The following is a 576716-nucleotide window of genomic DNA, read 5'->3' on the forward strand; positions in this document are numbered from 1 at the left end:
CAGGTATTAATTTTGAGTCAAATGGCAGGTCCCTTCATTAATATTGCTTTTTCAGGAACTTTCCATGGTTTTTCAGCTTCTAACTGTGTTGCTCTAAAAGTACATCAGGAAAAACTGAATGTGAAGCCCTTAAACTATATCCTGATTCTTTTTTCTCAAAACTGATGACATCAGAATGAACATTTTCAGTAGGTTTGGGGGCATTTCTACATGAAATCCAGCCAGAATTTTAAATATCATGCATCCAAAAGTGGTGCTGTCACCCTCTGTTTCATTCCTGATTTCCATTTAGTAATTGCAACTCTTAGAGGCACTGCTATTCTCCAGTCACCCAGATTTGAAATCTCAGTCATTCTCATCAGTCACGTTAATTTCTGTCTGTTCTGCATCTACTCTTTTTAAAACTCTCAATGCAATATTTCAAGCATATAGAAAAGGTCAAAAGAATAACATAATGGACGCCCATGTATCCACCATTAAGCTCTATCAAATGTTTGTGTTTTGCCATTATTACCTAATGTTTTTTAAGAAATAAAAGTACCATTTATATTTGAAGACCTTGCAGATCCATTCCTGATTCCATTTCTTTCCCACTTACCAGTTGTTTCAGTCAATAAATATTTCTCAGGCATTACTAAGTGCCAGGAACTGGTCTAGGAATGGAAGTACATCAGTAAATGAAACAAAAACCCCTGCTTTCATGGAGCTTACACACACAGAAGTATCACCATTCCAATTTTTTTCTCACATCTTTTCTCATTTATCCCACTGTGTATATCCAAAAATAGTATACATTGTTGTTTTGCACATTTTCAAACTTTTTATAAATGGTACTAACATGCAGTACATATGATCTTCAACTTACTGTATTTGCCACATATTTTGATAATTACCTTGAGACAGGCCACTCTAGTTCACTCATGTTAACTTTTCTACAGCATTCCCTTGTATGGAACACCATAGCTTATTGATCCATTTTCCCTGTTGAAGGACAGTCAGGTTATTTTGCAAGTTTTCACAATTTAAAACAACACTGTAATGAACAGCCCTTCTCGCCAGTATCATATTCATATGGCTTCTTCCCTACTTCCCATACTTGTACAGTGCCTTGTTCCTAGGAGCTCAGCCAATATGTGCTCTCTTGAATTTTCTAGCGTTTTCTAGGTTGACCAGAAATTTATTAGTGGACTACTTTAGCTTGTAGGGAGAGCTCCAGACCCCCTAGATATCTTTAGAAGAGAATTTACATATTACAAAGATAAAATTAAAATTGTGCCCCATTACTAAAAGATGGGATTGTATTGGAAGAAGTGTAAACAAGGTGAATTGGTGCAAGATATCGCTTGTTACCTTTAGCACAAACTTCCCTGAGTCCATCACTCCCTTATTCTTCTAACCAATATAGTAATAATATCTAGAACAGTGCTTCTCAACCCTGGCTGACCATTAAAAGTACCTGGGAGATTTTAAATCCCACTGACTCTGGGCCTCTTATCACAGCAATAAAATGAAAATGTCGGGGTGGGTCCAAGGTGTCAGTGCATTTATATATATATATATATATAATGTTCCTATTCCAGGACTTATACTGCTCCCCCATTCTTTTTTTTTTTTTTTAATTTTATTTATTTATTTTTGGCTGTGTTTGGGTCTTCGTTTCTGTGCAAGGGCTTTCTCTAGTTGCGGTGAGCAGGGGCTACTCTTCATCGTGGTGCGCGGGCCTCTCACCGTCAGTGCATTTTTAAAGTGTTACTTGGGTACAGACAATGTTGAGAACCTCTTAGCTAGGGCAGTGGTGAGCCTCAGATTGTGGGCCACTGCACACTGCTGTGCTGAACTCTCTGCTAAATGTTGGTCAGTCAATGCGCACAGTTATTCGGGCTCCAGGTAAAGATACGTATTATTCTTACTCTAATTGATCACCTTTAGCAGCCTATCATTATCTGTATAGAACTGTTTACTGCCCTGTGTACTTATATACTCCCAAAGCTAAGTCCTTCCGGGTTCCACTGATCATGTGGTATTTCTTTGGAGTTAGCTGAATTTTGTCGATACCTCATACCTGCAGAAGGTTAAAAGCCCTTTACTGCTCTACAACATGTCACACAAATCCTCACTCAACTCAATGTTCTACCTGACAGGTGTTATCATTATGGCTGTTTTCTCGTCAGTAGTAAAAATAAATTGTACACTTTTATCGAAGTATACAGTGTTGTCTAATCTCAGGTTCCAGAATGAATACAAGTGTTTTTTTTTTTCATCCTGAAATTTGTTCTTTCTCTATACCAGTGATTACTTTTTAATCTCTTCAAATGTATTCCCAAAACTTTTAGTATTCTAAATATACTGTGAATCTTGAAAGGTTCGAAGCCACAATCCAAATGGCTCATATTAGGTTGTAGGAAGAAAAATGAGTCAAAATGTCTACTTTGTCTGCTTTTAGTGTAGGTCAGTGTTTTTCAAACTGAGGTCTTTCCAGGAGTTCGATAATTACCTTTAAGAATTTTACATTTTGTATTTTGATGCCAAGCAAAGTCTTACAATATTTACATAAACAGCGATGGACTATATTGAGTGCTTGCTATATGATAGGCCCTCTGGTAAGTGTTCCACACACATACCTTATTCATCTCCACAACAGCCATGAGATAAAGTATTCTATCCTATTAGAGATGAAGGAAAAGAATAGAACACTTATTAACTCGCCCCAAAATGCACAGCTGACACCTGATGAGGCTGCGATTCAAACCCAAGCCATGTAGTTCCCAGCTTCACCTTGTAATCAATAGTTTATGCTGCTACTTGAAGTATTAATAGAATGGTATTACTTTGGCACCAATTATTAAGAAAAGATGGGCTTAAATGTAATTGGTTCTTTGTGCCATGTGAAGACCAACTGATGCCACAGCATTTGCTCAAATATGAACTTTGCAGTAGAACAGAGAAGAGTGATGATTAGAAGTGAGTCATCACAGTTCACCATAGCAAAGACAGGCAGACTCAAAAGAGCCCATACAAAAGTAGTGAGAACCATAATCACATTACAAGTGGCAATTTAACTTCAGCAAAACAGCATCAGGCATCACATTTAATAATTGCTGTTATTTGATTCTTACTGGTTTGTGGCTTTTCATTATATTTGAAAATTTTAAATTTATTTAGTTTTTAGAGGTACGTAAGATTGATAAGTAAAACAAATTTATGCCTAATTTTGTCTCTGCATACTTAGCTAATATTTTATTAACAGGCTTTAAGTAAAATTATGGTATACATAATAAATTTGTTTTTCCTTTTAACTGCAGTTAATTTATTACTCAAGTTTGATAAACACTGATGTAGACTTAAAAGCAAAAATGCACTAGAGCTCCCACACTTCACACAATGTCCAGTCCTGGTTGCTAGGGTTTAGGGTCCAAAGTCCCAGTGTTGCCTTGACCAGCCTTGTTCTCTCTGCCTAGATGTACCTAAACAAATTATCGGGGGCAGCTGACAGAGCATCCAATTTTGCCAGGATCTTGACCATTCTTCCATTTTCTTTCCTACCTAGCTGTCCATAGAGCTAGCCCACAATCTCAGGTGACTACACTTTGAAATGAACACCCTTGTATTTGGAAAGAACTTCACCTTCAAAGATATACCAAGGCCCGTACAAAAGATTGACCTCTCTCTTCTACAGAAGACTAAGGAATTATATAATTTCTGCCTGCCAAAAAATGCAACAGAAATTGTAGTAATCTTCTCTTCTCCTAAAGCTTGCATTTGTCTCTGGGCACATAAAAGATGCATTCACTCATTCATTTACTCATTCATTTCAGAAAAGTTATTAATCAGGCCATGTTCTAGGTACCAAGACCACAAGAATAAACAAGACAATTTCATAGGTCAATTTCATAAGGTGATAATTGCTGGGAAGGAAATAATACAGACTAGAGAAAAAAGGAGAGGGAGCTACTTTAGATTGGGTGCTCAAGGAAGGTGCCTTTGATAAGGTGGAATTCAATTACAAGACAAGAAAGAAATATTAGAGTACAAATATTAAAAAGAGCAAATGCAAAAATAAATTACTGAAAAACCAAAGGAAATTTTTCAAATAACATGAGACAATGCATTGTAAAATGCTATCAAATAAATATAACCTAGATAAAATTGATAATTTCCTAGGAAATCAGTAGAGATAGACCAATCTCCATAGAAGAAATAATGTCATCAAAGAGCTTCCCACAAATTTAAAAAAATAAAGCCACCAACCCCAGATGTTTCCACAAGAGAATTATATAAAACATTTAAATATCATATAATCCCTGAAATACTTTAAATGGCCCAGAGTACAAAAAGAAAAACAGCTTCAACTTTTCAAAATTCTTCCTATAAAGTTAGTATAACATTGATACTAAAACCAAATACTGAAAACATACACACAATACAGACCAATTTCATTTATAAATATTGTTGCAGAAATCTTAAATATTTTGAGGACACAAATTTACAGTATATTAAAAAGTACATCATTACAAAATTATTTTTATTTCAGGAATACAAAGGTGCTCAATATTATTTAAGCAGGAAAATTATACAATCACTTTATAGAGGTCAGGAAGACATTTGACCAAAAAAAAAAAAAAATCATGTAAAGAATACTCAATAAAATAAGAATTGCTGTACATTCTTTAACCTGATAAATATATATGCCTCAGCAAAAAAACAACATAACGCAACACTAGAACAAGACCAGAATGCTTTCTTTTTCCTTGTTCTTTAATACTGTATTGGAGAGCTTAGCCAATGCAACTAGACAAGATAAAGCAATCAGAAGCATTAAGAATGAGAAAGGGATAGATAGAACTATCTCTATATGCAGATGATATTTTTATATTTAGAAAAGTCAAAGTAATTAATGGATAACTACTACTAATGATAAGAAAATTTAGTAAAGTAGTAGGATGTAAAATCAGCATAGAGAAATCTATAGCTTTCACATATAAGAACAATAACCAGTTGGAAAATATAATGAAAGAGAAAAACAAAAACAACGAAAAGAAATGTGTAAAATTCTTGAGGAAAACTAGAAAACTCTACTAGAAAGACACAAAGAGACTTGAAAAATAGAAATTCCTACCACGTTCCTGGATAGGACTCAACATCATAAAAATGTTGATTCTCCCTGAGCTTCCTTATAAAATTAATGAATACCAATAAAATACCTTCAACTTTCTTCAGGAGCCTAAACAAGTTGACTACAGAGCTCATATAGAAGAAACAAACAAGCCTGAATCTCCAGGAGTATACTGAAAAAGAAAAACAATGAAATGGAGAGCTAACTCTGCCAGCCAGTAAAATGTATTATAAAAATCTCTATATTTAAAATTGTGGTATTGTAGCATAAAAAAAAGGATGAGTGGAATAGAATATTGTTGTGACTTTGTTAAATTAACACTTAAGTAGACCCTGGGGTGTGGAATGGTGAGCCATCAACTTTCAACAAAAGATCACAAGGGGGCTTCCCTGGTGGCGCAGTGGTTAAGAGTCCGCCTGCTGATGCAGTGGACACGGGTTCGTGCCCCGGTCCGGGAAGATCCCACATGACGCGGAGCAGCTGGGCCTGTGAGCCATGGCCGCTGAGCCTGAGCGTCCGGAGCCTGTGCTCCGCAACGGGAGAGGCCACAACAGTGAGAGGCCCGCATACCGCAAAAAAATAAAAAATAAAATAAAATAAAATAGGACGTTTATTACTTCTGGACATCCTGGGAAAAGTTCATGGCATGCCTCAAGGGGCCATGCAAGGAAGTCAGGGTTGGCTGCAGGAGAAAGAGTGGTAGGACCTGAGGCACATGCTTTTTTTAGGGTCCTTCGGTGGAGTGCTTTGGAGTGCCTAGGCTAACACCAGATTAGTTAATTAAAACCAGAAAGACTGGGGTTTTGGTGAACTCTGCAGGGTTTTACCTAAGGAGCACAAAATGTAAGTGCCCTGGGAGGTGAGGGACATCACTGTCTATCAAAAGGGCCATTCGGGGAGTCATATCAGGAATTTACATTTACTTGTAAATTATCTAGAGCATGCGCTGAAGGGTCTAGTGTCAGTTGATGGCCCCTGCAGGCCACATGGCCACACAAAATGGATGTCAAGGCAGCAATATAATGGAGAACTTTAAACTCTCAACAAATATCGAGAAGTCCTAGTGCATCAGACCCAAGGGTATTAAAGATTTAGTAGTTAATAAAGACAGAATCTCAAAACAGTGAAGAAAAGACAGACTTCTTAAGTGAGTATTAGGACAATTGGACAGTCATTTGAAAAGATAGAATTGTGTATGATCCCATACACCAAGGGAAAGTCCAAATGGATTAGATTTCTAAATGTAAATAATGAAGCCAGGTAAGCACTAGAAGAAAATTTTTTTTTAATTCCTTTAAAGCTTAGAAGCAGAGAAAATTTTCTTTACTTTCACTCAAAATCCAGGCACAATAAAATAAAAAGTAATATATGGCTAATAAAAATTTTAAATAGCATGGAAAAAAACACTATAAGTCAAAAGACAAGTGACAAACTGGGAGAAATTTAACTAATTAAATTCCTGATGAAGGGCCAGTATACCAAATATATAAACATTGTCTAAAAATTAGGAAAGTATCCCTGATTTCAAACTAAACGAAGTTATAGTAATCAAACAATATGGTATTGGCATAAAAACAGACACATAGACAAATGGAACAGAACACAGAGCCCAGACATAAAACAATGCATATATGGTCAATTAATTTACAACAAAGGAGCCAATATATAAGGGGGGAAGGACAGTCACTTCAGTAAATGGTGTTGGGAAAACTGGACATGCAAAAGAATGAAACTGGACCACTATTTTACACCATACACAAAAATAGATATAAAATGGATTAAATACTTGAACGTAAGACCTGAAACTTCAAAACTCCTAGAAGAAAACATGCAGTAAGCTCCACAAGTGTGGCGAGGATGTGGAGTAAAGGGAACCCTTGTGTACTATTGGTGGGAAGATAAATTGGTGTGGTCCCTATGGAAAACAGTATGGATTTTCCTCAAAAAATTAAAAATAGAACTACCCTATGATCTAGCAAAATCCACTTCTGAGTATTTATCCAAAAAAAATGAAAACATTAACTTGGAAAGATATATGCGTGGCCATGTTTACTGCAGCATTATTGACAATAGCCAAGATATGGAAACAACCTATGTGCCCATCAATGGATGAATGGATCAATAAAATGTGGTATACATTTTATATATATATACACGTATACCACATTTTATTAATCAATAATATTGTATTGCATATTTGAGACTTGCTAGGAGAATAGTTCTCAAAAATTCTAATTACAAGAAAAATAGTTTTATAACTACATATGGTGACAGATGTTGACTAGACTTGTGGTGATCATTTCACAATACACACAAATACCAAAACAATACACTGTATACCTAAAACTAACATGATTTTTATATATTTATATATTAATATAATTTATACTTCAATAAAATAATTAAATTTTTAATTTACAAATTTTAATTAAATAAAATAAAACTAAGAAAAATAAAGACATACAACCAGTTAAAAAAATGGAAAAAACATATGAACAGTGAATAGGGGGAAAATGTAAAGGAAATGTGATCTCAGTCTTAATAAGAGACATCCAAAATAACAACATTGAAATACCACCATTTACCTATTTGATTAGCAAGAATTTAAAAACCTGACAGTATATACTGTTAGCATGGCTCTAGGAAGACAGACATTCTCATTGAATATTGAAGAAAATGTGAAATGATACCAACCCTGTGGAGAGAAATTTGGCAATTTACAATTGCATATGCATTTATCTTTATCTACCAATCTCATATCTAGGAATCTATATACTGGCAAAAATATACTTAATTTGTAATAACGTAAGACTGGAAACAATCCAAATGTTTAACAACAGGGGACTGATTAATACATTACGGCATATGCATAAACTATGGTACGTTTGGGAAGCTATAAAAAATAAGAAAAATATCGGGACTCCCCTGGTGGCGCAGGGGTTAAGAGTCCGCCTGCCAGTGCAGGGGACACCAGTTCGGGCCCTGATCCGCGGAAGATCCCACATGCCACGGAGCAACTAAGCCCGTGCACCACAACTATTGAGCCTGCGCTCTAGAGCCCGTGAGCCACAACTACCGAAGCCCACATGCCTAGAACCCATGCTCCACGACAAGAGAAGCCACCACAGTGAGAAGCCTGCTCACCGCAACAAAGAGTAGCCCCTGCTCGCTGCAACCAGAGAAAGCTGGCACGCAGCAACAAAGACCCAACCCAGCCAAAAATAAATAAATAAAATTTAAAAACAAATAAATAAAAGTTTACAAAATTAAAAAAAGATCAATATACTGAAATAGAATTATCTCTTGGTGTATTTTAAGTGAAATAAGGAAGATGCAAAGGAGAATGTATAACATGCTACCTCATGAATAAGAAGGGAACACTCCCGAACTCATATTACAAGGCTAGCATTACTCTGACACCATCACAAAAAGGACACTGCAAGAAAAGAAAACTATAGGCCAATAACCATGATGAACATAGATGCAGTAATTCTCAACAAAATATTAGCTAACTGAATTCAAAAGCACATTAAAAGGATCAAATCCCATGATCAAGTGGGATTAATCCCTGGGATGCAAGGATGCTTTAACATCTGCAAATGACAGGATGGACCTGGAGGGCATTTTTCTAAGTGAAATAAACCAGACTGAGAAAAAAAATACTGAAAAGTATCACTTACATGTGGAATCTGAAAAAAAAATTGAACATGTAGAAACAGAATAAAATGGTGAATTCTGGTAAGATGAATAAAGTCTGAAGATCTAATGTATAACATGGTAACTATAGTTGATAGCACTGTGTTACATAGTTGAAATTTGCTGAGAGAGTAGAATTTTTTTTTTTTTTTTGCAGTATGCGGGCCTCTGACTGTTGTGGCCTCTCCCGTTGCGGAGCACAGGCTCTGGACGCGCAGGCTCAGCGGCCATGGCTCATGGGCCCAGCTGCTCCGCGGCATGTGGGATCTTCCCGGACCGGGGCATGAACCCGTGTCCCCTGCATCGGCAGGAGGACTCTCAACCACTACGCCACCAGGGAAGCCTGAGAGAGTAGAATTTAAGTGTTCTCACTAAAAACAAAAGAAAAAGGAAAAAAAGGTAAGTATGTGAGGTGATGGATATAATTAATACAATGGTGAGAATTCTTTCACAATATATACATATGTAAAAGCATCTTATTGTACACTTTTAATATATTACAATTTTGTCAATTATACCCCAGTAAAGATAAAAAATAAAATTAATATTTTGTAATCCCTAAAGAAATAATGGATCTAATTAACACATCCATGGCTGTGAAAACCAAAGACTAAAGGTTGACAGGGACTTTTAAGATGGATGGATCAGGCTGACAACTCTCGAATGTCATGTCAATCCAAACATAAATGGGACAACCAGACATTATGTATCTCTTATTTCATAAAATAGTCCTATCAAGGAAGTATTCTTGCCAAAAGAAAAAAAATTAACTTGAATCTAACCAACCTTTTAGATCTATCTATTGTTTATAGGAAATAGCAAGGATAGACAAAAAAGTTAAAACACACCATGAGAAAGCAAAAGGTCAGAATATGGGAAAAATATGTTAGACAAGCACCACGGTTTATTTATTAAACAAACAGCATGCAGAGGAGGTAGTATGGGGAGAAATGTTACATATTAAGAGCAACATAAGAGGTAAGTAAACTAAATGCCATATACCAAACTTGTTTGGACCCTTGATAAACAAACCCTCTGTAAGGCATTTTTTAGACAATCAGGAAAATTTGACCATAGACTGAATAGTATGTGAAATTAAGGAGTTATTGTTCATTTTGTTAGATATGAGACTGACCTTGTGGTTGAGTAAAAGAAAAATATCTTTTTCTGTTAAAAAAATATAATAAAGTATTTAAAAGGGAAATAGTACAGCTTGAACCCATCCCCACCCCAGAAAATGTGAAGGGATAGATGAAATGAGATTGGCAAACTGTTTATAATATCTGAAGCTAGATGATGGAGTATATGGGGTATTGTTGTACTAGTCTCTTTCTGTGTTTATATGTTTCAAATTTTCCATAAAAGTTTTTTTTTTTTAAGACCTCAAGAAATTCAATGATAGTCTAACCTTGGAATCACGGTGGAGGCACAGGGAGGATGATCCCTATGGGAGAAGATTATCGGACTTTACTGTGTGGGTTTCACAGTCCCCACCAGAAGGAAACATATTTCCCACAGGACCCCAATAAATTTTATGCTAAAAATGGGCATTGAGATGCTACTTGGTTAATCCAAAGAAAATAAAATGCCCTCCAAAACTGGGAAGCTTTCTCTTCAATAGTCTTGAAAGCATTCTCTTATCATAAAAACATGTCTTGAAATAGAAATATTCATTTTTCATTAAAAAAATATTTTTAATGAATAAAAATATTCATTTTTAATTTCATGTTTAAATATTCATTTATTTAAACATGAAGTGAATCACCCGTAGAGAGAAAAAACTCAGTTACTACTTTTTGCAATAACCGTCTACAACGTGAATACAACCATATTCTACCTTAATCTAAAATTGACACAAATTCTTGAAGTATATCATGATTCCTTTCTAGCTTTGCCTCCATGTAAACAGAAATATGGACGCTACACTGACCTGTCCCCTATTCGCTGCTGAGCTTATAATACTTGCATAATAAATTTGAGAGGAAAAAACCAACTCAGTTCAATAGGAACTGAGAATAAACATGCATAACTATATGTGTCCTCATTCTGTCATCTTATAAATATATATAGTAGATATTCAGTCTTACCCACAACCCATAAAAGATCAATTCCCAAATTATAGAATGTTTATTCTCCATAAATTTTTAGTTAGAGCTACATCATAGCTGATTCATTTGGCTTTTTATTATATGTAAGTTAGTTTCAGAATTTACTAGTCTTTGACAGTAATAGATGACACTCATAGGCAATCAATGATAGATGAGACCAGTTGCCAAAAAGTGACCATATTATCCAGGAGAATAAAGGACGTAGTCCTCTAAACTGGGAGGCTCCCAGGAGTCTATTTTGGCTAGGTGCCTAAGGGGTGGAAATTAATCCATTGGCCAGTGTATTTGTTTCCTAGGACTGCCAGAACTAAAGAGCACACAATGGGTGGCTTAAACAACAGATATTTATTGCCTCATGGTTCTAGGGGCTACAAGTCCAAGACTGAATAGTCACCAGGGTTGGTTTGTTCCCAGGGCTGTGAGAGAAAATCTGTTCCATTCCTCTTTCCTTGATTCTCATGGTTTACTGGCAATCTTTGGCATTCCTTGGCTTATGGACACAGCACTCTGGTCTCCACCTTCGTGTTCACATTGTAGTCTCCTGTGTACATCTCTTTACAAGGCATTCTTTTTAGAAAGGTACCAGCCATTTTGGATTAGGGACGTACTCTACTCCAGTAGAGTACTCTCAGTTAGAGTCCTACTCCTCTTAACTGATTACATCTGCAATGATCCTATTTCCAAATTCTGAGGTACTGGGGTTGAGGACTCAGCATACCTTTTTGGGGAACACAATTCAATCCATAACAGCCAGAGAGTCAAAAAATAGAAATAGGTCACCATACCATTTTCTACAGGTGAGCTAGTAAAAATCTGCTTTCTGATTTCATACAAATATGTTGATATTTGTTCTAGCCACAGCAGAAGAAAAGGCCTAAATTATAGCCCTCATGGGGGTCATAATCAGTATAGCAGTTAGAATATAGCATGTTTCATCTGTTCTAACAATGAAATGTAACAGTGAAAGATGAGGTGAAAGTTTATTTTCTCTTCAGTTAACCATCTGAGAGTAAGCTGTCAAGGGATGATTTGACTATCAGGTACTATCACAGACCCAGGCAAGTAGTGGGGTGGTACATTGCCTGTTCTCCTCTAACTAGTGTTCAGCCAATACCCCAAGCTTCTAGTTTGCTTATTATCTTGAAACAGCCAGAAAACAACAACAACAACAACAACAAAATACAGACAGGAAATGATGCATGCCAAGGTACTCTGAAATTTATGTGGGTGGGTCAATTGTTTAGTATTGGATTGGCTAAAAAGTTCGTTTGGGCTTTTTCATACCATCTTACGGAAAAACCTGAATGAACTTTGTGGCTAACCCAATACTTGTAAGTACTTATAGAACTCTGGAAGAGTTCTATAAGTACTTACAAGTATTGGGTTGTAAGGAAGAGAGGTGGTCTTCATTGGCTGTATTTGACAAAGGAAGAGAGTGGTCTTTATTGGCTGTATTTGACAACTCAGCAGGTATAAAAAAGCAAAAGGGACTCAAGATTTGAAAACATGAAATGTACAGAAGCAAAGAAGTATCTTAAATTCAATTCCGAGAGACAGGTTTACAGCCCATGAAGACAGAAGGGTGAAACCCAATATCACTGGAGACTGAGAACCAAAATCAGTTTCCTTGGTTATAAAATATGTCTTTTACTAGTATAGCAAAGGGAAAATACATTCAAGCACATTTGTGTCATAAGTGAAGAGTCTCAAGGAGGAAAAATGCTAATACAAACATAAAACCAAATTGCTATTTATGAAAGCAAAGTTCAGTGCTACATCTCTGACCACTCCTCCCTTGCACTTTAACTACAGCCTTGATAAACTACTTGATATTCCCTCTACCTGGAATAGTCTACTTCTCTTACACACATGCAAGTACACACACACACACACACACACACACACACCCCATTACCTTTCTCCTAGCTAATATCCTTCAGGTCTTAACTTAGATGTTACTTCTTCCAGGAAACCTACTGCAATATCCCCAAGACCATCTACGGTGCCATCTCTAACACCCTAGACTACTGTAGTAGCGTGGGCCACTCCGCACAGAATTGCTTTTTCCATTAAACTCCAAGTTCTTTGACGATAAGAACTTATGGTGCCTTCATCATTATTATATCTTTAGGGCTTAGTATAATGCCTGCCAAAAAGTATGTAAGTGCTCAATATAAATTTGCTGAAATGAATGCCTACATTTTGCAATACAGAAAGCAAGTCCTGTCATCCAAACATCCCTTATGTTTGGGTGATTACTTACAGAGGTCATTTATATCACTTTCCAACCTGATTTACACGTAATCTACCACCATTTGTTCCATCTCTTAAAAAGAAAGAATGGCTCATTTGTCTACATCTCTCATTAGAAAATAAGGTCCCAAGTGTAATTATTAATTTTTTAAACATTCTATTGAATACTGACAATTTACATAACACTCATTGAAAAATAGAGGTGGATCATTCAGTACTTTTTGAAGTCATAGCATCCTTAAAACCAGAGTAGACAGAGTCAGCAAGTAAAACACAGACACTTTGACATGAGAAAAAAAATCTTCTCCAAAAGAATTCTCCCACCCACCAAACCCCCTTTTATATATTCTCCACCAATTTCAGTTTTCTCCACGTGCTTTGGCTCCAATGAGCCACTCAGAACCACAGAGATTGGATCTGTTTTTATCTTAACAGATGAGATCAGCCTCTATGTGCTGTTCTTTTCTGCTCAAGTGAATAACTATAGTATTTATGATGTGGAGATCTGGTCTTAGTTTTACAGGCAAACTGCAGAAATGGAACTTTATCAGTTGGAAGAGATGGCAGGCAGTGAGAAAACAGGTTTCTGTGGGTTATATGGGGCCAACAGCACTGGTGGCAGAGGGTGGGGTGCCGAAGGATCAGCAGTAGGTAAGACAATGGTTGCCTTGGCATAGCGGCAAGTAAATAATAGGGAATCATAGGCCGGTTGAGAAAAGCTTCAATGGGAGGCATGGAGAGGATAGAAAATAATTCAAAACCTCTTCTGAGTCATAAGAAATACTTTTAAAAATATTGTCATAGGTTCTAATATAATTGGTCTTTCTGGGATCAACTACTTTCAGAAGCACCTGCTCTTTTAGCCCTTTGAACTTTTATCCTAAAAAGTATGGTATCATTAGGAAAAATGATCACCACCCATTGAAATCCTAATCAGTTAATTCTCCAGCAGTTAACCTGCACAGAAACAGCCTCTAGAGTACTGATTCATCAAAATATGTTCCAGATTCATTCTAATAATACAATATAGCATGTTTAAGTCTTACCTAAATGGATGCAAATATTATTATTAATATCAGTATTATTTTCAAACTTGAAAGGTTTTTTAAACTAAAAGTTGATTTTTCCCCAAAATGCTAAAGCTTTTACACACATACAAAAGCATGACTCAGTTTCTGGAAATTTATTTTGCAGACTGGGAGCTCCTAGTTAACTTGGATAATTTTAAATGCAATTAATACTTTCAGGCAATTGATGTCAGACTGTCATATCTCATTCTTTCAGATATTAGACTGGGTATTTCACAATACCCCCAAATAACTTTCAGAACAGCTTTCTCCAAGTTGTCTGGAGCCTATTTACCCCCAAATTAGAGCACCCAACATAGGCGATATACAAGATGTGACTTGAAGGTTACTGATTTTTCAATGCCTCTGCAAAATTTATACATTGAATTGAATATTTTCTCCTTTAAAACAGTCACCTTGGGCTTCCCTGGTGGCGCAGTGGTTGAGAGTCCGCCTGCCGATGCAGGGGACACGGGTTCGTGTCCCGGTCCAGGAAGATCCCACATGCCGCCGAGCGGCTGGGCCCGTGAGCCATGGCCGCTGAGCCTGCGAGTCTGGAGCCTGTGCTCTGCAACGGGAGAGGCCACAACAGTGAGAGGTCCGCGTACTGCAAAAAAAAAAAAAAAAAAAAAAAAAAAAAAAGTCACCTTTTGACACATACATTTATCCTAAATATGATCTCACTAATTGTCAGAGCCGCACTAGTGCATTGCTGGGTAGGAGAGTAAGCCTTAATAAATATTCTATGATTGAACGGGTCCATGAGTGAGTGAGTGAGTGAGTGAATAAGAAATGACAGATAAATGAATTCAGAGCCTCTCCTCTGAGGACTCCGTTTAAAGCCAGTATCACTTTCTTTTTTTTTCCATAAAAATTTTTAAATTCAACTAAATAAAAATTTTAAATTGCTGCATGGAAAAACTGTAAACAAAGTCAGAAGGCAAACAACAACAAAAATTTTGCAACACATACAACAGACAATAGGCTAATTTCCTTAAAGTTTAAAAAGTTTCTATAAATAAGAAAATGACTATCCACCCAATAGAAATATGGACAAAAGCCATACAGGGAAAATTTAAAAAATACAGATATTTCATTTTTCAGTTCTAGAATTCCACTTAATTTTTTTTAATATCTTTATTGGAGTATAATTGCTTTACAATGTTGTGTTAGTTTCTGCTTTATAACAAAGTGAATCAGTGTATATATGTATACATTTATCCCCATATCCCCTCCCTCTTGCGTCTCCCTCCCATGCTCCCTATCCCACCCCTCTTTGGTCACAAAGTGCTTTGGTCACAAAGCACTGAGGTGATCTCCCTGTGAGATGTACCTGCTTCCCACCAGCTATCTATTTTACATTTGGTAGTGTATGTATATCCATGCCACTCTCTCACTTCATCCCAGCTTACCCTTGCCCATCCCTGTGTCCTCAAGTCCATTCTCTACGTCTGTGTCTTTATTCCTGTCCTGCCCCTAGGTTTGTCAGAACCATTTTTTTTTCTTTTTTAGATTCCATATATATGTGTTAGCATACAGTATTTATTTTTCTCTTTCTGACTTACTTCACTCTGTATGACAGACTCTATGTCCATCCACCTCACTACAAATAATTTCATTTTTTTAATGGCTGAGTAATATTCCATTGTATATATGTGCCACATCTTCTTTATCCATTGTATATATGTGCCACATCTTCTTTATCCATTCATCTGTCTATGGACACTTAGGTTGCTTCCATGTCCTGGCTATTGTAAATAGTGCTGCAATGAATATTGTGGTACATGACTCTTTTTGAATTATGGTTTTCTCTGGGTATATGCCCAGTAGTGGGATTGCTGGGTCATGTGGTAGTTCTATTTTTAGTTTTTTAAGGAACCTCCATACTCTTCCTCATAGTGGCTGTATCAATTTACATTCCCACCAACAGTGCAAGAGGGTTCCCTCTTCTCCACAGCCTCTCCAGCATTTATTGTTTGTAGATTTTTTGATGATGGTCATTCTGACCAGTGTGAGGTGATACCTCATTGTAGTTTTGATTTGCATTACTCTAATGATTAGTGATGTTGAGCATCCTTTCATGTGTTTGTTGGCAATCTGTATATCTTCTTGGAGAAATGTCTATTTAGGTCTTCTGCCCATTTTTGGTTTGGGTTACTTGTTTTTTTGATTTTGAGCTGCATAAGCTGCTTGTATATTTTGGGGATTAATCCTTTGTCAGTTGCTTTGTTTGCAAATATTTTCTCCCATTCTGAGGGTTGTCTTTTTGTCTTGTTTATGGTTTCCTTTGCTGTGCAAAAGCTTTTAAGTCTCACTAGGTCCCATTTGTTTATTTTTGTTTTTATTTCCATTTCTCTAGGAGGTGGGTTCAAAAGGATCTTGCTGTGATTTATGCCATAGAGTGTTCTGCCTATGTTTTCCTCCAAGAGTTTTATAGTGTCTGGCCTTACATTTAGGTCTTTAATCCATTTTGAGTTTATTTTTGTGTGTGGTGTTAGGGGGTGTTCTAACTTCATTCTTTTTTCATTTTAGTATCTACACTAAGAGCAACACTTTGTGGGTTTGGGGTGAATTTGATTAGTGAAACAATCAAAAATCACTTAGAACAAGTCTTGGGAATACGGGACACAATTCAGTGGGAAAGGGCACCTAGGGAAACACAAGGCGCGACCAAAATATTACAAGTCTGACTTTCTCATAACTGGGCTCTGAAGGCAATTCCAGAAATGATTTGAACATCAACAAAACTCTGGATCAGCCATATCAACTCCCGGGTGGCTGCTTTGAAAAGCTACACCCAGTATAGAAAAACTGGCATGCTAATTTTCTCTAACTGGGCTTATACATTTATAGTCAATGTTTATATAATATTTTTAAAATGTGACTGAGGGACAAGGTCCTAGCCTTATGCTAATCTTAAATCCATAAAACTTCATTTTCCCATCTGTAAAATGAAGGATCCAACTAGATGACCTCTTTAAACTTTTTAAGCGCTATCATTCCATAATTCTATAAATAAATAGTTTAAACATTGTTCACACATCTTTAACCACTCTCACTAACATTTCAGAGGTTTCATATTGAGGGGAACTGTTTCTTTAAACAACCACAGGGCCCCAAGGGAAATCATGCTTTAGGCAGCAGACCATGATGTAAAATCTACTAGAGCAAAGGTAAATGGGACACATACACACGTCTCTCTCTCTCTCTCTCTCTCTCTCTCACACACACACACACACACACACACACACACACACACACACACAGACAGACACACACACACACAGACAGACACACACACACACACACCTGTCCCATTAGCAGTAAACTATCTGTTCCCAAACAAGGACAATTATTGAAGTCATCATAATAGGTTACATTCACATGAAATTGATTATTTAAATCATACAGAGTACAGCTGCTCTTTATCAACTTTTTTATCTTTGTCAACTTTTCACCAAGTGGTTACAACATCAAAAGTGGAGGGAGTGCTTTCAAACGGAAGTATGACAGCGGGCTTGAGAACGTTCTTTTTCCGATTGTGTCCAAAGTATCTTATTCTGTAGGTTCCAGGTTGGGCAGTATCTGGAATATGCCATTGTATCGTTGCATTGCTATGACCCCGTAATCCCTTGTGCCAATAGAAACTGTTGGCAGGAAACAAACAAACAAACCCAATTTTACTCTTAAAAATGTGTGATTAGAAAAGTGTATGATTATTCATTCAATGAATAGGAAGGGAGTACCTACCATAAGCAAGGCACTATGCTAGATATTGAGAGTATAGCAATGAACAAAACAGTAAATACTTCCTAGAAGCAGACCTTTAAGAAACAGCCATTTGTAGAAATATCTTCACTTGTTCTACCTAGCTACTTAAATTCTATCCATCCCAGGTAGCCTCACCTGGTATTCAGAACACAGGATGTCCCCTGCTTTAAAACTGCTATAGCATCCTTTTCGCCCTTGCAATCCTCTGCTTCAACTTGACACTTCTTTTTGCATCTAGATTCATTTGTTCAAAATATATATTTCATTAGCTCATGTGCCAGACTCTATGCTGGAGGTACTGAGAATACCATAGTGAGTGAGACAGACGTGGTCCAAAGTTTCATGGAGTTTATGTTCTACTAGGGCAGAGATAGGAAGAAAGCAATAAACAAGTAAACCAACAAATAATTTTAAAATTTATAAGTGAAATGAAGAAGTAAGACAGAGGGAGCCCTAAGGAGATGTCATTTAAACTGAACCCACACACGTCTAGAGGAAGAATATTCTAGGAATAAGGAAGAGAGAATGCAAAGTGTCTGAAGCAGGAGCAGACTTGGTACAGCCAAGGAACAGGACACAGGTGAGTAGGATCAGGGCAGAGTGAACTGTAGAAGAGTGGCTGAGATGATAGAAACAGATGGAGTCAGATCACATTGGTCCTTGTAGACCATGGCAGGAAGTTCAGCTACTCTTCTAGATACAGCAAGGTACCATGGGCTAACTAACTGATACTCTCAGTTATGTGGAGGGCAAATCCCCTGGGCAGAGAGGGTGTGCTCAGCATCCTATGTTTCCTCAGTGACAGGTCCAGTGCTTTCAGTAAATAGCTGGTGATACTGCTGCTGTTGAACAAGGCTGAAGACTACACATATCCTCCGTGTTGAATGCTATTCTGATTGTGGGCTCTTGAAAACAAATCATCCTTTTTTGTCATCTGTATAACTTTATTTTAGCAATAAATATGTATGTATTACTTGTTTAAAGATTACCTATACCCTAGAGTCCTAAAGATCAGAAGAAACATTATGCCCATATTTTTGAATGGCTATCAAATAGGCCACAACAAGGTCAAATCTCTATTTTCAGTTAACCATGGGAACCAAACCAACATACAAATAATCACTTAGCTTGAAGTGATTTGAATTAGACACAAATTGCCAAAAATTTTGCCCATGTCCATGCTACTGTCCTGTGGTATGAAGTTTACAGAGTTAGGAACGGAAACATTTTCTTACTTCAAATATATTTTCAAATCTTCACATTATCTATTCAGCTCAGGTATTTGATAACAAAAAGCACAGAGAGATGTTTCTCTGAGGGAACTCCATAAGCACATTCCTTTCCTCCTTGGGTCAGTAAGAATTAAACACTCAACCTTCTTGTGTTTTAGTAATTCAAATGAAGAATCATTGACCATATACAAACATGCAATACATGGTAGGTATGGACTCGTTATTTTCCCAGAAGGAATGTTGGGCTCTACAGAGCCATCTCAACACCTTCACCCAGCACCCCTTTCAACCACTTTGCAGGAAGGCTAACCAGTTCTTAGGGGTAATGTCTGTGACCATGGAAAAAGACAAAACTAACAGATGTTTATAAGAATTGAGGTCATAACCTCATTAGCATCTAATCTTACAGAAGCACACACCACATTGTTTTGTAGAAAAAGAGGATCAAAATGAAATCTAATAAATCAACTAAATATGGCCAGAAGGCTCCTTGGGAATTTGGTATCATTAATATCATGTACTGAGCCAATCTTCCCATTTGTCTTCTCTGCATGACTAACCAACTCGTTTCAGGGCTTGAAAAACAAAATATTCAATAAACGTGCTCACCGAGTCTCCCAGGAGGCATCATTATGCATTATCTTCCATGTCGCTGATGTGGCCTCGTATTTCTCCACAGTGAGGAAGGTCTGATGGGTCTGAAATGCAATTAATATAACCGATCAGACACTGCATAGTCACAGAAGAAACGTGTTTGTACATTGTACATACCCCATACTCCCCTTTGTTGACCATTGCTAACCTCCCAATATCTGATATGAACGTGTATTAGAATTTCATCCAAATCCTTAGGTGTTCCTCTTAACATTCTATGCAATGTCTTCAGAGTGTTAATTCATCCAGTCTATTAAAAAGCACGGCTTTTCTTTAGAAAGCTGAATGAAGCATAATTTTAGAGCTGAGAGCAAATTTTGGAAATTAGGGCAAAGAAGAGATGAAATAAAACAAGATTTAGAAAAGGCAGCAAACAGTTTCATGACATGTTTACTGATCTGTATTCCAAGACCTTCTCTATTCACCTCAAGATTTAGGAGGGAAAATGGGAAAATTTCCTCATCTTTTCGTCTCCAGGTAAATGAATTATTAGTAAATATACCTGCCTTAGTGAAAGAATTGAAAAGGATGCATAAATCTTCCTACTCCTAGGGTGCTATAAGCGACCCTTATATTTTGTCATAATGGATTCCTAGAAACCCACATCATAAGCAGATTTTATTTTCCCAGTGGAAAATAAAAATTTCCACATCGGTGGAAAATTATAGTAATTTGTTTTAGGCCAAGAATTCAGCTTCAAATAAAGCATATATTTAAATAACATAATAAATTAAAATATACAAAGGCCATAAATCTCCAATTTTCCTTAAAAATCTTTAGATTATGGCCCTTAAGGGCAGGACTTGTGTCTAATTTACCTTTGTCCATCACAGCCCTGTAATTTACAGGTGTTCAAATAAATGCTGAATGGATCACCTGCTTATAGCTGGGCCATGGGATTATTTAAAATTCTTCAATTACTCACCTAATGGATTATATTCAATTAAAAAAAAGTTTTCATAACCACAGTGACTCTCAAAGAGAACTGTTCGTGGCCGTTTAGGGCAGAGTGACACTGGGAAGGCCTTCAATGGAGTAGGAGATAGGGTGGAGTAGGACCCAGTGTATAGGTCTAGAGTGCAGATCAGAGGACAAGGCTAGGATGCTGAATGTGTGAACTATGTGACCATCCTCTCCCCGCCTCCCAACCTTAATCTTTTCCAGATACATAATTAGTTCATACAGGTTAATTAATCTCTCTAAGCCTCAGTTTATTCACCTGTAAAACAGGGATAATAAAACATAACTCATTGGGCAGTAGGGAGGATTAAATTAGATTCATGTGATGATGTGTGTAAAACTTTAGCGTCGTACCTGCAAAGAGTAAGCATTCAATAAATAGTGGTGAGGAAGTGATGATTACTAATAATAAAGGGCACCAGAAATTGTTTTATGCCAAGTCCCAAAACATTCTTAGAAATTAATTCTATTCTCATTATAGCGCTTTAAGCAGTTTAGTCTCCTGTTTCTCCATGGCAATAATGATGATAGTATTTCTCTACCCTAAGGATGTCAGATTACAGCTAATCCTGCAGTCTTGCTACAGCACTTTAATATCTTTAGAAAGTAATGTTGTAAACATGTAAATATTCTGGCATGACTTGACTGCCTAGAGAACTTATTTCAAACATGTGCATGTTGACTACCCAAGCGGTAGAAAAAATTTCCCCAATATCATATTTGAAAATGTCATATTGTCACAATTTTTATCAAAGGAATAACCATATTTTAATAAACAGAGATGGGAAGGCTTATTTGGAAGAAAGGTATTTTGGATTATAAGTGACAGTGGGCTCTGGGAAGAATGGCTCATAGATAAAGTGAATGCATTCTCCACCTTATTAAAAAATCTGACCTTGAAATCACTTTCATAAACCCACTTTCTTTTTCCTCTATATATTTCTTTGTTGTTTGAATTTTTACAACTAGAATGTGTCTGGTTACTGCTTGTGTAGTCATATGAACATTCCAAGGAAGTTACAGAGGAGTAAAATTACTTTATTCATAGATATATATACTTTATCATATATACATATATAAATACATGACAAAAACAAAAAACTATGAAATGATATGTAACAAACTGTCAACAGTGATTACCTCTAAAAATGTTTATGAAAAGAGAGGTATTTTCACATTCTATTTTAAGCACTTCTATACTGTCTGTTTTTACATGGGATCTGTATTTCTTGTGTCATTTTTCAAGATTAATAAATAAATACCGTATTAGTGCCAGTAGCAAAAACTAGGGAAATGGCCAATGCAAGAAAAAGTAAAGTGCATGGGCCAGGACTCCAAGCCAGTAGAGCGTCCACCCAGGGATCCATGATCATTCCACAACAGTAGAGGCAGGACCAGAGTCAGGAGTGCAGGAGGAGAGGAGAGGAGAGGAGACAAAGATACATGTCACACTGGCCTTAGGATTATTTTACCAAATTCAATAGAGTTTTAAAATTGGAATATGGAAATAGGAACTGTATTCAAATCTTCATCATCTCAAGAGACAATGCCATTCTCTATGCATTGTGCTATATGTGATCGTAAGTAGAACCGGTTAAATGTTTCCTGTGGGCTTTTTTCCCAGACTCAACTCTACGTTAACTGTTCCCACTGAAAATTTTCTCACACCTACAAAATAAGATGAAAAGCAAGTTGGAACATTTTACCTTTATTTTGTTAAGCTCTGTACGGATACTTAAGTAAATGAAAGGCTAAAAAGTGGACTTAAATTTGTAAAAAGAATCAATGATGCTTACCTTGTTCTCTGCTGAATTCTTCGGGTTAGCACCTACAAATGTAACTTCAACAACTTCTCCCTGAAAATAAAAACTCATTTTATGACTTCTAATAAAAGTACTTTTTGCCATGCTCATATTTGGGCCATTATTTATGAAATGTTTCTAGGAGTTTGGGTACCTGTAGAGATTGTATTCTGTTTAATCAAGTGAAGTTGTCTTCTGAGAATATTAGAGAAAATACACTTGTAACAATGGACACAGGAATTTGGGGGCAACAAATTACTTCAGAATTTTGGGCCAATGGATTTGCTTTTGGTAGATTCAGATATAGGTGAAGATTTAGAGCTATAGTTCAAATTAGTGACAGCACATTAAAATGGCTTCTTCAGCCTTGGATAACTTCTTACATCTCCCTCCCATACACATCTAGGAAATGGACTGAATTAAATAAGAAAAGCCAAAACTTTCCATGGATAACTTATACTTTGTTGTTGTTATTCTTTTTTTTTTTTATACAGCAGGTTCTTATTAGTCATCCATTTTATATACATCAGTGTATACATGTCAATCCCAATCTCCCAATTCATCACACCACCCCCCACCCTGCACCCCGCCGCTTTCCCCCCTTGGTGTCCATACGTTTGTTCTCTACATCTGTGTCTCAATTTCTGCCCTGAAAACCGGTTCATCTGTACCATTTTTCTAGATTCCACAAATAGACGTTAATATGCAATATTTGTTTTTCTTTCTGACTTACTTCACTCTGTATGACAGTCTCTATATCCATCCATGTCTCTACAAATGACCCAATTTCATCCCTTTTCATGGCTCAGTAATACTCCATTGTATGTATGTACCACATCTTCTTCATCCATTCATTTGTCGATGGGCATTTAGGTTTCTTCCATGACCTGGCTATTGTAAATATTGCTGCAATGAACACTGGAGTGCATGTATCTTTTTGAATTATGGTTTTCTCTGGTATATGCCCAGTAGTGGGATTGCTGGATCATATGGTAATTCTATTTTTAGTTTTATAAGGAACCTCCATACTGTTCTCCACAGTGGCTGTATCAATTTGCACTCCCACCAAGAGTGCAAGAGGGTTCCCTTTTGTACACACCCTCTGCAGCATTTGTTGTTTGTACATTTTCTGATGATGCCCATGCTAACTGGTGTGAGGTGATATCTCACTGTAGTTTTGATTTGCATTTCTCTAATAATTAGTGACGTTGAGCAGCTTTTCATGTGCTTCTTGGACATCTGTATGTCTTCTTTGGAGAAATGTCTATTTAGGTCTTCTGCCCATTTTTGGACTGGGTTGTGTTTTTTAATATTGAGCTGCATGAACTCTTTATATATTTTGCAGATTAATCCTTTGTCCGTTGATTCGTTGGGAAATATTTTCTCCCATTCTGACGGTTGTCTTTTCATCTTGTTTATGGTTTCCTTTGCTGTGCAAAAGCTTTGAAGTTTCATTAGGTCCCATTTGTTTATTTTTGTTTTTATTTCCATTACTCTAGGAGGTGGATCAAAAACGATCTTGCTGTGATTTATGTCAAAGAGTGTTCTTCCTATGTTTTCCTTTAAGAGTTTTATAGTGTCCGGTCTTACATTTAGGTCTCGAATCCATTTTGAGTTAATTTTTGTGTATGGTGTTACGGAGTGTTCCAATTGCATTCTTTTACATGTAGCTGTCCAGTTGTCTCAGCACCACTTATTGAAGAGACTGTCTTTTCTCCATTGTATATCCTTACCTCCTTTGTCATAGATTAGTTGACCATAGGTGTGTGGGTTTATCTCTGGGCTTTCTATCCTGTTCCACTGATCTGTATTTCTGTTTTTGTGCCAGTACCATATTGTCTTGATTACGGTAGCTTTGTAGTATAGTCTGAAGTCAGGGAGTCTGATTCCTCCAGCTCCATTTTTTCCCCTCAAGACTGCTTTGGCTATTCGGGGTCTTTTGTGCTCCATACAAATTTTAAGACTTTTTGTTCTAGTTCTGTAAAAAATGCTATTGGTAATTTGATAGGGATTGCATTGAATCTGTAGATTGCTTTGGGCAGTATAGTCATTTTCACAATATTGAGTCTTCCAATCCAAGAACATGGTATAACTCTCCATCTGTTGGTATCACCTTTAATTTCTTTCATCAGTGTCTTATAGTTTTCTGCATACAAGTCTTTTGTCTCCCTAGGTAGGTTTATTCCTAGGTATTTTATTCTTTTTGTTGCAGTGGTAAATGGGAGTGCTTCCTTAATTTCTCTTTCAGATTTTTCATCATTAGTGTATAGGAATACAAGAGATTTCTGTGCATTAATTTTGTATCCTGCAACTTTAACAAATTCATTGATGAGCTCTAGTAGTTTTCTAGTGGCATCTTTAGGATTCTCTATGTATAGTATCATGTCATCTGCAAACAGTGACAGTTTTACTTCTTCTTTTCCAACTTGGATTCCTTTTATTTCTTTTACTTCTCTGACTGCTGTGGCTAGGACTTTCAAAACTACATTGAATAACAGTGGTGAGAGTGGATATCCTTGTGTTGTTCCTGATCTTAGAGGAAATGCTTTCAGTTTTTCACCATTGAGAATGATGTTTGCTGTGGGCTTGTCATATATGGCCTTTATTATGTTGAGGTGGTTCTCTCTATGCCCACTTTCTGTAGAGTTTTTATCATAAATGGGTGTTGAATCTTCTCAAAAGCTCTTTCTGCATCTATTGAGATGATCATATGGTTTTTCTTCTTCAATTTGTTAATATGGTATATCACACTGATTGATTTGCATATATTGAAGAATCCTTGCATCCCTGGGATAAATCCCACTTGGTCATGGTGTATGATCCTTTTAATGTGTTGTTGGATTCTGTTTGCTAGTATTTTGTTGAGGATTTTGGCATCTATATTCATGAGTGATATCGGTCTGTAATTTTGGTTTTTTGTAGTGTCTTTGTCTGGTTTTGATATCAGGGTGATGGTGGCCTCATAGAATGAGTTTGGGAGTGTTCCTTCCTCTGCAATATTTTGGAGGAGTTTGAGGAGGATGCATGTTAGCTCTTCTCTAAATGTTTGATAGAATTCACCTGTGAAGCCATCTGTTCCTGGACTTTTGTTTGCTGGAAGATTTTTATTCAGTTTCAATTTAATTGCTTGTGATTGGTCTGTTCATATTTTCTATTTCTTCCTGGTTCAGCCTTGGAAGGTTATACTTCTCTAAGAATTTGTCCATTTCTTCCAGGTTGTCCATTTTATTGGCATAGAGGTGCTTGTAGTAGTCTCTTAGGATGCCTTTTATTTCTGTGGTGTCTGTTGTAACTTCTTTTTCATTTCTAATTTTATTGACCTGAATCCTCTCCCTCTTTTTCTTGATGAGTCTGGCTAATGGTTTATCAGTTTTGTTTATCTTCTCAAAGAACCAACTTTTAGTTTTATGGATCTTTGTTATTGTTTTCTTTGTTTCTAGTTCATTTATTTCTGCTCTGATCTTTATGATTTCTTTCCTTCTGCTAACTTTGAGTTTTGTTTGTTCTTATTTCTCTAGTTCCTTTAGGTGTAAGGTTAGATTGTTTATTTGGGATTTTTCTTGTTTCTTGAGGTAGGCTTGTATTGCTATAAACTTCCCTCTTAGAACTGATTTTGCTGCATCCCATAGGTTTTGGATCATCGTGTTTTCATTGTCATTTGCCTCTAGGTACTCTTTGATTTCCTCTTTGATTTCTTCAGTGATCTCTTGGTTATTTACTAACGTATTGTTTAGCTTCCAGGTGTTTCTGTTTTTTATGTTTTTTTTCCTGTAATTGATTTCTAATCTCATAGCATTGTGGTCAGAAAAGATGCGTTATATGATTTCAATTTCCTTAAAATTACTGAGGCTTGATTTGTGACCCATGATGTGATCTATCCTGGAGAATGTTCTGTGCACACTTGAGAAGAAAGTGTAATCTGCTGTTTTTGGATGGAATGTCCTATAAATATCAATTAAATCTATCTGGTCTATTGTGTCATTTAAAGCTTGTGTTTCCTTATTTATTTGCATTTTGGATGATCTGTCCATTGGTGTAAGTGAGGTGTTAAAGTCCCTCACTATTATTGTGTTACTGTTGATTTCCTCTTTTATAGCTGTTATCAGTTGCCTTATGTATTGAGGTGCTCCTATGTTGGGTGCATATATAGTCATAATTGCTATATCTTCTGCTTGGATTGATCCCTTGATCATTATGTAGTGTTCTTTCTTGTCTCTTGTAACATTCTTTATTTTAAAGTCTATTTTATCTGATATGAGTATTGCTACTCCAACTTTGTTTTGATTTCCATTTGCATGGAATATCTTTTTCCATCCCCTCACTTTCAGTCTGAATGTGTCCCTAGGTCTGAAGTGGGTCTCTTGAAGACAGCATATATATGGGTCTTGTTTTTGTATCCATTTAGCAAGCCTGTGTCTTTTGGTTGGAGCATTTAATCCATTCACATTTAGGGTAGTTATCGATATGTATGTTCCTGTGACCATTTTCTTAAGTGTTTTGGGTTGGTTTTTGTAGGTCGTTTTCTTCTCTTGTGTTTCCCACTTAAAGAAGTTCCTTTAGCATTTGTTGTAGAGCTGGCTTGGTGGTGCTGAATTCTCTTAGCTTTTGCTTGTCTGTAAAGCTTTTGATTTCTCCAACGAATCTGAATGAGATCTTTGGCAGGTAGAGTAATCTTGGTTGTACGTTCTTCCCTTTCATCACTTTAAGTATACCATGCCACTCCCTTCTGGCTTGTAGAGTTTCTGCTGAGAAATCAGCTGTTAACCTTATGGGAGTTCCCTTGTATACAATTTGTTGTTTGGCCCTTGCTGCTTTCAATAATTTTTCTTTGTCTTTAATTTTTGCCAATTTGATTACTATGTGTCTCAGCGTGTTTCTCCTTGGGTTTATCCTGTATGGGACGCTCTGGGCTTCCTGGACTTGGGTGGCTATTTCCTTTCCCATTTTAGGGAAATTTTCGACTATAATTTCTTCAAATATTTTCTCAAGTCCTTTCCTCTCTCTCTTCTCCTTCTGCGACCCCTATAATGCGAATGTTGGTGAGTTGAATGTTGTCCCAGAGGTCTCTTAGGCTGTCTTCATTTCTTTTCATTCTTTTTTCTTTATTCTGTTCTGCAGCAGTAAATTCCACCATTCTGTCTTCCAGGTCACTTATACATTCTTCTGCTTCAGTTATTCTGCTATTGATTCCTTCTAGTGTAGTTTTCATTTCAGTTATTGTATTGTTCATCTCTGTTTGTTTGTTCTTTAAATCTTCTAGATCTTTGTTAAACATTTCTTGCATCTTCTCAATGTTTACCTCCATTCTTTTTCCGAGGTCCTGTATCATCTTCACTGTCATTATTCTGAATTCTTTTTCTGGAAGGTTGCCTATCTCCAGTTCATTTAGTTGTTTTTCTGGGGTTTTATCTTGTTCCTTCATCTGGTACATAGCCCTCTGCCTTTTCATCTTGTATATCTTTCTGTGAATGTGGTTTATTCAGATGACTTATACTTGCACATACACTTACATATAAAAGATACAAGATGGATTGACAAGGTGTGTATTTAACTTTTCTCCTGACATAACTAAAAAAACTGGACAAATATGTATTAAAGAATGGTTTTAAAGACAGTAGGCATGAAAACAGTGATCCTTGAGTGACAGAAAATGAAAAAGATGAGCCCTACAATTGCCTCAGTTTTATGCCTTCAGAGAGTTTACAGGCCACAGCATAAGGAGGCAGAATCAAGCAATGCTAGGCAGTCTATGTAAGTTAAGGAATAGATGTGGGAGTCCAAGACAACCAAGTGGTCTTGAGTTCACAGGGTAGAGTAACAGAGAAAAGAGAGGACCATAGAAAGGAGAGGTACACAGAGAGAGAACTCTGGAGATTTGCAGAAGGCTCCCTTCAACTCTGCATGCATGTAAGGAAAGTACCTGAACCTAGGAAAAGAATCATTTAAAAGAAATAGAAAGAAAATCCCAGGCTCATAGAGAACTGTGAAAAGTTCCTGTTCCCACCAGCCAGATGGGAAAACTCATAATTCAAAATAATTCTACCTTAAGTGCATGGTGGAGAGATTTTCCCTAGAATAAAAGCAGCTCTGTCTAAAAACTTACGAAGACCCACCCAAATCAAACTCTTCCCAAATAATTCAATAACACCCCAAAACAAAGTTCAAAAATATTTACAGGAATAGGAGAACATCTAACACCTAACAAGATAAAAATTCACAATGTCTGACATCTAAATTATCAAGCATACAAAGGAAAGAAAAGCTCTTCTCATAATGAGAAAACTCTCAATCAAAACTGACCCATAAATGAATTAGATGATAGAATTAGTAGACAAGGACACTAAAACAGTTCTTATAACTATTCTGTGTGTTCAAAAATCTAGCAGAAAGAATGAACATGTTAAGTAGACATGTGGAAGATTTTTATTTAAAATGACCTAATCCAAACCCCTAGAGATGAAAACTACAGTATCTATAAAGAAAATACACTGGAATTATCAAATTAAACACTGGAGAAGAAAAGATTACTGAATTTGAAGACACAGCAATAAAAACCATACAGAATTCAAAAGGGGAAAAGACTGAAAAAAAATGACCAGAGCAGCAGTGAGCCCTGGAACAACTTCAAGCCGCCTAATATATAGGTAATTGGAGTTCCCAAAGGATAGAAGAGTGGAAGAAATTCAGAAAAAAATAATGAATAAATAATGGCCAAAATTCTCCAAATTTGCTGAAAACTCTAAGCCCACAAATCCAAGAAGCTCAATGAACTCCAAGCACAAGAAACATAAAAAAAAAATGACATCAAGGATCCTTAAAATCAAATTGCTGGAAACTAGAAATAAAAAGAAAAAAATTCTAAAAACAAGAGGAAAAAGAAGACACACTGCACAGAGTAGAACATACATAAGGATGACAGCAGATTTTTTTTCCCACTGAAAACAATGCAAACCAGAAGACAGTACAGCAAAATCTTAAGGTCTTAAAAGAAAAAACTGCTAACCAAGAATTCCATAAACAGTAAAAATATTCTTAAAAATGAAAATGAAAGTAAAGACATTTTCAAACATATAAAAGAAGAAAGAAAAATGTTAAAAGATGTCCTTCAAGCAAACAGAAAATGACACTAAATGGAAATTTGGATCTACAAAAAGAAATGAAGGGTCAGTTGTTAATTTGTGAGTTAATATAATATTTTTCTCTTATTATTTAAGTCTCTTTAAAAATAATCTACTGTTTAAAAATAACAACAATCCATGATGGAGTTGATAAATCATATAAAAGTAAAATATATGACAGTAACACAAAGACCAGAAAAATATCAATGGAATAAAACCACTGGCCAGAATGATCAAGAGATAAAAATCAAACAGAAGGCTCAAATTATCAGTACCAGGAATAAAACAGGGGACATCAATACAGATTCTATAGATATGTAAAAGATAATAAGGAAAAATTGGCAATGACTTTACACCTGCAAATTCAAATAACTTAGATGAAATGAAATGGACAAATTCCTTGAGATACAGAAACTACTAAATATCATTCAAGAAGAAGTAAATGGCCTTAATAGTGAAAATTTACCAAACTGTACACTTTAAATATGTAGTTTATTGTATGTTAATAATACATCAATAAAAATATTTTTTAAAATAACAAACCAACAAACAAGTAAGTCTTCACATGACTTACTATGGCACACAAGACCTTTTACAGGTAATTTCCCACCTGCTGCTCCACCTTAGGCCCTCTATAGTCCATATACCTAGAGGTGGTATGTCTTGACAGGCTCTGTGAACTCCTATTCATCCTCTAAGACCTAGCCCATATTAAAAACATTTTTTAATAAAAACAGTCCATGGATTCATAATCAATGATGACCATCTAAACTGAGATGTGCTGTTCAATTATTTACTTTACTGTTAACTCCCCTGAATAACTAGCATTAATTTATTTTTTCTAATTTTCTTCATTTTCACCAGTGAGATTATCAAATTAGCCAGTCTCACCAATGGTTAGCGAAATGTTTCAACAACAATTAGAATTTTCTGCAAAAATCAGTATATTCTTTATATAGAGCAATCAGCCCTGCAGCCAATATCATGGTTCACTTAAAAAAATAAAATTTGTATCCAGTTAGCCAAATTTTCCTAATCCTTAAAAGCGTTCTTGTCCTTGATTTTTCTTCTTACCATCACAATTTCCTGCTTAGTCACACTCACCTTAACTATGAGAGACAACCCCACTACAAATATAATGTGCCAATTCAAACAGTAGTGGTATAGAACAGACGTTTCTGACATGAAAGAGTGAGGAGGTCAGTAGGTCCCCTCCCTAAAAAGCAACTATGTAAATAGACAACACTGTCAAAAATAACCATTTTTAAATTTTATTTTACCTCTTGAAATAGTTGATTTACAATGTCATGTTAGTTTCTGGTGTACAGTGATTCAGTTATATACTTTTTTTCATATTCTTTTCCATTATAGGTTATTATAGCTTATTACAAGATATTGAATATAGTTCCCTGTGCAACAGTAGGACCCTGTTGTTTATCTGTTTTCTATACAGTAGTTTGTATCTGCTAATCACAAACTCCTAATTTGTTCCCTCCCCACTTTCCCCTTTAGTAACCAAAAGTTTATTTTCTATGTCTGTATGTTTCTCTTTTGTAAATAATTTCATTTGTATCATATTTTAGATTCCACATATCAGTGATAGCATATGATATTTGTCTTTCTCTGTCTGACTTACTTCACTTAGTATGATAATCTTCAGGTCCATCCATGTTGCTGCAAATGGCATTGTTTCGTTCTTTTTTATGGCTGAGTAGTATCTATTGTATATTATATAATACCACATCTTCTTTATTCATTCGTCTGTCAATGGACATTTAGTTTGCTTCCATTCCATATCTTGGCTATTGTAAATAGTGCTGCTGTGAACACTGGGGTGCCTATATCATTTTAGAGTTTTCTCTGGATATATGTCCAGGAGTGGGATTGCTGGATCATATGTAACTCTAAAAATAACCATTTTAGCACTTCAATTATCAACCAAAAGCTGAGAAATGTTTGTTCATTAAAACTACTAAACTTAGTGGTAAGCACAGTGCAAGTTTTTGGTGTTCTTACCAGGGTTGCTCTCATCCTCTGTAGTACTATATTTCAACCAGAGCAGGGAAGGCCATAAAATCAACAGCTTTTCTGCTGCTGCCAGAAGGAACTTACTTAATTTGGAACATAGCCATTTAAAGTGGTGATCTCAGTGGAAGGCAAACATTGAGGGATAGTGGCTAGACTGGTAATTGGTGATTTAATAGTTTGTGGGGAAGATAACTGTCATGGTTTTAATAAGCTCTTATCCTATCCTGGACTAATCAGAGGCTATGATCATACACAGAGAAGAGAGCAGGCCCAAACCACTCATATATCCCTGGCTAATGTCTGGATGTATGTGCAGAGGAGATACAAGAGACCCCAGTGGAAATTAAAATTTGGGGAAAACTGAAAATGGTCTGAAGTTTGAATGCAAACCCTAGCCCACACAGTTCCATCAGCAGAGATTGAAATTCTTACTCCTTGAGTCACCTAAATACAAACTCTGAACAATATCCAGCTGAACATTAAGTTCTGTGATCACAGAAGCAACACTTGAGAGTGAGACTTAAAATCAAGTATAAAAAACTGAGCAAAGATATAGCAGCCATACACTGTGAGAGAGACAGACTTTACTAATTAGTCCAGTCAAGTTTTAAATGAGCAAACAAATAAACGAAAATAACAACTCTGGGGTGGGGAAGTGAAGCTAGAATCCAGAGTTGCTACAATATATCAACAAACATGCAGTATTCAAACAACAACAACAATGAAATGAGATGTGCATACAAGAAAGTATCACCCATACTAAGGGGAAAAAAGGAACAATCAAAACTGCTTCTCTGTGTCCCCAGATGTTAGATTTAGCAAAGACTTCAAAGGAGCTGTTATTAAAATGTTCTAAGAACTAATATAAATCAGGTTTAAAGAACTAAAGGAAAGTATAATGATAATGATTTAACAAACAGAGACACAGTGAAGAGAATTTTCTGGAGTTGAAAATCACAACAACCGAAATGAAAAATTCACTAAAGGGATTTCACAGCAAATGTGAGATGACAGAAGAAAGAATAAGTGAACTAGAATTTATCAACATAAATTATCCTATATGAAGAATAGAGAGGGAAAGAGAGATTGAAGTAAAATTAACAGAGCCTCAGAAACATGTGGGACAACACCGAGTATATTGACATTCACAAAACAGAAGTTCCAAAACTAGAAGAAAGAGAAAGGAACAAAAAACTTTTTGAAGGAATAATGGCTGAAAACTTCCCAGATTTGATGAATGTTACCTTATAGATCCAAGGAACTCAACAAATTCCAAGTAGGATAATCACAAAGTGATTCACATTTAGATATATTGTAGCAAACTAGTGGTAGACTTAGACAAAAAGAAAATTTTGAAAGCAGCAAAAGTGATTCATTTCTTACAGAGAAATTACAATAAAATTAACAATTGACTTTTCATTAGAGAGTGAAGTACAGAAAGTAACAGGATAACATATCAATGTAATAAAAGAAAAAAATTTTTCAATCAAGAATGCAGCAAAACCATTCTTCAAAGATAAGATAAATCCATTCCAGATAAACAAAGGCTGAGAGAATTTGTTGTTAGTATAACTGTCTTACAAGAAATACTACAGGAAGTCCTTTCAGCTGAAAGAAAATGATGCTAGATGATAATACAAATTCTTAAAAAGAAATAAAGAGTACCAGAGCTGGTAAATATGTAGGTAAATAAAATTTTTCTATAAATATACTTTTTTTTTTTTGCGGTACGCGGGCCTCTCACTGTTGTGGCCTCTCCCGTTGCGGAGCACAGGCTCCGGACGCACAGGCTCAGTGGCCATGGCTCACGGGCGCAGTCGCTCCGCAGCATGTTGGATCTTCCTGGACCGGGGCACGAACCCGTGTCCCCTGCATCGGCAGGCGGACTCTCAACCACTGCGCCACCAGGGAAGCCCTAAATATACTTTTTCATAGATTTTTTTAATGTCTTTAAAAGACATAAGCTTTTATAAAACAATAATTGTAACACTGTATTATTACATTTACATGTAGATATAATATGTGACAATATCACCAAAAATGGGAAAGGGAAAAAAGATATTTGGGAAGAATCTTTTTGTATTTTTTAGAATTAAGTTAGTATTATATTAAAGTCGGCTGTGGTTAGTTAAGATGCATATTATAGCTCTGTGACGTGAGATATAAATATATATATATATATTTGGTCTCTGCTCCCATTTCCCGGCACACAGCTCATAAAACCCTTGGAATCTCCGCTAACGTGTCTTTTGTATGCTATTAAGATGACTGGTGGCTGCAGACTTATGCATAACCTCAGAATGGGGGCAAACAAACGCTGTGATTGGAGGGTTAGAACTTTCAACTCCAACCCCCTGATCTCCAGGGAAGGGAAAAGAGCTGGAGGTTGAGTTAACTGCCGATGGCCAATGATTTAGTCAATCATGGCTACATAATGAAGCCTCCACAAAAATCCCTAAAGTTTTCGGTTTGGAGAGCTTCCAGGCTGGTGAATATGTGGAGACTCTGGGAAGGTGGCATGGCTGAAGAAGCTCTGCATTCTTTCCCCCATACCTTGCCCTATGCACCTCTCCACTGGTTGTTCCTAAGTTGTAACCTTTTATAATAAACTGGTAATCTAGTAAGTAAACTATTTTCCTAAACTCTGTGAGCTATTCTGGCAAGTCATTAAACCTGAGGAGGAGGTCATGGGAATCTCCAATTTATAGCCAGGCTGTTAGAAGCACAGGTGACAACTTGGATTTGCCACTGGTGTCTGAAATATGTGTGTATGGGGAGCGGGAGGTGAGGGGGAGGGTGCAGTCTAGTGGGACTGAGCCCTTAACCTGTGGGATCTGTGCCAACCCCAAGTAAATACCATCAGAATTGAATTGAATTGTAGGACATCAAATTGGTGTCCACAGAGAACTGGAGAGTTACTTGGTGGGTGGAAACCTCCACACATCTGCTGTCAGAAGTATTGAGAGTGGAGTGTAAAGAGAAGAAACAGAGTTCTTTTTCAAGTCCCTAAAATAACTACCAGGAAAACAGCTAAAAATGTACATAGTAAAAAACCAACAGAGGAATTAAAAAAGGACACTAAAACATAAAAATAACCTAAGCATCCACCTTAAGAAATGCAAAAGAAGAGGGTGTACGAAGAGCAAAATAAAATCAAAGCAGGCGGAAGGAAAGAAATGAAACACTAGACCAAAAATCAGTGAAATGGAAAAACAGATAAAACCAATGGAGCTAAAAGATGGCTCTTTGAAGACATAAGTCAGCAAAATCAGGCAGAAGGAGGGGACATCATTATTGACCTTACAGAAATTAAAAGAATTATAAGGGACTATTATGAACAAGTTTATCCCAACACATTAGACAATTATATGAAATGGGAAAATTCCTAAAGACAAAGTAAACTCTTAGAAAGACACATAATTGACTCAAGAACAGAAAATCTGAATAGGCCTAAAACGAGTAAAGGAACTGAATTAGTGATTTAAAATTTTGCCATAAAAAGAAGCCCAAATTCAAATGACTTTGCTGGTAAATCTCATCCAATATTTAAGGAAGAAATAACATCAATCTTTTGCATACATTTTCAGAAAATACAAGAGGAAACACTTTCTAATCCTTTACTGAGACCAGTGTCACCCTGATACCAAGGGCAGACAAAGACGACGCATGAAAAGAAGACTACAAATGCCCCTCATGGACATGAGTACAAAACTCTTTAGAAAAATGTTAGCAAACCAAATTTAAGAACATGTAAAAAGTATTATATACCATTACTAAAGGGTATTTATTTAATATCTTAAATCAACCAATACAATACACCCTATTAATAGAATAAAAAACAAAAACCACATGATCACCTCAGTAGACACAGAAAAGGATTTGAAAAACTTCAACACCTTTTCTTCATAAAAGCTCTCAACAAACTAGACATAGAAGGGAATTTTTTTAACCTGATAAAGGGCATCTACAAAAATTCTAAAGAAAACATTATACTTAATGACTGAATACTTTTCCTCCTAAGATTAGAAACAAGATAAGGATGTCCAGTCTTACAACTTCTTTTCAACATTGCATTGGAGACTCTAGCCAGTGCAATAAGGAAACAATTAAAAGGCATCCACAAAAGAAATTCATAAAGGAATAAGTAAACCTGTTCTTATTCACAGATGACATACTATACATAGACATTTCTAAGGAATCCACACCAAAAATATCTATTGGAACTAATAAATGATTTAGCAAAGTTGCAAGACACAAGATCTATATCAGATAGTAGTGGTAGAAATCCTGTTTCATTTCTATGTGCTTTTCCTATCCTTGACATATCATAGACAACTTTTCTATGCTACAATGAATGGTTCCAGGACAATCCCTTTAAAAATAAAAGGAATAATTTGAATTTTAGAAATTCAATTTTCCACAATTACCAACTGAAAAATAAATACTTCCCCATTTTCATGTTTTCAGAGCCTCTGCAGAGATAAGAACAATTTTCTAAATTATTGCTAACAGCTGGTCCGAGGCATGATTTGACGCAGGTGGTGACATTAAACATCCTTCCCCCCATCCCCACACAGTCTTCTGAAGGATCCTAAGACCTCTTTGCGAGTCTTACCACTCTGTATTTAGGGTTGGCTGGCTGCAGGACATCCCCAAAAGTTGTGCCTACAGGCGCTCTATCCACAGCATTAGGGATTAATGGGGCCATCAGGTCTTTGAAAAATGGAGGCTCTGGACCGCTGCTCAGATTGGCTACTGTATCCTAGAACAGAGAGCATTTGCTTAAGAAGCATACAATGTAGCGTCAAGACCCTTCCCCCCAGATTCCCAAAAATGCCTTCATTAAAGCAAACACATACACACTCACTTTCCCACTCCCTCTCCCTCTTCCCAAGAGCTAACAACTGCAACAAAATGCGAGCGGAACTCTGCTGAAATAGGAGCCTAGATGTCCATAATTTTAACTTTTGTGACTAGAAGAAAGCGTCAGTCACAGGTAACACTTTCACTCCCCTAGGCAGTATAATCTAGAGTGTAAGCTAGGAATCATGCTCCACGAGTTTAGATTCTGGGACAGCCATTCTTTAACTGTATGACTCTGGACAGAAACACATGATAAGCCTCTGTAACATGACACTGTAATCATTCTTTTAAGGTTTAAAAAGTGTTGAGTCTCTCTTATCCAAAGTCACTACCAAGTTTTTTCCTAAATCCTTCTCTGTGCTCATTAAAGAATATAATAAATATATTTTTAATTTAAAAGTTAAGATCAGCCTGTATCATGACTGGTTTAATCTATACTTTCCACAAAATTTGCCACCTTTAATAGTGTCACCAAAATTCTAATCTCAAATTTTAAATAGTCCTCATATGGATTTGATGTACTTTAATCCTTGCTTTATATGTTTAATCTTGACAGCAGCCACATAACCTACTCGTTATCATTCTCATTTTGCAAATGGGAAGATAAGCTTGCAGATACTCAGCGGGTTTTTTTTTTCAAGATCACACAGATATTCTTAGACACGTAACTGTAAAATTCTGAAACAAATTTCCACAAAATGAATCACACTTTTCTTCCTAAATATCACTATAAAATTTGATGACTCTACTTCCATGGGAAGAGCTATAAACCTGTAATTGCATGAAAGTTAAACAGTGGTTATCTCTAGAGATGGGTTAGAGGTTTATACTTTTCTGTATAATCTGAATATTCTACAAATAGTTAGCTTTTATGATGAAAACTAAAAATAGTTCTGTTTTTTAAAAAAGTATCAGACCTAAAATTGAAAATATTATGATAAAACAATAACCTGATAATTAAAATATATCTGAAGTAAATACCTTGTACTGAAACTTCAAATACATAGTCAATAACTAATTAGATGGAGACATATGAAATTGCCCATATTTCACTATTTTGACCTACAGAAACAGCAGTTTTGTTTCAATTTAATATATCCAAGCTCTTTCTGTGAAAGGGCTTTATTGTCTTTGCTATGCCATCATTGCCTCACAGCCTTTATTGGGGCTTATGTGGTATTGTACAAGGGTCCATTTATCACATTAAAGTCCTTATCCTGCTTATTGACTAATCTTTTGACACCAGAGTGAAGCTTCATACATAAACTATATGCCAGAGGGAAGATTTACACAAGTGGAGTTCCTTTAAGTAAACTTATTTAGGTGTACAGATTTTAGGTAGATACAATGTGTGTGTACATTCCAAGACACTGTTGTACTTTATCAAACCTAAGGCTCTATTGATTATAATAACTATTATTATTTTTGAACCACCAAGAAAGTGAAAACATGCTACTAACTGTAATTGTAAGATTCCTTTGATTGGAAGATATTGAGTTGGCCAAAAAGCTTCTTCAGTTTTAGGTAAAAGTAAAAGACATTTTTCATTTTCACCAAGAACTTTATCAAACAACGTATTCATTAACCGAATGAACTTTTTGGCCAACCCAATACATCCCAATTTCAGAGATGTTATAATATGGAAAATGGGCATCTCAGAACTGATAAACCACTCAATTCAGGAAGCAACTGGAGAGAAAATGACCAAGATTAGAGAGCACTGGTTCAACTCACAGTTATAGTAAGCTTGGTCACTTCTCATCTCTGAACCTATTTGCTCATCTGAAAAATGGGGAAAAATACCTCCATACTTCACAAGGTGATTGGGAGGATAATAGGTATGAAAAATGGTCACTACCAAAAGATGTTAACTGACTCTGAATTTATTTTACCAGTTTCACTTCTTAGAGATACCTCACAGCTACAATATTTTTAAATATAAAGATTTTCAAAGAAACTGAACACTCAAAGCTAAGGTCTTTTTTGCTTCCCTCTGCATCTCCCCACCCCTGAGACACATAAACATACAATTTTTGATTACCGTAGCAATGGCCTTAGCAAGGACTCTGAAAAGCTGGATGTAAGCAGACAGAGTATGTGGTCCATAAATTGTGGATGCTGCCTCATACCGCTGAGCCTGCAGGAGAGGCAGAACAGAGTCTTATACCATTCTGCTTATTTCGATCCATTTACAGAGGTGTTGCATTTTAGTGAGGGGTGATGACTGCACATCTTGCATAATCCAAACTGACATAATTCAAGACTACTTATGACAAAGGAGAGTGGGCATTTCCATTTACCAGCAAAAGTAAATGGCTCCCATCAACTGCTTGTTCAAGGCAGTGAAGAATTCTCCTGGCTTATGCCATTTGGACCAACCGTCCAGTTAACCTGAAAGAGAGTAATAGCTCCTGAGTTTATGTCTATCTTAAGTACTTGTAATATAAATGTTTTCCCCTAAAGAGTACAGCAGGAGAAAAAAATGAGGAAAAATAAGAGTCTTAGTAACTCCTGGATAAACTGGGGGGTGATGGAACTATCTGGAGAAGGACATTTAACCCATCATAGAACTATAAAATGGAACCAAATACAACTCCTTTTACCTGAGCGCCAAGGCTTTGGTTGTTCCACAGAAACCTCCAATTCATCAAATCTAACCTGGAACTCATCACTCCAAATATATCAGCTTTCCCTGCAACATTCTTCATCTCAGTGAAGGCCATCCTTCCAGTCTCCCATGCCAGGATCATCTTGCAGTCAGCTTAGACCCCTCTCTCTCCTTCATCCTATATCCTATAAGTCTCCAAGTCATCATTACTTAACATCTCTTGAATTTTTTCATTTTCCTCTTTCTTTACTGCTTTACCTTGGTCAAACCCTTAGCTCTCACCCAGATCATAACTACAGCTTCTTCATCAGTTCTCTGCCTCTACACTTGTCCTTCCAATTCATTTCCTACACTGCCAGCCTAGTGAGCTTTCTAAATTACAGATTTCAACAGAGCATTCTTTCCTCTAAATTCTACTGCAGTTCCCCAAAATCTTCCTTACTGAATCAAAGCTCTGAGGCACAGCATAAAAGACTCTCCATCGATCTAACCCTTGCCTCCCACTCTAGCCCCTGTCTCACTACCGTCATCATGCTAATTCCATGGTACTCAACTAATTATGGCCCCTTAAATATACTAAGTCTGCCCCTCTGGACCTTTCTTGTATGTAGCTCCCTCAATATGGAACACCCTCCCTAACTTTTATTTGCTTAATTAGTCCTTACTCACTCTCAATAACTTGGACAAATTCTACAGCTTCGTGAAAATCTGCCAGTCCCCAACTTCAAATACCCAGTCTAAACTGGTGCTCTTTCTCTTCGTTTTCACAACACCTTGTGCATCCCTTTCACAGAAGTGTAATCATCTGCTTTCTTCTATGTCTTTTACTGGCCCATAAATTCTAGTGGTCTTGAGGGCAAGGCATTGTTATGCCCAGATAGTGGCTAGTACAGTATCTCTCACAAAACGTATCTGTTGACTGAATAAGCTAATTAGTTAATTAATACTAATCTTTTCATGTCCCTAACCAGGAGACTAACTAGTAGGGGTTCCTAACTTTACTTGCACCTTGGACTACTTTGGCAGTCTGTTGAGGCCTATGGACCCCTTTCAGAGCAACATTTCTAAACACATAAAATAAAATACATGGATTGACAAAGGAAACCCATTCAACTGAAATCAAACAATAATAAACCAATTTTGCAATAGAGTAATGTTTGTGCTTCTGTATGATGCTACTGAATAACAAGATCTAGTAGCAGATCTAATAACTACTGTGATTTTAAAATAGCAATGAGAGTAAAAGGTATTTCCAGATGTGCAGTAACTATTTGTGATATGAAAAATATTCATGGTTCCTACTGGTGACAAAAGTCAGAAGTACAGCTAATATTCTGTCATTTGTTGCCTACATTCATAATTGAAAGAGATGCTAAAAGACAGTTACAGATAAATGAAAAAGTGGATACGTGAAAACTTATTCACATCTAAGTTTACCCCAGTTAAGAACCTTTATTCAACAGGATTTCCTAGAAGGCAGGGACCCTTCAGTAAAGTCAACAGAGGGCAGCAGGGCAGACTCTACTGCTGGAATTACTATTTGTCAAGGGGTAGCCTGTGTGCCACAGTATGGATTGCCAAGTTATACCTGCAGATGTATTAGAAACCATTAATTGTGGAACTCTACACCATTTTCACATTTTTAACTACTGTTGTTTAAAAGTACTTGGGCTACTTTCTGTACTATTTGTAAACAAAAACGCATTACCAGGCAGCAGCCTCCCTAATTTTTTTGAGGCTCTGTTTCTTAATCTGTATCATGGATATAATAATACCCTACTTCAGTCAGGGCTAATTGTGAGGATTATGCAAGATCACATTTGCAAGGTGCTTAGCCAGTGCACTCAATAAACAGAAGCTATCAATGGGAGTTTTTCCCAGGTTCTACAGAAGTTTAAGGCACCAGAAGTATTAAGGATAGAGTTAGGAATGTTGTATGCCATAACCCAGGCTTATTATCAGTGCCCCTGACAGAGTAATTTATTTCAGGGAAAGTGGAAGTCAGTGAGACTAGAATTTTGACCTGAACTTGGAAATGGTCAACCTAGAACTCCCAAATACAACCTCTGGCTTATCATTCTCTTAGCAGCCCTAAAACAAAATCACCTCTCAAAAACACAATTGAGGAAGTCCACAAAGAAATTCTGCATTTGACGCAATAGTCTTGACCAGGGTATAATTCATTTAAATGATGAGAACTTTTAATTTTACCTGGTATTCTTCATAGGTGGTAATGTAGTGTGTATATACATTGCATAGACCCGAAATAACAACAGTCATATTCAGCATCCCATAAGTTGCAAATTCCTAGGGGGAAAGGGAGAGTGCAATAAAATTACTCTTCATCTTATAGTGTATTATCATCCTACTTATACTTAACATACAATTATAAATATGAATCATTAGTGTAAGATAAATATCTTAACAATATTTTTCCTAATGATCAAAACTGCCTAGGAGTACAGGAGTATCTAAGGATCCCTTAGGAAAACTTAAAGCCATAACTCTGCACTATAGTTGGGCAAGTCAATGGATCTCCAAACATCTTAACGATTGCATTTGCAGATGCAGAATCTTCTTATTACCAAAATACAGATATTTTATCAATTTCCAAAAAAGTATAATGGGAACATATTAGCTAACCACAGGAGTTATTTCCAGCTCCAAATAATAAAACATTTGTTGATTATGTCATCTTAGAACCATTTACAATACTTTCTGAATGTAAAGAAAATCACAAATATAAATAAAATACAGCATTTTTAACATGTGTTAGATTTTTATTTACACAGGACTATAAGATACTAATGTACTTGGGGTCATTTACTACTGAATCCATAAAACCATTATCAATTTTTAAATTATTCGTACATAAATACAAATGAAATATTTTAATCTTACTATAGTTCTCTTATATTTTTTAAGTTTGTTCTTATGCCATTAATATTTCATTTTCACCTCCAGCCGTTATTTTCAAGATGTGTAAAACTCTCGTCATCTTCGCAAAGAATAATTTAAAAGGTGCCAGATCACAGGGACAGGGAATTCTTTTCTCTTTTCCAAATAAAAATGCATATGGATATTTTATTTCGTTTTTAATTTACCTCTTGAACTGCCTCCCGAAGTCTTCGTCCAGACATGGTCCTGAGTCAAGAAAACAGAATTATCAGAGTGTTTTCCTATTCAGAATGTACACAAGGTACACAGAAAGACTTGTAGTGAAAGCCAAAATGTTAGCCTGGCTAACAATAGTAAAGTGTATAGAAACAATGCAAGTTAAAGCTGAGCTTTTTTCCTCACTGCCGTATCTTCAAAACAAATCCTAAAGTGAAAACAGACAACTTGAAGGAGGAAAACAGAATCAATGAATATCACTGGCAAAAGATCCCAATCACTTTCCATTCACTGAGTCGACAATAGGTTGCATTCTATTTAATAACAGCTGAGGCAAGTAGAGAGTGTACTGTTCCTGCCTACAAAGAACTTACTATTTCATTCATTCATTTAATCCTTCAGCAAAATATTGGACACCTACCACATACCAGACCCACTTCACACTGCTAAGGATTCAACAGTATGGAGCTGACATTCTAGGGAGGGAAGATGGTCAACAAGCAAATAAAAAAGTGAGATGACTGTAAGTGCTATGGAGAGTATAAGGTAGGATAAGGATGAAAGAGGATGGTGGTGGTCATTGTGGGGATGGTGGTGTTCGTGCTGATGCTGTAGTGATGTGGTGGTGGTAGGAGTGGTGGGGAGGTAAAGACAATGTTGTATCATGTAAGCAAGACTGGCATCTCTGTTAGAGTTTTGAGCAGAGAATTGAAGGAATAAAAGACTTGGCCATGGGGATAAATGGAGGGTAAGTGTTTCAGGCGGAAGGAACTGTAAATTCGAAAGCCCTAAAATAGAAGCGTGCTTGGTAGTCTGGGAACGGCACTGAAGCCAAGGTGGCTGCAGCAGGGGTGATCAAGGGGGAGTGGTATGAAATCAGATCAGAGAGCTTGCTGAAGAGAGGATCACATAGGGCCCTGTCGGATATTACAAGCGTTTGAGAATTTCTCTGGAGAGTTAGAAGCCATTGAAAGGTTTTGAGTAGTGACATGATTTGACTTATGCTTTACAGGGATTACTCTGGCTATAATGTTGAGGAAAGACTATAGAGGAGTGAGGGAGAAGCAAGAAGGTGAGACAGGAGGTTATTGCAGTAAAATCCAGGGGAGAGATAATGGTGGCTTAGATCCAGGTTGGGGCTGGGGGGTGGGGAGGGGAAGAATGATGGAAACTGTTGAATAGAACATACAGAATTTGCTGAAGGATTGAAAGCAGGGAAAACTGAAAAAGAGAGAATTCAGGGAGGACTCTAAGATTTAGGGCCTGAGCAATGAAAAGATAAAAAATTGCTACTTACTAAGATAGGAAATATGGCATAAGGAGCGGATTTAAAATATGCTTCCATGCTTCTAATACCTAAATCAATTGTTTCACGACCCTATGTTTTAATATTATTTAAAGTCTTTCTACTGACATAATAAATCACTGCATAATTTTATTGGAATGATAACTTTTCAAATTTTTCTGTTTACTTCAAGTTACCCACTAGTAACAGGCAGAGAGAGATTCATTCTTCAGAGGCCCCACCAAAAGAGGGTGGGAATATTTGTCACCGTCGCCAAACATAGCACAGTAGGATACAAAGGAGTCAGTACAGAATTATCTGCCCATGATAAGAAGTGATCCCAACAGAAACACATCCACAACAGTTACATGTGTAACTACAAAAAGAAAAACAGGAACTTACGTAAACTCCCCAGGGATGGCAGTGATGGCCAAGAACCCAAGAGTAATAATCTGAACATCAACTATATCTGGGTGCCAGGGATGAGGTTTTGACAGCTAAGAACCAAAAGCATGAAAACTGTGTTAAGAATATTATTCTTTCTATCGTCAAGAGACTGACGCTGCTCATAGAAGTTCCTTTATTAAAGGATTTTAAATGTTTCCAGCTGTTTTGGGGTGTCTTATCCTAATATCATATTTCTTTTCTAATTCATGTAGTATTAAATATTCTATCTATTCAATAATAATAAGATGTAAATCTTATATACCAGTGTCCCATTAACCTGGACTTATTTTCTCATCAATGAAGTTTCTAATGGATTTATCATTGTGGAATCACAATGTGTAATAGATAACCAAGTGTTCTCCTATATTACCATGGTGACTATCTTTATACAAGATGAATAAGAAATTACCATCATTTGGAATAGCTTAAGTTAATGATTTCTTTTTACTTTAAATCTTGAGTTACCAAGTCTTGCCTTACTTTTTAGGTTTTCTCCAAGAGAATCTATCCTTTACCATATTCAGATTAGTAGAATCTTTCCCTCTATTCCTTTGTTTCCTCTCTTTCTTCTTCCTGGAGAATTTTAATTAAATATTAGAAAAAAACTCTATTTAAAAATTTTTTCTACATCAAAAATCCATGATAGTATGAACACTGTATGAATATGAAAATCCATGTTCCAAAGAGCATTTAAAGAATATTGCTTTACTTAATAATGTTGCCTGAGTTGTGAGAAAATAACCTGAGATATTTTTCTCTGCAAAGAATTCTGTGTTCACTCCTATCCTGGAGTCAACATAAACAAATCCTGAATAAGAAAAATGTTACTCTTATTCTTCCTTTTCCACTGTTCTAATTGCTTCATTTATTTACTATAGATGTAAAACTCTAAGTCAGTGTCTTTAATAATCATAACCCTTATTTCTTAGAGTTACACTTATAGCATCCATATTTTTTAATATTAAAAACTTGGTATGGGAACATCTGAATAACACACAGATCTACTATTTAACACAGAGCTACTATTCATATCTGATAATTCATAAATGTAAAATTAACGATATACTAATTTCACCATGATAATCAAAATGTATTACCTCTCCAGTATGAAGAAGGATTGGCTTTGGTTTTTGGCATTCTTTGATTTCTTCAGATGGCTTGCCCAGGGCCTGATCCCGAATACTGTCCCACGATGGATCCCCTACTGTTGTCCCTATTAGGAATGTTATGATTAATATGATTCCAACCCTCTGAAAAATATCATCATTTTGACAAATGTTGTACAACAATGCTTTTAGGACTTTGAGAGATTTTATCGAGGTTGTTGTTCAATGATTCCAAACAGTTGCATAATAGAAGAGGCAAGATTTCCTGTACATCCTAAAGTAGGAGCCGTTGTTTAATTAGACCTCAGTGTGGTTGATAGAATAAAAGAATATATATGTTCTACAACCTTAATTTTTTTTTATTGCTCTTTCTCAACCATTTTGCAAATAAAAAATATGATATAATTAAATGTAGGTCTATGAACTGAATCACCTTTTTCTTATTTTGAAAACTATAAAAAAAAACACCTCCAACGTGAAGTACCAGTTGTTTGACTTGTGGTCTCTAAAGACCCACTCTTGAATCTCCACTTAATTATGCACACACACACACACACACACACACACACACACACACACACGAGCAATAAAAACAACCATCAAGCGTAACACCCATAATCTGGGGAAAAGCTATGTTAACTACAAAACCTAAGAACATAGAACCTATAATCCATTAGGAAAATATAACAACTATGAACATACATGAACCTAATAACAGAGTACAAAAATACATGAAACAAAACTGACAGAAATGAAGGGAGAAACAATCAACAATAATAGTTGGAACTTCAATAACTCACTTTCAATAACAGATAGAACAACGAGTGAGAAGACCAATAGGGAAGTATAAAATTTGAACAGCACTAGAAGCCAACTAGACCTAACAGATACTAACAAAGGGCTCCATCCAACAACAGCATAGTATGTATTCTTCTCAAGTGCATATGGAACATTATCTAAAATAGACCATATGCTGGCCATAAAACAAACTTCAATAAATGTTTTAAAGTATAAATAATACAAAGTATGTTTTCAACCACAATGTAATGGAATTAGAAATAAATAACAGAAGAAAATTTGATAAACTCACAAATATGTGGAAATTGAGCAACATGATTATGAATAGCTAATGGTCAAAAAAGAAATCAAAAGAAAATATAAAAACAGTTTCGGATGAATGCAAATGAAGACACAGTATATCAAAACTTATAGAATGCAGTGAAAGCAGTTCCCGTAGGGAAATTGATAGCTTTAAATGCCCTTATAAAGAAAGGAGATGACCTCAGCAAGATACCAAAGTAGAAGATATCAGCTTTCATCTCCCCACAGAATACAATTAGCTATCCACAAAAGAAAATAGCTCTGGGAGGGCTCAAGAGTCCAACTAAAAACCTACAGCAACACAGTGGAGCAAAACAGAATAACCACATGAAAAGGGTCACTGGGAAGGTCGGCTTATCTGAGACATCTCAAGATGGCTAGGAACGAAGAAGGGCAGAAGATATCAGTACCAGCCACATAACAGATGCCATCATTTGCTGCAGTGGCCTCTGCTCTGTGGAAGACCCTGGAAACCCTTGCCACTGAGAACCTGAACAGCCTCTGCAACAGACTCTCTACAGCTTTCATGAAAGAGGACCCTGTTTTTCAGTGCAAACCCCAGAAGACTGCTCCACAGAGACACCAGCAGCTTGTATGACTGAGGTAACCAATGATGGATTACCATGGATCACTGAAGAGAGACGTGATGCTGTACCTCCCTCATGAGAAGCTTCTGTTCCACTGCCCTGGAGTCAGGGCTGTCAGTCCCCCACCCCCAAACCCATACATGACCCTGACCCCAGAGCCATGGGTGTTCCATGTACGCCCATGTTTCAGACCCCAACTTTGTGACCACGCTATGTTTTCCTGAGCTCCAAACCCCAGACCTGCAGCTGCCCTGCAAGTACCTGTAACTCAGGCACTGGAGCCACTGCAAGTGGACCTGAACCCCAGAACCACTTTCCTCTGCAAATGCACGTGTTCTAGTCCCCAGCTCCATGGCTGCTCCACATGTGCCCATACCTCAGGCACAGAGCTGTTGGTGAGCCAGTGCCCTGGACCCTGGAGGCATGGTTGCTCCACAAGCACCCAAGCTCCAGATCTCAGGTATGTCACTGTTCCATGAATGCAACATATCAGACATCAGTGCCACCACCACTGTGAATGTATCTGAAGCCAAACATAGCACCCAAAGTGATGCCCTTGGCCATGACATCCTCCAAGGGAGAAAAGGATGTCAGGATGTCCCCAGCAGACTTCACCACTGAAGATCACAACAGCGCTCACAGCAGCTGCAGATACCCTTAGTACTGGCCTTTGAGGACGCATGCAATCTTCACCAATGATGACCTCAGCTGACAGAGCTGCATGGAGACTATGCCACTTGGGCTGCCCTGGAGCTGGAACCACCACAGTCACCCAATCAATGTCTCTGCAGCCACCCAAAGGTGAAGGCCTTTCCCCACCAAAACCATTCTGTAAAGTCTGGAAGAGGTGACTGATCCATCAAATGCACAGACAAATGCAATTCTACGAGAGACAACAGAAATCAAGGAAACATGACATCACAAAAGGAATACAATAATTTTCCAATAACTGACCCGAAGAATTGGAGATCTAGAAATTGTCAAAGAAGAACTCAAAATAATTGTGTCAAAGAAGTTCAGCAAGCTACAAGAGAACAAATAGATACAACTTAACAAAATCAAGAAAATAATTATGAACAAAATGAGAGTTCAACAGAAAGGCAGAATCATAAAAAAGAGCCAAACAAATTCTGGAGCTGGAGAAGGCAATGAATGAAATGAACAATGCAGTAGAGAGCATCAACAGCAGATTTGATCAAGCAGAAGAAATAATCTGTGAACTCAAAACAAGTCATTAGGAACTATTCAATTAAAGTGAAAAAAAATGAAAAAGAATGAAGAAAGCCTACATGAATTATGAGACACAAAATGCCAAAGGGAGTTCTTCAAGCTGAAATGCAAGGATGCTAATAGCCCATAAAAGATATGAAAGAACAGGTATACCTCATTTTCTTGCACTTTGCTGATATTGTGTTTTTCTGTTTGTTTGTTTGGGGTTTTGTTTACAAATTGAGGGTTTGTGGTAACCCTGCATTGAGCAAGTTGATCAGTGCCATTTTTCCAACAGCAATTGCTAACTTCATGACGTTGCGTCACATTTTAGTAATCCTCATTAGATTTCAAACTTTTTCATTATTGTTATATTTCTTACGGTGATCTCTGATCAGTGATCTTTGATGTTACTACTGTAATAGTTTGGCAGCACTACAAACCACATCCATCTAAGACAGAAAACGTAATTGATAAATGTATGCGTTCTGACTGCTCCACTGACTGGCTGTCCCTCCATCTCTCTTCCTCTCCTTAGGCCTCCCTATTCCCTGAGACACAACAATATTGAAATTAGGCCAATTAATAACCCTACAATGGCCTCTGTGTATTCAAGTGGAAGGAAGAGTCGCACATCTCTCATTTTAAATCAAAAGCTAGAAACGATTAAGCTTAGTGAGGAAGACATGTTGAAAGCCGTGATATGACAAAAGCTAGATCTCTTGCACCAAATAGTCAGCCAAATTGTGAATGCAAAGGAAAGTTCTTGAAGGAAATTACAAGTGCTATTCCAGCGAACACACAAATAAGAAAGTGAAACAGCCTTATTACTGATATGGAGAATGTTTTAATTGTCTGGATAGAGGAGCAAACCAGCCACAACATTCCCTTATGCCAAAGCCTAATTCAGGGCAAGGCCCTAAATTTCTTCAATTCTATGAAGGCTGAGAGAGGTGAGGAAGCTGCAGAAGAAAACTCTGAAGGTAGCAGAGGTTGGTTTATGAGCTTTAGGGAAAGAAGCCATCTCCATAACATAAAGGTTCAAGGTGAAACAGCAAGTGCTAATGTAAAAGCTGAGGAAAGTTAGCCAGAAGAATAAGCCAAGATAATGAATGAAGGTGGTTACACTAAAAAACAGATTTTCAACGTAGGCAAGACAATCTTCTTTTGGAATAAGATGCCATCTTGGACTTTCTTAGCTAGAGAGGAGAAGTCAATGTCAGGCTGACTCTCTTGTTAGGGATAAACATAGCTGGTCACTTTAAGCTGAAACCAATGCTCATTTACCATTCTGAAAATCCTAGGGCTCTTAAGAATTGTGCTAAATCTACTCTGCCTGTGCTCTATAAATGGAACAACAAAGCCTATATGACAGCATGTCTGTTGACAAGATGGTTTACTAAATATTTAAACACCACTGTTGAGATCTACTGCTCAGGAAAAGATTCCTTTCAAAATATTAGTGCTTGGGCTTCCCTGGTGGTGCAGTGGTTGAGAGTCCGCCTGCCGATGCAGGGGACACGGGTTCGTGCCCCGGTCCAGGAAGATCCCACATGCCGCGGAGCAGCTGGGCCCGTGAGCCATGGCCGCTGAGCCTGCGCGTCCAGAGCCTGTCCTCCACAACGGGAGAGGCCACAATAGTGAGAGGCCCGCGTACCGCAAAAAACAAAACAAAACAAACAAACAAAATATTACTGCTCACTGACAATGCACAAGTCACCCAAGAGCTCTGAAGAAGATGTACAAGATTAATGTTGTTTTCATGCTTGCTAACACAATACCCATTCTGAAGCCTGTGGATCAAGGAGTACTTTTGACTTTCAAGTCTTATTATTTAAGAAATACACTTCATAAGGCTATAGCTGCCATGAACAGTGATTCCTCTGATGGATCTTGGAAAAGTCAATGGAAAACTTCCTGGAAAGGATTCACCATTCTAGATGCCATTAAGAACATTCATGGTTCATGGAAAGTGGGCAAAATATCAACATTAACAAGGGCTTGGAAAAAGTTATTTCAGCTCTCATGGATGACTTTGAGGGGTTCAAGACTTCAGTTGAGGAAGTAACTGAAGAGGTGGTGATAACAGCAAGAGAACTAGAATTAAAAGCAAAGCCTAAAGATGTGACTTAACTGCTGCAATCTCATGATGATAACTTCCACAAATGAGGAGTTGCTGCTTATGAATGAGCAAAGAAAGTGATTTCTTAAGGTGGAATCTTCTGGTGAAGATGCTCTGAAGACCACTGAAATGACAACAAAGGATTTAAAATGTCATGCAAACTTAGTTGATAAAGCTGTGGCAGGGTTTGACAGAACTGACTCCAATTTTGAAAGAAGTTCCACTGTGGGTAAAGTACTATAAAATGCATTGCAGGCTACAGAGAAATCACTTGTGAAAGAGTCAATCAATGCAGAAAACTTCATCATTGTCTTATTTTAAGAAATTGCCACAGTCACCACAACCTTCATCGACCACCACCCTGATCAGTCAGCAGCCATCAACATCAAGGCAAGACCCTCCACCAGCAAAAAGATTATGATTATGACTCCTTGAAAACTCTGCTGATGGTTACCATTTTTAGCAATAAAAGTATTTTTTATTAAGGAATGTACATTTTTAAGACATAATGTTATCACACACTTAATAGACTAACAGTATAATGTAAACATAACTTTTATAAGCACTGGGAAATAAATAACAATATAATAATAGTAGGGAACAACAATGGCCCACTTTCAAAAGTGGTTAGATCATCCACACAGAAAATCAACAAGGAAACATTGGACTTGAATCATATCTTAGACCAACTGGACCTAAAAGACACATATGGAACATTCTACCCAACAACAGTAGAAAACACATTCTTCTCAAGTGTGCATGAAACATTCTCCAGTATTGATCACGTAGGGTCACAAAAGAAGCCTCAGCAAATTTAGAAGATTGAAATCATACCAACTATCTTTTCTGACCACAAAGACATCAAACTAGAAATCAGTAACAGGAAAACTGGAAAATTCACAGATATGTGAAGATTAAAACACATACTCCTGAACAACTAATGGGTCAAAGAAATCAAAATGAAATCAAAAATACCTCAAAACAAACAAAACAAAAATGGAAATACAATATACCAAAAACTTACTGTATAGAGCAAAATAAGTTCTGGGAGTGCAGTTTATTGTGATATACTCCTACATTAAGAACTAAGAAAGATCTCAAAAAAACAACCTAACTTTACACCTCAAGGAACTAGAAAAAGAACAAACTAAGCACAAAGTTAACAGACGAAAAGAAATAACAAAGATCAGAGTAGAAATAAATAAAATAGAGACCAGAAAAACAATAGAAAAAAACCCACAAAATGAAGAGCTGGTTTTTGAAAACACAAAATTGACAAACCTTTAGTTAGACTACCTAAGAAAAAAAAGAGAGAAGCCTCAAATTTTTCAAAAAATTAGAAATGAAAGGTAAGACATTACAAATGACACCTCAGAAATACAAAAAGATGACTACAAGCAATTATACACCACCAAATTGGATAACCTAGAAGTAATGGGTAAATTCCTAGAAATTCCTAGACTAAATCATGAATAAATAGAAAACTTTAAGCAGACTAATAATGAGTAAGAAGATTGAATCAGTAATCAGAAACCTCCTAACAAAAAAAGACTAGGATCAGATGGTTTTACTGGTGAATTCAACCAAACATTTACGGAAGAATTAATGCCAGTCCTTCTCAAACTCTTCTCAAAAATTAAGGAGGAGGGAATACTCCCAAATTTGCTTTACGATGCGAACATTACCCTGATACCAAAGCCATATAAGGACACTATGAGAAAAAAAAAAAAAGGCCAATATCTCTGATGAATATAGAAGCCAAAATCCCAAGCAAAATACTAGCAAACTGAATTCAATAGCACATTAAAATGATCATGCACCATGATCAATGGGATTTATTCCTGGGATGCAAGAATGGTTCAAAAAATGTGAATAAATAAATGTGATATACCACTTTAATAGCACAGGAGAGTTCTCCCTTTACTCCATGCCCTAAATAAATAGGAAAACATCCATGTTCAAGGATTGGAAGACTTAAAATTGTTAAGATTACAGTGCTCCTCAATTTAATCTACGGATTCAATACAATTGCAATCAGAATCTCAGCTGACTTCTTTGTAGAAGTTGACAAACTGATTCTAAAATTTAAATAGAATTGCAAAGGACTCAGAATAGCAAAAACAATCTTGAAAAAGGAGAACAAAGTAGGAGGACTCATAGATCCTGATTTCAAAACTTACTACACAGCAATAGTAATCAAGAAAGGGTGATACGAACCATGGAATACTACTTAGCTATAAAAAAGGAATGATTTTTCTTTTTTTAAAGGGTGATACTAGCACAGAAAATAAACACAGATCAACGGAATAGAATTGGGAATCCAGAAATAAGACCATGAATCTATGGTCAACTGATTTTCAATGAGTGTGCCAAGCCCATTCAATGGGTTAAAAAAAATAGCCTTTCCTTGTGGATAGCCACAAGGAAAAGAATGAAGGTGGATTGTTACCTCACACCATATATAAAAGCTAACTCAAAATAGCTCAAAGATCTAAATATAAGAGCTAAAACCATAAAACTTCTAGAAGAAAACGGGTAGGTTCTCATGACATCAAATTTAGCAAAGGATACTTAAGTATGACACCAAAAGCATGAGACACAAAAGCAAAAATAGACCATTTTGATTTCATCAAAATTAAAACTTTTTGTGCTTAAAAGGACACAATGAAGAAGGTGGAAACACAACCCACAGTAGGGAGATCAGCCAAAACGGTGGATTAGAAAGACCATGAGCTCACCTCCTCTCATGGCCACACCAAAATAACAACTATTTACAGACCACTTATTGATGGAAAAGACCAGAACCTACCATAAAAGATCTTCTATAACTAAAGATATAAAGAAGAACCACAGTGATATAGGTAGTCAAGACCCATACCCTCTGGGTAGGTGACCCAGCAACAGGAAAATAATTACAATTTCAGAGCATCTCCCCAAGGAGCAAAGGTATTGAGCCCCACATCAGTGTCCCCAGCCCAGCATTTCTCTTCCAGGAAGATGAGCCACTAGAACTTTTGGCTTTGAAGGCCAGTGGGGCTTACTTGCGGGAGACCCAGAGAGCTGTGGGAAATGGAGATTCTACTAATAAAGCGTGCACACAAAAATCTCACATGCTCCGAGACCCAGCTCAGAAACAATAATTTGAAAGGAGCCTGGGTTAGACCTACCTGCTAATCTTGGAGAGTCTCCCAGAGAGACAGTGGTCAATTGGAGCTCACAGACACTGGTGGCAGCCATTCTTAGGAGCTCATTCTACCACATACTATTTTGGATCCTCCCTCTAGCTTATTAGCTCCAGGACCCAGCTGTGCCCATGCCCACCAACCCACAGGCACCCATACTAGGACATTTCAAGCCAAGTAACTAACTGGGTGGGGACACAGTCCCATCCACCAGTAGACAAGCTGCCTTAAGACACCCCCTGAACCCACAGCCACCCCTGGACACAACCCTGCCCACCAGAGGATGCAGGATCAGGCTGCACACACCAGTGAGGCGGACACCAGCCTCAGGACAATGGTACCCCTGCTGCCTGCAGACTCAGTCCACCCATCAGCAGACCAGCACCAGCTCTGGGACTAGGTGGGCTCTGACCCTGCCCACCAGCAAGCCAACACAAGCTTCAGGACATCCTGGACCCTGCAGCCAGCCATGTCAAGAACCAGCCTCACCCACCAGCAGTCTGACACCAGCTCTGGGACCCTGGGCCCTGTAGCCAGACCCCAGGACTCAGCTCTTCCTGCCAGTGGGCTGGCACTAGCCCCAGGACCTAGCTTCACCCACCAGTGGGAAGACACCAGCCCAGGATCTCCTTGACTCCAGCTCTGCCCACCAGTGAGCTAGCAGTAGCCCAGGGGCCACCTGTGGGTCTGCAGCCAGCTGCCTCATGACCCAGTCCCACCAAGCAGTGGCCAGCAGACTCTGCACAAGGCAGGGCCTGGCAACCAACCAGACCCGGGGCGGGTGGTAGAGCCAAGCCTACGAGACCACCCCCAGTAGTCAGCACACCACAACAGAAGGGCCCAAGCAGCCCAGCTAGCGGGCATCCCTAGAGCATATATGGGACCCATAAGGAACCCTTTCAACTCAGTAATGAGAAGACAAGTAGCCCAATTTAAAAATAAGAAAAATATATGAGTAGACATTTCTCCAAGGAAGAAACTCAATGGCCAATAAACGTGAAAAGGTTTTCAATATCACTAATCTTCAGGGAAATGCAAATCAAAACCATAATGAGATACCACTCCACACCCAGGGGGTAGATAGAATCCAAAAGGAAGATAAAAATAAGTATTGGTGAGGATGTAGAAAAATCAGAACCTTCAGAACTACTGATGAGAATGTAAAATTGTGCAACAATTTGGAAATAGTCTGGTAGTTCCTCAAATTATTAAACATAGAGTGACCATATGATCCAGCAATTCTACTTCTAAGCATATACCAAAGAGGAGAGATGAAATCATATGCTCACACAGAAGCCTGGACATGAATATTTATAGCAGCATTATTCCTAATAGTCCAAAAGTGGAACAACCCAAATGTCCATCAACTGAGGAATGCATAAACAAAATCTGGTAAAACCATACAGTGGAATATTATTCAGTCATAATATAACATAAATGAACTTACCTACAAAACAAAAACAGACTCATGGACATAGAGAACAAAATTTGTGGTTGCCAAGGGGGAGGGAGGGTGGGGGAGGGATGAACTGGGAATTTGGGATTAGCAGATGCAAACTATTATACAAAGAATGGATAAACAACAAGGTCCTACTGTATAGCACAGGGAACTATATTCAATATCCTGTAATAAATCACAATGGAAAAGAATATGAAAAAGAATGTATGATATGTATAAATGAATCACTTTGCTGTACAGCAGAAATTAACACAACGTTGAAATCAACTATACTTCAATAAAACAATTTTTTAAAAAGAAAAATAAGTAATGAAATACTAATTCATGTTACAACTTGGATGAACCTTGAAAACATGATGCTAAGTGAAAGAAGCCAATGCAAAAAGTCACATTTTTTTTTACAATTCCATTTATATGAAATGTCCAGAACAGGAAAATACAGAGATAGAGAAATTAGTGGTTGCTTAGGTCTGGGAGAGACGGAGACTGTGTTGTAATAGCTAAAGAGTACAGGGTTTCTTTCTGAGGTGATGAAAATGCCCTAAAATTGACTGTGGTGATGGTTGCACGTATCTGTGAATATACCAAAAAACCACTGAATTATACACTTTAAATGGGTGAATTTTATGTTTTGTGAATATCTCAATAAACCTGTTAAAAATTATTTATTTTAGAACAGTAGACCAAACTAGATGAAATATTACCAGGAAAGATGATGCCAACTATATCACATTACAACTGTATTTATTAATTTAACTAATGGTTCCAAAATATATATATATACAAAAGACAAGAATGAAATAAGCCAAAATATTGCCTGTAGGTGATACTCTTCAATTTTTTTTTAACTTTCTCTACTTACCAGTGCATGTTATCACAGTGATAATCAGGATAAAAGTATAAAACCTATAATAATCAGTTATAAATTCATGGAAATACACACAGGAAGAAGACCCAGGACCATATGCTTTAGGTTCCTAAAAGCTTCTGTTCTGAGGAATCTGGGCTCCAATAAAGGAATCTGGGAAAGAGACACTAACAACCAGATGGAAGGGCCAACTCATACTGTCGAAGTTACAATGACACTCCCGCTCTGCACCACTCCAACTCCACCCCAGGCTCCAGCCCAATTTAAAACTATTCTTTTTTTTTTTTGCGGTACGCGGGCCTCTCACTGCTGTGGCCTCTCCCGTTGCGGAGCACAGGCTCCAGACGTGCAGGCCCAGAGGCCATGGCTCACGGGCCCAGCCGCTCCGTGGCATGTGGGATCCTCCCAGACCGGGGCAGGAACCCGTGTCCCCTGCATCGGCAGGTGGACTCTCAATCACTGCGCCACCACGGAAGCCCTAAAACTATTCTTTCATAGATTGAAATGCAAAGAGAATCTCTGATTCTACTTGAATCGGTGGAAAGCTAAATTATAAAAGATACCTACCCCTGAGAAATCATGTACAAACCTGGAAAGCCTGCATACGCCCAAATTTAAAAAATAAAAATAGTAAATGTATTGGTTACATTAAACCTTGTTAGAGAACAGAACCCTGAAGTTCAGAACCTGGAACCATAAATCACATCAGACTGCACCTCACCCTGCGTAAAGTTGAGGGTTCCAAATCCGTCAGTCGTGCCAGCTGCAAAACTGTAGCCCAAGGCTGGTTTACATGTTTTTGCCTAAAGGAAAAAATTGAAAAAAAACAAAACAAAAATGAAACATAAACAGAAAAAGAAACAGAAGTTGAACTTCAATAATGAGATCAGCCCAGAACTTTACCCTTGTGGCATAATCAGTGTGACTCAGTGACACTTACTGTGTGTGTAGAATTGAGCCAGATGGTGACGTCCGTCATATTCACCCACTGATGAGCTGAAGCCAGTGGCCCAGTTACCTCCTGAGAGGCGGAGGCATACAGTTCCTAGAAAACACACACAGCCTTACCATTAAAAGCAAAAGAGCTAAAATGAATACCAGCAACCGTACCTAGGAAGTGCCAATTTGGAAAAGAGTCTTTCAGTCAAGTTTTGTTTTGCTGTCTGATTAGACAGAGCATGCGCATCTCTCCACCAAACCCCCTGTAGCTTCCCAGAAACTTGAAGGCCCTGAGACCATTGATCTGTGTCTATTTCCCACAAATATGAAATTCCAGTGATGCAGGCTATGGTACAAATGCTCCAATCTCGCTAGAAAGACAGCCAAGAAAATTTAAGGTTAGGAGTAGGTGGGCCAAATTACCTTCTTTGCCAGAACAAGGGCGCCTCCATGGGGATTCTCATGGAGTTTTCCCTCTCACAGTCCTTGAGTCCTCTGGCAGGGCTGGTGCCAAAGGGGGGCTTGAAAGTCTTCAGGACCCACTTCATCTGCATCTGTTCCCCCACCCACTGTTCACCTTTGGATGTTCTTTTTTTTCCAGTATGGTCAATTGATGCTTTTTTAATCTTAGGGGCAATGTGAGTCAAAACATATTTAGGAAGGTTTGTTTGTATTGAACTGTATCATACAGTAGAGGCGAACCCTGCTTCAGCACCAATGCCTTTGCCTGACACCTAACTCATTTCTACTCTATTGCCATGTCAGTTTCCACAGCCACATGGGAATGCTCAAGTTGTCAGTAACACCAGCTGCAGCCTGCGTCTCCTCATTAAGAGGGAAGTTGTGCCTTGCTGAGAAGAGAATCCAGAATGTGGGACAAATCTCTATGTCGACTGGGCTCAGAATGGTAACAAAATTTCTGAAGCCAGATTGTGTCAGGGGTGCACACCCTAAATAGAATCTGTTAATTTAGAACAATCCACTGATAACACCACAGTAATTAAAAAGAAACTGCAGCAATTAGGTTGGCTGGTGTCTGATGTTTTCAAGGTGTTTTTGTTCTTCCTTAATTGCTCCTGAAACATTTTAGAACCCTTGAGACAAAATATTTACACACACACCCTCTCTCAAGCCCATGCTCACTAAAGGTATGGGTAAGCTATAAAAACGAATAGATTTAACTATCTTTGTCAGAGATGGCTCAGCCCAAAGCTATCTTTTGTTTTTTCCATCAGAAATGTCTCCATAGGAGCTGATACAAAATATGTAAGCAAAATGGAAGATAAAATTTAGAAGAGGAAGGAGGGTAGAGTAACTTGTAGTAAGCTCACTGGAGACCAGATTCTCTCTTCATCAAAAAATCTTTTAAAAAGAAAGGAAAATGTAAGATGGATGATCTTTCCATATCAAAAAAGACCACGGACTAATTTGAATCCAAACTGCAAGAACTGGCAGTGGTGCCAATGAGCTTTACCTTGTCACCGAAGGAAAAGTTAAGAAATGGTAGGGCTTCCCTGGTGGTGCAGTGGTTAAGAATCCTCCTGCCAATGCAGGGGACACGAGTTCGAGCCCTGGTCCGGGAAGATCCCACATGCCGCGGAGCAACTAAGCCCGTGCTCCACAACTACTGAGCCTGCACTCTAGAGCCCGCGAGCCACAACTACTGAGCCTGTGTGCCACAACTACTGAAGCCCGCGCGCCTAGAGTCAGTGCTCCACAAGAGAAGCCACCGCAGTGAGAACCCCGCAACGCAACAAACAGTAGCCCCGCTCGCTGCAACTAGAGAAAGCCCGCGCGCAGCAACGAAGACCTAACGCAGACAAAAATTAATTTATTATTTATTTATTTTTTTTTTTAAAGAAAGAAATGGTCAGGTGACTTGGCAGGCCAAGGTCTGAGAGACTTCTGAGAATTTGGGTCAGTCTGGTTATTTCTGGTCATACCACATGAATTGAAAACTTTACAGTCTATCATCCAACCACCTGAAGCAAGCATTCTGGCTGAAAGAGAATGTTTCCTGATTACTTTCTTTTAAATGTTCTTCCCATAAGAAGCCAGACACAAGCAGTCACAGAGAGGTTCCTGTGTGGTTTGTGAAAACAACCTTCCTGGTTGACAATAAACAGCATTCAGTCTTCCAGACTCCTTGGTGCAGCTTAAGCTCCTGCCGTCTTCCTTACAATTACGGGCTTCCTGATGAACAATGTCAGTGGATTTTAAAGCATAGTTTTGAATGAAGATGAAAGAAGCAGGCCCACAGCTTACCTTTGCTTTCTCATATATTATCCGTCCTATGATTTGTGTGCTGTCAAGCATATCCTGCCCAGGTCCCATAGCAATGCACATGCTAGGCTGGAACAAAATGACACAAGATGTGTTCTTAGTGGAATAAGCGATTCTTTTAAGGAATGGAAAATGACAAGTGAATCTAAGCAAATAGAATTTTTTAAAGCCACATTCCAGCATTTCTTTTCAGGTGTTCTCTTAATTTACAGATTATGAGAAGCAAAATCATTCACGGAATTAGAGCAATGAATGTTGCTAGAAATCCCCTATTCTAGAAACTTACTTTTAAAAATAAGGGAACTGAGGCTCAGGTGGGTTAGATTTACTGAAGATTATACAGGTAGCTAATATCTGAGCTATTACCTAAAGCCAGGTCTTTCCATTTGCTGCACATCTTTCTCTTTACTGGTTCCTGCCTATGGTGCTTGCTCATAATTGCCTTCAATTGAAACTCAGTTAAAATTATATTGGAACAACTAGCTGACCCTCTGGAAAAAAAAATCAGTAAATACATCTGGCTCTATATTTTACTTCTTAAACCAGAAAACTTTGCGACTGATCGGATACTTAAATATTATAAATGGCACCCAAAATGTATTAAAAGAAAATACGGATGAATATATTCTAAAGTCTAACGATGTGAAAGGCCCTTCTAAAAATTATATGGAACACAGTTTGACAGTTTAAACATCCACACCGGGGGAAAAACATAAGACTGAAAGATAACTGATAAATGGGGTGTTGAGGGATGAGTTTGCAGTTTATGACAAACTAAGACTTTAATATATTAGGAGCTTTAAAAAGTCAGCAAGAAAAAAAATACCCTTATTAATACATTTTGATTGAGTTGGGTATTCTCTTATTTGTAGTAAAACTCATCACATTGTATACCTTAAACTTAGACAGTGTTGGATGTCAATATATCCCAATAAAGCTGGAAAAAAAAAAAGCAAAAAAAAAAAGCATCCTAATGGATAACACCATGGATGCAGATGAAATAGGTAATTCACACACACACACAAAATGTAAATGGCCATTCAACATTATAATAAGTTCAATCTTAATGAATTTAAACTACTAAATTTAAACTACGAAGAGAGAACTCTTCACATTTGTGCTAGAAAAAAACTGAAAGATTGACAAACCTGCTGGAGGAGTTTGGGGAAAGTGTCACTCATGCACTGTGGGTAGAAACGTGATTGAGAGTATTTGAGCAATGTGTAGTGTATATTAGAGGTGCATTGAAAAAAAAGAACAAACTCACTTTTAAGAATTTGTCCTAAGGTGAAACTCACACATGTGAAAAAATATATGACAAGCATAGTGACCATAGCATGCTTATATGAAGGAAGAAAATAAGAAGGGAGAGACTGTGCGAGGAGAAAAGCAGGAAAGGAAAGAAAATACTCATCAGTAGGGGATTGGTTAACCAAATTATGGTACTTAAAAATAAAGATTACGAAGTTAGTTTAAATAATGTTTTAAAGTATATTTACTGGAAATAAGGAAGCGGGGTATAGAACAGCATTACAATATGATCCCATCTATGTAAAACTGTACATATATATGTGTACAGGTGCATAAAAAGTTGTCTGGGGGGCTTCCCTGGTGGCGCAGTGGTTGAGAATCTGCCTGCTAATGCAGGGCACACGGGTTTGAGCCCTGGTCTGGGAGGATCCCACATGCCGCGGAGTGGCTAGGCCCATGAGCCACAACTACTGAGCCTGTGCATCTGGAGCCTGTGCTCCACAACAAGAGGGGCCGCGATAGTGAGAGGCCCGCGCACCGCGATGAAGAGCGGCCCCCGCTTGCCACAACTAGAGAAAACCCTCGCACTGAAACGAAGACCCAACACAGCAAAAATAAATAAATTAATTAATAAACTCCTACCCCCAACATCTTTGAAAAAAAAAAGTTGTCTGGAAGGATGTTTATTAAAATTTTCACAGGTTAATTGTGGAATTAAGGGGTGCTCCTTTACATAAGTTTCATTTTCTGAACTTTTCAATATTGTGTGAATTTTTTTTTTTTTTTTTTTTTTTTTTTTTGCGGTACGCAGGCCTCTCACTGTTGTGGCCTCTCCCGTTGTGGAGCACAGGCTCCGGACGCACAGGCTCAGTGGCCATGGCTCACAGGCCCAGCCGCTCTGCGGCATGTGGAATCTTCCCAGACCGGGGCACGAACCCGTGTCCCCTGCATCGGCAGACGGACTCTCAACCACTGCGCCACCAGGGAAGCCCTGTGTGTATTTTTAACAACCATATATCATTTTTCTAAAAAACATTAAAGCTATTTTCTAAATTAAAAAAACTTTTTAAAGAAACCACATTAAAGCAGAAGACACGGCAACATTTGTCCATTTCCCTCTTTCTTTTTCTCAAGCGTTTTCTGGTTTTGTTCAGAAAGCCATCCCTCTCCTTGCAGTGATCCCATTCCTCATTCCAAATAAGTCTAAGGCGATCATGGAAATTCCCTAGGTTTTGCCAAAGATTGGTCTGGAACCCAGCTTAAGCCAATCAACACATACCATTTCTCCAGCAACTGTTTTGGTCCAGGGATGGACATGTGACATAAATTGACAGTCAGACTAAAGAGAATTCTTATTCCGTGGTTGGAAGAGAGGCTCGCTCTCTCTCCTACTGGGTATGAGAGAAAAAAGCACACACCTTCCTCAGTGATGACTGGTATCTTGCAGACATGAGGGAAGCTAATCCAACACGAAGGGAAAGGAAGAGAAACTGAATTGTGTTGTGGAAGGGCGTATGATTTTGCTGTAATTTTTTCTGATTATAAAGTAAAATATACTTATTGTAGAAAAAGTATTAAAAAGTATAAATAGAATTAAAATAATGAACAAAAAATAAATAGAAAACTGCCTATACTAGTGCCAAAAAGAGAAAATCATGGTTAACATACCAGTGTGTTTCATTTTGTCTTTTTACTATGATACATTTATTCTCAAAACTGCAGTCATGATGAATATGCAATACTAAACCCTGAGTTCCTTAGTATTATGAGCTCTTTCCCACATTAAGTATTCCAACATAAGACATGAAGTTGATGCATAATATTCTATTGCAAATAAGTATTATAATTTATTTAACCATTTCAACTGTGAATTTTGGAATTTAACAAGTAATCCTCAAATCTAATGTGAATTAATGATGTGTAAAAATTTTGGAAGTGAATGGTAACAAAGACTTTTTTTCATTGTAGTATAGTTGATTTACAATGTTATGTTAGTTTCTGGTGTATGAAGACTTTCTATATAAAAATAGTAATATACAATGGAAAAGTATAATTGTTAAAACTATATTTCTCATTGAGTGGGGTTGACTGGGATAAAATAAATAGCCCAGGAATAGTGTTTAATAAAAGCAATATGGCAGGTGAAATACCATATAAACACAAAGAATAAGAACCCAGAAGCTAGAATCTGCTGCTCATGTCAAAGTTGCAAAAATCTAAATGAAGATGGGAGGACAGCCTTACTTGCTACCTTTAAAACTTATCACATAGAATTGTATATAGTCATAAAGAGATTTTTTTAAGACAAATTAGGTAGAAAACTCAAATCCTATACCAATAAAAAAATCAATAAGGTATAGAATGTTGTTCATGAACACATAAACATATGAAGAGGAGTGAGAGTGGTAACTTTGGGGAAAGGGAGAGGGTAGAGGGGAAGGAGGTGAACAGGGACTTTCACTTTTTACTGCTCTTTATGCTTCCCATGTGGTTTGAGTTTTTACACCAAGATTGTTTTGTTTGTAATTTATAAGAAAGGAAAAAGAATTCTGACCTTGTATTTTTAGAAAACCCTATAGACTTTATAATCACTGAGAAATGTCTCAGGCAGGCAGTTTTTGTACTAAATTGTGACTTCAGAAATGCCAAGGAAAAATGTTTCAGGCTGTCCAATTTTGGGGAAGGATATTTAATCTCTGACATTTACTAAATTGTCTTACCATTCAAAAAATTTAACAATCAAATGGAAAACTACAATTTTACTCAATCACAATTTAGTGGGTGCTTTTGAGAAGAGCAAATGCTAGCAGTAAGTAGGTCAGAGTATACTTGAGGAGAACATAATTGTACATGAATGTTGAATAGTTAAACATAAAATGTACTTGAGATGCAAAAACAGATTTCACGTCATTATTACCTACCCCACCGATGGGACAAGTGCTATTGGCATTATCACAAGACTCTCCCGTGTTGATGCAGTGCGGGCCAAGAATATTGGGGGACACATCTCCCAGGTTCGATGAAGCAAAAGCTGCTACATACGGTCCCTGCCAAAAGAAACATCCAGTTGCCGTTTATTCTTTCTATTTTTTTTTTTTAATTTCAGGGCCAAGCAAGGAGAACAGGCAGCTCATGATCAAAAGACCCAAACTCCCCAGTGGCTTTCAGGGGAGCATTTTTAAAGGCAACATTTGGGGGTGAAGGCTGCAGGATTCATGACTTTCTTCTCACTGATATGTTGTGAAGTAGCAGTGTGGTGTTTTAGGAATCTTAATCATCAACTTTCTGGTTCCAAACAGTCTGGGGTCTAGTGCTTGTGCTCAGCAGGTAGTCGCCATCCTCCACCTGAGTGGGGGTCTCAGTTCCTGTAGAACAACTGGTTTCAGAACTTAATGAAGCTCAGGTTCTTGATGTCTCATCGCAGAAAGAATTCAGTGAGAGACAAAGTGATAGGTGAGAAGTGGATTTATTTAGAGAGAAACACACTCCACAGACAGAGTGTGGGCCATCTCCGAAGGTGAGAAAGGCCTATTCCTTCTTATTTACAATGAGTTCATTAAAAAGGCAAACATTCAACCCACTCTGGTGAACTATTCAAAATCATCTGCATACGACAAAAGGAGGATGCACAATATTCTGAGAGAATTTTTTATTTCTGAAAAGGATCACATTGCCGTCAGCATACGTGTTGTTACTTGTGATATTCCAGTTATCAATAAAGCTATTTCAAGTAGGAGAGTTTCAAATTTGTGTCTCAAACAGCAACATTTTGACAAGAAATACAGTGTGCAACGAGTTATAAAATGCTGACCCATCAATCTAGTGTCTGGTGTTGTACCTGGAGCTCAGATATCCATTTTCCCTTTAAAAATAAATAGCCTATTGGCTTAAAAAGTGAAGAGCCAGTCCAGATTTTTCTGTTGCACAACTGAACCTAAACATAGCCTCCACCACCCAGACGTGCCCTCTGTGTATATTTTCTCTATCTCTTCAACCTGAAATAACAACACAAAACCTTATAGAGTAGGGTAAGACCTTAACCTCAACCAACTGGACTGCAATTCTACCTTAAATTCTTAAATTTTCTTAGGGAAAGAGATAATCAAATATAGGAGATTATGTGTCTTTTTTTATACTAAAAAGATAATGGGAAACTCCTTTCTTTTCCCTAAAAACACAGGCTAAAATGAAAAAAATAGAGATTTGTCAACAAAGGAGCTAAAAAATCAGACCAGATGTTCATGGGCTAATATTCCCATAACATCGCCAGAAAAACCTGAAAGAACTTTTTGGCCAACATGATATCTTGTAACAGAACACTTATTCTAGGCAAGGGCCTGGGGTTCTCATCCCATCATATATTCTTCTGCAATTAGGGGTTAGATGCTGGGGTCAAGCAGAGCAGGGTCCTTCCTCGCCAAATATCTGCAGTCGGTAATTTACACAAAGCTGACGAGTTTCCTGGAGTACATGGACTGGGTTCCTGGACACCCCCAACTCTGATCCCATCACTCACTACATTTCAAAGTTACAAAGACAACTCTAATGGATTAGGGTTGTCTCTGACTTAGGCCATATTGCAGGAAAGTAGAAATTCCTTGAAAGGAAATTAAGAGGGAAGTCTGGACCACAGAAAAGGACTCATTCCCTGTCCTCATTCAGATTCCTATACCATTAAGAAGGTGCTTAATAATTTTATATCTCTGAAAACAAGAGATATAAACACAACACAGTTTATCATATTTCCAAGTTAATCAAAAATTATATATGGCAAAAGTTATTATATATTAATTTGCCCTTCCTTATCCAACTAATTGTAACTTTATGAAATCATCACATCAGTAGTATTTGACACAAAGCTAACGGTCATTTAAAATTTTTCTTAGGGAGGATGGAGAATTCTTTCTATCCAAGCATGTCAGTATGTGGCATCCATGATGACACTTTCCTCTGAAGATTTGAATCAGCTATTCTGAACACTGAATGAATGATGATACTCAATGAATTAAGATGAAGCTTTCAATGCCATAAATTCTCACCTCTCCAGGTAGATATCCTTTGTTCTTCTCTTGCTCAAAAAGGTAAGAGGCATAGCCCACATTGTCGCTGTTCACAAGATGATTGCTATTGTTCATGCTGACTGGGTGGATGGCAAACCAGCTGTAAAAGAACAGGCAGCCCTAAGTTAATGAAGAGAACCAGGTAACTGGAGGGAAAAATGATGACTGGGAGCTTAAGGTTTCTCCAGCTGTAAAAAAAAAAAAAAAAATCTTTTGATGATAGGCATTCTATCAAAACATTTAGGTTCTTTCATTGTTAATGAAACTTAAATTACTAATAATATACTCAAGAAGTCTGACCACTTACTTAAATTAAAAATATTTCATCATTGTCATCTTCATCATAAGCTTTTAACAAGAGCCAATACTGGTTAGTTACCAGGTGATATACCTAAAGAATTGTATCGACATAGACTTTATCTTTCAAGACAGGTACACACATAATAATTATTCAAATCAATCCTATCCAATTCAGTAGACATTTACTGAGAGTCAGCTCTGTGCCGAGCACTGAATAAATTGCAATTTACTCTAGAATCTTGCAGAAGACAAAGATGTAAACAAATGGCTTTGATACAGTGTGACAAATGTTATAAATAAGGAGGCATAAAGTGTTTGAGGACCACAGATGACTAGCAATTAATTCTTAAACGCATTCCAGAGAGAAAGAACAGCAGAGTAAATGCACAGGGGTGTGAAAGAGGATGTTATGCATAATTCAGTATATCCTTATGCATAGTAATACCTTGTTTAAGTGTAGAGCTTATAGAGTTCACAAGTTAATTTCACATCTGTTATTTCATTTGAATTTCACAACAACCCTGAAAAACAGGCTGGTATTACCTGCGCCTCACAAGGTGTCTCGGAGAAGCAAGATGGAAGCCCACTTGTCATACAGGACCAAGGCTAAGTGTGGGTCTTGTGACACCTTGTTCAGTGGCCTTTGTAGGATCAAACCTCGACACAGGTGAAAAAGGTGTTTACAGGATAGAAGGCTTTAAAGCAGATTAGCAAGAATACTCAAGAAAAGAGAGATGCAAATCAATAAATTTTCAAGCTAATTTAGGATTTTTAAAAATCTTTTGTTGATTTTTCTTCGCTGAAGGCTTTCAAAACATTTCTACCTAAGTAATACGGTACACAAAACTGAACATTGACTTAATGACTAGGGATGTTTTGGGGCTTCAAGTCATCATTCAGTATTCAGTTCTCGTTACCCAACAGATGTAATATGTAGGTCAGAGGTAGCCAGCACAACACCCACGGGGGCTGGGTAGGCAACACAGGAGTTAATCTGGTTGGTACAATAGGGACTGTGAATTGCAGAGGCATTCGTATAGTCTAAGGACCACCGCCTCTACTGGGCTGCGGCCAAATGCTGCCTGATGGGAGCATAAGCCAGTGCTGCCAGATCTTCCACAAATCCATGGTTTTGGGAAAATGTATCGATTTAAAAATTCTATTTAAAGAAGTAAATGGCATGGAGACCAAGGAGAAGAATGGTTACAAGTTAAGAGACTTAAGACACAAAGCCAACAAATGTAGTTTGTGGACTGTGTTTGGATTCTGACTCAAAACAACTGGAAAAAGACTGTTGATACAATCAGGGAAAACTGAACACAGACTAGGTTTTAGATCATATTAAGAAATTATTTTTAATTTTGTTGATTGTGATAATGGACTGTAGTTATATCTGTCTAAGTTTTTATCTGGTAGAGATACACACTGAAATATTCATGAATAAAATGATATCCGGTATTTTTGCTTTTAAATACTCTAGCAAAACAAACAAACAAAAAGGAAAGGAGGGATGAAACAGAATGGCAGAGGATTGCTAATTATTGAAGCTGGATAATGGTTCCATGGAGATTCATTAGACTAATCACTCTAAACTGGCATATATTTGAAATTTTCCATAATTGCTTTTTGTTATGCTGACATCCATTGAAAAATGTTTCCTTCCAATTTTTTTGAGATAACTGACATACAGCACTGTGTAAGTTTAAGGTGTACAGCGTGATTTGACTTATGTACATCATGAAATGATTATCACAATACGTTTAGTGAACATCCATCATCTCATACACATACAAAATTAAAGAAAAAAATTTTTGTGATAAGAACTCTTAAGATTTACTCAAGAGTTTTCATATATAATATATAGCAGTACTGATTATATTTTTCATGTTGTACATTATATCCCTAGTACTTATACGTGGAAGTTTGTAGTACTTTTTGACGGCCTTCATCCATTTCAATTTTTTTCAATTTTTTTTTTAATAGTGTTAGACCAAATCACCAGTCTATAGGCTGCATTCGGCCCCCAAGGTGTGTATTTGCCACGGTGCAAAGGTACAGAAGTTTGGATTGAAGGCAGTTCTAAGGTCATTCTCTAGAAGTTACTTGCAAGGTTTCTATATGTTTTAAAACCCTTATATTCGTTTCTTTTTTGTGGTTTTTTCTCTTTCTCCTAAGACTCAAGTGCCAAGGGATATTCTAGTCGACTAGTATTTTCCAGTCAGTTGAAATACGCTTTTTTGTAGTTTTATTCCATTTAGTTTGGAAGGAAAATGAGGTGGTGGCCTTGACAGTTCCAAGGCTCTCCAACCAAAATATTTCCAACATGGTCACACTGAGGTCAGCCAGATGCAACCTCTCCAGTGCAATCAAAGGAAACCCACAGAACAATTCTATCAATGTTAGACTATCATTTAGTACTTATTGGGTGAAAAACTTTATATATAGGTTCTCATTTTATTCTCACAAGAACCCTTTGAGTCAGATGCTTTCCTTATCCCCATTTCAAACCAAGGAAACAAAGGCTCAGACTGATGAAGTAACATGACCAAGGTCACAGAGTTGTAAGTCAAGAAGCAGGACTATGAATCTGGGTTTGTCAGACCATAAGCCCATGTTCTTATCTGCTATGGGATGTGGGCTCTGTCTCTTCTGTTCATTCAATCGCTCATTCAATATACATTTAGTTAACTCTGACTCTGTGCCAGACACTGGGGACATAGAGATGCACAAGGCATCATCTTACCCTTGAAAAACGCTTCACAGACGATGTGACATTTGAGCTGGGTCTTAAAAGATGAGTAAGTCAAGAGGGAGGGGACATGGGGATATGTGTATACATATGGCTGTTTCACTTAGTTGTACAACAGAAGCTAACACAGCATTGTGAAGCAATTATACTCCAATAAAGATTAAAAAAAAAATGAAAAAAACGATGAGTAAGAACTTGGCAAGGGGATGACTGGAGAAAAGACATTCGTAGCAAAGGTACGGAGATGGAAAGGAGTGCAGTGTGTTCAGAGACTGGATAACCAGCATGACCAGAGCAGAATGGATGAGGGCAAGGAGAGATGGAGGTTGCTCCATTCATTCAATCAATATGAATGTATTAATAACCAAGTATGTGCTTGGCCTTATGTTAAACCCCAAGGAACATAGAGAGGAATCAGGTGTGTTCTCTACCATCAAGGAACCACAATAAATACCTGGGCGAAAGCAAATGCTAAGAATTTTGGTCTCTAATTAGACTATAGGCTTGAATTCTTATTTATTTATTTTCATTTATTTTAGACCATAGAAAATTAATTGAATTTTTTCTTTACAAAACTGAAAAAAAATGTATTCAAAAAAGTTATTTGCATTTCAGAATAAGAAGATACTGTTTTTCCTTCTCTGCCCTTTAAAATATATGCTATAAAAATATCAGGCTTGTCACAGCAACCAAAGTACTTTGGTAAGAGATGAATATTTATAAAGATAGGCAGAAAAGTGGTCATTTTAATTTAAGAATGCTTACTTACAGTTTATTTTATCTGGTCAAAAAGTATTCATCAAAGCAAAGTTCAAGAGAGAGGAAGAAAGGTTTAGGTAGTTTCAAAAGAAGTTAGAATATAGATATAAAAGGATGACTATGTCTTTCATAATAAACTTTTTAAAATAATGATTATGTCAGGGCTAGGGCAGGGCTCTACTTGAGTCAGCATGATGGAATCGAGGTGCTGAGGAAAGTCAAGAGATTTGAGATCTTATCATTATAAGGAGCAAAGTTAGCTAAACTTTCTAGATCCCTGTTTCCTAAGACTGAAAAACAGATTTCAACTATGCTTTGTGAATCACTAAACAGCAAATTAATACAGAATAGTATAATTATTCTCTCCTATGTAACTGAGACATTTTCTAGTGTCTCTTTCAATTTTCAGACATTGTGTACTTCCTATTCTGAAGCAGAAAAGCCAAATGCAGAATTGAGCTTCTTAAATATTCTAAAACAGTAACAACCCATCCCTGGTTCCATTCTCTCAGACCTGAGCCTCCCTGTTCATATGGAGGTCATGCTCCACACAAAGGTGACTGGCAAAGGGGTAAGTGGAGGCTGAAATCCAGCCCCCTCTCAGCTCCCCGAACGAGGCACCTTAGTCAGCGCAGAGAAGGGAGCGCCTTTGTGTGCTGTGCACCGAGTCCTATGTGCTAGGTGTGGCCATCTCCAACCTAAGTGCCCACCAACAGGGGAAGAGAATATTGTACCTCCATTCAAAGGTAGTGTTCATGAAGATGTGTAATAACATGGGAGCCCTTTGGACAAATACAATAGAAGATGCTGTAGTGGATTCAATAGTGTCCCCCCCAAAATTCACATCTACCAGAACCTCAGAATGGGACCTTATTTAGACATGGTCTTTAGAGTGTAAACGAGGTAAAGGTCAAGTGAAATGATACTGGCTTAAGTTGGGTCTAAAATCCAGCAACTAGTGTCCTCATAACAAGCGGAAAGGGACAGAGAGACACCCAGAGATAGAGATGTAGGCAATGTGAACATGAAGACAGAGCCAGAGTGATGTATCTACAAGCCAAGGATTGCTGGCAGCCACCAGAAGCTAAGAGGAAGACATGGAACTGATTTTCCCTCAGAGCATCCAGAAGGAACCAAGCCTGCCAACACCCTGATTTCAGACTTCCGGCCTCTCGACCTGTGAGAGAATAAATTTCTGCTGTTTTAAGCCAACCATTCTGTAGTTCTTTGTTATGGAAACCCTAAGAAACTAATATAGAGGCCATATGTCTTAGTGGCTAAGAGCTCTGGAATCAGACACAAGTTACTTAACCTATCTGAAACTCAGTAGTCATATCTGTAACATAATGATAATAGTATTATCTACCTCACGGCATTTGACAATTAAAGGAACAAAAACATCTGAAGTGCTTAGCACAAAGACTGGTTTGTGCTAAGAATGGAATAAATCATCACTATGATGATGTTGATGCTGATTTTGATACTGCTGCAGCTGGTGGTGATGATGACTATAAGGGAAAAAGATATCCAAAGCCCTGTGTATATGTGTCTTTCATAAGGTAAACACAAAATTAAAATATATGGTATGTGTGCATGTGTGTATTCAGCACACGTATATTCACCCCATATAATATGAGCTTTAAATAATTAAATGAGGAAACGCTGCCCTCTTGTGGCAGAGACTTGAGGGCTTACAAAATACCAACGTGTCCTCTCCTTCCCAGTCCCTCTGGCAGGGTGGGGCATGTGAATCTGACCAATAACATATGTGAAGAAGGACCACCCAATTTTGATTAGACTTTGCATGAGTGGGAAATGTGCACATTAAAATCTTTAATGTGTTAAGCCACTGGAATTTCATGGTCTATTGCATCGCCTGGCATTAATGAACACCTCTTAACACACACCGAATTAATACACCACTTTTTCACTTGCCTTACCATCCTCCTGGCCTCACCCCACTACAGACTACTGGGAAAAGGAAAGCAAAGGGTGTTGCATCGTGTTATACTGTAAGGGTTATTAGGCCCGGAATTTTACCCAAACGGCAACCTGAATTTGAAACAAGCAGAAGCAATGACTCCAGACCAGACTACTCAGATTAAAGGACAATGGGCTGTAGCCAGAGGACCCCTTCTAAAGTTACAGGTAAACTTGGTGGCCTGCATCCTGGAGAACCTTTCTACCATCTCTGCTCAAGAGAAGAGATGTCCATTCTCAACTACTCATTTTGTTATCTTCAAAAGTCCTGGATGAAAAAAAAAACAAAAATACCCTCTCAATAATGTTACTGGAGAGATATCTGGTTTGGGTGGATTCCATTAAGTTCATTAAGTTACTGCAATCAAAATTCTTGCATCCCAAATAGTATGATTAAGTAATCAACAAAAGTAAAACAAGAAGTAGCCAATAAGAATAGTTTTTTTAATTCAGCCTACCCAGGAACTGAAGAAATTGAAAGGAAAACAAGAATGATTTGGCTTTTTGGGGTCTATTACTTAACATTTGTAAAGCATGTTAATACCAAAATTGGCAAGAGCACAGGAAACAACGCTCCATTCATGCTTGGGTAGAAGCAGTGTAAACCAGCAAGTTTTCCAGAGGACCATTTGGCAAATTATGAGAAAAGCTGTAATAACTAATATCCCTCTATTGGCTCAGCAACCCCACTTCTAGGAATTTAGCTTAGGGAAATCATTGGCAATATATACAAGATATCTGCTCATGAATGCTTAGCACAGTGTACTTTATGATAGAAAAAAGCTATAAACTGAAATGTCAAATGATTGGTGATTTGTTTGGTACATTATCATACATATAATGGAACTATACAACAATTTTAAAATGGTGATTTAAAAAATACTACATTTCTTTTTATGGCTGAGTAATATTCCCCTGCATATATGTGCCACATCTTCTTTATCCATTCATCTGTCGATGGACACTTAGGTTGCTTCCATGTCCTGGCTATTGTAAGTAGAGCTGCAATGAACACTGTGGTACATGAGTCTTTGAATTATAGTTTTCTCAGGGTATATGCACAGTAGTGGGATTGCTGGGTCGTATAGTAGTTCTGTTTTTAGTTTTTTAAGGAACCTCCATACTTTTCCACATAGTGGCTGTATCCATTGACATTCCCACCAACAGTGCAAAAGGGTTCCCCTTTCTCCACACCCTCTCCAGCATTTATTGTTTGTAGATTTTTTGATGATGGCCGTTCTGACCGGCGCGAGGTGATACCTCATTGTAGTTTTGATTTGCATTTCCCTAATGATTAGTGATGTGGAGCATTCTTTCACGTGTTTGTTGGCAACCTGTGTATCTTCTTTGGAGAAATGTCTATACTCAGCCATAAAAAGAAATGAAATTGAGTTATTTGTAGTGAGGTGGATGGACCTAGAGTCTGTCATACAGAATGAAGTAAGTCAGAAAGAGAAAAACAAATACCGTATGCCCACACATATATATGGAATCTAAAAAAAATTGTTCTGAAGAACCTAGGGGTGGGACAGGAATAAAGACACAGACGTAGAGAATGGACCTGAGGATACGGGGAGGGGGAAGGGTAAGCTGGGACGAAGTTAGTGAGTGGTATGGACTTATATATACTACCAAATGTAAAATAGATAGCTAGTGGGAAGCAGCTGCATAGCACAGGGAGATCAACTCGGTGCTTTGTGACCACCTAGAGGGGTGGGATAGGGAGGGAGACGCAAGATGGAAGAGATATGGGGATATATGTATATGTATAGCTGATTCACTTTTTTATAAAGCAGAAACTAACACACCATTGTAAAGCAATTATACTCCAATAAAGATGTTAAAATAATAATAAAATAAAAAATACTACGTAGCACTGAAAGATATTCATAAGGTAATTGTAAATGAAGAAGTTGCCAAATTGTATATACAATAAAGTGTCATTTTCAAAAAATAAAGAAAAATAAACATGATTAGGTAAAGGTCTGAAAGGCTATATAACAAAATATTAGAAGTTATTGAGGCCCAGAATTACCAGATGATTTTAAATTGTTATTTTTGTTCACCTTAGAAATTTTAGGAAATACACGAACAAAAGGAAGATTTTTTAAAAACCACTGTACAACACCAAGAGTGAACTCTAATGTAAATTATGGACTCTGGGTGAAAATGACCTGTCAGCATAGGTTCATGGATGGTAACAAATGTACCACTCTGGTGGGAGGTGTTAATAACGAGGGAGGATGTGCATGTTTGGGGGCAGGTGTATATGGGAAATCTCTGTACTTTAATTTTGCTGTGAGTCTAAAACTGCTCTAAAGAATAAAGTCTATTAAAAAACAACTTTTGCCAGCCCTGGCATAGTGTCACTTCTCTCATCTTTTATTGATCAAAGTGGTCCCGGGGCTGGCCAAGTTTCAAGGGCTGGAAAAATCTCCACTCTTGAAGGGGACTGGCAAGGTCACTTTGTATAGAGTACATAAGGTAAGAGCTATTGTTGCCACCATCTTTGGAAACTATAATTTTCCATTTAAAGATTTTTTTTAGTCTATCAATCCCAAAAGGAATAAAAAGCACTGAAAAAGTGAGATAAATAGCAAAGTGAAGAGATATAGACAAGTCCAGATACATAATAATCATAATTCATAAAAATAAATTCACTCATTAAAAGATGAAGATTATCAGAGTAAAAAACAAATAAATAAAGCTATATGATATTCATAACAGACACTTCTAAAATGTAAGAACAAATAAGAGTTGAAAGAAAATGATAGAAAAAATATACATGGCATATTCTAACCTACAGAGAGCTGAGTTAGCTATATTAACTGAAAATACATAGATTTTTGAGGCAAAAAATTTATTATTAGGTATAAAGAGAATCACTACAAAAACAAATAAAAAGCACTTCAGATACATGGAGATAACATTGTTAATATTTTTTATAGTATTTTAAAGCTTCTAGTACCCATAGTATATGAAACTAAGAGAGCATCTACCTTGAAAGAATGACTTTTTGTCATGTTTATTTCTTATCATACATTCCACATAGGAAAATAGGCAGAAGAAAATGTACCTGAATATTAACCATGGTTGACTTTGGAAAGTAAGTCCAATGTCTTCTGCTAGTTATGACAGCTGGCTTTTACAGCTTTGGTTTCTAAACTTGGGACAATTTAAATTAACAAGTATGATTAATCTCTGCTATCAGTCAACTCTCATCACCCTCGTCATCAGAGAGCCCTTTTTAAGCACCTTCACTTTACATGGGCATGGACTAGACACAGAACGAAAACTCACTACATAACCAAGGCCTACACTGCACTGAAAAGGGAGAGCACAAATAAGCTGGTAGGAAAGTTGGAGCAAGAAGACGGTGTCAAGCTTCACAACAACATAGAAGAGGCAGAATAGGAAAGAGAAATTCAGGATGTAGAAACAGAGCGGGGCTTCACAAACCAGAGCGAAGGCTAATGGAGAAGGTATTTATAAAGACATGATGATGAGATGGAGAAAAGGTCAAGAATGGCTGGTGAAAGGCAGTCACTGAGGTTTCCACATTTGCTCTCGGCGTGGGGTTAAGTACACTGAGGAGAGAATGTAGGGGGGAGAATAGAGAGCCATAGAGGATAAACAGTTAGAAATTATAATTCAAGAAGTCATAGTCAGAAATCATAGAGAAGATTTATACACACACACACCCCTCAAACTGAGTTCCATAAGTCAGTATCATTCGAATGAATTAATTTCATAAATTGGGTTTTTCTAAGTGTGTACATAAATTATTCAAATAGGTTGCACAAATCACTGCCCCTTGTTGTCTTCTGAAAATGTGCCTTGAAAGGATAACCTCTTTCTGTAAAAATAAAAGGATTTGCAATGTGTAAAACAGAAGACAATAGAGAAATTATTCAAAAATCTGCTCAGACCTTCCTTCCAGCTCTGAAGGAAGCCGTGCGATACTGACTCCTAAAGCGTTAATGAGGTGAGAAAAAAAAAAAAAGAAGGGTCCATGCCACTCCTACAAACTTGAGAAAGGAAACTTGGCAGACGGGAAAAGATAGGAGAAAGGAAGAGAAGTGAGACAGAGCCTGTCCGGCTGCACCACACTTGAGGAAATGAGTCAGTGTTCCCAGCTGCCACTCCCAGAGCCTCCATTCGATTATCTGCCCACCCCTGTGATTCTTCTCTTGGTACAGATATTTGAAACCTGTTTTGTTTTCTCCCTTCATCGTTTCTTCGTTCCATAGCATCTTACTACATCAGGATCTCCCAGAACTCCACTCCACAGACTCCTTCTTTGAGGTGCCTTCCAGAATCTCCCTAGGTGAATTTTGTGACTGCCACACAGCTTATATTTTAATACAGAACATCCCAAACATGTTCTCCACGTCTGGAGAAAAATCATTTACTGTTTTTTCATACAGTAGTATCAGTCAAAAAGAAATATTTTCCTTATAGACAGATCAAGTGAGGCAAATGTTGGCCTTACAATTGTAGAGGACTTGATGGATTATGGAATAGTTTCATGCACATAATTCTTTCATCCCTCAAGTCACTACTCTTCCTAACCCTTCAAGAGCCCCCAGCTCCCAACCCCAGCTGAAAACACTTCAGTGATTTTCTATTCCCCTTTGTTTAAAGACCCAAATCTTTATCATGGCATCTAATCTCTACCTCTGAATTTAATTCACAACACCCTGCCCCACTGTCCTCGCACTCCACCCACACAGAACTATCAGCACCTCAAACAGGCCACAGGACTTTTGCACATGTTTTCCCATCTGTGCTAAATATTCTTTTTTACCCCCCACTTTGCCAGTTAATTCTTACCCTTCCTTTGGTTTTCAGTTCCATTGTCTCTTCCTCAGGGAAGCCTTTCCCAATCTCCCTGACCAGGTCAAGTCCCTTTAAGATAGCTCTTCATACCTTCCTTTCTTAGCAATTAACCCAATTATAATTATACATGCATTTGTATGACTATATGATTACCTTTTGTCTCCACCAGTAGACTATAAGTTCTATAAGAACCACAACTAGTAGACTATAAGTTCTATAAGAACCACAACCAATTTTTTTCTCAGTGTATCTGTATAGTACTAGTTCAGTTCATGACACACATCTTCCACAATATTTAATAAATGAATGAATGCATAATAATCTCTATGTGGAGAGATGTTACATCTACATTTGAGAAATGTGGAAACTGAGTCTCAGAGATTTTAAAGGATTTGCTCAAGGAGCACAGACACAGGTATTTGACTCCTGACGTTATGACCATTTACTGGAAATGCATCATTCCAAGGACTGGAAAGCCCTTCCTGGCACATAGTAGGTGTCTGGTGCAGACTTGTTGAATGAAGAAATGAAAACAACAATGAAAGTAGCAAGGAATAAATTATGAACTTCAACATGGTTTTCAGGGTGAAGAGAATAGTCTTGGCTGCGACATTGGGCAGGTCACATCACCTTTCCAGGCCTCAGCTGAGGTTTAAACTTCGATGATCTTCATGCTCTGCAAATCTGAGGTTCTGTGCTTCTAAACTCCTCATACCTTGGCATCCTGCCTAATAGCAGGCACCTACATGTGGTGGCTGAGTTACTTAGCAGCCCAGATTTGACTTTACACTTTGGATCATTTTTACTGTATTCAAAGAGCAATTATCCCTATGCAACAAGAGGCAATTGCAGGGGCAATTTCATCAAGGATAATATACAGTGGCTATAGAAACAGCAGAAAGTTATTGCAGGCTGTTAAGCACAGCAGATGGAAAAGCATTGTTATAACATTGACAGTTGACCCTGGGACTGCCAGATATGTTATATAGTTATATGCAAGGAAGCCAAGAGAATCTGGTCCCCAAAAGAGCACTTTGAGTGTCCTCTTGGCATTCTTCAATGATTCAGAAACTAAATCAAAGTGAGAGAGTGGCATGGACATATATACACTACCAAATGTAAAATAGATAGCTAGTGGGAAGCAGTCACATAGCACAGGGAGATCAGCTCGGTGCTTTGTGACCACCTAGAGGGGTGGGATAGGGAGAGTGGAAGGGAGACACAAGAGGGAAGAGATATTGGGACATATGTATATGTATAGCTGATTCACTTTGTTATACAGCAGAAACTAACACACCATTGTAAAGCAACTATACTCCGATAAAGATGTTAAAAAAATAAAAAATAAAGGAACGAGTGTATGTATATGTACAATAGAATCATTATGCTGTACACCTGAAACTAACACAACATTGTAAATCAACTATAATCCAATAAAATTAAAAATAAATTTTAAAATAAAATAAAATTTTAAAAAAGGAAATCATGAATGGTCTCAGTTATTCAGCCAAGAGTTAAGTAGAAACTATAAGGGAAAAGGCACTTTCTTCTCCTAACAAATTGCGAATTCTCTAACTAGTCATACATACATGTCCTTATCCTGTCTCCTTACCAAATTCCCCATTAAAGTGATCCAAAATCAAGAGGTAGGTTAGCTTTCTAGATTCATCTCTCAGCCACTCCTTGACCTAAGCCCATAATCTGGCCTCACAATGCAGTTTTTTCACGGCTCCATGAGAACTCCCATGGCTCCTTCAGGTCCAGTTCAGTGTCATTTCCTTTTTGAAGCCTTTCACGATGCTCCCAGGTAGAGCTCAGTGCTACCACCTCCAAATTCCCACAGCATTTATTTATGCCCAGGTGACAGCACTGATGGCCATCTGATTATGTTATGATCATTTGTCTGTCTCTTGTCTCCTGCCCAGATCACCACACTAGCCTATAAAACTAAGATAGGGACTATGCTTTATTCATAATAATATAGCCCAAGCACACAGTTGCATGCCTGACATTTAGAAAGCCTATTGAGTTAAATGCTAGGTGGCAACTAATCAGTAGATGAATTAACTGTAAACAAAGAATGAGTCCTATTTTATCAACCCACATAATAAAGGTTATTTTATCAGGGAATTTTTAGTGACCTCACTTTAACCCCAAAGAAGTAACACGAATGCTAAGAGTTTCAAGCACTCTGAGATGCCAATAATGGCATTTTTAGAAGAGGTAGAATGTTATTCTACTACTTACCTTTTAGCTAAAATTATTAAACTCTTTTTATGCCAGGCATAGAACTAGAGTTTTGTATCCACTATCTCATTTAATCTTCAAACAATCCCATGAGGTATCATTATTCCCATTTTCAAACAAAATACTTGAGGTGCAAGTAGATAAATTACTTTCCCCAGGGCACAGGGCTAGTAAGGGGCAGAGCTGGGGCTTGAATTCAAGTCCTAAAACCTAAATGCTAAAACCCAAACTCCTTACCACCATGCTGTTCTCTACCCAGTTATAGGACCAACCCTAGTATCTGAACTGTGGGTCAGTCTTCAATGTTTTTCTTCACCTCGTATTACTTTCAATTTACTTAATTTTATTCACATAGAAATTTTACTTAGATAGTTTATAATCCCCCGGAAGACTCCTACCCCCTTTAAGAACAGTTATTATCAACATTTAAGGACTCATTTTATCCCTCAATTTTAGAGTAAGAAAACTGAGACACAGCAGTTAAGGAACTTGACCAAAGTCACACAGCCCCTAAGAAAGAGAGCCCAGAATGAACACAAGCCATTTGACTCTTGCACCTACGTGCTATCATCCGCTTCCTTAGGACATTTCTGTGTCAGTTTGCAAGTCCACGGGTCAAGGTGTCTGAAACTGTTACCCAACCAGACAATTCCTGAGTCAGTTCAATTGCAGCAACCAAAATCACACGTGAATGCAAATGCTTTCTTGTCAAAGAAAACAAAATTCATGTGTTTCCTTACGTACAAAATGGAGCTAAAATCTGTGCCAAGATGTAATTTTGCCTCATCTGCTTCTGTTAGGTGGTCTCGGTTCTGCTTTTATCACTAACTGGCATTGTCCTACATTAGACTTAATCCTTTCAGAAAAGCACAGGTAAATAACCTCAAACCCATAATCACTTGCTGGTGGGTCAGATTGTTTTCTCATTTCCAAGAGATCATTGTCTACCACCATATGAGATCTTGATACAGTAATAACCACTAGCATTTACTGAATCTATTATATGTCAGACGCTATGCTAAACTTCTTCACCCAGATCCCTCATTCACATAATCCTTTTATTAGTCCTGTTTTACAGGTGAGGAACTAAGCCCTGGGATGCTGAGAACGTTGCCTGAGGGCCCATGGCTGGAGCCCAGATATGATTCAACCACTCAGCTTATTCTCAGCCTCTGCTGTCACTGTTCTGGTCTCTTTTTCCCCCCTGTAATTAAGGAAAATCATTCAAACAGAATTTTTTTTTTTTTAAGTAAATAGAGTACCTGATAAGACCCAGGTCGTCTCCGTTCAAATCTACCATTTTCAAGAGTACCATTTCCTTGTCTGTATTTGAAGAATACCTAGTCAGCAAAACAGAGGAACTTAGTGAGTTCTAGGTTAGAGCCTGGCCCTCATGTATGATCCCCTCAGCCAGTAGCTGACACAAAAACCAAAACCAAAATGACTCTCAGTAAGCAAGGCTCCCTGACACTCTAGTTCTACAAACTGCATCCAGGATCTCATTTCTCAGCTAAAGAAATGATTTGCAACTGTGAGCAAAGGGGCATTAGGTCAGCTAACTGGAGATGAAATATACATTTTTATGTAAAATATGCAATATTATATAGCATATATTATTTCTTTAAAAAAGGTTTTGTCTTTGAAATATCTACTCATACTAAATTTTAGTGAAATCTCTTAAAAATAGCAGGGAATGTGCAAAATCAAAAGCATTCCCGACCTACAATTTAAAGGGTTCTTTTATGTCCTTTCAAGGGAAATCAGATTATATTTTCTAAAAATCAACTCCTTTGAAATCTTTTAAAAAATATAGAGACAAATATGAAATGTCAAGTGGTCAAGTTGAACTGCGATATTATTTTACTCTGCTATAGTAGCCAAGTACTTCTCTTCTGTCAAAAACCTCGTTCATCACATAAAAAATTAAAAAATAATGGGCTTCCTTAGTTGTCCCATTCAATTATGCCAGTTTTATGTCTTGCTGGCATAATGTCTTATGTCTTGAAAGAGTTATTCATTAGTCGAACAAATATACGTTATGCACATTTTTATATTTTCCAGATGAGAAGCAGAGAACCCCTAAATTAAGATTTAAGTGGATCTCTAAAGGTTACACAACTAGGAAGTGATAAAGCTAAGATGAGACCACAGTTGTGCCTTCTTTGAAAGCCCAGAGTCCTTCAAACATTCACATCTGACTCTCACAACCAGCAAAGGGGGAAGACGTGTGCATAGGCTGGTCTGTGCTTCTGCATTCTCTTTTTATTTCTGCTTGTCTTAGATTATCAGCATGTTTTTAAATTATTTCAGCTTTAATACCCTTTCAGGATCTCACCATACCCATCAAGTTACAACCCTGTTCTTAGATTTTGTTGCTGGTTCCTAAAGGAAACACATGATTTTATCTAGATAATCGCACCCTCACCTTGCTCTCTCTGACTGTGGATTCCGAAGGTACGAAGAAGGGCTTCGATTGATCTGTGCACCATCCACATTCCCTTTATTGATAAAGATTTTGCCTGGTTTCATATTTGCATGTGCTATCTCAATGCTCTATACGTTAGAAAAAAAAAAAAGTAAAGTTAGAAATCCTGGTGGGCATTAAGACTTAGTTGATATAAACAGAAGAACCCTGTGGAAAATTTCTTTTGTCTCCAACTTGTCCCTGCTAAGGGATGAAAGCTGGAGAACCACAAAGCTGGTGTCATTCTGGGGGTAACAGACATGACCTTCCGGGTTGAGATGAGGAAATGCTGTGTATAGGGAACGACCTGAGTGTCTCAGGACTGCCAAGTCAGGAACTGTCTGCCATTTCAGATGGCCAAAATGGGAGACTTGACCTTACAACTCTCCATCCCCCTGCTCACACCCTCTAAGGCAGAGCTTTTCAAACTTTTTGGACTGAGAAATATAGTAATTGATACATTTTTCATCATAACTCAATACACATCAAGATATGTATCCTAAAACAAAAGTTCACAATACAAACTATACCCTGTGTGTCATGCATTATGTTATTTTCCAGTCTCTTTTAGTTCCTTTTTTAAAGCTTATCACAACGTATGAAATTGATTTCATAAAGTCATTCATAGACTGTTATTTGCTCTTTGAAAAACATTGTTGTAAAGACATTTCCTCCTTTGCCAGATGGATCCCTGGATTTGGGGGCGGCGGATGGTGGTTAATTTTATGAGAACAAGTAGAGAGAGACTAAACCTGAGAGACAAAGGAATGAAGAAAACATTAGCAAGGATTCTATGAGAGAAAATAATTACCTGGAAGACAGGAGAAAGTAGTAAAAGCTACCCAAACCAGGAATGGGAGAAGAGTTTGAGGGTATCAGTTCAGAGCCCCACGTCAGTCTAGAGCTGCAATAGAGGAGTTGAGAAATGAGGGTGTGTGGTGTAAATTGGATCCCCTTCTATGCTCTTTGGGAAATACAAGGAAGGCTCGAAATTATTTGTAATTACTTTGAGTTCCTTGGTGGATTTCTTTTCAAGTGACTTTGTGCAGAGAACTGACTATGTGGGACCCTATAATTTATAAGGGTTAGATACAAAATGTTTTCTGTGTCTTTGGGTGACCATATGAGGCTTACTGCCATAGAACCCTCTTCTCCCAATCAATCAGCGCCTCAGGACTAGCATCCCACAGCTCAGAACCAGAAGCTACAAGGGAGTCAAAAAGGAGAAAGGGAAGTAGGTGCTAAGACTGTGCTCAGACCGAGATCCTATAGGGACTCTCCGTATCATACCACACCACTCCTAAAACACTGTAAGCAATGCTAAAGAACATTGGGGTCCTCTGGGGTCCCTTGCCTACCTTCATGATGCCAGCAACCATGTACTCAAAAGTTCGATTGCTAAATCCTCCACTGGCAATCACAAATGTAGAGTACTGGAAATATCCTGCTGGAGCTGAGTGTGTGTGAGTACCACTCAGGATAACGTTGTCTCTTCTGTACAGGGAGCCATACTTACTCTGCAGCCTGTTCAGGACCTTTAAGAAAGGAAAACAAAACAAAACTAAGAAGAGGAATAACATAGGAGCACAGCCTGAGAAAAAGCGCTGATGAGTCTAACCACTGAGCCATATCAGTGACATCCCTGTCAAGTGACCTTTCACTCTATGCTTGAGTTTATCATCTCAGTAACAGCAACATCAACAATAATTGCAGTCGCTAACATTTTATAGATTCTTGCTGTGTACAAGCACAATGCTAAGTATTACATACATCATGTCATTTAAAAATCTCTATAACATCACCAAGAGGTGGGTATTTTTAACCTTATCTTTTGCTGGAAACATTGACATGTACAGAACTTAAATAATTTGCCCACAGGTCTAATAAAGAGCAGAGTCAGAGTCTAGATCCAAGTCTAACTATACAACCAGTATTCTCACCTGGTCATTTCCAGACACTGTTCTAAGCACTAGGGACATATGAGGTCCCTACCCTGGAGAAGTTTTTATTCTAGTGAGGGAAAGATAAATAAATATGCGATATTATATTATACAGTGATAAACTCTATGAAGAAAAATATAGCTAGGTAAGGCAAAAGAACATGATAGGTGTTAGTGAGGAAAGATCTTCCCAAAGATGTTACCTTTCATCAGAGGCTTAACTGAAGAGAGCAAACTGGTCATGCAATACCAGGGGGGAAAGCATCTCGGGAGCGGTGCAAAGTCCTCTTTACTGCCTCACTTCCCAAAATGAAGAACTCAATATTCCCAGACACTTACACTTATTGGCCTGGGGATGTCACCCACTGTGACCTGAGGACACCCCAGCAATCCTGTGGAGAGGCCCATGTGGAAAGGAACCATCTTGTCAGCACTAACTTCCTAGCCGTTTGGTGAACAACCATAGAAGGTGACCCTTCAGACGCAGGCAAGCTTCAAACAACCTCAGCCCCAGCCAACATCCAAGTTCAACCTCATGATACAAAAGTAATGATATGTGACTGTGGTTCTAATATGTCAGAATCAGCCAACCCAGCCATTCTAGGATTCCTAACCCACAAAAATCCTGAGCACTAATACATGATTATTGTTGTTTTAAGCCACTGAGTTTTCTGGATGACTTGCTGTACAGCAATAGATACCTAATCCAAAAAGACTCAGTAAATGTTCATTGAATTAATCAATGAACATCCAGATGAATAATTAATGTTTGGGGTGGTATAGACACATCAAGAAAACAAAAGAAAGAATTAGTGATGCAGCTGAGTAGCTTTTTTTTTTTCTGTTTTTTATTGAAGTATAGTTGACTTCAAAGGCTACATTAGTGCTGAATACCTATATCTGATTATGCTTTAATCAACTGCAATCTAAAGTTTGGTATTACTGTGGTTTCTCTGTGGAAGATGCCTTGACTTCATGTCAAAAATTACTAAAATGTTCCAGCAAAAGTGTCAACCCCAGGCAACCTTCCTCAGTGTAAGATACTGTCACCTAATACCAGGGACAATGGCGGAAACTCTTTCATGGCAGAGCTGGCAAATACTACTTATCTCATGCACTCAGTCCTATTCATGGGTGGTTGCTATCCAAAGCAGTGTGTTGAGAAGGATTCTGAATCCAAATCTGAGCTTAGCAAAAAAAGAGTGCCTTCTGGTGGGGGAGGGGGAGGCATGCAGCATCTTAGTTCCCCAGCCAGGGATCGAACCCACACCCCCTACAGTGGAAGCACCGAATCTTAACCACTAGACGGCCAGGGAAGTCCCAAAAGAGTGCCTTTTTTGATTAGCAATGCTGTCCACCTTGAGTATGGTATAGACAGTAGTATGTTGATAAACTGTTTCTCTGAAAGAAAAAAGAATAGCCCTCATTTGTATCATCTGTCAATTTCTGTGGCGCAAATACACTCACCATAGTGAATTTCAAGCTACCAAAAGTTTAAACACTAACTCACAAAGTTCCTAAATATTTAACAATCAGCTCTCATGAGCTGGTACAAGCCAGTTCCAGCACACCAATGGTACATAAGGAAGCAGCAGCAACTGGTGTGCTATATACTGAAAATACATAAAGACATCCATTCAACCTTTTCTATTTTAGGTGAAGAGCTCCACCACCTTCATTCTAAGTCACATGGTCATTGAATCAGGAAAGAGATCTTACAAACCATCTTCACGCCTCATTAACCTCTCCATGCCCCAAACACTGATTCCTAGGTTGCCACATCCACATGAGCAACCATGTAATACCAGGCAAATGTGGAAAGGAAATAGGATATAACTAGACCAACATTACCAGCCCACACTCTCCATCCCCATAAGGTTCCATGTTCCTTCTGTTTGATCCTAACTCCAGCCCCAACTCTTCATCACTCTTACGTACTCTTTCACACAGTAAATACTACTGCTTCATGAAAAAGAAATGCCTGTAGGGAGAAGGGGAAACAATCAATGAATGGACACCATGAAAGCTTAACTAAAGTCAAAAGCTGATGTTCTGACAATTCTGTAACCAAGACAAGAAGGTCTTGGAAAAGAAGGAACTGCCAGTCAACTTTAGAGCTCCCTGTCCCACACATTTTTATTCCTAAAGAACTGTAACATTAGGATTTTTAGAATTCGGTGCATTTTTTCAGGTTTACGCAAGAATCAAGCTCTTGAAAACACAGAAATTATGAATCTTGAATTTTAAAACAAAAGAAGAAGACTACAAACAGCTTACAGAAATCTTATCCTAAACTACAGTCTCTGATATGAAGTCAGACATGTGGGACTTCTGGGGAAAAAGAACAAAATTAAAAACTCAGTCATGTAATAACAATGCCTGCCAATAGCCATTATAAGTAGCATGTTTCCTACTTCATGAAAGGAGGGCTATTTTAACATAGAGCAAAGAAGTGACATTAATGTCTATCGCTCACTTCTTCAACTGCAGTCTCCATTCCATTTCCTATTGCTGACACTCTTGGGAACATGACATAGAAAGAGTTAGAAAAGTCATTCTGCTTTCCTGCCCTGCCTCACTGCTCAGGGATCTTCTTTAATCTTTATTCCATGCTGGAAATTTCATCAATCTCAAAGCTGAGACAGAGAATCTGACTAAAACCAGGTGTTATGCAGGGAGATCAGCTCGGTGCTTTGTGACCACCTAGAGGGGTGGGATAGGGAGGGTGGGAGGGAGGGAGACGCAAGAGGGAAGAGATATGGGAACATATGTATATGTATAACGGATTCACTGTGTTATAAAGCAGAAACTAACACACCATTGTAAAGCAATTATACTCCAATAAAGATGTAAAAAAAAAAAAAAACCAGGTGTTATAATAAGTTTAATGGCACTAGTTTAGTTACATTTATTTTTCACACTTTCCCCTTGGATTAACTTGGGATAAGTAAGTGGGTTCATTTATAGGTCTTTCCTCTGGGTCTCAGATTGTAAGGGGAAGTAAAAATAGGAGGAGATGGTTAAATGGTGCCCAGTATTAACTTCATAGTGGTCTACAACCCAATATATTAACCTGCTATCCCCTCCACACTCCACCCCAAAGTGTCTGTTTTGACTCTATTTCTACTTAATGACCTCACCATTTCCTAATCAGAACCATTTTTGATTCCTCAGAAAAACAGTATAGTGCTATGGTAATGAGCATGTGCTCTGGCAGGAAGATGTCAATGTTTGAATCCCACCTCGGACAGTTCCTAGCTGCGTACACTTGGACAAGTTACTGGGTGCTCTGCAACTCAGTTTCCCAGTCTGTCAAATGACATAATAATAGTACCTCCCTCATACAGTTGTTTGGAGGATTAAATGAATTAATATATATGAAGCACTTAGACCAATACCTGACTCGTCACAGGAACTATGTCAAGTGTTAGCTTTTATGCCAATTCATCCCCAAATCTCATTAGCATTTAATTTGACTTCTTACCACCATATAGTCTCACTGCTGTCCCATTGGTTTAAAACTTTTAGGCCAGCATTACATAGTATAGGGGAAATGGCCAGGCAAAGTTTAAATCCCTCCTGCAATGCCAGTTTCCCTTTCTAGTTCTTTCAGCCTTTTAACACCTTGTAAAATTCCCCCATATTAAATCCCGTTTGAAATGCCTAGTGTGATTACTGTTTTCCCACTGGACTCTTATCAATAGAGCCTTGATGTTAATTTAAGGAATCTGCCAGTTTGTGTCTTCACCGCTAGCTCTAGTCTATTACAACCCACCTCGAACATCACTGTCTGATTAATCATCCTAAAGCACAACTGTGTTTGCATCACTCCTCCACGCAAAAGTTTTCTAAGAATCCCCATCACCACAGAATTAAAAACAACCTGGCATCCCAGGACCCTACAAATTATGACCAACACACCTTCCAGGTACATCTCCAATTACATGCCTACATGTGTCCTAATAGAACTAATCTGTCTCTTCAAATACATCTACATTTCTCCCTTGTGCCTCTCTGTGTCCATGTTGTCCCCTCGATTTGATAGCTCTTCCTCCCCATGTCAACCATTTAAAATTCTCCCCATTCAAGTGTCACTTCCACTTTGAATTTTCCTCTAGTTTCCATTTCCTGAATCCCTGTGTTGTACTTTTAAAGTACTGTATGTCCACAAATTCTTCAATACCCCTGGCTTCAAGAGGTGAAGTATAACTTTCCCACCTGTGAGTGTGAACTAGACTTGGTGACTTGCTTCTAAGGATAGAACAGGGTGAAAGTGATGGTGTGCATCTTCTAAGCCTGGGTTATGAAAGGCACTGTGGTTTCTTCCCTGCTCTTTTTTTAAAAAAATTAAGGTATAGTGGATGTACCATATTACATAAGTTACAGGCATACAATATGGTGATTCACAATTTTTAAAGGTTATGCTCCATGTATAGTTATTATAAAAGATTGGCTATATTCCGTGTTGTACAATATATCCTTGTAGCTTATTTTATACATAATAATTTATACCTCTTAATCCCCTAACCCTACATTACCCCTCCCTTCTTCCCTCTCCCCACTAGTAACCACTAATTTGTTCTCTATATCTGAGTCTGTTTCTTTTTTGTTATATTCACTAGTTTGTTCTATTTTTTAGATTCCACATACAAGTGATATCATACAGTATTTGTCTTTCTGACTTATCTCACTTAGCATAATACCTTCCAAGTCCATCCATGTTGTTACAAATTTCATTCTTTTTTATGGCTGAGTAGTATTCCATTGTACATATGTATATACACCACAGCTTCTTTATCCATTCATCTATTGATGGACACCTAGGTTGCTTCCACATCTTGGCAGCTGTAAATAATACTGCTATGAACATGGGGGTGCATATATCTTTTCATATTAGTGTTTTCATTTTTTTCAGATATATAACCAGGAGTGGAATTTCTGGGTCATATGGTAGTTCTATTTTTAATTTTTTGAGACACCTCCATACTATTTTCCACAGTGGCTACACAAATTTACATTCCAACCAATATGTATGTGGGTCCCCACATCCTCGCCAGTGTTTGTTATTTGTGTTCTTTTTAATGATAGCCATTTTGACAGGTGTGAGGTAATATCACAGTGTAGTTTTGATTTGCATTTCCCTGATGATCAGTGATGTTGAGCATCTTTTTTTTTTTTTTGCGGTACGCAAGCATGTGGGATCTTCCTGGACCGGGGCACGAACCCGTGTCCCTGCATCAGTGGGCGGACTCTCAATCACTGCGCCACCAGGGAAGCCCTATGTTGAGCATCTTTTCATGTGCATGTCCTCTTTGGCAAAATGTCTATTCAGGTCCTCGGACCATTTTTTAATCAGGTTGTTTGTGGTTTTTTGATGTTGAGTTGTATGAACTGTTTATATATTTTGGATACTCACATCTTATCGGTCATATCATTTGCAAATATTTCCACTGACAAAACGAAAAGACAACCTGCTGAGTGGGCGAAAATCCCTGCTCTTTCCTTTAAGTTACACACTATAAGGGAAGCCAGCCGCTCTGTCATGAGGATATGGACAGTGGGGGAACTGTCAGTAGCCACATGAGTGAATCACCTTGGAAGTGGATCTTTTAGCCCTAGTCAAACCGTCAGATGACTGCAGCCTTTGCCAGCATCTCGACTGCAAGCTACCCTAAGTCATAACCACCTAGCTAAGCCAGTTCTGAATTCCTCACCAACAGAAGTGTGAGATAAAACAACAAATATTAATTAAGTCCCTATTTCGGGGGGGCTATTTATTACTCATGAATAGATAACTAATATATCACTGTCCTTTATTCCAGTAAATCATAGTTATTTGCGTATTTCTGGTACAGTCCTTCCTCCAATCCCCTAACTAGGTACTGAGCTCATAGGAACATGTGTTATGACTCACTTAGCTGTGTGCCCCTGAAGTGCCTAACAAAGTGTCTTGCAAAAAGCAGGTGGTCAATGCTCTCCAAGATAATAGAATGACCTCACTTTTAAGAATGTAGGCTCTGGTGTCAGGCATATATGTGTTCAGAAACCAGCTCTACCTTCTTCTAACTGTGTGAACTTGGGAAAGTTACTTAACCTTTTCTAAGACTCAGTCTCCTTACCTGCAAAATGGGGATAACAACAGGCTGACCTCACAGTTTTGTTGTCAGTGTAGGTGAGGGGAAAGTACTTAATCCTCTGCTCCTTATGTTTCCATAGATGGGAGAGACTTACATTCTACTCCTCGTGAGGGGGTGACACTAGAGAAATGCTTTTAGGCCCTCTCATCATCCCTCTCCCTGCCCCCTTCACACCGCAGGAGGAGAAAGTGTTTATTTGGTGAGGCTGATAGAACATGACACTGAATAATGGACATTTAATGGTCATTATTCTAGATTCCAGACTCTCCTCTTTCTCACATTTGTAAGTGTGTGAGCAGATACTAAGAATACACTTTCTTTCTGTGACATGATCCCTGCAGAAAATATAACCAGATCAGGGTCTAGAAACTGGCTGAGAGAGAGACACCTGGAAGTCCATGTGTCTATAACTATTTCTCTCTCCCTCCCCACCCGCTCTCTGCATCTTACATCTTACAAGCTGCCTGTCCAGGACCTCCTATGCACCTTTCTGCTAAGCTCAACTTTCCCCACAGGTGGGTTACATGGTCAAAATTGGCAGAAAAAATCATAGAAAAGCCTGCCATATTCTACAAAACAGTTTAGAGTTTAAGAGTGCTAATGTTGTATTCTAAAATTTTATTATGGAAAAGTTCAAACATGTACAAAAATCATCAGAATAGTATAATGAAACCCCCATGTGCCTTTCACCCAACTTCAGCAATTTACGGCCAACCTCATTTCAGAGTTGCTTTTTAATTCTCTTTAATTCCTTGCATCTATTCTTAATTGTCTAAAAACTTGAGGGGAGGGTTAGTGATTAATTGGCACTCTCAGACTTCTAACAAGGAGGATTACAAGAGCGTGTATGTGAAAGTCACTGGGACATAATAAGCTTGCAAAAAAAATAGCATTAATAATGACGGTGAGCCATCAGCAGCATGGAAAGCAGGTTCTGACCAAGATGACTTGGAGTGGAATGAGGCTCATGCCCCCCATTCGATCATCTGCTGGATTGTCAAGAGCTTCTAACCTTGAGGGTAGTAGAAACTCACTGGATGTGAAACCAGGAGAGCTTAGTTACTGTCACGTTCACCTGCAGACTTTGCCTTTAAATCACGTCATCTCTTTCCCACATCAATCACTTACCTCCAGCCTGAGTCGTTGGGACACCATGCCGATCTCAATGCTGACAAACACTACTCGACTGGACTCATCTGGTTCCGCCACGATGAACGCACGACTGTACAACCTCGTGAGGATGCCTTGTGCATTCTGGCCAGTTTTGCTGTAGCCCATCTAAAGAGGAAGAGAGAATCAGCTCCACTCCTTCTCACCCTGCTGTTACCAGAAACCAGGCACAACCACACAAGGATAGACTACTTAGGAGAGGCAAAGAAACACAATCCACACGACACTGTGGCTCCAAGTGAGACAGGATATGTGTTTTCAAGAGTAAAGCCAACATCACAAAACAGGCTTTGCTCTTCTGTGCAGAAAAAGGCAAAGTAGTTGTTGGGTTGGCAGTAGCTATTCACTGGCCTGTGGGCAAGGAGGGAGCTGGTGTGACTCAGGAATTCCATCATGATGCTGGAGACCTTTCATGGCTTTTCTGTTCTTTGAAACAGGACCGTTTCTCCAGCCTATCTAAGGTACTAGAGAAGAAATCGCTCCCCAGCCATCATTCCACATTCCCAGGAATACCCTGAAGACTGGAGGCCCCTTCACTTTGGTTGTTTGGCATGTGATTTTTTTTTTTTCCTGAAGAAAATGGTTTCCTTATGACTAAGTAATCCTTATTGAGGGTGCCTCCCCCTGGCTTTTATCATGTTGTCCCTCCCTCAGCCAAGTCAAATCAAATACACCTATCTTGAAGCCCCTCTCTCACCATGTCATGAAGCCCGCCCACAAAAGCTGCACCCAGGTCTTCAGCATGGTCCCTCTACTGCTTGTTTTACCTCTCGTGTGAGTGGTCATTTAAGGTTTACATTCCAGACTCACTTTTCAGAACAGACAACAGGGAATAATTCCTAGAATCTAAAGATTATTTGGTAGGAGACAGAAAAATCCCATCAGGCAACCTCCTGCTCTGGTTACCTAGCGAAGGGTGGCTAGAAATGTGTGTCTACCATCACAGCCCGGAAGTTGCATGCCAGCAGCCCCTAGCCACAACTGATCCAGAGAAGTGTTTTACTTGGCTAACACACTGTTGGCCCACATTAGATTTCCAGTTTTAACTAGAGTTGCTTCCATTTTCCAATGGAGAGACTTAAATCCTCAGATCTTCAATCCATAAATATTCTGGCTTCTCTTGAGAAAACCGTAAGGTAGGGCAGCCCTAGATCCACACTCTTACATGGGAACAATCAGCTAAAGCCATGCAACTTTCTACTTGTACCACAGTCACCACCACTTTCTATTGCCCCCCAAAAAACTGAGGATTTACTAGACATTTATCATCTTACACTGGCCTTCTTCAGTCATTTATGGTACCTGCCCATCCCCTGTAGTATTGGAGTTCGTCCGCCTTGCCACTTCCACTCACAAAAAAAGGCCAATTGAGTTTACAAGGGAGTTGTGGTTAAATAAAAGGTCCCCTCTTCCTCATAGTACAATATCCATGATGTTAGACAGCAGTGAAGTCAATAAAAAGTGAGAAGGAAATTATGACATAATATTTAGGAATAAATACAGGGTGCAAAATAATAAAGTTACCTGCTTCACAGTCTCCTCAAGGATCCCATGATTTACCTACCAAAATGATATCTGCTACTTGGCCCGTGCAGTCAGCTCGCCCAACACCAATATGGTAGCCACTGAAGTTCTGAAATAGAGTAGGCTCTGGGGTGCTGGGTGTTGGAGATGCCTGGATGGCTGTGGGGCCCTGGGTGGCTGGAGGGTGGGTGGCTGGAGGGATCTGGGTGGCTGGAGGGATCTGGGTGGTTGGAAAACCTGAATCAAAAAACAGTAAGATATTTAAGAAACAACATTTCAGCCCATGCACTTGTCAGCATCACTTAGAACACACAGATTCGGGTTCCTAAGGATGAACCTTTGTATATTCTCTTACATCTAACATACACGGTGAGAAACATCTCAGGAACACGTTTTATAGCGTAATCCCAAGGAGGATCTTTTTCACGGAGTGGAGATGTTTCAGCCTAACAGTCAAGCTCTCTGTCAAATGTCCCTCAACTTCTCCTCACAAGCCCTTCCTGTCTAACCTGTCACTCTTCATTCACTCGCCCTGCACTTCTATTCCAGCCAAACGAATCAGGTGCCAGGTTCCTGGCACACAGCCCACTAAATCCAGCCTCTGGGGATTTGTGTCTACCACTCTCTCCATCCAGAGACCTTTCCCCTTTCTGGTCCCTCAGTCAGTCTCCTCTACCCCTTCAGAGTAGGTGTGGCTCCATCACAGCCAGATCCAGCTTAACCCCTCACCTTCAGGATGCCACCCCAGCTGTCTCTACCCTGCTCTTATCCTCCTCGACCTTCTAAATCTTCTACTCTTAATGCAACCTAGATCACTCTACACCAGTTAACATAGTTCTGTTTATTTTAATTATTCTCATATCACCTATATGTATGCATATTAATACATATATTCTACATCAACATCACACACACACATGAGTATCAAAGGGTGCAGAATGGGATAGAGACTAAAAGAGCAAGTGCCAGAAACAGCCCGGGTTTGAAAACTAACTCTATCATTTACTAGCTGAACAAATAACTTAACCTGTTTTACCTCAACTTTTCTCATCTATGAAGAAAAGTAACATAACTTTCTCATAACAAGAAGATAATAATACCCTACTTCCGAGGGTTGATTGACAATAAATATGTTAATACATATTCAAAATTTAAAACGATGGCTGGCATATAGCTTTGTTTTTTTACATATTTAGACATCTTACTTATATATTTTATTTGTTTGTTTCCACCCCAGACAACAGCGAGGGGTGGCCAAGGCAACACATGTCAGTGTCACCGTGCATTAGTGGTCAGAAAGTATTTAGGCAAGAGATTAACAGAAGACTTCTTCTGGGTTCCAGAATTTTGGAGCTCAAGAAAGTTTAGAGATCACATAATCCAATCTCCTCCATTTTACGTATAAGAAAACTGAAACCCAGAGAAATGACTTCAGCAAGATTTGATGGAGAGCATATGATGAATCAGGTGCCTAACCCAGATCCTCCAACTCAGAATCTGCAGCTCTTTCATCCACATTCTAAGTGTAGTTAGAATTCATGTTTTCCCATCCCCAAGCCCACGTTTTCTACAAGACATCAAGTATTGCAAGGAAGGAATCAGGCACCTTTGCTATTGCCTCATTTGTTCCAATGTAGGAATGTAGCGCCAACCAACGCCAAATCTAGTCACATAGCCAAAGGATTCTTTTCGATCTCAGAGGCTCAGATCTGTAAAGCAGTACTAAGGCTAGCACCTACCTTTATGGGAGTTTGTGAGGATTAAATGAGAAATTTACATAGAATGTTTACCATAGTGCTTGACACAAAGTAACCATTCAATAAATAGCAACTTCTACTATGAAAATAGTGACTGTAGTTATTAATTACCTCCCTGAGCCTCAGGCTCCGGATTCTCTAATTTTAAAAGAGAAAACTAAGTCCTATGCATTCTTTCATTTCTAGCAGTCTAAAACTCATTCTGCCCGCTCCCAGAAAAGAGGATCTCTGTTTCTCTGGGTCTGTGGGCAGTGAATTCAAAACATGGGGACAGGGACTTCCCTGGTGGTTCAGTGGTAAAGAATCCACCTTACAATGCAGGGGACACGGGATCGATCCCTGGTCAGGGACTTAAGATCCCATATGCCACGGGGCCACTAAGCCCACGCGCCACAACTACTGAGCTCACATGCCTCAGCTACAGCCTGCGTGCCGCAAACTACAGAGCCCAAGCACTTTGGAACCCACGCGCCACAACTAGAGAGAGAAAACCCGCACTCCACAACTAGAGAGAAGCCCGCGCACCACAACGAAGAGCCCGCACGCAGCAACGAAAGATCCTTCATGCCTCAATGAAGATCCCGCATGCCTCAATGAAGATCCTGTGTGCCACAATGAAGACCCAACACAGCCAAAAATAAATAAAATAAATAATAAATACGTCTTTAAACAAAAAAACATAGGGACAGGTAGAGAATGCATTAGAAAAGAGAAGAGCCCACGAAAGAGAAAACCAAGGTGAACAATGTTGCCTCTCCTTCTCCACTGGGCCTGTGGCCAGCCCTCCCTTTACTTTGGTGAAAGCATTCAGTCCCCACCTGTCTTCCCTACTGTTTATCAGGTATATAACCTATCATCAAAGGAGAGGCTCCCATGGACGCGATATTGCCTGTAAACTTAGCCTAGGTGGTTTTCAAAAACTAAGTTAATTTCCAACATTTAAAAAAAAAATCAGGAAAAAAACCCCCCAGATGTCTAAACCGCCTCCCCCAATTTCCAGCTTCCCTTGAAAACTCAGAAGGGCTGAGTCGATGTGACATCATGACAAAAAACAGCTGGCACTCAGGAGGGCCCGTGGATCCTCTTCACCAGAGAGACACCTGTCCCCACCCTGGGCCACGCCCCCCACCCCATTTACGGAACTTGATTGGCCCTCATGCGATTTGAGTTCAAGATCCCCTTCTCTAAAGCTTTCACAGGCTAATTGACATTCAGTGGGTCTTTCCTTCTCCTTTTGCCCCCCACCCCCTAGAGAAGATGATGCCAGAAAGGAGGCAAAGAGAAAAAGAACAGGCTCAGGGTAAAAGCTCACATTACTGGGCCTTGAAGAATCCTGAGCTGTACTTAGATCAGTGGAAAAGTGAGACAAATAAGTGCATGTCAGAATGCAGCACTGGCTATTTGGGCCAAAGGTCAACTTGATAAAAACTGCTATCAATGCATAAAGGGCAACTAAGGTAAAGGTTAGATAACCGTCCCAGGCTGCTTAAGTACACATTGAACTGCCCTGTTACCAGCATTATCAGCAGACACTGTTTCTTGCCTTGATGTCCCCCAAAATGAAGAAATTTCCTACAGGCTGGGAATAGCATACAAGAGAACCCATGATACTTGCCTGTGTGATTTTCAGTGGTCCCACTGGTGATGAACAACAGGCTGAGAAGAGCCACCGTGATCCCTGTCATCATCACAAAGAGGAAAATCAGGAATATCTCTAATGTGGAAAAGGTACATTTGGCCATTTCTCCTGAGGAAAAGCAGAGACAGAAGAACAACTGCGGAAGAGACAGAAAAAAGACAGAATAACAAATTAAAATACACATGCTTCAAGCTGTCCTAGGCTAAGATGTCTTAGCTCTTTCATATGAATAGACTATACCAAGAATACCAAGTACAGGGCATATTTGCCACTAGGTCCGTATCCCAAGCCTATGGAAGAAAAGACCAATCAATTACAGCACTCCTTGATGAATTCACATGGGGTTTCCAAACGCTTCTCAGCACAGTGCTCATGCTGGAAGCCACCACCCATCATTTGGCATTGGCAGCTAAGCTAAAACCTATCTGTATTCCTTGGATAGATCATACTGCTTTCATTTATAGCAGTGATGCTCTCTGTACATGGGTCTAGATTGGAGCATTTCTGTCAACAGGGATAACTGATGTACCCACATGGCTTGTACTTGTGAGAAAGCTTGCTGGGGTTAGGGCTTTACTTTGTGTCCATGGACTAAGTATCTTGTCCACAAGGAGGTGAAACGGACCTTTGGCCTTTAAGCTTCCTGTTCTAACTTTCAATTACTACCTGAATAGAAAAGGGCATGGAAAAGGAGATTGGCATCTCTGATCTCAAGCCAGGCATTTGTAAAATTTCCCTCTTCAGTGGTCAGGAGGATCCCACACATTCTGCAAACCCCATGTTGAAGTATGAGGATAAAGACAATGGCCCTTGTATGCTACAAAAGCAGAAAATGTCCTTACAGATTCCTTAAGATATTTTCGGAGTAGAATTCATCATAACTCAGAGGGACTACAGAAGCTGAAAACTCACATAATGTAGCATGAGAAAGGATAATATGACGGTTAAAAATTGCATTCTGAAGTCTGGTGCCAGAGTTCAAATCTCATTTCCGCCACTTACTAGGTGACCCTGGAAAATCATCCCCATCACTGAGCCTCAGTTTCCCCATCTGTAAGTAGGGATGTGACAATGATGATAATTTTAGTACCTATCTCATAGAGGTTTTATAAAAATAAGACAAGATGACACAGTAATAGTTTGTTTCATGGAATGGGATAAGCGTTCAGAATGTCAGCATTTATCATTAGGTTCTAAAATAGCAAAGACTCTGTGCTCCTCAGCAGCATTAAGGGGAGTTTATATGAGTTTGTATTAAAGAATCACAAATCACAGGTGGGAACTTTAGAGTCCGTTTTCTTAACCTCAAGGAAGCTTGAGCAGTGAGATGGGGCTGTGGTCCCAAGACTTGCCCCACAAATGGCTAAGATGTGGCTAAGATGCTGCTACCCCCAAGAGCTGTAAATTGGCAACAAACACATATATTTAGTATGGCCCAATTTTTCATTTCAATGTGACTTAGTCAACAAGATAAAAGATAGAGCTTACAATATATCCGTAAAAATAGAATCTACTTTTACAAATATGAAACTTCGGTTTTCTTTCAAAATATTTTGTAAAATATGGCAACACGGAGACAGCATTCCCACGCACCAAGAGTTTTGTAAAACTTAGTAGCTGCTGTTCCCTTTAGATGCGGCAGCCCTTCTCTAACCGGCCACTGCCTCTACCCAGTAGGCCTTATCTATCCGGTCTTCGTAGTCATTTTATTTTGCAATCCACAGACTAAAGGTTAAATATCAGTCTGGCAGCAAACACTTCAGAGGTAGGGCTGAACTGGGAGAGGACCAAGAGCCTGGAACATCTTCCCTATTTCCTAGTTTTTTGTTAGCAGGTGTTCCTCAGCCATTTATCACCAGCATGATCACCTTCACCACCATCGGTAGGGACAGCTTCAAACTTAGGGCAAAACAACTTTCACTATCAGCCCTGAGTCAGAAAGCACATGTAAGATATGTCTCTGAAACTTCGATGAGTCAAAAAGGTTTACTAGTCATTAGCTATTGTTTCAGTAGCAAACTTCAAACCCTGTAGACCTAGTTCTTGCCCAAAGCTTTGGTTTCTGTGAGCCTTCCTGCCAGCTGAGACAGCTTTGGCACAAATAAGGCTATTAAAAATGGATGACTGACAGGTGGACCCTTCAACCCCAAAGCGTGTACATGCAGATGACGTACGTAAATGTGGCTATGTGGTAAGAGCCTATGTAACAGACATGATATGAAATATATGTGTATGCATGTGTGTCTGGGTTTGTTTGTTTGTCAGTTTTCTGCTGGTTTTGCTCTGCTGAACTAGCTGTCACCACTGGCCTTTTACACAAGTCAACAATGACACTCGATTTAACATTAGCATTTCCACCTCTTACTTGGATTACAACCACGTACCTCGTGTATTTCACCACTCTATTTAGTTGCCAGAATTACCACCAGCATATTACCATTCTTTCTGAAACCACTAGCACTATTTCTCATAAATGATTAGAATCTGAATTTAAACATGAAAGCAAATGCCTTATATCTCCCTTCAGAAGGCAAATGTACCTTGGAGAGCTGAACCAATGATTACATTTTAAAGGACTGTACATATTTAAATAGTTCCCACTTAATCTAGCATAATCCTGCAAGGTCAACAGTGAGGCTCTAATGACACCGTAACAAGCCACTTGCTAGATCTTTACCACGCTGAGGTCCCCCATTTTTCAAGACTGTGACAGTAAAAAGTAATATTTTGGCAAAATGGGTTTCCAAAGCTAAGCAAATGAGGTTTCATCAAGATCTCTGAGACAATGGGGTGATTCAAGATCCCTCCCTCCTTCTCCAAGATAATACAGGCATTCTTACCTGATTCAACCACTCAGGAGAACTTGTGTATCCTGGTAAAGCAAATGATGGTCCAGAATCGTGTTCCCCTTCCTCTGGAACACCGCTTGGCTGGAACTTCTTAGCACTTCCTGAAACCTACTGAGGAAAGATTTTCACAGTCATGTCCAGGAGAGTTAGAGTTCCCACGAGCATAGCTTTGTGGGTTTGGCATATGGAAGAGATTAAAGTGTACTGATAACATACGACTTACTAGCGAACTCTCCCCTGGGACAGTCTGATAGTGAGGTACTGAGTTGCAGAAGGCTTGCCAGGCTGAAGGACATTTCAGAGTTCAACACAACTCTTCCAGCACATCAAGGTCTGTGCAAAGCTCCAACCTGGATGACAAAAAAAAAAGCACCTGCTTTATTTACCCCTGGCCACTCAACCAGTGCTCAAGAGGAAGTGATAATGTAAGCTGGACATCAGTGTGGGCTATGGGCCCCACTAGGCAACATTTACAATAATTTCAGAACAGAAAAGTGAACTTTTAGATTCTCACGTATAAAAAGAATGCAAAGTTTTAGATGAACTAAGAATGTGAATAATGAGTATACAAAAGGGAAGAGTATATGCAACATTAAAAATTATATTGAAGGAAATAATATTTAGTAATTTTTTCATGTCATTAAATTAATTTAAGTTTGCAAAACATTATGATCCTATTTTTGTAAAGTATACATTATTTATATGTGTGTGATCATAAAGACTGTAAGAAAATACAGCAAAAAATGTTAAGAAGCAATTATCTGGTGATAAGATCACGGGTGAGTTTTGTTTTCATCTTTTTGATTCTTGACATTTTCTATGACAGCCACGTAGCATTTTTGTAATGAGGAAAATAAAATGTTTTAGCTTATCTCAGAGAATGTACACTGTATAACAGCATGAAGTTAAGCAATGGCCCACAGAAGACAAAGAGAGAAATAAATAGACCAAAGTCCTCCTTTTTTCCTAGTAAATCCAAGCTATCCGGGAAGCAATTTGAAGAAGACCACATCGGCGGCTGAATTCCACACAGAGTTTTAAGAGAGACCAGCCCCAAAGTTCCAATGGAAATATTAAAGTGCTTTCAGATAGGGCATTTAGTAACGTGTCTTAGCTACCTCTCTGCTACAAAAGAGGGGAACAGGTTAAATTATGGTATTAGACAAGTTGTTTTTTCTTTTCGTGCAAATGTTTGTTGCCTGACACCAAGAATTCTGAGACCAAATCTAGCTAACTTAAGGCAGCTGGGGAAAAAGAGAAGAAAATTCACTAGAAGGCAGCAAAAGAAGTTGAAGATGCAGAGGCTCAGGAAGGCCAGAGGTCAGCTCTGAGGGTCTACGTGGCAGGCTCTACTGAGCCATCTCTTCAGGGCTTCGTCATCAAGACGGATGCTCTCCAACTACTTTAGGTCTTTACCTTGTTCCACTCTGGATTCAGTTCCTAAAGGACAGCATTTGGGGACTTCCTTGGTGGTCCAGTGGTTAAGACTTCACCTTCCAATTCCAGGGCTGCAGGTTCAATTCCTGGTTGGGGAGCTAAGATCCCACAGGCCTCATGGCCAAAACACCAAAACATAAAACAGATGCAATATTGTAACAACTTCAATAAAGGCTTTAAAAATAATAATAAAAAAATTAAAAAATAAAAGACAGCATCTGACTGACCTAGCTCAGATCATATACCTATCCCTTCCATTGAGAGGATATTTAAAAAGACCCTACCCAAAGAGGGAAGGACAGTTCTCCAAAATAAAATCAAGGTAAAATAGAAACAACAGAGAGCCACTAGTGACCTGCCATTGGATTTCCTTCTCCCATCCTTCTCCCTGACGTGGGAGGTCCTCTAAACTGGCCCTGTGATCTAAAATGTGGTCTCTTCTGGACCTCTCCAGCCATCTTTCTCCCTGTAAGAAGGAGCCACGCCAAGCTCATTCCCACTGAGACTACCTAGGTGTCCCACGGTTGGGTCAGCAAAAATCATTTTAACCGGGGTTTCAGTAGATAATCATGGCATAATATATCATTTCTCCCAGACAACATTTGAAGGCCCATTCCTGAACACTAAGGGGGTGAGAATCAAGGAGATTCCAAGCACCGTGGCAGAGTCAGTGAAGGAAAAATGTTGGGCCAAGGGGACTTGTGGTGCCCATCAAGACAGCTGACTCCTATAGCCAGAAATAGACTACCTCGAGGAGAGGGGAAGACGTAATCATTGTAAATATTTCATGCGTGTATTTTATTTCTGTCTGAATGACCATCAGACAAATCCTGTTTGCTAGGATAAGGATGGCTGTCCTTCTCAACTCATCACCCCAAGACACTCACTCACGTTCTACCCATTTTACAGATGAGCAAACACACACAGGTTAAAGGGCTTCCAGAACAGGAAAGCATGGTTAAAAGTGAGCATGATTAAACAATAATTATTCCAGGATGTGAGCCCAAGTCCCCAGATTCCCAGACAAGACTGCTTACCTTTACCAAACTCTTGCTGTCTACATCACTTCAACTCTGGCCCTGGCATGGCAGCCTCTGGGCACAGACAAGTCATGTGTTCACTCCTCATTAGCAGATGATGAAGCAAATCATGTCCTCTGTCTCTTAACATCCTAACACTGAGGAAGATTCTCCCAAATGCCCAACTCCTCAAACGTTAACCAATATTCTAGCACTACGAATTCTCTCATTTTACTTATGCCTACAGAATAGGGGCCTTAAAAGGCTTGATGCTAATTGCTTTTTTTTTTTAAACAGATCTTTATTGGAGTATAATTGTTTCACAAAACTGTGTTAGTTTGTTGCACAACCAAGTGAATCAGCCATATGCATATACATGTCCCCATATCCCCTCCCCCTTGAGCCTCCCTCCCACCCTCCCTATCCCACCCCTCTAGGTGGTCACAAAGCACTGAGCTGATCTCCCTGTGCTATGCGGCTGCTTCCCACCAGCTAACTATTTTACATTCCGTAATGAGTATATGTCAATGCTACTCTCACTTCCCCCCAGCTTCGCCCTCCCACCCCATGTCCTCAAGTCCATTCTGTGTCTACCTCTTTATTCCTGCCCTGCAACTAGGTTCTGGTCACATCCTTTTTCATTCTTTAATTCTTGGAATAATTGAAGAATAAATTACTTTTAAAAACCATATAGTATTTCATATAGCACCCAGACTGTGGTCTCTAAATATAATCCCTTGCTAAACGGAAAAAGAGATCCTTGACGAAATGGCTGGTTTTGGGTCTGGGCCAGGAAACACATAAATCTGAAATATTTTTTCATACCAGAAATCAAGGAAGTCATCGAGATGATTATAATTGTTTCAAAAAGAACTAGAGTTTCCCACTAGCCAAAAATGGGTCAATTTGAGCAATTTAAAAAATAACTGCAGTAGATAAGCAAATCAATTTTGCTTAAATTCATGATGTCATAATGAAATTTTTAAAAATTTCATTGATTACCTTTAAAAGATGCTAGGGAACTAGTTTGTTTTTTTCTGAAAACTGGTAAGAAAAAAACAGGAAGTGGGAGGAAGGATCAAGAAATAGAGTAAGAATGTACTCTTCTTTTGCTGTACAAAGGTAACTTAGGGAAAGGAGCAACTATTGATGAGAAAGAGTGGAAGCCTATCAGAAAAGATCTACAAATAAAGATATAAAGAAGGAACCACAACAAGATGGGTAGGGGGTGCAGAGTCGTGGTATAGTCGAGACCCATAATGCTGGGCGGGCGACCCACAAATGGGAGAATAATTAAAATTGCAGTGTTTCTCCCCAAGGAATGAAGGGTCTGGGCTCCACATCAGGTTCCCCAGCCCAGGAGTCCTACAGGCTTTGAAGGCCAGCAGGTCTTACTTTTGGGAGACTCAGAAGGCTGTGGGAAATAGAGATGCCACTCTTAAAACGGTGCACACAAAATCTCACACACTCTGAGACCCAAGTCAGCAGCAGTAATGTGAAAGGAGCCTAGGTTAGACCCACTTGCTGATTTTGGAGAGTCTCCCAGAGAAGCAGGAGGCAACTGGAGCTCACGCTGGGGACATACACATGGGCAGCAGCCAATCGGGGGGGCTCATACTACCATAAGGACACTGGTGCTGGTAAGTGCTATTTTGGAATCCTTTAGCTTATTAGCTCTGGGACCCAGCCCTACCCAATAGCCTCTCTGCAGCAATACTGGGATGCCTCAGGCCAAGCAACCTGTCAGGCAGAAGCACAGCCTCACCTACCATCAGGCTGGCTGCCTTAAGATCCCTTAAGCCCACAGCTGCCCTGTTACCCAGCCCTGTCCAACAGAGGGCCCGGGACTGACCTTGCAACCAGTGTGCCAACATTAGCACTGGGACCCCCAGAGCCCTGCAGCCAAAGACCCTGACACCTGGTTCCACCACCGGTGGGATGGCACCAGACCAAGGAGCCCCTGGGTTCCAGCCCCACTCAACAATGGGCTGATACAGCAACTCTATGACCCCTAGGGTCCAGTAGGCAGAGACACTGGGACCCGGCTACACCTACTAGTGGGCTGGTACTAGTTCCAGGACCGGTCTTCACCCACCGGCAGGTGGACACCAGCCCCAGGACCACAGCCCCGCAGCCTGCCAAGTCAGGATCCAGCCCACATACCAGCAGGTCAGTACCAGCCCCGGGACTTCCTGGGTCCCAGTCCTGCCTACCAGCAGGACACTACCAGCTGTGGGACACCTTGCACTCCTCAGTCAGCAGCCCTGGGATCCACCCCAGCAACTAGTGAGCTGACACCAGCTTCAGGACCCCCAGGGCCTGGCTCCACCCATCAGTGAGCAGACACTAGTCCCAGACCACTGAGCCTAGGCCTGCCAACACCAGCTCCAAGATACCTTGGACCCCTCAGCCAGCCACCCAAGGATCTACCCACAGTCACCAGCAGGCCAGCACCAGTTTGGGGAAACTCCAGATTCTTCAGCCAGCTATGTCAGGAATAGGCCCTGCCCACCAGCAGGCTGACACTAGATCTGGAACCACACACTACAGAACCCAGCTGCTCCCCACAGTGGGCAACACTAGCCCCAGGACGCTTGGGGCTCCACAGCCAGTCACCTCATGACCCAGCCCCACCAAGCAGCAGCTGGCAGTCTCCACCAAGGCAGATACTGGCAATAAACCAGACCAGGGGCCAGTCACACCAGACCACCCATAGTAGTCAGCCTGGCACAACAGAAGGACCCATGCAGCCCACATAGGGGACATCCCTAGGGCATACAGCTCTGATAACCAGACGGGAATGTGCTGCTGGAATGCATAAGACGTATCCTACAAAAGGCCACTTCTCCAAAGTTGGGAAACATAACCAACCCACCAAATTTATAGGAATAAAAATAGCAAATTAGACAAAATGAGGCAACAGAGGACTATGATCCAGAGGAACAAGAAAAAACTCCATAAAAAGAACTAAGTGAAGTACAGAGAGGCAATCAACCCAATAATGAGTTCAATCAATAATGAGTTCAAGGTAATGATCACAAAGAGATGCAAAGAACTCAGGTGAAGATTGAATGTATAGAGTGAAAAATTAAAAGTTTTTTAAAAAGAGAAAATATAAAGAACAACCAACCAGAGATGAAGAAAACACTCTCTGAAATGAAAAGTACACTAGAAGGAATCAAAAGTAGATTAAATATTACAGAGGAAACATACCTCAACATAATAAAGGCCATATATGACAAAGCTATAGCTAACATCATACTCAATGATGAAAAGCTAAAAGCATTTCTTCTTAAATCAGGATTAAGACAAGGACGTCCATGCCTGCCACTTTTATTCAACATAGTTTTGGAAGTCCTAGCTACAGCAATCAGAAGAAAAAGAAATAAAAGGAATCCAAATCGGAAAAGAAGAAGTAAAGCTGTCACTGTTTGCAGATGACATGATACTATACATAGAAAATCCTAAAGATGCTACCAGAAAACTACTAGAACTCATCAATGAACTTGGTAAAGTTGCAGGTTACAAAATTAATACACAGAAATCTGTTGCATTTCTATATACCAACAACAAAAGATCAGAAAGAGAAATTCAAGGAACAATCCCATTTACCATCACATCAAAAAGAATAAAATATTAATATCTAGGAATAAACCTACCTAAGGAGGCAGATGACCTGTATTCAGAAAAATATAAGACACTGATGGAAGAAACTGAAGATGATACAAACAGATGGAAAGATATACCATATTCATGGGTTGGAAGAATTAATACAGTTAAAATGACCATACTACCCAAAGCCATCTGCAGATTCAATGCAACTGCCATCAAAATACCAATGTCACTTTTCACAGAACTAGAACAAATAATTGTATAATTTGCACGGAAACACAAAAGACCTCGAATAGCCAAAACAATCTTGAGAAAAAATAAAACTAGAGGGTATCATAATCCCTTATTTCAAACTATACTACATAGCTATAGTAATCAAAACAGTATAGTACTGGCACAAAAACAGACACATAGATCAATGGAACAGAACAGAGAATCCAGAAATGAACTCATACTTATATGGGCAATTAATCTATAACAGAGGGGCAAGAATACACACTGGTGAAAAAACAACAAATGGTGCTGGGAAAACTGAACAGCTACACGCAAAAGATTCTACTCTCTCACACCATGCACAAAAATAAATTCAAAATGGATTGAATACTTAATTGTAAGACCCGAAACCATAATAATTCTAGAAGAAAACATAGGCAGTACTCTCTCATACATCAGTCTTCATAATTTTTTTTTCGATATGTCTCCTCAGGCAAGGGAAGCAAAAGCAAAAATAAACAAATAGGACTATATCAAACTAAAATGCTTTTGCACAGTGAAGGAAACTACCAACAAAACAAAACGGCCACCTTCTGAATGGGAGAAGATATTTGCAAGTGATGTCTCTCACAAGGGGTCAATATCCCAAATATACAAAGAACTCATACAACTCCACTTCAAAAAACAAACAACATGGTTTAAAAATGGGCAGAGGATCTAAATAGACATTTTTCCAAGGAAGACATACAGATGGCTAACAGGCACATAAAAAGATGCTAAACATCACTAGTCATCAGGGAAATGCCAATCAAAAGCACAGTAAAATATCACCTTACACCAGTGAGAATGGCTGTTATCAAAACAAAAACAAGTAAGTGTGACAAGGATGTAGAGAAAGGGAATCCTCATGCACTGTTGGTTGGAATGTAAATTGGTGCAGATACAGAGATTCCCCCCAGTATAGAGATTCCCCCCAAAATTAAAAATAGAACTACAGGGCTTCCCTGGTGGCACAGTGGTTGAGAGTCCACCTGCCGATGCAGGGGACACAGGTTCGTGCCCTGGTCCGGGAAGATCCCACATGCTGCAGAGCGGCTGGGCCCGTGAGCCATGGCCACTGAGCCTGAGCGTCCGGAGCCTGTGCTCCGCAACAGGAGAGGCCACAACAGTGAGAAGCCCGCATACCGCAAAAAAAAAAAAAAGAACTACAACATAATCTAGCAATTCCACTCATGGGTATTTACCCAAAGAAAATGAAAACACTAATTAGAAAAGATATATGCACCCCCATGTTCACTACAACATTATTTACAATAACCAAGATACAGAAGCAACCTAAGTGCCCATCAGTAGATGTACAGATAAAGAAGATGTGATAGAGGTAGATATAGATATATAATGGAATATTGCTAAGACATAAAAGAATGAAATCTTGCCATCTGTGACAACATAGATGGACATAGAGGGCATTATGCTAAGTGAAAAAAGTCAGACTGAGGAAGACCAATACTGTATGATTTCACTTACATGTTGATCTTTAAAAAACTAAAAACAAATGAACAAACAGAAAACAGAAACAGAGTTATAGATACAGAGAACAAATAGGTAGTTGCCAGAGTAGAAGGGGTGGGGAGGAAAGAAATACGTGAGAGAGATTAAGAGGTACAAACTTCCAGTTGCAAAATAAATGAGTCATGGGTATGAAATGTACAGTATGGGGAATATAGTCGATACCTATATAATATCATTGTATAGTGACATACTGTAACCAGACATTGTGGTGATCGTTTTGAAATGTATAGGAATATCAAATCACTATGTTGTGTAACAGGAACTAACACAGTATAGTAGGTCAGTTATACTTCAAAAACAAACCAACAAACAAACTCAGAAAAAGAGGTCAGATTTGTGGTTACCAGAGGCAGAGGTGGGGGGACGGGGAATCGGAGGAAGGCAGTTAAAGTACAAACTTCCATTATAAGAGAAATAAGTGCTACGGATGGAATGTACAACATGATAAAGATAATTAACACTGCTGTATCTTTTTTTTTAACATCTTTATTGGAGGATAATTGCTTTACAATGGTGTGTTAGTTTCCGCTGTATAACAAAGTGAATCAGCTATACATACACATATATCCCCATATCTCCTCACTCTTGCGTCTCCCCCCCACCCTCCCTACCCCACCCCTCTAGATGGTCACAAAGCACCGAGCTGATCTCCCTGTGCTATGCAGCTGCTTCCCCCTAGCTATTTTACATTTGGTGACACTTCTGTATCTTAACATATGAAAGTTACGAGAGTAAATCCTAAGAGTTCTCATCACAAGAAACAAAATTTTTTCTATTTCTTTAATTTAGTACCCATATGAAATGATGGATATTCACTAAACTTATTGCGATAGCCATTTCATGATGTATATAAATCAAATCATTATGCTGTACACCTTAAACTTACACAGGGCTGTAACTCAATTATATCTCAATAAAACTGGGAGAAAAAAGAGAAAATGAAAAAAGAAAGGAGGGGGGCTTCCCTGGTGGCACAGTGGTTGAGAATCTGCCTGCCAATGCAGGGGACATGGATTCGAGTCCTGGTCTGGGAAGATCCCACATGCCGCGGAGCAACTACGCCCGTGAGCCACAACTACTGAGCCTTTGCGTCTGGAGCCTGTGCTCCGCAACAAGAGAGGCCGCGATAGTGAGAGGCCCGTGCACCGCGATGAAGAGTGGCCCCCGCTCACCACAACTAGAGAAAGCCCTCGCACAGAAACAAAGACCCAACACAGCCAAAAATAAACAAATAAATAATTTTAAAAATAAAGAAAGGAGGGAAAAAAAGGTAACTTGGGAAAGCGAAATTATTGATGAGGGACAGTTTCTCACGATGGAAGTATTCAAGCTAATAAATGAGGAAGGAATGACCAACTTAGAATCTAAATGCTTTGCAAACCCCTAATGAAATGATGGATATAGGCAATGACCATCAGCGGCTGGCCGCTTAGGTCACCAAAAGAGTCAACCAGATATTGCAAGGCTCTGAATGAGATACACGACCTTACCTTTCCAGTATTCTTACCAAAAATATTAAACCTAAATTGGATCAGCCTCTAGATCTCAGTGCCTGTTTATAGGAAACACAAGAGACAGCCGAGTATTTTAGAGGACAATGTGGGGATACAGTAAGCAAAATCCAGACTGAGAGACTCTGTAAGACAAATGAGCCAGTTTCCTTAACAGACACATTGGAAGTGGAAAAGGAAAGAAAGATGGAGATGGAGGTAGAAGAGTAGGAAGAGGGAGAAGAAGAAGAGAATATGAGGAGGAAGAAGAATGGGGAGCAGAGAGACAGGCAAGGGAAGGGGGACGGGGCCAGGAAGGGGAGGAAAGGAGAAGCAAGCTGTAGATTAAAAGAGGCTGAAGAGACATATCAGCCAACTGTATGCTGTATATCCCAAACCATCGCTATTTGCAACCTGATTCAAAACCGGTTTTTAAGAATTATGAGACAATTGAGGGCTTCCCTGGTGGCGCAGTGGTTAAGAATCCGCCTGCCAATGCAGGGGACACGGGTTCGAGCCCTGGTCCAGGAAGATCCCACATGCTATGGAGCAACTAAGCCCGGGCGCCACAACTACTGCGCCTGCACTCTAGAGTGCGTGAGCCACAACTACTGAAGCCCATGCACCTAGAGCCCGTGCACCACAACGAGGAGTAGCCCCTGCTCGCCATAACTAGAGAAAGCCCACACACAGCAATGAAGACCCAACGCAGCCGAAAATAAAATAAAATAAAATTTTTAAAAAAAGAATTATGAGACAATTGGGAAAATTTGAACACTAACTAGATATGTGATATTAAGGTATTATTATTTAGAATGTTAGTGAGATAATGCTGTTGTGGTTATATATATATTTAAATCTTTCTCTTTTAGATACATTCTGTGACAGATTTTTTACAAAAGGAAACAATACCAAAAGTGCAAAACTCAGATCAGTGGATGGGTGATGAACAGATAGGAGAGATGAATGGGAAATAAGCTTTGTTATTTAATATATCGGTGGACAGCAGAGAGGCAGTGAAAAGCACTGCAGCAGATACTGTGGAGTACATCACTCGACACCATTTCTAAGCCCACCTAGTGTGCAGAGGCTGGACCCTAATTTGCCTTGAGTGCCAGATATAGTTTAGGTTCTACCTTTCAGATGCACTAGTGTGAGACCTTGATTCAGAACTGAGCTACCTGGGGAGAGAGGCAGGGCATGGGACATCCATCTTACAGTTTGTAAAATGGCGGCATGACTCTGAGCTGTTTCCTCAGTGTCTGCTTCCAGCTGATGCAGCTGCTTCCTTATTCCATGACCGTGACCAAGGTAGCTCATCCCTTGGCAGTTCAGTTCTGCAGTTTAAGTTGGGGGGATTGTTCCTAGAAGCTCAGTCTCAATTCTCTGACTTCATCCTTCACAAACATTCTGCAAGTGACCTCTATCCCTTAATAAAGCCCTTTCTTCTTGAGCTAGCAGGATTGGATTCTGTTATCTCCAACTACGAACTCATCTAAGCTAAATCTCACAAAAGTGAGCATTGGACCTCTCTTTGGAGAATATATGCATTTCAGTCATTGGACACTCTATGCCAAGCCACCTCTGGGAACACTTTTAAAGTTAAAAGTGATGAGCATTTTGGCACAATTAACTTTTCATCAGGCCTGAAAAGAAATTAATTTTAAGTACGCAGGACTGCCATAGTGGTACCTTATTACCTTATGGGTTTTACAAAGGACTAAAATATCCCTTTGAACCCGAAAACAGTCCCATCATCAGTTGACTATTTACAGATTCATAATGTCTCAATTGAATCTTGATCTCAAACCACAAGCAACAGAAGAGAGAACAGAGTCCTTTCTGTTCCAAACTGGAGAGAACGTTTCTTATTAAATCCCTTATGCACCTGTCATATGTTGAGCCTGAGAATGCAACTAGGGGATGTTATTCCCTTCAGTTGGGAGCCCAAGTTCCTTCTATAAAGGAGGTCCCAGCTCTGACCGTAGTGAGAGGAAGATGGCAGGTGACAGAGGAGCACATGCACCATGGCTCTCCTTCCCCTGGGGATTCCCAAACCCCATGTTCCCAGCAATACTGAGAGTCCTGCTTTTCTCAGAGAAAAGGGTAGATAAACTACTCCAGGGCTACAGAGCTCCTCTCCCCAAATTTACCCCAGTCCTACCTTCAACACAAAGGGCAAAAGATACAGAGAGATATTGAGGGTATGGAAAAGATTACAATTTGGAATCTGAAGATTGAGGCTTTCTCAGTGACCTTAATCCCTCTGAGTCTCATTTTCCTTGTGTGAAAACTAGAGACTAACAAAAAAACACCTTATTGAAAGATTCACATAGACAATAGTTTTTAAAAAGTTCTTTGCTAACTCTACAGCATGATGCAAATGAGTCATTAATTAAGTGAATGTGGACTCCCAAGAGTGGCAGCTTCCATGCCTTTTTGACCTTATAGCACAGTTCTTTTCTTGGTGTATTCCTCAAGCTTGGTTCTACAGATCTCCCTGTTAGAGTTTGAAAAACTCAGCCTTGGAGAGAAGGAGTGTCTTTTGCTATTTTCAAAACATTCAGAGGACTTATAATTTAGATAAAATTGGAATTGCAAAACTTCCCTACTTCTCTGCTGTTAGATAAACAGTGTGGGGCTATATAACCTTTGCAGAGTATTTGGAAATTATTCTCTGATGATTTGTCTCTTTCCAAAACCACAGATAGGAATCTATTGCATTTGGCAGTGACAAATTTGACCTGTTTTCCATACAAGATTATGAAGGCAGATTGGAGGAAAACAGGCTACAGCTGCATTTATCATGATTTCAGGGACAGGGTGACAATATCTTTGATGTAATTTTCCCTTCCACATAAATCTCAGCTGCTTAGCATCTCCCACCTGTACTGTGCACTTGTGGGAAAAGTACCACACTGTCCTTTGATAGAACTTGGAAGAGAAAGGACCAAGAGAAACAGAAAGCAACTTGCTTCTATCAAAGTCCATCTGGATTCAGTGTTCTCTTGGGCCAATGGGAGAAAGGACGACCTGAGTGGAGCTTGACACTAAAGCACAATGTCTTTCTTGTATTGGGCAGAACCAGCCTGAGGAGGAAGGCTGTCTGGTGAGGACCGCTCTCTTCCCTGCCTGGAGCAAATGTACTTAAACCATTCACAGAGGATTCCCCCATTAGATCAGCCAAAAAGCAAAAGGGGAGAGAAACAGATCATCCCCATGCTAGAGAGTAAATGCACACCAATTCTCATGCTCTCTCTTGCTGCAATTTTTCTGACTTGTTTCTAAGGATAATCCACTTAAGGTCCAGGTGGAAGAAGAAAAAGTTCTTGCTCATGTGTTCTACCTGGAGTGATATTGTCCGCAGGAGAACTTAACATTGTGGGTTTGTCATTGATTTGGAATCGTTATAAGTTTAGGTGGCATCTGAGATATCCAGGTTCAAAGGGTATGGCCAATGAGAGGGGATATCTGTCTGATGCTCCCTCCACCATGTGAAGCCAGGACAAAGCCTCAGTGTGAGCCAGAAGCTGAGGAAGGATTTTGGTCTGAGGAACTGACATGAGGGTAGAGAGGTCCTGCTGGAGGTCAGTGGGTTCCCCAAGAATCAAAGAGGCCAGCCCAGGAAGTCTACGAGAGAAAGCCAAGGCTTGATCATATCAGGAAATCAGGCAGGAACCTCAAGTTTGCAGGAGTCAAAGGCAGGATCCAACTCAGATATGGAGCCAAGACAGGGCCAGGCAGGGATGAAATCTAAGCTAAAACAGATGAGGCACAAGTCCCAACAGGTTGGTGGTCTTGGGTAAAGACCCAGATCACCTAGAGGTAGTGTTTATGACTCCATTTTGCAAGTCAGTAGATTAAAGAGATTTGCATGGGTTGGGATGGCTAATCATGCCAGCACATGAAGAACAACAACTTACTGGGATGTTATCATGTAGAAACTTATTAAACCAGGGCAAGGAGGACACATCACCTTTTTAAACTAATAAAAAATAAAATGAAATTAACTTATTAAACTCTTCATATGTTCTAGACCCTGTTCTAAAAACATTACACGATCTGCCTCATTTAATACTCACAGTCATCCTTTGAGGATGGTATTATTCCTATCCCCATTTTACATTTGAATTAAAAGAAAAAAAATCAGGTAAGTTAAACAAGTAGCCAAAGGTCATACTGCCAATAAGACGCCAAAGTGGATTCAAAACCAGATCACCTGCCTTCGGGGCTCTCCAGCTTGACCATCAGCTACCCCAGGCAAAAAAAGCCTTTTACTAGTATTGCTATACCTGACATCCTTAGGGTAACAATCAAATAATGCCTACAACAGTAGTCAAAAACACAAGGCTAACAGGAAGTCAAATATTTAGACTCAGGAATTGTGAGAAGAGGTAAGGATTACTAAAATCATCTAGTCCAGCCCCCATGTCATCTAGATAAATTACTTGCCCAAATTCACTGTCGTTGAGACTTTTAGCACTCATCCATATCTGGTCCTCCACTCCCCTGCAGACACACAGGAAGTTTACGCTTTCCAACCCCCTGGTAGTCACTGGTCAATGGGCTACAAATGGCAATGACATGTGTCACCTTTGGATTAAAGTATTAATGCAGAGGCATTTGAGAGGGGGTGTGAGTTCTCCATGATCTCTCTGCTGTGGTGACCTGATAATTGCATGTCCCAGATGACAGGTTACATGGTCCCTGAGTCACCACTTGGAAGAAATCTAACTCAGAGTCATCAGACCAAGAGTGTGCTTTGCATAAAGAAGAAGTAAATGCTTATGTGTTAAGCAATGAAGATTTTACCATAGCAAGCCACCCACCCACCCTGATTAACATAGCCACCTAATTAATACCAGCTAATGAAGATGACTCCTTACCCAAATTATAAAGCTTCTTTTAAAATTTCCTTCAGCCCAATAAATGCTATGAATCAAATGGTTTTATTTCCACATGTAGAAAAATGAAATTGGATTCCTATCTCAAAACGCTCACAAAAATTAACTCAAAACAGATTAAAGACTTAAACATAAGACCTGAAACTATAAAACTCCTAGAAGAAAATATAGGGAAGAAGCTCCTTGACATTGATCTTGGCAATGATTTTTTGCATATGACACAAACAGCACAGCAACAAAAGCAAAAATCAGTAAGTGGGACTATAGCAAATGAAAAAGCCCCACACAGCAGAGGAAACAATCCACAAGGTGAAAAGGCAGCCTACAGAATGGGAGAAACTATTTGCAAGCCATGTGTCAGATAAGTGGTTGATATCCAAAACATATAAAGAAGTCATACAACTCAACAACAAAAAACAAACAATTCGATTTAAAAATGGGCAGAGTAAATACAGACATTTTTTCCAAATAGCAAACAGGCATATAAGAGGATGCTCAACAGTACATTTCAAAATATACTAAAATCTCTCTAATTTAGAGATCACGTTTCATGTAATCCCAACTCTAAGACATAGTTTAAAATATTTAGAAATATAAAAGGCCCCCAGGTCACAGAAACTTATGAAATAAAGTCCGTGCATTTTATACCATAGGAGAGGCTCTTCAGCTCATGCAGGGCTTGATAACTTCTAATTTACACATAGTTCTAACCAACCGTTCTTTTTCTTCCAATCACAGATTGTTCTAGAAGCAGGCACACAGGTAGCAAAAGTGATAGCTGAAAGAGGCTCAAATGAAAATGACTCAGTCTATGACAGTAATCAGTGGTCAGAGAAAGAACTTGAGTTGTTCTTGTTTGATAATCTCTAAGACAGCAGAAGCATGTGTAACATATTTGAAAACATTTTCCTCCAAGATTCTTTTTTTAAGTTTGGTGTTTAAAAGAAAGAACTCCACATTTTAAAGCTATCAAAAATATAAAGAGGGAGACAAAGACATAACTAGACTAATCTGTTTCAAAATGCTACAAATGTTTTATTAAGTTGGGATTTGTAGAAATTTTATTTTCTGCATTTTATTTAACCATATTTAAATTTTTTCTGCAATGATCACATATTACTTGTGTATTACTTGTGATGCTAAGGTAATTTTTTTAAAGGATGAATGCAGGATATGAAAAAGTCACACCAAGTAAATACTTTAATTCTCCAACTAGGTTAAAAAAGGTGTCAACCCTGCTAATCTATTTATTCTTAGGGATCATCAAATGAATAACCACCACTGAAAACAGTTTGTTTCTTTTCTTGGCTGCATGAGGCAGGCTGTGCTCACCCCAGACTCCATCTTGGTTGAGCTCCTAAGTCAGTGATCTGATCATATGGGACTTTTAGAAATAATGAGGCATCAACTAATTTAGTCAGGACTAATAGAACATGGCAGGTTGTACCTGCTTATGCTCTAATCAGCAAACAGGCTGAGCTGTCTCTTCAGGCCCAGCTGAGCTGAACCCTGGATGTAACATAAGAGATAAAGGTTCTTCTGAATTGGATAATGTATTGGTGTTTCCCTAAGAGGACTGATACCACATAGAGCTGTGACCAAGTTGTTCACCCTGTTGTCTAGCCAGTGAGTCCAAAGATAAATACAGGATTGAAGACTAGCATTTTTTCCGTCCCAGTGTGTCAATTCCAGGGTTGATATGTTCAAAAGATTTAACTACTGGTTCAGTCTGAGCACTGACCAATTTGAACAGATGCCAGGGTAAACAACTGGTCTACCTGTATCAATACATTCTTGCTGAACATCAGTCAGCCTTAGTGAGTTTCTTTTTTAAATGTGGAATTATGAATTGGCTGGGGAATTTCTTCTTTCAAAGACCCAACCATTGAGCTATAAACCTTATAAATAGAATGAGTAGTCATCAAAAAAAAAAAAGGGCTTCCAATCTCACCTCACGCTACTGAAAAATTACCTCAATCCATCATGAAAGAGACAGGTCACCAATAGCAGGTTTTATGTAGGCCCTTAAGAGCACCATTAAAGGGAAAAAAACGTCAGAAAAATGGCATGATGTTCCTAACAGGCCTGCCAACACTGCTAGGTGAGGATACGTCCAGCCAAACCACAATTCCTGCCATGAGAAACTGAATTATGAAACGAAAGAAAACATCTTGCTCTAGTTTAGGCAGGTTATAAGCCGAAGTATCCTTGAAAAGCCAACAAACCCAATTTGTAGAGGAGAAAATGAAATGCTAAATAATGCTTAAAATCTTCCCAGGAAGAAGGAAACTGCCTACGTCACACTCACACCAAAGGCGGAAGAAAATAAGTGGACACATTTATCAGCAGCTCTCCCAAGGGTTGCAGTGTGCTTTACAGCAGGTACGTAGCTGCCTGAAGCTTGCAGATGTCTGCAAGAGAACTACACAGATGCAATGATAACCACACTGGGTGCTGAGGAGACAATGGCGATCAGTGAGGACTGCCACAGTCAGAAAATGTGTGCCCACCTGAAGGTGACGAAGGCCCAGTATTGATGGATTTTCTCATTTTTTAATGAAAAGTCAGTAATATTTTTTAAATGAAGTATAGTTAATTTATAATTTTGTGTTAGTTTCAGATGTACAGCAAAGTGATTCTGTTATACATATATGCATACACACACACACACATATATCTCAGATTCTTTTTAATTATAGGTTATTACAAGATATTGAATATAGTTCCCTGTGCTATAACAGGTCCTTGTTGTTTATTTTAAATATAGTAGTGTGTATTTGCTAATCTCAAGCTCCTAATTTATCCCTTTCCTCCCTGCCCCTCTGGTAATCATAAGTTTGTTTTCTGGGACTTCCCTGGTGGTCCAGTGGTTGAGAATCTGCCTTCCAATGCAGGGGATGTGGGTTCGATCCCCGGTCCGGGAACTAAGATCCCACATGCCACGGGGCAGCTAAGTCCCAGCGCCGCAACTACTGAGCCCGTGCGCTCTAGAGCCCCTGTGCCACAGCTAGAGAGCCCGTGCTCTCTGGAGCCCACGCGCCACAATGAAAGATCCCACATGCCGCAACAAAGATCCTGTATGCCACAACAAAGACCTGACACAGCCAAATAAATAGAAAAATATTATTTTAAGTTTGTTTTCTATGTCTGTGAGCTTGTTTTGTAAATAAGTTCATTTGTACCATTTTTTTAGATTCCACATATAAGTGATATCATGTGATATTTGTCTTTGTCAGACTTTGCTTAGTATGATAACGTCTAAGTCCTAAAGAGTCAGTAGTCTATCAGTGTTTATTAATTTTTTGATTTCAAATATTGGCAAACAACTCTGAAAAAAATTTTTTATCATTCTTTCAGTTAACACTATGTATGACAAACTGAACATATGTAGACCACAAGTTGCAACCTCTGATTTAATCCATTGCTTCCTTTATTCAAAAATATTTTCTGAGCATCTACAGAGTACTGGGTACTGTGGCCTAAAGGACACAATACCTAAGACAAAATGCCTGCCTTCAAAAACCTTACAGTGTAAGATAGAGGTGATTCCCTAGTAATAATATTGAACTACAAGTGCTAACCCAAACTTGAAGGGGATCCGAAATGGCTTTGCCAAAGGTAACTGTTAATCTAGTATATCAGTTGGCTAACGAACCACTCCAAAACTTAATAGCTTAAAAATAACAATTTGTTTAGCTCATGATTCTGTGGGTTAGCAACGTGGCTGGGCCCAGCTGGGCATTTCTGCTGATTGCGACTTGTTAATGCATAGACAGTGAGCTGCTGGGTTGCTCGAGGGTTGGCTGGGAGCTACTGGATTAGGATGGCCTAAGTGGGGCAGCTTGTCTCTGTTCCACATGTCACTCATTCTCCAGCAGGCTAGCCCAGGGTTGCTCACACGGCAGCTGGGCTAGTTTCCAAGAGAAAGAGTGGAAACATTCAGGCCTTTTTGACGCCTAGGCTCAGAACTGGCACACTGTAACTTCCCCTGCATTGTAGTGACAAAAGCAAGTCTCAGGGCCAGATCCAAGGGGAGGGGAAACAGTCTCTGCCTCTTGATGGGAAGTCATGTGGTGGAAGGTGTGGATTCAGGGAAGGGTGAAGAACCGGGGCCATTTTGGCAACCTACTTCACCTGATAAGAAGGCCTGGCATGTGCAAAGGCCTGAAGATAAAAGAAAACACATGGAGTTTGGGAAATTCTAAGTTGTTTCATAGGATAAGAGCAGAGAATGACACAGAGGTACTGAGGAAAGAAATGACAAGTGTGATCAGAAGTAGCCGGAGCAATTTTGTAATGTATAGAAATATCAAGTCACTATGTGGTACACCAGGAACTTACATAGTGTTGTAGGTCAATTATGCTCCAAGAAAACAAACTCAGAGAAAAAGATCTGTGGTTACCAGAGATAAGGGGTGGGGGGAGAAATGGACGAAGGTGGTCAAAAGGTACAAACTTCCAGTTATAAGCTCAGTAAGTACTAGGGATGAAATGTACAACATGATTAATATAAGTAATACTGCTGTATGTTATATATGCAAGTTGTTAGTTAAGAGTAAATCCTAAGAGTTCTCATCACAAAGAAATTTTCTTTTTGTTTCATTTTGTATCTATATGAGATGATGGGTGTTCACTAAACTTATATATATCTTGAAATGATTATCACAATAATTCAAATTATGCTGTACACCTTAACTTATACAGTACTATATGTCAATTATTTCTCAATGGAAGTGGAAGGGAAATAAAATAAAAATTAAAATGGAAAAACAAAACAAAACCTAAGTAGCCAGATCATGAAGGGCCTACCATGTGTGCATCCAGTGAAACAAAGATTTAAGCAAACAAACAAAAACAACTTCCCTCTGCTGATTATCTATAAGGGGGACTACAAGACAGGTGCAAAATAAACGCAATGCAAGTTTAAACATCAGCATCATTAATAAAATGCTCTGGGGACCCATAAAAAGGAGACATCATACCTAAGTTTGAAAAATTAGGGACAGTTTCATAAAAGAGGTATAATTCAAGCTGAACTTTGAAGAGCAAAAGATTTTGACAGGTAGAGATATAGAGATGACAATATCAGTGTCAGCTAAAGTGCAGGGAAAGGAAAGTCCAAATACATATACACAATAGCAAGCAGGATGGTCTGACTAAGCTGAGGGCAGCAGTTCTCCATCTTATCCTTCCAAAACACAATGTTCATATGTGATGCTCTCCAGGATTCATACCCCGCCTGTGCCAGAGTTTAGATAGTTTATTTTATTATGTAAGATCGCCAGATCTCTGGTTATAAGCTTACCCTCTCTCGCTCACTGCTCCATTGTGACACTGAGTTTGAGATCCACTAATGCAGGCTTAGTGAAAGATGCAATGAAAGCAATGAGAGATGCAGCTTAGATAAGTGACAGGCAGAACCTGGAGGTTCTCAAATGCCAGGCTGAGGAATTTTAACTTACTGAAGGCAGCAAAGAGTTCCTGAATATTTCTGAGTAAGATAAAAACATAAATTCAGTTGCATTTTGCAAACTTTCATCTGACAAAAGTGGGTAAAATGGAGCAGGGAGAGGCTAAGAAAGGATGCTTCTTTCCGATTCTTTGGTCACGATATCACGAATGGATCAAGGGACTTTTTCATGAGGAGCCCAGATAGATCCTCCAAATTCTTCCCAACTTAGTGCTCTACTGATATAGGAAGTAGACATATGATCCAGCGATCCCACTCCTAGGCCTATATGTAGACAAAACTGTAATTCAAAAAGATACATGCACTCCTATGTTCATAGCAGCACTATTCACAATAGCCAAGACATGGAAACAACCTAAATGTCCATCACAGGTGAATGGAATAAAGAAGATGTGGTACATATATAAATGGAATATTACTCAGCCATAAAAAAGAATGAAATCGTGCCATTTGCAGCAACACGGATGCAACTAGAGATTATCATATTAAGTGAAGTTAAGTCAGTCAGGAAGAGAAAGACAAATACCATATGATCAATCTATGAAACAGAAACAGAATCATGGACATAGAGAACAGATTGGTGCTTCCCAAGGGGGAGGGGGTTGGGGCAGGGATAGAGAGAGAGGTTGGGGTTAGCAGATGTAAGCTTTTATACATAGAATGTATAAACAAGGTCTTTACTGCCTAGCACAGAAAACTAGTTTCAATATCCTATGATAAACCACAGCAGAAAAAAATATATAAAAAAATGAATGTGTATATATATATATGTATAATGGAATCACTTTGCTGTACAGGAGAAATTAACACAATACTGTAAATCAACTATACTTCAATTAAAAAAATCAGTAATACAAAAGAAAAGGACGTAGAGCTGAAAAACAAATTGGAAGCTAATGGTTACCCTGGATCTAGAGATGGACAAACATTTAAGAGGCGAGACCCCATTTGGGAGGGAAGCAGAGCCAACGTGGTGTGTGGAGGTGGCCGTGGGAACGGAGAGAGGGAATACATTTGAGAAGTGTTGGTGAAGTTTGTCACTAGCAAGTTGACACTTGCTCAATATGGGAGGTAAAGGAGAGGGGAAAACCAGACATCACTCCAGTTTTTTTAAGATTGAGAGAGAATTGTGATGCTGCTAACCAAAGGAGACTTGGGAAAACAAACTGATTGTTAAAATGGACTCAGTTTGAGTATCAGCTATAAACATCAGTTCTAAAAGCACTAGAATGAAGCCTGAGGCTAATGTTTATGACTACAACACAAAACAAAAATCTCATGAACATAGCATTTCTTCCAAGATTCCAGCAAATTAAAAAAAAAAAAAAGCATATGGGAGAGAAACAGACTTCTTATTTACCCTAAAAGTATTACAACACTGTTGAAGATTTCTGGCCCAACTCAGAAGAGGAAGAAAGGTGACAATATGGTTGCAAAAGAGTTTTGTTATACTTTCACATAAGAAGCAGTTGGGGGGAATGACTCCTGCTTTGCCTACTGAGCCACAGCCGTGCAAGTTGAAACCTGATGTTTCCTGCTCCATCTTCCAACCTCTGCTCTGTGTCTGAAGTTCTGACTTAATGAGACACGTGAGACTCGATTAAATTATGAAATCTACTGTTCTGCTGTGGGTTGAAATAGGTTTTCACGCAAAAAAAGTGGGGGCCCGTGTTCAGAGAAGAGGTGTTGGATTGGATTTTTAGCCGTTCTCTTCACAGGGAGAGGATAAATAATTGTGGTTTAGAATATGGGTTTGGATTAAGATTTCTTGAGTTCAGATCCCAGCACTGCCCAAACTGGAGGAAGTCACTTGACTTCTCTATGCATCTATTCCCTCACCTGTAAAATGGGGATAATCATAGTCTCCACCTCCATGACAGCTTCACAATTACCCTATTTTTTGGTATAGACACTTTTACCAAGCACTAATGTATAATTCCTCTTATACTGTACTTCAGTGTAATCCATGGAGAGATCTCCTATTTTCTAAAACAAAACTTTCCCTTGGCTTAGCATGAGTAGAAAAGGAACTACCTGTGAATTAATGAATGCCTCCTGTAAAGGGAATTCTTAGAGGCTTCCCCACTCTGAGAAAACACAAGGAAATGCTAGTCATAGAGTTAATCTCCTGTGAGGTGCCTTCCCTGTATAGGAAGTTAGGCAGACGATTAGCCACAAAATAGAATGAAATAATGCCATTTGTAGCATGTGGAGGGACCTGAAGATTATCACACTAAGTGAAGTGAGCCAGAGAAAGATAAATATTACATGATATCACTTATATGTGGAATCTAAAAGCAAACAAACAAGTGAACTTATTTCCAAAGGAGTAAGAGACTCACAAAGAAAACAAACTTATGGTTACCAAAGGGGAAGGGTGGGGGGATAAATTAGGAGGTTGGGATTAACATACACACACTACTGTATATAAAATAGATAACAAACAAGGACCTAGTGTATAGCACAGGGAACTGTATTCAATATTTTGTAATAACCTACAAGGGAAGAGAATCTGAAGAAGAATATATATGTGTGTGTACAACTGAATCGCTGTGCTATACACCTGAAACTAACACGACATTGTAAATCAACTATAGTTCAATTTTTTAAAATAACTAAGTAAATAAAATAAATAAAGGAAGGAAGTTAGGCTGACAGACCTCAACAAATGATCTTCCACATTTGGGCTTGGCAAATTTCTTGTTTCTACTTCTATTAACCCAAAAAAGGTAAATGAACTGGAAAAAGGATTAGCATACTCTTTCACTTCCATTCCAAAGATTTACTTAAATTCTTCCTCTTATTAATACAGTGACATAAAGATGGGGTTATGTGATTCAATTAGCATAATTCAGGGGTCTAAGCATTTAGGAAAGTAGTTGCCTGCCCTGGAAAGGTGACCTGGACAGGATACTTCCTATTTGCAAACTTGTATAGTTGCTCTGCGAAGCAAACCTGATCCTGGGTCTGTCATAACATTCTCTAACAGTAGAAAGTAATTTCTTCCTAAGGCTATTTTTTCTCCTAATGTCTTAAACCAGCACATCATTTCCTTATCAAAGAATTTTCTGCAACAAGTATTGGCAGTGGTGTGCTGCTGAATGGTTAACAACTGGCTCTCCAGGAACAAGAAGCCCTGGTGTGTAACATTCACCAATTTCTGTGGTGTAAATACTCCAACTATGGCTGATTTCAAGCAACCAAAGGAAGTCATGGATCGTGATGCTGGGAAGTTCTATACACAATTGGCTCTGATGAGCCAGTACGAACTTTCTTCAACACATCATTGTCACTACACAAACCAACTCTTAAGCCACCAATGAGGCATTTCTAAAGTATAGTCTCAGATGACACTGCTGTCCTGGGAGCTAGGGAGACAATGTAGAGCAGGAATTGTGACGGGATCCTCCAGGTGATGGTCAAAACAATGTCCAGCTGACACACACTGCTTTGTTTTGTTTCCTAAATATATGTTGAGGCTTCTCTTTGCATCAGCTGCTCTTCCCAGACCAGGCAAGTCTGGAAGAGAAATCAGGAGATGTGGGTAGCAATAAAAACAGTATTGAAAACAGTTCCAGGAGATTCTGAGGCTCTCAGGGACCTCATTTCTTGGCAGAACCCCAAGAAGCACATGTTACCCTCTTAAACATAATCGTACGCTCCTTCCCAGTCACCAGTGCCATTCTATGTTCTCTCTTGTGGCTTCAGTGGCTTCAATCACTGGGGGATGACTAACCCCTGACCACCTTCTTTCCTCCTCTTCATGTGTCTTATTTCTGGATGAAGCTGTTCTCAGCAAGGTGTGATGAAAAGCCTCATGAACCTTGTGTACAAATGTTATTGGATCTCACAGTTTTGGAAACGTTTGGGACAGATTCCCTTATCTGAATGGGAAATAAGCTGAGTGGTGCAACTTCGAGTTACAGCCAAAAGTCTCCTGCACTGCAGGGAGCCTAGGTATCACAGATCTGTCTCTTTAGCATGACCTCTGACATTCACTTCCAGAGATATGGGGTAGTTGCTATCCTCCTGTTTTGGAGTCTTGATCCTGGGGATGGATAACTGGCCATCTCAAAGTTTCTATTACCATTTTGTCAAGGATACCCTTCTACCCTGATGCTAGCAGAACCTCTGATGCCTGCCCTGAGATGGTCCAGATTAGCTTGGTTCTTTCCTCCCTCTCAACAGAGTATTTGCACTGGACATTTGACGTGTTCTCCATTTTTCTCACCCATTGTTGACTTGACCTTGTCTCTTAGCAGAGAAGCAGGCACTTCCTTCTCTGATGGGAAAATGGAAGAACTGGTAAAGGTCTCACTGCAGAAGGGCTTGGAAAGGTGCCCATTTGGAAGAACATTTAGAGCCAACTCTTGACATCTCTGCCTTAACAAATAAGGCTAGGTTTCCTGGTATCACTTCACAGCACAACTGTGTCCTTTTGGCAAAGATGATTGGCAGGAATGGGGGTGGGGGGAGGGGGTGGACATGCCTCTTCTCCTCCTCCCACCGAGAATCTACTTCACAGGAGATTGGTTCAAGATGGCGGAGTAGAAGGACGTGCGCTCACTCCCTCTTGCGAGAGCACTGGAATCACAACTAACTGCTGAACAATCATCGACAGGAAGACACTGGAACTCACGAAGAAAGATACCCCACATCCAAAGACAAAGGAGAAGGCACAATGAGATGGTAGGAGGGGCGCAATCACAGTAAAATCAAATCCCATAACTGCTGGGTGGGTGACTCACAAACTGGAGAACACTTATACCACAGAAGTGCACCCACTGGACTGAAGGTTCTGAGCCCCACGTCAGGCTTCCCAACCTGGGGGTCCAGCAATGGGAGGAGGAATTCCTAGAGAGTCAGACTTTGAAGACTAGCAGGATTTTATTACAGGACTTCGACAGGACTGGGGGAAAAAGAGACTCCACTCTTGGAGGGCACACACAGAGCAGTCTGTGTATCAGGACCCAGGGGAAGGAGCAGTGACCCCATAGGAGACTGAACCAGACCTACCTGCTACTGTTGGAGGGTCTCCTGCAGAGGCAGGGGGTGGCTGTGTCTCACCGTGAGGACAAGGACACTGGCAGTAGAAGTTCTGGGAAGTACTCCTTGGTGTGAGCCCTCCCAGAGTCTGCCATTAGCCCCACCAAAGAGCCCAGGTAGGCTCCAGTGTTGGGTCGCCTCAGGTCAAACAAGCAACAGGGAGGGAACTCAGTCCCACCCATCAGCAGACAAGTGGATTAAATTTTACTGAGCTCTGCCCACCAGAGCAACAGCCAGCTCTAGCCACCACCACTCCCTCCCATCAGGAAACTTGCACAAGCCTCTTAGATAGACTCATCCACCAGAGGGCAGACAGCAGAAGCAAGAAGAAGTACAATCCTGCAGCATGTGGAACAAAAACCACATTCACAGAAAGATAGACAAGATGAAAAGGCAGAGGGCTATGTACCAGATGAAGGAACAAGATAAAACCCCAGAAAAACAACTAAATGAACTGGAGATAGGCAACATTCCAGAAAAAGAATTCAGAATACTGATAGTGAAGATAATCCAGGACCTCGAATGGAGACAAAGATCAAGAAGATGCAAGAAATGTTTAACACAGACCTAGAAGAATTTAAGAACAAACAAACAGAGATGAACAATACAATAACTGAAATGAAAACTACACTAGAAGGAATCAATAGCAGAATAACTGAGGCAGAAGAACAGATAACTGATCTGGAAGACAGAATGGTAGAATTCACTGCTATGGAACAGAATAAAGAAAAAAGAATGAAAAGAAATGAAGACAGCCTAAGAGACCTCTGGGACAACATTCAACTCAACAACATTCACATTATAGGGGTCCCAGAAGGAGAAGAGAGAGAGAAATGACCAGAGAAAATATTTGAAAAGATTATAGTCGAAAACTTCCATAACATGGGAAAGGAAATAGCCACCCAAGTCCACAAAGCACAGAGAGTCCCATATAGGATAAACCCTAGGAGAAACATGCCGAGACACATAGTAATCAAACTGACAAAAATTAAAGACAAAGAAAAATTATTGAAAGAAGAAAGAGCAAAATGACAAATAACATACAAGGGAACTCCCATAAGGTTAACAGCTGATTTCTCAGCAGAAACTCTACAAGCCAGAAGGGAGTGGCATGGTATACTTAAAATGATGAAAGGGAAGAACCTACAACCAAGATTACTCTCCCCGCCAAGGATCTCATTCAGCTTTGATGGAGAAATCAAAAGCTTTACAAACAAAAGCTAAAAATTCAGCACCACCAAACCAGCTCTACAACAAATGCTAAAGGAACTTCTCTAAGTGGGAAACACAAGAGAAGAAAAGGACCTACAAAAACCAACCCAAAACACTTAAGAAAATGGTCATAGGAACATACATATCGATAACTACCTTAAAAGTGAATGGATTAAATGCTCCAACCAAAAGACCCAGGTTCGGTGAATGGATACAAAAACAAGAACCATATATATGCTGTCTACAAAAGACCCACTTCAGATCCCGGGACACATACAGACTGAAAGTGAGGGGACGGAAAAAGATATTGCATGCAAATGGAAATCAAAAGAAAGATGGAGTAGCAATACTCATATCAGATAAAATAGACTTTAAAATAAAGAATGTCATAAGCAACTAGGAAGGACTCTACATAATGATCAAGGGATCAATCCAAGAAGAAGATATAACAATTATAAATATATATGCACCCAACATAGGAGCACCTCATTACATAATGCAACTGCTAACAGCTATAAAAGAGGAAATCAATGGTAACACAATAATAGTGGGAGACTTTAACATCTCACTTACACCAATGGACAGATCATCCAAACAGAAAATTAATAAGGAAACACAAGCTTTAAATGACACAGTAGACCAGATAGATTTAATTGATATTTATAGGACATTCCATACAAAACCAGCAGATTACACTTTATTCTCAAGTGTTCACAGAATATTCTCCAGCATAGACTACATCTTGCGTCACAAATCAAGCCTCAGTAAATTTAAGAAAAATGAAATCATATCAAGCATCTTTTCTGACCACAAGGCTATGAGATAAGAAATCAATTAGAGGGAAAAAAAAACGTAAAAAACACAAACACATGGAGGCTGAACAATACGTTACTAAATAACCAAGAGGTCACTGAAGAAATAAAAGAGGAAATCAAAAAATACCTAGAGACAAATGACAATGAAAACATGACGATCCAAAACCTATGGGATGCAGCAAAAGCAGTTCTAAGAGGGAAGTTTATAGCTATACAAGCCTACCTCAAGAAACAAGAAAAATCTCGAATAAACAATCTAACCTTGCACCTAAAGGAACTGAAGAAATAAGAACAAAAAAACCCCCAAAGTTAGCAGAAGGAAAGAAATCATAAAGATCAGATCAGAAATAAATGAACTAGAAACAAAGTAAACAATAGCAAAGATCAATAAAACTAAAAGGTGGTTCTTTGAGAAGATAAACAAAACTGATAAACCATTAGCCAGGTTCATCAAGAAAAAGAGGGAGAGGACTCAAATCAATAAAACTGGAAATGAAAAAGGAGAAGTTAGAACAGACACCACAGAAATACAAAGCATCCTAAGAGACTACTACAAGCAACTCTATGCCAATAAAATGGACAACCTGGAAGAAATGGACAAATTCTTAGAAAGGTACAACCTTCCAAGACTGAACCAGGAAGAAACAGAAAATATGAACAATCACAAGTAATGAAATTGAAACTGTGATTAAAAATCTTCCAATAAACAGAAGTCCAGGACCAGATGGCTTCAGGGGGGATTTTATCAAACATTTAGAAAAGAGCTAACACTCATCCTTCCCAAACTCTTCCAAAAGAGTTGGGAGCGTTCCTTCAGAGGAAGGAACGCTCCCAAACTCATTCTATGAGGCCACCATCACCCTGATACCAAAACCAGACAAAGATACTACAAAAAAACAAAATTACAGACCAATATCACTGATGAATATGGATGCAAAAATCCTCAACAAAATACTAGCAAACAGAATCCAACAACACAGCAAACGGATCATACACCTTGATCAAGTAGGATTTATCCCAGGAATGCAAGCATTCTTCAATATATGCAAATCAATCAATGTGATACACCATATTAACAAATTGAAGAATAAAAACCATATGATCATCTCAATAGATGCACAAAAAGCTTTTGAGAAGATTCAACACCATTTATGATAAAAACTCTACAGAAAGTGGGCATAGAGGGAACCTACCTCAACATAATAAAGGCCATATATGACAACCCCATAGCAAACATCATTCTCAATGGTGAAAAACTGAAAGCATTTCCTCTAATATCAGGAGCAAGACAAGGATGTCCACTCTCACCACTGTTATTCAACATAGTTTTGGAAGTCTTAGCCACGGCAATCAGAGAAGAAAAAGAAATAAAAGGAATACAAATTGGAAAAGAAGGAGTAAGGCTGTCAATATTTGCAGATGACATGATACTATACATAGAGAATCCTAAAGACGCCACCAGAAAACTACTAGAGCTAATCAATGAAGTTGGTAAAGCTGCAGGACACAAAATTAATGCACAGAAATCTCTTGCATTCCTATACACTAATGATGAAAAATCTGAGAGAGAAATTAAGGAAACACTCCCATTTACCACTGCAACAAAAAGAATAAAATACCGAGGAATAAACCTACCTCGGGAGACAAAGGCTTGTATGCAGAAAACTATAAGACACTGATGAAAGAAATTAAAGATGATACAAACAGATGGAGAGACATACCATGTTCTTGGATTGGAAGAATCAATATTGTGAAAATGACTATACTATCCAAAGCAGTCTACAGATTCAATGCAATCCCCATCAAATTACCAGTAGCATTGTTTTACAAAACTAGAACAAAAAATCTTAAAATTTGTATGGAGACAAAAAAAGACCCTGAATAGCCAAAGCAGTCTTGAGGAAAAAAACAGAGCTGGAGGAATCAGACTCCCTGACTTCAGATATTATAAAGCTACAGTAATCAAGACAATATGGTACTGGCACAAAAACAGAAATATAGATCAATGGAACAGGATAGGAAGCCCAGAGATAAACCCACGCACGTATGGTCAACTAATCTATGACAAAGGAGGCAAGGATATACAATGGAGAAATGACAGTCTCTTCAATAAGTGGTGCTGGGAAAACTGGACAGCTACATGTAAAAGAATGAAATTAGAACACTCCCTAACACCATACACAAAAATAAACTCAAAATGGTTTCGAGACCTAAATGCAAGACAGGACAGTATAAAACTTAGAGGAAAACATAGGCAGAACACTCTATGATATAAATCACAGCAAGATCTGTTTTGCTACAACTCCTACAGTAATGGAAATAAAAACAAAAATAAACAAATGGGACCTAATGAAACTTAAAAGCTTTCGCACAGCAAAGGAAACTACAAACAAGACGAAAAGTCAACCCTCAGAATGGGAGAAAATATTTGCCAACTAATCAATGGACAAAGAATTAATCTCCAAAATATATAAACAGCTCATGAAGCTCAATATTAAAAAAACAAACAATGGAATCCAAAAATGGGCAGAAGACCTAAATAGACATTTCTCCAAAGAAGACATACAGATGGCCAAGAAGCACATGAAAAGCAGCTCAACATCACTAATTATTAGAGAAATGCAAATCGAAACTACAATGAGGTTTCACCTCACACCACTTAGAATGGGCATCATCAGAAAATCTACAAACAATGAATGCTGGAGAGGGAGTGCACTGTTGGTGGGAATGTAAATTGATACAGCCACTATGGAGAACAGTATGGAGGTTCCTTAAAAAACTAGAAATGGAGGGGCTTCCCTGGTGGCGCAGTGGTTGAGAGTCCGCCTGCCGATGCAGGGGACATAGGTTCGTGCCCCGGTTCGGGAAGATCCCACATGCCACAGGGCGGCTGGGCCCGTGAGCCATGGCCGCTTAGCCTGCGTGTCCAGAGCCCGTGCTCCGCAACGAGAGAGGCCACAACAGTGAGAGGCCCGCGTACCACAAACAAACAAACAAACAAACTAGAAATGGAATTAGCATATGACCCAGCAATCCCACTACTGGGCATATACCCAGAGAAAAACATAATTCAAAAAGACACATGCACCTCAATGTTCATTGCAGCACTATTTACAACAGCCAGGTCATGGAAGCAACTTAAATGCTCACTGACAGACCAATGCATAAAGAAGATGTGGTACATATATACAACGGAATATTACTCAGCCATAAAACGGAACGAAATTGGGTCATTTGTAGCGACGTGGATGAATCTAGAGAGTGTCATACAGAGTGAAGTCAGAAAGAGAAAAACAAATATTGTATATTAACGCATATATGTGGAACCTAGAAAAATGGTACAGATGAACCAGTTTGCAGGGCAGAAATTGAGACACAGATGCAGAGAACAAACGTACGGACACCAAGGGGGGAAAGTGGTGGGGGGTGGGGGTGGGATGAATTGGGAGATTGGGATTGACATACAGACACTAATATGTATAAAATGGATAACTAATAAGAACCTGCTGTATAAAAAAATAAAATTCAAAAATTCAAAAAAATAGAAAAAAAAACAAAAAAAGAATCTGCTTCACAGGATTGTGGAAGCAATACAGAGAGGAAGTGTATATTTCTGTGTAAACGGCAGGGTGCTAAAAAGTTGTTAATTCTCATAACAGTGATCCCCCAGACAGAGTCAATGACTTAACCTATTTCTTCCCCTTAAACTTTATACACTCCTCCACCTTGGAACTACTACTTAACGAGTGGGTGTCAATTTACTGTTCGAGTCCCATCCTATCATCCCAGAGGTTCATGCACAGGATCCCAGTTTTACAAACGAAGCCACTGAGGCTCAAGGAAGTTCAAAGAGCTAGTCAGTTGCAGACGCAGGACTTGAATTCACATCTTTCTACTCCAGTGGCTCCAACCTCATCTCCCTGACGCAGGAGAGAGGTGATCCCAAAAAATGCCCGGTAAACCCTCCTCTTCTTCAACCCTTGCTTCATGAAAGTTTTGTTCTGCCATTCACACGTTATCTTCAAATCACTAGGCAACTACTCTACACAAATATATCAACCAGCTGGTTCACAGAGGCAGCGGTACGGGGGCTGAGTGATGGAAACTGCAGGATCCTGAAGTTGGGGGCGGGAAGTAGATGCAGAGGCACAAAACAAGGAGTGGACTCTGGGGCCACCTGAGGGCAAAGGCACTCGCTCTCAGGCAGGCGCATCTCACCTCAAGGATAATACACTCCAGTGGTCTTCACAGGTTTTTGCTCCTGAAACCCCTAAAGGCATTTTCTACTCCCTTGTGCATTTTAAAAAGGTACCATCTAAAGCTTTTATATGCTAAAATACTTGGAAAAATTGTATTTTCTAATTTTCTGTATATTGTACACATTTTAAATTTATTTTGGCCAAAAGCTTAAGCAGCAGAATCAGCGTGTTAAACTTACAGAAAACATCCACAGACCTTAATTAGTCAAACCAACTTCGTCATCAAATCAGGCAACCAAACCAGAATTACTATTAAAAAATATCAGACTTCAGTTTCAGTTCCAATCAATGTATTCATACATACACCTTGTCTTCGTGATAACCTTCTCACTCCTTAATTGCAGCTCTAAGAGAAACAAGGCACAGTCTCTGGCATGAGTTTGAAACCTAGAGAAATGAGATGTGGTCCATTTCTGCTTGCTTTGCTCTTACCGGGCCCTCCCTCTGGAACAACGTATTCTGAAGTCATCCGTGTGTGTGATGCCCAGGAGATTTCTGTGTACCTTGGGAACAGAGTGAGACTGTAAGCCCAGAGTGAGATTCCAGATGAGTGAGAAGTCTCTCTTTATTTCTGAAGCAGAACTCATATGGCTCCTCCAGCAAAAAATTTCTTGGGAAGCGGTTCAAATGGGAGTTGAGCACCTGGAAGTTAATTCCTTAGATTCTAACTATGCCCAGGTGACCCTGAAGGCTTCAGGCACCTTCACCTGCACCACTGTGAGCAATGCCTTCTGGGTCCCGCCCTTTTCCCGTGACTCAGGATTCTCAAACTGGCCTCCTTGGGCGCTACTGCAGCGCCCATCCAGATTTTCCTCTCTCTCCACCTTCAGAATCCAAGCTTCAAATTCCTGATTCTCACCACCTTTCCTTCAGTCTGGAAAAACACCTTTACTTCAGGGAGAGTGATTTTAAAGAGGCACTAAACTGACTTGTATGAAGGCATTAGTGACTGATAGCCTACCCAAATTTTAAGGTAGTGTTTGCATTTTTTCATTACCAAAAGGAGCCTCCCATGGGTTGGAAATCCAGGTGGATATAGGAGAAGCTATGGGCACCGGGGAGGAAATATTCTAGATAATTCCAAGATGATTAAAGACCAGTTTTGAACACTGTGCTGGGAAGCAGTAACTTGTTAAGTAGGGTCTAAGCCTGAGAAGCAGCACCCCCCTATTTTAAACCTGCAGGAGATGCTAGCTGGGGAAAAGGTCATCGGGGTCAGTTGGTAGATGTTGCTGCAGTGCCAGAATGGGGATGCGATGAGACCCAGCCAAACTTAAGTTCCTATATCCTTGGAAATTCAATCAAATCCAAGCTTTTGGAGTAATTCTAAGCTACTCTAAATCTCAGCTATTCTAAAATCAAAAGAATAGAGAAAGTCACCGAAAGTGATGGAAAGGCCCAGGTGATCCAGATAAGACTCATTAAAAAGAGAACTGAGATTCTAAAGTTTATTTCACATCACACTGCATACACCTGAGATGAAAGTCAAGCTGTAGGAAAGAAAAAGACCATATTCAAATGCTACTGCTCTCACTCAGGCATATGGTAAATTTGCAGAAGTTTGTTCTTTAAGCCTAAGAATATGAATCTTGCTTTCCAAAATAAGGTAGGAAAGTGGATTTCTGCCACTTGGCTTCATCAATTTGACAAATAATTCTGCAAACTCAATCCATATCTCTGAATGTAGATATGACGATTTACAGAAAGATCAGCCAAAAGATACCCTTTGAATTACTGTAACCATGACATTCAAATGACCTGACCACACAGCATCAGAATTCAGATAAAATTAAAGAAACTCGGCCATTGCAATCAGAAATGTAAATGAGTAGGAAGAATCTGCTCCCCTGGCCCCCTCCATCCCTATTACATTTTTTCATGATAAATAGCAGCTAATAAACATCTGTTCCTTTTCAGTGTCAAAGGGATCTTGTTTGCAAACATGAACAACCATCACTTTGTTCTCTCGGGAGAAAACAAAACACTATAAATCAAAGCAGAGCTACGTACCCAGATCTGCTGGGGCAGCTGCTTGTTCAAAGCCACATGTCACTGCTCCTTCAAGCCCGCGTGCCAGGACGCTTCTGAATCCTCAGCCCCTGTTCTGAGCAGGGCTGCAGGTTAACGCTTGGAGGCGCTGAATGCTCTTACCGATGAAGCCAAGGCTCGCCAACTTAACTGCTTACGTGCTGATTCACGCACGGGGCAGGACGTACCCCAGCTGAGCCTGCTTATGGGCTGAAGCCCCACACCATCCTTGGAAGGTCACACCTGGAGCTCATCTCGCCATTTTGTACCTGGCACCGCAGCCCAGGAAGGATCATTCATTACCTCACACTGACCTGCTTCTCCCATTTGATTTGGAAAATATGAAATTTTTCCTCGACCACATCAACTACACACCACTCAGAGGAGGCTTTGCAGGACAAATCAGCACAGAGATGTAAGTTAGGACCTTGTTGGATAAATGAGTTCAGCTTGGGCAAGGGGATGCCCCCTCTTTCCTAGGAAGGTTGTAACCGGACGGAGAAAATTGATTACACGTAGTCACCTTGGTAGTTTATGGAAGCATTTACAGTGTTTACATTTTCCCTGGTGTCCTTCCCAGGCTAAACCAAACATGAGTTTCCTGCCATAGTGCCTCAGTTTTCATCACATGGTTACTAGGATCCTTAGAGAAAATGTTGTTCACTCTTCTAACCCTTTGAGGCCCAGACTAGCAGGTATCAAAGGCAGGGAAAATAAATCAAAGATTTCTGATGTTTGATCAGATCTTTGAAGTCCATGTCATTGCACCCACGTCACATGCAGGAAGTACAGGAACTTCGAATTCCTAAAGGAAACCAGTGCCGCTTTCTAGTTATCGGTAGGTCCCTTGAACTAGCAGCTATGGGGCAAAAACTTGCTCCCCAGCCTAAGGTCAAGTCCTTGGTTTCCTTCAGGCTCTAGCTGAGTCCACCCCAGGATTCACACGGAAGCACAAGGCAGGTGCAAGGCACGGAGGAGGAGTACAGAGCGTGGTACAGGGAGGGGCGTTTGGTCAGAAATGAATTATTGCAGGCAGGCAGGAAATCGACGCGCAGCTGTGTGGGAATCTGGCGTTAGGGATTTACTGCAAGAGTTCCCTCTTCTCCCCACTGACTGCAGCTGCAGAGTTGCCAGCTTGGGTTATTAGCTACTAACTGGGCTCCAAGGCGCTGGGGCCTCCTTTGCCTGAAGTTGCCTCCACCCTAGGGGCCTGTAAGCTCCAGCAAAGGCAGTGCGAATCAGTCTGTGCTCAGACACAGCCTGTAAACTGAATGTGTAATAATAATAATGGTGATATTGTAACAATAGCAGCAGCTACTATGCTGAATGCTTACTGTCTGCCAGCAAATGAGCCAAATGCCTTACATATGCTCTGTAGCAAGAACCGTTAGTTCTTGCACAAAATCTCTATTCCTCTCTTCTTCCTCACCTCCCCTGCAGTCAGGAAGAGCCATGGAGCCGAAGTCTGGCCAATGGAAAGTGGGCAGAAGTGATATGCACCAATTCCATTCTTTGCCTATAAAACCTTCCCCATGTGTGATCTTCCAGGCACAGATTTGGAGGGAGATATCCACAGTGACCTTGGAGGTTATGGGAAGAAGAAATTGAACAGCCTCCATCAGCCTGAATGACCACCTAGAGAGAGCTGCTGACTTTTGTAAGAGCAGACATACCTCATTTTATTGTGCTTCACTTCATTGTGCTTTGCAGATGTTGTGTTTTTTACAAATTGAAGCTTTGTGTGGACCGTGCAAGGAGCAAGACTCTGGCGCCATTTTTCCAACAGAATTTGTTCACTTTCTGTCTCTGTGTCACATTTTGGTAATTCGCACAATATTTCAGACTTTTTCATTATGATCATATTTGTTATGGTGATCTGTGATCAGTGATCTTTGATGTTACTGTTGCAAAGAGATCACAACTCACTAAAGGCTCAGATGATGGTTAGCATTTTCTAGCCATAAAGTATGTTTTTGTGTGTGTGTGTGTGGTACCCAGGCCTCTCACTGTTGTGGCCTCTCCCGCTGCGGAGCACAGGCTCTGGACGCACAGGCTCAGTGGCCATGGCTCACGGGCCCAGCCGCTCCGCGGCACGTGGGATCTTCCCAGACCGGGGCGTGAACCCGTGTCCCCTGCATCGGCAGGCGGACTCCCAATCACTGCGCCACCAGGGAAGCCCCCATAAAGTATTTTTTAATTAAGGAATACACATTGTTCTTGAGACATAATGCTGTTGCACACTTTAATAGACTACAGCACTTTAATAGACTACAGCATAAATTTTATATGCACCAGCAAACCAGAAATTTCATGTGGCTTGCTTTATTGCGGTATTTGCTTTATTACAGTGGTCTAGAAGTGAACCCACAATATCTCTGAGGTATGCCTGTACTTTTAAATTATGAGGAAAAGAACTGGAGGACAAACCTTAAAAATGTGTTTTTCAAAATTCTTTTAGAGATATGTAAGCAAAACAGTTTAAAGACCACTTGTCAGGCTTCCCTGGTGGTGCAGTGGTTAAGAGTCCACCTGCCAATGCAGGGGACACGGGTTCCAGCCCTGGTCCGGGAGGATCTCACATGTCGCAGAGCAGCTGGGCCCTTGCACCATAGCTGCTGAGCCTGCGCTCTGGAGCCCGCGAGCCACAGCTACTGAGTCCATACGCCACAACTGCTGAAGCCTGTGCGCCTGCAGCCCGTGCTCCGCAGCAGGAGAGGCCACTGCAATGAGAAGCCCATCGACACGACTAGAGAGAGGCCGTGTGCAGCGGCGAAGACCCAATGCAGACAAAAATAGATAAATAAATAAATTTAGAAAAAATTAAAAAAATAAAGACCACTTGTCTACAGAGAAAAGACTAGACTCCTTAACCAGGTATTCAAACTCACCCCGGCCCACACCCTTTCCTTTATCTTTGTCTTTGACATTTCTCCTGGTCTGTCTCCCACTCTGGGCACATGGGTCTCTTTATGGTTCCTAAATGTACCTGTCCTATCTCACCCCTACTCAAACTTTTCCCCTCGCTCAGAACACTTTCCCACTACTCCCCACTTAACGGAGTCACACTTTGCTGAGGCAGTGTGAAAACATGGCTGCAAGTCCTTTGACAAGTCATCTGTGGAAAAGTGGGGATCTATGTCATCTCCCCTTGAATCTGGGCAGGCTACTCACTGCTTGTGTCTGACAGTAGAGACTGAAGAAGTGAAGCCATGTGACTTCTGAGGCCGGGTCACAAAAAGTCATGCAGCATCCATGTTTCCTAGAACACTCACTCTTGGAACTGTTAAGAAAACAAAATTCAACTGAGTACATTGTAAAGATCCTACTGGCTCCCTTCAACGGTTCATGAATCAGGCAGCATTCCATTTAGCAGACAGAAAGGAGCTCCAAGGAGCTGTACAAAGTGAAAGACTTATAGGCAGAAGGGAGCAGGAACAGGAAATTATAAGAGGCCAACAAGCAGGTTGGTTATTGCCAGGTTACTCTCCTTTAAAGGACTGTAGGCATCTATCAGGCAGAGTACCTAACTAGTGATGATCAGGTAATTTCTGACTAGCTGCTTTAAGATTCCATTTCTGGGAAAGCCAAAACTGTAAGTTAACTCGGTTTGGTGACAAGGGGTTTAGCATAAGTGACTCCATTTTGGGCCTGTTGTCTGGCTTTTGACAGAACTCTGATTCACCATGTAAGAGGTCTGGAAATCCTGAAACTGGGGAGACCCTGGGTAGATGCTTCAGTCACAGTTTCAACTGAACTCCTTCCAGCCATCCCCACGAAGGTACCAGATATGCAAGCGAATCAGTGTTAGACTCCAAACTAGTCTATCCGCCAGCTGAATACTGTGGAGTGAACCCCATCAATGCCACATGGAACAGAAGTATCACCCAGCCACGCTCTCCCCAAGTTCCTGGCCCACAGAACCATCAGCCATAATAAAACAGTTGTCATTTTAAGTGACTATGTTTGGAATTATTTGTTATGTAGCAAACATAACTGGAATGCCCTCCTTCAGGGCGCAAGACAGGCTCCATATTTTTCAAGAGGCTTTCTCTGACCATTCTAGCCACTTAAATTTCTGAGTTGTCTGCTCCACTCTATCTCTTTGGAGCACCTTATGTAATAATGAATGGATTTGTTAATTAATAAGAACAGTACCCATGTAACATGAATCATATCTGTAACTGTAAGGTGGAGGGACACGGGCTGGAGGAGGGAGTGTTCCCTACCCGGTTTTGTTCTTTCTGGGCATCAGAATCTTGACTGTAATGGTCTGCTAGTATTTATCCAACCCAGCATTTATTCATATATTTATTAAGTGCCTACTATTTACCAGGCAATCTTTTAGACCCTGATGATAGAGTAGTAAACACAGCCAAGTCCTTCTAGTCCTGATGTTTCCATTCTCAATGGAGACGGCCAAACAAAAAATAAAATTAAATAAAATTGATTAGGTTATAAGTGCTAATAAGAATAAAGCACATTAAGAGGTGAGAGAAGGTTGTTTTATACAGTATAAACCGAAGGGTCCTCTCTGATAAGGTGATATTTCAATACACACCTGAAGGAAATGGGAAGAAAGTAGAAGTCATGCTTACTTACGCCTGGGGGAAAAGTATGCTAGGAAAAAGGAAGCAGCAAACATAAAGGTCCCCAGACAAGAGTGCGCTTGACGAGATGAAGGAAGAAAAGATGGCCAGGGTGACTTGAGCAGAGAGAGCAGGAGAGGGAGCAGTTGGAAATACAGTCAAGATGTGGGGTGTGGAGGTCAGGAAGGGCCTTGGGGATCAAGGTAAGGACTTGAGATTTTGCTCTGAATTAGAAAGTCATTAGAGAGTTTTGAGCAGAGCAATGGCATGACCTGGGCTTCAGAAAGCTTACGCTAGTATCTATCACCTGGATGCTATGCGAAAGCACACACAAAGCACAAGTTTTAGAAGCACACTGATTTGGAGGCTTAGACTAGAAAGCTAGACGTGAAGATGATGTGAAGTGGTCATAACATGGATGTGTTTTGAAGGCAGAGCCAGCAGGATCTCCTGGTGGGGTTAGATGGATAAGAGAGAAAATAGGAGTCAAGAATGATTCCAAAGTTTTCTAGAACTGGTAGAGTGGAGTTGACCTCTGCTGAGATGGGGAAGAGTATGAGAGAAGTAGGTTTGGTTAAAGAGAATCAAGCATTGGGTATCTCTGCAAAATAATTCTGGAGGGATTCTTTAGCTCAAGACCTTATGAAAATGACTTGCGGAGATTGGTCGGAAGTGATCTAATAGCTGCAAAGATAATGATAGACAAAAGTCTATCCCAGAGGGTGATAGGTTTTCAAGTGGTATAAAGTGGGCACTTTTGATAGTTATGAGTTGGTTTTGCCATGAATTAGAGTCAGGCAAAAGCAATTTTTAAGGAATTTATTGCAAGAAAAATGTTAATTAAATAATAGTACAAGTGATAAATAGTTACAGGGAAAAATCATGTCAGCTATCAAATAATGGATGAACTTCGGGAAATACTGGTGTATAATGTAATATCCAATTAATTTAAGTATCTTTAAAGGTCAGTCTCTGAGAAGAGAAGCCTTAACCATTGAGTCTTTTCTGATCCATCCAAATTGTTATTCATTTACAGTTGGCTAATTGTCTTCTGTGATTCCACCACCACATATTTTTTTTCACGTGAGATTAGTTCAGGAGTGGTATGTTCTATATCAAAGGCCAAAAATAGCATTTGTAGATTATTCTCATTCAGTGATCATATATAATTACTCAAAGTTTACTCTAATTGCTGTTCTTGTAGTTTGATTGATTTCTGGAAAAGAATATGCTTTCCTTCATAAGCCCTACCTTAACCCCTTGCCCTCAAACCCTAGCAAGTGGGCCCACCTGAGTCTGCAGGCGGCTTCTGCAACACCAGTGATCTTCAGTGCTGCAGCTCACAGTGTTTCCTGGGAAGAATCCCTTCCTGCTTAGGGTAGAAACTGGAAAGAAGTCATCCCATGAACCCCAGAATATGACCCTTGCTACTGCACCCCCTGAATACATGTAAGCCCTTTACATTCAGTCCTCAAAACCGCCCCGTGAAGTAGCTACCATTAATCTACCATATTCACAAGTAACACCCAAGGCTCAAGTAGCAGCACATCCAAAGTCATGTGGCTGGTAAGTGACACAACTCATTTTCTGACCCCTAGTTTTTCACTGTTCATTGGAGACAACAAGCACTTTGCGGGGTCACTTCATCATAATTTCACCTCCTCTCCAACTTCCCTCACCCTACACCCAGGGCAAGTTGGGGGAGATTCAGTGATTACTATTTTAGCTAACGATAAGGCTTTTGCCTTGCTGAATGAAGTGTGCAAACTGAGAGGAATTTGGAGAGAGAATACAGAAGAGAAACCTGTGCCAATGGTTGCAAGAGGAGGTTTGGGGGAGAGAGAGAAGCCAGGGGAGAGAACTTGAGGAGGAGTGAGGGGTTTCTTTTTTTTTTCTTTTTAATTTTTAAATTTTATTTATTTTTTATACAGCAGGTTCTTATTAGTTACCTATTTTATACATATTAGTGTATACATGTCAATCCCAATCGAGTGAGGGGTTTCTAATGGGGGTATCTATTTTGTCTTTGTGGAGCATTGGTATAATTTCTTCCGGAAATGTTTGGTAGAATTCACCAGTGAACTCCACTGGGCCTCCAATTTTGTTTTTTTTCACATCTAATTTTAATTAATTAGTGTGTGATATAGCCCTGTCTCTTCAAGGCCCCTGTTACTGGTAATGCTGCTTCTCCACCTGGAGGCCAGCTACTTAGGTACATTCAGTTCGTGAAAATTAATCTGTGTATATTTTTCTGTATGTATGTAATACTTTGGTAAATTTTCTAAAAATAGTTTCCCTCTTTCAATTTTTTTTAAAGTATCTCGGATTCAAACTGACTTAAATAATAAGGACATTATTAACTCACATAAAAACTCCAAGGAGGGCAGCCCCAGAACTGGTTACTTCAGCGTCCAGTAATATCGTTAAGGACCCCGTTCCTCAATGACATTATGTCAGTTTTGTCCTCAGAGATGCAGAAGTTCTGGGCATTATATGTAGACACAACCTTGCCAAGAGGAAGGGAGTATTTTCATCCTTGGGTCCCTTTTTAAGAGCAAGAAAAATTTCCCAAAAGTAGGTCTGGTAATTTCTTATAAAATCAAACACACATCTACCCTGACCCAGCAATCCTACACCTGGCTATTTACCCATGAGAAATGGAAACATATATACATACAGGCATACCTCAGGGACACTGGAGGTTTAATTCCAGACCATTAAAGCAAGTCACATGAATTTCCCAATGCTTATAAAAGTTATGTTTACACTATACTGTAGCCTATTAAGTGTGCAATAATAGTGTTATTTCTAAAAAATGTATACACCATGATTTAAAAATACTTTATTGCTATAAAATGCTAACCATCATCTGAACCTTCAGCGAGTCTCTAATCTTTTTGCTGGTGGAGGGTCTGAAATATTTAAAGAATTATCAAAATGTGACAGAGAGGCACGAAGTGAGCAAAAGCTGTTGGAAAAATGGCACCAATGCTTGCTCAGTGCAGGGTTGCCACAGACCTTCAATTTGTAGAAAAGCAGTATCTGTGAAGCGCAATAAAGTGAGTACAATAAAATGAGGCATGCCTGTATATACAGGCACATGTGTACACACACATGCACACACACAGAAAACACATACAAGAATGTTCTTACCTGCCTTGACTCATAATATCCAAAATTTGGAAACAGTCTAGATATCAATCTATAGAAGAGTGGATAAACAAACTGTGGTATATTTATTCAATGGAATACTACTCACTAATAAAAAGGAATAAATTACCAATACACGTGAAAACATGAATGAATCTAAAAACGTTACGCAAAGTGAAATAAGCCATACACGTGGTGGGAAAAAAAATCAATGGTGGAAAAAGGGTACATAGAGGAGTTTGCCTCTGGGAGTGGGAGAGTGAAAGGCCGGCCAGGATTGACTGAGAAGGGACATAAAGGAACTTTCTGGGAAGATAGTAATGTTCTAGGTCACAGTAGGTTACATAGGTCCACGCATTTGTCAAATCAGTGAATATTCACTTAAGATTTGTATATTTCGTCATCTATAAATTTTACCTCGAAAAAAAACTGAATAAATTTTGAATTTTAGTTAATGATATGAATGCCAAAGTATTTAGGTAGAAGTGAACTGATATTTGCAATTTACTTTGAAATGAATTTTTAAAAATAAGAGTAATTGATAGATAAAAATATAGACAAATGGGTTGATATGTGAAATGGCAAGTTAAAAAAATTACAGTATAAACTGGGTGGTGCCTCTAGAGGTTCTCAACGTGAAATTCTCAATTTAGTGTACACAACTTTTTTCATGATAGAACGTTAGCAGGAAAAGGGTTTGTATAAAAAGGGTCTCAAGGCCAAATAAATTTGGAAAATATTAGTTTAATGAAATTTAAGTAGGTTTCTTTAAGGGGAAGATTTATTAGAGCCTTAAATATACTGATATGAATGCTGGATTTATATACACACGCACACGTGCGCACGTGTTTGTGTGTGTGTGTGTGTGTGTGTGTGTGTGTGTGTGTATTCCCTAACTTAGATTCCCCCCACATAAAACCCAAACTGAGGGCTTCCCTGGTGGTGCAGTGGTTGAGAGTCCACCTGCCAATGCAGGGGAGACGGGTTCGTGCCCCGGTCCGGGAAGATCCCACATGGGCTGGGCCCATGAGCCATGGCCGCTGAGCCTGTGCGTCCAGAGCCTGTGCTCTGCAACGGGAGAGGCCACAACAGTGAGAGGCCTAAGTACCGCAAAAAAAAAAAAAAAAAAACTGAAAGGGAAGAGAGAACTGTGAAACAGAGAGCACTGTGCTCTCCAGTCCCCAACATTTCCCTGCCTTCCAGGGACCACCACCAAGTGACTCTTGTCCCCTGGGCTTCAGTCTGGATTTCACTAGCTCATTTCCCTTCAGTCCTGGGCATATAAGACAAGCTGCTCTAAATCAGAACAGAAGCCAGCAGGTCTTTCTGGCTACCTTGGCTGCCTTTCCTGCTCTGACCTCCTTTTAGCAGCAGGAAGATTGCCATCCATTCCTCATCATTTTTGTCAAATGAGAAGACCTGGATTTGGGCCCCCTTCATTCTCAAGAAGAAAATGGATCTCCTAGGGCCTGAACAAATGCACTGTTGTTACTGATTTTAATTGGTGATTAAGCCCTGAACATCTTGAGAAATTAAGCCTGTTTCGATAGCCCAGATCTATCTATCAATTTGGCTACCAGGAAGCCAAACTGTCACAGCTCTCCATACTCACCATGTGTTAAAGTGACATTTCTGCTCCCCTCCAGTCTAATTTTGGTGACTTTTTGTTTGAATTCACACTTGTGTGAATGTTAATAGCACGGGAGGGTTGCATGTGCTGAACGCACTGACATTTTCTCTCCTGAAGGAAGAAACATATAGCTTTTGCTGTGTGTTGTGTGCCATTGGTGCAAAGGATTGTGCAAGAAGAGGGAACACGACCTTCTGGCTCTGTTCCCGGATTCAGTTCCTGTTCCAGGAGCCCCAGGGGAGAGCTCATCAGGCAGCCGCTTGGCCCTGAGGGCTCTGAATGTCCGCTGCAAGCTGAGCGGGCAGGGAGACAAGCTCCGTGGAGTCATCTGGTGCCAGCTCCCGAGCTCAGGAACGCGCTCCAGAATCGGGCCAGCGATGCTTCCAGAGCACACATGCGCCAGCAGCACTAATTGGACACGATTCCTCTCAAGCCGTTTACAAGTTCATCCCTGGAGCCTGTGGAGAAATGGAGCTAGCAAACGCCTGCAGCTTCATCTGCCCGCCTCTGGTAGGGAGCCTGCAAGGCTCAGTGAAGCAGTTGTAATGTTGTTGCCTGCTGCAAAAAGGAAGTCTGTGCTGCAAACACTCTGTATCCTCACTTCATACCCCTGCCAGGGGTCCCGGTCAGAGCCTAAAACCAGCCAGAGGTCAGAAGTCTCCCTTGGCCAATAAGGCTCGTAATGAACACACTTCCCATAAGCCTGTGGCCTCTTAGAATTCAGAGCCAAAAAAGAAAAGTAAAAAAGAGAAAAAACCCAACAAAACAAACAAACAAAACCCCTCAAAGCCAATGATTTCAGAGACGACGTCAAAACAAACATTCATTTGAAGTCAGATCACGCTTTTTCCAAAATAATTTTTTTTTTTCCTGAACCATCCTAAAATATCAGGGAGTATTGCTACACATCCCAATGGGAAACCTGATACGTGCCTTTCCATGGTCACAGGCTCTTCATTAAAAAAAGAATGCATAAAAGACAGACAACTTTGACCGAAACCTCCTTTTCCCCTCGCCTCTCATGCTGATAAATACTATTAGCAGAAAGCAATTCAAACAATACTGGTTCCTCCACATGACAACACAGAGCTGGCTTGGTGAGCAGACACCAAGTGTCAACAGATCAGGGTAGCCATGCATGTCTCTGCTGCCCTGGCTCATCACCGAAGAAGACTGTGTCATGCTATTTCATGAGTCGACCAGTTCTCTAGCAACCATTGTGCATGCACATCCGATGTTCAGAATGCTAGACCAAGTATCTTACCAAAGGTAATAAGGTGTAAATAGGTTCAGACTACTAATAAGTATACTCACTCAGAAGTTCAAATAAAGGCTGAGTCTGTGCTTGGCTTTTCTCCAGTTTTTCTACGGTGGGGTCAGTCTTTTCATTGACTGGGACTTCTTTCTTGGCTCCGCAGGGGTCTTCTTTTCATCTCTCTCACTTTCCTCTCTAGAATGACAGTGGTTGTTTACTGAGCACTTAACTTGTATGCATGCCTCATCACTGCCCCACATTACACCAGAACATAAGTAAAATCATCCCTATTTTACAAGTGAGGAAACCGAGGCTCAGAGAAAACTGGCCAAGGCACACATTGCCAATAAGCAGCAGAGTTGGGACTTGAACACATCTGAGTCCCCAATCCATGCCCCTATTGATACACCATATCTTCTCCTGGAGTTTCTCTTTTCCCCCTCGACAACTATTCTCACTCTTCATAAAACAGTGGAGCCACTCATTCATTGACCCTTTCAACTATCAAGCGTTTATGGAGTACCTAGTACAAAAGATAAACAGAAAGGAGTGCTTAGTTTACTTCCTAAAGAGAAGGCACTTCCTTTGAAGCTGTTATTTTCCTCTACATCTACTCCCCAAAGCTTTCTGGTTCCCACAAGCATGTACCTACACAGTCCACTATGGTCTTCAGAGTCCATACTTTTCACAGTTGCACAGTTTTCATTCCAAAACGGCAGAAAGGTAGATGGTCACATTGTTAAAGGTTTCTAGTTGAGAAAGTATGAACTAGAGCAGCTTGTTAGGATCAGGATGTCTCTAGGTTAGATTACTCTAACGATGACCTAAGTGATTCCTATCCTTTCAGGAACTACCCTGGGTTTGTATTTGAATGTGCTTTACTAAGTCTCTCCAAGCACTAGCATCCTAGACGAAATTCACGAGAGAGGGGTTGGACAAAACTCTAGTTGGGAAATAAAGGTAAGTGTAATATCCTGGTTGAAGTTCTTGCTACAACTAACGTGGATTGGAATATCTAAAAGAATAAAAGAACAATAACGCTTGCTATTTCCTACTCACACTGGAAGAATGCTTTGGGTCACCAAGTTAAAATATTTAGAACTTATTTTAGCCAAAGCTAAAAACAGTACTCATCAAAAGAAATAAGCAATTGACTAAACAAACAGAAAATACTGTACAAATGTAACAAATAGAATAGAGTTACAAATGTGGTAGGTATAAATTCAAGCATATATCTATTATAGTTTCAATGTCCAAGGTCTAAATATACCCATTACGAGACAGAGATTTTCAAAACAGATTAAAAACAAGATGTGAACACTAATCAAAAGAAAGCTCGAGGGCTTCCCTGGTGGCGCAGTGGTTGAGAGTACGCCTGCCGATGCAGGGGACACGGGTTCGTGCCCCGGTCCGGGAAGATCCCAAATGCCGCGGAGCGGCTGGGCCCGTGTGAGCCATGGCCGCTAAGCCTGCGCGTCCGGAGCCTGTGCTCCGCAACGGGAGAGGCCACAATGGTGAGAGGCCCACGTACCGCCAAAAAAAAAAAAAAAAAAAAAAAAAAGCAAGCTCGAGTAGTTAGCTTAATTTCAGACAAAGCAGACTTCACTCACGACAAGGAAGATTATCAGGAATAAAGAGAGACGACAGAGACATAATAAAGGGGTCAGTTCTCTAAGAAAACAAAACAATCCTAATGTGTATGCACCTAACAAGAGAACGGCAAAGTACATGTGGTTGTGGGCCACAGCGGGGCTGGGAGGGGACTCTGGACTGGCCCCCTCTTGGGCGTCAGTCTTTCCTTCTCCTCACCTGAAATGCCACTACTGCTCCCTGTGGTCACGCCCTACACATCCTCTGACACAGAAACCGCGATGCTTGATGTTGCATAGGCCTCTGGATCTGGACTCCCTACCTTTTTTTTTTTTGCTAAACTTTGAAAAAATGGACTCTATTTCACCAATCTCTGCCTTATAATCTCCAGTAAACTTTCCCTGAGAATTCTCAAGAGACCCTCAAATCTTTACACTCACCAACCATGGTATGATAATGGAAAAATGGCTCTTATAAGGAAGTACTACTCCCATGGACCAAATGTTACACATATGCTATTGTGATTAATAAACCACAAGTTTTCTTGAGGACATTTCTATTCATTGCATGTATTTTCTCAGTCATTTGATGCTAAACTATACCACTGTGTCACATCAGGGCCCAAGAATTCAAAGGATTTCTCAAACGTACAATAAACATTAACTCATACGATAAATCCTCACTTCACATTCGCTTCACCAAGAGCAAACCAGAGCCATTTGTGCTGTCCTTCTGCCCCTCCCCTGGAATGCTGCTGCCTCATCTACTTTCCAAACCCTCTACATCCTGGGGCCTAGCTCCAGCCCCCGATTCTTCTTCTTCTTTTTTTTTTTAATAAATTTACTTTTTCTTGGCTGCATTGGGTCTTTGTTGCTGCATGTGGGCTTCCTTAGTTGCGGTGAGCAGGGGCTACTCTTCGTTGCAGTGCATGGGCTTCTCATGCAGTGGCTGCTCTTGTTGGGGAAAACAGGCTCTAGACATGCGGGCTCAGTAGCTGTGGCACATGGGCTCAGTAGTTGTGGTGCACGGGCTTAGTGGCTCCGCAGCATGCGGGATCTTCCCGGACCAGGGATCGAACCTGTGTCCCCTGCATTGGCAGGCACATTCTTAACCACTGTGCCACCAGGGAAGCCCCCCTTTCTTCTTGCCACTTCCCCTCACTCTCAGTCGCTCTCTCATCATGATGGTCATGCCCATCTCTGCCCTCCTGTGGGAGCTGGAGTCTGGGCCCTCAAGGCAGACACCACTTAATTTTCTTATTTGTACTCTAAGCCAGAAGACAGGTAAGAATTTTTAAGGTGCTGATAAGCAGAATTTCAAGACAGCAGTTTTGATTTGTTCAAAGTGAGTTTTCCCACCAAAGGGAAAAAAAGATAAAGTATGTCAGTATGAAGGGATCCAAGTAGCATATCCCATATCCTAGTTAATTCAAAACCTGACTTTTTGTATAGTGATGGTCAAGTTAAAGCTAGCAGACTGACAAAGAAGGCAAGAATATACAATGGAGAAAAGACAGTCTCTTCAATAGGTGGTGCTGGGAAAACTGGACAGCTACTTGTAAAAGAATGAAATTAGAACATTCTCTAATACCATACACAGAAATAAACTCAAAAGGGATTAAAGACCTAAATGTAAGCCTGGATGCTATAAAACTCTTAGAGGAAAACATAGGCAGAATACTCTTTGACATAAATCGTAGCAATATCTTTTTGGATCCACCTCCTAGAATAATGAAAATAAAAACCAAAATAAACAAATGGGACCTAATTAAACTCAAAATCTTCTGCACAGCAAAGGAAACCATAAACAAAATGACAACCCACACAATGGGAGAAAATATTTGCAAATGAAGGAACTGATAAGGGATTAATCTCTAAAATATACAAATAGCTCATGCAGCTCAATATCAAAAGAACCACCAACCCAATCCAAAAATGGATGGAAGATCTAAATAGACATTTCTCCAAAGAAGACATACAGATGGCCAAAAAGCACATGAAAAAATACTCGACATCACTAATTATTAGAGAAATGCAAATCAAAACTACAATGAGGTATCACCTCACATAGGTCAGAATGGCCATCAAAAAATCTACAAACAATAAATGCTGGAGAGGGTGTGGAGAAAAGGGAACCCTCTTACACTGTTGGTGGGAATGTAAATTGGTACAACCATTATGGAGAACAATATGGAAGTTCCTTAAAAAACTAAATATAGAACTACCATATGATCCAGCAATCCTACTCCTGGGCATATATCCAGAGAAAACCATAATTTGAAAAGATACATGCACCCCAATGTTCACAGCAGCACTATTTACAATAGCCAAGACATGGAAGCAACCTAAATGTCCCTTTACAGAGGAGTGGATAAGGAAGATGTGGTACAGATATATCAATACAATGGAATATTACTCAGCCATAAAAAAGAACAAAATAATGCCACCTGCAGCAACATGGATGGACCTAGAGATTGTCATACTGAGTGAAGTAAGGCAGAGAAAGACAAATATCATATATCACATATGTGTGGAATCTAAAAAAAAAAAAAAGGTACAAAGTAACTTATTTACAAAACAGAAATAGAGTCACAGATGTCAAAAACAAACTTACGGTTACCGGGGGGAAGGGAGGGGAGAGGGATAAATTGGGAGATTGGGATTGACATATACACACTACTATATATAAAACAGATAATAACTTATCCCTACTGTATTCCACAGGGAACTCTACTCAATACTCTGTAATGACCTATTTGGGAAAAGAATCTAAAAAAGAGTCTATATATATATATATATATATATATGGATAACTGATTTATTTTATGGTACGCCTGAAGCTAACACAACAATATACATCAACTATACAGAAAAAAGACCCTTAATGGCTTCCCTTAATGGCTTCCGGGAAGATGGCGGAAGAGTAAGACGCAGAGATCACCTTCCTCCCCACAGATACACCAGAAATACATCTACACGTGGAACAACTCCTACAGAACACCTACTGAACGCTGGCAGAAGACCTCAGACCTCCCAAAAGTCAAGAAACCCCCCACGTACCTGGGTACGGAAAAAGAAAAAAGAATAAACAGAGACAAAAGGATAGGGACGAGACCTGCACCAGAAGGAGAGAGCTGTGAAGGAGGAAAGGTTCCCACACACTAGAAGCCCCTTCGCGGGCGGAGACTGTGGGTGGCGGAGGGGCAAAGCTTCGGAGCCGCGGAGGAGAGCGCAGCAACAGGGTACAGAGAGCAAAGCGGAGAGATTCCCGCACAGAGGATCAGGGCCGACCGGCACTCATCAGCCCCAGAGGCTTGTCTGCTCACCTGCCGGGGCGGGCGGGGGCTGGGAGCTGAGGCTCGGGCTTCGGTCGGAGCTCCGGGAGAGGACTGGGGTTGGCGGCGTGAACACAGCCTGCAGGGGGTTAGTGCGCCACGGCTGGCCGGGAGGGAGTCGGGGAAAAGTCTGGACCTGCTGAAGAGGCAAGAGACTTTTTCTTACCTCTTTGTTTCCTGGTGCGCAAGGAGAGGGGATTAAGAGCGCCGCTTAAAGGAGCTCCAGAGACGGGCGCGAGCCGCGGCTATCAGCAAGGACCCCAGAGACGGGCATGAGACGCTAAGGCGGCTGCTGCCGCCACCAAGAAGCCTGTGTGCGAGCACAGGTCACTCTCCACACCTCCCTTCCGGGGAGCCTGTGCAGTCTGCCGCTGCCAGGGTCCCAGGATCCACGGACAACTCCCGCGGGAGAACGCAGATAGCGCGCCTCAGGCTCGTGCAACGTCGCGCCGGCCTCTGCCGCTGCAGGCTTGCCCCGCCCTCCATGCTCCTCCCTCCCCCACCGGCCTGAGTGAGCCAGAGCCCCTGCATCGGCGGCTCCTTTAACCCCGTCCTGTCTGAGCGAAGAACAGATGCCCTCCGGCGACCTACAAGCACAGGCGGGGCCAAATGCAAAGCTGAGCCCCTAGGAGCTGTGAGAACAAAGAAGAGAAAGGGAAATCTCTCCCAGCAGCCTCAGAAGCAGCGGATTAAAGCGCCACAATCAACTAGATATACCCTGCATCTGTGGAATACATGAATAGACAGCGAATCATCCCAAATTAAGGAGCTGGACTTTGAGAACAAGATTTATGATTTTTTTCCCCTTTTCCTCTTTTTGTGAGTGGGTATGTGTATGCTTCTGTGTGAGATTTTGTCTGTATAGCTTTGCTTCTACCATTTGTCCTAGGGTTCTATCCATCCGTTTTTTTTTTCTTCTGTTAATTATTTTTTTATTTTAATAACTTTATTATATTTTATCTTCCTTTATCTTACTTTATCTTTTTTCCTTCCTTCCTTCCTCCCTCCCTCCTTTCTTTCTTTCTACTTTTTCTCCCTTTTATTCTGAGCCGTGTGGATGAAAGGCTCTTGGTGCTGCAGCCAGGAGTCAGTGCTGTGCCTCTGAGATGGGAGAGCCACCTTCAGAACACTGGTCCACAAGAGACCTCCCAGCTCCACATAATATCAAACGGCGAAAATCTCCCAGAGATCTCCATCTCAACACCAGCACCCAGCTTCACTCAACGACCACCAAACTACAGTGCTGGACATCCTATGCCAAACAATTAGCAAGACAGGAACACAACCCCACCCATTAGCAGAGAGGCTGCCGAAAATCGTAAGTCCAGAGACACCCCAAAACACACCAACAGACATGGACCTGCCCATCAGAGAGACAAGATCCAGCCTCATCCACCAGAACACAGGCACTAGTCCCCTCCACCAGGAAGCCTACACAACCCACTGAACCAACCTTAGCCACTGGAGACAAACACCAAAAACAACAGGAACTACGAACTTGCAGCCTGCAAAAAGGAGACCCCAAACACAGTAAGATAAGCAAAATGAGAAGACAGAAAAACACACAGCAGATGAAGGAGCAAGATAAAAACCCACTAGACCTAACAAATGAAGAGGAAATAGGCAGTCTACCTGAAAAAGAATTCAGAATGATAGTAAAGATGATCCAAAATCTTGGAAATAGAATAGACAAAATGCAAGAAACATTTAACAAGGACCTAGAAGAACTAAAGATGAAACAAACAACAATGAACAACACAATAAATGAAATGAAAAATACTCTAGATGGGATCAATAGCAGAATAACTGAGGCAGAAGAACGGATAAGTGACCTGGAAGATAAAATAGTAAATATTTATGCACCCAACATAGGAGCACCTCAATACATAAGGCAAATACTAACAGCCATAAAAGCGGAACAGTAACACATTCATAATAGGGGACTTTAACACCCCACTTTCACCAATGGACAGATCATCCAAAATGAAAATAAATAAGGAAACACAAGCATTAAATGATACATTAAACAAGATGGACTTAATTGAGATTTATAGGATATTCCATCCAAAAACAACAGAATACACATTTTTCTCTAGTGCTCATGGAACATTCTCCAAGATAGATCATATCTTGGGCCACAAGTCAAGCCTTGGTAAATTTAAGAAAATTGAAATCATATCAAGTATCTTTTCCGACAACAACGCTATGAGACTAGATATCAATTACAGGAAAAGATCTGTAAAAAATACAAACACATGGAGGCTAAACAATACACTACTTAATAACGAAGTGATCACTGAAGAAATCAAAGAGGAAATAAAAAAATACGTAGAAACAAATGACAATGGAGACACGATGACCCAAAATCTATAGGATGCAGCAAAAGCAGTTCTAAGAGGGAAGTTTATAGCAATACAATCCTACCTTAAGAAACAGGAAACATCTCGAATAAACATCCTAACCTTGCACCTAAAGCAATTAGAGAAAGAAGAACAAAAAAAACCCCAAAGTTAGCAGAAGGAAAGAAATCATAAAAATCAGATCAGAAGTAAATGAAAAAGAAATGAAGGAAACAATAGCAAAGATCAGTAAAACTAAAAGCTGGTTCTTTGAGAAGATAAACAAAATTGATAAACCATTAGCCAGACTCATCAAGAAAAAAAGGGAGAAGACTCAAATCAATAGAATTAGAAATGAAAAAGGAGAAGTAACAACTGACACTGCAGAAATACAAAAGATCATGAGCAATTACTACAAGCAACTCTATGCCAATAAAATGGACAACCTGGAAGAAATGGACAAATTCTTAGAAATGCACAACCTGCCAAGACTGAATCAGGAAGAAATAGAAAATATGAACAGAACAATCACAAGCACTGAAATTGAAACGGTGATTAAAAATCTTCCAACAAACAAAAGCCCAGGACCAGATGGCTTCACAGGCGAATTCTATCAAACATTTAGAGAAGAGCTAACACCTATCCTTCTCAAACTCTTCCAAAATATAGCAGAGGGAGGAACACTCCCAAACTCATTTTACAAGGCCACCATCACCCTGATACCAAAACCAGACAAGGATGTCACAAAGAAAGAAAACTACAGGCCAATATCACTGATAAACATAGATGCAAAAATCCTCAACAAAATACTAGCAAACAGAATCCAACAGCACATTAAACGGATCATACACCATGATCAAATGGGGTTTATTCCAGGAATGCAAGGATTCTTCAATATACACAAATCAATCAATGTGATACACCATATTAACAAACCGAAGGAGAAAATCCATATGATCATCTCAATAGATGCAGAGAAAGCTTTTGACAAAATTCAACACCCATTTACGATAAAAACCCTGCAGAAAGTAGGCATAGAAGGAACTTTTCTCAACATTATAAAGGCCAGTATGACAAACCCACAGCCAACATCGTCCTCAATGGTGAAAAACTGAAAGCATTTCCACTAAGATCAGGAACAAGACAAGGTTGCCCACTCTCACCACTCATATTCAACAAAGTTTTGGAAGTTTTAGCCACAGCAATTAGAGAAGAAAAGGAAATAAAAGGAATCAAAATCGGAAAAGAAGAAGTAAAGCTGTCACTGTTTGCAGATGACATGATACTCTACATAGAGAATCCTAAAGATGCTAGCAGAAAACTTCTAGAGCTAATCAATGAATTTGGTAAAGTAGCAGGATACAAAATGAATGCACAGAAATCTCTCGCATTCCTATACACTAATGGTGAAAAATCTGAAAGTGAAATCAAGAAAACACTCCCATTTACCACTGCAACAAAAAGAATAAAATATCTCACAATAAACCTACCTAAGGAGACAAAAGACCTGTATGCAGAAAATTATAAAACACTGATGAAAGAAATTAAAGATGAGACAAATAGATGGAGAGATATACCATGTTCTTGGATTGGAAGAATCAACATTGTGAAAATGACTCTACTACCCAAAGCAATCTACAGATTCAGTGCAATCCCTATCAAACTACCACTGGCATTTTTCACAGAACTAGAACAAAAAATTTCACAATTTGTATGGAAACACAAAAGACCCTGAATAGCCAAAGCAATCTTGAGAACGAAAAACGGAGCTGGAGGAATCAGGCTCCCTGACTTCAGACTATACTACAAAGCTACAGTAATTAAGACAGTATGGTACTGGCACAAAACAGAAAGATAGATTAATGGAACAGGATAGAAATCCCAGAGATAAACCCACACACATATGGTCACCTTATCTTGGATAAAGGAGGCAGGAATGTACAGTGGAGAAAGGACAGCCTCTTCAATAAGTGGTGTTGGGAAAACTGGACAGGTACATGTAAAAGTATGAGATTAGATCACTCCCTAACACCATACACAAAAATAAGCTCAAAATGGATTAAAGACCTAAATGTAAGGCCAGAAACTATCAAACTCTTAGAGGAAAACATAGGCAGGACTCTCTATGAGATAAATCACAGCAAGATCCTTTTTGACCCACCTCCTAGAGAAATGGGAATAAAACCAAAAATAAACAAATGGGACCTAATGAAACTTCAAAGCTTTTGCACAGCAAAGGAAACCATAAACAAGACCAAAAGACAACCCTCAGAATGGGAGAAAATATTTGCAAATGAAGCCACTGACAAAGGATTAATCTCCAAAATTTATAAGCAGTTCATGCAGCTTAATAACAAAAAAACAAACAACCCAATCCAAAATTGGGCAGAAGACCTAAATAGACATTTCTCCAAAGAAGATATACAGACTGCCAACAAACACATGAAAGAATGCTCAACATCACTAATCATTAGAGAAATGCAAATCAAAACTACAATGAGATATCATCTCACACCAGTTAGAATGGCCATCATCAAAAAATCTAGAAACAATAAATGCTGGAGAGGGTGTGGAGAAAAGGGAACCCTCTTGCACTGTTGGTGGGAATGTAAATTGATACAGCCACTGTGAAGAACAGTATGGAGGTTCATTAAAAAACTACAAATAGAACTACCATATGACCCAGCAATCCCACTACTGGGCATATACCCTGAGAAAACCATAATTCAAAAAGAGTCATGTACCAAAATGTTCATTGCAGCTCTATTTACAATAACCCGGAGATGGAAACAACATAAGTGTCCATCATCGGATGAATGGATAAAGAAGATGTGGCACATATATACAATGGAATATTACTCAGCCATAAAAAGAGATGAAATTGAGCTATTTGTAATGAGGTGGATAGACCCAGAGTCTGTCATACAGAGTGAAGTAAGTCAGAAAGAGAGAGACAAATACCGTATGCTAACACATATATATAGAATTAAAAAAAAAAAAACTGTAATGAAGAACCTAGGGGTAAGACAGGAATAAAGACACAGACCTACTAGAGAATGGACTTGAGGATATGGGGAGGGGCAAGGGTAAGCTGTGACAAAGCGAGAGAGAGGCATGGACATATATACACTACCAAACGTAAGGTAGCTAGCTAGTGGGAAGCAGCCGCATAGCACAGGGAGATCAGCTGGTGCTTTGTGACCGCCTGGAGGGGTGGGATAGGGAGGGTGGGAGGGAGGGAGACGCAAGAGGGAAGAGATATGGGAACATATGTATATATATAACTGATTCATTTTGTTGTAAAGCAGAAACTAACACACCATTGTAAAGCAATTATACTCCAATAAAGATGTTAAAAAAAAAAACTATACTCATCAATCAGAATTTTAAAAAAGCTAGCAGGCACTCTCATTTTATGTGATATTTATAAATTTTATGAGATATTTATCAAATTTATCAATTTAGGTATTTGCTTGGGATACAAACAAAACATACAGCAATTAGGAAACGGGCAAAATTAGTCTCTCCACCTCATGGTGTGAATTTCCTACTACTCGGTTCACAGTAAGTCACCCTGCTTAGCTTGACCACCGTAGGCAGATTTCTCTCACTGTGGACTCTTACTGAAGAATTTACGAAAGCTCACAGTATTTCGGTGGAGAGGTTGTTGAGGTGTGGGTGAAAACTTGGACTCCAATCAGATTTTTACCACTTAACCAGCTGCATGCCCTTGGGAAAGTTGTTTAACATACCTGAGTCAACTCCCATAATATGGGGATAATAACACACCTTGTGGTGATGTGAGGGTTAACAAGATAATGCATGTGAATTGCCAAACTCTTAAAGAGAGTAAAACAAAGAAGCTATTGTCTAGGGCTCTGGCTTAAATAAACCGAAGCACAAAAAAGCACATGTCCTTGTTCAGGCAGGCATTATCAACTGTACTACAATTCTCCAGAACACGAGATTTCTCTTGTCCTTCCTGGAAGTTGCAGACCTGAGAGCCACAAGACATGTCACTTCATGATTCTGTACAGTCAGGCATGAAGAACAACCACCAAGTGAATTTCTTGGTACATATGTAGTATGTAAACTTAACATAATGAATTTTTTTATGTAACTATTTTGACCTAGGAAAAAAAGATCCTATTTTTAGCATATGCCAAGAATTCATTTTCATTACTCAAGATACCTTCCCTTTCAATTTGTGGCATCTGGTCCCAGGCAGGAAATCTTCCTAGTTTTACAGTTCTAGCCTCCCTGGTTACATAACAGCCTCCCTTAATAAAGACAGGCTTTGACTGTTAACGTCCTCCTTTCTTTCCCACATCAGGAACAATATTTTTTTTCTTTTTAAAAAATTTTTGCATTACCATCGATTAGCAAAGTAGTATTACTGTATTTCTCATTTCAGAATTTACTTTTCCTTTCCAACTAAACTGAAAAAGTCGTATTACTTCCAGTTATAGGGGGAAAAAGTTAAGTGACTTGATTGAGAATTAGAGAATTCAAAATTATTGGTGGACAGTGGTCTGCAGTTTGACTTAAACTTATCTGTAAGTCTTTTTATATGTTTTTAAAAATACACTCAATCTGTAGAGGTTACCGAACTTTACAGTACATTTTAAGGAATCTCAAGGGAAAAGAAACATGATTATAAAGGCCCTCTCTCAAAGAAACTCAGCAAGGAAATTTCAAAACTCAGTTTTTCATCTTGCTTTAATGACTTCATTTACGACTTTTGTGAAGAATGTGAACACATTAGAAATAGCAGCCATTTATTTTAAGTATCAGTTTTTATTAAAAAGTGCATTTTGATTATTTTATGATCTAGGTAAGCTGTTAATAAGGTATCAGTATACTCTCTGGAATAATAACTTTACAAAGATTTAAAACAAACAAAATTTTAAAAGCCTTTTTATTTCCTTCACCATTATTGTTTTACAATACAAATATTACCTTGTGAATACACAAAAAAAAACCCTACGGAAGATAATTCTGCTGCACATAAAATACAGAATGGATATATATACTTCTTCATTCTTAAAAAACTATTTTGTTCTCCACATTGGCAAGTATAGAATAGAATACTTCCCCAAACATACTCATGTTAGGAGTAAAACTTAAGAGTTACATGCAGTTCCTGCACAAATATATTTTAAAGAAATAGATCTCTTCTTTGTTGTTTACCAACAAAATTGCCATGAGAGTATGGATAACTAATTTATAGCTTTCAATTTTTAGTTAAGTGATCATTTTCAAAACTCTCTTTTTAAAAACAAAGTATTCATGGCTGTTTTCATTGTATAGTTAAAATCAAACTACCAAATAGATGATAAAATAATTGAAGTGGTACCTGTCATTGCCACCTGCTCACAATATGGGAACAGGCTCTGACTTTCTAATTAACTCTCCCATTCTTTAATTCATAGCAATTTAAAAACCATAAGCAGTCTTCTGATTTAATTTAGCTATAATGCAAAATTTAGTAGTAATACATACATTTATATTTTCATGGAATACTTTATTTTAAATAAAAACATTGAAGATTGCCTACTGACCATACAATCAAGACAAGAAAGGCACTAGAAACATAGACAAATTTCTCTCCCAAGAAACATTTTTAAATTTTAACTCTCTTTTCTCTGACATGTAAAAATCTTTAAATTTGGTTTTCATAACATCATTTTGAAAAATAAAGTTAGGAAATACTTAGAAAATCACTTTATAACAGAATCTTTTTTTTTTTTGTACTTTTTGACACACTGTCTCTGCTGATTTTTACAAAATCCAAAGTTACCAAACCTTTCTGTGTCTGTCATTTTTATTTGAATATCGGTGCAACAGGTAGAAAGATTTCAGAATCGAACCCCATTCAGGTACTTAGAAACCTTCATAGAGACATTTGCTAGAAAATGGCTTACAGCCCAATCTTTGGGGCAAGAGATATGAAAAGTATGTTTTCCCAAGAAAATAATACGCTTTATTTCCAGGTGTGACTGGAAAGACCAGAACTTATGATATAAAAGCTTACATTTATGCTGTTGCATCATATACAAAGGAACACGGTGGTTGCAAGGTTATGTAAATCCCAAGCCTATGAACAGGAAATGTGTACAGTGCACGACAGGTTAAATTTTCTTTATTGTTGTCCAACGCGGGTCCTTTGGAGAGAAAAAAAAGATCACAGTGCTGACCAGGTAACTCAATCGGTTAAGTCACGGTAACTGTTGAAAGATAACAGGATAAGGGAGGTGTTCATTTTATGGCATCTTTTCTCATGGAGTTCTTAGCACTTCGGACAGCTCCTCTTTCCCCACCGTGTACAGCTGTTATGTGTCACTCACCAACCGGCTGTATTTAACTTGCCTACCGAGGTGGATTACTGGCCAGGGGAAGGGCCAATGGTAAGATCGAGGTACAATTCCTTGGACATTCCTTTCAAAGTACTGAAATGGCCTGTACCACCACACTCTGGCCAGGAGGTTCATCTGGGAAGCTTCTTTTAGCACCTAAGAGAACACAGAAAGAGAAAACCAAGTCAGGAAGAACCACTGATGGTTCCAGCCCCAAAAGGAACATACACATGTTTCTCATAACCTTTCACTTTAGGTTCAAATAGTTTCCATATTAAAATTCACAAAGGCCCCCAGACCCGCCCCATGACCACCTACATAGCCACAGTTTCACACTCCCACCACCGTTCTACACTCTGCACTCAGCTGTAAACCGGGCCACACCCTAGCAGAAAAACAAGTAACTCCAATTCCGGGAGTACACGGGGAACATGCGGCTTACTCACTCTCTTGTCTATAAAGAAATACCTCAATTAGTGTTTTAGCTACTCTTCTACGATGAAAACAGAGAGAGTTAATTAAATGTTAAGTATTAAGCTGGTGAGGGGCCAAAGATAGAAAAGAAGGTAGGACTGCAAATCAAGCAAGAGGTAGGTACAGCTTCAAAAATATGTTCCAGGGACAATGAGAGCATGACTCTTGTTCTAGAAGGATGCCGTCTCCTATGTCATTATATTAACACATTTCTGGCTCATCTTTGATTCAGAAGTGGATCAGCATCACAAGAGACAACACAACCTTAGCTGACTATCTCTTAAGACAAGAGAAACCGAAGACATCTGTGGGTTCTTTGCACTTTTCCCCCTGCCACGCCAGCGACGGCAGGCCAAGAGCAATAGGGGTTAAAATCAAATGGGGAGAGAAACTCACTTGCTGATTGGCCATAGTGTGGTACCACCAGAAGAGTCTTGTGGTGATGTAATATGCCACCACCACATCCACAGTGTAGTGGTCATGCGCCAAGAGAATACAGAAGATTCCAACCACGCTGAGAAGCCAGCAGATCCAGTGGTACCACCACAGTCGTCGAGGGGAATCTGAAAAGGAGAAACTTGCAATAGTCCCGTTATTCAAGTGCCACTAAGGGCACCCGACCATGCCTCAACTACTACTTCTGAATCCAATTACCTTGGATCTTTCCTTCTGAAAACAGATCTTTTGGGGTAGCAAACCTAAGGGCTTTCGTTTCTCTGTAACGGAGGTTAGAAGGGAAGCAACTTATTTCATAAAGTGATTTTCTTAGCCATAGTAATTTATATTTGGTTATTACTTGATTCATGTAATTATAAGTGTAGCTTAAAAGGACAAATAAGAACAGGTTAATGCATCATGCTCCATTAAAATACAAAACAACACCGCCCACTGACAATTAAATTTACCAGGAAATAATTTGGGATTAATGCTCTATACAAAAATCAGTACCTTTTGATCCTTATACACAGACTAGGCAATTATAATTGATACAACTGCCCTATTTGCTTTCCAAGCTCTGCAACCATACACTAATTTGAAAGTCTTTGAGATTTCCATTTCTCAAATACAAATAAGAGAGAATCCAAATGCCTGGGAATTCAAGCCCAAGTACGTTCCCAAGGGCAGGGCAGTGTCTGGGAAGTCACCTGACGGGAGATTCAAAATCTCTATTCGTGCAGGCCTTCCTACCTTGTATTCTCACTAAGTGGGCTTCAGAGGGTCTGAAATTTTAGGCAACAATGTTGTCTGAGTGTGATCTACCCTTCTCACCCTGGGAAGACAGTTTAGGCTTTTACAGAATTTTCAAGGGGTCCAAGTATCCATCATTCATTCAACCACTATTTATTGAGCATCTGCGATGTGCCCAGGACAGGAACTGCTCTAGTCACTGGAATCAATGAACAAAATAGGCAAAGAGCCTGCCTTTGTGGGGAGATCCCTTCCTAGTACTGAAGAGAAACAATAAATAATAATTATAATAAAGTAAATTGTACATTATGTTAGAAGGTGTTAAAGCCTATGGAAAAGTAAAAAATTGAACCAAATAAGTAGGATCAGCAGTAGAGAGGGTGAAGGGAGGTTTGTCAGTTTAGATGGAGTGGTCACGGTTGGGGGTAGGGTCTTAAGAGTATGTACAGGGCTCCATGTTCCATTTCCAGGAAAATCTGTACTTGGTACTCTAACAATACAACAACAAAGACCGGCTACCGTTCATTCTCCCTGTACCTCTACTAGTGTTCCTATATGCCGTCTATTTTAATTTTTACCACCTCTCCCTCATTCATGAAGGAGCTATCAGTATCTCATTCTAAAGATGAGGAAACTATGACTTACAGAGGTTAGAGGTTTTCCCCAAGGTCACAGAGCTAGTAAGTGATAGCACCAGGATTCAAAATCAGTTTGTGACCCAAGTCTTCCAATATGGCATCTCCAAGGATAAGGCTTAACCCCATTAAAGTATTGCAGGTACCAACCAGCAGGCGGTTAGGAATCCCGCCCCCCAGGGCCGCTGACATCAGGCCTGTTCTGTTCCCATTTTCCATGCCCAGTTACATTTCTCACGGAAGGCTGCTTTCGACTTACACTCTTTGATAAATAGGTAGGTGAGTGTGAGCATGACCGTGTGGCCGCTGTACAGGTAGTCCCCACACATGTTGTGGGAGCCCGTGATGGACAGGCCGCCACCAGCAATGAGCTTCATTATTCTCCTCAGTTGGGCTTCCCAGTCTCCGAAGAGCTGGTGGGAAAAGAAAAAATCAGACTATTAGCCCACATAAAAGTCTGCTACGACTATAATTTATATTCAGAATTAAGCTTTGTAATATTGTGATTTATAATGAGAAATATATATTTGGCCTTCATCCCTATTCCTGGCACAGAGCTTCTACAACCTTTGGAATTTCCCGAGAAGAGATAGAGGTGTCTTTGGTTATTCATAAAAGCCCCTTTCAACCACACCTAGGTTCATGTTCATGAGTTCAAGGTGACTTCTGGAAAGCTCCTAAGGATGGGGGTGGTTGCCAGGAGATCCAACCAGGTGACTAGAGGGTTGGAACCTCTTTCCCACTTCCCGCCACTTCCAAGGAGGGGAGAAGGGCTGGGGGTTGAGTGAATTACCAATGGCCAATGATTTAATCAATCATGCCTCTATAATGAAGCCTCCACAGAAATCCAAAAGGACAGGGGTTTGGAGAGCTTCCAGGTTGGTGGACGTGAGGAGATGTGGGGAGAGTGATGCACGCCCCTTCCCACATACCTTGCCCTACACATCTCTTCCATGTGGCTGGTCCTACGTTATATCCTTTTATAATAAACTGCTAATCTAGTAAGTAAAATGTTTTCCTGAGTTCTGTGAGCTCCAGCAAATTAACTGAACCCAAGGAGGGGGGTCATAGGAACTTCCAATTTAAAGCTGGTCGGTAAGAAGTATAGGTGACAATCTGAACCTGTGATCAGAGTCTGAAGTGGTTGGGGGCTGACAGTCAGTGTGAGATTGAGCCCTTACCCTGTGGGATCCGATGCTATTTCCAGGTAGACAGTGCCAGAATGGAGTTAAAGAGGGTTAGAGATTTGCTTGTGTGTGTGTGCGTGTGTGGGGAAACCCATATATCTAGTCACAGAAGTATTCAGTGGGGTTTTCAGAGTACAGGAGATGCACAGGAGTGTTTTTCCTTTATGAGTTTATATTAAGACATGTAAAATCACTACCCCGCCCCCCGCCATGAAGTGTGCCCACTCAACACTGCTGTTCAGACAGCCCTTGGAAGAGTGTGGTCCTAGAGATGAAGCATGCAGCTTCAGAGCTCCCCTTACATGTTGGCACTTTTTAGAGCACATGTCAGCAGATATTTAGTTACTAAAGTTTTTTTTCACTACACTGTTAAAGACTGACTGATTGATTTACTACCATAACTGCCATCTGGGGGAAAATCTCTGGGAAAAATTTCAAGATCTATTTCACACGCTTGGCCTAGAGGACAAATGTTCTACTAACTTATTAGCTAAAGCAGCTGGAGGTTAGAAAGTCAAATATATGAATTTTTTTTTTGGTATGTGATTTTGGGGGACCAAATTGAAGCAAGGGACTGAGTAGGATGTACCTTCAATCTTCTGAAATTATGTGGGTAGAACTGCATGTTTTTCCTTTTAATAAGAGTGAAAAAGTTTATAAATAAATCTACTTGTCTCTGATACAAGTCTGGGCTGGATACTAGAGTGGTAAATGGCATGAACAAGTCATTCACCGAAACTTTTGTTTGCTCTGGCAAATAAAATGTGTGACTGTCTATATTTTATGTTTGTCAGCATTCTTTTAAATTTTGGTTAGCCAATTTAATCACCATGACCCCTTTTCAACATTTAACTGATAATATTCTGGGCTCTGGGAAACATGTTTCATTATAATTTCCCTTTAAAAAAACTGATCAAGATTTCTAGTTAAGGACGTCAGGTTGAACATACCACATAGCAGATATGGATTTCCAAATTGAAAGGGATCACTGAAAGTCCAGCTCAACAGAAGCAAACAGATCTACATAGCAAGACTCAGCATTATGGAACTTCAGAAACTTGGGGCTAACAAGGGACCTTCAAGCATCCAGAGATCAAAAACAAGCTTCACACAAAAGATCAAGAATCAGGCTTCTTCAAAAGCAATACTGGAAAAGAAAAGGCTTCAGAAAAATGCCTCCAAATTCTGAGGGAAAATGATTTCCAATTTAGAATTCTATACGCAGCCATATTATTAACTGAGCCTAATCTTAAAAAATAGACCAAGGATAAACTAAAGTCATTTCATATATACAAGATTTCACAATATTTATTTTTGCGGGAAATTACAGAAGATGTACTCTACAAGGCAAAGGAGAAAACAGAAAAAAGAAGAAATGGGATTTGCTAGGATGCCAGCGAAGGGAATACTGAGAACTGTGCTGTAGGCCTAAGAGACGGAGCCCCCTACATGGGTGAGTCAGAGCTCTGGAGATGAGGCTAACAGAACACCTAATTCCGCGGCTGCACTGAGTCACAACATGGGAACGAGTAAGTACACAGAAAACTAACAGAGCAAAAAAGCAAGGCAATTACGGACTCTACAGGAAATGAAATATTGTGTTGAAAAGTAATTATAGGAAACTATATGACTTGGCTATGAATAGCATCTACAAAACTGTAAGAATGTAAGCTCTGAATACTGAGTTAAATCAAGGACAGAAAATGACACTGGGAAGATGGGATAAGAAGCCTAAACTACTGTACTGGGATGGTGGGGGAGGGGAAGAAGGGAAGGAAAAGGCACAGAACACATACAAGCTGCGGGGGAGGATTGTGTGGGGAATACAAAGCCTCTAAATCCTGGCCTTCCCCAGCAGGAAGTCAGCAACAGCCTGTATTGGAAATTATAAAGAAACAATATTGCCATGGCACTTAGAGACCTGAGGATAAACACATACACACACAAAAATTCTGTAAAAAGAGTTAAAGAAATGAAGGTAAACACCACGAGACTCAGTTGAAAGAGCTAAAGAGAGTAGGAAAGCAGGCTGAGTGTGATTAGGGTAAGGGTTGCGTACCATGGTTTTCATAATAAGTCCTGTAGGATCATTTTGTTTCTTAAATTGCACGCATGTATAAACACGATAAAAATTTTTTGAAAGTTTTAAATTGAAAGTTTGGTCTGGTTCTGTCATAACAACGGGTAATAAATGGAAGAAAATTATGGCAAAAAAGCTTAGGTAGTTCTTCAGTTTACATTATTTCAAATTGTCCTTTCGAAACTCCCTCTGTGTTTTGAAAACTATACATCATATTCTTGAGCACCATTCCCCCTCAATTTGCCCTCTCATTTTGGTAGGAAAATATTTGTGGAGAAGCTGTAGGGGTAGGAAAAGAGGGAGAGATTATGAGGTAAACACGGCATTGAGGAAAAACAGCCCAAAATTAATGCTCCATTTCTTACAAGTGCCCTTAACACATCTATGCTTTCTTTTAAAAATATCTTTCCATGATTGTCAAACCTCTGCAAGGGGAAAGGCTCTTTAAAAGCTCAGTGGGGAACAGGAAAAGAAGATGGATGGTTACAGCTACATAAAATTTTTAAATTACACTCTAAGAAAGTAAACAAACTCTAAGGCAAATGACAACACAACTGGAGCAGAAACAACTTAACATCTTTACCGTGTACACAGTACACATAAATCAAGTAAATAAGACCATTTAGGAAACAAAATTTATCAAAGGACAAAGGATGTGACCAGCTGGAGGCACTGGCTCTGTCAAGCAAATAGAAATAAAAATGAACGTTAACAGGAGCTCATTCTTTCCCATATCAAGTTAGCAAAGCTAAAAAAAGATAGCCAATGGTGGGGCAGGGACAACGTCACTGATCCTCTCAAACAGGCTCCTTAAAGAGGAGGGAAGGAACGTGGTAAATGCAGCAGCCAGCAGTGCAGGAAGAGGCAGTGGCCTCTGAAACAGACAGGCTGGGTTAAAAGCATGGCTCTCCTACCAATTAGCTGTGTGACCCTGGGCAGCCGAACCACTCTAAGCCTCAATTTCCTCATCACCAACCTGGGGAGTAATATATTTATTACAACTGGCAAAATCCTCTGCAAAAATAATCATCAATATTGACCACAATCCAAACAGCCACGACCTGTGTGTGACTCAGTGCTTAGTTGTTTCTAGGCACCCACCTCCAAGAAGTGAGCCCGCACATGAAGAAAACCTTTACGCACAATATTATTTATAAAAGCAACAAACTAGAAACAACCCAAATGGGAATTGTTAAATAACTGTTCCCTTGCCATTCAGAACCTGGGCCAGGGGAGCAATGGCAACACCAGGGGTTGCCTGTCATTACAGGCATACCTCGGAGATATTTCAGGTTCGCTTCCAGACCACAGCAATAGAGCGAATATTCCAATTAAGCAAGTTTCACGAATTTTTTGGTTTCCCAGTGCATAAAAAGTTATGGATATTGTAGTCTATTAAGCATATAATAGCATTATGTCTAAAAAACCAATGTACGTGCCTTAATTAAAAAAATACTTTATTGCTAAAAATGCTAACCATCATCTGAGCCTTCAGCAAGTGGCGGTAGTAACATCAAAGATCACTGGTCACAGATCACATAACAAATACAAAGTCTGAAAAACTGCAAGAATTACCAAAATGTGACGCACACATGAAGTGAGCAAATGATGCTGGAAAAATGGTGGTGACAGACTTGTTCCACCCAGAATCGCCACAAACTTTCAGTTTCTAAAAACTGCGATAACTATAAAGTGTAATAAAGCAATGCTCAATAAAATAACGTGTGCCTGTACCCCCTCAGGACCTACTGAGCCAGAATCTGAGGTGATTCTAATGCACACTATAGTGATTCGAATGCACTGAACTAGGCCATAATTGTTTAATACATTATTTAAAAATAAGCATACAATGACTTCGTAGCAAGTTATATCATATTTTCTTCTACCAAGAGGAAAAAAATGAAACAAAATGTTTGGTATAATTATAACTGTTTAAAAAAACATGCACAGGAAAAATCTAGGATGTACACACTGCATGTTAGCATGGTTTGCATGGAAACCGGTAGGAGTTCCCTGCTTGTTGGGCTAGAAAGGAGGGGATTCCTGTGGAGTTCTGCAGTTCTGAGATTTAGGTTACTTCTGAGTACAGGCAGGAGACACGGGAAGAAAACAGAAGAAGAGGAGGAAAAGGGAGGAGGGGGAGGAGGGAGGGAGGAAGAGGAAGAAGCAGAAACAGGAAGCTCCCAGCTCCATCTTCCTTCCTTCTCATTTTAGTTTCCTTCTGCACTCTGCCTGCTACCATTTTCCAGAGTCCTCAAAGGGCTGCTCCAGACACTGTGGCCTGTGTGTTGGGTTGCATTCAGTGGGAAAGAGGATGGAGTGTGTACCTGGAGCTCTAACCTCCCCATCAGTAGACTTCTGAGTGCTCATCTTTGAAAGCAGAGATATTTGGGGGACATTCACACAAACACTTTCTCAGTGGGCACTACAAAGATGTGACAAGGTCTTGCATCTGCATCATTATGTGAATTATGATCTCCTAGGGTCAGAGAAAAATCACTTTTCAGTAAAAACAGAGCAATTTTCTTCAAGTTCTAATGAACGGCCAAGAAATTAACTGGCTAAATCACTTAAGCAATATGAGACATAGAAAGAAATGGAGAGCAGAAGACAGACGGAGAGGCTTCTGAAAGAGACAGACCACTCCAGAAGGGTTCAAACCAGTGAGCCTTTGGTTACTAAAAACCAGGTTCCCCCAGTATGTTTTTTTTTGTTTGTTTTTTTGCGGTACACGGGCCTCTCACTGTTGTGGCCTCTCCCGTTGCAGAGCACAGGCTCCGGACACGCAGGCTCAGCGGCCATGGCTCGCAAGCCCAGCCGCTCCACAGCATGTGGGATCTTCCCGGAGCGGGGCACGAACCCGTGTCCCCTGCATCGGCAGGCGGACTCTCAACCACTGCGCCACCAGGGAAGCCCCCCCCCCCAGTATGTTTTCAATGCTGAATACACAGTGCTCTGATGATAGGCTGTTCACCACCATTCAGTTTGCAGATGGCCTCATGCACTTGCCTTTTCTCTTAAGTGCATCTGAAAAGTGGGGACATTGACTGTGCTTCATCCCCTTCTGGCAGGAGAGGGAGAACCTAGAATCCAAACTCATAAAATAATGCTGCACGAATCAATGGCTTTGGTATAACTTGGAGGAAGGGCTGAAAGTGAGTGCTAAAGAGCAGAAATGCTATTTAATATAATCCTTGAGTCTTAACCAATGCTTCATCTTACAGCAGCCCTGAAAAATCAGCGAGGCAGGTCTTAACTCTGTCCTGGGTCCCCCGGCTGTTCAGTTTGGGAGCTGGAATGGGTCCCAAGTCCTCTGACTCCGCGTATGTATTATCTGCAAACTGCACGCTACCTGTACACTGCCAGAGCCTCCCCAAGCCTGCATAAACCAAGAACCGGATACACATGAAGCAACCTTGCTCTGAGCAGCCTAGGTTCCTTACAAAGGTAACGTCATGCCATCATGCCCCATACCAACCACCAGGAACAGTCAGATGTCTCTCAGTGGACCTGTCCTGATTCATGCATTCAATGAATCTAGCTACTACCACCAGGGCAAATAACTTCTTGTCTTGTTCCAGAAGAAAAGTCTTCCTCCAAAACAGAAAATGCACTACCATCCATGGCATGTAAAGAAAGCTGTTCTTCAACACCCAGACCACAGGTCAGATCCGCTAAGGGAATCAAGCATCAGGGAACAGCAGGATCAATGGAATCCCCATCAATCCATGTCCTGCGCAGCCTGCAACTGGGAAACACACGCTATGTGCTGCAGTCCCCGCCTCAACTTCAACTCCCAAACAAAAGCAGCAAAACTATGCCACTTCCTGAATTTCAACAGGCACACGGCCCTCCTAACCAGTGATGGACACTTAAGAACTAATTTGAGGCATGGAATGTCCTTGAGCATGACCTTGAAGACTGAGGGGAAGATGGTGTGTTGCTAAGTTTGATGAATGTTTTAGATTTCACAGCAGCAGTGAGAGGTTCAAAACTGCCCCTTATAATTTTTCCGACCTTCTGTGATACATATATACCATGAAGATGTGATACATATCTACAATGGAATATTACTCAGCCATAAAAAGGAACGAAATTGGGTCATTTGTAGAGATATGGATGGAGCTAGAGTCTGTCATACAAAGCGAAGTAAGTCAGAAAGAGAAAAACAAATATCGTATATTAAAGCATATGTGTGGAATCTAGAAAAATAGTACAGATGAACCTATTTCCAGGGCAGGAATAGAGACTCAGAGGTAGAGGATGGACGTGTGGACACAGTGGGGCAAGGGGAGGGTGGGAGGAATTGGGAGATCAGGTTTGACATAAATACACTACCATGTGTAAAATAGCTAGCTAGTGGGAACCTGCTGTATAGCACTGGGAGCTCAGTTCAGTGCTCTGTGATGACCTAGAGGGGTGGGATTGGAGGTGGGGAGGGAGGTCCAAGAGGGAGCGGATACATGTATACATATAGCTGATTCACTTCGTTGTACAGCAGAAACCAACACAACACTGTAAAGCAATTATATGCCAATTAAAAAAAAAACCTGTCCCTTATAATTTCTCATACCTTTTTGTGACTGTCGATTGAGGAGTAAAAAAAACAAGAAAAAGGAATGTAGGGTCGTTTGTACATAATAAAATATTACATTTTGTTTGTACAGAGATTCCAACTTTTTAACAGAGTTTTCCTGTCAATTAGCTCATTGCAGCCTCACAAGCCTATCAGGTGGTTAGCGTATATGTAATTATATCCATTTTACAGATAAGCAAATAGAGGCGCTATTTTTCTATTTCACAGTGACTCAGTTGGGATCAGATCCAAATGTCTTACCTCTCACTAAAGGATCTTGCCTTTTGGTTCCCTGGAAAGAGCACCTATTGGTACAAACACTTCTCCAAATAACAAAGGCTGGACAATGTCTCCAGGTTCACTTTTTTTGTTGTTTTTGTCATGCTAATGAAATTGAATCCATTTTACATAAATCATTTAAATATAGTTGAATGGTTTAAAAATTTTATTCATTATTCACTAAAGATCTATTTTTCGTAAGTGTTTTTTCCATTAAATCAAATTTCCCCATCTCTAAAAAAGTTATTTCCATGGGAATCTTTCACAAACAAATTACACATTTTCCACCTTCTTGAGCAAGGTGTTTTCAGTTTGATCTTAACTTTCCTTGCTTTATGTTGTGCTGCGTAGGAGGGATGCTCCAAAGACTTCTAAGCTTATGTCATAAGAACAACAATGAGGATAAATCCAGCCGCAAGCCCCCGTTTTGGGTTAACCATCCAGGTGGCTCTGGACAAACCATTTTACCCATTCTAGCTTCAGTTCTCTCATCTGTAAAATGGCGAGAATACCACCACCTCATCCTCAACCCTCACTGCCAAAGGGAGGTAATGTTTATAAAAGTGATTACTCAAAAATTATAAAGCGCTATACCACATTACAATGATCAAGTTAGGCCCATGTTTTGGGTGAGGAGTTCCTTAAGTGAGAACTCAATGCTTAGCAGCCTAGAAGTGAAATTCTCCTTAAATACACAGCCCTCACGGATGTTCATCTGTGATCACTTTTATGAATTCTTCCTCAGATGGTTATCATTTCATTCCTGGAAGATTTAGTTTCATCCGCAAATATTATATCCATCTCAAATGATCTGAAGTAGGGAGATTTCCCTATACACATCCTCTTAGAACTCAGATACACAACCTTAAAAACATTTTTCCCTCCACTGAGCTCTGAGGGATTTGGCTCTCCACACTGCTCCATTATCCAATGTATCCAAGAGTTCCTATACCAGGCAGGCTTTTTTTTTTCATGGGGAGGGGTCTCTAAATAATCATCAGTAATAAAGCACTCATCCCCTACCAGCCTCCCTTTCCCCCAGTAAAAACGTAAAAATGTTTTCATGGCCTTTAGTAAGGAGACTTATCAAAGCCTTCATAAAATCTTAAATAAAGATCAGCTATGGATTTCCACTTACCCAGATACTTATTTGTCACATTAAAGAAATCCAGTATTTCAGTCAGGCAAGATTTCCCTTTAACAAAAATTATATCTGAGAGATTCTGTAGCCTACCTGGTCATGAGGTGAAAATTGAAAAAAAATTCCCTCAAATTTTTGCTTTGAAAATGTGTAAATCTAAAGAAGAGAATAATGAACATCCTTAGACTCATCAATTATCAATATTTTGCCACATTTGCTTCTCCTTCTTCTCCCACTTTTTTTCCCTGGGCCATTTGAGATTTAAGTTGAATACATTATGACACTTTACCCTTAAGTGTACAAACAAGGACATTTTCTTCTATAATCACACTCACGAAATTTAACAATGATAGAATACTATCATGGTTAATAGACATCCTTATTCAGACTCCCCCATAGTCTCAACAATGTCCTGTATAGCTTTCCCCCCGGAATCTAGGATTCAATCAGAGGAGATGTATTGAGGGTACTTGTCATACTCTTAATTTTTCTTAGTCTACTAGTTTCTCAGTCCTTTTTTTTTTTAAAATGACACTGACATTTTATTTTAAAGAGTCCAGTCTAGTTTTTTTTATATCAAGAGCATGTCCCTCCATTTGGCTTTTATCTGTTTCCTTATGTTTAAACTCAGGTTAAATATTATTGGCAGGAATATACAGAAATGATGTGTCCTACCCAGTGCATCAGATCAAAAAGCATCCGATATCATTTGTTCTGCTGCTGGTTTGATCACTTGGCTGCCAGAGTGTCTGCCAGATTTCTCCTCCGAATACACACCTTTGCCCCTTTATTATTAACAAGCAGTTTGTGACTTTTTGAAACTATATAAATATTATGGTGCCCCACCTTTCACCCAGTGGCTTTAGCATCTGTTGATGATTCTTGCTTGAATTATTACTACAGTGGTTGCAAAATGGTGATTTTCTATTTCTAATGTTTCTTTTATATCTAGCAGTTAATTTTTTCTCCACCAGCACTAATTTTTAAAATGTTTCTTATTAACGTATTATAATTAATTACTGTCATATTTCATTGTGGTGCTCCAATTGTCTCACACGTGGCCAGTGGGAGCCTCTCAAGCAGGACAGTATGGCTTCTGAATGGAACCCACCGGCCTGCAGTGTCTGGGAAGCTCTGGAACCTTCCTCAGGACAAAAGTCCTGCTGTCCATCTGCCTGTACTCTGACACAGTGGATCACGCTTTGTGTAGAGTCATATAGCGTCACCTCCGAGGCTCTTTGGATTTCTTCAGTGAATGCTTTTTCACCCTGGTGACCTCTTCACACTAGATGGCTGCTGCCATGTAGGAAACCTCTGTCACCTTCCCAGTGTTTGCCCTGGTCTAGGCATTCCTCATCTCTAAATTTGAAACACCGCACAAAAGCAGCCTCATCTGCCTCCCTCGTGTGAAGTACCAAGAACAGAGATGCGGCCGAACTTCTTGTCTCTGCCACTTAGTACCTGCGAGACAACAGGCAAGTCAAGCATCTCTGGACCAACTGCAACTTCCTCCCACTCATGACTGTGAGACTTCAATGAAAAAACATTGAGAATCATACCTGGCACGAAACAGGTAGACGTAATTTAGCACCGCTCGAAGTCTACCTCCCCTCCTCTCTCCCAAACAGCTTACTTTCTGTATCACTGGAGAGATGGCTTTCTAAGAGACAAATGTGATCACATCCTATTCACTGCTCCAACCTTTCCTGGCTTCCTGTGGCCAGACTCCTTAGAAGGGTGACCAGATCCCTTAAAACCTGCCCACAACGTGCCTCTCTGGCTTTCTCTCTGCCACTCAGCCCACAGGACCACATGACCAGGCGTCTCTAACTTTACCTGCGCCTTCAGACTTCCTTTCACACCCTTTCTGTTCTCTCCCTTTAACTCCACTTGGCAAACACCTACTCATCCTTTTCAGACTTGGCTCGGACGGCACCTCCTCAGTGCAGCCAACACTCCCAGCAAAGTTTGCCACCTTCTTCTCTGCTTCCATGGCAACTGAGCACCTCACGCCTATTACAGTGAAGGCTGTAGTCAGAGAATAATCTTATGTGTTACATGTCTGTCACAGCTTCTGGATGCCCATTTGTCTTACGTGTTTGTGTATCCTCAAAATTCACCCCACGCAAGACAGGTCCTCTAGAAATGTTTGTTCAGAAGTAAGCAATCCACTTGTTTGTGAAAAGAAGTCACATCTATAATCTCCCTGCCTCACAATCCCCGTCTCCCTGGAGACTTCCCATAAATAAGAAAACCATTTAGAAAGTTTATAAAATCATGTAAAAATGCATATAACAAATGTTAACTATAAAGACACAGGAACAACTGCACAAAAAGCATGATCAGAACTATGTAAGAAAAATACACATAAAGAACTAATAAATATACTGAAACATGAACAGTAGATAGAACCATGAGTGTAAAAATTTTCCTTTTTACATTTTTGCAATGTATCTATAATGAATGTAGAGTTTCTTTAAGATGGGGAAAAAATAACCTTTTTTTAAGACAGAAAGAAGTGACTCAGTACATTTTTCTTTTTTCTTTTTCTTTTTTTCTCATTCCTGAAAAGGGAAGAGAACAGTGGAGAGAAAAATGGGAAAGTGAAGAAGAGACTTGGGATGGGGGAGGTTACCGGAAATTATAAAGCAAGAAATTTTTTAAAAAATGAGAATGAACAAAATGATAAAAAACTGGGAGGCAAGCAGAAAATTAGGTAAAATCAAGCACTGACAATTTAAATTCCACACGATTCAACAGGATGACATGAAGCTATTTTGGTAACAGAACACAAGCCATATTCTGAAATGCTGATAAGGTTAGCAGGAGCTAATCAGAACATCAACATTTGTCAGCGAGGAGGGCAGCTTTTGAGCACTCAAGCTGTTACCTAAGAAAGTAGGAAAGAACTTTAAAAGGTTATAAAATCCTAAAAAGCAGTGAGTCTTGTGACTTGTAAGACTGAACACATGCCAGTAAAGAGACCCTTGAGACTGAGGATTACTACATCACAGCTTAGCATCGAATTGAAGGAGGTGCTTTGATCTTTCTAATGCGTGCAATGCAAAAAAACTGACAGTGGCAGGAAAGAACACGGGAAGTCTTTCCGTTATTATATTTGTATTTTATTGTTCCACTGAACAATTAATCTCAGATGTCCAATTAATCTCAGCCTTGTCCGACAGTGGGCTATGTTCAAGTATGCTGGATGGAAAAATAAAAAGACACGTTTTTGAAGTTCAAGAAAATCATTCCACTGAAAACACCATGTCAGATTAATGCGTTAGCCAGCTAAGTACCCAGGATGTAATGTAACTCTCTCGTTTTGAAGGTTTTCAAATCTAAGGTCACCATGGAGACCAAAAACCAGAACCAACATGAATCTCACTTTAATGCTTAGGCATTAGATTAACTCAAGTGATTATTAAAATGAGAGTTGAAAACAGCATAAGTTATTCCTTCTCTTCCAATAACATTAGTGTATCTGTGTTATCTGGGGCAGGTTTTTTTTTCTTTCTTTTTTTTTCTTGTGGAGTTTGCTAAAACAACAACAACAAAAATTTCTTACATAAAGCTTAGGACATAGAAGAATTCTCAAATGTTTCTGCCTTTTTTATTTTAAAAAACCGAATCCTAAAAAGTTAGAACAAGATGACAAGAAGGTGTTTTCTGGTTGGGACACATGCTCCTTGGAGAAAAGCTGTGTTGAGATTAACAAGGGGTAATCAAGGTTGCACTAACTTGGCAGCCTCGTAAGCCCACCACGCACACCCACTGGGATACAGGACTAGTGCTTCCCAGAAGCTTCTGTTCCAGGAACTGAAAGCTTCCTTCCCTTCTCACGCCCCAGCAGCTCATCTCTGTTGCAGGAACATCTGATGACAGGCCCCCTTCTCTTCTCACCTCATCATTTCACATGATGATTACTTCTCTAAGCCATGACATTTTGTGAAGTAAAGAGTACACTGCCATCAAGTGAATGAACACTAGGAACAATTTTCTTAATTACTACTGCATACCTGTTGAAACATTTTTCTTAGAAGCCATGCGTTTTGAATACTGGTATTAAGGGAAGAATTAAGTGTACTAATTATGGGGCTTTGCATGTTGGCAGAACCAAGTTTAAGTTCACGTGCCCATGTTAAACAAAGTCGTATTCTAAAGCTCAACTCCCTTCCCTTGGAGTTTAATGATGACTGATAACCATAAGAATACCCACCAACCAACAGGCCTTAGATGGTGTCTCAAGTCAGGGGATAACCAATTCTGGAAGCATCGTACGTTAATGTCCTGTCTCTGGCCTTTTCATCCATACCAACAGCTTTAACACCACCAAGAATATGATGAACCACATATTTAATTTCTAGCGCTGATTTTTCCCTCAATTTCAGGTGTAGACTGCTAGTTAGCCTGGACACCACCACTTAGATATCTCACAAGTACCTCAGACTCTATTTGTTTAATCTGAAGTCATTAACTCCGTTTTCCTCCTTACCTTATAATTATGCCAGTGGTAAAAGCCAGTTGCCTTTGAAATCCTTCCTTTCTCTCCTTATTCCCTATATCAAATGTATTGCTAAGCTGTACTGATTCAGCCACTTAAATATTGCTCAAATCTGTCTCCACTTCTCTTATCCCTACGGCCAGCAGCTTAGCTTAAGGTCCTTATATCACAGCATTTTCCACATTATATAAGATGAAAGTTCGGATGAGGTGGTCTTAAAGCACTTTCCACAAAGGCAGGGGCTTCTACTTTGCTCACCCCCTTGCACTCCAGTACCTCAGACACAGCAGGTGCTTAATGCACGTTAAATACATTTTCTCTGGATGAATAAGAGTCTAGGCGTTAAGGCGTGATGGCCACACCAAGCTTTCTTATTTCTGTACAGCATCTTACATCTACAGAGCCCTGTGTATTTACTGCCTTCTTTCACTCTCGCAACTCCTTAAGATGGTATGAAAAGTGCCATAAGCCCTGTCTTGCCAACAAAGGGACTGCGGCTCTGAGAAGTTAAATGCAACTGCTGCACAGCTAGCAAGTGCTGGACGACATCATCCTCACTCTGACCTCAGTGTTCTTTCCACTACTGGGTAGGTTTGTATTTTTACAGGGTAATGAGTCCCCTCTCAGTACAATGGTTCAGAGAGAGTTTGATCAAGATTTGGTGGCGAGGATATTGAGACACTGGACTGGTGTGACTTTCAGTAAGGGTCCTTTCCGTTTTGACTAACCAAGCCCTGGGTAGGGCTCTAAGGTAGGCAGAGGTGGTCTCTCGGATCTCTCTCGAGCACTATCTCTCGCTCCCTTCTGACACTGTTCCCCAGTGCAGTGTTCTGACCCTTGTCTGACCTCTCAGTTTCTTAAGTTTGATCTCCAAGAGGCAGCACTGAGCCTTCAAGACCTTTTCCAAGTCTTCTGTCTAGCTTCAGAAATCATTCTGTTTTACTTGTGAAGTGTTCTTGCCAAAGAAATTAGAACAACTGAATCAAGTCTCCAGAGCCAACTTTCTATTTAGAGGAAATATGGAGGAGAGAGGAAGAAGTTAATTGACACTAGAAAGAAGCAAACAGGTAAGTCCAGAATGTGGGATATTCTACAGGACAACTGCTCTGATCTCTGTAAGTTACTGATGGGGTTTACAAAAAGGGGGTGGGGGGACTTCCCTGGCGGTCCAACGGTTCAGACTTCAAGCTCCCACTGCAGGGGGCACAGGTTCAATCCCGCACGCCAAAAAAAAAATAAACGGGGGGTGGGGAGGAGAGAAGGAACTGCTCTAGAATGTAGAGACTTAACAGACAGAACAACTAAATGTAATATAAAGACTGTGGTTCCTAATTTATACAAACCAACTTTTTTTTTTTAAAAAGGCATTTTTTAAGACAATCAAGATATTCCACGAGTTGGTAATTGCCAATACCAAAGAATTACTGTTAATTGTGCCGAATGTACCAACAGCGTTAAAGTTATGAGATAAAATGTCCAAAATTTTTAGATGCATATTAAGTATGTAGCAATGAAATAACATTGTCTGGGGTTTGCTTTAAGATACTTCAAAAGAAAAACAGAAGATAAGATGAAGCAAATGTAGTAAATCTTGGTAACTACTGAGTCTGGGTGCTGGCACATGGTGGTTCCTTATACTGGTTTCTCTCTGGAATACAGCTGAAAAATTTCAGAACAAAAAACTGTTTTTTTGAACCCATTCTTCCAAGAACTCTGTTCTACAAAAGAATTAGATTTAGTGAGTTTTTACTAATAATTTTTGCTAACATTTTACCCCCTCCTGTATACTTTAAAGATTCTAATTTCCAGAAGACTGTCACAGAAGGATGGCCCTAGTCGGGGTTTCTGGCAGCATGATAAATGAGTGACACACTTGGGTCTGGTTTTGCATGCTGTCCCTGCCATTACCTCTGTCTTTACCAAGAAAACCCACACGCTATAGTTAGCTATGGGATCTTGACTGGATGTGCTGACGACTCAAGCTGACTCTGTAAGTGCCAATACTAACCAAGTGTGGGGGTGCCGGCAACTGGGTGGAGCTGCAGAGGTCCTAAGAAGAAACAAGGCTGGAACCAGATCAGGGAGAAAGGCCACACACACAGCATGACCCCTTGATGCTGGGTCCATCTTCAACATGGGCTGGACCAGATCCCACATCTACCTAAACTGGTATGACATGTTCCTTGGTGGAGAAACTTCCCAGGCACAGACTTTTTTAAGAACCGAACTACTACTGAGAACACACTTGCTTATCAAGCCAGCCTCCCAGCAGGAGTCTACATCACTGGGTCCTCAGTGACAACAAGGTATTTCGTCTAAGTCAGGAGCTGTAGGCAAGTGCCTGAGAGCTTTCATAGAGGATAAAGAAGATGTGAGGCTGGCTTTCCTTGGAAGGGCTGAAGAAAGAGCAAGGAGATGCAGAGAGGCAGGATTGCTGATGGAGATGAGTAGAACCTTGGGATCATTCATTCCTTATGACGGCTTCTCCAGTTACGGAAACAGACTGTAGCAAAAACGGAAAGAGGGCAGTAACAAACTAGCTACCTCTCTGAGCACGTATGTAAGTCTAGGAAGGAAGGGGACCACAGTAAGCAAGCAACCTAAAGAGATCCAGAATTTCAAATGATAAAGACACCACTTTAAAAATCCCTCTTCCGGGGCTTCCCTGATGGCGCAGTGGTTGGGAGTCCGCCTGCCGATGCAGGGGACATGGGTTCGTGCCCCAGTCCGGGAGGATCCCACATGCCGCGGAGCGGCTGGGCCCGTGAGCCATGGCCGCTGAGCCTGTGCGTCTGGAGCCTATGCTCTGCAACGGGAGAGGCCACAACAGTGAGAGGCCCGCGTACGGAAAAAAAAAAAAAAAAATCCCTCTTCCAAGGGACTGGATTCTTCAGCCCTCTTCCAAGGTTCTATCAGAGAGAATGTCTCTTCTGGAAGTAACAAAAGTACAAATGGATGAAATTGAAAGGATGTTTCACTAGCACAAGTGCGATGTGAAGAAATGATTCCAAACACACAGCATTCCATTTTTTCTCCCACCCAAATCGAGGAAATGAGCTTCTTCTACTTCTTATTACATTAAAAAGCTTTAATGTAGTTAGACATTTTTAAAACTAAATCTCCTGTTAATTATTTCATAAAATTCCGATGATCTCCCCAGTTGAAATTATTCCAAGGCAAAAGTTGGGGTAAGGAGTATTACGTGAATCTGATGGAAAGGTAGAGACAATAGAAGAGGAATAAAGTTTATTTTAAAGAAAAGCTTCTACGCTACTAGAGAAGATCAATACAGCAAAATGTCCCGCCAGGGAGGAGAGATCTTGTTTGGGTGGGTGGAGGGTGCAAAGGGACAGGAATAGTGTCTCTAGCTCTGCTGTTACGGATTCCCACTGTAGGGATTAATAGAAAGAAGGAAAAAATATCATTTGAAACAGAACCTTCCATCTAAGAGAGGGAAAACGCATATAAAAGCTTCTGGATCTGTATCAAGGGAGCGAATGATATTTTAAAAGTATGGCAGGAAACCAAAGAGCTATGCCCACACACAAAGCTTAACTGCTTCCATCACACTAACTAGACCACATATTTCCCCAGCTGCGAAGCACTGGGGTTTGGGAATTTTAAGAAGGGTGGGGCCACCTAGCTGTATTGCTTAGTAACGTTCCCAGATGAAGGCAAAGGGACTTGATTCTATTCTAAAGAAATTTTTACCTTTGGCCTACATCAAAGGACCCCTGGGCAAGATGAGAAACAAACAAAAAGGGAAATTACAGCAAGGAATGGTTTACCTTCGGAGAGCAGTTGAAATGCATACCGGGTACTGGGAGTGTAGTTACATACATTGTAATACACCGATACAGGTACAGCGTGCCAACTATGCAGAAAAATCTTCTGCTAATAATAGACCTAGAAAAAGGGAAAAACAGGGCAGACACTCAGTCATGAAATTTCGCAGGTTCATTTACTTCAAGTTTTCAATGACCCAACAATACAAACAAACCCCAAAACTACCTGAGAGATTGAAATCAGAATTTTATAACTAGAGCTAAGAGCAAATTAAGGTGAGGATTTTGAGAATGATTCTGTTTTTTCTTTTTAAATATTAACTTTAAGGCCAGAGGAGTTTAAAACACTCTATATTGCTATTAATTGGGCTTCCTGAGGCCTTAAACGTGAGTTGACATTCAACTGATGTACAAGTAGGGCCTATTCTGATGGGTCAGAGCTGACTCAGTACCTGTGGTTAAACATTTAGAGAGTGTCTTTTCTGTCATAAAAAAGATGTTCAAAAAATTACAATGACATTAAAATGAGAATTCAAAACTTTTCTGACATTTAATGAGCCAAAGACATTAAACCACTGTACTTGTACATCCCAGAAACCGATTATCTTAGCAGATCTCCAAGGTAGCATGATGCCAAGAAAAGAGCCTGTCTCTGTGATAGCATCCAACCTCTCTCTGCTAACTATGTGGCCTTGGGATAGACTATTGACATCTCTGAGTCTCAGTTTCCTAATCTGTAAACCAGAAATAAGAACATTAGAAATAATGTACGGAAAATCCCTGCCATCCATGCACAGTGGCAGTCAACAAATGTATACATTTTGTGGATGAATCACAAAATAAGCAAGAATTAGAATCACACATCTTTTCCATTTCAAGTTTATTGGTGGTTCTAATGAAATTATTTGATATGTATATGTGAACATGTATATTGAGTTTGATAACTTCTCCTGATAGCAATTTCCACATAGGTTTGGCTTTAACTAGATTAAGTTGTACAAACTTAAGTGTATCCTTGAACAAGAATGTTCCTTCCCTTCTAATTCTACCTGTCCTATCTTGTTCTACCACAGGCCAGAATCACAGTCCTGTGGGTCTCCTCCTCTTCAACCTTGAGGGGTTCAAATTTTTCCTTGGCCCAGGGCAACCTGACATAAATAAACACACATTTTTTAGAAACAGTGAACAGGCTTTCCTCTGAGGATACTGAACATTCACTCTATAATTGTACAATGTGCCTCTATTTTTATGCAGGATGGACATTCCTACTGGAGGAGAATTTGTATCGTTTGTATTTTTTAACAAGAGGAATGAAGTGATATGTCGCCTGTGTGATTAGAAATTAATTTAAAAATAACCCACATAACTGTATTAGTATTTCATTCATAACTACACAGTTCATGTAAGGTCCTTAGGTTGTACGGGTAGAGCCTGGGTGTTGTGCCTCTTTACCCAGATTTTAGAAACTGGGTCAAAACTGCTTACCACAGAGAATGTCTCATTTTCTCTTATTAAAGCTGTGCTTGCCACCTCCAAGGGCAAGAATTTATTCAGCATAAAGCTGTCTTTTATAAAGGTATGTGCCTCTAATTTCACTTGATGAAAAGCACAGTATAATTAAACAATATAAAGAGGGACAATACTAGAGAATATTACTAGACTGTAAATGTCTTACCAAAATAACTTGAAATACCCGCGTGAATTTTACATTGTAAGACACGATGATCATTTTTCTCAAAAAGAAAATGCCCTCTCTCACCATCCTGTTCAAACAAACAGAAATTACTTGCCATTTTACTTGAACTATACGAAAAACATCTACAACAGAAAACTGTACAGTCTATTTAGATATGTTAATCTCTTTAGATGAAGAGAAACAAATAAAATGACTCCTATCACTCCATTTTGGGAAAGATTACTATCTTAAATCCCTTTGCCTGATGGTTTCATGGTGCACATAAGATACACACACGCACACACAAACACCAGTAACTATTTCCATATCTCAAACTTGAGTCACATTTGAGAAGCAGTGAAAAGACATAGGATTACCTGAGAATGAGGTATATGAAAAAATGATAATGGATGAGAAAAGGCAAATTCTTTAACAAAAAATACTTTAAAAGTATCAAACATTAAAGATTCAGTCACATTTACTCTTTGACTTGAAGTGAAAAAGTCAAATGATTTTATCAATGTGACTCCATCAATATTCACATGGTGACAAGCTGGAAGTGACTATTAATAAGAATCTTCTGATCTTTGGTATTAATCTTTTTGAAAGCAAGCTTAGAATATCTTCAATGTATAATTTTAAACAAGAATCTCCTACCATAAACTTTAAAAAGCAGGATATAAAAGTGTTTCAAAAACTTGTATCCTGTTAAGGTATTCTTCCTTAATCAAACAATTTCACACATTAGAATTCTTTCTTACTTAAGTTTAAAAGTTCAAGATGTGCTTTAAAGAAAAAAGGTTTAAAGTAGTTAAAAATGTAACAAGACAACGAAAAAGCCACAGAGGAAACATTAATGAGGTATTTCCAGAGATTAAGCAAATGCCAAGGACAATATACACATTATAATTCTCAAAACCACAATGCTGTTCTTCTCACATGGGATATATCTCTCCTTTCACGTTGGAAAGAAGCCTGTTTCCTATCTGCTTGCACTCTGCAATGACTATCACGTCACAGATGCTTGTACTTGGTCATGATTATTCTTCTCTCAAGTATTTGAGTAATAGGCTCATTACTACTGGCTCTGACAGAAAAGAAAAACATTGTTAAATTAAAAAAAAAGAAAGGTAGTGGCTTAGTGGCTTATATTTTTTTCTAAGTCCCATGTAAAAGGTCTGCAATATAATGCAAGAGGAAGGAAACTGTCCATTCTTCATTATTGTTAAATTCGATAAGGAAATATGAATAAAAGTGTTAATATTTTATAGATAATCATTAAGACTTGTTAGAATGGTATGTTATGTTAGGTCCAGGATAACTTTATTAAACATTTTACTATCCCTACTTAAGGAGGAAAAAGTACACAGAACCTGATTAATTACTACCAAATACAGGCTTAAAACAGCAGTACTGCTTTGTTTCTGGCATTTGATACAATGGTCTAAAATTCTAAAGAAAAAACGATGAAAGAAATGAATATACTGGAAAGTAAAATTAAAATACTGGGAAGTTCTTTTGTTTCCCGCAAGTTGTCTCTTTCTGAGCTGTAGCCAGAAGACGCACAATTCTTTCAGTGTTCAGACCTGCTCTGCCAGCTCTTGAAACAAACAGGTCCTGAGACATAGCAGTGGAACTAAGCAACAATCCCAAAGTAGGAGGCGATAAACACGGGGGACAGCACATGTATCTGGACCAGGATCAGGGAGGCCCACATCTCTGGAGCAATCACGGAGGCCAGTGCGCAGTTCAGGTCCCTCCAGTATATGCCACAGGGACAAGGCGTCTCCAGCTTATCTTCACACAGATGCTGGCTCTACCTTTAGCAAAGGCTCGCGTGATGATTTGAATCATCTCAATTAACTTCTTTGGAAATTGGCTTCCTCGCCAGCAAAACGGTATCTTTCTTAATGATTCAGAGAAATGCTACTGAGGAATTTCCCCAGACTGTTATTAACAGTAACTAGGGCTTTGCCAAATTCCTCCTCTACGCCAAGCTCTGTGTCATTTAATTCTTAAAATAACCTGCAATGCAAGGCTATGATCCTTATTTTACAGATGGGGAAATAGCAGTTTCAGAGAGTCTAAGGTGAAATATAAATACATTACACAAGACAAAAAGATTCAGGAAATGGCTTCAAATTGTGTAAGAAAGCCCAATTTCATTTTGAGACTACACTGTTGCGTACCAATCGATGAGCCAACATCCGATCACATTTAAGCTACATATCAAAATCCACTTAACTCAGGTTTTTCACTTAGTGTTTTATGTCATATTTTGTATTGACCCAGACCTCTACAAAATAAGCACTTCTGACAGTTATTTAATGATAACCATGTTAGTTACTAAAGTACTGAAAAAAATCCTTCTAGGTATCCAGAAGGAAACTGTCCATTCTTCATTATCGTTTGCACAGTCCGTGCCCAGTTAGATATGCTTGATGTCCCCCTCAGTGTTTGGTCATTCTGAAATGTCATCCGTTTCTCAACATTCTATCTCGCCTGAACTTCCACTATGACCTTTGACCTAGTGTCCCTAATTCCACTTGTGCCTCCCTAAAATCCTTTCTACAAAGAGCAGCCAGAATCATCCTTTGTTTGAAACAGTTACACAGAGTATGTCCTTTAAAACCCTCCAGTAGTTGCCAGATATATTTTGAATAAAATCCAAAACCTTTGCCAAGCCCGTGAGGCCCTGGATGATCTGGCCTGCCTCTCTCTAAGCTCACCTCCCACTGCTCTCCCCGCCATTCCTCAACTCCAGTCCGATGCCCTTCGTGCAACTGAACACATCACCCCAAGTCCCTCCTGCCTTAGGTAGGATCTCTGTGCCAGCCATTCCCTCTGCCTGGACCCCTGGAACATGCCTGTCACTCAGGTCTCTGAGAGGCCACCTGCTCTAAAGAAGGTGCCTGGTGCCAGCCTCCATTTTACTTTCTTCACGGCCTCCCACTCCCACTCCCACATTCTGCTGAAGCTACCTCCAAAGAGTTTCTTAAATCTGTTTTCCTCCCTTTAGTTCCTTGCTACTAGTCCGTGGATTCCCTGGATTACGACAACTGCTCAACATGACCCCAAGCTACCTTAACTGTTTTACCTTGCAGACCTGAATTCCTCTGCCCTGGGCAAAACGAGCCCCACTCATCCGTTCCCTAAAACCCTAGTTTCTTGCTTTTGCCAGCAAATCTCTTTCCCTGGCCTCTCCTGTTACTCTATCCACCTACCTCAAATACCACCTCTGCATGAAGCCTCCTACACGTTCCCAACTGGGCAGAGCTACTTCATCCTCCAAATCACTTCAGAACTTGTTTTGTATTTTACGGTATTTTTAATAGTAAGATTGGCATCACCATTACCAACAGAGGCCCTCATTCCTTCTGTTAGAGGAAAAGCTCTTAAAGAAAGCTGCTCCTTACTTATGTTTTAGTCCCAGTGAGACTCATGACGGTACCGGTAATATGGGCAACACCTGCGGTTCTATGCTTAACAGCTTCACTTTTTACTCCCTCTGACAGTGCTTTCCTGCTCCTTCCCATAAATGTTTGTCCTTTAAACTCTTTAATTTATCTGCCAGAATGAACCTCTGCTGATGCTCACCAGTCCTTCACCTTGCATCATTTCTGCACTTATATTTTAAGTGATGACACCTGCCAAGATGGCGGCATTCATCCAAGTAAGGACTGTGAGTCCTACCATCTTCCTCCCTTGCCTCCCCCGTCTCCTCATTGCCCTGTCTGGGCTTTCTACCCATCACAGGAGTCTCAACTGCTCCAGATGGCGAATCATGAAAACCCAGGGCTTAATTCGGTACTTTAAGAAGGAAAATCCCAAGGAAAGGGTTGTAAAACAAAAAGGAAGGAATAAATGCTGTAGAGTAAACAGAAAAGTAAAAACATATGCTCTCCCGGGAGATCCAGACTCGCCTAGTACTTCCAGGGTGTGCACACAGGAGGATGGCAGTTCATGAATCAGGAGAACGAGAGGGACCCATGTACCCGGCCCGGAAATGTGTGTGTACACGCACGGTGCCTCTTTGCCTTAAAAAAATCCAACTCAAAGAGAGTTCTGCATCTTTGGTATTAACTACGTTAACCACATTCCTGTTTAGCATATACTATTTTACAGAAGGAAGAAGTAAGATGTAAAGAGTTTAAGTACTAGCCTGGGGCCAGAGCGTCAGTCAATGAGACAGCCACAACAAAACCCAGGTCTCCAGATTTTCAATTAGTTCCTCTTTTCACTAATGAAATTGTCAAGTTAAAAGAAAAAAAAAAAAAAAAAAAGGTAGTGGCTTATATTTTTTTCTAAGTCCCATGTAAAAGGTCTGCAATATAATGCAAGAATTAAGTTCAGGAAATGATCCATACTAGTTTAGGGAATTTGCAAAGAACAGATCATATTATAAAATTGTCCCCACTTAAGCCATCTTTTTTTAAAAAATATTATTTCCTGAGTTAAATATAGATTGTAACATAAAGAAAAAATGTTACGCTATAAGATATGAAAGACATCAATATGATCTACTTGAGTTATGAAGAGTTAAAATCAAGTATCCTCCAGAAACTGCTGCATACGTAAGTACCAAACAAAAGAAGTTACATTTCTTGTCAGTATTTTAGGCTATTAACAAAAATAGTATGTGTGCATATATACATATGTGTGTGTATATATAATACAAATATGTATGTGTACACATAACACAAATACGTATATGTATACAGATCTTTCTTCATTCCTTCCCTTCATCAAAACTTACCTTGAATCACATTCTTAAGGCTTGTTCAGTCACAGCGGGCAGAACTCAACAATGAATGTTTGCTCTTAAGCTAAAGGATTACCCTTAAAAGTAACATTTTCTTTTTAACAGGGGGTTGGATTCTAAAAACATAATAAGCACATACTTCACCAGCAATGGCTAACATCTACTGAATTCTAGGCACAGTAATCATCATAGTGCAATACTCAATTAATGTTAGCTGCTGCTATTATTATTTATGTATTCTCATAACAAATATATATATATATATATATATATATATATATATATGCTAGGCATTATTCTGGGCACTGGAAATACAGCAGTGAACAGAATGGACAAAAAGCCTGCCCTGTGGTACTTATATTCTAGGGGCAGAGGCAGGCAATAAACAAGATAGATGATATACAGTATGTTAGGTAAGTGCTAAAGGCTAAAATGAAGCAAAAGTGTCATTGGAGGATGGGAGGTTACAATTTGGGGCTAAGTTGATCAGGGATGGTGTCCCTGTATATGAGAGGGTTAACCATGAGGACATCTGGGGAAGAAGATTCCAAACAGAGGCTAGTATGTGTGGGTGTTGGCAGAGGGGTCAGGGAGCAGAGTGCATGAGGACACGAGGTCTGGAGGGACCTCCTTGGTCACCATAAGGACCTCTGACCTACAAACTGTATGAGGGGACTTCCCTGGTGGCACAGTGGTTAAGAACCCACCTGCCAATGCAGGTGAAACAGGTTCGAGCCCTGATTCGGGAAGATCCCACATGCCATGGAGCAACTAAGCCTGTGAGCCACAACTACTGAGCCTACGCTCTAGAGCCTGCAAGCCACAACTACTGAAGCCCACGCGCCTAGAGCCCTGCTCCGCAACGAGAAGCCACGGCAATGAGAAGCCCGCGCATTGCAACGAAGAGTAGCCCCCGCTCGCCACAACTAGAGAAAGCCTGCGCGCAGCAACAAAGACCCAACGCAGCCAAAAATAAATAAAATTTAAGAAAAAGTAAAACTGAAACTAATTATTAAAAAAACAAAACAAAACTGTATGAAGTGGGAGAAGAGTGACATACACCAGCTTACTGTACAGTGACACATTCTGTCTGCCGAGTTGACAAGTGACTTAAGGGAAACAAGAATGGAAACAGAGAGACCAGTAGGAAGCTCCTGCAACAACCCAGGTAAGAGATGACGCTGGTTAGACCCAGGGCAACAACAGAGGTGGCGAGAAGTGGTGGGATTAACAGACCAGATGTGGGGTGGAAGCAAATACCAACAACAAAACCGAGGCGTTTGGCCTGAGAATGGGGCAGGACAGAGATGCCATTTACTAAGATGGGGACGGGGGCGGGGCAGGCTTGGGAACCAGGAGGATGCCAAGGACTCAGTTAAGTGTTTTATACACATTATCTGACTCCATCCACACAACAACGTTGACATAAGACACTATTTTATTGTCCCCATTTTGTAGTGAGGAAACAACGCTACTATAAGTAGTTAAGTGATTTGACCAAATTCACCTCAGTTAGTAGGTGGCTGTAGGGATAAGATGATCACAAACCAGTAAGATTTACAGTATAACTGAATGCTTAACTACCATTACCATGATACAAACAGGTTGAGGGGGGACATATGTGATGACTTCTAAATAAGAGCATGAATACTTAGACAGACATCCCTGGTGGTTTTTTAAGAGAAGAGGGAAAGAGAGGATCCCTGGGAACACTGTAAAATACAAGGCAAATGTGATACTACTTAAAAATACACACATATGTAGATTACACCTATATGAGCATACAGAAAAATATGAAAAGGAATATGAAACCAGATGTTAGCACTATTTATCTCAGGCAACATAAGTAAATTTTTTTTCTTTTTGTTTATCTTCTAATTGGCCTACAGGCAAGATACACTACTTAGTTTTTCCTTTAATGTCATAAATAAAAATTAACTCATGAAAACTAATTTATTGCACCAATTTTTTTTTTGTGCTTTCTCTCCCTTTTATCCTAAGTCTCAGTTTAAAAAGCCTCTTATAATATTTATGTTAACTTAAAACCTAAATTGCTGGAATTACTGAATTTAGTTTCCCTACAATTCCTAGGGTTTAGGCTAGTATTTAGGTCTTGAGACCTAAACTGGTAAAAATTAGAAGAGGTGAAAGCTGGTAAGACCATCTGTGAGCTAACAAAGTGAGAATGAGAAGTGAGGTAGAGCCTGGAACCGAATCTAGTGCCTAGAGTGACTGTCCTTCCCCACTCCAAGGAGGGCGAGCAGAGGCCTGCAAAAGCCTAGGACACCCAGATTACACGGGAAGATAATGGGACAGGGAAGGCCTCAGGAAGGAAAACAGGATCTTAACCCCGGGCTCTGCTGCCCAGGGTCAGAATCAAGGGGAGAAAACTTGCTAAAAACAGCAAGAAAAAGTCTAAGGTTGGGCGCGCCTGGTCAGCAGTCTTCAGTGGAAAAGCGTGACTGCATGGAGGCAGAGGGCATTTCCCAGACGCATGGTGAGTAGGGCCCATGCCACACCACACCTAGAAGGTCACAGGACAGCAGTCAAGTAGGACAGAACTCAGTACGCTTTCTACAAACTACTGTGGAACAGCCAAGTTGGGATAGCTTTCAGGTTTGGCAGGTCCACCCTGGGGCAAGTATGAATGTCTCCTGGATGGTCTATGACACATAAACCTTATTATCCAACACAGGACTGATCTGTTTTCATTCTATCTGTCCTCTGCATGTTGAATCTATGCTACTCTATCTGTTAAGAAAACACATTTCCAGAGGACAGATGCCTATTATACCAGGACACTATGAGGCTGGATTTATACTGAAAAGCCTTCAATCCTCAAAATATTCTGTGTGGCACCTCGGGCAAGTCAACAGCTTTTCTGTGTCTCAGGTATCTTCACTGAGACAAGAGAACACACTGCTTAAAGAGTTGATTGGATGAAATGACAGTGCATGTAAAAAAAAAAAAATTCTCGTTACTCAAATGTTTGGAATCTGCCGTTTAAACAGGGCAATAATGATTTTTGACAACATGGATGAAAAGGAACAGAAAAAAACAGACTTTGAGTAAGTATATAATAGATGCAGGTACATGTGTAGAGAGAGAGGAAGGGAAGGGACGATCCATGAGCTCGTAACTTGCTTTATGGCTGGAGAGGAATATGACCGTCTGTCAGCCAATTAAATAATGTGCTAGATGCCCCCAAAGCAATAACATGAGGGAATTTTTGTCCTCATGAGTTTTATACTTTAGGATAGAGTCTGGACAACACACACTTTAAAAACCTGAGATGTTACTGTGAAAATAAACAAAAATTCCCCAGGAGATAACCTCTATGTAGCTTTGTTTTGCTCACTGCTACATCCCTAGCACCAGTCTTCAATAATTCTTGACAAATTACTAAATGTAAAGATGCCCTGAAGTTCCATTAGAGACCAGCCTAGCCTAGCGGTCCACAACGTACCGTCGATTTCTAATAAAGTGAAACAGCCTTAAAAAAAAGGCTCTTCTGGAACTTGGAAAATAAACTCTATTGAAGGGACCTGCTTCATCTCAAATGCTCTACATCAACAGCTTTTAAGAACATAACTTAGTCACAACCATCAGAGACTTAAAAACAATTGAAAAAAGGTTGACAGTAACTGTGGTCATAAACTACCTTGGGGAGTAGAAGAGGAAAGAGATAAGTACTTTGATCCAATCAACTTAATGTGAAAAGAAACACTGATGGAATCAAACTGGGGTAAAATGAAAGATAAATGTTAGTGGAGAGTCTAGCCTGTTGAATAAGACACAAAAGAAACAAACAAAAAAATCAAATTAGCACCTGACAGCAGCAGTTGCCAATCAGCACAAGGCTTCTGTCCTTGGAAATTACATTCCATTCACAGGAGAGAGGCAAATGCTGTAGATAAACCTTCTTATGCTGGCAGACACCCTCCCAACAGATAAGGCCTCCAAACCCAGGGCATTTACCAAAGGGTAAAATACAAAGTAAGTCTTTTCCAAAGCGGTCTCCCAACATAAAAAACGTACTGCTGCCAAACACCTAAAAATCCACTGCAGTACTCTCAGAGTGTAATCCTGGGAAAGCCACACTGGAAAACCGTATCTGTTCCTTCCTTCGGGATCAAGGAAGCCCCCAGAAACAGTTCCGAATAGAGATATCAAGTCTTAAGCAGGATCTGCCAACAGCACTTCCTTCTCTAGTTCCTTTCCTTTTGGTATGAGATCAGTTTTCAAAGAACCTACTTGGTGACCATTCTACCACTCTCTCCATAACTCTATACAACTGTTTATGCCAGAATGTTCTACTCCATGCCCCAAATGCCTCAACCACACAGCTCTTTCAACTCCACCCCACATCCCAACTACCCAATGGCTCCTTTTCTTTTTTCTTCAAATCTTTACACCACCAGTGGATCAATATATCCTGCAATATTTAATTCATCGCTTTACTAGCTACCCTCACTCCCCACCTGACTTGTGCTACTCCTTTTAGGCAAATATCTGATCTAAAAGCAGCCATGACAGAAAACAAATATACACATCACCTGACTTTGCTCTGAAGTAAAATATATTCAAGCAACGTTGAGAGAGCTCTCAAATTAGTGAATTCTATCTCAATCTATGGTTCATTCCTCATTAAATTTCAAATAAAATTCAGAGATTCACAGAGAGACCCCAAAACCCTGTATGAGATACTGTAACAGAAGTCAGCCCTGTGGCTATAAAAGATTAAGGAGTTCTAAATGTAACAGAAGCCACAGCTTCTAGGAAGTTTATCCCTTCCCCACAGCCCAGCACAAAATGTATTCATTGGCCAAACGTGAGTCTAAGTCGCGGTCATCTTCCAACTGGACCATTTGTAATGGCATCCTAACACCCATCCCCCGCCTTCCACTCTTGCTTCCCTATTCTCTAAACAGCAGCCAGAGGGCTTCTTTTAAAATACCAATCTGTTGACATCATTCTCCCCTAATGACATCATCACACTTGGAACAAAAATTCTGCCTCTTTTTCCACAGCCCACGATGCCATCCATACCTCCCTGACCCCGTGTCACTGCTTCCTCCCAGCTCGCTTGGCCACACAGGCCCGTGGCTATTCCCCAGGTAAACCTCAGAGACTCTGTACTTGCTGTGCCTCCTGTCTTGACTGCTCCTGCCCCAAACACCTACTTGGTACACCCCCATTCGATTCGGGTGTCTGCTCAACTGTCACCTCATTAGAGGACTTTCCTGATCACCCAATCTAAAATACCACCTCCTCCCCACTATCCCCAACACTTTCTAACCCTTTAGACTGCTTTATTTTCCTCCATTTCTCTTATCACTGCCTGGTATTATATATTCATTTGTTCAGGACTGTTACACCCTGGTCAGAATACAAGCTGATGTGAGAACATCAGGGGCCTCTGCTCACTGCAGCACCCCCAGGGTCTACCACAGTGCCTGGCACACAGTAGGTTCTCAGTGAATACAAGTTGAATGAATGAATGAATTTTAAACGAGCACTTTCTATGTGCCAGACTCTGTATCAGGCAGTGGGATATAAAGATGAATGACAAAAAGGATCTGGTCTTTTCCCTTGGGGAACTTAAAAGTCTAGCAATGAAGGAGATACACACACAATGAATAGAATGGACTGTGATATGAGCTTGAAGTGTTCAAGGAAAACCGTGGAGTAGAGTAGCTGGAGATGAGGTCGAACAGCCTGGGGTCAGATTATGAAGGACCCTAGGCTTCAGGCTAAGGAACTGGGCCTCCATCTGAGCACCCGCTATTCATCACTAAGTAGGAATGGAAAGAGGTAATGAATCTGCAATTAGAATGGACAGAACTTAGTGACTATTTATATGAAAGGAACCGAGAAGTTCTAGGTTTCTAGGAAATGTCACTGCCCACATAGGAGGAAGAACAAGTTGAAAGAAAAAAATGACAAATCTGGTTTTAGAAAAGTTGAGTTTGAGGTACCTATGACCACCATACTAAGTCATAGTGCTTTCTCGAGTGGCTAGAAAATTCTTGGCTTGGAAATTCTGCCACCCTGCTCCTTGGCCTTCTTCTTGGTGGGCGTTTACAACGTCCTAATAGCGCTGAGCCACCTGTATCACATTTGGGTGCCATCGTGTCAGCTACGATATAGCCATGCATGGAAAGTCCCTACCAAATCTGTCCCTTTAACATATTCTTTAATCACACTTTCTTAAAGCAAGGGATACCTGTTTTGCAGTGAAGTCTGACACAAATGCAGAGATTTCCCAGGAATTTTTCCTAGTCAGTGGCTTGAAAGTCCAATTCTAAATGGGGAGACAACATTATTTACAATTTTAAAAATCAAAAAGTTGTCAAGGACAGGCATTGTTGTTGCTTTCCAACTTCACGACGTTATGGAAGCCCCATGCGGACCTATGTATATATCAGCATATGTACATATAGACATGAGGGGGAGATGTTAAGAATGAAAGGACGCAAAAAAAATTTAAGTACAAAAAACAAAACTTATGTTTAACAGTAAAGGACAACTGTATACAGCATAAGGATAGAACCAAATGTCACAATGTCATAAATTCGGGCACCAATGTTTGCTAGCACCTTGAACATCTGGCTGAAGGGTTTGCTGTCAGGAGATGTTGCTCAAATTCCGGCATATCATTTCTCAATAAGTCATCCTCTACAGTTTCAGCCCCTGATTCTTCTCTAAAAAGTAGAAGATAAAGAAGCAAGAAGGAATAGGCTGATTTTTTAAGGCTCCAAGACTCTTAAAGTCAAAGTAAAATTAAAATGTCCCTTTGGAAATTACTGATCAGGCAGGTTTAATTCCTAGGAGGTCTGGACATACTCCTAAGTAGCAAACTGCCTGGTGGAGGTTGGGGAGAGGGGTCAAGTGTCAGAAGAGTCAAGCACAAAATGAGAGGTTATCACTTTTAAACAGAATATTCCATAACCGGAAGGATCCATTTTCCCAACATACCTAATAATAAACCTGTTACACTGCCATAGCCGAATAACTAGAAACAAGGGATCTCTGACTGTATGAAACAGTTTAATCTTCTTTATGAAGGCCAGGGAAAGGGAGCTCATTAATACCCACTGCTTGGTGTGTCAAGCTCTGTCTTTCTTCCTACCTCTTCCATGTCTGGAGTGCCACACACACTGAAGACAGGTCTCAAGGACGGAGATGGGAAGCCAGAGATGTGTCCCAGTAGCAGGACAAGGGTGGGGACGCTTAGGATTATCATGACAACAGTTGAGTTATCCTGCTGACGTGGAAACCAGAGAGAGGACCTTAAAGAATCCTTAGTTGGATGTACTCTGGACGAAAAATGCTCTGCAGTTAATACTACTCAAACATAACTGGCCCATTCAATAATGTTAGAATCAAATAAAACACAGTTGTATAGAATAACAGAAATCATCTAGACTGAGAGGGTCTTTATTTATCTGTGAGAGAAACAAGGCTCCTGAGATTTGGAGATTCATCCACACCGCCCACCATGTGAGGGCATGGCTGGGGCTGGAGCCCAGGCTGCCTGTGTCCCAGCCCTGGGTTAATTTTGCCCAAGGTGTGAGTCAACTGATTTATGGCTGTAGAACAATTTAAATATACAAATGACTACAGTATTAGCAATAAATACTGGTAAAACATGAAATTAGAAAGCTTAAAGAGAAACAGATTTGAGGAAAAGTCCCTGCTGAGAGAAATATAAATAGTAATATACTTTAAAGAAATTATCCCTATGGTTAGGACACTTCTTAGAACAAGAATAAAATTATTCAAAAGTCAGCTCTGTGAAAGATTTGAACTTGCACAGGTTATGTACAAGTACATAATGATATATTCTGGGGCAGTAAATTATTATCTTGCATGTAAGAATTTTGATAAAAACCAGAAAACAAACTCATATAAACAAAACAACAAAAATCAGGAAGACCCCAGGAAACCTAATTTGAGTTGACCTTGGCTCTGAAGCGGCAAAACGTGCGGGCATTGTTTTCTAATGAGCTTCTAGGGAAAAAAGCTTGAAAGTCAAAAGCAGAACTGAAGTTTGACAGCCGGAAGAATGTAGTTAATAAATTTTGAGCATCTCATATTTCTAAGGCCTATTCTTATCTATTTAGCCTCTTAAAACTAAAGCAAACAAAAAACAGTCTTCCACCAAATCAAATGCATCCCAGACAATTGCTCCTATTTCAAATTTAGCTTAAACTCCAGGATTGCCAAACCAGCCCCCCAAAAAACTGGCCACTTAAATTACTTCCTTTATACAAGGTTAAGATAGCCCTTTCCTGGCAAAGAGTCAGGAATTGCTTTTATTTCCACTTGTAGATACATAATTTATAAGGTAAAAAAAACACAGACCTTATGAAACGTACCAGGAAAAAACTCATCATTTCCGTTAAAGTTCAACATAAATTCTCAGTCTGCATTTTGTTTTCTTGATTTAAGATGATCTCCTTAATATTCAACCATACTGTGGGTCATGAAACACAGTCCACCAGAGAGAAACTCAGATCCTTAGCCAACCAGTTTCCAACTCCCATGCATGGAAGCCATAAAGATGTTCCGCTAATGGAAAAAATCAGACACCAAAGATGAGGACAATGTAGGTGTTTAGTTTGCTACAGGCAACCCAAGCAAACAGCTTGTCTGCATTGAGTTTAGAGCTTGGGACATGAAAGCCACTTTGGATCCACCTGAAACTGAAAGGAGATACCTATTTAAAAACCCTGAGAGGGCTTCCCTGGTGGCGCAGTGGTTGAGAGTCCCCCTGCCGATGCAGGGGACATGGGTTCGTGCCCCGGTCCGGGAAGATCCCACATGCCGCGGAGCGGCTGGGCCCGTGAGCCATGGCCGCTGAGCCTGCGCATGCGGAGCCTGTGCTCTGCAACGGGAGAGGCCACAACAGTGAGAGGCCCGCGTACCGCAAAAAAATAAAATATAAAAAAATAAAAACCCTGAGAAACTTGAATGGAATACTGCTTTAAATGCCACACATTCTATAAAAGGTGGAAAGCCATGTAGGTTCATCCACATCCCACCTAAAGTCATTCCCTGTGGGTATCATTCTCCCACTAGTCCAAGCCACTCTGGACTAGCTGTTCTAAATTCTTTGTGTGAAACATCTTTAAATACATATTGCTAAGTTCTAGATATCTGACTCTGTGTGGGAAAAGCTACACAGCCACTCATGGCCCATAGGCCAACTGTCGACAACTGATGTGATGGGTTAAAAACACCAAGACTGGGTAGTTTTTCTGTGGTTCAATAGCCTGTACTCTCTGAAGATGTCTGAGGGTTTTCCTTCCTGTGAAGTGAAAATAGAAAAACCTCACCTCTAACAATTCTACTCATCATTCTGTATGAATCTTGTACAAAACAGGCAACAAGCACAGAACTTTCTTCAAGTTGCCAGAGCTTTAGTTGGTTCAACAGAATATGTGGTTTAAAAACAAACAAAAAAAAGAGAAATGTGCTTTGATTCCTACTGCTTGATAAATTTCATTTCCCAATAATGAATATCAAACATCTGCAGTGAGAAACCCCAATCACTGAATCTGCAAGCTTTTGCTTTACTTACTTGTATTTTAAGAGCAGCCACTGAATTAACCAGAGTCCTACAAGGATCATGCCATTAATTTCACAAATAGAAAAGGCCCACTGCACCCGGTTAAAATGGTCAAAAAACGTGTCCGGTAGTGGAGGCTGCACCTCCTTAGGAGGTACTCGTTCATGGACGACCGAGATCATCACTGTGGTGAGAACAAAGCAGGAAAGTGCATAAAGAAAGGCCAGGAAAGTCTTGCCCCACTCCATGGGGTACTGGGAGCGCTCTGGCTCTGGCATGGGGATCTTTATCATCTCCTTCCTATACCCATTTGGCATCCCCTTGGGTTTGACCTTGATGCTGAAGCTGCCATCAGGGGCGAGGACGTCTGTGCCAATGCAGAGGTGCCCATTGGCGTGGCCATTCTTGTGTGCTTCCAAGTGGTGCTCCATCTTCAGGGTCTCTATCATGTGCAAGAGCCGCTGCCCATTGTCGGAGGAGACTCGGCACAGGGGGGGTTTTGTGAAATCCTCCTGGGTTAGGTTGATCAAGTCGCGGCCTGTGAAATGTTCCAGAGGCTCACAGTATTCTGGCATAGCATTCTCCTGCAGCCAGTCTGCCACCTTCTTGGGTGACCAATAAACCACTTCCTTCATTGTACTGGCAGACAACACGCGGCCCCCCGCTTGCTCCCAGCAGGTCAGCAGTCACCGTTCCTGCAGGGCAGGACACTGTGCCTCCGTGGTGCACTCATCCTGTCAGGCCTCATGACAGACTTGTGTGGCGAGATGGTCAGGGCAGTTTTTAAACACTTCATGTAGCTGTCCGGGGTTCTTGAGTGCTTGAGCATTAATTCACCTCATTTTTGAACAAGATTCTTCCTTCTGTGGAGGTAAGAGAAAAGGTCAAGACACTGGGACTCGAAAATCAATCCCCTCAAAATGCAAAACCTTAACATGCATGAGGAAAATGGAAAATCAGGTACTGGTAAAAGTCCATAGTTTTCAAACATGTATTAGTTTAAGGGACCACTGATTCCCTGGTTAGTCTTCCCTAAAAGAGCATTAAATTGGACCTGAGATGGATCAAGTCAAAGGCAGTGGTAGATTTGCTAAGAAATAATTCGACAGTGCTTTAGACATTGCTCAGTACTGATCAGTGATTCGTTTTTTTTTTTTTTTTTTTTTTTTTGGTGGTACGCGGGCCTCTCACTGTTGTGGCCTCTCCCGTTGCGGAGCACAGGCACCGGACACGCAGGCTCAGTGGCCATGGCTCACGGGCCCAGCCGCTCCGCGGCATGTGGGATCTTCCTGGACCGGGGCACGAACCTGTGTCCCCTGCATCGGCAGGTGGACTCTCAACCACTGCGCCACCAGGGAAGCCCTGATCAGTGATTCTTTTTGTGCTTATTACATGGTTCCTGAGATCATCTTAAAGAATGTATCAAATCTGCTTAATCTACCACTCTATCTGGTGAAGAAATGTTTTAAAACATTAAGAACGCACACAACTTAATAGATATCATAAAAGAAAATCACAGAAATGTTGAGCTTCAGGATCATCTGGCCCAACAATTTTATCCTGTTCTATAAAAAGTCAATGAGTTCCTTTTTCCAAATGTGCTTGGACCCCAAATCTATAAAAGAGTTATAAATGTAGATGCTTAGGTTGAAACAGATGGAATGAAGGGCCAGGGTCCTCCTTGCTCTGATGATATCTTTACTCCCAGCCTCCAAGAGGTTTCGTGGGATACCATAGTTTCAAAATCAGTGCTCTGAACCAACTCCCTCACTTAGGCGCGAGGAAACTGAGTACCAGAAGGTCAAGGAACCTGCCCGTGGTCAAGTGGCAGCTTGCATAAAAGAGCTACAAGTCCTGGTTTACTATATTTATTTATTAAAATACTTAACCAGTGATGTGGCGGTAACCAAAATGCACACCTGGAGGGGAGAGTCAAAAGCAGAATTCGAAGTTTTATAAATTTATTTATGTATAAATATATGTATAAAAATGTATATATTATATATACATATATTTAACCACAATTATGGTTAATGAACATAACATTGCATAAAATAATGGGAAAGAAATATATCACATACTGACTGAAGTTCTACTTGATGATGGGCCTGGGGACATTTTCTACTTCTCTCCCACCTACTTTTCTTTAATAAGCATGTACTAATTTTGTAATAATCATTTAAAATTTTAAAAAAAAGTTAAAAATAAAAGACCTAGCTCTCTAAAAAAGCATCATGGTTAATGAAAGATGGCCTTTGGCAAAAGACAGACCGTAGTTTGACTTTCAGCATCTCCATGTATAACCTACTACTTGAACTTCAGCTTATTAATCTCTAAAATGGACATAATCAAATATCTCCTTCACAGGGGTGTTGTCAGTACTTTAAACACCACATGCGAAAGTTGATGATACACAACCTAGCACTAAAAAGGGTCTGCTTTTTTGTTTCTGTTTTCTATGGCTGAGCAGCATTCCATTGTAAATATATACACTACACCTTCTTTAGCCATTCATCCATGGAGGCACACAGGTTATTTCCATATCTTGGGTACTGTAAATAATGCTGCAAAGAACAAAGGGGTATATATGCCTCTTTGAATTAGTGTTTTCCTATTCTTCAGATAAATACCCAGAAGTGGAATAGCTGGATCACATGGTAGTCCTCTTTCAATTTTTTTGAGAACCCTTATACTATTTTCCATAGTGGCTGCATCAATTTACATTCCCACCAAGTGTACACTTGCCATTTTTGACAACATGGATGGATCTAGAGGGTATTATGCTAAGTGAAATAAGTCATATGATACCACTTATATGTGGAATCCAAAAAAAAAGAAAAAACCACAACAAAACAAAACAAAACTTACAGATACAGAGAAGACATTGGTGGTTACCAGAGGAGAGGAGGGTTGGAGGTGAGTGAAATCGGTGAGAGAGGAGTCAATTATATGGTGCCCGATGGCAACTAGACTTATTGTGGTGACCACTTTGTAGGGTACACACATATCAAATTATTGTAGAATATAAAACTAAGGTTATTTGTCAATTACGCCTCAGTAAAAAAAGGTAGGGTCTTTTTTTCTTCCTAAATTTTCTATCATATCCAATAGTTAACTGTCCGCTATAGCTCATGATGAAAACATACTCTCCAACAGTGGGCTAACTTTTTTTTTAATCTCAAAAGAATGTTGTGTTGGGACTTCCCTGGCAGTCTGGTGGTTAAGACTCTGCACTTCTAATGCAGGGGGCGTGGGTTTGATCCCTGATCGGGGCACTAAGATCCCACATGCCTCAGGGCGTGCCCCAAAAGTAAAAAACAAAATAAAATAAAATAATGTTGTGCTAACTGCAAAAAAACCTGCACAAGTTCGTAGGTTTAAGAGATAGAAATCAGTGACGACACTGTTTCCTAAGTATGCTTTGCGGAATAATAATCTGATAAAGGGCTCCATGCTTTAAAAAAAAAAAAATCAAATGAGCCTAGGAACTGCATACCATAATCCTTCCTAGGGCCAGCAGTACACATTAGTATGTTAGAAGCTCCTGGAAATCCTCCAGTAAAGAAACTCTACCAGGATTTCTTAAACTGACTTCATCAAGGCTGTCCTGCTCTCCATCCCTTTTCCTCCCTAGTAACTATGAACTCCCTATGGACACACTGGGAGGTACTGGCACAAACAGGACCTGAACTCAGGTCTTCTGATTTCAAAGTCCAAACTTGTCCCTACTGAACCCCCAAATCTGACTCTGGAATGAAAATGGACAGTATGTCCAACTTCCAACTTCCCAGACCAATAACAATCAACCAAATGGCAGTAAAGCTTAAAAGCTATTCCAGACCTTGCAAAACAGTTGGGCATCGTCTCTTCTGAGCATCTACAGTGCTGTGCACCTTCCCGACATATTCCCTTGTGGTCAAGTGTCTGTCTAGACTGTCCCAGGGGGCTATGAGTGACCATGGAAGGGCTACAATCTTTAAGCATCCATGTATCTTACCTTCCCAGGGCCCAGAAGGTACTCAATCAATATCTACTCAATATCTAAGGGAATGTCCCTCATAACTAGCAACATGTAGACGGTTTAATGGAAAGTAAAACTACTGAAAATGGCACTGATACTGAAAATTGCTTTCAAACAACTTGAATGGTCAAGGAGAATAAGATGGGCATCCTCCAGAAAGAAATATGAAACCAAAGTGAGTCTCTGGCCACTTAAAAACCACTACAGAGGGGCTTCAATCATCACTACTACTACCTAGAGTGACAAGAAGAAACTCACCAAATGGGAGTCCTGGCAGAACGTCCTGTACGAAAGGAAATCTCTTGGCATCAGACCCCAAACCTCTCTCCAAATATTCCTCAGCAGAATTAGGATAAGAGCCGAGGGAACACTCAACAGCTTGAAGTGGTTATGAGAATTCTAAAGAAAAATCCTCGATTGAATGTTCAGGCCCAAGGAAATGAACATGGGCTTTTCATACAGGTTCTTCATTTCTCCCCTTGCCTGATGCAGGAAGTCCACCAGGAGGGGAAAGCCCCTCAGAACCACAAAGAACAGACCAAGGCCAAGGTACTATTTCACTTCTCTTTGATGAGGAAAGTCAGATAATCTCCTCTTCAGACACAATCATCTTCAAAATAGAAAAATATCAGATGGTAGGAGACCATATAGGGCCATGAGACACACACACGCGCATACACACACACACACACGCTCTCTCTCTCTCTCTCTCTCTCTCTCTGGCACTGCAAGCTTCTATCCAAATGAAGAAACACTAATCTTGCAAAAGCAAGCCCGTCAGGCAGTCTGAGATAGCCAGTAGAACTCTTAAGAGACAGCAAGATAACCCAATAGCTTCCATTAATTGACTAGGACAAAAAACTGTTCACTCCTTAAGACAGTTCCTGTGATTCCCCCCTGTTTGGAATGCTCCTTCGAATCCTCTTCAACAAGTTCCAGATTCTTCCCTTAGCCTTTAAGGTCCTTCTCTGCAAAGCCTTTCCTGGCCACTCCTTCACAATCTTTCCCCCCTCTCTGAATTCCTACGTCACTGTTATCTGTGCCACAAAATATCATTTCACTGTCTTGTGTGCACGATGTGGTAGAAAGAGCACCAGCTGTGTGAGGCTGGGAGCCTGCAGTTGAGACCCAACTCAGCTACGTCTCTTCTTGACAAAATCCTTTAACCTCTTCAAGCTCAGATTCATCTGGAAAATGGGATTAACAACCACCTTACCTACCTTCCCATGGGCTGCTACTGCTGTGACGAGCATGTAAAAGGAATGAAAGCTATTAATTACTCCAAGAAATACATCTTGCTCTTTTTGTAATATCCTGCTTCCTTTCTATTTGCCCAACAGGGCCCATAGTGACATTTCATAACTATTTAATGAAGCTGCCACTTCCAAATGGCATTTTTAAAAGCCCAAATCATTCGGACACACATGAGGAAACACATCTTTCCGAATTTCATGAGAAAATAAAATTTATATTTCAAGCAAGATCTGAAGCTTGAAAATGAAGGCATACACGCAGTTTTCTTGCAGCTGATGCTGAAATCACGTGATAGGGAAAAATACTCATTTCTATGGAAGTAACTATTGGGCAGCTACTCAGTACTTCAAAGGCCACAGCTAAAACATGAGGACTTAATCACTGACCCCAGACTCTGGCTGTAGGAGGAGAGGTGAGACAGTGACTGCTCCCTGGACCCATACACTCAACTTAGAACATATTGTGGTGTTTCTGAGAAGGGAAAGGCAAACTGCTTTCATATCTAGACCCAGAAGACTGTACGTTAGGCTGGACTCAGAAAACAACTATTACCACCATCATCCAGAAAAGCCACCCTGAATCCATTACTGGGAGAAAGTTAAGAAATAACGTAGCGCTCAAATCATTAGACTTAGTTCTCAGAACTGGGAAGATGTCATAGAAGAAAAAAAGCTGTATATAAACTCTTTATTCCAAAACACTACAGAATTTGAGAGGTGGAAGAGGTGCTGGAACTCTCATGCATCTGTAACTTTTGGACATAAGTAAACTACAGTCCAGGGAGATGGTGATTTGTCTAAAATCTCATACACAGCAAAGAGTTAGTTCTGGGTTTAGGCAGAGACTCAAGATGCTTTTCAGGGCTTTCCCACTATAAATAGTCAATGGTCTCACAGATTTGAGAATGTATGAAAGATAATCTGAAAAGTCTTTTTAAAACTTATGGAGTCCTAGAAGATAAAGGGCAGGAAGAACACTTCATTATATATTCTAAACTCACCAAGGTTTTAACTAAATAAAAAATAAATCTGTGAATACAATTCAGCTCCAATTCTTAAAATAGGTATTTTAGGCTTTAATATTAAAAAAGGCATTAGATAATATTCCACCACACACTATAACCTCTATAAATAATCATCAAAGCCAGATGTCTAAAAAAAGAAAAAATAAGTTAAAGCAATTATCCTGGTACTGAAAAAAAAAAACATTAACCAGCAAAATCACTAAATAACTCATTTATGAATATTTACCCTTATTCAAAAAGAATCTATTATATTATCTTGTTATCTGACATTGTCTAGGAACAAGACATTGTTGCATTAACAAAAAGCAACCATATGAATTACACACTGAACACAATTTTTCAAAAATTAGAATACCACAAAATACACAGTACAACTATCCACACAGAAAATGCTCAGAAAATCTGAGTTTTAATGCTTATTCTGGCATTAACTTGTACTCCAATATCAGGGCCTCAGTTTCCTATAGTGGAATAGTTCATTCCATTTGCTTGTTCCATTAATTAAGGGAATTCACATGTACCTGACAGTGGTTTGGATAACATAGAGCAATACATTAAAATGTAAGAAATGATTATACTGAATATAATTTATTCTCCTTTGAAGATTCAATGAACTTCTAAAACAAAGGCCATGAAATTAAGAATTGCATTTTCATGATTTTTTTAAGGCACGATGGACCCAAGATTGAACAAACATAGCTGGCATAACAGTGAAGAAGCTATAGAGAAGTTCCAGATGTTTCTAAATGCTGATAATGCCAAATGAAAGTAGGAAGCAGTACATAGCATAATTGCCAAGTAAACTTCCCGCTCCACGCTCCATGTATCAAATCTCTAAGAACAAAAGCAACGTGGGGCACACACATGATTTTACTCTACTAGCTTATATAATCAACTTGATGCAAAATCAAAATTTGGTGAGCATGTGATATTTAGCTCAGACTTTACAACATGAAAGTACCTGTGGGTACTTTGTTAAAGAGAAATAAAATCAAGAATTGATATTATGGGGCTTCTCTGGTGGCGCAGTGGTTAAGAATCCGCCTGCCAATGCAGGAGACACGGGTTTGTGTCCTGGTCCAGGAAGATCCCACATGCCACAGAGCAACTAAGCCTGTGTGCCACAACTACTGAGCCTGCGCCCTAGAGCACGCAAGCCACAACTGCTGAGCCCGCATGCTGCAACTACTGAAGCCCACAAGCCTAGAGCCCGTGCTCCACAACAAGAGAAGCCACCACAATGAGAAGCCCGCGCACCATAATGAAGAGTAGCCCCCATTCGCCACAACCAGAGAAAGCCCGCGTGGAGCAACAAAGACCCAATGCAGCCCCCCCAAAAAGTAAAGAAAATAAAGAAATAGGAAAAAAAAAAGAATTCATACTATTTTATTGTGAAACAGACGAACTGCCTTTCTGTAAACGCTTCAAGCCCACATAAAGGTCTTTACACCTACTAGAACTTTCCATAAAAGTCAACAGTAACCTAATGGACCTTTTAGGGCAATGCAGCCCACTGAAATACTCATGAGGTAGGTGTTAAGTCTTCTCTGACTCAATTTGGATAGCTCCTGAATGCTTTTCTCCAAACCAATCTAATTAGCTGTAAGATTTTTTGGTTGTTATTTAACAAGTAAAGAATTAATTTAAATAGGCAGAATTCATAAAATTGTATTTATCTGAAGAAGAAAAAATGGCTAGAATAACAACCACACAGTTTCAATCTACTGTTGAGGAGATTTTAGATGACTTTTGATGCTTTAACCTTTAAATCGTAATTTATTTTAAATTGCTATTACGTGAAATGTTCACAATTCCATAGTCAACTCTGGTTAGCAAACCGTCCCTTTTGAAATGGCTCCTTGAACTAAGTATATGCTGGCCTATTTGGCTGAGATACAAGAAAGAAGAGCTTGCCGAAGTAAACATACTTGCCTCATGGTCCACTTAAACTGTTAGAAGAGCCTCATATGGACATCTTTGGGTCTCCTCTCTGCCTTGTTTATTTAATGATGTTTAATATTTTGATTCTGCAATATCTGAAATGTATTCTTTCTCTGCAGTTGCCCTATAACTAACCCAACTGATAGCCTCCCTTTTTGTATCTCCCTCCCTAATGACCCATTCCAATGTAGTAGCCCTCAGTGTTCCAGAGGGAAAGATGATTTTTGGCTGACAAAGGTAGTATATATAACACAATGACAAGAAACCAGCCATGTCAACTGTATGCTATAAATCATGACTCCAGTGGTTCTCTGACAGTGTGAAATACAAAACCGTTTCATCTATTTCTTGGAAAGTCCTACCACCAGCAAGCCTAGCTCGTTCCATTTCCTATACACCAGGCCTCCGTTTGGGTTTTCTCTGAAGGAATGTAAATATTTAGTAACCAGGGCTTCCCTGGTGGCGCAGTGGTTGAGAATCTGCCTGCCAATGCAGGGGACACGGGTTCGAGCCCTGGTCTGGGAAGATCCCACATGCTGCGGAGCAACTGGGCCCGTGAGCCACAGCTACTGAGCCTGCGCGTCTGGAGCCTGTGCTCCACAACAAGAGAGGCCGCGACAGTGAGAGGCCCGCGCACTGCGATGAAGAGTGGCCCCCGCTCGCCGCAACTTAAGAAAGCCCTTGCACAGAAATGAAGACCCAACACAGCCAAAAATAAATAAATAAATAAATTTATATACATAAAAAATTTAGTAACCAGAAAATTCAAAGAATCATTTATTGTGGCAAAAATTAGAAACAACCTAAAATTGAGAATTAAATACATCATGATATAACAGAATACTAAGCCTCCACTAAAGACTAGACTATACTTTTATATTTACTGTGATACATATTTATATATATGTGTATATACAGTTTTGTCAAACAGGTTACAAAAGAGAATGATACCATTTTTGGAAAAAAGTCTAGAAGGTGTATATCACCTTTGAACTGTTACCTTTGGGAGATAAAATTATGAAATAATTTTTGGCTTTATTTTCTCCAGTGTTTTCTAATTTCTCTGATAAAGACATATTACTTGTGTTTAGAAAAGAAAAACGTTTTTCTTTCAAGCATATTCTGTTTTTAAACACATAGGCTGCATTGTAAAATTAAAAATAGATGCTTCCTACATTTGCTTTCTTTAAAAATATGAAATGGGCTTGCAGATTTCCCTAAATAACTGGAACTTTTGCCCTCTGTGTATAATTAGGTTCCAAAACCATCATATTCACCAAACATAATGGTCTCAGGATAAGAGCCAAACCACCCACAAAGATGAAGCTGAAATCTGAACTTAAGTGCATAAAGAAATCCCAGTCTCAGATATTTCCCATCATTCCAGAGAGAAAACAACAACAAACCCTCAGAATGACAACTCTTCTATCATCTAGATTTTCTTCAGTATCCATCTATCCAGTCTACTGCCAAATGTAAAAACCATTTGAAAACTCTGTCTTGTTGTCATTATAATAAGGAAAACTTTGCATAACTCTAATGACAACTAATCACTATAGTTTTCCCCTGGGGTTTCATTCTTAGAACCCAATTACCAAAACTCTGAAGAGATTTATTCCCACTCAGCTGATGAACTGCCTCTCTAGGTCTGAAACCAGCAGGGCTATTTTATAATATTCATCAAGTTAATCTGTAGTCCTGAGACAAAGACTCCATCTGGCAACTCAAGAATGTTAGGACATAATCAATGTTTCCAAATTCCATGGCTCTCATGTCCAGCTATTGTGCACAACGGTGATCTTATCTGCCCCAAGAAGCCTGGGAAGGGCGAACACAGGCTCTTATTTCCATCACACCTCACTCCATCCCCTTCCTTTTTTCCTCTTCCTCTTTTTTTAAAATAAAAGCTAAAACCCTTCCACTTTACTGCTTGTTCAGCTGGAATTAAAAAGACTGCACGTACCTCTGAATCTATCATAAATGTAAATCGGGGCTATGAAAAAAGTCACTGGCTTGGGAAAAAAGATGAAGCCATGTTTTCCCATCCTGTGGTTTTTTTTTTTTTTTTTTTTTTTTTTATTATTCTAAGCAATTTTATTTATTTATTGGCTGCAGAGGCATGCGGGATCTTAGTTCCCTGACCAGGGATCAAACCCGCACCCCTATTCCACAGTGGAAGTGCAGAGTCCTAACCACTGGACCGCCAGGGAAGTCCCTATTATTTATTTTTTATTTAATTTGATTTTTTTTTAAACATCTTTATTGGGGTATAATTGCTTTACAATGGTGTGTTAGTTTCTGCTTTATAACAAAGTGAATCAGTTATACATATACATATGTTCCCATATCTCTTCCCTCTTGCGTCTCCCTCCCTTCTACCCTCCCTATCCCACCCCTCCAGGCTGTCACAAAGCACCAAGCCAATCTCCCTGTGCCATGCGGCTGCTTCCAACTAGCTATCTACCTTACTATGTTTGTTAGTGTGTATATGTCCATGACTCTCTCTCGCCCTGTCACAGCTCACCCTTCCCCCTCCCCATAACCTCAAGTCCGTTCTCTAGGAGGTCTGCGTCTTTATTCCTGCCTTACCCCTAGGTTCTTCATAACATTTTTTTTTCTTAAATTCCATATATATGTGTTAGCATACGGTATTTGTCTTTTCATCCTGTGTTTTTAAGAAACTTCAAGAAATTAATGTAAATTACAAAAGGGAAGTAAATGCGAAATAGCCCCTTAGAGACTCTTCAATAAGCAAGAGTTCACAGGTTTCCCATGGAAAAAGTAATCTCAGTTAAGAATGAACAAGTAATTGAAAAGTATAAACCATATGAGGAAATAATCCACCAAGAGGTAAAGCCAGCAGGTGTGACAAACAGGAAGTTCACCAAACCATGAACTTGAGAAAACAAAGTAAGTTTGAAGAGTGGTAAAGTGAGTATACTAATGATATAAAAGAAAGAAGTAAAACATTAATACAAGAATAAGACATGGTAGGGGAAAAAAAAAAAAGAAAAAAGGACAGGTGTTTTAAAGAAAATACAGGAAAATCCCAGGTTCTCTCCTTGGCCTGTGGTGGGCTGATACCTCAGGACGAAAGGGAGAGCAAAAGGTTAAAGGGAGGTCATAAGAGGAAGGGAAATCAGCAAATATATAAAGTCTATGTTTAAAGGCAATTGACAGGTTTTTTCAAATCCCCCAAACTCAAGCAATCCAGCATCCACATAGTCTTTTTGCAGGGAGAAAAGGAGGGGAAAATGGAATCCACTCCATCAAAAGACGAATCTTATGTTTAAAAAGATGGCTAACTAAACATGTGCATTAGTTTCCACCGCCTCTTAAAACTCTCCTCAAATGATAATATAGGGATGAAAAAGAAAAAGAAAAGCAAAGAGAACAAAAGAGACAACTAGTTTAGGAGGTTGGGAAGCAGATGGACTAGTGGTAACTGACAGCAATCCCAAGAAAACAGAACCCTAAGCCAGTAAGGAGGAAAAATGAAAAGCAAAGTGTGTAACAGAGGCCTTAAAAGAATGAGGAATTGGAGGTGCAGATAACTTGCAAAATGGGGGTGAAGGTAGAGCTAAAAATAGGACTGGTCGAAAGACCATTTAAAAAGTTACCTTTAGATTCTCACTTTGCACAGTGGAACAACTAGCTGTCCTCCACACCAGAGAAGACTGAAAGTTTATTGTCTGGAAAAGGGAAATGAGAGTTGCTAGAACAGGGGACAGGAACACAGTTCAAAGTAGGGCCATCCTACTAACTACAACGGATTAAGTAAAAGTTGCAAACAGATGTTAAGTCAGACCTGCCCTAGCCCTTTACCTTATTAGACACCCAGAATACTGGAAGCCAGGATGAAAACTTCCAGGCAGATCTTTTTTTTCCCCCTGGGAACTCCAGACATTTTAAGAGAAAAGAGCACTGATCATCTTGCACTGAAACCCACACAAACAAGCTCCACTCATGCAAAGTGCTTTCAGACAGCATTTTTAAGTGCCTTCTTTAAAATAAGAATGGATGCCCCCCCCCACAGACATTGAAGAAACTCTAATAAATATGAAAGCCAGAGCTTAAAACAAAAAAGAACCTGGAAGAACAAGTTAAGTAGGAAAATTATAATGTTAAGAAAAACTATTATTAACATTCTCAAAGATACCGAACAAGAACAAAATGGTACCAAAAAAAAAAAAATTCAGAGAATTTTTTAAAAGAAACGTCTTGGAAATTCATGGTAATTAGAAAATAAAGTTGGAAAAAATATCTCAGAAAGTAGAACAAGACAGAAAGACGGAAAACTGAGAGAAAAGGTAAGAGCACTAAAAAAGTCATCTAGAAAATTCAATATGTGCCTAGTAGGAGCTCAAGAAAGAGCACAGGAAAAAAACAGGAAAGTTATAATCAAAGCAAGCATTCAAGAAAGTTTTCCAGACCTCAAGGGGATATGAACTGCTATTCTGAGAGAGTTCATCACATATTCAAGAACAATGACTGAAAATACGTTTGTTATTATTATTCTGTACTAACTTATTTTTTAAAGGAAAGGAGACCCTGAAGAACGCTCTAGCCCCATCCTGCTTTTCACCATCCTGGCTATGCTTTCCTCCATCTTACCTCAAACCACAGCTGCCTATCTCCACCTCTGACCTTCCTTATTGGTATTTCTGTCCCTGTCCACAAGGACCACCGCAGGCTTAAAGCACAAAGCCACGGTTTTGGTGTTGAAGGGTAGCAGAATATGCTACTTTGGCATGAGGATTATTTTGAGCTGAAGGCAACTGAGAAGTGAAACCAAGCAGGATGCTGTGGGGTCCTCCCAGGCAGAAAAGCCTTTCCGTGTCCCCTTCTTGTTTGTAGGAAAGCTTCCTAGACCTTCTCTGAGCTCCAAAGGGCAGATTCAAACAGTTACTAATTAGGGGAGTGAGGGAATACAGAAAGCAACAACAGTGCAGGATGGGGCAGGGTCCTGGTTCCTCCTGAGGGGACGTGCATAATACTTTGATACATACCTCTGAGTTCCTCTGCAGGAACTAGAGTTCTCACCCAGGTGGAGGATGATAACTCAGGCTGGGCCCAAGTGGTGGACCCCAGACTGGCTGGAACCAGAAGGCTGATGATTGAGATTCCTGGTATAGCACCCTGTTAGCTCACCACCAACCAGTCAGAGGAGGGTTACACTCCCTGCAGTTCCCCCCCAACCCCAATTTTGCCTATAAAAACTCTTCCCCGAGAAGAGGAGTTCAGGCTTTTTGAGCTTGAGCCACCCGTTCTCCTTGCTTTTGCCCTGCAATAAACCTTTCTGTGCTCCACACTCCAATGTTGTCGTTTGGCCTCACTGTGCATTGGGCATACAAACTATTCTATTCAACAACAGAAGCAGATACAGGAAAAGCTCTCTGCTCTCCCCCTATTTTGCCCCAAAGTAGGACATAAGTTTGTAAAAGTATTCCCTCTCCCTGCTCTACCAGGAAGGACAGAAGTTAATCACTGGAGACAACTTTAAGAGTCTAAAAACTTATCAGCCCAGAGATGGCACTGGGGGAATCTATATAACCAACCTTGGTAACACTAGACCTTCTCTACCATTAGCTTTCCGACATATTTGCCTTCTCACGTTTGCTTCCCCTAGAAGCTCAAAGTCCTTTTCCTTTGTCTCGTCACTACTCTAAAAATTTGTTGTTCTTCTGTTAAGACGCTATATAAACTCAAGTTCTTACCATCCTTCTGAGTTACTCATGGCTACTGTTCCCATGTGTATACGCCACAAGCATTAATAAATTTGCTTACTTTTCTCTTGTTAATCTGTCTTCTGTCAGTCTAACTTGTGGGGCCCCTGCCAGAGACCCTAACATGGGTGGAAGAGGAAGATTCTTCCCCTCCCTACAGTATCTAAATGTAGAAGTTTTAGTCACACTATTGTAATAGGCAATGGTACCTCTTTAATACTAAAGAAATGATGAGAATAACAGTACCATAAAATTTAGATACATTTAATATACAGTAACCACAATCCCGTATTTTCTAAGGCAGTTCAGGTTTCAAATATATTTTTCTCGTCTCATACACCATCAAAATGTCTTAGAAGGTTTAACATTTCAGTTTCTAAATTCTCTCCCAGAATGCTTCCACTACCCAGAAATTGTTAGAGGTTTTAGTTAGATGTGTGCTGATGATTTTACTCAGAAGCATCACCGCTTTTAATAATCTACGGACTTTGGAAGACTGATTGGGGCCCTAATCACCACGCGTAATAATAAAACACAACTAATTTAAAGTACACCTTTGCTTTTTAAATTGGGACTACCTAGTATTGGTAACGGATTAATAGCAGGCTGAGAGAAAACACAGTTTCTTGATTAATATAAAATAAAAAGCCTTATCTAAAGTGAAGTAAGTTTTTACAGTCTACCGAGGATTAGAAATCCCCACTGGCTGGGAAACCAAAGCCTTTCCATTTCAGTGAGAAAAGGTCTATCTAATCTCTTCTAAATCTATACTTATAAAAATAAATTTTACTCACTGAGGTAAGAGGAAAGCTAATTTAGAGACCACAACCCTGGGGACTAACACCACGTTGCAAAATTGGCAACAACTCACAGGCCCAGATAGGGGAAATCAAGTTCAAGCCTACGTCCCAAAATAAATTTCTAATACTAACTTTGATAGCTAGAGCAGTTTAAACTATCTTCAGGCTAGGGATCATCTCAAGGGGTAAATTTAAACTGACGGCACCTAAATGTGCATCCTTTGGTCAGTCGTAGCTGTAAAGGTGCTGTCCATGTTCCCACCATGTTCTATTCTTCTTCCCCAAATGGCCCCCTGTGCCAGTCTCCTTCCCTGGTCTCCTGGATTTCAGGGAAAGCAAGTGTAAGTCTTCTTTACCCTTATCTCCACACTCAAAACAAAATACATTAAGCATTTTTTTCTGACAGCAAGTATACCAACTCTTAAAAATGAATACCCATCAACTCATCGACTTTTCTCTGGGCATCACTGACCACGTCTTCTTGGTTCTAACGATCTGATAATTTCCCAAACTTACAGGGCCAATCTTCACTGAGCTTCTTTATCAACTGGCCAATGGTTAGCAGCAGCAAAGCTCAGCTGCACAGAAGGGATGCTCCTCAACCATCAAGTTGGTCAGCACTGGAGCACAGTCTCAGGTTGTAAAGGGACCTGTAAAAGCTTTTGCTTTGGCTAAGGTAGAATACCACCAGGGGGCAGCAGAAAGTCTATCAAATTACAGACTCATCCCAGCACCTCGCCCAGACTATGAAGGATTTTAGAGACATCTTCCAACAGAGACCCTACACCTAAGCAATACAGCTATGTGTAGAATTGCAAGAACTAGAACCCCTGTTTTCTAAATCATCAGTTGATGCTCCTTACACTATACCCATGTGATTATAACGTGGATCTAGTGACTACAATTAGCAATACGGCCATTTCCATAGTTTTCCAGACAACACACTGCATATCTGAACTATCCTGCAATCTCACCTAAACAAGACCTTGTCTGGGGTGTAGGATCTCAAAGAAATACAAAACCCTACAATTAAAGAACAGACAGGGACTTCCCTGGTGGTGCAGTGGTTAAGAATCCACCTGCCAATGCAGGGGGCATGGGTTCGATCCCTGGTCCAGGAAGATCCCACATGCCACGGAGCACCTAAGCCCGTGCACCACAACTACTGAGCCTGTGCTCTAGAGCCCACGAGCCACAATTACTGAGCCCATGCCGCTAGAGCCCGTGCTCCGCAATGAGAAGCCACCACAATGAGAAGCCTGCGCACTTCAACAAAGAGTAGCTCCCGCCCACTGCAACTAGAGCAAGCCTGCGCCCAGCAACGAAGGCCCACGCACAGCAACGAAGACCCAACGCAGCCAAAAATAAATTAAGAAAAATAAATATATAAAAACCACACAGTTTACCAGAAGCACTAACCTTAAGACAATCACTTAAATATTTATTCTCGGTTTATATAAAAACCTAATAAGCTTTATTTTCTAGCTACCATAACTATAACTTAATGCAACAAACTTAGAACCTTGCAACTAAGTCAGTGATGTAAAAATATGTAAAATTACATAAGTTGTGAAATTAGTTAACTTTTTTTTTTTCGGTACGTGTGCCTCTCACTGTTGTGGCTTCTCCCATTGTGGAGCACAGGCTCCGGACGCGCAGGCTCAGCAGCCATGGCTCACGGGCCCAGCCGCTTCGCGGCATGTGGGATCTTCCCGGACCGGGGCATGAACCCGTGTCCCCTGCATCGGCAGGCGGACTCTCAACCACTGCGCCACCAGGGAAGCCCAACTTATTTTTTAAGGCATGATAAAAGTAAAAGATCTGAATGAGCACAGCTAGGCTATCGGGCATTAGGTGACATAAGTTCTTTGCTTTTTTAAAAAATAAATTTGTTTGTTCATTTATTTATTTATGGCTGCGTTGGGTCTTTGTTGCTGTGCGTGGGCTTTCTCTAGTTGCGGTGAGCAGGGGCTACTCATCGTTGCAGTGCGTGGGCTTCCCCTTGTAGTGGCTTCTCTTGTTGCCAAGCACAGGCTCTAGGGGCACAGGCTCAGTAGTTGTGGCTCGCAGGCTCCAGAGCGCAGGCTCAGTAGTTGTGGTGCATGGGCTTAGATGCTCCGCGGCATGTGGGATCTTACCAGACCAGGGATGGAACCCGTGTCCCCTGCATTGGCAGGCCGATTCTTAACCACTGCGTCACCAGGGAAGTTCCAAGTTCTTTGCTCTTAAAAAGGCTTGAACGTATATCACTGTGTTATGTTATAGTGAACTAAGTTCAAAATGAGTCATATATAAAGTGTTCTCTCAACTCAATGCAAGTTCACAGGCTTTTATGAAGTCTCTAACATTAACACACGTGACACTAAGTGTATAAAATATAGCTTTAAACAAATAACCATAAAAATGCCAGTCAAAATACTCCATAGATGAAATTAAAAGTCAAGCAACACCAGACAAAATATTTTTTAAATCTGTCTTAGATTACAAATATGAAGAGCTCTTAAAAATCAGTTAAGGAAAAGACTTTAAACAAAGATTACAAAGAGGCCAAACACACACACACACACAAAGTCAAAAAAACCAATCTCACAAGTTTAAAAAAAAAAAGAAGAAGAAAAAGAAAAATTATAGCAAGGTGCCATTCTTCAGCTATTGAGTTGGCAAAGATGGAAAAGAACCATAATTTCTTTTTTTTTTTTTTTTTTGCGGTACGCGGGCCTCTCACCGTTGTGGCCTCTCCCGTTGCAGAGCACAGGCTCCGGACGTGCAGGCTCTGCGGCCATGGCTCACGGGCCCAGCCGCTCCGCGGCATGTGGGATCTTCCCGGACCGGGGCACGAACCCGTGTCCCCTGCATCAGCAGGCGGACTCTCAACCACTGCACCACCAGGGAAGCCCAAAGAACCATAATTTTAAAAAAACAACAGTTCACCAAGGGTCTAAGTTCTGCTGATTGTACCTGTGAAGTTCCTCACGAATCCATTTACTTCTCTTTACTTCATACAGCCACCATGGTTTAGGCAACACCACATTTCATTTGAATTACTGCCACAGCCTCCTCAATGATATTCTTGTGTCCAAACGCCAAGTGCGTTCTCCACAGGGCGGCAAAGAGAACTTCTTCAACTGTGTGCTTCCCATCTTTGAAATCCTGCAGTGCTTCCCACTGCTCTTAGAATAAAATCCACACTTAATTGTTATACAGCTTACAAGACTCGTCCTGCCTTTGTATGGCCAAGTACCTCCACCACATACTACACATCTACTATGCTAATCTTTTTTAGTTCCTAACCACCCCAGGACCTTTGTACATGCTGTTACAGCTACTTGGGACACTTTCACCCTATTCTTTCTTCACTATTGGCTTCCACTCAACTTTCAGGCCTCCACTCTTTTTTTTTTTTTGAAGGGGGTATAATGTTTAATTGGCATCCAAAGGTATTATCAGCTAAATGTTCAAAAGTATCAAATGTACATCTCACAAAAAATTACATTTGTCCTTGACTTTTGCTTCTCTCTGATCCACATGTTATTAATACATCATAATACAATATATATGCCACATATTCAGGCCTCCACTCTTATATGTCATCTCTTCACCAAGCCTTCCATGATTATCCTCTTACCTACATCATCATCTTACTTGTTGAGTGTCTTTCTGCCCTGCCAGAACGGAAGCTCCAGGATAGAAGGAAGTTCTCTTGTGTTTTTTCATTATTGTATCCTTGAGAGCTAGCACACAGTAGGCACTCAATATAAATATCTGTTTCATGAGTGAAAAAATAAACACTAGAGAAGGAAGGTAGTTGACTATATTTGATTCTAAGAACATAGGTCTTAAACCCAGATTGTCCATAATGTGGGGATGACCAGATCATTCTAAATAAAACTCATGTATTTTCTTTTAAACTCCCAAGTATTAAAAAAAGAATAAATCCATAAACCATTTCATCAAAAAATTAATTAAAAAAAATCTCCTGAAAAGAAGTACAGCTAGGATTTTCAGATGGGAAAACACATTTCTTTTAATCATACCATTTTTTCCTTTTAGACTTACTTTAGTAAGAGAAGAAAATAACATTGAGCCCTGTTGGTAGGAACTTAATTTCTTAAACATGTAAAAGGAATCTCTATCCAATTGTTATGCCTAAAGAGAAGGCTCAGAGAGGTTCCTTAATTTGTATTCTTTGTTATAAGTAAATTAAAAGAAAATGCAGAGTCAATGCTATAACAGAAAAACCAAAAGTATTCAAACAAAATTTACAATTTCACATTTATACAATAATTAAAGCAAAAATACTTGTTTTTTTCAAATTGTGTACACAGCCATTTTCCACCCGAAATTAAGCCCTCACACTTTTCAAAGTTATCAAAATCCTCCTTAGTACGTATGTTTAATCAGATTTTTAAGTGTCACAGTAAGAAACAGAGCCTAAATACGAAACCTTACAGATGTTTCTCAACATGCTTCTGAAGGTACGATAACTCCCAGATCCTTTATAGATGAGTTGTTCATTAATCTGTATTAGTTGTTGAGACAGTGGTTGGAACAATAATATAGGCACATCTGAGCAACATGGCATGGAGATGCCATGTCCCTAATTATTCATTCCTCAACAGGCCCTAGCCACTAAAACAGAACTGTAAGTATCACTGTCCTGAGTTGTGTTTTTTAATGCTCAGATCATGTAGTGCTCATTTGACAAACCATTTGACAAAATGTCAGTTTCACATACAATGAGAACATTACGTTATCATAACCTGAAAAGGTGACATAGCTCATTAAAAGAATTTCAGAATCTTGTCAAATGATCTAAAGATGTAAACTGTGAGATCAAAGAATTTAACTTTCAAATGCCACAAGTTATTTCAGTATAAAAGAGAAACAAGGAGCAAGGGAAAATACGGATTTAATCTGTAGAAGAACCAAACACCAGTCATGAAGATCGACATTGGAAAAATGACTAAGAACAATTATGTACTACATCTAGGGGGAAGGAAACTCTCAATGTCTCAGTAATGGGGAGGGGTAAAATGTAGCCCCCAGTACACCAACAATGGCGTTCCAGATTACTTCTGAAAACTACATTCTTACCATAAAATAACAGTGGAAACCCCATGGGTGTCCATTCCATATCTGATCATGTTCCACACCTACGCTAGAAAAATTAAACTACATACATAATAAAAGATCCGCATATCTAAATTAAGTTCTTTTTGTATAGAGCTAAGTATATATTATAGAGATCCTGTTCATTAAAGGAACTTGATGATCAGCATTCAGAGAGCCTATTACCAACGCACTCTGGCAAGGCAACAGGCACATTAACTTCACTGAAGACACAGCTCAAATTTATCTTCTATTTATATTCCTAATGAGCTTTTCTTTTTGGCATAAACAAAGCCAGCACTGAAGAGCTAAGGACTGAAAATTATACATATTAGTAAAAGCCAAATCACTGAATCCAAATAAAACCAAACATTTATTAAGCACCTACTATGCATAAAGCATTGTCACAGGCATTCTGGGAAACTGGGACACATACAGCAGCACTGTTCCTGCTTAACCAGGTTAAAATGACCCAAAATCAAATTCCAACTCTTCTCCAAACCTACTCCCCTTGCATGCCTCCTTCAGCTTAGTAAATTGCAATTCCATCCTACCACATGCTCTGGCAAAGAATCTTTGCTGGCACGCTCTCTCTGCCCCTATCCAATCCATTACAGCATAAGACCAATAATATTCAAAGAAGCATCTGTGAACTAACTGGAAACTTTTATTCAGAAATACTCCAAACTTGAGTAAAAATAGTCAGACCTACAACCTTCAATGGACTACTATAACATCTAGCACAGAACAGACTCTTAATAAATATTTGTTGAATGCATGAATGAATGAAGGAGTGGAATTATTTATTTTTGTTTCTAAAGCTCATTATTGTATTGAACACCTACTCTTAAAGCACTATGTATGCCTGACAATGACAATTCATAATCCAGGTAGCATAGCAAAGAGAACATGCTAAGGTAGGATATATGGAGCAAAAAGTGCTCAAAGTGTGAAATAGGAGGTAAGTACAAATAATATATGCTAAGATTCAGTAAAGGCAAAAACAATTTTAAAAAATTAGTTAATATTGCCACAACCTTTATGTAAGGCAATGTGACACTACTTATCAAAATCTGTAACATACTTTATGCTCCAGAAATTCCATTTCTAAGAATCTTCCTTCAGAAATATTAACAACTGAGTCAAGACATACGTTCAAAAAGGTTCCCTGCAGCCCGGTTCACACAGCAGAATTTCCAAATGCATCTAAACATCCTTCATTGTGGTATGGATAAATAAACGTGGTACCTCCTCACAACAGAATACCATGCAGTCATTTCAAAGAATGAGGTGTAGGAAGGAATGAGGTGTATCTGTAGATAGCAGTGTGTCTGTGATACAGAAATACTTATTATTTTCATTTTAAAATGTATATATTTCAAGGCAGGCTCCATGGCTTAGCTGATTAAGGTGCCTGTGTAGTAAAATGTGTATATTTTGCTGTATATGTGTATGTGTATGTACAAGCATAGAAAGTCTGGAAGTATATACAACACAGAGGCTATGGGGGAACAGGTATGGAGAACTGGAGTGGGTGAGGGAATTTCACTTGTTTATACATGGTGTATATTCAATAATCACATGTCAGTCTGCACTTAAAAAGGTTAGAGAGAGCACAAGAGGAAAAGGAGAAAGAGAAGAAAAGGGAAGGGAAAAATGTTTACCAAAGAATTCTCAAGTCCAGAGTTACATACGTCTTTTAAAATATAAGTGTCCATCTGGGATCAGCTGCCCAAGCCAGGAGGTCATGAAATTCACCTTCTCTTGCAGCTGTATCTTCTTGGGATTTAACTCCTCTCCCTCTTTGGAAACCCATGTTGCTTGGGACCTGCCCCAACCTTGCTGGTAGTGGCAGTTCTGGTAAGCATAAAAGTAAAGAAAAACAGAAAGGAAGAAGAATCGGGAGAGCAGCTCCCTGCTCCCTTCCGAAGCCCCCTACAGGTACTGCTGTTCTGTCCTAGAGCTGAGACCACCCTTCATCCTTAACCCTGATGCTTGCGTAAGTGACAAAATTCACATCAGACTCACCCAGCCTGGGCATTCCTCAGAAAGCTCCACCAACCAAGACCGACATGGTCACCAAACTAAACCTTTCTCTTTTTATCCACAATTTGAATACAGACAGGGTTCTACAATGCAGACTTTTTAATCCTCTCTCTTTCTGATCTTGCAAGCAGTAAAAACATGACCTGCAGAAGAACACAATTATAGAAATGGGGCTACCCAGGTCTGGAACATGTTCCCGGGAATCCAGACTAGAAAGACGCAGGGACTTTCCCTGTTTCTCCAGGCCCTTGAGCTCCTAACCAGCCCATTAGCAGAATCCGTAGAGACATCTACAGGCCACTGCCTACCTGGCTTCATCCTGCTGCCAGAGGCTTCAATGGAGTGATGTGTGGCCTGCTCAAGGAACATTCAGAACCCATTTCCAAAACATTACTTATTTCTGCCCCAATTTACCAGCTATATTACCTGGACTATTATTTATTTAACAGTGTTCTTCAAATTGGCTTGTACTCTGCCTTTTTTGTCTGTCCTAGATCCATATGTATGCTGTCTACAAGAGACCCACTTCAGACCTAGGGACACATACAGACTGCAAGTAAGGGGATGGAAAAAGATATTCCGTGCAAATGGAAATCAAAGCTGGAGTAGCAATACTCATATCAGATAAAATAGACTTTAAAATAAAGAATGTTACAAGAGACAAGGAAGGACACTACATAATGATCAGGGATCAATCCAAAAAGAAGATATAACAATTACAAATATATATGCACCCAACATAGGAGCACCTCAATACATAAGGCAACTGTTAGCTGCTATAAAAGAGGAAATCAACAGTAACACAATAATAGTGGGGAACTTTAACACCTCACTTACACCAATGGACAGATCATCCAAACAGAAAATTAATAAGGAAACACAAGCTTTAAATGACACAATAGACCAGACAGATTTAATTGATATCTATAGGACATTCCATCCAAAAGCAGCAGATTACACTTTCTTCTCAAGTGCACACGGAACATTCTCTAGCATAGGTCACATCCCGGGTCACAAATCAAGCCTCAGTAAATTTCAGAAAATGGAAATCATATCAAGCATCTTCTCTGACCACAACGCTATAAGATTAGAAATGAGTTAGAGGGAAAAAAACATAAAAAACACAAACACATGGAGGCTAAACAAAACGTTACTAAATAACCAAGAGATCACTGAAGAAATCAAAGAGGAAATCAAAAAATACCTAGAGCAAATGAAAAGAAAACATGATGATCCAAAACCTATGGCATGCAGCAAGAGCAGTTCTAAGAGGGAAGTTTATAGCTATACAAGCCTACCTCAAGAAACAAGAAAAATCTCAAATAAACAATCTAACCTTACACCTAAAGGAACTAAAGAAAGAAGAACAAACAAAACCCAAAGTTAGTAGAAGGAAAAAAATCATAAAGATCAGAGCAGAAATAAATGCAACAGAAACAAAGAAAACAATAGCAAAGATGAATAAAGTTAAGACTGGTTCTTTGAGAAGATAAACAAAATTGATAAACCATTAGCCAGACTCATCAAGTAAAAGAGGGAGAGGACTCAAATCAATAAAATTAGAAATGAAAGCAGAGAAGTTACAACAGACACCGCAGAAATACAAAGCATCCTAAGAGACTACTACAAGCAACTCTATGCCAATAAAATGAACAACCTGGAAGAAATAGACAAATTTTTATTTAGGTATAACCTTCCAAGACTGAACCAGGAAGAAATAGAAAATATGAACAGAAAAATCACAAGTAATGAAATTGAAACTGTGACTGGAAATCTTCCAACAAACAAAAGTCCAGGACCAGATGGTTTCACAGGTGAATTCTATCAAACATTTAGAGAAGAGCTAACACCCATCCTTCTCAAACTCTTCCAAAAAACTGCAGAGGAAGGAATACTCCCAAACTCATTCTATGAGGCCACCATCACCCTGATACCAAAACCAGACAAAGACACTAAAAAAAAAGAAAATTACAGACCAATATCACTCATGAATATAGACACAAAAATCCTCAACAAAATACTAGCAAACAGAATCCAATAACACATTAAAAGGATCATACACCATGACCAAGTGGGGTTTATCCCAGGGATGCAAGGATTCTTCAATATATGCAAATCAATCAATGTGATACATCATATTAACAAACTGAAGAAGAAAAACCATATCATCATCTCAATAGATGCAGAGAAAGCTTTTGACAAAATTCAACACCCATTTATGATAAAAACTCTCCAGAAAGTGGGCATAGAGGGAACCTACCTCAACATAATAAAGGCCATATATGACAAACCCACAGCAAACATCATTCTCAATGGTGAAAAACTGAAAGCATTTCCTCTAAGATCAGGAACAAGACAAGGATGTCCACTCTCACCACTATTATTCAACATAGTTTTGGAAGTCCTAGCCACAGCAATAAGAGAAGAAAAAGAAATAAAAGGAATACAAATTGGAAAAGAAGAAGTAAAACTGTCACTGTTTGCAGATGACATGATACTATACATAGAGAATCCTAAAGATGCCACCAGAAAAGCACTAGAGCTAACCACTGAATTTGGTAAAGTCGCAGGATACAAAATTAATGCACAGAAATCTCTTGCATTCCTATACACTAATGATGAAAAATCTGAAAGAGAAATTAAGGAAGCACTCCCATTTACCACTGCAACAAAAAGAATAAAATACCTAGGAATAAACCTACCTAGGGAGACAAAAGACCTGTACGCAGAAAACTATAAGACAATGATGAAAGAAATTAAAGATGATACAAACAGATAGAGAGATATACCATTTTCTTGGATTGGAAGAATCAATACTGTGAAATGACTATATTACCCAAAGCAATCTGCAGATTCAATGCAATCCCTATCAAATTATCAATGGCATTTTTTACAGAACTAGAACAAAAAAATCTTAAAATTTGTATGGAGACACAAAAGACCCCAAATAGCCAAAGCAGTCTTGAGGGGAAAAAAAAGAAGCTGGAGGAATCAGACTCCCTGACTTCAGACTACACTACAAAGCTACAGTAATCAAGACAATATGGTACTGGCACAAAAACAGAAATATAGATCAATGGAACAGGATAGAAAGCCCAGAGATAAATCCACGCACCTATGGTCAACTAATCTATGACAGAGGAAGTAAGGATATACAATGGAGAAAAGACAGTCTCTTCAATAAGTGGTGCTGAGAAAACTGGACAGCTACATGTAAAAGAATGAAATTAGAACACTCCCTAACACCATACACAAAAATAAACTCAAATGAATTACAGACCTAAATGTAAGACTGGACACTATAAAACTCTTAGAGGAAAACATAGGAAGAACACTCTTTGACATAAATCACAGCAAGATCTTTTTTGATCCACCTCCTAGAGTAATGGAAATAAAAACAAAAATGAAACAAATGGGACCTAATGAAACTTCAAAGCTTTGGCGCAGCAAAGGAAACTACAAACAAGACGAAAAGACAACCCTCAGAATGGGAGAAAATATTTGCAAACGAATCCACGGACAAAGGATTAATCTCCAAAATATATAAACTGCTCATGCAGCTCAATATTAGAAAAACAAACAACCCAATCCAAAAATGGGCAGAAGACCTGAATAGACATTTCTCCAAAGAAGACATACATATGGCCAAGAAGCACATGAAAAGATGCTCAACATCACTAATTATTAGAGAAATGCAAATCAAAACTACAATGAGGTATCACCTCACACTAGTTAGAATGGGCATCATCAGAAAATCTACAAAGAACAAATGCTGGAGAGGGTGTGGACCAAAGGGAATCCTCTTGCACTGATGGTGGGAATCTAAGTTTTACAGCCACTATGGAGAACAGTATGGAGGTTCCTTAAAAAACTAAAAATAGAATTACCATATGACCCAGCAATCCCACTACTGGGCATATGCCCTTATTAAACCATAATTCAAAAAGACACATGCACCCCAATGTTCATTGCGGCACTATTTACAATAGCCAAGACATGGAAGCAACCTAAATGCCCATCAACAGACGAATGGATAAAGAAGATGTGGTACATATATACAATAGAATATTACTCAGCCAGAAAAAGGAACGAAATCGGGTCATTTGTAGAGCCATGGATGGATCTAGAGACTGTCATACAGAGTGAAGTAAGTCAGAAAGAGAAAAACAAATATTGTATATTAATGCATATATGTGGAACCTAGAAAAATGGTACAGATGAACTGGTTCGCAGGGCAGAAATTGACACACAGATGTAGAGAACAAACATATGGATACCAAGGGGGGAAATTGGCGGGGGGTTGGTGGCAGTGGTGGGATGAATTGGGAGATTGGGATTGACATACATACACTAATATGTATAAATGGATAACTAAGAAGAATCTGCTGTATAAAAAAATAAATGAAAGAAAATTGAAAAAAAAAAACACAAAACACTGTCTTGTCCTAGGCAATAATATCCATGAAAACAGACATTTAATGTACTGGCAATTCTTTATAAACTAATGAACATTAAAGCAAATATATAACTGAGAATTTTAACAGTGTTGCCTGATTCCCATGGTATGTAAAACAGTTTGAGAAGAGTGTTCTGAAAAAGCCATTCTGGGAAAGTGTATTGAGGTGCAAACAAGAGCAAAGAACTCTGGGAGCACTACCTATGCAGATGCGTGGTGTTGCCATGACCACAGATTTTGTCTTTAAGAAAGTAATCGCAAGTGGAGAGAGAAGGGACGGGGGGGGGGGGGGGGGGGGGGGAGTCCTCGTGTGAGTTTCCTCCATCCCTATTTGCAATTTCCTTCAAATCAAATTGCTTTGCCCCTAGGAACCTGTTTTTGTTCTGAATTTTAACATTTAAAAAACAATTAAAGAGCTGTGGTTTGGGGTGATAAGTTCTGGAGATGGACACTGGTGATGGTTGTACAAGAAATGCATATACTTAACACCACTAAATTGTGCACTTAAAATGGTTAAAATGGTAAATGTGATGTTATGTATATTTTACCACAAATTTTTTAAAATGTTAAAAACAAAAAGCCAACCATGCTCAGCCACTGAGCTGAATGGAGTTATGAGTGGCCCCGCCGCAGGCTCAGGTGGGGCAGGGCAGGTGTGCATGGCCCTGGTGAATCCCTCTGTCTTTGCCTCTTGTCTTTTTCCCATCCACCTTTCAGGGATCTAACTGCAGTGTGGAAGGGGACATGGGGCGGTTCAGGAAGGAATGAAATCCTAACCCATCACTTGCTAAATGTTCACATCCCTTTGCTGTACAGTGTGATGAAGAAGAAAGTGGCATTTCAGGCAACCCTGCTCTCCACCTGTAAAGCACAAGGGTAGGAGACAGGTCTTCGTCTTCCTCTTCTTTTTAATTCTCTGGTACTACCAGGTTAAAACTATTAGATAAAATTGGATTGTTAGAGGGATACACGTATATGTACCTTTCATATTAGGTAGATTTTACACGGTACTAAACTTGGGAATTAAGAATTGGGATTACAGTTAATGGACTTCTGACCTGTGGGTTTCAGTTGGCACCAATCTCAGGGGGAAGAAAGGAGTCCACGTGTTCAACAATAAGAAACACACTAAATGAATCAGTACCCTTATAAGTAATTCCACAAAATTATAATTTATATCTTCTTGGAAAATGTTCAATGATGTGGAAGAATGCATGTGATATTCTATATTGCAAATCTTAAGCAAGTTTCTGTTCAGTATATATATATGGCATGATCGTGGTTTTGTGATAACTGTATCGCAGATAGAATACATTACACACAGAAGATAAGACTTTAAGTCTACACACCAAACTGATGACAGTTACCTCTGGTGACTAAACAATTCTACTTATCTTCTTACAGTTCAAAATTCATTATAATGAACATATTATTTTTCTAATCAATACAAGGCTATAATAAACAAACATAAATAAATAAATAGCTGTTTTAAAAGTGGATGCCCTCCCTCAATTACACACACACACTTGCCCTCTCTCCCCACCCACCTCCTACTGAAAAACTCCAGACACAACCTTTGTCTTCTGTTATCAACAGAAACAGAGGAGCGACTGTGGAGCTGGTAGACTAAATTTAGCAGACAGATCCAAGTTAGAGTTCCTCTCAAAGAACTCCTGGAAATAGCTCTGGTCTCATGAAACTGAACTTCCTCACTCTGTCACTCTGGGCTTCATTTTATGAGCTTCTGATTTTATCAAATGGCCACAGGAACTACATACTATTAAAAATAGCACCACAGTATGCTGGTTGGTGTAACTTCTTGGCAAAGAGCAACTTGTTTTCTGCATTTCTGTGAAACACTTAATACATGTAAATCAAAATAACAAAGGTCAAAGTCTTCAGAAGTAGGTTATTAACTTCAGGAGTTACAATCAACAGTACAATAGATTCTTATTAAGAAGGAAAAAAAAAAAACTTAAAAAAAATGAATGCTTAAATCTCTTATGTGAAGGTACTTAATAAACTACAAAATTATCCAATTCTCAAAGCAAAAATTTTGGGGAAGTTTATTGTACCAATTTTGCAGGTGAGGACATGGAGGCTCCAAAAGTAAGTGATCTCAAGTTAGATCTTCAGCACTGAAATAGTGCTACAATTATATTACATCAAAGAATTTTCCAGAATTTATCACTAAGTTATTTAGACTTGAATAGAGCCAAATGATCCACTTCTGTTTTTCCTTTAAAGTTAAAAAGACTTCCATTGTAATTATATTTTATTAAGATTTTTAAAATTTATAGACAATTTTTTTTTGTTTGCATTCTCCTCTTTGGCCTGAACTTTTAAAACAATCTCATTTTTCCAAAATATCAATTTCCAGTAAGACAAAAAGATGGTTTTCTTCTTGTATCTTTTGCATTAAACAGTATAAGCTTCACTTGTGCCAACGGTATTTATAGAGAAAAGTTTGAGAGAGCTGGGCAGCAAGAAGAGACAGAAACATGGTATTTATAATTTGGAGATGCAGGATGTAGAAATTATTTGAAAAAGATCAGAACAGCTTTATAATGAATAGTTCATTTTTGTTGGTAAAAATTTATATAACTTTGACTTGGCTGCGTCATGTGATTTTTAAATTGCCTGAAATATAAAATTCTCTATTAATATTGCTCTCTCTATATACAAAACAAATATCAATATATCATATAATTTTATAATAGTAATGAAATACATACATTGCTTTTTTTCAACAGGCACAAAGTTGTTATTCTTCTTTTTTTTTTCTTCTCCCAGTATAAGGAGTGTCTAATGGGGATGGAGTTTGGCTCAGGGCTAATGTCTTGAACACACGTATTTAAACATGAGGCAGCCATACGGCATAGTGGTTAAAATGAGCTTTGGAATCTCTTAGACTGGGTCAAATTCTTCCACCTTCCTTCACTAATAATAACTACCATTTGTATGATCTTAGGTGAGTTACCTAACATCTGAACCTCTTGTTGCCTCATCTCTAAAATGAGAATTAATATCGATCTCAGCTGGCTTAAAACATTTTTTTCTTTTTCTTTTGATATAATTTTAGATTTACATAAAAGTTGCAATAACAGAACAGAAAACTGAGGTATACCCTTCACCCCATTACTCCTGTGTTAACAACTTAGATAACCATAGCACAGTTATCAAAATCAGGAAATTAACAATGTTATAATATTATTAACTTAAAAACAGATCTTATTTGAATTTTACCAATTTTCCCCGGATGTCCTCTTTCTGTTCCCACAATCTTTTAGTTATTGGGTCTCCTTAATCTCCTCCAATACATGGCTGTTCCCCAATCTTTCCTTGCCTTTACGACCTTGACACTACTGAAGAATAATAGTTATTCTGTAGAATGTCTCTCAGTTTGGGTTTCTCAGATGTTTTCATGATTAAAGTTATACATTTTTGGCAGGAACACCCAGAAGTGATGTTGTGTCCTATTCAGTACATCGTTTCAAAGGGTACATGATGTTTATATGTCATATCGGGTGTAATGCTAACCTGATCTCTTGTTTAAGTCGGTAACCTCAGAAAGTTGTTTGTGTACGTGGTGGTTCTGGAACTTGTCTTTAACAAGTGGCAGCTATTGTTACGGTAAAATCCAAACTAAGAACAGAAGTTTTGGAATTAGGTAGACTTGGGTTCCAATGCCCATTTTACTGGTTCCTGCCATGTGACCATGGACAAGTTTTTTTAACTTCCCCAGTTCCCGCAGTGTCCAATAAAGACAAAACTACCTGTAAAGCTGTTAAGAAGCTGTTATAAAGTTAAGAAGATGAAATGAAATATGTAAAGCACTCAGTGCCTGCAATTTATGCATGTTCCATGAAATCAATCACTATTATTACTTTTTAAGTAAGTTACTATTTTTTCTGCAAAATAATCACTATGGCTTAAGATAAAGAAATCTGAGATCTGTGGGAAAATGTGGGTTGGAGCATTGTGGGAGTAGGTTGGAAAGATGTCAGATGAGGGGGGAAGGCATGGAAGAGCCAACAGCACACCCCTCTTACTCCATCTCATCTTTCCATTGCAAAAACTGGCATTGCAAGTACAGCCAGAGCACATGAAGGCATTTGTGCTTGATTTCTGACACGTTAACCCCATGATGCAAGAACCAATTCCCTGCTATACGCCATGGAGGCTTCTCCCTCATTTGTTCTCTCTTGTAAAATCATTACCTTCTGCTTGCTGGGCTCTCTTGCAGGGATTTTTAGGCTGTGACATAGGACACCAAACTTTTTTCTTCTATGGCTGCCTCTGCTGTTATACTCAGGTGTAGACAGCTAGGAGGGCAATTCTAGGACACACATAACATACGGTAGTTAAAATATATCCCTCCTTTTAAAATATAAGCCTAACCCTAAAGAAACCAAAAATAAATGTAAAATTAATCCTGGGGGGATCTGGATTTTAAATACTTCTCCGTCAGACCATATGAAGGATCATAAAACTACTGCACCATGGCCTTTGTGGATTTAACCTCAGCTTTGGAAAACCACATTATTATTCATAGACATGAGAGAGTAATAAATATGTACTGGGTTACTCCATAGAGCTTAGATGTTGATTACAAAGGCATTAGAGCATCATTAAGTGTTGAAGTATTGATAACTAGAAAATCAATAATGTGATACAACAGTCTTCTATAGGATACTATTATTACCAGCCAAGCTCTACAGCACCTGTACCTTAGAGACCAGGAAGTTAACAGCCACCTGCCAAGCTCTCTCTGTGCCAGAGTGGGAACCTGTATGCCACAGAGGTGAAATACCATGCATGTGTAGTTCTCTGAAAAAACCAATCTGCCAGATGGATACTGATGCTCTGGCTCCCAGGCCAGGATGAGGACCACTGGCTCAAGTGATCTATAAATGGCTTTGAAGAGCACTGAATTTTCAGAGGGTGGTTTAAGCAGAGAACTAAGCGGGATCAAGAGTCCAGGGTCTCTTCTCAGCACACTTCTGGCCCACGTGTGAGAGGGAAGGTCCATTACTTACTTGCATTCTCACCCTCCTGCTCTGCCTCCTAGCTCACATTACTGAGAGTTTACCAGGACCTAAACTTTTTACACTATAAGCTCACTGAAATCAAAGCAATCCTACGAAAAGGATGAAGAATCCCTATTGACAGGTGAGGACCTAGGCCCCAGAAGTGAGGTGAGACACTCAAGGTCGCACACTGGAGCAGGGCTCCGACACTGGGCTCCAACGTCTGTGTGCTCCACTACTGAGCAGTACGCCTCCTAGTGGGAAGCCGTCCCTTCCCTTCAAACCATGAGGGTAAAGCTGAGAGAAGACTCTGGAACATGTTTTCAGTTCCTTAAAAGGAGGTGCACTGTTACCACAAGCCCTGTTACCGACAAATTCGTCTCTCTTCCTTCCGAGCGGTTTCAGGAGCATCCTTCTGGGTCAAACGCTCCACCACTGGGGAGGCCCCTAACGAACACAAGGCTCTCCCACCTCCTCCGCCCTCTGCCCAGGCTAACATGTCCACTGCCCAGCCTGGCTCCAATAGCTGAGAGACAACATCAGGGCTTGTGCGGAGCCTGAGCTGCGGACACGGTCCTCCTTCCTGGAGTGCCTCTCGCGCTCCAGGGCGCCATCTGCATGTACCACGCAGACAATTCCTGAACACAAATCACGTCTACAAAGCAGTGGGTCACATCAGGGGATAAATTTCCTAGAGAAGGACGTTCCATACAGTTTCACTTTCCTCAACACTTAGGCAAAGGTATTTCTTTCTTTCTTCAAAAAGGACTTTCCCCCTTACTACAAAAACAATATATTCTCCTTATAAATGATTCAAACGATAGAGAAGTACATTCAAGTTAGACTGGAAGGAAGGAAGAGAGGGAGGGAAGGAGGGAGGGAGGGAGGGAAAGCAAGCTTCCTCAACTCCATCCTTTAGAGATAACTAGTGCTAACAGTCTGATGTACATGCTTCAGGACTTTAAAAAAATGCAAATATAATTGTTAAATGAAAAAAGCAAGGGAGCAGATTCACATGTATTGTATAATACCATGGGTCTAAAAGAGAGGGAAGGAAGGAGATATATACAAATTTGCCAATATACACATAAAATATGACTTGAAAGCTTCAAAATAGTCAATATGAACTACTCCAGGGAGTGGCCCTGGGTGGCAAGGATGAGAAGTATACTTGTCACTGTACATCCTTTCTTACCATTTGAACATGAAACCATGTGAATATATTATCTACTCAAAATATTAACAGAGGGCTTCCCTGGTGGCGCAGTGGTTGAGAGTCCGCCTGCCGATGCAGGGGACACGGGTTCGTGCCCCTGTCTGGGAAGATCCCACATGTCGCGGAGCAGATGGGCCCGTGAGCCATGGCCGCTGAGCCTGCGCATCCGGAGCCTGTGCTCCGCAACGGGAGAGACCACAACAGTGAGAGGCAGAGTTAAATACTGAAACAGAGAAAATGCATTTATTAAAAGCCCAAAACAGTGCCTAGCATAGAGTTGGCACTCCATGGATCTTGCAGAATGAATGAAACAAATGAGACTATCTCTTCCAATTTAATGGGAATTACTCTGCTCACAGGACACACCCTGTTCTAAGTCACCTACCAGCTTACAAGGACAAAAGAACAAAAACACTTGATTACTGACAAGGAAAGTGACCATGATTGGCTCTTATAAGAGGAACAGTAAATATAAATTAAGAGTGAAAGAAGATTTTAGATTGCATCTAGCAACTGGCAAAGATATCAACCACCATTCTGAACATTTTCTCCCAAGACTCCTGTGGGCAGAGAGAGGATAAACATAGCCACTCAAAAGTCTGGATGCATAGACTTTTTAAGAAGGACAATTTTTTATGTTTAGTTGACCTTAAAATTACATGTAAATTTTGTATTTTTGTATTCTCTATAATAATGGTTATATTCATACAAAAACCACTTTCTTTGCCCAAATCTTTAAGAAATATGTGTTTATCATGTTACTTCACACCTCTTGACCTACTACCTCACATATGGGGGAATTCAAGCACCCCAATTGTAAAATTAGATTCTAGCTGAATCTTCAAATTCTAAACAAACTGGGGTCATCAGAGCAAGTGCTTTACCCAAGATCACACGGCAAAGGCTAGCAAAGCTGAGACCAGGCTGTGAGAGCAGTTTCTCAGTGAGAGCCTAAGATTTGATTGAAGTCTTTCTGTGTGTCTTTCTCCCCACCTCCACCCAACATGCACACAGCTACTACCGGCTCCCCAAAACAAAAGCCCTCCCATAGCTGCCTGGGTCTGGAAGCCCACGCCCATTTGCAGAACTGCTTAGTCCAGCTATGCCCACAAAACATAAAACCTCTAACAAGCCCTGTATCTCATTAGACTTTGTATGAAGCTTTTTGTTTTTATAAACGAAACTGTTTCTAAGCACTTCAGTAATTATTTTGGCTGCACGATTTGCGTATTGGTTAATGCACTCATTGCAGATCTGTGTCTTTTATTTATTTGATAAGACCAGAACCTTGGTATGACAACATGTGGTTAACCGACTTTTTTTTTTTTTTGTGGTACGCGGGCCTCTCACTGCTGTGGCCTCTCCCATTGCAGAGCACAGGCTCTGGACGCGCAAGCTCAGTGGCCATGACTCACGGGCCCAGTCTCTCCGCGGCATGTGGGATCTTCCCGGACCGGGGCACGAACCCATGACCCCTGCATCGGCAGGCGGACTCTCAACCACTGCGCCACCAGGGAAGCCCTAACCAACTATTTTGATTAACAATGTTTGATATTTGCAGTGAGGTGGATGGACCTAGAGTGTGTCATACAGAGTGAAGGAAGTCAGAAAGAGAAAAACAAATACCGTATGCTAACACATATATATGGAATCTAAAAAAAAAAAAAGGTCTGCTGAACCTAGGGGCAGGACAGGAATAAAGACACAGACGTAGAGAACAGACTTGAGGACACAGGGAGGGGGAAGGGGAAGCTGGGATGAAGTGAGAGAGTGGCACTGACATATATACACTACCAAATGTAAAATAGATAGCTAGTGGGAAGCAGCTGCATCATACGGGGAGATCAGCTCAGTGCTTTGTGACCGCCTAGAGGGATAGGACAGGGAGAGTGGGAGGGAGAGGATATGGGGATATATGTATACATATAGCTGATTCACTTTGTTATACAGCAGAAACTAACACACCATTGTAAAGCAATTATACTCCAATAAAGATGTTAAACAAACAAACAAACAAAAAAAGTTTGAAAACAGTACTGCCTGTTGTTTAACATCTTCCATAATACACATCCCCCTGATTTTAGCTGGCTTGGCTTTCCCTTAATTTTTTCAAAGCAACTTCATATTAAAATTAGATTATCCTATTTTACACAAAGAATTCCTTGAACAATAAACATCGGTTAAAATATCTGCGCTGAAATTATGTTCAATTCTTACTCAGAACACTTGATACTTTATATATATGTAATGTCCATAAATCAAATGCATAAATCCTGTTTTACAAAAGACACCTGCAGCAGACAAGACACTTCAGCAGGAAACCAATTTTAACTGGTGAAAGAAAAGAAAGTATCTCTGGGAGAAACAAGTATACACATTTTTAGACTGCTACTATAAAAATTTCCTGAAGCATCAGCTCTGAAGAATCACTCTATTCCCTCAGGGAATTTAAGCCAACAGAATGTCCATGTCTAGATGTTTTAAGAGGAACTGGGAAATTTGATGCCTGTACAAATTCCTACAGGGGTGAATGAATGTCCAAACAATTTCTCTATTGGATCACATATCTCTAGTCCCCAGGAGAAATCTCAGAGCTTTTAGGATCAAATTAATTCCACTCTGTCACAAAAGTAACCAGTGCATGAAGGCAAAGATGGTGATAGTCATGGTCTGGGTCTGGGTCTGGGACAGCACTGGAGAGAGGTGAAAACCAATGTCATGGGGGAGAGACCGTGGTGTTAGGAATCAGCTCCAAAAGCACTGTGCTTGCTGCCCTGGCCCCGCCTTGGAATAAGACCCAATAAGAGGACAGTCTTCCCCAAGCATCTCCAAGACCTTATCCGAGGTGGCGTGAATTTCAAACATTTGATACAAAAATGTTCAAGTATAAAGGAAAAGGCAAGTTCCAATTTCACAACACATTCTAAAGCAACTCAAAAACCATCCAAAGCAGAAAGACTTCTAGACTAGGAGACATAAGACCTAAAGTCAAGTCAATGACTACCCCCTCCCATCTTTCAGCTTCTCTTTTGAGTTAACTGGGCAGAAATATAATATCTTTCCTTCCTCACAATGCTATTGTTGGACTTGAATATGACAAACCTTTCAAAACCATGAAATGCTGCACAGATTACTATATTACCCAAAGGATGGCAAATTTATAAATGATTAAATTGTAATATCAACAGTTTCCTGTCTAGGTAGCTACAGAAACAAAAAAGGATCTAGACACAATCCTTTACACAGTTTTATCCAAAGCTATGGTTTCTGCATGAGTTTAATAAATAATACAAATCATTATGACTTAGATTTGGGTCTACTTCTTCTAAACATAACATCACTCAACGAAGGCCTAGCCTTACACCGGACTCTACAGGCTAAGGAGGCAGCAGTCATACCTCTGGGTTCTATTAGTAACCAGACCATGAACTTCACACCAGCAGGGCTGTCCTCCTCAGGATCCCTGAAGACCAGCCCATCAAGCACCATGCAGAGGACAATGCTTCCAGAAGAGTCTACCTTTATAACTCCACCAGGGCACAGTTCAAGAGTTGTTTCAGTAACAAGAGAAAGAAAAGTCAACAGACAAAAAGTAAATAATTGAATAACAAACATGAGAACAAAGTATTGGGAAGGAAATGGTATGATGACTGAGATTTGCTTTGGGCCCCTCTCTCCCTCCCCTGACCCTGAACAAAGTAGGGCAGAGGGAAAGGTAGAATCAGAATCAGAGAAAGCCGATAGTTGTTAATGCTGGGTGATAAGGATATAGAGCGTGCTACTAGTCACTCCACATTTTCAAGAATTGTCATTATAAAATGTTTTTTAAGCCGTAATTTGGTATGAACCCAATTTTTGTTTTGAAAATTACACACGAACACACACAAAAAACATAAGGCACCCAGAAAAAAGAAATAAAAATAAAATAAATACATCAAAAAATCTATGTTGGGTCGTGGGATGAAACACACAACTGCTAATCAGAGAGCCAGTACTCAGAGTAAACAGAAGTTCTTTCCACCAAGCCTCAGGCATTCATCAACAGCTACTGGAGCTACCACTGCTTAATTTTTTTTTAATATTTTTAAGCTGTACAATACGATGAGTTGATATACACATACATTGTGAAACCACCATGTCTTTAATAACCTACCCACACATACAACATTCCCTGAGCAAGGTAAGACCTGACCCTGAAAGTACACCCAAATATTACCCACCCTACAGTCCCCACAGGCAGTGGGGCTTTCACGCATAGCTCTTTCCTCAAAGAACGAAAACATTTCCAGATTCTCTACGTAAAGAAACCACGTCAAGTCAACAATGAGAGAGAAAAAAAAAAAAGAGGCAGAAAGATCAAACTGTGACACGCAAGAACACCTTACATTAGATGGATGATAAAAATCTAAACACCGCATCCCATTTATTGGGAAGATACATACTAAAGCTTTATTCTGTATTTCTTTTTCTGTTCTTCCTTTTTTTTTTTTTTCTTAAACTATTTCCTCACTTGCTCTACATTTCATTTTTTTGATCCAGAGGCAGACAAGAAAGTCAGGAAATATCTGAGAAACTCCACGAATGGCAGATAAGGAGGTGGGTTAAGCAATAATACACTGTTCTAGAAATTCCCTTTGATAAAGGCACTGAGTTCTGAGACTAATTACTAGGGATAGTTACAGAGACTGTGGACCTTTTCTGATATCTGTCCCTCAACAAGAAAAAAGATTCTCTGGGCAAAATGTTTTTTATTAGTATGGACATCCACGATACAGATAACAAAATCACTGGCTGAACAGTACAGCTTACGAAGATCTTGCAGGTGAGCTGATAAAGGTCCCCCAAAACAAGGAGATTCTTTTGATCTTACATGTCCTCGGGACACTGTGTTCAGTCATCTTCCCAGAGCAAGGTACTCATTACCCAAATGTCCAGACTCTTGACCTTTGCCCCCTGAGTCATATATCTTCTCTCTACATGGACACATAAAAAGCAGGGGGAAAACGGCCATGTAAGCCAATCCTCTGGGTTAAAGGGGGAAATTATTTACATTCCATTCTCACATCCTTCCTCTCTGAAACTTTTTTTTTTTTTTGGCTGCACTGAGCAGCATGTGGGATCCTAGTTCCCTGACCAGGGATGGAACCCTGTGCCCCCTGCAGTGGAAGCGTGGAGTCTCAACCACTGGATCTCCAGGAAAGTTCCTCTCTGAATGTTTAAAAGAAGCTTGCTTTTCTTAAAAACTGGTCAGTTCCTATCTTATGGATAATATGAATCTTATGATGTTTCTCATTTTGCTGTGCCCACCAGGAATCCCTTAGCCAAATCTAAAACTGGACCGAACCTAAAGATTCAGTGCTTATATCTAACGAGTCTAAGTGTTTGTTATGTGGATCTCAAATCAAAACGTCCATCACCAGCCACGTGAATTCCTTCTTCAAGAGAGACGAGAGTCAGGGATGGGAATACGGGTGATGGCATAATGCTGGTTTTCCCCTGGCACTTCGGATGCGTTCTGTACCATAGTTTATGACACACGACAGGGCAGAATTTGTCCAGACTTGATCAAGAACCACATCCACTAAGAAACTCCTCTTGCCATTCAGTTATCCATAACTTTCAATAGTGTGAATTTTCTCGGAGGGCGTGGTCTTTCAAGAGGTCTGTACAAATTCTGGTATCAGGCACTATGAAATGGAAATCAAAATAAATCTGAGGTAATGCGAAATAAACATGAAACAGCAAAAAAAACCCAAGTTAGCTATCTACACCTTCTGCTTTAAGCATAGCTAATTTAATTTGGGGGGCAGGAAAGCAAGACAAGTTTGACCCCAACGTTCAGGCTGTTAGAGCCAAAGTTGCTTTTTTTCTAGGTTTTTGCTTTTCATTCAACACCAAATGGTTTAGCAAGTAATGATTGGTATGAATTTTTTCTGCCTAACTAAAAAGTAAAAATAATGAAGTTAATGACTGCTTCTTAAAAGTGAATCAAGTAATGAACCAAATTAACAAATCACTACATGAACTAGTTATACTTTGAGAACTAATTATTATATATAGAATAATACTGTAATCTGAACGGACTCCTTTTAGCTTTTACGTAACAGGAAGAGCCTGGCAGAAGCACTTGAGTGAGCTGGGAGTTTCGGCTCATATCTAACTCATGAGCTTATCCCTTGAATCCAGTGATATCGAGAGACAGCAAACCTTGAGTGATGGCAAACTCCATGCCCTGCTCTCTCTAGCCACGTGGCTACTTTTTTGTGATTAGATACCAAAAAATGCCTTCATGGGTTACTGTTATGATTAGTATATTGAATTTTTACAACTCGAGATGCAATTCATAGTAAAAAGCATAGTAACGGGTTGGTGGGGTCCCCTGGATACCTTCACCAATCTGGGACTAGATTAACCCCTCCCTCACAACACACTAAAGCATGTGGATGGCTAAGTAACCAGTCACTGTCACTGACTGGAATTAGCTAAGACAAGCCTGACAACTCTGTTCCCACTGGTCGACGTGCAATGCTTATCAAGACTTAAGTTACATTTGCTCTCAACTTGTTTGTGCAGCTTGCACTTGGTTCTGTTATTACATAATTTAACAAAATATTAAGTAATAAATGAAATTCGAATCTGAAAAAAAGTGACCTGTTGTTTCTATTAAACTGAATGCTTTAGAAACACCTGACAAATGAAAATAGCTAAAAATGCTGAAAAATTAGGTGTATTCGAGATAATGTTAATATTCTAAGGGGAAAACATGATTTTTCAATATCTAGACGGATTCAGTACTGAGCTGCTTGGAAAGTTTTGATATTCTGGATTTAAAGAAATAAAGACTGAACATCACCGATGGTGTGTCGTGACTATGACTTGTGAGGGAAAGACAATTATGGAACACAAAAAAGAGAACCCATATCCAAAGAAACACTCTTGACACTAAATGAAAGACTAACCGATTCTGAGCGTTGATATTTCTAAGTTTAATAAAATGTTTATGGTGGGCATGTGTCATTTTTCATTATTTCCACTCTCAAATGATTAATCATCCAACTAGGGGGTCCTAATTGTATTTGACAAAGCTTTCTCTAAGGAACTAAAACCAAGGTCTGGACTCTCCCTCTCTATTTTCTTCTTTCCTTGATAAAGAACTTGAACAAAAATGAAAGGGAGACAGTTTGCCTTAATGAAATCTCACCCCCCTTTCAGCAGTCATGTTCTCTGGAGTCTGCACTTCCCTAGGCTCTGCAAAGGAGGCTCCCAGGGCTGCCTGCCTGGTGGCCCAGGTTAAACACTGCCTCTTCTCTCTCCTTTGCATTTACAACCGCCTTTATCTCAAGTCCTAGTATGCTCAGCTAGGAGCTGAGCAAAGTAAGGCTAAGGTCAACTTACACTACAATGGTGTTTCTTTTCCCTAGGATGTTTGCATTTCAGAAGATCTATCTAGGGCTTCCCTGGTGGCGCAGTGGTGGAGAGTCCACCTGCCTGCCGATGCAGGGGACATTGGTTCGTGCCCCAGTCCAGGAAGATCCCACATGCCGCGAAGCGGCTGGGCCTTTGAGCCATGGCCGCTGAGCCTGTGCGTCCGGAGCCTGTGCTCCGCAACGGGAGAGGCCACAACAGTGAGAGGCCCGCGTACTGCAAAAATAAATAAATAAATAAATAAAATAAATCACATGCACTGACCTTTTGTTCCATTGCCTCAAGTATGTTCAATGTGACTATGGGAGCAGGATGCATCAGGCACTGATCAAAGTCTGGACAGTCATCAGAGCCTGTCTTATGACCGATAATGATGTAACCAACCTCCCTGTGAGCTACACCGAGGCCAGAGGGTACCTGGGCAGGAAGCTCCCAAGTGCTCTGGCTCAGTGTGTGGTGACCAATTCATAATGCAGCCACCTCCAAGGGAACTTCACTGTCTCCCAGTGGCGATAATTAGTGTGTGTGACCAGACCAACGGCAGAGGACTCCAGAAACACAAACGCTCCAATATAGATACTTACGCCTATAACTGACCTCAGTGGGACTTGTGGCCACATCTCGAGACATACAACATAAACCAGGGTGAATTATGTGACACTTGAGCCAGCAGTGGGAAAAATCATTAATTGTCACATTCTAAGAGCACATCTCTCTGCCTTCCTGAAAAACAGCAAGTTCTAAACCAGCCCCATTTCCCATACCTGATGTTGTAAGAGGTACTTTCAACATCAGCGGTGCCGGAGATCTTTATCAACAGCTGCCCTCTCCATCTGCACAATACCAGAAACCTCCTTAAAGGCAGGACACATATTCGTCGAGTGATTATTATCTATCAAATTCATCTATTTCTCTCAAAACTCTTCGAGGTAGGTATTTTAATCTCCGCTTTTACAAATTAAAAAAACTGGGGCTTGGAGAGCGTGTATTCCTTATTCGGGAACACCCGTGAGCTGCCACTCACGGCATGAGAACCAAATGCGGAAACTTCCATTTCCAAAGCCTCTGCTTTCCCACTCACTGTGAAGCCTCCTAGTTTTATTCTCAAGTGGTTCACACTTTTCATTTCACCTGCAAAGCATTCCTCCAAAAAGTCTACACACCACTGAAAACTTATACCACCTAATCAAAAATACCCCACAAAAGGTCCTGTATTTTCTTGAAGTTTTTTTTTTTTTTTTACAACGGTCACTGTTGATATTAGCATTTTATTTTTCATTTGCTTAGTTTCTCCAGGGCCGGCTTGGAGCCTTTCGACAAGGCACCAAGGTCTCACTTGCAGACCCGCCCTCACTGAGTGGAACTAATGACAGACACTCCTGCTTTTAGAAACTCATTCTTCAAAGTAGATTCCATTCGTCTTATTCATTTATCCTCCTGTATAAGATGTCAAAGACAAAGTCACAAATGAATTTCTGTCCGCCTTATTTAGTCAACTTGATTTATAAGCTAAAGCTAAGGATGCAAGGTGGACTGAAGTGGTGCAAAACTATTGTGCCTAAGAAATCATTTGCGAGCTTTCCTTTGACACAGCTAGGCATTTTTAAACATCCCCATTTATCTTTCATTTTGACATCCTATTTAGAAAGGTGCCATTACCAAACTACCAAAAATTTATCTGGTTGAAACTAATTAATGACATCATCAATTATTTCAGCAGTCTGCATTGAAACGAAGGCTTAATAAGCACCATGATCATTCAAAATAACAATGGCTGGTTCTCTAATGTTCTGATGTCCAATTATTTTTGCACCAAATGTTACTGAATAGTTGCAGAAGTCAAAGCTTAGCATTAGCTTTCTCAAAAATAAATCCATCTTCCTATTATAAGGGCCTTATTTCAGTAAATTCAACTTAATGGAATCAACTGCCTTCATAGAACTATGAAGAGTACACAAAGCCATTAGACACCTCATCTCAGGTCAAATGGCATGAAAAAGAGGCCAGGATCCTATTGGAAATTAAGATTTATTGCTATTTTCAGAGAACAGGACTGTAGGTCAAACCAGGAAAATACTGTACCATAATATTGCCCTTTATAGGATACCATTAAAAGGCTTTCCGCATGTATGAATAAGTACATAAATATAGATTATACGAAATTTCAGGAAATCCTTAAAATCTTCTCCGGGAAAGAACTAGTCAAATATTTTCCTTGGATTTAGGCTGAGTCATAGTTTACAGTATATGTAACGTGCTTTCATACAGTCAATTTTTGTTAACCAGAATCTTAAATTTTAAATGTTCAAATGAGAAGTCTGTTCTTTGAAGAAATTTGGAGGGATATCCATTCTTGATCTATTATTTTAAAATTGGATTTAAAAAAAATATTGTTTTAGCAACACTCCACTCACAAGAGAATGGATATAATTATCTCTGATTGGCTGGTCTAGACAGATAACCACGTGAACACAAAGAAAGAGGAAGGAGGTTGGTATCAGTGGTCTTGGTGTAAATAAGACAGTATGGGGTCTCCAGGGCTATGAGACACACTAGGATTCATGGAAATAACTTTTGTCCCAAACTACAACTACCAGGCCTCAAAAACAGCAGATAGTGTGGCCAACTTTTCTTAACCCCCAACCTTCTTTCATTTCTTTTTAAAAAGAACATGTTTTATATTCCTTACACCAGAATAACAATATTTTCAATGAACAATGAAAGACAGGATATATAACATGGGAAAAAATATTTGCAATACATATATGAAAGGACTAATTTCCCTAATTTAAAATGAGCTCATATAAGTCAATATGATAAAGACAAAGAACCCTGTAGGGAAGAGAAGGAGCAAAAAGAAAGAGGAAGGAGAAGAGGAAGAAGACAGTACACAGTAAAGCATAAGAGCAGACAATTTACAAAAAGAAATATGAATGCCCAAGGAACCTATAGAAAGATACGAAACCTGTTATTAAAGACAAGCAGGTGAAAACATAGAGGTAGCATTTTTAACTTATCAGATTGGCAAAAATGTTAAAGCCTTGTGATTTACAGTGGTGATGGGGGTGTGGGAAAGACACAACCTTGGGAAGAGAAAACCAATCTGTGTAGCCCTTCTAGAGTACAATCGGCAATTCCTACCAAAGTTAAAGATGCACGCATCCTCTGACTTAGCCATCTCACTGCTAGGAATGTAACCTACTGATATATCATCAGGAGGTTTATTTACAAAAAGGCGAACTGTAATAACTCCAGTAGGTAACTACAACTCCTCCCCACAAATACTTGGCAATTACTAAACTAGCCAGACGACAAAGGTAAAATCAATTACTACACGTCCATAATGTGGATGAAATAATGAAATCTTGTACATATCAAAGTAAATAAGGAAGATCTGTGCGTTGACGGGAAAGAGCTCTAAAAAAGTAATAGGAAAAGTAAAAAAAAAAAAAAAGGCTATAGAAAATATGTACAACTGAATCCCTTTATTATAAAATTGTAAAAAGCAGAGAGCCAGAAAGATGCAAATATATGCCCAAAACATTTTTTTTCCTGGAAAAAATAACAAAAAATGTAACAACAGTCACATCTGAGGAGAGGCTTTTACTTCTCTTTTTGTACCTTTTGATACCATTTGTATGTTAGCCATGTACACGCACTGTTTTTTATTTATTTTCAACGTCATCATGGGTTACCTGAATGTAAGATTATGGACAATTCTCTCTCTCTTTACATTTGAAATCTAATTTAAAAAAGTGTTAAAGCTATAAGCCTTTAAAACTCCTGAACCTCCCAAAATATATTTAATGAGCTAAAAGGTTTTTCAGGAGAGTTCTGAGGGAGAAAAACTAAAAATAAGAAATGAAGTAGAGAAAAAGAAGGCAGCACAGACAGATCAAGTTATCAGCTTGGGTTCAAGGTCAAGGCTGAGTACTTGTCCCTTTCTAATGTTTTAAACAAAATGATGAATTATGCATTGCATGGTGTTAGGGAGCAAGAAACTGCCCTGAAATCCAGCAGTTCAGAGCCGTGGAATGCAGAAAACAACCCAGAGGGAAAAATCTTTAAAAAGCTCTTCTGGAAGGTCTATTCTTCTAAATTCACAAGAAAGCAGTAAAGAAATGCACTAGCAAACAACCACTACACACAAATAAAACCATAACCCTATATATTGTGAAATCCTTTGGCAAATATTTATAAAGCGTCAGAGATAAATCTCAGATTGAATTACTTCATGTGCAATTACAATTCTAGGTTGTACCAAATATTTTCACAAGCATTCAACAAAAAGCCTGGGATGTCATCTGGTTGGATGGCATTTCATAAATGTAGCATGCACCAATTCCTGATTATCCAGGAATTTATCTAAGGTTTAGGAGGCAAACAATAAAAAAGAAAATGAAAGAAAGTTAATCTTCAACAGTCCCTTAGGGATAAGTCACCATATGGATAACACAGGTTATCAAACCATACAGTGTTCAAAGTCTGAGGAAAATGATTAAGTACCATCAAGGGAAAAAATAAAAACCACTCCAAAACATACACATCATGTGCTACTGCTTGGTTGAATGAAAGAAAAATAAAGGTTCTGAGAAAAGGGTGAGCTTTTTTCTCCCTGTGCCAGTTATGAATTTACTGTCTGTCTGCCATAAGTTCACCCTTTACTGCCTGATCTGCATAAATGGATCTGGGCCCCTGAGAAATTTTTTCACTTGCTCGCTTGCATGATGCTATTAACCAGTGTCAGCAAGAGATGCTGGAAAGACACTGCTGGAGGAAGGCCCCGTGCCTCCTGGTTCCGGCGCACTCCTTGGCAGCCTCCTGCCGTATGAGCAGCTTCGCTGGCACCCGTCTACTGCTTTTGTAGTGGAGTATCCCCGTCCACATCTCCCTGTGCACAGCGTTCCCCGGCATCCCAAAGGATGGATGGTGCCTTTTTAGCAAGTTCCACCAGCCTGGCACCACAGCAATTTCTCTGCCATATAGTGGGCCGCAGCCAGGAGCATCTCTCCAGCAAGGTCTGGATCGGGTATGAGGTGTGGCCTTTGCCTCAGGGGCCCAAGGGCCGGTGGTTGCTCCCTATTATCTATTATTTCTGTATTCTAGAGCTCTGTTTACTTCTTATTAGCCAGGCATCATTGCTCCAACCCCTTGTCATAGCTAATAACTCTCAATATTTAACTGCTGCCCTGTTCAAACTACTTTATGGTATCTGCCCCCCAACTGCACTGACTGACACACTCTCTTTGTCTACCAGCGTTCCTGCTGCAGGCCCCGTGGCAAACTACACAAGTGAAAGAAAGAGCAAGAATTTGCATTTTTCCATTTCTGTCCCTGGCTGCATGGCCTTAAACTACCTACATTCTCTCATCCTCAGTTTGCTCACCTCTCAAAAAAAAAAAAAAAAAAAAATGTATATATAATGTATCATTGTGTTATTTATAATATTAATGCTGTGAGGAGTAAGGTAAGCTAGCATAGGCAAACCACGAATCCAGTACCCAGCCCAGACAATTTGACATGTCTTTAGTTATCCACACCCAGCACCCTGACACATGGAGAGCTTGAGCCCAAAGCTGCCGAATACTCCATGCTCCAAAGATCAGGAGAGGTTATCCGTTCAGAAAACAAACACAGCAAAAAAAGAAAGAAAAAACCCCATACTCATACTCCTCACTTTTCAAGTTATTTTCACAATAAAATTCTAGATAACAGTCATAGAAGGGCAGAAAGTAAGAAGCACTGATTTTTCATTGTATTAAAACTTCTCCCACTTAGATGAAAATCACTTCAGGGAGAAAATCTGGTTATCCCTTGAGGATTTCCTGGTTAGATTAGACCTGGGCAATTTTAAGGTTAAATTCCACGTCATGAAAAAAAAAGACTTTTTTTGGAGTATGGTGGGAGGAAGGAAAAGAACAGTAGGGAGAGGCACTCTCTTGTAGGTTAAGGGTTGTCATCATTCCGCACCTCTCCCTCACTTTCTCACATAAACGTGGTCACCAAGTCCCACCAATTCTATTCCACAGACTTCTCCTAAATGGAACCTCTTGCTTGGAACCACTGTCGCTGCCTACACCCTGGCCTTCAGAAGGGATCACGTGGGTTATTACAATCCAGGGAGATATAAGATCCTCCCTGCCATCAAAGTTTAGTAGCTTAAAGATAGGATAACATTATTTAAACCTCCCCCCGCCCCTGCGACACCATCATGCTCCTACAGGAGACCACTCTTCCAGCCTCTGCATTCTGGTCTCCCTCAGTGACTCAAGGAACCCCAAAGTGTCAGGCTGTTTCAGGGCTCCAAGTCTTCACAGGGGCTGTGAACCTGGCCTAGAATGCCTCGTGTAGGCCCCACTCCCGTTCCCTGGCAAGTCCTGCTCACCCTAAGGCCCCTGGCAGAGGCCTCCTTGAAGACAGGATTAGTTCCACTGAAATGGACCTACATTCCAGATCTTGAGCTCCTCTAGGGCAGAGACCAGCTCATACTCGTCTTTGAACGTCTGGCCATTACAATGGAAGCAGCAGCAAGTTTACTCATGACTGGGAATGATAATACCTACCTTATGCAGCAGCTGTGAAGGAAAGAGATAAGGCCTAACCATTGTGAGCAGCTAAAGGACATAATACAGATAATGAAATATACAGGTTTAGATCAGAGCTCTCTGCAATGATTTCATGCTATGAAAAATAGCTGAAGGCTTTACATTATGATTCCTAATCATATAGCCATTCACTTGGTGAACAAACATTTATTGAATGCTTACTTTATGCTAGGTGCAAATTTACTTTTATCATAAACCATCACATGAGTCAGGACAGTAGTGGACTCAGTGCAGAAAACAGGATAATTAAACTGAATTTAAAATCTCTATGAGATTACAGATATTATTACAATATTAAAGATTACAATATTATTTTAAAATATCGGGAGAAAAAAGTCAATGATCCAAAGCTGATGGCATACCAGGAACTGATTTATTTTCTATTTCTGTATAATCAGTGTATAGTATTTTTAGTTGCCAGGGGATGTTCTTTTCAGAGGCTCCGCTTTTCCCTAGTTTGAGCCAAAATGACAAACCACAGGGATTCTGAAAAGATAGCACTCAGGATAACTGGGCTAGTCCAGACGTTTAATTATTAGACCCTAATAATCTTCCCCCAGAAGATTCCTGCCCTGGTTCCCTACCTCCAGGCCCTCCCCTCTCCCACTCATTCTTCTTACTCATGATACTACATTCCTAGGTTCCTCATCTTCCCTGCCCACTTAGAGAGGGCACTGGCTTCTACCTTTTTAATTTGGTGGCTGCAAACATATTCTTTATTTTTTAAAAAAAAAAGTGAAAGCTTTCTGTGAAAAAATCTTCCAAACAACGCACTTCAGTAAATTTTGAACCAATCTGTTAAAAACCTAAAAATGTACTCACTATGTGCCAGGGACCTGGACTACCAAGATGCGTGGAACACAGTCCCTGCCCCAAGGAGTTCACAGTCCATCTCAAGGGAGAAACATGTAATGCAATCTACTAAGTGATGTATGGAAAAGAGCATGACTGCGCACGCCTGGAGGCCAGGACGCATGAGGTCACCTTATATTGGTTGGCCAAAAAGTTCGTTCAGGTTTTCCTGTAAGATGTTACGGAAAAACCCGAATGAACTTTTTGGTGAACCCAATACATAAGAGGTGCTCAGCTCACCAGATACCAGCTGCGTTGGTCCTGGGCTGATAGATCCATCCCTTCTGGTCCCAGACTCTGCTCTGCGTTGTCACAGGGGATCAACATGCTGGATTCAACCAATGGGAGGCGCTGGCAGAAGACTGGAGAGCAGAAGCTGCCAGGGGTACTTCTCACCTTCCTGTCCCGGATCTCCTTTGTGGCTTTGGCTTTTATCTGCCCCTGAGCTCCAATAACAGCCTCCACAACTTGTCCCTCCAGCCTGAGACTAGTAATGACTTCCTGCTGGGGCTCATCTCTAGGCTTCTTCAGTGGGCTCCCTGCTGCACCATCACCTGTGGAAGGAACTTCACTAAATACCCTCTATTGTAAATAAAAGTGGCTTCTGTTTTCCTACTTAGGCCCTGACTAGCCAGTTACACTATACTGTGCTGATAATTCACTTTGACTCTCAAAAGCAGTCATGCTCCGCTGGAATTCAAAGTTGAAACTTGAGGAAAGCTAAGATTTTCAATAATAATACTAATACCTTCATTTGGCCTAAAAGAGTCAACTTTGTTAAACCCTAGAAATGTTTTGGTTTATACAGGAATTCCTTGAAAATGGATCCAATGCCTTAATACATATTTTCCTTAAGGCTGAATCACCTTCCTGGGATGAGATGATGTAAATGTTCTGTATCTGTTCTGCCCACCATGGTAACCACCAAGCATGTGTAACTCTTGAGCACCGGGATGTGGTTAGCATGACTAAGAAACAGAATGTTTAATTTAATTTTATTTAATGTGCTTAAATATCTGCAAGTGGCCAGTGGCTGCAGGACTGGACAGCAGAGGTCTAGCATATGGTCATCTCCATTGTGGGGAAGAACTCCTGCTGCGGGTGTTTCTGTGGGCATTGGCAGGGAACAGGTGGATACAGAGAGAAGCACTGTAGAACTATCAGCCCTTTTGTTCATTCTATTTACGATTTAAAAATATAACAACCCCTGGCCTACCAGATCTCCAACCACAGGAACACACAATTTACTCCGATAACTTAGTTAACAAACTTTCAGAGAATAAAGCTCCTTTGAACACAATGGTAGCTTGAGAATGAAGGTCTGGAGAAAATGTTGGCTGGTGAGAAGTGTAGGGTTCAGTCCATTAAGAGGAGGAGCTCTCTGGAATTGTAAATAACATTAGAATCTTGCTTTGTGTTCCCTATTCTTCAACCCAGTGGGAATAACCTCCTGCTTATTCCCTACTGCATTGTCCCAGTCCAATCCTTACTTTCTTTCCAAGAGGATTCTCCTAGAGTCTTCCCAGGGCCGTGTGGTTTTCACACGACATATCTCCACCTATCCCGGAACTGCTCCAATTGTAAGAGGCATTCCCTTTGATCTAGACCGGTGATGGCTAGTTTCTGGGTTACAAACATTCACTTTCACATCTCTGACCTTTATGTGGACATCATCAAAGTAAATGACATCAGGTTCTTGCTTCTCCTGAGAATTCTGCTCCCAGAAGTAAATGCTAAAGGTTTAAGAAGGTGACTCTCCCAGCCCACTAGACTGATATTATCAAACCATTGCTGAATAGCACAAAATCACTTACTATCAACAGTACTTAACTGCAGGGAATCGTTTCAGTATATCCGTGGGAATATAAAAATATTAAAAGGACAGTTTTACATGAATAGACTTTAAAAGTACCACAGCTTCCAGAACCCTAATGCCCCAAAGACTTGGCCATATTATCCTGAGAACCAAATAAAAGTATACTTCATAAATGTACAAGAATCTTAGCAATACAAAACCGTACTGAAAAATTCTACTGTGAAATGTGGGCTATGAACTGCTGTGATTGGGGACTTCCGTAATTGTTTAGTAATTTGTGCAATTTAAATGAGAATTACAGGATTAACTAGCAAAGTAGGAAGTAGTTAGTTTACATGGTAACTGTAACGATAACAATGTATTCTAGTTTGCTTTACTCATGTTTACATGAGTCACTCACAATAGACCATCACACTTCCAGCATGAATAAGCATTCCGTTACACTCATTTTTCTTCTCAACATTTTCGAAAAAGCAAAAAATATACTATCATTAGGATGGGAATCACACTCTTATGTTGCCAGTCACAACGTAAGAAAAGGTGAAGACAAGCAACAGTGGGGAAGCCAGCTAGTCCATGCAGAGTATTGCATCTTGGTGGATTTCCCACAGTCCAAGGCTGGCCCTTGAACCTTGCAATTCATAAATATGGTGATCAAGAGAGGGTTCAGGCTAACCAAACTCAGGGTGACAGTAAAGTAAAAATGTCAATTTAATACCATCATGTAGACTGGATGGTGGATGCTGATATCTGCTGATCCTGTGTCTCCTGAAAAGTATAATTCATGAGGAACCCAAATTATAATCAGAAGGATGCATCACGGGCATGGAAGGGTAATGTGTTTTGTGGCTTCCTGTATGGCCCGACACTGCACTGTGAGGTTAAGGTAGGCTCGGGGCGGGGGGGACTTCCCTGGTGGCGCAGTGGTTAAGAATCCGCCTGCCAATGCAGGGGACGCGGGTTCCAGCCCTGATGCGGGAAGGTCCCACATGCCGCGGAGCAACTAAGCCCGTGCGCCACAACCACTGAGTCTACGCCCCTAGAGCCCGTGCTGCGCAACAAGAGAAGCCACCGCAATGAGAAGCCTGCGCAACCCAATGAAGAGTAGCCCCCGCCCGCGGCAACTAGAGAAAGCCCGTGTGCAGCAACGAAGACCCAGCACAGCCAAAAATATTAAAAAAAAAAAAAAAAGGTAGGCTCAGGGGTGTTCAGTGGGGAGGGCAAGACCACAGTCTGAGTCAGGTTGGGAACCTAACCATTTGATTTCAAAAGCCCGCAGATGGCCCCACCACTGGGATAAGATCCATACGGAGACCTGCTGATACTATACGAGGGGCAGGGGACCTTCTCCCGTAGAGAGGCCAGCATGGCCTCTCCAAGTTCCAGTCTGCTAAATTCCCCTTCAAACAGATCCCTTCTCAGACTAGCATGCCAATACCTTTAACTAAGTTATAATTCTGCCCTAGAAGCCATTTAATCTCTTTACTTACTTTCTCTATCTTTGCTGTGATTCATTCATTACAGAGGTGTTTTATAGTTTCTTTGGGGGTCTTATCTTTTTATCCAAGTCAGAAAGTGGAAGGGATCTCCCTGTTGGCCCTCATGAGGGTACACACACCACATTTAGGGTAGGAGCCAACAACTCCACAGGGAGATGAAGTCTTTACGAATTTCAGGGAAGGGGGACAGACAGCTTTAAAAAAAAAAAAAAAGCAGCAGCACAGAAAACTCCAACCACAACTGATATTGAAAGAAGCATATTTTTAGAAAACCATTAAACGCCAAAAATACAAGCTAACAGACCTTAGACATGGAGAATGAGCTATCCTATTACACTCTACTTTGACATTTTAAATCTCTTTGTTCCTTTTATGTCTAAAATGTGTTGGGGCCTTCTGGTGAGACTCTAGTTTCAAAACCCAAAGAAATCTATCTTTAGATCTGTTGACTCAGCACAAGGCTAGAACTTGGATTTTGGTATTAAATACCGAAGAGTATCACCAAGCCGGTGCCCAGGGGCCTTTGTAAATCCACAGTCAGCCTTCCAACACTTTTTTTCGGCAGCTCATGGAATCTTCTAGTCTCATCCACCTCTGAGAAATCAAAATGATACATATAAGGACGTACCTAAAGTGGAGCAGTCATCTGTCAGGTCTCAAGAACTGTGGTCAATGGCACCATCTAAAATAGTGATGTATCTATCAATCCCATTTAGTTTATCATGAACCTGACTTTCAGGTTTGCTTTAATATCAAACTCTTGCCTTCTGACCCCACAGAGGTATGCAATTCTGTGTAACCAATTTGGGATTCTCCGTTAGAAGCACTGAGTTTTTGCCAAGAATGCTTACCCAGAAAATCAGGGGCAGCTTGAGACCATGAGGGTCTCGAATGCCACCTTCTATTTCTGCACAACCAGGAGAGTTAAGCAAGCTTGAACGTTAGCTTAATGAAAGCCTCCGAGCACTAACAGGGCTTAGTCTGTGTTATAAATTCTCCAAAGGGTGTTTTGATCCCCTTTGATCCATTCTACATGCAGCTGCTGCACTTCACCTTGGGGCTGCCATCGCTCTCCTGGTATGAGCCAGCCATGAACTCTCCCCACTGCTCCAGGAGGAAAAGTTTCCAGATGCCCAGAGAGAGGCAAGCTGCTGGGGGACTAACACTTCTTCCATCTGAGGGCTGAAGTCACATGTTTATGTGAGGTTTAAACAATTCAGTTCCAATGCGGTTAAGGACCATGAGAAAGAAAATTAGGAGTAGCCTCTCTTTAAAAAATCACTAACTTCCACTCTCCAACCTGAGTAAGAGCCTCTTTCTAACTCAGGGAACTTTTCATTGCTGGGTCTCTGACTGCTACCTCCTTGGGAGATGAACATTGCTACAAAACATTCTGCCTTTACAAAGTAGACAGCAGGTGGGTTGTACACACTTGGGGATCTTTCCACCCAAGCCTTATCACACACACACACACACACACACACATACACACACACACATGTAATCACACTTGTAAGTCAAATACATTAACTTTCAACTGATTTTATGGATATGCTACATACTGACATAGGTTGCCATAGCAGCAGGAAAACAGTGGGCCTTGTGGATGGACTCCAGACTTCTAGGTCCACAGCTGGTGCACAAGTGGAGGTGACAGGAAGAGTGATCACATGAGAGCTTTGCCTTATCTTTTGGGGGGAGGCTGAGAAGGTACAGAAATCACTAAGACTGCAAAGCTGACGCACTTGCACATTCAGTGGCTGGGTGTGTTGTTTACATCTTAAGGCACTGGAAAATATATTAAGAAACCGTAAATATCAAGAGTAAGATGAAAAAACAGAGCGAATTACACTGCTTAAGAACAAACATTACAAGTTTTTGTAGTGGAGCAATTCACAAACCTAGAAACTACATCCTGGCTAGTTCCAGACTAATATGACGTAGGTAACTCTTGTTTTCCATGCAACTCATCCTCTTCCTCAGATAAGCGCTTCTCACCTTGGTGCATATTATGGTCCTTACCTACAAGGCCAAATCAACACTTGCAAAGACATTCACCTCTCCTAATTTCTGAAGACAAGAAGACTTTTTGTTTTCTGTCTTTTAATATTAAGATCCAATTTCTTTATTCATCCTCTTTCCAAATCTTACATTTTAATAAGCACCACTCAATCCCATTGCCAAAAAAGTTAATTGTAACATGGCTTAGTACATACAAGGCATGAATGTAAATCTGGTAGCACAGTCCACACTCTATGAAACATGAATTGGGTTTTCACACATAAAGAAACTTGCCCCAAATCACACAGCAGGTTGAATTGGTAGGGCTGAGATTCAAGCATAGGCTTATTGGACTCTCAAACCACTGTAATATATTCCTCCCTGGAACGGAGCAAATAATATTTTAATGTGCCGCTGCTGATAAAAGGTATATGCCGTATACATGTGCAGATTTCAGAATACATTAACTCTCAAAGGCCCTTTCACAAATATACTCTTAAAGCTACTCTGTGATGTCCCTAAAGCAAAGATCAGTATTCAAACTTCACAAAGAGAAACACACATATGGAAGAGTTAAGCCAGGGTTTCTCAGCCTCAGCACTATCGACATTTGAACAGGATGATTTTTAGTTTGGGGGCTGTCCTGTGCATTGCAGGACGTTAGCAGCATCCCTGGCCTCTACCCGTCAAATGCCAGCAGCACATCTTCCCGCCCCAGCTGCATCCATCAAAACTATGTCCAAATGTCCCTTGAGGGGTAAATCACACCCCAAGGAAAGCGACTGAGTTAACTGCCTGGTTAAAGGCTATACTGATAACCAGGAAAGAATTCTACTAAATCCTAGTTTAATGGAGATTTCTCTTATACCAAGCTACAGCTCCTTAAGAGAAAGCACTTGTCAGACTGGATGAAATATCTCAGAATTCAGAATGTGACCACCTCTGCTTCACTTCACAGTATATGATCACTCTCTCTCAGCTTTTACACTAAGGTATACGTCTCCAGCGTCTTCAACCACTGTTCATATAGTTTCTAGACCCTCTCCAAAACCTGATTACTCCATTCTGGACACACACTTAAACATACACACAGAAATATGCACAACATTGCCACAGGAAGAAAAAGCAGTAGCAACAACGAAAGACTAAAAGGCGGCACATGCAATTTACAGTCAGGCTCTGTTTTTAAGCACTTCTCTTGAATAATCTAATTTGATCCTTAACATTTTCAATGGCCGTATGAGGGAAGTATTATTATCTGCATTTTATGAATGAAGAGACTGAGGCACAGAGCGCTCAAATAACCTGCCCAAGGGCAGGCTCCAAAGTCCTTGTTCTTAATCACTATCTACAGTGCTTCAAAGAACTGTGGGATTATCACCTCCTTGGTTCTAAATTCTCTGTCTCTACTAGTGTGTGTTTTGTTGTCCAGCTGTATCAAACTCCCTCATTAAGGCACACTGCGGGCACCTTATTCAAGTCTGACGTCACCCTACTGATCAGCCCTCTTCAGGTATAAGACACAAATCCACTTACCTATACTATTGTCCACCCACTTTGTCCACCTTGAGTACAGCACACACAGCCCTTTGTTAAATGTTTTTCCAGAGCAGACATGTCGTATCTATGGCATGTCCTGATATACTAGTTCAGCAACTATCGAAAAAGAAAGGTCAACTGGAGATGAGTGATGCTAGATACTGATCACCACCACGATTTTTTAAGTGGTCCCAATCTATCTTTTCAAAAATGTGATCTATTAGTCTGCTAAACAGCAACATACACTCTGCAGCTAAAGTTTCCAGAATTTACCATCTCCCCGGTTTTCAAAACCTAGGTTGTCTGGCATACTTCCTTCTCTCCATGATTTTCTCAAGATCACCCCCAAATGGTTTTATCATCACACTGGCATGTCCTTTCAACATCCTCAAGAATTCCAGTCACTTCAAGCAGCTAGGGTTTAGAGAGGTTTAAGGAGGAGGCCAAGGCATCCTTGCTTTGCTTGGGAAGCTGGGTGGGTGTTCAGTGTCATAGAGGTGGCAAAAATGATGAGGGAGGGTGTGAGCCACACTCGGTCCTGGAATAGATATTGTAGTCTGTGGTCTTCTAAGAAGGTGGCATGTTCTCTTGTATATTATATGACATCCCAACAGATGATCCAGCAGATGGACTCTCAGAATTGGCTGCCCCTGGTGAGACACACTGAGGATTTCCCGTCTAACAAGAAAAGCTTAGCGTTCAGAGTGTGCCTTTCATGACCTTACCATTCCTAACAAACAGGTTCAACATTAACCTAAGTGCTAGCAGAAATTTAAAATCATTTCACATAGCATATAAAATACTGCTGGAGTGCACTCAGACATTCAACCACTGGACGTCCACGGACCCAGCTGCTTGGTGTTACAATTAGAGAACAGCCAAGCTCTCCTTGATGAGGAGAAGAATCTGCACATCCAGAACCAGAAGGGCTTCAGGGAAGAAGGCAGGAGAAAGTCCCTCCAAATCAGCAACTATTAGGCAGCCTCAGGTATCAACAGGCTCATGTTAGTTAATATTTGAAAACCACAAGCTTCCAAAGTAAATGCATTATTCCTTGAACTTTGATATTTTGGTACTGGGGCAATGCAGAGCGTTTAAAACTCCTTAAAAATCTTCTTTGAACCCAGAACCACCTCTGGATTATTTCTCACAGAAAAATCAACACTATATTAGGAGCAATTGGGGCCACATGGGAAAAATTACAAACCTTAAATGTTACCTTGTATTATAAATTAAATTAACCAACTGTGAAATTTGGAGATTATGTAACCTTGCTGAGGCTGTTTCTTCATCACAAAACAGAAATGATAATACCTCTACCTCTCAGCATTATTGGGAAAAACAGAATGAGGTGGCAGGTGCAAAGCATCTCACTTAAATGTTCAGCTCTGTTACAACTATTAGGTAAAACTTGAATCAAAATTAAAATTTAATTATCCCTTTAGATTTTAGACATATTTTCCCATGCTCACCACCTGAGGGGGCTGTTCCAAGTACCCCAGTGGACTTAAGGCCATTTCTGTCAATATCACAGTCTGTTTCCCAAAAGAAATGGGATCCCAAGGTGTTACCTCTCACAGGAGGTGTTTGATCAGTTAAACTCAAAGCAAGCTGAGTTTACCCATTAGCCCATGAGCACAAAAACAGTGGTACTAGGAGTTCAATGTGTAACTCATTAAAAATTCTAAAAAACATTTTAATTATTCCACTTGGAAGTGATTTCTTTCTAGAGTAGTTTCCTTTATAGAGCTAAAGAAGTCAGTTGCAAAGCACTTTACTCTTTCTTTCTGTTACAGAGCTTGTCTACTGCATTAGAGTCTGTATCTTCAAAAATGAAGGAAGTGTAAAGATACTCTTCATACCTCTATAATTCATATTTGGAACTTCATAATTCAGTTTACATTTTCCTGTCATCCTTTATGCTACAGGGGAGTCTTCAGCCTGCCTTTTCAGCACAGTCAGCGTTTCTGGTGGTGATACCTGTCTGTTGCACTATGTCCTTAGTAAAACAGCAATAATCACAAGACTATGCTTCTCCTGCCCTCTACCTCCCCATCCCTCTTGGAAGAAAATAATTTGCCTGCACCATACAAACTGCTATGCATTTGCTGACTAACTTCTTACATTAAAAAGCAGTTTTAATTAAGAGCAGATTTTTAAAAGAAGCTCACTATTTCTACATAAATTTAAAAGTGACAATCAGTTCAACAGGGTCAATAGACCTTAGGTCTCCTGGTTCCCGTTACAACCTAAGTAACATCTACACATAGCAAACTCAAATAGGGGGGGGGGGGGGGAAAGCAAGTGCCATGCATTCTCTCGGTGTATTTACTTCCGCAAATTCCACAAGAGCAGTTACCTGGCCATAATAAATAGAAAGCATGGCTGTGGAGTAAACATGCCCACTCCAAATCACAGGGAGCACGTGCTTCCTTCTGGCACTGAGCGCAGATCTCACTCACCAGCTCGCTCCGAACCAGCCAAAGAAGTTGGCTGAAGGACCTTTTTGTACAGGGACTGGAATCTGAGAAAGTGAGTAGTTCCCCAAAACTGAGTAACCAAGCTGTAAATACAACCCCACTACCTCAAAAACCTCCATTAGGAAAGCCGGATAACCCCAAACCGAAACCACCCCCTGGATCCTTGGCTGTCAAAAGCACCCCGCAACATTCAGAGCATTTGTTGACGCAGCCTATCCCGATCCACTGTTTTATCAACTACCCTGTGAGCGTTCTCAGGTGTCAACAGCTATTGCCTGTTTGATCATCAAGGCGGATTTAGTAAAAACTAAGAGTCCCTTCACTTCGCTGTAGAAGGAATGGCAACGACTGCGGTACCGAGTGTCTTCTGCAAGGCAAGGGAGGCTGTTTCTCCCGGCTTTTAACCAGGTCCCACCGTCTGTGACTGCTACAACGCGTCCCCCAGAGAGCACACTAATGAAACCTAGTATCCCAGAAGGAGCAGTACTTACGGTCTCTCCTCCCAGGAGGCTAAGTCTCGGGAAACTTCCCGGGGCGCCAAGTTTGCGCGCGGCGCCGGCGCGCTCAGGGTGCGCGCTGCCCGCCCGGACGCCGGCGGAGAGGCGAAGGCGGCCGGAGGCGCGCCGACCCGCGACCCCGGCTCTTCGGGTGCGCCCGCGCCTCGGCGGGCCCTGGCCGCCTTCTCCCGCGGCCTGAGGGGTCGGAGTGCAAGGACCGCGGCGCTGAGCAGCCGACGCCCCGGCGGGCGGGCGGCGGGAGGATCCTCTCCCTCGAGCAGCTGTGAGCGGGCACGCCGGGTCCAAACCCAGAGGCTCCAGCAGGGAGGCCGCGGGTGTGGCCGGGCAGCAGAGGTTTTTTTGGAATGCGGGGTGTGGCCCTCTAACACAGCAAAAAAGAAATGAGTCAGCCCGTGTGATCCTAACCAATGAGCTTGTTCACTGTCGGTTAAGGCGGAACTTTCCTTTCTTGATTTATATGAGGCTTAGGAGCCTTTTAGACTTTTTTTTTTTAAACTTAAGCCTTTAACAACGTCAAGAAAATGGTAGATGGCCTTACAACTCTTACAAAACAAGGATTAATTTTGTTATGATAGATACTTGATCAGTGGATGTATGTTAATTTCTGTTACTTAGTAAAAGTTCTTAAGCTAGGCAGCGATCCTGGAGGTAATGAGCGTGGAATCTGGCGACAAAGCAGATTGGGATCTAACCTCCAAGATGGATCTAACCTCTGACACTGTATGATCTTGCGCGGGTTAATTATCTGCAGTGAAAGGGACAAAATGCTCACCCAACAGTTTGCTGGACATATTATATGTAATAATACATGCAAAGCATTTGGACAGTGCATGACATAGAGTGGGCACTCAAACAATGCTGTCTTGTCCCTCTGATTACTGAATCAAAATCTCCAAACCTGTAGACAAACTGGCCCATAATTTTTGTTTAAATTCTTTTCAATGTTAAAATATCCAAAGAATTTTCGAGCTGAAATAGTTCTTTGGTATTTGCATGGTCTGAGTCCCTTATTTAAGTGATAGAAAACTGAAGAAGCTTTTGGTTTAGGATTCTTGGATTTGGTGTTCCTGTTATACAAGAGAAATTTTATTAGTAGCAGGGGAAAAAAAGGCTTAAAATTGGAATGATTCCATTTATGCCACAATTAAACCAACTTTTAAAAAGTAAGAGTGATTTTGGAAATATTCATTCTATCTCGGTCACTGTACCCTAAACATCATTTTGGAATAGAAGTAATGAAAAGAAACTTAAAGTAGCTTGGAATTGGCAAATTACAGGAGACCACAGAAGTGCTAGGTCCTGAGCACCAGTTAAGAGTTGGTTACTAGTGAGGGAAGAGAGTTTTTGCAGAGGAATAATTTTTTTAAGTTACCAATTAAACTATCTTGGCTTTGGAGACAATCTCCTGAGTTTAACTTCCTCATATTTGTTTAAAACCAGTCATTCCATAGGCCAAGATTTCTTTAAAATACTCTCTAAACCAAAGATAAAATCTTAAGTGAGATCAAGGACCCTTTCTAAAATGCTATTCTTTTCTTCGAACCATCATAGAAGAATAGAAAGAACTCTGCACCTGGAGTCAAGAGCTCCTGTCCTAATCTCTGCCAATAAGTGATCAGGTATATTGCCCTACATAAACTGCTTCATCTCTCTCTGCAGATTTCTAAGCGTTCTTCCAGTTTTAAGACCAAGTTATGGTCCAAAAGAGCAGGCAGAAGATAAGCCTATAACCTAACATTTAACTTTAGCAACAGGCATAAACTGGGCCTATATCCTAGATGATGAAACCGATAAATCACTCTTGACTCTCATATTCCTCATAAAGGTAATCTTATTGTCCTAGACACTGTAAATTAAATTCTGGAGTCATCTGAGCTCCCTCCCTCTCTATTGACAATTCACTATCCCCAGGCATGATGACACCTTCCGAATGTCTTTCACACCTTTTCCATCCTGGTTCAGTCATCCATGCCCTCTTGCCAGGGTCACTGAGTCCCATCCTCTGTGCTCCCAACACATCATCATCACCATCATGTGATAAATGTCAGAGTCCAGCGTGCCATCATGTCATAAACCGGGGGTCCTCTTTCTATCAGTTAAACTAGTATAGTTCTATAGTAGAGATCAAGAGGAAAACATTTGCTTTACAAGCAACTTTCTTCAAACATTCACGTAAATACATACCTATTTTAAGGCACATTGATTTTCTGTTTATGAAACTATTACCATCAATTATACTGGCCAAACTGATAATATGTTGGCTGTTACATCAAGAACTATGTGTGTATGAGCAACTCAATAAACTTCGTGACCCTGCAGTTTTAAATACGCAATTGTACGCATGTGTGCAGCCATACATAGATATGCTGAGATACGTGAAAGTGAAAAAGGGAAAGGTAGCCCATACAGGAAAGAGGGAGATAACCTAGTTTGTTTCTATTGTCTAGGATGCAGTCAAGGTGAAAATGTATAAAGTGGGTGCTCCGTTCAAGAAGAAGGAAGGCTTCATAAATAAGTGCACCTGAGATCATAACTCAAAGCACCCAAGAGATGTTTACAATGATCCTTATGCTTCGGAAATAAGGACATAATTACCAATGTTATTAGAACATCCTCACAATAGAAAAAGGCTCACTATTTCTAGGATATCTTAGTCGCCTAAAGTTAAAATGCGAAGTACAAAGCCTGTCAATCTATGGTTAAAAAAAAGGAACGATTAGCTCCGGCCCCAGTGCCATAATGTTTGTCATTCAAAAGCTGGCTTTCACCTCTCCAACCCCATCTTCCACTTAAAAAACCCTCGGCCAAATAACCCCACCGGTCTACTTGTTGTTCCCCTAATGCAATGGGCACATTATCACCTCCACACCTGAGCCCATGCCATGGCCTCTGTCGGATGGCCTTTCTCACTCTTCTTACTAGTTATTACCTTCCAGACCCACTCAAACCCCTTCCTTTTCCTGGAACCCTCCTCACTGGCTCAAGCCCCAGGGAACTCTCCTCTCCTCCAAATGCCTACAGACCTTATTCTTTATACCTCCATCTCAAACTGACTTAGAGAGCCTTAGTATCTTCCTTCTTTTTGAAATCCCTGACTTTTCTCTCTTGGCAGATGACAAAAGTCCATCGGAGGCAGAGATGGTGTTTCAGAGGCCTTGTATCCCGCAGGACCTAGCAGATTCTGAATGGTTGCTGAGATAATGACGTTTAAGTTATATAACAGCCACAAAGGAGAAAGGAAAACTTTCCTTTTCACTGCTGACACACCAAGAATACACAAATATTATAGCTGTTCAAACCAGTTGGCAAGTAGAACCCAAGTGGCAGATGCGTGTCTTTGCTCTTTACGACATGTTCCAACAATAAAGAATGCCACTACTGAGAAAGCAAATCTGATACTTCCTAAAGGGAAGTACAGTTTACAGAAGAGTGTCAGCACATACAATCTCAGTTCCCCAAATACTAACCCACTCACGAGAACAGAGAGACTAAGTCATTCTATCATCCGTTTCAAGTAAGGAACACATACATACATATCTGACCATCTTACCAAAGTACCAATTCCCCCTTAAATAGAAACATCTACCTGTTTACCTACAAGTGCTCCTAAGCATAAAAGGTAGCAAATGGCAGTTCTCCGAGGCAACTTGTAACTACTAGAACCATCATAAGTTTCCATTTGTTTATATGGTTTAAAATCAAAAGCTATATGACATTTGCACTAGAGCAAGCCTCTGTCCAAGAGTCATTATCATACATACACACACGGAGTCACTCGTATCCTTTGATGAGTGCTAACACATTTCTGCTTTTATGAGATGGGAATAAACGCTACCGTTGTTCTCAAAAAGCTATGTGATAAATCAGCCAACCTACTATGCAATTACATTTATTATAATTGCCCATGACAAAGACACAGACTTCTTAAATATTCCAAGTACAAACAACCAAATGAATTATTCAGTATTCTTTAACTTGCAGGTAACAGAAAGGGCACTTGAAGGAGCAGAGCAGAAGCAAGACAGACTCACTGAGTCTAGCAACACAAAAGCCACGGGGGTGGCTAGGCTTTAGGACCAACTCAAAATGAACTCCACCAGGACAAGAGAACATCTTTGCTTCTACAGGTTGGCTTTGTTCTCCCTTCCTAGAATCTGCCTTCTTCCACTTAACTCCCAGCTCTGCCACTAAGAGGGACTATTCCATAGTTATAATTCTTAAAATTCTTAAGAAAACCTCATGCTGGTCCAGCTTGGGGCCATGTAGCCACTCCAGTGGCCAAGGTCCCATGACTGACTGGTCTACACTAGAACTACCTTGTTGAACTGGCAGGAAGAGCAGTAAGTCCTCCAGAAGATAGGCGAGTTTACTTCCCAGAAGTGGAAAGGGGGGCTCATTTGTCTGCCCCCAAAATATCACCACCTATCAAGAAATTCCACTTCAAGTCTAACGCAAAAGCTTATCTAAGCAGTCCTCAACCTGGTAATAAATTACATTCTGAAAGTTGTTTAATGAACTCTAAAGTTCATGAACACTTCTGTGGCACTTGAAATGCATTTCACTAGAGACCAAATGTAGCGAGACTGGCTTCTCTGCCAGACTTTAAAGGCCTATTGAACTCATGATTTATCTGAAGTATAATGTTAATAATATTTCTAACACTATACTCAAACCCCATTCATAACATTGTTCCTATAGGAAAATGTATTTGAAATTCCACCTACAGCAAGAAAAACATGCTCAATTTAATTCATTTACTGAGTATCCAGTAATGATAGTGGCTTCCATTGTGCACATATCACTTTACATTTAATCTGTACACAATACAGCAAGGCAGGTATTAACAACTGAACACACGACGAAACTGGGAGTTCGAGAAGGTTTTGAAGCCTAAGGTCAATCATGAAGACAAGTCAGAGCCTGCTTCAGAGATATGAATGTTTGACCCCAAAGCTGGGACTATTCTCTCTGATATCTGTAGCAGCCAGACAAGAGCGGGCTTTCAGTTCAGGTGACTAAGAGCTGAGCTAACATTTCAGACTCTGTGTGAAAGCATCTAGATTTCCCTGCAGAGAAGAGAAGGAACTAGTGGGCATCATACACAGTCAATAGCCAGACATTAACTTTGTATATCTTCCCAAGAGAAGGTGTTTCTCTGTGGCAAAACAAAAGAAAATATTTCTCTGGGTAAACCTTAAATTATACAGATGCCTGTACTGACTTGAAGATCGTCTGCAAATTAAGGGTCTATAAATAGTATCTTCATAAAAAATTGATTTTGCCCTGTTGAAAAAAGAGACCATTATCTTAGAGGGCACTTAGGTGTTTTAGAAGAAAGTTAAAATTGCAAAAATAATTAGCTAAGGTGACTCAGTTCTGCCAAAATAAATGCAATGGATGCATTTCACAGCTTTAACTGTATTTCACATTTAAAAAAATGTTTTTGGTTATGCAGTATTTACTACATACAAGAGAATATATTGGGCTGGCCAAAAAGTTCGTTCGAGTTTTTCTGTTACGAAAACCCAAACTTTTTGGCCAACACAATATTTAACTTATTTGTCAGGAAAAATAATATTAACATGAACAATCATGAACGCACCGCCCAACCTAAAGGCAGACCATTAGCGATAAACCATGGCAGCTCCCTGAGTGTTCCATCCTATCTGATGGAGGCTGAAAATTGCTTCTTTCTGTGCATGTTGGACAAAAAGTTTGAAAGCCCTTGGTCCAAGATGGGGCTCTAATAATAAATTAACCCAGTGCCTTCTGAAATTAAACTGGAGAAGTGATCATGAGTAATGAGACACAGAACAGCTGAATTCAATCATAAAGGAAGGGCACAGGTAAACTGTACATTGTCTTAATCTAGAAACTGCTCATCAGACAGACTTGTAGGAGCTTTTGGTTTTACTCCATGGTCCAAAGCCAGGAGTAGTCATTAGACAGATTACTAGGCACATGACCTGAAATATGACAGGTCAACTGGAAATTGTTCCAAATTGAGGTAAGGTATTAGTAAGCCAAGACAAACTGGTTCTCCCATGCAGAGCCTCAAACACATCAGACACCATAAGAAGAAAAAGAAAAGGAGCACATGGACTAATAACAACGAACTTCATGCATCATGGAGAAAAGGACAAATAACTTGAGGGGGGAAAATCAAAGAAAATAGTCAATAATTTTGTTGTAACACGGAGTTAAACAGCTTATATTATGGGGAAGCATTAAGATAAAGAAATTAAAGAGCTTACAATATACGTCTAAAGAAAGGACATATACACTAAGCTAGTGAGAGAGTCAGTATAAATTGTGTGACTAAAAACTACATATTGAGAATAAGGAAGTCTAACACGCAATGCAAATTAAATGGTACAGTAAATACATGCTAAGGAGGAGATGGAAAAGGGAAGATAAGCTTAACTAAGAAAGCAATGACATTTAAAGACCATCTTAAGGATGGCATACAACAAAGTGGGGACACCTACATGAACACAGTTTGCCAATTATCAAAGTGACACTCTCCCTCAGCACCCGACACTGTCTGCCTTGTTTTATAGCTGCTGGGATACACAGCATCCAATTGCATCGTACTCTAAGATTCCTGAAGGCTGGGTCCAGGGCTTGGATTTTTTAAGCCTCCAGACGTCCAGACCTTGACATGGGACATGTTCTACAAATGTTTGAAGAAAAAAAAAAATTAAGAGTCAAGTTGGTCAACCCTCAATACCTTATTTAAATGCCTTATTTGAAGTGATAACCTCTGATGAAGGTTGACCTCTTCAATGCAGGAGGAAGAGTGTAGTACAACAGATGATGGGGAACACTGTTTCTCAACTTAAAAAGGAAGTTCTCTGTACAAGGTGTGTGTGTGTGTGTGTGTGTGTGTGTCCTGAAAGGGAGACAGGGTGGTACCTAATGGGTGAAAAAGGAGCGGATCAGTTCAGGTTGAAATATGCTGCAGTAACAACACCAGCATTTTGGAGGCCAACAACAGAGAAAGGTTTATTTCTGGTCCTGTCTGGTTCTTTGCAGGTGAGCCAAGGCTGGGCTCCATGTTGTCTTCACTCTGCGACCAAGGCAGAAGGAGCACCCCTAACTGGGACAGGCTGATCTCACGGCAGAGAGAAAAGAAAGACGGCAGAATCAGGCAATGTCTCTTCCATTTCTGCCTGGAAATGGCACATCACTGTTATTTACATTTCTTATTATTTGCAAGGCCTATGGCAAGCCAGCCACAGGGCTCAGCCCTCAGTGGGGTGGGAAAGAATATCCTCTCACAGGATGGAGGGTGGGTAGGGAGGAATAGCAAATGTTTTGACAATAATATAATCTACCACAAAGGAAATGGAAAATGGCTAGCGAAGTGCTTTCTTCCCTTCAGTAGTGATAGAAGAAGATGTCCTATTATAAAAAAGCAGTCTTTCCATGTCTGTGGTACTTTATGGTGTTTTCATAATATTTCAGATATTGTCTCACTGTATCCTTACAACCAACCCGGTGTGATCCCAGGACTTGCCCAAGGCCCCAGCAGCTCCTGAACTGGAACCCCAAGTCTGGTGACCTCTCACCAAAGGAGCCTTTGAGGCCTCTGTTTCACCCGCAAAATGGAGATAATCCCTGACACGTCCTAAGAAGGTTGCTGAGAGATTAAGTAAAACAACATATTTAAAACACATAAGCATATAAAAGTACTCAACAAATATAAGGTAGTATTATTATTAAATTATGATATCTATGTCTTAACCCATGTCTTTCCCAAATTAAATTTAATCACAAATAGTTTGTTTAAATTCCTTAAGAAGAAAATGCATTTATTAATGATGTTTCCTTCCCCTGTCAAAACCATAAGGTCCCCTAGTTGAGTTTTATCTGTACATACACACTTTCCCCATGACTTCTCTTACTTGTTTACTCCCTGACTGATCAGTTTCTTAAGATTCTCAAGAAGTTTCAGAAGGCAGCACTATTAATAATTTTTATTTCTTCCCAAACAAGAGAAATTAAGGAAAACTGAAGACACCCAGTCTTCATTTCAAGTATGATACAGATTCCACGCGTGGCTCCCAACTGAGAATGAATAAAGGACTTAGCATCAAAGGCTCCGGCCCTAATTAGCACTACTTGCCTTCGCTCTTTGCATTCTACCAAACTACAGTTCCAGCCTTTCCCCAGAATGGAATCTTCCTTTCCCACCTCTGCCTCTTGGCTCAAACTGTTTGTCCTACCTAGAGTATTCCCTAGGCACTGCCCCAACTCTGTTCAAAGATCCTGCCCAAATACTGAATGATTAGGTAAGTGCACCACAGTGCATACACAAAGATGTTCATCATAGTGTGCTTTACAAGAATGAAAAGTTGAAAACAACCTAAATGCCCACTAATAGGGAAATGGTTAAATCCATTACAGACCACATATACATGGAATGCTACAAAACAATAACAAAAATGATGTAGATTATACCTATTGAGGTGGCGTGGTCTCAGTATATTATCAGTTGAATCAGGTTTCAAAACAATATTAATAATGACCCATTTTAGGGAGGAAAAATATGTATCTAATCTAGACACAGGAAGAGTAAGGCAGAATACAAAAACAAAGCTAATAATGGTATCTCTGGGTAGTGATAATGATTTTTCGAATCTTAGTAATTTTCACACTTTAAAGCTCTTTCCAATTAGCATTGTTAACTTTTATAATCTAAAAAAGTGTATTTTAATTAAAAGGCATTAATCATTAATACCCAATTCAAATGTCATCTGCTCCTGAAACCCTCCTCGCCCCCCCCACCCCCCGGTCTAGCCCACCCTTATCACACAGGTAATTCCTCTCTCCTGTCTGTTTCCTGAGAGTCTAATATATCTATTATAACATTTACCACATTTGTTTTGAAATGGCAGTTTTCTTTGTTCAGGCTTGATTATCAACTCCTGAAGTGGAATAAGCCTGTTTTACATTTACTGGAATCTACCCTAATAACCCATGACCCAAGTATCTAGAAACTACTGAGTGTGCTGATTTGAACATAAAGAAAGGCTATAAAATTTACACATTTGAAGACTGTACACCTAGTAGTGCTCTAATCAAACATTCATCTATAGTGGGGATGTTCAGAAATTGCATAGGGTCCATTCTGGAGAGAGAAATGGTCAATCAGGATATTTTATCTGTGGCAAAATTTCTCTATTAATCATTACTCCCATGTTTGCTTTCAAAGTTACCAAAGACACCCTTATTCAACTTAAGACGTGGGTTAATATTTCTTAATCCAGAGGCAAGTCTCTCAGATTTTTATCCATGAGCTTCCTCTTCAAACGGACAAGAACTACTTTTGCAATAATCCAAGTCCAATCCTGACTCAGTAGGAAATATAAATACCTATTGTTTTAGGAAGAAATAAGGGAAATAAATGTTTTAAGATTATGTAAGTCTGATTCAGGGAATTGACACAAATGAATGTTTTGAAATATCCAAGGCATTTTTTGAAGGTTCAATAAAGAATGTGTTTTGAGAACTAGGTGGGTGAGATTTAAAATAAAAACAACCACCACGATCTTAGCTGTTACTTAGCAATTTCAGGCTTCAATTGTTCCCTTCTAAAGGGCAACTGAGAAAACTGAAGAAACTGCTTCCAGAAGAAACACTGAGATATCTGATCCAGTTTCCTTTCTTCCTTCCATTTTATTCCCTAAGATTTTAATCCAGCCAGTATGAACTTTAAACTGCCCAGGTTTTTTGTTTGGTTTTGTTTCGCTCTCTCTGGAGACAATTCCTTTTCCTTAATTTCTGAATCAAAAGCAAAGCTACATGCCATGGTTAGTTAGGGGCACCCTGGCTGCTTGTCCCCAAAGTGTCACTACCTGAGGAAATGCAGAGTCACGGGAGTACAGAGAAGGGAAAGAAGGAAGTTCAAAAGGGAGTGAACAGTCTGACTTATCTCCAAGCACTGGCACTCGAAAGCCAGAAGAAGTGAGGGGTGCCAGGGGCCAGTTACAAAGCTGAGTTAACAACGTGAGAATGCCAGTCACACTCTTAAGAAAATAAGTCTAAATTCTAAACTGATCCTGACCCTTATCTTCATTCCAGAAGCTATGGGGGCATGATAACTTGGTTTACTTAGCATGAATTCAAAACCAGGCCAGGTTTGCTTTTTTTTTTTTTTTTTAACATCTTTATTGGAGTATAATTGCTTTATAATGGTGTGTTAGTTTCTGCTTTATAACAAAGTGAATCAGTTATACATATACACATGTTCCCATATCTCTTCCCTCTTGCGTCTCCCTCCCTCCCACCCTCCCTATCCCACTCCTCTAGGTGGTCACAAAGCACCGAGCTGATCTCCCTGTGCTATGCAGCTGCTTCCCACTAGCTATCTATTTTACGTTTGCTAGTGTATATATGTCCATGCCACTCTCTCACTTTGTCACAGCTTCCCCTTCCCCTTCCCCATATCCTCAAGTCCATTCTCTAGTAGGTCTGTGTCTTTATTCCCGTCTTACCCCTAGGTTCTTCATGACCTTTTTTTTTTTTTCTTAGATTCCATATATATGTGTTAGCATACGGTATTTGTCTTTCTCTTTCTGACTTACTTCACTCTGTATGACAGACTCTACGTCCATCCACCTCACTATAAATAACTCAAATTTCGTTTCTTTTTATGACTGAGTAATACTCCACTGTATACATGTGCCACATCTTCTTTATCCATTCATCCAATGATGGACACTTAGGTTGCTTCCATGTCCTGGCTATTGTAAATAAAGCTGCAATGTACACTTCGGTACATGACTCTTTTTGAATTATGGTTTTCTCAGGGTATATGCCCAGTGGTGGGATTGCTGGGTCATATGGTAGTTCTATTTGTAGTTTTCTAAGGAACCTCCATACTGTTCTCCATAGTGGCTGTACCAATTCACATTCCCACCAGCAGTGCAAGAGTGTTCCCTTTTCTCCACACCCTCTCCAGCATTTATTGTTTCTAGCTTTTTTGATGATGGCCATTCTGGCCGGTGTGAGATGATATCTCATTGTAGTTTTGATTTGCATTTCTCTAATGATTAATGATGTTGAGCAAACCAAACTCTTACCACCAGGGCTGAGAAAGATAATTGAAGATTTGTGGCTTGGAAACGTCTTCACAATAGGAAACTTACAATCAGTGGTGAGCTGGGGCCAGCTCATACCAGTCCCTTAGAACAAATTGCATATTCTCAGGATTTGTGGCAAGGCAGTTGTTAAACACACCATCATAACAAGTTAAATTACATAAACATACAATTAAACTATACTAAGAACAAAGATCATAAATACTCAAAACACGTCACTTCCTGTTTTACTATTATCAATGCTCTTGATGTTCTTTGCAACTATTGTACCTGGTTGGCAGGAGATCATATAACAGTGTGCTCCTGCACATCCCTTCCCAACTCTGCTGGCGGTGACTTTTGCTGGTAGTGTGAAATCAGCTATGGTGGGAGTGTTCACACCATGGAAATCAGCAAACACTACAACCCCCTCCCCCCATCAGGGCTGGCTCTAAACATTTACCTGCATATCACTACCTGCAATGTTAACCCACCACTGCCTGACAGGAGCTCAGGAAGTTCAGCTGGCCAGTCTTCTAAGTCAAGAAAAAGGCTTGCAAACTATAAATCATGATACAAATATGAGGATAGAAAGTAACTACTTTTATTGTGGCCCTGGAATGTACCAGTCACAGCACAAAGTACTATCCCCATGGTATTTCGTTTCATGAGAGGTATTATCAAATCCAATATACAGATGAGTCAACTGAGATTGAGAGGCTGAGTAACCAGGTCTATGAATGTCTGACTCAAAAATGTATGATCTTTCCAGTAACTACCCCACTTACTAACGTTATCATTACCATAACGAAACCAAAACCAACCACCTATAACTGTCAGATAATTAACAAGCACTAATGGCCTTTGATATGTAAAAGAAAATGGTGTAATGAAGAGGAATAGACAAAGAGCTGACTTTTATTCATATTCACCAAGTTTATTCATATTTACCTCCAAAATGTACCCACAAAAAGTGGGTAAGAAATGGGGACCACAGAACCAATGGAATGAAGAATGATCCGCATTTGAGAAGGGCTACTCCAAGGTTAATGTAAAAGGAATCCTCTTTCAACTCTTTAAATACTTATACTCTATCCACCAAACTGACATATCCAACCTAAGATGACACATTCTACCAAGAAAGAATAATGCAAAAGCAAAATTTCTCAAATGTTGGCACCAACTTTCTGTAGTGTTTGCATATTTACTTTTCAAAATTTTCTCTTTTAAACTTTTGAGGTATTTAATTGTGCTGTTATTTTACCATGGTTTCTTACAGAAAATTCACCCTGTAGTCAACGGAATTCTAAAGGGCTAACAAAATTTTACTCACTGATTATTTTTTAAAATTCTTGTCATCTTGGCTTCCTATAAGTTACCAGCTTCTCCCACTGTTTCTGTACATTTCCATCACCTGCCATGAGAAGAAAGAATCTGATTATATGTCTCATAAAGACCATTTCCTGGTTTCTACTACATTAGTCTTTTCCTTTCTTTATACCCAAAACACACAGAAAAATATAGTTGTCTCTCCATTTCTCTCCAAAATCAAAAAGGCAGGAGAGAACACCACAGAAGATCACCTCAAGAGAAAGAACTTGAAAGAGCAGTATTTCTACTCTTGGGGTTTGGGGCGGACACTCTTAAAATACCCTCCCTTATGTTTTCAGGAAGAAATTTTTAGTCTTTCTTGGGAGGAAGCAGTATTAGAGTAAGCCACTTTCTCTCTCTACCTCTCCCCCCCAGCCCCTCCTCCCTTCTCAAAAGCAAGTGACTTATCACCTGGGAAGGCTAGAGTAAGCACTGGCTTAGTGCTGAGGCAGCACACAGAGCTGGGCAGCAAGGCCCTCCCTCTTGTTCTCTCCAACACCTAGGGCCAAGCTAACTTCCACACAGTAAGCAGGACAAGGGCTGCCTGCTTCTGGGAGGGCCAGCCAGCTCTCTCTGCCAGCTTCTCTCCAGCTGTTACCAGACTAGGATGACTAGATCAGGGTTACTAAGGTCCAATTCATGCTTTACAGAAGGAGGTAACTGACAATTCTCAGTTCTCCAATCCTGTTTTTATCAGTAATTAAGCTACTATCTATGTTGCTTCCCACTTGAGTTGCTCTATTTCTCAAATTGTTTAAAGATTATACGATTAGGAACTAAGATGGCGGAGTAGAAGGACGTGCTCTCACTCCCTCTTGCGAGAACACCAGAATCACAACTAGCTGCTGGACGATCATCGACAGGAAGACACTGGAACTCACCAAAAAAGATACACCACATCCAAAGACAAAGGAGAAGCCATAGTGAGATGGTAGGAGGGGCACAATCACAGTAAAATCAACTCCCATAACTGCTGGGTGGGTGACTCACAGACTGGAGAACACTTATACCACAGAAGTCCATCCACTGGAGTGAAGGTTCTCTGAGCCCCACATCAGGCTTCCCAACCTGATGGGGTTTCCGGGGGTCCGGAAACGGGAGGAGGAATTCCTAGAGAATCAGACTTTGAAGACTAGTGGGATTTGATTGCAGGACTTCGACAGGACTGGGGGAAACAGAGACTCCACTCTTAGAGGGCAAACACAAAGTAGTGTACGCATCAGGACCCAGGGGAAGGAGCAGTGACCACAGGGGAGACTGAACCAGACCTACCTGCTAGTGTTGGAGGGCCTACTGCAGAGGCAGGTGGTGGCTGTGGCTCACAGTGGGGACAAGGACACTGGCAGCACAAGTTCTGGGAAGTATTCCTGGGCGAGAGCCCTCCCAGAGTCTGTCATTAGCCCCAACAAAGAGCCCAGGTAGGCTCCAGTGTTGGGTTGCCTCAGGCCAAACAAACAACAGGGAGGGAACCCAGCCCCAGCATCAGCAGTCAGGCAGATTAAGTTTTACTGAGCTCTACCCACCAGAGCAACAGTCAGCTCTACCTACCACCAGTCCCTCCCATCAGGGAACTTTCATAAGCCTCTTAGATAGCCTCATCCACCACAGGGCAGACAGGAGAAGCAAGAAGAACTACAATCCTGCAGCCTGTGGAACAAAAACCACATTCACAGAAAGATAGACAAGATGAAAAGGCAGAGGGCTATGTACCAGATGAAGGAACAAGATACAACACCAGAAAAACAATTAAATGAAGTGGAGATAGGAAACCTTCCAAAGAAAGAATTCAGAATAATGATAGTGAAGATGATCCAGGACCTCGGCAAAAGAATGGAGACAAAGATTGAGAAGATGTAAGAAATGTTTAACAAAAACCTAGAGAATTAAAGAACAAACGAACAGAGATGAACGATAAAATAACTGAAATGAAAATTACACTAGAAGGAATCAATAGCAGAATAACTGAGGCAGAGATGTAACCTGGAAGACAGAATGGTGGAATTAACCGCTGTGGAACAGAATAAAGAAAAAAGAATGAAAAGAAATGAAGACAGCCTAAGAGACCTCTGGAACAACATTAAACGCAACAACATTCGCATTATAGGGGTCCCAGAAGGAGAAGAGAGAGAAAGGACCTGAGAAAATATTTGAAGAGATTATAGTCAAAAACTTCCCTAACATGGGAAAGGAAATAGCCACCAGGTCCAGGAAGCGCAGAGGGTCCCATACAGGATAAACCCAAGGAGAAACACACCGAGACACAAAGTAATCAAACTGGCAAAAATTAAAGACAAAGTAAAATTAATGAAAGCAGCAAGGAAAAAATAACATACAAGGGAACTCCCATAAGGTTAACAGCTGATTTCTCAGCAGAAACTCTGCAAGCCAGAAGGCAGTGGCATGATATACTTAAACTGATGAAAGGGAAGAACCTACAACCAAGATTGCTCTACCTGGCAAGGATCTCATTCAGATTCGATGGAGAAATCAAAAGCTTTACAGACAAGTAAAAGTTAAGAGAATTCAGCACCACCAAACCAGCTCTACAACAAATGCTCAAGGAAATTCTCTAAGTGGGAAACACAAGAGAAGAAAAGGAACTACAAAAACAAACCCAAAACACTTAAGAAAATGGTCATAGGAACATACATATCGATAATTACCTTAAACGTGAATGGATTAAATGCTCCAAACAAAAGACACGGGCTTGCTGAATGGATACAAAAACAAGACTCATATATATGCTGACTACAAGAGACCCATTTCAGACCTAGGGACACATTCAGACTGAGAGTGAGGGGACGGAAAAAGATATTCCATGCAAATGGAAATAAACAGAAAGCTGGAGTAGCAATACTCATATCAGATAAAATAGACTTTAAAATAAAGAATGTCACAAGCAACTAGGAAGGACTCTACATAATAATCAAGGGATCAATCCAAGAAGAAGATATAACAATTATAAATATATATGCACCCAACATAGGAGCACCTCAATACATAAGGCAACTGCTAACAGCTATAAAAGAGGAAATCGACAGTAATACAATAATAGTGGGGGACTTTAACATCTCACTTATACCAATGGACAGATCATACAAATTGAACATAAATAAGGAAACACAAGCTTTAAACGACACAATAGACCAGACAGACTTGATATTTATAGGACATTCCACCCAAAAACTGCAGATTATACATTTTTCTCAAGTGCACAGGGAACATTCTCCAGGACAGATCACATCTTGGGTCACAAATCAAGCCTCAGTAAATTTAAGAAAATGGAAATCGTATCAAGCATCTTTTCTGACCACAACACTATGAGATTAGATATGAATTACAGGGAAAAAAACGTAAAAAACACAAACACATGGAAGCTAAACAATACGTTACTAAATAACCAAGAGATCACTGAAGAAATCAAAGAGGAAATCAAAAAATACTTAGAGACAAATGACAATGAAAACACGAAGATCCAAAACCTATGGGATGCAGCAAAAGCAGTTCGAAGAGAGAAGTTTATAGCAATATAATCTTACCTCAAGAAACAACAAACATCTCAAATGAACAATCTAACCTTGCACCTAAAGGAACTAGAGAAAGAAGAACAAACAAAACCCAAAGTTAGTAGAAGGAAAGAAATGATAAAGATCAGAGCAGAAATAAATGAAATAGAAACAAAAAAAAACAATAGCAAAGATCAGTAAAACTAAAAGCTGTTTCTTTGAGAAGATAAACAAAATTGATAAACCATTAGCCAGACTCATCAAGAAAAAGAGGGAGAGGACTCAAATCAATAAAATTAGAAATGAAAACAGAGAAGTTACAAAAGACACTGCAGAAAAACAAAGCATCCTAAGAAACTACTACAAGCAACTCTAGGCCAATAAAATGGACAACCTGGAAGAAATGGACAAATTCTTAGAAAGGTATAACCTTCCAAGACTGAACCAGGAAGAAACAGAAAAAATGAACAGACCAATCACAAGTAATGAAATTGAAACTGTGATGAAAAATCTTCCAATAAACAAAAGTCCAGGACCAGATGGCTTCACATTCAAATGTCTGAATTCTATCAAACATTTAGAGAAGAGCTAACACCCATCCTTCTCAAACTCTTCCAAAAAATTGCAGAGGAAGGAACACTCCCAAACTCATTCTATGAGGCCACCATCACCCTGATACTAAAATCAGACAAAGACACTAAAAAAAAAGAAAATTACAGACTAATATCACTGATGAATAAAGATGCAAAAATCCTCAACAAAATACTAGCAAGCAGAATCCAACAACACATTAAAAGGATCATACACCATGATCAAGTGGGATTTATCCCAGGGATGCAAGGATTCTTCAATATACATAAATCAATCAATGTGATACACCATATTAACAAACTGAAGAAGAAAAACCATATGATCATCTCAATAGATGCAGAAATAGCTTTTGACAAAATTCAACACCCATTTATGATAAAAACTCTCCAGAAAGTGGGCATAGAGCAAACCTACCTCAACATAATAAAGACCATATACAACAAACCCACAGCAAACATCATTCTCAATGGTGAAAAACTGAAAGCATTTCCTCTAAAATCAGGAACAAGACAAGGATGTCCACTCTTGCCACTATTATTCAACATAGTTTTAGAAGTCCTAGCCACGGCAATAAGAGAAGAAAAAGAAATAAAAGGAATACAAATTTCAAAAGAAGAAGTAAAACTGTCACTGTTTGCAGATGACATGATACTATATGTAGAGAATCCTAAAGATGCCACCAGAAAACTACTAGAGCTAATCAATAAATTTGTAAAGTTGCAGGATACAAAATTAATGCACAGAAATCTCTTGCATTCCTATATACTAATGATGAAAAATCTGAAAGAGAATTTAAGGAAACACTCCCATTTACCATTGCAACAAAAAGAATAAAATACCTAGGAATAAACCTACCTAGGGAGACAAAAGACCTGTATGCAGCAAACTATAAGACACTGATGAAAGAAATTAAAGATGATACCAACAGATGGAGAGATATACCATGTTCTTGGATTGGAAGAAAATATTGTGAAAATGACTCTACTATCCAAAGCAATCTACAGATTCAATGCAATCCCTATCAAATTGCCAATGGCAATTTTTACAGAACTAGAACAAAAAAATCTTAAAATCTGTATGGAGATACAAAAGACCCCAAATAGCCAAAGCAGTCTTGCGGGGAAAAAAAGAAGCTGGAGGAGTCAGACTCCCTGACTTCAGACTATACTGCAAAGCTACAGTAATCAAGACAATATTCTACTGGCACAAAAACAGAAACATAGATCAATGGAACAAGATAGAAAGCCCAGTGATAAACCCACGCACCTATGGTCAACTAATCTATGACAAAGGAGGTAAGGATATACAGTGGAGAAAAGACAGTCTCTTCAATAAGTGGTGCTGGGAAAACTGGACAGCTACATGTAAAAGAATGAAATTAGAACACTCCCTAACACCATACACAAAAATAAACTCAAAATGGATTCGAGACCTAAATGTAAGACCGGACACTATAAAACTCTTAGAGGAAAACATAGGAAGAACGCTCTTTGACATAAATCACAGCAAGATCTTTTTTGATCCACCTCCTAGAGTAATGGAAATAAAAACAAAAATAAACAAATGGGACCTAATGAAACTTCAAAGCTTTTGCAAAGCAAAAGAAACTACAAACAAGATGAAAAGAAAACCCTCAGAATGGGAGAAAATATTTGCAAACAAATCCACAGACAAAGGCTTAATCTCCAAAATATATAAACAGCTCATGCAGCTCAATATTAAAAAAACAAACAACCCAATCCAAAAATGGGCAGAAGACCTAAATAGACATTTCTCCAAAGAAGACATACACATGGCCAAGAAGCACATGAAAAGCTGCTCAACATCACTAATTATTAGAGAAATGCAAATCAAAACTACAATGAGGTATCACCTCACACCAGTTAGAATGGGCATCATCAGAAAATGTACAAACAACAAATGATGGAGAGGGTGTGGACAGAAGGGAACCCTCTTGTACTGTTGGTGGGAATGTAAATTGATACAGCCACTACGGAGGTTCCTTAGAAAACTAAAAATAGAATTACCATATGATCCAGCAATCCCAATACTGGGCATACACCCAGAGAAAACCATAATTCAAAAAGACACATGCACCCCAATGTTCATTGCAGCACTGTTTACAATAGGCAGGTCACAGAAGCAACCTAAATGCCCATCGACAGATGAATGGATAAAGAAGATGTGGTACATATATGCAATGGAATATTACTCAGCCATAAAAAGGAATGAAATTGGGTCATTTCTAGAGACGTGGATGGATCTAGAGACTGTCATACAGAGTGAAGTAAGTCAGAAAGAGAAAAACAAATATCGTATATTAACGCATTTATGTGGAGCCTAGAAAAATGGTACAGATGAACCGGTTTGTAGGGCAGAAATAGAGACACAGATGTAGAGAACAAACGTATGGACACCAAGGGGGGAAAGTGGTGGGGGGGTGGGGGTGTGTGTGATGAATTGGGCGATTGGGATTGACATGTATACACTGATGTGTATAAAATGGATGACTAATAAGAACCTGTTGTATAAAAAAATAAATAAAATTGAAAATTAAAATAAATAAATAAATAAAATAAAAATAAAGATTATAGGATAGAAAAGGTAAATGATAAAGCAACCCAAACCACCAACATCTATCAAAGGACAATGCCCAGATAAAACCTTGGCTCAAAATCCTACCACTTCCTAGCCACGTGTCCTTGGGAAAATCCATTCACATTTACCCAGCCTCAATTTCTTTATTTCTGAAAGAGAATCAAATGGCCCCTACTATACTGTGTGGTTGTGAGAATTTAAAAAAATGAAAGACATGATCTGCCAAAGTCAAACTTTGATCTAACAAGGGTATCACTCCAGCACCAGGGACACCCAGAGTTCAATGATCAGACTTGCTACTTCGTCCATATATACAATTCAAATAGCGCAGATTCATGTAATTCATGGAATAATGGATTATGCTCAGCAAAGTGCCCCCCTTTTCCAAAAGGAAGTCATTCAGAATGATGTTTTACTTCTGTTTTTCAATTTCCTAACATTTTACGGTCCCCAACCAAGCGGTAGGAAGTTCCAATTTCTTTCTCTTCACAGAACAGCCCAAATGAAAACATCTTACTTCTAGCAAGTAGAATGCAGCAATTGCTCATTTTATGTGAAGAACATATGGCTCCCAGTAGACAATACTTATAAAATAGGAACCTGTTAACTTTCCTCACCTGAAGCCTCAGTGTTAAAGGCATTCAGAGAGAAGAGATTAATATTAATTGTAAAATGGCTCCATACACTGAGGTACCATGAGAGACGGTGTCACCTCAGTTATAGAACAGGCAGAAACCCCAAGTTATCCAGACCATTAGGGTGTGTGCGTGTCTGTAAGAGGGGCATAAAGAAGGGAGAGAATGGAAAAACACCCCATCAATACAGAGAGCTTCCTGGTAACAAAGAAAGAACTTGTCAACAGCAATAAAAATAGCAGGGAAGGAATGAAGAGTCAAAAATTTGTATTGTAGATTGTACCCAACACCGAGGAACATTCTCATCGGCTGGCTGTATGGCTTTATACTCCAGGTTACTTGGTATGGAAGGCTTTGAAGAGCATGGAAAATGCAGAGAGTTTGATATAAGTTTAAAATACATAGTCTTGAACTCTACCTCTGCTATTTAATAGCAGTGTGGTCTCTGTCAAGTAAGTTAATCCTCTAAGTCTCAGTTTCCAGGTCTGTAAAATAAGGACAATAATACATACCTCAGAGAGCAGTTACACAGACTAGAGATCATGCATGTACAGTGCCCACCACAGACTATGTCCCCAAAATAGAATTACAATTATTGTGTTTGCTAGTGCAAGTATGATAGTCCATCAAATTCAGACTCTTTCTCTAGGTGAACATTTCGGGAAGAGGTTCAAATCACACTTTTGACAACAACATGAAACTCTTCTAAGCTGATCTGAATGAAGTGTTAAATAAAAATCTCCATCTTAGTTGGTAGCCTTTACTAACATGCAAACCAAAAGTTATAGCTATGCATTTGTTAGAATTCTTCATATCAGTACTGAGTTTCTTTTTTTTTTTTTTTGCGGTACGCAGGCCTCTCACTGTTGTGGCCTCTCCCATTGCGGCCTCTCCCGTTGCGGAGCACAGGCTCCGGATGCGCAGGCTCAGCGGCCACGGCTCACGGGCCCAGCCGCTCCGCGGCATGTGGGATCTTCCTGGACCGGGGCATGAACCCGTGTCCCCTGCATCGGCAGGTGGACTCTCAACCACTGCGCCACCAGGGAAGCCCTTGAGTTTCTTTTTTTGATGATAAATTCTTGAAGAAGGGAATGAAAATTTTCCACTAGTGCTAATTCTTCTGGTGTGCATTGTAATGACAAGTACTCAGCAGACATCTGTGGAAAATAAAAGCCACACTGCGAATGCCAGTAGCCTATCACCAAGGCTAGCTTCATTTCACAGCCTCATCAACAACAGTATGGATTTGTCAGCTATGTTTTCAAGAAAAACAAAGACCACAAGGTGAGGCACTAGCAACTTTTTTTTTTTTTTTTTTGCAGTACGCGGGCCTCTCACTGTTGTGGCCTCTCTCATTGCGGAGCACAGGCTCCGGACACACAGGCTCAGCGGCCATGGCTCACGGGCCCAGCCGCTCCACGGCATGTGGGATCTTCCCGGACCGGGGCACGAACCCGTGTCCCCTGTATCGGCAGGTGGACTCTCAACCACTGCGCCAACAGGGAAGCCCGGCACTACCAACTTTTAAACAGAACTTTCTATCTACAAAAAGTTCTCCTTGACCCCTTCATCACTTTGGGACTCATTCCAGTGGTGTTGACTGCTCAGAGTAAACTGAGTACTCTTCTTGTACGTTCAAAACCTGTGTACAATGCCCACAAGAAAATGTCTCATTACAGTTTAGTTGCTCCTGATTTTTTAACAAACACACGTTCTTTGCTATGATGGAAAATATTTTAATAGGTTCAAGGAATCAATTTCATCCTCAAAGATGGTCACTTGCCACCACCAGGGTTATTTGAAAGAATTAGAAGTGATTTCAACAACTGACTAATGAACTACCCATGTGGCAGAAGACACTGTACTCAGTCCTGGGGCTGGGGAAGGAGTTACAAGGTGGTTGAGATGAAGTTCATTCATGAGAATGCAGTGCAATGGCAGAATCACCAGAATACAAGCAATTAACTTAGCTGGTGCACTGAAGGAGAATAATGTGGATGTATAAATCCTGGCTGGGACAGTTAAAAACTCAATATTTCTTAATCATACCTGACATACAATGTTAATATTCTACAACAGTCACGCAGGAACCTGGCTAAAAAGAATACGCTCCTTTTTGAACGTACACTTTATCTTCTAGGGCGAGGCCAAGCTCCCACAAGGCGGAAGGAGACATCAAAACCAAGATCATTTGAGAGATGCTAGAGGATGTCACTTGCACTAAGGCTGCAGAAGTGGATAGAAGCTCTTGTAAGACATGGTTGTATTGGATTCTTAGCCTCTTTTCTCCTAAGGAGTTAGTTCATGAAGAGGGGTTTAGACTTTCTCTATGGGAGATAGTGTCCTACGGTCATTAAAAGCATGTGCTTTGCAGTCACACAAAACTGCATTCCCCAATCTACCTTAAAGACCTTGAGGATGTTCTTTAATTCCTCTGAGCTTCAGTTTCTTCATCAATAGAATGAGACTAACAGTAGTACTACAGCTTAATGTTGTTCTATGGGTTAAAGACATAATGCCTGCAAACAGTTTAATAAAGCTCATGGCACACAGTTAAGTGCTCATTAAATGTTGTTGTTATTGGAAGAAGTAAACTATCCTCATCCTTAGGAGGCAAAGCAAGTTCCAAGGCAACATTAACAACAAAAAAAAGAGGTATCCTCATGAGTTCAGAAATGTTCTGGCCCACTTCACCAGAAAAAAATCTTGGTCTAAAGTTTCATTTAGTAATAAAGCACAAATTGCTCCTATATCAGTGCACATACCTTGGGAGCAAAGTAAGAGCAGCAGCAGCAATCAGCCTCTGATAAGCCTCTTATTGGCCAGTGAGAAAATCAGAACTGTTCGTATCACCCACACAGAAACAAAACTAAATCACTTGCTTGAGATTCCTCAGCTAATAAATGGCAGAGCTGGGATTCAAACCCAGGCAGCCTGGCTTCAGTTCTTGTCCTTTTTTAAAAAAAAATTTATTGGGGTATAGCTGATTCACAATGTTGTTTTAGTTTCAGGTGTTCAGCAAAGTGACATGTTATACATACATATATAACCACTCTTTTTTAGATTCTTTTCCCACATAGGAGTCCTTGTTCTTAACTGACACCATGCTGCCTCCTCAGCAATGAAGAAGAGCAATAACTGGAGACTGAGCAAGTCACAGACCAGGAGCAGGACAGAGAAAGGCAAGAAACCCCCTAAAGATGACTGAAGAGAAGAGGGAAATAAGGGAAATGACACAAAAGAGCAGCTAATGGGGCCAAAGAGTAAAAGGACCCAAACCACTAATGATTCTACATTAAAATCTAAAACACAGTCCTAGCAAGAATTCTAAAAGGATGGCACTGGGAAAGTGAACTAGTGTTGGGATTCAGCACTTGCTTAAGTACAACAGTGAACAGAAGACATAAAAGCTGAGAAGATGCCACTTAGATCGTTTATATAAGCCTCATGCTGACTTAGAAACACCTGCTAGGGAACACGTCACACACACAAAATACCAGCTGTCAGGGGAGAGCCCCCAAAGCATGAGAGTTTCTTACCAAGACTGAGATTCCTGCTATGTTTTTCTTGCGTTTCCACAGTGGAAAAGCGGAAGAAAGGCCACCAGGGTGTTGAATTCTCTGTCGGTCAGAAGAAAGGAGACAGAAGGATGAGAATTGTGCCCTTAGCTAAGTAGAAGAATGCCAGAGAGGAGAGAAGAGATAAAGAGAAGCCATATTCCTGGCCAGCCTCAAGTGTGGCAGGCTCCAAAACGGCCCCTGAGATCCCTGTCTCTTATTATCCATGCCTGTGTAATCCCCTTCCCTTGAGTGGGGGTGGGAACTGTGATTTGCCTGTAACCAACAGAATAAGACCAAAATGACGGGACACGTGGTTACATCACATAAGACTGTATCGTCCATTCTGCTACGAGATTCTCTCCCTTGCTGGCTTTCAAGAAGCCAGCTGCCAAGTGATGAGCTGCCTACAGAGAGAGCCAGGGGAGGGCAGCCTCCAACTGACAGTTAATAAGCAACTGAAGAGCCCACAAGAAACTGAATTTCTGCCAACAATCACATGAGCTCAGAAGAAAACCCTTCCCCAGTCAAGCCTCAGATGAGACAGCAGCCCTGCTGACACCCTGATTGCAGCCTTATAAAGTATGTAGCCAAATCACAACCAGTCTCCTGACCCACAGAAACTGTGAGGTAGTTTCTGCACTGATTAAGCAACTAAGTTGGTAGTGGCGTTGTCAGGCAGCTACAGATAACCAATACAGAAGGGAAGTGAGGCACAAGTTCCTGATGCAACCACATGTCCTTCTGAGAGAGGAGGGGAAGGAAGGAGAAGGCTGGGGCCAGGGCCTGGGAGGGTGCTCCTGCCCTCACATTGGCATGCATCCTCCTGTTCAACTATCGACTCAGACACTCAGTTTCCGCTCTTACCACACACATCCTGTCACCCTATTCTTACCATTTGGAAGACAAAGTGGATCATAATGACCAAGGAAAATACAATCTTGTAAATGGCAGTCAGGTTCCCTGGCTGGCCTGCAAAGGCTATTTAACATGCCAAACACTGACACAATTAAATGCCACTTGTAGCAAAACGGCTGGACCTACAGATTATCATACTAAGTCAAGTAAGAAAAAGACAAATATCATATGGTATCACTTATAGGTGGAATCTAAAAAATGGTACAAATGAACTTATTTATAAAACAGAAACAGACTCACAGACATAGAAAACAAACTTATGGTTACCAAAGGGGAAGGGGGTGAGGGGAGGGATAAATAAGAGTTTGTGATCAGCAGATACACACTACTATATATAAAACAGATAAACAACAAGGTCCTACTGTATAGCACAGGGTCATATTCAATATCTTGTAACAAACTGTAATGGAAAAGAATCTGAAAAACTATGTATGTATGTGTGTATAATATATACATATATATATATGTATATATAAACTGAGTCACTTTGCTGTACACCAGAAACTAACACAACATTGTAAATCAACTACACTTCAAATAAATAAATAAATAAATAACAACAAGAAGAAAAGAAACAGCAAGAGGACTTCGACCATCTTACGAGATATACCATGACCCTACCTATCATAAAATAATTTTCACAAAAGTGTGTTTTAAATGTGATATAATGGACTTAAATACTTTATAAAACCCTTAATTGGAGAGACACATTAGAGATTTTCCATACTGGTGGTTTTGAGACCAGAATAAAAATCCAAACATCTAGAGTTCCATCCAGTTGCTAATATAGGGTCTTTAAAAATCAAACACATATATTTTGAAATCTTCTGAGCAAGTACCAACAGTTTCTACAAATTAATTCAAGTAACAATTCTCAAGCAGAGCATACAGCTACAACTCACTGAGCCAGAGACCTTCTACTTGACTAGGATGTCTTGCTAAAAGCAGAAACTGGTGGGGGTATCCTACACTCACATCATTTGAAAGCTGGAGAATCCTCATTAGTCTTCTCGTCCTGGCCTCATAGTTGACAGATGATAACACATAGACCAAAAGACTTGAAATGACCTGTTCAGGGTCAGCCAGCAGCACGGCCTGGGCCTCCTATTTCCCAGGTTTCTTTATGCCCCAGTCTACCCAACTTTAGCTTCAACTCCAGACATAATGAAATCAGTGGTATCAAATATTCTGTGAGGAAAACAACTGGGATTAACTTCCCCTGACTCTACAAAGCTTCAACTTGTAAAAACTAAGCCCTGTGGCAAGAGGAAAGAATAACACTGATTAAACATTCATATTAAGTGTTCAACCCATTTTCAAAAGCAATGCACAGGATTTTCTAAGTAAACTGAGATGCCCCTAAAATAGGCTGCCTTTTCTTGTGAATGATCTGCTTTTTTTTTTAATGAATGTTAAGTAGGGAAGAAAGTCAAAAGAGGCATAGAATAAACATTTGTGCAAGCGTGCTTATTCCACTGCTTTAGAAATCCCCACTCCTAAATCCACTGACTCATTGCACAGATATATTCATTACACAGATATTCATTACACAAATGCTTTGGCGTAGTAGGTGCTGTATATAAGGAGCCTGTTTGGACATAAATAATGTTTACTAATATTTTCAGCAGAAGTAACCACATGTAAACAAGTAACCACTGCAGAGAGAGAGATTTCCAGCCTTTTTTTTGGTAGGCTATTAAGAATGCAGACTGGAGCTCCCTTTTCTCGTAGAAATTTCCGTATTTAAAATAAAAATCAACTTCTTTTTCTCTGTAATAATACTGCCTTTAAGGCAGCAGTGGGAGTTATCAAAACAAAGGGGTTTAACGTCCCCAGGTCGTATCCTTCCAGAACTCTCATTAGGGAAGTCTCTCAGTAGCCTAAAAGAAAGTGGTCTTGCACTCAGCATTTTCCTTCATAATCTTTTCCTCTCAGCACCAAGAACAAATATATGTTTAAAACAAACCAAAAAGAAATAGGGCTTATTTTCTCCCACGCAGCCAGCAGTTTTCTCTCCTCAACATGAACTTACACCTCTACAGGTATTACGTTCACTAGGACACGATTTAACCCTCCCATTTTAAATGCATCTGAACGCTTTGACACAGTATTAAAAATACTGGTATTACTCAAGGTAAAAATAGACCAACTGTTTGCCACACGCGAGGCTCTTTTCTAAATGCTTCCCAGGTACTAATTCATTTAATCTTGACAAGAGCACCATGAGGCATGTTACTATTATTATCCTAGTTTTACAGAAGATGAAACTGAGGTAGAGTTACTGAGAACGCAGGCACAGTTATTCATGCAACACATTCAATAAAGCGTTAGAGGGAAAGCTCCACTCCCCCTGCCTCATGCTTCCATGCGGAGGACTTTCCACTAGCCCAACAGTCCAGTCTCCTTCCCAATCTCCTCCCTGGGAGAGAAGTGGATTATGTGAAAGGTGAGTCTGGGGGAAGGGCCTGGACAACGTGGCCCAGACTCTCCAGAGTACCTCCCTTCTCAGAGCTGGCCTGCCCACAGGCAGGGGAAGTCCAAGCTGCTCCCTCCCACACTATGAGGGGAAATTGGTCTCACTTGCATGAAATATCAGAAAACCCACTTAGCCACAGTCCTGGAATCAGGGTAATTCCTAATGAACCCCTGCATGTCTACCTCTCATTGGTCTATCCATTGGTCCCAAAATTGGATGAGAAAGAAGGGTGTTCGTCAACTGTCCATCCTCTCAAGCCCTGGCACTAAGTATTAATGCAGAAATGGGTGGAAAGATCTTTGTGAAAAAGGCAAATATTTCTTTTACAAAAAAAAGAGAAAGAAAAAACCCTCCTCAAAGGGATACAAGAACATAACACAGTTCAACAAGGTATCTGCAGAGCAGGTCATTAGTGACCCTGCTCTTCGAAGTCACCGTCAGGTGGCGTCTAAAAGACAAGGCTACTCCTCTACTTTCTTATCTGTGTTGGACCTCAAACCACCATCTCCTTTCCAGATCAATAAAACCACGCAGGTAACCTTCTTTACTGTCATACCCTAATTTAAGGCAGTGGAAAATTCCTTAGCATTGGTAGCCACATTGGTAGATATAGTATCTTCAGCCTGGCCAATTCTATATTTTTATCAATTGCATCAATTTCTACCATAGAAAGTACAGTGACAAAAATACTACTCAGAACTCTGTCATCCGGGAATAAAAATGTCTCTAATTTCTAGAGTTATCATTTGATCTTTCCTTTAATCTCGAAATACAATGCGTCTGATTTTAAACATACATTTAAAAGGGCTTTCATTCAGTAATATTGATTTGCTTTTGGCTATAGAGAGATTTTAATGCAGATAGTTTGAGCTTCATGCTTTCTTATTCAAACTGTACTTAATAAGACTAGTTTCCGAAGCAAAAATTTGGAAATAAAAAACAGACCACATTTCTTCCACAGTAAATTTAAAAGCAAAATTAACTTTTTCACAAATGCATATGAGTAAAGGAAGTCAGTCATCCAGCACTGTCAACTTCACAGAAAAGGACAAATGAAGACACAGGCACTTCCATGCCTTAATCCTTGAGCACTCCTGATGCAGGCAAGGCAGCTGTGGCATTATCCCCATGTTCAGAAAAAGAACCTGAGGTTCAGAGAATTACAGTGACATGCCTAAGTGAACCTACTTTCTAAGTGGCAGGGTTCAACGTGAAACACACTGTTTTTTTTCTATTGGAGCCAAAGTTTGTGCTTTTTCTCTTCGAGGCCACCATGAAGCAAGAAGCCATTGGAAAGGCCTCTGAGAATGAGTAGTGATCAAAATTTAAGTGGAGAAGAGCCGAAAACAAAGACTGACCATGATGCAGTGTGACAGATGCAATGAGATGTGTCAGCCTCACTTATTTATTAGCACAGCCCGGGATAAGTGGTAAGAAGGGAGAGAAGGAAGAAAAATTCGAAAAACAGAAATAACAAACAGCAGACTGGCCGTGAAGAATATGGGAAGAAACACCAACCAAAACAGAGAAATGATGCAGGGGCATTTGGTTACAGATCATGCCTAAACCAGTGGTCAGCACCAAATAGTCAATATTTTAGGCTTTGCAGGGCATATGATAATCTTTTACAACTATTCAGCTCTGCCATTACAGTCTGAAAGCAGCCACAGGTAACATGAAAATGAATGGACATAGCTGTGTGCCAATAAAACTGTATTGACAAAAACCAGTCTCCGGCCAGATTTGGCCTTTCAGCTGTAGTTTGTTAAAGCCTGGCCTGGACAGTCACCTGGCCTTCACAGGAGGCCGTATGACATACTAAAGAAGCAGAGAGAAAAATCTAGGGACAACATAACCATTCAACTGGCAGCAAGTACCCTGAGCGCTGCCATTCCCGTAAGTACCGAATCTGCTGGGGGCTCAGCACGACCTTTTGATTAAGAGACTGAAGTGATGCATTTGTTCAGTAGCTGCTTATCCAAAGTTATCAACATTCAAACAACCCATCTGTAAAATACTGTGTTGATCATGACTCACAGAACTGTTAAGTCCAAGCTTACCCTATATTTTACATGGGTGATTATGGGAAAAATCATCCCAACATTTCAAAAGTAACTACGAAAGAAAACTGAGAGGAACAGAAGCATCTGAATGAATCATGGTTTCCGTCTCTGACAGTTCCTCCACCTGGAAAACTCTCCCTGACTTTTCCTGTCCCATTTTCCTACCTAAATCTTGCTCCTTATTTAGGTGTCAATTTAAACATCTTTTCCTCCAAGAAGCTCTTCTCAAACGTGCCAGGTGAGGTCAAGACACCTACCATACATTTCTATGACACTGAACTTCTTCATTACTCTCAGTGCACCTATAATTCCTTCCTAGTTTAACGTCTGCTTCCCTTCTAGACTATAAACTCCAGAAACCTGCCTTGTTCAACATCCAGATACAACACTGGCAATGAGACCTTGATTAAATAGAAGGCTTGATTGTTTGAAAATGACACTCTGCACTGAGTGACTAAGTATATAGCTGGTGATGAACAGCAATGCATGATTTTGCAGGGCAACTCTGGGGCTTTTCCAGCCTCAACAATGTACGATGTGATAAAGCTGAAGAGGGAAGGCTATGACTAGGTGCCAGTAAGCGAACGGCCCTTACGTTTAAAAAGAATAAGAGCAGGCTACCCATTCTTAGGTTTGTTAAAGTAGAAGCTACAAAGAAGTTCCTCTCATGCCCATCAGTTTTTTCTTAAAAAAAATGCAAATGTGGTTTCAGTTAATGATAAAATTTTCAGTATACTGGGCCCTAGTATATTCAACAATATTTAGCTGGATAGATTTAAAACAAGTATCTGCATAATTTCTTTTTGCTTAAATAAATACACACAGCATGTACAGAAGCACAAACATTCACATACCTATGGAACTGCCTGAAATACCTGGGCAAAAAAATAGATGATAAAATACATAGAGTACGATCCTTTTTTGTAAATAAAACAGGACAATAACTAAAAGGGTGTATGCCCCCCAAAGTGGCTGTACCTGATAGAGGAATTTGGGTTAATTTAATTGTTTTCCTTTTTATTTACCAGTGTTTTCTTCTTTTTATACAATGACCACATATATTTTAAAGAGTTTTTTAAAGTTATTTAAAACAAAATCCCTGCTGATTAAACAATACTTCAAAGCTGTTTGAAAGAAACAGTATACATAGGGAAAATGTGAAACAGGGCAATGCTGTTATTATTTAACATAGCTTTGCTGACAGCGTAAAGAAAAAAAAGTTTCTGACCTCCTTAAATGTTCACCCATTCCTACCAATATCATAATGATGATACATCTACCATGGTGCATCAGCAGACAGAAGCAAAATAGTACCAATGCTGAGGGTGTTAATTTCAGTTTCTAACTACATCCTCACTTTTCCTGGAGCATGATATATTTTAAGTTGGCCTAATTTCTTTCTAGTCTTGGACTCTGAGAACTGCACTAACTTACCTAGCCAATTTTAGTGACCAAATGCATCAGGGGCAGATAAGAAACTTCAAAACTTATATCTTCTCTCTTAAAGGTTATTTATATAGGTCAGAAATTGGCAGCCAGACATGAGGAATGCTGAAGTACTTACTTGAAATTTATTTCCAGTGCTTACCCTAGAGTCTTTAAATACATATAATAAGTATATTTAATTAGAATTCTTGTGATTATCTAACATCAGCCTATGCCTAAGTCAGAGAAGGTTACCATATTTCCCATCTTAGAGTATGCTTTAATATCTTATATTTCTTTTCATAAATACCAATCATTTCATAAATATTGTCTTATATCTAAACAATGTGTTATTGGCCAGTAACAAACATCCATTATGCATGACTTGAAGGTATTTTTAAACTCCAAATGAAAATGAGGTTCAACACCTCTTTACAAATGACAGAAATAAACCACACAAAACAAATTCTTTCAGAGACTGGCTTTATGATGGCAGAACTGCCCTCCATCCAACAACAATTATAAACCGTGGACAAATATAAAAGGCAACTTTGAAGGCGCTGGAAAATAACCAAAAGCAGGCAGACAGTGGATAATCTATAGCCCTTAAATAAGGGAACCACACTGAATGATAATTTACATTTATACAGCTTATTCTGTGAGGGCACAACCAAGTTTATGTCACAGCAGATGGAACTCAAGCAGCAAACCACAGTCTTATTGGTCAGAATATAGACCTGCCAAGGTAGCTATAAAAATGGAGAAGAAAAATCTCCCAAATGAGGAAGTCAGGCCTATATTTGAAGCTCCGAATTTGCAAATAAATTCTACACTTGCTGGCTAAACCCAGAGCTATGAGACTCCAAGGATCCCAGAGAAAAAAAACAACAGTTGAAAAGTTTTCTGAAAGCTGACAGATTCAAACAGCTGCCCACCTTAGAGGAGTTTAAAGCTCAAGATGTGGCATGGCAGGTTTCAGGAGCCTGGTAAAGGCCTGAGACTTTCCTGTGACACCACAGAAGCAACATGGATTAAGAAATAAAGAACACCCTGACTATAGGATATTTCCTGGGAAATACAGGCAAAATGGAAACAGCTAACATAAAAATGAGCTTATGTAACACCGAAGATGATTCGCAACTTAATTACTTGTTTGAACAAAACCCAACAGAATCCCAAATCTATACAATGTAGCATATGCGTTGCCCAGCATACAATTAAAAATTAATAGATATGTGAGGAAAATGGAAAATGCAACTCCATAGTTAAAGATAAATCAGTGCATAGAAATAGATCTACAAATAATCCAGAAAATGGAATTAGAAGACAAGAACTCTAACAATGATAAACATTAAAATAATCTGCAGAGAAAGATAGATATAATGGGTAAAGAAATAGGAAATTTCAGGAGACATATAGAAACTGCAAAAAATAAAAATAAAAAAGGAAGTTCTAGAGCTTAAAACTACAATATCTGAAATAAAAACATACTGGATTAGATTAATAGCAGGTTGGACACAACAGTGAACAGGCTGGACTGGTGAACTTTAAGATATGTCAGTATAAAGAATCCAGGCTGAGGTACAGAAAAAAAACAATGTTTTTAAAAGAGTCTCAATGACCTGTAGGGCAGTATCAAGTGGTCTAATTTACATGTTAAAGGACAGTAGAGATAATGGGGCAGAAAAATATGTGTAAAGAAACATAGGCCAGAAATTTTCAAAATGGAGCAAAAACAACAACCATACACAAAAGCAGAAAACTCAGCCACAAGAAAACCTCACCTAGCCATGAAAGCCAAAGATAACAACAACAAAAGCCAAAGATACAACAACAAAAGCCAAAGCCAAAGATAACAACAACAACAAAATCTTAGAAGCATCCAGAAAAGACATGTTACACGTGAGAACAATAATCAGAATGAAGGCAGACATCTCATCAGAAACAAGAGGCCAGAAGACAAAAAAATCTTCAAATCACCGAAAGAAGGGGAGAGAAAAAACTATCAACCTAGGATTCTATCTACAACAAAATTATCTTTCAAAAATAAAGGAAAACATTTTTAAATCTCCATATAAATAAAAACTGAGAGAATCTGTTGCCAATAGGCCTACATTGCAAGAAATCCTAAAGAAAGCTCTTCAGCTGAAGAGAAGTGATACCAGATGTAAATTTTAATCTACAGAAAGGAATGAAGAACCTTCGAAATAGTAAATGTGTAGGTAAACATGAAAGACTATTTCTCTTAATTCCCTTATGACATACTTATTAGATATACTGTATAAAATATAGTTTGCGTATACAAATACTTTATATATACTTAGCATATATTGTATTAAAAGTATAATACTGAATTGTATATTTTGTAACATATATGGACATAAACTGTATGAAGACTGCGGTGCAATGGATGAGGAGGGGCAAATGAAACCATATTGTCGGTTTCTTACATTTTATACAAAGTAGTAAAATATTAATTCAAAAAGGCTTTTTATTAAGGATGAATATTATAATCTGCAGAGAGACTGTAAATATCACACAAAGAGGTGTACCTGAAAATCTAAGAGAGAAATTAAAATGCAATGCTAAAATATTTTCAACTAAACAAAAAGAAGGGAGAAAAGGAGATACAGGATTAAAAGGAAATGTCTAAAAGATGGGACAAATAGGAAGCAACAAAACGGTAGATATAAAACTAACCATATCAATAATTACAGTAAATAGACTAAACATTCCAATTAAAAGGCAGAGATTGTCAGAATACATTAAAAAGTAATACCCAAATACATACTACCTAAAACAGATGTATTTTAAATGCAAAGACACAGATAAACAGTGCAAAAGGATATACCAACATGACCTTGATACAAAAACCAGGCAAAGACACTAACAAAATACCGTAATGGTGTAAGGACAGATGAATAGAACGACACAGCAGAATAGAGGCCAGAAATAGAGGTGCGCATATATGGTCAATCGATTTTTTTTTTTTACCAAGATGCCAAAATAATTCAGTGGGTATAAGGATGGTCTTTTCAACAAATTAGACAGGAACAAATAGATATCTATAAGGAAAGAATAATGAATCCTGACCTCTACACCTCATATAGAACTAACCGTAAGAGCTAAACCTATAGAGCAGAAAAACATAGGAGAATGTCTTTGTGACAATTAAGTAGTCAAAGCACTATCGATAAAAGAAAAAGCTGATAAACTGGACTTCATCAGAATTACAACTTCTGCTTTTTTAAAGACATAATCAAGAAAATGAAAAAGCAACCACCAACTGGAAAATCTTTACCGTACATATATCTGACAAAGGACTTGTACCTAGAGTACATAAAGAACTACTACACTATACTTCAAGAATAAAGAAGTCATGCAACCCAATCTTTAAAATAGCAAACGACTTGATACTTCATGGAAGAAGACACCGGAATAGCCAATAAGTACATGAAAAATTTTCAACATCATTATCATAAAGGAAGTCAGGACACCACAAGATACCACATCGCACCCACTAGAATGCTAATACTGAAAAGAATGATAATAATAGCAAGTGCTGGCAAAGGCTTGGACCATATTGGAGATTCTCATACATTGCTGATGGGCATGTTTAATTATATAACCCCTTTAGGAAAATGTTTGACAATTTTTTATAAAATTAAACATACACTTATCCAGTGATGCACCTCCAAGCATATATCCAAAAGAAATGAAAACATGTCCACAAAGAGATTTGTATAATAATGTTCACTGTAGTTATATTCACAATAGCCAAAAGTTGTAACTACCCAAATGTCCATCAATAGGTGAATAGGTAAATTCATACAATTTAAAGTTTACTCAGCAACACAGAGACAACCTATTGATACACATAACAATAAGTATGACTCTCAAAAACACCATTAAGTGAAGCCAAAGAAGCCAGACACACAAGTACATTCTATATAACTCTACAAAACTCTGCAAGAGGCAAAACTAAGCTCTGTTGATAGAAATCACATTACTATTTACTTCGGTGCTGGGACAACTGACTGGAAATGGCACAAGGGAATTTTCTGGGCGACGGAAATGTTCTACATCTTGAAAGAGATGTTAGTTCCCTGAACTGTTCACTTAAAATTTGTACCTTGTATAGTATGTAAAATTATACCCAAATTAAAAGATAGTTCAGGGACTCCCCTGGTGATGCAGAGGTTAAGAATCCGACTGCCAATGCAGCGGACGTGGGTTCGAGCCCTGGTCTGGGAGGATCCCATATGCCGTGGAGCAATTAAGCCCGTGTGCCACAACTACTGAGCCTGCACTCTAGAGCCCGCAAGCCACAACTACTAAACCTGTGTGCCTAGAGCCCGTGCTCCACAACAAAGAGAAACAACTGCCATGAGAAGCCCGTGCACCGCGACGAAGAGTAACCCCCGCTCGGCGTAACTAGAGAAAGCCCACACGCAGCAACAAAGACCCAATGCAGCCCCCAAAATAAAAAATAAATAAATAAAAATTTTAAAAAAAAGATAGTTCACAAAAAAATTTCTTTGAATTAGTTTTGAAGGAGATATGGTCTCTCACAGGTCAAAAGTATTTCTCTTATTACCCTGGGGGACAAATTCTAAAGCCTCAAAACAGAAGGTGTGTGTGTTTAGTTTAGTCATGACTTTTTAAAGATTTTTTCTTTGATGTGGACCATTTTTAAAGTCTTTATTGAATTTGTCACAATATTGCTTCTGTTTTATGTTTTGTTTTTAGGGCCGTGAGGCATGTGGGATCTTAGCTCCTTGACCAGGATCCAATCTACACCCCCTGCACTGGAAGGCGAAGTGTTAACCACTGGACCGCCAGGGAAGTCCCTAGTCACGCTGTTTTTGAAATATACACCCAAACAAAGCAGAGGGAAAAGAACTATTATCTGTTTCCTATCAAATCTGTTTCCTATCAAAATACTCTTTTTGATATTTGTTCCAACCTAGAGGAATTAAAAACAACCTGCCCTTTAGGTTTTATCTAATTTTATTTATCCCATTAACAATTTAAAGTTTACTTTTAACAACACAATGAAAAAAGCACTCAAAAAATAAACTATAAAGCATAAATCTAAATGTTCTAATATCTTACTATTCTAAAATATTAAATTCCTACTGTATTCCAGGCAAGACGATAGTCACTAGGGCAATGAAAATGAAAAACTTCCACCTTATTGTTGAAGAGTTCTCAGTTGGGTGGAAGAGAAATTACCGTAAATTTTAAGTAAATAAATTTAATACAAATTGGTAAAGACCTCATTGGGGGAAAAATATATCACTTCTTTTCCCTTGAAAACCATAATATTTAATATTGACCAATAAAATGCAAGAAGTAAATATAATAAATTCAGTTATTCCTTTTGAAGGACACAATAATTTTAAGAAAGAAAAATCTTCAGCAACTAACTCCATATAAACATGTTTCTTAAGTCAAGAAAAAATAACCCCTCCACCTTTTAAAGGAAATTATCTCCACAGCACAGGGGATTACATAACTACGTCTTGTACCACTTGCCCACATCCTCCATCCCAACCTCATAGCTGGTTTGCCTGGCGTGGGTTCCCATCGGAGGTAAATCTGAAGGCTGGTCAGGCTATGCCTCAACATGAAGTGATGGGGTGAGAGAATTCTCACTCTCAGGACTCTAATTGTGATACAAATCCCTTCTCTTCTGTTCTCTCCTGAGCCTCCTTTTATCCCCTCTACTTAAACTAGCCAATTCAAAATCAACAATGACCTCCAACATTGCGAAAGCCAATGGTTGGTTCTCGATTTTCATTTAATATGACCTTTCGGCAGCGCACAACACGCTTGTTCTCTTGCTTCCACTTGAAATTCTTTCTTTACTTGGCCCCCGAAACACCTCACACTCTATCCACTGTCTGCCTTCCTTCCAGCAGTTGCTTCTCACCCCCCTTCGTGGGTTCTTCCTTATCTCTGTAAGTGCCCAGAGGTTCATTCAATGCTCAGCTCTCCTCCCTATTATCATTTGCTTTCTAGGTCAGCAGTTCTCAAACATTTTGGTCTCAGGACCCCTTTACACTTTTAAAAACTGATAAGGAACTCAAAAAATTTTTGTGTATGAGGGTTATACCTATAGATAATTACTGTATTAAAAACGGAGAAAACTTTTAAATATTAATTCATCTAAAAGCAACTATAAGCCCTGTCAATATATAATAACATATTTTAATAGAAAATACATTTTCCAAAATAAAAACATATATGAGTAAGAAGAATAGCATCATTTTACATTTTTTAAAATCTCCCTAATACCTAGCTTAACAGAAAACAGCAGATTCCCACAACTGTGTTTGCATTCAATCTGCTATGATGTCACACATAGTCTCTAGAAAACGGTACTGAACTATACGTCTTAGTATTATAAAAAGTTTTAACTCTGCTGACCTCCCTATGAAAGTCCAAGGAACCCATGGGTCCCTACTATACTTTGAGAACTACTTTAGGTGCTTCCATCCAATCCCATGGTTTTAAATACCACCTCTTCTAGGACAACTCTCAATTAAAAAGATACCTCTGGGCTGGACTCCTTGAACTCCAGGTTCAAATAGCCAGCTGCCTTCTCAACATTCTCACTCAGGTATCTAACAGGTATTGTTTAATTATTAACAATAATAATTAAAGTTATTTTAATTAATAAAGACTTTACTCCCCACCCGCCCTATAACCACAACATTTTCCTCCTGTGCTCTTCTCCCATCTCAGTAAATAATAACTCTAACTTACCAGCAGCTCAGGTTGAAATCTTGGAAGAAATCCGGAATGCCTCTCTTTTTTTCAAATCCACATCTAACTTATATCCAAATTCTATGAGCTTCCTTCAGAAATATATCCGGAATCTCACCACGTCTTATCCCTCCACTACTCCTTCCACCGTGGTCCAGGCTTATGCATCTTGGCCTAGACTTTGGCAATAGCCTCCTACCTGGTCTCCATGCATCCTCTTGTGTCCCCTGTGGGACAGTCCTCACACAGCAACCGGAGGGATTTAAGGCGTAAGTCAGATCGTAAGTCACCTCTCTGCTTAAGACCACAGGTACCGTCTCACCTCACTCAGAGCAAAAGCTAGACTCTACATCATAGGCTTACAGAGGTACTCTACGAGCTGGCCCCCAAATACTTTTCCGAACTCATATATTAAAACTCTCCCCTCAGGGCTTCCCTGGTGGCGCAGTGGTTGAGAGTCCGCCTGCCGATGCAGGGGGCGCGGGTTCGTGCCCCGGTCCAGGAAGATCCCACATGCCGCGGAGTGGCTAGGCCCGTGAGCCATGGCCGCTGAGCCTGCGCGTCCGGAGCCTGTGCTCCGCAACAGGAGAGGCCACAACAGTGAGAGGCCCACGTACCACAAAAAAAAAACAAAAAAAAACCTCTCCCCTCACTCACTGCACTGTAGCCACCCCTGCCCCTTGGCCATCACTCATACACTCTCCCGTCAGGGTCTCTGCAATTGTAGTTTCTTCTGCCTGAAGCCCACTCTCCTCAGATGCCCCCCGACTGAGGCTTGCTCCTGCAGTCAGCACTCAAACACACCATGTGGAAGATGCCATTCTCACCATCACTCCATACCCTATCCCTGTTTTATTTTTCTTCCTAAAACTTGTCGCTACCTGACATGCTTGTCTGTTCTTTGTCTGTTCTCCCCGCCCCCATGCAATGAGAAGAGGGCATTTGTCTGGCTCCATGTTGTATCCCAGTACCTAGAACAGTGTCTACTGGGGAACAGGTGCTCAATGTGTATTGTTTGAGTGGATCAACAGAGATGCCGATCCAGGTAGCATTGGGAGTTGAAGGTGAAAGTGATGAGTTGGAGAGGCCAGGAGAGCCACATGCAAAGCAGCACTTTGAAGAAGATACCATAAAAGTGGAAAAAACAGCACCACCAAATAGAGGCTATGAATAAAAGGAGACAAGAACTACTGTTGGATAGAACTGCTACCAAGGCCAGAGAACGAAGTGATTACCAAACATTTATTTATCTCAAATAGTAGCTCTTAAAATCCACTCAAAATACACAAACATCTTTGGAACAAGAATGTTTCCCTCAAATGTCACCTGAATCAATTCAGTACAATCTCACACTCTTTACAGACGTAACTCTTTTCTTATACAAAAAAGAAGGCAAGGCCCATACAAAGGAAAATGATTAGTCTACTTAGCCTACTTGCCAAACTTTCAGCCTCCACCCTAACTTTTCAGTCATCCTCACAAACTGGTTCCAAGAGGGAGATAACCCTAGAATAGTTATATTAAACTAGGTTCTTATAGCCACTAAAATCCAATGAGTCTGACCAGAAAACCCCACATCAGATCACTTGGGTCAGGATTCTAAGAATGAGTGTCAGGGTTACTTCACCATAATTAATAACAAAATCACAATGCCATAAACAGCACACTGGTTAACAAATATTTTATCCAAAAAGAATTTTAAAAATTATTTTTCTTCATTCTGACCAAGAACGAAAAGTAGCACACATGGACTCAAATCGCAGCTAGTACCCCAAATTCAGGTGGCCAGTGCCAAATGTCAGTCACGACCAGTGATCTGCTATCCCTCTTGGAGGGAACGTGAGACAAGTGGTGGAACGGTGCTCGGTACAAGGTGATGCCCCAACGGCAAGTCTTTGGGTTCACAGCCCACGTGATACCTTCACTTAATCTGCTACCAATGAATGTTTTCACTATTCAGACTTAAAAATGACACTGTATACCGTGATCCTAGTGAACTCCCTTTTCACAGGCTCCACGTACACAACAACAACAAAAGAGCAATATCTCTTAAAGGGAACAGAGAAGAAACCATCCCGTCTGTCTCTGTTACTGTCGTATATTCTCCCTTCTAAACTACTGCTTGTGTCAGTTTGTACACAATTAGGAGTGTACTCTTGAAATCTCACAAATAAACAAGAACAGAGATTTTTAAAGCAAAATACTAATAATAAATTTTTTCAAAGAAAGAAAAGAAAAAGCAGAAAGGGTAGTTTGCTAAAAGTTTTTTCTTAATCCTCTTAAGAGATTTGAGGAAGAGGTTATCATTTTGAGGTTCTACTAGCTGAGTAGAGAAAACTAATCTATCTGTTTACCTATCTATTACTTTTGCTTGAGAGCAGCATGGTTGACCTTCAGTGCTCACGATGTACAATGCACTTTGTTAGGAGCTGGAAAGCATCCTAAGATGAATACAAATTTCCTTTTAGAGTCACCCAGGGTAGCGGAAAGAGCGAGGGCTTTGACTGAGACAGATCAGGGTGTGAACCAGCGAACCGGTGCTTTGGAACTGTGTTACCTCGGGCAAGGCTGAGCTTTGGTTTCCTGGATTTGAAACAAAGAAAGTATCCAGGCCTCTGTACTTACTATCTTCCTGCCTGGGAAGTTCTTGCCCCAGAATGAGCAAACTCATTCCCTCCCCTCCTTCATGACCTTACATGCACTTCCCTCTGAGGCCTTCCCTGCCCTCCCTAATTTGTGCTACGGCGAACACGTTACACACACACACACACACACACACACACACCCCTCACTCATACCCACACTCCCACCCACTTCTCTGCTTCAGTTTTTGCCAGAACCCTGATCACCATCTAGCACACATGTATGTTAGTTACTCATCTAGTTTAGCCTCTTTCTCCCACTAGGCTATAAGCTCCATGGTACAAGTTTGGGGCTTGTTTAGGTTTTTTTCCCTTTGTTCACGACCTAACGTGTCTAAAGGAGGGTCTAAAACATAAATGTAACACCCAAAGTTTGCTGCATGAAGGAATTCATGAAGATCCCTGCAAGGTTCCAGGTTTCTCATTAGAGATCATGTAAATAAAGACCTTAGGATATAAAAGGCACACAGTACATAGCAAATATTATTATCTTCCTATTATTATTAATAATATTATTATATTATTATCCTCTAACAGTTTCAGACTATCGGAAACTGTCAATAGAATTTTTATTTTAAATAATGAGAATAATAATGTCAGAGATGGCACAGGCCAGCTAAGGATTAAATAGCAAAAGAGGGAAAAAAAGAAATAATTGCTATAAATCCATGGGAGGGAGATCACTCTGGATTATTCTACATGATGAGCCTAAGACATTACACATTCCTGTACAGAAAACAAAGTTTAAGAGGGGAGTGAGTTTGAAAACAGATTCTGGGGACTTCCCTAGTGGTCCAGCGGTTAAGACTCCGCACTCCCAATGCAGGGGGCGTGGGTTCAATCCCTGGTTGGGGAACTAAGATCCCGCATGCTGCATGGTGCAGCCAAAAAAAAAAAAAAACAGATTCTGGATTACAAAGGGATGACACTTATGTGTTCTTCACCCAGACGGGGCCCAATCACTAAAAAAGACAACTAAGTTTTAGTTTACTTTGATTATTCACTTTGACAGAAGAGAAAAGCAATAGAATGTTGAGAAGGTTAGGACAATAATTATGTCTTCAAATATTTGTTTTAACAATTGCTTTTCTGACTGTGTGGAAGTTTGAAAGTGAATACATTAATAATTAACATTTTCCCACCAAATATTTAGGAAGAAAAAGATTCTAAAAATGAGCTGTTACTTATATAATCTTTGTTTCTATTATGGTTTCTTTCCCAAATTAATGTAGGTAGAAATAAATATATGCAGTCAAAAACATGCTCAATGTATCTTTGAATGTGATATTAAAAAAAATTATCAAAAGAGTACCGCAAGATTAAAAACCCCTGCCTAAAAAAGAGAAGACAGGCTTCCCTGGTGGCGCAGTGGTTGAGAGTCCGCCTGCTGATGCAGGGGACGCGGGTTCGTGCCCCGGTCCGGGAAGATCCCACATGCCGCAAAGCGGCTGGGCCCGTGAGCCATGGCCGCTGAGCCTGCGCGTCCGGAGCCTGTGCTCCGCAACGGGAGAGGCCACAACAGTGAGAGGCCCGCATACCACAAATAAATAAAAATAAAAACGAGAAAAGTTTTTTTTTTTTTAAAAAAAGAGAAGACTATTCACATCAAGAAAGCTTTCTTCATTTTACTAAAGGATTTAAGAATTCCTCTAAAATTAGTGAGCTTTCCTTGTCAACCTAAATGTATTCAACTTATTAAAAATATCAATGATATAATTCTCAGAAATGTACTCTGTTGAAAAATATAACTGTGATAAGAAAAAAAACACACTAGGAAAATTCTAAGTTCTCAAATTTTGAGCAAAAAATAATAAATAGTGATGCTTTGGATCAAATAGTTTAAAAGCCTGAAAATATTTATAACGTGGGATGCAAACCATTTTCCTCCTTAGAAACTATTTCCACCAATGCCAATTCAAAGTAAACATTACAATATTTTAAAAACAAACAGCCATGTTTTCAGAACTAAATGTGAAGATCTGTTAAGCTAACACATTTTACAAAATTAAAACTTCCAAACACAGCTACTCAAAAAAATCATAATAAATAAACATCCCCAAGCCCTTCAAATATTACTCTTAAAATTTCTAATCATAATATGGTCTTACGTAAGTGTGCAGCTGACAAATCATGCTATTAATCCAGCTGGCATGCTTACCATGGTATGTTTCTGATTCCTTCCATGGCAAATATTTAAAACACACTACTAATTTTCATAATCTAAAATACATAACTGTTCCAGGCAATCGTTATCCCTACCCTAATCATCATAACTTGAGCTTTCTTCCAATTTAAGTCAACATTTATTCCATTTCACATTTGCTTAGCACCATGCTACATGCTCAAAAGAAGTAGTCATTAGTTTAAGTCATGCCAAATATATCGCTGTTTCCAGGAAACTGTGTTCTAATGTAGCAACGCAGAGTGACAGATGGACCAGGAAAGGCTACCTGTGTTAGATCAGTAACCCTGATAGCAGGTCCTCCTCTGCAACATTAATCTAATAAGGGAGTCTCAAAACAAGAAAATTAAAGTTCACAACAGAGTGCGTAATTCATTTAGGTTAGTGAGTGGCACATGTACGTATTACATATTTCTGTCAGATGGCAATGCTTCTTGCTAAACTCCTATTTAGTGCCCAAAGAGTACTAAGGCAGCTGAATTTTCAAATCATAAAACTGATTCCACAGGATCTGCACATTGTACATTTAAACCATAACATTAAGAATTTCTTTTTGAGACTGATTTCTTTTTAGTATCACTGGCATATTAATTATTATTAATATTATATTAATTGTAACTATTTTCACTTTCAAATAATATTCCACTAATTTAGAATCAAATGAAATAATATTGAATAAATGGACCAACATACACCAGAGCCTCTCGGGACATCATCCTGTGGACCTATGGCAGATATCACATAACGAAATGTAACAAATAAACCCCCATAAAGTGGGGGAGTTACTTAGGAATCTTTCCTAGAAGGGTAAACTTATAGGATATAGGAAAATATTGGACAATTAATTAATCAAATCAATGAACAAGAATAAATCTCATCTCAATAAATAATGTGTCAAAGACATCAAAGTCCCCACCAACTCAGAAAGCATATTACAAGGAATTATTCTCCACCTCATTCCTGACCTAATCCAACTGTACACGGCACACACTCAAATTAAAAGGGGAGGCTGGGCTTGTACCTAAATTTTTAATAATTTTTTGAGCTCTGCCCTAAATATCTTCCCACCTCATCTATTAGAAGCACCTACTCAACAAAAAACCTACTCATTCTTCCACTTATGCAGAATGACACAACAGATATCTTAAACTACTCTCCCAAATAAAAATAAAGAAGAAAATATAACATCTTTTTAAATGTACCAGTGAGGCGACAATAAAGTAAGAGACAGTAAAAGTAGGAAAGCTGGGAAGTAAGAAAGCAACAAAACCAGAACCCTGGTCACCCTGAACTTATTATAATGATTACATGGAGCAAGAGAGTAGATAAAACCAAGACTCCTCAAGCTGGTGAGTTTAAGAGCTCCTGGCATAAAACTGGAACTTTACAGAACTATAGCCTCAGGATATGGGCAATGAATGAGAAGTAAACTTGCTCCATCAAAAGAGAAGAGAAAATGCTTTTTATCCCCAGCACCTTTTTGGGGGGTGAGGTGAGGCATGGCGGTGGTCTGGGTGGAAAATCTCCCTTGAGAATTCACAGCCAACAACTAGTACTCGTGTGGTTTTGTGGTCTAAATTCGTACTGTATGCTTCAAGAAAGCTCAAGCAGAGAATTTAATTTAAAGACTGTCTAGATTGATGGTACCTACAGGTACCTGGCAGAAGCAAACATAAATACTCCCTGGGAACACCTACCTTTAATCTTGACCCTAAAGAACTCACACAGATAAAAATTGCAAGGGGGCCTCCCTGGTGGCACAGTGGTTGAGCGTCCGCCTGCCGATGCGGGGGACACGGGTTCGCGCCCCGGTCCGGGAAGATCCCACATGCCGCGGAGCGGCTGGGCCCGTGAGCCATGGCCTCTGAGCCTGCACGTCCGGAGCCTGTGCTCCGCAACGGGAGAGGCCACAACAGTGAGAGGCCCGCGTACCGAAAAAAAAAAAAAAAAAAATCACAAGGAACATGAGTTCAGCCAATAAATCATAAACACAAGGAAATACGATACTATGAATGAGCACCAACAGAAACAGGCAAATGAAATCAGATCTGAAAAGACTTCGAATACTGGAATTATCAGCATGAAATAAGCATACTTAATATATCTCACTAAAGAAAAACTTGAAAAGGAGCAAAATTTTATTTAAAAAATATTACCAAGCTGGTCTTTAGGGAAATTCTTTACTTAATCCACTGAGCTGTGGCACAAACGTAGCTAAAGTGCCTGATTCAAGAGGGGTCAGTTCTGTGATTCATTAATATCAATCTACAATTTAAGACAGCCCACCCAAAATGTTCTAAAAGAATCTAGAAATAGATAAAGGAGATTTCACAGACTGTCAGGCTCAATATCACACACCACATCACTCTGATGGCAAGAATGCCCTCACACTACCCACATCAACCAGAATATAGAGACCAGTCTCCCAGGGCTAACCTTGCAGGGGTATACTTAGTACCATTCACTGACCCCATCACCCAAAGTTACCTTCTACCACCAATGACTGTAAGGCTATCACTCCATCTCTCCTAACCTTAGAACTTCTGAGGCACCTCCAGGGAAACCACTGCCCTAAAAGCAGGTCAGTCTATGGGAATTGCAACTGGAGGGCCTATGGTTAAGTACCAAACCCAAGAGGGATTGTGTCCCTGCAGGAGAATTGCAGGCATAATGAACACTGGAAGTAATACCGTGCAAACATCTATTTTCTTTCTCTTTTTCATCCTCCTGTAGGTTCACTACGCCACAGTGATTCTCAGTCTTTACTTCCTTAAGGAAGTAAACAAAACTTTCTTTAAACAAAACTCTGTGGAAGCTCACTATATAAAACATATAAAAGCAGAGCTGTTGGTTGATGAGACAAGAAGGTGGTCAAAGGCCTTGCCTTCCTCCCTCACCTGTAACCCACTCCCAGGTATGTTGGAATTTCAAGGGCAATAAGGAACCATGTCTGAAAAGCACTGGCCTGGTGAGGATGATGATATAACGATAATGATGATAATTTAACTTAACAGCGATGCCTTTAGAGAAGAATAAAAAGGAACAACATATTATAGTCCCGGCTTCGTATCAGCCTAAGTAGACTGCATCTATTAAATGTCGACCCATCTCAGCTGTCATCACCATTTGAGAACTCTGACCCCCTAGGAGCACAGAACTTCAGTTCAGGAGAAGCCCTATTTGTACTGCATGGTGAATGTTTGTAAGAGATTGTAAAGCAGCATCACTCATGAGGCCTGGGGTTCCTTGCGAAAAAAAAGAGGTGAAAAAATGCTTAGTTAACTAGTACATGAAGCATCAAGTACATTACGGAACTAGGAGCGCCAACCTATCTGCAAATAAGAATTTGAGAAGTTTCTTCTAACCACAGGAAAACTGAAGTTACCTGTCATAGATGGGTTACCTCAATGAAAGAAAAAGGAGGTTTAAAAATTTACAAGTCAAAAGGAAATTTCCAGTACTCCCTTCATGCATTTGTACTGGGAAATTTACAAGTCAGGTTCACTGTATAATGTGACAGAGGAAGTGATCTGGGTTTTCTCATCATATCTTAACCCTCATTAGTTATTTTACAAGATATATAAAAACTAGTGGCAATTATGGAGTTCTTGTTTATTTTAATGCTTCTGTCCTACCACTGTGGCCTAATCTGGAAAGGTACTAACTGAATTGAATGAGGATTAGGTCTACCTAATAATAAGACGGAATAACTTATGTTATTACCCACATGGAACACTTTGTAGCCACTTTTTAGCATGTTGTAAAAGAAAACTTAAAAACAGGGGAAAACGCTGAAGTTATACTGAGTAAAAACAGATCTAGAACACTGTAATTCTAATTTTGTACTTTTTACAAGGTATACGTAGTCGTAAGGAAAAAAACTGGCAGCATCCACACCAAAATATTACCAGCAGCTACCTCTGAGTGGTGGTTTGTATTTTGTTGTTTGAACTTGTTAATGCTCATCAAATTTTCTGTTTAGAATTAGAAAAAAGTAAATTTAAAAACAAAAAGAAATTTTACTTTTAGTAAAACTGGTACAATATACCTGAAGTTCTAAGGTTTGTATATTTCATAAATTTTGAGACTCATATACAAATGCAAGAGCTGTGTGATTCTGTAGCCAAACTCCAGCCACAACTGCTTTGGAAGGCACAGCTGCTCACCAACAGCTCAGGTGAGCCAAGCCTAACTGCTCCCGGCAGCATACTAGGCTCAGTGTGGGAAAGGACACACAGCCGGGGAGGCACACCTCCCAGGTTTCAGTCCATCCTAACAGAATTGTCACTGTTTGGATGCAAGCCCATCAGTGACTACACCTATCTAGAAGCCTCTGCCTCTGTGAGGGTGAGGCCTATTTAACTGTTTGTTTTAAGACTGCCTTTGTATTAATGTAAAGCAGGAAAAAATCCTTGGCCACATTTGCAATCTAAATGTCACCACCGTGTAATCAGTGAGGCAGCATAATTGTCCAAAGCACAGTCCGTGAAATCAGACAAATCCAGGTTCAAGTTCTGGCTCTACCATCCTCTAACCGCACGGGCTTGGGCAAGTTTCATAATGTCACAAGCCTCAGGTTATTCATCTTTCAAAGAAGGTTACCACACCAACCTCCCAGGATTTTATACACAGATTTTCAGCTTATGTTGCCCACTATTGGGGACAAAACAAAAAGTGGATACGATTTATTCTTTTTTTTTTTTTTTGCGGTATGCCGGCCTCTCACTGTTGTGGCCTCTCCCGTTGCGGAGCACAGGCTCCGGACGCACGGGCTCAGCGGCCATGGCTCACGGGCCCAGCCGCTCCGCGGCATGTGGGATCCTCCTGGACCGGGGCACAAACCCATGTCCCCTGCATCGGCAGGCGGACTCTCAACCACTGCGCCACCAGGGAAGCCCGATACGATTTATTTTTAAACTCACTTAAACTTAAAACTCACATCCTTCAGGGAAACTTCCCAGCTATACATACTGAAAGTGATCACTTGAGCCAAGACTAAGCACTTGAATAGATGTCCTACATTTTAAAGGATTCAGGCTCTGAAACAAGCTTGTGAACTACATGAGAAGATTTCTAGCAAAATCTCATCATTCCTTGCCTTTATCATCTTCACTAACTATATTGAAAGGATCTGGGTACTGGTACAAATGTCACAGACACAACAGGATTGTATCAGAAACATCAAAGTCCACTCATACTTCCTATACTGCCTTCAAAATCAATTCAGAATGTATCAACAAAGACGTCAGAGCATATGTTAGAAAGAGGGCATATTTTAATAATGTCACATACCGATAATATACTCTCAGTGAAATTATGAAATTAGAAAATACTTGATTTTAATACACTAGTTAAATGCTATAAATCCCATCTCTGCCATTTACTCTCTGAGAAATAGTAGGCCAGTTATTCAACCACTTGGAACCTCAGCATTCTCATCTAGAAAGTGGGACTTGTTTAATGTTCTCATGATGGTATGATGATCGAAGATATAAACTATTTGGCACAGGGTGTATTTAAAGTGTTCTATATTGGTAGATTGGGAAAAAGAACCCCTAAAGGATCTAGACGACACACAACATGGCACAGGCTATGCCATAAAAAAGGAGCCAGTGCATCAAAAGCCAGACATCGCTGAAGGTCGAAGGATGTGAAATAATGCGTTACCCTGACCTTGATGATAAAGTTGGTTGAGGAGTAAAGAATTATTGCTCTAAGCAAGAAAATGAAGTATCCACTTAACACTGTAACTTGAGGGGTCAAGGAGACAAGCAGGTCAAATTCAATGACTAACAGGGAACCAGTGAATCAGATGCAGCTACCACCCAGTCAGACTCAGATATGGCCTTGATGTCAAACAGGGTAGAGAAAAGCCAGTAAGTAACAGCTGATTCAAAGGACACACATTCATTGAGCTTTGATACTGACTGCCCCATTCCCAGAAGAGAAAGTAGTGAGGTATCCAGCTAGAAATTTAATATCGCTTTCATTTGTCCATAATCAAATATTGCCTTTTTTACTGTCATCTTTACTGTATGCCAGGCAATAGGAAGGACTCTAGAGGGGCTGAGTCAGAGTTGCTTAAGAAAGAGTTAAGAGTGACATCCTGTTACACAGTCAAGTTCAGAGAACAACAGTCACTAGTGTATCTGAGGCCAGAGGGTGAGGTTCTGCTCTAAGAAGGTTCCCAGAGAATGGCTCAACTTGACTTAGTACAGAGCGTGCCACACTAGGTTCAATCCAAGCTCTAAGTCATGACATACCTCCAACAGCTACTGTTTTGCATTTATCGCTGGGTTCCTTTAAAATTATTCTCATGTGCGCTTCCTGAGGCAGGGTCTTGTCTTCTATTTCATAAGCTTCTCAGCCAGACACTTTTGTGCATCCCAAAGAACTCAATGGTGCACCTAGAATAGAAGAGCAATTTAAGCTTAACCACTTTGAAAATGGAATCATGAAATCCCTACATTGAAAGAGACCTTATCAATCCAGGACACCTCACTATAAAGAAAAGTATTTAAGTTTTCAAGTATTAGACTGGAAACAAAAATTCACAACTGACCTTCCCCACCTCCCACCCCATCTTTTGTCACCCCCATCTTTTCTTCTTTTTTTTTCTTTCTTTCTTTCCTCAATCTTTAATAAAAATTGTCATAAAATATACATAACATAAACTTATCCCATCTTTTCTTAACTGAAAACAAAAGTCTGTAACCCTCTATCACAGAGAGGTATCTCTCCTTTTATATATTTATCTACTATCTTTAACTGTCAACAAATAACTGATGTTCACAAATAAAGTATAGCAGTTTCACTATGAAAACAAACGGTAACTCCTAAATTACCCTCTTTACAAGATGACTGATAAAAAGGTGGTCATTTCTCTAGGCTAAAACATTACCCTCATGAATGATACCTTTCATAGTTATATGTGTGTAAATGGGTGTGTGCATAACCAGGAAGATAGAGATAATGTTTTGCATCTGACAAGGAACAAAGAAAGTTGTTCATTTAGTCCCTATTTACGGTCATTTGTACTTACATGTGAAAGAATGTGGAATCTAATGGCATCTAGCAAGGTGGCATTTCATTTTGATCGTGTTTCTTTTAATCAGCAACATTCTATTTTTTTCTTTATAATAATGTATTAGAAGTGGGTTCTCAACTATTTTCAGGATCACACAAGCCCCTCATCATTGAATATCTGATGATAGCTAAGCCTATTCTACTACCACTCAAATTTCAGGAGGATCTTCAACTCTTTGAAGCCCATCCCTGGACCCCAGGATAAAAATCCTAGGGATTTGCATGGACCAAACTGGGTTCCTATCTTAAGAAAACTAACAGGCTAAACTTTGTGAGGAAACAATTCTTGGAACAAAAAACTACTCTTGATAGTCCGTAAGGACCTAGTCATACCAAGCAATCTCCCATTTTAACCAACCTTTATCCTATCTGTAAGAAATAGCACTATCCTTGTAAATAATCAAATACAGTCAATAGAAAGCCACTGTCACAAACTAACTAAGGACAAACAAAAAGGACTCTCTTGCCATTACATTAGCTTAAAAGTGTTCAATTAAAGCTTCAGAGTGGGCTTCCCTGGTGGCGCAGTGGTTAAGAATCCACCTGCCAATGCAGGGGACACAGGTTCGAGCCCTGGTCTGGGAAGATCTCACATGCCTCAGAGCAACTAAGCCCATGTGCCACAACTACTGAGCCCGCGAGCCACAACTACTGAGCCTGCCTGCCATAACTACTGAAGCCCGCGCCTAGAGCCTGTGCTCCACAACAAGAGAAGCCACTGCAATGAGAAGCCCGTGTACCGCAACAAAGAGTAGCCCCTGCTCACCACAGCTAGAGAAAACCAGAACGCAGCAACGAAGACCCAATGCAGCCAAATATAAATTAATTAATTTTTTTTAAAAAGCTTCGGAGTAAAATATATTTATATAAAAGAACATCATCTTCTGATGATACCAACATACAGTGCATATACCTAAAGATAAATCAAGGGTTCCACCCACCTAAAAGAAGTATAACTCAGGGGGCTTCCCTGGTGGCGCAGTGGTTGAGAGTCTGCCTGCCAATGCAGGGGACACGGGTTCGTGCCCCGGTCCGGGAAGATCGCACATGCCGCGGAGCGGCTGGGCCCGTGAGCCATGGCCACTGAGCCTGCGCGTCCGGAGCCTGTGCCCCACAACGGGAGAGGCCACAACAGTGAGAGGCCCGCATACCGCAAAAAAAAAAAAAAAAAAGTATAACTCAGGAAATAGGGTGTCACCTTATATTCAAGACCTCACTGTCTCATATTACAAACAAAAATCTGGGTTTTTTTAATAATAATGTTTGGTAAAATAACTTTAATTAATGCTAGCTTTGGATGCTTATAGGTCCCTTGACAGAAACTGGTTAACAAAGAGAAGCAAAGAAATAGATTGAACAATTATTTTCAGAGGTAGGATCTAACAATAGCAAATGTGAGGTATCATTTTTTAAAAGTCTTTTAAATATCATTTTAAAAAGCAATATGGATTTGGGGATTATGGATGCCCGATGGAATAGGTCTGTTTATCTCTGCTTCCTTCTCAACCCCATTAAAATTACAGCAAAGAGGACAAAAGATATAAATCCATAAGGACAAAAAGAACAGAAAAGTATATTAGTGAAGACAACAGACATCAATGGCATTTTGGAAGCTGAAGGCAGAGATGACTGCTGAGCAGAGCAGAGCAGAGCAGAACAGGCAAGCAAACGGAAGAGAAGCAAACGAAGCTTGAGAAGCAAACAAAAATCCAGCCGAATGCTCCAGAAAGGCTCAGGACATGCAGCTTCTGGTCCCCAGGAGAAGACAGCAAGGAGCTGAGAAGAGGGAGGCTGACTAAAGTCTGTACAAAATTCAGTTAGATCCTTGCCTTATACCACATATAAAACTTAACTCAAAATGGATTAAAAACCTAAATGTAAGACCTGAAAATATAAACCTGCTAGAAGAAAACATAGGGGGAAAGCTTCATGACACCGGATTTGGCAACGATTTCTTGGCTATGATACCAAAAGCATAGGCAACAAAAGCTTTAAAAATAGACAAATGAGACTGTATCAAACTTTAGAACTTCTGTACAGCAAAGGAAACAATCAGAGTGAAAAGGCAACCTATGAAATAGAAGAAAATATTTGCAAACTATACATATTATAAGGGATTAATATCCAGAATATATAAAGAATTTCTACAACTCAACACCAAAAACCAAATAACCCTGTTAAAAAACCTGAACAGACACTTCTCCAAAGAAGATGTACAGATGGTTAACAAGCATATGAAAGTATCCTCAACATCATTAATCATCAGGGAAACGAAAATCAAAACCAAATGAGATACCATCTCACAGCTGTGAGGATGACCACTCTCAAAAACCAAAACAACAAGTGTTGGCGTGGAGAAAAGGGAACCCTTGTGCACTGTTGGTGGTAATGTAAAATGATGCAACCACTTCATGGAAAACAGCATGAAGGTTCTACGAAAAGTTAAAAATAGAACTACCCCATGATCCGACAATCCCACTTCTGGGTGTATTACCCCTTGCCCAGAACTGAAAGCAGGATCTCAAAGAGGTATTTGCACAACCATCTTCACTGCAGCATTATTCACAATAGCCAAGAGGTGAAAGCAACCTAAATGTCCATCAACAGATGAATGGATAAAGAAGATGTGGTATATACATATAATGGAATATTATTTACTCTTTAAAAAAAAAAAGGAAATCCTGTCATATGCTACAACATGGATGAACCTTGATTGAGGACATTACACTAAGTAAAATAAGCCAATCACAAAAGTAAATACTATAAGATTCTACTTATATGAGGCATCTGAAGTAGTCAAACTCTTAGAAAATAGAACAGTGTTTACCAGAGGCTGGGGCAGGGGAAAAAGGAGAGTTGTCCAGTGGGTGTAGTTTCAGTTTTGCAAGAAGAAAAAGTTTCAGAGACCTGCTGCTTAACAATGTGAATATAGTTAACACTACTGTATTATACACTTAAAAGGTTAAGAGGGTAAATTTTATATTGTGTTTTTAACCACAGTAAAAAAATTAAGGAGATTATCCTGGATTATCTAGATAGATTCAATGTAATCATAAGGGTCCTTAAAAGTGAAAGAGGTAAGCAGACAGGAGGTCAAAGAAATGCAACATGAGATGTATTTGACCTGCTGTTGCTCCTTTAAAAGGGAGGAGGGGGGCCGAGAGCCAAGGAATGCAGCTGGGGAAAGCAAGGGAATGGATTCTCCTCTAGGAAGGAAGGCAGCCCTGCAGACAATCCTGACTTTAGCCCAGTAAGACCCAGGTCAGACTTTGGACCTACAGAACTGCAAGGTAATACATTTGTGTTGATTTAAACAACAACCAAAAAGGAGTTAGAACTCCAGATCTTCTCCCCAACGAGTAGAGCCAGCCTAACCGTCCTTACTTCCATAAGAGGAAGCAGTTTACTCTCTGGAGAAAACCATACAGCAAGACTTCAGACTCAGAAACATCAGATAAGGTTGAAATAGAGGCATCAAGAAGTCAGCATTACAGGCTTGGATGGTGAGATGTCTGGCCCCCTCCCCCCACATGGCTCCCGCAAATCCTCACAGGCCAGCTTTTACCCCACAAAACAGTGAACAGAGGATTCCGTTTTGGAGAAACTGAAAGATCCAAGAAAAAAGATTTGCAGATTCTGATGTCTTGGAGACAGTAACTCACACGTCCAGGTTCCTGTCCAAAAAGCCTATAGTGAAGTCCACTAGGTAAACAAATTTCCAGTCCACTTTTTATAGTCTCACTCCCAAATATGAACGGACAACTAAAGTCTCACCATTAATTTGAGTAAAACCTCTAACATTAAAATCAGGGGCCAAGGGACTTCCATGGCTGTCGAGTGGTTAAGATTTCACCTTACAACGTAGGGGGTGTGGGTTCGATCCCTGGTCCGGGAGCTAAGATCCCACCTGCCTTGCAGCCAAAAATCCAAAACATAAAACAGAAGCAATATTGTAACAAATTCAATAAAGACTTTAAAAATGGTCCTCATCAAAAAAAAATTTTTTTTAATAAATTTATTTATTTATTTTTGGCTGTGTGGGTTCTTTGTTGCTGTGCTCTGGCCTTCTCTAGTTGCTGCGAGCAGGGGCTACTCTTCGTTGCGGTGCACGGGCTTCTCATTGTGGTGGCTTCTCTTGTTGCGGAGCATGGGCTCTAGGCTCACGAGCTTCAGTAGCTGTGGCTTGCTGGCTCAGTAGTTGTGGCTCACGGACTTAGGTGCTCTGTGGCATGTGGGATCTTCCCAGACCAGGGATCGAACCCACGTCCCCTGCATTGGCAGGCGGATTCTTAACCACTGCACCACCAGGGAAGCCCCCCAAAAATCTTTAAAAACAAAATAAAATAAAACCAGGGGCCAAAACAAGTTGATAAAAAGGGGAAACAGAGGAAAAAGAAAAGTTCAAAAAGCAGACAGAAACTGCAAAATAATTCAATTCATATTCTCAAGGGAAAAGAGAAAATATTGTATCCATGAAATAAGAACAGGTTCCCATTTTTTTAAAGAAATATTCAGAGGCCAATAAAAAATTAAATTTGAAATTAAAAATATGCTGGCAGAAATTAGAAGTTCAAAAAATACTAAGAAAACCTCTCAGAAAAAAAGAACAACACAGAAAGTTAGAAAATAGCTAAGAAATAGACATTAAAAAATTACAGAATCAAACCAGTAGGTCCAAATATCCAACTAACAAACTGACAGAAAACAGAGAAAAGGAGGAAAAGGAAAAGGAAAATTACCAAAGAAATAGTATAAGAAAAATTTCCAAATTAGAGGACATGAGTTTCTGAATTGAAAGGACCATGAACACCAACAAGCCGTAAGACATACGTTCCAATATGAAAGTTCAGAATTCTGGGGATAAAGAAAAGAGTCAAACATTTTCCAGAGAAACAAAATAGTTCACATACAACCAACTAGAAAGCAGAATGGCCTGAGACATTTTAATATGTCTTGCAAAGCTCAGTCATAAACAAAGTATAGTCATAATAAAGCAAACATTAAATATGTATTTAACCACAGACTGTAACATGACTGCAAGAGACAGGAAGAGTAGATGCGTACTGAGGGTAAAGAGTTGTGTATGAGAGGTAAATCCTCAGCAGGAAATCAATGTGTATGTCTAAAATTTTAAAAGAAATCAAGAAATGCACACAGTGCGCTATTTAGAAATAGGTAGGTGGACATGAGAAAATATAACTAAAAGAGTTGAAAAGTACCATCTTTGGGTAAAGGAGTAATGGGAGTACAAGAACAACAGGGAACGGCTGTTACAGTACTAGTTTAATTTTAAACAATGTACATGCAATTATCTCAAAATAAATAAAATAAATGAATAAATGGATGGAAGGAAGGGAGGGAGGAAGGAAGAAAGGAAGGAAAGAATATTTAACAAGGCAAATCTACAAACTGTTACACAGTGGAGATCTCCTACGTTCATCTACACAGAAAGAGGGAAAATAGCAACTATTCTAACATTATGCAAATACTTTCTTGTGGCTTGGAATAAAATTTCCAATTATAGCACCATATATGAATTCCAAAAGTGCTGTATCACAAACAACTAAAATGATAACATGCTTGGCAAATGGTACTGGATGCTTCAAAAATGTGACTCTAATAATGAAGACACTGACATCAAATATGTATGTAAAGAGTTGGAAGAAAATTATTCTGAAGTAGGAAAGAAGTATTAATTGTAATATTATGTTTTATATAAATGTGATTATTAAATATACATGTGTAACTAGATTAATTAAATGGTATAAGTATGTACTTGACTATTACATCTATAGCCCCAAAACATTCCTTATATGTTCAAGTTGACCACAAAAATTGTTTTGTTCTTCTCATGGGAAAACACGAAAAATGTAAACTTAACATAAAAGGTACATAAAGAAATTAATTCCATTTACCTGAATCCCGTTATTTCTCTTTATCAGTCTTCCTTCCAATCTACAAGAAAATAATAAGTAAATTAAACTGCATTCTTCTGGTCATGAGCTGCTTATAAGAAAAAAAACTTAAACTATTATTTACTTCTTGTTCCCTAGCCATAGCAAAAATTGTTCTTTCCCACTTCTCAGCTAATTTCTGGCTGTCATGGTACTCAGAGTAAGCTTTACAAAGCAAAGCTATGCAGATGCAAGTATGTAAAGTCAAGCCAATAAAAAATTGCATTCCAAGTGTAACTAACGGTATCACGAGTTCTAGAATCATATATTTTATAAATTATCTTCTCACCATTCAGCTAAATAACCGCTGACAATACAGAGAAAGATAAAGAAGCATGAAGGCATGTTTTCAAAACATAAGAATTATGTAAAAAAGGAGTAAAAAAGGTAGCAACATGTTTATATTCAGTATCCTGTGATAAACTACACACCATATAAATGTTTATGATCAAAGAGCTTATAAATAGACTTTAATCCACCTCATCTTAAAAGCTTAGAAATGCTTCCTCATTGAATTTCACAAAAGACTTTCTCAACTAAAAATGAAATATAGCCCTTCGAAAATATATATGTGAATATACATGTGAATTACGGTACCTGCAGAAAGAGGCGAAAAAGTATCCTTTTAAAAACTTAATAAACATTTGTATTAATATATTTTATACATACAGAAATCTTGAGTGGCTTAATTTTCCTAAAGTGAACACATATGTGTAACCACCACTCTCCCCAAAGATCACCACTGCCATGACTTTGAACACCACACACTAGTTTTGCCTATTGGATCAAGGATCTGTCTGAGAGTCTAAGAATCTCTGCATCTGGACCAAAATAAAATGCAAGAGAGAAGCAAGTAGTCACAGACTGCAAGAAGATATTATTTCAGAAAGATGTTGATGTGTCTGAGGAAGATGTTTTGACTGGTTGCATGGTTGTTTGAAGTCAACCTGCAGGGTCTCCAGAGACCGCAGGAAACAGAAGGTGTTTTATGATATAAATAGCAGGGAAAGGGCCTTTCTTCCTATTGTCCAGGAGGTATGTACGGTTGGAAGTGACATGTGAGAAGCAGGAGCAGAGGGAAGGGGGGAGGGGGACAAGGGAGTTTGGACCTCCTTTCTATAGGTATAAAAACACCTATAAAATAAAGATAATTACCAAACAAGTATGTTTAGTCTACTACTAGTCTAACAAGCTAGACCAAGTTACTAACGCATCATCTCATTTGATCTTCCAATTGCTCTAAAGACAGCATATCTTATCTGCCTGTAGACAGATAAGGATATTAAGTCTCAAAGCAAAGTATAGTGCACAAAGTTAAACAGTTAGTAGGTGACGCAAAGCTGTTCCTCTTTACAGCCTGTATGCAGGGCTAGACACCAAAAACAAAAAGGAAAATGTTCACAGAAAAGAAGCCATTGTAATTGGATACAGAATATATTGTATTGTCTTTGCCCATGAATCATTATAAGAAAAGAACCAAGTAATTCAAATTCCATCAAGTCTTTCTGCTGAATTACCAAAAAGGTGAATGGTTCTGTTACGTGTAAACTAGGCGTACTCATCTTTCTGTACCTCAAAGGAGAAATTTCAAAAGAAATCCTTAAATTTCACAAGGTGTAAATTTCTGACATGTTAACTTGTTTTATCCACTTTGAATGCCTTGTCACTGCAAGTGTGGAAATCTAAAGAACATGATGTCCCTCAGAGAAAGTCACAGATACAGAAGGCAAATTACCACCAAAAATTATTGAGGAACCTATGATAATGTCACCTTCAAACGATACACCACACCTGCATGAATATCTAATTCTATCATAAGTACATTCAAAAAAGCGGGGGCCAAAATGAGAACACTCTTCAAAAAGGGAACTTTCTAATCTGCTACTTGAGAGGGAGAGGAAATAAAATATCTAAAAAAAGTTGTTATAAGACTATGTGATAAGGCCTTCTTGCATCCTCACTGATAAATACAAAATAATATGTCAATGTCAATAACTATGATTGTCAGACATCATGAAATGTCTTCACATTTAATCCTGTAAGAACCCTGCAAGCAGGGAAAGGTTAGGATCACCAATTTATCAAATGCAGACACTGGGCCCAAACAGGTCATATAACTTGTCCAAGGTCAGAAAATTGTCCAAGGTCAAAAACTTGTCCAAGATTTCAATGCGAGGAAGTAGGAAAAGGTCCCAAATCAAGTAGTGTTGAACGCCAAAAACACAGGACAGTTCTGGCTTAAAGATGATAGCAACCAAATCTGCTTTCCAATTCCAAATCATTTAGTGATTCTTTCACTATTTTCTGGTTTCCAATTGTTTTTGATGTGTCCTGAGCAAAGGATATCAACGTGCCTTCCTTCTGCGAGACGGGGGGAAGTTTCTTGTTAGCCAGTGGCTTGAGGACAGGAAATAAAAATAGGTCTGGATGGACTCTTTTTATGGATTTAGATAACTGCTAAAGCAGCTGAGAGCTCTCTGGTGATTGTCTGTACCAGCTCTGGCACAGGGAAAGCATAGTAAAAGCTGCAGGCTTGATTTTACAGTGGACACATGCTGTGAACATACCATGTGAATTCTTTCTGGGACTAGTGAGTAAGAGAGTTAACTATGCTCACCTTGCACAGTAAAGCAGGAAAAAAATTATCCAAATTACACTTAGATGGCCGTGGCTTTAAACTTTCAACTAAGACTGAGTATAGTAAGGCAAGAATCTTTGTAGACATTAACCCAGTGACATTCAGAAGAATATTGGGGGGAGTGGGGACAGAGTAAGGTACCCTTCCCTTATTTACAATAATGCTGGTATAGCAATACCCAAACTCCTGTGTTTTTACTACTGCTGACTTCCTCCCAAGAAAAACTACACTGACGTAGGAGAAGATTCAAAGTAAAAAGGAATGAGCCTCGGGAGCAAAGCTGAGGAAGGAAAAGACTCAAGTTCACAACATTCTCTAAGGCACGGCAAACTCCTACTCTACAAGTCCTTTCAAGGCTTATGACTCCCTCTTAGGTCAGGGAGGGCAGTGGTTCATCTTGCTAGGTGGCTCACAGACATAAGACACAGAAAGGGCAGCAGGTATGCTTCATTTTTTGGCAGCCCTGTCCCAAACTGAATTATTGTAATTCAGTTGCTTCTTCTCAGGGGGAAAACGGTATGTAATTATACTTGAATACTATAGTGAGACCAGTAACAGCACGTGACCAATTTAATTATATTTTCCTATTTTTACTAAATTTTCTATTAAAATTATACTTTATTAGAATAGGAAAAACCACTGAAAGTGTCCTCATTCTCACTCATAAACAGAGTGCTATGCAAATTAAATCTTACTTTAAAAGAGTTCAAAATCCAAAGTACAATGTTAGTGCTTTCTTCCTCTAATATTTAACTGTCAGTAAACACAGTTTAATAGAACCTTTTCTTTCTCGGCTTGGCTTGGAGAAGAACCTTTACAGTCTTAAGACTACAGTTGCGGGACCTCCCTGGTGGCGCAGTGGTTAAGAATCCGCCTGCCAATGCAGGGAACACGGGTTCGAGCCCTGGTCCAGAAGGATCCCACAAGCCACAGAGCAACTAGGCCCATGTGCCATAACTACTGACACTGCACTCTAGAGCCCGTGAGCCACAACTACTGAGCATGTGTGCCACAACTACTGAGCCCGAGTGTCTAGAGCCCGTGCTCCACAACAAGAGAAGTCACTGCAATGAGAAGCCCGTGCACCGTAACGAAGAGTAGCCCCTGCTCGCCACAACTAGAGAAAGCCGAGGTGCAGCAACGAAGACCCAATGCAGCCAAACATAAATAAATAAATAAATTTATATAAAAAAAGTAAAGTCATAGATGATAATTAAAAAAAAAAAAAAAAAGAAGATGACAACTACAGTTGCAAAGCCCCAGGCATCCTGTCTAGTTTATGGTGACTGCAAGTTGCAGTCTCCTGCTGGAGATACTGCAAGGCTTCCTTCTGCTAGCAGCTGGGACCAGTGTTCTTCACCAGGGAGAACACGTCCAACCACACTCCAGGGAAGTCTTATTCTCGCCTTCGCTACAGTACATTCTTACTGTACAGCTCCTTGAGGGCACGAGCTACACTTGACCAGTGTTCTGTAAGATGTTACAGAAAAACTCGAGCGAACTTTTTGGCCAACCCAATATAATGCTCTCAGTACCTAGGACAGACATTGGTGAGCACCCAACAAAACCCTACCATGTTTCTCTGTTAGCAATTATAACAAATCAAGCCCTCAGTTCAGCCACCCTTACTTTTCTCGCTTAGTCATTATTATCAAAAGTGGATTACTACACGCCCTCGAAAGACTTAGTCATTGCTAAATGTTTGCCCCTGCAGTTCCCTATAATGTCCTTCGCCTACCCTGCTCCCCACACGGTTAGTCCATGTCTGTCACGGGGCTTAGTAAGAACAATGGAAATAAGCATACTTGCAATAATGAAGGAATTGTCCACATGCTCTTTTCTGACTTAAGAACTTTTTTCTCAAGATATTATATGCACACCAATAAATTCTGGATTGGTAATTATGTCCACATAATATTTTATTATAATTTACCTTCCAGTAAAACCATCTTTACACAGTCTTACGTCACTATCAAAAAAAGTTTCAAGTAAAATAGGATCAAAAACTATAACGCCTTTAAAAAATTATCTAAAGCACATCTAATCTATCATTGTCCAAGCAGTCTCCCTCTGAAACAGTCACACTTTCTCCCTAACTACTCAGAAAGTCTCATAAGTTATGCCATATCCCAAACATACAGTATATACAGGTCAGCAATGTAAGAACTACTTTAAAAATGAATCCAAATGCCTTGCCTTTTGATTCTGGATTCTTCTCAGATATTGAGAACAAATATTTCATGGAAATTAAAGGAACTCACAACAATGAGAATTTTCTAATTTCCTTTTTAAATACTTTGCAGTAACATTAGAGCTTCAAAAGAAAATTCAGCATGAATTGTCAAACCAAGCTACCATAATAAACTTTGCAAGTCACAAAAACTGTATATTGTGTTCCTAAAAAAGGCAAAATTTAGCTGGCTAATAAGAATATAAGATGAACTAAAAAGAAATCCCAAATGTACTCCAATATAGAAACAGATTAAAACATTAAATCCAGTGCCAAGGGAGATTATGAGAAATTTTTTTTTAACTGAGAATCAACTAATTTACTAAAATTGAATTTACAGAAGACATATCACAGTGTCAGTTCACCCACTCCTATTTCTGGGGGATTCTACCACACCCAGGCTCAGTTGCTTTTCAACTGCCATCTTCTGTATCACATGATTCAAGTCCCTACACACACAGCCATAGCTGATTGGACCTGGAGAAACATCTGACCAAAATGCAGCCATTCATAGGCTGGCCAGGAGCCTTCAACTTGCGTTTATTGGCTAAAAAGTTGGGGCCAGCCAATCAAGATTCTCTGCCTCAAAAACTGGAATTAAGAAACTCTAAAGGAAATTGCCAGTTAGATATTGGGGTAAAAGGTCAAGAGGCACACTCAGGGTCAGGGTAAGTGTCATGAGCCAAGTCTGCCATAGAAAGTGAGAGCTGAACCTGAACCACTTCCTAATCTGGGATTCTCAGGAGAGCTACATCCTGATCTCCACCTTCACCCCCTCTACCTTTTCTTGAGTGAAACTAACCTGGTTTTTGCAAGCAAAAAATTACCGAAAGACAGAGCCTATGAAAGTAACCTAAATTAAATTTTTATGTGAAGACCTACTATTGACATGTTTAGTTAGAATTAAAGCACTTATTTTTAGACTAATTTAAGGAAGTGAACAGCTCATATCACTTAGTAAGAAATCTGAGGTCAAATTTTTTTCAACTCCCTCTTCCTTCTAGACTTCAGGTTTCTCACCTATAAAATAAGGTCAATTTATGAGAAGGTCTATAAATCCTTTCCTATGGTTTATAATCTCAGTACAGGCAACCTCTGGCAATATCAATACATCCCTTTCAGACCAAGGAGGATTCTACTTTTGGGCACAGTTTCTGAGCAGTGGTGGAAAACATTCTGTATTACCTGGGCTGTCACATGATGAATTTTCATCTATTAAATTCATAATTGGAACTACAAATTTTCCTGTAAAGACTCTTAAAATGTGTCACTTCCCAGGCTATCCCATTTGTACACAGAATATTAGAATTTTATATATTGTTTTCAATTGCTCTATTTTTCATTTAAAATATAAAATGATACTACAATGCCCTACCTCTCCCTTAAAGAAAGTAAGAAGCAGAGAGTGTTACTTGATTGGTCATTAGAGGAAATACTTAGATCAGATGGTGCTACCACCTTAACCGTAATACTTTCAATACTCCACCTGGGTGGAGTGGGGCTTGGAGGAGGAATGGTAACAGAACAAGACATTGGAAATCCAAATACCCATTTTAAATATTCTTGTCACTCAGTTTTGAACAAATTAGAAGAGCATTAATCTCAGAGTCTGAAACTATAAGTACTCAAAGAATGAAATTGCTGGAAAAGTATTTTTTTAATGATGTCAGGAAAAATCGTCCAAGATTTTGAAATGGACAAAAGAGAGTCCTAGGTGTCTGTCCCTTCAGTGAGTGCTAGACATCACCCAGAGGGCCTTCTGGGGATTTTCTGAGTCAACAGGGCTACGCACCTTTGACCGACTATTATTTTACACCTCCATAAGACAGACAGTAGTTCCAAATAATTCTTATCCCTAGCAATGCAAATAAAATTTGATCTGCCTGGAAGGAAAGATAATCCAAACGTTATGTTTTATTGCTCTTTCTAAACCAATTTTGTTATCTATTAATAAATTCATTATAGCATTCCTTTTTTTTTCAGTTCTTCAAATTCTCCTTTAATTCCCTAAGTTGAACAAAAACTATGATATACGTTCATTTTATACCTACATGCAATACTTTTTAACTTTTTGAAAATTACTCTTTAGCAATGATGATGCATTTTAAAAATCGCTCTGTTATAAACACCTAGAAAAGAGTTTCCATCACTCACAGCAACTGGTCACAGCATAACCTATCAGGCTATGAATAACTGGTCTGTGCTATTTGGGAGCCAGATCCTTGCAATTCAGTGACAAACAAATGGCAATGACATCACAGCAATTTCACCAGTAAAGCAAGTTACGTTCTCAGCCTTTTATGTACATCAGTGGGTAGCAAGCCTTGAATCCCAATGCCGTAGATGTATATCATGCATCCACTTCTTAATGGATACAATGTAAATAAAATCCAAGTAAATCCACATAGAAAACAGTGGTGTGCACGCACGTGTGTGTGTGTGTGTGAGAAAAACACAACTAAAAATACAGTCAGATCTTGATACTGCGCTGCATGAGCTATTTGTATATTTTGGAGATTAATCCCTTGTCAGTTGCTTAGTCTGCAAATATTTTCTCGCATTCTGAGGGTTGTCTTTTCGTATCGTTTATGGTTTCCTTTGCTGTGCAAAAGCTTTTAAATTTAATTAGGTCCCATTTGTTTATTTTTGTTTTTATTTTCATTACTCTGTGGTTTATGTCAAAGAGTGTTCTTCCTATGTTTTCCTCTAAGAGTTTTATAGTGTTCGGTCTTATATTTAGGTCTTTAATCCATTTTGAGTTTATTTTTGTGTATGGTGTTAGGGAGTGTTCTAATTTCATTCTTTTACATGTTGCTGTGTCATACAGAGTGAAGTAAGTCAGAAAGAGAAAAACAAATATCGTATATTAACGCATATATGTAGAATCTAGAAACATGGTACACATGAACTTATCTTCAAAGCAGAAATAGAGAAACAGACGTAGAAAACAAATGTATGGACACCAAGGGGGGGAAAAGGTGGGGGGGATGAAGTGGGAGATCGGGATTGACATATATACACTACTATGTATAAAATAGATAACTAATGAGAACCTGCTGTATAGCATGGGGAACTCTGCTTGGTGCTGTGTGGTGACCTAAATGGAAAGGAAATCCAAAATGGATTTGGATCCAAAGCTGATTCACTTTGCTGTACAGCAGAAATGAGCACAACATTATGAAGCAACTATACCCCAATTAAAAAAAAAATACAGTTAGATCCATGCAACAAAGACAAGTGGGACACATAACCTACCAAGTTAAGCAACCCCATTTATTCAGAAAAAAATAATAATCTTGGTTGCAATCTGTTGCTCTTATTCTGTTGCTTTTGTCCTTAAATGTTCTGAGCTAAATAGCTACACATGTAAATTAGCAAAGCAAGGCTCATATATGCAGGCAATTTTTTAAAAAAATTCTTGGAACCTTTAAACTCCTCAAAATAGGGGGCTTAAATTAAGGTTCTCTACTCATCACTTGATATGACTGCTTTAAAGGAAAAAGTACAGACATTAGCAGAAAACAGGGCCAAATGATTCTACTTTACAGAAACAGTGAGTAGAAGTAATTGTATCATTCATTTTTCTAAACGCTATTTAAAAAAACCCATCAAATGAAAATCAATAGGAGTTTCTTGATATAAGTAAATTTGATGCATGAAAATATATTTCCACTAATGATTTATGCAGCTGAAATCACTTGCAAGTCACAAGTCTCTAAGACTTAAAATAAGTCATTGTAATTTATAAAATGTGATTGAAATATACTTTTCAAGACTTGGACAACTATTCAGGAAACCATTTAAAGTTTCATGCACATGTAAAACTACTACTGTTGAAACCACATCCTTAGGTTTGGAGAACTCCAAGTTTCATGCCACTCCCAGATCTGTGCAGGGACCTCCTTAATGCGTAACGTCCTTTTCTCCTCCTCTTCAAGGACTACTCTTTCCTTTCAGAGCCTCATCCACCCGGCTCCCCACTCCACTGAAGTCAGTCAGATTCCACTTTTTAAAAACCCTTCTTTGGGGACTTCCCTGGCAGTCTAGTGGTTAGGTCTGCAGGGGGGCACGGGTTTGATCCTTGGCTGGGGAACTAAGATCCCACATACCGCGGGGGCCAATAAATAAATAAGTAAATAAATAAAAACAAAAACCCTTCTTTGGCAGCAATTACCTTTGCTCCAGAATTTCTCAGAACCTTCAATATGCTAATGAGCACTGAGAATCTCCAAGAAAGGTCTGCAGTAACATACTCCTCTCGCTTCTCAGAACTCCAAGGACTAGATCTCGGAAATTAACATCCTAGGGAAAATGATGCACTTGGCTTGGTTCTTGAATTTCCTCCACTGGGTTTATTTCTCAGCCAAGAGTTAAGTGTCCATCCAGGCCAGCCACATGCAAAGACAAAGGGGGCCTCACCTCCTAAGTGTCATCTGAGGACGTGAAGAACTGCCCGAGATTCATTCATCCACTCACTCGCTGCCCTGATGTTTTAAGTTTGCATCATTAAAGTAGTAACAACCATGGGCTACAAAGCATCGCCTGCCTTAGGAGACCTGGTTAAAACAAAAATCTTTAAATGGCTCATTTATCAAACAATAAAGTGGAGACTTAACTGCCCAGATGAGAGAAAAGTGACTTTCTAGGCTCATTTTTTGTTTTCTCTTTTAGTAAGTGAAGATCTTCCTGAAATACATTACATTTTTTTCTTACTTTCCCCGTTTACAAAAGTAACAGATGTTCCCTGAATGATATTAGGAAATAAAGATACTCACAGACAAGAAAAATTACCAGTAAACTTAGCCGTCAGTCAGAATCACTTACCATTTTGAAATATTTCTTTCCAGCCCTTCTTTAGAACACCAGAAGGACAAGGATTTCTGTTTGCTCCACTGGTGTATATACAGTTTAAATAAATACTTTTTTCCTCCCTGTATAAATTTTGTGTATTTTTGGCATAATTTCGTGTATTTTGTATACTTTTTATACATACTTTTGTGTACTTCCTGTTTTATAAATTCATTCATTTTACAAATTTAGGACTATACACATTGTTTTATAATCATTTTTCATGTCACAACATGTGGACATGTTTCCAGGCTATTAAACTATTAAATATTCTTCTGCATTTGCCCTCTGCCCCCTCCTCTATTTTGAGATGGTTGACTCACTGTTTTGTGGAGAATTATGATTTCCCCCCCACCCCAACTTTTAATAATATTTTTTTATAAGAGTCACCCAGATTCACTGTAAAATGTTGGAAAATGCCGTTGGGTTTTACCAACTTGAGGATATATATACATACTACTTTGTAACTTGTTTTCACTCACATTATATCCTAAACATTTTCCTGCCTCCTCAAATATACTTCCGAGGCTATTTACTGATTTTTGAAAGAGAAACAAGAAGAGTACTCAGAACCCAATTTCACATGATTGTCATGAGTCAAAGGTCATCATTAAGAACATCAATTATTGTAATACACTATATGTACATAAATCAGGATATCAGGAGATGCCCTAAGTCTGTTCTGTTTTATTGGTTGGTTTGTTTGTTTGTTTGTTTTTTAAGAGCTCTCCAATATCAAGCTTTTTAATCAGTGGTCTCTCTTCCATGAAAGTAAGAGAGACATAAAATAGCTCTCAATCAGTTCAAGTGTCTGCCAAGTGAGTTATTGATTCAAACAGATTTTTCCCAAGCCATGTTCCTACTCTAATAATAATAATAGTGAGGAAGAAGAGGCAGATGAGGATGAGAAGAATTATTTTCCTGTTACTATAACTTGGGTGATTTCAAAACAACTTCTACTATTTCTGAATCACTAATGAAAGGTGTATGTCAACAGTTTCAATGAACTTTTCCACAGTCAGTAAGAAATGCACATCCCTCAACACCTCCAAATTTGTGTAAGAGCATTTATTTAGAGGAAGTTCACTCCAGCATCTGCAAATTCTCTCCCAGTATTCATCAGAAGACATTTCTGCATTGGTCATAGTTTCCTCAAGTGCTGTGACTTAACTGATTAACCAACATTTGAGGCCCAAGAACTCCGGGACATTAGAGATGCTTTTTTAAAAGATATAATCATCTGATGACCCTCCTGCATAATGAATCAACTTCTTCATTAAATCCGTTCCCAAAAACACATTTTATATTCCAGAGGCATACTCGTAAATGAATGAGACTGATACCATCAGGCAAAGATGCTACCAGAACTAACCTCTAACCCTGATCCTGTACAATGGACAATACAGTTGTATAGTGTCCTAAGTGGATGTAGTCAAGTAATCTTTTGTCTTTTATTGAAGATACAGAAAGAGTCTGGAAACAATCAGCACCACAAACAACTGGCAAAATCTATGCCCAATTCATCCACAGAAATGAAAACTGTATCTGCCACACAACAGGCACTGAACAAATTTTCTGAACAAGTGAATGTTCTCAAACAATAACATTTTTCATTCACCAAAAATTCTTTCCTCCGAGATATGGAAATATATGTATATGTATAGCTGATTCACTTTGTTATAAAGCAGAAACTCACACACCGTTGTAAAGCAATTATACTCCAATAAAAATGTTTAAAAAAAAAATTCTTTCCTCCATGAGAACCATCAGGGTTAGTACATATGAGATTATTCAACCTGCCTCCTATTCTACTTAAATCTGGGGGGAGCCTGCACAAACACCTGCTAAGGTAACAGTGACAAGTCTCACCAGAAGTGTCCAGTTTTCTCAGCATTATAAAACTACTTAAGAGAGAGACCAGGAGCAAGATACCTTTTCCAAAATAGCCACAAACTTGTCCTGCAGTTCCATGGTAGGCCTTTTCAACTCAATTACATCAACCCTCCAAATGTTGCCCTTTGAAAGGTCAAAATCACTCATTAGAAAACAAACACAGCTCAATCAAATACATTTGCCTGAAGCAAACTGAGAATTCGAAGAAATGCCAACAGGCTCCGCACAAATAGGGGTTGAGTCCAGTGAACTGCCAATTTTTTTTGACTTTGAGAAAGTCTTTTCTGCCACCTCTGTGCTTCAGGGTGGGTAGAAAGTGTGTGTGTGTGTGTGTGTGTGTGTGTGTGTGTGTGTGTGTGTGTAAACTATAAGACAGGGATCTGGGTGAGACGCTCTCCCTCATCTGTGATTTTGTATTGAAATGATTTGCATTTACAATTATTCCAATTATTCTAACTATTCCAAATTATGAGCAAGAGTTGAGTTTGATTACTGTTGATTAAAAAATTGCCATGGGAGGCAATGCAGTATAAGGATGAGAGACAAGTTTGAAATTAAGAAATGTAAATATGACTCCTAACATTAGAAATATGTGGGGACATTTTTGGCTGGCACAGTCATTGAGGTCCCTAGTGGAATTTAGTGAGTGGGTTGTAGGGAAGCTAAAAGTCCTGAAATATGTGGGACAGGCCCACACATGAGGTCTTTTCTTAAATAACAACTGTGAGCAATAGGGAAGAATCTGGATTTCAGACCACATGGTTTCTCAGTAGCTGTGACCTTTAATGACCTGTGGTTAAGTCATTTAATTCTGAGCCTCAAGTTCCCTGAAGGTAAAATGGGAATATTATTATCAGCCTCAAAGGGGTTTTTTGGAGAGTAATACATAAAACATCATGGTGTGGGCCTGGAGCGAACTGCCCACATACAAATCCTGGCTCTACTAACTGTGGGCCCTTGTGCTTCAGCTTAACCTCCTCACTTTCCTTACCCATAAAACTCAGGCGAAAGAAGTGCAGGGTTTTGATGAGTTGTGGCTCAGTGCATTTAGCTGTTGTTATTATTAGTGCAGGGCTAATTATTAACAGGTGCTCAGTGGGTACTCCGACTCCATGGCCACACAAGACCACATTACAGAACCTAGATACACACTTTCAAAAGCTTATTAACTACATCCATCTCAGATCACCACTGACAAGAACAATCAGTAAAAAGAAATAGGGGGCTTCCCTGGTGGCGCAGTGGTTGAGAGTCCGCCTGCCGATGTAGGCGACGCGGGTTTGTGCCCCGGTCTGGGAGGATCCCACATGCCGCGGAAAGGCTGGGCCCGTGAGCCATGGCTGCTGAGCCTGCGCGTCCAGAGCCTGTGCTCCACAGCGGGAGAGGCCACAGCAGTGAGAGGCCCGCGTACCGCAAAAAAAAAAAAAAGAAGTAGGGCCTGTTCCTTACTGATATTAACTGACATTTTAGCAAATTGACTTGCAAAACAAATCTATATTCTAGTGTGTGTGTGGTTTTTTTCTAAAGACATACTAATAACATTGACTAATGAGGCACGGCAGACCCAAAGGCATCCAGGTTCCACACGCCTGGTTAAATACTGAAAAATCTAAACATAAACATAAAATCTAAACAAAAACAAAAACCCAGTATCAGTTTCTTGAAACCCCTCTCACCCTGCTAATAAGATTTAACTTTGGAAAGATGGTGAAAAATAACAAACATCATTTGCAGAAATGCACTGACATTAATCAGAAGTTTAAACTCCCAGCCCACCCGATAGGTTAACATGTGTGAAGCTGGCAGAAAAATGCCTCATGAACTGGTGACACAAGTGCAGATGAGCTACAGAGCAGCGGCACAGTCCTTCGGATACAGTAAACTGCAGGTCCCTCGGAAGCTTAAGACGGTCCATTAACAGACACTCATACATTCCCCATATTCCAGCATCACGAGGTTTCTCATCAGGGAAGTGAATGGCCTCCACACTCACCATGCTTAGCTTGATGTTCTTAAAATTTAATGGGGGGCTGGGGGCTCAGAATCGAGACTGTATTCCATCTGTCAAGGGAGGGGCTTAATTAACGATTAAATTGTACCTGCCTGAAATAACATTTGGTTGAAATACCTTACTTTTAGAAGTAAATGTTTACATAGATGTGATGTATTTAAACAGCATCTTTTCACAACTGCTGGCAGGATAAAAACCACGTTAATCAAACGAAATTCTCAAAAATGACTGGTCTTTCACACAATAGATGTTCAAATTCTAGCTTTACTAAGCCCAAGAGTAAGCCTCCTAAGATTTCAAATCTAAATATACTTTGACAGAGAAGTTTATTTTATAGATATATCCACACGTGTGAAACAATGAAGGATACAGAAGGATATGCCTCTCAATATTGTTTATGAAAGCATTAAGGTCTAAATGGGGGCTGGTTAAATAAATTCTAGTCATTCCATTCATCGGAATTTTATAGCTATTAAAACAAACAGGATAGATTTATTTATATGTGCTGGTATGAAATCATCTCTAAGAAGTATTACACAGTGAAAAGAGCACAGCATGGAACAGTGTGCATATTGTATACAGAATATGTTTATATTTGCATAGCCCATATATGAAGAATACACAAGAAAACTGAAACTATCTCTGGGGAAGGCATGGGAGGACTAGAATGAAAGGAGGATTTCCTACATCCTTTTATGTTGTTTAGGGAATTTTTTAAAACCGTGGGCATGTATTTCATTTTTGTTTTTGTTTTTTTGGCTGTGCCACTCGGCTTGTGAGATCTGAGTTCCCAGACCAGGGATCGAACCCCAGCCTCGTGAGTGAAAGCACCGAGTCCTAACCACTGGACTGCCAGGGAATTCCCTGTATTTCATTTTTTAATTAAAAGAAGAAACTACATATTTAACTCTTTTTTTAAAGTAAAAGAGCAGATGCTCCCTACCTGTCAATTTTCCTTTAATCCTGAATCCAACACATTAAACAATAAGCATGACCAAGGCAGGCAGATTTTTAAAAACAAAGTGGAGAATTACAGTTCCTTGCTTCTCTACAAAACTGCTAACCACCTTTCCTTAATTTTAGTAGATGAGGCACACGTTTTCCACAGACCCCTGCAGGAAACAGGCCTACAAAACACTTGAAAAGGCTGTGTTTGTATTCTGGTATAAATAATTCTCTAATGGCTCTGAATTTCCTGCTGCCTCCCTTGTCAAACAGGTTGTAGTGCCAAGCACAGTATGTTCCATAAAGTAAACATCACAAAAAGCACTCTGCCGCTTGTGGGCTGCTCTTCATCCCCCAACCAAACGCCTAGGGGACCGACAGAACCTGCTCACGTCAACGAAGATCCACGTACAGCTCACTCAGACTCAGAACCACACTGTACACTCTGCCACCACCCCACACACACACTACGCCCATCACCCCACCACTGCCACATCCAGAGAAGCAACCGGGCGTCTCGGAGCGCACAGCTCCAGCAAACGCCCCCAACCGGCCCATTCCTCCACAAAGCTCAGGACAGCCCTGAGCTGATACTGGACAACAGCTATCATATGTATCCCGAGAAGAAACAGATGTAGCCAGGGATGCCCCGTGGCTCCTGAACCCCAGTTTAAAGGCAATCCACCGCCTCTGCACCTTCCTACACTACATTCCTGATGATCACATGGCTGTCGAAGAATGCAAACAGCTCCTCCCTACCAGCTCCCAGGCCTGCCCACCATCCTGGGTGCATTCAATACAAGCTGTGTGATCTTAACAAAAACTGATCAGCCTCTCTGTTCCTGGATTTCCTCATCTGCGAAATGGTACCGGTAATGTCACCGACCTACAGCTCACAGAGTGAGGATAAGACAAGCATAGCTTTTGGCACACAGGTGGCCCTCCATGTGGCTACTATCATTACCATCATTATCATCATCTTTGGGTACAATCCTGCACAAGCCTCCTTTTTGGTCTCCCTAATTGCACTCTAGCTTCTATCCAGTAGTAAAAGAGGCCTTAAAATCAGGGAGGGGTCTAATAATCCTGGTTACCTCCACACTCTTCTCCCCACTGAAAAGTGAGAACAGCCCCCCAGTGTTGCTGGAATGAAGCCGGGTGCAAAACTCTCAAGGTAGCCCTTTAACTAGGGGCACTCTGGCTCCACCCACACTTCTCTCCCCACAAACAGGGTAAAGGCCTCTGCCAGATGCTCCCAATACTTGGTTGAACTTTTCCCACTTATAAACAGGAAGATGCCAAATACGGACCATTCTGCACTAGACGGTGAGCTCCATTCACCACCACACTACTTGCGCGGTGACAACTCAAACAGCTGTCAACCAACAATAAAAGTCAGAACCCCTCTTTTCAAGCATTAAAATCCATACAACCAAAATAGTGTTAAAGCTGGAAGACAGGACAACCCAGCTTCATTGTTATATCACGTTAAACTTTTCCACATGGAGCTGAATGGAACCAGTGAGATTCTGTAAGATAAACCCAAAGGTAACTAGATAGTCAAATTCCACATCCTTCAGTTGATGCGCTCAGACCAGATGACTCATCCATCTACCATCTAACACTAGGCTTAACTGAAAAGCGTGACTCTCGGTTACACGGTTACAGGTTTCAATTTCGGAAGCATCTCGCTTACCTATTTGAATGCGAGCCCTTGGCTTTTCCTCTCAGGCTGAGAAAGCTGTTGCTAAAGCACTCAGAGTGAAAGTCTGCTGATATCACCCTCCAAGGAATTCAATTTCTAAGAAAAGTCCACTCATTGTGCATTGGACAAGATGAAGAGAATGAAGACTCCAAGCAAGTTGGGGGTTAGGGAAATAAAACTCAAGGTCTCCATGGCTTTCCTCCACCCTCGCTTTTCCAGTCAATGCTGTTTGAGTGGGCTGGAATAACTTAACCTGAGAAATATGTGACTGAGATCAAAATCCCTTTTATCCTTCACAGGGAAGAGTTCACAGGCAGTCACTTCAACCCTTCCCCCCTGTTTTTTAAGCTGTTATTTTAAATTGTGATACAATACGCATAAACTTTACCATCGTAACCACGTCTAAGCATAGTTCAATGGCATTAAGAACGTTCACATTGTTGTGCAACCATCCCCACCATCCATCCCCACACTTTTTCATCAACCCAGACTGAAACTCTGTACCCATCACACAATAACTCTCCACTCCTTGCTCCCTCCAGTGCCTAGGAACCACCTTTCTAGTTGGTCTCTATAATTTTGACTACTCTAGGCATCTCATGTAAATGGAATCACACAGTGTTTGTCCTCTTTCGACTAGCTTATTTCACTTAGCGTAAAGTCCATTCATGTTGTTGCAGGTGTCAGGATTTCCTTCCTTTTTAAGGCTGAATAATATTCCACTGTCAGTATATCCCACATTTTGTCTATCCATTCACCCATCAATAGACATCTCGGTTGCTTCCACCTCTCAGCTACTGTGAATAATGCTACTATGAACATGGGTGTGCAAATATCTCTTCAAGACTCTGCTTTCAATACTTTGGGGTATATATCCAGAGCTGAGATTTCTAGATTATATGGTAGTTCTATTTTATATTTTTTAAAGGAACTACAATACTGTTTTCCAAAGCAGCTGCACCATTTTACATTCCTAGCAATGCACAAGGGTTCCAGTTTCTCCACATCCTTGTCAACACTTATTAATTTCTGGGTGGGTTTTTTTTTTTTTTTTTAGTAGCCGTCCTAATAGCAATCCTTTATTTAACTTTAAAACTGGTTAATTGAATTAAATTTTTGTCCCACCTATGCAGTTGGCTAAGAACGTTAGCAAATCTGATTCTCCTGAGTGTGTTGAATAGTCATCCACTGAGGAGGTAACTGTAAGAAAGCAGCTAAGATAAAAAGACTTTGGACACAAAACCACCTTGTATTAAAATCTGAAATTGCCACTGCTGAGGAACGGAAAGTACCTTCTCTAAACCTCAGTTTCCTCATTTGTGAAATGAAGTTGTGAATACTCATTTCTTAAAGTCGTGGGAGAACTGAATCGCAAAATTGTATAAAGTACTTAGCATGTGCCTAGCACCTAATAAACACTAAAAGAATGACAGATGATGCTAAGGAGAAGGAAAGTTTTGTTATACTAGAATACTACTAATACTAGTAGTAATACTAATACTTAGCAATACTAAGAGGTAAGTCACAAAAAGATCTTTTATTTTGCTTTTTACATATGCATACCCTTTCCTCATTTATTCAGATGTTGTTCTATACAATTTATACATATACTCCTCAAATCTCAAAGGTGTCACTGTAACCAAGATAGCATTTTCTTATACATAAATACATAAACATAAATATTCTTCTCCAGAGTAGGCAGGATATCAGAAACTAAGCAGTAGTAGCATTAGTCCAAAATTGCACCTTTTTTCAAAATTCAAAAATCAGTAACAACTTGCCATGTAGGTTAAATTATACTTCATCTAGTTATAGAAAAAAAGCAGAAGTACACTGTGAGACAAGGTTGTTTTTCTCTGTTCTCTCAATTAATTAAAGAGTTAATGCCAAATGGCTATCTTTTGAAGTATGGCTTAGACTAAATTCAAATACTATATTAAAAAAAAACAAACTTTATCTGTTGAAGCATCTCTAGGTATTTTTTACTTTATCTGGCTTCTTGTTTAAATTCACATAAACTGAGAGACAAGACTTAGAAATCATACAACCCAAATTCCCACCAAATAACCACTATTAGTTAGTTATGTTTCTACCGACTTACCGATAAATTACATTAAAATACAAAACCCTTGGGAACCTGACGCAGTTGGAAAAGATGTATGCATACTTCAAACTTAAGCAAACCAAATAAATGGAAATGGATTTTAAAATAACAGTTAAAAGTGTGCAAATTTGTCATCAAAACACTTGAAGACCACTCAGGGCACGTAAGCACTTTACATTTAACACTTTTAATATCTATAAAGGATTCTGATTTGGGTTCCATTAATATTATAATGCATTTTAAATTACTCCTTAAAATTTGAACACATTATTTATATACTCCATTGAGAAATATACAGGTAAAATAACACTAGATGGTCTACTGTTATTCTAGATGGTCTTCATCTCTCTATCTTGGCTAATGTAAGCTCATACTAACCTCTTTGTGCCACCCACCCAAAGCAGTGGTTAAAAACATTGGGATGCCCTGATAACAGCATTTATTTCTGTTTGTTCAGATTTAACCAGCAAATTCTGTGTCAACCGTTGTTACTTTACACCGCTTTAAAATTACTTTCTAATTTCAATAATTAATGCAAATGGGTATGTAATTTTCTTTGGTGGTTTAAGATTTAATGAGGCAGCAAGGAGACTGCACGATGCCCTAGGCGGGAAGAGTGCTGCTAGAAGCAGGCAGTGGTCAACTGTGGTGGACGCTGTTGACAGTCAGGATCTTGGTGCTCCAGCCAGGCGTCAGGCCTGTGCCACTGAGGTGGGAGAGCCAAGTTCAGGACACTGGTCCACAAGAGACCTCCCAGCTCCATGTAATATCAAATGGTGAAAATTTCCCAGAAATCTCCATCTCAACGCCAAGACCCAGCTCCACTCAACGACCAGCAAGCTACAGTGCTGGACACCCTATGCCAAACAACTGGCAAGACAGGCACACAACCCCATCCATTAGCACAGAAGCTGCCTAAAATCATAATAAGGCCACAGATACCCCAAAACACAACACCAAACAAGAACCTGCCCACCAGAAATACAAGATCCAGCTTCATTCACCAGAACACAGGCACTAGTCCCCTCCACCAGGAAGCCTACACAACCTACTGAACCAACCTTAGCCACGGAGGACAGACACCAAAAACAACGGGAACTACGAACCTGCAGCATGCGAAAAGGAGACCCCAAACACAGTAAGTTAAGCATAATGAGAAGACAGAGAAACACAAAGCAGATGAAGGAGCAAGAAAAAAACCCACCGGACCTAACAAATGAAGATGAAACAGGCAGTCTGCCTGAAAAAGAATTCAGAATAATGATAGTAAAGATGATCCAAAATCATGGAAATAGAATGGAGAAAATACAAGAAAGGTTTAACAAGGACCTAGAAGAACTAAAGAGCAAACAGTGATGAACAACACAAAAATGACATTAAAAATTCTCTAGAAGGGATCAATGCAGAAGAACAGATAAGTGACCTGGAAGGTAAAATACTGGATATAATTAATGCAGAGCAGAATAAAGAAAAAAGAATGAAAAGAATTGAGGACAGTCTCAGAGACCTCTGGGACAACATTAAACGCACCAACATTTGAATTATAGGGGTCCCAGAAGAAGAAGACAAAAAGACAGGGACTGAGAAAATATTTGAAGAGATTATAGTTGAAAACTTCCCTAATATGGGAAAGGAAATAGTTAATCAAGTCTAGGAAGCACAGAGAGCCCCATACAGGATAAATCCAAGGAGAAACATGCCAAGACACATATTAATCAAACTATCAAAAAAGAAATACAAAGAACAAATATTTAAAATCAGCAAGGGAAAAACAACAAATAACACATAAGGGAATCCCCAAAAGGTTAAGAGCTGATCTTTCAGCACAAACTCTGCAAGCCAGAAGGGACTGGCAGGACATATTTAAAGGGATGAATGAGAAAAACCTACAACCAAGATTACTCTACCCAGCAAGGATCTCATTCAGATTTGACAGAGAAATTAAAACTTTTACAGACAAGCAAAAGCTAACAGAATTCAGCACCACCAAACCAGCTTTACACAAGTGCTAAAGGAACTTCTCTAGGCAGGAAACACAAGAGAAGGAAAAGACTTACAATAATAAATGCAAAACAATTAAGAAAATGGTAATAGGAACATACATATCGATAATTACCTTAAATGTAAATGGATTAAAGGCTCCAACCAAAAGACATAGACTGGCTGAAAGGATACAAAAGCAATACCCGTATATATGCTGTCTACAAGAGACCTACTGCAGACCTAGGGACACATACAGACTGAAATTGAGGGGATGGAAAAAGATATTCCATGCAAATGGAAATCAAAAGAAAGATGGAGTAGCAATTCTCATATCAGACAAAATAGACTTTAAAACAGAAACTATTACAAGACACAAAGAAGGACACTACATAATGATCAAGGGATCAATCCAAGAATAAGATATAACAATTGTAACTATTTATGCACCCAACATAAGAGCACCTCAATACATAAGGCAAATACTAACAGCCATAAAAGGGGAAATCAACAGTAACACAATCATAGCAGGGGACTTTAACACCCCACTTTCACCAATGGACAGATCATCCAAAATGAAAATAAATAAGGAAACACAAGCTTTAAATGATACATTAAACAAGATGGACTTAATTGATATTTACAGGACATTCCATCCAAAAACAACAGAATACACATTCTTCTCAAGTGCTCATGGAACATTCTCCAGGATAGATCATATCTTGGGTCACAAATCAAGCCTTGGTAAATTTAAGAAAATTGAAATCGTATCAAGTATCTTTACCGACCACAACACTATGAGACTAGATATCAATTAACAGGAAAAAATCTGTAAGAAATACAAACACATTGAGGCTAAACAACACACTACTTAATAAACAAGAGATCACTGAAGAAATCAAAGAGGAAATCAAAAAATACCTAGAAACAAATGACAATGAAGACACGATGACCCAAAACCTATGGGATGCAGCAAAAGCAGTTTTAAGAGGGAAGTTTATAGCAATACAATCCTACCTTAAGAAACAAGAAACATCTAAAATAAACAACCTAACCTTATACCTAAAGCAATTAGAGAAAGAAGAACAAAAAAACCCCGAAGTTAGCAGAAGGAAAGAAATCATAAAGATCAGATCAGAAATCAATGAAAAACAAATGAAGGAAATGATAGCAAAGATCAATAAAACTAAAAGCTGGTTCTTTGAGAAGATAAACAAAATTGATAAACCATTAGCCAGACTCATCAAGAAAAAAAGGGAGAAGACTCAAATCAATAGAATTAGAAATGAAAAAGGAGAAGTAACAACTGACACTGCAGAAATACAAAGGATCATGAGAGATTACTATAAGCAACTATATGCCAATAAAATGGACAACCTGGACTAAATGGACAAATTCTTAGAAGAGCACAGCCTTCCCAGACTGAACCAGGAAGAAATAGAAAATATGAACAGACCAATCACAAGCACTGAAATTGAAACTGTGATTAAAAATCTTCCAAACAAACAAAAGCCCAGGACCAGATGGCTTCACAGGTGAATTCTATCAAACATTTAGAGAAGAGCTAACACCTATCCTTCTCAAACTCTTCCAAAATATGGCAGAGGGAGGAACACTCCCAAACTCATTCTACGAGGCCACCATCACCCTTATACCAAAACCAGACAAAGATGACATGAAGAAAGAAAACTACAGGCCAAATTCACTGATGAACAGAGATGCAAAAATCCTCAACAAAATACTAGAAAACAGAATCCAACAGCACATTAAAAGGATCGTACATTATGATCAAGGGGGGTTTATCCCAGGAATGCAAGGATTCTTCAATATATGCAAATCAATCAACATGATACACCATATTAACAAATTGAAGGAGAAAAACCATATGATCATCTCAATAGATGAAGAGAAAGCTTTTGACAAAATTCATAACCCATTTATGATAAAAACCCTCCAGAAAGTAGGCATAGAGGGAACTTTCCCCAACATAATAAAGGCCATATATGACAAGCCAACATTGTCCTCAATGGTGAAAAACTGAAAGCATTTCCACTAAGATCAGGAACAAGACAAGGTTGCTCACTCTCACCACTATTATTCAACATAGTTTTGGAAGTTTTAGCCACAGCAACAAGAGAAGAAAAAGAAATAAAAGGCATCCAAATTGGAAAAGAAGAAGTACAGCTGTCACTGTTTGCAGATGACATGATACTATACATAGAGAATCCTAAAGGTGCTACCAGAAAACTAGTAGAGCTAATCAATGAATCTGGTAAAGTAGCAGGATACAAAATTAGTGCACAGAAATCTCTGGCATTCCTATACACTAATGATGAAAAATCTGAAAGTGAAATTAAGAAAACACTCCCATTTACCAATGTAACAAAAAGAATAAAATATCTAGGAATAAACCTACCTAAGGAGACAAAAGACCTGTATGCAGAAAACTATAAGACACTGATGAAAGAAATTAAAGATGATACCAACAGATGGAGAGATATACCATGTTCTTGGATTGGAAGAATCAACATTGTGAAAATGCCTCTACTACCCAAAGCAATCTACAGATTCAATGCAATCCCTATCAAAATACCACTGGTGGTCTTCCCTGGTGGCACAGTGGTTGAGAGTCCACCTGCCGATGCAGGGGACACGGGTTCGTGCCCCGGTCTGGGAAGATCCGACATGCCGCGGAGTGGCTGCGCCCATGAGCCATGGCCCCTGAGCCTGCACGTCCGGAGCCTGTGCTCCACAATGGGAGAGGCCACAACAGTGAGAGGCCCACATAGTGCAAAAACTATATATATACCACTGGCATTTTTCACAGAACTAGATCAAAAAATTTCACAATTTGTATGGAAACACAGAAGTCCTCGAATAGCCAAAGAATTCTTGAGAAAGAAAAACAGAGCTGGAGGAATCAGGCTCCCTGACTTCAGACTATACCACAAAGCTACAGTAATCAAGACATTATGGTACTGGCACAGAAACAGAAATACAGATCATTGGAACAGGATAGAAAGCCTAGAGATAAACCCACACACATATGATCACCTTATCTTTGATAAAGGAGGCAAGAATATACAGTGGAGAAAAGACAGCCTCTTCAATAAATGGTGCTGGGAAAACTGGACAGCTACATGTAAAAGAATGAAATTAGAACACTACCTAAAACCATACACAAAAATAAACTCAAAATGGATTAAAGACCTAAATGTAAGGCCAGACACCATCAAACTCTTAGAGGAAAACATAGGCAGAATTCTCTATGACATAAATCACAGCAAGATCCTTTTTGACCCACCTCCTAGAGAAATGGAAATAAAAACAAAAATAAACAAATGGGACCTAATGAAACTTAAGAGCAGCCGCATAGCACAGGGAGATCAGCTCGGTGCTTTGTGACCACCTAGAAGGGTGGGAAAGGCAGGGTAGGAGGGCGGGAGACGCAAGAGGGAAGAGATACGGGAACATATGTATATGTATAACTGATTCACTTTGTTATAAAGCAGAAACTAACACACCATTGTAAAGCAATTATACTCCAATAAAGATGAAAAAATAAAAAAAATTTTAAAAACTTAAAAAAAAGCTTTTGCCCAGCAAAGGAAACCATAAACAAGACGAAAAGACAACCCTCAGAATGGGAGAAAATATTTGCAAATGAAGCAACTGACAAAGGATTAATCTCCAAAACATATAAGCAACTCATGCAGCTCAATATCAAAAAAACAAACAACCCAATCCAAAAATGGGCAGAAGACCTAAACAGACATTTCTCCAAAGAAGATATACAGATTGCCAACAAACACATGAAAGAATGCTCAACATCATTAATCATTAGAGAAATGCAAATCAAAACTACAATGAGATATCATCTCACACTGGTCAGAATGGCCATCATCAAAAAATCTACAAACAATAAATGCTGGAGAGGGTGTGGAGAAAATGGAACCCTCTTGCACTGTTGGTGGGAATGTAAATTGATACAGCCACTATGGAGAATAGTATGGAGGTTCCTTAAAAAGCTAAAAATAGAACTACCATACGACCCAGCAATCCCACTACCGGGCATATACCCTGAGAAAACTATAATTCAAAAAGAGTCATGTACCAAAATGTTCATTGCAGCTCTATTTACAATAGCCAGGACATGGAAGCAACCTACATGTCCATCAACAGATGAATGGATAAAGAAGATATGGAACATATATACAATGGAATATTACTCAGCCATAAAAAGGAACGAAACTGAGTTATTTGTAGTGAGGTGGATGGACCTAGAGACTGTCATACAGAGTGAAGTACGTCAGAAAGAGAAAAACAAATACCATATGCTACCACATATATATGGAATCTAAAAAAAAGAAGAAAAAGAAGAAAAAATGGTCAGAAGAATCTAGGGACAAGACGGGAATAAAGATGCAGACATAGGGCTTTCCTGGTGGCGCAGTGGTTGAGAGTCCGCCTGCCGATGCAGGGGACATGGGTTCGTGCCCTGGTCCGGGAAGATCCCACATGCCGCGGAGCGGCTAGGCCCGTGCCATGGCCGCTGAGCCTGCGCGTCCGGAGCCTGTGCTCCGCAACGGGAGTGGCCACAACAGTGAGAGGCCCGCGTACCGCAAATAAATAAATAAATAAATAAATAAAATAAAAATTAAAAAAAAGATGCATACCTACTAGAGAACAGACTTGAGGATACAGGGAGGGGGAAGGGTAAGCTGGGACAAAGTGAGAGAGGGGCATCGACATATACACACTACCAAACGTACAATAGATAGCTAGTGGGAAGCAGCCACATAGCACAGGGAGATCAGCTCGGTGCTTTGTGACCACCTAGAGGGGTGGGACAGGGAGGGTGGGAGGGAGGGAGATGCAAGAGGGAAGAGATATGGGGACATATGTATATATACAACTGATTCACTTTGTTATAAAGCAGAAACTAATAACACCATTGTAAAAAAAATAAAAAATAAAAAAAAAATAACACCATTGTAAAGCAATTATACTCCAATAAAGATGTTAGAAAAATATAAAGATTTAATGAGGGGTCTTAGCTGATTTTTCAAAGAACTCTTTAATCCTAGAAAGGTTCAGGGTCAATGAGTATCTATCGTCACTGGGTCTCAGTGATCCCTGGAACCAGGCAGAAGGAATTGGGCTTAAAAGCTACTGCCCTATAAAATAAATCCCTGCAATTAGCTTCACCACTCTAAATGACAGGAAGATCATACATTCTCCCCAAACTGTATGTTTTGAATACTTAGCTCTTCTCTCTATCTCCACCTCCCTCTGAGTATTCACCAAGAAGAAACTGACAAGTAAGAAGAAGAACGTCAGTGCTAACAAATAGGTTACCCTGTCAGTTACTGTCTTTATTTCTTCCTCTTTCATTGGTTTTTGAATCCCAGCCCAAAAGGCAGCCACAGTTGACCGGTAGGTGTTCCTGTCACCTCTGCCTAAAATTCTCAGCACTGGGACTAAGTCTGCTGCTCAGATTCAAAGTTATGTAACAGCCAGAGAGTCTCTGAGCCTCAGAACTCCAACCTCTGAGAAGAAACATGGCCCCTCGGCTTCAGTAGCAGAGCCAGGTCTCCGGAATCCCACTCTAGGGTTCTTGCCCCTACAGATCTTTCTTCTGCTTCCCTGGGTCCTGAGGCATGGCTCAAGCCACCCAGAGATATAGCTTCTGAATCATGACAATTTATCCAGAGTTCAATTACACTGAAGCACTCTAGCTCACAATCTGTTTTCCCCGCCCCCTTTGCATATTTCACTTTCATCAAGTATCCTAATGTCTGTCCTTCATGGAAGTTTTCTTTTGCCCAGGACCCAGCATAGGATCACAAACTGCATTTAACTTGGGTCTCCTTAAACTGAAACAGTTCTTCAGCTTCTTTGTCTTTCATGACATTGATTTTTCGAGGAATACATGCCAACTATTTTAGAGAATATCCTTCAATTTAGGTTTCTCTGGTGTTTATTCACAATTAGATTCGGATTCGGCCTTCTTGGCTGGGATATGACATCCAGAGGCATGTGACACTCACCAGCCCTCATTGGTGATGTTCATTTTGACCCCTTGTTTACGGTGTTGTCCAGTTTCCCCACTGATTTGTTACTATTTTTTCCTTTTGTAATCAATTATAAAATCTGTGAGGAGAACAATGACACACTTTGATTTCAGAAACTGACTCATGCATTTGATTGGTTAATAAATTATTTGCTGAGCACCTGTTACTTGCCAGGCATGGTGGTGGCACTGGAGATACTGCAGTGGGAAAAGTTATATCCCTTCCCTCGGGAAGTTTACATTCTAGTTAGAAAAGGCAGACGAAGGGCAAGTAAATAAAGCATACACTGTGTACTGTGGTGACAAGTGCTTCCAAGGAAATAAACCAGAGACAGGGAGGGAGGGCTGGGGGAGGAGCAATTGGAGCTGCTACTGCTGTCGTAGCCTTCAGCCCACAATCCAAAAGGGTATAGAGACCTTCTAAAGCAGAAATTGTGTTTTGTCCCTTCCTGCTTAAAATCCAAAGAGTAACATGCTCTCTGGACATCCAGGATCCTCATGGAGTAGCCCCCAGCCTCGCCACATTCATCTCTTGTCATCCACTCGTGATTTATGTGCTGGCGATAACACCTATGCTTCCTCTAATGTGCCCTGATGTGCCTCCCATTCCGGTGCCTCTCACCTCACGTGGAGGAACTCCTCTCCCTGTCCATTCACAGCACATCCCTGGGACCTTCCCTTCAATACTGAGGACTAGAGACGAGGAGGGAAACCTGTCCACAAACTACCATTCTGACCAAAATGAAATGATCTGAGAATTCAACTATTTACAATTATCTGTTTTAGACATCATTTTATACACAATTTTGTATTATACACACAGGTACTTTGTTACATTTTTAACTTACTCTAGGCAGAGTACTTAATGAAACATGTTTGATTTTTCCCTCTTCTCTGGGTTAATTAAAGAAATTAATTGGCAGAGGTAATTCCATATGATTCACACACAGACTAAGAAAAATTAGCTAAGACAGCTTGTAAATAAACATCATGAACATGTGCACACCCACAAGCAAGTAAGGCAGAGTTCCACCTACATAAACGGACTGAGTCATGCTTCAATCCAATTCAACAGGTCGTCTCTAAGTCCTTATAAGGTGTTCTGTCATCTATTCCGTGCTGCAGGAGTTTCAAAAAAAAAAGGGTAGAATAGGAACCTCGGGTTCCTATGTTCCTAGGTTAGACAATGTGGAAAGACGTTAAACTACATGGTATCTTTAAAACCCTAGCGAAAAAAACCTTGGAACTATTTTTTAGATAATTATACATAGTTACATAAACAATTGCAATTTTAAGTATGGGTATTTAACAAAGTTAAAATTGCACCTCTTCCATCACTGTCCATTTTTGTTGTATGTATGTATACATACATTTGCTGGAGGAAAGGAGGAATTGGTTGGTTGGATGGCTTTTAGTTTGTTTAACCAGAGGTCTTGCTTTGTGGACCAAGATGGTGTCTTTACTACGTGCTGTATTTGCACTTTACAAATGCCTGGCGTGGGCCTTGCCTCTTCCCTGTCAACAGGACCAGAGTGCCCAGCTGCCTGGCTGTCCTTCCACAAACTCCCTCCTCCCCAAGAGGCAGCTCACCTGACAAGGTATCAATCTGTGGCTATGACTGATCAGAACACCACTTACCTGGGTAATCATCTCTACTCCTTATAAAAAGAAGACTCTTAAATTTCCACCTCCAGCCTCTCCCCACACAGAGATGATTTTCAGATGACAAAAGAAAAAAAAAGCCAGAACAGCAAGAGAAGTTGGGAAAGAAAGATGCAGGCCCAGACTCATCCCATAGCTGAGCTCCTGAGGGAGTCGAGGGGAGTCCCCACTGAGGGCCTGCTTCCTCCTGCTTCCTGCTATCTGCCCACGTGACAGAAGAAGGCGGCAAACTCACCTGCACACAGACCCGCCTCCTGCCTTTAATACCGGGAAGGTTCAGTCCTTTAGGTCCGCCCACAGAATGACAAATATCTGCCCGCATTTCACAACAGTTTCTGAATGAGTTGTTCTTAAATTCACTAAAATTTCAGGATTCTGTTACTTAATACCGCGCAAAGTTTTGTCATGTGAGAATACTGGGGCAGAAAAGAAAGGAAGAAATGCCTTCCATTTCAATATCCAGGTCCTCGGCTTTAAATGTATTTAGGTAGATGCCCTCCAGACCTCACAGGCTTTTGCTAAGAAAGGAAAAATGTGCAAATTTACAAACGTACATCAACTTTTCCACTTTAACAAGCGCTCCAAAAAGTAGATTGATTTGTCGCAGGTCAGAAAATGAACTTATCACCCAAGTAAGATTTGTACCATAAATCAATTTCTCCCATGATAATATAAAGAGAAAGATACCATTAAGCCCAACCTGAAATAAACTATCAGTATGAAACCATATGAAAAATGGCTGTTGGAGAAAATTCTTTAAATCTTCATAGACTTATATGAAAAAACAGCTACCCCTAGCCCCACCTGGCATGGAGAGGTACCGCCTTAGAGACAATGAGAATCCTGTATTCCTCAAAGAGGTGTGAACTCCACTTGTGATGTCTGCAGAAAGCTCAGCTTTCAGAATAAAAAGTTTTAGATGTTCATCTTCCTTTGTCACTGATAGGGAAATGATTAGTTACTGCCTGGGCCAGAGAAGGGAAATGAACTTGCAGGCTTGTGTGAAAACAAGAAAATGCTGTTTTTCCATAACAGCTGATTAAGAACAGGCTGTCCTAAGTGCAGGGGAGTGAAACGTTCCTTCCTGGTTCCCAGCTCTCAGAGGAGGAAAGAGCAGCTCTGCAGGCTTGGCCTTCAATGAACAAAGCTTGGGGTTCGCCCCCCTGCAGAGACACTGCGTCCAGGGTCACTGCCACTCTGACAGCCTGGAGTAACTGACGCCTTAGAGACTCAGGAGGACAGAAGGCCATCAAGATACTTGACGGTGTCCCTGAGTATATTTCACAGAGCAGATTACTAAAATCAGATAGGTTTTGTAAAGAGAGAGAAAGCCAAGAAAGCTGAGTAACTTACACCAACACTCTTGTGCTGCAGCTATAAATCCTCTCATGTTCCTGGGAACCCAGAAGCATGTTATGTCTGCTTTGATTAGAGAGAAGATTCTGAATAAGGTGGCCTATATAAACGGTGACATATTACCTGTCTAAAACCTGGGATATAATCTGACAAGTATAAACACACGTCTAGAATCTACCAAGCAGAATATCTGGAAGCAAGGACAGTCTCACAAAATCCAGGATGTGTCATCACCCTACCTACTTTGCAAGATTCCCAGGCCCCTCCTCTGGAGACTTAAGTCAGTAAATCTGGGTGCTGCCTGAGAATCTATATTTTTAACAAGCACTTCGAGGCGATTCTTATGTTCAGGCAAGTTTGGGGAACACTGGAGTGAGCCAATTATACCCTCTAACACAGTCCTCTTTAAGATACGTCTACATTTAAATCCCATTTAGTAATACCATCAATTATGTTAAGCTTATAAATGGTAACAATAATGAATATGTCTTCCCCTAACCCCTCAAATAATAAAACAATTTTGGTAATACCCATTTTAAAGAAAGAGGTGAAGTAACTTGTACAAAGTCACAAGCTAGTAAGTGATTGGGGGGGAGGGGAGGGGGTGGGATTCAAACAGAGGTGTGACTTCAACAGCTGTACCCGCAACCTTTTATTTACATATACAGCCTTCTCTTTCACAAGTATAGATCCTGTTTACAAGTGATAGCAATTGATTTAGAACCCAAAGTAAAAAAGATTTCAGGAAACCATTTATGAACTACTAGTACTTTCAAATTACTGGCTGTGTAGAGACCCAGGGATCCAGCAATATCTCTAACAAAAGGTTTTTATCCTGTGCTGCCCTCAGATTTCTACTTTAAGGAAGTTTGGATCCTAATCTCCATACCTTTCCCTAGCAATTAAAAAGATGCAATCAAAAAGTCAATGACCGCTCCCAGAAAAATAATTAGCTCAAACGAATTACAATGTGCTATAATTGAGCCCCAAATCTGAACAATATATCAGATGGAGGGCTACATGTTTATACTGATCTGTAAAGAATTTTAAAAGATGTGATATTCAAATATTTTCATAACTGCCCTCTTCTATCATTTCTAACACGGAAATTAAAAAGCAAAAAAAAAGAGAAGAAAATCAAACTTTTCTACTCATCCTGCCTAAACAAACAAAAAAAGACTTGATATGTCAAATGAACAGTGTCACTACGCCTCTTTCTAGCCTCAGGTTAATTAAAAGTCACTCAAGTTTGAAAAGGATATTAAAACCAGAATGAAAATCAAACTCATGATTCATTCAATGAGTATTTATTGAGGGCTTTCTATACGCCAGGCATTGTTCTAGGTGCTATAGACACAGCAGAGAATAAAACAAACAAAAATTCCTGCCTTTAAGGAGCGCACACCCTCCTAAGAGGATATACACTCTAAAGAAATAAGAAAATAAACAATTTGTCAGACGGTGAAAGGTGCAGTGGGGAGGACCACTGCGTGGTCCGCAAAGGTTTCCCTAACAAGGGGCCATCTGAGCAGAGGCCTGAGGGAGATGGGGGGCAAGCAACACAACATCTAGGGGGGAACACATCCCCAAAGAAGAAGGAGTGTGTCCAGCAGATCTCCATCCCCGCCCAAACCACAATCCCCCCAAATTTTCTATCTGCTCAGATGGTACCACAGTTCTCCCAGTTGCTCAGGACTGGAACTGAGCTGGGCTCCTTCCCCTCCCTCACATCTCCCATCCTGTCAATCTGGTGGTCCTGTGCACTGTGCCTCCTAAATGTTAATCTCCATTCCACACTTGAGAAACAGGCCATCATAATAAACCTGGATGGCTGCAGAAGCCTCCAAACTGGTCTCCCCATTATTTTTTATGCTCCTAGCCCCCAAATCTAAGCTCCACTAAGAAACCAGAGTGATCTCTTAAAAACACATATGAAATTGCATCAAGGCCCTTTTCTAGCTCAATCCTTCCCACTGCTCTTTGGAATAAAATCTGGATCCTGTTAACATATACACACGACTATATATATAAAAAACAGATAATCAATGGGGACCTACTATATAGCACAAGGAACTCTACTTAATATTCTGTAACGACCTATATGGAAAGGGAATCTGAGGGAGAATGGATATGTGTATATGTATAACTGAGTTACTTTGCTATGCACCTGAAACTAACACAACATTGTAAATCAACTATACTCCAATATAAAATAAATACTAAATTTAAAAAAAAAATCTGGATCCTGGATGTCCAGCCCCTGCCAACCTCTCTGAACGATCCATACCCCTCTGTTCCCAGAGCTTGCTGGCCTCTGAGCTACCTTGGCCTTCCTGCAGTCGCTCTAAGGAGCCTAGCTCCCTTCTGCCTTTGCCCATGTGTTCCTTCTGTCTGGAGAGACGCACTCATCTCCCCTGGCACACTCCCCTCTCATCCTTGAGATCTCAAGCTAGAAGCCACTGCCCCAGGGTGATGTTCTGATCTCCCTATCACATGCGATCCTGCACTGCACAATAATTATACACAGTATTTCTCCTAGCACCATCACAACTATAATTAAATCATTATTTCTATAATTTAATGGCTGCCCTGCTCCAATAAACCAATCTCTATGGCGACAAGGACTACATCAGTTGAATTCATTTTTGCATCTCCAAATGTCTTAAAAATAGCAGAGTTCAATACATACTTGGGAAGAGGTTAAGCCTTCCTCCTTACACATCCATGTATTCTCTCTCAAGGAAAACAAAGAGTTGCATTTTTCCTCTGCATCGTCTACGCCTCATAAATTTGTCTTCTAATAACAAAAATTAGGAACCATGAAAAAGCCATGTTGAAATAACAAAGTTCCAAACTGAGAAGCCCCAAGTTGAGCCATCTGGACCACTTTTTTTTTTTTTTTGGCATCGCCACTCGGCGTGCAGGATCTTAGTTCCCCGACCACGGATCGAACCCTCACCCGCCGCAGTGGAAGCACAGAGTCTTAACCACTGGACCACCAGGGAAGTCCCTTGGACCATGTTTGTTTTTAGCTTTGTTTCATGTTATAGAATCATCTTCCTAAAGGGAAGCCCAGTAAGCAGAGCCCACCCACTCCTCAGACCTCACAGGTTGGTCACTAACTCCTCAAGGAGCAAATTAAAGTAACAAGAAAGAACAGAGAACCCTGGGAGGAAGGACTTCCCACTGGTCCACAGTTATCAGAATCTTTTTCACTGTAATTAAGGCTAACGGGAGGCACTCGCTCTATGACAAGAAGTAAAGGGGTGTTGCAAGGCCCTCATACCACGCAGCTTACAGTTAACGGCGGCCACACTTAGCTGCACCCTAACCAGGAGCCAGCCAGTTGGCAAAGTGCTCTCCTCGCGCAGCACCTCATTTAACTGAACTGAATCTTGGCGACCACCCCATGATCCAAGTGACTTTATCCCCATCTGATCACGGAGGCCGAGGAGGTGAAGTCACTTGCTTGGGCTCACAGAGCTAATAAGTGCTGCGACCCAGGAATCAGAAGCAGCTCTGTTGGGCTCCAAATCCTCAGCAAAGTATGTCATTTGGGACCCAGGGTCCTAGTACCAGTGTACCAGTACCCAAAGTGCTGGTACTGAGTGCGAATCACTTGGCTGCTCTGGTCCCAGCTCCCTGGCTCACAGGACCAGAGAAGGGGAGTGACTGGCACAAGATCACACAGCCCGATGGTAGCTAGGTCCAGCCAACAGTTCCATCCCTGTCAGATGGTCCTTCTGACAGACAGCACCTCCCCTCACAAAAGATCCCTAAAATCCTTAGAATAAATGCTCCAAGTTCAAGCTTTCCTAAGGAACGCTGTAATGTTATAAAAATCCTGAAGTAGCCCTTAGAGTTCAGTGAAAGGAAAACAGAAGGACTTTATCACTCTCCTTTCTTGCAGCTGCCACTGGTCTGAATTCACACAAACAGCCCCTTGTCTCTGTGCTGCCATGCAGCTCTTCTAAGCGACAGAAGCCCAGGAACACAGAGGCCCTGGGCCCAGGCCAGCTAGAGCCGAGCTAAACAGGCTAAAAAGCAGGCGGTTCTGACACCCTTTAATCAACCACCATTCACTCTGGAGAAGCAATACACACCATTTTGCACACACTTCTGTACGAGAGCAAGTGGAATAAGGCCTGAGCCGTCGAAGTCACCCGTGCACCCTGAACAGCACACAGCACCCTGATTTTTATGATCCCGGTGGCAAAACCATCACTGCATCCAGGTCAGTTTACCGTGGACTCCAACCCCCTTGCCCTCTTCCAGAATGAGGCGGCTAACAGCCAGCAGCCTGGTATACACCACCTACCGGCCACCGCTGGGCCTGCCGGGCCAGACCAAGGCAGCAACTATATGCACCTGGTGTGTGGAAGCTCTTCTGAAGAATCACCCCTAAATGGCCTCATCTAGGGGCTTCAGGAGCTTCAAACACCAACATGCAAACATCCCAGAGCAACCAGTGCCAGGAGAACTTCTGTTGTGACAAGGCCTCCAGACCAGCAGCTGCCCTGGTTACCGTGAGCCCCAGCTCAGCCTGGGACGGACGAGGCCCACGTCATCCCCCAAGACAGAGCCCATCAGGGACGACTCACAGAGGGCTGGCTGAAGGTGGACTCACCCCCTCGCTGCAGACCCAGCTGCCCAGCCAGAGCCACCGGCCACAACGCGTGACGCCCCCGAGGGTGCTGTGCGCTAGCAGTGCTCCATTTAAAACTCGTTAAAAGCCACTCGTTCTGTGAGACCTTCTGTTAAGTGAAAATAATGCCTATGAGGGCACCTCAAATATTCAAAGAGCTAAACGATCTAAGGGTATCAAGAGGGTCACCATCTGGGTATGCTGCCCACACTTGAGGACTGAGATGTAGGGGATATAACTTTAAGAGGTCCCCACTGTCCCTGAAGGAGGAAGGGTGATGTGAACCCTAGAGCTGCAACCTGGGGCAAGTTACACGAGCTTCTACCGCTCACTTCCCTCAGCGGCAGATTGGGGTTAACAACCGCTCTCTCGGTGCCACAGTGGAATATCACGTGAAAAAAAGGAAGTCACCCTCTGGCACAGTGACTGGCACATAATAAACCATAAACAAATGCTCGCTTCCTTCTTTAAGGCTTTTAAAGAGCTTACTTTCTTCAGCATTATGCATTCCTTTTCCCTTTTATTAATTTCTCAAAATCTTCTTTCAAAACTAACAACCCACAACTACTCTAATTCCAGCAGTTCAGTTTATTTTCCTTAAGGACATGTGTGGAAAAGAATGTCAAGATGTATGTCCAATGATGGTCACTCCATCATTATTTGTGACCTTCAAAAAAAAGTAACAGCTACTAACTAGAATCCAATTACAGCACTTACAATAAAACAGGTAGCTCAGTGAATGCTAATAAAAGGAAAGTGCTTTAAAGTATAGCTTTACATAGTATGATCAAACATGGGATTAAAAACTTAAATAAACATATATAAATAAATATATATTACATATATGCTAGCTTTGGTATCCAAATAATTTACCAGTGGGAAGGACAAAAGGAATAAGGGTGGGAGGATGTGGTAGGCAAAATAACGGCCCCCCGTCCACATCCTAACCCCCCCAGAACCTGTGACTATGTTACCTTACACAGCAAAAGGGGCTTTGCAGATGTGATAAATTAAGGATATTGACATGGGAAGAGTAGCCTGGATTATCCAGGTGGCCCCAGTCTAATCACATGGGTCCTTAAAATCAGAGACCCTTTCCTGGATTTGACTACAAAAAAATGGTCGGAGAGAAGATGGAGGAAGAGGCCATGGGCCAAAGAACACTGGCAGCCTCTTGAAGCCAGGAAAGGGCAAAAGCCTCGGACATGTTGATTTTAACCCAGTGAGACCCATGCTGGGCTTCTGACTTGCAGAAGCATTAAGATAATAAATTTGTGTCGTTTCATAACATTGACGTTGTAGTAATTAATTATACCAGCAATAGAAACTAATAGAGGGGGTAAATTACTTATAATTTTATATCTTTCCTGATAATCTGAATATTTACTGTATACATTATATATATACAAATATATTGCTTTTACTTTAACACTTATTTAGTTGGGGAGGAAGGGAAGAAATTCTTTGCCCCATTTCAATGTAATGATTCCCTGATCACAAAAGCTTTCATACAGCACTTGTCTCCTCCTGCCTGAAAAATTGGGCGCTCTCTTTCAGGACCAAACAAAAGCCTCCTTACACACCAAGGCCCGACTCAAGTGATGCATCCCAGGTCAGGGCCTCCTCCTTAGGGGTCTCCCCTACAGCTGACCTTAAGGGGGCTGCACAGAGCTCTGTCAACCCTGCTGGATGGTGAGCTCCTTAAAAACAGGGCTTGAGGCTTATTTGCCTGTGTAAACCCAACCCCTCATAACACGCATAACATGTGGTTAATGATTAAGTGTTTGCTCAGCTGAAAAAGACTACTGGATCACATTAAATCCAAGCCAATCTAGTAAACCCTGGTTTTAAATTAACAAGGAGCCTTCTGCTGGGAAAAGACTGTTGTAACCTCACATGCATTATCCAGCTATCTATTCCATAAAGGTAGAAGTTATATCCTTTAACCTCACAAATCACAGTTAACAGATCATAGTTAAATCCTCCTTCAAAATCAAATTTTGAGGAGACTTCCCTGGTGGTGCAGTGGTTAAGAATCCGCCTGCCAATGCAGGGGACACAGGTTCGAGCCCTGGCCTGGGAAGATCCCATGCCGCGGAGCAACTGAGCCCGTGAGCCACAACTACTGAGCCTGCACCCTAGAGCCTGCGTGCCACAACTACTGAAGCCCACGCGCCTAGAGCCTGTGCTCCGCAACAAGAGAAGCCACCGCAGTGAGAAGCCCGCACACCCCAGCAAAGAATAGCCCCTGCTCGCCACAACTAGAGAAAGCCCGCACGCAGCAACGAAGACCCAACGCGGCCAAAAATAAATAAATAAATAAATTTTTTTTAAACTCAAATTTTGACTTCGATTTACAAAGGATGGTGGTTATCAAGAGATACTGCTTCAGAGCTCCAGGGCATTGAATTTACAGTCTGAATCTTCTAGTTCCTGCTGTAGACATTTGTGAGTTATATTTAAACTATACTGGCTGTAGTGCTGAAGTTAGCCTTCCTTCCTCCCATCAAATCAAAACACTGGGTTTCCCCAATAGGATATTTTCTCATCCATTCTAGGGAAAAAAAAAAAAAAAAAATCACAGCACAGTTGTTATGGCTGAGATTTAAAACAATCCAAAACAGAAGTCTACTCCATTAATGACTGTTTTAATGGCAAAGAAGCCAGGAGAGGAGACAGAGTGACATCTGATTAAATATTCACATACTAAAGACTGCATCCGCTAAAGCAAGAACCAGAAGCTTTTGTTTTAATATCCCAGCAGCATTCTGTTTAAAAAGATTAGAGCATCCGTCTCTATGGTGACAGTTATTTCCATTGCTCAATTAGAGGCCAAAGTACTGAAGAGGTTACGCTCCCGTGTTTGAACGAGACATCTTATATAACCAATGACTTCACAAATCCTTACAAATCGTGGACAAGTGACAGACACTGAATTCTTCACGGGTATTTAAGCCAAAGAACATCATTAATTATTCATTTTTGTTGGTGGTTGTGTTTTCATCTTAAAGTCAGATTTACTGGGGTATAATTTACATGCAATAACTTGTCATTTTTAGGTAACAGTTCTATGAGTTTTTACCAAAACATATAGTCATGCAATCATCACCACAATTGAGATACAGACTATTTCATACATTCCAAAAAGTTCCCTATGCCCTTTGAAAGTCAATCTTCTCCCCCATTCCCAGCCCCTGGCAACCACGGATCTGTTTTCTAACCCTATACTTTTGTCTTTTCCAGAATGTCATACGAATGGAATCATACAGTAAGTACCCTTTTGAGTCATACAGAATGTACCTTTTTGGCTTCTTTCACATAACATAATGCATTGGAGATTCTTCCAGATAGTTGTGTTTGTTCTTTGTTAGTACTGAGTAATAGTCCACTGATGTCCAGTTTGTTTATCCACTCACTTGTTGAAGGACATGTGAGTTTTTTTCAGTTATGGGCAGTTAGAAATAAAGCTGCTGCTGGGTATTCCCTGGCTGTCCAGTGGTTAGGACTCTGTACTTTCACTGCGGAGGGCCCGGGTTCAATCCCTAGTAGGGGAATTAAGATCTCGCAAGCAGTAAGGCACAGCCAAAATAAATAAATATTTAAAAAATAAAGCTGTTGCAAATATTAGCCTACAGGTTTCTGTGTGAACAGAGGTCACTCCTCCTGGGTAAATACCTAGGAATGAAAGTGCTATTTTGTATGGTAAGTATATATTTAACTTTGTAAAAAACTACATGTTTTCCAAAGTGGCTGTACCATTTTACATTCCCACCAGCAATGCAAGAGAGTTCAAGTTGTTCTGTATCTTTGTCAGCACTTGGTAATATCTATTTTTGTTTCATTTGCCTTTTTTTTTTTTTTTTAGCTACAGGTATGTAGTGGTATCTCATTGTGTTTTTCTTTTAACCTTTGATTCTGAAAAAAAAAAATTTTTTTTGGCCACGCCACACATCTACGGTTAGTTCCCCAAATAGGGATTGAACCCGCGCCCTTGACAGGGAAAGTGCAGAGTCCTAACCACTGGACCACCAGGGAATTCCTGAAATAATTCTAGACTCACACAGAAGTTGCAAAAACAGTGGAAAGCTCCCATGTATTCCCCTCTTATCTTACATAACCACAATATAAGTATCAAAAGCAAGAACTTGACATTGGTACAATACTGTTAACTAAACTACAGACCTTGTTCAGATTTCATTAGTTTTTACATGTACAGTTCCTGTCCCCTTTTTTTGCATACAGTTCTATAAAATTTTATCACATGTATAGATTCATATAAACACTACTACAACCCGGATATAGATCTGTTCCATCAAAGCACATTCTATTTTGAAAAGACCTTTTCGGTTTTGCAAACACCATCTGCTGGAAGGGACTTTGGTAAATGATGACTTTCTTCTGCCCTTTTTCCTTGACCAAATTAAAAGTCTGTTATCCAAAATTAAAAAGAAAGAAAAAGAAAAAAGAAACAGACTCACAGATATAGAGAACATACTAGTGGTTACCAGTGGGGAGAGGGAAGGGGGCAGGGGCAAGATATGAGGTAGGGGATTAAGAGGTACAAACTCTTAGGTATAAAATGGGCTACAAGTATATTGTACAACACAGGGAATATAGCCAATATTTTATAATAACTACAAATGGAGCATAATCTTTAAAATTTGTGAATCACTATGTTGTACACCTGAAACTTACATAATATTGTACATCAACCATACCTCAACTTAAAAAAATGAAAAAAAAAAAGTCAGTTATCTATTCTCAGACTGTGCTGTGCAAAGTCTCTGTGTGTTGACAGAGAAGTTCACTTCTCTGGATGGGTGTCTGTCCTGTTCATTCTTTCCTTATTATAGACCAAGCCCAGTGCAGGCAGTATGGATAAAAGGTTGACGAGAAAGCAATAGTTCTTGTCTTTAAAATAACTTGAGTAGAGAGGTATTTACACACACACACAATTACAAACTGAGATAAGTACCATCCATGAATGAAAAGTCAAAGGTCCACTGAAACTAAAACACGATCTGGTTTGGTCTGGGAGGACCTTGTGACTTAGCCTCATCCTGAGACTTAGTATTTGAGGCCTTTCCACAGAAATAGGGCATCTAAGTATCTGAGCTGTTGAGCAGTGAGTATGTAACCAACAAATTCTTAGAGCAGAAGAATATAAGGAAGCCCTCCAGCGCTGAGAAACCATACCAAGGACTGCTTATCTTCTTAGGTCAAAGCCTGGCCCCAAAGATATAGAGAATTGGCACCTGCCCATGTGTTACTTTAGGGATATCTACAGCCCTCAATGTTTCTTTCCAACCACCTGCCACAGTGAACCAAATCCACCATTAGAGATCTTTTAGTTATAGAGGTGTCCCTCTGCTCTACACTAGTCACAGTGAAATGCCATCAGCAAAGGGGGACATAGGAAACCCCCACTGGCTTCTGGCTGATGACTGGTATGACCCTCTCCTCCTGTCCCGGGGGCCCACTTCCACATCTTCCAGGGCACAGTTGCTTCCTCTCCCCTTGGGTCCTCACTATAGCTGGTTCATGTTTTTATTAGGAGTAATCTCTGTTTGTTCCCACGTTTCTCTCCCCTTCTCTACCAATAGCACAAACAGTCCGACCCATCTCTGTATCTCCTGGCATCTGCACCCCAGCTCCCATGCACACAGTAGGTGGTCAACAAATGCTTTGTGAATATTCAAGGCACGACTATCAGATTACAATGTGTGAAGCGGGCCCTTGAGGGATTGGATGGGTCTCAACATGAAAGACACCCATGGAGGCATGAGACAGTTGGTGCATTTCAAGAATTGTACCACAAGGTTCTAAATGTAACAGCAGGATGCTTGGGCACTGGACAGAGGGGAGGGCAGGACAAAAGGAGATGTGTGAGGGAGTAAGAGATAAGATGTGCCCACACACGATGAAGCTCAGGACCAGCCCAGCATGACACTTGCCGGGAAAACGGCAGCTAGACTGGTGGAGAGGAAGAAGGGAGAGGGCAGGCTCTTTCTCCGAGACTTGCTTCCGAGGGCATGTGCCATGAGCTGGGCTCGGGGGGGAGGCCAGGAATTCAAAAAGGAAGTAGGCATGTGCAAAAGCTGCTGTGGGACTCAGCCGGGAAATCAGGAAGAACTGAGAGCAAGAGAATAAAAAAATTCCCCAAAGCAGCTAGTACGTAGTACAAGCTTCTGCCTCTTTCCAGAGAGACTCTAATCTTTTCCTTAAAGTCACACATGGCTTCCAAAACACCCTGGGGCCGTCAGTGCAAAAGGCAATGACCTGTGTCTGAAGGCCTGGGAGTGCTGGCTACAATCCTGAAATGCCTCCTGAGCCAGCCAAGAGGCCAGGAAGTCTCCAGGCCCACTAAAGAGCTGATGAGAAAATACAATAAGGCACTGCTCTTGGCCCTGCACTAGTGGAGCCTCTTACACAGAGAAATTGTACATTCAGTGATTAGTAAATGCAGGAACTGACAAATCAAAACACTCACTGTTTTGCAATCTTAAAACAGTTGTTTGGGGCTTATTTTAAAGTATCAGAAAACTACTCTAGCCCATGTTTGCAAAATCACTAGCTGCTGCAATAAATGACCACATGGCTTTTAACCAAGACTTTCTCTTAACCAGCACCTTGACCTCTGCCACCCCAAGGCAGACCAGGGTGATACGTGGAGTGGACATGAGCGTAAACCCCCTAAAGAGGGGAGGGCACCACGGGCAGCCACGCTTCTCAGGGGCAGCCAGCTCGGAGAGTCACCAGGTGATGATGTGAAATATATTCAAAAACTAATAGGGATACCCTTCTTATCAGTTTTGCTCACAATTTTTCTATTATGCTCATATATGGGTAATAAGTGCTACCATTACGATGCTAGTTGCTAAAAACTTTGAGCTCCCCAGATGCAGGATGCTTAGTACTGGCAGGTCTCGGTCCCGCAAGTTCAGGTTACAAAAAATTGTTTGCACTCTCTGTGTTAACCAGGGTTTCAACCCAATTCCTGGTAACACTGTATATACCACAAGGTACTACAGACACTGGCAACCACTGGGTGGTTTTCAGGGGCCTCTGGGGAAGAGAGCAAAGTGAGGAAAACAGCCCTTCTCAGATCCAGTTCAGAAAGGTCACCAGACACTGCAATGACGCTCTCTGGCCCCCAGAGTACTATCAACTGAAAAAAAATGCACAGCCTAAAAGCTGAGAATTATGTTTTATCCAGAAACCTTACTGAGGACTATAGCCCGGGATGGCAGCCTCACAGATAGCTCTGAGGAACTCGTTCAAAGAGGTAAGGGAGGAGCCAGAAGATACAGGAAATTTTACTGAAAAAAAAAAAAAAAAAAAAAAAAAATTCTAGTTGAACATCAAAAGATTACACTAATCACAAAAAACAGACATCTCAGGTTAATTTACATATGGGGAAGATGCAAGAGTCTGGGCTTATTGAAATCATTCCTTTGATATGCATCTTAACTATCTAGGGCCAGTTCCTATTCTTCTGCATCCTGAATTCCCTTCAGGGTGCACCATGGGGGTAACTGCACCCTGACGGCTGGTGGCTTGATGGCTGGCAGCCTGTGTTTTTCCATCCTGAGTTCCCCTCAGGGTACGAGGTCTGGGCAGCTGCAGTGGCCAATGGCTTTATGGCCACAACATCCTTTGTTTAATAAAATGGCAGGCGTCATTCTTCTTGTCCACAGTACTCACCCCAGCGTGGCCTCCAACCAGGCACACGTTTTCCCCAAGTGCTTGAGCCTCTAATTTACCTTCTCTGCTTCTTCTCCAACCCACTCCCATCCCAAACCCAAAACTCCCTTCTCAATCAGTTCAGTCAGGAAACAGACAATCAACGGTGTGAAAGACACAAAGGCTTCTCCCACCTCAGAGGTTGAAATAACCGTATGTGGGATGTTAAAATATCTCCTAAGTCCTCATTCACCCAAAAGCTATTACAATAATTGATTTAAAGATGGGGATGGCAGTAAAAATGCATTAAACGCATACCATCAATTAATGAGATCAGTATTAAGCTTTATATTAAGCTCCAAATCATGCCACTTAAGCCCCAACAGTTTTACTGTATTTATATACATTTTTTTAAACTATAAGCTCTTTAGCACAAATATTCCTAACTGCTCTTTCACATCGTAAATTGGAACTGGGTTATTCTTCAGCAACAGGATGCTGCCAGGGAGAAGTGGGAACTGTTTACAAAATGACCAAGAGGAAATGTCACTCCCCTTGTACTTTCAAACCCATAAAGAACAACTATGAATCAAAGCTGGGCTGAAATCGCATTTCACTTCCAACTGTACTCCTACCCAAGGAAAGGAAGCACATTGTTAAGTTCAAAAGACCCAAACATGACATCAAAAAGCTGCCTGTGAGCACCAAACAAAAGATATTTCATATAATTAACCTACAAACGCTAAAAATGCAGTTATGACTCCACCTATATGCCATTGTGTTCCATCGTAGGTATTTCTTTCTTTTTTTTTTTTAATTAATTAATTTATTTTTGGCTGCGTTGGGTCTTCGTTGCTGCGTGGGCTTTCTCTAGTTGCCGCGAGCGGGGGCTACTCTTTGTTGCAATCCGGGGGCTTCTCATTGCGGTGGCTTCTCATTGCAGAGCACAGGCTCTAGGCACTCAGGCTTCAGTAGTTGTGGCACGCGGGCTCAGCAGTTGTGGCTCGTGGGCTCTAGAACACAGGCTCAGTAGTTGTGGCACACGGGCTTAGTTGCTCCGTGGCATGTGGGATCTTCCCAGATCAGGGCACGAACCCATGTCCCCTGCATTGGCAGGTGGATTCTTAACCACTGCACCGCCAGGGAAGTCCCTTTCATAGGTATTTCTAAAGGATGCAGTCTAAGTGAAATGCCCATTTTTCCCAGCTAATGTGAGGACAAGGAGAAGGGAAACCAACATTTTGGCAATTGTCTACCCACCATGGGTACCAAACTTTAATATAATAAGAATTTGAGGGCTTCCCTGGTGGCGCAGAGGTTAAGAATCTGCCTGCCAATGCAGGGGACACGGGTTCGAGCCCTGGTCCAGGAAGATCCCACATGCCGCGGAGCAACTAAGCCCGTGCACCACAACTACTGAGCCTGTGCTCTAGAGCCGGCGAGCCACGACTACTGAGCCCACATGCCACAACTACTGAAGCCCGCGCACCTAGAGCCTGTGCTGTGCAAGAGAAGCCACTGCAATGAGACGCCCGTGCACCACAACGAAGAGTAGCCCCCACTCGCTGCAACTAGAGAAAGCCCGCGCGCAGCAACAAAGACCCAACACACTCAAAAAATAAAATAAAATTTAAAAATATATAAAAAAAAGAATCTGAAATTGCAAAATGTCTCTTAATATCCATTCTCCCTTTCTTCCTTAATAACAGAACCCTCACTTTTTAAAACTGGCCCCTAGAATAAGAAGCAATTCACAGACTCTTTTGCAGCTAGGTGTGGCCATGTGGCTATGTTCTAAGCCCAGAAGTTCTCCAAGTGGGGTCCTCCCAAGAGGCCTATCTTTTAGGTAATCCATGAGGCCAAAACTATTTTTTATAATAATATTAAGATGATATTTGCCTTTTTAATGTTCTTTCTCTGTGAGTATCGGGGGAGTTTTTCAGAGGGTACATGACACATTATGCCACAACAGACTGAATGCAGAAGCTAATTCGAGAATCCAGGTACTTTCTATGAAGCCAGACATTAAAAGAGATTTATAAAAATGTATAGCAGTGGTAGTCTTCTCACTAATAGTTGGAAAATAGTTATTTTCCCCCCAAAAAAGTAATTTATGCTAACCTGTGATCGTTTATTATTTTAAAATAAATTAATATTTTTAAAATTTCTCACTTTTAATTTCTAACAAAATATTTGCATTAGTTTCCTATTGCTGCTATAACAAATCACTACAAATAGGTAGCTTAAAATGACACAAATTATAGTTCTGGAGGTCAGAAGTCTAAAAAGGGGCCTTCCAGGGCTAAAATGAAGACGTTAGCAGGGCTGAGTTCCTCCTGAAGCAGGGGAGAATGTGTCCCTTGCCTTTTCCAGCTTCTGGAGGCCACGATGGGGAGGAAGGCGGAGCAGCAGATGAAGCATCGCTCGCCCCGCGGCTTACCTCCTGCTGTGCGGCCCGGCGGGGGGGTGGGGCTGGGGACCCCTGCTTTAAGGTAACAGTCATGGCAGGGACAGAGAGGGGCTAACCCTTGTTTGCGTAAAGGATCAACAGGTCACATATTTCCCATCCTTGGGGCCAAGGAGACACTGTACCTGCTCAGAAAGGCTCTTCGGGGGTCAAAAAGGAGGGGGCACCACCCCATAATATGTGATGCCAAGGCCCCCCACAAGCCTCTGGGCTGGAATCCATCTTGGAAAAAAGTTGTGCACGCATGTTGGGGAGGCTAGGGCGGGTCAGGTGGAAAAAGAAACCAGATAATTGGCCAAAGGTAAACAAAGACCCGGAAGAACTGACCTATATAAGTGACTTAACCGCCTCTTCACTGCACTACCCCTCATTAGGAAGGACGCCCACACCCTCTCTCTCCGGGTGTGCATCTCTGCCTTGCTTCTGTCTTAACTAAACAAACTTGTTTCTCTGCGTGCTGTCCCACTTGTTGTTGTGCTATGTCTCTAATAATAAACTTTTTACCTGTTTTTACAGTTTTTGCCTCCTTGAGAAATGCATTTTTCAATGGGGGAAAGGGCCAGGAGAATTTTGCTTCTAGCCTCTAGCCCCTGGTGGACCAGCAGCTAGGATTCTGCTTTTCATCCAGGCTACCCAGGTTCAATTCCTGGGCCAGGAACTAAGACCTCGCTTCAAGCCACCTCTCACTGCTGTCTCTCGGAGATCACTGCCTCCCTCAAAAGGACTCATTTGATTACACTTGAGTCCACTTGGATAATCTAGGATAATCTCCTCACCTCGAGATCCTTAATGATCACACATACAGTCTCTTTTGCCATGTAAAGTAACAATATGCATCTGTTCTGGGGATTAGGAATATAGACATCTTTGGGGGCTATTTCTCTGCCTGCCACAGAATGCTAGCTACAACTCATACAAGCAAAGCTCTTTGGGTCCCTCAGTCATTTTTAAGAGTATAAAGGGTCCTTACACCAAAACATTTGAGAACCAATTGCTCCAGCATATGAATAGATTAGGTGGGAAAACTAAAACACAGAAAAGCTCAGTGATTAACCAAAGCCGAACAGCCTGTAAGCAGACATTCAACTTGAAGCCAGGTGTTCCGGCTACTGATGAACCTCGTACGGCTCCCTCTATGCCGTGCTTCCCACCCCGAACACCCGGACTGAGACAAAGGCAAATAAAAATTAATTTTGTGAGCATGTTTGCAGGCATCAGACAAAGGGCGTGACAACAAGCATTCAGATGTGAACTTGGTGAGCAACAGGGAAGGCAGGTTGGAGGAGAAGGTTTTTAAAACAATCTTACTTTTCAAAACCTTCTTTAGAAATACACAAATTTATGATGTCACGTGAGAAAGGAGGAAAATGTTACAAATGGCCAAGTATTCCAGTGCCGAGCCTGAGAGAGGTAACTGTTCTTCATCTAGAGGAGCACGATCAGGACCATAGCTCATGAGACCCAGGGAGCGTGTGAAACAAAACACAGCTCTGGATCACGTGACGGGGCCTGGTGACCAAACTCAGATTTATGGTCACTCGTCTCGACAACGTCTGCCAAGCCCCAGTTTTGACGGCCTAACTGAAAAGGACACCTGAAAGACCACGTTCTTGGGCTGTCCCTCTGCAGCCTTTTGATACAACCAGAGCCACAATTTTGCAGCAGGAAAGAAACTGCACTCAGGTGAACTGTGTTCAAATCAAGCTAATGACCCAAATCACAACCTTCAAGGGAATATACATATTTACAGTTAAAAGAGGGAAACTGGGAGGCTCAAAGGACCAGTTCTTGCTCTACCAAATGAACTGCCTGGCCCAGGCCACAGAACTGGGGGTGGTGGTAATCAGACCCATGCAGTGTGCACCTGTGAATGATGGCTCTCCAGCCTAGAAGGCCAGGCAGGGCCTCCTCAGGAACCACTGGCCTCACCTGGTAAACTTCTCCAGTTCTACTTCATCTCTTTCCCAGCTCTCCAGCTGAAGTTTCTAGACTGCTCAGCTAACTAAGCCAAACCAGCAGTAGTACCTGAACTGCCAGCCAATAACCCAAGCATATGAGGACACAGAGTAAGTAACCACTCATTAGAATTTGTTATCCAAGGGAAGAAAAGCCACAGAATTATCTGGTATTTATATCTTCCAAGTGAAAGTATGGGTCCCACAGAAGGCAGTCCCTCAAAGAATCTCTAGTCACAGAGCTCAGCATTCCCTGGGAATGTTTTCACTGCCTGCTTTTTCTAGGATTACACTAGTATTACAAAAATACAACCTGTAACCTACAAAGATTTTGCAAATTAGAAACATTCCTAACATGTCACTGTTGTCACAAAATCCTAATCCACACACCCCTGTCAAATCTGTGTAGCCTCTGAAAAGGTATGATTGCCTACAGGTGATGTTTCTGCTGCAGAATGACTAAAAAACTATCAAATCAGCATTCTCAGTTGACATCTATTTTGAAATAATTTTTTTTTCATGTGCCAAAGCACAAGGCAAGTTAACATTTTATAGACCAAAAACTTCAAGCTGCTTTCTATGTCCATTAAGGGGATATAGAATGTAAGGTCATGGAGTTTACAGAGATGATGCCCCTTATTCACAACAGCAAACATCTATTTTCTCTACTCTCCATCTGCAGGCAGAGATCCACATTATCTAAGATACCGAACAGAAAGAAAAATGACACTTTAACAGAAAATAGACTAGAACTCTGTTCTTATGAGTTATTCTAAAAGTAGTGAATACTGTCTTCTTCCAACTTCCAAGAAGTAAATATTCAATGGATCAACTAGAAAAAGAACCCAGGCAAAAGTGGAAGGATAGAGTATGTGATATGAATACAGATGTGGTTTACCTGGCTTTCAAAGAGATCAGTATTTCATTATTTTCCAGTCCCTTGGTGAAATAAAGTAATTTACCATGTAAAGTTTAAAGGATTTAAGAAAACTGATAGGGCTTCCCTGGTGGCGCAGTGGTTGAGAGTCCGCCTGCTGATGCAGGGGATGCCGGTTCGTGCCCCGGTCTGGGAGGATCCCACACGCCGCGGAATGGCTAGGCCCGTGGGCAATGGCCGCTGAGCATGCGCGTCCGGAGCCTGTGCTCCACAGCGGGAGAGGCCACAGCAATGAGAGGCCCACGTACCACAAAAAAAAAAAAAAAAAAAAATACTTTCTAACACATTGGGTAGCTCCAGGTAGAGAAACAAATCCCAAGAGGTTAAGAACAGTGCACTGAAACCTAAGCAAAGAAGAGAGCAGCAGTCACCCTGGAGACAACTACAAATACCAGCAATGAAATGAACAGGGCATCTAGACCTTTAGCTTTCAGCCAGGTGGGGAAAGCCCAACCTGAAACCAGGAATTCCAAAGGGAACAAAAGTGGTCCTGGTCCTGTAGCATCCTCCTGGCTCCAAATTTCAAGAAGTAAGATCTCAAGATTCCAAGACATAATTATCAAAAAAGCCAAAAAAATTTATATCAAATAAGATATAATTATCAAACAAATACATAATTAAAATTCACCATGCACACTAGGAAACAAGCCACAGAAACAGATTTAGATCACCAAAGATTTCAGATACTGGCATTATCAAATACAGAATATGAAATAGCTCAGTTTGGTGCTGTTTAAAGAGATGAAAGATGGAGTAAAAAGAAAATGAGTAAGCAAAAAGACACCATCAAAAAAATATTCACACAGGTTTGCAGCAGCAGAAGAACCTTTAGAAATGAAGAAATATAATCACTGAAATTAAAAACTCAGTGGATGGGTTAAATAAAAGATTCAACACAGCTGAAGAGAGAATTACTGGACTGAAAGCTAAATCTTAAGAAATTACCCAAATGAAGCAGAGAAAGACAAGGAAGAAGATATCCAATATGAATTAAAAGACATGAAGAATAAAGAGAAGTCCTAACATCTATTTAATCAAAACCAGAAGGAGACAATAGAGAAAATGTAGGAGAGACAGTATTCAAAGCATTAATAGCTGAGAAATTTTCAGAGCTGATGAATGATGTGAACTCACAGATACATAAATCACAACAAATATAAACAGGAAGCTGTACATAAACATGTTGTAGTGAAACTGCAGTAATCCAACAACAAATAAGTAAGCCAAATCATCTACTAAAGAATGGCAAATGAAAGATTAACAGATTTAACAGCAAAACTGAAAGCCATAAGACAGTGGAATGGTATATTATACACTCACAATGCTGGGAGAAAAATAACTGTCAGGTAAGAACTCTGAGAGTGAAATAAAGACATTCTAACATAAATCAAAACTGAGAGAAGTTACCACCAAAATATTTTAAGGAAAGAAAATTCTAAAGAAGGCAAATCTCACCAGAGAAAAGGCAAAGGACAGAAGAAGGGAAGAGAAGCAAGATATAGTAAACACAGAGATAAAGTGAAACAAATACTATCTCTAATAACAATTGTCTAATTTGTATGGTGAAACATATAACAGAACTGACTGAAAAGAACACATAAGTACAGAAGAACACAGTCTTCATTAGGTGTCCTATGAGTTTTGTATTATTCTGGAAGGGGATAAGAGGACCTTAACTACTGATTAACTTTAAAACTATTAAGTGTACACAGTGTACTTTCAGGGTAATCATTAGAAGAATAGAAAGAAAATGCATAATTTCCAAATGAACAGAGAAAAAATACTGAATGAGAACACAAATCAACAAAAACTTCAATCAAAGAGAATGAAGGTTAGCAATGAAACTGCAACATAGTTAAAAGACAGACTGTTAGACTACATTTCAAAAACCAAAACCAAAAAAAAAAAAACAGAAACAAACAAAACTGCACTAGCCATGCAAGAAAAGACTGAGAAGTTTCTCTACATTAAAGTCATAAACTCTGTTCTCCAAAGGACACTTAAAAAAAAAAAGATGCTCAATTTCACCATTAATTAGGAAAATGTAAATTAAGACCACATGATATACTATTTTATACTCACTAGAACGGCAACAAAATACCACATGTTGGAAGGAAATGGAGCAACAGATAAACTATGATAGATTTTCAGAATAGAATTTTATTTAACAATAAAAATTAATTTAGTACCATTAATGTAACAAGTGAATCTTAATTCAACTGAGTGAAAAAAATGAAAGCTGCAGAGTATTACATGCAATATATTCTTATCAAGCCTAAAAACAAGTAAAACTAGGCAATATATTGTTTGGATATATACATGGGCATAGTAATTATGTTCCAGAATGGAAATCAACTATCAACACTAAGAACACTGTTTAATTCAGCTGAATTTTACTTTTGGTAGCAAGACTTTCTCAGTGAAAAAGTTTCCAGGTTTATGTTCTATGACAAGCTCTTCATCTCATCTCAGATTGATTCTCTGACAAGCACTGGCCTAGACTCTTCAACTCCAGAGAAGGGGAAGACCTAATAACTGTAATCTTCCCAGATAAGGAGTCTCAATCAAAAGCAATTCCAGAGTAAAGGAAATGACTCCCCCAGGCCTCCCTGGAGCCTTCCTCCCTGGTTTACGTAACTTCAGATCTGGCAGGGCCCTTTTCTGTCATTTCCAGTGACTCAGGCAGACTGTTTCCTGTGCCCTTTGTTTTACGCACTTCTCCCACCCTGGCCTGTGTTGCCTTCCTCTTCCAATGAGGAAGCTGGCCTCTTCAATCCTTTCTCCTTCCTCCCCCAAACCACATTGGCCTTTCCTTGGCTGATTTTGACCTTGGGCAAGCTGAAGACCTCAAAGATCCCTCCATCCTTCAGAGCCTCACACACAATCTCAGAACAAAGCAGGAGAGATCCTGAGGAACTTCAGATCCATAAGATGTTTGAGAATGGATGAAACACTGAGTTTGACTTACGTGTTCTTTTATACACTCTCTGCTATCTCCTACTTCACTGTTCTTGAAATTCAGAAAATCCACAACTCCTTCGGTCACTGCAGCTTTGCCTAGAATAATAAAGGCAGGAAATTAGAAAGGAGGCAACCAGAAGGAACCGAGGGTCCAAGCGGAAAGAAACTCTCTTGTATAATCAATCTTGACATTTAAAAGGAAAAAAAGCCACCTGAATTAAGGAAAGTCTCTACCTTGGTCTAAGCCAATTTTCTTCTTTAACTGAAACTATTAATAGTAATTTAATGTTTGTAGAAGAATTCATCATTATTTACAAAGAGATTTCACATGCATTTTCTCATTTGAGCTGTAAGATATTGAGACTAGGCAAGTATTATCTTAAAATGCAGCAGCCAAATTTCCCGAAGGTTAGGGAACTTTCCAGTGATCATTCAGCCAGCAAGCATCAGAGGAGGAATTCGAACCACTTCTATGACTCCTTATTCCAAACTCTTCCACGGCACCAAATGATATAATGGTTTCAATTTGAAAAGCAGTATTATTATTTCTTCTTCCACTAGATATAGTGTCTTAAGCAACAGATATAGAAACGGCTTTGCCTCCTGAATGACAAAGACACTGCCATAGGATTAAACGTTTATTTACCAGAGACAACACAGAGGGTAGAAAATCCATACCAAGTTAGTTAAGAAACACATGTATCTTTTCCACATACCCTCCTTTTCTCTTTAAGTCATAGTTATAGTTGCTGGGCTTTATTTCTCTCTCTCTCTCTCTCTTTTTTGGAAACAATTTCAAGTTCAGAGAAAAGTTGTAGAATAATAATAGTACAAAGACTGCCATGTACTCTTTATCCATGTTCACTTGCTAATAACATTTAACGTACATACTTAATCATTCACTCTCTCTCTACAGACACACACATTCACTCAACATTTGTTTTATAAGCTTTTTTTTTGGCCGCGCGCCATGCATTATCCTAGGTCCCTGACCAGGGATCGAACCCGTGCCCCCTGCCGTGGAAGGTCGGAGTCTTAACCACTGGACCGCCAGGGAAGTTCCTCACTTAACATTTTTCTGTTTCTGAGCCACGTGGAGATAAGTTTCATACATCATGGCTCTAAAAACTTCAGAATTTATTTCCTAAGAATAGGGATATTCTTACAAAACCATAATGTTGTTATTGATCTTAGTAAATGTAATATCGATACAATACTTTAATTGACCGCCATATTCAATTAACCCAATAATGCGTTTTATAGCATTTCTTTTTCCTCCAATTCAGGATCCAGTCCAGGGTAAGGTATTATATTTAGCTGCCATTAATCTGCGACACACAGCACTTTTTTACCTTTTATGACACTGACACTGACACTTTAGAAGAATATAGTCCTCCCCTTTTTTTATATTAATAAAACATTACCATTTTGACTTGTCTGACATTTCCTCATGATTCAATTCAGCCTATGCATTATCAGGCAGAAAACTACAGAGTTTTCTTCTCCTGGTGTCATAGCTGAAGGCATGTGAAGTCTATGTGCCCCTCCCTGGCGATATAAATTTTGATCACCCAGCCAAGGTGCTGTCCAATTTCTCCCAAGAAAAATTATTATTTTTTCCCTTACATCTAATAAGTAATCTGTGGGGAGACACTTTAAGACCATGCAAATATCTTGTCCCTCATCAAAATGTCCCCCTAGATTTAGCATCCACTGGTGACCCTTGCCTGATCTGAACTTTACTACCATGGCTACGACATGCTCATGGTTCCAACTCCAGCATTCCCTCCACATTACCATCCAGGACTCAGCAGTCTACACTATTTGTTCATCTATTTGTCAATTTATGATCAGTAAGGATATATGAAGTCCTACTTTTTCAACAATTTATAATTTATCACTGTACTTAGTAATTTTGGTGCTCAAACTGTCTCAGATTTAGCCAGTGGGCGACCCTTTAAACTGGCTCCTTTACCTTTGTGACATGCCCCCATCATTTTTTTTTATTTTTCTACTTTTATTTCCTTACTTTCTGACATTAAAAAAAAAGTTCTAGGCTCATCTTGTACTTACTCTGTCTCTGCCCTAGATGCAGACATTTCTCTAAACGCCCTGGGTCCTTTCAGTGGAGAATGGTGTTATACAGACCAAGATCTAGGATAACCCTGTTTGAAAGGCATTGTCTAGTTCCACTGATTACTTTTCATTTTGAATGAGTCACATTTTCCTGCTTCTTTGCATGTTTTTCTGTTATAAGGTTGACAACTGGGAGGTGTTCAGTTTGGTTCTGATGGCAACTAAATTACTGGCAGATCCTCTCAATTCCGTCAGGCTTGGTTTTATAATTGGTTAAGATAGGTCTATTTGAGATACGTCCTTGGTCCTAATGCATGACCCTTAATCATAAGGCATGGTCTTTCCGGTGTCTCGGAATGGTGAAGGTGCTCAGCAAGGTCTTTCCACCCTGGCTAGCCCAGAACTCTCCATTTCCCTCCATACTGCATGAACCTTGCTATGGCCATTCTCTTCCCTGCCTGGGAACAGCTGCTCTCTGCTAGGTCTCACCCTGTATGGATACACATCTCAGCTTCTGGGTTCCCCTCTCATAGTTCCCTCCTCCCCAGTAGCCTGCCATACAAATTCCAGCCTCTTCAGCAGCCCTGAACTCTGGAGACCCACCGTGCTGTAACAGGCTCCCCCTCCTTGGTACCCCAGGAAGGGAATGCAGGGAACAGGGAATACGCTCCAGCAGAAAACTAGGGCAAATGTGGGTCTCACCTCATGTGACTCTCTTCTCTCAAGGATCAACGTCCTGGCTGCCTGTTTTCCCGTGACTGACAGTAACTGGCTCGTGTACTGTCCAGTTTTCTAGTTTACTGAAGGAGGGCCAAGTCCAGTACCAGTTACCTCTCTATTTCTCTTGGTGCCTTCAACACTAAGTGATGCTTGTGGGACACAGAGCTGCTCTATTGGGAAGAGTTAAGAATCAAATACTTGGAGCATGTAACAAATGCTCTTTATTTAAACATTTCAAAGAAACTAACAATCTGTTTCTTAGAAACGTTATGTGTTTACTTTTATTGCAGCACTGTGGCAAGAAAAACGCTCTCTAGCAGTCAGGCAATTCTAAATAAAATGACAAGAAAGTGTCTCTGTTCCTTCCGGAAAGCTGATACTCACTTCAGATAGCCAGCTGGCTATCACTCTGACATATATTTCCCTTTATTTCCATAACTCTTCCTCCAAATGGCAAAATAAAACACTATAGTCTAGCCAAAGAATCCAAAGTTAGTTGCTATTCTTTATTTTTCTTGTTTATGTGCATGTACTTAGGGGTGAGGAGAAGACTCCTTTTCATATAAATCATTTTCTGGCATATTTCCATTTCCACTTCTAACCACTGGTGAGAAAATAATCAGAGAAAAAGTAGTCCAAAAGAAAACCTGCAACCCCAGATACAAAGTTAATCAAAAGGAAACTGGCAAACAAGAACAGTATTTTCTTCTCACATGCTGTGAGAAAAGAGGAGTTTGCCATCACAGGAAAATGGAGATTAGGCCTTTCCCTGCACAAGCCAGTGGATCTGAGCCACGGGCGCGTGCACACATGCAGCTTTCCACACGGCGCACCAGGCAGAATGGGGGACGACCCCTTTCTACTTCTTGAGCAGACTTTCTCCATATTGGACATGCACACTGCAGCCCATCTAATTCATTTTCTCTAAAGGAATCGGTGCATGGAAGTTACATCTCTCTTCGGTTTTACTCCAGGCCCCCTAGAACTTAAAGGCGAGCGTCTGATGTAAACGCAGTGTTTATCTGTCCATTTGCCTGCCTCACCGTGCAGGCACTCCCCATCCTCGGGGGACTCTTACATCAGTCTTCTCAGGTCTCAGCTTCTCCGTGTGGACCCCGCTGAGCTCTGTTTCCTCAAGTCAGCATGTGTCCAGCACTCTCATCAAGTGGTTCCCCTTTCTCAGGAATAGAGTCAGAGCCCCTGGGCTTCCCAAAGAAAGACCTCTGCGATCTGCTCCCTGCTCAGCTTTCCCCGTCACCCCCCACAACATGCTATGTCCTGTGAATGAAAACCCAAGAGCCGTTTCCCCTTCATGAAAGACCCCTTCCTCCCTTTCTCCTCTTGACTAAATCACTGAGGCTTGATAACCTCTGGGAAATATGTCACGATCACCATTCAAAGCTGGGTTAGTGCCTCGACCTTAGTATCCTCACTGCACCTGTGCTAACCTTTACAATGATAACAATGTTTACTGAGCGCTTACATGTGCTAAGCACTAGGGGCACTTAGCACGCACTATCTCATTGAGTGCTCACACCACCTCTGTAGGTAGGAGCTGTTAACAGTCTACCCTGCAGATGAGCAAGGGGACAGAGAGGGTCAACAGCCTCCCGCATGCCACACAGCCAGTGAGGGGTGGGGCCAAAGAGCTTAAAGGCTTTCTATAAACAGTACTTAACATATTTAACTGAAAAACTGACAGTATAACTGGTGTTTCCAGGGAAAGGCCCAGAATGGCAACAGATGATGACCCTGTGACAGCATTAAAAGGGTAAGAGTAAGATGTGAGAAACTCATCAGAATTCTTTAGAAGAGGATGCCGTAAAGTCACTCATAAACTAACATCAACTGTGACGCTCATAAAAGAACAAAATATTTCATCAAGACAGGGGACCAGCAATTTCAAGAATCCAGGAATATACACATGGCTCAAGCAAAAAGTATTTAAAAGTAGTGGGGGAAATGGAAAAGGATGTTCTTACTAGAAACAAACAAAAATTGGAATTCCCTGGCGGTCCAGCGGTTAAGACCCTGCGCTTCCACTGCAGGAGCAAGGATTTGATCCCTGGTCAGGCAACTAAGATCCTGCATGCTCTGGGGTGCAGCCAAAAAAAAAAAAGAAAAGAAACAAACAAAAAAATGTATTAGGTCAAAGATTAAAAGGACTTCTCACAGGGAAGAATCTGGAATATTTGTGTAATTAAATCAATTCTATTCTCAAGAAGCTCGTATACTGCACAACCAGTAGGATCGATGCTCCATGTTAGCTAGCACACGAGTAAGTGAGGACTGGGGAACGGGCAAAATCCTGTTGTAGACCATCTGGGCCCTGCATGTCACTGGTCCAGTATGTTCATTCCTGGCCCCAGGTTGTGGAGTTGGGGACCTAACGAAGGAGGCATGAACAGGACTCCCATGACCAGCTGCCGCCCAAATGGCACAGTGTAAAGCAGACAGTATGAGTGTTTCAGTACCATGCATCGCCTCACACAGGGGAGGCGTCTTCACATCGCAGACCCTGACTGTGAAGGAGGATGTACAACTTCAGGTCATAATTAATATCAGCCAGAGTCAGAGTGACCAATGCTGGGCTCCACACTTCTAGAGAAAACTGAGAACAAAACAAAACAGAAAAGGACCAAAAGTAGATGAAACCCACAGGGATGAAAAGTATGAAGCCCACAGGGCAAGTCTAACCTAGGAAAGAGAAAACAAGGAAGACTCCACCATTTAACATCATTTTAAGCACTACCCTGCTGAGAGCCATGGACAGCATTTTGCCATTCCCACTAAAGACAGCATAGAGAAAATAGTTTTAACCTGAAGTATGAAAAGTTTAGCTTCAATGTGAAGACGTTCCTAAAGGCAGAATTTTTAACAAAGGAATATGTAGTTTGTATACCCATGACATGCTTGCTATGATAATTACCAATGTTTGGGGCTCTCATATTTGTATTCAAGTAGTATTGGCGTTATGATTCTGCCTCAGAGAAGTTGCAATAATAACAGGTAACACAACTGTTTACTGGGTGCTTTGCTATAGGCTAAAGGTCGCTCAGGGAGACCTGAGACAGAAGCTCAGCTCTGCTTGTGCTGTGGGCTTCACACAGTCTTGCCTGATTCAAAATCCAACCTCTTAACTACAGGGACAAGGCTTACTATTTGTAAAATGGGATAATACCTGCTTCATGAGGCTCTTGGAAAGACTCAGTAAGTTAATCATAAAATATTTAGCCTGTGCCTACCCCACAGTAAGCACTTAACAAATGTTAGCTATTATGATTGACAAATAATTTTAACCTTGCCTGGGTCAACCTCTTCTAGTTATTCAGTCTCTGATCCTATTAAAGTCAAGATAGTTTATGTCAATGAGGCAAATACAACTTCAAGATGAAAAAGAACTGGTCATGCCTTCAACCATTTCACCTGTCCATATCCATCCGCTCCTTCAACAGAGTTTCACAGTGAGCCCACCATGTGTAGAGCACTGGGGCAGGGCCTGTGCAGAATACGAAGACAAAAATGACATGGCCCATAGCTATGCTCAAAGAACACGGTCATCTTATTATTAACCACAAACACTGCAGAATACTCACTACGTGCCAGGAACTGTTCTAAGCACCCTAAGTGCCGTGTGTGTGTGTGTGTGTGTGTGTGTGTGTGTGTGTGTGTGTGTGTGTGTGTGTACTCTTTTAATCCTCACAACAACCCTTTAAAGTAAATACTATTTATTATTCCCAATTTATGGATGAGAAACTAAGGCACAGAGATAAGTAACTTGCTCCATCTTTCTTTCACAGCTTGTAATTGACAGAGCTGGGATTCAATTCCAGGCTGTCCAATTTCAGAGTCTTGGGCTCTTAACCACTCGATATATTGCCTCCTCCGAGACTTGACCACTAAGAACTAGAGCAAGGACAGACTATGATAAGGGCCCAGCAGGAACATAAATAAAGTGCAGTGCTCATGAGTGAGCTGTGCTATCTTAACACCTAACACAGAGTACGAGTCCTTTAACTACAGAATGATGTGTTCAGGCACGTGATACCAACCAGACCGAAAGCCATCCATAAAGCACTGGTGTCTGCCACTCTGAAGGGTCCTCTTCTCAGCGATTTAACACGTGCTAAAGGGAAAGAGGAGCGCTCGGAATCTGGGCTTAGAAGTCAGACATGCCTGGGTTTCAATCCCAAGTCCTCCAATACAGCCTTGAACAAATTTCTTGATCTTTCTCTGTGCTTCAGTGTCTTCACTAAGGAGTAAATGAGATAATTTATACAAAGAACTTCATTCTAGTACTTGGCACTAAGGACTATATATGTAAAATAATATTAATTAATCAATTAACTAATTAAGTACTGGTTTGCTTCAAGACTCAGTCCTAAGCCATATGGAAAAACCCCCAAGTAGACAATACCAAGTTAATAGACCAAGAAGAATGCAATCTGTAGTATCTGAAATATACTGTGGATTCATTATGAATAAATATGAACTACTGTAATTTAAAAATATTATAAGCCTGTGTTTCTAAATGCTAGGGAATAAAAAAACCTTCCATTTTAAGAGATAAGAGGGGCTGCTGTATACTAAGGGCCGACTCTGTTCCTGGTCGCGCAACAGTCACTTCACAGATGTCACTGAGTCTTCAGAGCCACTCAGAGGCTCATCAAATGATCCAGATTTTACAGGTGAGGATTCTGAGCATCCCAGAGACTAAGCGATTGGGCTCCACAATAGACAGCGGAGACTGTTGCTAAAAATTAGAAGACTCACCCGTGAGGCAAGCAGGAACGTAATCTTGGGATCAGGCAGTCACTCCACAGAGCATTTCTTTGGCACTCGCCGGACTTTCACTGGGCAACATTCCATGTAATCCAACTCTCATCCCCAAGGTGTGTTCTGTGCTTTAAAGAAGCCCAAATCACTGAAAGGTTAGGATATGTCACCCATCAAAGGGACATACTACTACAGATCTCATTCTATCACCCAATTTAGTCATAATGGCCTTGGGAACATTATCAGAGAGGCGTGATTTACAAACTGCTATGGCTCTCCAAAAGTGACTAAATTTCCACAAGAACAAATTGGGTTCTAGAGCTGGGACACTGTGAAAATGAACATCCACAGCACAGCACAAAGTATGTGTCTGGGTGAGACTAAAGAAGGAAGAAGTATATTGCAATATCCTTTTCTCGTTTTGTTTATAGCAGAGGATCCTTATCACACATAGTGAAATCAGTGACTCCCGAACTTTCTTATTTGTGGTTTTCTCTGTGTCAACTCGCCCACAAGAAAAAGAGGAAAGCAACAAGAAAGTTCCCTGTATAAATTCTAAGACTTGAGTCTGCTTCTAATACTTCCAGAATCTGAACTCCATCCTTGACAGCAGAGTCCACATTTTGATCGCCACTGTATCCTCAGCACTACACACGGATGGGTATACCATAGGCCTTCAATAAATATGGGTGATGTTCACGCCCAGAACAATACAAAAATGTAGGGGAAGGAATTCCCTGGCAGTCCAGGGGTTAGGACTCCACACTTTCACTGCCGAGGGCCCAGGTTCAATCTCTGGTCGGGGAACATAGATCCCCCAAACCAAGCCGCAGCCAAAAAAAAAAAAAAAAATTGTAGGGGAGAAAAGGTGAGAAGGGCTGCCCCAGGAAGGATCACTTAGCCCATTCAAGCAGGACTCAGCACCAAAATGCTGCTTGCAACTGAATAATTTTAAGAAATGTAGGATTTTAGGAGTTCAGATTTTCTGATTTTTTTTTTTTGGAAGGAACACATATTAAACTTTGGGGGCAAAAAAATGCCTCCCAGCCCCTCTTAACTATTCAAAATACTTGCCGATATTTTGAAATACTTACTGGCCTAAAATATGCCTTCTAATCTGCTATTTCAGAAATATGAATCATATATGTGAAAAATTTACTGCTAGCACTGTGCGAGATATAGCCGACACAAAGAAGACCAAGACTGGGCCAACTAGAGTTTAATAGAGACACAGACTGTAAACAAATAATTACAATACCATACAATTAGAGCTTCTGGCAAAGCGAGTTGAGTGTGGAAGGGTGCAGAGGAGGGCAAGACTAAGCCTGCTGTGCATTTCAATCCCACATGTGAGGAAGGATCTTTCTTTTCCCAAAGTCCTTTGCAATTTCCTTGTCCAATCCTCATTATTTTCTTTAAAGCAATAAAGCAGCACAACCCATCTACGTACTAAGTACTTTAAATAGTCATCATGATCCTCAAGCATCATCACACCCCCATGAAAAACTGCACATTACTTTAATGCACGCTAGTTAAATAAGAAGTTTCTCAATTAATGACCAGCCACACCATAATACTGGTTGCTAAAAACATACACAGCTTCAGCGTTTAAATAAGCTGTACCAGGATTTTCTGGCCCTAATGTTTCCTCCAAAATCCCTGGCCTTCTTATAGCCAATTAAAACTGTATGTAATTTTCTGTCCAAAAACCTTAAAGATATAAGCCAAATGAATTGTTTATCTAAAATCATCACACCATCATTAGCAGTTCATTTCATTAAATGATTTACATGCTACCCATCTGCAGGAAAGATTCGAGGCAACGTTCGATAAAAGATACATAGGCACTTGGAAGTCACAAATATAAAGTCATGAAATGAAAGAAGTTGATTTTCCAACCACAAGATAATGCTGTTGGTGTACTTGAACAGTAAAATTTCTACATTTCTAATAGGCAGAGCAAAAAGGGAAATGAGGCAGGCCACATAATTCTGATTAAAGGAAGAATAGAAAAAGGTCTTTCCCCCTAGGTACTGAGAAAGAGAATCATCTTTTTTTTTTTCCTTTTCCATTATGATTTATTATAGGAAATTGAATATAGTTCCCTGTGCTATAGAATAGGACCTTGTTGTTTATCCATTCTATATATAATAGTTTACATCTGCTAACCCCAAACTTCCAATCCATCCCTCCCCTACCCCCCACCCCCCCAGGATCATCTTTTTTTAACAATGGCTTATATAATACATGCAGCAGCATTGTCATGTGGTTTCTTATATTTTTACTATGAGTATAATATTAACGTGTACCTCAGAGAAGGTACTCAGGGAGGCACTGACAATATAGAAATAAACACCCTTTCCTTCTATCAAGTTTAAAAGTCCTAAATAAGATGACTGAAAACACATCGGGCAGGAAGGTGTCACAGAGAAGTTGGTCCCCAAAACAAGATCTTCCAGGAAAAACCAATCCAAAATTTTTTCTAATACATCAGCACTAAATAAAAAGACCAAAAAAACCCTACGCTAATGAGGAAATGAGGATAAAGTGAAATGACTACTTTGCCCCATACAAGAAAGCATTTGGCATCACGTATCAAGACCCTTAAAAGTGTTCATACCCTTTGACCCAGTTCCAGTTTGAACCTATCTTAAGGAAATAATTAGAAATGAGGGTAAAATTTTATACATCAATGTTTATCATGTTTTTACTACTAAAATTCAAAATTACCTAATTGATCAACAACAGGGAAATGGTTTAAGAAATTGTGAAATATCCACAAAACAGAACAGTATGCAGCCATTAAAAATTATATGCATGCAGAAATGCTTAAGATATAATATTAAATGAGGAAAACAGGATACAAAAATATCCTTCTAAGTATAATATAATAGAAAAATATGTATATACAGGAAAGGAATAGGTTAAATATACCAAGTAAGTTGACAGCATAATGTTTTCATGCCTCTCTTATTTACCTTTATAACCACAGCAACTAGAACAGTTTCCAGGTCATGGGAGGCATGCAGACATTGCTGAATGAATCGTTTTCACCATTAAAAACAACAAATATCATTTTTTAAAATGTCCAGTCTTTTTTATTTGTGCCCTGGCTATTCACAAGAAACAGGTCAAACATTTGTTAAGAAGAGGTGCCTGTTTGGAGCACCACAGTGAAAATATCACTCATGGGGAGGGAGAGGTTTTGTCCCATCTGTCAGTAAAAAGACCACTTGGCAGGAATGATATTCATGCTCCTTTCCATCCCTTTACCAGTGTTGGGTGTGACTGAAGAGTTAGGTTCTTGGGAATTTGTATGAGTGTCCTTGTTATCTTTAATCTACACTCTGATGTTCAGCAAAAACTGACTTTCTAAGGTTCATTCCATCTACAAAATTAGAGTCTATGCTTTAAGTATTCTCAGCAGACAGAAAATATAAAGGTTGCTGATCATGCCAGGATCATTTATCTTATTCACCCACATTTGTGACAGGAACCAAATCAGTGTAGAATTATTAAAGAAAGGAAGAGGCATCTGAATGTTTAGTTTCTTATCTAAAATTGCCTTGTGGGTAATGTGTTCCACTTTGTTTAACTGGCACCTTGGAAGGGAAAAAAAAAAGTTTTAATCAAAAGTTTATTTTTCAAGAATATTTTTCTCCTAATTCATTTTCCAGATGGATCTCATTTGACAAAAACAGGACAAATTCTTTGCTCCTCCGCTAAACTCAGAAAAGTTTAACTTTTTAATCCCCTGGGTCAAAACCCATGGTTGGCCCACTTCCTTTTACAGGAGCCACAGGAGGATGTGATTGAGCTTTGAGCCGTGAAGGTGAGGGCTGCAGGGCTGGAGGAAGGGAGCCTGGTTCCATGATGTGCCTCAGAGGGGGGCTGGACCCCAGTCAACCGCCCAGAGGTCTGGTTTTGTTTGAGGTGCATCACCAACGCTCTCACGTCAAAAAAATAGACACACTGTCCAGAGTTATCATTACTCGCACTTCTGTGGCTTCTCCACGTGTATCACTGGCCACATCTTCACAAGATGAGCGTTCTCCTACTAAAGGGTCTATAGCGCATCTTTTTTAACAGAAGCCTAAACAATTTTTACTGAAAATATCTCTTTTCTATACTCTCTCTCTATGTTGCTGGTCTCCCAAGTTTGGGGCCCTACAATGGAGTTTAAGAAATCAAAATCTTGGGCTTCCCTGGTGGCGTAGTGGTTGAGAGTCCGCCTGCCGATGCAGGGGACACAGGTTTGTGCCCCGGTCCGGGAAGATCCCACATGCCGCAGAGCGGCTGGGCCCGTGAGCCATGGCCGCTGAGCCTGCGCGTCCGGCGCCTGTGCTCCGCAACGGGAGAGGCCACAGCAGTGAGAGGCCGGCGTACCGCAAAAAAACAGAAAAAAAGAAAAAAAAAAGAAATCAAAATCTTAACTCAGAGTTACCTCCCCAGACTTAAACAGTTGCTTATGTAAAAAGAAAAACTGCTCATGTGTCCCCGCCGCAACAGAGTGCCAGCAGCCCGAGGAAGTGGCAGTGCCCCTGCAAGCATCAGCTCCCAGCCTCACCGCCCCTCTGGCTTTCCTGATACCTCAGGATCCCCAGGTCCTGAGGGGCGTCAGCAGGAGTCATCCCTGGCTCACAAGGCCCTCTGCTCTCCAGACCTCCTCCCACCAGCATGGGAGAGCAGAGAGCGGCCAGACGTGGCAGCCAGGGACCCTTCCTCTGCAGAGTGGACTACCAGCCTGTCTCCCCTGTTCCTTCCAAGAGGAACTGGGTTGGAAATACTGTATGCCCATTGTTTTATTAATAAAACTTTGGGAGGAGGAGTAATATATACTCACCAAAGGGAAATTAGAAGAGAGGGGACAAGGCACTAACATTATTATGTATTTCTTGCCAACCTGTGTCATTTGAGATTTCAACGAAAGCAGAATCCTAGACTATGCAGATCGCCAACGTAGACAGACACTGCTCAGTATTATGTGAACTTAGGCCTCACTTTACAGTGTTCCCAGAAGAGTGAGCAGACCCCACATGGGTGGAGAAGATTCTGTATTTCTCTAAGTGCCTCGCCCACAGTGTATACTCAAAGCTCTCAGCTCTAAACTCTAGCTAGAATGAAGGTCCTCTGAACAAAAGAGGATATAAGAATATCCATCTTCGCCTAAATAATTTTTTTAAATCCTCACGCGAAAAAAAAGAAAAAATCTATAGCTAACTAAATTTAGTAAACTCAGGGTTAACCCAAAGCCAAAAGATGTCTTTAAGGCAAGATACCCGGAGCCTCAGTATACTAACTGCGAGATGCAAGTGGGGATGTAGGGGCTGCGGGACACGCTGACCTGTCTCCTTTCACAAGCCTATTTGTCCCGCCTCCTTTTATGATTTCCCCCATGGAGCCTTCTCCTAAGAATAGTGTCCCACAGAGTATATTCTAAGAAATGCTGCTGCCAAGTATTTCCTTTAAATAAGACCTAAATTCTTAATGGGCTGACTCACTCATAGAGCTCTGTGGCCTCACCTCTGAGAACTGGAAGCCTACCATGGACTAGGCCTTTAGCTGGAAACCTTATAGCACCTGAGGCTCTCACATCTCTGATTCAGCCACTCCTGGGGCAAGGGAGCCAAGCCTAGGCTTAGTGGGTGTTCCCCAGCCACCCTAAGAGTGTATGATGTATGATGTGTATGATGATGTTTAGCAGGGAATTTCCCAGGCAGAGTTTCAAACCAGGCAAATGTAGTCATTATTAAAGTATTAGACTTAGTTTATCTATGTTCCTCTTAACTATACTGATATATCCCTTCTTTCTTCCCACTCTTTAATTCACCCCCAATCACATTTATTCCTCATAATCAGAACCCTCATTTCCTCTGTGCTGATGATCAACTAAATCCAGAATAAAATGTGAGGGACTAACAGCTTCTTAGAACTACCAGTAATGTTTGGATTTAAAAATAATTATATATTGAAATACTTGGATAACAGGTTGACAAAGCACCCTTTAATAATCTGATCATGTTTTTATTTACTGTATTAAACTTTTTAATTACAAAAATAATTACACATGTTCAAATTAAACATTTTAAGCACTTAAGCCCTAAGAAAGAATTCCAGGTACTTGGAATTCAACCACTTAAAGATACTCCAAGTGAACATTTTGATTAATGCCTTTTTCCCTCTATGTTTTTTCCCTCTATGTTTACATATTTCTTTATTGAAACATTAACCTTATATATTCTATTACAGCCTATTTTTCATACATTTTGTTCCATGTCAATATTTCTCCTCAATATCACTGTCATGGTTATAGAATATTCCATTGTATAGATGAATTATAATGTGTTCATCCAAGGCTCTTTGGGGGGCCATCTGGGTTGCTTCCAATGTTCAGTTTCAAACAATGCTCACTAATACTCCGAGCTGAATCTCTGAACAAAGCTCTACTCATTTGCTTAGAAATTACTCTTAGAAGTAGGCTCACTGAGTCAAAGGAAGAACACACTGTTTCTCAATTGGTCACAGGAGACTGTGAAGGGAAAAACCAGCCCGCTGACTCATTTTAGTTTGCCATTTCTCTCAACCTCCTGTAGCTGCATTTCCCCAGTCTGTTCCTATTGTCTTTACTGTTAGTCTAATTATTATCCGGTTTTAAGATATTCAAATCCCATAGTCTATTGGACATCCTTAGGTCAACAAGCTTTCTGGCTTAACTCTTAGTCCTTTAAAATAAGATCTGATGTCACCCTCTCTTTTGTGTTCCTAAATTTTTATTCATCTGTCACTTCTCTGATATCTCTAACTGAATGACTGATAGGAAGCAGCAACTTTTCCAGGACCCTTGTCTGATCCTTAGTTCAAAACTTTTTTCCTCCCCACAGTAGCTTTCTGATCCACAGGCAAAATAACTCCAGAAGGTTTGGGAGCTCAGAACACGTCCCTCCAAATCTCGAACCCTCCTACTGCTAAGAGCACTTGCCTGGGATGGTGTCTGTGATTAAAAAATATTGGATTCCCTGTCCCCACCCCCCTCATGATGTAACAATTTACTTAGCATCTCCTGTTTATTATTTTTTTTAATTTATTTATTTATTTATTTATCCTTGGCTGTGTTGGGTCTTCATTTCCGTGCAAGGGCTTTCTCTAGTTGCGGCAAGCGGGGGCCACTCTTCATCGCGGTGCGCGGGCCTCTCACTATCGCGGCCTCTCTTGTTGCAGAGCACAGGCTCCAGATGCGCAGGCTCAGTAGCTGTGGCTCACGGGCCTAGTTGCTCCGCGGCATGTGGGATCCTCCCAGACCAGGGCTCGAACCCGTGTCCCCTGCATTGGCAGGCGGATTCTCGACCACTGTGCCACCAGGGAAGCCCTCTCCTGTTTATTTTTATGAGACCAAGGTGCCAGCGGGACAATGGACGGTGGTATCTTGTTCCATCAGAGTGTTTCCTGAGTGGAACAGTAGCAGCAGTTCAGGATTACTGTCTGGGTCGTAACTCTTGTCCACAGTGTACCACTGGGAAGGGCGAAGCTGCAAAGCAGGATCCAAGAGGAGTGACGGCTCCACTGTCAGAGCACAACTGCCAGCCAGGAAGATGGCTGCAACCATTTGTTTATTTTCCCAGTAAGTAACTTAGCTCGTACTGCATCTATTAAGCCGTGCAGATTCATCAGATGATAAATGCTGGGTCTATTCTCAAGGAAGCACTGAACAAGATGCAGGCGAACCCAAAGAGCTCCAGTGTTTCTCGTGGCGGTGCATCAGCATCCTCAACAGGACAATCCTTCACTGTGTGCGACTGTCCCAAGGACCAAGGGGTGTTTAGCATCCACACCCTCGGGATGTTCGACGTTAATAATATAGACACCCCTCATCATTGTGACAACCACGAACGTCCTTACAGGTTTCTAAATGCCAGGGCCGGGAGGGCGGGGCGGTGGGGAGGACACCATCACCCACTGAGAATCTGTTTCTTTTTGGTGGGACAGAATGAAGACTTAGGAAATGGCAGAAAACAGTTATTAATCTGGATACGGAATTGTGCAAGCTCTAAGTACCATAAAGGGTCGAAGGAGATCAAGGAAGGCTAAAGGTGCAGAGCAAGAACTGGATAGGAACTGGAGATAGGAACTCGAGAGAGACAGCTATAACCTCTCCCATGGGTCCAGTCCAGGGTTAAAGTTTGTTGTGAAATGCTCTCTCACCAGCACACTGGACTGCCCTTCCTTTAAGCTGATCACACGATCTACTGCAAGTAAAGCACATCCTACACACTCAGCAATGCCAACTTTAAAATGCTCTTATTGTTTCTGCCTTCCGATTAGGGGCAAGTTTTCTCCTTGCATCCTGGGCAGTCAGGGAGGGCAGGAAATAAGGGAGTCTTGTTGAAGGTAAAGGCCACTGCCAGCCTAACCCTGCTGGGCCGCTCCAGAGAACTAGACCAGAAGCACTGCCCCTTCACCGCAGGGCTGGCCCTCACTAGGCACCAAGGGGACCAGAGCCTTGCCTGGTTCCTTTCTGCCCATGTCAGCTGTGATCAAAGGACCATTGTGCCCAGGGGGCCAGTGTGTTTAAGCCTCTGGGAACAATGCCCTTGTTGATCTTTGGTGCTCTGGTTGAATAAGGTCATTGACTGGTTTCAACCTCGGCCACCATCAATACCTTCACCTTTTACTGGAGAGCACTGGCAGCGGTATATTTTCTGATGTCACTGTTACACTCAGGCAAGACTGAAGAGGTCAGTGAATGAGACATCTTTTATAGATCCTACTCAATATTTACTAATGCCACACTATATACTAGGTATTATATGGCTGTGGTGTTCAAACATTTAGAGCTTATTTAAAATGCAGATTTCCAGGCCTCAGAAAGTCTGATCCAGTTAAGTTGTGGAGGCAGGAATGTGCCATTTAACCAACCCCGGGTCCTCCTGATACAGGTGACCCATGGGGAAACTTTATGAAACACTGCCACGCAATGACAGTAAACGAAATTAAAAACTAGCATCTTCGTGATTTTTTTTTTTACACTCTATCTCCTTGAAATGTATTTTTCACTAGCGAAATAAAAACTTAACAAGAGATAACTTAATTCTGAAAGAAAATTAGAGTCCCTGTTGTAAAGGACTCATATACAGATACGGTAAGCTTGCAATTAAAACTTATATTTACATGCATTAAAAAATTACATTTTATTCTCCACATAAGTGCCTGATCACAAGATGAGTATTTGTTATACAAAGCACACTGAATGTAACTATACAACGTTTTATTTGGATAAGCTTTACGAATCTTTCAGTGCTTCTTACTCTATCTTCATGAAAGCATATCTTACATTACCATCTGATTACTTGCATCAGACTGCACGCAAACTAAGGCACAACGAGTTTCCACAAATGTCTAGAGACAAGAACCTACACATCTGGAATGCTATGCCTTTTTCTGCTAGACTGGAAATGGCAGCGGTTTCATGCCACATGCCAATTCAGAGGGACCAACAGAGCAGAAACAGCTGCCTAGACAGCAGCTAAGAAAGCCAGCCCAGGGGAAGGGAGTCGTAACAGAGGAGCAGTGTCGGGCTTCCCTGGTGGCGCAGTGGTTGAGAGTCCGCCTGCCGATGCAGGGGACACGGGTTCGTGCCCCGGTCCGGGAGGATCCCACATGCCGCGGAGCGGCTGCGCCCGTGAGCCATGGCCGCTGAGCTTGCGCATCCGGCGCCTGTGCTCCGCAACGGGAGAGGCCACAGCAGTGAGAGGCCCGCGTACCGCAAACAAACAAAAAACAGAGGAGCAGTGTCTGCCTCGAGAACAGGTGAGAAAAGGGGTGGCATCTGTGCACACACAGACCAGACATGCCACACCTCAGATTCAGAAGCACTTAACCTGTTTGTAAACACCACTACTTTCCTTCATTCAACAAATACGATTAAGTGCCTACTATATGCCAGACCCTACGCTAGGTACTAGGGATATACCAAGAGTGATAAATCTACCAATGGGATGGACATGATGCAAGAAGACTGTCTCAGGACTTCCCTGGTGGTCCAGTGGCTAAGACTCCGCGCTCCCAATGCAGGGGGCCGGGGTTCGATCCCTGGTCAGGGAACTGGATCCCACATGCCGCAACTAAAGATCTCGGTGCTGCAATGAAGACCCGACGCAGCCAAATAAAGAAATAAATAAAAGAAGACGCTCTCTAACCTAAGGCTTTACCTGACAAAATGATATTTTACGGGGAGAACCAAAGAAAAAATAGGAGTCCACAAAATGTTAAGAAGTGGGGAGGAAAGTATAAGTGAATGCTATTTCTGAGGAACTGAAACCAAGCCAATCATAGCTGGACCACGGACAGGGAGAGGGGGAATGGGGAGGACCGGGGCAGGTCGGCAATAGCCAGGTCACGTGGGACTCCTGATTTCAACTGAAGATCATGGGCATCATGGGAAAGCTGGGTGGGTGATGCCAGTTTATTTGTTTCCCGGTTTTGTTTTGGGTTGGGTTTGGGGGGGGGGGATGGGGGGGTAGCAGATTTTCATTTCAGAAAGAGGATGGGAAAGAATCCCAGTAAATGTAGAAGAGTGACTGCAGTCACCCAAGTGACCAGACCAGCAGGGTGGCAAAGAGTTGGGGAGAAGTTGGTGGATTTCAGATACTTTTTGGAGACAGAATCAACAGTGACTCGGTTTGGCAGAGAATATAGAGGATGAGAGAAAGGGAGAAGACCAAAATGCAGCTGTGATAAAAGTGCTTTGGACACATTCAACCGGAAACTCTGCAAGGGAGCTGGACCAACCACAGTTGGAAATCTTAAGAGAGACTGAAGATTTGAATATATGGGGGTTGCAGGCACAGAAGAAGAAAAGACCAAAAGCATTGATTCCATAGCTTCTGCTTTCCAATCCAGTTAAATTTTATAAGAGTTATGCTGCTACACCTGTAAAGACTTAATACAGCAAAACATTATCATTATAAGTCTCTGATTTCCCAAATAACAGCACTTATTGCAATTTTTACCTCTTGTAGCAACTTAATTCAAGCAACAAGAAAACTCCTGCTATTGAAAATATTTCCTAAAGGTTTTGAACTTTCCTGCCTTGTAAAGTATGGCACATCAATATAATTTCATCTTTCTTTGGAGATTAAGTACCTTACATCCCCTAACGTCCTCACGAGGGGCATTAATTTGACCCTTCAGAGCTCTGCCTATACAGTGATCTTCAGCCCCTCCCAGAACTTCCCTCGGCTGTGGGAATGGGGACCACCTAGCTCCATCTGTCATACTCTAAGTGCACAGAGCTGTTGTAAGTTGCCAGACTTGGATTCAAGGCCAGGAGACGGGGCCAAGATCCTTGAAACTGTAATAGAGCCATCCACTCTTGGGAGGTTTTGGCAGGGGAAAAAGGCTTGTTTCATATTCAACCAAGAGAACCAGAGGACAGCCTTCGAAAGTCATGACTAGGACCAAACTGTCGGACTTATCCACCTAAAAAAAGGACTTTTATTCCTGGAGCTGACATTTTCTTGTCTGACAAAATACAAATCTCCCAGGACAAAGGCACTAAAACTGACAGTTATTTCACTTCGAGGAGAGTTTCTGATTCTTTCCTACGAACAGGTTTTAATAGGAAAAGTTCGAGATGTTGGCATCCAGGCGTGGAAAAGGCTGCGTGTCTCACACCTTTGCCTAAAATCACCCTGGTGGGAACTGTTATTTTTTTCTTAATATCTTCCCGTCGCCACCACCACTAACATCAGATTTTCAAGGCACAGCTTCGAAGTTCCAGCAAGCAAATTAGACCCTGTGGGAAAGAAAGCTGAGGACAACCACACCCTACAACTTCCGCTTTTCGTTCTTCAAAGACTTGCACTTCATCCAAGACAGGGGTATAAACAAAATTTTCCGGGTTCTGTGTGTCTAAAATGGCTGGAAGTACATTTAATCTTCCCCTTAAAATTATTTTTATAAGTTCACAAAGATCCGATGCACATATGTATTTACAAATCACTGTTCTGAAGTGCTGCTACTCATTTAATTCTTAGACATCTGTTTAAGAAAAGACTACGAGACACATGAAAGACTAAGAAAAGAGAAGAGAAACTACAATTTCTATAATCTCAACAATCTGGGCCAGAGCAAGAAATAGGCATATTTGTCCATAAAAAATAAAGGTCAAAAGAGTGAGGATTTATAAATGACACGAGTCAAAGTAAAATGGTTAAAAACCAAAAACATTGTTTTAAGGGCCATAAAGAAAAGTTTGTGAGAAAGCAGAAAAGCTATATATATTTAATATAGATATAAAACTACATATGTATATTATGTATATAACACGTATATTATATGTAATATACCATATATTATACATAAAATATAAAATGCTAGCTATCTATAAATTATATATATCACAATGATGTATATTATGCAGAAAGCCCCAATTCTTCATTGTTAATTGGTTTTTATTTTTCAGCAACCATTCAAGCAAGTTTTGGAGGTTTGGGTTGTTGCAATGTAATGCCAATGGCGAAAAAAGAAAAAGGAAAGTTTTTTCTAATCTCCCAGTTTTTACTGTTTTTAACATGCAACTTCCCTGCTTTTCAGACCAAAGGCAATGCCAGCAGTGTCTAGACTCGAACCCATTTCCCCCACCCACACACAGTGTCTACAGGACACAAGTGACATTAGGCATCCACATCTGATCTGCTACAATCCAGATAGCACAGGAGAGTTACATCAGCACCCAAACTATCTTGGAGACCAAGTGTTGACTTCCTGCAGAGCAGCGAATGTTTCAAGACAAACATTTTCCATTACAACATGCAGCTGGAAAAACTGACTCTCAGCAGGGCTGGCAACCTGACTTAGGAGTGACTCTAAAATCAGAGGCTGATTTTCATATCACTTGGAATCCGGGGCGGGGAGGATGCACCGGGAGGAAGGGAGACCGAAGACATGAGACAGTGTGCTCCAGCATGTCTGCACAGCAGGCCTGACAATCAAGTTATTTTAAAAAGCCAGGGCAAGTAGATATACATGTTACATATCTAGCTGTAAAAACTGCTAACCATTAGAACAAAAGGGTTTGAGGTAAAAACAAATCTGCGAGTGAAGAAGAAAATAATCCTACCGATTCAAGGGAAAAGGAGTTTCTGTAGGGATGCAACCTGTGGGTGAGTGAACCCCTGAAACAAAGTGTTTGTGATGTTCCACTTCCAGAGGTGGCAGAGGGTGCACAGGAAGATGGTTCTGAGGACAAAATAACCAGGCATGGAGCAGTCGCTTCAGCAAAAAGTAGATACGAACCATTGGCTCCCAAAAGGCAAAGCCATATAATCTGCATGTTGCAACCAAAAACTTGATATAGTGTCGTCCAGTGACCATGCTGTGAGCATACTTTACAGACGAGCTTTTAAACCAAAACATTTTTTTCACTTGACTTGATTCCAAATATCTTTTAGCTTAAAAAAAAAAGAAAAAAAGGAAAGAAAAAATAAAATTCAATCCCACATTCACTCAAGCAACAGAAAAGTGGCCAGTACAGGAGCCATTTAAAGAATGCAGTTTTACAGCCGTCACAGGCAATCCCAGGGCGGGCATCCCCAAAATGGCTTGCACGGGCAGCACTACCACAATCAGCACTTACCTTCCACCAGAGACCATTCTGAGGACGAAAATAACCCATTTGGATGTATAGGTTCTGATGCATTTATTTCTTAAATGTCTGCTATACGCACATGTACTGACCTAACTTGCAGGAATGTGATAATAAAACAACGATATCAGGTAATGGTTATTGAATGTTGGGGGGTGTCTGAGGTGTTTTTTTGAATTAACCCAGTAAGCCTCGCAATAACTCTGAGAAGGTTACTTTTATTGTCCCATTTCACAGGTGAGGAAACTGATGCATAGAAAGGTGAAGCGAGGTGCACGGGTCACACAGGGAGGCCTACTCTTGCAAACACCATCTCCGATGCAGGAGGCTGGAGCTGTATACCCCATACTTCTACCACTAAACGTAAATGCTACATTAACCATGACACAAGCCTGCTGCAGCGAAGGAAAGCTGGATTAAGAGTCTTCTTCACTTCATTTGTGTTCCCACCTCTAAGATAGATCCTCAGTTGCAATTAAGAGTTTGCTTTTCCTCACATTCAGTTTCTTCCTTAATAGAAAATTTACGTCAAAAGCTTTTACTGGGCTTCCTTGGTGGCGCAGTTGTTGAGAGTCTGCCTGCCGATGCAGGGGACACGGGTTTGTGCCCCGGTCCGGGAAGATCCCACGTGCCGCGGAGCGGCTGGGCCCGTGTGAGCCATGGCCGCTGAGCCTGCGCGTCCGGAGCCTGTGCTCCGCAACGGGAGAGGCCACAACAGTGAGAGGTCCGTGTACCGCAAAAAAAAAAAAGGCTTTTACTGAAAAGCTAAGACAGATAATGCATCAGATCCGACTAACTGCAAAGTCCAGGAAAGTAAACCTGAAATAGATCCTTTGTTCAACAATAAACTAAAACGCAACCTTGTGGTTTTAGAGGGTGAAATGTTTTGAAGATGTGAAGGAGACAGGGAAAAATAGAAAGTGTAACAGGAGGCCAGGAAGATAGCAGGAGTGCCTGCAGCACACAGCCCTGTGTTCCGTAAGCTCAGTCCAAACATGCCATGAGCCCCAAGGATGGGGACCTGATACAACCATCCCTCTTCATTTGCCCAAAAAGAAACGTGAAGCATGTGCCATTTATTGCCATTTACGTGTTCAAACTACTGAAACTACCTTCATCTTCAATTTGTAGCTGGTAAATAATCTGGTTATATTATTCACAGTTTCGGTCTGAGAGGAGGAAAAAGAGAGGCGAAAGGAACACAGCCCTGACGGCTATGGTTGCTCTAAGGAGAAGACGGTAGCACTGTGCAGTATTAACAAAATCAAGAGAAGGGGAAGTGACCAGCTTTGAGGATGACGAGGCAGCTGTTTCACTGAAGCACGTGTAGAAAGAACGTCATGAACCTACCTCAGTAGGGAGAGTTTTGTAACATTAAAGGCAATCACAGGGCCCCTCTGTGCCTGGCGTACTTGAAATTCCTGGCGTTAGGGAGGGCACAGAGAAAGCGGCCATCCTCAACAGTGCTTTTAAAAATGCTTTCTCCTTCCAAGTTTCTATAAGCAGTGAGTTTGGAGAGATGTGCTGGTGTGTCCCTGGTTGATGATTTTGTTGGTTGGATGATGTGAGAGGAGGTCAAATGATTTCCTTCCTCGTGGTCCTGCGTCAGAAGATTTTCTTGCTAAATAAACAGCACACTATAGCAACACACACAAGGAATAGCCACTGCAGTAAAATCCATGGAGACGGGATTTTAAAAAACAACAGACTCTGCGTAGAACACACGGCACTTGCATTCCATCCCTTATACCTACTAAGAACCACATAAGGTAGGAATTTTTATCCTCATTTTAAAAATAAAAAAAATAACTTGGAAGTTCTCTTTAATGAAATGTTTCCACCACATAGTGGGTATCACTGCTCAGGAATGAGCCTAACAGAGACTCCTGGTTGGCAGAAATGTGCCTGTGGACGTGCAAGTGAGCATTACCTGGTTTACTAAATTAATTCACCCTCACCTGCAGAGGACTCATGTGGAAACAAGGCACGGGAGAGCTACTCACTGCTTCTATTGAACCAAATGCACAAATCACAACATTTGAGGCTGGCTGAATTAAATAATAAAATAGGACTCTACTTCAGAATCAGGAGTAAAGGGCAATTTTGTAAGTTCACGTCATACCACTGATTTGGTGAATACGCTTCCCATTTTATAAAACACGTAGATTCTAATGTAGGAACATTTATCCTCCTAGTCGTATGCAAAAGGAGTGACAAGTTCAAAATGCCAGCAGCCAATGAACACTATGTATTCCCAGGCTTAGTCTCTCCACAAGGCTGTGGTTCAGTAAGTCTCTCTGCACCATCAATTATCAGAAGCATCACAACTTTTAAAATAAAACCACCACCAAAAGAGGATGAAGCAGGAAGTTCAACAGGAAATAATTCTGAAACTGACTGCAGACAGCCTCCGAAAACCAAATTAAAACTTCATATCCCATTAACTTGGATTGTGTGACGTTCCAAGCTGGGCGGAGCTCAAGTTCACCTTTGACTCTTCTCCAAGAAAAGGAGACACACACATAACTACAAGGCCACTAAGTATTTTAAAACAACCTGGTTTTTTATTGTTTAAGCTTATTGTTTGTAAGCAAACAGATTGCTCAATCACGAATTCCTCTCTCTTTTTCTCCTCAGATTATGAAAATAACCTAGTATATGCAAAAAAATCTGTGGGGGGCTAAGGGTCCCTTAAGGGTCCTGCCTTTCTATTTCTCCAGGCATCCGTTTCTAACAGTTTCCCAATGAAGCAACTATAAGTTCTGTTCCCTCTATCTAATCTGTGTATGGCTGCCAAACTAATTATCCTAAAGCATCACTCTTATCAGCCCTCCTACCAAACACAGAGTCAAAATCTACTTGGCCTGCTTTTCAAGGCCAAGACATCTAGCCCCACCTTATTTCCTACTGCCCTTCCTTCCCACCCCTCCACTCCAGCCAGACTCCTGCACTATCAACCCCTGAACATGGTTCTCCTTGGTTTACAAAGGCACACACCACTGTCCCGCCCTGAAACACTCCTCAGCCTGGGAGGCTGTATTAGTTACCACTCCTGGGGGCCACCTGCTCCTCTCACCCCTCCTCCTCAGCCGCTTTTGACAACTTTTACCTCTGCCCAACCCCTAAATGGACAGCCATCTCCCAGGATCCTACCCCTTTCCCTTCTTCATCCAAGTAGTAGGAGTCTGTGAGTCAGAGATGGAGGCAGCCCTGTCTTAGCCAGAAGTTTCAAAATTATCTTTGGCCGTGGCTCCTTAGAGAATTGGGGGATTCTAGGGCTGGAGCAAGAAATATACAAGATGCGCCTAAAGGATGCTGTAGGGCCAGAAAGAGTACTAAAATGCACGTTCGCGTGTGCATGCGCACACCCACACACACACAACAATGGGAGCCTGTCGAAGGGCACAGGAGCCAACTGAAAGAGCTCCCAATGGCCAAAGCTGGAGAAATTTTGAGCAACAAAACAATGTAGTTTTGGACTATAGCCCAAAACATAACTTGAATGGCCAGGAATCCATGCTGATAGAATTGAATGAACGAATGAGGGAGGATATGCAAATCTGTGCAGAAGAATTCAAAATGATTTATGTAAATACTCCACCCTCAAGAAGGTGGAGCATAGGTCCCTCCTCCTTATGTGTGGGCTGTACAAAGTGATTTCCTTCCAAAGAATAGAATATAGAAAGAGGGGTAGAGGAGTAACTTTACAGTGGAGAAACTTGACAAACACTATCTCAGCCAGGTGATCAAGGTCAGTATCAACCGTGGTAAGACATGTTGACACTATGTATTGTAGATACGATGAAAATGGATAAAATATGGTATTCCTCATAAAAACCCGTAACCCCAAACTAATCCTGAAAAAATACCAGACAAATCCCAACTGAGGGACGTTCTACAAAATGCCTAAAAAAAACAAAAAAAAATAGTACTCCTCAAAACTGTCGAGGTCATCAAAAACGAGTAGTATCTGAGCAACAGCCATAGTCTAACAGTCTAGGAATTTACGGAGACGTGACAACTAGATGTAATATGGCACCCTGAATGGGATCCTGGAACAGAACAGGGATATTTGGAATTTTGAATAAAACATGGCTTTAGTATTAATATTGGACAATTAGTTATGACAAATGTACCATACTAATGTAAGATGTTAACAGCAGGGAAAACTGAGCATGGGGAACGTATAGGAACTCTCTGTACTATCTTTACAACTTTTCTCTAAATCTAAAACTAATCTCAAATTAAAAGTTTGCTTTGAAAAATTATCTTTGGCTCCTCCATCTTCCCTGCTGTAGTCCAAAATGTCTCTTTCTGTTCCCTCCTCTCCCATTCCCTTGGTCATTGCCCTCCCTAGTCTTTATTCCCCAACCCATCCTCCACACCGCTGCCAAAATAAGCTTTCTAACAGGTAAATCTGAGGGTAACACCTTCCTGATCAAAGCTCTTCAACAGCTACCCCTTACCTAGATCAAGGCCCAGATAGTAAATATTTTAAACTCAGCAAGCCTACCCTACTCTGCCAATATAGCGCTAAAGCAGCCATGTACAATATGTAAATAAATGGATGTGGCTGTGTTCCAATAAAACTTTATAGAAACAGGCAGAGGGGGCTTCCCCGGTGGCACAGTGGTTGAGAGTCCGCCTGCCGATGCAGGGGACACAGGTTCGTGCCCCGGTCCAGGAAGATCCCACATGCCGCAGAGCGGCTGGGCCCGTGAGCCATGGCCGCTGAGCCTGCGCGTCCGGAGCCTGTGCTCCGCAACGGAAGAGGCCACAACAGTGAGAGGCCCGCGTACAGCAAAAAAAAAAAAAAAAAAAAAAAACAGGCAGAGGACTGGATTTGGCCCACAGGGCATATATATATAGTGTGTCAAACCCAGGCCTAGAGAATCAAGTCTAAACTCTAAAACTGACATTCAAGGTATAATCCACATAACCCCTGACCCTTCTCTCCAGATGAGCCCTCCTTCCTTTGGCTAAGTTATTTGCTCCCACACGGATGCACCCCCTGCTTCCCCTCCAGCTAGATGAGTTACAGCCCCTCTTCTGTGAAGTGTCTTCAGGTCATTCCACGTAAAAACAACTTCTCCCTTATCATAATTCACAGCATATCTGGACCTCTATAACTCATCTGGCATATTATCAGCTAAAATATTAAAAATCATCATATATTATCATTCAATTTTGTGTATTTGTCAGGTTTTGTTCTTTCCAATCAATTCCAAGTACGTTTAAATTATTAAGTAACACAAAGTCAGTAAAGGCATCCTCCATGCCTTCAAAAGACTGGCAGGTAATAAGTAACTGAACTAGTACTTCCTAAAGTGTGTTCTAAGTACTTCATGACATGTTAACAGGTGTACCCTTTAAAATGAAATGTTTTTTAATCAACTAAGTCTGAGGAATTCTGGGTTCAACTAAGTTAAGCAGCTCTCTCTGTCCTAGGAATTTTCAAAGCCTTCATTTTACATTGTGAATCTCCTTAAAGAAGGATATATTACACAATAACTCTCTAATCTGTTAGGCCATGGATTTTTTTTTCACATTTTTAGCATCTGTGTCCTGCAGAACAGTTAGGGAATTGTTGAAATTAAGTATACTCCTACCAGGTGGACTGAAAGTTCCAATTCTTTCTATTTGTCACTGTGGTAGGCTGAACAATGCACTGCCCCCCAAAGATATCCATGTCCCAATCCCAGGAATCTGTCAATGTTACCTTATATGGCCAAAAAAAAAAAAAAGGACTCTTTGCAGATGTGATTAAGATCTTGAGATGGGAGAATTATCTGGATGGGCCCTAGACGCAATCAAAGGTATCCTTATAAAAGGGAGGCAGAGACAGAGCATCTACTGAACGCTGGCAGAAGACCTCAGACCTCCCAAAAGGCAAGAAACCCCCCACGTACCTGGGTAGGGCAAAAGAAAAAACTAAACAGAGACAAAAGGATAGGGACGGGTCCTGCACCAGCGGGAGAGAGCTGTGAAGGAGGAAAAGTGTCCACACACTAGGAAGCCCCTTCGCGGGTGGAGACTTCGGGAGGCGGAGTGGGGGAGCTCGGGAGCCGCGGAGGAGAGCACAGCAACAGGGGTGCGGAGGGCAAAGCGGACAGATTCCAGCGCAGAGGATCGGGCCGACCGGAACTCGCCAGCCGAGAGGCTTGTCTGCTCGCCCGCCGGGGCGGGCGGGACTGGGAGCTGAGGCTCCGGCTTTTGTCGGAGCGCCGGGAGAGGACTGAGGTTGGCGGCGTGAACACAGCCTGCAGGGCATTAGTGCACCGCGGCTGGCCGGGAGAGAGTCCGGGGAGAAGTCTGGAACTGCCGAAGAGGCAAGAGACTTTTACGTCCCTCTTTGTTTCCTGGTGCACGAGGAGAGGGGATTAAGAACGCTGCTTGAGAGAGCTCCAGGGACGGGCGCGAGCCGCGGCTAAAAGTGCGGAGCCCAGAAACAGACATGAGACGCTAGGGCCGCTGCTGCCGCCACCGGGAGGCCTGTGTGCGAACACAGGTCACTAGCCACACGCCCTTCCAGGGAGCCTGTGCAGCCCGCCACTGCCAGGGTCCCGGGATCCAGGGACAACTCCCCCGGGAGAACGCACAGGCGCGCCTCAGGCTGCAACGTCTCGCCGGCCTCTGCCGCCGCAGGCCCGCCCCACACTCCGTGCCCCTCCCTACCCCCGGGCCTGAGTGAGCCAGAGCCTCCGAATCAGCGGCTCCTTTAACCCCGTCCTGTCTGAGCAAAGAAGAGACGCCCTCCGGCGACCTACACGCACAGGCGGGGCTAAATCCAAAGCTGAGCCCCTGGGAACTGTGAGAACAAAGAAGAGAAAGGGAAATCTCTCCCAGCAGCCTCAGAAGCAGCAGATTAAAGCTCCACAATCAATTTGATATACCCTGCATCTGTGGAATACCTGAATAGACAACGAATCATCCCAAATTAAGGAGCCCTGTGGATGAAAGGCTCTTGGTGCTGCAGCCAGGAGTCAGTGCTGTGCCTCTGAGGTGGGAGAGCCAACTTCAGGACACTGATCCACAAGAGACCTCCCAGCTGCACATAATATCAAACAGCAAAAATTTCCGAGAGATCTCCATCTCAACGACAGCACCCAGCTTCACTCAACGACCAGCAAGCTACAGTGCTGGACATCCTATGCCAAACAACTAGCAAGACAGGAACACAACCCCACCCATTAGCAGAGAGGCGGCCCAAAATCATAATAAGTCTACAGACACCCCAAAACACACCACCAGACGTGGACCTGCCCACCAGAAAGAAAAGATCTAGCCTCATCCACCAGAACACAGGCACTAGTACCCTCCACCAGGAAGCCTACACAACCCACTGAACCAACCTTAGCCACTGGGGACAGACACAAAAAACAACAGGAACTACGAACCTTCAGCCTGCAAAAAAGGAGACCCCAAACACAGTAAGATAAGCAAAATGAAAAGACAGAAAACACACCGCAGATGAAGGAGCAAGATAAAAACCCATCAGACCTAACAAATGAAGAGGAAATAGGCAGTCTACCTGAAAAAGAATTCAGAATAATGATAGTAAGGTTGATCCGAAATCTTGGAGATAGAATGGACAATAGAATGGACAAAATGCAAGAATCAGTTAACAAGGACCTAGAAGAACTAAAGATGAAACAAGCAACGATGAACAACACAATAAATGAAATTAAAAGTACTCTAGATGGGATCAATAGCAGAATAACTGAGGCAGAAGAACGGATAAGTGACCTGGAAGATAAAATAGTGGAAATAACTACTGCAGAGCAGAATAAAGAAAAAAGAATGAAAAGAACTGAGGACAGTCTCAGAGACCTCTGGGACAACATTAAACGTACCAACATTCGAATTATAGGGGTTCCAGAAGAAGAAGAGAAAAAGAAAGGGACTGAGAAAATATTTGAAGAGATTATAGTTGAAAACTTCCCTAATATGGGAAAGGAAATAGTTAATCAAGTCCAGGAAGCACAGAGAGTCCCATACAGGATAAATCCAAGGAGAAATACGCCAAGACACATATTAATCAAACTGTCAAAAATTAAATACAAAAAAAAAAAAAAGGGAGGCAGAGGGTGATCTGACGCTAGACAGAAGAAAAGGTAAAGTGACCAGGACGCAGAGACCAGAGCACTGCAGCCACAAGCCAAGGAATGTCAGCAGCCACCGGAAGCTGGAAGAAGCAAGGAACGGTTTCCCTCCTACGGCCTCCAGAGGGAGCACTGCCCTGCCAACAACCTGATTTCAGCCCCCTGAAACTGATTTTGGATTTTCAGCCTCCAGAACTGAAAGAAAATAAATGTATGTTGTTTAAGTCACCAAGTTTGTGGTAATTTGTTACAGCAGCCATAGGAAACTAATACAGCCACAACGCCAATCATGGTGCTGTGCTCTTTGCTAACGTTAAATATGCTTAAGTGACGTCAAATTAGCCCTGTCCACAAATTAGATCACAGTTAGCCTTAGCTAGTGAGCTTCCATCATCCACTTAAGGGAAACGGTATGAGTCAGTGGTCAGGAATCTGGACCTGGGTTAAACCACCTAAGTTTAAATGCCAGCTCTAACATTTACTAGTTAATTATATGACCTTGGTCAGGGTGTTTATCCTCTCTGTGACTAAGCTGCCTCATCTGTAAAATGGGACTATATTCACAGAGTTGCTCTGTGGATTAGATAAGATTATGTATAAAAAGCACTTAGTGCAGTTCCTGACATACAATACTCACTCACTAAATGAACACTACTATTTTACATTACAGTATTATTGCTAGGTAGAGGCAAAAGAAAAATCTACTTTCACCAAAAGCTAAATCTCATACTCTTTTATTCTCAGTTTAGCAAACTAAACGTCGTTACACAATTTCTAGCTTAGGACATTTAAAATGACCTCAGCAAGGTAAGGCAAGTGGAAAAATTCATGCTTGCCTCTCTGAATCATAGCTTTTAGGTATGTGACTTGATAAATTATGACAGCTAATAGCTCTAAGACATGCGCTTAGTGTCATGCGTTAAATTCGTGTCACTCACTAAAAAGCCTAAAGCTACTCTTCTTGTACAGGTTATCTTATAGGTCAAAGAGCTAGCAAAGGGGCTCCCCTGGTGGCACAGTGGTTGACAGTCCGCCTGCCGATGCAGGGGATGCGGGTTCGTGCCCCGGTCCGGGAAGATCCCACGTGCCGCGGAGCGGCTGGGCCCGTGAGCCATGGCCGCTGGTCCTGTGCGTCCGGAGCCTGTAGAAAGAGCTAGCAAAGGCGTATTTTCTTAATTATTAAGCTGCTGATGTTCCATTTGTTAGTCTTTATCTTAATGTATGGGTATGCTCAGAGCAACAGATGAAATGATTCTGATAGGCCTCGATATAGGGATGTCACAAGGTGACTGCAAACAGCAAAGGAGATAAGGGTCTTGGTACAACATACAAAAGTCCTCCCGGCATGTCTTCCACCTCTTGGTCTCTCCACACCTACCACTATTCTCCACGGACAACCTAGGCACCACTTGCTGCAACATCCTACAGTGTCGCCAGCCTACGTGGGTGATTTACGAGCTACCCTACAACATACCTGGTCATAAATATTGGCTCACCATTGGTCACGAGGTGCTTAAGATGCAGAGCTTTGATTCCTAAAGCCTTTAAGACCCTTCTATTAAAATGGAAGAATCCTTAGAAAAGTTAGTATTTTCATTCTTTGTTATATACTTCAGCACTCATTAGAGTAAAAGAAGCAAAGGTAGGGCTGAAGGAAGAAAGAAAGATTCCGAAAAAGGATATGGGAAAAAATCATACAACCTTCACTATCCTTCTGGGTGTCGCAATCAAGAATTCTCAAGAAAATTACAGCTTAAGCCACCTAATTTATAAACTCTCTGGAATTCTGGGTGAAGTAGGATGGGCCATGAAGACTCGAATCTGCATGAGAAACCAACAGATACCTCAGGAAAAATGATCAAGACCTCCTTAGGACACTAGAACTAAGAACCTCCAACAAAGGTGAAAAAAGGCCACCTCAACTTCTGGGGGCTGTCCCAGGTAGACAGGGCTCCCACTGACAGAGCCTAAGAGACAGACAACAGATGGGCAGAGATGTCCCTCTCAAGAGCTGCCAGGTCACATAAGGCAAGGATGAAAAAAGAGTGACATCAGCACAACCACACATTTCACACCCCACCTTACCCCTAAATGCCAGTCCAAGTTGGTGTGCCCTACGAGTGGCAAAGAAGCAACAGCTAAGGCCAGGAGACAGCCGAGCACAGGTCTGCTCTAGGGACTAGGCTTGGAAGAACTTAAAAGGTCTTGAGTCATCCCTGGAACCTGCAGAGAGAAGCAGAGACTTAGCAAGAAGCACAGAGAGGAGGGGGTCTCAGAGCACAGCTGGTGGAAGTTCAGAATCTCTACACTGATTTCTACATCCTCGGCTGTCCAACCCCCAGCAACTGAGGAACTGTAGAGGCACAAGTCACACTAACAAGTTATGGTAGAAACAACCCCAATTGAGGGACTGTGGGAAAAAATGAAAATAAGTCACACCTCTGACCTCATTCAAGACATAGAGAGATAACATCACTCGCTTGGCGGTGTCAAACAGATGCACATCATATGGTGTACGTGTCAGTAAACACACATGGCCAAGCTGTCCTGGTCTGTCAATCAGGGACCACCAAAACCTCAGTAAGGCCTGCTACGTCGAAAAGAAGCAAGCTTAAACTAATGAAAGGTTTAAATGTTAAGGATTTTTAAGCACCTCCTTTATTTTTTTAATTTTAAAATAGAGATTGTAAACCCAAATGCCAGTGGCATCAGGCATGGAGAGCAAACGGCTGCAGCTGGCGGGTATGAGAAACCAGAAGGCGTACACCTCCTCCAGGAGGGCAGCCACCACTCAGACCAAGCCAACTGCGGCCATGGGAGCGTGGGCGCAGGAAGACCCCGGGGGGACATGTGAGACGGCTGCCCCCAGCACAGCCCACTTAGAGAATCACAGAACCACTGACTCTCTGCTTGCTTTCCTTTTAAGATTATACAAGTCAAATGAGTAAATGAAATATAGTTCCAAGGAATATAAGTGAAGAAGTGAGAGTCCTTCCCCTCTACTCCCCCCAACTGTTAACAAATCAGATCACTATGTATCCTTCTTACTCTAGACACACAACATGTTCTAAAAGTTGCCTTTTTCACTCATCAGTATGTCATGGACATCCTTCCACATCGGTACATTCAGATCTCCTGCTTTCTTTTTACCAAACCCAGAGTTAGAATACAGAATTTCAAGGCTGGACGATGATCTTCTTGACTCCAGGCCTTAAAGAAACAGGGCAGGGCCTGGCCTGTAAATAAGCTGCTTATCCCAGTCACCTAGAAGATGCCAATTACTGGAGCTCATGGGCAAATCCAGAGTGGCACTAGTGGAACAAAGGATGCGGTTGAGGCCTTTGCTTCAGAGGCCATCCTTATATAAGGAAAGAGTTATTAAAAGGAAGAACTCTAAACTTCATATCTGAAATATTAATTGTTACTGACTAATGATACCAAAAAGCTAATTAAGCATTCAGACCTTCAGAAACTCCAGTTTGGCTGCCAGATATAGAAAAACCTCTCTATCTGAAGTTATAAACTCCCTGGAGGCCAAAGCCTCCCTGCATGGCTAGCTTTCAAAACATTTTAGGAAACTTGACCTCAAATTAAAATCAGCATTTCGGCAAGGGTTACTTACAGCCTTTGAGAAACTATATTTCAGAGAAACACAAATTGCAGAAATAAATTATTCTCTTATCCTATTAATATGATTTGCTTTATAAAAGAAATGCTTACGGCTTTTTTCTGGTATACTTTATTGCCAAGCTAGAAACAGGGGATATTCCAGATGGCTCCCCTTTTCCCTCGCTTCCACTGCCAAATGGAATCTACCACCCCAGCCATCCTGTCTCTTGACCCCCTTCTCCTCTCCAACCCCTTGGTTTAGGTTCTCACCAAACCTCAGGGCAACCATAGCAACAGCCTCCTAAATCACCTCTGTCACCAATCTTTCCCCTCTCCCCTTTGTTCCCTATAAAACTGCCCAAGTAATCTCATTCACTCATTCAACAAATATTTACAGAGCCCCTACTATGTGACAGGCACTGTTCCAGGCACGAGGGTGAAGCAGGGCACACAATTAAGTCCTTCCCCTCAGGACCACCCCAGAGTAGCATCGGATAAGTGATCAGTGCTGTGGAGAAAAAGAAGGTGGGCTTCGGGAGACAGAGAGTGCGTGAGATCTGGGTTACTTTATCTACACGGTCAGCAAAGGCCCCATTTGGAAGGGGTCGTGTGAGCAGGTCCTGAAGGAAGGGGAGGGGACAAACAGGTCGGGGGAAGAGTATTCCAGGTGGAGAGGGCAGCAGGTGCCCCGCAGGAGCACAAGCCTGGTGCATCTGAGGACAGCAAGGAGGCCAGAGCAGCTGGAGCGCGGCGAGCAGGGCAGCAGTCCTCAGAGGTGCAATCACAAAGGGCAGACACACGGGGCCGTGTGGCGTACAGCGACAGCCGGGAGTTCCTCTGGAGTGAAATGGGAACAGTGCTTTCATGCGACAACTCCTTCCCAGGATTTCTTGGGAAATGTATAGTTCTCCATAATCTTGAGAAAAATGAGTTGAGAAATAGGGGGAAAGTATTACAATTCTCCTGCTTGCTTAGCAATCAACGTAGAACCCAGTGACATCAAATCCAAAGCAAGAGCAGAAAATGCTCCTGTGCAGAGGTGAAGGTTAAGGCCAACGTTTTCCAGAATTGGGCCAGGAGCACATAGAAGTGAAGCTGTCCAGATCCGATCACTCAGTCTTCCTTGTAGCGGCCGCCATGTTCTTAGTGTGTATTCTCAGTCCTGTCTGCGGTCAGTGCTGAGCCAGTCTCACAAATAGAGTCAGTATTAATAAGCCACACATAGGATGGCTTCTACAAATCCTGATTCTCTAGTGCAGTTAATCTTGCTAGAAGACCCAAATGTTAACATTATTCGAACATTACCAGACAATGTTCAGAAGCATTTTTTAGTGTTTGAATATTCAATATAGGGTACAGTTCTTTGTAAATAGTACTAAACTTAGTATTTCTTAACTATTAAATATTTTTCAGATATCCATAATAATGAGTAAAGAGCAATAAGAACATTGGAAGTAATTTAAGAAAGGTTAAGTAAATTAATTAGCTTCCTGCTAGATATGTTTTAAACGTTGTAAAATTTCTAATAAAAGGAGGAAATTTTTAAGGGAGAAATGTGTTTTAAAAGAAGAAATGCAAAGAAAAGATGTAAATGTTGTTGTAGAAATCAGCCCCTAATCTAAAATCTAAACTAGCAAAAATAATAATAATGTTTCAACAGCAAAACCAAACCGAGGCAACCAGAAAAATAATTTTATTGTTAAAAAAGGAAATGAGTTTATATGAACTTAGAGAACCCAAATCTTTTATAAAAAGTAATAAGTATGCCTGCCCTTTGCTCCAGAGACACTATATCTTTCAAGGATATTCTCTGTACAAACAAGGGAAGTCAGTGCCTCTACACGCAAGAGACCCATGGGGAAATGCTTCCCAATCGTAGGTAGGTTGACAACAGGGAAAGACAGAGGGAGAGTGTGGAACTTGGTAAGATTTAAGGTTGCAGAGGTAACTAACACAGACATACTAAATACCAGAAACTATTCCTGCCAATTAACTTATATTTATTTATATAATCCTCATAGCCACCCAAAGAGATAAATACTCTTATTACCTCCTCCCATCCTTTTTTTTTTTTTTCTTTCTTTTTTGGCTGTGTTGGGTTTTCATTGCTGCATGTGGCTTTCTCTAGTTGCGGCGAGCAGGGGCTACTCTTTGATGCGGTGCGCGGGCTTCTCATCGTCGTGGCTTCTCTTGTCACAGAGCACAGGCTCTAGGCGCGCCGGCTTCAGCAGTTGTGGCACGTGGGCTCAGTAGTTGTAGCTCGCGGGCTCTAGAGCACAGGCTCAGTAGTTATGGCGCATGGGCTTAGCTGCTCCACGGCATGGGGGATCTTCCCAGACCAGGGCTTGAACCCATGTCCCTTGCATTGGCAGGCGGATTCTTAACCAATGAGCCACCAGGGAAGCCCTCCCAACTGATAAATGAAGAAACTGAGGCACAGAGAAATTAAGCTACTTCTCACACAGCTAGTAAGTGGTAAAGCCAGATTCAAACCAGGATTCTGGCCCTCGGCCCTTGTTAGTAATCACTACACCTTTCTGCCTCCATGCTGCTTCAACTGGACCCTAAGATTTCAGAGTATGATTGGCGAGTGTTATTATACATGCTAATGGTTCAATGAACTCTCACTAACATCATCATCACCGCCAGCATTATCATCACCATCATTATTACTATTTATCTGCTTATTTTTTTAATTATAATGACATTTTATTTAAAGGCACCACATAAGCTTTCACACCCATGTACCAAATCTAATCCCCAGACTGGAAGCTTCCCCATTCCTGCCATAAAAAAATAAACAAGTTACTCCTGGCTGCTTAAATTTCATGCTTGAAATATCCCAGATAAGCAAATTGGAATGAGCCAAACACCACGATAAAAAAAGGCATCTGGCATTTTCTCCTGATTAACTGGAGAAGTGGATTCTGTCAGTGTTCCAGGATATGAAATTTCAAGGCCTCGGACCTAACAGTCACTGCTTTCGTGTAAGGACATACTGGTCTGGAGGCTATTGAGGGCAGCCCCATAACCAATCCATTCAGACAACACCTGGAAAAGAGAATTCTGACCCAAAACAGACCATGAAGCTAAGGGAAGTTGGTAAACTTGTCACAGAGTACACATCACATATCAAAGACCTGTTACTAAAACGACAAGGGCTGAACGAGGAAGACCCCTAATTATTGTTTTAGGTACCACAGTCTTTTACCTCAACTTGCTGTTGCTTCTTTAAGCAACATCAGTATCCTAACCACTAACCAGACGTCAAGCTTCCAGAGGAGCACCCAGAACTCTCCTTCCAAGTCATCTGCAATCACCCATACTCTGTGTCTGCTGCTACATCTGTTCTCCTGTCCACATGGCAGTCACATAGAGTGCATACCCAGACTGCTTTGGAAGTGAAGGAGAAAAAGAGAAAGGATTAAAAATAGCTATCTTGGCCTAATCTCTGAATATGGAAGATCTATCTATCAGATACACACTAGAATTAACCCCATTTTACTGGTAAGGAACCTGAACCCCACAGAAGTTAAGTAACTTGTCCATGGTCACAAAGGTCTTATTATCAGCAGTTCTAACAGGCTTTCTCAACAGGCTGAGCCTGCCCAAAAGGCACAGGAAACATTTTTACCAGCAGAGAAGAATTAAGCTTCTCATGTAGCAAGCTCTGGGGAGATACCCACAGCATGGAGTGGGCGTTTTTTAGTCACGCAGGGGGCAAGATTATATTCAGTGTATGTTCCATCACTTAGAAGTTTCTAAAAATAAAATCCATTCTTTCCTATGTAAAACTATAAGGAATTTCAAGTCGACTATGTAAACAGGAGGAAGCATCTGACACCTCTTCCTTAAACACAGGAAAGGAAGTTTAAGACAGAAGAAAGGAAATAAGCAGGTATAAATAGCTCAGCAAGAATGTGATTTCTTAGTGGGAACTTTCACAATTTTTCCTTCCATGTTCTATAGATACATACACTCATACATACACATATGTAAAGAAGTGTGTGTGTACACAGTTTTATGTTTTTCCTTGCTGATTCTAGCAATACAACTGCCAAGTCTTAATGCCAGGTACTGAGAGAATGAGGAAAGAATATTATCAGTGACAAGTGTCAGTCAAATCAATGGAGTGAGAGAGGCCCTCTCCACCAATTTCTGGTGGCCCAATTCTTTTGGTAAAAGATCTGTCAGCACCCATAAAAGCATAATACTCCAGATGACCAACAGGCACTTGATAAGACGCTCAATATCATTAATTATTAGAGAAATGCAAATCAAAACTACAATGAGGTAACACCTCACACCAGTCAGAATGGCCATCATTAAAAAGTCTGCAAATAATAAATGCTGGAGGGGGTGTGGAGAAAAGGGAACCTTCTTGCACTATTGGTGGGAATGTAAATTGGTACAGCCACTATGGAGAACAGTATGGAGGGTCCTTAAAAAACTAAAAATAGAACTACCGTATGATCCTGCAATCCCACTCCTGGACATATATCTGTAGAAAACTCTAATTCGAAAAGATACATGCACCCCAATGTTCATAGCTGCACTATTTACAATAGCCAAGACATGGAAGCAGCCTAAGTGTCCATCGACAGATGAATGGATAAAGAAGATGTGGTATGTATATGCAATGGAATATTACTCAGCCATAAAAAAGAATGAAATAATGCCATTTGCAGCAACATGGATGGACCCAGAGATTATCCTACTAAGTGAAGTAAGTCAGACAGAGAAAGACAAATATCATATGATCTCATATGTGGAGTCTAAAAAAATGATACAAATGAACTTATTTACAAAACAGAAATAGACTCACAGATTTGGAGGGCAAACTTGTGGTTACCGAAGTGGGTAAGGGCAGGGGGGATAGGTTGGGAGTTTGGGATTGACATGTGCACACTGCTATATATAAAATAGATAAGCGTCAGGAACTTGCTGTGTAGTGCAAGGAACTGTATTTGGTATCTTGTAATAACCTATAATGGAAAAGAATCTGAAAAAGAAATATATATAAATATAAACATAAATATATATATATATATGAGTCATTTTGCTGTACACCTGAAACTAGCACAGTGTTGTAAATTAGCTATACATCAATTTTTTAAATGGTAACAACATAAAAATACTTTTAAAAAAAAAAAAGCATCCGGCTTCCCTGGTGGCGCAGTGGTTGAGAGTCCGCCTGCCGATGCAGGGCACACGGGTTCGTGCCCCGGTCCCGGAAGATCCCACGTGTCGCGGAGCGGCTGGGTCCATAAGCCATGGCCGCTGAGCCTGCGCGTTCGGAGCCTGTGCTCCGCAATGGGAGAGGCCACAAAAGTGAGAGGCCCACATACCACAAAAAAAAAAAAAAGCATCATACTCTTTGACCCAGTAGTCCCATTCCCTTTACACATCATTTTCATGAATTTCCTCCCACACTTCACATCATGTTTCACCCAGTTGTGATCAGAGTCCACATATAGTTTCTGTAACCAGCTACACAGTCTTCCTAACAGTCATGTTCAAAGGTTGCATTATTTGGCAAGGGACCACAATCATTGGGATAGAAGAGGCCTGCTGTGTTTTTATGTTATAATCATACCTTGTTATTCAAGAATAGTCTCTGAGCTAAGCAGCACATCATACATTTTAGTGCTTATATTGGGCAGATATAAACTTTTAAATCATAGTTTAAGAACCAGTTAACTGGAACAGTCAATAGGAATAAAATAAGACTAGCAGTAAAAAGGCCTGGTTTCTGAAACTTGAACTAAGTTTATGACCTCAGGCAAATCAAAATTTCTCTGGGTCTATTTTTTCACCTGTGCTATGGCCTGTGAGTGTTCACGGCGCACTGGACACTAGTCAAGCATTTTGCATACATCGGCTCATTGTAATCCCATCACAACACAAAGAAGCAAGTGTCACCACCCCCATTTGACGGCTGAGGAAACTGAGGCATGAAGTTTGTATCAACTGGCAGAGCTAGGACAGAACACAAGCCACCTGGAGCCAGACCCTGCTGCTAGATTAGAGGATTTCTGGGGTTCCGTCCAGCTCAAACCCTCGATCTTTCTGACATTCTAGGAATGAGCTGTGCTCAGTTGGTCACATTTCTGCCAGTTTTTCTGGTAGTTGCCCAATGCCCTTCACAAGTAACAAATCCTTCATCTTCAAACACCGAGAGATTTAAAGCAGCTACCAAGATACTGACGTCAGACCCTGACTTTAACGAAGGGTCAACCTAAAACAAACTAGAAATCCATGTGGCGCTTCAAATGCTTCTTGACGATTCAACTCTCCACTGATGGAGGAGGAACTGAGTTATTAGCTAAACTGAAAGGCAGAAGGATGCAAGAGAGAGAAACATTTTGCTTTTGGAATAAGTGAAACTGGAAATAGAACCACAAACGGTTTCCAGGCTCACTAGCTGGTCTCCGCTCACTAATATTTCAGATGCCCCCCCGCCGCACCCCGCCACTAAGGACTCCAGAAGTTTGCTCATCACTCCACAACCAGGCAAAACAAGGAAGGAGAGACTGCAGTGACATCTCCAAGCCACCAGAGAGCATTTCCTCATCTGGGATCAGAAAAACCCACCCTAGTTCACATGCATTTCTTTCTTTCAGATTAACAAATAAGTCTGAGGCCCACCCTTTCTTTTCTTTCCTTTTTCAAGTCCCAGCCTCTCCCCAGTCAACTCACCCTCACCCAAATGAATGAATGAAATTACCACTTTCTAGATCAGAGATTCTGGGACTCAGCTGTGCACAGAAGTCCAGGTGTCTGACTAAAATGCAGATTCCAGCCTCTATATCCATAAACTATGTTTTGGTGGGTCTGGTATGGGGCTCAGGAATCTACATTTCCCCTAACACTCCCTGCATGCACGCCTCACGCACAGGTACACACACGCATACACACACCCAGCACCCTGTACCCCGCCATGTACACATGTGGAAGACCAGACTTTGAAAAACACTGCTGCAGAGGCTGGAAGAACAAAGTTAAACCTCTTTATTTTTTAATTGAGGTAACACTGGTTTACAACATTATAAAGTTTCACATGTACAACATTTTATTTCGACTGCTGTACACACTATAGCGTGCTCACCACCAAAAGTTTAGTCTCCATTCATCACCTTACAGTTGACTCCCTTTACCCATTTGACCCTCCCCCCAAACCCCTTCCCCTCTGGTAACCACTACTCAAAGTCACATCTCTTTTAAATCACAGCCTAAACATCATCTCCATACTGTCAAGGGACAGGAGGGTTTTCTCTGGGTCCCCCTTTCCCTGTGCATCTGCCTATGATTCCCAGGGCTCCACCTTCAAAACACACTTTCCTCCTCTGATCTGCTCACTGCTGTGGCCCTTACTAGGTGAGCTCTAGCACTTCCTGTCAAAAGAAAACCTCAGCGGCAGAGTTCCTGGCAGCTTCACCAACTCATTCCCAGCATCCACCGTCCGCCTTGAGAACGTCAGAGCAGTAATCTCACTCATGAGCTGTAAGCAGCTCAGCAGATGCCAGCTTCTATCAGGCACTATGGGGCACCTAAGAGCATGTGGTGGGCCACCTGGGCCTCGAACAGCCCATGATGATCAATGCTTTTGAACCCATCATTCTCTGGCCAGATGGGAGACTGGAGTTGCCATACTCCCAGACTGTGCCCATAGGAAGGGCATTCTGTACACGCAGGCTAAGCAGTCTTGTGACTACCGAAACAAAATAATGCCAAGAGGCTGCTAATTCAATTAAAGGAATGTATTACACCACAGTTAAAATGAACCTCGCTAAAATACCATGATACTGAAAACCATGTTAAATCATCTTACATAAGAGACTCTTTTTATGGAACTCGTTTCCTATGCAATCAGTCCTTCAGTGACTGAGGGTTTAAATTACAAGGATCCACAGGTGCAGGGTTTCTGATTACACTTGTGTATCCTTTGGAACGAAGGTACTGACAATCCACCTCTAAGTGCCAGAGGTGCACAGGTGACGGCTCCCAGGGCTCCCAGGCCAGGCCTGACACCACACCTCACCAGGGGAAGAGCTACAGGGGGCCAGAGGGGCTCGGTCTGAAAGAGAAACAGGCACCACCCAGGGCCCTGTGCCACACCAAGCCTTGGGCCAAGCACAATAACCTGTCATCCGACATGACGTTAAAATGTAGAAGGAACGCAACATCCTTGCACCCAAAGACGTCCCTGGGTTTGGGAGTCGGGTACAAAAGGGTTAAAATCTAACCCAACTCTACCATTGAATGTCCCAGGCAAGTCACTTAACCTCTCTGAACCCTCCATTCTGCCACGAGGTGTCAGGTCCTAGGAATGATAGGGCATCTTACTCCTTTGCTTCTAGGAAGGTTCAATGTCTCCATCCTCTTCCTCTGGGAGTGATTTAAAAGTTAACACACACTGGGCTTCCCTGGTGGCGCAGTGGTTGGGAGTCCGCCTGCCGATGCAGGGGACACGGGTTCGTGCCCCGGTCCGGGAAGATCCCAAATGCCGCGGAGTGGCTGGGCCCGTGAGCCATGGCCGCTGAGCCTGCACGTCTGGAGCCTGTGCTCCACAACGGGAGAGGCCACAACGGTGAGAGGTCCGCGTACCACAAAAAAAAAAAAAAAAAAGTTAACACACACTGGTGTCCAACAGCTGCGTCTCCTATGTTGGGGTGTCCTCCTCAATAAGTGAGCACAGGTGGGAGGGGAGCCCACCCCATCAGAGATGCTGAGAAGGAAGACCATCACCCCCTCGCATCCCTGGCACCTAGTGCATGCACCGAGCCCTAGACAATCAGATGCTCCCACCCAGGACCCTGAATCTGGAGCGAGTGACACAAGGCGACAGGGAAGAGGAGAATGGAGCTGAGTGGCACAGCAGTAACCCTACATCCAAGGCCTCACTGGGGTGTTCACAGCACATGGTGTCACTGCTCTATGTTGTGGTTTTGGCTGTGGTTCTGGCAACGTAGCTTCCTTTGGTAACTGCTGGATATCCTTTCAGTGTATCTTTTTTCTGCTTCAGTTCTTATTTGCCACCAAGAACACATGGATAGAAGTGGGAAAATTTTGACAACCTTTGGCTTTGAGAAGTGCAAGAGAATGACAAAAATAAAACATCGAAAGAAGTCAAACCAGAGAAGTGACGGCTTAGAAAATAAGACTGAGCAAAGACTCACACTGCAAAAGTGGTATTCAATGAGTTTGCCCTCCTCTTTTTTTGTATCTTAACCTTTACGATAGCTCCTTCATTTTTGAAAACAGATGCTGTCTCTATTTGCTTGTGGAGGATGCTACAAGCAAAAAACACATTTTCTTTCTTTTATTCTGTTGACAGCTTCATCTGTTTTCAAATTTCTCACCGATTCTTAGAAACTGGAAGGCGATGGCTTATTGAACTCCTTAGCATTAAGTTCAGTTTAACAAATCTTTACTAAAGGCCTACTACGCTACGTGCAAAGCACTATGCTACATGTTAAAGCTAAACTCATAATAAAAGGAGACGTTTCAAATCAAATTCAACTGGAAATTTTGTAATTAATGCTTGAAACTTTTATTTTAAATGTAAAACACCAAGGTAATTATTTTGTGAGCGCTCAGGGTTATATACAATATATCCTAGTGCTACAAAACCAAAAGGGTTCACAGTGGTGACCTACGAGCCCAGTGCGAACCACAGGCAGGTTGTTTGAGCCACATGGCGTTGGTGTTGTTCAAGTTTTCTATCAGTTACTTAAAACTCTGGATTTCTATGAAAACTGGGAGATCTGGCCCCTCATCCCCCACGACCTAGGCTGCCACCTGGCAACATGGACCGAGTTCCAGCAGCCTGTGCGCCTTCCATAAGGGGCACACAGCTCTCCCGTGTGTCACAGGGCCCAGCCTCTGCTACTTTATTTAATACCAAACCCACTTTGCAAATTTATTTTACCTGCCTGGTCCCAAGAGGCATTGTGGATTCTTGTTTTAGACACATCATAATGTGGGCTTTATGAAAAATAGATACACACACTTAATTCAGATGCTTCAAAACTTCCTTTTTCCACAAGGGAAAAAAGAAGGAAGAAAACATTCTTTCCTACTTCAAACATTCCCTGGATTTCAGACTTTCCAGAAATATTAATTCATAAAGTTACTGAATCTCTTAATTGCATCACGTTTTATATTTAAATGTCTGTTTTCAGGAAATGACAAAATGTTCTGCATCCCCATTTTATTCACATGCCACCCTTCAGGTGTGGGGAAAGGTCTCGGAACATTTGTCTAATTCAGTAGGAAAAACAAGCAGGTGGGATAGAACCTTATGATTCTTTACACATTCTTGCCTCAACAATCGTATTTCTATAATATATCAAACATCCTATTTTTATGAGCAAAAAGCAACTGGTGCTACAAGAGCCATATTTTTTTTATAAATTTATTTATTTATTTTTGGCTGCGTTGGGTCTTCGTTGCTGCGCGCGGGCTTTCTTTAGTTGTGGCGAGCAGGGGCTACTCTTCGTTGCGGTGCGTGGGCTTCTCATTGCGGTGGCTTCTCTTTGTTGTGGAACACGGGCTCTAGGCGCTCGGGCTTCAGCAGTTGTGGCGCACGGGCTCAGTAGCTGTGGCTCGCGGGCTCTAGAGCACAGGCTCAGTAGTTGTAGTGCACGGACTTAGCTGCTCCGCGGCATGAGGGATCTTCCCAGACCAGGGCTCGAACCCGTGTCCCCTGCATTGGGAGGCGGATTCTTAGCCACTGCGCCACCAGGGAGGTCCCAAGAGCAATATTTTTAAACAGCAGAATATACATATTTCTATTTCTTCCAAATTTCCTTTTTCTCCCATTAAGAGGAGGCAGATAAATTTCTCACACCTTTAGTTCTTACATAGCACTGCAAAGAGCTTCAGTAGCCACTCAATAACGCCTGGTGAGTGCTTGAATGCTTGAATGAAGAAAGGAATGAACAAATGAACGAAGGAACAAATATAGGAGAGAACAAAATAACATTATTTCTGAGCCAGAGGGAGCCATGAGGATCCCTTGCTATCTCCTCTCCAGGGCCTGCAGCTGCCTGAATGCTCTTCCTTGACTCAGACCAAACCCACCCCCCATCAGATCTCCCATCACTGCCATCCATATGCTAGGATTCATAACCCCTAGCCTCATTTTCCTAAACCTTTACTAGGTGTAAAAGTTGGTTTAAAAAGACCAACACACAAACTTATATTTATGTTCCTATGATTACTTTTCCCCTACATAAATAGGGGGAAATAATCTACAATGTACTGAGGTGGTATTTCTTTGTCCCAAAGAAGTGAGGGCTATAAGCCCTGCCTGAGGTGCCTATAGTAAATGGTGTGTGAATTGGAAGCCTTTTTTTTTTTTTTTTTTTTTGGTAAGGGATGAACAGTAAGGATACCAGGGAATGGGGCAGCATGGCATAGCAGAAAGAACCCAGATTTTGGAGGCGGTACTTTTTTTTCCAAGCTAGGAGGCAATAAAATAAAACATGGTAGTTAAAAGTGTGCACTTTGCAGTGGGATGGCCCTGGAATCAAGGCTGACTCAGTCACCATTATGCAACCTGAGCTGAACCTCCCAGAGGCTTCCTATCCCCTCCGAAGTAGCTGGGGTGATCCCCACTGGGGGCGGCTGGTGTGACAAGGCCCCAAGACGGCACCCAGCACCTAGTGTGCCACAGTGGCAGCAACAGTGGCTAATCTTCTCCATGACACGTATTCAAGGTCTTTTGCTGACCTTCTAGGAATGTCTGGTCACATTTCCCAAAACAGTTTCGTACTGGCAGAGCACTGCAAACTGTGAACCTTCCAAGGGAAAGATGCCATAAAAACTAGTGAAAAACTTTCCTAGGCTTCCTGTCTTCTCATTCCCAGAAGGAAGTTCAGGAAAAATGGAAGGTATTGTTCTCCTAATCTTTACTATTAGAACCAGCCCTCCTCACCTGCCGAAAAAGTCACACAAGAAACATTTTAGATTCTTGGTCCCTCAGTAGCAAAGGTAATAAAGGACTGGAGCTCAATTACATAAAATCACTGAACATAACAGAAACCACCTTCTAGTAAATCAGCTATTAAGTCTCAGGTTAATTCTGCCAATGTTATTTCTTGTGGACCTCAACTTTTCTGAACATATTTTTTTAATAATCCTGAAAAACATCAACATAATCTAGACCCTTATAAGTATAGCTAGTACCCCTATATTACACATGAAATACTTTTCCAAAGTGAGAATAAATGAGTAAAATGAGAGATACATTCAAGGTCTATGTGCTACTGCCCCGTAACTATAGTTCCCTGTTAGGGTCCTAGTCACATCATACAGTGGGCCCTTCAATTCTGTATTTCAAAAAAGGGAAGAAGAAACTGCTTCTGCCCACCACCCTTCTGCAGGAGCTAATGGATAAATTGGTCTGACTTCAACAAGAATTTTATCTCGTCCAACTGCAAATACCAGCTACCTCTTGCTGCCCAAGGGTCAAATCACTGACAAAAAGTGGAAAAACTAATGGCTGCCTAATAAACTGTTTTATAAACAAATTCTCCCTTAGTGGAGGGAAAAGTAAACCTTAAAAAGCTGATGAAGAGACAACGTCTTTATAAAGCCACTTTGCCCGTGCCGGGGCAGCCTATGTTCCCTGCCCAGAGAGCTGTCATGCCCATCTTAATAGTTAATACTTTAAGAGAACATGCTGAACATTAAGAAAAGGCAAAAGCTTAAGAGTCGGAAGAATAAGAACTAAGAAAAGCAAATTCGAATCTGGGTGCAATTTCAGCAAAGCCTAGCATCTTTCCCATTTCCCCACAGTGAGCACTGTTGCATCTGGGAGGAAGGGAGCCAAGGGGGTACCATACGGTACCCAGCACACCACAATGTCTGAGCATAATTACAGCATAATAATACATAATGGTGTGATAATAAAATCCTCTGAATATTTAGCACTGACTATGTGCCAGGTGCTACTGTATGTGTATAGAGTGTACATGTCTCTGTGCACATATATATATGTAAGATAGATATAAAAATTTATATATTAACATAGAAAGCTCATATATTTTATATATTTAATAATAAATATATTAATGTATTATAATTAGTACTAAAAATATATATATATATATAAAATCTCATTTAATCCTTAAAATAACCCTGAAGCAAACAACATTCCCATTTTACAGATGAGAAAACTGGGGTTTCGAAAGGTGAAGTAACTCGCCCATGGTCTCAGCCAAGATGCTAGGATATACAACCAGATCTGTTTTGTCTAATTCTAAACATGGGCTTTTACACACCATATCACTAAAGAAGGTTCCAAAAATTCCCAAGTGGGAGACAGTAGCCCCACCAACCCCACCACCTAACACGGATCTGCCCCAGCTTCTGATCAGAGATGCCCCACAAGAAGCTGGGTGATGGACGAGCTAAAGCAGCTCACCCTGCAGGCGAGACCCAACTTCTTTCAACAGAAGCATGGCCAGCTTGTCCCCGTTATGGACCCAACAGTAAATCTCTCAAACAAGGTTATAACCGTGGCCTCCACAAAAGGCATCAGATACTGGGGTCTCACGTGAAACGTGAAAAGCGAGCGACCTCAGAAAACCCTCACCAAGTACCTGATCTTAGACCCTCTTTAGACACCCTTGTCTCACTGTCCTCCCAGCAGCCACCACTGCTGCAGCTGGAGGAACACACCCCCCTTTCAGCGAAACAGCCAAATGCCATAAATGCTACCCTTTCTTCTCATCTCCCTCCAAGAGCATGAGGAGTCCCACATGGATAGGATATTTCATTCACACTGTCTGAAGAGCAATTTTTCCCATAGAGAAACTGGGTAGTTAAAATTCTCAACCAGATGAGGGGCCTATTCATGGCAATCGCAAAGCACAAATGACAAAGCTATAGTCTGCCTCACACATTTTTTGAATCACAAAACTATCTGTCTCATAAATTTAACCCTTCATTTCTTGATAGCACTTTTGATGGTACACATTACACTGTAACGTATGTATGTGATAAACCTCTGCCAATAGAAGTTTGTTAAAGAATACAAATCATAATTATCACATGCTAAGTGCCAAAATCATGCTGGCAACAGAACGAAATTTTAAATAATAAAATGCCACAGGGCATATAATGTAAATCACTTGGAAACTATACATATTTGCTTCTTCCTCGATTCTTTATTCAGGAATCTATAAATACTGCACAGAGCTGGGGCTTTAAGCCCTGGGAGTGAAGTAGCTCTAGCAAGATCAGAAGCTGGCAGTTTCTGCAAACAACAGTCGTAGCTCTCCTTTTAATTAAAAAAAAAAAAAAAAAAAAGAGGTTTAGTTTCCATTGCTGACCCTCAGAATGCAGAAAATAGAAAACTCAGGCTGCTTCAATTAAGCTGAGAGTAACCAAGGAAATATTCTGCTCATGCTTGGGCTAGAGCTTTAAAAGTGGAAGCGTGGCAGAGGCAGCAATGCTGATAATCAACGAGGGTGACAAAACTCAGAAAACTCAGGCTGGACATTGGTCAGCTAACTTGTCATCATTTGCAAGTTTCCCTCTTAGCACTAAAAACTCTGGTCTCTGCCTGTGAAGTAACAGACACAGCACCAGGAGGTCATTTTGCTACTGTATATATATTAAGGGAGAAGGACACAGAAATATAGAGAGAGGAGTTTCTAATTTAACAAAAAGGGTCCCTTCCTAACTGACAAGAATTCATAATTTATTTATATTTAGCTTTTTAAAAAAACTCAAAAACTAACAAGGAAGATCTACAGTACCGTGCTCCTATTATTTTAATTCAACCTCAAGACAGTAACTAAAATTACCCCTAGATTGTTGGTGGCTTTAACAATAAGAGTGAGTAACTGACTTTCTAAACTTAGGTAAACTGTGAATCTGATTTCCCCAAAGGTTGATAGAGTAATAAAAGGCCAATATTTTAAGTAGAAAGCAATTTCTCAGTTTTGCACACAGCTCTGCACACAAAAAAAGGATCTTGGGCAAGCTTCCACAGCAATCAGCACGGAAGCAGAGAGGTTTTCCTTTCCTTTCCCAGTGGTGAAGTTATAGCTATTGAAGAGCTGCTGCTGTGCAGAGCTGCAAGTCTTCTGAAAAGAACTTCTGTTATCTAATCGCCACCAGGCCAGGAACTACCATCTCAGTTATCACCCAATGACCAAGGCATTCCTCTGAGGGGCTGTGCCCCAGTAAGCGGGAAGGAAGCATGGGTATCTATCTGCCACAGGACACACCCAATGTTCAGAGAGGACAGAAAGAAACTGAATTTATCACCACAAGGGGCACATCAGGAGATAACCCAATAACCCAAGGTCAGTTGGCCTATATTAAAAGAACCGCACTGCCCTCCCCAAACCTGCTTAATTTTTGCAGAGACCTGCTATCAGAATTAAGGTTAGTTTTTTACCTACTCTCTGACGATCCGAGCTTGAATGCTTTGTTGAAGCATTTACTAGGGATCAAAGTCACAAACACAGCCTCACTCCCCATGCCATATTTATGTCCAATCCCTCTGGCCTGCGGCAGTGCCCTTTGTGGGTGGTCAAGGACAAACGGCATTAAAGCCTATTATTGGGCTTTTCATGTAAGAAGGCTTAATGTGTCAGCTGCATTTTAATCTAAGAATTAGATGCTTACCCTCAGAAAATTGCTTTTAGAAACATCAATAAGGATTTTTTTTAAGGATTCTTATTTTTTATCTCAAAGCCCAATTATTTATAAATTTATTGGTATTTTACATCTGAAATGAAAGCCTTTAACCAAGAAAAAGAGGCAGCTGCTGCAGAGTTAACAAGAAAGCCAAGATCTCTACTGAGGCAATCTAAATATATATCACGCCTTAAAAATAAAAGAACACCAGCTAAGGCTCACCACTGCAGGTATGTGTCTCACCAAATACCAACGCTACAAATCCTGCCCTGGATTTTTAAGACTTCTATATTGACTTCCAGTTAAAGACAGTGGACAGACACACATTATTTAGTTCCTCTCTCTCCTAAACCCCCAATACAACAGTTACTGCTTTTTTTTTTTTTTGCGGTACGCGGGCCTCTCCCTGTTGTGGCCTCTCCCGTTGTGGAGCACAGGCTCCGGACGCGCAGGCTCAGCGGCCATGGCTCACGGGCCCAGCCGCTCCGCGGCATGTGGCATCTTCCCGGACCGGGGCACGAACCCGTGTCCCCTGCATCGGCAGGCGGACTCTCAACCACTGCGCCACCAGGGAAGCCCCAGTTACTGCTTTTTAAAGGCATAAATCCACAAGGAGAGAGATTTAAATTTTAAACTTTTTAAAGCTGGAAATCAATTTGAAAATGGCAATTGACGTAGCAGACCCAAAGAAGCCATATCTTCCAATTTATGAAGCCCCATTCTTAACCATGAACTGACACTCAAGGATCATCAGCCACATAAAGAAAGTGTCTAATATGAAAGACGGAAACAAACAGGAAAAAAAGCAAGTTAATAAAAATCATGAGAAAAAGAAAGCTTCAAAAAGAAAAAAAAAAAGAAAAGAAAAAAAGTATAATTATCTCCTCAGAGAGCTAAGAGAATACTCTTATAAAAAAACAAGACTCTATAAAATAGAAGCATCCAGAGAAGAACAAACCAAAAAAAAGAACTATCAGAAAATAAAAACATGGTAACAAACATAAAAAATTGAATAGAAAGATTAGAAAGTAAAGTTGAGGAAATATTCTAAGAAAACAGCTTAAAAATAGAGGTGGAAAACAGGAGTAAAGATCACAGTCAACAGTATAAGTCAGTCAACACCTAACAGGAATTTCAGAAGGAAAGAACAGAGAAAAGAGGGGGAAAAGTCAGTAATAACAGACGTCAAGAAAATTCCTAAAAATGAAAGAGGTGAGTTTCCAGCCTGAAAATGCCCATTCAGATCTCAGCACAATACATGAAAATAGACCCTCCCCACCAAGGAACATTATCGTGAAGAACTAGGAGTCCGAGAGAAAAAGTAAGAAAGATCGTTCACCTGAGGAGAATGGGGAATCAGAAGGTCTTAGATTTATCACCACTAACACCGGAAGCCTGGAGGCAACGAGCAAATCCTTCACTATTCTAGGTTCAGAGACTGCCAGTCTAGAACTCTACACCAACCAGACTGTATGGTAAATATAAATATACAGCAGAAACTAACACGCCAAAATAAGGGAATAAACCAAGAAAGAAGGGAATATGGAATGTGGAAAACAGGGAAGCCCATAGAGAAGCAAGATAAGAGAAATCCCCAGAATGGTGTTGAAGGAAGAGTCCATCTCAAGGCGTGGTACACAGCAGGCCTGGAGAGGATATGGTCTAGACAGGTGCAGTGCCTAAGACTCCAGGTGAGATAATGTCAAGAAGATAAAATTGATAAAATACCTAAGATATTGGGAGGAGATTCACATGGAAGGCTGTTTGTGGCTAACTTAGTGATAAGGGCACAAAATTTTTAAAAACAAGACAATTATTAACTCCAAGAAAAATCTATGTGCAGGAAAGTTAAAGTAATCAAACTATACTATATAGCATACCTGTGAATCCTGTTTACACAGTATAAGGTAAATACCAAATAAGAAACTGGAGGGCAGGGAGGGCGCAACACCATAAAGGGGATGAGAAGCCTTGTGGAACTACATAACCCTTTAAAAATCAAGCTTGTATAACTTCAATAAAAACTAAACTTTAAAAAGATATTTCTATACTTAATATTTCATTAGTATACCACCTGATAGCTTACAAAATACTTTCACATGTGTCTAATCATTTAACTTCTAGCAGACTCTGCAAGTTCGGTTATTTCCTTTATAGAGATGAGAGAACTAGCTCAGGGAAGTTCAGCAACTTGACGAGTGACACAGGACAACAAGGGGGCAGAGGCAGAACTGGGAAGACAGTGGCACGCTCAAGGTGTGTTTGAGATTCACAGTATGGTTGATACGAATGGTGTGGGTAGGAGTCTAATGGGAGATAAGCCAAATCGAATTTTGGAGTGCGGGGTTCTCAAACTTGTGTGTCCACAACACTCACCTGGAGTTCCACTTATACGAGGTATCCAAAGTAGCCAAATTCACAGAGACAAAAGTAAACTGGTGGTTACCAGGGGCTGGGGAGGGGAAGAGAGGAAAGGAGAACCGTTTAATAGGTATAGAGTTTCAGGTTTGCAAGATGAGGAGGTTATGGAGATCTACTTCCCCACAATGTGAATATACTTAACACTACTGAACTGTACACGCAACAGTGGTTACGAGGATGAAGTTTATGTATTTTACAATTTAAGGAAAAAAGAATCACAGAGAGCTTGTTAAAACACTGACGGCTAGACCTCCACCCTACAGTTTCAACTCAGTAGGCGTGGGTGGGACCTAAGAAGTTCTACTTCTAACAAGTGCCCAGGTGATGCTGATGCCACTGTTCTGGGGACCAAATTTTAAGAACCACTGCTCTGGCTCAAAGGTTCTCAATCCTGAACGCACAGCACCTTCACCTGAGATCCTAGACCAAGTAAATAAAAACATGAGCGGGGGAGGGGGTACCTGGACTCGGAGTGCTTTTATAGCCCTAAGGGTGATTCCAATATGCAGGCAGTTTGAGAGCCCCTGGCCTGGACAGTGACCCATGCCAATGGGCAGTACAGCGTGTGTTGAGCGCTACAAGCAGACCTGGGGCCACTCAGCCACATTCTGGCTCTGCCTCCGTTTCATCATCTACAAAATAGTGGTCACGGAGTTGTTGAGACTATTAAACAGGATAATCAATAAAAGAACTCAGGGCAGTACCCATCACACAATGAATAATAATGTTATTACTTTTGTTGTTGACTTACAGGAAACAAGGTTGCCCTTGTTTTTTCAGCTATAAAACAGGGTCAGGTTAAAGACAAGGAAGAATCTATTAATATTCAATCCCAGACTACTAAACAAGACAAAAAGCTCCCAAGGACCTAAGAACAAAGTAAGTGGGATTAAATCTAAGAACCTTTTATGATTCCCACAAGCATTTAGCAAACCAAGGGTCGTTTCTACAGAATTAGTAGCTGATCCCTTTACTCTCTGAATAGGTGTTATCTGGAGTATAAACACCATTGTAAAAGCAGGTGTTGGAATCAATACTCAAACACCACCACCTTCATCTGAAGAAAGAACATAATGCGGTGTGTTCACACAGAAAGTAATGTCAGACTCAGAGCCGAAATTCCTGAAGACATCTACACGGTAAACAATTTCTTGTCAAAAGAAACTGAAAATGAAGACAAAGGCATAGTTCAAATAGGTTTGTTCATTCAAGAACTATCTGAGCACCTCCCACATACCAGGCACAGGGGCAGCAAGGGAGGACAGGCCGCTCACTGCAGGGCAGAGTTTTCCATGCAGGGAAGCGGATGGGTTCGCCCACGAAGCAAGCTTTGGGAATGCCGAAGCGCACCCTTCTTCCTCAGAAGCACTGTAGGGAGAGCCAAAATTGTGGTTTCTGCTAAGTTTTTCTTCTCATGTAGAGCTGCATATTTGGGGTGGGATGTTAAAGATAATCCACAGCAACACAGCGTCTTGAGTCCACAGTCAGTACAAAGAAATCATTGTCTACTCCTCGGAAAGCAACATGACCCTCCTTAGATGTCTGGGTCACACCAAAGTCTGAGTCCCCGGGGCAAGCCTCCTTCATTAAGTCATTCGAATAATTTCCCCACAAAACTGTCTCACCGTTGTGGGAATATATTCTTAATGAGGAAAACGGTGTCTTTTTCTAGACAGAACTGGCTAAAGGCCTTTGGAAGCAGCATTCTGGGGCCGTGTGAGCCTCTCTCTCAGAAATTACATCCTCACACCGTACTGATGGGTTCAAATCGCCTCCCAACCACAAAAGTCTTGGTTTCCTCTAAAGCTCAGAATTACTGGCTCTGATTAAACAATCAGCAAACACCTCCGGAGTGAGTGCTAACCCTGGATACGGCTGACTGTCCCAAGCCTGTGCCCACCAGGGTGGAAAAATTCTGTGCCAACGTCCTCCCACTGATGTCCTCTAAATATCCCTGGGGGCACTCTGTACCTGGGAAGCTAAAGATCGGCCTGCAAATAGAATATGTAAGTAACGCTGCCCTGCTTGTACACGTAGGTACATCCAAACAACAGGCCTACTTTGTAAGAGTTTTTCCCTCTCTGCTTCTTTGATTGATTATTAATCCAAACGCTCCACAGTCATTACATAAAGGCAACTGTGGGGCCAGGGAAGAAGTCAGGAGACCTGACTGATGTTGCTGCCCCCTTACAGGCCATGCGACTCTGGACTTCCACAAGCTCACCTGTCACTCTGCGCAGGGCTGTCTCAAAGATAACAAAAATAACAAGGGACAGAGGGACCAGCATGTATCAGGTACTGTTCTAAGTGCCCTACAAATACCCATTAATTTAATCCTTCCCAGAACCTTATAAGGTAGGTACCTTTATCCCCATTGCACAGTGAGGAAACTAGGGCACAGAGAGGTTAAGTATTTGTCAAAATCTTATGTGGCTAATCACTGAGCCCACACAGTCTGGCCCCGGGATCCATGTTCTTAATCACTTCTTTATCCTGCCTCCCTGATGCTTCTTTCAAGTCAAACAAGTGAATACACCTGAAAATGCTCTGCAAACCATAAAAAGATACATTTATTATTATTATTATTAGTTTGCCTCTCAGCATCCACTGACCCTCCCTAATTTCTGTGCTTCTGGTGGGAACCATTCCCCGCTGTCATCAATCAGTGCTTGAAGAGGTGCTCACCTCAGACACTATGTGTGAATGGGCAATCCAGTCAGGATGGGCCCATGTCCCTGGCCACAGTGACTGGTCCAGCGCTAGGCACCAGACCAAGAACGTCGTCTGTGCAGTGCCTTGGATGGTCACTGCAACGACGTCAACCTGAAGCCGCTGGAGGTCTCACCTGTAGCCCAAGAACATGCAGCCAAGAATGGTCCTCATAACATTGTTTGGATTCCCAATCTGGCCCTTCCTGAAGTCAGATCCATCTCTAGACTTTCAACCACCTGAACCAATAAACCTTTTTATTTAAGATAGTTTGAATTGGGTTTTCTGTTACTTGCAACCAAGAGAATCATTCTGATCTCTTTCTAAAACACGTTTCGCTCTATCAAGCTATATTCAGCTGCACTTCAGTCCTTTCCCTCTCCGAAAATAAAACTTGAGAGACTGAGAAAGTGAATGTTAATTAGCTAGCCTTGACAAATTAAACACTCCTGGAGCTGGAGTTCTTGACAGAAGAACTCCATATTATGTAGAATAGAAGATCCAGTTTTTTTAATGCCACAGATCAAGTGTTCTGGCCTATCATCAAATTTGTTTCATAAAACTTTATTTTTAACCAAAGCAGTTAAGCCTGCAGTTTTCAGCTCTGCAAGGAAAACGACTGTGATATTTACTTCCTCTCAGTCTTCTCATTTTTCAGTTACCCCTAAATCCAAACCACTACAAAAAATTACTAAAATGAAGAATAAGATTGAGGTTTTTAAAAACATTTTAAACACAAGAAGCAGAAAGTTGTGTATGGGTGTATATATCATTTCTTCCTCATAAAGAAGAGGAACTAAACCTTAACCTTATTTATTAATTTTGCCAACAGAAGAAATCAGTACTAGTTTTAACCATATTCATTGAACTGTTCATTGCACCAGCTAACATTCCTTCCCTATAGTTCCTTCAGACAAATCCTCATAATTAGATTTCAGAGGAAAGCACACATTGGTCGCCCAGACCACAGCCTCAGAAGGTGCAAGCAGCGTGACACTTGACATCAGATGGCTCCTAAGGCAGTGTATAAACACTGTCAGGACTTTGTGCGTTTTCACATCTTCAAATTATTACACACAGCTAAATAACTATGGTGACAGGTCAGTCATAGCCCCAGTGTCCACCCGAAAAGCATAGATGAGCATATATAAAAATGCTAATTGAGTGAAAATGATGTTAAAAACCAGTTTCACACTCCTTGGAGAAAATTTAAAAATATTTCTCTATTTTCTATGTTCATTACATTGCACTCTACAGCCTCCTATTAAGAAGAAACAAACTTTAATGACCTCGAGTAAGCAAGCAGATAAGCATACCAACAAAGATACATTTGTTTAACTACATTCCAAACTTTATTACCTTGTGTGCTGTTCTTTCTGCTGAGGCTTATTTTTTCTTATTATCATGGCCTAAGACTGAAGGTCTGCTTGGCTTGCTTTGGTAAGCTCTTCAAAGATCACAGCCCTATCCAGACAGGCTGCTTTCAAACAATCTTTGTTATAACATGTAAACAATTAGGACCTCTAAACACATAATTATTTATATGATATCATACAACATACTTTTTTATAACTGAATTAACCATTAGATTACACAGAGTAAGTGTTCATCAAATTTATAAAATTAACAAAAATAGCCGATATATTAGTTTAAATTTGAGGATTTTGTAAATCTATTTCCATATTACACTTTTGTTCTGATTCACAGAAAGCACAACCCTACAATGGAACTTCAAGTTCACAGGGGTCTCTGTAAAGCCCACAAGGGCAAGAACCATATCTGACTATCACCATTTCACGCCTGACGTACAATAGGCACTCTGTAAATATCTGTTGGATAAATAAACGAATAAATAAAGGTATTAACACTAAAAGTAATGGGCTCACACTATTTCATGACTACAGAGGTTATTATCACTATGTCCTTGCTTTGATGAAGTAAAGCAGGAGTTGACAAACTTTTATGCAAAGGGCCAGATGGTAAATATTCTAGCCATTGTGGCCCATATGGTCACTGTTGCAAATGCTCCACTCAACCTCTTTCACAACTATTCAACTCTGCTGTCGTAGCACAAAAGCGGTCATAGACAATACATACACAAATGAGCACGACAGTGTTCAAATAAAACTTCATTTATAAAAACAGAATTTGGCCATAAAAACACCCAAATCCCATGGGAACCACTTTCTTATAATGAACACTCTATTCCCTGAAGGGTGGACATTGGTGGATTTGCTAAATTCAGCCAGACATGTTCTGTTTTGTTGGGTCAAAAATTGGGCAGGGCATATATACTCATTCCCCACAGCTCCATCACTCCTTACTGAGCAACCCCGCCCCCTACTAATTTCCGTCATGTTACAAGCCTGGCCCATGCAAGCCTTTGAGTTTACATCCTGAACTTTACAGTACAACTGGTTTCCAGCGATGTGGCCCATACCTGTACCTATGAAACTGTAACCACAACACAGGCTCCTCAAGAGCAAGCCCATGACTTGCAACTCTTCACCCTTCATCTAACACCTAATATCAACACCCAATGAACTTTAAATATTTACTGATTGCCTACTGTTTGATATAGTTACTGTCTCCTTGGAGGGGGTGCAGAAAGACTTACAATGACAGACAAAAGGATGGAAAAAACGTGCCAGCTGAGAACAAAGAGAAAAGGGACATGGTGAGTCACAGGAAAAGCAACAGGAATCATTACAGGACTGAAAAACCAATCTCTTCCAACTGTGTCTCAACCTTCTATCGGCTGCCGGGATTCCTCCTTTGTATCACAGCAGAAGCTGGGCAGAGGCTGGACAACTCGGGACACTTCAACGGTAACCACAATGAGGATAAAACCTTGGTTAATCCTCATTTCTGCCACAGGGTGCTCTGAGTGGATGAGCCCAGAAAAATCACCTGCATCTAACAGAAGGAATAAACTGCTGGATTCTCACACAATGGTATGCTCTACAGCAATGAAAATGATCAATCTACAACTACATGCAACAATACGGAGGAATCTTTCTAATACATTGTTGAATGAGGAAAGTCAGACACAGAAGAGTACGATCTGCATTATACATACACACACACACACACACACACACACAGAAAGACAGGCAAACTAATTTATGCTCCTAGAAGTCAAGAGAGTAATTACCCACCGAGTGGGTAATGTCCGGAATCTAGTGTCTAGAGGAGGCATGAGGCTGTGGGGAGAATGTTCTGTTTCTTGATCTGGGTTCTGGTTACATTAGTGAGCTCAGTTTGGAAACTGCATTGAGCTATACACTTACAATATGCGTATTTTCTGTATATATATTCTATTTCAATAGAATGTTTAAGAAACAAACACTCCCCCATTTCTAAGTGGTCCAGGACTAGAGAGCCAACTGAAGGCCGCACACAGAGCCCCATATGCCTTCCCTTCCGCCATCCTGCAGAGCCTCTGGCCTCATGTGGAGCCCCAGGCACGCCTCCTCATTTTTTCTAAGCATAACCAGACAGAGGCCAAACACTGAGAAAGCAAACTAGATCATTTTGAGATACCTGTAATTCCAGTCCCAGCGTCTTCGGAAAGTTAGTGTCTTTCAGAAACTTTACTGCTGTCACTAACTTTTTGTTCTAAATCAGAAATGAAAATACTAAGACGACTCTGCTGCCCTAAATGGCTCACTTAAACAGACTTCTTTTAAAATAACGCTCTAAATGGGTAAATCTAGTTCATAAACATAAATGAAGAAATGCTGCAACACTCAGGGCCTCCAGAAGAAGATACTGTAAACAAAATGTAACTGAGATTAGAATGTAGAACAGCAACAGCAACCCTGCAAGCACCACAGAGCTGTAATGACCGACTGTGTAAACGGCCCTCATGGGTAATACTTACAACTACAGTCCAAGCTGAACACCCATCTTTAAGACTTTATGTAAAGTTTCGACTCAGGTAGTCAAATTTTGGGGCTGGGAATCATTCTGATTCTCTCTAATGTTGATCTTAATACACTAACCTCAACTGGACATTACCACTCATATTCTTTTCCCATTCTCCTTGTAAGTGCAGGCTAAAAAAATCAATTAAGACCTTTGATCACATTAAATCACAGAGACTGGTCTACTTGTGAATGCTGGTCAGGAAGGAGGGAAGAGTAGTTATCAGATCCTCTGACCTAACAATAAACATCAGCTACAGCGGGCCAGATGGGCAGATTACCAGGAACAGAGAAAGCACAGTAATCCTCTCTTATACAGTGCACACGCGTGTAGTGCAAATTGCAATCCTTCATGTCCAGATGTTTTCCATATCAAACAAATTCACTATATAGGTCTGTCCATTAAGTAAGTCACTGTTTAAATATTTTTTAAATCTGACCTTATTTATATCAGCCAGGAAGGGAACATAAATTCAAAATTACATCTTTTAATAGGAAACTGTAACTGTGTTTAATTAAATGATTCTGTCATGGAGTTTATGAATGTTCCAAAATGTCCCTCAGGGGAGAATATTCTTATTTTTAGGAACTGCATCCCCAAGAATTGAGGATAAAATGTCATGATCTCTTCAACTTACTTTCACATGTTTCAGCAGAAAACAGTAGAAACCTACTACACACACACACACAGGTACACACAATGTGGCAGAATGCTAACAACTGTTAAATGTAAACTCACTGTCCATTTTTTAACTCTTCAGTATGTTTGAACATTTTTATAATAAAAAGACGCACAGAAATCTTTACTCACCTTTCAAGTGGATGGCCGTCTTCTTTTTCCTAATCAAAAACGAATGGCTAAATATGCCCAGAGGCACATTTATGGATGTTCATGCTGTCCTCGCCCTGCAAGAATAAGCAAAACACGTTACCACCAAAGGTTTTTATTAAGTTAATGCCATTTCAGTTGAGACAGTGTTAATATATGTCAAGCCTGTAGGTTAAAATTCTGTTGAAACTGTTTTTTAAGCAAGGAGAAAAGTGAAAAGAGAAAAAAATAATCCCATCACGTACTGAATGTAGGGAACAACCACTGGCCTGACCCACTCAAGGAACTTCTGGAACAAAGGAATTCCTCAGTAAGTTTCTTTTAATTCACATAAATTTCAGGGCAGTGATGTAGCCTAAACTTCCACGTGAACAAAAACTGGGGCTTCAAGGACCGGAGCTTGACTCTGACCTTGGATTCTGAGACTACACTTAGAAGGCACTCATGTACCCTCACAGAACCACACCAGACATGCTGCTCCACTCGACTATAATACGTACTCTAGGGCACAGTGGCCCGAGGGCCTGATGGCCTCCACCACACCTCACCACACCTCACAGCCCTGTGAGGCAAGCGGTGTTTACTGATTCCATTTTCCAGAGGAGGCAGCTAAGTGTCAGAGATGATATAGGACATTCAAAACATCAGACATGAAACTGCTACTTAGGTCTTCTGACCTCAAGCTCAGGGCTTATCTCACTAGGAAAGGAGAAAGCACAGTACTTATATCAGCTAGGAAGGGAACATAAATTCACAGGCCGTCCCCACGCTCCCTACCCCATAACATGACACCCTCCTGAAAACCAACCTCAAAGCCAAACAGCCAAACAACACAGCCGCATGTCATTGTGGGGAAGGGGCGGGGAGGGGGGGAGGGGCACGCACACACTGCAGTTTACTCCCTGAGAGTATATATTAATAATCATTCTTAATAGTACGAATAATACTATAATTATGATTACTAATTACTATAATGACTATTAGTCATTATACTTCCCTTTGAAACACAATAACCCTTAATGTATTTTTGACATTTTATATATATGTATTTCATTTTTCTCCCTTCTTTCTCAAGAAAGCACGCTATTGGCCAAAGAAAGTAAAACAAGGCTCACATGGCACCCCAGGTAATTTTTATCGCTGCCACACAGAAAGGCAATTACCACTCGCTGTTGAAGATTTTCCATTCATTTTTATAAAAGGCAAAATACAACAGAATATAATGGCACAGACACTGACTGCTCTGCCAATAAAGATGGAAGCAGCATCAAAACTACCCTGCATGATGGCCTGAAGTTGCCCTTCATCTGCTGATCACCAAAATTCTGCACGCAATGCGCAAAGGTTTAGAGGTCTTGATGTCTACCATGTGAAGATGCTGGTGTACAAAAGTCTGAGGAAAGCTAGTCAGGGACCCCTGCACCTGGCTTTTAGTCCTGTCTCCTCCGCTCACTAGCTTGATTAAAAATTGAGAAAACCTCTGGACTTCCCTGGTAGCACAGTGGTTAAGAATCCGCCTGCCAATACAGGGGACACGGGTTCGAGCCCTGGTCCTGGAAGATCCCACATGCCGCGGAGCAACTAAGCCCGTGCGCTACAACTACTGAGCCTGTGCTCTAGAGCCCACGAGCCACAACTACTGAGCCCACGTGCCACAACTACTGAAGCCTGTGCGCCTAGAGCCCATGCTCCGTAAACAAGAGAAGTCACCGCAGTGAGAAGCTCGCACACCACAACAAAGAGCAGCCACTGCAACAAAGAGAAAGCCCACGCGCAGCAACGAAGGAAGACCCAACGTAGCCAAAAATAAATAAATTATTTTTTTAAGTATTAAATTATTTTTTTAAAGTATTAAAAATTGAGAAAACCTCTCCAGGCAGCTACCTCTCCTGTGGGTTGGAACACCTGTTCACAAGGATGTTGCAACTCACAAAAAAGATAGGATATGATTCACCAACAAGAGCACTTGGACCCCAGGAATACTGACCAAGAAGTTACGCCAACAGCAACACAAAACCAAAGGAAAAAACATGATGTATCTTTGGAAACATCAACTTTACTCACGGATTTTGGTGAGGGAAAGATAAGCAAGTGAATCAGTAATATTAAAGCTGTTAATATTGAAACAGATATGCATTATGGAGTTGAATGCAATCATTGTATGAATTCTTTTATATTTATTTATTTATTTATTTTGGCTGCGCCGGGTCTTAGTTGCAGCACTCAGGATCTTCATTGCCGCGTGTGGGATCTTTTAGTTGAAGCATGTGAACTCTTAGTTGCGGCATGTGGTATCTAGTTCCCCGACCAGGGATCAAACCCGGGCCCCCTGCACTGGGAGTGTGGAGTCTCACCGCCCTGGACCACCAGGGAAGCACCCATTGCATGAATTTTAAAGCCAAAACTCCTATCCTTACTTGCCTAGTTCATTTCCAGCCACACCCTTACATGCGGGGGAAGGGAGTGAGGGATGGAATCTCCTTTTTCATTAAAGATGGTCTTGGGACAACGTGTGAAGCTGGTAGGGGTTTTAATATCACAGTGCGTCCAGGAAGCTCCCAATAGCCCCTGCTTTGGAGAATTCGCTTCAAACTCAGGAGCCCCAGATTTTTGCCAGATCTAGGTATAGGTGGGATGAAGTCTAGATACATACAATCCCATCTCTATACCGCACGTCCTGGTGTGAGTGTTACTGAAGTTCCTCTCTTCACTGCCCTTCCACCCGCTCCCTGCCCCTTGGACATTCCCGTCAGGCAGGCTCCGCCACTTAGTTACTCAGATTAAACCACTGACTTTTCTTCCAACCCATACTGATTGGTAACACCTTCAGCATCTCTAGTAATTTTCATTTAAATGGATGCCTGCATCATTCCTAAAGAAAAATAAGCTGACCAATTTAGTTTGTCTCTAAATTAAAACTTTTATTGTGAAATATATTTAAAAGTGCTGGACTTCCCTGGTGGCGCAGTGGTTAAGAATCTGCCTGCCAACGCAGGGGACACGGGTTTGATCCCTGGTCCGGGAAGATCCCACATGCCACGGAGCAACTAAAACCATGCACTGCAACTACTGAGCCTGCGCTTTAGAGCCCGTGAGCCACAACTACTGAGCCTGTCGCGCCAACTACTGAAGCCTGCGTGCTCTAGGGCCCACATGCCACAACTACTGAGCCCGCACGCCTAGAGCCCGTGCTCCACAACAAGAGAAGCCACCGCAATGAGAAGTCCACGCACCGCAACGAAGAGTAGCCTTCACTTGCCGCAACTAGAGAAAGCCCGTGAGCAGCAACAAAGACCAAACACACACAATAAAAAAAATTTAATTTAAAAAATAAAAAAATAAAAGTGCCTACCATGGTAGCCAGCCTCCCAGATGGCCCCCAATGACCCCTGCCTCTTGGCACTCAGGCTCTTGTGAAGTACCCCCAACACACACACACACACACACACACACACACACACACACACACACACACACACACTGAATAGGGCTGGCATGTGTGGCTAATAGGATATTGGGGAAAGGATGGGGTGTGACTTCAAAGGCCAGGTCCAAAGAGCAGCTTCCCTCTCACTGCCTTGGCAGGGAAACCTGCTGCCACGTCATGGTCATGAGGACACTCCAGCCGCCCTAGAGGGAGGCCCACGTGGTAAGGACCGAGGCCTCCTGCAACAGCCAGGTGAGTAAGGCTTCTGAGAAGCAGATCCTCCAGGCCAGGCAAGCCTTCAGACGATGGCTGCTTCCACTGACATCCTGACTGCAGCCCCATGTGACCTTCCCCTGGTTAGAACCATCCAGCGAAGCTGCTCCTGGTTTCCTGACCCACACAGACACTGTGTGAGATGATGAAGATTTATCACTTTTAAGCCACTAAATTTTGAGGTAACTTGTTATGCAGTGATAACTAATATAATAACATATGTCAGCTTAAAGAATAATAAAATGAATCCCATGTATGTTAATACCCAGTTGGTGGTGCTAGGTTCTGGTTTGACTTTTGTTTAAAACAAACAAAGAAACAAAAGGCCTGTGTACCCCTTCCTGTACCTCAACCCCTCCACTCTCCCCACCAGAGATAACCACAGGCCTGAATCTTGAGTCAATCCTTTCCTCCTCTGTATGGTTTTACCACATCTGTATTCTCAATATGCTGTTGTGTTCTGCCTGGCTTTAAGCCTAATACAAAGGAAACCAGGACTGTATGTATTCCAGACTCGCCTCTTAAGATTTTGATTTTGAGGTTCATCCCTGTTGACTCATGTGACTGTAGCTGATTTTTCACCACCATATAGTTCTCACTATGTGAACATACCCACAATTTACTGCTCTGTTCTACTGTTAAGGATCATCTGGGGATTTTTCAGTTTTTGCTGTTATGAATAATGCTGCATTTATATTCTACTGCTCATCCCCCGGTGCACACAGCAAACTTCTCCAGGGCGTATACCTAGGAGAAGAGAGCTGGGCTTGGGACCACATATGTTCGTTCAACTCTCCTCGGTAATGCCAGATCGTTTTCCAAAGTGGTTACGTACAATTGACTCTTCAGCCGCTTTTCCAGTCTCTCTCCAAATAAGAGGCATGCCTGTTTTGCTAATTACCAGCAAAGCTTTCAACCAACAAAAGGGAAAGCTTTTCCTATTTGCAGCATCACCGCTGCAAATAAATAGTACTCCAAAGTAGTGACCCAGACAGCTGGAACATATTAGTCACAGGACATCAGGACAGACTTCAGAATAAGGATGCAGACTCAGCCAGCACCACGTTGCCCACGGGTTATCAGTCAAATTTGACTTGTAGACCTACGCTCAATTCAGAGACTGCTGTCCTCCTGGTGGACTCACAGCTATGGTCCCCTCTTACGGCAGTCAACTTGAAGGGGAAAAAAAGTTAATTCAAATGCAACCCAGCCAAATTCAAGATTAAAGAAGGGGAGTCAAATCATTTCAATGAAATAGGGTGTTGCTGTTGTTTTTTTAATATAGAATTGGTTGTGTTTTTCATATATTCACCTAAAAAATGAGACTGTTGTTTACTATACCTAATTTTATGTATAGTAATTCTACAAAAAACACTTAGGTATTCTCTAGACAAAAAAACATCCTGTTTAGATTTACTAATTCAATTTCTTAGGTGGAGATAGTAATTTTGTGATAATTTAATCTGTTTTTCTAGTAAAATCGTGGTAGCAAATATTTGTGCTGGCATTAAATTAAAAAAATGTGAAATTCTTTCACTTTGGGCAAGAAGGAGAGAAGAAAGTTACTATAAATTTCAAGGAAGCTCGTTATCATGTCACTGAAAGAAACAATTGCACTAGATGACCAAGATGACCAAAATGGGATTATTTCAACTCAACCTCTTGACAGTTCTTATTTGTCTCTTTACAATCATTTATCCCTGTGAGGTAGGAACTATTGCTACACCCATTTCACAGATGGTGGAAAATGAGGCATAGAAAGCAATTAAGTTGTACACAGTCACACAGCTGATAAGTCACACAGCTGATAGAACAAGGATTTGAAACCAGTTTACTCCAGAATCCACATTCTTAACCACTACCCTAGGCAGCTTTTTCAGGCCCCCAAGACCAGCCAGAAGGCCCTGCAATGGTGACAAAATGGTGGAGACACCACTTGAACATTTTCTCTGACTTAAAGTTCACGTTCTTTCTATAATGGGCCTTCTGGACAAAATAAAATTACCCGATCTCAGGGCTTGTGGTAGGCAAGTGTTGACCTTAGGTCTTGGAAACAGCCCCCATGAAAGAAACAGATGCGACAGTGGGAGAAGGTGTGCTGGCTTTCTTGGCACTCAGCAGGCAGCAGCTGTCATGCCTCCGTGACAGGCAGATTGAGGCAGAGTGGGTTCCAATAAGAGCAGCAGGCACAGTCAGAGAACCAGGGCTCAATGCCACCTCCTCACAGGGTCACACTGGATAAGTCAAATGGCCTCTCCACACGATGTTTTGTAAAATGGGACTATCTTTTATTTCAGATGGTTACTGTGAAGATTAAGGAGACTTAATACCTAACATAGACCTGGAACATGGTAAGCGTTGGATACATGCTTAACAATTGAAAACGTGCTCTAGCTACCGAAGAGGTAAAAGCAGGGAGCCAGTTTTAAGCACACCCTTGCTTCCACAAGCAAAGCCTCTCATACTCCATGATGGATGATGACAATTTGTAAAATGCCATCTTGGTACCATGATGATTTTTTTTTTTTACTCATATTATGATTTTCTCTTTCTGTCTCACCCTAAACAGAATAACCTTGCCAACTAGATTAACCCTTTATGGTATTAGTAAAAGTAAGACATTCTTACATAAACACTGAAGCTGGAATGGACTCAGAGTAAAGCATTTGGCTCATTTAACTTTTCTGTTACTGACTTCAGAGAATCTTAAGCACTCATTTCAAACACCAGCCCCTCTTCAAAGTACTTCCAGTTTCCTGGAAATCATCCCCAATTATCTGGCTAACAAAGAAAAAAAGCTTGATTAAATGACTAGTAAATGACAAATTTAAAACATTCCAGCAACACTACACACACCATTACTCTGAGAGATAAGGTCCCTCCCTAGTACCCCTTTTGCCATACCTCAGGTTAGGTATTCAAAGTAAGAAATGTGAATTTAGGAACACAGCCCCCAGGTTAGCTACCAGCAATCTCCATGGTAACTGGTCCTCTGCCTTTAGAGGAGGGATGAAGGAGTAACTGCAGCACTGTACGTTTGCTTTTCAAAATTTGTTCAATCCCATCTCTTTCTCGACCAACTGATGCCAATTCATTAGTGAGCTACACAGAGCAACCAGAGAAACAGATTTCTTAAAAACAAAAGGCTGAATCTTGTGTTGGTCCTGATATTGATGCAGAGTGGAGGAGGAGACCGGCCAAGGGGCAATTTTCCAGAGGAAGTTAGCCAGCAAGGGGCAGAAACAGCCTCAGGACAGTATGAAGTGTTTGAAGAGAACAACAGAACCACTGCCAATGTTTCCTCAGTATATACCATGGCCAGACCGTCTATGTTCTTCTTTAAAACCTCTGCTCAATCACCCTGAGAGAAAATATGGTGATATAGATCCCTATTTAACAGATAAGAAAATTGACTCAGCGATTAAATGACTTGCCCAAAGTCACAGAACTAGTCAATGGGTATAATAACTGGCTCATAGCATACAGTAGGTACTCAATAAATATGTGTTGAACATGGGGTCTTTATTCCTCCTCCATAAAAATAGAAGACACCACTTATCTCACAGGGGTTTTGTAAGAGTAAAATGAGACTATGTACATAAAGTTCCTAGCTCAGTGCCTTGACCTTGGAACATACTGGGGTACCTGGGAAACAATGCTGACACAGAAAGCTAGGCACAATAACCACATGGAATAGGGTTATGACAATGACCGTGGGTGAAGTAAACATCATGATGGACAGGAATACAGATATACCTAACAGGCAGAAGAACAGCAAATATGCACATGAAAAGATGTTCAACATCATTAATCATTAGAGAAATAAATGCAAATTAAAATCACAATGAGATACCATTACACATCTATCAAAATGGTTGAATTTTAAAAACTGGCAATATAAAATGCTGGCAAAAATGCAGAGCCACTAAGATTCTCACACAGTGCTGGTGTAATGAGTAAACAAACAGTGGTGGAATACTACTTAGTCATAAAAAGGGACAAACAATACATACAACATGGATGAATCTCATATGCATTACGCTAAATGAAAGAAGTCAGTCTCAAAGGGATATAGTCCATATAATCCCACTTACATGATTTTCTGGAAAAGGCAAAACTATAGTGACAGAGAACAGATCGGTGTGGCCAGGAGTCAGGGGGAGGGGGAGAGTTTGACTACAAAAAGGCAGCACCAGGCAATTTGAGGGGCGATAGATTATTCTAAATGCTGTTTATATGCATGTGTTAAAACTCACAGAACTACATGCTCCAAAAAAGTGAATTTTACTGTTGGTAAATTTCTTTAATTATTAAAGAATAAAATTTTAAATCAGAGAAAGAATTGGTAGGTTGGTTTGTGGGGAAGGAGGGGACATGTGAAGGTCAAATAGCTCTGAAGTTCCTTGCTGAGGAAACAGTAATGGTACAGGAGACCGTGAAGAGTCGGTGAGTGAGGAGAAGTCCACACAGAGGCTCTGAGATGTACAGTCGGTCAAGAACCTTGGTTTCTAGCCTGATTTCGCCAAATGATGGCTGTGCGAAATTACACCAGTCACATCTCCTCCCTGAGCTTTAATTTACTTAATTCTAACACGAGATAATGAAACAAATGATCTTTCCCACCACAAACACTGCAAAGTCCATTTGTTTTTAAGCTACTGAGTCTGGGAAGACAGCAGGACAAACAAGTAGAAACACCCAGATATGGAAAAACCGCTATGTCCCACACAAACGCCATCAGGGACCAAAATAAAGTGAAAACCACTGATGAGTGTGGATGGTAGAGTGATGGTGGGAGAAGAAGCCATTAGCAGGGAAGAGACAGGAGGAGACTGAGAATACCATTTCTTGTATAATAAAAGCCAAGAGAAGAGAGGTTTCATGCAGGCAGCGGGCAGAGGGGCTGGAATAACTCAGTGATCAAGAAGAATGAGGACTGATAAAACAACAAAACTAGACAGATTTGCCAGAGATCAACGGAGAGAGTAACCACCACCCCCCGCCACAAAAAAGTAACCGAAAGACTACCGTCCAAGACTTGCTTGCTGTCTGAACATATCTTGGTTGAGTCCTGATTGTTTTTCCCTTTGCATTTTCAATCTCACTCTGCCTTCATCTTTGCTCTCAGGAGCCCAGAATTTAATTTAAACATGTAGGTGTGGTTTCCCTGCAACAGCCCACTTCAGAGGCTGCAATTTTCAAAATGTATAAATTCCTGGAAGCTAACAATGTGACTGTTGAATGCTAGAGAGCCATTTTCTTGTCCTGCATAAGTTTACGCAAAGACTCCACAATTCCAGAACGGAAAAAAAAAATTCATTTTAAAGGATTTAATAGAATGTAAAGAGTACAATTTAAGAAGGACTAAGCTTTTATTGTTGTCACTTTATTAGCTTGTGAAGCAGGAAAATTGTTTGAAGTCAATACTATTCCCAAACTGACCAAGTGAAGTGTGGCAATTTCATCTCTGCCCAAAGCAGGCCGCAGAACACCACTTAATGGGCCTCAGCTACTTCAGCCAAATGAACCCAGTGACACCACCACCCTGAGCACTTAACCAGAACTGAAGGAAGATTAGGGAAATTAACAGTTAAAAAGTACACCTGCAAGCAAAATTAATACACAGAACACTTTTTACACCACCTCTTCTGCCCATCTTCCTTTTCAATGATGATAGGTGAAAACATCAATCTGATACAACCCAGTTCTGCCGGTTATAAAAGAGAAGAAAGGGCAGACGACTTCAGCTCAAAGTCTGGTCTCTTCGGCCACTAGCAACTCACTAACTTTGGGCAAATTTCTGCGCCCCTTATCTCCCTTTCTGCATCTACAAAGCTGGGATTATCGCAAGCTCCCATCCAGCACTCAGGCTACCAGCCCCTTGCACCAGATGAGATCACGTCTGTGGCGACACTTAAGGAGAAGAATGCAAATAAAAGGACAAATATGAGGTGTCATTGCTGCCATCCTGTACGGGGGGGTGGGGGGGTGGGGGGGGCAGGTGAATATATTTTACATGCAGTCACATCCCAACTGCCTCTTTCAAGTCAACCATATGCTTCTCTTCCATCACAGCTGGGCTGTTGAGCAGATGCTGGAATGGATACAGACAGAAAGGTGGGAAGGAGGAAAGCTTCTGTTACCCAGCTTCAGTCTTCCTGGTTTCAGGAAGATAAAAAAGTAATTTCTTATCCGTGTATATCCTACTAATCTTTTTCGAGAGTCTCATATGTGTCAGACACCAGGCTAGGCATGAAGAAGCATGAGATTTATTTTTTTTTTTAACAGAACAGGCTGTGCTCTCAAGCGCGTTCACTCTGGAAACAGCTAAGTGGCCCATCCCAACCCAGTGCGCTTGGTGGAATAACAGAGGCAGGCGTCAGCGGGGCAGGGGGGGGAAGCCCAGCCCAGACCACTGGGTGGCTTAGGAAGGCGGTGCTCCTCACAGAGGAGGTGATGCTTGAGTTGAGTCTTGAAACATGAGAGTAAATAAGATGAGCCAAGCAGGGGAAAAGTCTTCTAAGTGGGCAGAAGGCATGGAAGCAGGACCCACTAGGGAAGGGAAAGAGTAAGTGAGGATGACAAGGGACAAACAATGGAGACTCATGCTCAAATGATGCTCAGGCTTTCTCCTAAGGGCAATGGGAACAACAGACACATTTAAGCAGGGACTCACATGGTCATCCTTGCAGTTGAGGTAAACAGTTGGGAGAATGGAATAAAGACAGGGCAGAAAGTGGAGAGCTGTACATACAGAAATCCAGGCAGGAAGCAATGAGGGCCTGGGACTGTGGATGAATACAATAGATAATAAAGAGGTAAAATGACCTTGCTTTGGTGACTGGAGGGACACAGGGGTAAAGGAGAAAGAATTGTCGGTGCCTCCCTGGTTCTGGTCTTGATGACTTAGAAGAGGACGGTCTTTTCACAAGGTACTAGAGAAGTGCAGATTTGGCAGGCAAGCTGAGTTCCCTTTGTACTGTCACTCTGTACGTGACTTCACGTACATGAGGTCACTCTGTACATTTGTGACCAACCAAAAAGTCACACTTCTCATCATTTAGCTGCCTATTTCGAATGCCCACAGGCAAGATGACTTCTTAAAACAGAATGGAATGTCTGGGCAAGAACTCAATTCGGTAAAGACGCAGACGTAGAGAATGGACTTGAGGACACGGGGAGGGGGAAGGGTAAGCTGGGACGAAGTGAGAGAGTGACATGGACATATATACACTACCAAGTGTAAAACAGATAGCTAGTGGGAAGCAGCCGCATAGCACAGGGAGATCACCGGTGCTTTGTGACCACCTAGAGGGGTGGGATAGGGAGGGATGGGAGGGAGACGCAAGAGGGAGGAGATATGGGGATATATGTATATGTATAGCTGATTCACTCTGTTATACAGCAGGAACTAACACAACATTGTAAAGCAATTATACTCCAATAAAGATGTTAAAAAAAAAAACAAAAAAGAACTCAATTCAGTGCTCTTACCTTCAGTAGCCAAAGTGAGAACGGCCCTCACATCAGGACTGAAGCTCAGAGAGGTTAAGTGGCTTACCTCAGGCCACACAGCCAGAAAAAGAGGGGACTAAACTTCAGTCCAGGATGGTATGCTTCCAGAAGGTCGGTTTTTCATCTAATATGCTATGCTGCCCATTAAGGACCTAGTACTATTAGTTATATGTAATAAGAGCTCAATAGTCTTGTTCTGTGGCCGCTTTATTCTTCTTTTTCTACTCCCTTCCGAGAACAGAGTCCAGGCCACCCTGAACTACCTAGTTCCAATCCCTGGAATTGCTGCCACTGCTGAGCTCTGGCTCAACTGTCCTGTCAGCTTAGAAAGCCCAGCCCCATCTCTGCTTCCTAAAGATCATCCCAACAGTTACTTCTGAAAACCAGCCACTCTGTGGCCCTGCAAATGCAGGGAGAATGTTCTGGTTTCTAGAGGAGCTATTTCTGAATTCATCTGTCTTATCTTACATCATGGCACAAAAATTCCTCGAGGGCAGTCCTGAGTTTACGCACATTTGTATCACTGGCTGAACCTAGCATGATACTTTTTCCTCCTCAGTGGCTTGCTATCCTATCCGTGACAGTGTTACCTCTGGGAAGAAGGGAGGGCAAGGCCCTGGAGAAGAACACACTGTTTATTTGGAGCTTGCCCCTCACCCAGCACTGTCCTAAGCACCAGACAGCAAGGTCCCTGAACTTACAGTCCAGTGGAGATGGGATATTTGTTTCAAAAATAATAATAACATATATATACCAAAACACATCAAACACAAACATTTGATAAAACTGAGGGTTGGGTATATATGTTCACTAGATTATTCTCTATATTTCTAAATGTTCAAAATATTTTCATAATAAAAACATTTAAAAATGAGAAAAAATAAATGTAAAGCCTCCACTCCCTGGGGAGGGAACTGGCTAGTAGGACTGATTCATTTACAAAGATTCTAGACAGAGAAAAATCTTACTGTAAACTATTTTGGTTTTGTTTGTTTGTTTGTTTGTTTTTGCGGTACGGGCCTCTCACTGTTGTGGCCTCTCCCGTTACGGAGCACAGGCTCCGGACACCCAGGCTCAGCGGCCATGGCTCACGGGCCCAGCCGCTCCACGGCATGTGGGATCTTCCCAGACCGGGGCACGAACCCGTGTCCCCTGCATCGGCAGGCGGACTCTCAAGCACTGCGCCACCAGGGAAGCCCCCCTATTTTGTTTTTAACACCATATCCCACAGCAGAAAAAGCAATCAGGGGAAAGACAGAAACGTACAAATTTAGACGATAAGAATTCAATCCAACAATAAAATGAGGTTCTCAGTCAGTCTAGACTTTCCTCATTTCTACCTCCATATTCTCTGAAATGGTAAATGATAAAAGAAAATAACAGAAATCTAATCACTTTCCAATACGTTTTAGCCTCAGGAGAGGAAGTCCCAGTAATAACCACTACCACTTACTCGCCGACCAGTGTGCTTGGGATTTACAGACATGACCCCATAACAAACCTGTGAGATGAGCATTATTATCCCCATTTTACACATGAGGGAATAAGATTCAAATAACTCAAGTAATCTGATCGACATCCCACTGTCAGTGATGGACAGAGCAGGCACCCAAACCCACCTCTGCCAAGACTCAAAAGCCTTTTCACTATACCATGCTGTGTGCCTTCCAATATCTGATATCCCCTCTCTCATTTTTCATAAACTTCTGGGCTCCACAAACAAGGGAATCTGATAAAGAAGACATCTACCAGGCAGTTCAGAAAACTAAAAAAAAAAAAAGAAAAAAATCCAAGAAACCACAGTCTTGAGGTATACGGTATCAGAAACAGTACCTCCAAATGTTAACTCAAAGCAATAAATAAAATTGAGTGGTAGAGAAAACTAAGCTGTGCAGACCTCTACAGTCATAAAAGAAATGCTGTGTAACTATTTTAAATTAAACAGCCATAACATTTCAATGTATCTTAAAGAAGCAACTGGCAACAAACCTATGAGAGAAAAAAATGAATTCTTAAAGTCAATTTCTAATACTATTTAACTGTAATCATTTGTTACTGTGGAGAGTATACAAAACTTGTCCTCTACGTGTCTACAGAGGAACAGGACAAACTAGAGCCTATGTGCGCAGGTTGAGATTTTATTATTGACTGAATTTTCAAACATTAAGAATAGCATAAAATTTGAAATACAGGCCATTGTTTATTTCAGTAGGAGTCACATTATCAAATCTGGAAATGAAATACAAATCAGAAAATGGGAAAGATAAATAGGAACGATCAGATTTAATCTATACATCAATAGTTCTGACTCCTAGAGTTTACTCCTAAAATAGAGGTCTCAGTGCAAAAAAGGTTCTGCACTTTCTCCATCACTCCTTCCCACACAGCCTGAGTTTTAGGACCTCTACTACTCTGACCACGTCTCCCAAACTGTAAGCAATCAGAGTCATTTCTGCCCGGTGGATCCAACCCTCGCCACCCCGCCTCCAATAAAGGGAAGTGTCCCCTTGCATAAGCCTGCACAGACCTGCTCAGCAAGCAGACTGAGGGCTGAACCTCGAGAAACATTCACACATACCGATCAGGCAGAGGTACCAGGGAAGGAGTCAGAGAAGGAACTCTTGGCAAGATAAGAGAACCAGAAATGTAGGGAGTCCCAAAGACCCAAAGAGGGAAAAGGAAGTGAAAGAAGGGGGCTCCACGACAGTCAAGGAGGAACATGAAGAAGCTTTCGATGTCAGAGGGTCAGAAGTAAGGTGAGAACAGCCATCTCAGTGGAGCGATCAGGGAAGATTCAGATAAAAAGGGGCTCAGGGGCTTCCCCAGTGGTGCAGTGGTTGAGAGTCCGCCTGCCGATGCAGGGGACATGGGTTCGTGCCCCGGTCCGGGAAGATCCCACATGCCGCGGAGCGGCTGGGCCCGTGAGCCATGGCCGCTGAGCCTGCGCGTCCGGAGCCTGTGCTCCGCAACGGGAGAGGCCGCAACAGTGAGAAGCCCGCGTACCGCCAAAAAAAAAAGGGGGCTCAGTAGAGGATGGAACATACATACAGGCACGCTGAGTATAAACAGCCTCCAGACATTTGCTCGTATTCCTCTTTTGATCATAACCTCCGAGAGAGTGGAGCCCTATCTCCGCTAGCGCATGCGGAAGCAGTGAAGACGCAGATCACTTGGTATCCCGGTCCATCAGGGGAACACAGGCAGGAGCCCCACATCTCTGCCACATCCCCACCACCACCTGCTCTGGCCCATGCAGAACCACCACTGTGACTTACCAGAGGGCCACGGTACAGCAGATTCTGCACCTCAGAAACAGCAGGCCCACTCGGCCTCCAAGTGCCTAATGTAAAGCAGACTTCAACTGTAAACTGGCAACTGTTTGCCTAGATACCTGACGCAGTGCCAGATTAGTTAGCTACACTCAAAATTTTAAAGATACAAAAAGACCCCAATTATCTTTTTTCCAAGAGACACATCCCTAATTACATCTTGCATTCTGAATCAAACAATTTATTCAGATAGTATCACAGTTATTCTCTGAAGCAGAATATTTGACTGATGGCCAAAAGTGACTAACTAAATATATAAATTGTATGACTGAGGATCAAACATGTCTGTTATTTTGTTCCAGAGGACACCTATTTAAATCAAGGACTTTTTAAAATCTACTCTATAAATCTATATACATACATATCAGTAAAAAGACCCAGAGAGATGCCAAAACTTGATTAAACAAAGAGAAAGATCATACAGCAAGAAGACAGACCTTTAGTATAAAACTATAATCCATGATGCTGTCAGTAAACTCATGGACAGGCCTCCACTGCAGATATGTCAGGTGCCTTGAAAAAATGTGGGCAGCATAAGCAAACAGACTTGACTGGCCTTGTTTAAACCACGGTTAATCATATTCGATTCTTATCTAGTCTGTAAAGGAACAAAACATTTCACTTCTCTTACCACAGAACAGAAAGCTAACCTCAGTTTCCCACATGTCCAGAAAAAAGTACCTCAGACGTCACTGCAGTGTGACCATGCACCACTAAGCCAAGGGACCACCGCACGCACGGAGTCAGGGGAGAGTTTGCTGCTCTGTATTCTCCACCAGGCCTCCCCTGCCACACAGATTTGAAAAATATACAAGTTTAAATCAAGAGTGCTAGCTGGCTGCACACAGCTTGTAGCCCAGACCCTTAGCTCCCCTCCCAGACAGACAGGGAAACAGGCTCACAGAAGAGCAAACCGCTGAAGTAAATCATATCTGCATATCCAGAAAGGGCTCGGATGAGAATTTCACCAGCTAAGACTGAGCTGAGGCACCAAGGCTATTGTCATATTTTCCCTCTTGACGTACTGACAGGCAGAAGCTATCAGGGCAAAAGATATGAAAACACCAGGCTGTTTTCCAAGAACCCTGACAGGCCTCACTCGAGGTTGCTGCCAAGTTCGCTGCTGAGGCTGCACAGAAATATTATGAAACTGCTCTCTTGACCTCAGGCAAATACTAACGCTTTCAGCTGAACACTGTTGAAAGTGCTTGGGTGTTTTTATGTCTGTGAGGTAGGCATTTCCTGGACCTAACTTGGACATGGCAGCCCTCTGATAAAACTGACCACAAGAAGGCATAGATTTTTCCTTATTAAAAAAAATCCTATTTAAAGATGTTTAACTCAAATAAATGCTGCATAGCAGCAGCATTATTCACAATAACTAAAAGGTAGAAGAAACCCCAGTGTCCACTAACAGATGAACAAATAAATAAAATGTGGTATATACATACAATGGAATATTGTTCAGCCTTAAGAAGAAAGGAAATTCTGATATAAGCTACAATATGGATGAACCCTGAAAACATTATGCTAAGTGAAATAAGCCACATACAAGGACAAATACTGTATGATTTCACTTAAATGAGGTCCCTAGAGGAGTCACATTCATAGACAAAGGAAGTAGAATGGTGTTGCCAGGGGCTGGAGTGGGGAGGGAGTGGGGAGCTATCATTTAATGGGCACAAAGTTTCAGCGTGGGATGATGAAAAACTTCCGGAGATGGATGGTGATCACGGTCACACATCAGTGTGAATGTACTTAATGTGACTGAACTGTATGCTCAAAAATGGTTAAAATGGTAAATTTTATGTTACGTATATTTTACTATAATTAAAACAGAATAATAAATGAAAAATGTTTGTACTTTTTAAAAGCAAATTATAGATTTGGAACATTCTCAGTCACATCTTAGAAATATTATAATTTTAAACCTATAAAAATAAAATATATAGAGATTTCTATGTTTATTTAAGGATCCACTGAAACTGTCTCCAGTTTCCATACTTGGCCAAAATCCCACCTTTGGTTTCGACATGGAAGGCCAAAGAGCAGAATGCTTTCTTCAAATGTCACTTCTGGCATCCTTGGACTGACAATGTGATCAGTGATTGCATTACCACGTAGATTACACATCAGCATGGCGACATCAGTAATATGAACAAGGCACATCTTTCAAACAGTCTCTGATAATATCCAAAGATTCATTTCCAAATGTTGGTGAGCATTCCAGATGTAACTCAGAATAAAACTCTCCTCCACCCAAAGGCAAACTATGTGACACCCAAGGGATTTTGTCGTGTACTTACACAAGACGTTCAAAGACAGGGTGGATGGCTGGTTATTACATATTTGAAAAGGCTGCTTGAATAAAAGAAACTTCTAACACTGTACTTTGCAGATAACAGCATCGACATAGCATGCTTACTAACAATATCAAAGGGCATGCTTACTGACAACCCAGGGTTGCTTGTAGCGAAAGTAGTCAGTTGTTAGGAACTGAGGTGCCTTGAAGGAGCAAACATTTCTCACATATTACCTCTGTAAAGATTCTTTTGTCATTCTTCCCCAGGGGAGATGCTGAAATTGGTGTGCAGGCAGTGAAAGCTGAGATGAAGATGGAGATTTGGAAAACAGCTTTGTTATCTTAAAAGCCAATTACACTACTCCACTGCCACACTTCCAGAGCCCAGGCTTAAGGACGTGTTATTCTCTCAGCTGGTTACATGAAGCAGCAATCACAGGCCAAAATATCAGGGAAAAATTTGTATAAGGGCAACGATCTTATTTGTGCTTCTGATATTACCCAGACATATTCTCCTTTGATCACCACACTAAGCTGGGGTGAGGGATAACTTCAAATGAAACTGCATCATCATCACCAAGGAAATCTTTAGGTCCAGGAGTTAAAGAGGAGAGAAGTCAGTTATTGGTCAAAAGTTTAGTAAGTTGGAGACGAACGACCACTTACAGTGTCTCATATTGACAGCTAGCCAAAATAATAATAATAATTCAAAAACCAAAATAAATAAATAATAAAACAAATAAGGGCTTCCTTGGTGGTGCAGTGGTTGAGAATCTGCCTGCCAATGCAGGGGACACAGGTTCAAGTCCTGATCCGGGAAGATGCCACATGCTGCGGAGCAGCTAGGCCCGTGAGCCACAACTACTGAGCCTGCGCGTCTGGAGCCTGTGCTCTGCAACAGGAGAGGCCACGATAGTGAGAGGCCCGTGCACTGCGATGAAGAGTGGCCCCCACTTGCCACAACTAGAGAAAGCCCTCGCACAGAAACAAAGACCCAACACAGCCCTAAATAAATAAATAAACAAATAAATGAAAAAAAATTTAAAAATAATAAAATACATGAATAAAAGCCTTGCTCCTCCCTCCTCCACCTCCTGAAAGTCCATATGTACCCAGTATCACAAATGTTCACTATACTGATCATACATGCTAAGAAATTAAGTTCTTATACCATAATGCCAAACTCTATTATGATTTTAATAATAGCATTACTAATAACTTTTATAAAATTTCATATTTATACTTGTATCCTAGAAGTCAATTCTAGAACTGCTGAGATTTAGCTTTGGCAATACTATTCCTTTTAAGATTTGGTTAAAATAATACTGTTTTACTATTTGGGTGCACATCTAGTATTTACAGAAAAAAAGATGGGAGGTATATACATCAAAACAATAGTGGTGGGGCTTCCCTGGTGGTGCAGTGGTTAAGAATCCGCCTGCCAATGCAGGGGACATGGGTCCAAGCCCTGGTCCAGGAAGATCCCACATGCCATGGAGCAACTAAGCCCATGCATCATAACTACTGAGCCTGCGCTCTACAGTCCGCAAGCCACAACTACTGAGCCCACGAGCCACAACTACTGAGCCTGTGTGCTGCAACTACTGAAGCCCATGTGCCTAGAGCCCGTGCTCCGCAACGAGAAGCCACCGCAATGAGAAGCCCACGCACCAAAACAAGGAGTAGCCCCGGCTTGCCGCAACTAGAGGAAGCCCACGCGTAGCAACGAAGACCCAAGACCCAACGCAGCAAAAATAAAATAAATTTAAAAAAAGAAAAAAAACAACAGTGGTTATCCCGCAAGCACGCAGCATAGCGATAGATAGATAAATAAATAAATAAATTTTAAAAAAGCCAAAATTTAGGTTAAAGGGCAAATAAACGCCGCGAGGTCTTGAACAGTCAGCTCAGGCCATGCACTGCCTGTCTACAGGAGGTGCCCTCATGTGGACTCTGACGTCAGCGGTGCCCCTGGCAATCCCACCCCTCCTCAGGGTCCAGATCAAACCCGCCCTCCCCAGGGACTGCCTTCCTGAACATTTTAGCCAAAATTCTCGAGTCCCAGTCACTAGTACACACAGCATGAGACCGCAGTGTATTGTCATGGGGCCCATCTCTCCACTGCTCTCTCTAGAGAGGGGCTCTAGAGAGCAGACCCCCACGTCGTCTTCCTGTGTGGATCCCGGGAGCTAACATGGCTGGCACACGGTAGAAGATCCCAAAGTTTGGCTAAGAACACAGCCCTTATACACGCTTGCCAAACTCTGCCAACACCAATTCAACTTGGTCTCCATACTGTGACAAGCAGCCATGCTAGCAGAGACGGTGGTTCATTTCTTCTTCCTCAAGAAATCTGCTGCCCTTTTGCCTTTGAAGGAATTAAGCTTTCTTGCAGTTTTGTGGGGTCACCGATTTGAAATGCATGTGGTTTTTAACGCAGACTTGCTTGGAAGAGCCCTCGCTGTGGTGACCAGGAATGGCCATGCTCTTGCCTAGTGGAAAAGATGTCCATCGGGCAGGCAGGACACACAGATTCCAGTCCCGGCTTCGCCAGGCTCCAAAAAAGGATTTAAACTAGATGATTTCTAAGAATGAAGCACTACTCCACGTGGCTGCAAACACCACAGATGACAAGTCAGGGGTCCAAGTCAGAACAATGTGAGGCTCACGAGAGGTGACAGTGAACAAGAGGCAATTCCAGGTGAGCTGGTGACAAGGCTTGTGATGACTACAGCACTGAGGACAGAAGCCAGGAAGTAGGGCGGGAATATCCCCCACTCCCAAAATGACTGTGCCTCCACCACCCTTCCCCCCACAGAGCCTCGAACTGCAGGGGAGAAAGGAAGACAGACAGTAAGGCAGTGTCAGTAACACATCCCAGTGACTTACTTCAAGCTTTCTAAGAAATCAGTGATTTCAGGTCAGGGATGTAGCCAGTAACAAGTATACAAAGACATACCTGATTGGACTTCACAGGTGGTTGAACATGCCTGTTAAGGAGTCACTGTTTTTGGAGTCCTCCTATGAGTATTTATAAAACTTTATGAGAAAGTCAATATGGCTTGACTATTTCCCTAGTAGACTGTACGCTAATTGAGGGCAGGAAACATAACTGCTTAGCTCATCACTCTGTCACCAGCGTCCAGCAGGGCTCCTGGCTCATAGTAGGCACCCAACTAGTATTTTCTGAATAATTTATTTTTCACAAAGGCAGTATGTAACTTTTTGTACATAACAATGTTTTTTGAACAACTTTCTACGAATATTCCTCTGGATATTATTTTTTAGGGTTGCCAAGTATTCCATTATTTGGATATATGTCATTTGTTTAACCAACCCCCAATTGTTGTATACTTAGGTTTTCAACTTTTCACTATGACAAACAGCTCTGGGATGAATAATGGTCTTAATTATTTCTTAAAATAAACCCCAAGAAGTAGAACTGCTGGATCAAATAGTAGGTATCAACGCCCTCCCTCTTAAAAGCTACCCTCCATACCCTCCTCATCTTGAAGGACAATTGTCATGAACTTTATTATTTACATAAACTATTATGGACTTCTCAAGCAGAGGAATATCCTAAAACAGGTACCTTTGACATCAACAGCCAAAGTCCTAGACTGTCCTCTCCAGACCTATGGTCAGTGCCCATCAGACTCAGAAATCTGAGAAGCATCTTCTGCTCTCTTCCTGAGACCCAGCCTTCTCCTCCTGCTGAGTGGATGACAAAACCACATTGCGGCATCACATACACCTCCCGCGCTCTCTCACACTGAGTTGGCTGGTCTTCCATGATGCCAGCTTTATCATTTTGGTTCTCTTTTTTCTCAGAGGAATAACTGAACGTGTCCCACCATAAGACACAGAAATGGCAAGTCCCAGATAAGCGCACTGAGGCTCTCGGCCTGTGTCTGCCTCCTCACTTTAGGCAAATCACATCACGTTAGTTCCTCTACAAAGGGGACAGACAGCAATAAAGAGAAGCTCTCAATGGCCCAATTCTATCTTTTCATCCACTTTCATAAAAATAAACCTTTCAGGGACTTCCCTGGCGGTTCCACTGCAGGGGGCACAGGTTCCATCCCTGGTTAGGGAACCAAGATCCCGCGGGCCGTGCGGCCTAAATAAATAAATAAGCATTTCAGAGCTCTTCCTGGTGGATTTAATGAAAGCTTTAGACACTCTCACCAGAAAAATGCACACACCCAGAATGATAAACTGGATTTCAATGGCTTCATGAAACCCATCCATGGACCCTAGTAAGAACCCCCTGGGCCACTCATTGGGCCTTCAAACAAACGGTCAAAAGGAGGCCTGAGATATTCCTGGGGGTGTTCACACCACCCTGTCTCTGTCTCTAAAATCAAAGAGAGGGGAAAGCCAGCCATGATCAGGGCCCCGATGGAAACCTGGAACTCAGCCCAGCACAACTGCTGCTAACTCTGCAGGGCCTTTCAAAGGAACTCAGGTGTCACTACACAAACAGCAGCAGTACTGCAAATGTCAAATGACCGACCGTGTGCACGGGTGCAGAGCTGTTACAAGGCTCGCTGAGGGTCTGCCTCCTGACCCCCTGGCGGGCCTCACATTTGTTGACTTGATTGTCCTGTCTGCCCCATCACCAAGAAAACTCCGTGCACATGGAGACTTTGCCTTGTCCACACTTGTATACTCAGCCCCATCCAAGTCAGAAATGCTGGTCCCAGTGAGTCTGAAGGCGCATGCTGGAGACTGAGGCCACCACGAAGACTTTCACAGAGAGCCATGACACACATGGGCCATTCTGTGCACTTGGGATCTTAGGGTGCAGAGACTGAACTCGCAGCCAGGAGAACAGGGACAGGCTCTGGGATAAGATCAGGAAGAAACGTAAGGGATCGGATGAGAGACCACGTGATAAAAATCTCAACAACACACGGCCACAAAGTTGGGGACAGATGGACAGTCCCAGGGCACCATCTCTTAAAGTCTCATTCACGGTCCACCTAGTCAAGTGAACGGCCAACACACAGGCCACGGAGCGGAAGGGAAACTGGAAACTATCCCCTCCCTCTCAGACTGCTGCCATCTCCCAAGGTCACCTCCGCAGGCACGTACCAAGGGCCTTCAGAAGGACAACACTGCGACGTAGTGATTATTCCCATTTCACACGAGAGAAAGCCAGTGGCCCAAAAGGACGGCCACACGTGTCCCCACTTGCTCTCTCGGTCTCACGTGACCAGAGCAGCCTGGCTCGGGCTGAAGGCCATGGATCGCCCCACGCAGATGTTTCTCACGACACCGTTTTGATCCCAGCAAGCTGCCCATCGGGCCGTCCTCTCCTCTTCCACCCACCCAGCCCGTCCCTCTCCCTCCTGATTTCCTTAGGAGCAATGAACTCCTCCCTTCTGGCCTCAGGCCGATGGGCACCCCACCCCCTTTTCAGACTTCAGCCCAAACCCTCAGCCTGTGTTTGCGGGAAGCGGCTCCCTTCCCCCCAGCTGCGCTTTCTCTCCCCTTGGTGATGTCCCCAGCCTCCGCTCCTGCCCACACAGCTGGAGGGGGGAATCCCCTTCAGCCGCCCCTCCCCCGCTCCATCAGGGATGGTTTCTCGAGCTCTCTCTCCGCCTCTCTGCTCCTGGGACCTTTGCTCCCAGCCCTAACCTTCACCTGCCCTGTGACTCGGGAGCTCCGTCCGGATCCCGAGCATTACCCACCCCACCGCACAACCTCAGGCTGATCGCCCCTTACGGTCCGTCCTTCTGTCACCCGTCCTAACCTCCTTCCGGGATCCACACAGTACGCCTGCGACTAAAACACTGAACAGCCCACACCGTGCACCTGTAATAGAGGCAGCCTGCCAGGAGGGGCATCAATCACAGGCTGGGAAACACCACGGTGAAGAATCAACCGCTTGCTGCTGCTTCTAGAAAGTGGTTTGGACGTGCAACTAACAGGATTGGGGAAGGCGGTTCCGAAATAAGATTCTTTTTTATTAACAGGAGAATAAACGACTGATGAAATGGAGTTCGTGAGCCCCTCTTTACAGGTGTCCCCTAGTCACAGGACTCACAGATGTGGGGACCAGATGACTATGCGCGTCAGCTAATCCAAACTCTCCACTTACAGATAAGGAAGCCGAGGCCCAAGTTTGCCAAGGTCACAGTGTTGGCACTATGCCTTAGCTCGCGTGGTATTTGCAAGGGTATTAAGGAAAGGAGGGGGAAGAGGGAAGAAGGAAAGTGAGAAGTGGCAAACCACTGAAACAAAACTGAAAGTGGAATTTAGCACTTTGCCAAGACTTAAGGGCAAATAAAACCTTGCTTTTAATAAAGACTCTTTCTTTTAAAAGCTGATGTACCTTAAAGATAGAAAGGCATTAATCTTCTGCAGGTTTTACATTCCTAGGAAATAGCGAAAAATTAGCCACAGTTGTCAAAGACAAAAAAAGTAAACTAGAATGTGCCCCTCTGACCTCCTAAGTGGTTTGGAAGGGCACTTCCAGCTCTGGATTCTTACAGTGCCCATGTGCCCAGACTCCTCTCTGCGGTCAGAATTCTCTCCCTCAAAATGGAAATCCCAAAACCAAAAGAAAGAAGGAAACAAAGCCGGAATACACGAGTTCCAGTTCCACCTGTGCCAGCCTATGGTGTTAGTCACCTTGTCATGTGCGCTGTCACACAGGGAGCCGGGAGCAGGCCACCTCCCCATCCAGCGCTCCCGCCCCACCCCAGGGTGCTTGGTGTCCAGCTGCCATACTGCACCCACTACCTGGTCATGACATTTATCCGTGGACATGTCTGTCTCCCCCACTGACCCCTCAGGAACACAGACCCCATCTCACTCGTCTCTATATCTCCAGGCCTAACAGGGGTCTGGCCCATAACAGACCCTCACCGTGTGTTCACTCCCTGCCGCTGTAAATCCCTGGCTGAGGAGGTCTGGCGTATACGCTCAGGCCTGTCTGCCCTCCCCAGTCTTCCCTTGGCCCTCCCTCATTCTCTCTGCCCTGCCACGTCCCCTCACCAAGCACACGAGCTAATCCCGGCTACTGGGGTCACAGGAGAGCCGTGACAACTGGCACAGGGAAAATCTGGAACATTTCTTCCTAGATACAATTGACTTGTAATCCTAAGGTAATCATAAGTCCCCATTTCCTACAAAACCTTTCAATTCTAAAAATTTCTAATTCCTCAGTTTTATGTGTAACGTTCTTCAGATGGGGGAAGTGCAGTCTCAACCGCACAACAGAAAACTTTGGCTGGAGTAACAGTGGACCGCGCTTGGTGAGGGCTTCCTGTGTGTGAGGCTGTGTTATAATTGGACACATGGTAGCTATTTTACCTCACAACAGCTAGAGACAGGTACATAGCCCTTCTTTTTCTTTTCTTTTCTTTGTTTTTTTTAGTGCCTTCCTACAAACAGTTTTCTACTACAATTAGCCCCGTCAAATAAGATTAGCTTCTGTCTCTCTACTGTCAGGCTATGTATCTTCATACACTTTTAATTTCTCTGTGCCTAAATTTTCCCACGGGGTTAAACAGTGGACACAAAGCCTTTTTTGTGCCTATGGCAGGGAGTGGGGAAGGTGGAAAATAGCAAAATAAAAACAAATCAGGCGGGACTTCCCTGGTGACTCAGTGGTTAAGAATCCACCTGCCAATGCAGGGGACATGGGTTCGAGCCCTGGTCCGGGAAGATCCTACATGCCGCGGAGCAACTAAGCCCGTGTGCCACAACTACTGAGCCCGAGCTCTAGAGCCTGCGAGCCACAACTACTGAAGCCCGCGTGCCTAGAGCTCATGCTCTGCAACGAGAAGCCACCGCAATAAGAAGCCCGTACACCACAACAAAGAGTAGCCCCCGCTCAACGCAATTAGAGAAAGCCTGCGCGCAGGAACAAAGACCCAATGCAGCCATAAATAAATAAATTTATAAACAAAAACAAACTCAGGTCATCTTCCTAAGGCGGGATGCATTTGATGGCAGTTCATGCTTCTAATAAATCTTGACTTGCATTTCCAAATTTTCTCTCCACCCCGGGTTATCACCCATCTAACCCATGGCACAAGCACTGGCAAGGACAGAAAGCAATTTCTGCGCTGCCCTGACTCAGACATCCCTCTGCTGGCGTACACAAACAGGACCATGTGAGTTCAGTTTTTATTTCATGAGGTGGACAGTATTTAAAATTTCTCAATCTGAAATCATCTCACCTGACTGTAACTAGAAGTAGGAGCCGCTGGCTCTTCAATGACATGAGTACTGCTTATGGAAGTAGTTCTCAAAGAGGGGTCCTAGGCCAGCAGAATCAGCATCATCTTGTCCTGGGACATGTAAACTACTAGGTCCCACCCCAAGCTACTTGCCTCAAAAACTCTGGTGGGGATGGGCCCAGCACAGGGTGTTTTAACAAGATTCCAGGTGATTCTAATATCTGTTGAAATCTGAGAACTATCAAGGGAGGCTGAGAAACCTCCAAGGTCATGGGAATGCCCTGCTGGGCTAACTTGTGCTTCACAATCCTAGGTAACTACAATGGCGCCCCACCAACAGCACTTACTCTGGTAATTTTTGTCAACTGGCAAAGGCCCCAGACACTAAACGCTTTCAGGGCCCTCCTACTTTGTTGGGCAAATTACTCGTGCCCCACTCTCCTCACCTCTAAAAAGAGATAATAATAACATGCCTCTTACAGGACTGTCCGAAAGGGAAAAGGCTTAGACAGTGTGGCATGTGGTTCATCCTCAACAAGTGTGAATCCCTATGATTACTACACCTTTGCCAAAAGGTCAAATCAGAACTAGGAATACAGCAAAATAAAACCTGCTTCCTGCATGCTGATGTGAAAATTAATAAAGGGAAACCTCACTAAAATGGAGTCAGAAGGCCTGAAGGGGGAGCACCCATGCAGTACCACTGGATATTAATTTCAGGAAGAATTGTCAATTACACACCCTAGCAGAAGAATCATCAATCGGAAAGAATCACCAATTACAGGCCCCAAGAGGAAAAGATGTACACTGCACCTCCCACAAGAAATCGACTACCCCAGCAATTTAGCCAAGGAGAAACCATCATCACCCTCAACCCTCACCTTTTTTCCAATGGACTTTCCTTCAAAACAACCCTTTCCAACTTCCTCCTTTTTCTCTATAAAATAACATTACTCTCCTTTGTTTGTTGGGCTTGCCTATGACTTTTGCCATGGCTTACTTGTCCTGAATTGCAATTCTCTGCTACTCCCAAATAAACCCACTTTGGCCAGTAAAATAACCATAATTTTTAAGGTCAACACTAGCTACCTGACCGAGGACATTCACGACCGAGAGACAGCACCTGGCTTCATTGTCTGTCAAGCATTTACTTGCTCAGTCTACAACTGAGCGCCCACCACATGCCCGGCAACCTGCAGAAAAAGGATCCTCTCTCCAGTACTGTGCCTCTGACAGTCTTTCTGGACATCCAACAACTCTGGGGCTTATATAAGGCCTCAAATACCTCATGGGAGATAACGGGAGGAACGCAATGAATGTTAACAAAAGTAGTCATAAGAACAGCTAACATTTATATTGTGATTACCTTGTGCCATGAACTAAGCACGTGACAAAGGTTAACTTACAGTCCTCAACCTCTGAGGTACCTGCTGTTATGAGACCCACCAATGAGGATTAGGGAAACTGAGGCACATAAGGTTTACATAACTTCTCTAAGGTCCTACAGCTCCTAAATGATAAGGCCAAGACCTGAACTCAGGAACAGTGCTCTTAACCTCTATATTATATGACAGAGAGCTATTAGTTACCTAGGTATCTACTAGCCACTTGTTGTCACTGTTTCCAAAGCAATGATTTTTAAGACACTTAAATTTAGGCACACAATCCACTGTCATGGAGTTCAATACTAGGCTCCCAAAGCCCTGGACAGAAATGCTAATGATACTTGGTTTCTCAGGCCCCTTCACTCCCCCCTAATCTAATTCTACTCAAGTCAAAGTCTCACAGACTGGACAGCTACATGTGACAGAATGAAATTAGAACATACTCTAACACCATATACAAAAATAAACTCAAAATGGATTTAAGACCTAAATGTGAGACCAGAGACTATAAAACTCCTAGAGGAGAACATAGGCAAAACAGTCTTTGACATATATCGCAGCAATATATTTTTGGATCTGTCTCCTAGAATAATGGAAATAAAACAAAAATAAATAAATGGGGCCTAATTAAATTTAAAAGCTTTTGCACAGCAAAGGAAACCATAAACAAAATGAAAAGACCACCTATGGACTAGGAGAAAAATATTTGCAAAGGATGCTACCAACAAGGGATTAATTTCCAAAATATACAAACAGCTCATACAGCTTAATATCAAAAAACAAACAACCCTATCAAAAAATGGGCAGAAGACCTAAAGAGACATTTCTCCAAAGAAGACATACAGACATACAAGCACATGAAAAGATGCTCAATATCGCTAATTATTAGAGAAATGCAAATCAAAACTAGAATGAGGTATGACCTCACACCAGTCAGAACAGTCATCATTAAAAAGTCCACAAATAATAAATGCTGGAGAGGATGGGGAGAAAAGTGAACCCTCCTACACTGTTGGTGGGAATATAAATTGGTAGAGCCACTATGGAGAACAGTATGGAGGTTCCTTAAAAAACTAAATATAGGGCTTCCCTGGTGGCACAGTGGTTAAGAATCCGCCTGCCAATGCAGCGGACACACGGGTTCAAGCCCTGGTCTGGGAAGATCCCACATGCCGCGAAGCAACTAAGCCTGTGTGCCACAACTACTGAGCCTGTGCTCTAGAGCCTATGAGCCACAACTACTGAGCCCGTGTGCTGCAACCACCAAAGCCCATGCGCCTAGAGCCCGTGCTCCGCAACAAGAGAAGCACTGCAACGAAGAGTAGCCCCCACTCGCCGCAGCTAGGGAAAGCTGGCATGCAGCAACAAAGACCCAACACAGCCAAAAATAAATAAATTTATTAAAAAAAAAAAAAACTAAATATAGAGTTACCATATGGTCCAGCAACCCCACTCCTGGGCATATCCGGAGAAAACTCTAATTCGAAAAGATACATGCACCCCAATGTTCACTGCAGCACTATTCACAATAGCTAAGACATGGAAGCAGCCTAAATGTCCATTGACAGATGAATGGGTAAAGATGTGATGTGTGTGTGTGTGTGTGTGTGTGTGTGTGTGTGTATATATATATATATATATATTCAGTGGAATATTAGCCATAAAAAAATGAAATGCCATTTGTAGCAACATGGATGCACCTAGAGATTATCGTACTAAGTGAAGTAAGTCAGACAAAGACAATTATCATATAACATCATTTATAAGTGGAATCTTAAAAAATGATACAAATGAACTTATTTACAAAACAGAAATAGACTCACAGACATAGAAAACAAACTTACGGTTACCAGAGGGGATAGCAGTAGGGGGCAGGAGAGGGGGAGATAAATTAGGAGTTTGGGATTAACATATAAACACTACTATATATAAAGTAGGTAAACAACAAGGATCTTCTGTATAACACAGGGAGCTATATTCAGTATATTGTAATAACATAATGGAAAACAATCTGAAAAAATATATATACACATATGTATGTATAACTGAATCACTGTGCTGTACACTTGAAACTAACACAACATGATAGATTAACTATACTTCAATTAAAAGGAAAAAAAACTCTCACAGAACAGCATTTCTCCCTACTCATAACTCCCCTGGTACCACACCACTTAACCTTAATTATAAGCCATCTGTCACACAGAGTTCTCTGTTTCTTACACATTGGTCTTTTCTTCCCTGCTGGACTGTAACATTCTTTGGAAGTATCCATACTTTCTGTGAAACCCCACAAAATTAGGGAGAAGCATGGACTTACATGTATAGAATTGGAGAGGGTTACACAGTTAATTGGTTGGCTTATTCACTTTGCTTTTCTGACACTTCTTTGTTTATCAATCTCTAAGAAGTAGCATAAAAGTATGAAGTTTTGCTATTGAAAGCCAGCATTAGGGGAGGTGTTACACCAACATTTACTGAGCAGCAAATGTTTCAAGATTTGTTCTCCCTGCCTCTCCTACATTATCTCATTTAAAGGCCTCAGCAGCTCAGCAGCCTTGTACAGGAGGCTGCTGGGATCTAGCTTGAGGAAGGAGGAACCTGGGGCCACCAAAGGTGAGAACTTGCCCAGTGTCACTCAAGGTCAGTGAATGGAGAACAGAGATTGAAACAACATCTGTCCCCCAAGCCCCTACGCTCTGCCTTCCTCTAAGGTTCAGACTAAAAAGCCCAAGCTCAAATTCTCCTCGAAACAACACATTACTTTTGTAAAAAATGTTGTGATAGAGAAAATTTTAAACTCTATTATATGTGATTTAAAAAAGATGGGGCAACCATGTTCATGGATAGAATTACAACATTAAGAAGGAAGAAATGTCAATTCTCCCCCATGTTAGACTATCCATTCAATGCAGTGCCAATCACATTTCCAAGACTTTGTTGAGAATTTGACAAGCATTCCAAAATGTATATGGAAGAAAAAGGATCCACAAATAACTAAGTTCTGAAAAAGAGCAAAGAAGGGGCTCACCCTGCCATATAAGACACACTGCAGAGCTATAATAATAAAAATAATTTGGCACAGAAATAGACAGATGACTGGGACAGACTAGAGAACTTAAACCCTGTGAGGAATCTCAAAATCTGAAAATGCAAACTAACCAATTTGTGGCAGAAAGCAGACCAGTGGTTGCCTGGGCCTGGGGACAAAGGGAGGGATGGAAGGCAAATGGGAAGTTTTAGGGTGAGGGAAATGCTCTGGATCTTGACTGTGTGGTTTCACAGGTATGCACATCTGTCAAAATTCATTAGATTGTACACTTTAAATGTACAGGTGAAGTTTACCATACATAAATTATAACTCAATAAAGTAGAAAAAAATAGACTCATGTGCATGTGGGAACCTGATGTATGGTAGAGGTGGCTCCACATTCATCCCTAAAATACTAGAAAAAAAAAACACTGGTTAATGATTTTGGGAAAATTGGCTCACAAAACGGAAAGGAAAAAATAACACCAGATTCTTTCCGTATACCGTATATTAAGACGAACCTCAAACAGATTACAGCCCTCACTGTGAAAGGTAAAAGCAGCAAGTTGACAGAAGAAAATACAGAATATATTTGTAATCTTGGGGTAAGGAAGAACACCTTAAGATTCCTAATCTACAAAAAGCAAAAATTAATGGCATTGGGCTATATCAAAATTTAAAATTTCTGAAAGTTACCACTGATAAAGTTAATAGATAGCAGAATGAGATTAATATCTAGGATATTTAAGACATCTGCAAATCAATACATTAGAAAAGCAGACTAAAGCCAGTCAAAGAAATTGTAATAGCTAACAAATACATTAAAAGATGCTCAAATTCATTAAGAAATTACATAAGTTCATGTTAAAACAATAAGAAGCCATCAAATACTGGTAAAATTAGAGAGATGGTTAGTATCAACCACTAAGGAGGATGTGGTGATTTAGGAGCACTTGATGCACTGCTGTGAGAGTGTCAACCAGTCCAGCAACACTGGAGACTAATTTGGCAGTATTTAGTAAAAACAGGTGTGTTTGTTCTCTTTTACCCAGCCCTCCCACTCTTGGGTAGATACCCTTAGAGCAGTGCTCCTCAAACTTTCCTATGCACCAGAGTCTCCAGGCTGGATGTGCTAAAACACAAATTGATGGGGTCTGTCCCAGGGTTTCTGATTCAGGAGGTCTAGGTTAGGTCCCGAGCACCTACAAGTCTAACAGTTCCCAGGTGAGGCTGATGCTGCTCGGTATGGACCCCTGTAAGAACCACCACCCTAGAGATGTTCTCACAGGCATCGTTAAGAGATGCTGCAGGATATTCCTTCATCACAGCTTTGCTCATGGTAGCAGGAATGGAGGTGACCTAAGTGTGCATCATTAGAAAAATGGGTAAGTAAAACTAGTGGGTACATAGCAGGCCAGCCGTAAAAAGCAGCAGTCATAGCGATGCACTGGATAAACCTATACTAACATAGATCTCTCCAATAAAATGTTGAATTAAATTCTTTTGACTTTTATGAATGTCTGAAAATTTCCCTAACAAAAAGTTTTAATATTGAATGGAAAAGCAACCGAATAAAAACATAGCAGCACAGCACTACTTACCTGAACTGAAAACATGCACACAAGAACACAACATCTTTAACAAGGATAGAGACATACCCAAGAACATCTAACACAAGAGAGGAACCTCCTCTGACGGAGAGGGGAATGAGAGTGGGAAAGAAGGAAAAAACAAAACAAGAAAGGGGCTTTGCACAGGGAGATCTTATGCCAAAAATTGAAGCATGTTAACTCAACCCTCAGCACCAGGAAGTCTCAAAGGTGAAAACTACCTCACCTATATTTACACACAATGGTTGCTCCAGAGAAAGCCCTCAGAAGCTTTGCAGGCTAAGGGGGCAGATCACCTTGCCACGAGAGAGGGAAATACAAGCTTGGGGTGATTTCAGGCCCCCAGAATTCAACCTGCTACTGAGCCCTGGACTGTCCCTGTGTGACATATTAGTATTTAAAAAGAAGCTGGGATGCTTAGCTTTTGGCAAAGGGTGTATGTGTCTACGTCTGTGTCTGTGTCTCTTGTCAGAGTGTGTGTGCACGTGTGGGTCTGTGGATTTGTGTGTGGCTGTGTGTGTGTGTGTGTGTGTGTGTGTGTGGTGTGTGTATCTGTGAAGGGAAAGAGGACTAGGGAGGGGAGCAAAGCACTCCAGCACAGACCGAGCCACACCTATTGATCAGCCATTTGATTCTGTTTTACTGAAACCAGAAGTCACAGTCACAAAACCAAGCCACCTTCTTGGCCCCACCCACCCTTCTCTTCCCTTTTCTTCACCCTCTCCTCCCCGACATCCAACGCTTTTTCCTAACTGCCACATCTAAATATGCTCCTCTGGTGACTGGGTAGCTAGCTTATTAAAATGACACACTTTACAGTCAAAATTCTCGGGATGTGGTAGGAGACGATAAATGACTATTTATGTTCCTGACCAAGGGCCTTAACAGAAAAGTCCAAAATCTTTAAGACCGGGTATGCCTTACCAGTTCTTCCAGAAGAGACTGCTGTGGCTACAGCTACCATACAAAAAAGGCAAAGAGAGAGCCAACTACAATCTGTCATGCCCCCCACAAGGTCACGCTGGCCACAGCTTTTTAGGACCATCGAATAGTTTATCATATGAAGTGGTGGAAAAGTGTATGGGACGATGAAAAAAGAAAGGTCAGCACTAGTAGAATTTATGTGAGAAAATGCAGCAGCTTTAAGTAAATGAGCCCATGCCAGGAAAGTATGTCTTTAGGGGAAGAAGAAAGAGCTTAACAACTGGAGGAAGGCACAGAATAGCAAAGGTAAAATGCAGAATGAGCTGGACAAACACTCAGGCCTCCCTCAAAGACGGGCCAGGTTATCCCCCTGTGCAAACAAGCCAGAATTTTTATTCCCAAAACACTGTTTTGTCTCTTCTATGGCAGCACTTTTCACTGGATGATAAAGGCTTAGGAATTCTACAGTTTTCCTGAACTGTTTTGTATAAAATGAAGTTTTATAAAAAAAAGCGTATTTGATATGCAGCCGGAGCACTTTTTAATTTAAAAAAATGTATAATGGTTATATGTAGGAGTCTTCTAGGTTTTCATGAGATATGTAAGCAAAACAAGCTTATGTTTTTTCCATTGACATGCAGGATCTGTCACAATTTTAAAATTAAGGGACTTAACCAGGAAAAAAGTAAAAGGGTTGAGGCTTCAAGCTAAGGTCAACATAGGCAATTTTGACGTATGAAAACATACAAAGTTCTTTAAACGTCAAAACTTACTGACAAGCTTCTAATACGAAAAATTCTTTAAATTTCAGTTGAATGAGTATCTACAAGTTAGGCACTGCTCAAGATGCTAGAGATCCTCCAATGAATAAGACATTGCTTTAATAACTGTGTCCCTTTAATGTCATTTATCCATCCCTTGAATTAATTTTTAATGCTTTCTGATGTTTGAAATAGCTCACTACCAGCAATGAAAAACTGCAGAAATACATCTTACTATTTTACTAAAAATGTAAATTTCTAATCTCTGAAGCAGAAACAGAAGGAAAAGACTTTCTCTGCTTTACATACTATCATTTTCTGCACATTAATTAATTACTTAAACTGTGCATGGTGGCAGCTGCCACTTCCTGCTATCCAACGGGTCAGAGAACTGGAGAGATTCAAAAACATGCTAGATAGTTTAAGAGAGACAGGGAAGGAACCCAAAAAACCAGGGCCTCCTGCCATAAACAGAAAGCAAGATAAGGAAAGTGAGCTGCTCTAGGCAGAAGAGTCTCCTGGAGATTCCCCTGAAGCTGCTGCCGCTTGCTCGCTGGCTTGCTGGCTTGCTTGGCCAAGGTATGGCTTCAGGGCTGGAAGGCTGCCACCTGCTGAATCACCAAACATCTCTGGGCTTCCCTTGGAGCACTGACCAGACGGGGACCCATCCCCCACCAGGCTTCTCCCGTGAACACCTTCCTCCCCGAACCAATGAAACGCCTAGCCCTCTCCCCTTCCGCCAAGCCAAAACAGCCAACCAACCTCGTTATGGCTGGGCAGCCCTAGGCAACTCCCATCGCGTCGCTACGTCACCAGTCCCACTCCTCTCTTTCTGTCCACTCGGTCCCCCCCGAATGTTCAAACCCCAGTGCCAGGAAGCGTGGGGAGTTCACAGCACACCATGACGGGCACTTGCCACTTCCACACCCAGGCAGCCAACCCCAAACACCCCCAAGTCCGCAAGCAAAATAACCTGGCCAAACAGCTCTAAAGGTCCAGCAAGGTAAATGTCAAGGGAGCTAGAATAGTAAGCAGGCCCCATAACATAGAAAACAAACTTCCCTTTCAGAAAACAGCCTTCACTCTTGGTTTCGTAAGTGTGTACTGCTGAAGTCGGTACTATCTGAAGGTGAAAAGAAACATCTGAGAAGCAAGCACCTGCATGGGTTCTCTTCACTCCCTCCGGCCCTGGCAACCCTCATCCGGATTTTTACTTGACACTCCCAAGACGGAAACAAGCTTTAACCAGAATGCGCCTGTCTGAATCCGTTAGCTGGACCAGGACACCCTACCCGGTCCACCAGAAGAAGCAGAAAGCCCGAGTCTGGGTTAAGAAGGTGGGAGAAACAGCCGCTGTTGTCGCTGCTCTGCCCTTGACACGTCGCCTCGGAACCGCGGAGACCCCTCACTCACGTGAAGGGCCGCGTCCTGGAGAGAATGTCCAGTTCCAGGCTGCGCTGATGGCTCCTCCAGGCCTTACCTGTAAACACGCTCACCCGTGGGGGCAGCCCCGCAGGGTGTCAGAGCCACCCCCAACCTGGAGGCTGTTAAATGTCCTGCGGAGGGGGGCTCGCCCCGCAGGGAAAGGGTTCCCACCTGTTATGTTGTCCGGGGACATCGAGGCGGGGCGGGGAGGGTACCCGAAACCCAGGGCGCCTGGCCGGCTGCGATCGGACCCAGAGGTACCAACTGTCACGCCGCCAGCCGGGCGGTGGGGGTAGGGCCGTGATTTGGGGTCGGACCCTGCGGGTCTCCGGACCCCCGCCGCGCCACTGCCCGAAGGCTCCTCGCCTCGCTGTTCTTCGGCCCCTCCACCGTCTGCTCGCCCCAAACCGACAGTAGGCAGCCTTCCAGCCCGCACGCAAGACCTCTGAAAAGGTGCCCACTGACGCCTCCGCCTTTCTCCCTGCCTCAACTTGGTCCGGGAGCCCCGCGGGCTCCCCGCCCGCTCGGAGCCCCGAGCCCGGCCGCGGGACCGCCCCCCCCCGCGCCCACTCCTCCCCTGGCGCGGTGGCGGAGTGGGGGGACTGCCCGCCAGGTACGCGCGAGGCAAGGCGCTGGCTGCGCTCACGCCCCCTCGCCCCGGGGCTGCCCGCACACCTTTCCCAGGCCCGGGAGCGGGGGTGTCCGATCGGCCCCCGGCGAGCGGCTCTCTCCCGCCGCCCCACGACTCACTTGCACTGGAGTCGCGGCAGCCTCCGTAATTCCGCTCGCCGAGCCCCCCGCTGCGGGATGAAATCCGGGGCAGGGCAGAGTTGGGGCTCCGCACCCGGAACGCGCTGTCAGGCCGGCTCGTCGGTCGCAAGGGGAGAGCAGCCTTCCCTGGCCGGCCCTTCCCGCTCCCGTCCTGGCCCCCGCCGACGCCGACACCGCCGCCGCTGCCCGGCCGCTGCCTAGCTGGTGCGAACGCTTCCGACTTGCCACAGCGAGCCTCCCGGGCTGCCGAGCATGCCCAGTCCGCTGCTCGAGCCGGCCCAGCTACCCGCGCGACGCAAATCCGCTTCTCCGGGTGTTCGCTGCGGCCAGGAGGGCGGGGCGGGCGGGGTCTGCGGGGAGCTCATCCCAGGACCCAGGGGGGACCCGAGCCAGACTGCGCACCTAGGGGCTGGCGAGGTTTGGCGCCCTGTTATTTTACTTTCAAGTAATTGGAAGCTCGGGAGGCGGACGTGTTCCCCAACGACGAGAAAGGCCCAGCTTGCACATTTTTAGGGGGCCGTTTATTCAGGCCGGACGGGAGCCGAATTTTACGGTCGGGGGCAGTATACCATTTGGGGCAGAGCCGGAGAGTTGAAGAGCTAGAGCTGGTCAGAACAGAGAACGCAAACTCGGCCTTCCGGAGACCCGGCTCGCGGGCACGAGTTTGCGAGCTACCCGAGTCTCTTCCCCACCGAGCCTAGGAGCACAGCACTTGGAATTAACTCGAAATTGATATTTTTAAATTTAAAAAAAAATTTAATAAAAAAATGTAGAAAGGGCGGACCGCAGACTCTACAGCCCATTTTCAAATCTCTATTCACAGACTCACTCCAAAAACAATGAGTCAAGGCGAGGAAGGCCCGAGTAGGTCCAGTCGTATAGGGAGAGGGTTCAGGCCGCTACAGGGCCGCCCCACCCCGACCCTTCCCGGCCCCACCTCCTGCCGGCCCCACCTCCTGCCGACCCCACCTCCTGCCGGCCCCGCGGAGTTGCGGGAAAAACCTGGAGAGCTGGCGTGCCCGGGCCGGAGCACTGCGCATGCCCAGTGGCCCGACCTGGTGCAGGTCGCCCGAAGCAAGGTTTTTCTCGGCTCCCTTAGCGCGATCCCAGCGCCCGGGTTAGGGGCGGACCGTGGGGAGAACTGGCTTTCCGCTTCGGGGCCCTCCCTTCGTGTCCGTACCGTTCTGTACCCCAGTGGCGGAGAGGCAACCCGGGGCTGCGCGTCCCGCTGGGTCCGGGACTCGGCGAGCGGGGGAGGGGGCGTGCAGCGGCATCGCCGTGGCACGTGACTGTCCGTGGCGCTCCGGGCAGCCATCTTCCGCTCGGCCATCGGTCCGTGGGCGATCGGAACGGACCGGAGAGCTGGCGGGATGGGGGCAGAGAGCTCTGCTTCCCGCCAGGCCCACCCGGCGGACTCCAAATGCTCCGCACCTGCCTCCGCCCCGCCCGGGAGAGCGGGAATCGCGGCACTGGCCCCAGGTTTCTGAGAGGACAGGCTCCCGCGCGGGCTAAAAACAGCGGCTGCGAAATCGGGAGGGCAGGACTCCGGGGGCGGATGGCCTCTATTTTTCCCCAGAGGCGGAAGTTGGAGAAAGGGGTCCCCTTCCGTAAGGCAGTGACCGCTGCTCCAACTTCCTCCGTGTTCTAATCTATTCGGTGCAGAGACGTGGCGTGTTGGCAGGAACATCTGGACAGAGGCCGTCGCTCTTCCCTGAGATGTAATATCCCATGGCCCCTGCTGGTGGACAGCTTGGATGGTGATGTTAATAGCATTTATTGAGGTCCTGCCACGAACCACTTAGGGTCTCTGTGGCCTTAGGGCCAGATAGGTCACCATCACCCGAGAATTTGTTAGAAATGCAAAATGCCCTGCAGAATCGGAAACACTACTGGGGGAGAGGAGGGATCCTGCAACCTCAAACCCTCCACTGATTCTGATGACCATTTTACTTATTTCAACTAAGCCTTAGGGCGGCTCACTTTATAAACGAGGCATCGAAATTTTATCCCAAAGGAGAGTGAAGACAGTGGGCTCCAGTGCGGGCTTTTTATCGCACCCTCCACTTTGACTTTTCTGGCTGCTTCACTCCTATGTCACTATACTGCTTTTCTCAGGGAGATTAAGAAAGTGCCTTTGTCACTTACGGCTTTAAAAATAACAACTGAAATTCAGTTCAACTACATATTTTGAGTGTATAGAGGGCAAAGCTCTTTGAGTCATTGTAGCTCTACTGAGAATTTTTGTCAGTTTACACCTAAGAAGTGCAAGAAAAGGCTTGCTTTCTCATGATGTAAAGTTTTTCAAACTAAGGCAGCGCCAGAAAACTGCTGACTGGTTTCTCTTAAGTGCTGTTTATGCAGAATGGCCAGACTTTGGACTTTCAGAAAATGAGGTTCAAGTAAGAAGCTGGAGTAGACTTGCGTCAAGGAGTCTGTACTTTAAAATGCCCCACACCCCAAATGTAAAGCTGAACTGAATTTTGTAAAATATTAGCGGTTTTTGATTGTAAGTGGTTGTCTAGGGTGATCGTTGTAATGTTTTTTTTTTCCTAATTCTGTGTATGTTTGAAATGTTTCATAATAAAAGGCTTTCTAAATTGCTTTCCATGAGTAATTTTACGACTGTATATAATATGACACATGGAAAAAAGCGAAATATAAAACTCCAATTTCTTCCAATTTCATAAAATAATTCAGAGAGAAAGAGCTATAATAAACTCAGTAAAAAAATCTAAAATGATATTGAAAGAAAGACAGTAAAAATAAATTCTGGGTGAAGTGATTTTAAGAAACACTATAGTTGACTCTCCTTGATATTCAATTTAGTCATGGTCCTTAAGTCACTACTGTTTGTAACCAAAAAAAAATTTTTTTTAAGAAAAATAAGTAATTGTCCTTCTCCATCCACCCAACTCTAAAGAATTTTAGCAGTGTATTTTTCTGATCAAAATTTTAATAAGCATCATACTGCTTGGTTGTAAAATTTTAGGATTCTCAAGTACACAGAATATCATAAGTTACATTGTTGTCAAGACAACTATGAAATAAAAATGAATCACCTCCAAGTCACAATCTGTCACTAAAATATGTTAAAAATAATATTAAGAGCAAATACAAGGGCAAGCAGTTCACTTGCCAGAACAGCTATTCCTTCTACCATTAGAAGCTAACCTACCTGATCAAAAATGTAGTGGTTTTATCCAGTTGATAGTTGACCTGTAAGCAGCATCCATCACTCACCAAACAATAGTCAAATAGTATTCAAGAAGCAAGGAGGCTTCTGTGTGTCCATGGCAATTTGTCTCAGTGGAAGAATCTAGAACCACAAAACCTGAGTAGCAGGAACAAGACCTTATGAGCCCTCTTAGCCCTTTAAACTCATCTGGCCAATCCACAATCCAGTTTCCAAACAAAGGTTGATCAGAAGCGCCAGCTTGCAGACAATGGCTGATTCCAAGTATTTGCCCTGGGGCTTAGATCTGGTAACACTCAACCCTCTGTGCCTGTTCCTAGGGCCATGGTGAGGTTTCCTGGCTTCAGTAACTGCCTAGGTTCTCCCCCTGGTCAACAAAAAGCTGGAATTTATTTGAAGACACTGGGGTAAATCAGGGATGCCGCTGAGGCTAAGGCAGAGATCAGAACAAGGAACTGGAGTATTGGCAGGAACCCAGGAGGTCTCCCTCTGTTTCCTCTGCACTGCTGTTTACTCTCTCCCTCACACTATGGCTTTTTCCACCTTTTTAAGCAGATAAGGTAGGGATTCCCCGGAGAAGGAAAACCAGGCATGGCTTTCTTGACATAAGAGAAGCCATTTTTGGCCTAAGCCATTTTGTGATCTAAGCCTGGCCACAATGCTCACCCTTGAACAGGTATCAGTAATTAATTGTCTTAAGGTAACAAAAGAATGCAGAAACAAACCAGTGTCATCAGGCAAGAGAAGTAACAAGAGCAAAGATAATATATCACTTGTAAAGACTCCCAGTTCTCTTTCAATGGTAAAAATTAGCCTGAAGCGCTCAACCACCAGATCAACTGGCACCTTAAGGGATGATGATGTTGACTTTTTCTGACCTTCATGACGTCAATCAGCTAAAGCTTGGATTCTGTGGACCACCCAAGACCCTTCATGAATATGCATGTACCCTTAGCTTAAAACTTCCCCAATTTGCTGTCATGGTGACACTGCTTTGGGAAAGATCCTTGGTGTTCTCCGTACTTGCTGCAAGTAATAAATCCCTCCTCATGCTCTTTGGCTTGGTTGTGTCTTTTGGCTCGACGCCTACCAAGAGGCAAACCCAGTTTCAGGGTAACACCTTCCGTTCACAAAGCAGGAAATGACTACTTGAGAGTTCCCAAGTTTATTTCTCTTCCAGGGAGTAGCAAGACTGACCCTACCCATGTTCATTATCCCCATTGTCTAGTTGAAGCCTATTTCCCCAGATTCCTACTGTCCACTAGAACCAATCCTATTAATATTTCAAAACCCCAAGTCCACCTGTTTTCATAAAAGCTTCTCTGCCTTCCAGGACACAGAAACTTCCTAGACACACATTTTGGCACTTATTTATGTTACATTATGTCTTTTTGACAGTTCTCTGTGTGTTTCCTGCAAGTAAGTCTTGAGTTCCAACTTACGTATTAAATGACATTGACAATATATCTATTTACTTTTCATCTTCCATAGCACCTAGCACAGACTTAGCATCAAGTAGCCCATAGTAAATATTTCTTGAACTGTATAGTCTTCTTTTTACTTTTCTGTTGCACCATTTTTGTTTAAAAAGGGTAAACCACTAGGAATGGAAATGTCCTTGCTATGTTGTCCTTCTCTAATTAGTAACCACCCTTCACAATCTGCTGTGTACATCTAAGGAGGATTTTGAAATTAGACATTTATGACTGGGCGCTAACCAGGGTGTGATGAATCAATACCATCAGCAGAATGCTGCACTATCTGACAGACACAGCACCATTGTCAAGAGTTGTAATTTACTCCTAACTTTTTAAATATTGTGTAACTCCAAGCAAGGCTTCATTATCACCTCTTAAAATGAGACTAATATAACCCACCCCCTCTTTGCTTTCCATGGGCTTCATGGAAATTATTTAGGTCTTTAATCAGAATATATGTCTATTAAGTGTCTTATAATTAATTAGAGGTAAACAGAATGAAAACATTAGGTATCGGGCTTCCCTGGTGGTACAGTGGTTAAGAATCTGCCTGCCAGTGCAGGGGACAAGGGTTCAAGCCCTGGTCTGGGAAGATCCCACAGGCGGCAGTGCAACTAAGCCTGTGCGCCACAACTACTGAGCCTGCGCTCTAGAGCCTGTGAGCCACAATTACTGAGCCCATGTGCCTAGAGCCCGTGCTCTGAAACAAAGAGAAGCCACCACAATGAGAAGCCCGCGCACCGCAACAAAGAGTAGCCCCACTCACCACAACTGGAGAAAGCCTGCGCGCAGCAGCAAAGACCAAGGCAGCCAAAAAAAAAATTTTGTTAGTTAAATTAAATCTTAAAAAAAAAAAAGTGGGGTAACAGAATCCAAAAAACCTGGGATCTTGAGTTATCAAATATCCTTCTTTGAAGTCACTCAGCAATTTTTTATATTATACTTATACCTTAAGTATCCATATTGCATTAATTTAGCCAATGATTGTTCAGCTCTCGATGGACAAGGCTCAAGATCAAGTATTTCTGTGTATCCATAAACAGAAATGGATGGAGTATGTTCCTTTTCTCCACAGCAGGCACATATGTCATTCTCATCCTAATATTTGCCCCATCATCAGGATTGTCAAAAATTGCATGAAACATACTTATATTTTAAAATTAGTCATCATTTATCTGAAATTCAAATTTAACAGGATGTCCTATGTATTTTTTTGTTTTGGTTTTGGTTATTTTGCTAAATCTGGCAACCCTACCCTGATAGACCTGAAAATTTATACCTGTTCCTTGACTTCTGGCTCCATAAAATTTGTAACTTGACTTCATGAAAAATAATAAAGAGGAGTTATTGCAAGGACTTTTTAAAAAGAAGAAGAAGAAGAAATGCTGGTAGAAGGAGGGACATAACTAAATTTGAGTATGGTAAATTTCCTTTGAAAAATATTCTCCTCCTGAAAACTGTAACTCCTTAGAATCCACTCAAAGCCTAGTGGGATTCATTGTGTGATTTATTTCAAAATACTTCTGATGCTGACAGGCCACTTAGCATTTACCCAGCAAATGATGATGTTCTAGTGTTCTTGTCTGGTGAGTCAGCGTGTGGGAAGTCATGGAGTAGACTGAGACACAAACCCTTTGTAACCTCACAGGCAGGCAGAAGAGGAGCTGAAGTGCAGAGCACATCTTCCTAATCACCTGGGAACTTATTAGAAATGCACAACCTTGGACCCTACCCGGACCTACTGACAGAAGTTCTAGGGGTGGGTCCCAGCCATCAGCTGTTTAACAAGCCTTCCAGGTGATTCTGATGCACATTCAAATTTGAGAACCACGGCTTTAGAGCCCTGGTTCTTGACTGTGCATGCAGAAGAGAAATACCTGGGGAGTTTTTAAAATACTGGTATCTGGATCCCATCCCCCCAGAAATTCTGATCTAAGTGGTATAGCGAGCAGCTCAGGCATCAAGATTTTTTAAACCTCTCAGTGTTCACCACTGCTCTACTGAATTTATTCTCAAATGCCAAAGGGATGAGAAGCTCCTGACATTGCAAATATAATGCTTCCTACTCCTGTCCCAGGTCAACTTTACATAAAGGCAAAATAGACAGGCATAACATGTTTAATACGTGGTCTCTTCCTCAAATCTCTAAATCCACTCTTTAAAGGCCTACTCGAGTCAATATGATATAAGAGAAAGAGAGAAAAATAATTTCCTGGCCCCCAAGACCTGCCTAAATATTCATTAACCTCTTGGGGCCACATTTTTTCATGTCTACACGAGGGATGATATTATCTCTCCACAGGGTTTTGACAGTGATTGAAAGACACCATGTAGATAAAAAAGGCAGAGGATCAGTAATCAATAATCACATCTGAACCAGAGGAGGCTTCATGGGAAGGGGAAATTTAAAAGAACAAAACTCAGTAAATTCATAAAATTTCAATGTGTCTTTCTATAATAACTATTTAAATTATTTTCTCTTTTTATATTCCCTCACTTTTTTGTGTGCTCCCCCCTCCCCTCCCCAATCATTTTTCCTGTTTTCAGTACAGGTACTTTGGTGACCCATCTGTGTTTGGCTAAGCTATCTCAATGACACTAAAAGTGGTAGTTGTAAGGACTGAAAGGGGTAGTTACACAGTGCTCTATTATTCCTGGGGCTAAAACAAGGTTAAACAGGACAGTTTTGTGTTTTTTTTAACATGCTTGCCTATGTGGCAAGCTAATCATTTTAAGCCCCTCATCCACCTCAAGATGAATATAATAGGCTTCACTATGAGCTGAAAACCCTCCCTGTTATGGAGCTGCCCTGCCTCACTCAGTGCATGGTGCGTATTCTACTATTAAATGGAATAGTTCTTTACCTGGCTTCTTAATATAGAAGTTTGAGATACATGGACACACTTTCATTACTTGTTGCAACATGGGATGGTGGCCCCCTCCCAGAGTACTGCTGAGCCTAACCATTCAAACACCCGCCAAGTAACCTTGGAGGGCTGGGCATGGTGGGCACCTAGGAGCTGGGAAAGAGCAATGGAGAAATTTCCAGGAAAACCTGACTGGCAAAAATGAAGGAACCCAGAGGAGCCATTGGCATGTACTCTAGCTAATGTCTGCTGGATCGGCACTCAGGGGCTACTGCAAGATTGAAGCAGAAATTCCTTCTGGGATGCACGTCATGAACCAGAAGCCAGAAATTGGAGCAGGGCCATAGGCAATGGGCTTTGGAATCAGATGCTGAGTTTGAGCTCTGGCCCTGCCACTTAACTAGCTGTGTGACATTGTCAAGAGACCATACCTGGAGACACAGTTCCTCACCTGTAAAACGTGGGCAATAGCAACTTGTTTCTGGGTTATGAGGATTACTTGATAATCCATATAAACCAGTTAATACAGCACCTGGAACACTGTGTAAGCATGTAATAAATGTTAGTTATTGCTCCAAGATAACATTTGGGGATAATTATGTTCTTTCACTGTATGTCCCCTTTTCCTTCTTTTCCATTTCCCTCAACCCAAGCCCCACTTAAGCAGACAGTTCTGCTCTCACAGCCTCTGGTGAGGAAAGAGAGAGACTCTGAGCCTTCCTGACTTTTGTTTATGGAAGTCTGAGCCCCAGAAGACTGAGACAAGGTGTCTTAGCATCTTAGAAATGGAGAGGGAAATAGATGGGGCTTCTTTTCACCCCAACTAGAAAGAGATTTTGTTTGGATGGAGGGAGAAGAGAAGAGAGAAAAGGGTGTTATATCAGCTTTCCAGCACAGCTGTCAGGGAAAAAGCAAAATCAGAGAAGGAAGAGCCACTGAGACATCTGGGCAGCTGGGAGTGTAGGCAGCCTAATAAAGATTCGCAAGCCTTAAAGCACGGGTCCAGGTAGTGGAGCTGCCAGACACAAAGGACCTTGCTCCCTTCTACCTGCGTGGAAAGGGAACTCAAGAGCCAATACACTCACAACCCCAAAATGCTCTACCACTCTGGACCCTGACAATTCCAGGCAGCTCTTGAAAAACATTCCCCCTTCCAAAAATAAAAAGGTAAGTTTCCCATCAGCTAGGGAGAATGAGCAGTGGTGGTGGTGGTAGTGGTGGTGAAGACAGTGATATACAAACAGAAATTAAATGGAGTTATCGAAAATAAAGTTATAGTTCCCACACACTGGTGTTTGCAGATTTGTGTACCGAGATTTGTATAAAATTCCAGAATTTGCAATGCCTCAAGGCAATTGTTTAAAACAATCATTGTGCTCTCACTACAAATGTTGATATATATGCTGGGGTCGGGGCAATAGGAGAAAATCAGTACAAGCCTGAGGAATACCTTGGAATTTGCTGCATTTGGTGTCTGTTGGTGTCACTTCACTTGCTCATGAACATTAAGCGAACCACCCTGGCTTGAGGAGCAGCACACCAGAAAGACGTTTTGTAAATGTGCTTACTAGGTCGTAAGGCTGGGAGCCTCCTTTCCTGCAGCTTTTCTCCTTCCCTAAAATCTTTTCTCATTTCTTTGCCAGTGCCTTTAACTTTTCTTAGCTGCATTTAAAATGTTTTCTATTATTTCTGCATGAGTAAGACTATGTGTCATTTCAGCCCCGTTGTCAGCTTCTGTTTCACTTTCATTAAATTTGTTGATTGAGTGTGAAGAAGGAGGCACTGTCATCATTACCAGATTTTGTACTTATGGGCTAGATCTCTCTTGGAGCAACGTTGTGATCTGTACTGCAGTTTTGTAATGATGCTCTGGAAAAAAGGGGATGAGACCAGGGAAGGCACCTTATCCCTTCCTTCTCTCTTTCTCTGGGTTTAGAGAGGCAGTAAAAGAGGGGAGGAGCCTACTAGAGAATGGACTTGAGGATATGGGGAGGGGGAAGGGTAAGCTGTGACAAAGCGAGAGAGTGGCATGGACATATATACACTACCAAACGTAAAATAGATAGCTAGTGGGAAGCAGCCGCATAGCACAGGGAGATCAGCTCGGTGCTTTGTGACCACATAGAGGGGTGGGATAGGGAGGGTGGGAGGGAGGGAGACGCAAGAGGGAAGAGATATGGGAACATATGTATATGTATAACTGATTCACTTTGTTATAAAGCAGAAACTAACACACCATTATAAAGCAATTATACTCCAATAAAGATGTTAAAAAAATAATAAAGAGGGGAGGAGGATACTTATGTTTTCCCTCTATTCATTCATTCTTTCATTTTACTTCACATATGCTTACTGAGCACTTCCTAGGTGGCAGACACTGATTTAGGAGCTGGAGGTACAATTGACAGCAAAAACAAGCCTGGTTCCTGCCCTCACGGAGCCTATGGTCTGGTGGTAAGACAGACTTTAATCAAACAAAACACTAATTAGTGTCTACTTACCCCTGAAGATCCTGATCTAATTGAGCTGGAGAAGGACCCAGGCATCAGTATTTTTTATTTTCTTTTTTCATTAAAAAATTTTTTTTTAATCTATTTATTTTTGGCTGCATCGGGTCTTAGTTGCAGCACACTGGATCTTTCGTTGCAGTGCTCAGGCTCTTCGTTGTGGTGCATGGGCTTCTCTCTAGTTGTGGCACATGGGTCCCAGAGCACATGGGCTCTGTAGTTGTGGCACACGGCTCTCTAGTTGTGGAGCGCAGGCTCAGTAGTTGCAGCTCGAGGGCTTAGTTGCCCGGGGGCATGTGGGATCTTAGTTCCCCAACCAGGGATGGAACTGGTGTTCCCTGCATTGGAAGGTGGAGTCTTAACCACTGGACCACCAGGGAAGTCCCCCTCCCCCGTTTTTTTTATCAGTATTTTTTATAAGCTCCATAGGATAATTCTAACAGGCTGCTAGGGCTGGGAATCCCTGTGCTAGATCACACAAGTTCTAATCAAGCACCATTGAAGCATTTTGATTTTACGTTGTAACAATGGTGAAGTTACTGAAAAGAGGTGATACGGTAGGATTTCGGTATTATTATTATTATTAAGCCTTCTTTATTTTGAAATAATTATAGATTCACTCAAAGTTATAAGAAATAATACAGAGGGCTTCCATGGTGGCACAGTGGTTAAGAATCCACCTGCCAATGCAGGGGACACAGGTTCGAGCCCTGGTCCGGGAAGATCCCACATGTCACAGAGCAACTAAGCCTGTGCACCACAACTACTGAGCCTGCGCTCTTGAGCCCATGAGCCACAACTACTGAGCCCTGTGCCACAACTACTGAAGCCCCTGCTCCTAGAGTTCGTGCTCCACAACAAGAGAAGCCACCACAATGAGAAACCCGTGCACCGCAGTGAAGAGTAGCCCCCACTCTCTGCAACTAGAGAAAGCCCGTGTGCAGCAACGAAGCCTCAATGCAGCCAAATATAAAATAATTAATTAATTAAAAAAAAAAGAAATAATACAGAGAGGTCCCATGTCCCCTTTACCCAGTTTTCCCCGATTGTAACTTCTTGCAAAACTATAATGCAATACCACAACCAAGATATTGTCATTGATACAGTCAAGATACAGAATATTTTCAACACCATAAGGATCCCTCTTGATGCCCTTTTATAGTCATACCAATTCCCTCATAACCTTCCAACTCCTTAACTCCTGGTGATCATTAATATATTCTCCGTTTCTATAATCTTGTCATTTCAACAATGTTATATAATGGAATCTCATAGTACTTAACCTTTTGGGATTGCCTTTTTTCTCACAGCATAATAATCTAGAGATTCATACAGGTTGTTGCATATATCAAAGAGTCTGTTCCCTTTTTTGCTGAGTAGCAGTGTTCCATGAATGTACCAGTTTGTTTAACTGTTCATACATTGAAGGACATCTAGGTTGTTTCCAGTGTTTGGAGGTTATAAATAGAGCTGCTAAACATTTATGTACAGGTTTTTGTGTGAATGTAAGTCTTCGTTTCTCTGAGATAAAAGCTCAACAGTGTAATTGCTGGATGGTATGATATTAACATGTAGAATCTGTCATATATAAACTATCAAATTGTTCCCAGAGTAGTTGCATCATTTCACGTTCCCAACAGTAAAGAATGTGTGATCCAGTTTCTCCTCATTCTCATCAGCATGTAATGTCACTATTTTTTTTTCTGACAACAAAGGAGTATCTTTTATTCATATTTATATCTTCTCACCCCACACCCAAAAAAGCACAGGGCCAGGCAGGGCATCTGTTGCCCAGGAGGATGACAGTTAATGTTGTATGTAATAGAATGAATGTCACTATTTTTAAATTTAAGCTATTCTGATAGATATGTAGTAATATCTTGCGTGGTCTTAATTTGCATTTCCCTCACGGCTAATGAGCCAAACATCTTTTGTGTGCTTACTTGCCTTTCGTATATCCTCTTTGGTGCAGTTTCTTTATGTCTTTTGCCTATTTTCTGATTAGGTTGTTAGATCTTAATATTGGGTTTTGAGAGTTCATTTTTATATTCCAGATACTAGTCCTTTTTGTTGAATATGTATTTTGGAAATATCTTTTCCCATTCTGCAACTTGTTTTTCGTCCTCTTAACAGAGTCTTGCAGAGCAAAACTTTCTAATTGTGATGAAGTCCAATTTTTTTCTTTCATGAATCATGCTTTTGGTGTCAAGTATAATAACTCTTTGCCTTGTCCTAGATCATGAAGGTTTTCTCCTATGTGTTTTACTAAAAGTTTTATAGTTTTATGTTTTACATTTAAATCTGTGAATTATTTTGAGTTAATTTTTGTATAAAGTGTGAGTCTTGGGTCAAGGTTCACTTTTTTGCCTACGAATTGCTCAACACCATTTGTTGAAGAGGTAATCTTTACTCCATTGAATTTCTTTTACCCCTATGTGAAAACATCAGTTGTGCATATTTCTGTGAGCCAAACTCGGGGTTTTCTGTTCTGTTCCATCAATCTATAGTCTATTCCTCTGCCAATACCATAGAGTCTTGACTATAGTGGCTATCTAATAAGTACTGAAACTAGGTAGAAGGATATATTTCCTTTTGGCTAATAACACAAATCAACAGAAAATACTGACAGACTGTACAATGGCAACAGTTACTCTGGACAGCAGTTTTATTATCTACAGATGACTTTATGTTCCTAATACATTATTTACTATAAAGTAAAATGTGATAGGTACAATTTCTATGCACCAAAGATTTTATGCAAGGCCTACATTTTAGCAATCAATCTGCTCTTATTCTGTTCAAATTCAAGGGCACTTAATCCACCACTTGGTAGCTGATGTCAACTACAGTGGGAAGGATTCACAGTATAGACTTTATTTGCCTAATATGTTTATAAAAGGAACATCACAAAGTTGTCCAGTGTCCAATTGTTTTCTTTTCTTGAACATAACCATCCTTCTAATGCTTTAACTTTGAGACTAAATAGTTGTGATTCACATCATTGAATTCTACTTATTTTAAAAAATTGTACTGGGCTTTACAGTGAACAGTGGGCCACAGATGGAGCCCTTTGCTCATGCCTCTGAAAACATCGCCTATGAAAACAGCTGTTCCTAATACTCTGATGTCAATGCCTCTGTCATAGGACATAGTCAAGGTGCCTCTAGGCACTTGCACAAGAGGAGATCAGGAGGTCTTTCTGAGCCTTGACATCTTTCAACCTAGAGGTGGCCGTTTTTCACCACTTCATTTCCTTGCTTTGCTGTTTATCATCCACTCATTCAAAAACATCCACTGTGGGGAATTCCCTGGTGATCCAATGGTTAGAAGTTGGCGTTTTCACTGCTGGGACCCAGGTTCAACCCCTGGTTGGAGAACTAAGATCCTGCATGTTGTGTGGTGAAGCCAAAAAAACAAAAAAGATCCATTGAGCCTCTACTCATTAGACATAATCGAAGACATGATCCTTGTAGTCAGGTTAGACTGTCTTATTCACTTTTGAACCCCAGCATCTAGATCTGTTACAAATTGTAGCAAGCTCTTATAAACCATCTAATGAAAAAAAGGGAAGGAAGGAAGGAAGGAAAAAAAGGGAAAGAAGGAAGGAAGGGAGGGAGGGAGGGAGGGATGGAGGAAGGAAAGGGAAATTTTATGATCTTGGGGAAAACTATTGGCCTTAAATATCTGATATTTATTCATGAAACAGTATATACTATGCACAAAGGTTCTTTGCCCAAAACTGTTGCCAATAACCAAAAAAGGTTCTTATCCTTAGCAATGAGCAACCTTTTGAGTAATCAATATTTTTCAAAGTGTGGTTTGCCAAACATCTGTATGAGAAGCATCTGGGAATTTATTTAGGAATGAGGATAGTCTAAAATCCTTAAATAAAGAATAATTATTTTGTGTCCATTGACAGATGAATGGATAAAGAAGATGTGGTACATATATACAATGGAATATTACTCAGCCATAAAAAAAGAATGAAATAATGCCATTTGTAGCAACATGGATGGACATAGAGATTATCATACTAAGTGAAGTAAGTCAGAAAGAGAAAGACAAATACCATATGATATCACCTATATGTGGAATCTAAGTACAACACAAATGAACATATCTATGAAGCAGAAAGAGACTCACAGACATAGAGAACAGATTTGTGGTTGCCAAGGGGGAGGGGGCCAGGGGAGGGAAGGATTGGGAGTTTGGGGTTAGCAGACGCAGACTATTATATGTAAGATGGATAAACAATAAGGTCCTACTGTATAGCACAGGGAACTATATTTAATATCCTATGATATACCATAATGGAAAAGAATATTTTATAAAAATGTACATATATGTATAACTGAATCACTTTTCTGTACAGCAGAAATTAATACATTATAAACCAACCATACTTCAATAATCTTTTTTTAAAAAAGGAATATTAACCTTTATTTAACCAAAGGACAGCTATGAATGAAATTGTGCCACAAATCACAAGGATGTTAACTGAAAGAGAACTCCTGATGCAGATGGGGGAACAGTGAAAATATTATGGTCCTGCCCCACTGCATTAAGAATATTCAGGACCAGAGGTACAGAAGAGCAGACAAGGTGTGGCTCATTTGAGAGAATATAAAAACTTTTCCAGCAGGGGAACCACCAAGCAGGAACTTCTCAGTGTTAACAAGGGGTGGATTTTAACAAGAGAAATAACACTTTCCCTCAGGTGAGCAGCCTGAAGTAACCTACAGTAAGTAGCAGACACCCTACAGCCATAAAAAAAATTCTGGTTTTGGCAACTGGGTGACAGATATTCGTGTTTAGGTAAGAAAACTGTTAAATTAAAATGTATTCATGATGCCACTTTCCTTTACCTTGGTGCAGTTTGCCCAGGTACTAGGATTTACCTCTCAGGTACTATTAAGTTAGAGCAAGATGCCTATTCTAATCATAACCTATTATATGTGTAATATAAACAATAATCAAATTGTTATTCAACAAAAATATATTTTTAAATAAAAATGCTCTAATGAATAATCACATGGGGACTTCCCTGGTGGTGCAGTGGTTAAGACTCCGCGATCCCAATGCGGGGGGGCCCGGGTTCGATTCCTGGTCAGGGAACTAGATCCGACATGCATGCCGCAACTAAGAGTTCACTTGCCACAACTAAGGAGCCTGCATGCTGCAACTAAGGAGCACACATGCCGCAACTAAGGAGCTGGCGAGCCGCAACTAAGACCCAGTGCAACCAAATAAATAATTTTTTTTTTTAATCACATGTAGGGACTTCCCTGGTGGCGCAGTGGTAAAGAATCCACCTGCCAATGCAGGGGACACGGGTTCAAGCCCTGGTCCGGGAAGATCCCACATGCCACAGAGCAACTAAGCCCATGCGCCACAATTACTGAGCCTGTGCTCTAGAGTCCGCGTGCCACAACTACTGAAGCCCGCGTGCCTAGAGCCCATGCTCCGTGACAAGAGAAGCCACTGCAATGAGAAGCATGGGCCCATGCACTGCAACGAAGAGTAGCCCCCACTAACCACAACCCGAGAAAGCCTGCACACAGCAATAAAGACCCAATGCAGCCAAAAATTAAAAAATAACATAAAATAAATAAATTTATTTTAAAAAGTCACATGTAGCTTCTTCCATTGTCTACATTGAAGGAGTGTCACATGGCTGGTTCTAGAAAACTACAAACAGAAATTTGCAATGCTGGCTGTACATAAGAACCACTTGGGGAGATGTAAGAAGTATTCATGCCAAGGGCCCACTCTCAAAAATTCTCTTTCAGAGAGTCCAAGAGAGGGCCAGATTTGGATATTTATTTTCTAGAGAGACATCATCATACACTGGCTACCCGCAACGGAATTACTAGGCATAAAAGGAAATGATCAGCTGCTGTGGGGTTGCCGCCAAATCTGTAGAACTGTAAATCTTTAAAGTTCACATCCTTGGCTGCTTTTTTCAATCGTTTGGAAGCTTGTAAAAATCTTGAGGTCCTGGCTGCACCCCAGACCAATAAAATCAAAACTTGGAAGAGGAATTTAGGCATCAGCTTTAAAATATTTGTAGACAAGGTCTAGAAGCAGGATTTAAATAAGTGGCTTTACTGTAAGAGATGCCCCACAAGAATTAGAATAGCAGGTGCTAAGATGTTGGTTATTATGGAAACTGATCAACCAAAACATTTCTTTAAACTTCTGAGCCTCATTGCTTCAGTTCTATTAGCTATCACTCTTCACCTAGGGTTTGTGAAAGACACTGGTTGCCTAAAAGTGCTGGTCATTTTAAGCCCTGTCATCTGAGATAGTGTTCCCTGTGTATGGAGTCTGTTACAAATTCATTGGGATTCTGCTGTGGCTAAGTTGTGAAGCACAATAATCTCAGCATTGACCTAAATTAGACCTGTACTGGGGAATTTCAAGACTACAATTTACTGCATGCTTGTGCAATTAAAAGAACTGTCTATTTTATGAAATGGGCAGTAATGAATAGATGTCTCATTTTAAACAAACAGATATTACTAACATGACCCTAATTAATGAATATGCTAACAGTTCACTATTTTTAGGAACAACTAGCTGTGCATAGCACTAAATATATGATACAGTTTCCAATTTTAAAAAGAAACATTTCTTTGTAAGCAAATGAATTTTTTAAAATACTATAAAGCAGTTTTCCATGTGCTTTGTTCAGAGCTGCTTTGGTTTTTTTCAAAGCAGTCAACACATTTTATAATATCTCTGAAAATCATTTTAAACTCAATATATTCCAATCCACTGGCAGACCATAAATATAGCTCTGTCTGTGTTACAGCAGTGAAAACAAAAGAGCATCACATTTAGTGAAGATATCTGATAACTTGGGTTTCAAATTTAAAGAAAGGAAAACAGAGATAGAAATGCACTCAATTTTAATGTTTACCTTTAATATGGATGGCCCTAAGCAAAACTGGGAAGTAAATCGAGATTGGTTTGTAGTTTCCCTACCCTTCTGGGAGCATAATCAGTTGATTTAAGCTTTTCTTTCTGCTTCTTCTCTCCTTTCCAGAACTACTAGCCTCTGTTCTCAAATCTTACATTTAAAAAGAAATCTTATCTGTATTGTTTATTTGTTCCTTAATAGGAATGTTCATTTTTAATAAAAGCCCTCCCAAGGATATTTGCATTTTAAGACTTTCTTCATTAATCTTCTATTAATAGTAATGGTGGTGGTTGTTAAAAAGGAACAGTCATACCCTGAAGGAAATGAGTTAGAATAATATTGAATCAGTAGATTTTTTTGTACTCCCAGCCACTGTTGCCTGGGGAAAAAAATACCCATTACATATACTTACATCTTAAAGAGAAATAAAGAATTCCTTTCCAAATGCCTTGTTGTGCCAAAAGGAGGAAAAACAAATTTAGAATGTGTGTGTGTGTGTGCGTGTGCACGTGTGGGTGTGTGTGCATGGGTGTGTGTGCACGTGTGTGGTGTGTGTGTATGTGCGTGTGCGTGTGTGCATGTGTGTGTGGTGTGCATGTGTGTGGAGGGGTTGGGTGTGTGTGTGTGTGTGCGTGTGTGTGTGTGCGTGGGTGTGTGTGTGTGTGGTTTGTGTGTGGGGGTGTGTGGTTTGTGTGTGTGTGGAGGGGTGTGTGTGTGTGTGTGTGTGTGTGTGTGTGTGGATTTAAAGGTGCTCCTCAGGCTACCACTTAGATTGCATGACAAAAAAAAAGAGATCTTGGAGCTCTGAGAAGCAGCAAGTATTATGAATTCACAGAAGTGGTGATGATTCCATGGAGATGGTAGGACACAAATTAGACACTGATGGGATGGAAAAGTTCATTTATCAATTCAGTCCATCTGCACATTTGATTTCACACAGACTGAACATCTAGATGATTGACTTATTAAGTGTATGACAAAATGGATTTTAGGTTTTTGTTGTTTTTGCTTTAAGAGATGACATGTTGGAAAGAATTGAGGAGATATTTCCTCAGAGGCAGAGACCTTTTAACCTGAGGAGATATTAAAGAAGTGAATTTTGAGTAGTGTCAATCTACTTAGATAAGACTATCTTTTTAACCTGATCATTTAATAAATTTCAACTCTTGCTTCCTTCTCCCTTACTTTGCACACGAATTACCTCCTTGTAGCACCTTATAGCTTCACTCCCTCCTCCAGACTCCACTTCACTTCCTTCTACACTGCTAACCCCAAGATATTGGGTGACTTACCTTTTTCTCTTCTACCTTCACTGACAGTACTGCCCCGACTTCTGAGTCGCTCTCTTAACTCTGCAATCTGACCACTGCTACCACCATCCTGACAACATTACTCTTTGTTAGAGAATGTTGAGGGCCATCTCCCCAGAAATGTTACTTGAAACCAAAGGATTAAAAGACATTGTCAAGATACATAATGAAAAGGGAGGGGACAGAAAAGTGGAGAGGAAGACAAAAGACACAACTCTGGTGGATGGTTGAGGCTCACCAAGAGGAGGAACCGGCAAAACACATGGTGGGACAATCATGAGGCAGGAGTTGACTGAAGGATCATCCTGTTACGGTAGCCAGTGAAGGAGCAAATATAAAGAAGTTCTCCTTTTTGCCCCACCCAAGCTCAGAAACACACTGCTTTTCCTACTCCTAGACTTTCCCAGTGCTACCAGAGGTTCACGCTGAGAACTATTCCTGGCGCCCTCACAGTCATCGTTTTACACATTTTGATCCTGTTCCACTATTCTGGGTTTATCTCTTTCTTTCTCTTCTCCATCTGAAATTCTGACTGAAGAAAAAACTCCCCATGCCCCAAACACATGCCATATTTTCCCATCTTTCGGTCTCTGCTTACTATTGACTCTACCTATAATGTCCAGCCCCATCATTTCTACCCATCAAAATCCTACCCATCCTTCAAGCCCAGCTCAACTCTTTAATGGGTAAATGAATAACTGAATAGAGGCCTCAGGACAATCTTGATCACAGTCACGTAGCCTAGATTCTCTGTATGGCCTGAAGTACTCCGGCAGGGCTGCCCTATGAATAGACCACCACTGCACATTTTTAATCAACACTCACAGAAATTCCCATAGTTTAGCTTATCAAATGTCAAAAGGAAAATATGTACCCAAAGGTCCCATACCCAAATCATAAATTTCTTTTGCACATATAGCAGTAATCAGAAAGTGCTCAGGTTTCCCTCCTGAGCTAGAGTCAGTGTCCTGCCTGCCTTCCTGCCCTTAGCTCTATGTTTTCAACTTTCTCCTCTCTCTCCTTCTCATTTATTGATATTAGTATCTTTTCTGCTACTGGTTTATGTGACATAATCCTGTAGGGAATCAAGTAGATGCTTCCAATTAGATTCATTACAAGTTCCCTTAAGAAGTGATTAGAAAGGTAGAATCCCAAGTGGCAGATTCCCTCAGTAATCCCAGCATCATTTTCAGGGTGCTTGCCAACACCAGACCAGGTTTTAAATGCCACAGTTACCACTCTATCACTCTATCACCAAGGGATCCTGGGAAGCTTGCAAAACTGTGAGTGCAATTGCACTTTACTGAAGGCCCTCATATGGCAATAACGAGGAAAGCAGAAATGTGAAATCCTCATCAAAAGGCAGTTCAGAGTGGTGGTTAATTAGTGCACAGTCTCTGTAGTCAGATGATGCTAGGTTTAAACTTTAGTGACACCACTCACTAGCTATAAGAATTTGGGCAAATTATTTAACTTCTCTGAGACTCCATTTTCTTATCTGTAAAACGAGTATAATGATAGCACTTTGGGGAGAATTAAGTGAAGTCTGTATAATACTTGGTATATAGTATTCAAATAAATGGAAGCTACTATCATTACCATGGAAAGTGACATTCCAATGAATCATGAACTGCCTCCCATTCCAAAACCATGACCTTGCAGTTGCTAAGCTATTTGTGATCTCTTCGGGCAATAAAGAAGATGGGAAAAAGGGAAAGGAAAATGGGAGAGAAATAGGTTTGCCTATTTTCAGTGACTCCAGGCCCTCATTGCTGCCAAACTCTTTATACAAGTATAACTGAGGTAATATTGTGAAAATATTTTTCTTTCCCTTCCTTTATAAATCTGGTTCCCTACAGCCATTCAGCTAGTATAGCCTGAGGAAATCCTTCATCAGGATAGAGGAAAACATGATGTGAATTAATTCCTTCCTTCTAGCCTGATGGGTTGTGGGAAAAATACCAGAAGGAAGAGGGACAATCAAGTATGCCCCCTCCAGGTCACAATCTGAAAGAGGGTAGAAGGAGAAATGGAACAGAAATTGAGGGAGAACCAGGCACAGAAGCAGAGGGTACCACAGTCTGTTTAGAACTCTGAGAGGAGACTGCCATACAGAATGGCCTTACCATCCTGGGACTACCATCGTACAATGAAGATGGCGAGGAGGTACAGTTCAGCAGAGAGAGGGCCTGTGTGCCTTTCCCATGCCTGCCTTGGCTCTTCAGGGTCATGGAAGAGTTCCAGTAATTCCCCCAATCCCCTGTGGGAGACAAGGTAAGTAACAGAATAGGCAGCCTTAGGACCTGCTATGGTAGGGCCTCGGTGGTTAGGTGTGACGTAACCCTAACATCGAGGATGGAGGGCAGATGCCTCTCAGCCAGGGGCCAGAGAGGAGACCTGACTGATACTTGGTGGGGTCTGTAATCCTGGCAGATATAGGGTAGGGTGGGTCTAACTAAGCCAAAGAATAACATTGCACTTGGGGAATCACCATTCCAAGGCTCCAGAAACCTAACTAGATCAGCTACCCTGTAGCAGAGGCACAGGTCAGGAAAGGACCTGTACTTGGATCAAGGCCCATCTCTCCTGTCACAGTGGGATGCAGATGCCCAGACACCATGCTGACAGAGAAGTGGGAAATGGACAGGGAGGAAACTGAAAAAAATGGCTCATCTACCCTCTTTGGAAAATAATTTTGCCCAAAGAGAAGTCTGGCCTTTACTCTGAGAGGTAATATCTAAGTCCTTGGAATGTTCTGCCTGATAAGAGTGTCTTTGCTTACCTGGGAGCCTTAGGGCACACAAGATAGTCTATACTAACAATGTGATTTATGGTTAGGGGCCTTGGGCCACCTCAACAGCTCAACTTCTGGAGACGCTGGAAAATAAGACACAGGTGGTCAACATATCTATGCAACTGAGCACCAATAAAAACTCTGGTTACTGTGGCTCAAGTGAGCTTTCCTGGCTGGCAACACTCTGTGTGGATTGTTACACATCATTGCTGGGAGGAGTGAGCACTGTCAGAGACTCCACTGGGAGAGCACAACTGGAAGGTTTGTGTTTGGAACTCTCCTGGACTCTGCCCCAGGCATCGCTTCCCTTGGCCAATTTCAATCTGTAAACTTTTGCTGTAATAAACCACAATCATGAGTATAACAATGTTCAGTGAGTTCTGCAAACCTTCTAGTGAATTATTGAAACTGAGGGTGGTCTTGGGGACTCCCAATGTCCATACACCCCAAAGAGACTGAGTCACCCGGCATGGTCAGTGAGGAAAATTACATCCATTAGAGAAATAAAGAAGCCTCATTGTCTTGTCAACTTTGAGTGACACTTTGTAAATATATGAACCTACTACCCAAGCAAGTAAGGACTCTTTACCACTCTAAATGAAACATGGATGAAGGAATCAGGGCTGGTAGGTCCTTCTTCCCTCAGAGTAAGGAAGAGGACATGGGCACTGCCTTCAAATGCTTTAAAGCTGTGATGTGAGAAAGGAACTAGAGTTAGTTTGTCTGGCTAGAGGTTATATAAAGCCCAGCTGAGGGAAGTTATGGAGGGCCAGGTTTCAGTTTATTCTAAGCACAAACTTATTGACAACAGGAGGCCTCTAAAAACAGATGGGGTTGGCTTAAAGGTAGTCGAGTTACCCATCACCAGAGATCTAGAAGTAGAGGCTGTATGACCCTTTGGACTGAATTGTGTATGAGGTGAGAGTTGACTCAAATGTCCTTTAAGTTACAGTCCAAGCTAAGAGGCTATGATTGGAATGTAAGAGAATGTGGTAAAAAGGCAAGCCTATATATGGGTATATTATTATTTCAACTTTTCTTCAGGTTTGAAAATTTTTTAAAGTTGGAAAACAAACAAAAAAGGAAACTACTTAGTGGCTGAAAATCTTCAGTCATTCTAGAAAGAAACAGAAAGTTTTGTTTGCATGTTTGTTTTAACAGGTTAGGTTTAGACTAAAAGAAAATGGGTATTCCATCTGATGAAAAATACATGACAGTACCTGCATTTTGCCATTACTGACACATCTTGGTATTTAGTCCTTTTGTAGTTAGTGATTGCTATGGACTGAATTGTATAACCCCAAAATTTATATGTTGAAGCCCTAATCCCCAAGGTGAATATATTTGGAGATAGAGCCTTTAGGAGACAATAACGGTTAAGTGAGGTCATAAGGGTGGGACCCTAATCTGATAGGATAGGTGGTCTTATAAGAAAAGGAAGAGAGAGAAAGATTTCTTCTTCTCTCCTCCATGTGAGGACACAGTGAGAAGGCAGCTATCTGCAAGCCAGGAATAAAGGCTGGACCTTGATCTGGAACTTTCCAACATCCAGAACTGTAAGAAAAAAAAAGCCTATTATTAAAGCCACCCAGTCTATGGTATTTTGTTATGGCAACCCTAGTAGACTAAGACAGTGGTCTTTTAGTGATTTACTAACTTATTTCCTCCTTGTATAACATTATTCATATTACTACATTTTATAACAAAGTATATAAACATAGCTTAGTATATTTACACAGGCAGACAAAACATTAACAGTGGCATTTCTGGAGATAATTTTTGGTGTGCTACCTTGCAAGCACACAGGACAGAGCAAGTGATGGTGATAGCAATTACTGCAATACTGACTGAAGAGCCTTTTATCTCAGGAGGAAATAGCAAGAGAAAATCAGGGGCCTTGTAGATAAAAACCTACTATATGAAGTAAGAATGACCCAGGTAGGCAACCATTCATGAAACCAAGATTAGGATTTGCTATAAACACAAGCTTCTGTATACATATTAACAGCTGAAGACATAGGATTGGAATTTTACTATGGCAAAAATCTTGTCAGTTCAAAATTGTAAACAGGATAGATTGCATCTTAGGAAACTAAATGATTTTTCTGCTCTCTACTAGCACAGCACCATCTGCTGGACTTGTTCAAAATGCAAATTCTCCAATCCTCAAGAAACTAAGCAAAGTCACCAGACTGGTCTAGATGCTCCTTTTCTGGACCGTAACATCTCTTTTCTTGTTTCCTGTCAAGTGTTGGCTGACACTTCCTTCCTGTGCTCATAAATATAGATGTCTTATTTATATTTCACATTTTCACTGAGTTTCCTAGAGATTTGTTACCCATATATAATGTATGTTATGGAAAATGAATGCAAGGAATCTATTGGAGAATTTTCAATAAGAAAACTATTCTTTGGGGGAATTCCCTGGTGGTCCAGTGGTTAGGATTCAGCACTTTCACTGCAGTGGTCCAGGTTCAATCCCTGGTCATGGAACTAAGGCAGGGGAACTAAGATTCCACAAAGCCACGCGGAGTGACCAAAAAAAATTAGTCTTTAATTTTGCTGGGTAATGCCTTGGTAAGTGGAGTGCTCCTTAAGCTCAGTTCTTTTCCCAAAAGCAGCAGTGTGTGTGTGTGTGTGTGTGTGTGTGTGTGTGTGTGTGTGTAAATGTTGTCTAACTTGCCTAATTTCTTGTCTCTATATCTAACCTACTGACCCGATTCTAGGCTCCAAATATCTTTTCTTCTCCTATCCCACCTTTATACCCTTCTACTCCCCATATCTGAGATGAATCCTGACCCCAGCCAGAGGATGTTTATTGAACAAGCGCCACACTCAATACTAAAGCTATTGCTATTTCAACCCTCACCTTTACCCCAGTTCTAGTGGATAGACTTCTGCCTTCTGGCTGAGATTGCTTCCCAGAGCTCAATCTCCAGTTCCCATACTGAGCTTTGCCTATTTTCCCTTATGCTTGTATCTCTTTCTTGATTATTTGCTCAGATACTCCATTTTCCAGGGCTCTCTTGGGGAAAATTCAGAAAAAGATAAGAATGAAAGAACATGTCAGGCTTGCTGACAAATGGTTGAAAAGTAAGATCAGGGAAGATATAGAACAGCACAATGCAATGCTGAGTTCTCTGAGGAGCCAACTCTAAGATGGAGATTAGCATGTTGCAAGGGAAGGGAAGGAAGCCAGTGGGGCAGAGAGAGAAGTCCAATTGTAATTCAGTCTCAAATAAAGCCTGAGCTAATCCTGTGGGGAGTTCTGAAAATGGGATAAGCCTTCAGAGGTGACTTGACAAGGCAAAAGGGCCAAACCTTTATATCTTTAGTCCATCAGCCACTGGATGTAGGCCACCAGCAGGGAGTATGACCTCAGGCAAGGGGCTCTCTTCAGCTGAGACCCAAGGGGGCTGACCCAGAGAGCATTCTTCCAGCAGCACTCCTAGCAGCTAGGAGAATAAGTCCTAAAGAGACTTAATCTTTCCTAAGGGGGAATAAGTCTTTCCTGAAGAGAGATCTGGGCCTTGCATACCAGTGTCCCCCCGACACCTACACCCCCAAGAAGTGCCATGATCTCCTCTGCCTAGCAGAGAACATTTTTTTTTTAATCCCACTTCCGGCCCGGAAGTCACTCTGAATCCCTATCCCAAACACAAGGAGGATTAACCCCTTCATGACAAGCAACCCCAGAAGAAGGCACAGTAAGTCCCCTACATACAAACCTTCAAGTTGCAAACTTTCAAAGATGTGAATGTATTATAAACTATTATAGTACAGTACTATATAACCGATTGTGTTGGTTGGGTACCTAGGCTAACTGTATTGGACTTACGAACAAATTGGACTTAGGAACGTGCTCTTGGAACAGAACTCATTCCTATGTAGGGGGCTTACTGTAGATAGCTAGCACTGAGCAGTAGGGGGAGTACTTGAAGAGAACAAGGAGAAAGGAAAGCAAAGCCTATTCTGGGGTACTGAAGAATCAGCAGCAGGCATTTCACAGAGCATACATCACGAAAGAGAAAACACTGTGGAGGGAATGAGATTTGAATTGGTAGGGATAGAGAACTTCCTGCAATTGGGAAATGAATGTCCCAGCAGACAACAGCCTGGAACATGGGCATAATCAAAACACAAGAACAACAGAAGAGAAAACCAGACCATAAAATCTGTGAACAGAAACCCATCCTCCTAGCTGCACTGGACTAAGGATTTTCCCCAGTTTCCTTAAAAAAGACATAGAGAAAGATAATTTTATAACTTTCCTTCTTCCACAAATAATTTGCTGTGGCAGATCCTTAGTGCACAGGATAGAAAACTTATACCATACTCTCATACTTGTTTTGTATTCCTAGTAAATTGGACATAATTCTCTCCCTATATCATAGCCAAACATAGAGTAATTATTGATAAATCCTTTAGTCATTGTTAGGGACTGAATGTTTGTATCCTCCCAAAATTCATATGTTGAAGATCTAACCCACAGTGTGATGATATTAGGAGGTGGCGCCTTTGGGAGGTGATTAGATCATGAGGGTGGGGCTCGCAAAAATGGGATTGGTGCCCTCAAAAGAGACTCCAGAGAGCTCTCTTATCATTTTTGCCATGGAGAACACAGAGAAAATATAGTTCTCCATGAATGAGGAAGCTTGTCCCTATCAGACATCCAATCTGCTGGTACCTTGATCTTGGACTTCCCAGATTCCAGAACAGTGAAGAATAAATGTTGATTCTTTAAGTCACCCAGTTTAGGGTTTTTTTTTCTTTTTTTTTGGTTTTTTGTTTCTTTCTTTGTTTTTTCTTTGTTTGTTTTGCTGCACCACACAGCATGTGGAACTTCCCGGAAAGCGATCAAACCCATGCACCACCTGCCCCCAAACACGGAGGAACCAAGATGGTGAAACAGAAGGATGTGCTCTCACTCCCTCTTGTTAGAACACCAGAATCACAACTAGCTGCTGGACAATGATCGACAGGAAGATACTGGAACTCAACAAAAAAAGATACCCCACATCCAAATTCAAAGGAGAAGCCACGATGAGACAGTAGGAGGGGCACAATCACAGTAAAATCAACTCCCATAACTGCTGAGTGGGTGATTCACAGACTGGAGAACACTTATACCACAGAAGTCCACCCACTGGAGTAAAGGTTCTGAGCCCCACGTCAGGCTTCCCAACCTGGGGGTCTGGCAATGGGAGGAGGAATTCCTAGAGAATCAGACTTTGAAGCCTAGTGGGATTTGATTGCAGGACTTCAACAGGACTGGGGGAAACAGAGATTCCACTCTTGGAGGGCACACACAAAGTAGTGTACGCATCAGGACCCAGGGGAAGGAGCAGTGACCACAGGGGAGACTGAACCAGACCTACCTGCTAGTGTTGGACGGTCTCCTGCAGAGGCAGGAGTGGCTGTTGCTCATGGTGGGGACAAGGACACAGGCAGCAGAAGTTCTGGGAAGTACTTGGTGTGAGCACTCCCAGAGTCTGTCATTAGCCCCAACAAAGAGCCCAGGTAGGCTCCAGTGTTGGGTTGCCTCAGGCCAAACAAACAACAGGGAGGGAACCCAGCCCCACCCATCAGCAGTCAAGTGGATTAAAGTTTTACTGAGCTCTGCCCACCAGAGCAACAGTCAGCTCTACCCACTACCAGTCTCTCCCATCAGGAAACTTACACAAGCCTTTTAGATAGCCTCATCAAACAGAGGGCAGACAGCAAAAGCAAGAAGAAGTACGACCCTGGAGCCTATGGAACAAAAACCACATTCACAGAAAGACAGACAAGATGAAAAGGCAGAGGGCTATGTACCAGATGAAGGAACAAGATAAAACCCAAGAAAAACAACTAAATGAACTGGAGATAGGCAACCTTCCAGAAAAAGAATTCAGAATAATGATAGTGAAGATAATCCAGGACTTCAGCAAATGAATGAAGGCAAAGATCGAGAAGATGCAAGAAATGTTTGACAAACACATAGAAGAATTAAAGAACAAACAGAGATGAACAATACAATAACTGAAATGAAAACTACACTAGAAGGAATCAATAGCAGAATAACTGAGGCAGAAGAACGGATAACTGACCTGGAAGACAGAATGGTGAAATTCACTGCTGCAGAACAGGATAAAGAAAAAAGAATGAAAAGAAATGAAGACAGCATAAGAGACCTCAGGAGCAACATTAAACGCACTGCATTGTAGGGGTCCCAGAAGGAGAAGAGAGAGAGAAAGGACCCGAGAAAATATTTGAAGAGATTATAGTCGAAAACTTCCCTAACATGGAAAAGGAAATAACCACCCAAGTCCAGGAAGCGCAGCGAGTCCCATACAGGAGAAACATGCCGAGACACATAGTAATCAAATTGGCAAAAATTAAAGACAAAGAAAAATTATTGAAAGCAGCAAGAGAAAAATGACAAATAACATACAAGGGAACTCCCATAAGGTTAACAGCTGATTTCTCAGCAGAAACTCTACAGGCCAGAAGGGAGTGGCATGGTATACTTAAAGTGATGAAAGGGAAGAACCTACAACCAAGGTTACTCCACCTGGCAAGGATCTCATTCAGATTCGATGGAGAAATCAAAAGCTTTACAGACAAGCAAAAGCTAAGAGAATTCAGCACCACAAAACCAGCTTTACAACAAATGCTAAAGGAACTTCTCTAAGTGGGAAACACAAGAAAAGAAAAAGACCTATAGAAACAAACTGAAAACAATTAAGAAAATGGTCATAGGAACATACATATCGATAATTACCTTAAACGTGAATGGATTAAATTCTCCAAACAAAAGACACGGGCTTGCTGAATGGATACAAAAACAAGACCCATATATATGCTGTCTACAAGAGACCCACTTCAGACCTAGGGACACATTCAGACTGAAAGTGAGGGGATGGAAAAAGACATTCCATGGAAATGGAAATCAAAACAAAGCTGGAGTAGCAATACTCATATCAGATAAAATAGACTTTAAAATAAAGAATGTTACAAGAGACAAGGAAGAACCCTACATAATGATCAAGGGATCAATCCAAGAAGAAGATACAACAATTATAAATATATATGCACCCAACATAGGAGCACCTCGTTACATAAGGCAACTGCTAACAGCTATAAAAGAGGAAATCAACAGTAACACAATAATAGTGGGGGATTTTAACACCTCACTTACACCAAAGGACGGATCATCCAAAATGAAAATAAATAAGGAAACACAGCTTTAAATGACACAACAGACCAGATCGATTTAATTGATATTTATAGGACATTCCATCCAAAAACAGCAGATTACACTTTCTTCTCAAGTGTGCACAGAACATTCTCCAGGATAGATCACATCTTGGGTCACAAATCAAGCCTCAGTAAATTTAAGAAAACTGAAGTCATATCAAGCAACTTATCTGAGCACACTGCTATGAAATTAGAAATCAACTACAAGGAAAAAAACATTAAAAACACAAACACATGGAGGCTAAACAATACATTACTCAATAACCAAGAGATCACTGAAGAAATCAAAGAGGAAATCAAAAAATACCTAGAGACAGATGACAATGAAAACACGATGATCCAAAACCTCTGGATACAGCAAATTCAGTTCTAAGAGGGAAGTTTAGAGCTATACAAGCCTACCTCAAGAAATAAGAAAAATCTCAAATAAAAAATCTAACCTTACACCTAAAGGAATTAGAGAAAGAAGAACAAACAAAACCCAAAGTTAGCAGAAGGAAAGAAATCATAAAGAAAAGAGCAGAAATAAATGAAATAGAAACAAAGGAAACAATAGCAAAGATCAATAAAACTACAAGCTGGTTCTTTGAGAAGATAAACAAAATTGATAAAACATTAGCTAGACTCATCAAGAAAAAGAGGGAGAGGACTCAAATCAATAAAATTGGAAATGAAAAGGAGAAGTTACAACAGACACTGCAGAAATACAAAGCATCCTAAGAGACTACGACAAGCAACTCTATGCCAATAAAATGGACAACCTGGAAGAAATGGACAAATTCTTAGAAAGGTATAACTTTCCAAGACTGAACCAGGAAGAAATAGAAAATATGAACAGAACAATCACAAGTAATGAAATTGAAACTGTGATTGAAAATCTTCCAATAAACAAAAGTCCAGGACCAGATGGCTTCCCAGGTGAATTCTATCAAACATTTAGAGAAGAGCTAACACCCATCCTTTTCAAACTCTTCCAAAAAATTGCAGAGGAAGGAACACACGCAAACTCATTTTATGAGGCCACCATCACCCAGATACCAAAACCAGAGAAAGATACTACAAAAAAAGAAACTTACAGACCAATATCACTGATGAATATAGATGCAAAAATCCTCAACAAAATACAAGCAAACAGAATCCAACAACACATTAAAAGGATTATACACCATGATCGAGTGGGATTTATCCCAGGGATGCAAGGAGTTTTCAATATTCGCAAATCAATCAATGTGATACACCATATTAACAAATTGAAGAATAAAAACCATATGATCATCTCAATAGATGCAGAAAAAGCTTTTGAGAAAATTCAACACCCATTTATGATAAAAACTCTCCAGAAAGTGGGCATAGAGTGAACCTACCTCAACATAATTAAGGCCATATATGACAAACCCACAGCAAACATCATTCTCAATGATGAAAAACTGAAAGCATTGCATTTAAGATCAGGAACAAGAAAAGGATGTCCACTCACACCACTATTATTCAACATAGTTTTGGAAGTCCTAGCTATGGCAAACAGAGAAGAAAAAGAAATAAAAGGAATACAAACTGGAAAAGAAGTAAAACTGTCACTGTTTGCAGATGACATGATACTATACAGAGAATCCTAAAGATGCCACCAGAAAACTATTAGAGCTTATCATTGAATTAGGTAAAGTTGCAGGACACAAAATTTATGCACAGAAATCTCCTGCATTCCTATACACTAGTGATGAAAATCTGAAAGAGAAATTAAGGAAAACTCCATTTACCATTGCAACCCAAAGAATAAAATACCTAGGAATAAACCTACCTAGGGAGAAAAAAGACCTGTATGCAGAAAACCGTAAGACACTGATGTAAGAAATTAAAGATGATACCAACAGATGGAGAGATGTACCATGTTCTTGGATTGGAAGAATCAATATTGTGAAAATGAGTTTACTACCCAAAGCAATCTATAGATTCAATGCAAGCCCTATCAAATTACCAAAGACATTTTTTACGGAACTAGAACAAAAAATCTTAAAATTTGTATAGAGACACAAAAGACCCCGAATAGCCAAAGCAGTCTTGAGGGAAAAAAATGGAGCTGGAGGAATCAGACTCCCTGACTTCAGACTATACTACAAAGTTACAGTAATCAAGACAATATGGTACTCGCACAACAACAGAAACATAGATCAATGGAACAAGATAGAAAGCCCAGTGATAAACCCATGCACCTATGGTCAACTAATCTATGACAAAGGAGGCAAGGATATACAGTGGAGAAAAGAAAGTCTCTCCAATAAGTGGTGCTGAGAAAACTGGACAGATACATGTAAAAGAATGAAATTAGAACACTCCCTAACATCATACACAAAAATAAACTCAAAATGGATTCAAGACCTAAATGTAAGAACGGACACTATAAAACTCTTAGAGGAAAACATAGGGAGAATGCTCTTTGACATAAATCACAGCAAGATCTTTATTGATCCATCTCCTAGAGTAATGGAAATAAAAACAAAAATAAACAAATAGGACCTAATGAAACTTAAAAGCTTTTGCACAGCAAAGGAAACTACAAACAAGATGAAAAGACAACCCTCAGAATGGGAGAAAATATTTGCAAAGGAATCAACGGACAAAGGATTAATCTCCAAAATATATAAACAGCTCATGCAGCTCAATATTACAGAAACAAACAACCCAGTTCAAAAATGGGCAGAAGACCTAAATAGACATTTCTCCAAAGAAGACATACAGATGGCCAAGAAGCACATGAAAAGCTGCTAACGTCACTAATTATTAGAGAAATGCAAATCGAAACTACAATGAGGTATCACCTCACACCAGTTAGAATGGGCATCATCAGAAAATGTACAAACAACAAATGCTGGAGAGGGTGTGGAGAAAAGGGAACCCTCTTGCACTCTTGGTGGGAATGTAAATTGATACAGCCACTATGGAGAACAGTATGGAGGTTCCTTAGAAAACTAAAAATAGAATTACCATATGATCCAGCAATCCCACTACGGGGCATATACCAGAGAAAACCATAATTCAGAAAGACACATGCACCTCAATGTTCATTGCAGAACTATTTACAATAGCCAGGTCATGGAAGCAACCTAAATGCCCATCAACAGACGAATGGATAAAGAAGATGTGGTACATATATACAATGGAATATTACTCAGCCATAAAAAGGAACGAAATTGGGTCATTTGTAGAGACGTGGATGAATCTAGAGACTGTCATACAGAGTGAAGTAAGTCAGAAAGAGAAAAACAAATATCGTATATTAACGTATATAGGTGGAACCTAGAAAAATGGTACAGATGAACTGGTTTTCAGGGCAGAAATTGAGACACAGATGTGGAGAACAAATGTATGGACACCAAGGGGGGAAAGCAGGGGGTGGGGCAGTGGTGGTAGTGGTGAGATGAATTGGGAGATTGGGATTGACATATATACACTAATATGTATAAAATGGATAACTAATAAGAACCCGCTGTATAAAAAAATAAGTAAAATAAAATTCAACAATTTTAAAAAGACACATGCACCCCAATGTTCATTGCAGCACTATTTACAATAGCCAGATCATGGAAGCAACCTAAATGCCCATGGACAAACGAATGGATAGAGAAGTTTTCGTACATATATACAATGGAATATTACTCATCCATAAAAAGGAATGAAATTAGGTCATTTGTTTAGATGTGGATGGATCTAGAGCCTGTCATACAGAGTGAAGTAAGTCAAAAAGAGAAAAACAAATATCGTATATTAACCCATATATGTGGAACCTAGAAAGATGGTACAGATGAACCAGTTTTCAGGGCAGAAATTGAGACACAGACGTAGAGAACAAATGTATGGACACCAAGGGGGGAAAGCAGTGGGGGGTGGGTGGGAGGAACTGAGTGACTGGGATTGACATGTATACACTTATGTGTATAAAACTGATGACAAATAAGAACCTGCTGTATAAAAAAAAATAACATAAAATTCAAAAATTAAAAAAAAATGTGTTCTTCTGAGAATAGCTCACAGTAAAACATAAAGAAATGTTCATGAGGAAATATAACTACTAACTCTAATGTGTTTAAAAGGTTACCCAGGTTTGGTGTCATTAAAAGCTTTTATCAGATAGTTTCCTAACATAACATAATAATTCTGTTGAGGTAGTTATATAATGACTTTGATATTTCCTCTTTATTCAAAAGTGTGTTTTATTATAAAATGTGTAAGAACACATTTTAGTTGTTATCAAGTAAGCTGCATCTTAAATTATATTGGCAAGACAAACATCAATATATTATGCTAGTAGAAATAGATTTTTCATTTAACAATCCAAGTTCCAAAAATGACTAACCATATAACAATAACATGAGTTTTGGAGTTCTATTCTATGGCTAGTTTTTATAAATTTTCAATTTTCTGGACATCTATAGAACAATGGAAAGCCAAATGACTTGCTTGGCTTTGGTGACAAAATATTAATGTGAGGCTTACACAGGTGTAAAATCTTTGTGAATTGGAATGCTTTATTCTCGCTGTTGTGGCCTCTCCTGTTGCGGAGCACAGGCTCCGGACGCGCAGGCTCAGAGGCCATGGCTCACGGGCCCAGCCGCTCCGCAGCATGTGGGATCCTCGCGGACCGGGGCGCGAACCTGTGTCCCGTGCATCAGCAGGCGGACTCTCAACCACTGGGCCACCAGGGAAGCCCTATGTCTGGTTTTTTTCACTGGCATGTTTTTGAGATTCATCCATGTTGTTGCAGGTATCAGTAATGTGTCTTTTTTTTTTTTTTTTGCTGAGTAGTATTCCATTCTTTGGATATATCTCAATTTGTTTACCCATTAATCTGTTGATGGACATTTGTGTTGTTCCTACTTTTGGGCCATCCTGAATAAAGCTTCTATGAATATAAAACAAACAAAAAAACCCATGCCCCCTGCAGTGGAAGCACGGAGTCTTAACCACTGGACCACCAGGGAAGTCCAATGGTATTTTTGCTATAGCAGTCTGAACAGACTAAAACAGTTATCTTGTAAAATCCTGAGTTAAAGTCTCTTTCCAGTATTATATGTAGTTCTAGTCTGGATCATTCATTAACTAATTATTTCCAGTGTCTAGAGAAGATCTACCCAGTAAGCTGTCTTGTTACACACGAGCACCTTAAAGGGACTCATACCTCCCTGAGTAGGCTGAATAGTACACAAGCAGAAGAGGAAGGACCCAGAAATAAGGTCACCAGAAAGAATCAACAAAAAATTTAATAATCAGAAAGCCCAGCATTGGCCATCACACATGGCTGCAAGCAAGTTCTCCTTACATATAAGGGTGAGAAAACAGTCCAGATGCTTGCCCTTTGGGGGCTTAGCCTACAAAAAAAAGGAAAAGTTAAAAAATAATAAACAATTTAACTCTTTAAAAAAATATATGTATCATGTGCCAGGTATTGTGTGCTAGGTGCTGGGGAGAGATCAGAGTATAAAAACAGACCAAAATCTCTATTCTCATGGAGCTTTCAGCCTGATGAAGGAAAAAGCAATAAATAAATTTTTAAAAAGAATAAAAGTATGTTGATGGAGATGAGACTAGCAGAGAAAAATCAAACAGGAAAGAGGGAATGCTGAGGTAGAAGCAGGGTCAATGTCAAACAGGGAAGGCCACACTGAGGAGATGACATTGAAGCAAAGACCTGCAAGAGGTAAGGTAGTGAGCCACTCAGGTGACCAAAGGAGGAGTGTACCAAGCAGACAGAACAACAGGGCAAAGCCAGGGAGGAGGACCACACCTGTGTGTTGAGAAAAGCAAGGGGACTGGAGCAGCTCTAGTGGGACGTGTGTATGACAAGCAAGTGTAGATGAGGTCCGAGAGGCCACTGGGTGGGGAGTACGTATAGACCAGGAAGCACGGTGAGCACTGAGGTGATTCTAGCATGCAGCTGGGTTCAGAAGTGCAATCCATGGGCCAGCAGATTTGGTATCACCTATGAGCTTGTTAGAAAGGCAGATTCTTGGGCCCTGCCCCTGAATCAGAATTTAAATTTTTATAAATGACTTTTGTAGAAAATGTTTGAAAAGCACTGGCATAGAAACTACTTGTAGATAAAGCAGGACTTTGGCTATCTTTGAGAGAAAACATTAGAGGGTTTGTGACCCTAGATATAGTGACACACACAACAAAACTGAAATCACACAAAACAACTTAGATTGCTATGTGTGATGCAATCTGACTTCTCTTTCCTATTTCTTTTTTTTAATGCTGATTTAGACCTTCTTCATTGATCTCATAAACAAGCAGTTTAAAAAAAACTATGGTAGAAGATGCTTCAGGGAGTGATACATTCAACTTAGCAAAGTGTAAATAATTTTGACATAAGCATGACTAGTGCCTGGGTAAAATGATAAAATCCACTCTGTGGACTGTAAGGCATGTGGTCCAGAAATGTAGTTTCCCATTGTCTTCGTTAATGTAAATATTCACATGAAGCTCACTATGGACATAGACTAATTGAACATTCTAGCACACAATAATTTGAATTGCTAAAAGCTAAAATTAAGTATATTTCAAATATAATAAACATAGTTAACACATGATAGTGTTTACTATGTGCAGGCATTGTTGTAAAGAATATATAATATATATAATGAGTGTATATATAATATATATACATATATATTCTCTCTATATATATATACTCAAATATGTACATATACAAAATCTTTCACCTTAAAACCTTTAACCTTAAAACAACTCTGAAGCAGATACTGTCATCATCCCCATTTCACAGATGAAGAAATCAGTAAACAATAAATACAGTATCTAATCAATGTAAAATTTCAAGAGTGTTACAACCAATTTGTTTTCATCAACACAAAAGGAAAGAGTTTGGTGTAATCCCAGATGTCTGGCTAAAGCTCTGGCAGAGGCAAGAATTAAGTGGCCCCAGCATGTCTGGTCTCCTGGCTCCCCCAGCGACACTGAGGAAAGCTATCTCAAGAGCAAACACATTTTGATCGGCCCCAAGGAGTGAGTGGTTGTTGTTCTCTTCATAGGGGAGAGTAGAATCAAGGGAAGTTAGACAACCCATCTTTGCCCTACTTCCTGCTTCCTTTTTCACCAATTACAAGCCCTTTGGGTTCTGCACAACAGCTTCCTTATTCCTCTGACCAAAGTTGGTTGCCCTGCTCACTTTGGCCAGAGGTTGGTTGCACCACACCTTTCTGCTGTCACAACCACTAGAAGATTCAACCCTTTGTTTCCCTAATAATCTTTTTTCATACTTGACTGTGAGTCCCTTAAGGAACATAACATTTAACTTATTGGGTCTTCTGTACCTAGGACAGAGGCTGAGATTGAAATGTTTGAAAGGAATTAGATATCCATCTGCTGGGGCAGGCTAATGGTAGCCCACAGAAGATACTCCCCTCAGATCCAGCAGTAAGGCAACTCAACTGTTTAAAACTGGCAGGGGGAGAACTGAGCTGAACTGGGCTGGCAGAGTAATTTTTTTTTAGGAATTTGCTCCCATTTATAAGATGCTACATCATCAAATCAAATAATAAAATCAAATCCAGTCAGTCCTCGATATCTGTAGGTGCCAAATCTGCAGATTCAACCAAATGAAGAAGGAATATACTTGAAAAAAAAAAATCCAGAAACTTCCAAAAAGCAAAACTTGAATTTGCCACCTGCTGACAACTATTTACATAGTGTTTATATTGTATTTATAACTATTTATATAGTTTTTACATAGTATTCAGTATTATAAGTAATCCAGACATGATTTAAAGAATACAGGATGATACGCTAGGTTCTATGCAAATACTATACCATTTTGTATAAGGGACTTGAGCATCCGTGGACTTTAGTATCTTCAAGGGGTCCTGGAAGTAATCCCCCATGGATACTGATGGACAATTCTATGTCCATTTGGTATATTTGTTTTTCTCTTCTTACTAGGGGTGGGATGCTTCACTTCTTCCTAAGATGGGGGTGGGGTACAAGGGAAATAGCTTTTATTTTCCCTTTATAACAATGGTATGATTCTGAATCTAACAGACCATCACACAACTCTGTTGGTTGATTATTTTACATCTATTCTACTGCTGACTTTAAAAAAATGCACAACGTGAGAGTTGTGAGTTAAGTTTTATATGGGGCAAAATGAGGACTATAGCCTGGAAGACAGCATCTCAGATAGCTCTGAGAAACTGCTCCAAAGAGGTAGAGGGGAAGGTTAGTATATATGTGATTTTGGTGAAGGGGGAGTACAAGCAATCAAGCACATATTTTTGCAGAAAGTTTCTGCTAGTCATGAGGAGCAGTCATCACCATGAAGGATTTTAGTGCTTTTCTAGATATGAGGAGATAAGAATTGGGCTCATAAAATCAGCTCCTGAAAATATGTAACTATCTGAAGACCTGTTCTGCCAGTCCTTCCCAGAGCACAGTGCCTCATTTCTGCTCTCCACCCTGAACTCCTTTCAGGGTGTGTTGAAAGTCAGCAGCTGCAGCAGCACATGATTTAATCCTTGTAGAGGTAGATGGCAAGTGCCAATCTGTAGTTGACACTACCCTGCACAGAGACAAAATAAATAACTTTTTGAAACTTCATTTTTTAGTCCTAGGAGTTTTTACAAATAAAATGACACGTGTTGAGACAAATTACATGCTTAAAAATCTGTTACTAACATCAGTTTTGCATTAAAAAAACTATTCAGCGACTGTTGCAGTGGCATTTCTTTGTTGGTGGTGGATATATTGTGTGAATAGCTATGCTAACTTAGAGGCAGTTTTCAGGTTTCGAGACTACATAAAAAAGCTAAGAGTTCAATAGGAAATGCTTGTGGGGAGCTGCTGGTAGACTTTCTTGTTCATTTATTATGTAATGACAGACTGATATGATTGAAATGAATTAAATATTAGACATACTTAATATTTTATATGCTATATGTCATCATAATAGCAAAGTACATAGATCACATCATTGACTGCCTTTGGATTTTAAAAATAAAGATTGCTGGGCTTCCCTGGTGGCGCAGTGGTTGAGAGTCCACCTGCCGATGCAGGGGACACGGGTTCGTGCCTCGGTCCGGGAAGATCCCACATGCCACGGAGTGGCTGGGCCCGTGAGCCATGGCCACTGAGCCTGCGTGTCCAGAGCCTGTGCTCCGCAAGGGGAGAGGCCACAACAGTGAGAGGCCCGCGTACTGCAAGAAAATAATAATAATAAAAAAAATAAAGATTGCTATTCTGATGAATACCATTTCATTACTGTCTGCCTTGGTCAGTCAAATTAAAAAATATAATAGCTATCTTTATGCCCATTTAAAGCATGGCAGTCATCAAAATGTTGAAGTCTATCACAGAATATTAAAAAAAAGTCATTTTTGTAGGTGGGTTATAGAATATAGCAAGGGCTTCCAATGAGAAAGTCAATGTTTTCATGGAGGTTTCAAAGCCTTATTTGACACACCTTGGCACCAATGCTTCAGCCATTCCCAATCCCATGTTTGTTGCCAGATGCTCCTCATCCTAAACTCCTGCAGATTTCAAGAATTTGGGAAAGGGGGAGTTAAAAGTGTCTCTTTGTGGGGAATTCCCTGCTGGTCCAGTGGTTAGGACTCAGCACTTTCAGTGACAAGGCATAGGTTCAATCCCTGGTCGGGGAACTAAGATCCCACAAGTCGCACAGCTTGGCCAGGAGAAAAAAAGTATCTCTTTGTCGCCAACAAGGTACTTTAGCTTGGAAGCAGCAGACACCTACTTAAATTAGCTTATGTGAGAAAAAAATGCATTATAAAGATACAGGGGTGCTAAAAAGAAATGAAAAGATATAGAGGAAGCTTAAATGCATACTACTAAGTGAAAGCAGGCAATCTGAAAAGGCTACATACATACTGTATGATTCCAACTATATGACACTGTGGAAAAGGCAAAACTATGCAGACAGTAAAAAGATCAGGGGTTGTTGGCGAGGGATGAATAGGTGTAGAACAAAGGGTTTTTAGGCAGTGAAAATACTTTGTATGATACCATAATGATGGCTACATGTTGCTGTACATATGTCCAAATCCATAGAATGTACAACACCAAGAGTGAACCATAATGTAAACTGTGGGCTTTAGGTGATTATGATTTGTCAATGTAGGCTCATCAATTGTAACAAGATGGACCACTCTGGTGAGTGATGTTGAAAATGGGAGAGGCTATGCATGTGTGGGGACAGGGAGTATATGGAAAATCTCTGTACTTTCCTCTCAATTTTGCTGTGAACCAAAAAATCATCTAAAAAATTAAGCCCTTAAAAAATGCAGGGGTGTTTCTTGGACACCAAGACCTGGAGGTGTATTTCCATCTCATGGGGGATTAAAATCTGGAACTCTAAAGCAAACTCAGGCAGCTGCATCTCAGTTTCTGTGTCTCTCCCTCTGGGGCTGCAGACTCTCTCATGCCTGACTTTGTTAGTGAATGGGCACCATTCTTACTGAAGAAAACAGGCTCATTTTTGCCTACAGCAGAAGATAGCCTTACTTTGTTCCAGCAAGCAAAAGAGCCTGAACAGCACCTCTGAATATGGAGCCCTTTTCTCATTCAAAACTGTTCTTAACCTGGGTCCATGTATTTGGATGGCATTAAAAAAAATTACATGTTCATTTTCACTAACCTCTAACTGAGATCTATTTTCTTCAAATATGAATATAGGCAACAAAGCGCAGTAGAAATTGCAGTAGCTGTAGTTCCACCACTGTGATGGATGTTAGGATGTGCCACTCAGATTCTCTTTCAGGAATGAGGACTTATCCCCCAGCTGCTGGAAAGCTGTTGGCAAAGTGTCCCCAGCTGTCAGACCCTTCAGGGATGGCTTCAGCTGCAGAGCCATCTCACCCTGGGTCATCACCTTGCTGGGGCTGCTTCCATCCATCGGTTGACCAGTGCTGGGATATACAGGCCTGGCCCTCTCCTCTGTTTCAGGACAGCTCTGAACTTCCTTTCCCTCCCCTTCCCCTCCCCAGGTGCACTCTCTACTAAACTCCCTGAATGCCAATCTCCAGCTTAGATTCTGCTTCCTAGGGAACCTGATCTGTGGCAGTCACTGAGGAAAACAACAATATTTTCATATCACATCAGAGCTGTTGTATATATCTTGAAATATTATACATGCTCATAACCATTTCAACATTATAGTAGTTATTAGGCTACTGGATTGTGTTACTTAATACATTAATAAAAATATATTTTACTATGTTAAAATTTGTTTTTAATATTTTGGTAACTGTATTCTAATATAATTGGTTTTCTTTGTCATCCCTTAAATTTCATTTTGTGTATGTGAAGGATGGTAGAATATGCCACCCCAAAATATGCCACTTTGGTATAAGGATTATTTTGAGCTAAAGGCACCTGGAAAATAGGAGGTGCAAGAAGGGGTCTCTGACTTCCCCCTTTTTCTTCCTGAAAGTACGGAATAAAACCGCCATATAGAAGATGTCTTCCCTATACCAGGAAAAAAGTAACCTTTTTTTTCTGTCACCAGGGAAGGGGGGTCGAACTCAAGAGAAATCTGTACAAAAAACCTTACCAACTAACCCTCATCTTCCTAGCCCCTTCTCCACTATTAACTACCCTAGCTCAAGGCCCCTCAGCCTGGTCACATTTTCACAATTCACTACTCTGTCCAGCTCAGTATATAAGTGTTCAACCCTAACTGCTTCTTTGGGTCTTCATTTCCTTATGAGCGCTCCAGTGTCACATAAAATTTATGTTAAATAAAGTTATATGCTTTCCTCCTGTTAATCTGTCTTATGTCAGTTTAATTCTCAGGCCCAGCAGAAAACCCTAAGACAGCTGAGGTAAAATTTTGCCTCCCCTACACATGGATGGGATTCTGAGGAGTCCATAGGCTTCACAAGACTGCCAGAGAGGTCCGTGGCAAAAGAAAAAAAAGGGAGAGGGGTTATCCCTGAGAACTCTCTCTCAGGCAGTCCTGCTCTTTTACAAGGTTTTAAGCACTATCCGTATGCCAGTGATTCCCTGATTTTCATCAAACTTCACTCCTCCATTGCTCTATTGCCACTCAGATGAACTCCAGCATAACCCTTAACTGATCTTTTCAAATCACCATTCTTCTTTCCTATTCATTCTCCACGCATACACCAGGATGAATTTTTTAAAACAATATAACAATATTTCTGGAGTAAATACTAAAGTCATAGTTAACATTTCCCAAGTGTTGACTATGAACCAGACTCTGCCATTATTGCAATAATCTTTTAACAAGCCTAGGAAGTAGATTCTATCATTATAACTATTCCACACATATGGAAACTAAGGATTATAGAAGAAAAAGAAGTTTTCCAAAAATTACACAGTGGCAGAACTGAGATTATGATTTCAGAGCCAAAGCACCCTCTTTATCTTTTTTTGAAATAACTTTTTACCATGAAAAATTTCAAACATACCCCAAAATACAGAGAAATGCATAATAAACTCCCATGAACCTATCACCCAGATTCAACAATTTTCAACATTTTGACAATTTTACTTCCTCTAATCACCCACCCCCCACCGTCATCTTTTTTTCTTTTCATCTGCAGTATTTTAAAGCAAACCCCAGACATCAAGAATTTTACCCAGTAAAATAGAACCAATAGAACCCCATAGCACATTTCAGTGGAATGATGTTTGCAAAATATTAATTAATAATAATATTAATAAAATATTAATCATACCATTCTCTGTTGAAAATATTTTAGCAGATTTCTATTCTACTTTGGATAAATCCTTAACATGACCTACACACTCCTGAGTGACATGGCCCAGGTCTACCTTACCAACACCATCTGATGATGCTCTCTGCCTTGCTCAAGAAAATCCTAGGCAGACTCATCATCTCTCAGTACCTCTAGCTCTTTTTCAGGTAATGGCCTTCATATTTTTCTTAACCCTGGGAAGCTCTCCTTCCCCCCCATCCTCCTGTTTAAATGTCCCTTCGTCAGAGAGACTATCCTGTGTTAATTTAGATTCCAAGTTCTTCCCAGTCTAATTCTTCCTCATCTTAATTTTTTCTTACAGCATCCTGTTCTTTGCTTTCATCTCACTTCTCACAATAGATAATTTTGCATTTATTTGCATGTTTGTCTGTCTCTGCCACTAGGCTGTAAGGGACCTGTCAGTCTTGTTCAATAATCTATACCTTGTCTCAACAGTGTCTGGTACACAGTAAGCACTCACTAAAATGTATATATAATGTATAATTTACAGTTAAAATTGTAAGTGTAGAAAGAGCAGCTATATTAAATTTTGGAAAGGATGACCTATTTTATTTAAATATTTAATTTTCCATTGTTCCTGGCTATTATAACAGATATGACTGCTCATCAACACTAACTGATGAAGGATTGATAAGTTATTTCAGATCATCCATTAAAAAAAAAAGACACCTCCTTTCTAGCATATAAAATTTCTCCCCATTATCCTCAAGAACTAGAACTTTATAACATACTTTTCTTTGGTCCATATATATAGAAATGTATATACATATCTATATATAGATTTTTTTTTTCAAAAATTCTCTGGAAGTACTTAAGATCATCAGCAAGAAATTCAGGTGGCTTTCTTGGAAATGTTATGAGTCAGGTCCTAGAAACCTATCTCTAAGGCAGTCAGTATAAAACAGTCATTTCCCAATACTCTGAAGTGTGGACAGTATGGCATTTATTTTATCTGAACAAGTTCCCTGCCTCAGACTGCTATGAAGTATTGTTCTAGGCTGAATCTCTACTGCAGTATGTATAAAATGGAATTACAGTTCATTGTTACATTTGCTACAGTTACTGACATGATGGATTATAGGTACTCAATCAGAGTGCATTTAGCATTATGATTTAGTAAAGTGGCCAAAAGAAGAACATTTGTTCTCTTTTTATTATACAATAATGTTTTTATTAGAAAAGTAATATATGTACATTGTTGAAAATAGGAAAATGCTGAAAAGTATAAGGAAGAGAATAAAAATTGCTGATGATCCTACCACCAAAGAATAATCACCATTAATATTTTGGCTTATTTGCTTTCAGATGTTTTTTCCATCATGAAATTACTGCTATATGATCCTTTTGACCTACAAAAATGTTAATTTCATGTGGTTTGCCCTAAACAATGTCATATACATATTATTTTACATCCTTAAAAGCATACTAAACAGATTGTTTTGTAGTTTGCTTTTCTCATTTAACATGATAATTTAAGTGTTTGTTCATAATAAAAAACTTTTTGAAAACATTATTATAAGTGACTATTATATTCTAACGTGTGGATGTACCACAGTTTACCTAATGATTCCCCCACTACTGTACATATCTGTTGTTTCCATTTGTAACTATTACAAATAGTGCTCTGATAAATATCTCTACATATAATTATTTGTATCTATTTCAGATTATTTTCATTTTTAGAAATGGGATTCTTGGGCTTCCCTAGTGGCTCAGTGGTTAAGAATCCGCCTGCCAATGCAGGGGACACGGGTTCGAGCCCTCATCTGGAAAGATCCCACATGCCGTGGAGCAACTAAGCCCGTGCCCCACAACTAGTGAGCCCACACGCCACAACTACTGAAGCCCGCATGCCTAGAGCCCGTGCTCCGCAGCAAGAGAAGCCACCTCAATGAGAATCCCATGCACCACAACAAAGAGTAGCCCCCACTCGCCGCAACTACAGAAAGCTTGCATGCAGCAACAAAGACCCAACGCAGTCAAAAATAAATAAATTAAAATAAATAAATTGAAAAAATAAAGAAATGGGATTCTTAGTTACAGGTTGTACATCTTGTTTTCTTTTTTTGAATACTTTTTAAAATATTTATTTATTTATTTTTAATTTTTGGCTGTGTCGGGTCTTAGTTGCGGCATGTGGGATCTTTCATTGCGGTGCCCAGGCTTCTTGCTAGTTGTGGTGAGTGGGCTCCACAGTGCATGGGCTCTGTAATTGCAGCACGTGGACTTAGTTGCCCGGTGGCATGTGGGATCTTAGTTCCCTGACCAGGGATCGAACCCGCATGCCCTGCACTGGAAGGCAGATCCCTAACCACTGGACCACCAGGGACGTCCCCAGGTTATACACCTTTTAATGTCTATTGATACTTATTGCAGGAATTTGATTCTAAGAAGAAACAAATGTCCTATGAGTGCAAGGGCCATGTTTGTTCACTCATCTGTTTCCCCAGTGGTTACACTATTACCTGTCACGTTGATGATACTCAATAAAACATTTGTTCAATGGACTAACATATGGCACCAGCTACTGAAAATAAAAGAAGTTTCAGAAAATAGCACCTTTTAGCCTCCTGCATGTATTAGAGATATTTTATAGTGGTTGAAAATTTGAACTCTCAAATTAGATAAATTGTAGTTTAAATTTAGAAACTTCAGCTTACTAGCTGTGTAACCGTGGGAGTATATTTAACTTTTCTGGGCCCCAGTTTTCTCCTCTCCAAAACAGGAAGATTGACAGCATCAATCTCACTGAGATGTTGTGAGGATTAAATGAGATAATTTGTACAGAGATGCATTATGGTGCCAAGCACATAGTAATTGCTCAATAAATGTTTTCCATTACTATTTTACATAATTGAGAAATTCTGAAAATACTTTTTACCCAAAAGTAGGTACATAGGAAAAGAGATGATTCTATGTAAACGTCTCAAAAAAGTCAAGAAATACAGATGAGAAAACACAACTTTGAAAATTCTATGTTTCAAAACCTTTTAAATTCTTTGTTCGTTGTTTATATTATCCCAGGTCTTTTTCCCTCTAATGGTTGGCAGAAAAATCTTCACAGGATTAAAAGCTCCTCTTGCAGAGGAGCATAGAAAGGGCAACTGGGGAAACTGGCACCCTTCCCTACAGCCAGTCTTCCCTGGGGGGTGTTGCTGACTGAAAGAGAGGAGGATATCTGCAGTGATGTGGACAGGAGCGAGAACATAGGCAGCAGGCATAGACTGAGAAAGGACTTTGAGACTTGAAGAGTTTCAGATCCAGACAAGCTGCTGACATCATGTGGCTGGGCTAGGGCATGGGCAGCAGTGCTGGCATTGAAACTGAGCAATCCCCAGACAGGTTTTCTTGGTAACAGATCTCTTCATGTTTCCCACCTCTTGCTTAAAGAAAAATTTCCGTCTTCTGAACCTTCCCTGAGTTTCAAAAAGTCTGGCTTAAGGGTTAATGATCAGAGGAGTGAGAACATGCAGAGACAAAGAACAGCAGTCGGGCAGGAGAATTGATAACAACGTGAGAATCTGACTCTACCTGCAGACCCTAATGTAGAAAGAGCTTGCTGAAGTGGGAAGGTCTAATTCCCCAAAAGGAAACCGAAGCTGGGGCAGCCTTTCCACTAAAAGGAATGATTAACAAACACTCACAATAATGAAGAGGAGGCGAGTATGATTAAGGACTATGACTATTCAAGATCTCTATGATTAAACATACCACTTCAAAATTCTTCAAAGCACACAGAATTCTCCAGCTTTGGAGTCAAAAGCTAAAGCATTTACTTATATTTTAAGATTTGGGGGACTGAAGATATTATGCTTTTAAGAGCTATTTACAGCTTTACCATTTTTTAACCTTCATCTCAGACTTCTTATTTTTAAACATGTGTGCTCTCTCTATGGAAACCTAAAGCTTCATTTATTTAAATTACAGAGATGTTGAAACATTAAAGTAAATATTTAGAATTCACGTTATATATGTGCTTTCTTTTTTATATATATAAATTTATTTATTTTTGGCTGTTTTGGATCTTTGTTGCTGCACGTGGGCTTTCTCTAGTTGCGGTGAGTGGGGGTTACTCTTCGTTGTGGTGTGTGGGCTTCTCACTGCGGTAGCTTCTCTTGTTGCAGAGCACAGGCTCTGGGCATGTGGGCTTCAGTAGTTGTGGCACACGGGCTTAGTTGCTCCGCAGCATGTGGGATCTTCCCGGACCAGGGCTTGAACCTGTGTCCCCTGCATTGGCAGGCGGATTCTTAACCACCAGGGAAGTCTCTATGTGCTTTCAATTCATGTGAATATATATAAGATATAACTCTAAATAGCTAAAAAAAACATCAGAGAGCTCTGCCAAGAGGTGGGAGTCAAATGAGTAATAGCTACCTAGTTGGAATTAGGCCACTTTGAGGAGCTACTGTTTCTAGAGGCATATCTATTGATCCCCTTAAGAAACATTTCTTTGTTGGTGTGACAGGTTGCTGACTTCAGATCTTAAACCCAGCCATGGATTTACCCTTCTAGATTAAAACTTAAATCAGATCAGCTTACTCAGAAGAATGCTTGCCAGCCTCATCATACCCTTCCAACTAGCAGCTGCAGCGGGACAGGCCTGAAGCCACCCAAAGGCTTGGCTAGTAGGCCTACATGTTCAACACCAATTTTTCCTTCTGGAACATGCTCTTCTCAGTCTTCTCATCTCAGGAAATGGAACTACCACCCTTTTACCTGTTCAAACTAAAAAGCTTAGAGTAGTCTTTGACTCATCACCTCTTCCCCCTCCACCATATATATCTAATAAATCAACTAATCCCAACAGCTCCATCTCTGAAAGATGTAGTGACTTTGTCATCTTCCTTTACTGATACACTCTTACTCCATATGTTCATTGCCTCTGGCCTCAGTTATTGTGAAAGCTGCCTAAATAATCCCCATGCTCCTTTTCCCAATATAATAAAAGCTATTTATGTCAAACCCAGAGCCAACATAACACTCAATGGTGAAAACCTGAAAGCCTTCCCACTAAAATCTAGAACAAGAAAAGGATGCCCACTCTCACCACTTCTATTCAACATAGTATTAGAAGTCCTAGCCACAGCAATCAGACAAGAAATAAAAGGGATCCAAGTTGGAAGGGAAGAGGTAAAACTGTCATTATATGCAGATGACATGATACTATACAAAGAAAACCCTAAAGACTCCACACAAAAACTATTAGAACTGAAAAACGAATTTAGCAAGGTAGCAGGATACAAGGTTAACATACAGAAATCTGTAGCATATCTTTACACTAACAATGAAATATCAGAAAGGGAAAGTTAAAAAAAAAGTCCCTTTTAAATTTGCATCAAAAAAATAAAATAAAATACTTAGGAATAAACTTGACCAAGGAGGTGAAAGACTTATATGCTGAGAACTATAAAACATTGATAAAGGAAATTGAAGATGATTCAAAGAAATGGAAAGATATCCCATGCTCTTGGAATGGAAGAATTGTTAAAATGGCTATACTACCCAAAGCAATCTACAGATTTAATGCGACCCCTATCAAATTACCTATGACATTCTCACAGAACTAGAACAAATAATCCTAAAATTTACATGGAACTGTAAAAGACCCAGAATTGCCAAAGCAATCCTGAGGAAAAAGAACAAAGCTGGAGGCCTAACCATCCCAAACTTCAAATACTACAAAGCTATAGTAACAAAAACAGCATGGTATTGACTCAAAAACAGACATATAGATGAATGGAACAGAATAGAGGGCCCAGAAATAAACCCACACACCTATGGTCAATTAACCTTTGACAAAGGAGACAAGAATATACAATGGAGAAAAGACAATCTCTTCAGCAACTAGTGTTGGGAAAGCTGGACAGCTGCGTGTAAATCAATGAAGCTAGAACACTCCCTCACACCAGAGACAAAAATAAACTCAAAATTGCTTAAGGACTTAATATAAGACATGATACCATAAAATTCCCAGGAGAGAACATAGGCAAAACATTCTCTGACATAAATCATAGCAATGTTTTCTTAGGTCAGTCTCCCAAGGCAGCAGAAATAAAAGCAAAAATAAACAATGGGACCTAGTCTAACTTATAAACTTTTTCACAGCAAAGGAAACCATAAACAAAACAAAAAGAGAATCTATGGACTGGGAGAAAATATTTGCAAATGATGCAACTGACAAAGGCTTAATTTCCAAAATATACAAAGCTCATATAACTCAATAACAACAACAAAAAAAATAGCCCAATCAAAAAATGGGCAGAAGATCTAAATAGACATTTCTCCAAAGAAGACATACAAATGGCCAACAGGCACAATAAAAGATGCTCAACATCATTAATTATTAGAGAAATGCAAGTCTAAATTGTAATGAGGTACCACCTCATACTGGTCAGAATGACCATCATCAAAAAATCTACAAAAAATAAATGCTGGAGAGGGTGTGGAGAAAAGGGAACCCTCCTACACTGTTGGTGGGAATGTAAATTGGTGGAGCCACTATGGAGAACAGTATGGTGGTTCCTTAAAAAACTAAAAATAGAGTTACCATAGGATCCAGCAATCCCACTCCTGGGCATATACCTAGAAAAAAGTCTAATTCAAAACGATACATGCACCCCAATGTTCATTGCAGCACTATTTACAATAGCCAAGACATGGAAGCAGCCTAAATGTCCATCAACAGATGAATGGATAAAGAAGTTGTGATATATATACACAATGGAACGCTACTCAGCCATAAAAAAGAATGAAATAATGCCATTTGCAGCAACATGGATGGACCTAGAGATTATCACACTAAGTGAAGTAAGTCACACAAAGAAAGACAAATATCACATATTGCTTATATGGGAATCTAAAAAAAATGCTACAAATGAACTTATATACAAAACAGAAATAGACTCACAGACATAGAAAACAAACTTATGGTTCCCAAAGGGAAAAGAGGGGGAGGGAAAAATTAGGAGTTGGGATTAACATATACACACTACTATATATGAAATAGATAACCAACAAGGACCAATTGTATAGCACAGGGAACTATACTCAATATTTAGTAATAACCTATAAAGGAAAAGAATCTGAAAAAGAATATATATATATATATATATATAAAAAACAGAGTCACTGCTGTACACCTGAAACTAACACAACATTGTAAATCAACTATACTTCAATAAAAAAATAAAATTAAAAAAAAGACAAATACCATGTGATATCACTTATATTTGGAATCTGAAATATGACACAAATGAACATATATACAAAATAGAAACAGACTCACAGGCATAGAGAACAGACTCATGGTTGCCAAGGGGGAGGGAGGTGGGGGAGGGATGGAGTGGGAGTTTGGGGTTAGCAGATGCAAACTATTATATACAGAATGGATAAACAACAACGTTCTACTGTATAGTATAGGGAGCTATACTCAATATCCTGTAATAAACCATAATGGAAAAGAATATGAAAAAAGATTATGTATATATATGTATAACTGAATCCCTTTGCTATACACAAGAAACTAACACAACATTGTAAATCAACTATACTTCAATTAAAATAATAATCATCATCATCTCCATGCTCCCAAGCTTGCCCTCCTAATGGCAGTAAGAGTGGTTTTTAAAAACCTGTATCAGATCGTTTCATTCCTCTATGTGAAATCCTCTGCGTCTCTCATTGGACTAAAATAAAATTCAAGTTCTTTTCCTTGGCCCACTAGACTTACTTGACCAGACTCTCACCTACCTTTCTGACTTCATCTTCTTCCCTCCATATTCTACTCCAGCCACTCTTACCTACTTTTATTTCTTAAACCCATTCAATTTGTTCCAGCCTTTGTATTAGGTGTTTCCTTTCCCTGAAACACTCCCTTAAACCCCTTAATCCTCTCGAGGCTAGCTCCTTATCACTCAGATCTCAACTAAAATACTACCTCCTCAAAGAGTCCTTCCCTGACCCCCCAATATAAAGTAGCCCCCACAAGTCAGTCTCTATCCTATTTTAATTCTCAAATAAATACTCTTCTTATTTATTTTTCTTTTGTAGCTATCTTCTACCCATGCCCAGAATGTGAACTATGTGAGACCAGGAATTTTGTCTATGTAGTTTTCCCCTATATCCCAGCACCTGGAACAGTGCTTGGCAAGTAGAGGGCATTCTATAAATACTTGGTGAATGAATAAAGTTTTCTTCTGGTGGGGTTGGTTTCTGAATCTGGCATGGGTTGGTTATATTTATATCCAACCCATAACTCTGTACAGCCTATTTCTCCCTGGCCACACAGTTGATAGATCTGCATGTCCCCTTCACCACTAGCAGAGGGGAGGGGGGGGTTCACTGGAAGGGAGTAGGTGAACTTACCTAATTTGAATTGTTCAACTCAAAAGACTCAAAACTCATGCTCTTATATGGATAAATTGGTAGCATTATCTTTTTACTTATTAGAATATTTTGCATTTTACTTCGGTGTGAGAGAAAGACAAATACTGTATGATACCACTTATATGTGGAATCTAAAAAATACAACAAACTAGTTAATATAACAAAAAAGAAGCAGACCACAGATACAGAGAACAAATTAGTGGTTACCAGTGGGGAGAGGGAAGGGGGAAGGGCAATATGGGGTAGGAGATGAAGAGGCACAAACTATTAGGCATAAAATAAGCTACAAGGATATATTGTATAACACAATATTTTATAATTTTACAATAATTATAAATGGAGCATAACCTTTAAAAATTTTGAATCACTATATTGTACACCTGTAACTTATATAATATTATATATTAACTATACTTCAATTAAAAAATTTTAAAAGAATATTTTGCATTTATATATAGATGTTCTTGTAAGAACTAAGACTACTATCCATCTCTTTAGTTCTCTGCTATCTCTGTACAACAGAAAGGGAAGAAGTACTACTCTCAGTTTCCCCTGAAAAGCTTAGAGGATAATACTAAAATTATTTTAGAAGCTTTAAAAATAGGTGGTCAATGCTATTTTAAATATAGAAAATTAAAAACAAGAGTCATATAATCTAGCAACTTAACTAGAGGACACATAACTTTGGGCTTCAAATCATGAGAAAAGTTAACAGAGAAAGCGATAGTCTAGAAAGTAGGCTATAAAGTGGAAGCTAATTTTACAATTTAGGAAATGCCCTCTATGAGTATTTTGCTTTGGTGTTTAAATAACTCCCTGATTTCTTCAGCTTATTAGTAATTTATTATTTTTTCTGATTATAAAAGTAGTGCATCCTCATTAAATATTTGGAAAATACTGGTGCAGTGATAATTTGGCTGGGTGAGATCTGAGAGTGAGTTAAACTGCGTGGAGATAAACATGTGGTATGAGACAACAGTGCCCCCTAGAGGTCTGTGGTGTGCTGCCAGGGAATGCCCTGCAGCTCCTTTCTGGTTTTGGTGGCTTGTGGGTGCTGAAGCATGTCTGGTGATTTCAACTGTGGTAAGGAGTTCCATGGGAGGGAACTTTGCCCGTGATCCAGTGGGCTTCACTCATGGACAGGCATGCCTGATAGTGTTAGGTTCTCCCAGAGGCTGGAATGGAGGGAAAGTCATTGACCCTTGAGAGAAAACACTGTGAGTGAGGGGCTAGGGTCTGTAGTGTCAGCAAGACAGCTGTCAGAGGGAGCAGTGTTTGGTTGTTCCCCTGCCACCCCTGCCTCACTTCACCATGCCTGTGAATGATAGAAGGAAAGCTGTCACTAGGAGCCACCAGAGAAGCAGCGGGAGCTCTCCTGGTAACCGAGGTGAAAGAACAACAAAGGTCAGTGGTTCTGAGGAAGCTTCCAGAAGCACAGCCTTCAAGTTGGGGGTAGCACAGCATAGCGGGCAACAGAGGGGCAGGAAGTAGAACCCTCAGACATAACAGTAGAGGAGCTTCAGAGATACAGGAAGCAGTCTTGACTTCATGGCTCTGCTCCTATAAGAAAAAACTGGGGAGGGAGTTCTCTGGACAAGACTAGGTATTTATAGTTAATAGAGGAAGTGGGACCTCTGAGCACTAGAATTTATGTAATTACTGTAAATCGGATACGTTTTTACTCACTGGCGATGTCAGGAGCCATCGAGTTTCCACAGAAAAGAAGAAAACAAAAGCCTACATATACTCCAATCACAGCAAGAAAATCACTTTTTATCACTTCGATACATTTCTTTCCAGTCTTATTCTTATGTATATGTTATAGTGTGTATACAATTTCATTTTCTACTTTCTCATTTATAATATCAGCACTTCTCTGGATTATTAAAAATGCTCTTAACTCTGGAAAACAGATTGACAGTTTCTCATGAAGTTAGTCTTTACCACATGAGCCAGTAATCCCACTCCTAAGTATTTACCCTAGAGAAATAATAACTTATGTCCACACAGCTATACATGAATGTGTATAGTTGCTGTATTCATCACCAAACACTGGAAACAACCCAAATGTCCTTCAACGGGTAAATAAATAAACTGTGCCACATCAATGCATTTGGAATAATACTCAGCAGTAAAAAAGAAAAGAACTATTGATATGCACAGCAACGCTGATGAACCTCAAAGTCATGCTGAGTGAAAGAAGCCAGTCCCAAAACACTGAAGTGCATACGGATGATTCCATTTGCGTGACATTCCTGAAAAGACAAAACTATAAATACAGAAAACAGCCTTGGTTGTCAGGAACTGGGGCAGGGAAGGGTGTGATGACAAAGGAATAGCGCAGGGAGTTTTTTGCAGTGATAGAACTGTTTCTTATCTTGATTTTGGTGGTGGTTATACAAATCTATATAGACACGAATATTCATTGAATTGGTCACACAAAAAGTCAATTTCATTGTATCTTAATTTTAAAAATGAAATAGGTTGAAATGTCTTTAAAACATAACTTAAAATAACTTTTTAATAAACATTCCAGCAAGAGGCTTGTGTCATAATTTATTCACCTCTTCCCCTGCTGTAGAACTGTTGGATTGTTCCTATCTCTGTATAAATAAAGCCATATTGAAAACTTTAAGCCATACATCTTTGTTCACAGTTAGGATAGAGTCCCAGAAGTAGAATTACTGAGACAATGGGTATGATATTTTTAGAACTCTTAGTGTATACTCCCTGGTTGCTTTCTATTCAGGGTTAAATCAATTGACTCACCTACTGGCAGTGTCTGAGAATAAGTGGTTTGGACATTCTTAAGTATGTGAAATTAGAAGACTAATTCAGGGTTGTTTGGAAAATCACTGTAGGGAAGAAAGAGAATTAAGAGAAGCAGAGGTGGGTGAGTGTCTAGACCAGGAGAGAAACTAGACTTTCAGACCTGAGGATTACCTGATTTAAATTTTGTGTTTTTTTTCTAATTCTTTGTCCCACTAGCTTTCAGGATTGGTTTTTATTTTCTTATTTCTTCTTCCCCCCTCTCTTCTAGCCTTAATGCAAGAGCAAAGTTAGGCTACCAAATTTAGCAAGGCCATTTTACATAATTGACTAAACAGTCTTTTTTAAACACTAACCATGGGAAATGCACTGTGTTAGCCATTGTGAGGGGTGGCAAAGAGCAATAAAAATGGTTCTGCCATCATGGAGCTTACAGTGCAACAGGAAGAGGTGAATATAATATCACTTCCCTAACCAATACCACCCTTTTCCCTCCTACGTTGCTAATGATAACTATGAAAACGATAACACCAACAGATACTGTTTAGCTGTTTGAAGAAAGAGCTATCACTCCGAGGCAGGTTCATCAATTTCACAAAAGATGTGAACTTAAGCCATGCCTTGCAAGATGGGTGCATCCAATTGTATGGATTCTGGGTAGGGAAATGACATGTGCAGAGGTGAGAGTATAGAGTATGTTTCCCCTTGATGTCCTTGTAAGAAAATAAACAGCATTTGAGAAACCTCCTCTCCTGAGGTGAATAGAAGCTGACTCAACAGCCCATTTCTATGCATCAGCTTGCTGGGGAAAATGAAAAGTCCTATTCCCCAGAGCAGTGTTCCTCTCACACAGATAGAGATATCATGTATAATAAATTGGGAAAACTTGTGAAATGAAACATCTGTTCTGCATGCTTAAGCACCGAGGCACTCTCAAGATACAAATTTCCATTCCATATTCTAGGTGCTGTGGTGATGAGCTGAGAATGAGTTTGGAAGGTTCATCTCTTTCCAATAAAAAACTTCATCATCTTTCTCCAACTTTTATAATAATTATTGTGGAACATTTTAGATAGGAAATTGAAAGAGACAGGAGGAAAAGAATGAGGACAGAAGTGAGGAAGAATTGATGAAAGAGTCAATAAAGGTAAAAATCATTGAGAAATGAATTTTAATGATGAAGTCAACAATGCCTTCAGCTAATTTAACCAAATCAACAAAGCCATTATACTCTATATATGGTGTTTATTTTGCTCCAAACCTGTGTAGACTGAAAGATACATTATGAAAAGCAAAAACCTCCTATATTTAGGATCTGAACAGTTGCATAGATGTTTGAGAAAATAAAATGTGGATATTCTTTTATTATATGCTTTTAGAACAAAATGCTTTTTTCCCCCTATAATAAACATTTTATTCTTTCTGGATGCCCTCAATTTCCCCTACCAGGTAGTAGCTGTGTATCACTTTCTAATGCACTGTTAATTTTTAATCTAGACCAGCCTCCAAGTTTACTCTTGACCTTGTAATATATAATACCAACCCATGGGTTCCACCAGGTGAACAGGTATGATATTTTTTGAGCCCAATTTTGGCATAGATTATCTTTTTTCTTACCATGATACTGCATATTATTGGTACTAAAACTACATCTTATAGATTTTGAAGCCTCTTTCCAAATATTACCTCGTTGAACTTGACCAGAACTTGGAGATAGGCTATGCAAATAGTTTTACCCATCATTCTATAAAGAGGGAAATTGAGGATCTGAGATTGACTTTCCCAAGGTCACACAGGGAACTAGGATAAGACACTAGGTCTCCTAAATCCCATTATTCTGCTTTTCTATTGTATTACACACTACATGCTTGAATATAACCAGGAAGGTCTTTTTCTTAGGAAACTCTCAGGAGAAATGTTTCCTAGTCCCAAACCCCTTTGCTCTTGTCTAATTTCTGCTTAAGCCCATATCCTCTTCCATTTCCCCTTCTTGGCAGACGTGTGGTATTTGCAGTGTGGAGAAGGCTGGTGACCTCAGCCCAAAGGACAAAAAGGTCATAGGCACTTCTAATGGTGGCCCAGAGCACTGCACTGAATTATCTGAGGACACCAGCAACTAAGTGAGTAGAGGCACCTAGATAGGAACCATGATATGGGTAGTGACCTTGTAGAGCCCCGCATGGCAATCTAAAACAGTGAGAATCATGGCCTAGGCCCAAGGTGAACTGGTCTAACTATGAGGGCAGTGCTCGGAGGGGAGTTTTGACTAGCAGCGGACCAGGGTGGGCCACATCAGCAAGGTCGGCCCCATTACAAAGTGGCCATTAGGACAATGGTCAAGAGGGATAGTGATGCCTGTATCCTAGTGTGAAGGAATGGGATAGCATGCATGTTGCTTTCTGTGGTGGTATCCATCATTGCACATGAGGGCACAATCATTTCTCCTAACTCTGGGATGCTGGGTCTCCTCCTTGACCCTTCTTAGGTAAGAGAGGAGGCATGTGAAGGATAGGAGGGAGCAGAAAGGAAAACAAATGGGCAGAGATTATACAAATGGCATATTCAATGAGAGACTGCAATACATCCTTCCCCTACTTTCTCTGACATAATTTTAAAATTAACACCATTATCAAAGATCATTTTCCCCCTTGGGGATATTGAGGGAGAAGTAAAGCCAACACCCCAGTGCCTGAGTCTATACTTATGGAAGCCCCTTTGGAGACACTGGATGTGTATTTGGAGGGGGCTGTGGTCTTATGTTAGGTTGCTGGGTGCTAAAGAGGCATTGAACTTTGGTTCAAATTGTTAAAGCGACTTGATGCTGCTCCCCAAGTCAATAAGGCCTGGATGAGGTTTCTCAGCCTTTGATGTGCCAAATAATCCCCTTAAGATTCTGATTCAGTGGGTTTGGTGTGGAGCCTAAAGTCTGATTATCTAATAAGCTCCAACTGATGCCTATGACGCTAAGTCCATAGATTACTCAGAGTAGCAGGGAGTTACGGGACATTCAGATTGCACTGTATATGTGATTTTACACTCTGATTTTTTCTTCTTAATCTCTAAAAACTTTTTTTTTTTTTTTTTTTTGCGGGACACAGGCCTTTCACTGTTGTGGCCTCTCCCGTTGCAGAGCACAGGTTCCGGACGCGCAGGCTCAGCGGCCATGGCTCACGGGCCCAGCCGCTCCGCGGCATGTGGGATCTTCCCGGACCGGGGCACGAACCCGTGTCCCCTGCATCGGCAGGCGGACTCTCAACCACTGCGCCACCAGGGAAGCTCTCTAAAAACTTTTTTACTTAACATTTTACATGAGCATATTCCCTAAGATGTTATTTATTCTTTAGATTCATGGTTTGTGATACTTGTGTAATATTTGGCTACTTGAATATATAGTGATTTATTTGACTATTCACCCTCCATTTGAAATCTAAAATGCTTTCTATTTTTAGCTATCATAAATTATGTTGCCATGAGCATCCCTGTTTATAAGTCTTTGCTTCTCTGCACCAAAACCTGCAATCATGACAGAGCATTCCATTAGGTCTCAAGAACTTGAGAGAAAGAAGTAGTTAAAAAACAAAAAATGTAAAAGCACATATTGATTGAGCCTGTATTGTCTACATCCAAGGCACCTGGTGATAGGAATTATGAAATATTCAGAGAAGTGTAGAAAGTTTTCCTTTTTTCTTTTGCTATGATGTGTACTTGTAAACTATGCAATAAACTATGCCATAAAGTACAAAGCTTAAAAGTGGCTAGAATTTCCCCAAAGTATCATAATTAGGGATCATGCTCTAAGATTCATAATGTACTTTATTAAGGGGAAAATACAATAAGTACAATGATATTGAACAAAGTTATAGGCTATGTCCTATGCAGTGGGAATAAAAGACACCATATATGTTACATTTTAAAAACCTACCATATCATAACTTTGCACAAAAACTAAGAAAGAAAAATTATATTAAATGACAAATGTTTATTAAGTTAGTAAAAATGCTCTGTGGTTTGCTGCTGTGTCTCTGGGTCCTGGCTCTCATTTAGGTGACAGTAATCAAAATAGTATGGAACTGGTATAAAAACAGACATACAGACCAATGCAACAGTTCAGAGAACACAGAATAAATCCACATATCTATAGTCAATTGATCTTTGGCAAGAGTGTCAGGAATATATGATGAGGAAAGGACAGTCTCTTCAATAAATAGTGTTGGGAAAATTGGATATCCACATACAGAAGAATGAAATTGGATCCTTATCTCACATCACATACAAAAATCAACTCAAAATGGATTAAAGACTTAAATGTAAAACCTGAATCCACAAAATCCTGAGAAGAAAACATAGGGAAAACATCTTGACATTGGTCTGGGCAATGATTATTTTGACTATGACACCAAAAGCAAAGGCAACAAAAGCAAAAATAGACAAGTGGGATTGCATCAAACTAAAAGGCTTCTGCACAGCAAAGGAAACAGTTAACAGAGTAAAAAGGCAACCTATGGAATGGGAGAAGATATTTGCAAATAATATATCTGATAAAGAGTTAATATCCAAAATATTTTAAGGAACTCATACAAAGCAATAGCAAAAAGTCAAATAACCCAGTTAAAAAACAGACAAAAGACCTGAAGAGACATTGTTTTCAAAGGAAACATACAAATAGCCAACAGGTATATGAAAAGGTGCTCAACATCACTAATCATCAGGGAAATGTAAATCAAAACCACAATGAATTATCACCTCACACCTGTTAGAATTTCTACTAGCTAAAAGACTAAAGATAAATGTTGAGGATATGGAGCAAAGGGAACACTTGTACACTGTTTGTGGGAATGTAAATGGATATAGCCATTATAGAAAACAGTAAGGAAGTTCTTCAAAAAAATAAAAATAGAACTACCATATGATCCAGCAATCCCACTTTCGGGTATATATCCAAAGGAAGTGAAATTTTTATCTCGAAGAGATATATACATCTCCATATTCACTGCAGCATTATTTACAATAGTCAAGAAATGGAAACCAACTAAATGTTCATCAACAGATGAATGGATGAAGAAAATGTGATATGTATGTACATGGAATATCATTCAGCCTTTAAAAAGAAGGAAATCCTGCCACTTGTGACAACATGAATAAAGGTGAAAGACATCATGCCAAGGAAACTAAGCCAGACACAGAAAGATAAATATTGCATGATCTCACTTATATGTGCAACCTAAAATAGTCAAAGTCATAGAAGCAGAGAGTAAAATAATGGTTGCCAGGACCTGGTGGGGAGGGGAACATAGGAAGATGTTGGTTAAGGGGCACAAAATTTCAGTTATACAATATGAATAAGTTCTGGAGTTCTAATGTACAGCAATGTGGCTATAGTTAACAATACTGTATTGTATACTTAAAATTTGCTAAGAGAGTAGATCTTAAGTGTTCTTACTACAAAAAAAAGAAAGAAAATGGTAACTATGTGACTCAGACATGTTTATTAGCTTGATGGTGGTGATGATTTCATATCGTATATGTGTATCAAACATCCAGTTGTTCACCTTAAGAAAAAGAAGTCTTAAACATATTAGACATTCTCGGGCTTCCCTGGTGGCACAGTGGTTGAGAGTCCGCCTGCCAATGCAGGGGACACGGGTTCGCACCCCGGTCTGGGAAGATCCCACATGCCGCGGAGCGGCTGGGCCCGTGAGCCATGGCCGCTAAGCCTGCACGTCCAGAGCCTGTGCTCTGCAACGGGAGAGGCCACAACAGTGAGAGGCCCGCGTACCGCAAAAAAAAAAAAAAAAAAAAAAATTAGACATTCTTTTTAACTGAATAAAAATGAAAACACAATATATCAGAATTTGTGGAATACAGACAAATCACTTCTTAGATGAATTTTTTTAGTTTTAAATACTTATATGTTAAAAAATGGACAAAGAATTTGATTAATATTTGGCAGAAAAACAAAAACTAAAGGGTCAATAAATCAACAAATTATTATCAATTGTACCTATAATCATGGAAATGCAAATCAATATATATGTTGTATGTCACTTATTCCAGATGAGAAAAAATATAGACAATACTAAGTGTTGGTCAGAATGTTGGAATTTGGTGGCTGTGTTATTTGCACAATGGTTTTGGAGCAGAGTTTCATAAAATTGCTAAAGTTGAAAATCTACTGTAGATATATGACCTATACAGGCACTTTCACAAGCGTAAAAGGAAGCCAGAATGTTTATTTCAGCACTGTAACTGTGAAAAATGAAAAACCATTTGGGACTTCCTTGGTGGTGCAGTGGTTAAGACTCCAAGCTCCCAATGCAGGGAGCCCGGGTTCAATCCCTCGTCAGGGAACTAGATCCCACATGCATGCTGCAACTAAGAATTCACATGCCACAACTAAGGAGGCTGTGAGCCACAACTAAGAAGCCCACGAGCTGTGACTAAGGAGCCCACCTGCTGCAACTAAGACCCAGCGCAACCAAATAAATAGGTAAATAAATGTTAAAAAAAAACCTTATATAAAAAAAAAGAAAAACCATTTGAATTTTTGGATTAATGATTAATTTAAAATACAGAATAAATTATATAATATATGGTATACTCACATAATAGAATATGATACTATACTTGAATAATTATATTAGATTTACATCTGTCAGCATGGATATTCTCCACACAGAATGTTAAACGAGCATACAAATTAGAAATTATAGAGAAATAATGCAGATATAACGTTTGGAAGCACCAAGCAATAGGAAAAGATACAATGAAGATATAAAAACATAGATGGGAGGTTTCAGAACAACCTCACCTCTGGGAAGGGAAGTAGATGAATAAACTCTAGAAAGAATATACAGGGGATCTCAACTATTTCTAATTTGCTTTTCATTGTAGTCTTTATCTTAAGGCATAGGACAAAATGTCAGCTATATGGGGGTTCTTTATATGCTTGCTTATTTGTGTGAAATATGTCATAATAAAACGAATGGATAGGACTTCCCCGGTAACACAGTAGATAAGAATCTGCCTGCCAACGCAGGGGACATGGGTTCGATCCCATGTCCGGGAAGATCCCACATGCCACGGAGCAACTAAGCCCATGTACCACAACTATTGAGCCTGCACTCTAGAGCTCACAAGACACAACTACTGAGCCCGCGTGCTTCAACTACCGAAGCCCACATGCCTAGAGTTTGTGCCCTGCAACAAGAGACGCCACCGCGATAAGAAGCCCACGCACCACAATGAAGAGCAGCTCCCGCTCACCACAACTAGAGAAAGCCTGCGTGCAGCAACGAGGACCCAATGCAGCCAAAAATAAATAAAATTTTTAAAAAGTAAAAATGAAATTAATGGACAAAAACTGAAACAAAATAAAACAAAAACTTTAATGGGCATATGAATCACCTGGGAATCTTGTTAAAAATGCAGATCTGATTCAGAGGTGGGGTCTGGGATTCTGCATTTCTAACAAGCTCCCACATAACAAGGATGCTGTTGGTGCATAGGGCACTTTGAGTAGAAAGATTCTAAAGTGTTAGTTTTCAGTCTTGACTTCCCACTAAGGAAATCTGTTTTAGTGAAAAAAATGTTACTCTTAGTTTGTTGAAACTGGTTCTCTTTCATTTCCTGTGTTGAATCCTGGAATGGAAAGGAATTTCCAGGTGATTCTATAATAATATGTAGCCAAAGTTGAGAACCACTGGTCTAGTGAGACAAGTGATGAATTCAAAGCATCTAAAGATGGGAACTGCCTGCAAATGTCATTCAACAACGAGAAAATAAAAATTGTGATTTTTAAATATTTAAAAAGCAGAACTGTTGTTAATCAGACCATATTTGGTTTATCACCAAATAATAATATACTGTTTAAGGAGTTTACAGAAGAGCTCAACAGGTGGGATACTTAAGGAGTGCAGGACATGAATGGACATGGGACAAGACTCAGCACTCCTGAAGTCCCAGGTGTGGTATGAGCATAGGTGACAAGAGGAGTGAGCAGCTGAGCTGAGGCTAGCTCTTCTACTCCTCTGAACCTTCTTGTTTATACCACTGGCCAGGTGATGGTGCTTTGCAACTCAAAGCATCAACATATTTGCAGATTTTTATAATTGTACCATTTTCCTACCTACTATAATCTCCTGGCTGTGTTTTAATCCTGATTTATTGAATTGTATTACTAGGAGCTCTCTAATTCACAATTTAAAAGCTTAAAGCTCTCAGCTTTTCACCATTTAAAATGGTTAAAGTAGTTTTAGGTATGTTGAGGAGTGTGTGGATGACAAGACGTTTCTGTCTGGAATACCTTCCCTCCCTGCTCCTGCTGCATTCCCTCACTTCCCTCCATCCAATCTTAGGACTTCTCAGTCTAGTCTTTGGCAAAGGATCATGGTATTTTAGAGTGAACTCAGATTCTCTTTGGGGAAGTTAGTACTTCTAACACTGTGCAGTGGTTTTAAAACTATGTCCACAAGTTCTTTGATACTCCTTCCTTGAAGAGATAGGGCTTAATTCCCCTTTCCTTAGTGTGGGCTGGACTTAGTGACACATTTCTAACAGATGTGGCAGAAGTGATAGATGTCACTCCTGAGATTAGATTATTCAAAGACTGTGGCTTCTGTCTTGGGGGTCCATGCTCACTCTTTTGCTTTCTCTTAAATTGCTCATTGGGGAAACCAGCTGCCATGGTGTGAGACACCCTGTGGAGAGGCCCATGTTGTGAGGAACTGAGGACCGCCAACAGCCATAGGAATGAGCTTGGAAGAGAATTCTTGCCCGGAATTGAGCCCTGGCTGTTACCCTGATTTCAGCCTTGTAAGAGACTGAGGCAGAATCACCCTGTTGAGGCACTCCTGGACTCCTGATCACAGAAATTGTGAGATGATGTTTCTTTTCTTAAATTGTTAAGTTTGGGGTTAATTTGCGATTTGGCAATGGATAACTAACACAACTTTCCTGGAATAAAATCTTTTTTAAGCAAAGAACCTGTGGCTCCAAGTTCACTGAAAATGGTTCTGTACTGAATATTAGAATGGAAAAGAATGTTCAGTGTCAGGGTGAATCCATGGATCAGTAGGCCCGACAGAGATGAAATTTGTGTGTGTGTTTTTAAAAATAAAAATTTTTGAAACAAACAACCAGGTTCTTTGTTATTAAAATAATTTCATAATCCTAAGCACCACCCTCTCACACAAACACACACACACACTCTCCCAAGAGAGTAGAGAGTAGTATCTCGGAAGATAAGAGGAAGACTGGTTGAATAACTGAGGCCTGTGGGAGCTTCCCTATAAGTGAGAAGTACCATAAATTAGAGCTGTTTGGTTTTAAATGAGAGAAACCCAATTCAAGTTAACAATCAAAAAATGCTATTTATTGGTTCATATACATGGGAAGTCCCAAAGTAGAATAAGCTTCGGGACTGTTGTTTACACAGGCCTAAATGATGATGTCACCAGATCTGTCTTCCTCATTATCTCTAGCTCTGCCTGTATATTTCATGTTTTATTTTTTCCTGTGGCAAATGACTTTCTTTGGCCACCAGTAGCCCAACTTTTCATCCTGAGTTTACCTACTTCAGGAGGAAGAGTGCATCTCTCCTGACATCCATTAGTCTAACCCGGGAAACACACTGATTGATAGGCTTGGGTCATAATCCTTTGCAGGAAGTGGCGAGAGGGTGGGGTATTGGTGAATATGCTGTGATTGACAGGCTTGCCTGGACAACATGGAGAGAGAGAGAGTGATTACTCAAGGGACCCAAGAGGAGGAGGGAGAGAGGGCTGGGTAAACAAAAATATAACCACCTCAATGCCCTACAACCTGGAAGCTTGACAGGAATAAGCCATTCCAGACACTTGGTTGTTGCTCTTAACATGTTTCGCCAAGATGTGACAGGAAGATTCAGCCAGAAATGGGATTTTCTTCTAGAAACTTCCAGAAATGGAAGGTTAAATAACTGGGAAGTCCCCGGAGGCCCTGGCTGACCCTCAGGTCTATTCTATTTAGAGCTGTTCTACTTCTAAGTGTGAGAAGTTAACTATCCGACACTCAGCTGGAAAGAAGAATTAGGTCAATTTGACCTTATATTTCTAAGAAAGCTCATTTAGAGTTTCAAAACACAGGGAGGTTAAAGATGCAGGAATGTGTGGAGGTGGTAGACATCTACTGGTTTTGTTTCTAAAGCAGGTTTGAGTTGGGATACTGGCTTTTGCAACCTAAAGATCCTAATAAAGTTGGTTTTAAAAAGATACAGAGGGGGGACCTTCAAGAAGGCAGAGGAGTAGGATGTGGAGATCATCTTCCTCCCCACAAATACAACAAAAATACACCTACATGTGGAACAGCTCCTACAGAACACCTACTGAATGCTGGCAGAAGACCTCAGACTTCCCAAAAGGCAAGAAACTCCCCACGTACCTGGGTAGGGCAAAAGAAAAAAGAAAAAACAGAGGCAAAAGAATAGGGATGGGACCTGCCCCACTGGGAGGGAGCTGTGAAGGAGGAAAACTGTCCACACACTAGGAAGCCCCTTCACTGGCAGAGACAGGGGGTGGCGGGGGGGAAGCTTCAGAGCCACGGAGGAGAGCGCAGCCACAGGGGTGCAGAGGGCAAAGTGGAGAGATTCCCTCACAGAGAATCGGTGCCGACCAGCACTCACCAGCCTGAGAGGCTTGTCTGTTCACCCGCCAGGGTTGGGGTTGGGGGGCTGGGAGCTGAGGCTCCAGCTTCGGAGGTCGAATCCCAGGGAGAGGACTGGGGTTGGCTGCGTGAACACAGCCTGAAGGGGGCTGGTGTGCCACAGCTAGACGGGAGGGAGTCCAGGAAAAACTCTGGACCTGCGTAAGAGGCAAGAGACCATTGTTTCGGGGTGTGTGAGGAGAGGGGAGTCAGAGCACCACCTAAACGAGCTCCAGAGATCAGCACAAGCTGCGGCTAACAGCGCGGACACCAGAGACAGGCATGAAATGCTAAGGCTGTTGCTGCAGCCACCAGGAAGCCTGTGTGCAAGCACAGGTCACTATCCACACCTCCGCTCCTGGGACCCTGAGCAGCCTGCCATTGTCAGGGTCCGGTAATCCAGGGACAACTTCCCTAGTAGAACACACGATGCACCTCAGGCTGTTGCAATGTCACTCTGGCCTCTGCCATCGCAGGCTTGTCTCGTATTCCATACCCCCCCCTCCCCCCGGCCTGAGTGATCCAGAGCCACCTAATCAGCTAATATCAACCCCATCCTGTCTGAGCAGGGAAGAGACACCCTCAGGTGACCTACACTCAGAGGCAGGGCCAAATCCAAAGCTGAACCCCAGGAGCTGTGCAAACAAAGAAGAGAAAGGGAAATTTCTCCCAGCAGCCTCAGGAACAGCGGATTAAATCTCTGCAACCAACTTGATGTACCCTGCATCTGTGGAATACCTGAATAGACAACGAATCATCCCAAAATCGAGGTGGATTTTGAGAGCAACTGTAGACTTGGGGTTTGTTTCTGCATCGAATCTGTTTCTGGTTTTACGTTTATCTTAGTTTAGTATTTAGAGTTTATTGTCAATGGTAGATTTGTTTATTGATTTCGTTGCTGTCTTCCTTTTTTTAATATATATATATATTTTTTCCTTTTTCTCTTTTTATGAGTGTGTATGTGTATGCTTCTTTGTGTGATTTTTGTCTGTATAGCTTTGCTTTTACCATTTGTCCTAGGGTTCTGTCTGTTTTTTTTCTTCGTTTGTTTTGTTTTTTTGTATAGTGTTTAGTGCTTGTTATCATTCGTGGATTTGTTTCTTCATTTGGTTGTTCTCTTCTTTCTTTCTTTTATTACTTTTTAATTTTTTTATTTTTAATAATATATATTTTTATTTTAATAATTTTCTTTCTTTCCTTCTTTCTTACTTTTTTGTTCTCCCTTTTCTTCTTAGCCGTGTGGCTGACAGGTCTTGGTGCTTGGGCCGGGTGCCAGGCTTGAGCCTCTGAGGTGAGAAGCCAAGTTCAGGATATTGGTCCACCAGTGACCTCCAGGCCCCACGTAATATCAAACGGTGAAAGCTCTCCCAGAGATCTCCATCTCAACTCTAAGACTCACCTCCACTCAACGACCAGCAAGCTACACTGCTGGACACCCTATGCCAAACAACTAGCAAGACAGGAACACAACCTTATCCATTAGCAGGGAGGTTGCTTAAAATCATACTAACTTCACAGACACCCCCAAAACACACCACCAGATGTGGTCCTGCCAATCAGAAAGACAAGATCCAGCCTCATCCACCAGAACACAGGCACCAGTCCCCTCTAACAGGAAGCCTACACAACCCACTGAACCAACCTTACCCACTGGGGGCAAACACCAAAAACAACGGGAATTACAAACCTGCAGCCTGTGAAAAGGAGACCCCAAACACAGTAAGTTAAGCAAAATGAGAAGACAGATACACAATAGATGAAGGAGCAAGATAAAAACCCACCAGACAAAACAAATGAAGAGGATATAGGCAGTCTACCTGAAAAAGAATTCAGAGTAATGACAGTAAAGATGATCCAAAATCTTGGAAATACAATGGAGAAAATACAAGAAATGTTTAACAAGGACCTAGAAGAACTAAAGAGCAAACAATGATGAACAGTACAATAAATGAAATTAAAAATTCTCTAGAAGGAATGAATAGCAGAAAAAGTGAGGCAGAAGAACAGATAAGTGACCTGGAAGATAAAATAGTGGGAATAACTACTGCAGAGCAGAATAAAGAAAACAGAATGAAAAGAATTGAGGATAGTCTCAAAGACCTCTGGGACAACATTAAACGCACCAACATTCGAATTATAGGGGTCCCAGAAGAAGAGAAAAAAGAAGGGACTGAGAAAATATTTGAGGAGACTATAAATGAAAAATTCCCTAATATGGGAAAGGAAGTAGTCATTCAAGTCCAGGAAGCACAGAGAGTCCCATACAGGATAAATACAAGGAGAAACACACCGAGACACATATTAATCAAACTATCAAAAATTAAATACAAAGAAAATATATTAAAAGCAGTAAGGGAAAAGCAACAAATAACATACAAGGGTATCCCCATAAGGTTAACAGCTGATCTTTCAGCAGAAACTCTGCAAGCCAGAAGGGAGTGGCAGGACATATTTAAAGTGATGAAAGGGAAAAACCTACAACCAAGATTACTCTACCCAGCAAGGATCTCATTCAGATTCAACAGAGAAATTAAAAGCTTTACAGACAAACAAAAGCTAAGAGAATTCAGCACCACAAAACCAGCTTTACAACAAATGCTAAAGGAACTTCTCTAGGCAGGAAACACAAGAGAAGGAAAAGACCTACAATAACAAACCCAAAACTATTAAGAAAATGGTAATAGGAATATACATATTGATAACTACCTTAAATGTAAATGGATTAAATGCTCCAACCAAAAGACATAGACTGGCTGAATGGATACAAACACAAGACCCATATATATGCTGTCTATAAGAGACCCACTTCAGACCTAGGGACACATACAGACTGAAAGTGAGGGGATGGAAAAAGATATTCCATGCAAATGGAAATCAAAAGAAAGCTGGAGTAGCAATACTCGTATCAGATAAAATAGACTTTAAAATAAAGACTATTACAAGAGACAAAGAAGGACTTGTAAGTACGTAATGATCAAGGGGTCAATCCAAGAAGAAGATATAACAATTGTAACTACTTATGCACACAACACAGGAGCACCTCAGTACATAAGGAAAATGCTAACAGCCATAAAAGGGGAAATCAACAGTAACACAATCATAGTAGGGGAATTTAACACCCCACTTTCACCAATGGACAGATCATCCAAAATGAAAATAAGTAAGGAAACACATGCTTTAAATGATACATTAAACAAGATGGACTTAATTGATATTTACAGGACATTCCGTCCAAAAACAACAGAATACAGTTTCTTCTCAAGTGCTCATGGAACATTCTCCAGGATAGATCATATCTTGGGTCACAAATCAAGCCTTGGTAAATTTAAGAAAATTGAAATCATATCACATATCTTTTCCGACCACAACACTATGAGACTAGATATCAATTACAGGAAAAACTCTGTAAATAATGCAAACACGTGGAGGATAAACAACACACTACTAAATAACCAAGAGATCACTGAAGAAATCAAAGAGGAACTTAAAAAATACGTAGAAGCAAATGACAATGAAAACACGATGACCCAAAACCTATGGGATACAGCAAAAGCAGTTCTAAGAGGGAAGTTTATAGCAATACAATCCTACCTCAAGAAACAAGAAACATCTCAAATAACAACATAACCTTACACCTAAAGCAATTAGAGAAAGAAGAACAAAAAAACCCCAAAGTGAGCAGAAGGAAAAAAATCATAAAGATCAGATCAGAAATAAATGAAAAAGAAATGAAGGAGGGCTTCCCTGGTGGTGCAGTGGTTAAGAATCTGCCTGCCAATGCAGCGGACATGGGTTCGAGCCCTGGTCCAAGAAGATCCCACATGCCACAGAGCAATTGAGCCTGTGCGCCACAACTACTGAGCCTGTGCTCTAGAGCCCGTGAGCCACAACTACTGAAGCCCATGTGCCTAGAGCCTGTGCTCCGCAACAAGAGAATCCACCACAATGAGAAGACCGTGTACCACACCAAAGAGTAGTCCCCGCTCACCACAACTAGAGAAAGTCTGTGCACAGCAATGAAGACCCAATGCAGCCAAAAATAAATAAATAAATTTATTTAAAAAAAGAAAGAAAAGAAATGAAGGAAACAATAGCAAAGATCAATAAAACTAAAAGCTGGTTTTTTGAGAAGATAAAATTGATAAACCATTAGCCAGACTCATCAAGAATAAAAGGGAGAAGACTCAAATCAATAAAATTAGAAACGAAAAAGGAGAAGTAATAACTGACACTGCAGAAATACAAAGGATCATGAGAGATTACTACAAGCAACTATATGCCAATAAAACGGACAACCTGGAAGAAATGGACAAATTCTTAGAAGAGCACAACCTTCTGACACTGAACCAGGAAGAAATAGAAAATATAAACAGACCAATCACAAGCACTAAAATGGAAACTGTGATTAAAATCTTCCAACAAACAAAAGCCCAGGACCAGATGGCTTCACAGGTGAATTCTACCAAACATTTAGAGCTTAGCTAACAACTATCCTATCAACCTCTTCCAAAATATGGCAGAGGGAGGAACACTCCCAAACTCATTCTACAAGGCCACAATCACCCTGATTCCAAAACCAGACAGAGATGTCACAAAAAAAAGAAAACTACAGGCTGATATCACTGATGAACATAGATGCAAAAATCCTCAACAAAATACTAGCAAACAGAATCCAACAGCATATTAAAAGGATCATACACCATGGTCAAGTGGGATTTATCCCAGGGATGCAAGGATTTTTCAATAAATGCAAATCAATGTGACACACCATATTAACAAATTGAAGAAGAAAAACCATATGATCATCTCAATAGGTGCAGAAAAAGCTTTTCACAAAATTCAACACCCATTTATGATAAAAACCCTCAAGAAAGTAGGCATACAGGGAACTTACCTCAACATAATAAAGGCCATATATGACAAACCAACAGCCAACATCGTTCTCAACAGTGAAAAACTGAAAACATTTCCACTAAGATGAGGAAAAAGACAAGGTTGCCCACTGTCACCACTATTATTCAATATAGTTTTGGAAGTTTTAGCCACAGCAGTCAGAGAAGAAAAAGAAATAAAAGGAATACAAATTGGAAAAGAAGAAGTAAAACTGACACTGTTTGCAGATGACATGATACTATACATAGAGAATGCTACCAGAAAGATGCTACCAGAAAACTACTACAGCTAATCAATGAATTTGGTAAAGTAGCAGGATACAAAATTAATGCACAGAAATCTCTGGCATTCCTATACACTAACAACAAAAGAACAGAAAGAGAAATTAAGGAAACAATCGCATTCACCATTGCAACGAAAAGAACTGAATACCTAGGAATAAACCTACCTAAGGAGGTAAAAGATCTTACTCAGAAAACTATAAGACACTGATGAAAGAAATCAAAGATGACACAAACAGATGGAGAGATATACCACGTCCTTGAATTGGAAGAATCAATATTGTGAAAATGACTATACTACCCAAAGCAATCTACAGATTCAATGCAATCCCTAACAAGCTATCAATGGCATTTTTTACAGAACTAGAACAAAAAATCTTAAATTTGTATGGAGACACAAAGGACCCCAAAAAGCCAAAGCAATCTTGAGGGAAAAAAACAGACCTGGAGGAATCAGGCTCCCTGACTTCAGACTATACTACAAAGCTACAGTAATCAACACAATATGGTACTGGTGCAGAAACAGAAATATAAATCAATGGAATGGGATAGAAAGCCAAGAGATAAACCCACACACATATGGTCACCTTATCTTTGATAAAGGATGCAAGGATATACCACGGAGAAAGGACAGCCTCTTTAATGCTGGGAATACGTGGTGCTGGGAAAACTGGACAACTTCATGTAAAAGAATGAAATTAGAACACTCCTTACACCATACACAAGAATAAATTCAAAATGGATTAAAGACCTAAATTTAAGACTGGACACTATAAACTCTTAGAGAAAAACATAGGCAGAACACTCTTTGACATAAAGCACAGCAAGATCTTTTTTGCCCCACCTCCTAAAGTAATGGAAATAAAAACAAAAATAAACAAATGGGACCTAATGAAACTTAAAAGCTTTTGCACAGCAAAGGAAACTATAAACAAGACGAAAAGACAACCCTCAGAATGGGAGAAATATTTGCAAATGAATCAACAGACATAGGATTAATCTCCAAAATATATAAATAGCTCATATAGCTCAATACTAACAAATCAACAACCCAATCAAAAAATGGGTGGAAGACCTAAATAGACATTTCGCCAAAAAAGATACACAGATTGCCAACAAACACATGAAAGGATTCTCAACATCACTAATTATTAGAGAACTGCAAATCAAAACTACAATGAGGTATTACCTCACACCAGTCAGAATGGGCAACATTAGAAAATCTACAAACAACAAATGCGGGAGAGGGTGTGGAGAAAAGGGAACCCTCTTGCACTGTTTGTGGGAATGTAAATTGATACAGCCACTATGGAGAGCAGTATGGAGGTTCTTTAAAAAACTAAAGATAGAACTACCATACGACCCAGCAATCCCACTACTGGGCATATACCCTGAGAAAACCATAAGAGAAGAGTCATGTACCAAAATGTTCGTTGCAGCTCTATTTACAATAACCAGGACATGGAAGCAACCTAAGTGTCCATCGACAGATAAATGGATAAAGAAGATGTGGCACATATATACAATGGAATATTACTCAGCCATCAAAAGAAACAAAATTGAGCTATTTGTAATGAGGTGGATAGACCCAGAGTCTGTCATACAGAGTGAAGTAAGTCAGAAAGAGAGAGACAAATACCGTATGCTAACACATATATATGGAATCTAAAAAAAAAAAAAAAAAAAAAAGGTTCCGAAGAACCTAGGAGCAGGACAAGAATAAAGATGCAGACATAGAGAATGGACTTGAGGACACAGGGAGGGAGAAGGGTAAGCTGGGACAAAGTGAGTGACATGAACATATATACACTACCAAATGTAGAATAGATAGTTAGTGGGAAGCAGCCACATAGTGCAGGGAGATCAGCTAGGTGCTTTGTGACCACCTAGAGGGGTGGGATAGGGAGGGTGGGAGGGAGACACAAGAGGGAGGAGATATGGGGATATATGTATATGTACAGCTAATTCTCTTTGTTATAAAGCAGAAACTAACACACCATTGTAAAGCAAGAATACTCCAATAAAGATGTTTAAAAAAAAAAGATGTGGTACATATACACAATGGAATATTATTCAGCCATAAAAGGGAACGAAGTTGGGTCATTTGTAGAGATGTGGATGGACCTAGAGACTGTCATACAGAGTAAGGTAAGTCAGAAAGAGAAAAACAAATATTGAATATTAACGCATACATGTGGACTATAGAAAAATGGTACAGATGAACCCATTTGCAAGGCAGAAATAGAGACACAGATGTAGAGAACAAATGTATGGACACCAAGGGTGGGAAAGCTGGGACGGGGGATGGTGGTGGAGGGATGTGTTGGGAGATTGGAATTGACATATATACACTAGTATGTTTAAAATAGATAACTAATAAGAACCTGCTGTATAAAAAAATATAATAAAATTTTTAAAAATAATAAAAAATAAAAAGACCCAGATTTTTGTATCAGATATATGGTAAATGAGATTGAAGTGATTTAATTAAACTTTATATTAGGGATTAAAATATTTTGCACTGGAAGATCAATTCAACAGTAAATCTGTGCAAAAATGGACCAGCCAAATACTATGTATTCAGAATCATAGTGTATTAGAACTGAAAAAGGCTTTAGAGATACTATTTAATTGGTTTTTCTTTTACTTTAGGTAAGAACAACATCTTTTCATATGTTAAAAGCTGTTTGTATTTCTCCTTTTGTAGATTGCGTTTTAAAATTCATTGCCGGGTTTCCCTGATGGCGCAGTGGTTGAGAGTCCGCCTGTCGATGCAAGGGACACGGGTTCGTGCCCCGGTCTGGGAGGATGCCACATGCCGCGGAGTGGCTGGGCCAGTGAGCCATGGCCGCTGACCCTGCGTGTCCGGAGCCTGTGCTCCGCAACAGGAGAGGCCACAACAGTGAGAGGCCCACGTACCGCAAAAAAAAAAAAAAAAAAAAAAAAAAAATTCATTGCCATTTTTCTACTGGAGAATGAATTTGTTAGCAATTTGTGTTTTTATATGAAAAAACATAAATGTATTATTTGTCATATACAGTACATACCTTTCTTTTTGCCATGTTATGCCATGTTTAATATATACAAAAATAGTTTTAATTTTTTTGTGTATTTTAAACCAATTCATATCTCTTCTTATGGATTATATCTTTGCATTTGTAATTAGGAAGACTTCCCAATTCCAAAATATAGTAAATATCTTCTTATATTTTCCCATAGTTATTTTATAATTTTTTTTACCTAATTTTTTAAATCTATCTGTAATTCAATTATGTATAAATCATTAACAAATCTGGAGTTTAACTTGTGAAGTAGGCATCTAACTTTATTTTTTCCAAATGGTTAGCCAAATGCCCCTGTACCATTTATTAAGTAATCCATCTCTTCTGTGTTCATTTGAAATGCCACCTTAAGTTAATATTTTCTTTGAGTTTATTTGAGGTGACAAAACTGCTCCAAACATTTATTAGCAGAGAATAATGTTTTATATAATTAGTATTTGACTTTATAGTTCAATTTTCAGAATGGATAAAATAGGAAATGATAGACTCCAAGACTATGAACACTGTTTACTAGGATTTTTGAAGTTAGAGAACTTAGGGGAAAATTTTCCAATGTTACTTTATTTTAAAGTAAAATCTAGCAATTTTTCAAGCTGCATTTGAGAACTTTTTTTCTTTGCATTTTCTCCTCTGCTATTTGCAGATTTTCTAGCAGACTTAACATCTGGTATTGAGAATCCTTAAGCCTAAGGAAGGCACATTGCTGGCAGGAAGTTTTTCTAGGGATATTAGGATTGAGAAAAGTGGGAATTATGCATTAAAGATATGTAGAGAGATGCTTATCTTTAAGACTTTAAACTCTATCTACAAGGCCCCCACTTGGGTTGAATTACATACCCCCCAAAAAAGATATGTCGAAGTCCTAACCCCAAATACCCCAGAATGTGACCTTATTTGAAAATATGTAATTAGTTAAATTGAGATGAAGTTATACCTCACAAATAAATGGGAATATGTTCCATGCTCATGGATTAGAAGAATTAATATTGTTAAAATGTCCATATTACCCAAAGCAATCTACAGATTCAATGCAGTTCCTATCAAAATTTCAATGGCATTTTTCACTGAAATAGAACAAACAATCCTAAAATTTGTTTGAAACCACAAAGACCCCAAATAGCCAAAGCAATTTTGAAAGAGAACAAAGCTGGAGGCATGATGCTTCCTGATTTCAGACTATATTTCAAAGCTATAGTAATAAAAAGTATATGGTATTGACATAAAAACAGACACATAGATCAATGGAACAGAATAGACAGCCCAGAAATAAACCCACAAATATATGGTCAATTAATTTATGACAGAGAAGCCAAGGATATACGATGGGGAAAGGACAGTCTCTTCAGTAAATGGTGTTGGGAAAACTAGATAGCCATATGCAAAAGAATGAAACTTGACCCTTATCTTACACCATACAAAAAAATTAACTCAAAATGGATTGAAGTCTTGAATGTACGACTTGAAACCATAAAACTCCTAGAAGAAAACATAGGCAGTTAGTTCCTTGACATAGATCTTGGTAATGATTTTTTGAATCTGACACCAAAAGCAACAAAAGCAAATTTTTTTTTAAAGTGGGACTACATCATGCTAAAAAGCTTCTGTACAGATAAGGAAACCATTAACAAAATGAAAAGGCAACCTAAAAAATGGGAGAAGATATTTACAAATTGTATATCTGATAAGGGATTAATATCTAAAATATATAAAAAGCTCATACAACTCAATAGCAAAGAAACAAACTGATTAAAAAATGGCCATAGGATCTGAATAGATATTTTTCCAAAGAAGACATACAAATAGCCAACGGGTACATGAAAAAGTGCTCAATATCACTAATCATCAGGGCAATGCAAATCAAAACCACAGTGAATTATCACCTCACACCTGTTAGAATGGCTATTATCAAAAAGACTTGAAATAACAAGTGTTTGGTGAGGATGTGGAGAAAAAGGAACCCTTATTCACTGTTGGTGGGAATGTAAATCGATGCACCCAATATGGACAACAGTATGGAGATTCCTCAGAAACTTAGAAATGAAAACACTAACTCAAAAAGATATAATCACCCCCATGTTCATTGCAGCACTATTTAAAATAGCCAATACATGAACGTAGTCTAAGTGTCCATCAATGGATAAATGAATAAAGAAGATGTGTGTTTTATATATGTATACGTATTCAGCTGTAAAAAGAAGGAAATCTTGCCATTTGTGACAACATGGATGGAACTTGAGGGCATTATGCTAAGTGAAATAAGTCAGATAGAGAAAGATAAATACTCTATGATCTCACTTATATGTGGAATCTAAAAAACAAACCAAGACAAAACAAAACCCGAATTCATATATATAAAGAACAGATTGGTGGTTGCCAGAGGAGCCGGGGAGAGGATGGGTGAAATGGGTGAAGGGGGTCTAAAGGTATAAACTTCCAGCTAAAAAGTAAAAGTAACATATAGCATGGTGACCACAGTTTAACATACTGTATTGTATATTTGAAAGTTGCTAAGAAAGTAAATCTTAAAAGTTCTTATCACAAGGAAAAAAGTGTTTGTAACCATGTGTGGTGATGGATGTCACTAGACTTGTGACCATTTCACAATATATACAAATATCAAATCATTATGTTGTACACTTGAAACTAATGTTATATGTCAATTATAGCTCGTTTTTTTTAAGAAAAAAAGATGAGGTCATACTCGAGAAGGAGAAATTGGAGTTATGCAGCTGCAAGATAAGGAATAGCCTCTTATGTACTTACTCTGTATTGGGGTTGGCTAAATGGCCAGTAGAGATAGTTGGCAAATCACCAGAAGTTAAGAAGATAGGAAGAATTCCTCTACAAGTTTCAAAGGGAATATGCCTCTTCTGACACCATGATTTCAGACGTCTAGCCATCTAGTTTCTGGTACTCTGTTATAGCAACCCTAGAAAACTTATATAGCCCCCAACACATTTAATGGCCTCATGGTTTCTGACACCAAAATGCCCAATAATATCTTTCTTCTGAATTTTGCCAAATTTTGAGCACATATAGGAGATCAAAAAACTATGATATTTGTTAAGTACAACCCAAATGATTCATGGAATCTAAGTAAAAGTTAAGTAGATCCCTTAAAATCAGAGCTAGAATAATGGTTACTAGTGTAGACTGTTAAAGCCAAATGTCTGAATGTATAATCCCCTTCTCCTACTTATTAGCATGGTGGCCTTCAGCAAGTTAGTTAACTTCTTGGGGTTTCTGTTTCCTTACCTGTAAAATAAAATATCTACCTTATGGAGTTGTTGGGGGCATAGGTTGAGGTACTTCATGCAAAAGTGCTTAGAACAGTACCACAGAGTAATAATAATTAATATTATTTTTTTTTATGACTATTATTACAAGTGTGGTTGATACCATTTTAAGGGGAAAAAATATGGATGATAGTTCATCACGCAGCTGCAACAACTTGCTGGACACTCATTTAAAGATCCATTTGTAATGTAGTTATTTTGCCATAGCAGTTTGGCCACATGACAAGACTGCAGCTATGGTTTATATCCTAAGTCATCATGATCTTTACTCACAGGTTTCTACAGACTGAATTGTGTCTCCCCCTCCCCAAATTCATATGCCGAAGCCCTAACCTCCAATGTGAGTGTATCCAGAGATAGAGTCTTTAGAAGATAATTAAGATTAAATAAGTTCATAAGACTAGGCCCTAGTCTAATAGGACTTTTGCCTTATAAGAAAAGGAAGATTCCCTCCCTCTTTCCCCCCAACCGCCTCCACCATGTGAAAACATACCATAGTGAGAAAGCAGCTATCCACAAGCCAGAAAGAGAGATCTCACCACAAACTGACCATTCTGTCATCGTGATCTCAGAATTCCAGCCTCCAGAATTATGAGAATATAAATGTCTGTTGTTTAAGCCACCTAGTCTACTGTATTTTGTTGTGGCAGTTTGAGCTAATACACAGGTTCAACACTCAAAGGGTTAAATATATATACCACTTGGGCCATGTGGCTCTCTCTGCTTGGTTGTCTCTTCCTTGCCTCTCCAAATTTCAAATCTGGAGTGCTGCAGGGCCCTCTTCTTTACTCTTCTTTTGTTTTTTGTTTTTTTTTGCGGTACGCAGGCCTCTCACTGTTGTGGCCTCTCCCGTTGCGGAGCACAGGCTCCAGATGCGCAGGCCCAGCTGCCATGGCTCACGGGCCCAGCTGCTCCGCGGCACGTGGGATCCTCCCGGACCAGGGCACGAACCCGTGTCCCCTGCATCAGCAGGCGGACTCTCAACCACTGCACCACCAGGGAAGCCCCTTTACTCTTTTAATATTCCTTCCCTGGATCTTCTATCTCCACCAGGCTCAGGGCTGTAAAAACCATATACTAATATGTATATACTATTAATATCAGTATATACTAATGACACCCAAATCTAGTCCTCATCTCTTCCCTCCACAGCTATAGGCTCATGAGTCCAACTACCTTCATGATGCCTCCACTTGGAGAAATAACAGGCATCTCAAATATTAGAAGTTCAAAACAAAACCTTGATTAAACTGTTCCCTTTTGCCAATCATGCCTCATCCATGCCAACACCCCACTCTAAAAGTTGTCCTTGATTTCATTTTCCTTATCCCCTCTACCCACATCAAGTCTTGTCAGTTCTACTTCCAAATTAGACTTTTATGTTATCTCTTAGTTCCACTGTTACCTCTCTAGCCTAAGCCACTATTATATCTCTTACCACAGTTTCCTAAATGGTCTCACTGTCTCTAGTCTTCCTGTTTTATAACCTTTTCTCCATGCAGTAGCCATAGTTATCATTTTTAAATTTAATTTTTATTTTACTGAAAAATATACATGCACAGAGTTTAAGTAGGCAAAGTGTTCAACAAACCAATCTCCCAAAACAAACCCAAGCCCTAAACTCTTCCCATTAACCTTTTCCAGAGGAACGATTTTAAGTGTTTCAGCTCAGAGCTGTCTTGTTTTGGGGGCTAGGTTTATTAAGGTATAATTTGCATAAAGTAAAGCTCACCAATTCACCTTTTCTTCAGGTATACAGTTCAATGACTTTTGACGAATATATATAGTCATGTAACCATCACAATCAAGAATAGAATATTTCCTTTATCCTAAAGTTTTATCTTAAACTGAATTATGTTTAAAAAAAGGTCCTCAGTGACTTTCTTCTGAAGTTGAATAAAATCCATACTCCTTCTCAAAGCCCTCAAAGCTTACTTCTGTTTACTTCTCTGAACTCCCCTGATAACAAGTCTCCTCATCCAGCACAGCTTTTGTCTGGATTTTTATCCTGCTTTATGTATACTCAACTTGCTGTTCCCTTTATCTAGAATGAGTTTCCTCTTACTATCTCACTATTTCTGATATTATCAAAAGTAGCTTTTACCTTACCCCAAGGAAGTGCCAATCATTTTATACTGTTTATTTCTTACCACAGTTTAGAATGATTTTGTTAATTTACCTCTTTGCTTAGTCATGTCTTGGATGACCAGAATGTAACCAAGATGAAGGCAGGGACCTTGGTCCATTTTACACAACACTATATTCCCAGTTTCCAATATTACCTAAGCACACAGAATTTGCTTTATATTATTGCTAACTGCTAATATATGACAATATTTGACCTACAAAAATGGCAGTTTCAAATGGTTCAACATAATGAATATTTGCTGAATGAATGAATGAACTAAAATTTTAAGTTGCTTCCAGCAGGAGACCATAGTTACATTTGTGTGTAGCTACAGTTTGTTCTTCCTGAGTTCACTTGATCACCTTTTGTCCAAAATTGTCACCAGAAGTACCACTGTAGTTTTCCAAATAATAGTTTTCCATTACGAAGATACTCTTCTTTACTAAAACATTTAACACTAATAATTTAAAAGCAAAACTTAAAGGCAACACCTCTTCAAACAAATTAACTAAAATTTGGTAGGAGGCAGGATCAAGATGGCAGAGTAGGAAGACACTGAGCTCACCTCCTCCCAAGAAAACACCAAAACTACAACTACATATGAAACAACTCTCTCTGAGAATAATCCAATGACTAGCAGAAAAGCTCTTCTACAGCTAAGGATATAAAGAAAAAAACCACATGGAGACAGGTAAGAGGGGACAAAAAGTAGAGTCAGGACCCATGCCCCCAGTGGGTGACCCAAAAGAGGAAGGAGATATCACAAACGTGAAATTCCTCCCTAAGGAGCAAAGGTTCAAGTCCCACAGCCCCTGGGGTCCAGCACCAGGAAGATGAGCCCCCTTAACTGGGTTTGAAAATCAGTGGGGCTTATGATTGGGAGAACCAGAGTGCTGTAGGAAACCAGACTGCACTTTTAATGGGTGCACGCACAAACTTATTTGCTCCTAGACCCAGGGCAGAGACAGCAGATTGAAAATCACCTAGTGCCCTACCCGGCCTGCCAAGAGCACTGCAGCATGCCCCCAGCCCACACCAGGCTCCACCTCCAACTCTCCCAACGCCAAAAGTGGCAGCATTCACATGCCCCAGGAAAAACCTCAGCACATGCCTGGCTCCAGCTCTAGCCCCACCAGCTCCAGCACACCACTGCCAAGGTGGCCCCCACTGCACCCTTAGGAGAAGGCCTGGTTTGTGCCAGGCTTCAGCTCTAGCCCTCTCCCTTGGCTCCAGTCCACTTGTGCCAAGGTGATGGCCCTGGCACACCATGGAAAAAGCCCCAGCCCATGCTTGCCTTAGCTCCAGCCATCCTGCCAATGCCATTGGACACATGCAGACTGCGCAGAGGTGCTTTTACACAAGAACAAGCCTTCAAGACTGGGATAAGTAATTGTTTCCCCTAATTTCATATAGACAAACAGAGAAAGTCAAACAGAATGAGAAGACAGAGGAATATGTTCCAAATGGAAGAACAAGATAAAACCCCAAGAAAAGACCCTAATGAAACAGAAATAAGTAATTTACCTGATAAAGCATTCAAAGCAATGGTCATAAAAATGCTCACCAAACTTGAGAAAAGAACAGAGGAACACAGTGAGAACTTCAACAAATAATTAGAAAAAAAAAAGAACCAGTCAGAGCTGAAGAATACAATAACTGAAATAAAAAATACACTAGAAATCTACAGCAGATCAGTGATACAAAAGAATGCATAAGTGACTTGGAAGACAGAATAGTGGAAATCATCCAATCAGTAGAGCAAAAAGAAAAAAAAAATTTTAAGTGGGGATAATATCAAGTGAACTAACATTTGCATTCTAGTCCCAGAAGGAAAAGAGAGAGATAGTGGCAGAAAATGCATTTGATAAAATAATAGCTAAAAGCTTCCCTAACCTGAAGAAGAAAACAGATATCTAGGTACAAGAAGCATAGAGAGAGAGGGAAGACAGAAGAAGCAAGAAGAACTACAATCCTGCAGCCTGTGGAACAAAAACCTCATTCACAGAAAGATAGACAAGATGAAAAGGAAGAGGGCTATGTACCAGATGAAGGAACAAGATAAAACCCCAGAAAAACAACTAAACGAAGTGGAGATAGGCAGCCATCCAGAAAAAGAATTCAGAATAATGATAGTGAAGATGATCCAGGACCTCGGAAAAAGAATGGAGGTAAAGATCGAGAAGATGCAGGAAATGTTTAACAAAGACCTAGAAGAATTAAAGAACAAACAGAGATGAACAATACAATAACTGAAATGAAAACTACACTAGAAGGAATCAGTAGCAGAATAACTGAGGCAGAAGAACGGATAACTGACCTGGAAGACAGAATGGTGGAATTCACTGCTGCAGAACAGAATAAAGAAAAAAGAATGAAAGGAAATGAAGAACAGCCTAAGAGACAATTGGGACAACATTAACTGCAACAACATTCTCATTATAGGCATCCCAGAAGGAGAAGAGAGAGAGAAAGGAGCAGAGAAAATATTTGAAGAGATTATAGTCGAAAACTTCCCTAACATGGGAAAGGAAATAGCCACCCAAGTCCAGGAAGCACAGAGACCCATACAGGATAAACCCAAGGAGAAACATGCCGAGACACATAGTAATCAAATTGGCAAAAATTAAGGAAAAAAAATTATTGAAAGCAGCAAGGGAAAAATGAAAAATAACATACAAGGGAACTCCTAGAAGGTTAACAGCTGATTTCTCAGCAGAAACTCTATAAGCCAGAAGGGAATGGCATGATATACTTAAAGTGATAAAAGGGAAGAACCTACAACCAAGATTAGTCTTGTTTGGGCAAGGATATCATTCAGATTCGATGGAGAAATCAAAAGCTTTACAGACAAGCAAAAGCTAAGAGAATTCAGCACCACAAAACCAGCTCTACAACAAATGCTTAAGGAACTTCTCTAAGTGGGAAACACAAGAAAAGAAAAGGACCTACAAAAATAAACCCAAAACAATTAAGAAAATGGTCATAGGAACATACATATCAATAATTACCCTAAATGTGAATGGATTAAATGCTCCAACCAAAAGACACGGGCTTGCTGAATGGATACAAAAACAAGACCCACATATATGCTGTCTACAAGAGACCCACTTCAGACCTAGGGACACATTCAGACTGAAAGTGAGGGGATAGAAAAAGATATTCCATGCAAATGGAAATCAAAACAAAGCTGGAGTAGCAATACTCATATCAGATAAAATAGACTTTAAAATAAAGAATGTTACAAGAGACAAGGAAGGACACTACATAATGATCAGGGGATCAATCCAAGAAGAAGATATAACAATTATAAATATATATGCACCCAACATAGGAGCCCCTCGTTACATAAGGCAACTGCTAACAGCTATAAAAGAGGAAATCAACAGTAACACAATAATAGTGGGGGACTTTAACACCTCACTTACACCAATGGACAGATCATCCAAAATGAAAATAAATAAGGAAACACAGCTTTAAATGACACAACAGACCAGATCGATTTAATTGATATTTATAGGACATTCCATCCAAAAACAGCAGATTACACTTTCTTCTCAAGTGTGCACAGAACATTCTCCAGGATAGATCACATCTTGGGTCACAAATCAAGCCTCAGTAAATTTAAGAAAACTGAAGTCATATCAAGCAACTTATCTGAGCACACTGCTATGAAATTAGAAATCAACTACAAGGAAAAAAACATTAAAAACACAAACACATGGAGGCTAAACAATACATTACTCAATAACCAAGAGATCACTGAAGAAATCAAAGAGGAAATCAAAAAATACCTAGAGACAGACGACAATGAAAACACGATGATCCAAAACCTCTGGATACAGCAAATTCAGTTCTAAGAGGGAAGTTTAGAGCTATACAAGCCTACCTCAAGAAATAAGAAAAATCTCAAATAAAAAATCTAACCTTACACCTAAAGGAACTAGAGAAAGTAGAACAAAAAAATCCCAAAGTTAGCAGAAGGAAAGAAATCATAAAGATCAGAGCAGAAATAAATGAAATAGAAACAAAGAAAACAATAGCAAAGATCAATAAAACTAAAAGCTGGTTCTTTGAGAAGATAAACAAAATTGATAAACCATAGCCAGACTCATCAAGAAAAAGAGGGAGAGGACTCAAATCAATAAAATTAGAAATGAAAAAGGAGAAGTTACAACAGACCCCACAGAAAAACAAAGCATTCTAAGAGACTACGACAAGCAACTCTATGCCAATAAAATGGACAACCTGGAAGAAATGGACAAATTCTTAGAAAGGTATAACCTTCCAAGACTGAACCAGGAAGAAATAGAAAATATGAACAGACCGATCACAAGTAATGAAATTGAAACTGTGATGAAAAAATCTTCCAATAAACAAAAGTCCAGGACCAGATGGCTTCACAGGTGAATTCTATCAAACATTTAGAGAAGAGCTAACACCCATTCTTCTCAGACTCTTCCAAAAAATTTCAAAGGAAGGAACACACGCAAACTCATTCTATGAGGCCACCATCACCCTGATACCAAAACCAGACAAAGATACTACAAAAAAACAAAATTACAGACCAATATCACTGATGAATATAGATGCAAAAATCCTCAACAAAATACTAGCAAACAGAATCCAACAAACATTGAAAGGATTATATACCATGATCGAGTGGGATTTATCCCAGGGATTCAAGGATTGTTCAATGTATGCAAATCAATCAATGTGATACACCATATTAACAAATTGAAGAATAAAAACCATATGATTATCTCAATAGATGCAGATAAAGCTTTTGACAAAATTCAACACCCATTTATGATAAAAACTCTCCAGAAACTGGGCATAGAGTGAACCTACCTCAACATAATAAAGGCCATATACAACAAACCCACAGCAAACATCATTCTCAATGATGAAAAACTGAAAGCATTTCCTCTAAGATCAAGAACAAGACAAGGATGTCCACTCTTGCCACTATTATTCAACATAGTTTTGGAAGTCCTAGCCATGGCAATCAGAGAAGAAAAAGAAATAAAAGGAATACAAATTGGAAAAGAAGAAGTAAAACTGTCACTGTTTGCAGATGACATAATACTACACATAGAGAATCCTAAAGATGCCATCAGAAAACTACTAGAGCTAATCAATGAATTTGGTAAAGTTGCAGGATACAAAATTAATGCACAGAAATCTCTGGCATTCCTATACACTAATGATGAAAAATCTGAAAGAGAAATTAAGGAAACACTCCCATTTACCATTGCAACATAAAGAATAAAATACCTAGGAATAAACCTACCTGGGGAGACAAAAGACCTGTATGCAGAAAACTGTAAGACACTGATGTAAGAAATTAAAGATGATACAAACAGATGGAGAGATGTACCATGTTCTTGGATTGGAAGAATCAATATTGTGAAAATAACAATACTATCCAAAGCAATCTACAGATTCAATGCAATCCCTATCAAATTGCCAATAGCATTTTTTATTTTACAAAAAATCTTAAAATTTGTATGGAGACACAAAAGACCCCGAATAGCCAAAGCAGTCTTGAGGGAAAAGAAAGAAGCTGGAGGAATCAGACTCCATGACTTCAGACTATACTATAAAGCTGCAGTAAACAAGACAATATGGTACTGGCACAAAAACTGAAACATAGATCAATGGAACAAGGTAGAAAGCCCAGAGATAAACCCACACACCTATGGTCAACTAATCTATGACAAAGGCAAGGATATACAATGGAAAAAAGACAGTCTCTTCAATAAGTGGTGCTAGGAAAACTGGACAGCTGCATGTAAGAGAATGAAATTAGAACACTCCCTAACACCATACACAAAAATAAACTCAAAATGATTTAGAGACCTAAATGGAAGACCGGGCGCTATAAAACTCTCAGAGGAAAACATAGGAAGCACATTGTTTCACATAAATCACAGCAACATCTTTTTTGATCCACCTCCTAGAGTAATGGAAATAAAAACAAAATTAAACAAATGGGACCTAATGAAACTTAAAAGCTTTTGCACAGCAAAGGAAACCATAAATAAGATGAAAAGACAGCCCTCAGAATGGGAGAAAATATTTGCAAATGGATCAATGGACAAAGGATTAATCTCCAAAATATATAAACAGCTCATGCAGCTCAATATGAAAGAAACAAATAACCCAATCCAAAAATGGGCAGAAGACCTAAATAGACATTTCTCCAAAGAAGACATACAGATGGCCAAGAAGCACATGAAAAGCTGCTCAACATCACTAATTATTAGAGAAATACAAATCAAAACTACAATGAGGTATCACCTCACACCAGTTAGAATGGGCATCATCAGAAAATGTACAAACAACAAATGCTGGAGAGGGTGTGGAGAAAAGGGAACCCTCTTGCACTCTTGGTGGGAATGTAAATTGATACAGCCACTATGGAGAACAGTATGGAGGTTCCTTACAAAACTAAAAATAGAATTAGCATATGATCCAGCAATCCCACTTCTGGGCATATATCCAGAGAAAACCATAATTCAGAAAGACACATGCACCTCAATGTTCATTGCAGAACTATTTACAATAGCCAGGTCATGGAAGCAACCTAAATGCCCACTGACAGACGAATGGATAAAGAAGATGTGGTACATACATACAATAGAATATTACTCAGCCATAAAAAGGAACAAAATTGGGTCATTTGTAGAGACGTCGATGAATCTAGAGACTGTCATACAGAGTGAAGTAAGTCAGAAAGAGAAAAATAAATATCGTATATTAATGCATATATGTGGAACCTAGAAAAATGGTACAGATGAACCAGTTTGCAAGGTAGAAATTGAGACACAGATGTGGAGAACAAACGTATGGACACCAAGGGGGGAAAGCGGTGGGGGGTGGGGGTGAGGGTGTGATGAATTGGGAGATTGAGATTGACATGTATACACTGATGTGTATAAAACGAATGACTAATAAGAACGTGCTGTACAAAATAAATAAATAAAAACAAACAAACAAACAAAAAAAGATTCCACATCCGTGGGCTCTTTATTATATACGAATAAGCCCACTCATGTGCAAATTCTCATATATAAATTTAACTCTCCTGGCACTGACAGTAGACACCCTACTGGTTTTCTACTGTCAGAAAAGTGAGCTTTTAGATATTTTGTAAAGAGGGGTTTATAGTATTTTATCTAAGAAAAAAAAAAAAGATGCATAGAGAGTCCCAAACAAGATGAACCCAAAGATCCACATCAAGACAGAAAATTAAGGGAGTTCCCTGGTGGCTTAGTGGCTAGGATTCTGGGCTTTCACTGTCGTGGCCTGGGTTCAATCCCTGGTTGGGGGAACTAATCCTGCAAGATGTGTGGCAAGGCAAAAAAAAAAAAAAGACATATAAGTAAATTGGCAAAAGTTAATGATAGAGAATTTTAAAGGCAGGAGGAGAAAAACACATGTTCATAGCAGCATTATTTATAATAAGCAAGAAATAAAAGCAACCTAAGTGTCCATCGACAGATGAATGGATAAAGACGATTATATATATATGGAATATTATTCATTATTCATTGATAATGACATCAATATTATTCATTGATAACAAAGAATAAAATTTTATCATTTGCAACAACATGGATAGACCTGAAGGGTATTATGCTTAATGAAATAAGTCAGGCAGAGAAAGACGAATAATGTATGTTTTCACTTATATGTGAAACCTAAAAAACAAACAAATATAACAAAACAGAAGGAGACAGAGAACAAACTAGTGGTTGCCAGAGGGGAGAGGGATGGGGTGGGGGGGTGAAATAGGTGAAAGGGGATTAAGAAATACAAAATACCAGTGATAAAAGCCAAAGGTATGTAATGTACAGCACAGGGTATATAGTCGACATTTTGTAATAACTATTATATGTAATCTATAAAAATATCAAATCACTATGTGGTACACCTGAAACTAATATAATAAGTCAACTATACTTCAAATTTTTAAAAATAGAATTTTTGGCTAGTTTCATTGAAACCTAATTTACACAGAATAAAATTCACCAATTTTAGATGCACAGTTTCGTGAGTTTTGACAAATGTAAACAGTTGTTACCACCACCACATGCATGATATAGAATACTTCCATTATGACAAAAAGTTCTTTCTTACCCTTTTGCAGACAGTCCCCTTTTCCCCTCCCAGCCCCAGACAACCAGTGATCTGCTATCATTATAGTTTTGCTTTTTTCTAAAATTTGCCTTTCAAGAATTTCACATAAATGGGATCGTATGTGTAGTCTTGTGTCTGGCTTCTTTCACTTAGTATAATACTTTTAAGGTTAATCCACTGTGTGTGCCAGTAGTTTATTCTTTTCATTTCTGGCTAATTTGTAACTTTCACGCTTTTTGGTGGCAGGTATCTCATGGCTATCCTGAGCTTCTAGAAAGCAGATAGTTTTGAGGCGAATTTGATAGCACTAACAGTGATAACAGTGATAGCACTAACTACCGTAGGCATCAGGATCGCCCAACACATAAGCTGTCTGTGCTGCTAACCTGCTAGAAAACCTTGGGTAAGCTGTTTGGCCTCCCTCACCCTGTCTCCTCAGCTGTAATTAAGATGATAAGATTACCTACTTCAAGGATCCTGTGAGGATCACTTCGGTTAATGATGTGAAACGTTAGCCCAGTGGCTGGCACGGAGGAAATGCCCAATAAATGGTACCTCAGCTAGGCTTTTGGAGCTGTAGAAGAGCCTGCCTCTCCAACATGTGTCTAGCTTTCCTTTTCATTTTCTACTCAACCTTTTACTCAACTCAGCTTCTCAACCCCTAAATGACAAAACTTTGGAAAGGCAAAGAAGACTTGGACTGAGGTTTCCATTTGCTTCTTTGAGAATTAAACCCTATGTTTCCCTCATTCTAATTAGGTGGACTTGCAAGGCTTCTTACAGTGTGTGTGTGTGTGTGTGTGTGTGTGTGTGTGTGTGTGTGTGTGTGTGTGTGTGTGTGTGTGTGTGTGTGTTTCACTTCCTGATAAGTGACTGTAAACTTTTCTCTAATCCAATTGCTGATCTACCATCAGTGCTTTGGGGGTAATTAATTTAATTACCCTTAACAATTGGCCTTCAGGTATCAGGTTTAAAGTCAAAGGCATACCTTTAGGCAGAACAGCAAATTGAACAGAGAGTAACTGGTTTCATCATAGTATTTTTGCAATTAGATGCAAAAATAAGGAAAGGAGGATGCTTCAAGAGATGATTCAATTGTTGGGTGACTTCTCCCTGTACTGATTCAACTCCCTCCAGACTCTTCTGGCTGAGCAGTTTATGTCATTTGAGAAAATCTCACCTTTCTTGTTTCAGTTTTGCCAACTACATCTTGCTGTGTTCTCCATCTCACTGACCACTTTTCCTTTGTCTGCTTAGGTGGCTTCTTTTCCCTTTTCCTACCTTAAACTGCAGGTGACCTCCAAGGTTCAAGTCAGTCTAAACCAATGCTTGCTTTTGTGCAAGTAATTCCTAAATCTAACCTTGAACTCTCCCTGTGTTCCAGGTTCCCGCGAGATTTCCCTGCTATTCACTATTTGGTGAATACACAAAGCCAAACACATACATGAAACAAACTTCAGACACTCAAATTTCCCCCCAATACATTATGAATCTTGTAAAGTAGCCGTCTCCACTGTGAAAAATATCTTTATCATTTTTTTAAAAAAAGGGTAATATTTGCAACGGGATCAGGCTTTCCAAGGTAATAAACTTGGTAAACAGTTTCAACATCAAAAAATAAAAAACAAAAGACCTGGGCTTCCCTGGTGGCGCAGTGGTTGAGAGTCCGCCTGCCGATGCAGGGGACACGGGTTCGTGCCCCGGTCCGGGAAGATCCCACATGCCGCGGAGCGGCTGGGCCCGTGAGCCATGGCTGCTGAGCCTGCGTGTCCGGAGCCTGTGCTCTGCAACGAGAGAGGCCACAACAGTGAGAGGCCGCGTACCGCAAAAAAAAAAACAAAAGACCTTCTGGCCTAGCAAACTGAGACCCAAATTAAAATGTATGCATAATCATTTTTAACAAATTTATCCTAGAGCTAGAAGGTCAGCAAGTTTAAGGTTGAGGAGCAGGTTGGGGACATGAGCTCTAAAAATTTTAATGTTTTAAAGCAAACAATTTCTGGGCTCCAAGTGAAGTGAAACAGAATCTCTAGGGGCATGTACAGTGTGGTAAATTCCATACTAGGTGCAGGTTAGAGCTAGAAAAGGAGAGTGAGAACATGAGAAAAAAACAGGTAAAATCAGTCTTTCATCTATCACTAATTACAATGAGCGACACTTCTATCTGCTTTCTGTACAACAGACAATTGCTATTAATAACTGACATAGCTTTATAGCTAATAATTTCTTTAATTCTTTTCATATAGATCTTGAAAGAGTCACAGATAAAAACCACATTCATTTCCTAATACTTAGCAGTAACTAGTTGGAGAAGCCTAATATCTTCTCATATTTTTGTCTTGCTCTGGTCTTATGATTTCTTAAAACACATATATTATCAGAAGGAAGAGTTCATGGGTAGATGTCACACTTTTCTTGATTCACCTAATTATATTTTTGCTTTTGCTTAGGTTAAGATTAATTTTCCTATTCTGCTAATAAATAGCAAATGCCTTTAGTATTTTTATGCTAGAAAAAGATGTCTTTGACATTTTAAAGAATTGGGAAGATATTTCAGATAAGCCAATCATGTGCATAAAGATTAATTTATTCATATGAAATGTTCAATAACCAGAAAAGACTGATTTAAATAGAACTATTTCACAATTAAGTTATTTATTTATTTAATTATTTTTTGGTTATGGACATTGATTTCCTCTAAGAAATAAAGTGCCTGTGTACATGAAGAAAAACTAAAATAGTGGTAAACAAATGTTGATTGGGTCCAGCCAAGTAAGCAGCATCTTTGGTTTTATAGATATCGTTAACTGTCTATAATGAAACCTTGCAATTGGAATAATAGCTTGTTCCTGAGTCTAATAAATATTTTCTAGCTCCTTCGTCCTAAATCCCCTGCCTGATAATGACCCTTTTCAAGGAAAAAAGACATAATAAGTGATAAATCTATACTGAAACATTTCTTTTATCTGAAAAGTTCACACAACATCTACTTCTAGTAAACCTGGAAAACAGAGAAAAACGGAGGCATTAAAACCTTTTAATATGAAAATCAATGGCAATGTATTTAGGATGTTGTTATATTTTATAAAGATTTTCTTTCATATCACAATGTCCAATTCTTTCTTTCTGATTTCTCACAACTGAGCTAAACACTTATGTAATTCTTTCATATCTATCTTCCCATTTAGACCATGAGCCTTGTGAGAGCAGGGACTGACTTTATTCCCAGTGCTATCACATAGGCTGCACTAAATAAACACATATTTCCAGCCTGCACTTCTACTTGGAGTAAGGAGTTTCTTAAATTTTCTGTTCTCATTTTATTTACTCAAAAATGTTTTCAAACTTCTAGGGATGCCCCTTCAGCTTATTCTAGGATTTGGTGAGTAGAATATGCCTCTTTGTCTATACCTTTCAAGGCTGTCTAGATTTAGATCATGCCTCAGATCTCTACCTTTCACATCAGTGAGTCCCAATGTATAGGCTGTCCCCCCAAGCAATGTCCTACTGCCCTCATCAGTTTGCTTGGTTGAAGGATGGTGGCCACTATTGTCCTTCTCAGAATGCTTGGGGATATGATGAAATAAAGATGGTGATAATAATCTCCTAATTATATTTGCTTATGCTGCACCCACCCTTTAAGTAATTTTCTACCCACTGGAATAAAAGGGTGGTGGTACTGAGATGGTACAGGACTTGTGAAATGTTGGCTTGGAGTTCCTCCTCCAAACCTCTGGGCCATAATCTTTTCTCTTTCACCTTTCCTTCAGAATCTTCTTCCATAAAAGATCCCTTTAAGTGCAGAAGGAAAGCTACTTTGAGTGTGAAAATGACCTGTCCTGCAGTTTTCTCAGAGTGGAAATCCTCAGTGAACTCTTACTGTGGGTATACATCTGGCTCCCAATGCTAATAACTCCCTAAAGCTCTGTGCTCTCATTACTTAATGCCAGTGCTCACTACTTAATGCATATCCCAGCAAGTAACAAAGACCCACAAACCTTAAGACTTCCCATATCCCTTTTTCTCCAGTCTTCCCTTCTTCCCAGTGTTAGCCTCAGAGCCTCAAGGGTGTAGCCCAGAACCAACAACATCCCATATTCCATACATACAAATATAGCTCAGATAATTATAGACATTATCTCATTTTTCACATTATCTTGGTGAATATTAATATGTATTCAGGTATTTTATAGGTATGACTCTCAGTTTTAGACTGTCTGTTTGATTCATCCTTATTTATACATTTAATCTAACTCTAGAGCTATTCCTCCCAGCTCCTTTGAGATAAAAGGCACTAGGATCCCAAGTCTTCCACTCTGTTCCATGATTAAATGATTCTCTCTACAGCTAGCTTCCTTATTCCAGACTGAGTAGCTTCCTTGTCCTGGATGGAGATACTGCCTGTCTTGGACATTCATCATACTGAAAGCAAGGTACTTCATTCATGTCCTCATCTTCTGTTTCTCATGTTTCCCATGTTTTCAATCCATGGTATCTCTAAAACAATTCATATTTCTTTTCACTATTAAACTTCTTTTTCCAGAGTTATCCTACACAGTCTATAATCTTTCTTCCTGATGTCTTTAAATTCCTCTAGGAGGCCTTAGTTGCCAAGTACACATCTCCCTTCATCACTTCTCATTACCAAATTTAGAAGGACAAAATATTTTATTTTTCACATAACAATTCTTTTATTCTGAGGAGAGGCACTGTCAAGTGATCATAGGTACCTAGAACTGCTCACAGTGTTCCTAGTAAGGGCACATAATAAATAGATTAAGATATTGTTTGGCCATTGAATTTTATATCCTTCATGACAATACTGGTCCAATCTTAAAAAAATATATTGGCCTAATTTAAAAAACAAAACCCAAACCAAACCTAATTAATAATACAAGAATAATACATATTCATTCTAGATTATTTAGAACACATAGTTAATCTCTAGATTATTTAGAGAACATAGTTAATCTCACCACCCAAAGAGAATTTACTTTTTTCCTTTCAATCTTTTTTTATACACATAAATTTAAACCAATCTATTAAAATGTGATCAGTAATACACAGAGAATTGAAATAATCAAATATTTCTACAAAACTTATATATAAAAATAGTAATCAGGAACTATTTTTAATATTTAGTTGTTTATTCTGGTGTATCTTTTCCTCATCTTTAAATAGTTGTTTGGCTTTCCAGACTGGCCAGCAAATATTTATTTAATCTATAACGTTACTGAAATGCTCTCCATCTTTAACAATGGTAAAATATAATATCACAATTTAACACAACTAAAAAGTAATAAAAATAAAATTAAAAATCTATCTTGAATGTTGGGAATTGAGACAAAGCATATTTGATGTTCAGTTGAATGAATACCAAGAGGTAGTTGAACAATTTTATAGATATCTGGTGCTTTTACAGATTTTTTTTTTGAATGGTGGTCCTGGTTATTAGGTTTAATTCATTCCAGAATTCCTTTTGCTCAATGGAGGCATATCATTAACAATAGTTAAGTATTAATTGATATATTGGATATTGAAATGTTGGGTGAGGTCTTGAATACTGAAATATATGTAATTCTCAAGTTATGAATACTCAGCTGGAAAAGACCCATATCAGTGAATGGCTCTTTACACTTTAATTTCCTTCTCATTCACTGAGTTGCTGCTCTGGAGAGCGAACTTGCTATGCAAGCAGATAGCACCACCTGCTGTCTAGTACCCAGGGCTCATGCACAGGGATTTTCTTGTCACCTTCTCTCAGGGTCATTATGGCCCTTTAGTGCTGGAGTCCTTCTTACCTTTCACTGCTGGGAATCACTTTATTTGACTGCAGACAATTATCCATGCAGTCCTCTTAACCTTTTTCTTCTTAAACCTCTCTTCAGAGGCTTGCCTAGTTACTTCAGATAGATCTCATTCTTTCATTTTCTTTCTTTCTTTAATAACCGTGTTTCTGCTTTGCTTCTTCTAGTCTCCTTTCCTGTTTTCTAAGAGGTTGATCACTTTTTTTCTTTTTTCCTCTAATACTGGTTTGGAAATTATATATTTTCTTTCCATCCTTTAGTAGTTTCCATTAAAATCTTTTTAATTGAGTGTTTTATTTTGTTACCATTCCATCTTTGTCTTTATATTTAGTTTTTCCTTTCCTTTTCTAAAATATACATTAAAAAATTTAGTTTTAACCATTTTAAAGCATATAATTCAGTAGCACTAAATATATTCACAATGTTGTGCAACTGTCACCACTATCCATTTCTAGAATTTTTTCATAATCCCAAATTGAAACTCTGTATCCATTAAACAATAACACCCCCCCATTCTCCCTTCCCTACAGCCCCTGGTAACGTTTATTCTTCTACTCTCTATTTCTGTGAATTTACCTATTCTAGGTACATCATATAAGTGGAATCATATAATCTTTGACCTTTAGTGTCTGGCTTATTTCACTCATTATAATGTTTTCAAGGTTCATCCATGGCATAGTATTGAAACAGAGCAGGACCCTGTGGGGCCCTCCCGGGTACAAATCCTTATACACACACACACACACACACACACACACACACACACACACACACACACATATACACACACCATTTCTTTTTTGTAGGAAAGAGGCTTCATTCCACATCCCCAAGTTCCAAAGGCAGATTCAGTTGCTAATCAGGGAAGGGAGGGAATGCAGAAACAAAGGAGGCGCAGTCAAGAAACAATAGTGCAGCCATGGAGCAGGGTCCTGGTTCCTACTCAAGGAATATACATAACAACACCTTTGAGTTCTTCTGCAGGAAATAAGGCCCCCACCCCTGTGGAGGATGGTAATGTCAGGCTAAGCACAAGATTCCTGGAATAGCGCCCTGTTATCTCACCACCAACCAATTAGAAGAAAGTCAACAAACAGTCAAAGATAACGAGGACTCTGACCCCCTTTCTTCCTTTAAAAACTTTCATGGTCAAGCAGAATCTTTGGAGTTGGTTTTTGGACAAGAGTCCACCTTCTCCTCAGGTTGCTGGCCTCTTGAATAAAGCAACCTTTCCTTTCCAGCCAACATCTGTCTCTCGAGTATTGGCTTTTAAGCAGTGAACAGCCGAACCTGAGTTTGTTAACAGCATGTATCAGAAGTTCATTCCTTTTTAAGGCTAAATAATATTCCATTGTAGAGACACTGCTTTGGGAAAGCAAGTTTTCCTCTTACTTGCTGCAAGAAATAAATCCTTCTTTCTCTGGAAAAAAAAAAATTCTGTTGTATGTATATACACTACATTTTGCTTATTCATTCATCTGTGTATGAACATTTGGGTTGTTTCTACCTTTTGGCTATTACAACTGCTGTTATAATCACTGGTGTAGAAATTTCTGTTTGAGTCTCTACTTTCAGTTCTTTTGGGTTCATCCCTAGAAGTATAATTGCTGGATCATATGGTACTTCTGAAACAGGAGAGAAGGGGGCAGGTCACAACCTTTGAAAGAATGACATAGACTGAGAACATGACATAAACTGATTAGAACCAAATGGGTCCAAGATGGCGGAAAAATCAACTTCCACTAGACCTTGAGCCTCAGTATCCACTCACTGCAACACATCAGCAAGCTAAATGACACACCCACAGGTACCATGACAGTTCCAAGGCCAAGCATAAGGGTAAAAAAGTGGGTGGTGGCCCAATTCCTGGAAATCGCCACTCCTTCCTGAAATAGCTGTAATACTCCTCCCACTCATTAGCCTATGAAATTACCCACCCCTATAAAAACTGACAACCCCATACCCTGGTGCCTTTCTCACCTTCTGAGATGGCCCATACTCTGTCTGTGGAGTGTGTTTCTCTCCATAAATCCACATCTTACCTACCACTTTGTCTCTCACTGAATTCTTTCTGTGATGAGACATCAAGAACATGAGCTTCATTAAGTCCTGAAACCAGGTGTGTGATCTCAGTTGGAAGACCATGGGTTTTGGCTGGTTCGAGTCCTAGCATATGGGTTCAAGTCCCAATCTCAGGTGCACGGTTTCACTTCTATGTTTAACTTTTCAAGGAACCACCAAACTTTTCCACATTTTACATTCGTATTAGCAATGCATAATTTCTCCACATCCTGACCAATACTAGTTACCTTGTTTTTTTAATGATAGTCATCCTAATGGGTGTAAAGTGGTTAGATTTTGTTTGTATCAAAATTTTTTAAAGCACAGAATTTAAAATTTCAAATACTTTCTTATGGTTTATTAGGAAAAGCATCAGTCTTATATCCCTTCTCCCTTCACTTGAAGCAATCATTTTTATTTCTTTTACTGGTCATGTTGGTGTCTATTTCCACTCTCTAAAGAACATGCCTTTACTTTTATTTCTTGACTTACAGGTTTTAGTATTATCCATTGATTCCCCACTATGGAATACGACTGCTTCCTTCCCTCTCCTTCAGGTTTCTTCTGGAGAACACTTCCTTAGTAAGTCACTTGGACAGGAATCTTGGTCTCAAGAATTTGTTTCAAGAGCTCAAACTAAGATAGTTGATACTGGTAGTCCTATAAATCTGAGTGTAAGGATGAATTTTGGAGTTTGCTCATTTGCCAGCTGGTTCAACAAGGACCTCTTCAGTGTAGATAGTCTGTGGCACACTCCTACAGTGCAATTGCTAACACTTTCACTTGTGGTGACAGACAGGATATGAGTAGAAGGAGATGCGTTAACTTGTGCCAAGTATCTAGTATTTGACAGTACAGGAGAAAGAGTAACTTGAGAGATTATGGAATTGGGAGGCTGTTGCTAAGCACCACTGATGTATTGAGCAGTGTAGGTGACAGGAATAGAGGTATAAAGCACCAATTGAAATCCAAATGCAAGTCAAAGGGCCTTTTTGGCAGATTTTAAAGAGAACCTCATCACTGGCAACCAGAGGACAGACTGAGATGAAGACCAGGCATAAGCCTTAATTAATAGTGGCAGAACTTCAGAGAAGGTGAATTCTCAGCCTGGGCAAGTCTCTTTTACAGAGTCAGGGCCCTCACAGGAAAAAAGTGGGACTGTGAAACTTGGGATACAGATATCTGTTTGCATGGTCAGGCCACTCACCTGCAATTCACCCCTACATACCTGAGCCCAGGGATATGGAGGAAGAGGGGCAGACCAAGATGTAAGGGTCGTGCAGGGTCTGTTGAGGTGGAGTGTTTGGTCAGGTCACTCAAGATGGCTGTTCTCTTGCTCTCTGTACATCCCCTGCTCAACCAGTGCCTGCTTCACCTATACCCTATTCATATGACTGACCTTCCTACATACTTGCCCCAGGCCCCAGTTAGTGATTATTCTTATCAAAGGGGCAGTGAGGGATATGCCCCTCTGCTAGTTTCCCTGGTAACCAATTAGCCAACCTGACATCAATTCCTCCCATAACTGGTAATCTCCCTTCCTCCCACCCCCACCCTGTGGAGGAAAGACTGCCACCATATCCTGTCTGCCCTCCGCCGCAGATGATGGGGTGTCACACCAAGACTTTGTTTTAGTCACATAGGCTCCCCCATCCACTAAACCACTGATGTCTCTGTAGCTGACTCTGAGCTCTTTCTTCAATCTTGAAGCTGGGCAAGTACAGGCCTTGTAGGCCTGAGGGGTGCAGCCCAACACTGTTAGACACACGTGAGGACCTTGACCACCCAGTTTCCCCTGAACACTCTGGACCTACAGAGGTGGCCCACTCTCTCGTTGGAAGACAGAAGAATTTCTTTTTGCTTGAAAACTATATAGAAGCTTCAAATGAGTCAAGTACCTCACAAAATAATGCTGGCGCTGCTCAGAATTTGCCTTACTTCTCCCCTGGCCACCAGCTAATTCTAGGATCAAATTTTAGTATGACCCAACTGGGGAAGTGCAGGGTCTACTAAGGGAAGAGAGAAATATATGGCAAAAGATCTGCTGGATCTGGCTGACATCTACCAGCAGGAACCCAGAGAATAAGCCTGGAAATGGATCCCAAGGGTGCTGGATCAAGAGGATGGAATATGAAATTGGGAAAAGGAGAGTTTACTGATATGGTGGTGGTATTGTCAAGGGACACGGGATTTAACACCCCGACAAGGGCCCTGGAATGACTCTTAGAAGCTTGGCTTTCTTACTATTTCTGTGACATTAGTCACATTTTAATCTCACCTGCCTCATCTATAAAATAGAGGACTTGACACAACATTGTAATTCAATTATACCTCAATAAAAAATAAATTTAAAAAAAAGGCAAAACCCCCACAACATTGTAATTCAACTATACTTCAATAAAAAATAAATTAAAAAAAGTAAAATAGAGGACTTGAACAATGTTTATTAATCAATTGTTTCAACAAATATTTATTGGCCATTCAACATATACTAGGCAGTGGGTCTTCAATGTTCCTCAAGATAGACGTGGCCCTTGACCTCGTGGAGCTTAGTGGGAGAGACTGATAGTAATCAAGTAAACAAAACAGTAAAGTAATTCAGACTGCAACAATCTCTCTGAAGAAAATAAACAGGGTACTGTAATAGTGACTAGTGGAAGGGAGGGCCCATTTAGCTAAGATGATCAGGAGGGGTCTCTTTTAGGAGGTGTTATTAAGCTTACAACTAAATGATAAGAAGTCAGCCATGTAAACTGCTTGAGTAAAAGCTTTCCAGGCCAAAGGGAATGGAAATATAAAGGTCTTGAGGTGTGAAGATTTCCAGAAACTGATAAAAGGTCAGAGCTACACTGCTATGTTCCCTTACTGTTGTTTTGTTGCTTATGTTTTAGAACTCTACTTAATATTAGAAGTGTTGTGCTTATAGGAAAAACTACGTTTGATGTATAGTATAGATAAAATAAAGTTACTACTGTGAATGCACACATTGTTATTTTCAGATATAAACAATAATATTAGATTCCATTTATTTATCCTGCTAAATGCCATGTACTTTACAAATATTCCTTATCTTTAATTTTCCCAACAATACTGCAAGACGGCTAATATTATCTCATTTATAAATGAGGAAACCAAGGCTTAGAGAGGTTAAATAACTTGACCAAGGTCACTTAATACCAGCAAGAGGATTTTTTTTCTACTACCTGCACCAAAAGCCTACCCCAGCAGACCTGGTTGTGTATTTCCAAATGCAAAACTCAAAAGGCTTTATTTTAATTTAAAGCTTTAACTCTGAAATACAACATATTACTTTATGATAGAGAAGAAAAAAAAAAAGAGCCTTTCCTTGATGGATACAATGAACACCAAGTTGATTTTTCTAGTCTGTATCTAACAATTCTCTTAAGATAACAGGACATTATTTCAACAAATTAGCCCATATTCAATTTGGATGGCAGGGCTAAAAAGAACCCAACTTAGTTTAAAAGTTAAATTCAGGGGCTTCCCAGGTGGCGCTGTGGTTCAGAATCTGCTTGCCAGTGCAGGGGACATGGGTTGGAGCACTGGTCTGGGAAGATCCCACATGCCACGGAGCAACTAAGCCCGTGCGCTACAACTACTGTGCCTGCGCTCTAGAGTCCTCAAGCCACAACTACCGAAGCCCGCGTGCCCTAGAGCCTGTGCTCCACGACAAGAGAAGCCACCACAATGAGAAGCCTGCGCACCACAACGAAGAGTAGCCCCTGCTCACCGCAACTAAAGAAAGTCTGCTTAGCAACGAAGACCCAATGCAGCCAAAAATAAATAAATATTTTTTTAAAAAAGTTAAATTCAGGGCTTCCCTGGTGGCGCAGTGGTTGAGAGTCCACCCGCCGATGCAGGGGACACGGGTTTGTGCCCCAGTCCAGGAAGGTCCCACATGCCGCGGAGTGGCTGGGCCCGTGAGCCATGGCCACTGAGCCTGCGCGTCCAGAGCCTGTGCTCTGCAACCGGAGAGGCCACAACAGTGAGAGGCCCACGTACAGCCAAAAAAAAAAAAATTTAAATTCAGTAAACAAAGAAGCAGGAACTATGCAACAACAACCACAAAAAAGATAAGTAACCAATAGCCTATTAAATATTTAAATTTTTGATGATTGTGTCTGAAGAAGCTCCTCAGTATTTTATATTCCAAAGAGATGCTGCTGGCGACATATTAGGGAGTTCTGGAGGGCAATAGAAAAGAATTTACAAATTAAACTTATATTTTAAGTGCTAATCCAAAGGCCACAAATACAGTAGCTAAAATTCAGGTGTGTATAGACATATATACAAGCAAACTTCATATTGTTGCTGAGCTTCAATTTCTTAATTATAGAACAAAAAGTCAATGTTATCTTTTCAAAATCCCTAGGAAAAATACAAAGGACTAAATGAAGGCACATTTTCTTGGCCCAGAAATATATTTGTTGAGTTAGCACAGGATCAAACTCAAAGGCTATTACCTACATGTACTGAGGCGAGGGTAATAAATGGGTACATTTGGTCAAGTAATTCAAGGTGGTAGAAGAGATACTGGCAGTTTCAGCATAATAATGAAAAGAAAACATGCTGAGAGGAGGTCTGTCTAGTCTTTTTAGTCAAAATGAGAAACATAATGACTTCGAAACTACTCCATTCTAAATTCCAATGACTCTCATTCCACCTGGAACAGAACCTGATAGAACTGAGTGACTGTCCAGGTTAACTGGATAAAGTGGGACCCAGGGTGAGAGAAGCAGAGGTGGGCAATGTTTCTCAAACTAAACTGTGCATTGCCTTGGTGGAATTTTAAGGGAAAAAAAAAAAAAAAGATGCCCAAGGCCTCACCCCAGATCAAACAAATGAGACCTTGTAGGAATAGGGCCTAGGCATTAATAAATTTGAAAAACTCCTTAGGAGATTCTAATGTATAGTATGGATTGAGAATCACTGGGTTAAAGAAACTCAGGGACTTTGAAGCAGAGTAGAGGGAGAAGAGGAAGGGAACAAAGGGAATGGGCCTTGAGAGACTGAAGGAGCCATACCCCTTAAAGGGCTGGGGGACAGGTTGAAGAGGATGAAGGAGCCACTACCCAACCCCTTAATCCCCTGTGAACCTTGTATGGTTTTGAAGATATGATTCAAACATCAGTTAAAGGACCAAGGCTTCTTCTGACTTTTCATGTGTGCGACTGGCTGAGATAAAGTTTAAGACTGAACCGCTCCTCCTTTTCATTTTTAAGTACATAGTACTGAGGTTTCATTCTTTTCCAAGGTTGTTCTTAAAATGGAAATAGGAAAGTTCCAAATGGATTCACTTTCTCTGCCATCCAACATGTATTGTTTGTCACCTATAAATTATTTCAGTTTGAGCTGGTATCTGAATACTGACTGGGTTTTGGTTGCTAAGTGTCTGTGGTAACCAAACCCTTCATAGGCTTACACTGGAGTGTTTATATTGGAAAGTTTACATATGAGCTACCTGTGCATGGTTGATAAGAAAAGATTACAGAAACTCCATCAATGTGACTAATGCCCACAAAAAGAAATTCTGAGGAAACAAAGGTTCCTCTTTAGGCCCTGAGTTGATGCAAGTTCAGAATAAAGAGTAAACTAGGAAGCTGAGATTTTAAGCATCCCAAGACAGCTTTTTTTCCCCTAACATAAAATGTCTCTACTGGTCCCGATATGTCCCACTTGAATCATGTATTGTACCTAAGGACAAGTGCAAATGTTACTTCAGATAAATAGCAGTATTAGCTCAATTTATCACACTAGCCAGTCAGCTAGCAGAACCTGGGAGAACAGGAAAAATCAGTAAGTTCTAATACATGAAGAGAAAGATCTTAGGTTTGGGATGCTACCTTGTACTGGCAAGACTCTAAATTGGAAGGCTCCAGACTTAAGCAATTCCTCTGAACTCAGCGGGTATATGTGGGTGCCATACATGTATTAGCTGCTTTATACTTCTAAAAAACAAAATCCAACCGAGTAAATTTTAAAGATATTATAGGCTTTATTCAGTGATTCATGAATCAGGCAGCGCCCAATCTAGCAGATAGAAAGGAGCCCTGAGGAGCTGTACAAAATGAAACACTTTTATAGACAGAGGGAGCAAGAACAAGGAAGTTATACTAGGCAAAAACCAGATTGGTTATTGGAAGTTACTTTCCCTATAGGGAAAAGCAGGGGTTTTTCAGGCAGATTACCTACTAATGCTAATCAGGTGATTCCTGATTGGCTGGTTTAAGATTCCATTTCTGGGAGAGCTGAAACTGTTAAGTCTGGGTTTGGTGACATGGGGGCTTAGCATGAGCATCTCCATTTTGGGGCCTGTTGTCTTTAACATACTGCTTAATCTGGAGAGTGCTTAAACATAATGAAGCCTGCTCAACTAAGAGGAAAACATAGGATTAGGATGAAGTCTCTTGAGTTCTGTTCCCTGAGGTTCATAGTAAATCTGAGCTCATTCCAGGAAATATGCTAGATACTCACCGTGGATCAGTCTTTGAACTGCTCTTTGTGAATCATATATTGCACTGGAGACTCTACCAACGGATAGAAGATGATTAAACTTTCTTACCCCTTTGACAGACAAGGGTACATTTTGGTTACAACACTCAAAACATTCTAATACTTAAACAACCTCATGCTAGGGATAGAAGGTACCAGGTTAAACAATATTAAGGACCAATCTTTAAGGAGTTCTAACTCCATGGGGAACAAACTCTGATATGGAAGCAAAACATTATATGCCTAATATTCCATTTGTTAAGCATCTATCCTGCTCTTTTCTTTGTCATACTATAAGTTTTAAGATTCTCAAGCCTCCTTTAGTCTCTAACTAATCGAATAAATTTGAGAATACATCTCACAATAAGACTCTCAGAAAGAGAAGAATATATTTCCTTGGGTTGCAGAAGAGCACACATTATCCTGTAAAGTCAATTGTAAAGTCAATTCTGATAAAGTAAAGAATTTAGGACATTCACAAAAGTATCACTCCTATCTCTTATCCAATGTGAAGACCTGTAAAGACTATATAATATATTTTAAGCTTTTTCTGTCTAACAGAAGAGTCTTTTAAGATATCTGAACTTCTGAGTATATTGCTATATCCTGTGAAAAGAGCCTTATAATTGCTAGAATTCTGTAATTCTGATTGGTGAACTTATGTAATAATTTCTTGCTCAAATAATAACATTTAAATTGGCCTCTCTTTTCTGAAAAGTATAAATACTTGCAGGATTTGTTCACTAAGTATGAAGAGCTTCATAATATCCTTCTTTTCCCTTTATATTTAAAACAGTAATAAACCCATGATTCTATTCCATTCCTTATTCAAGAGTTTGAGAGTCTTCGTCTCATTTAAATTCACACTGCTAAGTGATATGATAGAGGTTAAACTAAGAATCATAGCTGTCAAGAGGAAATAACAGTTCTGTATGAGAATGAGGACCTGAGAAAGCTTCACATAGGAGATGACATTTAAGATGCTGTGATGAAGCAGTAAAATTTCTGCGAGCAAAAAAGAGGGGAAAGGGTTGGACAGAAGAAGTTGAAATGCCTTGAAAACATAAAGTACCATATGTTTAAAGAATATTGCTCATTTCAATGTGGTAAGTGGTGGGAACTGGTTACTGAATGAAGCTGGAAGAGTTGATTGGGTCAGATCAAATGCCATATTAAGTATTTTGGAACTTTCTAAAATTTAAGTTGTGATATACCATCAGATGTCTGTGAGTAAAGGAGTAACATGATTATCTATTTACTTAGAAAAATAAATAGCAGTAGGATGGAAGATAGATTGAAGAGGGGAAAACCTAGATACAGAGATACCATTTAGTAAGTTACCTGAATAGTCTCCATGAAAGATGACAAGAGCAGTAGCAATGGAAAGATAAAGACAGTGAGAATTCTAAACACATTTTAGAAGTGTAATCCTCTAGAAATAGAAATTGAAGAAAAGAAAAGGGTTGGATACACCTAAAGGCTTGGTTACTGAAAGGAGTTACAGCATCTCTCTCTTTTGAAATTTATACTTGTAATATTTGCACTGTATACCTATGGGATGTTTCAGAGGTGAAAGGGGAGTGAAAATTACTTGAAATTTTCCCTAATTCTATTATCTGTGATTAAAAACCTAGGGTCATAAATGTAGCCTATTTTAGAGGAAGTCATCAACAGCAATTAAAATATCTTATACTCTCTTTTCTATGAGACCATCCCAACATTTCTGCTCTAGAGGACTCTAATATTCTTGCCCTAGAATGCCCATCTTCCACCATAGTGACTTCCAGCTTTACTCATATCCCAGAATGCAGCTATGTGAATAATGTAATCACTTTTTTACATATGCAAAATGAGTTTTGGCTTTACCAAGGCTCAATAATTGAACATTATAAGATGCTTCCTTCATTCATTCTTTTAGAATTAATGGTTCCCATCCTCTGAGTCATTTCTCTTTAATTCTAATTTTATTATTTTTCTTTTTCTTTAAGTTTCACTCACTTTTATGGTAAATACTTCTGGTAATATTTTTCATGAAGGATGAATTATGAAAATAAATGATACAAAGTAAGCCGTTGATGTGTCATATCATCAGGATAAATGATGCTAGGTAATTTTAGAGTTCCAGTTTGATAAAAGAGGCTCATTCAAGTGATAAGGCTTAGCATTAAGGTGTTCTAAATCATTATATATACAGATTTAATTTTAGAAAAGTTATGATCATGGAATATGCATCAACCAAATAAGTTGATAAATTACCTTCATCTCCAGCCAACCACATTATGTAATTTTCCAAGAGATGAATTTTAATGTAATGCAGGGAAGCTTTATTCTGTGAGTTATCTGTAACATTTGTTACCAGAGCCAGACCTTGTCATCATTCTCATTTTCATTATAAATTCCAAACTATCAATAAAAATAAAAAAGTCAACACCAATTTACAAAAGAAGGAGTAAAAGAAGAAAACATGTATATTCCTACATATTTTGGAGTCATCCAAGAGAAAAAATAATTTTCTCTGCAAAGGCAAGACTGAATTGGGTATTCTGAATGCATATTGTTGAGATAAGCAAACCATTTGGTCCTAGAAGCTGAAGGACATATTATTGAATGAATATTTAGCACAAAAGGTTTATCTTCAAGGAAGTCTTGAAATAAGAATACATAATTATTTTTTACTTCTATCTTTGCTGAATGGATTTTACCAAATTTTATTCATGCAAACACTATCTTACCAAAATGTGTGCAGGTGCTGTGTTAGGTATAGGAATGCAGAAGTAAACAAGGCAGAAGATCCTTCCATCTGTGAAGTTTATGGTCCAGGGGAGGAAAGAGACATTCAATATATAATATCTAATTCATTCATTTACTTATTGACAGATATTTATTGAGGTTCTATCATGTGTCAGGCATTGTTTAGGCACTGGGACTATAGCAATGTACAAAACTGATAAAAATCCCTGCCCTCATAGAACCTAACTTCAATGTGTAGTAAATAATACAGAGGTAAATACAGACTGCTACAGGAACTCATTCAACATAAGCCCAATAGCTGGTCTAATCATTTGCTCAAATACCTCCTGGAAAGGGCTGGGAAACTGATCTCTGCTGTTTCCTGAGGAGTAACTTCAGGCTGTAGTAGGCTACAGAGCCTGAGAATGAGGGAGTAGGGCTTTGTTTATGCCTGAAGACCTTGTTGTACCTTGCAATTATACTTTTTGCGATTTGTAACCACCGCATTGATGAGGTGCACTTGGTCAGTTAAGGATGTCTCTTACACAAACCTAGACTGGGCTACACAAAGGAATATGCCAGCATTGTATGTATGTATGTATGTATATATGTATGTAAGTATGTATGTATGTACATATGTATGGCTAGACTTGGAGAGACTTCTCTGCTTCCAGAGCATGTGATAAGATCCTCACTAAACAGGCATTATCATCTGCAACTATACATCCTCTGGGGAGGCATTTGAGATTAGGAAGCTACACATCTTGATTTGTTTTAGAAAAAGTTGCCCATGTATTTTAATTGTGTTGACTTTCTTCTATGCCCTTCAGATAAATAAACTCTTTTATTTGTCTGAGCAGTATCTATGCCTGATCTTTCCATCTATCTAAACCTGCTATTGAAATCAGTCAATTTAGCAGATGTGCAGATTAAGGTAGATTTAAGAAATAGGATACGTCATCTAGATTTTTCACACTACTTTAAAGGTGATAATAGAAATTATGAGAAAAAATTTTAAAAATTTCTAATTTAGGCATTCATTATAGGGGCTGTGGAACAGGGACATCTCCAGTCCAGGGCATCCTTTTCAGTATAAAGCGTCATCAGAGGGCAAGAACAGACCCACATCTGCATGGAATGTACAGTTGCCTTGATGGATAGTTTGAGGCAAGATGGAAAATACTGCTTTTAACCAAAAATTCTTCCATCATTACTTCTCATTCAGGATTTAAACTTAATACATTGTAGGTTTAGCTTGGGTTTCCTCTAAAGCAGAGCATTCAGTAATGACTTGGGAGCAGACATTTGAGGGTGATCCTAGGAATCAGAAGTGAGGGAGTGGAAGGAGTAAGACAGGGAAGGGAGAAAACCTCCCAAAAGGATAATGGGCAACTGAGCCCAATCCCACTGGGGCCCCTCTGATGAACTGTATAGAATTACCCAGAACAACTCGCCAAAGGACAGGAAGGTGGGGACATTTATCCCCCACTGATTGCCAATTGCTTCCAGTGTTAACTCCCCCAAACTCCAGAACTGAACCTGCAGGCTATGAGCAGCTTTCCCACGTTTCAAAGAAAGCCTAAGACAAAAAAGCAAGAGTAGCCAAGGTATGCATTTGAAGTGGGACACTAGCCACATGTGTAGAATTGTCTACCATGCTGCGTTAAAATCTGATGGGCTGAGGAATGTGGCACGAGGCACCAAAAGCATCTGCTGCAATCAGACAGAATCCCTTTTCTTGTATTCGGAGACCTGGAACACACTGACTCTCCTTAATGGGAAATGGCACACAAGAAGTCCTGTATAACTGATGAGATATTTGATGGTATGCTTCAAAATGGAGAGACAGATATTTCTGGACTCTTCTTTGCATTTCATTAATCTATATGTCTATGCATATGCCAATACCACACTGTTTAGATTACTGTAGCTTTATAGTAAACCTGGAAATCAGTTAGAGTCCTCCAACTTTGTTCTACTTTTTCAAAATTCCTTTCGGCTATACTAAGTCCTTTGAATTTCCATATGAATTTGAGAATAAGCTTGTCACTTTCTAAGAAAAAAATATGCTGAGATTTTGAATTGGATTGTATTGAATCAATACATCAAATGTGAGTGAACAATACTGAGTCTTTCAACCCATGAATATGCTATATTTCCCCATTCTTTACATCTTCTTTATTTCTTTCAGCAATGTTTTGTGCTTTTTGGTATACAGGGCATGCAGATATTTCATTAAATTTTTTTTTATGTCATGATTTTTTGATGCTACTTGGGATGGTTAATTTTATGTGTCAACTTGGCTGGGCCTTGGTGCCCAGATATGTGGTCAAAGATTATTCGGATGATTCTTTGAGGATGTCTTTGGATGAAATTGGCATTTAAATCAGTAGACTTTATAAACCCACGCACCTATGGTCACCTAATCTATGACAAAGGAAGCAAGAATGTACAATGGAGAAAAAGTCTCTTCAATAAGTGGTGCTAGGAAAACTGGACAGCTACATGTAAAAGAATGAAATTAGAACATTCTCTAACACTATACACAAAAATAAACTGCAAATGGATTAAAGGTCTAAATGTAAGATGGGACACTATAAAACCCTTAGAGGAAAACATAGGCAGAACACTCTCCGACATAAATTGCAGCAAGATCTTTTTTGATCCACCTCGCAGAGCAATGAAAATAAAAACAAAAATAAACAAATGGGACCTAATTAAACTTAAAAGCTTTTGCACAGCAAAGGAAACCATAAACAAAACAAAAAGATAGCCCTCGGAATGGGAGAAAGTATTTGCAAATGAAGCAACTGACAAAGGATTAATCTCCAAAATATACAAACAGCTCATGCAGCTCTATATCAAAAAACAAACAACCCAATCAAAAAATGGGCAGAAGGGGCTTCCCTGGTGGCGCAGTGGTTGAGAGTCTGCCTGCTAATGCAGGGGACACGGGTTCGGGCCCTGGTCTGGGAAGATCCCACATGCCGCGGAACAACTAGGCCCGTGAGCCACAACTACTGAGCCTGTGCGTCTGGAGCCTGTGCTCCACAACAAGAGAGGCCACGACAGTGAGAGGCCTGCACACCGCGATGAAGAGTGGCCCCCATTTGCCACAACTAGAGAAAGCCCTTGCACAGAAACGAAGACCCAACACAGCCAAAAATAAAAATAAATAAATTAAAAAATGAAGGCTCAACATTTAAAAATATATATATAAAAAATAAAAAATGGGCAGAAGAAAAAATGTTCATTGCAGCACTATTTACAGTAGCCAGGACATAGAAGCAACCTAAATGTCCATTGACAGAGGAACGGATAAAGATGGGGCACATATATACAATGGACTATTACTCAGTCATAAAAAAATGAAATAATGCCATTTGCAGCAACATGGATGGACTGAGAGATTGTCATACTGAGTGAAGTAAGTCAGAGAAAGATAAATATCATATGATATCATTTATATGTGGAATCTATAAAAAAGGGTACAAATGAATTTATCTACAGAACAGAAATAGAGTTACATATGTAGAAAACAAACTTATGGTTACCAGGGGTTAACGGGAGGGATAAATTGGGAGATTGGGATTGACATGTATACTACTATATATAAAATAGATAACTAATAAGGACCTACTGTATAGCACAGGGAACTCTACTCAGTACTCTGTAGTGGCCTATATGGGAAAAGAATCTAAAAAAAGAGTGGATATATGTATATGCGTAACTGATTCCCTTTGCTGTACACCTGAAACTAAGACAGCACTGTAAATCAACTATACTCCAATAAAATTTTTTTTAAAAAATCAGTAGACTTTGAGTAAACCAGATTGCCCCCCATAATATGGGTGTTAACTGAAGGCCTGAATAGAACAAAAGACTGACCTCCCTCAAATAAGAAACAATTCTGCAGCAGACAGCTTTTGGATTTAAACTACAACACCTGCTCTTCCTTAGGTCTTCAGCCTGCCAGCCCTCCCTGCCTATTTTGGACTTGTCAGCTTCCATAATTGGGAGCCAATTCCTTCAAATAAATCTATTTCTTTCACTCTGTCTATACAGATCCCATTGGTTTTGTTTCTCTGGAGGACACTGACTAATATACTATTGCAATAAATGGTATTGTTTTAAAATTGCCATTTCCAATTGGTCATTACTAGCATCATAAGTTACTTTTGAAAATTAAAAATAAAATGAAGTAGGGATGATAGTGTATTTTTTTCTTTCTATAAAGAATTCACGAAAGCTTATTTCAATATGGAAGGACACATCATAGTTTTGGGGAACACTGATACTCTGAGAGGAATGTGGTCTCTTTTGGGAACTCTTTTATGTTCTTTAATGTTCCAGACCTTCTCTGTGTAGAGAGGAAGAATTCACTACCATTTATTAATCTTATATATTGTTATGGGCTGAATTGTGCACCCCACTCCCCCCAAAATTCATATGTTGAAGTCCTAATCTCCAGTACCTTAGAATGCCACTGTATTTGGAGAGGCATCTTTAAAGAGATGATTAAGTTAAATGAGGTCATTAGGGTGGGCCCTAAGCCAATTTGACTGGTAGCCCTGTAAGAAGAGGAAATTTGCAAATAGACAGACACAGAAGAATATGTGAAAATACAGGTAGAAGACTGCCATTCACAAGACAAATTACCACAAATTTAGTCGTTTGAAACAATACAAATTTGTTCTCTTACCGTTCTGGGGTTCAAAAGTTCGAAATCAATTTCACTGAGCTAACATCAAGGTATTGTCAGGGCTGGTTCTTTCTGGAGACTCTAAGAGGAGAATCTATTTCCTTGACTTTTTCAGCTTCTAGTGGCCTGCTGTATTTCTTTACTTGTGGCCCCTATCTCCATCTTCAAGGCATCGTGCTACGTTTTCTTCTTCCAGCATCACAACCTCTTCTTCTCTGACCTGAACTCCTTTGACTGTCTTACAAGGAGTGCTGTGATTATATCAGCCCACCTGGCCAATCCAAAATAGTCCCCATCTCAAGGTTCTTAATCACATCTGCAAAATCCCTTTTGCCATGTAAAGTAAAATTCACAGGTTCTGGAGAATTAGAACATGGACATCTTGAGGAACTTTATTCAGCTTACATCATTATCCTTCATATATATCATATGTATAGATTTCAATTTTAGAAAATGCAGTGTTTTTACTATAATTGAGGCATTCTGTAAGCTGGCTGTACCTAATTTTTATCCTTTCATGATGATTATTGACATGGTATGTTGGTATACTTGGAAACTTATGTATGTCTTAATAGAACTTCATTATAATTATAAGGTCATCTAAATGTTTTATTACCAGGCAGATGAGAGAATGCGTGTGTGCAGTTAGCTTTCGTTTTGGGGGACATTTGTCTAATTTGTCATCTTGAAGCACATCTTGAAATACACTGTTGGATTCTCATTTAAATGGTTACTGTATGTGACCAGTGGTGCTAATCTGTTAAACTGCCCGCCCCTAGGGAAATCCCACTTGCTAACTGGCCCTTCTTTTGTTTGATACAGTTTCCTTTTTTTTTCAGAACTGTTGGAAAAAATTCACAAATGGTTCATTCTTTCTGTTCACACTGAAACAGGAACTTACTTCTTCTTTATGAATGAATATACTTAATAGAAATATTATTATATTATAATATTAACACTGTATTATATAATAAGCATTTTCCTACTTACTAGAATTAACAGAAGCTAAACATAATCTATTCACCTTTTTATATTATGACTATCATCTTTATATCTTGTATAAATTTTCCTTTGGGGCATTATTAGAAACTTATGGTCTTTTAAAAATTCAATGAGTTCTAATTTAACATAATTATTATAATTTTTTTATGATCACATTGCCTCAACTTGGTTAAAAGGAACCCCCTTAAACTGGCCTGTTTGGCTTTTTTAGAGTTGCCTCTAATGATCCCAAGAACATCCTGACTTCCTTGAAAAAAACAAAACAAAACAGGAATTCCTGGATGCTTCCTGATTTTTTTCCTGCTGAAGGGCATGACATTAACTATCCTCAAAAATCTTGGTTTCCTCTAGAAGAGCATGACATTAGAGATCAAACTATGGGCTCCAGAGGTATATTTATAAGCACTGGTGATAAGCAAAAGTGCTGCTACTGTGGCTGCACTGGACTGCCTTCTATGGTTCACAGTGGTAGTTTCAATTTAACACATTCTTTCGTACTTTACTTACTGCTGTATGGTTTCATCAATCACTAAGACTTTTCATATTAACACTTCTAAACAAAATAAAAGCCAGGAGTGGGATATCATTTTTCATCTCTCACATTGGCAAAGATTTAAAAGATTGATGATGCTCAGTGTTGGCCAGAGGAAAGGGAAACAAGACATTCCCATAAACTGTTGGTGGTAGTGTAAACTGGTATAACATTCTTATAGAACAACTTGGTAACATCTATTGATGGTGAAACACCTGTTAACTTAGAAATTCCACTTTTAGAAATTTACCTTACACATAAACTCATATACAAGTATATATGATTACTGCAACATTGCTTGAGGTAGTGTATAACAGGAAACCATCTAAATGTCATCACGAGGACTTCCCTGGTGACACAGCGGTTAAGAATCCGCCTGCCAATGCAGGGGACATGGGTTCAAGCCCTGGTCCAGGAAGATCCCACATGCCACGGAACAACTAAGCTCTAGAGCCACAACTACTGAGCCCATGCTCCACAAAAAGAGAATCCACTGCAGTGAGAAGCCTGTGTACCTCAACGAAGAGTAGCCCCTGCTCACCCCAACTAGAGAAAGCCTGCACGCAGCAATAAAGACCCAACACAGCCCCCAAAATAAATAAATAAATAAATAAATAAACAAATAAATGTCATCATGGGGGGACTCATTAAATAACTATGGTACAACCATACAATGAATGCTGTGGAACCATTAACAAAATCCTGTGTGTGTGTGTGTGTGTGTGTGTGTGTGTGTGTGTGTGTGTACATAGATACATATTTACACACATAGATATACATATGTTTGCATTCTAATAGCAAATGCCTGGTTATAGAAGAAACAATGGTTTTACCTTTGGAAATTTGAATAGGGGAAATTAGATAGAGGAAGACTTTTACTCCTCACTTTATAATCTTTTATACTAATATTAAACTTTAAAAAATACTGTCAATTAAATACTGTCAAATTAAAACAAGGAATAAAAAGAAGGTTGTGATTACAGCACAGCAACTTTCTAACAAAGAATTAGCTGCTGAAAGATGCTTTGGAATCTTATTAAGCCCAGGTTGAAATGTGAAGAACTGTGACATTTATTTACTGGATATGGAAGCCATGGGAAAGAGCTATGATGGAAGAGCTTATGTTACCACCGGCATGTGGAACACCAATGAACCAATATTTCTGGCACTTAATGAAGAAACTCCAAAAGATAAATGAGTGTATAGGACTGTGGCAATGGATATGGTAGTCATGGACGTGATGGAGCCTGTCTATTTTCACCTGGAGACAGCAGTACATGTGTACCCTGCAAATAAGTGATTTTGGCATTTTAGCAGAAAGACTTTCACAGAGACTTTCTTCATGAGGTTGAAACAGTCTGAGGGAAAAGGCCATACCAATGCTGGAAATGCAATAGATGAGGTGGTAAGTCTACAGCAAGAGTCTGAGAAGGAGGAACGAATCACACTGCTACTAGCAGATGGGGTCCAGTGTCACCCTAGGAGGATGAAGCAGAAGAGAAGAGTGATAATGAACTCTCAAGTGGAACAGGTGATGTTCTAAGCATTGTCCTGAGAAGATCCTATATTCTTGGGGAGAATTGTTAGGAAGATGGCACAATAACCTTGGTGCACGACAGAAAGGGCTATCCACTGTGGTGAAGAGTGCTGTTCCTGAAGCATTGAGGGCAGAGGTGTGGTAATTATTAGCAGGCTGCCATGACAACCAGGCAATGCTCGATAGATATCAATTTCTTATCACAATGGACTCAGCCCAGGAGAGTGTTATTACTAGAGATATATTCATCAGACATTTCCTGCACATGATTACTTTAAAGATACCAGAGGAGATGGCCAGGAATCGCTCTACAAGATTTGCAAGGCCTACTCTGTCTACAACAAAGACACTGGGTACTGTCAAGGACAGTCTTTTCTTGCTGCTGTATCGCAGCTGCATTTGCCAGAGGAACAAGCATTCTGTGTTTTGGTGAAAATCATGAATGACTATGATTTATGAGACTTCTGCAAAAACAGCTTTGAAGACCTTCACTGCAAATTGTATCAGCTGGAAAGACTAATGCAAGAGCAGTTACTGGACCTCCACGACCATTTTTCTAATCTGAACCTGGAAGCTCATATGTGTACATCCCAGTGGTTTCTCACTCCTTTTACTGACAAATTCCCACTCTGCATGGTCTTCCACATCATTGACTTACACTTTGTGAGGGTTTGAACATAACCTTTCACGTAGCCTTGGCTCTCCTAAAGACCTCAAAGGAAGATCTTCTGCAAGCTGATTCTGAAGGTACTTTACAGTTCTTCAGAGTTCAGCTTTCTAAAGTTATTCAGAGATACAAGGCAGAGGAAAATGCAAGAAGTATAATGGAGCAGGCTTACAATATTAAGGTACAAACCAAGAAACTGAAGAAACATGAGAAGGAATATCTGAAAATGCAAGAGAGTCATCTGCAGCAGGAAGACCCAATGGATAGATACAAGTTTGTATATTTGCAGATAACTTCACCTCTTGCTTTTATACTGGTAATCTTCATAGGCTGAGAGAAAGAAAGGGAAAAAGAAAAAGTAGCTATCAACTACTTTCAAAAATGAGAAAAAGGAAAATGACAAAGTACCGTTTTAGTTGTGCACAGTCACATCCTAATCTACTCTATGCTTTTCCTTCATGGTATATTGTATCCTTCAAGACTCCAAAGCAATGCAATGATTTAGTCAAAATATTTGGTTAAAAATACTAACCAGTTATATTTGTTCAACTCCATTGGTAACTGTGTAAAGTTGAGCGCACCCTAAATGTCCAATACTTAAATTTTAAAGCAACTTAAAATGTTCATTGCCTCATACCACACCTCATGATGTTTGCATGATGCATAATAGTTATAAAAGTCTGTAGTACTTGGAAACATTAAGCTTTTACCAATTTGGAAAAGTTTTTAAACAATTTAAAGGACATTGCCAAACAAGCAAAGCAGGCCTGATGGACTAAAAAATGAATTAGAAAGAAAAAAACTGAAATAGTAGAAATAATTTTTAACACATTCCTTTTGCTGTTACTTTTCTTATATGTACTCTTTTTCATGTATTATGAAAGCAAGGCATATCACTACAGTAGAAAAGCAAATATAAAGTACACCATAATTCTACCTATCCACAGGTAGTAGAATTTACAACTTGGTGCTGCTTCTTTCCTAAACACACACTTTCTCTTCCTCTGAACACAACCATCTTTTATCCTAGAGTCCTGTCACTCCTGTCACCGGAGCTTTAATGTTATTAGTTTCTAAGCTCCAAAGCCTGAGGGAGGAAAAGGAAGGCTGAAGAATCCAAAAAAGAGCACAGTATAAAGAGGGAAAATGACTGAAATGAAAATTTTTACTTCACAATTTTGCCTTAGGTTAATTCTAAGGCCTAAAAACTACCACGTAGCCACTCAGTAACTGTCAAATAAATAAACAAATGTGTCAACAAGCAAAACCGGTTTAATACATATCTATTTAATGTTCAATTTCCCATAAGGATGTCATTTCTATCTTCAGGATAAAAATTCAAAACAGTTTTCAGCTCTTGACATTGGATAATGTGGGCACATATTTATCTCCTGCCTGACACCTTTCCTTTCTGACAAGTTTCTACTCTGCGGCATCACCATATCTGAACTGACCACTCTGAGGTGACTAGCACCTTATCACTTTACACTTTCCTCACTTCTTCTATACTGTGACAGACATTTAATATTTTGTTTTATCCTATGTACTCCAGTTATTGCTCATGTGAAGAACAGATATCTTATCACTGGGATTTGGTCTGAGGGCAGAAACTCCATCACAGTAATTGGCCCAAACATTAAGAGTCTAGAAAGGACTTAAAAAAAAAAAAAAAAAAAAAGCCACCCCTCATCTACATCCCAGATCATCAAATGCTTTTCTGCATTCTCCTTAAAAATTTTGAATTTCTTAAAAAAGGTTTTATTGTATTCACGTGTAAAACAGAGGATAAATAAAAGTACCCCAAAATTAAGCACCACTGCTTCATACTTCAAAGAATGTCCTCTACATTTCCTATTGTTTGCAAAATGTATTTATGAAATAAACATTAAATACTCCAGTTGCATGAACAATAACAATTCTTTTAAAACTTCAATAATACTTGTGCCTAATGTACAATGTAGCAATGTTCATTATGAAGAGGTTTTAATACAGAGGAGCACATTCTTTTTTTTTTTTTTTTGCGGTACGCGGGCCTCTCACTGTTGTGGCCTCTCCCGTTGCGGAGCAGAGGCTCCGGACGTGCAAGCCCAGCGGCCATGGCTCACGGGTCCAGCCGCTCCGCGGCATGTGACATCTTCCCGGATCGGGACACGAACCCGAGTCCCGTGCATTGGCAGGCGGACTCTCAACCACTGCACCACCAGGGAAGCCCGAGAACATTCTTTTTTCCAGAAACTTTAAGAAAATGGATTCTTTTTCTTTTTAAATAAATTTTTGTTTATTTATTTATTTTTGACTGCATTGGGCCTTCATTGCTGCACGTGGGTTTTCTCTAGTGGCGAGCAGGGGCTACTCTTCGTTGCGGTGCATGGGCTTCTCATCGCAGTGGCTTCTGTTGTTGTGGAGCATGGGCTCTAGGCACACGGGCTTCAGTAGTTGTGGCACGTGGGCTCAGTAGTTGTGGCTCAAGGGCTCTAGAGCACAGGCTTAGTAGTTGTGGCGCACGGGCTCAGTTGCTCCACAGCATGTGGGATCTTCCCGGACCAGGGCTTGAACCCGTGACCCCTGCATTGGAAGGCGGATTCTTAACCACTGTGCCACCAGGGAAGCCCCCAAAATGGATTCTTTTTTAAAGAACATCTAATGGTTTCTGAATGTTTGGCTTTTCAAACACCCAACACAGATTTTAGGGGAAAAGCTTTCAGTATTTTTCCCTTGAGGATGATGTTACCTGGGAGTTCTTTATATATAGCCTTTATCATGTTGAGAAAGTTCCCTTCTAGTTCTAGTTTAATGAGTGTTTTATCATGAAGGAATGTTGGATTTTGTCAAATGCTTTTTCAACATCAATTGAGATGGTCATGTGCTTCCCCTCCTTCATTCTATTTATGTGGTGAATTATACTGACTGATTTTGTGTGTTGAACTACACTTGCATTTCTGGGATAAATCCCCCTTGGTCCTGGTGTATAATCCTTTTAACATGCTGCTGAATTCTATTTGTTAGCATTTTATTGAGGAGTTTTATATCTATCAATAAATTCACAAGAAAAACTGGTCTGTAGTTTTCTTTTCTTGTAGTGTCTTTTTGTCTGGTTTTGGTATGAGGATAATGTCAGCCTCATACAATGAGTTAAGAAGTATTCTTTCCTCTTCTATTTGTTGGAAGAGTTTGAGAAGTAGTCATGTTTATTCTTTAAATGTTTGTAGAATTCACTGAATGGAGTCATCTGGTCCTAGGCTTTTCTGTGTTGGGATATTTTCTATTGCTAATCCAATCTTCTTACTTGTTATAGGTCTATTCAGATTTTCTATTTCTTCTTTAGTTTTGGTAGTTTGTGTATTTCTAGGAATTTGTCCATTTCATCCAGGTTATCTGATTTATTGGCACATAGAGTTCATAGTATTCTCTTATAATGCTTTTTATTCCTGTAAGGTCAGTAGTAATGTTCCCTCTTTAATTTCTGATTTTAGTAATTTGAGTATTCTTTTTTTTTCTTAATCTTTAGGTTTCTCAATTTGTTGATTTTTTTCAAAGAATCAATTTTTGGTTTCATTGATTCTATTGTTTTTCTATTCTCTATTTCATTTATTTCTACTCTAATTCTTATTATTTCTTTCCTCCTTATGGTTTGAACTCAATTGAATACAATATATTAAGGAATTAATTTTTTCTTCCAAATGCCTAAAATTGAAGAATAATTAACAACCTCTGAGTCATCAGGCAAAGAGCAGCCTATTTGTTAAGTTTACTGTTTAAATCCATGTTAAGAGCTCTCATATAATTCACAGTAGAATATTACTATGTCTTTACGAATATGTTTAGAAAAGGGCAAAGGTCATGGGGGAGAACTACCATAGATTGAATGTTAAGGTTATCTTCTAGTATATGAGACTTGTGCCAGGCTGAAAGAGAGCAATACCATGGACCTCTTGCATGTTTACAGGAAAAATTAAAATCAACCTTCTCATTTTTAGATCATCATGTCATCATGAGACACATCAGAACTTAGGTCTGTTTCTGAAGAAGACAAGCATGACAAGAACCCTGTGATATCCCATGAACACTGACTTCTCTCCTGGAGAGAAGAACATTAGTATAATGTGGGTTTCACAACTCTCCCCAAAGATATGGCTCTTATGTCCCTAAGACTGGTTTTCTAAGGGTCTGTTCAGAATAAGTGCCTTCTGCCACATATGACAAACCCACAGCTAACATCATTCTCAACAGTGAAAAGCTGAAAGCATTTCATCTAATATCAGGAACAAGAAAAGGATGTCCACTCTCACCACTTTTATTCAACATAGATTTGGAAGTCCTAGCTATAGCAATCAGAGAAGAAAAAGAAATAAAAGGAATACAAATTGGAAAAGAAGAAGTAAAACTGTCACTGTTTGCAGATGACATGATACTTTACATAGAAAATCATAAAGATTCTACCAAAAAACTACTAGAGCTCATCAATGAATTCAGTAAAGTTGCAGGATACAAAATTAATGCACAGAAATCTCTTGCATTCATAAACACTAACAATGAAATATCAGAAAGAGAAATTAAGGAAACAATCCCATTTACCATTGCATCAAAAGGAATAAAATACCTAGGAATAAATCTAAGTAGGTAAAAGACCTGTACTCTGAAAACTATAAGACACTGATGAAAGAAATCAAAGATGACACAAACAGTTGGAAAGATATACCATGTTCTTGGATTGAAAGAATCAATATTGTCAAAATGACTATACTACCCAAGGCTATCTACAGATTCAATGCAACCCCTATCAAATTATCAATGGCATTTTTCACAGAAGTAGAAAAAAATTTAAATTTGTATAGAAACACAAAAGACTCTACATAGCCAAAGCAATCCTGAGAAAGAAAAACAATGCTGGAGGAATCAGGTTCCTTGACTTCAGACTACACTACAAAGCTATAGTAATCAAAACAGTATGGTACAGGCACACACATAAAACAGAAATATAACTCAATGGAACAGGATAGAAAGCCCAGAAATAAACCCATGCCCCTATGGTCAGTGAATCCTGCTCCTGGACATATATTCAGAGAAAACCATTATTCAAATAGATATATACACCTCAATGTTCATTGCAGCACTATTCACAATAGCCAAGACATGGAAGTAACCTAAATGTCCATTGACAGAGGAATGGATAAAGAAGTTGTGTACATATACACAATAGAATACTACCCAGCCATAAAGAAAGAATGAAATAATGCCATTTGCAGCAACATGGATGGACCTGGGGATTATCATACTAAGTGAAGGAAGTCAGACAGAGAAAGACAAATATCATATGATATCACTTATATGTAGAACCTAATAAAAAGATGATACAAATGAACTTATTTACAAAACAGAAACAGACTCACAGATCTTGAAACCAAGCTTACGGTTACCAAAGGGGAAATGTGGAGGCGAGGGATAAATTAGGAGTTTGGGATTAACATATATACACTAAGATGTATAAAATAGATAATCAACAAGGACCTACTGTATAGCACAGGGAACTCTACTCAATAACCTGTAATAACCTATATAGGAAAAGAATCTGAAAAAGAATGTATATATGTTTATGTAAAACTGAAATGCTTTGCTGTACACCTGAAACACAACACTGTAAATCAACTATACTCCAATATAAAATAGAAATTAAATTAAAAAATTAAAAAATAATAAAGGTTAGAATACCACCACCACCACCCCCAAAAAAAGAATAGTTGCCTTCTGTTTTCATTTGCATCTCCTGCTTAGCTTACACTTCATCTTACCTGACCAGGATCACCTCCATCACCAGATATCTCATCCTACCCAACTACTTCCTGCTCTTCCCAGTGCTTTCTATGCTTTATTAACTATATTCATTCAGAATGAGAATCCAAAGTAATATCTAAAGGGTTGGAATCAGAAAATCACCACCTGTGATTTTCTGTTATTCTCAGATGACTTAAGCACAATCAAGAAAAGCACTGAAAGGACATCCTAAGTGGTTAAGTGGGGTTAATAGGTACTTACCCCAATTGGCTTTCTACAGAAAATAATGAAACATTGGTTTAAACAGTAAAAGCATTTATTACTTGAGATGACAGAAAACCCATAGTAGGTATACTCCAGGTTTAATCCATCAGCTCATTAGGATTATCAAGGATTCAGGTTCTTTTAATTTTCTGCTGTGTGATCTCATTGTGTTAGCTTTGTTTTCAAGCTGGCTCCTCTCTGGTTGCAAGATGGCTGCAGCATATCTAGTCATCACAATTGGACATGCTAGTGTCCAGGGCAGTTTTCTCTTCCTTGTATGTGTATCTCTCTCATTTTAAGAATAATTTTTTAATATTATATTTTAAATTACTGACATCTTTTTTGTTGTTGATCTCTTTCATCTTTCCAAACCATCAGTAGCATCTATTAAAAACAAAATGTCTGTGTAAAATAATTTATTTTAATAACATTCATGGGATAGTTGCTGAGTGAGGTGGGGATTTTTAGGGCTGGGGTAGAGGGTGGGGTGTATAGGCTAGTGGAAGGTGAGAAGCTACTGGGGCTTAAGTCCAGTAGGAACAGAAATTTACAGCCAGGAGCAAAAGTTTCGGGCCAGGATTTTTTGGCCTTTTTTTTTGGCCTCCTTACTTTTTTTTAGAATATTTTTTTAAAATTATTTATTTATTTATATTTTTGGCTGGGTTGGGTCTTCATTGCTGCGTGCAGGCTTTCTCCAGTTGCGGCTAGCAGGGGCTACTCCTTGTTGTGGGGTGCGGGCTTCTCACTGCGGTGGCTTCTCTTGTTGCACAGCACAGGCTCTAGGCATGCAGGCTCAGTAGTTGTGGTGCACGGGCTTAGTTGCTCTGCAGCACGTGGGATCATTCCGGACCAGGGATCGAATCCATGTCCCCTGCATTGGCAGGCGAATTCTTAACTACTGTGCCACCAGGGAAGTCCCCACTATGGTGATTTTGATGTTCCACAGGAGAAACGGTTTCTGCAGGTCAGGAATCTGGGCATGGCTTATCTGGGTCCTCCAGCTCAGGGTCTCTCACGAGGTTGCAAACAAGTGTCCCCAAAGCTGCAGTTCTCTCAAGGCCCAACTGGGGCAGGGTGCCCTTCCCAGCTCACCCACATGGTTGATGGTGGGATTTGATTCCTTACTGGATGTTGGACTGAGGACTTCAGTATGTCCCTGGTTGTTGGCTGGAGGGCCATGCTTAGCTCCTTGATTTATAAACCATAAAATTTTCAAGGTTTATCCACGTTGCAGCATGTACTTTGCTCCTTTTTGTGGCTGAATGGTATTACAATTGTATGGCCATATCACATTTTATCCATTCATCAGTTGGCTATCTGGATTGTTTCCTTTTGACTATTGTGAATAGTGCTGCTATGAACTTTTATGTACAAGTTTTGTTTGAATATCTGTTTTCAATTCTTTTGGATGTATACCTGCTACTGTTGGAGGGTCTCCCGCAGAGGTGGGGGTTGGCTGTGGCTCACCGCGGGGACAAGGACGCTGGCAGCAGAAGTTCCGGAAAGCACTGCCTGGCGTGAGCCCTCCTGAGCCCTCCCGGAGTCCGCCATTAGCCCCACCAAAAAGCTGTAGCCTCGAGTGCTTGGGTGCCCCAGGCCAAACAACCAACCTGCCTCCTTACTTCTGAAAGATTTATATTCTGTAATTTACCTTGGCTAAGCTTTCTTAATCTCATATTCTAAAACGTCTCATTTAATCAATAACAAATACTGTACCACCTTCAAAATATACATTAAGCATTTCATTCACTGAATACTATCTCCTTTCCTTCCAGAATATTTTACTGTGCCAAATGCAATATTCCTCTGACTCAACAGAATCTCCAATCCATTGACAGTTGACTGTTCATTGCCCCATCATTTGTCTCTTTCCTAGAACCAAAAACCTTTCCCAGAAACTTTTCAGGAGACTGACCCTCATATCTTAGTGGCTAGAACTGAATCACATGCTCTTTCTTAAACTAAAACCATTAAGAAAAATAGAGTTACCGGGATTGGGTTAAACCAATTGGGATTTTTTTCCTGAGGTGGGGATAGACTGATCTTCCTGAGAGGTGAATACTTACACATTGATTCCAATGAAACAGGGGGACTAAATGTTGGGTGGTTAGCCAATAGTAAGTGCTATAGCACTATGTGTTAAATTTATCTTTTAGCCTCAGCTACAAGTGACACTTTTTGTAGTCACTGCTCATTTGTCATAAATAGGGTAGGCATTAAAGACAGCTCTGTTTCCATCAATCACATTCTAGAACTTGTTCTACTAAATACTTGTTGGATGACTTTAGGTAAGGCATCTACTAACCTCTTGATTTCCACACCCACAACGTGATATAAACGTTGCTCTTCATATATCATGGGATAGCTGGGAAAATAAAATAATTATACTGCATAAATACAAAGCAATATTATTTTAGCTTCCCATACTGCCTGTTTGTTCTATTTTCATTTATTCATTCATTTGTACACCCTTTCAACAAATAGTTGTTGACAGTATACTTCATGTAAGACATGGAATAAATATTTGGGAATCAAAAAAGTTTTCACCATGGTCCTTGCATCTAAGGTATTAACCAATGAATGATTTAGCAGCAACTACTTTCTCCTGGAGTACAGAATCAGGCAAGTGTAAGATGCCTTACAAGGCAGTGTAAGATGTAAGACAAGAAAGGTAAAGTGGGGTAACGAGGGGTGTTGTTTCTGGAAACATAAAGGTCGCTTCAATTGTAGTGTGATCTACCCTATTTACTAAAGTAGCTGCAACAAAGTGTGTGAGTCCAGAGGTGCCTACATTGCTTTTCTAGCTTAGGTATTATTGTGTTTTAATATTTACTGATATACAATACAAGCAAAGCAACAAGATGGGTTTATCCTAGAACAAAACAGTGAACAAAAACTAAAAGAAGTTTGGTTCCTGCACGGGCTAGTGAGACAACATGAAATTGCCATTAATGAACTAAGTAAAAAATTGCCTAACTGATGAACTAATAAACTTGTGTTCTGAAAGTTCTCCATTCTTTGGAATGATAAGAAAACACTCATGGCTTTAAAGTCAGCCAACCAATTGTCTAAAAGATCCAACAGATCAAAAATATTTTTCAATTTTGGAAAACTAACATTTCAGAAAAAAAATAAGATGTTAAAACACAATTGCTATCACCTATGCTTGTTCTTGAAAAATATAGGGGAGAAGAAAGATTTTTACCAGGATTTGGAAAATATTATTTATTTCTGTAACAGGATAACAATATATTTTGGATGGAGGGGACTTCTGGAGGAAATTATGTTTCTGAGCAATAGTGCCGGCTTGTTGAAAGTCATTATAGAAAGCATATTGGTAATTTAAACTTACCATAATTTTCTACCTGGTTTCTCAAATAGTTCTGTGGATTTAGAACCAACATTTGATGGGAGGGAAGAATTCCCAACATCAAAATCCCAGGATTTGTCAGGACACTAGAAAAGAAGCTTTGTCACTGCAAAATAACTTCTTTAGCAGGGTATAATAGAGAATGTAAAACAGCAGGTCACCTCCATTGTTGTTGTGTGGTTCCGTGAAGTTCTATTCATCAACTGAAACACAACTTAAATAATTCAGGTTAGCTTTGATACGCTGGGGAACCATACAGTGGTCAGCTGCTTTGGAGCAAAGCTGTCTTGCAGTCTGCGGAGCTTGTGATCTATGCAGCCTCCACATTCAAGCAAGGTTGAAGGGACTGCCGTTGAAGCATGGATCACTCCAGCTCTGTCCATACACATGGACCCCTCCTCTGTTGGCTTCTTCTACTGCAGTAAAAAACAAGTAAGCACTGAATCATTAACTGACAAAGGAAAGATGAAACAGCAGGGCACTGAGATACTAGAGATAAAACCTTCTTGGCATAGGCACAAAGTTAGCTGCTTAATGTAGTTGTGAGATAATAAATATCTACGAAGAGCTGGCCATTTGTCAGTTTACTTGATTAAAAGTGATAATAAGAAATTTTAATTCTGTTTACTAAAAGTAACTGATACTTATTTGGGGCCAGGAACTATATAAAGCACTTATGTTAACTGTTTCAGTTAATCCGCTGGACAATCCCATGACATAGGTATCTTCCTCACTACAGAAAACAATTGAGGCAGAGTTTAACTTGTTTAAAATCTCACAGATATTAAGTGATGAAGCTGGAATTTTAAAAGCCAGGAATTCTAACTTTAGAAACCATGTTCTTAGTATTTTCTATCCTTTCATAGAGAGCCTACCCTTTTTCTCACAGATATTAAGTGAAGCTGGAATTTTAAAAGCCAGGAATTCTAACTTCAGAAACCATGTTCTTAATATTTTCTATCCTTTCAGACAGCTTACCCTTTTCCTCCCAGAATTTAGCTTTTTCCTTTCTTTACTGTTACTTCACCAGGAGGCCATCTTCTTTAATAACTTCTTTAAAAGTCTAGTAGATAACTGTAACTTTGAATGCTACGTATGTCATCATGCAATCTTAAGAGTAGAATGACTTTACCATTTTAAAAGTCCTATGAATAATCTGACAAAAATAACCTACCCGGGCTTCCCTGGTGGCGCAGTGGTTGAGAGTCCACCTGCCGATGCAGGGGACACGGGTTCATGCTCCGGTCCGGGAAGATCCCACATGCCGCGGAGCGGCTGGGCCCGTGAGCCATGACCGCTGAGCCTGTGCGTCCGGAGCCCGTGCGTCCGGAGCCTGTGCTCCGCAGCGGGAGAGGTCACACAGTGAGAGGCCCGCGTACCGCAAAAATAAATAAATAAATAAATAAATAAAAATTTAAAAATAACCTACCCTATGCTTTAATGTAATAGATTGATTAGAAAAGAAGTTCTACTTAAGACAAATTAGAAAAATGTAGAACTGAGTTCAGTTTTCTTTTCCACTCTGAAAGACACAACAGATAATGTTTACTTCTGGATAAAACTGCACAACCATTAGCAATCCAAATCTTCCATTTTCAGTTGGATCCTCAGAGCTGAACATCCAAACTTCTACTTTTTTCCCCTTTTCTCTCAATTGCAAATCTAAGCCATTTCTACATTCCATGGGACTTAATTCCCATTCCTCCATCTCTTCAGACAATCTTGCTTCCTAAGTCACAGAAGAAAGTGAGGCCACCAGGCCTGAAATCCACAAATTCTCTGCCTCTAGACCAATAAATTTATCCACATATGCATCCATCCTTTCAATCCTCCTTCAGAAGATAAAGTCTCCTCTCCTTCTGGTCCAAATCAAATTCTCTGTGCTCTTGGTTCCATCCTCTTCCATCTCTTCAAGGAAGTTGAACTATTAATTTTCCATTCTATCTCTTGTGTTGTGGTAGATTTGTCAAATACATTGCTGCCATGCCCACAGCCTCTTATAAGGGAAGGGAAACCACCCAGTCTTTGCAAAGGGGCAGCCACGTTTTGTACCATACAAATTCTTGTGTACTAACTGATTGGACAAGGTGGGCATCTATTTCAAAGGGCAGCCAATTTACAGACTGGTAGAGAATTAATACATGGCCTGGTATGAAAACTTTTCAAAGGTGCTCACTGCTTTAAAAATGAGAGACCCATTTTAAGTGAGATGAGTGGATTTTTATTATTAGAAAAGTTATGAAATGATCTTTGATGCATGTCTTGCCTGTGAAAGTCATTCACTTTAAGGTGGAAGTAAGTTTACACTGTATGGTTGCTAGAGACCTAAGCATCTCAGTACAGAAATAATAACAACATTGAACATTATGATAAAAATATCACTCATAGGGCTTCCCTGGTGGTGCAGTTGTTAGGGGTCCGCCTGCCGATGCAGGGGACGTGGGTTCGTGCCCCGGTCCGGGAGGATCCCATGTGCCGTGGAGCGGCTGGGCCCGTGGGCCATGGCCGCTGGGCCTGCGCGTCCGGAGCCTGTGCTCCGCAACGGGAGAGGCCACAGCAGTGAGAGGCCCGCGTACCGCAAAAAAAAAAAATCACTCATAGCAGCCTATTATACTGGGTTTAATCATCTCTGACTCTCACAAAAATCCTGCAATGTAGGTTCTAATATGCCTATTTTCAGGTAAGGAAACCAAGGCTCAGAGAACTTGGGTAGGTTTCTGAGGTTAATGTGTCACTGAGCTGTAGTCTGGATCCAAAGCTTATGAGCTCTTTGTCCTTTTTATGCTGCTTTTTCCTAGCCAAAAACATGAAGGCATTGATTAATTTTATCATTTGTCATCTTGGCTTGACACCAAAGATGATCAGAGTTGGCTTACATAAGTATATAACCAGCATAAATTAATGAGTAATTAGAGGAAGAAAAATAAAATCAAGCTAGGGGCAAATTTAGTGTTTTGTAAATATTTAGGCAGGGTCTCTAAAGATTGTTTCATTAGGAAGGAGTGATGCCATTAGGAAGACTTGGTAGCTCCTGAGGACTCAAAAGATTGGGCATGAGAGGTGATCATTATTAAATACATATACTAAGTAAAATATAGTGAGACGCATCTAGCACAAATGCTTGCTGAATGAAGTTAGAAATATTACCAAGCACCTCAGCCTATAAAATATAAGGTTAGGAAGTCCATAAAGGGGGGTGGGAGGGACAAATTGGGAGATTGGGATTGACGTATACACACTACTACACTGTATATATAATACATAACTAATAAGGACCTATTGTGTAGCGCAGGGAACTCTACCCAGTACTCTAATGGCCTATATGGGAAAAAAAATCTAAAGGAGTGGATATAAGTATATGTATAACTGCATCACTGTGCTGTACACCTGAAACTAAAACAACATTGTACATCAACTCTACTCCAATAAAAATTTTTTAAAAAAGGAAGTTCATACAGAGTAGATATTCAATAAATATTAATTTGAGCAAAGTTCTGTGACAATATCACTGACCATGACTATTCAGGCATTGACATTCCACAAAATGGCATACCAAAAAAGAACATATTCTAAAGATGGTTACCTGCCACAGAACAGCTTAAAATTTGCAGCATTCAAATCGGAATCTATTCTTGATTTTACACCATTTTCTTCACTGGGTTAACATTAAGAGGTATACCTCTCTGGACCGGAGGGGCACTTTTAAGGAGAAAAGGAGTAAACGTGGAGGCGGACTTACCAAGAGCAATTTAATGGTGTCTTTGAAGGAAAAGCTGCACTTATAAAAACATGGCCCAAACTTCCTTCAATCTGGATCACCGTATGACTTAATACTTATTCTTTTTCCAGCTGGCATATGAACTAGGGTTCAAGTGGAGAAACCAAGGTATTCTTCAGATTTATGATTTGGGGGAGCAATAACCTACGAAAAAACGTTGGGGTTGATTTGAATATGTCATTACGTGGGAGGAGAGTTTGGACTCGGAGTGGCGGTAAATACACATCTTGTTTGCTTCACACAGATCAGCTCATACTTATAATGGAGTAAATCTGTTGGGCCACGATTCAATGCGCCCGTTAGCAGGATTGCTGTCTCTACTGTCTAAGCCCTCGGTATCAACAAGCACAGTTCTTCTGGGGTGCTGTCCCCCTGATGTCAGCTTTGCTGGTCCAGGTCAAAATACTACCAAACGCTCAGGAATTAAATTTCCTGGAGAACTGAGCCTCTTTCCAGGTTCGCCTCTGCCTTAATGTATAGCGATTAATTTCAAACTGTAATGGAGGAGTAAACCTTGGGCTCCAGGAGGCATGCTGGGCCCGGGCCCTGGGGTTTGCATTTTCAGTCACCGCCTCAGGTGGATTTGATGCAGCTGGTTCAAAATACATTTTGAAAAACAGAGTAGAATGGGGTATGGATGATGATACAGAAGTCAGCTCTTAAAAGGTGTCCTGTTTTGGCAGCTTTGGAGACTTAAGGCTGAGTCCCGGCTTATTCACACCCAAGAGAATTTAAACAGGAGTCGTTAAGTCAGTCCCTGAGGCGCCGCCACCTACAAGGAAACTCGCCCACGCTCGGGGGTGCAGGCGACGCCGGCTCCACCTAAGCCACAGGTCTCCGAAGCGCCTCGAGGATTTTTACCGGCTTCACCCGAGCCACAGGGCCACTGGGCTCCTCCGAGCGTCCAGTCCGCATTCTCGGTACTCCGCTAACAGTGGCCGCCTCCTCACAGCCTGAGAGCTGGGTACGCGCAGTGATTCCCGGGGGGGGGCACTGGCCGGAAGCACCCGCCGGGCCCGCCCCCTGCCCACCGGATCCGGAAGCCGTCGACTGAGCCGGTATGTTTCCCTCCGCGGGCCGCAGTGCATCATGCTCCGTGGCCCTTGCTGCCTCTTCAGGGTTTCCGTGGCACCCGTCGCGGCCCTGGCTGTGGCGCTGGTCTCGTCGCTCTCTCGCTGCTCCCTCCTGGAGCCGGAGAACCGCGTGGTCTCGCCGCTCAGCCCCTACTTCGGCACCAAGACTCGCTACGAGGATGCCAACCCCGGGCTGCTGCCGGACCCCGAGGCGCCACGGCGGGACCCACAACTGCTGGAGGAGACCTGCACCCCGGTACAGCTGGTCGCCCTCATCCGCCACGGCACCCGCTACCCGACCACCAAACAGATCCGCAAGCTGCGGCAGCTGCACGGACTGCTGCAGGCCCGCGGGCCCGGGGATGACCGGATCCGCCCTGCCGGCGGCGGCGACCTGGGCGCTGTGCTGGCCAACTGGCCGCTGTGGTACGCGGACTGGATGGACGGGCAGCTGGTGGAGAAGGGGCGGCAGGACATGCGACAGCTGGCCCTGCGCCTGGCCTCCCTTTTCCCGGTCCTCTTCAGCCGAGAAAACTGCGGCCGCCTGCAGCTAGTCACCAGCTCCAAGCACCGCTGCATGGACAGCGGCGCCGCCTTCCTGCAGGGACTGTGGCAGCACTACCACCCTGGGTTACCGCCGCCCGACGTCGCAGGTGACCACCCCGGGCCGCCCAGCCAGTGCCCTGCCTCGGTCCTCCCCCAGATCCCGGACTTCCCCGATCCCAGCCTCTCCTTACTTCCTTCTGTCCCCAGCCCCCCATCCCATGGGATGTTCAGGACTTGGCTCTCTCCCTTATCCTCGTACATAATGTTCATTTTTTCATTCATCAGGGATGAGTTTGGCACCTTCTACGTGCAGGACGCTGTGGTAGACGTTGGGGGATCCAGTAGGAAGGGAGACAGGCCAGGGCAGTTTTTGATCACCCTTTCCCAAAATGAATTTCTCCATCTGAGCACCAACCCCTCTCCCCTTCCTCCCTCTCTGGCGACTAGTTTTGCAGTTCGGCGCACTTTTTTTTTTTTTTTTTTTTTAAATCTAGGACTTTTCTTCCTCAGGTTTTACTTCTGATACTAATACTATTTGGGTTTTGTTTTGTTTTGTTTTTTTCATTTAACAGCCTTTTCAGATATTAATTCTAGACCTACAACATATTTTGGGAAGTACTCTCAAACTTTCTTTACTGCTCTGCTTTTTTCTCTGTTTTGATTTTGCATGTACTATAGAGTTACTCTCCTTGTAGCTGTGGTCCATGGTCATGGCACAGTACTTTACTAATTTATTCCACTACCAATACTTTTGCAAAATTTGAGAGATCGTCTAGCAGAGCTCTTTTATTTCACAGGTGAAGAAGCTGAGCCTAAGAAAATGCCCTGCAGATTGTCCTTTCTTAGTTTGAGGCCCAGAATCCAGGTCTTCTGTTTTCCCTCAAATGATGCTTTTTCCTTAGAAAATATTTTAAAAGTCACATAATAATAATAGCAAACACTTAATGCTTGCTATGTGCTCTGCATGCCTCACATTTATTTCACAAAATCCTTACAACAGCTCTCTGAGGTTGATTGTATTCCCCCCCCTCTTAACCGGTGAGGAAATTGAGACGTAGAAACACTAATTTGCCTAATTTCAAATGAGTAAGTATGAACCCAGGAAATCTGATTTAGAGCTTGGTCTCTTAACCATTACACTGTACGTACAGCTTCCATTTGTCCTGTAACTTAAGGATAAGAATGAAAACATGACATTTTTGTGCCAGAGAGATGAACAAGTGTTAATACTTTCTTGATCAGCTTTAAGGTCAAAGTTGAGGTGAGGCATCATTTAGCTTTAAAAAGCCCAAGCAAAAAATAAATTAGAAGTAGACTGGTTTGTCGTTTCTCTAATAGCATTCTCTCTTAAGCCGTTCAGCCATCTCCAAGGGGTTCTTCCATTGACTCTGTCATGACTCTGTGAGTAACTCGGTTGGCTGACTTGTGTTCAGTCACTTGTTGAATCATGCTTTTTAATATAGCTAGACTTTTTTCCATTGATATGAGTGAAGATTTCCCACAAATCTGTTAAATTAACTGAATGTTGAAAGCAGAACATACTTCAATATAGTACTATATATGTATATAGTGTATACCAAAAAGGGACTACTGGACCTCCTGGGATGAATGGATGGATGGATTATGAGAATGGGCATTTGCCAGCCGTGGATCAAAATAGTTCAGGATAAGCCACCCCTCACCATTTTCAGTATCAGAGATTAAACCCTTTGCTTAGCTGCTTCATTATTATCTACAGACAATTGTTTTGCCTGTTGTGTACATCTGGGCTTTGGAGGGAAGCCACTGAATTGGATTTTGTATTCTTACAGAAACAGAACAATGCCTTTGTTTCTATTTAAAGAATAGCAGTAATTAGATAATAGCAGGGATGAATTATCCAGATCCACTTAGGAAATTTTGAGGCCACAGAAATAGATGACAAAGATTTTCCTAGTAATTTCTTAAGAACTGTAATCTGATTACCAGTTAAAATTGGCAGAATTATTCATTTCAGGAGCTCCTGAAATGGATACACACACACATACATATAAATATTTTCACATACACATCTGAAGCAAAATGGTGTAACTAGGGATAATTTTCTTATTTTAATTACAGAAATAGTATACTTGGTGTTCTTTTCATGGTAAATTATTGGAGAAATGATGGTTGGAATCTGTGTATTTTTAAATATGACTCTGAGAAAACTTAAAAGGCACCCCAGTAGCTGAAGCATGATTACGAATGCTTTTCTAGTATGTATTTGTTACCGAATTGGGGAAATAATGTTAACACATAAAATTCTAAATGGGAAGTTATTCTGGAGCTTCAGTTAGAAAATAAACCGAATCAGAAGCATCTAGCACAATGAAATACAGAAGACCTGAAACTTTAATGTATTTTGTGCTATTGTCAGTAGTTTTTGTCCAAAGCAGTCTTTTGTAAAGGAACACAGGGTTGAGAAACTTAATTGAGAAAATAAAATACTCTATTTAGACTATGGCTTAGAGTAGTAAAACAGAGCCTGTCTGTTGAATTCTCTCTCACTTTGTAATTAGAAACGTTGCTCATTTTTAGGTTGTTTTCTCAAATTTTCTGTGCCTGATGGAAACAGTACTTAGGTAATAGATTTTTACACTTTTTATGACATTCATATCTAATTATTTTTGTTTTCTTTAAGAAAACATTCATTTCAGTTACCTTTATTTCATAGTGTAGTATTGCTCTAACATTTTATTTTATCTTTGATATTTTCTGTTTCTTTAGTCTTTTTTAGCGTATCCTCTCATGAGCTAACAATTATTACAAATGGGGAATAGTTTTGCCCTATGTCTTTCTTGAGCAGTGTGTACTTATTTCAGACATGTCAATGAATAAATAGGTTTTTACGGTTCCTTTTTACACTTGAAACAAAATTTTCCAATAATTTGGAATTGTCATTCGTGTCAATGGATACACACACACATACACACACAATTATTTTTTTCCCTTTCAGACATGGAGTGTGGACCTCCAAGAATTAATGATAAATTAATGAGGTTCTTTGATCATTGTGAGAAGTTTTTAACTCAAGTGGAAAGGAATGCTACGGCTCTTTATCATGTAGAAGCCTTCAAAACTGGACCAGAAATGCAGAACATTTTAAAAAAAGTTGCAGGTATTTTGCAAGTGCCAGTCAACAACTTAAATGCAGGTAATGTGCCTATTGTCTTGCATTTGAACTCTGAAATAGTTTAAGTGGTTTTTAAACTCTGAACGTGGAAAAATATGGAAGCATAAAGTTATTCCTTTTAAAGGACCACAATTGATTTTACGTTGAGAAAATAATGTGTTCTAGGTCAAGAAAATTCTATATCTCATGCTTACTATTCTTAGATTCAGATTCTTCTTTGAGTTTTATGTAAATTAATACACAAGACTCTTGATGTATCCTGGAATTTTTTGTTTTGTTTTGAGGGCAAAGTTATATAAAGCTTCAACTCTAAACATTATTTATAAAACAAAAATTATCTTTTTCTGAATTATCTCCTCTTAAAGTGATACAAATGGAAAGTCATATAAATTCTTTAGCTTTTAAAGCAGTTCAGAAGTACATGTTAATGTTTTGAGAGAGGTTAAGTTTTTAAAAAGTAGTGTGATTTTTTTTTTTTCTTTGGAGCTTTTATACCTAGAGATGCTGAGAAAATGAGCAGTCATGTATGTCATAAGCTATTGCAGTGGATGGTAGACTGTGCCACCTGGGACACTTTAGGGTGAAAGGAAACACTATTAATAATTATGCTGGGAGAGCAGGTGGAAAACCAAGGTACATGGTTACCTAGCAATGAGAAATTAAGAAAAAATAATAAGATTTTTTTTCCTGTTTTCTAGGAATGTATAATCCATACAGCAGATATTGACAGATATATAGAGTGTGATTTCATTATACTGTGAATAAATTTCCAAAGACTAGAAATAGGAGATGTTGGGAATAAATTAATTAGACTAGAATATGTCAGTCCTGGTGTCTGAATGCTTTATAAGGATCAAAAAAGTGAAGATGCCTAGACTAGCATCTAAAATTGAGTTTTTTCTCTTTTCTTCAACTGGCTATACATTGGGGTCGTTTGCAGAGCTTTAAAAATTATTTTATTTGGGAAATAATTCAAGTATATAGATAATAATAAAGGCTAATATAATGAGTATCTGTATACCCACAACTTAGTTTGATCAGATTTTAACATTATGCTTCACTTAGTTGCTTTAAATAAATTGAGTGTCCTTTGTCCCTCTCTAGGATCTCATTCCTTTCCTTTTCTCCCAGAGGTAACCATTGTCATGAATTGAACATTTAAGTCATCCCATGCCGGTTTTTATATTTATGTTTCTATGACTAAATGGGGCATTTTGCAGATTTTTAAACTTTTAGGAATGGTATCAAACTATGGTATCAGTCTGAAATTTGATTTTAATTCAACTTTGCAGTTTTTATTAAATGTGTGTAATTCTAGTTCTGCATTTTAAACTTATGTACAGAATCCCATTATATAATACCAGCATCTAGCCATTATTCTGTTAGTGGGCATTTAAGATTGTTGAAGATTTTTTAAAAAACATTATTTCTAGTCTCTGACTTGACAAGGATTATTTGTATTTTACTGATGGCGTAACTGAGAACAACTTTTTTTTGGAGGCAATATTAGCATAGTGGTTAAAATCATGGGTTCTGGAATTGGACTGTTTGGAATTCGACTATTCGATTCTTGACTTTGTTATATTATTGACTAACTCTGTGATCTTTGGCAAGTTCCTTAATATCACTGTGCCATAGTTTCTTTCTCTGTAAAATGGATATAGGAATTGTACCTGCCTCACAGGATTATTGCAAGGATTATATGAGATTAATTCATGCAAAGCATTAGCACAGTACGTGGCACAGAGTAACTGTTCAAAAATATTTTAGCTATTTAAATACTTTTTTTTTTTTGCATAGAAAGGTGATGCTGTATGTATTTTCTGTAACTTATTTTTACTTAGCAATGTATCTGTCTCATTTTTTTAAATTCTGTTATTTTATAGGATATATATGATTACATTTTTAGGTAAATGATAGTTAAAAATTTATTTAACCCATCATCAAGTTTTACTG

The 576716-nt window shown here is 40.3% G+C and overlaps 3 protein-coding genes and 1 pseudogene across 23 annotated transcripts in view; 2 read left to right on the forward strand and 2 right to left on the reverse strand.

Moving 5' to 3' along the window:
• Positions 1–15510: 15510 nt before the first annotated feature.
• Positions 15511–142769, reverse strand: ASAH2 (N-acylsphingosine amidohydrolase 2). Of its 3 annotated transcripts, XM_049696520.1 has the most exons (23): positions 141398–142769; positions 97864–97990; positions 97632–97751; positions 94768–94927; positions 91436–91632; positions 89830–89979; positions 81983–82159; positions 80586–80713; positions 79423–79500; positions 65266–65386; positions 63148–63273; positions 58958–59044; positions 56694–56798; positions 56475–56556; positions 45217–45332; positions 44075–44169; positions 42378–42417; positions 41485–41580; positions 38707–38802; positions 36418–36564; positions 22651–22710; positions 19850–19938; positions 15511–17884 (listed from the first exon to the last, which is right to left on the reverse strand). In XM_049696520.1, the coding sequence occupies exons 4-23, from the start codon at positions 94892–94894 to the stop codon at positions 17692–17694; spliced, it is 2310 nt and encodes a 769-aa protein (XP_049552477.1). In that variant the 5' UTR covers positions 94895–94927; positions 97632–97751; positions 97864–97990; positions 141398–142769; the 3' UTR covers positions 15511–17691. The 3 variants fall into 3 exon arrangements, with proteins under 3 accessions (XP_049552477.1, XP_049552478.1, XP_033271732.1); XM_049696521.1 differs by lacking the exons at positions 56475–56556; positions 56694–56798; positions 58958–59044; ... (9 more) ...; positions 97864–97990; positions 141398–142769 and adding an exon at positions 44635–44692 and having other exon boundaries at positions 45217–45293; XM_033415841.2 differs by lacking the exons at positions 41485–41580; positions 42378–42417; positions 44075–44169; ... (13 more) ...; positions 97864–97990; positions 141398–142769 and having other exon boundaries at positions 36418–36490; positions 38707–38792.
• A 10733-nt stretch (positions 142770–153502) lies between these two features.
• Positions 153503–446797, reverse strand: SGMS1 (sphingomyelin synthase 1). Of its 12 annotated transcripts, none has more exons than XM_033415853.2 (12): positions 446525–446797; positions 411580–411674; positions 353135–353223; positions 302996–303035; positions 296258–296401; positions 260593–260673; positions 190830–191680; positions 174810–174927; positions 157514–157667; positions 155828–155994; positions 154949–155113; positions 153503–154828 (listed from the first exon to the last, which is right to left on the reverse strand). In XM_033415853.2, exons 7-12 carry the CDS (start codon positions 191450–191452, stop codon positions 154820–154822), a joined length of 1236 nt encoding a protein of 411 aa, XP_033271744.1. In that variant the 5' UTR covers positions 191453–191680; positions 260593–260673; positions 296258–296401; positions 302996–303035; positions 353135–353223; positions 411580–411674; positions 446525–446797; the 3' UTR covers positions 153503–154819. The 12 variants fall into 12 exon arrangements, with proteins under 12 accessions (XP_033271744.1, XP_033271735.1, XP_033271734.1 ...); XM_033415844.2 differs by adding an exon at positions 360697–360822 and having other exon boundaries at positions 153503–155113; positions 446525–446796; XM_033415843.2 differs by adding an exon at positions 360697–360827 and having other exon boundaries at positions 153503–155113; positions 446525–446796.
• A 108862-nt stretch (positions 446798–555659) lies between these two features.
• LOC101280280 (rab GTPase-activating protein 1-like) lies at positions 555660–557137 on the forward strand (annotated as a pseudogene).
• Positions 557138–571022: 13885 nt separating this feature from the next.
• The window catches only part of MINPP1 (multiple inositol-polyphosphate phosphatase 1), a 167801-nt gene continuing 162107 nt past the window's right edge, over positions 571023–576716 (forward strand). For 7 of the 8 annotated variants that reach the window (XR_007471135.1, XR_007471134.1, XM_049696583.1 and 4 more), the window contains exons 1-2: positions 571023–571713; positions 574584–574781. Coding sequence is in view for 6 of the 8 variants with exons in the window: in XM_049696583.1 (XP_049552540.1) it covers positions 571077–571713; positions 574584–574781 (835 nt within the window). In the remaining 2 variants the exon portion in view is untranslated. The remainder of the gene's footprint in view (positions 571714–574583; positions 574782–576716) is intronic. The other variant, XM_033415856.2, reaches the window with a different exon arrangement.

The sequence above is a fragment of the Orcinus orca genome, chromosome 14 (assembly GCF_937001465.1).
Source record: "Orcinus orca chromosome 14, mOrcOrc1.1, whole genome shotgun sequence".
Taxonomy (NCBI): domain Eukaryota; kingdom Metazoa; phylum Chordata; class Mammalia; order Artiodactyla; family Delphinidae; genus Orcinus; species Orcinus orca.

Bases quoted from the DNA above. Each gene is read 5' to 3' on its own strand.
- SGMS1 (XM_033415849.2), bottom strand. From the start codon at position 191,452: ATGAAGGAAGTGGTTTATTGGTCACCCAAGAAGGTGGCAGACTGGCTG. The intron at 155,995-157,513 runs GTAAGTCGAAAG...TCTCCTTTTCAG, and splicing joins CTACCTATTTATCAAAGAGT to ATTCCCCTCGACGACTGTGG. The intron at 155,114-155,827 runs GTGAGTTTCTCT...GTGTTCTCTTAG, and splicing joins ACACTATGGCCAATCAGCAA to GTGCTAAAAGAAGCTTCCCA.
- ASAH2 (XM_049696520.1), bottom strand. From the start codon at position 94,894: ATGGCCAAATGTACCTTTTCCACATTAGAGATATTCCTGATTTTCCTC. The intron at 80,714-81,982 runs GTAGGCAAGGGA...TCTAACGTATAG, and splicing joins TGGTTGCTGGCATCATGAAG to AGCATTGAGATAGCACATGC. The intron at 45,333-56,474 runs GTGAGGTGCAGT...CATTCCTAATAG, and splicing joins AACCCTCAACTTTACGCAGG to GGACAACAGTAGGGGATCCA.